Source organism: Talpa europaea (assembly GCF_964194135.1).
Source record: "Talpa europaea genome assembly, chromosome: 8".
Classification (NCBI taxonomy): domain Eukaryota; kingdom Metazoa; phylum Chordata; class Mammalia; order Eulipotyphla; family Talpidae; genus Talpa; species Talpa europaea.
Genome location: NC_140075.1, coordinates 93990351 through 94519235, shown reverse-complemented (window position 1 = coordinate 94519235; position 528885 = coordinate 93990351). Strand labels below are relative to the sequence as shown.

The 528885-nt window shown below is 35.0% G+C and overlaps 2 protein-coding genes and 1 pseudogene across 11 annotated transcripts; 1 reads left to right on the top strand and 2 right to left on the bottom strand.

The window, feature by feature from the left end:
• Positions 1 to 33366: 33366 nt before the first annotated feature.
• GARIN2 (golgi associated RAB2 interactor family member 2) lies at positions 33367 to 61082 on the bottom strand (the record flags this gene model as incomplete). Its single annotated transcript, XM_084240285.1, has 6 exons — positions 33367 to 33560; positions 47946 to 48013; positions 52542 to 52789; positions 55586 to 56120; positions 56798 to 56997; positions 60924 to 61082. 6 exons carry the CDS (start codon positions 61080 to 61082, stop codon positions 33367 to 33369), a joined length of 1404 nt encoding a protein of 467 aa, XP_084096411.1.
• Positions 61083 to 76687: 15605 nt separating this feature from the next.
• On the bottom strand, positions 76688 to 516898 carry GPHN (gephyrin; the record flags this gene model as incomplete). Of its 9 annotated transcripts, XM_084239836.1 has the most annotated exons (25): positions 76688 to 76821; positions 78148 to 78244; positions 83620 to 83723; positions 86165 to 86229; positions 91275 to 91348; positions 99060 to 99147; positions 122067 to 122188; positions 140197 to 140350; positions 141388 to 141446; positions 142943 to 143062; positions 145707 to 145762; positions 167684 to 167776; positions 184331 to 184468; positions 202774 to 202816; positions 204631 to 204693; positions 236553 to 236609; positions 254158 to 254292; positions 267458 to 267730; positions 274152 to 274218; positions 295839 to 295933; positions 317230 to 317268; positions 329374 to 329466; positions 352402 to 352459; positions 420245 to 420323; positions 516835 to 516898. In XM_084239836.1, the coding sequence occupies 25 exons, from the start codon at positions 516896 to 516898 to the stop codon at positions 76688 to 76690; spliced, it is 2370 nt and encodes a 789-aa protein (XP_084095962.1). The 9 variants fall into 9 exon arrangements, with proteins under 9 accessions (XP_084095962.1, XP_084095963.1, XP_084095966.1 ...); XM_084239837.1 differs by lacking the exons at positions 204631 to 204693; positions 317230 to 317268 and adding an exon at positions 234336 to 234407; XM_084239840.1 differs by lacking the exons at positions 204631 to 204693; positions 317230 to 317268 and adding an exon at positions 227377 to 227418.
• Positions 381744 to 383526, top strand: LOC311176106 (immediate early response 3-interacting protein 1-like; annotated as a pseudogene). The gene is made up of 2 exons: positions 381744 to 381811; positions 383203 to 383526. The product of its transcript is annotated as an immediate early response 3-interacting protein 1-like (transcript).
• Positions 516899 to 528885: the final 11987 nt, after the last annotated feature.

The following is a 528885-nucleotide window of genomic DNA, read 5'->3' as shown; positions in this document are numbered from 1 at the left end:
AACTAGACAGTTTCTCAGATTCATTTGGAAGCTTATTCACAGGATTGTTCTGAGTTTTAAATGCAGTAATACATGAAATTTTAAAAATACAAAATATATTTATATTAATTCTTAATGTTAATTTGATTCTTTTAAAAAAAAATCTTTCAACATATTTTAAGGCAAGAAAAATATTTTACTGGATGATGCTGGCTTTTCATCAAGCCATTTCTCAGGCATAAATAGGCAGACTGTTTATATAAGTAAACCCACACGTTAAATCTAATTAGTCTTCTTTTGCTCAAGACTTTAAAAATATTTTTAATAATAAACCTACTACACTTCCTTGAGCTGAGCATCACTTCAATAAACAGGGTGGTTAAGGCTGCCAACTAAGCAAAAGCTGAGTTTTCAGATAATATTCTTAATGTCAATCAATCTTCACTCAAACAAACATCTTGTCATAGTCTGCTTAATACAAGAACCACCTGGACTACCAGGAAAACCATAATACCATCAATCAGGAAAATAGATGCAAACTATGTAAGTCACTAGAATTACACGTCACAAGAATTCTGGCAGATTTTCTGTTTTCTACACAAATTTTATCTTCTCTTTTTATAATTTTGTGATCCACACATACATATCTTATTTGTCATTAGATTGCCTTCTTTTTCATTAAAATGAGTGCTTTTAGAATTATTAGGCAATTCATAAGTTTTAAATGTTAATGCAAATATAAATTAATTTTAGTGAATATTTTCATTAAAAGCAGAAATTTTTATAGAAGTACTGTGGTGTTATACTTAATTTAATTAAATAAAAATTTGAATAAAATAAAATCTAACAATGAATAAAGTACGTTTTTACTTTTATGCTAGTTTGCAAAATAATATGATCTGAAATCAAGACTCCTAGCTTAACTCTTAAGTTTGTGTCCATATTCACAATACGAAACTGGAAAGGGGTTGCACATCTTAAAAGAAAGCCTAGGTCAGGGGTCTCATATTTAAACTATTATCATGCTGTCTATCTGGATCTACTCTTTTATTCTCAAATAAAATTTTTGCAACCTGTTATTAATTTGCTTAAAATTCCATTTTGCTCATCTCACTTGGAGTGTTCACAGTCTATAGGAAGAGACAGCAAAGAAAATAAATGATATTCTTCCCTGATTGGGCTCTCCTCATTAGATTCCAAATTCACTTTACGACAAGAGTCCTGTCTTATTTTCAATATCCCCAATGCTTAGCACATGTCAAACAGGAAATACCCAATAAATATTTGTTGAACTACAATTAGAAAATCATAAATTCGCAGGATACACAAATAATGGACTTTAAAACTTTAGTCTGTGATAAGGAGTCATAGGAGACACTCAAAACATAAGGATACATTTCTTTGAATAGCATGTCAAAGAACAAGTAAAAATTAGCCAGTAGAACAATCTATTCTAGGCAGAGAATCATGTGGCCAATTGGTAGGAAAAGTATGATTACATAATCACTTTCAGATAACAAAACAGAATTCAATAAGGCTGGATGGATGGGATAATGGGAGCATGTTGTATATGAAAAGTCCTAGAAGTGGAAAAGGAGAGCAGGGGCCAGATTGAGAAGAGTTTAATATCTAAAGACTTTGATCTTTATCCTGAAAGTACTAAGAATTATTGCAGAATTTTAAGCAGGGAATGACAAGATCACATACACGTTGGTATCATTTTGGTAGAAATGTAGAGGATTGACTGAAGGGTAGCAATAAAACCTGTCTGAAATAAATTATAGGAAATAGGATCCTGAACTCAGACAGTGAGAAGGAAGAAAATTTTATCAAAAAATGTATACATCACAGATTAAAACTTGGCATCTACATTTCAAAAGAAAAGGAAATACTAGTAGCAGTAAAAATAGTGTTAGTAGTAATAACTATAACATTTACTGAGCACTTTATGTGCTAGAGAATACTGTACACACTTTACAGGTATTCATTCACTCTTATTCCTCATCTTCTCTAGAAGTAGGTCCACACATGCCTGTTTTAGAGATGAGGAATGAGGATTGAAGTGGTCTCACAGATAGGATGCAGGAATAAGGAAGAAATCTTATGAATCTAAGAGAGGACAATAAAAGGTATGGGGAAAGCACAAACAGGGCCAGCCGAACTAAAACAGTTTGTCTTAGGAAAGCATGATATGGCCAGGAAGTTTGATTGGGTCCAATTTACAAAAGGTCTTAATTCTCAAGGCAGTAAGAGAGACATGACAGATTTAGAAAAGAGAGGCGATTTGTACATATATCTATTTGAACATGTGCCCTGGCTAGGTACTAAGATTACAGAGACAGGACCCCCATCTATTAGTCTGTCAACCAACATGTCATAGAGGAATGACATAGAGGGAGAAACTAATGTGTCCAATGTGTGCAAGTTCCTATTCCTTCAAGAAATCTTTCCAGGTTATTTGGATGAAATAATAATGTCACCGCACAATACTTCAAGACTATAATGTCACAAATTAACTCATGAGAATATGGAAATATTCTCAGTTCTCCCAAAATCAAAGAAATATTATTCTATATCCTACAGTTTCAGTATTAAGATGACTGTAATTTTTAAACAGGTAACGGAATATTCTACCTTATATATGTAGTCAATACACATTAATAAATAGTGAGAGACCCAGTTCAAAGGAATTACAATTTACCTCTCAATACATAAGTGATTTTTTGACAATTCAGAAGCTGGTAAATAAAATAACTAGAGTATGACTTCCTTACATGAAAATACGAGGCTATCTTAAGTAAATAATATAGCAAGAACTTGCTGACCCTCAGATTATTCCTCTCTGCTCAATCCTCTAATTATAAATAATTTTTAAATGCCTCTAAGGTTCACATTTCCTCATTACAATTCCAGTTTGTAATCCTCACAAAACCAGAAAATAAATCAAAACTTTTTATATACTCCATAAAACAAAAGAATGAATTTTTAGGTTATCAGGACAAAGCTGTTTCAAATGCTAACTTCAAACTAGTGGGAGAGAAAGGGCTTTGCATATGTGAAATGGGTATAGGAGAATGGGCAAAAAGAAGTTAAATAAGCTTCGGTAAATGCAGACGGTGGAGACTGAGGGGCCTAAAATAGACTGAGGGATATAGGCCCAGCAAAAACTCCACCAAAAAACAGGATGATTTGTGTGAAAGTTGGGGATCAATGATAGCTTAGCAGGAAGACAATTTCTTACATAATCAGTATGCTAGTTGTTAGACAGCAAGAAACAGAAAACATCCACTTCACATTTTGTATAAACATGGTCAGTCGATTTATACTAGCGTCCAAAATGCTAGATTTTTTTTTTCCAATTCATCCTTCCTCTCCTTCTCCCACAAGTAATGCCCTTTGACCAGCAGCTGGGAAACTCATTTTAAGTGATCAGCATTCCTGTGACATTCTAAGAAGTTGGACTATTTGTTTCCCTAGAAACAGCATTGTCAGCTAACACAAGATTTAGGCCAAGAATAGTGAAAAGGACTTACATTATGCAAATCGGAAAGACCTTGTCTACTATCCTCTTAGTTTTTCTTCCCTGGTTTTTTCATAGAACTCTGGCTTTCTTGCTCTGTAAAAAAAAAAAAGGCAGAGAGAAAGAGAAAATTAATCAAATATGGACATCTGCAGTGTCTTTTTATTGAGGAGGGGGCTGAGGTGGAGGAAGGTTAATTCAATATGAAATCCAATTTTGTTTGCAGATGGGTAGAATTTCTTAGTATTGCAGTCATAAAAATGCACCCCCAACTCAATCTCTAAAGGACACCAATTACAGTCAATATAAATTAACTGAAATCAGTGATAAGAATAAACATTTCAAACTGGTTCAAAAGCTTTTTAAAAAGGAAGAGCCCCTCTAGCAAAAAGATCCCAAAATAATTTGACAGACAGGAACCACAGTTAATTCAGAGGAAATGTTGATGCTGTGTTGAAAACGAAGGCAAAAGAGGATCCTGTCCTAAAGAGGTCACATCCTGGTACAGTAACATAAAAAACACACAAGCTAATTAAGAAAACTTCAGATAAAGGGCGACAGAGAAAACAAAATATAATAGTGACTGATGTCTAGAAGGGACAACATTAGATAAAAATGGTCAGGGAAGATGGCAGCAGGTGATAGCTGAGCTTACTGATTAGAAGAAGAGAAAAAAGGAAAAAGAGAAGGGTCAGCTGTGGGAAGATCCAGAAATAGAGGGTTCCAGGTTGAGGCAACAGAAATACGTTTCTGTGTATGTCCCCAAGAATCTCAATTTCAAAATAATCCAAACTGAACTCAACTTCTTTGCCTACTATTATTAACTATAACACAATCACCAAAATCTTTATCTTCCTTAAACTCTATTATCCAATCAGTTGCCAAATGTGCTCATTCCACAAGGCTTTCAGAATCCAAAGGGCAAAATACGCCACTGAAAGATAATGTCAAAAAAAATGTAAGGACAAACTAAAATAAGAGAAATACGTGCAACATATTTACGCTTCCTATAAATACCTTCACCATTCAATAAGTCAAACTATTTAATTTTTAAAAATAGAACAAGAGAATATAAATGTAAAAAATAACATTTGGAGAAATAATGAATATCCTTAAGCATTAGAAAAATGCAAATTAAAACAGTGAAATATTGAAATAAGGAGAGAAATTTTTTTGTTTTGTTTTTTTATAATAAATTTTATTTTTATATTCCCCATACAATTGCAACCCCCCCATTCTGAACCCAATCCCACCCCTCCCGCCTCCTACTCCCCATAGAGTTCATAGTTTTTTGTTGATTTTGATTTGCACTTTCTTATAGTTATTCATTTTCCTGGTCCCTTATTTAAGTTTTCTAGATTCCTGCTATGAGTGAGACCATCCGGTATTTTTCTTTTTCTTTCTGGCTTATTTCGCTGAGCATGATCCCATCCAGCGCCATCCATGTTGCTGCAAATTGCATGTGTTTATCTGTTTTGAATGCTGAGTAATATTCCATGGTGTGTATGTACCACATCTTCTTGATCCAGTCATCTATTTTTGGGCATTTAGGTTGTTTCCAAAGCTTAGCTATTGTAAATAGTGCTGCTATAAACTTAAGGGTGCAGGTGCTCTTTGGAATTGATGTTTCTGTGTGCTTTGGGTAAATACCTAGGAGTGGAATTGCTGGATCATGTGGAAGCTCTATGTTTAGTAGGTCCAGAAATCTCCACACAGCTCTCCATAGTGGTTGGACCAGTTTGCACTCCCACCAACAGTGCAGGAGAGTTCCTTTTTCTCCACACCCTCGCCAACATTTGTTGTTGCTAGTTTTTTTAATATGTGCCATTCTCACTGGTGTAAGATGGTATCTCATGGTAGTTTTGATTTGCATTTCCCTGATTACAAGTGATGTTGAACATTTTTTCATATGCCTGTTGGCCATTTGCATTTCCTCTTCAGAGAAGTTTCTTTTTATCTCTTCTGCCCATTTTTTGACTGGATTATTTTCTTTGTTGTTGTTGAGTCTCATCAGCTCTTTGCAGATTTTTGTGATCAGTCCTTTATCATTAGTGTTGGGTGCAAAAATGTTCTCCCAGTTGGTGGGGTTTCTCTTTGTTTTGGTTATTGTCTCTTTTGCTATGCAGAAGCTCTTTAATTTGATGTAGTCCCAGCTGTTTATCTTTGCCTTCACTATCACTGCTTTGGGTGATATGTCTGTAAAGATGTCTTTGATGTACAAATCACGTAGTGTTTCGCCTATATTTCCTTCTATGTATTTTATGGTTTCAGGTCTTATGTCTAGTTCTTTAATCCATTTTGAGTTGATTTTTGTGTATGGTGTGAGGTAGTGGTCAAGCTTCATTCTTTTGCATGTAGCGACCCAGTTTTCCCAGCACCATTTATTGAACAAACTTTCTTTGCTCCGATGCATAGTCTTTGCTCCTTTGTCAAAGATTAGTTGACCATAAATCTGTGGGTTTATTTCTGGATTTTCTATTTGATTCCATTGGTCTGTATGTCTGTTCTTGTTCCAATACCATGCAGTTTTGATGATTATGGCTTTGTAGTATAGTTTGAAGTCTGGGAGTGTGATGCCTCATTCCCTTCTTTTTTTTTTTCAGGAGAGCTTTGGCTATTCGGGGTTTTTTGTGATTCCATATGAATTTCATCAATAATTGTTCTATTTCTTTGAAGAATGACATTGAAATTTTGATTGGAATAGCATTGAATCTGTATATTGCTTTTGGTAGGATGGCCATTTTAATAATGTTTATTCTTCCAATCCATGAGCAGGGGATGTCTTTCCATTTCTTTGTGTCTTCTTCTATTTCTTTTAACAGTGTTTTATAGTTTTCTTTGTATAGGTCCTTTACCTCTTTTGTTAGATTTATTCCCAAATATTTGATTTTTTTTGTTTCAATAATAAAAGGGATGGTTTTTTTAATTTCTTCTTCAGATTTATTGTTTGTGTATAGGAAGGCTACTGACTTTTGCACGTTGATTTTGCATCCTGCCACTTTACTGAACTGATTGATGAGCTGAATTAGTTTTTCTGTGGAGTTTTTGGGGTTCTCTATGTATATTATCATATCATCTGCAAATAGTGATAGCTTGACTTCTTCTTTTCCTATTTGGATTCCTTGCATGTCTTTCTCTTGTCTTATTGCTCTGGCTAGGACTTCCAGTATTATATTGAAAAGCAGTGGTGAGAGTAGACATCCTTGTCTTGTTCCTGATCTTAATGGAACTGCTTTCAGCTTTTCACCATTGAGAATGATACTGGCTGTTGGCTTGTCATAGATGGCCTTTATGTTGTTGAGGTATGTTCCTTGTATCCCAAGAATTTCAAGGGCTTTTATCATGAATGGGTATTGCACTTTGACAAAAGCTTTCTCAGCATCTATTGATATTATCATATGGTTTTTATATTTCTTTTTGTTGATGTGTTGGATAACGTTGATTGATTTTCGGATGTTGAACCATCCTTGTGTCCCTGGAATGAATCCTACTTGGTCGTGGTGAATTATCTTATGGATACATTGTTGGATTCTGATAGCTAAAATTTTATTGAGGATTTTTGCATCAGTGTTCATTAGGGAGATTGGCCTGTAGTTTTCCCTTTTTATGCTGTCCTTGTTCGGTTTTGGTATTAGTGTAATGTTGGCTTCATAGAACATGTTTGGTATTGTCCCTTCCTTCGCAATTTTTTGGAAGAGTTTGTGAAGGATAGGCACTAATTCGTCTCTAAATGTTTGGTAGAATTCATTTGTAATTCCATCAGGTCCTGGGCTTTTGTTTTTGGGGAGGTTTTTGATTACCATTTCAATTTCACTGCTTGTAATAGGTCTGTTTAGGTGTTCTATTTCTTCTTTATCTGACTTTGGGTGATTGTAGAGTTGTAGGAATTTGTCCATCTCCTCTAGATTGTTGAACTTGTTTCCATATAACTGTTCATAGTAGTTACTGATTATTCTTTTGATTTCTGCTGTGTCCGTTGTGATTTCTCCTCTTTCATTTATGATCCTGTTTATTTGTGCTTTCTCCCTTTTTTCCTTTGTGAGCCTGGCTAGGGGTCTGTCTATTTTATTGATTTTTTCGAAGAACCAGCTCTTGGTTTCATTGATCTTTTGGATTGTTTTTTTAGTTTCAATTTCATTTATTTCTGCTTTGGTTTTTATTATTTCTTTTCTTCTACTGGTTTTGGGCTTTTTTTGTTGTTCTTTTTCTAGATCTTTGAGTTTCGAGATTAGGTTGTTTCTTTGAGTTCTTTCTTGTTTTTTGATGTGAGCTTCTATTGCTATATATTTTTCTCTTATTACCACTTTTGCTGCATCCCATACATTTAGGATATTGGTGTCCTCCTTGTCATTCAATTCAAAGAATTTTTTAATTTCTTCTTTGATCTCCTCATTAGTCCAGTGGTCTTCCAGTAGTGTGGTTTTTAATCTCCATGAGGTAGGAGAGTTCCTTGCCTTCTTTTTATGGTTTATTTCTAGTTTGATGCCTTCATGGTCAGAAAAGATGGTTGGTATGATTTCAATCTTGGTGTATCTGTTGATGTTTGTCTTGTGCCCAGTATGTGATCGATCCTGGAGAATGATCCTTGTGCGCTTGAGAAAAATGTGTACTCTGTTTTTTTGGGGTTTAGTGTTCTATAGGTGTCTGTTAAGCCCAAATGCTCTAGGTCCTTATTTAGAGCTTTAGTTTCTTTACTTATTTTTTGTCTTGTTGATCTATCCATTGTTGATAGTGGTGTGTTGAAGTCTCCCACTAAGTATATGTTTTCTCTGATGTCTGTTTTCAGAGATGACAACAGTTGTCTGATATATTTTGGTGCTCCTTCGTTTGGTGAGTATATGTTAATGAGTGTTTTTTCTTCTTGAAGTACTGTCCCCTTGATCATAATGTAGTGACCATTGGGGTCTCTTTTTATCTTTTTGAGTTTGAAATCTGTTTTATCTGATATAAGTATAGCTGTTCCTGCTTTCTTTTTTGGTCCATTTGCTTGTAGGATTGTTTTCCATCCTTAACTTTGAGTCTATTTTTATCTTTTGTAGCTAAATGTGTTTCCTGGAGACAGTAAAAGGTTGGGTTTTATTTCTTAATCCAAGCTGCAACTCTGTGTCTTTTTATTGAAGAGTTTAGTCCATTTACATTTAGAGTTAATATTGATATGTTAGCATCTGTATTTGCCATTGTGTTTGTCTTTCCTTTGATTTTATTTATTTATTCCTTTAATAACTTTTTTTTTTTTTTGGCCTTCTTTCATTGTTATTCATCCCTCTGAGGTTCTGGCTTTAGGTTTCCTTGTAGTATTTTTTGGAGTGGGGGTTTAGTCGTAATGAAATTCCAGAGTTTCTCTTTGTCTGGGAAGGTCCTTATTCTTTCTTCATAGAGGAAGGAGAGCTTTGCGGGGTAGAGTATTCTTGGTTGGCATCTGTTTTCTTGGAGTCTGTTGAGTATGTCCCTCCACTCTCTCCTTGCCCTCAGTGTTTCTTCAGAGAAGTCTGATGTCAGCCTGATTGGTTTTCATATGAATGTTATCTGTTTCTTCCCTCTTGTCAGCTTCATTATTTTTTCCTTGTCCTGGATTCTTGGGAGCTTTACTATTATGTGTCTTGCTGTATTTTTCCTTTCGTCGTGGAGTTTGGTGTTCTTCTTGGTTCTTGTATATCAATTTTCAGCTCCTTCTTCACACTTGGGAAGTTCCTTTCAATTATCTCTTTGAATATTTTCTGTTCCTACATCTCTCTCCTCTCCTTCTGATATTCCTACAACTCTTATATTTCCTTTCCTCATGGAGTCAGATAGTTCCCAAGTCTTTCTTTGGTCTTTTTCCTTCGTACTTCTCTTTCCTTTTCTGTTTTGGTTCTTTTTATTTCTGTGTCTTCGAGAGTACTTATTCGTTCTTCCATTTCATCTATTCTGCTTTCATTGCTTTTCCCAGAGTTCTTTAGTTCCTTCATTAATTCTTTGATCTCCTGCGTTTCTTTTGCTTCCCCCTTTAGGGACTCAATTTCATTCTTCTGATCGTTGATTATTTTTCTCATATCATTGTTTTTAAGGAGAGAAATTAATGGAACAGTACTAAAGCCTTGAAATAAACCTTCACATTTACAACTAATTGATTTTCAACAAGAGTATCAAGACATATTAATGATAAACTCTTCAATAAATACTAGGAAATTATTTTTTTATTTTTTCATTTTATATTTGTTACATCATATTTCATTTTTGCACAATGTATGCATTTTCATCTTGGTTATAGTCCCCATACAATTCCCACCCCCTTGTTTTGATCCTACTCCCTCCTCCGCTCCCCCCCCCAATTGTCTCTGGTTTATAGTTGCTTTGTTGATTTTGATTTTTACTTTATTATAATTAGTCTTTTTCCTGGTCCCTTATTTAGGTTTTCTAAATTCCTGCTATGAGTGAGACCATCCGGTATTTTTCTTTTTCTTTCTGGCTTATTTCACTGAGCATGATCCCTTCCAGCTCCATCCAGGTTCTGCAAATGGCATGAGTTTATCTTTTCTGATTGCTGAGTAGTATTCCATTGTGTATATGTACCACATCTTCTTGATCCAGTCATCTATTTTTGGACATTTGGGTTGTTTCCATAGCTTACCTATTGTAAATAGTGCCGCTATAAACACAAGGGTGCAGGTGCCCTTTTGAATTAATGTTTGTGTCCTTTGGGTAAATACCTAGGAGTGGAATTGCTGGATCATATGGAAGCTCCATCTTTAGTAGGTTAAGGAATCGCCACACTGCTCTCCATAGTGGTTGGACCAGTTTGCACTCCCACCAGCAGTGCAGGAGTTTTCTCCACATCCTCACCAACATTTGTTGTTGCTAGTTTTTTTAATATGTGCCATTCTCATGGTGTGAGATGGTATCTCATGGTAGTTTTGATTTGCATTTCCCTGATTACAAGTGATGTCGAACATTTTTTAATATGCCTATTGGCCATTGGCATTTCCTCTTTGGAGTAGCTTCTTTTTAGCTCTTCTGCCCATTTTTTGACTGGATTATTTATTTTGTTTTTGTTGAGTCATCAGCTCTTTGTAGATTTTTGTGATCAGTCCTTTATCATTAGTGTTGTGTGTAAAAATTTTCTCCCAATCCATGGGGTGTCTCTTTGTTTTGGTTACTGTCTCTCTTGCTGTACAGAAGCTCTTTAATTTGATGTAGTCCCAGCTGTTTATCTTTGTCTTCACTATCACTGCTTTGGGTGATGTGTCTTTAAAGATGTTACTGAGGTATATGTCATGTAGTGTTTCACCTGTATTTCCTTCTATATATTTTATGGTTTTAGGTCTTCTATGTCTAGTTCTTTAATCCATTTTGAGTTGGTTTTTGTGCATGGTGTGAGGTAGTAGTCAAGCTTCATTCTTTTGCATGTAGCGACCCAGTTTCCCAGCACCATTTATTGAATAAACTTTCATTGCTCTATTGCATATTCTTTGCTCCTTTGTCAAAGATTAGTTGACTGTAAATCTGGGTTTATTTCTGGATTTTCTATTCAGTTCCATTGGTCGGTGTCTGTTCTTGTGCCTATACCATGCAGTTTTATTATTATGACTTTGTAGTATAGTTTGAAGTCTGGGAGTGGTGAGGATGTGGAAAAAACGCTCCTGCACTGCTGGTGGGAGTGCAAACTTGTCCATTGCCTTTTTTTTTTTTTTTCAGGAGAGCTTTGGCTATTTGGGGTTTTTGGTGGCACCACATGAATTTCATGGATATTTGTTCTATTCCTTTGAAAAATGTCACTGAAATTTTTACTGGAATAGCATTGAATCTGTAAATTGCTTTTGGTAGGATGGCCATTTTGATAATGTTGTGACCATCTGGGTCTCTTTTTACCTTTTTGAGTTTGAAATGTGTTTTATCTGATACAAGTATAGCTGTTCCTGCCTTCTTTTTTGGTCCATATGCTTGTAGGATTGTTTTCCATCCTTTTACTTTCCGTCTATTTTTATCTTTTGTAGTTAAATTTTTTCCTGGAGACAGCAAAAGGTTGGGTTTTGTTTCTTAATCCAGCCTGCGACTCTGTGTCTTTTTATTGAAGAGTTCAGTCCATTTACATTTAGAGTTAATATTGATATGCTAGCATCTGTATTTGCCATTTTGTTTGTCTTTTCTCTGTTTTTATTTTTTTTAGTTTTGTTTTTTTTTTTTTTTTTTGGTCTTGTTTCGTTCTTATTCACCCCTCTGTTAGTTCTGGCTTTAGGACTCCTTGTAGTATTTTTTGGAGTGGGGGTTTAGTCATAATGAAATTCCAGAGTTTCTGTTTGCATGGGATGGTCCTTATTCTTTCTTCATTGAGGAAGGAAAGCTTTGCAGGATAGAGTATTCTTGGTTGGCATTTGTTGTCTTGGAGCTTGTTGACTATGTCCCTCCACTCTCTCCTGAGAGAGAGCCTGATTGGTTTTCCTTTGTATGTTATCTGTTTCTTCCCTCTGTCAGAGTCATTATTTTTTCCTTGTCTTGGATTCTGGGAGTTTTACTATTATGTGTCTTGCTGTATTTTTCCTTTCATTGTGGAAGTTTGGTGGTGTGCTTGCTTCTTGTATGTCTATTTTCAGCTCCTTCTTCATGTTTGGGAAGTTCTCTTCAATTATTTCTTTGAATATTTTCTCTGTTCCAATGTCTCTCTCCTCTCCTTCTGGGATTCCTATAACTCTTATATTCCTTTCCTCATGCAGTCAGATAGTTCCTGAAGTCTTTCTTCACTCTTTTTCCTTCATACTTCTCTTTCCTGTTCTGTTTTAGTTCTTTTTATTTCTGTGTCTTTGAGAGTACTTATTCATTCATTTCATCTATTCTGATTTCACTGCTTTTCCCAGAGTTCTTTAGCTCCTACATTAATCCTTTGATCTCCTGCATTTCTTTTTCTTTTTTTTTTTTAAGAGGTATGTATTATTTATTTTATTTATTTGTTTGTTTATACAAGCACTGGGTACAGTCAGAAGCGGGGGAGGGTGAGAGAATTCACCAGAGCCAGAGCAGGGAGCAGAGCAGGCAGAAGGACCGAAGTACACTGCTGAGGGGAGCAGTGGGCGGCAGGAGAGGTCTGCCCACCATGTGGGACCCTCCTCAGGTGGCCAGGGAGCAGCTGGGGATCGAACTGGTGCCGCTGAGGCCGCGGGCAGCTTCACAACCCAGCGCTCAACCGCTGCGCCACAGGGGAGGCCCATTCTCCTGCATTTCTTTCACTTCCCTCTTTAGGACTCAGTTTCATTCTTCTGGTCATTATTTTTCCCATATCGTTGATTATTTTTCCCTTATCATTTTTGACTTCTTTCAGTTTTTTAATCATGGTGACTTTAAATTCTCTAGCAGGAAGACTCAAAAGTTCCTCTTAGTCACTGTTATTGCAGTCTGGTGTTTGACTGTCTTTTTGTGGTGTGTCTTTTTCCTGGGGACATATTTGGTTGCTTATAATTTTTCTTCTCCCTGCTGCTTGTTTTCTAATTTGTCCTTTGCATTGGGATACTGCGTGGCTGGTACTGGCCAGCATCTCTCTAGTGTGCTCTTTCTGGGATGTCTGAAACTGGTCCAATTGAGTCTAATACTGTTATGCCAGAAGTCCAGTAAGGCAGTGGTACTATGGATATGTTTACGGTCGCTATCCCAGAAAATCTCCTCCTTCTGTATTTGTTTAATTCCAGAGGTGGGTCTTGAGGTCCCACAGACTGCCCTGGCAGTGGCTGGATCACCTACTGGGCTCCAAATTATTGGATACCCCTCTGGGTTCCGACTTTCTGCCAGGCAGGGCCTGGCTTGTAGGGGCTTTTCAGCTTACCTCTGGCTGTGGAGACAGCCCTTTCCCAGTACCACACAGTCTAGGTAGGTTCCAGAAACAGAGATCCCTGTTTTAAAAATGGCAAGTCACGGGCCTCCCCTGGTGGCGCAGTGGTTGAGCACTAGACTGAGAAGCTGCCCAGAAGTGCTGGTTCGATTCCCGGCCACCAGCGAGGGTCCCACATGGCACACAGACCTCTCCTGCTGTGCCCGCTGCTCCCCTCAGTGTATTTCGTCAGTCTGCCTGTTCTATTCCCCGCTCTGGCTCTGGTGAATTCTCTCACCCTCCCGCACTTCTGACTGTACCCAGTGCTTAAATAAACAAATAAATCTTTAAAAAAAATAAAATAAAAATAAAATAAAATGGCGAGGCAGGAGGGCACTTCTCTGTGCCCACGGTCTGCCTGGCAGTGGCTGGATCCCCCTCTGGGCTCTGAATGGTGGCCAGACAGGGCCTGACTTGCGGGGGCTTTTTGGCTCACCTCTGGCTCTGGGGACAGCCCTTTCTCAGTTCCACACAGTCTCTGTGGATTCCAGATGCAGATATTCCTGCTCTAAAATCAATACTGGGATAATAGATATTCATATGCAAAGGAGTAAGGTTGGGCACTTCCTTCATAACAAATACAAAAATTTTCTCAAAATTAGCTAAAACTTTAAAACTCATAGAAGAAAACAGACATGTATAACCATGGACTAGCCAATAGTTTCTTAAAGCATGACATCAAAAGGAAAACAGATGAGGTATTAAAATTAAGAAATACTATGCCTCAAAGGACATCATAAAAAAAGTAAAAGAGATAACCCACAAAATGGGAGAAAACTTATGCAAATCACATATCTGATGGGGGTCTTGTATCTAGAATATAAAATAATTGCCTACAATTCTATAATAAAAATACAATAATTTCATTTTAAAAACAGAAGAGGGCCTCAATAGTTCTCAAAAGATATTTAAATGATCAATAAGTACATGAAAAGGTATTCAACATATTAGCCACCAAAGAAATGCAAATTGAAACCACAATATATACTACTTTATAATTATTTTCAATATTTTTAAATTATTTTTTGCATAGAAGAACTGGGGTGTAAGACAGAGGTGTAGGGGTAGGGGGTTGAGAGGATTCACCAGAGACAGAGTGGGGAGCAAAACAGGCAGATTTACTGAAATAAACTGCTAAGGGGGAGCAGCGGGCAAGGCAGTAGAGGTCTGCTGCACCATATGTAGGTTAGTCCCTGGTTGGGGATTGAACTCAAGGCCACAGTGGTGATAATGCTGAGACTTAACACTAGGCCACCAGGGAGGCCCAGTGTACACTACTTCACATTTATGATGATGTTTAGAATTCAAATTACAAGTACTAAAGAGGTGAGGAGAAACTGGAATCCTCATAGATTGCTGTTGGTGATGTTAAAGGATGCAGTCATTGGAAACAGTCTAGAAATTCCTCAATAGACCAAACATGGAATTAGCCCTATGCCTTAGTAATTATCCACTTCTAGGTATACACCCAAGAAAAATTAAAAGATAAGTCAATAAAAAAACACCTGCACAGGGCCTCCCGGTGGCGCAGCAGTTGAGCACTGGGTTGCGAAGCTGCCCGCAGCCTCTGCAGCGCTGGTTCGATTCCCAGCTGCTCCCTGGCCACCAGAGGAGGGTCTCACATGGCACACAGACCTCTCCTGCCGCTCACTGCTCCCCTCAGCAGTGTACTTCGGTCCTTCTGCTACTCTGCTCCCTGCTCTGGCTCTCGTGAATTCTTTCACCCTCCCGCACTTCTGACTGTACCCAGTGCTTGTATAAATAAATAAAATAAATCTAAACAAAAAAAAAAAAAAAAAAAAAAACACCTGCACAAAAGAGTGCAGCAGCATTATTCATAATAACCAAAAAGTAGGTAAAATCCAAATATCCACCAACTGATAGATATATAAAGTGTATATATCCATAATGAAATATAAGGCAATAAAACATAAATGAAATACTGATACATGCTACAATATAGATGAACCTTTATAACAGAAGTGAAAGAAGCCAGTCACTAATCCCATTAATGAAATTTCCAGAAAGGCAAATCTATAGACACAGAAAGTAGATCAGTAGTTGTCAAGGGCTAGAAATGAGAGAGTGGAGGAATTATGGCTAAGGAGTGCAGGTTTCTTTGGGGGAATGATGAAAATGTACTCAAATTGTGATGATGACAGTACAACTATGAATACAATGAAATACTGGGTCTACCTGGTGGCCTAGAGGTTAAGACTCAGAACTACCACCCCAGCAGCCCACTGGGAGGGCCTGAGTTTGATTCCCAGCTAGGGAGATACCCACATGGCACAGCAGACCTCTACTTCCTCACCCGCTGCTCCCCTTAGCAGTGTATTTCAGTAGATCTGCCTGTTCTGCTCCCCACTGTCTCTGGTGAATCCTCTCACCCCTAGCCTCAGTTCTCTGCAAAATAATAAAAAAAATCTTACAATAAAGGAAAAATTTTTTTTTAAAAATGAAATATCATTACAAACACAATAAATGAACTAAAGTTAAAAAGACTAACAATACTAAGCACTAGAAACAATGTGGAGAAACTAAAACCCTTATACAATGCTGGTGAGAATTTAAAGTTAGTTTGACAATTTTTTAAAAAAGCTAATCATACACTGACCATATAACCGAGAAATTCCACACTTGAGAACTAAAAATTTTATTCGTAAAAATCACAGATTTCAATTGAATAGTCATAAAAAACCCAATTAAGAATAGCTTAAAATTGGGCACAACCCAAATCCAGCTGATGAATAAAATATGAAATGCTATTCAGTAATAAAAAATGTATTGATACATGTAACAGCATGGATGCCTCAAAAACAATGCCATAAGGCATAAAGTACACATTGTTTGATCTTATTTATATGAAATTTCTAGAAAGGGCAACATTAGAGCTGTTAGAGAAGGCAATAGGGTGGTTTCCTAGATTTGGGGATGGGTACAGAGACTGGCAAAAAAAGGAAAAAAAGGAATTTTTTAGGTGATGGAAGTGTAACGAAAGATTTCAATGATGTCTACACAATGATAAAAATTTACTGAAATTCAAGCAGTATATGCATGAACTTTACAGAATGTAAATTATACCTCAATAAAGTCAATAAATTCACTGTGAAATTCATCAAATTGAACACTCAAAATTAGTGAGTTTTGAGCTGATTTTAAAAGAATAAAATTTTCAAATTATACACTTAAAATTGTACCTATTACACATAAATTATATCTCAACAAAACCAAATTCTTAAAAAGACCACTGTGTAGTACATAAACAATATACTGATATCACACACAAAAAACCTATTTAACTCAATAAGTGTTAAACTCAAGACCACATAAGTCAGTTTCCAACAATGAATGGGCAACACATCACCTTTACAGAGAAGGAACTTAGCTATAAATAAAACTAAGCAAACACCAGTCAAAAGTGAAACATACTTGATACTTGATATAAAAGTGAAAAAATACTTGGTATTTCAAAAATACCACCTCTCACTGACAATGTAACTGGTTACCCCATAGTTCTGATGGAGAAGTACAAAGAGATAAATACTTTCATGCCTGCTGTCACAATATCCCTTCTGCAGCTCATGGAACAAGTATTATTTAAGAAATACATGCCATGGCCTCCCTGGTGGCACAAGGGGTTAATAAGCACAACGCTGTGAAGCTGTCCGCAGCCTCTGCTGCATGAGTTCAATTTCCAGCTGGCCGGCCAGGGGGCTACCCTGCCAGGGGGCCGGCCAGGGGGCTACCCTGCCAGGGGGCTACCCTGCCAGGGGGCCGGCCAGGGGGCTACCATGGCACAGCAGACCTCTCCTGTCTCGCCTGCTGCTCCCCTCAGCAGTGTATTTCATTCAGTCTGCCTGTTCTGCTCCCCACTCTGTCTCTGGTGAATCCTCTGTCTGTCTGTCTGTCTGTCTGTCTCTCTCTCTCTCTCTCTCTCACACACACACACACACACACATCCCTCTGGCCTGGACCCCAGCTCTTGTATGCATAAATAAATAAATCTTTAAAAAAAAATAAAAGATTTAAAAAGAAATACATGCCAGAGCTGAACAAAGTTAATTGGAAACCTCCTGGAAACCATTCACTTGTCTAGGTGCAATAGAGAACATGCAGGATTCATGGGATGAGGTCACAGCATTAGAGGTTTGGAGGAAGCAGACTCTATCCCTCATGATGATAAGGGGCTCAAGACCTAAGAGAAGGAAGTCACTGCAGAGGTGGGGAAAACAGCAAAAAAAGCAGGATTAGAGGTGGAGCCTGAAGATGTAAAACTTGAACAGATGAAGAATTGCACTTATGGATGGATGATCAAGGAAAGTTGTTGAGATGGAATCCACTTCTGGCAAAAATGCTGTGAATGCTCTGATGCTTTCTAATTGGCCTCTCTTGAATAATTTTATTGCCCAAATCTTTGCTACAATCCATTGTATACCATACTGCTAGGAAATGCTTTCTGAGACATTTAATTTTCATGCTGAATAATCCATTGCAGATTGAAGTTTCTCATACAGAAACTTTTATAAACAGTGCAATGTATTTGCTTTGACTATCTAGTCACTTTGACTATCTAGTCTCTGTAAGCTTCCAGCACCCTTTCCAATTTCATACACATGCAACCTCCTCATCCCGTGCTCATGCAACACAAAGGGAGGAGGATTCAAAGAAGGCAGCATGATCACAGCAGCAAAGGCTGTGCCATGCTCCTCACTGCAGTGGGTAAGCTCACGAGAGACTCCACCACTCACTGATGTGGGCTCCTGGGAGGCACCATCCCTCAGGCTGAGCTCAGATGAGACACTGCCCCTCAGGTCATGTGAGATCTATCCTGGGTTGACTTTTTAATGGAACATTCTAATGAAACAATAGAGCATTTAAAAAATTCTACCTAGTTTAAGGTTTAGGTTTCAGATAGAAGTACATTTATTTACCCAGATAACTGCATTCCATAGAAGCCATTGTTTTCCTTGTGGCTTTAAAACTGACTATCTTGAAAGTATTGTGCCAGGAAAATTTGTAAAGAAGGGAGGCAAAATTCCTTTAAGTGAAAAATTCTTCAAAGTAAGAGTTCAAACAGGAATAGGAATAACATACATTATCACCTAAAGCCACATAAATCATCTACCCTCAAAGACAGAAAAAGCATGAATTCTGATGTGCAATTCAAGTAGACATCAATGAGGCAATTTCATTAATTAGAACATGCATCTTTCTCAGATGTTAACTTTCAGAGATTTAGCATCTTTGAACCTTTCTGACAAAAACTGTACATAAAACATATCTTTAGAAATTTAGTTTGTAAGATTTCCTATTCTCACCCCATAAGAAGCCATACAATTGCCTTGAGACAAAAGACAAAATGGAAAAAAATAACTAGAAAAATAATGCATTTATAACTTGCTAAATATATATATCCTAAAATATTCATTTACAAAAGCGAATCAAAGATTTACCTCCAAATATCACCTTGATTCTTCACAAACACTGTTGGATTTCAGTAGTTCTCAACAAAGGGTGATTTTGCCTTCCACCCATCTCCACAGGGAGAATTTTGACAATGGCTGAATGTAATTTTTATTGTCACAACTGAGACAAGGAGTGCTATTGGCCATCTACTTGGTAGAGGCTAGGGATGCTGCTAAATACACAAAGGACAGTTCACTACATCAAGGATTATCCAGTCCAAAATGTCAATTATGCCAAAGTTGATAAAAACTGAGTTGAAACAAACACTGGAACATTTACTAAAAGTTGAGGTATTCACTCATTCAATAGTATGTAATAACTCTCTCATGCTCAAAATGAAACTTTAGTCAACTTTCCTTCCTAACCTTAACAGGCATTTTTGCTTATTGTGTTTCAACTCTTTTTCAAGTACTATGGATTTCCAGATAATTAATAAATACCAAGACAGAGATATCCATAAATAACATCTAACCCATTATTTTTCATTTAGATAAGGATTTCAAGGGTTACCTTGGCAGTGAATGAAAATATAAGTCATTTTTATCCTCGGCTAAAGGGGGGAAAAAAAAATGTTCTGCTGATTTAAATATTTAAATAACAAAACAAACTTTGATATAATGGATTCCTCTTGTTTTTCAAATGACAAAGGTCAGTCCAGAAAATTTAAGTTACTTGGCTAGGGTTATACAAATACTTAAAGGCAGACATCAATAAACCCATACATTCATTAAGGGAATGATCACCAATACAACAGCAACAGAGTAAGCAGAATAAAAACTACTGCCAAATAAACTATTGATTACAGGGACCTGGTGGGAAAGCAAATACAATTTTAGTAATGTATTCCAACAAACCGTACATTCCCCATCATCAAATGCTTACAAATCTGGCTAGAGGCAAAATACGCATATAAAATAGTTAGATTAAGTGTGGCCCAATCAAGGAAAGACTAAACAACTGTATAGGCAAAAGTTTTTTTTAAAGATTTATTTTATTTATTTATTTATGCACATAGAGCTGGGGTGTAGGCCAGAGGTGGGGGGCAGTGAGAGGATTCACCAGAGACAGAGTGGGGAACAGAACATGCGGATCTACTGAAATACACTGCTGAGGGGAGCAGCAGGTGAGACAGGAGAGATCTGCTGGTCACGTGGGTAGGTAGCTCCTTGGCTGGGGATGGAACTTGTGCTGCAGTGGCTGGCCATAGCTTGATAGCTCTGTCTTTAACCCCTGTGCCACCAGGTAGCTCCCATTATAGGTAAAACATTTAATGGTCATAACTAAAATTATTTACTGATTCTCCACATGCTGTGCACAATGCTGTGCACTTAATAGTAAATTCTCACACAATCTTCTACAAGTATTACTGTTATCTCCAGTGACAAATGAGAAGACAGGTTAAAAGAAGCAAACTATTTTGCCCAAAAATCACCTCAGAATAAACATTCAAGAGTTGTAACAGGTACTTTTGTGTATATGGTTCCAGGTCCATTATATTACAATCCTTGCAACATGTTAGCATGGTATTTTACAAAGGCAAAAACAGAACTATTATTAAAATGGTTTCAGTAAGCAGTGATAGTGGCTAATAGTAGAAATAAAGCAATAGCACTACTTGCCAGCAGAATGCCAAGAATTTCACATCTATTACTTCATTCAATCCTTCCAACTCCTCAAAGTTATTATCAATTCACACGTATGAAGAGGCTAGGTACTTCCCAAGGTCATAAATCTAAAAGGCAGGGCCAAGATTCACACAAAGTGTGTCTGACTTCAGAACAGAACCTCTTAATTCTTGCATAACTTCTACTCCCATCCAATACTAAAAGAAAGAGAAAGAAAAAAACCTCTATTGATATTTAAGATTAGCAAATCAGTTTTGTGAAAAATACTCTTCTATGATTTTTCTTCACGTATCCATAGAAATTATCTTTTAAACAATGAAATTCTATGAACAACACATTTGTAGATCCAAATACCTACTAGCTTCTTCTTGCTTCTTTATGCCTAAAATTTAACTTTGGCCTTAAATATTTATGCTCAGGGACCCATGAGAATGTATGCTGAATTATCATTTACCATATTCTTTTAAATCTGGATAATACTATTACAGTAGTAACAATAACTGGTACAGTAGTACCTTGCAATATAAAGATGATTTAGGGGAACAAGAAAACTCCATCAAAATTTTTAACCAGATAACTAAGCTCATTATATATATATATATTTTTAAATCAGTAGAAAAATTCTCCATTTGCTTATATCAAATACAAAGCTGAAGGTCTTCAGAGATATTCAAGACCACACACTCAAGATAGGAATTGGTTAAAAGCCAAACAGTATCAAAGATATCAGATGGTTTGTTACTTGAACTGTCCCATTATCACCTTTAACAATTTTGTAATAAAAGATTAAATGCATCCAAAAGGTTAGTAAAGTTTTTGAAAAAGACACTAGGACAAAAGATAATTTACAACATTTTCAAAATGGCTAGAAATGGATTTTTAAACAGGTTGGATACTTGCAATATGGCCTCTCAGTATAGTGCTTCCAGTCCAGAATATATATAATATGCCTATTTAGAGAATTGATAAGGAACAGAGCCAGTGTAAGAGATAGAAGATAAAGCCAGAGTTGACTCTGAATGCTACACTAAATTGTTTGAATTGCTCCTGCAAGCAACAGGAGACAATGGGTTTCTGAGTTTGTTTGTTTTTTTTAAATGGTTTTTTAGAAAGTTACACCTACTCTACACTGTAACCAGAGTTGACTAAGAGAAATGTTAAGTAGAGCAGTCAATAGACACAGTGTTTTAATACTTTATGCATGGTAAGATAAAGGAATTAGCAGAAAGAATGACAAAGGATACTTCCAAACAATGGTTATTAGGATTATTTAGCAGGATAAGGAGACCAGGAGCCAAATATAATTTTAAAATTGAACATGACAATGGAACCTGGGAAAATTAATGCACCTTAAAATAGGAAACTTTGTTTCTCTCTCTGGAAGGGAAAGGAGGGTGAAATGTTAATTCTGACTTAGGAATATTGCATTTAATGTGAGAATTTTGGCAGGCTATTAAGTGCTAGACATGCAAACCAAAGAGGACATGGTAGAAATGAAAATTTGTAAACTATTTACATATTAATATCTTGAAATGTGTAAAACCTTGGAATTTCTATAGTGAATTCAAGCACATTATCTCATTTGATCTCTACAGTTGCCCTGAACGGTAAGCAGGTCAGTTATCTCCTTTTTCAAGAAGAGAGTAGGTTAAGTCACAGAGCTAGAAGAAACGGAACAGGAATTTAAAGACGCAACCCAGATCAGTAAACCTTGTATGGATCCATAATGCCATATTAGTTATATCCCTGTAAAATGAAATAGTGATACATGCTTCCATTTAAAAATAAATTTCACAGTTACATCATCCTATTACCTTTAAGCTATTAGAGAAAATTCATCTTATCTCAACTGACTGTTTCATAAAACGAATTTTAATACAATTGAATATGCTATTAAGTTAGTATACTACAAGCCTAATATAGCATCAGATTGAGATAGCATGGCAACTATTGCTCAGTTTCTAAATACTCAGCCAAGTTAGCAGGAAATCATATGAATTTTACTACTTACACACAAACTGTAAACTACAGGACCCACCAAGTCTCTCATCTTCTGTGGGAAGAGATGTTGCTTTTCCAGCCCCAGTGAAAATAAGTTTGCTCTTTGCCAAGCAACAGCTCAGCCAATGAGAGGATGTTATAACTGAACAAATAATCACCCACATATCAAACTCCCAGTTTCCACCAATGAACTCTTTGGTTCCAAAGCCCCTCTGAAATCTATATGCTGGCTCAGGCTTTTGTTTAATAAAAGACATATGTGCACGTACCAAACTGTCTTATTGTTATTTTCAAATAAACCCATTTTGTGGTGAAGAAACAGGCTGCTTTTTATTTGAGGGCAACAAATTAATAACTTACAATGATAAACTCTTAAAAGAATCATAGCTATCAAACACATATGGCTATTACTTTGATCTATAGATGCCTATTCTTTGTGTATTCCATATAGACTTTCTCTATTACCTTTAATCTGGGGTGTTAATCATTTAGTCAATTACTTTCCCTGAAACACATGTGTCAGAAGTTTCAGGTCTCTGAAAATGCATCATAAGAGATTTCAACTTATCACCTCAAGTGCTTTATAGCTTACTAGAAAAAAAAATGCTCCAAAGGTCAGAAAATTGGTAGATGATTACCTCTACCTAGATGGCTTCTTAGTATGCAATTTAAAAATTGGCCATTAAGAGCTAGAAGGGATCATGCGCAACGAAATAAGTCAGAAAGAAAAAGAAAAATACTGGATGGTCTCACTCATTGCAGGAATTTAGAAAACCTAAATAAGAGACCAGGAAAAAGACTAATCAATACAAAGTAATAATCAAAATCAACAAGCAACTATAAACCAGAGACACACAAGGTGGGGAGTGGGAAGAGGAAGAACTAGAGTCAAAATAAGGGGGAGATGCAATTGTATGGGGAATATAACCAAAATGAAAATGCACACATTGTGCAAAGATGAAAAATGATGTAAGAATTATATAAAATAAAATATTCAAAAAAACTAACCATTAAAAAAAAGAGAGAGAAATAACAGCTTGCCTGATCACTGAAGAAATGCCAAATAACCATTTCAGCCCTACCAGAACAAAAACACTATGCAAAATTAACACTATTTGTATCTATTACTATCTATAAATTAGACCAAAGCAGAGATAATAAAGAGTATTTTTAGTACCAGAACTAGGGTTACATGACCAGAATAGGAAAAAAAGATTCTGAAAAGAGATTGATGAGGACACAAATGTCGTCAAGTTTAGAAACACTGAACTTTCAGTACTATAGTACTGCGGACAGAGGGGCTGAGCAATGTTCTGATTTTGACCAGTCTTAGTGGGCAGGAAAACATAAGGGATATACTATGCAACAAGAAATGAAAACAAAAGGTCAACCTTGAAAATTATTGTATAACACATCCTATAGTTAAAAGGTTACTACACTACACTTTCAACAACTTAGGTAACCACTTGGTACAAATACTTACATAGTCACTGGCAGAAAAAGATGGTTAGAAACAATTAAAATCTAGTATGGAAATCAGAAAAGTAAAGAAACAAGCAAAATCCCTATATAATTGCAATGCTGTCTAATAAGTATTGCACTCCAACTGCACAAATATGACAGTAGTTACCTGTAGAAAAGATCATCCTGGAACACTTGTATAAATGGAAAGGAATATAAGCTCCAAGAATATATGAAAGACATCCATTACACAAATGGGGGAAAAATTAAACAAAATATCAATGTAAACATTAACATTTGTAAAATTTAAAAATGCTTTACCTAAATGAGTTTAAGTCACTATAATAAAACTCTGCAAATTATGTTAAGTCTATTTTAAGACGTGTAGTGAAAATGATTTCATGAAAAAACCTTAGAGTAAAGCCTGAGAGTCAAAAGGGAAACATAAAGGTGAGTACAACTTTATCTAACTACTTATGTAAGTTGTTTATAAGTAGGACAACAAATTATTTTCCTCCACTGACTTTCACGATCATTTTTCAGAATAGAAACAAAGTTGACCTTAACATACAATTAACAATTATTCATCACTAACCTTGTCTATGACCACAATTTCCACAATCTCTAAGGTTAATCAAATTATTGATAATCCACAATCTATACAAAGTATATTTACTAAAACATGATGCAGTCATTGCTATTCCACATGAATGTCACAAACCAAGTGTGTATTCTATCTATAAGGTTAACATTTATGGAGAGTTTAATATATGCCAGGCACAATGTCAACCATTCTTGATGCACCATCTCAATTAATCCTCAAAATAAGGCTCTGAAGGCTATCTTATGCCACCCCCAAAAAAGACACTTTGACATAAGGGTCATTTGAGCTGAAGTCAATTAAGAGCGAGCTAAAAAGCAGAGCATGCATTTCCCTTCGTAAAGGTAACACAAATGTCCACTAATAAAGGTACCAGGAAGATTACTCAATCCTGAGTACTCTTATCAAAGGAGGAGGCACCAACTCACCAACTTGAGTCTACCTAACAAATATTACTAAAATAACCCTGATCTTCATTAGTTTCTCCCATATACTTAACCTTCCCATAATTTATAGCCCCTAAAAGCCTAACCCTCTTTTCCTTAGTTCATACTTGCTGCCCTCCAGACCTTGCAGGGCAAGTTTCTTTTAAAAATATTTCTATGTATTCTGTTTAAAGTCTTCACATTAAAATATTCAGTATTTATCTACAATTTTCTGTATGAATTGTTAGATAATCTGAGGCAGACAAAACTATGCAAAAATGGATAATTACTTGTAGAACAAAGAAAAACCATTCTTTATGCACAATATCATAACAGATAATATAGTTATTGTAAAATGGAATTATATTTTTAATAGAATTTTAAAATCTGCTAAAAACTAGCAAAACTTTTCTTTCATATTAAGTACAATACATTTATAGTCAAAGTTTCAACTGTATTTGAACAATATTATAAAGTTTTCTTCATTAAATTTGCTAAGACTGGCATTTCTGTTTAAATTTTAGGGGGAAAATGGAAAAAAATGTAGGACAAGAAAACTAGATCTCTAGGAGTCAAGAAGCCAGTCACAAGAGAGCTAACAGTAAGGCAATTGTTTACTACAAAAAAATATTGAATAGATCATGAATTTGGTACTTGAGCTCTAAACCCCAATCCTGCAACTAACTGCTACTAGGTAAGGTTATTCCAATAACCACCTAGAATAGAGCACATCTCTACTTATGATTTGTGAATGAATATAAACTTTTTCGGAGGGAAAAGGAGAGTTTAAAGTCTCAAATCCAGTTCTATCTTGAAAGAAATCAGAAAAGAAGAAAAACAACTTTCTGCAGTTTCATTTATATTCCAAAGATTACACAAAAATTAATGTGGGTATTCTTTAAGCACCTAGCAGAGTACCTAGTTCGGTGCACTAATAACAGGCAGACAATTATTTTGAATGGACAATCTTAAAAGCAAAATACAGAAAGCTTACTCCTTGGGTAAAATCAAAGTCTTTTCAGTGACAATGTTAATCTCTTAAAATATGAGATTATACAGGGAAATGCAAATCAAAACTACCATGAGATACCATCTTACACCAGTGAGAATGGCACATATTAAAAAAACTAGCAACAACAAATGTTGGCGAGGGTGTGGAGAAAAAGGAACTCTTCTGCACTGTTGGTGGGAGTGCAAACTGGTCCAACCACTATGGAGAGCTGTGTGGAGATTTCTGGACCTACTAAACATAGAGCTTCCACATGATCCAGCAATTCCACTCCTAGGTATTTACCCAAAGCACACAGAAACATCAATTCCAAAGAGCACCTGCACCCTTAAGTTTATAGCAGCACTATTTACAATAGCTAAGCTTTGGAAACAACCCAAATGCCCAAAAATAGATGACTGGATCAAGAAGATGTGGTACATACACACCATGGAATATTACTCAGCATTCAAAACAGATAAACACATGCAATTTGCAGCTACATGGATAGCACTGGATGGGATCATGCTCAGCGAAATAAGCCAGAAAGAAAAAGAAAAATACCGGATGGTCTCACTCATAGCAGGAATCTAGAAAACTTAAATAAGGGACCAGGAAAATGAATAACTATAAGAAAGTGAAAATCAAAATCAATAAAAAACTATGAACCAGAGACGCTCTAAGGGGGGTAGGGGGCGGGAGGGGAGGGATTTGGGTCAAAATAAGGGGGTTGCAATTGTATGGGGAATATAAAAATAAAATTTATTATTAAAAAAATAAAAAATAAATAAAATCAGGAGCAAGATGGGGGAAAAATGAGATTTTAACACAAACTCAATTTTTTGATGTGAAATTTCTGATACTATTGTGAAGTCAGTTAAAACTTCTACCAAAAAATTGTAATTCTAAGCACAATTTAGCTATAACTATAAACACAAATATAATTTCTAATACTTGGAATAATTATACTACAAATTGTAAAAATCACAAATCTGCTTGATTTCACATCTGTTGATTTGTCACAAAGTATTGTGGGTCTTACGAGGCAGGTATATGGATGGGGGCAAACACTAAGTATCTACCATTTGTCACAGTATTTTGCTCAGTACCTTTGATACCTTATTTAAAAATTTTTGGTCATCTTCCAAGGCAGCTACATGTTCTAGATGGGCAAAGTGAGGTCCTGGTTGGGGATTACAGCATAGACTAACTATCCAACTCAGCTGATTCTAAGGCTCTTTCCACTACATTACTACAATTAGTTTTGCATCTCTGGCAGATTTTTTGCCTAAACCAAAGTATACCTACAAATCAGATCAGGCAAACCTTGTTTCTTAAAATAAGGTTTTATTAGAACACAGTCACTCACACTCATTTGGTTGTCTCTGCACTATAATAGCAGAGGTGAGTATTTAAGGCAAAAAATGACATGGTGTGCAAAGCTTAAAATATTTACCATCTGGCCTTTACAGAAAGGTGTCAACACCTGCCTTAAAAGATCAAAAATACCAAGAATTCAGAAGCCTCAAAACTTCAATCTTTAGAGTCTCTGAATCACTTATTAACCTAAGAAAGAACTTTATATGGGACAGAAAAACAAACTGCTTAAAATGTTATAATGGCCAAGTCATGAGAGCTCAAGTTTATTTAAAAAAAGGTAAAATTAAATAAACTGATTATGTTACTGAAACTCTATTCTTCATAACTAAAACTATCTTTTATAGTCTGAATTGATGAAGGAAAAACCTCGTAATTCAAAATATTAAAGTACATATTTTTTGTGCAGCCACATTTTTCATGAAGCAGCATCTTAAGTAAAATAAACAGAGCCTGGCTGCTGCTTACACTTTTTTTTTTTTTTAAATACAGTTGACCCTTGAATAACAAGGGGATTAGGAGCCCCAACTCCCTGCACAGTTGAAAATTATATATAACTTTGACTCCCCAAAATTTAACTACTAATATACTACTGCTGACTGGAAGCCTCACAAATAACAAACAGTTGATTAACACATTTTGTATGTTTAAATGCATTATTTATTCTTACAATAAAGTAAGCTAGAGAAATGAAAATACTTAGAAACTCACAAAGGAGAGAAAAACATTTATAGTGTTCTCGGTACCACTGAGTTTATGTTGTCTGTTTACAAGAAAATCTGCATATAAGTGAATTCTCACAGTTCAAATCTATGCTATTAAAGGTTTAACTATGTTTCACTGCATAGTAATTGATTTTATACATTCACTGAATTTGATCTACTCTGACCAAGTTGACTTGTGATTACTCAACTGTCTATAGTTGACACTCAGAAGAGTCTTTTCAACAAATGCTCAAGGAACAATTGGACAAATAAATGAACTCAACCCATACCTCTCTTACAACAAAAATTAACTCAAAATGGGACATAGGTCTAAATGTAAAATATGAAACATGTGAAGAAAACTGTTGTGCCAGCAAGCACCACCCAGGTCCGCTATGGATTTAGGCAGACGAATAAAGGAAGAGTCCCAGAGTCCACAGAGGATTTTTCAGGCTTTAATGCTCTGTCAGGTAACCAGGTACACAGGCACACCAGGCAGGTCGGCTGGCATGCAAGGAAGCAGGCATGGCCAGGCAGGGCAGGTGGGAGGCAGGCAGGCAAGCAACCCAGCCTCCAAGCCCCCTATGAATCTTTACACTCTCTGGGCGCTCTCTGGCATTCTCCCTCTCAAATCATCTCATGGTCTCCCCTCTTCTGTAGTCCCACGGCTGGTCTTGTAGCGGACGTCTGTCTGAGTGGCAATGCCCTATATTCCCGGCCTCTAGCCTCAGGTGTGTACACTTACAGCATGCCTGCACCCATACTCCAGGTGGCCACAGTCAGGCATGAATGTCCTGCGCCCACACTCCCAAGCGCCTTCTGCCTTAACTCGACCAAGGTTGCAGGTGATGGCGGCTGAGGTTAGTGGCGTAAAAAGCCTAATTGACACAATTTACCATACTATAACATAGGAGAAAGTCTCTGTGACCTTGAGTCAAGCAAAGAGTTCTTAGATACAATAAAGAAAGTGAGTCATAAAATATCCATAATTTGGACTATCAAAATTTTATACTCTACCTCAAAAGATACAGTTAAGAGTAAGAAAAAGACAAGCCATAGAGGAAATCTTTGCAAATGATTTATCTGGTGAAGGACTATAAAGAACTGGTAAAACATGAAAATAAGAAAGTCCAGTTTTTAAATAGGCAAAAGATTTAGACACTCACCAAAGAATATATACAAATAGTAAATAAGTACATAAAAAAGTGCTCAACATCATTAATCATGAGGAAAATGCAGATTAAAAACTCCAATAATCTATTATTACATACCCATCAGAATTACTAAAATTTAGAAGACTGACTATACCAAATGTTGATGAGGTTGTAAAGTAATGGAAACACTGTGATACAATCATACAATGCTGATGGGAACATAAAGTGGTTTAGTTTCTTTGGAAAACAGTTTTATAGTTTATTAGTTTCCTATACAGTTGTAACAAATTACCACAAACTTAATGACTTAAAACAACACAAATTTATTATTTTACAGGTCTGTAAGTTACAAATCTGACACTGGTCTCCCTAGAGTAAAAGGAAGGTGTTGGCGGAACTGAGTTTTCTGGGGGCTCTACAGGCAGGTGAATCTATTTCCTAGCCTTTTCCAGCTTTGAGAGACCACCACATTGTTTAGTTTATTGCATCCCTACTTCATCCTCAAACCTGGCAATTCTGCATCTCTCTGGCCCCACTTCCTTTGCTACATCTTTTTTTATGACTCTATTCTTCTGCGTCTCTCTTTTCCTTTTAAAGACTTGTGATACATTAGGCTCACCTGGATAATCCGGGATAATCTCCCTATTAAACTTAGTTGATCAGCAATTTTAATTCCAGATGCTTTAATTTCAATTCATGTTTGTCATGTAACTTTATTTAGTCATAGGTCCCAAGGATTAGGACATCTCTGTCTACCAGAGACAGTTTTAAAATAAATAAATAAATAAAGTTAGGGGCCTCCCTGGTGGTGTAAAGGGTTGAGTCTCAGCGCTGTCAAGCTATCACCATTGCATCAGGAGTTCAATCCATGGCCAGGGAGCTAACTCACACAAGGCACAGCAGACCTCTCCAGTCTCACCTGCTGCTCCCCTCAGCAGCGTATTTCAGCAGGTCTGCCTGTTCTGCTCCCCACTCTGTCTCTGGTGAATCCTCTCTCCTCCCACATCTCTGGCCCACAGCCTAGTTCTTGTATGCATAAATAAATAAAAATTTAAAAAATTAAAAAATAAAGTTAATCATACACTTAAAATTAATGTACAATTCCACTTGTAAGTGCTCACCTGAGAGAAATGAAGACTGATAGGCCAAAATTTATAGCAGTTTTATTCATAACCACCAAAAAACCCTGAAAACTCAATCCTTTAACTGGTGAATGGATAAACAGTGATAAATCCACACAATGGAATACTACATTCAACATTAAAACAGATGGAACTGGCTGATTTGTCACTCAACATGGATGAACACGTGAAAACACAGATAAATCTTAAACGTATTATGCTAAATGTAAGAAATGGTTATGGGAAGGATAGACCACAAGTAAAAGGGAATTTTGGGTGAAAGAACTGTCATATATTCTGATTTTGGTGTTATACAGCTCTATGTATTTGTCAAAACATTTTATGCAGTGAAAATAGTTAATTTCATGTAAATTAAAACAAGTTAAATAAAACCTTTTTGATATAACTACATCAAAATTTTAAAAATCTGACAATGTCAATTTGAAAATTCCAAGTGAGGGCAAGGATGAGAAGCCCATGACTCATGTTGGCAGGAATGCAAATTGTTACAAGTTTAGAGGATACTGTGCAGTAGCTAGTCAAGTTCAAAATGCACACTGATCTAAAGTCCGGCAATTCCATTTCCAGGCAGATGGACAGCACTCTAGGGAAACCTTCACACATGTACCCCAGGAGACATACATCAAGATTTTCATTGTACATTGTTAGAAATAATGAAAAACTAAAAATCCTTCAAGGAGAGTATGTTTAGTGGTTATTTTAGAAAGGAAAGGGGGAAAAAAAAAAAAAACCCTGCTGCTGCATATATGAATTTGAGAAGAGTATCTTATTGGTTTCTTTATTTAACAGCAGAATATAATAAAAAGAGCACTGTACTTGCAATCTGGAGACAAGCATTTTAGCACTTGATTCCAATTCTGCCACTAATTGCAGCCAGACTATGGACTTCTTAACTCTATAAACCTCACTTTGCTTTTCCAGGAAAATGAAGGTTAGGCTATGTAACATTTCAATTGCTTCCAACTCAACAAGTACATGATCAAAAACTATATTCTAAAGCACATAGGTAAACTTTTTCCCAGACACCCTGAAATCAGAAATTATCAGAGAAATAGGACATCTTTGTATAGTGATATACAAAATTGACAAATTTCTTGGTATGTCTTGATGAGCTTTTTAATAAAGATCATAATTCAGGAAGGGCACATAAGCAGTTACCAACCTGGTAAAACATACATCCTCTCCCATTTTAACATTCTAAAACAAGTTAATATTATCAATGAATCCATCCTTGTCTACTTCAGGTCTATCCAGGCAAAAGTTACTTAGGTACAGGGTAAGATTTACTTGATTTAAAAATACAATAAAATAATTTGCTTGTTTCATCTAATAATAATCTTAGCATTTTAGTTTAATAGCTTCCGTCTGCTACCATAGAGAGCCTTTTAAAACTCATAATATGCCATGTCCACAAGATCTAGTAAAATTAGTAGTTCACAATCCAAAAACAGCTTATTTAACAATTCCATTACCAGCAATACTTATACTTCAAAGACACCAATAACTAACATATCATTTGCAGAATTTAATAGGTTATTAACTTCTGGTACAATCCAAAAGACTAACAAGGACACTATCATGAAAAATACGACTTTTTAAAAATCAGAAATATCAACGCCTTTCACCTTAGACAGTAAAATAAAACTTCGCAGCCTTGTTCTTCAGCCTCTCCAAATCTAAATTCTCACCATCTAAACGAGACAACCCACACACCACACACTGCTTCCAAAAAATCTCCCACCGATCAGATTTTAATTTTAGCGCCAATTACCAAGAGGTCTTTCTACCGAACCCTGAATTCCGCTCATGTCACCGTAACTCAATCAACTCAACAGCAGCCGAGTTATTATTTGAGTAGTAAGTTACGTAACTCAAACCGAAGACTGTATAAAACACCTGAAATGCAGCTTCCACGATTCACAGGCTTCAAAATTTACCTTGCAATCGGGAAGGATCACAAACCAAAGACTGAGCTTTCCTTCAACCTGAGTCACAAGGAAGTGCAACCGTTTGTTTATTTCTCCAAAGGACCAGCGAGCGCCCAGCGCTGGGCCGAGCGGGGCCGGGTACCCCCCGCCTTCCCCCCGCGAGGCGCACCCCGCGCACCCCTCGCCGCCGCGCCCGGCCGGGACTATTGGGGGGTCCTGGAAGTCGAGAACTCGGGGCCCGCGAGGACAGCCGACTCCGAGCCGCGTCCACCGCGACTCCGGCCGGCAGGAGCCCCCGCCGAGGCGCGTCCCCCGCTGCGGGAAGGGGAGCGGGCAGCTCGGGGCAGCGCTCCTCGGAGGGACAAAGGTTGGGCTCCCGCCCTCCGCGGCCCGCCGCGACTCCCGCTGCTCCGGGCGGGTCCCGCCCCGACCGGCGCGGGCGGCGTGTGGGGGAGGGGGCGAGCCCGGCGCCCCTCCCCCGCCGGGGTCCGGGGACCTGTTGAGGAGGCGCCCCGCACCGAGCGGCCGCCGGCCCGGCCGCCTCTTACCTCCGCGCCGCGGCGGCAGCCGACCCGCCAGGCCCGGCAGCTGCTGCTCACTGCAGAAACGACAGCTCCCCGGCGGCACTTAAAACACCAGCTGAAGAATCCAGAAGCTCCCGACTCCCCACCTCACAAGCCCCAGTCCCCGCCCCCGCCCCCGCCCCCGCCCCCGCCCCGGCCCCGCTCCGCCGCCGCCAGTCGCCGCCAGTCGCGGCCGCCGCCTGCGACTCCACCTCGAGACCGCGCGAGACCGGCCCCCGCGGCCGCCGCGAGACCGCGCACGCGCTCCCGGGGCGCCGGCGCAGCGGGCGCGCCTATTCCACGCCCTCCTCGGGGCGCCCCGCCCGAGACCTGGCCGAGACGCTGGCGCGGGTCGCCCAATCCCGAGCCGCCGCGGAGAGAGCGCCCTCTCATTGGTCCACTGCGAGCCGCCGGGCGCGCGCGCGCGCGCCTCGGAGTATAAAAGCGGGCTGTGCGCTCAAGGGAGGGATTGGGGATTCCCTTTTGGGGTTGGGGTGGCTGCGTGAGTTGTGTGGAGGCGCGAGGTTTCCCTAACCGTAGTCCGCAGCGGGCTAAGGTTCTAATGCGCCTGGACGCTTCCCTCCTTGTCCCGCTTCAGCTCCTGAACAGAATCTGTTCCCTCTGAGGCGATCCCGGCTGTTCTCTGACGCGCTTCACGCAGTCTACATTATTCAACTCCCGGGTGTGGGGTGCGCCACAGGACACTCCTGAAACGCGCAAGTCTCCAAAAAGCTCGCAGCTGGAAACGAGCTTGGAAAACCAGAAAAGAAGGCTGCCCAGGGCTACAGCTGTTTGACAAAACTCGCGTGAACGGGTCTAGAGCTACTAGGCCGACTCCCAGCCAGCGGGAGACTTTCTCTGGGGACATGTTTGCTACCGTCTCAATAGGGCGGCACTGGAGGAAGCTCTGGGGGGCCAGAATGCAAAGCAGAATTGAAATGTGTTCTAAGGAAAAATACCAGCAAACTTAACTTGAGGGCCTCCCTGATGGCGCAGGGGTTAAAGTCGCAGCACTACCAAGCTCTCACCATCCACTGCATCCTGATCTCCCACTCCCAGGCCAGGTTGCTGCCCCGAAAGGGAGCTACCCACCTCTCCTGACTCAAGCTGCTCCCCTCAGCAGTGTATTTCAGTAGATCTGCCTGTTCTGCTCCCCACTCTGTCTCTGGTGAATCCTCTCACACACACTCCCTGCAGCTCTCGGTTACACCCCAGTTCTATGCATAAATGAAATAAATCTTTGAACAAAAAACCCTTAACTTGACACTGAAGAGTCATCGTGTATCTCTGCATAATAGTAAGCAAAAACCCTACCTTCCCTGCATCTCTCGCTTACACCCCAGTTCTATGCATAAATAAAAATAAATCTTTGAAAAAAAAATCGTTGATACTAAAGAGTCATCGTGTGGTCCCTGCATAATAGTAAGCAAAAGCCTTACCTTTCAAGGTTCTCTATCCCACCTTTGAACAATTCTAATGTTTGTTAATCAAATTGTGCTCCTATTTATTAGGACAAAATCTACCGATGACTTCAACCTGTTGCTTCTGGTTTCCCCCAGGGGCATACAGTACATGGTCAATCCTGATGCAAGTCCTTATAATACGGCAATAATCTTGTCCTTCCTCATATCCTCCACCGTAATTTCCATCGTCAATTCCTGTTTCTCCACAGTGACATGTGCTGCCCTGAACGAAGTAAACTATTTGTTCAGTGGTCAAGATCTATTTGGCTTCCTGCTCTTCCCGTTTTGTTTTTTTTTTTAACATCCTCATCCGATCAGCATTCCATGTAAGTCTTTATTCAAGTTGTTTATAATAATTAGACCAAGCCAAAGACGGAATTCAGCTGCAGGGAACTACAAACCTTAATCCTTTTGCCATCAAACATTTATCAGTAGACTTCAGTCTACTAACAAGTAGTTTGCAGTTGGACAACCAGCTCCAAATCTATCCAACCCATCTGATGTCTTGATATACCTATTTCTCCACACAGATGCCATGAGAATTTGTGGAATGTTCCACAGAAAGCTAGTCTCTAGAATTCCCTCAAAAATGTTAACCAAGTCTAAAAAGTGCAGGGGGAAGGGCGGGAAATGTTAGTTATGTGTGTGACTTATTTCCTAATTCTTGAATGCAGAAACTAAGTAATAATTCAAGAAGTTTCCTTTAGCTTCTCAATGAATTTTTCTTCCTGTATCCAGAGTCTTTCTACCTTGGTGATATTGAGATTTGGTCAGATAATACTTAGTTGTGGGGCTGCCCTGTGCATTGTAGGATGTTTAGCAGTATTCCTGATTTCCTGATCATGATTCATTAGATGTCAGTAGCACTACTACCCCCATTTGTGACAAAAATGTCTCTAAATTTTGCCCAAGTTTCCTTTGGAGGACCAAATCATCACCAGTTAAGAATCTCTGAGCTAGCTGTTCAAAAAAATTGCATCTTTAGATTAATAGTTTCTTTCTTTACCCCTACCTTCCAATTACTTGGCCCCAAGCAGTTTAGCAAATTGCCCCATTCATATGAACTCTCCAGCTACCCAGTTTGCGTCCTAAGCTGCTTGGACTCCCCTGTGTTCTCTACCCTAATAAAAAGATTGTATCACCATAGGATAACAGCTACTGAGCTCAAAAAATGCAGAAGTTCCTCTGTAAAAGTTTTTTTTTTTTTTTACCTCTTAAAGATATTTTCATTTAAAAGATCTTGGCATCTAAAATATGCATTCTCTCATGAATGGAACCATTCTAAGACTTCTTAAACTACACAAATGATTGGCCTCATGAGCAAAAATTAGAGAATAGTGGAAAGAGTGAAAGGTATAGAACTTGGCGATGAGGTGATTGAATTTGAGTTTTAGCTTTGCTGCTAACTAGTTATGTGATTTGGATGCATGACAAGTTTCCTAAGCCTAAACTTTCCATCTATAATATAAATGCATCATTACTTTGTTTTCCCTTGTTTTATGAAATTTTGGTAACTTCTGTACATAGAGTTTAACATGGATAGTGTAAGGGGTAAAGAAAATATAATATTCATTCCAAAATAGAATGAAATAGATAATCTGTGGTTTGAAAATCCCTGTCAGAGAGTTGTTCATTCCTGTCACAAGGCAGTTCACCCATTGAGTCACTCTGGCAAATCTGTAACTAAGTATTATGGGTGAATAGTGAAAGCCAAACTGTAAAATCAGATGTGCGGTAGAGAGTAACCACAGTAAATAGCCTTTTCCTTCCTCAACTTGGCATTTGCTTAACCCATCATCTGCCAACATCTCCTTGTAGATATTTAGGTAATAAAATATTGTGCTATCTATTACATTAAAGGTTTCTGGAAATATATTATTATTGCATTGTAACCACTTGCAAAGTTCTGAAATCTCAAGTTTCAGGATTCTACCATTCACTATAATATGTGCAATGTTTAACTAGCTTACTCATCTCTATGTACCAGTGAAAGCCAGGTTTTCATAATTGAATGAATAGTGTAGTCACTTATATTCTATGAACCAGATGACCAGAAATATAAATTAAAGAATATTCACTTATTCAGATATGAATGGAAAGTCACGGTAAAACAAATTCACAAGTATATTAATTACTAAATAACTGAATATTTTTAATATCAAAAAGAAAAAAAAATTATCAACTTTTGAGTTTAGTTATTATTATTATTTTGGTGTTTGAATAGTGCTTCTTATCCTTCTACAAATCTAACTAAAAATATTATGTCCCTAAGCTAAGAATATTATGCAATTGTTACTATATGGAATGGAGGTCCGGCTATCTGCAGTTAGCATCAATACCATTCAGTACAGGGCAATGGCATTAAAACCAATTGGCTTTAATAAATATTCATTCATCAATCAAAACTATATACTGGGCCTCCCCAGGGTTGCGCGCTGGGTTGCAAAGCTGCCCACAGCCTCTGCAGCGCCGGTTCGATCCCCGGCAGCCGGTGAGGGTCCCACATGATGCGCAGACCTCTCCTGCCGCCAGCTGCTCCCCTCAGCAGTGTACCTCAGTCCTTCTGCCAGTTCTGCTCCCCGCTCTGGCTCTGGTGAATTCTCTCACCCTCCCGCGCTTCTGACTATACCCAGTGCTTGCATAAATAAATAAATAAATCTTTAAAAAAAAAAGAAAACAATTCTTTAAAAAACAAAAACTATATACTGATTATTTCCTGTGTGCTAAGTGATGTGCTAATGAAGTTTGAAAGGATGTATGACCGTCTGTCCTTAAGGAATTTACATAAGCAAAGAAAAGGACTGAATAAGATACAAAGGTATGGTAAATGAAAATAAGGTACTCAAAGAAAAGTAAAATCTTATACTAGGAAATATTTTATTGTTTAATGAGGGGGACAGGGAAAGGGACAGGATAAACTACTATAAAAGTTTTCACAATAATAGGAATATCACGATCTTATACATGCCTTTAGAAAGAACAACATAAAGTTTTTAATCAATTTAAATGACTGAGTTAATTATGCAATCACCTCAGGGGAGGATATTCAATATTTAGTATGCTAGCAAGTGTTTATCACACTTTTATTTGTACCCTTTTTGGGTGTTCCTGTGCTAGCTTGGGGGTGTATTGACAGACAAAACATGGTACAGGAAAAATTTAGAGAAAGGAGATAGGTAAACTCGGAGCTAGGAAAATTTTTCTAATAAAGGAAAGACCAAGATTGAATGCCCAGAGAAAGGAAATGAAGTTTGTTCTCTTTGAAAAGGACTATAAAGTTACCCATATCTTTCCCCCATCAAATTCCCAATTGAATTTCTATTTTGTTTATGTAACAAATCTCAACTGCTACTTTAGTTCACATGCTTATGTGAATACTGTACCTGTGATTGGATCTGGGCTGGCTGGTACCTGTGCTGAACTCCAAAGAGTTGAACTTGATGCTTCTATTCTCTCTTGGACGCACTGTGCTTGAGCTTTAAACTCCTCCACTGCTTCAGAACATCTTTGTTAAGGTCACTGATTAGAGCCACGTTGTTAAATGCAGTATTAGTATTCAATCTTCCTGGACTTGCCAACAGCATTTGATGCTGTTGAACATTTTCTCCGTTTTGCCCTCTGGGCTCCTGAAACACCACTTAAGCTTCTCCTCCTACCCATCTGGAACCTCCAATTCAGTCTCCTTTGCTGGATCTTCTTTATGTCCCTGATTGGTAAAAATTAGAGTGTGCGAGGGCTTTAACATTCAGTATTTTATTTTTCTCTACTTTGGTTTATCTCAGCTCTGCCACTTGTAAGCTGTTCGATCAGAAGAAACTCACTTCTCCAAGATTCAGTTTCCTCAATCACAAAGTGAATATAATAAATGTAGCTGCCCCCTACAGTGGTTGTAAAGACTAAGTGAATTTACATATGGGAAGTGCTTAGAACAATGCCCAGAACTATATGCATCAATTTTTTTTCCTTATTTTTTTTTTATCATGTTCTCTACTACTCACTCTCTAGGTGATTTCATCTGGTCTTGTGACTTTAAATTCTACCTGTGCACTATCAATTCTATCTCCAGCCTTAACTTCTGTCAGTTGGCTTAACATCTCCATTTTACTAGAGTACTGCAAACTTCACATCAGAACTTTTTTTCCCCGGTTTTCTTCATTTCAGCTTATAGTAAAACCACTGTTCAGACTTTTTTTTTTTTTTTGGTTTGTTTGTTTTTTCATATTGCACATCCAGTCCATCAGAAAATCCTGTTATTTCCAGCTTCAGAAACATCCAAGAGCTAATCACTTTTTACTAACCCCACTGCTACTACTCTATTCCAACACGTCTTCATCTTTTGCCTGGATTATTGCAACAGGTATTTTCCCACCCATGTCTTCTCTTTGCCATAGAGCAACCAGATTGATCCTGCTAAAACAAGTGAGATCAAATCACTGCTGTCTCAGTAGCCTGCGGCTCAATGTGATCTCACTGACCTCAACTCATTCTACTCTTTCCAGTTCTCATTATATCACAGCACCAGCCACCCCAGCACCTTTGCTGCTTCTCACATATTCCAGTGGTTTTTTTTCCCTAAAGTCTTTGTACTTGCTATTTCTTATGACTGAAATATCCACTCTCCACAGGCCTAATATACTTCACTTCCTGTAGGTCTTTTTTCAAATGTTATCTTATCATTGAAGCCTGTTCCACCCTAGATAGAATAGCACTCCTTTGTCACTCTATTTTATTTTTCATGTTCTTTTTCGCTATCTGACATATTGTACATGTCTAAATAACCAAATAGGAATGTAAATTCTATAACAATGAGATTCTGTCTATTTTTATTCACCATTACTTATTTTTAGATTCTCTGGCATCTAAAGAAGTATGTAACACATACACGGAACTCAATGAATAATTTCAGAATGAATGAATGAATAGATGGAATGGGGTGATGAAATCCTTAAAGAAAAACTTCAGCTTTGTCAAAGTTTGGTTTATGACTAGTCTGTCTTCAGAAAAATTTCTGCATAAAGACAATTGTTTTTCTTCTATGTGGTAAGAGGGAGATAGTGCAGCATATACAGAGAGAAAAAGAAGAGAAAACTACTTGCTCTTTACCACTTTCTTTATATGCTTCCTGGGTCACTCTAGCTACTGTAAAATTCATTATCTATTGCTATAGCTGAGAGTAAGAAAGTAAAACACCCTTTTAAAAGTCAAAGTAGATTAATTAATTGCACTTTACTTTTACTCCTGAATTTACATATCTCCAACAATCTTAAGTATCTTGTTTCTAACATACAACAAATTATAAGGTAAGGTCTTATTATATGTGTGACCCTTTAGTGGATATGTCAGTTGGGAGTATTTGTACTCCTATCAAGACAGGCTGGGGGAAGCCAACCTGAGAAAGGGAGTTTCTGATGGAAATTACAGACCAGGTACAGAAGGTGGTTACAACCAGGTATTTGCAAAAACTTGGTGGAAGCAGATAGCTGGGACTTTACAAACTTCTTTCTCATGAAAAAGTTTTAGCTTTGATGTAATAGACTCCTGTAGAATTAGAGTAGACATTGACACTAAAGTAAAAAAAAATTGTCGAGTGAAATAAGAGATCTTAAATATCACAGTGGACACCTGTAGGGGAAAATAATGCCTCTTCATTTCCCTTTTTTGAGAGTATTTTTTAAAAAGAATTTTAAAAATGTATTTGGGAATATAAACTGTTAAATCAAGTAAATTTAAATCATGTGAAATTGATTCCAGGGCCTGATTAATCAAGTAGTTGGACAAAACGATTTCAGTCCTCATAGTCCCTGGAAAACCCTTCAAGCAAACTCAGAAAGGTGGAAGAACAAACAAGAGTCTCCCAAGCCTGGAATCTCAATACAGACTGAGAGCTGAGAATAATTAGGTAACAAGAATGAAATGCACTGATTTTTTCCTTTTAAGTCTAGAATAGAAAAGATGAATACACCTAGGAATTAGTTTTTTCCCTTTAATGTGTGAATTTTTTTTAACTTAAAAAATATAATTTGTAAACATCATATACATCAACCAAATGTTTAAAGATTCTTGAAAGCATGCAAATACTCTGAGGGTATTGTCTATTGTCTGGTAACCAAGAAGTCAAAACCATTATTCAAAATTACAATTTAACAATATTCCTCGAAAAAACATCTTTGAGCATGATTGTGTTTAACAGTGCAAAGAGCTGACTATCCTAAAACATTAGAAGACTAATAGCTGCCTGTCCTTTATGCTATTTAGGGTAATTACTATTTTTCTCTTACATTTGAATTAACTTTCATAAAGAAAAATGAGCTGTTTTAAAGTGAGGTTTCCAAAACCTCACTTATTTCATAAAACATTTAGAAGTTCTCATATAAATTATACCCAGCAGTGTATTTCAGTCAATCTGCCTGTTCTGTTCCCCACTCTATCTCTGGTGAATCCTCTCACCCTCCCACACATCTGGCCTGTACCCCAGTTCTTGTATGCATGAATAAATAAATCTTTTTAAAAAATTAAAAATAAAATATACCCAGGACAAATCTTCTAACAATAAAATTAAGGATGTGAGATATGATGTAAAATTACATACAAATAAAATTTCTTGGTTTCTATGGGTCAGGAAACTGGGAGATTAGTTTAACGGATGGCTTTGGTTTAGGGGCAATCCTGAGGTTACCATTAAGATGTCAGCTGGGCCAGCAGCCCTCTGAAGGTGTGACTGGGATTAGAGGTTGCTTCCAGAATAAGCCCTCACATGGCTGTTAGCTAGAGGCTTTCTTTTATTTCTTGCTGTTTGGACTTTTTGGGATTCTCCAGCTGGATTCTCCCAGAGCAAATGATCCAAGAGAGAAGCAGTCAATACAGTAACCACAGGGTCTAAACTTCACTGTCACCGTCTGTAAAACTGGAAAGTAATAACATTTCATAGATTATTTTGAAGATTGAGAACTCATGCTGAACACACTGTAGAATGAGTGGATCCTTCTGAAAATAACTAAGTTGTGGATTTAAAAATACAAACTTTTTTTGGGATGGAGACTGTAGTTTTTTTTTTATTTTAAACAGTGTATGAATTTAAAAAAACTGTTAGAAAATGACATTCATTAATGCCATAAACACTCTCAGGTCAGATGTTCACTTAGAACACGAAGATGGAAGGAACATAAATTTCATCTTCAGGGACCCCACAGTATTGGACGCTAGTAACACATTGTTGTATTAATGTCCAAAGAAGAAAAGTAAACTAAGAATAACAAGTTTGTTCAACAATGCCAAAGGGAAAAAAGCCCTTCAGATAAACATTGAGTTTGTGACTAAAACACCTTATAGTTTTGAGTTCTCCATTGTCCTTTAAAATAAACATCCATAATTATAATGACTAAGATTTAAGAAGTTAGATTAATATAGATTTAAATACTTAATGATTAGTAGTAGCCTTTATTTCTGCCACATGGAAGACAATGCTTTATCTCTTGCATTGATCCTTCTTTCTTGAGCTGTGCTTGCTTTCCAGTTTAGTAGTTTGTGTTTATCTGACCAAAAAAAAAAAAGTTGTAGTCAATTCCAAAATTTGAAATACAGATTATTTTTAAAGTTATTACTGTTGAGATAAATCTTAAAAAAAAAAAACTAAGTACAAGTAAAATCAGTGATTGAAATAAGAAAGACATTTTATAACACAACTTTTCTACCTAGTATAGTAAAAATCCTTTAGGCAGATAAAAATTCATTTTTTTTTTATCTTTAGAGGTTGAAGAAGTGTTTAAAGAAACTTCTTAATTTTGTAAAAATTTTGTTTTTTTAAAAGCTGTCTACCCATGTAAGAACCTAACAATTAAAGATGTTCAGATTAAGATAAAGGGCTTTCATTCTTTAAAATTTAGAGATGTCAGGGCCTCCCTGTGGCACAGGGGCCAACGTCTCAGCGTTATCCAGCTATGGCCAGCCACTGTGACATGAGTTTGATCCTTGGCCAGGAAGCCAACCCACATGGCTCAGCAGACCTCTCCTGTCTCTCCCTCTGCTCCCCTCATTTTTTTAAAAAAATATTTATTTATGCATTCAAGAACTGGGATGTAGACCAGAGGTGCAGCACAGGGGCAGGGGTGAGAGGATTCATCAGAGAAAAAGTGGGGAGCAGAACAGGCAGATCTACTGAAATATATTGCTGAAGGGAGCAGTGGTGAGACAGGAAAGGTCTGCTGCGCCATGGGAGTTAGCTCCCTGGCTAGGGATCTAATTCACACCGCATGGCTGCTGATAGCTTGACAGCGCTGAGACTGGGCCCAGGGAGGCCCAGTGAAAATAAATCTTAAAAAAAAAAAAGATTTATAGATATGTCATTGAATTATTTCCAAGTTGTTAATTTGTGCTAAATTAAAATGTTATCTATCACATGAGATTTGCATGCATATAATATATGCTCATTGTAAATAAGGGACCAAATAACTTTTACATTATTTCATTTATAATAATATAAAGTCTTTATTAGTAACAAACTTTTTCATCATTAAAAAAAAAAATCACTGCTTCCCCATATATCAGCAATTCACAGTTTAAATATTTGGGAGCCACTTTTCTAATTTCAGAAGTCAGGTTTAAATATGGTATGTATATCATCATTTTGTCCTTTGCTTCTGCAGATCTCCTAATGAAACCCCAATAGCTTCAATTTTATTGTTGTAAAAATATTTCATTATCAGGTTATCATCACAGGAATCTCTCCAAATTCTACAATATATTGAAAGTTGGCAGGGCTTAGTACTCTCCACACATGGATGTAGGAGCCAACACGTCACCCTGTGTGCCACCACATCACTGTTCACTACCACCTAGAATAAGTTTAGGACATATTAAGGGTATACTTAAGAGGGAAAAGAACTGACAAAGGAACAGGCACAGACTAAGGATGTATGTGGAGGCCAGGGGATTATTGTGCATGGACAATTGTTACTATCTTCCTCTGGTGTGTGACCTCTGGCCCACAGTGTGCATCTGGGTGAGTCTTTGTTAATAAACTAAGTGCTTGAGTGTTAAGCAGACTTTTTTTTTTTTAAAAAAAGATTTATTTATTTATTTATTTATTTGTTTATTTATACAAACACTGGGTACAGTCAGAAGTGCAGGAGGGTGAGAGAATTCACCAGAGCCAGAGCTGGGAGCATAGCAGGCAGAAGGACCAAAGTACACTGCTGAGAGGAGCAGCGGGTGGCAGGAGAGGTCTGCGCGCCATGTGGGACCCTCCTCCGGTGGCACGGGAGCATCCAGGGATCGAACCGGCACTGCAAAGGCTGTGGGCAGCTTTGCAACCCAGCGCTCAACCGCTGTGCCACCAGGGAGGCCCGTTAAGTAGACTTTGTAGTAGAGTGACAAAAGAGTGCACACCTCAGTTCTATCAGCAGAACTCTGATGAGATGGGCATGGCTGAGACAAATATCATTGTTAAATAATTCACTGAAAGGTTAGTGTCTCAAAGAAACCTAGAATATGGGTGACCCACCACATCCAGCTATGCAGGTCAGACTACAAAGTGAACGGAGCCTCCAATACAACAGTGTACAACTGCACAACTGTACATGGCAGCCTTGCAGACACTCTAAAAATATCTATATTTATTTACAGAAATTTAACAATGAGGCTGAAAGACTGAGGCTTTGTCTGCATTGACTAAGAAGGCAGGTTGAGAAAAAGTATGACGAAGAAGCAAAGAGAAAGAGCAGGAATGAGAAAGAAAGAGTCACTTGTAAAAGCAGCAGCAAGTAATTCTCATCTAGAATATCATTTGAAGCTGCTTCTTATCCCTGTGCTGATGCTACATTTTGACTCATGATGGTTTGTACAGGAGAAAACACACAAAATCATCAATACTGAATTCCACCTGTGTTGTTACTACTGTAGAATGAGACCCAATATCAAAAGATGCAATTTATTGACTTTTTGTGAACGTGTCATATCTTGTCCTTTCTATCTAGGAAAATATCTTTGTATTATAATTGTAAAGAATTACTTTCAGGTTGTCTTACCTGTTTTTTCCATTGGCCTTTTCTTTTTCTCTTTTACTTTTCTTTCTTCACATCTATTTCCCTGAGAATGTGGGAAACAGATAGGGCACAAGATTGTGGAAATTAGAAGAGGACTTAACATCAGGAGGTGGGAGTCAGAGGTCAAATAGTTGGGAAAAGTGGAAGAGTGTTCACTAGAGAGAAGGGGCATGAAGAAGAAAGAAAAAAAGTGAAAAAATATAGGAAAGAAAAATGAACAGAAGGAAAGAGAACTTAATTTGGGTCTTAAATTCAAATGATATTCTAACTACCTCATCAAAAATATCTTTGTTTTTTCCAGTGGAGCTCATTGTTAAATTTCAAAAACAGTTTTCTTTTTAGGATCCTTCTTTTCTTTCTCATTTTAGTCCAGATTTAGTAAACAGAGAATCAACCTGGTTGTTTAGGATTCCATGGAATTTGATTTGTAATAGTTAAGAGGAAGGTGGAAAAGAAAGATGGGTGGGGTGGAGAGGCCACTCCCAACATATGGAATATTCCCCTCTTCTTCTCAAACTTCTAGCCTTCATATTTTGAAAAAAAAAAAAAACATAGTATAGATAAATCTACTATTTGTACTCACTGTAAAGAACCAATAAAGTTAAGAAGAATAAAATCTAAAAAGGTATGAAATTGAAAGTCAAGAAAGGAGAGAGATGGGCTCTAATACTGAGAGACAAATTTAACCTTGGCCCTATCTTGGAGACTTTCCATAAAAATATTTTTACCCAAAATCTTATTCAGGAAGAAGAAAAAGCGAAATTCTGAGAAGTTTGGGAGATGAACTGAGAAATCATAGTTTCCAACTAGAACTGCCCAGGAGGTGGGTGAATGGGAACCTGACAAAGTTAACATCAGGGATTTTCCTTGCTGCAGTGGGGCACAGTTATTATTCTGCCTTGCACCTAGAATATAAATCAGGATTACTGAGTCATTTTGAATCTACATTCAATCTAAATTCAATGGGACAAGGAATTAAGATTTATTGATCATTGTTTTTCTTGGGGTCAAGAAGTGGTAAGTGTGAGTAAGAGTATGCAAGTAGAAAAAGAAGTGACTCAAAGCAGTGTAAAAACAGGGAAAGAAATGCTAATCAGAGGGAAAATTGAAAAACTGTACAAGTCTAAGTAAGGAAAAAATGGGAAGATATAGGAGAGAAAAGCGAAAAGAATGAGAAATACATGAAAGAAAACAAACAGGGACAATAATTAATGCTTTGTGAAAACTGCATGCCAACGTTGTACATTGTACTGTCCTGTGATTTAACAAGCTCAGAGCAGAATTAGCACCTGATCTCAAGAGCCCCATTTCAAGCTGCCTGCTAAATTTACAAAGATGGACCCCACCTATATCAGCTTAAAAATCATAACAGCTGACAGGGCCTTGAAACAGTTAATCGTATTCTCCTCACTCCCCATCCATAAGCACACATATTTTATGTTGGGGAAACTGGAGCAGAGGAAGTACACTTGTAACTCAGATATAACTCAGATCTAGGGTGTTTGATTCCAAGTTCAGTGTTCAATAGCTGCTTTCCTCGTGTTTGCTTTCAAAATTTCCTCAGATTCCTTTGCCTGGTTTGTTTTATGCACTCACTACTTCCTAGTCATGTTGTCTCCCAAACTGTCACTTTCCATTGTTTTTTCTCTTGTTCGTACAGGTCATTTACTGTGCTGTACTTGCATCTGACTGCTTCTTACCTGGCTCAAGACTTTGGCACATTCACTGGACCATTGCAATGACTTTCTACTTCCAGCCTCCTCCAGTTTCTCTTAGAGATTCCAGTCAGATCTCAGAGATTAATTCTGTCATTTCCCTGTCTTTCAGTGGCTCCTCCTCACCTACCAACAGTACTATCCAAACGCCAGAGCTTGACCTAACACCTCCATAACCTGGCCCCCATTGCATATCTCATTGCTTCTTAATCACACATGCCCAGCGCTCTTCCATCTCCTTGTGTTCCCATGGTCCCCTGGATTCAGGGTATTCTTGTTTCCCCTTTTGTAAGTCCAAGAATGTCTCCTTCATAGAAGGAGAAAATCATCAACATGATTTTCTCTCTTGAGCTAAAGCTAGGTTCTCTACTTTTCTCTTAAAACATCTTTAACATTATGGTTTATGTCTGGAGGCCAGGAAATGTATCTTGTTATTTACTTACTTTTTATTTTATTTTTTTTATTTTATATATTTTTACATCATTTTTCATTTTTGCATAATGTATGCATTTTCATCTTGGTTATATTCCCCATACAATTCCCACCCACCTTATTTTGACCCTAATCCTGGTTTATAGTTGCTTGTTGATTTTGATTTTTACTTTATTATAATCAATCTTTTCCTGGTCTCTTATTTAGGTTTTCCAAATTCCTGCTGAGTGAGACCAACCGGTATACTTACTTTTAATCTCTTACAGTTTGACACAGTGCATCGTATGTAACAGATAGACATTGAGTGCTAGTTTAATTAAGCAAAATTGAATATGTGCCAGAGGACAGGTGAAAGAAGCAGTCACACATAGGATAAAGATAAAAGTATCAATGTCCCACATTAATTTTAAATCTCCATGACTTAAATAACAAGTGCTTCAAAATGTATGTGGACTGCACTAATTATATGCCAATATAATAATTACGTATTAGTGATAAGGCTACCTCTGGATTTTTCTTTGTCTCTAGAAAATAACATTGGACATCTCTGGAATTTCTGAAAATTTAGTTTTATTTCTTTATGAAATAAAATTTAGAGTAAAAATTGATAGATGAGAATTCTACATACTGCAAAGGAGATTTGTACTTTTTCTCATAAACTACATTAGCATGTACTACAATGCTCTCGGGTTTAATAACACAGATTGGAATGTAGGTAAAACCATATTGCAGTGCAATTCATCTGGTACTCTTGGATGCTAAAGACTAGTGGGAAGGTACAAAGACAAATTCAAGTTTGTATAAACTTGAATTCTGTAATTATTTGCTCCTGTTGTAGGACTCTTGCAAATGGGACTAAAGTACCTTGAAGTGTTATTGGCTTTTTTAGTAGAAGTGTTTTGGTTCTCCATTTAAGTCCAGTGAAATGTGACTCTATGTTCTTTCCATAATGTTTTTTTATGTGCATGACTGGAGCTGAGCTCTATTCCATCCTCCAGGTTAGACCGAGATGATCTCCACCTGAGCCTATATTACAACTTTCACATTAAAAGCTGTTCTTACAGATTAAAGATCCTGAGACATGGGGAATGTAACAAAAAACTGCCCCCCAAAACATGAAATGATATCATCTGATAGTAAAGTGGTAAAATGTGAGCAGGAACAAAGAAGGTCTAGTTGATTTTGGATTTACTAAGAAACTCAGTGGTGGACCTCTACGCTTCCAAATCAGCAAGGAGGAAAGACCCTGTTATTTGACTTCTGCTTGCAGACTAACATGGCAGAGGTGCATGCCCAATGGGTTTGATGCAAGGAACGAGGAAACTGAACTCTATCAACACACAAAAAAGTGAAGTAATGTCTACTACTTGAACGATAGCACAAGGATAGGCTTTAAGGAAAAGTTTACCCAGTGGAAGACTCAGAATAGAGCAAAGGCAGGAAATGAAATGCATCAAGCCATCTAGCTGGAGCCCTCTGCTCTTAACTACTCTGGTCTAGACCCAGAGGTGGCTGCTGGATACCAGGAATCACAGAGGAACTTGATGGAATTTGTTCCATACCTGAACTATCTGAATCAGTTCTCACGTTCCTGTAAAAATAAACAACACATTTCAAAGTTTTGCCAGCATGACCACAAATATTTTAAACAGAATTACTAGGTGTGAGATAACTGGTCATTCTCTAAATGCTTTATAGTTAGTAATGAAACATATTTAGCAAGCCTAGGGTACTACTGATACAATACAAATTTTAGTATAATTACCTGCATTTCTAATAACCTGTGAGCTATCCAACTGGTAAGAGTGAATTGTATGTAATGACATATAATCTACTTTTATTGTATCTATGACCTGTCATGCAATGAAACTTTGGAAATTCTTGAGCTACTGCCTCTCCTGTCCTTGTAAACTCATTTCAATTTAGACTGAAAGAAGTTAGCTGCTGCTGACCAGTTTCCACGAACAGGGTCAATTGTGTGGGGAGTACAGGCTTCTGCACAGAATAAGGATTAAATTCTGGAATCAGATTATGGGGTTAGAAGTTGCCTACCTCTGCTAGCTACTTCATCACAGTCTCTATGTCCCTGTGGGGGTGACAGCACTTGCAAATTTACTGAATACCAAGATTTGTTCAAGTTATTACATTTATTAAGGTTTGGTGGGTAAAGCAGGAGAGTAGCTGGCAGTTTTTCCATTTCACTTTCAGAAATGCCTTTGAATAAAGGTACTTATTTTTGGTACTCCTGATTTTTTTTTTAATATATTTTTTAAGAGGCATGTATTTTTATTTATTTGTTTGTTTGTTTGTTTACATGCACTGGGTACAGTCAGAAGCGCAGGAGGGTGAGAGAATTCACCAGAGCCAGAGCGGGGAGCAGAGCAGGCAGAAGGACCGAAGTACACTGCTGAGGGGAGCAGCAGGCGGCAGGAGAGGTCTGCGCGCCATGTGGGACCCTCCTCCGGTGGCTGGGGAGCAGCTGGGGATTGAACCGGTGCTGTAGAGGCTGCGGGCAGCTTCGCAACCCAGCACTCAACCGCTGCGCCACCGGGGAGGCCCCTGGTACTCCTGATTTTTAAAATAGCAATAATTAAAATATGTATTTTAAGTGCATTGGCATGTTAAACATACACTTAAGTCATTTACGTTCCAGAAAATCTTTGTTTCTTGGTCACCTTTTCAATAAATGTTTTGGAAGCATTTCTATTTGAGTAAAATAAAGCATTTGGGGACCTCCCTGGTGGCATAGGGGTTAAGTCTCAGCACTATCACACTATCACTGCTGAGGCCTGAGTTGGAGCCCCTGGCCAGGTTGCTAACCCACATATGGTGCAGCAGACCTCTCCTGTCTTGCCCACTGTTCCTTCAGCAGTGTATTTCAGTTCTGCTCCCCACTCTGTCTCTGGTGAATCCTGTCACCACCCCCACTTCTGTACCTTTGGCCTACACCCCGGTTGTTCTATGCATAAATAAATCTTTAAAAAAATACAGCATTTGGGAGGAATAATTGCTCTTAGATAAAATCTTCCCAGATAAATGTACAAAAACATATTTATGATCCATTTGAAGGGATTTGACAAACACATCCAGTTCAATTCCGACAGTAGATCTTTCTAAAGTGATGGTTAAAAATTAATAATTTTCTGAGGAGTTTGCAAAGAAGTGCTCACGTTGCCAAATAAGTCTGGTAAATTAAAGGAAGGCTGAGTGTAATGATGAAAGTTTTTAAGGGACTGAGAAATATCGAGTAAGTATCCTTTAAAAACGGGTGCAAATTAAAGTCTGCCATTTCCCTTTCTAAAACAAAAATTAAAAAAATTAATATAAAAAAATAAAAAATAAATTTTTTCAGGGGATCATCAGGAAACTAAAAAAAACCACTAATTGGCTTAAAATACATCCTGATTTTGCATAATTATGTTATAAAAATGAAATATAAATTATAAAGAAAAAGAAAAGGTTATTTTGGGGGGAGAAAAAAAATGGGAGAGTCAGCAGAACTCTTGTCAAGGCATGAGAAGGAATATAAACGCTTTTTAAAGCACCAACAGTGACATTACAGGAGTCTCTACTGCCTTTTGCTTGCCCACCTAGATTTAAATTACTTAATTTACATTTTAAGGCTGCTGAGTCTGAGGGCAAAATAACCAACAAGGTCACTGTTTAATTTTTTCCCATTGTTCCAAAGCACGTCACTGAAATGTCATTGAAATTCTTGGTCTTGAGAATAGCATGTGAAATTTATTTATCAATCTCACAGTGTTCTTGACTTAATCCCACAGATGTCCCAGGAATAAAGCATCAGTGCATCCCATTCTGTTCTTAGATATTACATCTTTCATTCATAATTAACATTCTAAAATTAGACTCTAGTTGGTAATTATGTCCCTGATGAAAATAGGCAATAAAAAGGAATCCATGCTTGATTAGACTGAGCTTAATCGGATTACTCAGGACTAAAATTTGTGGGGTTTTTTCTTTATCTATTTGTTTCTTTTCCCCCAGTAGAGTCAGCATATAAATGGCACAGGGCTTGGGGGCTGGGAGGTAGAGTATAGGGCATTGAAGAATATTGGATTTTGCTGACCTTTAAGGTTGTTTTTTTTCTTTTGAAGAATGATTTTTGATATATATATATATATATGGATTCATTTTCTTATCATTTCTAATGGTGATCACAATAGTGAGACTAACAAAATTTAAAAGCCACAGACCATTTTCATTCTAAAATTGTATTTTCCTTACAATTTTAATATTTCAAAATACCATTAAGAGTTAATCTGTTTGAAGGACTTTTGGGGTAGTAAGACTGTTCTGTCAAGTAATGGTGAATGCACAAAACTCATAGAACAAACAGTGAAACTTGAATGAGGAACTGCAGCTAATACTGTATCAACAATAATCACTAATTGTAGCAAATGTACCACACAAATGTGTTAATAATAGGGATAAACTGGGGTGCCAGGAGAAGGGAGGAGGTGGCCGTGGATTGGGTAGAACTCTACTATCAACTCAATTATTCTGTAAATCTAAAATTGTAGTTTAAGAAATAATATCTATTGATTATTAAAATTTTTATTTAATTTCTGGGCATTATTTGATTTCTCCCTTGAGGAGTCCTCCCTGTAGTACCCCCACCACCATAGAAGTGGTGGTCTATCTCTCCCTTATGCTCTTCCTTCCCCTGTTTTGACCCCTCTCCTTCCCCCTCCCCTGATCTATGCCTCAGATCTATGGTCAGCTTCCAAGTTTTGTCTTTTTCCTGACCCTTTGCTGGGGAGTACCACTTTGCACCTCTTTATGTGTCTATGCTTCAATTACTACCAAAGTGGAGGTACCATCATCCCAACATATTTTAATGTTTTTAAAAAATTATAGTTCCACTCTCCCACATCTAAATAATAACTTATCATGAGTTTCCTTAATTTTATCTTAAGCTTGCTTTATTTTGCCTGCTAAACCCTATGGATTTAGCATTTATTAACAGCAGGAGTAAGGCTTTTCGTGTTTTGACTTTGTCAAGTTTTACAAGCCAGACAAATTATTTGCTTCATAAAATTAGGGAAATCAAACATAATTTTTCTATGTTTAAAAGAAAACATTACATGAAACAGAGTATCTGAAAAACTGTTCAGTAAAAGTTACAACTATGTCGTCTGCTTTATGGAAGCTCTATGATAGAGTGATTCTATGTTTTCAAGTTCTGATTGTGTTAGTTTTGTCTTTACATTTTTGTTAAAGTCATTTATATAATTTTGGGTTTCTAAGTTATTAAAGCAAAATTGTGTATAATCTTTCTCAATAACATTTTACTGCTCTTTCTATTAATGTTAATGCTTTTTTCATTTTCAATTTCATCCTAAAAAAGAAAAAGAACTGTCCAATGGTGTCCTTGTTTATCATCCTTTTTGAGAAGAACCAACTAAACTCTTCCTAGTACTTAAAGTTGTTTTAAAATTTTCAAGTTTATTTTTTTCTTTAAGTTTATTGTCTTGTTTTCCTCCTGCTCATTTTTTTTTTTTAAAAGGAGTTAGCCATGATTGATTACTTTCAAACTTTTTATTCTTGCTAACATAAGCATTTAAATTTCTAGATTTTTCTTGAGGTTCTTTTTAGGCATTACTGCAGAATGATCAGATTACCTTTTGTCTTTATAACACTGCAGTGCTCTTTCAAATTCAGCCTGCAATCAAGCTACTAAAATTATGAGAATAGTTTTTTCAGATTATTAGGTGATTAGCTGGAAATGTAGAGACGTTTAAGGTATATGTATATACAGAAAAGTATAATGATAAAAGAAAAAGCACTCATGGTCACTCTAACTCTAAAAATGTGGATAATGTGACTGTATTCTATTTTCTTCAGCACACAGAATAGACTCCAGGCAGAAAGGCCAGAATATCAACTGACTGGCATGAGAAGTTGGCATAAATATAAAAATTAGCTAAGGTGGAACTAATTAAGTGAATCAAGTGTGTGTAATTAAGAGTTGACTATATCATCATTTAATTACACACTCTATCTATGACTAAAAGTCTTCGGCAAGAAATGTCTGAGTTGCATACACTGTTCACATTATTTCATCTTAGATTTCCGTGGCATTTCCATGCCTCACATACCTGGATCTTCCAGCTTCAAGAGCCATGTTTTTAAAATCAGTTATCTTTAATGCAGAGGTTGTATTATTCATCTCTTCAGATGTTCTTGTCGCACTTTTGTCTGAAGTCAATGTATCATAAAAATATCTTTCACCTTCAAAAGTCAGTGTTACATCTGAGATGGTGACATGTTCTGAGGGTTCTTTTAACCCATCCTTATTTCCTGTATCTTGTAGATACTCAGTTTCCCAATTGTTTTCCAGTGTTTCCTATAAAAATAAGCAGCAGCAAATGAGGTGACAAGAGTATTACACAGAAGTAGATTACTTATGGCACAGTGTATAATACAGGGATCATTTCATTTGTATTTATGGAGTGACTTTGAGTGGACAGGCACAATCATGAGGGATTGAGAATTTGGTGGTTCAGAATTACCAAGGAGCCTGGTGGGCATGGAGACTGGAAGCAAAGGGGTCTGACATAGTACATGCAAAAGTTTTTGAGGTCACATAAACCAAAGACATCTCACTCAAGAGGATTAGTGGTTAATTATCATAATTCCTCTCCCTGAATTACCAGAGAAAGGAAGGTGTTCTAGAAATGTCTTTTTACTCCCCAATCTGAAGTTATTCTTGTTTACCAGCACCTAGTAGGTGACTGGAGCTGGAGGTCCATAACAACAGCACAGTGCTGATTTTCCCTGAAATCTCTCTTTCCCCTCATTTCTCTGTTTCTGTTAACATGCCACCTCGCTAGTCATTACTGTCTTCCTCAGAGTCGCTCTCTGAGCCACTGGCCAGCCAGTCCTAAAGACCCCGTGTCTAAGGCGCCTCCTGTCTGCACCTTCTCCCTTCCATGGCCCCTGCCAAGTTCATCTTCTTTATTATGTTTCCTTGAAAATAATGCAATAATTTTCTACCTTCAAGACAAAATTTCATTTGTTTTCTGGTAATAAAGGTAATACATATTTATTACAGAGTTTAGAAAATCCTATAAGATAATAAATGAAAGGGAGAAAAATATTGCTCGCTTGATGCCACGGGCTAGAAAAACTACTACTGTGCACATTTCATCCTGCTCTTTTCATCCATTTATTTATTTTGCATGTGTTTGCTCTGTGACCATATCACATTTCTATGTCCTACATTTTTTATTATCCATTCATGTATATTCATTTTCTTATGTCATTAAAAGTTGTGTGAATCTTTTTTAATTAAAATTATTTTTATATAGGAAAAAATTTAGAAAGGTATAAGGAAGAAAATATGAATTGCCTATAATTCCACAACCCAGAAACAACTACTGTAAATAATATGACTTTCCCCCTTTGGTTTTCTGTGGGTATAAATGTTTTTTTTTATAACAGGGATCATAGCCTTCATTTTTCACCAATTTTATTATCATGAATATTTTTCTAAGAAAAATTCTTCACATAATAGCTACAGAATTATTCATTTAACAAATATTTACTGAATGACCCTGATCTAGTCAGATACTGCTATTGCTCCTGTACAAATAAATAGGGCACTTGCCCTTCATGTATTTAAATTCATTTAGCTATCCCCTGTGGTGGAAGTTTAGTCACTACCATATTTTCATTATTTTATTTTTATAAACTTGGTATAAATATGGTTTGATTTAACATCTTTATAACTAAATCCTCATTCCCATTTCTGATGAATTTTTTAAAATTTAGCTGATGAATTCTTTAGGAAAGATTCTTAGAAGTGGAATCACCAGGTTAAAAGGTATAAACATTTTTAGGTTCTTGATGCATAATGATTTCAAGAAAGTTTGTACCAATTCTCATTCCTACTATGAATCTGAATGAATTCCAAATTGGCCACACCTTTAAGTATGAACTGTTTTTATTGTTTCAGTTGACAGTTGCATGGGTTAAATTGTTTTTCTAATACTGCATTTCTTTGATAACTAACGAAGTTATACTTTTCCACTGTAGCAGTTTATTCTGTGACATATTTCCCCTTGCTATATTTCTGTTGTGGGCTCCCTGAATTTTTTTAGCAACAGTCTTCAAACTAATCTCTTTACCTGTGACTCATTCTATCATCAGATCAATTTTTTTTAAAGATTTATTTATCTATTTATACAAGCAGTCAGAAGCGCGGGAGGGTGAGAGAGCCAGTGCCAGTGGGGAGAGCAGAGCAGGCAGAATGATGAAGTACACTGCTGAGGGGAGCAGCGGGCAGCAGGAGAGGTTTGCGCGCCATGTGGGACCCTTGCCCAGGGCCGGGGATCGAACCAGCGCTGCAGCTGCAGAGGCTGCGGGCAGCTTCGCAACCCAGCTCTCAACCACTGCACCACCAGGGAGGCCCCAGATCAATTTTTTTAAAAAACAGTTCATTCACTCCCCTGCTTGGAGGCCTATTGTGGTTAAGATTTGCCAGAAAGTGAAACCCACACATCTTAATTTGGCATTCAAGACTTATAAGCAACTTTCCAACCTTGTATCCTAATATTCTACATGTATATTATGCTCTAGCCAAACCGAAGGAATCCTTCTTGGATATGGCTCTGTGTTTTCCCACTTCTGACTTTTTCTAAAGCCACTCAGTTCTTTGGGTTTTTATTTTCCTATTTTCACCTTTACTTTTACTTATTAAAGTTTCAACTGATCCGTCAAGTTATTGCGTTCTTTTGCATACATTTAAACCTCAAAATATCCCTTATATGATATTAATTTCCTCATTTTAGAGATGAGGAAACTGAGGTTCATGCAGATTCAGTGCTTTGGCCAAAATAATACATCACAGAACAAAATTCCAATCCAGGTCTTCTGACTGATTTCAAAGTTCTTTCCGTTCCATCATAGCTTTCTGATACTGGGCTGAATTTAATGAAAAGGATAGTCACAGCCTATTTCAGGAGATATCTTACAACTTCTTTTTACCTGGGTCTGGGAATCAAATGTGATTGCAAAAATTAGGTTACTCTTAGTAAGTTCCATAGCAAATAATAATCAGGGTCAGACAGTTAACTAGGCAGTGTGATCTTAGTTATCACTCTTATTTATAGATAATTAATAAATCTTTCATGTCACATACCTTTTGCTCTTGCATAACCCTTCCTATATCGTCACCTTCAAATACCACTGTGACCCCTGAGCTGTTTCTGACCTCACAGTGGTCTGTGATTTCTGTGACTTCAGTGACAATTCTCACATCTGGAACCTCTGGGACCTCATTTTCTGGAATATCTGTGACATCGGTGACATCAGTGACATCTGAGAATTCTGAGAAATCTGTGCTTTCTATGACATGGGTGGGCTCCGTGCATGTGTACAGGTGTGAGGGCCCTATATCTGTGATCGCTGCAATATCCATGATGTCCACTGAGCCTGTGATGTCTGTACTATTTGTGATTTCTGAGAGGCTTGAGACTCCTGATATCTTGGAAGCTTTGGCTTTCTCCTGATTCAAGAAGGAGATGAGGTCCACCCATTGACAAAATAAGGTGTCTTCTTTGTGGGCAGGAGCACAGAGCTGTAGGTAGTAGGCTCGACCGCTCACCAACTTTACTTTGAGGCGCATATTATCAAAATCATGCACAGTAAGAGTCACAAACTGCAGAGGAAGAAACCTGCCAACAAACACAAATGTCATCTGGAGGCCTGATAGGAGACCTATGAAAGGTCTTTGCTTTCATGTTTTATATCAACTTGAAGAATAAGACTCAGGACAACAGGCTTGGCTCCCAGACTAGCCTTGGTAGGGCAGCTGGGGTATGGGTAGTATTTTTTTTGGGGGGGGGCACCATTTTCCCAGGGCTGGTGAAAATACAGACTTTTAGTACATGTCATCAGGCTCCTAATTATATTCCTAAGGCTCTGATATACTGAAAAATCAGAGGAACAGCTGCTTACCATAAGGAATTGTCCCACTTAATCTTGTAAAGTTGCAACTTAAGAGAAGCTGAGTGATTTGCTATAGGTCTTATAGCAAGTTAGTGACTTGATACAAGACCAGAGGGAATTCTAATGGGAATTGGGGAGTTGAGGGAAGAGAGGCATTTAATATGTGCTTTCAAGAATTTCCTCCTACTTAGGCTTAATTCTTTAAAAATTAACTCCCTGATAGATTGCCAAGTTGTCATAAACTATTTTCTCAGACTCTCAGAATATGACTTTGTCTTTTGTAGCAGGGAGTGCAAGTGAGATGCACCCTTCAAACAACTGTCATTGGTGTCTCTCTTTTCAACTCCTTAAGGGTAAAGCATATTTTCTGAGGGATCCTTAACCTCTTCCCTTCGTAACTTACCTGGTGAGCACCACTTTCTCTGGAGAAGGAGATGTCAGAAGACTTTCAAACAGAGATTCTGCATCTTCTGGGGCAGCGGGTTTCAGATGTGCCAGCAGCATGACATTAGGGGTCTGGGGGGTTTGCCAGGAAGAGCAGATGCCTACAGTCACCCAGTTGGCTCGGTTATGAAGGTAAATGGATTCACCTCTTCTGTTGACCTAAGGCAGAGAACAGGAAGAGGAATTTTCTGATAAGGTTTATGGTCCTTACAATCTTGCTTACCTAGGCAAGGTGAAAAAAGGAGGAATGAACATACTCGTTATTGGAATTCTCGTAGTAATCACAGAGAACAAGCAACCACAGTCCCTAACCTTGAGGGTCTACCAGGGAAGAAAAATATTCAACAATTAAGCATGCCACAAATTATTACTGTAAGAATGGTTCTCTAAACTTAAGTTAAGGATGCTGTGGGGAATAGAACAGGGGACTTAGAGGGGGATGTAGGCATTGGTGTGCTGGTAAATATTATCAACAGTCTCATTCATGTATTATCAACACATGAATGTATACACGTTTATTATAAGTTTTACTGATGTAAAAGATGAGTAGCACACAACTTACAAATAATGACATAGAATGCTCTATTTTAAATTATCAGAGCCAAATGACTTTCAGAGAAGTCTTCATTGCTCTTTGCCAACCATTTTTATTGTCTTAATGCTTTATTGAAGTACATATATGGAAAGTCTACCACTTAATGGATTTTCACAGATTGAATACATCTGTGTAGCCAGCCCACAAATTAAGAAACAGAAATTGTCACCATCCAAAAGCCACCCTCAGGGTCCTTTCTCCTCCCTGCCTCTTCCTACTGGGAAAATGGAATTCTGACTTTCATCAGCATAGCCTAGAATTGCATGTTTTTTGTGCTCCGATGAGCCTTGTTTGACTTCATCCCTTTAATAGCGCATTTCTAAAATCTACTCACAGTGTTGCACATAGTTCTCTTTGCTGAATATTATTCCATTATTCAAATATTATCCATTCTACTATTGATAAGCTTTTGGGAAGGTTCCATTTTTGGTTATTGTAACTATTTAGCAGTGATGAATTTTTTCCCTTGTATTGTGATTTTTATTATGTAATTGACTCATACCTTTTGCTGCAATATATTTTATTTTTAATTAAAATTTTTACCTCATATTTTAATTTTATTTAAAAAATATATTGAGGTAACATTGGTTCATAGCACTGTATATAATTTAGGGGTCAGATGTATGTCACTCTATCACATCCATCACTAAAGCACCCATAGTTATCAGAGATCATAGGGTCCCTTCCCCCCCCCCGCTTTGTTCTCACCCCCATTCACCCTTTCCCTCTAGCAGCCTTAATTCTGAAGTCATATTGCTAGACTTTATTTTAGTTTGGTTTTGTCTGTTTCTTTGTTTTATTTCTCTACATTCCACATATGAATGAAAATTGTTGAGTATTTGTCTTTCTCCATCTGGCTTATTTCATTTCATAATCCTCTCAAGTTCCATCCATGTGGTAATGGCAAGAGTTCTTTCTTTTTTTATAATTCAGTATTCCATCCTGTATATATGCTACATCTTTTTAATCTACTTACTCCTTTGTTGTCAGGCATTCATATTCTTTCCATAATTTGGTTATTGTAAATAATGCTACAATGAACACAGGAGTGTATATATCCCTTCAAATTAGTATTTTGCATTCTTTGGGTAGATACCTAGGAGTGAAATTGCTGGGTCATATAGTATATCTAATTTTTAGTATTTTGAGGAACTTTCATATTGTTTTCCATAGGGGCCAGACCAGTTTACACGCCCATCTTACCAACATTTGTTGTTTTTGGCCTTTTAAATGTGAGCCTCACAGGTGTGAGGTGGTATCTCATTGTGCTTTTGATTTGCATTTCCCTACTGGTATGTGATGATGGATATTTTTCCACGTGCCTGTGTCCTTCTTGATGTCTTTTTTGGAGAAGTGCCAATTCTTCTGCCCGTTTTTGATTGGGTTCTTTATATTTTTTTTTGTTGTATGAGCTATTTATTAATCTTGGATATTAGTTCCTTGTTGGATGTGCTTGCCAAACTCTTGTGTCTATAATCTCAAGAGTATATAGAAATGATAAAATGCAGTAAAATAATAGGATTGATGAGTTTCAAATATTTTTGACCTTGTTTTAAATATCATTTGTTGACTAAGTTTATACAATTTCATTTTTAATAATAGCTTTTTAACAACAAACTTGCAAACTTCCTGTACATCTACCGATTTGCCAGCTGCAGTACATTTTAGACATAGGGTCAGGGAAGTCTCCCCCGGGGAAGGCCCTCTAGCTAAGGCCTAAACAATGTGGGAGATATAGTGGTTGGGTGGACAGGAGAGTTTTCCAGGCAGAGGACAGTAAGTGCAAAACTCCAAAGTCTAAGAATCTTGGCTAGTTGGAAGTGGAGAAACTGAAAATTGTGGAGCCAGGGATATGAAGGAAGTCAGAGAGGGGTAAAACTTGGTTTCTCAGCTGTGCAATAACTGGTTCAAATAAAATCATGTAAAAACAAAGACACTTAGAATTTGTAGCTTCCACTATTGATTTTCTATCTAAAACTCTGTCCCTGTTCTTCCTTACTAACTGAATTCTTACTCTGTCTCATATCCATCCCTCAAGGATGGTGTATGCCCCTTACAAAGGTCAAATCCTTATTAATCACAATGATCCTGCCTCCTCCCAGCCCCTTGCCAGTGATTGCTTTCAGCAGGGACATGTGACCCAGCCTGGCTAGTGGGACATAGTGGAGGCCTCTTGGTGACTCTGGGAAAGGTTTCTCTGCCCTCACAAAGAATTGGAAGGATGAGCTGCATCTCTCTATTGCTGGCTATTGTCACTGTCCTGTTAGCATGTGATGTCCTGAGGTGAGAAAGCTTGAGGGTGACAGAGCAGAGAGAACCTGGGTCTTTAATGACTCATCACTGGTAAGCTGATATCATGTGGCCTTTTCACTCTATTTGAGATAATTGCTGGTTTTGTTTGTTTGTTTAACTTATGAGTCAGGAATCTTGGCAACTTGTTGCCAAAGACACTAATCAAGAGAGCTTGTACATCTTGAAAGGAGTGACTTAACCAATTATGATAGGGAGTCATGTCTGGTCTATAGGGTACTAGTTACCTCCCCCAGTATTCACTGGCACATGAAAAAAGTTATTTGAAAAGGTACAGGAATAAACGTGAAAAATAAAATGAAAATATTATTAGTAGGAAGAAAAATGTAGAAGGTGAAGTAGATAACAAATCATGTCTGATCACCTGTGCTCTAGGATGTGACTTAAACATGAGTGTTCCTCAAGTCATCACCTCTTGCCAATGGTGTTCTGAGGTAAGAACTCCCTAGTAACCAGGCATCAATGTATAGAACATGTTTATGAAAAATGAAGATGTGTCTGTTGTCTTCCTTGTCAGTCCTTCATGGAATCAGCTGAGGACCTGCTTGAGTGTGTATGTTCCATGTTAGATGTAGTTGGGGCATTTCTATGAAGTTTAGGGCTATGGCCAACATCATCGAACTTATCTCCCCATTTTTTGTTTGAATGTTTAAGAGGAAAGTCCGACCTGCTCCTAAATGCATTGAAATGTTTCATTCATAATATAGGTTCATTTTTATGAGAAGGAAACTTTCTCCCTGGCACAATTTGACAACTGTACCTTCAGAGCTAAGAGCCAAAATTCATTTTAAGTCCTACCTGTGTTGTTGATGTTATTACTTAAATGTTTTCTAAGACTAAGAAAGGAGTTAATCTGAATGATTTCCTATGACAGGATGTTCTAAAAATCACTACAAGCTCTTAATATAATTTTTGGAAGATTATGATAATATGATAATTATGGTAGAGTTAGGACAGAACTCTTAGGGAAGAGTTTGTTGGGAAAATTTGAAATGAGTTTACCTTTAACACTAATTATTTTAACATTGTTTGAAGGTCTAAAATTTTTCCTTTAGATTATATCACACATTCCCTTGCTGTATTTAAGATAACTGTCCCCAAATTTTCAGTTGTTTTTTGAGAAAAGTAACTACTTAAATTATTAGCATATAATTCAAGGTTCAAATTCTTATTTATTTACCTGAATAAAATTGCTCTCTAACATAGGAGGAGACACAAAAGGTGCATACTCTCCTTCACCCAACATATTTTGAAGATCTCCTGCACTGAGGGTGTGTCGGTCACAGGTGGCGTCTTCCTCACTGGTCCTAGTGGTAGACTTCCTGTCATTCTTCTTCATTGTGCTTATATACCAACATCAGGAAACAGAAGGAGTGGAGGTACAATGAGCAGATATAGAGAAAATTAAAAAAAAAATTCAGTTGCCTATGTATTCATTAATTAGCAATTAGAATCCAGCAAATTCTATCAACATCTATGATATGCTGGGCACTGCACTGGGATCTGAATATACATCTGAAGAGAACCGATGAGTTTCCTGCCCTCATACAGCTTATTCTCCTTGGGGAGACAGTGAGCAAGTAAAAAAAAAATAAAGATGTTGGGAGATGAAAGTTACAAAGACTCTAGCTAATGAAAAAGGCCTGGATAGTGAGACTGGCAATTCTAATTAATTAGGATGATTAGGAAAGTCCTCTCAGGAGGTCTCTCCTCAAATGTCCTTCTTCTTCCAAACTATTATTTTCTGTTTTCTTAATTAAGGGCATCATTACCTTTTCTGTCATGGAGAGCTCTCAAGTTCTTTTTGTAAGTAGGTATCAAAACTATACTAAACTGAAACATCTCCTGATCATTCACCAAAGATTGAAGCTCAATGCTTGGTTGGTGGAGTAGTAGATTATCTGATCCATGACAGTTGTTCATCTCCTGCTCTCTTGCTTGGACTTTCCAAAACTACTTCAAAAAACAGTGGCTCTACATCATTAGATTTCACTTTTCATCCACCAGAAATGATAAAATTCCAAGAAGGGAACAAGGCCTCAGGATGTAATTCTACTTATATATTCAAAATATCACCCTTTTCAGAAACTCAATGCCAGTTAAAAGAAGTCTTTAACTGCAAGCAGCAGCTCCTCTCTATGTATTTCTACCTCAGCCTTTCTTCAGATTCTTTTTTCCACCAGCTCAAGCTAAAGCTAACTAATGAACATGTTTCATTGTTGTCCTAGCAAGGGCATTGAGATGCAGAGACCACTTCTGCCTGATTTCCTACAAACAAAGATCAGCAGCCATCTGGATTAGGGTGTCACAGCAGGGCTCACCTTTCATTTTCCAGAACAGCCATGATTTCTTTTTTTTTTTTTTTTTTTAATAGCGGCATGCTTTATTTATTGTTTGCTGGTTTGTTTGTTTGTTTTGTTTATACATGCACTGGGTACAGTCAGAAGTGCGGGAGGGTGAGAGAATTCACCAGAGCCAGAGCGGGGAGCAGAGCAGGCAGAAGGACCGAAATACACTGCTGAGGGGAGCAGCGGGCGGCAGGAGAGGTCTGCGCGCCATGTGGGACCCTCCTCTGGTGGCCGGGGAGCAGCCGGGGATCGAACCGGCGCCGCAGAGGCCGCGCGCAGTTTCGCAACCCAGCGCTCAACCGCTGCGCCACTGGGGAGGCCCAACAGCCATGATTTCTTAAACTGTTGTCCCTCCCAGCTCAGACACTCTCACATTAGTTCACATGTCCCCTCTTAAGATCTCAGAGCAACAACTTTGGTACACTGAATTCCCATAAAAGGGGAAGAAGAAAAAAGGAAAGCTTGGAAAGAGAAGTAATTAGAGTAGGAAGTGAGAGAGAAAGGAAGAGAGAAAGGAAAATGGAAGGAGAGAGTATGATGACTCAGTACACAGTCTCTTCTCTATGGTCCATCACTTCTTACCTTAACTCAGGGCCAAGCCACAGTCCTTGCATGAAGACAAAGCTTTAATTCACTTCAGTAGGGCTTCCTCCTTTTCATGATGCAGTCTTTCATGAAAGAAACAAAAACAGAGGAAGTGTATACAAAAGAAGAAAATGTCACTAATCTTTACCCTTATTTTGTATGTGGTTTCAAGGCTTTAGGAAGAGTTTAACTAAATTAGCTGGGTGAAGTGGCGGGGCGGGGGCTGGGGGCTGCTGTCAGCATTTGGGATGAGCAGTTATCAAGGATCATAATCATGGTCTTTTGTTGAGTGGAACCAGACGGTTTCGAGTACATAGCTCATAGTTGGCCTGAAACTACCAACCAGTGAAATTCTGGGTTCTCTAGCCTTTGAGGATATTTGATAATGCAACAAGAAAGTAATGGAAGGTTGTGAGAAGCTTTATATGTAATATTCTTATAAAAAAATTGGAGCAGCCTATACAACTCTCTAGTATTTCATACTAAGTTGTGGTTACAGTCATTGTGACAAGCATTTTTCCTCTCCGTAAAACTCTGACTTAAATGACCTTTCAGGAATACCTGAACCAGGGGGAACACAACCATAATCACTATCTGAATTCAAGTGCTATAAACAGTGTGGAAACTGGTATGGGGGAATATAGTGAATTCTGTAGTCAGACACATCTCGGTTCATATTTACACTTTGCAAACCTGCTTACTTCACATCTGTGAGCTCATTATCCTCATGTATAAAAAGTGGATGAGATAACGCACCCCAATGCAGTGTTGGATGTTCAAACACAGTGATGTACAGAAAGCAGTGAGCACCATGGTGGTCTAGCAGTGAGCACCTAAACAGTACCTGTATCAGCCTTATCACATCGCCTTGAGTCGAAAAGTATAATCTACCCAGCATTTGCCGGGCTAGGTTCCCTCTTGATCCCTGCTAGCTTGATAACAATTTCCCAAATTATATTCATGCTAAGAAACATATTTTTCCTCAGTTTAACAACTCTGGAGGTGGAACATGCCTTGTGATCACTCTCTGCTATTGGGCAACCACAACATGATTGTCACGGGCATGAACATCGTATAATTGTTCCTATTAAATTATATACATTGATAATACTACAGGTATTGCATTTAATTGCCATTTAAAATGTGTCCCTCATGGGTACCTGAAAATCATTTGTTGATGCCATTTAAAAATTTCCAGTATGAAACTTGCCAAATACATGTCAGAGACTTGGAAGTAGAGACTAGCGTGGAACACTCCTTTAAGAAATGCACAAGGATGACAGCACAGATGATAACAGATAATATGTGGAAAAACTCTAAGAAAGCATTGACTATCTAACCAGCAGGATCCCCGCCTTGCTCCCCATAGTCCTTTAATGGCCTATCTTAATAGTTGATGGATCTTAGATTTGGTGAAATGCAATAGTCAACTCTTGTATCATTAAAAAAAAAAAAAAAACAACACTCTGAGAAAAGGACAACACTCACATTCCAGAGGGTATGTCTAGTGTTTACTGGTGGATGCTAATGTATAGATGTCCCGTGACCACTGGACTAAGGAATGCTCATTTTTAGCACAGACATTTATATGGCCTCTAGAATTGCTTGGTTACAAGCCCAGTGCCTCCAGAAAGCCATCAGCAGATGGTCTCCCAGGGGAGCAGGAATAGCTGTGGATTTAGGGTTTACAGAGCATGGAGAGGTCGCCTGGAGAGGGGGAAATGGGAGGAAGGGCAGGGCTTCCGTGCATTTGGAGCCATGCCCGGGCCTTGCCTTTCTTGTCTGCTTTGAATTCTGTAACAAAGGAGAGGTCAGCTAAGAAGCAGAAAATGAAATCGAATCTTTATTATCTTCTTTGATGTGATTTTTTTTTTGTTACTAAATCTGGGATTATTTTGACACTTTTGAATTATGTACATAGATAGTAAATGCTTGAATGTTAACTAGTTATGTTGCTACTGTTATTTGAGATGGTCAATCTGTGCACCACAACCTCATCGCCCTATACCAGCCTTTACACTTATCCTGGTTAATTAAGGCTGCACTGTTCTTAAGACATATGAATTGCTCTATGAAACCCATTTTGGCTGCACACTCACCACCATGCATTTTGTCAGTGGTCTAAGAGCAGGATCAGTTGTTAAGTGAACTATTTACGATATATGAACTATTTATTTGGAGACTGTATTAAATTTTTGGTGTACAAAAGGTATATAAAGTTTGATCTCTCTAGTTTTACATAAATATGTGTACACATTATATAAAATTTTCCTATAACAGTAAATACTTTTAAAAACAGCAGTTACCAGTAAGGGTGTGGCATTGTTTGGAATGTCACAATCTCTGGTGAGACGTACCAAAATGAATTGTGCCCAGTGATTAAACTGATGTTTGAGAAATGATCTTCTCTTAAAAAGCAGTAGGTGATTCAAGGCACTCTGATAGGAACTTTGTGCTCTGCTCTGCTACCTTGTTGGGGGGATTGTAGAAGAGCAGCTAGACAACTCACAGCACCCATTCCTCTACCCAGTGAACAACACTTACACTGAGATACTGCTATTAATTGTGATGATTCAAAACAATTCTAATTTGTGCGGGCTGGACTTTTATTGATAATTTGGCTTTCCTAATAATTTTACACATGGACCAGTTTTTAGTATAGCTTTAATTAGATTTCATTTATGTACTATCACCTTACTCATTTAAAGGGCACAGTTCAATGATTCTAGTATATTTGCAGGGTTTGTGCATTTCTTAATGGAGTGTTCCACACTAGTCTCCACTTCTAAGTCTCTGTTATATATTGGACATTACCATGATATAACTTTGGGACATTTTTATTCTTATCCATAGATACATGGAGATAATAACATGAATAGTGCATATATGTCCTTGTGATCATTGTATGTCAAAAAATGACATGACCATGACCTTTATGATATGATATTAGGGGAGGAAGGTTATTGCAAGTGAAATTTGCAATAATGTTATTAATATTAATAAATGGAACATTTGTACATTCTATGTGATTTTTTAAATAAAGCAAGTCTTAATTTATATAAATTCTATATGAAAATTCATACTACCTTGCTTTATTATCATTATATATGCAGTAGAGGTCTATAATGTAGAACTCATAAATAAAAAGTAACTTTTCATATTAAAAATAGATTACTCATATTATGGGACCATGAATGTATAATATAAAAGTATAATATATGTTAAATGAAGTGTGAATTAAAACCAGAGAAGAAAAGCAGAGATGCTGTAGTTTATCATGGGAAGACAAAACTTCATTTTGCACACAGAAACTTTTTTTATAATTTGTTCTACCAGTATTGCATATTCATTTTCACAATCCTGGTTTGTTTTACCATTAATATAGGCCCTCACTTTTAATTAAGCAAGAAAGATACAGAGCAATTTGACAGGCTTTAACCGCATGCAGAACAAGGAGACCATAAAGGAATCTAATTATTTGAGATCCCCACTTACCACTAGCAAATTCTTTATATATTTTTTTAAAAATTAGTGCTTCTCCCCCTTCTCAATCCTCTTTTTTTCTTTTTTTCAGCTCCAATTGAGTGGAGATTAATTCAGCAGATAGTTACATTAGGATGCATTTTTCCTCATAATTGCAGTACAATTTTCATTTGGAAAAAGCATTCTGGGCTTCTTTTAGTAAAAGAAAGGTAGAGTGATTCCTTTAAATATGATTACAGACTGGAAAACAATGCCTGTGGTTTAATGTGGAATGCAAGTACAGAGAAGAAATGTTCTATATAGATTTCAGGGTAGAAATGTTTCAGCTTTGCTCTAGTCTTTCCATGATGCCAAGAGGACGTCCCCATCTGGGTTGTTTTAAGGATAACTGAGGCCCCATTAGGGTTAAGAATAGTATGGATATGAGGAACATTCACTCTGTGGTCGTGATGGGATGTCTTTATTTTCTCAGAAAGAAATACAGTCATTGGGATTCTGGAACCAAGACACCTGGTATTTGAATGGAAATTGGTTGTGGGAGGGAGAGGGAGTTGGGGAGCCAACGTTAATTACATGAAAGCTGTTAATGATGGTGTTTACTTGTCACTTGTTAAAGCTGTTCTGACACTTGGTGCTTTGAGGTTAGTTCTTTGTAGCACTTTGAAGCATAGCATTTACTTGGCTAATGTTTTCTAAGATTCTTAACACAGACACCCATTTTTTGAATTGATCCATTGCAATTCTAGGTTGCAATTTTGTGTTGCAATTCTGGTTGCACCTTTGAGAAGCCTGACTGCTGTAGCCCTTCCCTTGACAATGGTGCCTTCTGTTATCCTTTCAGCTTTGAGTAGAAAAACCCTAACTTTTGGATCTTCTTGCCATTTAAATAATGACAAATGATGGTCTTTACACAAATTCATTCAATTCTCAGTCATTCACAGAAGAAAACTGCAGTAACAGTTGAAAAATAAAAATTTTAAAATAATTTGAAATGCTTCTCTTCATTTCAAAGTTAAACTCTAAATGAAATTATTTTTGAGATAAAGAAATTTGGTAACCAGATAGTAAGTCTCTGAACTTCCTGCTTGCTCTAGTATAAGAAATGAAATTCAAAGGAAAAGAAGCTAGAAAGAAAATAGACACCCTTCAATTAATAGAATTCATCGAAATATTCATTTTTTTCTGTCTCTCGGGTTCATACCAACATTGCAGTTACCAGACAGTCACTTACAAAGATGTGAGGCTGAAACAGATCCCTGGAGATCTCCTGGATGTCTACTAGGAGAATAGTCTCCAAATAGCACGTGTCCAACTCTTTTCACATTTCCTTGGCAGAAGGTGTTGATATCTTCTGGGCAGGCAACTAACCACTTAGTAAAAGAAGCACAGGATGCCAGGCTGCTCTGGGCATTGTTCTACTGACCCTGCATCATAATGTGCTGACATAATCTCTGAAGTAAGAGAAGTGGGAAGGAGCAACTCTGAAGGGGATTAAGGGTTGCCAGCGCTCCTGAGGAGCCCACATGGTTCAGGTGTGGTAGTTCTGGTTGTGGTGTGAAGTTTTCAGAGGAAAGTCAATTTTAGGAGTAGACCAACCAAGAAAAAGATATCCTATGAAAAAGTTGTAAGCACTTTAGTATATCATTAAATCTCCCTTTATTTCAATTTTCAGAGATTTAAACATATTTACGTCATTATGAGCTAAACAAGCAATATTCTTAGAAGGCAGAGACTTCTTGATCTTCGTACCTGTAGCTTCTGGTGTATCCTGGATACATCTCTTGTAGGCATTCAGTAATGGCTCATGAGTGGGTCTCTAGCTGGCCACCCAGGTTTGGGGTGGGGTCATTACCTTGGTGAGTTCACCTTATTTGGGTTACCATATACAAGACCCAAACACTTGCTTTTGACAGGTGTGCCTCAGAATATCTAGTCTCTCAGCTCATACATGAACTCTCTGAGTTTTGGAGAAGATGATAGTGTTTCTGTTTCCTTAAGAAATGTTATTTCCGGGCCTCACCGGTGGCGCAGCGGTTGAGCGCTGGGTTGTGAGGCTGTCCGCGGCCTCTGCAGCGCTGGTTCGATCCCTGGCTGCTCCCTGGCCACCGGAGGAGGGTCCCACATGGCACGCAGACCTCTCCTGCCACCCGCTACTCCCCTCAGCAGTGTGCTTCGGTCCTTCTGCCTGCTCTGCTCCCCGCTCTGGCTCTGGTGAGTTCGCTCACCCTCCCATGCTTCTGACTGTGCCCAGTGCCTGTATAAAAAAATAAACAAACAAACAAATAAATAAAAATAAATAAATCTTAAAAAAAAAAGAAATGTTATTTCCCATTTGAGACTAGGTGTGGTCAGGGATACCACGGCATCCACATGCATAGAATGTATATCAGGCAGTTTTCCCAGAAGCAGAGTTGAGGGCCAGCTGTGTAAATTGACTGTTTAATAGCATCAGGCTCTGGTGCCAGCTCTCTGTGTAACTGGTTGTCTGCAGGCACTGGCCTTTGGCTCCATGTGCAGGCTCAAAGGGTGTCCTGTTATCTTTGCCTCAGACACTCCCTTTCTGGGCTTCTCTCCTGAGTGCTCTTGGTGGTTCAAATTCTTCTTCTAGTCATAAATACCAGATTTCTAGTCACCGATTTCTTCATTTAGCTTATTTATTGCATGATCACCACTTGTCATTTTCCTGTTTCTCCTGTCTCAGGGCCAGGAAATATTTTATATAAATCTGATCCCATTTCCTCCATGTTGATATTATTTAGTTTTGACATACCTTGATGATGAAACTCTGGTATTATCTCACTTCCATTTTTTTAGGCTATTGGGATATTAAAAAGTAAAGGAATAATGAAAAAGAGAAACAAAAATCATTTATTTTAAATATTTACCTTTAAAATATTAATACTTTTAAATGTGCACAGAATATAAAACCATATACATAACTTCATTTGGAAAAATGACATCACAAATCAGAATTTGAGGCACTTTGCTGAAACAAAGTCCATGACTCTGTCCTTGTCCCTCATGAAATTTGCCCACTTGTTCCTGGCTGCATGGGGATCTTGTCTGCTGGATGTCCTAAGTTTGGGATATGAAATTTTCTAGCCAGATTCAGTGTCTGGCTCCCCAATAAGTGATATACAAGGTTAATTCTGTTAGTTTAGTAATGAGTCATTTACTATTTACTGGGCACCTGGCCATGCTGGGGCTATAAAGGTTAACAATCTCCACCCTTAAGGAACTTACCATCAAGAGGAGGAGGCATCATGTAAGCAGATTATCCTAGAAAGGTGCAGTGATAACTGGAGGTACAGATGAAGGGTACTTAGTCCAATTTGGGGGAATTAAGGAAGGTTTCCTGGAAGAGTTGATCCCCAAGCTAAATCTTGAAAGATTAGCTTGAACAAAGAAACTGAGGCATATAATGACATGGTGTGAAGGGTGACTGCAAATAGTCTGGTGTTACATAAAGATGGAGGGGAAATAATGAAATTAGAGGGAGGAGGTAGATCTAGAGGGTTTGAATGCTTTAACTGAGGACTTGGATCTCATATGCTGCTGTAGTTTTTCCAGAGAGTTAAAAGGGAAGGTTTGTGTTCTGAACTGATCACTCTGGTAGCAGAGTGAATGTTGGATTTGGGGAGGGAAATTCTGGAGGGACAGAGACCAAGGCAGTAGCAGTGGAAACAGAAAAGAGAAGACATATTAGTAAACTTGACAGAATTTGGTGACTAACTGGATGGGGAGGGAGAAGAAAGAATGATTCACAGATTTGTGGTTTGGGAAACTGGCTTAACGGTGGTGCCAGTAAGTAGGAAAGAAAATACAGGCGGAGGAAGAGGTGTGGGAGGTAGAGAGAATGAATTCCTTATTCAGAAACCCTTATCTAGCATGGTGCCCTGTATTTAAGAGGTACTCAGTAAATAATCCCTTTAAAAAAACAAAGAAAAAAACCTTCAGTGGCTTCCCAATAGTCTTAGAATATTTAACATATATTACAGTACAGTATGTGTATATTTAATGTTATATCCAAGAAGGCTCTTGTGGGCACTTTCTGGCTCCATCTTGCCTGGCTTCAGCTCTCTCCAACCACATCTCTGGCCCACTAACACCTCCCCCACCCCATCATACTTCTGTCTCCTTTCTGATGTTATATTTGTGATGCCCTTTCCTCTGTCTGAAATCTCTGCTTTCAATATTTAACACATGGTGCTTATTTTCATTCTTCAGATGTGAGCTCAAATGTCACCTGTTGAGAGAACAATTTCTCAATTACTTCATGAATGATTTTCTCTTAGCTTTAAATATACTATTGCATTCTGCCTTGTGGTGCTGTAGCTGCAAGTCTGCAAACTACATTTCTTTTCAACAATCAGCTCCCTCTTAGGTTTAGCAACAGGTTGCATTAAACTACCAGGAAGTTGGGAAGCAGAAGGAGGGCAGAAGTGACTGCTATTGTTAGTCTGTTTTGTATTTCTTTCAGTGTCACTCTGGCAATAGCAACTGACTATGCCCTCCTAGTTTTTTTTTTTTTTTTTTGGAAGTCTTAGAATCTGCAGCTGGGCAGTGCCCTCTCCTTAAGAGGGTTGAATCCTAACTCCAAAGGATTGGATCTCTGAATTCCAGAATTCTGATCACTCTAACCTTTCCTTCCTATCTCACTAGCACCCTGCACCTCCAAACACCCTGCTAACCCCCCAATAGTTGCTTTTTATGGTTATTGTCTCTGATATCTTCAACATTTCCTTCATGTTTTTCTAGGCTTCCAAGATGTACTTAGCTTATTCCAACATTCAAGTCTCTTAGCGTGATTTCTGTCTTTTTAAGTTACTAGGTCCTGATAAAAAAATCAAATATAATTTGGGCCTCCAGCAATGAATGCTCTAATATATCATTGGATGCTTCATAGACTTTATAATATGTTCAAAAATTTATTTTTTTTTACTTTCTCACCATCTTTCTTCTCCTTTCTGATGTCAGCATCTTTGTCTTATTCATCACTGTATCCTTCATGTGTAATGTGGAAACTGGCATAATGTATGAATTTAGTAAATGCTTGTTAAATAAATTATTATTACAAAAGACTTCAGGTAGAATATTGGTAAATAACCACACAAAATGGTCAGAATTGAACAATTCTTTAACCTTTGGTCCCAGGCCAAATTATTGATGAACTCTGTGACAATGAATTATATTATATTCAAAATTATTACTTCTTATAAGCATGTTAGAATGCAGTACATCATTGGAATAACACGATGTATAGTCAGTTTGCTTTGAATTCTGTACTTAGATAAATCCCCACTTTTTATAACTGGGAATGATAATGACTTACCTTTTAGGGTTTCATGAAGATCAAGAGTTGGTTGTAGGTTAGTCAATCAGCAAATAATTAAAAAAAAAGAAAAAGAAAAACAACCAGAGAATCCATGTGTAACATGCACCATCACCTAATAACATTTACTTAGTAAACTTAATCTGTTGATTTTATTATTTTTCATTGCGTGACATGGTTTGAACAATCGGGACACAGAACCAAAAACCTACAAAATAAAACAGGTTTAAAAGGATCTGCTTAGAAGAGCTAAAAAGACACTTCTCCAAAGAGGAAATGCAAATGATCAACAGGTATATGAAAACATGTTCAACATCACTTGTAATCAGGGAATTGCAAATCAAAACCACAATGGGATACCATCTTACACCAGTGAGAATGACTCATATTATAAAAACGGGAAACAACAAATGTTGGTGAGGATGTGGAGAAAAAAGAACTCCCCTACACTGCTGATGGGAATGCAAATTGGTCCAACCACTATGGAAAGCTGTGTGGAGGTTCCTCAAATTACTAAAAATGGAGCTTCTATATGACCCAGCAATTCTACTCCCAGGAATCCACCCAAAGGACACAAAAACATTAATTCCAAAGGATACCTGCACCCCTATGTTTATTGCAGCACTATTTACAATAGGTAAGATATGGAAACAACCCAAATACCTAAAAATAATGACTGGATCAAGAAGATGTGGTATATATACATAATGGAATATTACTCAGCAATCAAAAAAGGAATTCATGCCATTTGCAGTAACATGGATGGAACTGAAGGGGTTATGCTGAATAACACAAGCCAGAAAAAAAAAAAAGAAAAATATCAGATGGTTTCACTTATAGGAGGAATGTAGGGGAACCAAATAAAGGATTAAGAAAAAAATAATAAATTAAAAAACAAAATTAACAGGCAACTATAAATCAGAGACTGCAGAAAAGGGGGAGAGAGAGGGATCAAAACAGGGGAGGAAAAAGGCACAAGGGACTATGATGATGGTGCATGGGTGAATTGGTGGTGGGAATTATACAGGGACTACACATGAGAGGAGAAAGCATACATTGTACAAAAAAGAAGAATGATGTAAAATATATATAAATATAAAAAATGATCTGCTTAACTGTCATACAATTATAAGCAAAAATATGAAAACATTAATTACTAAGACAAAGAATTCTTACCTCAAATATTTATATATATATCTGTTCAAAAATTATAATATATCTATATATATTTGACACGTCTTACATGTCACAGATCTTACTTCATACATCATATGTGTTTAAGTCAAAATAACTTTGGTAAAATAAAAACAAATACATTACATAGCACTGAATTCTACCATGCCAAGTAGAACCATTAAATTGTCAGCATTATAGCATTATGCTCTAGCCAACTGGGCTAACCTGCCAAGTAATATATTAGAAACATTAAATTAAACCTTAACTTTTTTTTTTTTTAAATTGAGGTAACATTAGCTTACAACTCTGTATAGGTTCCAAGCTTACATTTTCTTAAAATGCCTGCCTCCAAATGTCACCATCCACCATCAACCAACTGGCCCCTTCTATCTGCTCCCTTCCTGATTCTTCAACTCTGGAAACCAAGATTTTGTTGTCAGAGTTAAAGAGTGATTTTGTTTTCTTTATATTCCACAAGTGAGTAAAATCATGAGGTATTCATCTTTCTCCTTCTGACTTATTTCATTTAGTATAATCCAAGTTCCACCCATGTTGTTTCAAATGGCAAGATACCACCTTTTTAATGGCTGAGTAGCATTCCACTGTGTATATATACCACATCTTCTTTATCCTTTCCTCTATTGGTAGGCACTTGGGTTGTTTTAACATCTTGGCTATTGCGAATAGTGCTGCGGTGAACATAGGGTTGCATTTTTCCCAAGTTAATGTTTCATAATCAGTGGGTAAATATCCAGAAGTGGGATCACTAGGCTATATGGTAGTTCTATTTTTAAATTTTTTAAGGAAACTCTGTATTGTTTTCCATAATGACTGCATCAATTTATATTCCTATAATTGATGAGGATGTAGGTTCCTTTTTCTTCACATCCTCACCAATTTATTATTTCTTGACTTTTTTGTAATAGTCATACTAACCTTTAGTGGTGAAATCTCACGTGGTTTTGATATACAGCATCTTTTTGTGTGTATGTGTCTATGGGCCATCTGTATATTTTTACTGAAATGTTTATTTAGATTCTCTGTCCATTTTTTAATCAAGTTGCATAGTTTTTGTTGTTGATTGTACTAATTTGTTTACATATTTTGGATATTAACCCCTTGTCTGATAAATTATCTACAAATATCTTTCATTCAGTAGACTGCCTTTTCATTGTAATGATGGTTTCTTTTACTATGCAGAAGCTTCTTAGTTTGATGTAGTTCCCTTTCTATGTTCTTTTGTTCTCTTACTGATGTTAAACAAATTCACAAAGACATCACTAAGACTAATGTCAAGGAGATTTTTACCTTTGTTTTCTTGTATTTTATGGTTTTGTGTCTTATATTCAAATCCTTAATCCCTTTTGAGTTGATTTTAGCATCTGGTATGAAACAATGGCATAGTTTCATTCTTTTCCATGTGGTTGTCCAGCTTTCCCAGCACCATTTATTGAAAAGACTTTCCTTTCTCGTATGCTCTTGGCTTCTTTGTCACATATTAGTTATCCATATATGTGTGGTTTTATTTGAGTTCTCTAACTATTTCATTGACCTGTGTGCCTGTTTCTATTCCCCTACTGTACTGTTGATTGTACTTTTGTAATATAGTTTGCAGTCAGAGAACATGACCATTTTTGTCCTTTATTCACAGAATTGTTTTAGCTATCTGAGATTTTTTTTGTAGCTTGATACAAATTATAGGATTTTTTTTGTGCCATTTATGTGAAGAATGCCATTGGAATCTTAACAGGGTTTGCACTATGTTTGTATATTGCTGTAGGTAGAATGGCCATTTTGACTCTATTGATTTTTCCAATTCAGGAGCATGGAATGTATTTCCATTTCTTCTTCAATTTCTTTCAGCAGTGTTTTTTAGTTTTCAGAGTACAGATCCTTCACTTCCTTGGTTAAATTTATTTTTAGTGAGACCATGATTGATACTGTTTTCATCATTTTTCAAGTTCTGCTGGTTCATTGTTTGCATATAGAAACACACTATATTTTTGTATAGTCATTTTATAGCCTGCAACTTTGCTGTATTTATTTATTGCTTCTCATGGTTTTTGTTGGATTCTTTAGGGTTTCCTCTGTATATCACATAATCTGTGTTTAGTGACTATTTTACTTCTTCCTTCCAATCGAGATACTTTTTATTTCTTGCAACATTGCTCTAGTCAGGATGTTTAATAATATGTTAAATAACAGTGGTGGGAGTGGGCATCCTTGTCTTCCTCCTGATCTTAGAAGAAGTCTCAGTTTTTCCCCATTGCATATGATGTTGGATGTGGTTTTGTCAAATATGGCTTTTATTATCTTGAGGTATACCCATTTTATTGAGAGTTTTTATCATAAAGAGATGCTGAAATTTATTAAATGCTTTTTCTGCATCTATTGAGATGATCATATGGTTTTGTTGATTTGATGAGATGCATTGATAAATTTGTGCATGCTGAACCATCTTTTCATCCCTGAAAAGCACATAACATCTTATATATCTTCTTTAATTGTGAATATAAAAGAAATTTAAAATATAGAACATTTTATTTTCAATTCTAGACATATCACACATCAGTATGAAATACTTGTTGTTTTTTACTTGGCTTTATTTATCACTTGGTACCATGTTTACAGGCAGGCCAATTTCTGTTGTTCGCTTTACTAAGTATGCTCTAAATGTATGTAATCTTCTCTGTTACCATAATTTGAAAGATGTCCCTACATTTTTATTAAAGGAGTCATTGTGGATTAAGTATATTTCATTTGTTATATTTTCTTTGGCCAGCACAGATTTTTCCCATTTCTTATTTCTTTTCTAAATGCTCAAAAAATGTCCATTAATCTGCAATTTCTAAATGCTCAAAAAATGTCCACTAATCTGCAACTTCCTGCTTCATTCCTTATTTTCTCCCTCTTTCATTTCAAAGAACTATATAGATGGATGAAATTTGTCTTCATGGTATCTCAAATAAGAATTTGGCTCTTTAGTTAAATAATCAAGCATCTTTACTGTAAATCTGCTAGCTATTTTCTAGTAATGAATAGAAAGAATAGTCATAAATATGTAAATAAATATTATGCTACATCTTAAATTTTCTATCACTAAACCAATCAGAATGTTATGACAATCTTCATTTTTAATAACAAGTCCAACACAATGGATTTTAAATAATGATCAAGGATTTTTTTTATTCATTAAGTTTCAGTATCATTACAGAAAATGTTATGGTACAGAGTTGTTTAACATTTTTTTCTTTGCTCTTGATTTCCACATGAATGCTGGTAACACTAATATCTGTACAAGATCAGTCTTTGATTTTATTTTTTGTTCTGTACAATTTTAAATGTATTGGTTAAAAAGGCTGTCAGCACTTAAGGAAGCATTTCCCCCCCAGTTTGTTCAAATAAAAGGTATCCAGTTACTGCCCAAGAGTACTGTGCCATGAGGATTCTGGGGTGAGAAACCTCCCCAGATGCTCTGCTGGGGAAGGTTTTCCTTGAGGCAGGGCAGGGCCTCCACCCAGTCACTCTTCTGTTGGCACTGTGCACATAAACACGAGATACATGATAAAGAACAAGCAAAAGCTCTCTGTAAAGCAGTTATGAAGCATACTAAGAAGGGAAATCCAAGTGTTGCCTACGCTAGTATAAATAAGCAGACAGCCTTGATTTAAGAGCATAAGTAGTTGTATTTTAAAGATGAGAAAAACACAAGTTCTGCAGGCACCTACTGCTGTCTACTAAAAGCTATCGCTATCAGACCTAGCATTGAACACACAAAGCAATTTGCAAGAAAGGAAAAATTTGCTTTGATATAATCAGAATAGAGTTGTCTGTTAAGATTTATTTTTAGGTGTTTTTTTCTTTAAAAGGTATTTAAATTCTTTTGAAATATAGTTCAAGATGTTGACTATACAGATCAACTTTTATCCAAATCAGAAAAACTAGCTGTGCCGTTGCATATTACAGGATACAGTCAATGATATGTGGACATGCATCAAAGCTTTCTGCTGCTGGCGATCATCATAGCCGTCCAATGACCATGACATCTACCACCTCGCCCTTGTGGAGCTCTACATACTGCTCTGTCTTTGGAGGTAGCATCAACAATCCGTTGGCGCTGCGCATGCTCATCAGACGGCTGCTCATCTGATTACCTAGGGAGAAATACTCATTACAGCAGCGTAAGCAGCACAATGAATACATTTGGAGCCTTTGCCGTTCTTTTTAAAATAAGAATTGATGGACAGAAACACAAGTCTTCAAGAGGAAGAGAAGTGACCAGACTTCCTTGTACCTTTTTTGGGTGGCGATATAACTGCATCCTACTATATTCTTATTAATCTTTGAAAAGAAACATTAGAAATTATTGTTTAAAAGAATAAAACCAGGATTGTGTAGCATTATATAAAATGCCATAGAATTTCTTGGTTCACACTGAAACATATGTGTATCTGAAGAGAGAGGCTTTAAAAACACATTAAATAATACTGATAATCTACATAGCAGCAGCTACCATTTCTTTAGTGTTTATTAAGTACCAGACAAGATGGGAGGTGTTTTACTTAACTATCTTATTCAGTCACATAAGACTCAAAGGGATTAGGTAACTTGACTGCAGTCCTACTAAATAGTTGGTGGCCAATTTGAATGAATGGCAAAGTTTGTGTACTTAGTCACTGTGTTAGCTGATATTTTAATTTGAAATGACCTTTATTTAAAGGATTACACAATTTTTCTGGAGTCTTATTAAAAGTTAGGTAAAATATAACTAGAGGAGATGGGGATATAAGTTTAAAGTACAGAGAAGGTAATTATAGAAATCTGAATGATCAATATTGATTTTCATTTCAATGTATTTATAGTACAGTAGAAGCTACAGAGAATCACATTATAATTGGGTTGTAATCACACATTTCATGGTAGTATAGTCATAGTCCCCTCTTTTTCCTATAACCAAACTTATGCTCAGAACTTACTGGCTGAACAAAGAGTTAAACTCTTCTGTAATTCTAGATTTGTATTTAAGATGTTTATCTAGAAAATATGGCTCTATGGAATAATTCATCCTTCATTGAAAATATTTTACTCACTGTCCCTTTGTGCCAAATTGAACAGGAATAATATAATTCATCTAATCTTTCAAAAAGATCCAAGGGGCCTCTCTGGTGGCGCAAGGGGTTAAGTACCACATTATGAAGTAATCTGCAGCCTCTGCAGCATGAGTTCGATCCCCAGGCCAGCCAGGGAGAAACCCATATGGCGAGGCAGACCTCTCCTATCCCGCCCCCTGCTCCCCTCACCAGTGCATTTCAGTCAATCTGCCTGTTCTGTTCCCCATTCTGTCTTGGGCCTGTACCCCAGGTGTTGTATGCATAAATAAATAAATCTTTAAAAAAAAAGATGCAAGGAAAGAGGATCTATATAAATTTGTGTTTAACAGGATGGGTGAACTGAGATACCTACACATGTGAATGACTAACCTGTACTTTGTGCCCAAGGCAGTGGTTCTTGGTGATGCCAAGTCAGTATACACCGATGGTATTCTGGGCGAGGATCCAGTTTTACATCACATGATAACTACAGAATAAAAAGTTAAAGAAAACAAATTTGATCACTTCTTATAACTACAAGGTGGTGGATGTTGTGCAAAGAATAAAATGGGCATGGAAAATATTTTGGCGTTCTGTTTTTTCCACTACTGTCACCTTATAATCCTAATGCTGGAAGTCCATAGGTTGTATTGCTTGAGTGGAAAAAGAAAAAGAAAAAGAAAAAGAAAAAGAAAAAGAAAAAGAAAAAGCACCAAACAAGTTGGTGCTTCCAATGAGGGGAGAGGGGGTATGGAAAAGATAGGGTTTATTCTGATATCTAATTTAATGGATTGTAAGGACAGATACTTATGACCTATGAATTAAAGTTTTGTCAACACTGAAAATAAAGAAGGCAGACCTAAACAAATAAGATCAATATCCATTTATTTGTATGTCTATCTGTCCACCCATAAACTCATCTACCCAGTAAATACTGATGTGCTATTCAGCTACCCGTTCTTTAACCTATCTTCAACACAAAAAAGTCTAGTTACTTTCTTCTAGTGTTACAAAACTGACATATAATTTCATTAAAGCAAATAAGAATAGTCTCTACTAAAAGTTATACCATTTTACTTTAGTTACATCACTGGTATTAAAAGAATTCCTCTGAATGAGTCTTTCCTATGGAATGGCAGCTTTCATATCTTTTTAAAAAGTACAAAATATTTTCTAACATAGCAACTTCAGTTGACATACATGTCACAGAATGACTAAATCAACCTTCAACCTGGATCCACTGGTTTTGTTCTAAATCTATGTCAAAAAAATTCATCCTGAAGTCTGATAAAAATTCAGTGCCTATGAGATATTCTTTCAACAATTTTATATAGTGTATAATTATAGATTATAGCCCATAAAAGGTGAATTTAATGTTGGTAGAAAACAAAACTTGTTCCAGTATACAGGGAAATTACATTTTCTATTAGCACAATAATCATTTAAGTTATTCTACCGTAAAATGGCCTAGAAATCACTATTCAACAAAAACAGATATTGCTCACATCAGATGATATGAGTAAAATGTGAATATCCTGGAATTTTTGATTTAAGTAAGATTATTGCCAATTCATTCTAATTACTATATTTTCAAGCATTCTAAATAGTCATTCTGATAACCCATGCTTTCCCTCTGGAATCCAGAATAAAATGCAGTTTGAGTACATTTTTTCCTTGATTAAATCACTCTCAAGTCTTTCATTTGATACTGCTTATGCTTGACTCTATTTCAAATCTACTGGGAGGATTTACTTCGAAATTATTTTGTGCTTGCCTAGGGACAAAAATTCTCTCAATCTCTACATGTACGTTTCCCCTCCAGAACTAAACTATAAGAGCTTCTCACATGGCTGTGTTAATTGCAATGTGTTCAAGCAAGATTTTTTCGCTCAGGCAAAGGCACGGCTAGAACAGTGGAATAAACACTGGAATGGAATGATACCTGACACCTAGGTTCTACTTCCAGCTTTATTGTTAACTGGTGTGCTATATTAACAAGCCATTTTGTTTTCCTATACCTGTTTGTTCACATAGGAAATGAGACTGTTTTACAGGAACATATTTGTGTTAATCTAGGAATTAAGAATCAGTTGTGTCAAGCTGAAGTGAATGAAAGTTTTTCATAGTCTCACAAACAGCAAGAGATGAAACAGATTAGATTTTATGACATTTTACTGAAATGAGGAATACTGTGTTAACCAGTGTATTTAGTTGTACTGACATTATAGTTCTGGAATACTATATCACTTAGCTTAAGAAAGCACCGTTTTCTAAGAGCTTTAAGGGATTGCAAGAATAACGAATATATCATGAGTAAATATAGGCACTTTTTTTGTGAAAAAGCATTGCAAATGGTTGATGTTTCACTTCTGATATATTCTATATTCAAAACTCGGCAGTGGACAATGGAGTAAGCCTATTTCCTTTAATTATTTTCCTTAAAATATTTGTTTCCTTTAAATATTTCCTTACACATAGCAGTCACTTAAAAGATAAAATTATATCACTAGTACAGTAGTATATACCAAATACATGTTCTGCATTTAAATATCCAAGGGAGAGAGTTAGGAAAAAAGGTCAACACAATGAGAAGAAAAGCCAGAGTTTGGGAGAAAATATTTATAAAAGACACATCTGATATCGACCTGTTATACAAAATATACAAAGAATTCTTATCAATTAAACAATAAGAAAATAAACAACCCTATTAAAAATGGTCCATAGACTTTAACAGATTCCTCTCCAAAGAAAATATTCAGATGACAAGTAAGCATATGAAAAGGTACTTGACATATGTCAGGTGGGAATAGCAAGTTAAAAACAATGAGATATCACATCTAGCAGAAAGGTCAATATCTAAAACACTGGCTATAGCAAATCATGGTGAGAATGCAAAAGAATAGGAACTCTTATTGCTGGTGGGAATAGCCTCTTTGGAAGATAGTTTGGTAATTTCTTCTAAATTTAAATATACTCCTACCGTATTTATTCAAGTGAACTGAAAACTTACACCCCCACGAAAATCTGCACATGGATGTTTATAACAGCATATTCAGTTGCCAAAACTTAGAAGCAACCAAGACGTCCTTCAATAGGTGAATGGATAAATAAACAGTGGTACATTCAGACAATAAAATATTAGTAAGCACTAAAAAGAAATAAGCCATCAAATAAGGAAACTTCATGCTTTGTTTCAAGCATGAAGGAAACTTAAATGCATACTAAGTGAAAGAAGCCAATCTGAAAAGACTACATTCTGTACACTGCCAGTTACATACTGACATTCTGGAAAAGGTAAAATTATGGAGACAGCAAAAAGATCAAGGGTTAGCAGAGAGGGAGGGATGAACAGGCAGTGAGCAGGGTAGTGAAACTGTTCTGTATGACATTACAATGATAGATACATGTGATTATACATTTGTCAAGACCCACAGAATGTATAAAACTAAGAGCGAACCCCACTGTAAACTATCAACTTAGGGTGATAATAATGTATATTGAAAATGTAGGTTCATCAATTGTAACAAATGTAGCATTTTGATGCAGGGTGTCAATAGTGGGGGAGATGTACATGTATGAGGACAAGAGACATACAGGAACTTCTGTATTTTCCACTTCATTTTGCTGTCAACCTAAATGTGTTCTAAAAATAAAATTAATTTAAAAATGGAAAAAATATTTTATCCTTCCTATTTGCCCTGCTTATCTTGTAGAGAAATTACCACAAACAATTCTTAAAGAAGTAATTGCCAATACAATGTAAGAATATTAACACAGGGATGTTTATGTGATGTAAGGGGACATGAAGCCATAAATAATTAAACCTTCTTAGAAACAGTGAGAAAGGCTTCACATGAAATGTGATGCCTGAGTGTTATTATTAAGGAATTTTCCAAGGAGATGGTGATGGTTGGGGGAGAAACTTCTAGGAAAAAGAGTAATCACAGGCATAGGCAGGGGATCTCATGTTCATTCTAGAAATAGTAAACAGGTTGGTATAGTCAGAATGTAAGATGGGAAGACATTTGAAACTGGAAAGGAAAACAGAACTTGTGTTGAAGGGCTCTCTAATTGGGTATTTTGTATTTAACACTGGGGCCAAGAAAAGCATTGGGGGACTTCAACTGGAGATGCTGACATGATTAGACTTAGACAGAAACAGGATTTAAGAAGAGGCAAAATTAGAAAGGGAAATCACTACATATGTTAAGGGTTATAATCTGGTAAATACTGTAGTGGTCATTCAAATTCATGCTATATTTTACTACATTCAAATAGCCATAAAGTATATGAAAGCATTCTAAGCATCAGCAATCATCAGAGAAATATAGATCAAAACCATAGTAAGGTATCACCTCACATCTGTTGGCCATGAACCAAAAATAAATAAATGAATAATGACAAATATTGGCGACTATAGAGAGAAACCGGAACCCTTACGTTGAATGATTCAGCTAGAATGGCGTTCCCTCAGAAATCCTGAGGTTCTTCAAAAATTAAAAATAGAACTATCATATAATCTAGCAACCCTCCTTCTGGGTATATGTCCAAAAGAATTGAAACAAGGATCTCAAAGAGATATCTGCATCCCCATGTTCAATGCAGCATTATTCACAATAATAAGAGATGAAAAAAAAACCCCACATGTTCGTCAACAAATGACCGGACAAAGAAAAATGCTGTATGCTATTCAGTCTTAAAAAGGAAAGACATCCTATCACTTGTGACAAGGACAAACCTAGAGTACATTATGCTAAATGAAACAAACTAGTCACAGAAATACAAATACTGCATGATTCACTTTTGTTAGGTATCTAAAATAAACTCATAGAAGTAGAGAATAGAATGGTGGTTGCCAGGGACTGGGAAGAGGAGGAAATGAGGTATTGTTGCTCAATAGGTATCTAGTTTCTGTTTTGCAAGATGGAAAAATTCCAGAGGTCTGCTGTACAACATAGTACCTACAGTTAATGCAGTATTTAAAATATGTGAAGAGGATATGTTAAGAGTTCTCATGTTATATGTTTTTACCATGAAACAAACAAAACAAACCACAAGAGAATACAAGGAAAACTTTGGAAGTGATGGCTATGTTTAGTGCCTTAATTGTGGTAATAGCATCATGGGTGTATGTATATGTCCAAACTCATCAAAATATATACATTAAATGCATACATTTTTTGTGTATCAGTTATATCTTAATAAAATCTTAAATAAGGAAAAATAATGCTTTGGCATTATAGTTTATATTGTGAAGAAAATTATTCATTAGTTTTATAGACATTTGTTTTACACAATAAGTTGAAAGTAGTAAATAAAATTGAAAGTCCTGGTGGAGAAGGGGAGTTTAATTTCTAAGTGACTTTTACCATAAGTATAATTCCTCAGGCTTAGTAATCCTTATCTAAAAAATAACAAAGTCACCCTTCCTTCTGATCCACTAGAACCTCTTTCTAGTCTTTTGTCTTTATCTGAATGGCTAAAAATTTATCAGTAAGGTCACAGAAAAAGCAAGCAGGTCAACTATTCTCTGTGAGTTTACATCAAGGAAAGATAATTCTGGTTCCTAATTCCATATAGGTTTGGTTTTAAGGCACATTCTATTAACCATTTTGTCAAAACATATCTATTCCCATATAGACTTTTAGATGAAGAAGAAAATTATTCACTTTAGAAATTACAGAATAAATGTGGGAGGGGAATAATAGTCATGCTTTCCCCTTCAACTTGAAGGGGAGAATATAACTGCATTTCCCCTCAATGCTAACACATAAAACTCCAAGTGTTTCCTTTGGGAAGTTAGGAAAGTATATCCTTGTTATTTGGCTTCAATTTTGGTTGTTGGTTATTAGAAAATATTACCCTGGCTTTGATGATAGTTGGTCGAGGATCCAAGATGCCTTGCATTTTTCTCAGTGCAGGCACAACAAAGAGATTGCAGGTAACCACAGCTGACACAGGATTCCCTGAAAGTCAATGAAGCAGTGATTTATTGTACACTCATAGAAATCTGCCAAATAATTATGTCTGTCTATATCTTCAGGTATCATATAGATGGAAGCAATAAAAGATGTAAATTACTTTGAATCCAAAAGGATGTCAGAATAAAGCTGTAGTCAACCAAATGCTACAGAAAGTATAAACATTTGAGTCTATCAGTAAATGCAGAGACTTCTGATGCCCAGAAGTTGTTTAAGACCATTTATTTCTACATTCCTGAGAGCCATAAATACAAAGGCATTATTAATCTTGATAATACCTCGCTACATGCTGCTAATTACATCATCAAAGTGAAAGGTAATGGTTCCTTCCACCTATTATTAGTTAAAATCATACCTTTAATTTCTTCTATCCACAAAAGTAGCTAAGAATAGATTTTTTTTTAAGTTGTAAAAAGTGATGAGAAGTACTAATCACTTCAATTAAAAAAAAATGAGTTGTTCAACAGGACAGCAAACTGTAATGAGAATTGATTACTTTGCCCAAGCTATTGTTAAAAAGTTATAGAATTCCGATTGCTTTATAAAATTACCCCATAAAAAGTGAATTGCTCTATATAAGAAAAAGTATTAGGAGGATGTTATCAGAAAATTACAAGCAGTGGTTATTTCCATGGAGAGGTGGAATATGGGTAACATTTCTTAAAGTTTATTTGTATTTTTCCAAAGTGTTATTACAGCAATTTAAAAAAACAAAACAAAAAAAAGAGCAAGTAGCTACCCAAAACTTTTAAACTGTGTTAAAGTAAATCAAAATTAGTAATGGTTTTAAATGCATAGCCCTCAGGAAGGTAGAAATACAATTTAAATTTTAACATTCTTGTGAAAGGAAACACTTTGTGACTCATAATCTGAACATGTGAGTTGTTGCTGCCCTCTTTTGGTTCATTCAGGCAGAGCAGAGAAAATGTCAGTATCAATTTGAATACAGGTTATTTAATTTTAACTTCTTTGGCAGATCAACAGTACTTTATAATGGTGAAATAGGCTCCAGTTGTAACAATCTTTGTTAAATCATCACTATGTCTTTAGATCAAGGCACACCTCCTGTATACAAAATAAACTGTCTCTTTTAGGCAAAATAAAGCTAAAAAGAGGATCACGCTTCTTTACGTTTTTTTTTTGAGTATCCAAGGATATACTAAAGGCCCTAAAGATACATTTTGAGGACTACTTTACTTACATGTCCTTTCTCTTAAAATTTTCCTATATGATAAAAATCTCATGTTTATAGATCAGATTTTCAAAAATGTTCTTGAAGTTATAAATTACTCTACCTGCCTTTCTTAAATTTTTTTTTCTTAAGATTTATTTATTTATACAAGTACTGGGGTACAGGCCAGAGGCACAGGAGGGTGAGAGAATTCACCAGAGATGAGCAGGGAGCAGAATAGGCAGAAGGAGCGAAATACACTGCTGAGGGCAGAAGGACCGAAATACACAGTGGGCAGAAGAGGTCTGCCATGCCATGTGGGAATCTCCCTGGCAGGCCGGGAATTGAACCGGCACTGCAGAGGCTACGGACAGCTTCACAGCACTGTGCTCAACCGGCTGCGCCACCAGGGAGGCCCTCTGCCTGCCTTTCTTCATAACTCTTTTGAGATTTATTTAATACAAAAAGCAGATAAACACCCCAAAGCCACCAGATTTATATAGCCACCAAAATTACCTACTTTCCCCTCTGTTTCCCCCAACCAGTCTGAATCTGGCAAGGAAAAAAGGCAGTTTTGTATTTTTTGTTCTACTATTTGCATGGGTGATTCCAGGCTCTTTGAGTATAATAATTCTAGCAGTGGGAGGTGACTGGACTGCTAACTCAGACCAACTTCCTATAAGGAAAAGTACACCAGAAAGATCTAATGACAGCTAATATTCAGTTATCATCTTAGAGTTTGGTTTTCCCACCAACCCAATGAAGTAGATATTAGTCACACTTATAGATGAAGAAACAGCAAAAGAGAGGATAAGTGATTTGTTCAAGGTCATACAGTAAGTAAAGCTGGGATTTGAGCCCAAGTCTTTCAGATTCCAAACCAGATATTCTGATAAGGGACTTATCATGTGGGGTTTAAAAAGATTTGGGTCGGGCCTCCCTGGTGGTGCAAGGGGTTAAGACAACCTATGAAGCTATCTGTAGCCACTGTAGCATGAGTTTGATCCCCAGCCAGGGAGCTACCCACATGGCACAGCGGACCTCTCCTAACTCGCTCGCTGCTCCCCTCAGCAATGTATTTCAGTCAATCTGCTTGTTTTGTTTTGTTTCCCACTCTGTCTCCGGTGAATCCTCTCACCCTCCATGCCTGTGGCCCGTACCCTAGTTCTTGTATGCATATATAAATCTTAAAAAAAAAAAGATTTGGGTCATTTTTTAAGAGAAAAACAAAAGAAACTATTTCAATTATTCTTACCTGGTAGTGCAAAGATTATTTTTCTTACACCATCAATATCCAAAGTTGCAAATGTTGTTGGTAGGCTAGAGAAAAAAGAGGTTATTTGTTAGTGACTGCTAAGTAATACAATAAGTAAATTAAGTAGTCCAGTTTTTTTATGTGGCTCTCCATACAGATAACTTATCGTTAAAACAAACAAACAAACCAACCCCGACTTCTCTGTTGACTCTGCTTTAATCTTTTATACCCAGAAGTGTTTCAAGAGTTTCAAGTGTTTGTTTTTGGTGTCTTCTGTTTTGAAATAACCAAACTAACTGGTTTTCTGTAGCTATGATACTCCTTCCTGCCAGTGTTATAGATGTGTATTGCAAATCCTGGAGTTTCTTTCTCTCTCCAGTTAATAAGGTCCATACTATTTTTGCTGGAGATTTATAACAATCATTCCCATTATCAGAAAATTACCTGACAATACATGTCTATCAGATAAATGCCTATTGAATGAACAAGATGAGTAGTTCTCAATTCTTTAAAACTATACTCAGCAATAAACATAAAAGCCTCTCTTTTATAAGTGGAGTTTTCAGGAATGTCAAAATAAATAAAATATCATGGCTAATACAAAATTAAAGTGATTATAACTAAAAAATATCTTCAAATTATACCTCCTGAGGATTCCGACATGAATCCTTATGATGGATGGGTGCAGAAAGGGGTGAGCATGAGTGTCATGAGAGGAATGGGCATGCAGAGAAGGAGGACGGCAAGGAGAGGAAGAGGGAGGACAAATAAAAACAGGTGGGGCGGGAACACAATGGACTATGGTGGTGGAGTAGGCACACCTTGGTGGAGGAAGCACTATGGTGACTACACCTGAGGTTGGGGGGATCTTAAGTTTCCAAAATTCCAGTAACAATGTAAACCAACTTTATCTCAGTTAAAACAAAAAAGAAAGCAATATTTTTTCTATTGATGGCCGCTTATATAGAAATTCAGCTCAAAATTTCATTTCATTATTGAAACTTGAGTGATGCAAAATCCTTAGGGAATACTAAAGTTTTCATAGAGTTGAAAAATATCCCTTTAAGCACCCATATAGTTTTTATTTTTACAGATTGGTCTTCCAAAAATGGATCACTCATTCATTACTCTTTGCAATAATATGATAAAATATTAACTTTTTTTTGATGATTCACAGCTATTATTAACTTATTGTACTTTGCTAGTAATGCAGTGATGTTGGGTCAGATAGGTATTATGTAATGCTTTTACTTATAATTCATGATCCCACAAAACACACTGCTGTTTTTCTGTAGTTCTTGTTTCTATTGTTTTCCCTGTCCCCCCGCCACCCCAGTGGCTTCCCTAAATAATGGGCTGCCAAAGTGGCTTTAGGTTTGAGAACTAGAAAGTAGTAGTAACATTTATATGGTTAGAATGATGATGATGATAATAATAATAATAATAAAAGCCACTATTTTGTACTATACTCAATTATTTCACTTAATTGTCACAACAATCCTGTGAGGTGACAATTATAATCCCATTTTATAGATGGGGAAACTGAAACTCAGAGAGAGTAAGCAATTTGACCAAATCCATTCAGTTATTTAATGGGGAAACAAAAATTTGAACTAAGGTTTTTCTAACTTTATGGCTCAAAATTGGATAAGGCACTCATTATGCTATAAAGTATTAGCATATGGACTCTGTAATACCTATTTTTTGTCTCCTCTGAGGTCCCTTTTGCTTACTGCTGATTCTTTGCTATTTTAGAAAAATGACATTAGACTGTCATAGCAATTTATTGATAAGTTATTTAGTAATGATTGGTACTGTGTGATAAAAATAATTTTCAAGATACATTTTCACTGACAGCTATGTTGACTATAGATGACCCATAAAAATTGTGGGAGATTAGTAGATTTGGTTGATAATACTTCAAGTGCACTTTTTTTCAGTATCTCTGTGTCTAAAATGAAAGTTTAATTGTTTTCAGAATGCACTGTATGTTGGAAGGGCAAAGCTAAATTGTTCTTGACTTTTTTTATATTTTTTGTTTTACTATTAAATTGCAATTACATCCAAATTTTTCTTGACTTTAGACAAGTGTGAAATTATGGTCAATTAAAGGAATTTAATTGATTTTAAACCACTTCATTAAAACAAAAACTCACAGTAAGAGTGAGGAGGGAATGGGTAATAACTTCCTTATACTGTATTTTAAGCTAATTTATCTTCTGCATCTTATAGGCAGATAGTATGATTTTCCTAAAGTGAATCATTAAAAGGATTCTTTTTTTTTTTTAAATTTATTTATACAAGAACTGGGGTACATGCCAGAGGTGCGGGAGGGTGAGAGAATTCACCAGAGACAGATCGGGGAGCAGAACAGGCAGATCCACTGACATACACTGCTGAGGGGAGCAGCAGGTGAGACAGGAGAGGTCTGCTGTGCCATGTGGGTATCTCCCTGGCCAGCTGGGAATCAAACCTGAGAGGCTGCAGACAGCTTCACAGTGCTGTACTCAAACCGCTGCACCACCAGGGAGGCCTTCATTTTAAAATATTCTATCACAACAAAATATTTTTATTTTAAAATCATGCATTGTTGTCACGAGTGTCCTTTTGCTAGGCTGTGAAGTTTTTGTTTAAATGGTTTAAATGAAAAGCTATTTCCTTTGAACTCAACACCATTATTCAATTCTGTTGTGATCAAAATGTAATGGCATTTATACAATGACTGAAATCACAGTGTTATGACTTTGGGAAAGGGGAAAAAACATTTGGAACTGATGAATTGAAGTTGAAGTGTTAAGTAAACAATAGATTGAAAATAATGTGTGAGTAGCACATTGACACACTTTGCAGATGTTCTCTATTCTAATCAAATTAGCACTGCCATAGGAATGGGGGAAAAAGCCTGTGTATCCACAGCATATTTGCTTAAGATAAAATTGTTCTAAAGAAGAATAATTCCAATTCAACAGTTTCAGTAATCAAAGAGCCTAGGGGCAACTACAGAAATACCAGAAAATATAAATTCTATCAAATTGTGGAGAAAGCCTCTGGGATTGATCACACCTTCATTTTTAAGTGGTAAAATCATGGCAGTAAAAGCCTGATGTCTATCAAGAACTGACACAAGGTACCTGATAGATCAGGGATATTAGGAGAGCTGCCTCACACTGAAAAAAAAGGTTTCTGGAATTTGCAGATAGTTCCCATATCTTACTTGTAACAACTGGTAAATCTCATGGCCATTTTCTCTTAGGGTTCTTATGAGCAGGCATCAGAATATAATTCTGAATTAAAGTATTATTTCTGTTGGCCCTGACAAGATGGAGGCATGCTGGAATGCTCCTTTGAATGGGGGTATCAAAAGTGTATAGGGTAACAGGGATCTGAACATGTAAACTACTGCTTAAAGATATGGCCGCACATGTTCAGCACACCAATATTTGTCATTATTTAAGGATTTATAACTGATTACAGAATTTCCATCAGTTCTTCCATAGGTGATGTGCAAGATGTTGGCATGTGGTTATTTTTCTTTCCTTGTGGGAGTCAGTAAGAAGCACTGTGAAATACTAATTATGAAGTATTGTAAAGGAAAAAAAATTAAATCTGAAGTGAATCAGACCTTTATGTCTAATTCCTAGTCTATAGATATATTGGTGAGAGGAAAATTTATTACCACCACAGGAAGCAGTCAACCAAATCCATTTCTTAGGAGAAGTCAATGACTTAACAAAAGAAGAAGTGGGAGTAAATGTTCAGATTTAATGAAGATTTAACGGTCAAATATAGTAAAAGAGGACATGGCTTGAATCCTAATCCAAACAATACAAAATAGGACATTCTTTTTCTTGACATTTGGGAGAATTTTGAATATGATCATAGTACTAGATGATATGGAGGCATTCCTATTAATTTTGTTAGGCAGATAATACTAATGTGATTACATAAGTGAAAGCTGTTGTTATTATTTGTGATATATACAAAAATGACATGATGTCTAGAATTTGCTTTAAAACAATCTAGGCTTCTGTCCTTCCAAGAAGGTAAGAAGGGGATTGATAAAAGATTTACAGGAGAATGTTGATAGTTACTGAAGTTGGGAGATGAGTACATGGAAGTTTCATTGTTCTCCCCACTTATGTGTGTGGGTAAGAATTTTCATACTAAAATTTTTTAAAAAATTTATTTATTTATACAAGCACTGGGGTACAGGCCAGAGGTGCGGGAGGGTGAGAGAATTCACCAGAGACAAAGTAGGGAGCAGAACAGGCAGAAAGACAGAAATACACTGCTGAGGGGAGCAGCGGGCGAGGCAGGAGAGGTCTGCTGTGCCATGTGGGTAGCTCCCTGGCCAGCCGGGAATCAAACTGATGCCGCAGAGGCTGTGGACAGCTTCACAGCACTGCATTCAACCTGCTACGCCACTGGGGAGGCCCTAAAATATTTTTAAAGAGAGAGAAAGAAGCAGTGTGGAGAGAAAAGGAGAAAGAAAGAAGTAGACATGGGTAGTAAAGGGAAAAAAGGTTTGGAAAGGTTTGCTTTGCTTTGTTTATTTTTTGTTGTTCAATTATTTTACATAATCTGTAAATTCTGAGAATAGAACATCCAATTAAAAAGTTGCTTTGGTTTGGTTATAGCAAACCCAGTGATTCATAAGGAAAATGAATTCCCATTTCAAATAGAAGTTACATTTCTGAAAAGATTTTTAATACTATATATAATGTTTTATTTTATTAGAATAAATAATTCTGGACCTTCTCTGGTGGCGCAGTAGTTGAGCACTAGGCTGTGAAGCTGCCCGCAGCCTCTGCAGTGCCTGTTTGATCCCTGGCTGCCAGCAAGGGTCCCACATGGAGAGACAGACCTCTCCTGCCGTGCCCACTGCTCCCCTCAGCAGTGTATTTCATCAGTCTGCCTGTTCTGTTCCCTGCTCTGTCTCTGGTGAATTCTCTCACCCTCCCACGCTTCTGACTGTACCCAGTGCTTGTATAAATAAATAAATCTTAAAAAAAATAATTCTACAATAAATTATAAATTACTAATAAATAAGCTATTAGTCAAAGCAAGCCAAGTCAACCCCATATATGCGATAATAAGATTATTTGCATACCCTGGTTTCATAAAAACCCTGCCAAAATGGATCTGAGCATGAAGATCAATGTCCAGCACCTGCTTGAGATAGTCCTGCAAATATGAAAAATAATCACTTTATTTTCAAATATTCTAATATATTTTCAAAACTTTAGAAAATAAAATAAATTAGATTGAAAGGAAAAGAAACACCTGTATTACTGAAGTTAATTTACTTAAGACAAATATTTCCTTATCTCTTTTTTCCTTACTTACTCATTCAGTCATTCAATAAATATTTGCTGAGCACCTTCTGGTATATGCTGATGACCAAACTAGGTACAGGGGGATATAACCTTGAACAAAGGAGACAATGTCCCTGCTCCCACAGAAAGTACATCTAAGTAGGAGCTAGATAATAAACCAAAATCACATGAACATATAATATCATTACTTGGTAGGTTATTGTCCTTTTTTTAAGGGTAGATCTCCTTGTCGGAACAGTACACTTTTTGTGTGCCTTAAACCTGGGGAAACCTTTCCTTGGTTCTTGAAATGAATGCCACGAAGGAATAAAACTTGAGCTATATTACCTTTAGGGTTCTCCATTTTTGTCCTCTTTGATTCTGTTTTTATTTCTGTGCATGGTCATTCGTGGCATTTGATGAGGAATTTGGTTTTATAGCAAACCATCTGTTTATCTTGCTATGTTGAGTGTGAATTATTTTCCTATCTTTGGAGGCTACATAAACTATATGCCTACAAGATCATCATGCAGAGCTGGCCTTCCTTGTCATGTGCTCTGGACCCAGACTGTCCCCATATCCTGGCTCCTTTCCATCTGAATCTGAATGTGATGGAAGTGTTGGGGTAGTGGGACATGAGATTCTCTCACCTACTCTCTAGTTTTAGTAGGTTCTGGGGAGAAGAGTCTTGATCACAGAACCATAACAAATTTTCCTTTGCTAGTGAAACAAAACAAAACAAAACAAAACACCAAAAACAATTATATTGTCTCTGAAACTAAAGTTTTTCTGTTCTGATTGACTTAGAGAGGTAAGTTCTTATAAACATAATATTCCTAAGTTCCCAGATAATAAGGAAATTTAACTTATAATATTATAAATGTGCTGCACTAAAATAATTCCAATAATTTTAAGAATCAAAGTGCTCATAACTAAGATAAATCTTTGGTAAATAAAACTACCTCAATTATTTTGGTTATTAAGAAAACCCAGAGATATTCTTTCTCTTATTTATGAATGTTAAATATAATTAGACAAAGGCATTTTTTTCTACTTGGGTTTGTTTTTCTTGAATTTGTATAGGTTTCTTCATCAAATAAGTTGACATTATTCTTATTAATATTTAAGACTGTGAAAAATGTAAAACTGGGTTCAGTGAAATTGAACCCATTATTCTAAAAACCTTTTAAGTAGTAACTATGTTTATAGTCTGTCAGCATACAAATAGTTTTGTGTAAAACTATTTTTTTTAAGTTTTTAAGAAACTTAAAATCTCAAATTGATAATAATCACGAATAATCATCAGATATCTAGATGATTTTCAAGTAAGATTAAATATTAGATCTTTGATTAATTAACATGAATTTTAAAGTTAATATGCTTTTGTTTTTAAGTTAATTACTTTGTTTCTTATTTTTATATGCTACAGATACATTATATTTTTGGGTCATGTTAATGAATGTTCTTTGTTCATCTTTGCTACATTAAGAAGGTACAAAAGGAATGTGTGTGGCTGGAGAAAGCTGTATTCCATGTGTTTATGAGTTCTATTAGTCTGCTATAATGCTTACATGTGATTTCTAAATTATCTATGCTCTCTAGTTTTCCCTGTGAAATAGAAATTGGTCATTTTCTAAATTCTGCATAATGAATATGGGGACTACAATTACATTAGGAGCAGTAACGACAGAGAAGTATAACTGTGTACTCTTGTTTTAAAGGAAAAAAATGTGTATGAGTGTGTATTCCAGTTTTCAAAAGGGTCTCAGGAGCCTTTGCATACTCTTATATTTAAATTTGTTAAGGATTTCTACAGCTTTTGCTTATGTGGGTTATATCTATTGATATTTAGCATTAGAAACTGAGAATGCAAAAATGCTAATTTGAAGGGATATATATGCACTCCTATGTTCACTGTAGCACTATTCACAATAGCCCAGTTATGGAAACAATCTGTGTCCAAGGACAGATGAGAGGATTAAGATGTCATATATATACACAATGGAATATCACTCAGTTATAAAAAAAAGATGAGCTTTTGCCATTTGTGATTACATGTGTGGAACTGGAGAGGATGATGCTAACTAATAAGTCAGAAGGAGTTACAAATACTGGATGGTTTTACTTACATGTGGAATATAGAGAAACAAAACAAAGGGTCAGACAGAACTGAACCAATTAACAAGCCCTAGAAGTCTGACTGTAGAATTGAAGGTATCACAAAGGAAGGGGGAGGGTAGACAGCAGAGTGTGGAGGGGGCCAAATGAACTATGGTGGAAGAATATGGGTGCCTTGGTGGTGGGTGTGGTGTGGTTACATACAACTGAAGAGGTGTGACCCTATACCTCTGAATCATATATAGTATACAAAATCAATGTTACCTTAAAAAAAATTGCCATGAAATATTAAAAATGAAAAATGTGATAAATTAAAAATTATTTACTTCTTGGTATTTTGGAAACAGCAATTATAGTCATTTCATGTTAATATAAGTAATTTATTTTTATACATTGGTTCATAATTTTGAAAGTCTGTAACATTTAGCTTAATAGAATTCAGTTGGATTCTCAGTTGCTTCAGCATTCAGTCTAATGAGATATCATATGGTCATATGTTGAACAACTTATTGTCATGAGACAATAATATCAAATGAGGTCTTAGTTTTTTTGAAATAGTTTTGACCTTGAAGACCCACTTAAAGGGTTTCAGGGACCTCTATGGATCTGGAGACCACTCTTTGTTCTAAAGTAAACTGTTAAATTTTGTTTTAAATATAAAAAAGGGGCAAATTTTGAAAGTGAGTTTTATTTGCCTTGTTTTATGATACCTGTATCTGAACTCAACCTTGAGAAATAAACTTTTAGCAAGCTTATAAGTTTCATTTCTTTGGATTATTGATTAATATTTTCCCTATGAGAGGAAAGATTATTCTTTTTGTGTAAACTATTCTGCTTTATGTCTACTTTATTGGTAACTCTTGATTTTACCTTTTAATGATGAGATCTAAATTTAGAAAAAATAAAATAATATCTTTTAAAAGAATATCTTTTACACCTAAAATTATCTTTGGAATTTCCTGAACAGACCTTGGAAATCACAAAGCTTTGTTCTTTCATCTTATAAAAATAGATGCTAGAAATTATTAGGTTTGTTTGATGTGTTACCATTGTAAGAGTTTCATGGGAGGGGAAAAGCTGTCTTATCTGAGAAGAGATACTCAGTTTGCCCCAGGTTAGATTATTCATGGAAGGTGTCATTAATACAAACATTTTAGAAATTCTATGCTTTCTGAGAAGTGCCTGAAGATTTGACAATGCCCTTGATGTGCATATGTTTTCACCTTCAGGGAAAACACTGATCAATCTTTTATAGAATAATTATATGCCTTATCTCTCAAAAGAATTTTCCTTATCTCCTATTCTGATATTGATTACAGTAAAACATAAACACTTTTATTTAGTAACTTTATTTTATCACTTTATTAAGTGGCATCTATAAAAAAGTTTCTGATGCTCTGAGTGCCCTGCTATAAGCTATAGTCAATAGTTTGTGTCTGGCACAACCTATGGAACATAGTAAAAGTGATACTAAGAGGAAAGTATATAGCAATTCAGGCCACAGCAAGAAAAAAGAAAGGACTCAAATAGCCTCACCTCAAGATATTAGATAAGGAAGAACAAATTAAGCCAAATGCCAGTAGAAGGAAGGAAATAATAAAAATTAGCACAGAACTAAATGAAATACAGTCCAAAGGATCAATGAACCAAAAAGAGGTCTTTGAAAAAAATCAACAAAATAGATAAAATGCTAGCTAGACTCATTAAGAAAAAAATGGGAGAAAAATCTAATAAATAGAATCAGAAATGAAAGAGGAGAAATTATAATAGACATTTAAGAAATACAGAAGATCATGAGAGATTACTGTAAGCACCTATATGCCAACAAATTGAATAATCTAGATGAAATAGATAAATTGTTAGTAATCTACAACACTCCAAGATTGAACCAGGAAGATCTAGAAAATCTGAGCAGACTAATCACAAGTCAGAAATTGAAATAGTAATCAAAAGTCTCCCAAAGAACAAAAGTGCGGCCCAGATGGTTTCACTAGTGAGCTCCACGAAGTCTTCAAAGATGAACTAATATTTATCTTATTCACACTCTTCCAAAAAGTGGAGAAAGATGGGAAACTTCCGAACACATTCTATGAGGTCAACCTTACTGATACCAAAACCTGACAAAGGTATCACAAAGAGAATTACAGACCAATTTCTCTGAAGATAGATACAAAAATGCTCAACAAAATTTCAGCAAAACAAATCCAAAAATACATCAAAAAGATTATAATCTTGACCAAGTGGGATTTATTCCAGGGACAAAGGATTGGTTTCACTTCTGAAAATCAATCAGTGTAATTCATCACATCAACAAAAGGAAAGATAAAAATATAAATATCTAAATAAATGCAGACTTTGATAAGATTCAATTTCCATTTATGTATAATAAAAAACTTCAAAAAACAGGATAGATGGAATATTCCTTAACATAATAAAGATTATCTATGACAAACCCACAGCCATCATCATACTCAATGGTGAAAAAATGTAAGTTTTTTCTCTTATCTAGTACAATACAAGGATGTCTACTTTCACCACTAGTATTCAACATATATTGGGTGTCTAGATAGAGAAATCAGGCAGGAGAAATACATAAAAGGAATACAAACTGGCAAAGAAGAAGTAAAAGTTTCATTATTTGCAGATAACATAATATACATGGAACACTCTAAAGATGCCACTAAAGAAACTAATTGAAATAATAAATAAATTCAGTAAGGTGGCAGGAAACGAAATCCTGGTGGTGGGCATGGTGTAACAATAATACACATTTGCAGAAGTTTAAACCTATAAACACCAAAGATACAATGAAGCAAACTAACTTGACCACAATAAACATAATTTAGAGAAAAAATAAATGATGTATACTGCAAAAAAAAATTGTGTCTGCAATAAAGAGAAATTCAAAGTATTAGGGAAAAGGACTGTCATAGGTACTTTAAACTACTGATACTACAAAGAATAATTTCTTGGGTAAAGGCTTCAGTGTTTAAAAAAATGAAAACCTCTTTGAAAAAACTACGTGGGGCAGGGTGAGGTGGAGGTCAGGAAAGATTTGAGGGAGCAACTGCGGAAATGGTGTCTCCTTGGCTGAGAAGTGGATAAAGGCTTGTGTGTCTCACAGACAGTCTCCCCATGATCCTAGTGCTACTAGTATGACCCAAAGTAGCAAAGACCTAAGATCTACTGGTACTACATGTACACTCTAGATGCATTCAGTGCAAACTGGTGACCAGATGCGTCTTGTATATGCACTGTTGCCTCACAAGTCCCTCCCAGATTCTTGGTGTAAGATTCACTCAGAGGGGGTAAGCCCCATTAGTGGCTTAAAATTTTTTGTCAGTTCCATAGCATAAGTACTCACAATAAGATTTAAGTTCAATCAATTAAAATCTACAGACCTGAGTTTCTGGACTTAAGATTTATGCCTGCTACTTTATCATCATGCTTCTGGATCTTTCCTTAATTAACGTACCTGTCTTTTCTATGTCTGCCTTTCAGGGTTAGCCCTTGGGCTGAAGCAGATGTCCTATCATTTATGCTTTCCTTTCTTTCTGCTATTGAGGTACACTGGAATTCTTTTCGGGACTAGAACTTGTACTGGTTGGAGTTTGCATCATTTATGCTTTATGTCTTTCTTCTTGGTTTCTCTTCTCATCTCATTCCCACTCAAGGATGTAGCAATGACAATCATTAGTGCCTATGGAATATCTTGGGATGTCCAGTTCCTAAAATATCTTTCCTAGTAACTTAAAGGTTTAATGTATATATCTTAGCACACAGAGAATAAAATAAGTAAAATCAATGTTTTACTATGTTGACTATTTATGAGAAAACTTCTAAGATAAATGGCATCTTTGTTAATACTAAGAAGCAAGCTAAGGTTGATAAATGTCCCTTACTTATCACAGTTGAGCCACAATTGCCAAACCAATACATGCTTCATACTTGAAGCCTTTTCAAAAGCATGGAAAAGACAAATTTTAGGTTGTCAAATTGGTACTGTCCTACAAATTAATTAGCAACCAAGATAAATTATGCATGAAATACTCTCTGGAGATAACAAATTTAACATCTAAGTATAATCCTAACTTCAGGGTTGGCTTTTTTGATACTCAGAGCACCAGAGAGGCAGTTCCATGGTAATGAAAACAGAAATGCTGCCAATTACTTCTTATAGATCTTCTACAATGCAGATCTCAGCTCCTAGCCTTTGTGACTGCAGGAGAGGTTTACAGCAGCAATTTACTTCACCTAAGGCAAAAGACTTATAGGATACTTTGAGGGGAAACTACTAACCAGGCACTCCGCCGTAAGAAGAACACCTACTTGTTTTTCAACACCTTCACCCTTTGATGTAATCTAACATGGTAGTCTTGGACTTAGATTCTCTCTTTCTTCTAAGGTTTTTGGTAGCTGATGCATTATTGTCAAACACTTTTAAATTAAAGTTTGTAAATGGAAGGCAGAATTCTCAGTTCAGGGTAATGAATCCTGACATTTGCTCTCAGGGACAGTAGAGTTCACTGACCAAAGTCAGGTTATAAATTTAGGCAGTTTTATGTTTTATAGTTACAGAGGGAAGGCAGAAGAATAATCATATACATAAGACCTAGCTTAAAATAAATCAAGTTCTCAGAAAATATAAATTTTAGTAAAAACTTACATAACAATTTTTATTAATTTTTCAGTTTAGTCATTAAAGACAAATGGATACATAGAAAAGGATTATAGACTGGCAAGATATTTTGTGATCTAAAATACGATCAATAAAAATATGATTGGTTACTGTGGTAAAGAATATTTTGTTTTTATAACATTTTTCAGTGAACTCAATAATAATCACAAATGAACATGTTTCACTAAGATATATAATGTTAATTATACTGAGAGATTCAAACTGCGATTTTTTTACTGGACTAAGTGTATACCATATGCAAATATACTTAGTCCTATAAAATCCTATACATATTTGTATTTTATCTTCATCATTATGATTATAATTATTTGTCAGTGGGGCAAAGGAATGCCTAATCCTTTCTTTCTTCTCTGTGGGGAGTTAAGGGTTCTTTCGTAGTTTGGAAATATGTTGGGGAAAGCCATCTTTAAATTGAAATTTTAGTAACAGGAAGGATCTTGGAGCTTTACCTTGGGGGTAAATATCACATATAAAAGCAGTCTCTAATGCAGTAAAGACGAGTGAGCAACAAACTAAAAATCTCCTAGGGTCATCAAAACTATTCTGCAAGTTGTGGGATTCTCTATGATGCTCTTGACGTAAGCTCTCTCACCTATCCATGTTGTATCCCTGTTACAAAGTCCACAGATTTCATAAGCCCATAGATTTTCAGCTTTATAGGACCTTTGCTATGGATACCAGAACGTCTACCAGACCACAGTTAATCAACTGTATGCAAGGACAATGCAGTAGACAAATTTTCATGAGCCCTGTTTTTTCATACCTTTTCCCCCATGGATACACCCCCTGATGTGATGATGACATCAGCACGACTGATACCCTCATTCAAGGCATTGAGTAAGTCATCTGGGCTGGAAAAAAATAAAGACAAATAAATTAACACACACAAGGAAAAGATTTTAGATATAGTGCAAACCTAAAATGAAACCACTGTATTCACTGGGAAGGCATTTGCATGAATACAGAATATGCCATATTCTGTATGAATTGGGAATCAAAAGGGTCTGTGTCAATAGCAGCATAACTCTTATTGTGGAGAAAGAATTTTACAAGTGTGAAAGTAGTGGCTACTGGTACTTGTACAAATTTTTTGCTCTAATAAGGCAGCATAAGGAGAGACAGTAAGGTATTGTACTATCTCTTAGTTTGCCTAAAAATGTGCAGATTTAGTATTAAAAGTCACATGTCCCAGGAAACTCCAGGCACATCTGGATAGTTGGTCTGTCACGATATCGGAAAGATGACCTTTAGAGGGACTATAACTCAAATTAATTGAGACTGGTAATGAATGGGCTGAATTTTAACAGAAAGCATTGAGAAAGGGCCTTGCAAGCAAGAAAACTGCACTTGCAAAAGTGTAGGGTAATGATGAAGATGTGGTAAGTTTATAAATAAGTGTGGAAAATGACCTATCTAGAATGAAGGATTTGACTTGGATTGACTGGGATAGGTTGGGTAGGGCATGATTTTGCAGAATTCTCAAGAATATGGACTTCATCTAACAGGAAAGGGTGGGGAAGGCCCTTTAGAAATATGACGAATCAGTAGGTGTTCATTGGAAAAAAGTATAGAGTAAAAAGAACAAGGAAGGCAAAGTAATAGGGAAGGGTGAAGGAATAGAATGAATAATGGGGATTGAAATTAGGCAGATTCCTGAGTTAAGTGAAAAGACAAGTGCACCAAGTCTTGATTTCAAAATTCACAGATCTAGGAAGAACAGATGAAACAAAATCAAGGATCTTATATTCAGATGTTAGAAGGGCTACAAAAGACTAATGAAAATGAATATGTGAGAAAAAGACAAAATGCCAGGCATCAGGTCTTATGGAGGGATAAGAAGGCAGGGAGTAACTTAAAGGGATTGCTTGGTTAATAATTTAAATCCATGCAAGTGTCAATGTGTATTGTACTTGAATTTCCTTTCAAATGATGGAGGACAGAAAGGGTACCTTTTTTTTTTTTTAAGATTTATTTATTTATGCATATAAGATCTGGGGTACAGGCCAGAGTTGTGGGGGGTGAGAGGATTCACCAGAGACAGAATGGGGAGCAGAACAGGCAGATTGACTTAAATACACTGCTGAGGGGAGCAGCAGGTGAGACAGGAGAGGTCTGCTGCGCCACGTGGCTAAGCTCTCTGGCTGGGGATCGAACTCATGCTGCAGTGGCTGCGGATAGTGTCAAAGGTTGTGTCTTAACCCCTTGCGCCACCAGGGAGGCCCAGAAAAGGTACCTTTTGAGGGACATTTGTCCACTCTTGTTTTTCAAGAAATTTTTTACCCTATGGTGGAATGAAATGTTTCCTTTTCTCCCCTGTAGACATCTAACATGTTACATCTGAAAAAGGAAGTGATCTTAGTTTCTGATTATCTAGTTCCCGCTTTTAGTTCCTCTTGAGGTTTATTATGGTTTTTGGGTTCCATTTAACACCACATTTTCCTGTAAATCCCCTTTGCATAAGCTAGCTTCAGCAAGTTCGTCGTACCTTGAAACCAAATAAAGTCTGAATGATGCAGAGTATGTTTCCTCTAATTTCTTGAGGTAATGAAGTTTGTTCACATGCCTTTACTTTTATGCATTAGTTGATGAGAGGAGGAAGGGTAGGAGGAAGGAAGAGGAAGGGGAGAAGGGGAGGAGAGTGGTGAGGCTGGGGGAGGGCAGTGAAGTTAGAGATTCCAGATAGCATGATTTGTAACTAGGACATCATTTCACTTTTTATACAGAGGTGACAGAGGCAAAGAGAGGTAACAGATATATCAAAGAGACTACCTTCACAGGCTTTAGACGAAATAAGCTAGTTGGGAGGTGATGCAGCACAGAGATTAAGAGTATGAACTCTGGAGTCAGACTGCTTGAGTTTAAACCCTGGTGCTACTACTTGTTAGAACAAAGAACTATGTACAAGTTGCTTAACTATTCTTTGCCTGAGTTACCCATCTATAAAGTAAAAATAATAAAAGCTTGTTATGAGGATTAAGTAGCATAATACAAATAAAACAGTTTATGTAATAGCACCGGTACAAACTAAGTTTTCAAGAAAGCTTATTTGTTGTTTATCATTGCAGTATCAACAGAAGTTTATCAGACAAGCACAGATAACAACCTGGCAAAGTTCAGTTTGGCAGTTTTTTTAAGGAGAATATCCCTGACTAACACAGAAGAAAACCTTATATTGGCTCTCAGGATATTCACAGAGCTGTAGGTAAAAAGCCCAAATGGCTCAATAGCAACTTAGGTTTGACTTCAGCCTGAATAGTTTCATTTACTATTGGGTTCTCTCACTGGATCTGGGAAAAAAAAAAAAAAAAGATCTTTTTTCTTCTCAAGGGGTTGAGTGGCTCTGGGGAGCAAGTATTCAAGGAGAAAGAGACAAAAGTAAAAGTTTAAAAATGGTTCACATTAGGTGCAACCTTCCAACAGAGAGATCTTTTGAAGTCATCCCATTCATTGCTTATGCAGCCAAAAAGGTATCTAGGTATTAAGTGCAGGTAAGATATATGTGTAAAATACAAAAACTAAAAAACCCTACAAGCTGACATGGATATCAAAATTTAACTGGTAGGGCTAACATCTTAGATGAAATATATTGGGGAAATGGGTATATTTAAAGTACTTTTGAACAAAGCTTTTTGAAGATATTTTCCATCAATCTTGTTATATATATATATATTTTTTTTTTTTTTTGGCCTTGTTTATATTCTTTAGGGAAAAAGATAGAAAATTATTCTGTTGTGTTGAACTACGATAAGATATACATGTGATAGGTTCCTGATCACTGCATGCCTAGAGGTCCAGGTGCCTTGCTTTGCTGGATCATATTATATTTAAGTTGAACCAAATGGCTGAAGAATGGAGTCAATGAGAAAAACGTAAAAAAATACAGAAAGATGTGGACTGTGGTCCATTTCAGATGAATGGGCCATAAGTATTATTAACAAAATGCAATGTTGTGGGGGCCTCCCTGGTGGCGCAAGGGGTTGAGACGATCAGTATTTGTCTTTCTCCTTCTGAATTATTTCACTTAGCATGATCCCCTCTAGTTCATCTGTGTTGTCACAAATGGCAAGAGTTTCTCTATTTTTAAAAAAGATTTATTTATTTATGCATACAAGAACTGAGGTACAGGCCAGAGGTGTGGGCGGTGAGAGGATGTTCAAGAATGTTTGAACAAAACTGTGAAACATTATAATCTCACCTTGTGTTATATAAAATGGCCTTATATACAATATATATGAAATTATTTCCCATGAGGTCACTTGACATTTAAGAAATAAAATTAAAAACAGTAGTTTTAAAAGAACTTTCATATCTAGGTGTTAATTTTACAGCTCAAAGAGGCAGGTAGGGCAAGAGAGGACACTGAAGTTCACAGAGGTAGTGACAGGTTCAAGGTGATTCTATGTTTACCCTATTACTCTTTTATTTATTTATTTTTAAAATTGCCTTTTAAAAAAAGATTTATTTATTATTTATTTATACAAGCACTGGGTACAGTCAGAAACACGAGGGTGAGAGAATTCACCAGAGCCAGAGTGGGGAACAGAACAGGCAGACTGACAAAATATACTGCTGAGGAGAGCAGTGGGCGCCACAGGAGAGGTCTGTCACGCCATGTGGGACCCTCCCCGGGGGCCAGGGATTGAACTGGCACTTCAGAGGCTGCGGGCAGCTTTGCAGTCCAGCACTCAAACGCTGCGCCACCAAGGGAGGCCCCTATTACTCTTTTAAACTACAGTAATACCCACATTGTGAAAGACACTTTATTATACATAGCATAGTGTCAGATAAAAGTTATTATTTTAATGTAACTATACAAATGTTTCTGGCTATGCCAAATATGATAAAAAATAAACTGTACATTTAAAATCTGAAATATTTTCTCACATGGCCACTTGAGGTGATGTCAGATCCAGCAGATTGATTTTTCTTAAGTATATACCAGAGGTCCCCTTTTTTCAAAGAACAGCACATCTTAAAGATTATCATTATATCTTCTTTATTAACAACTGCAGTTTTAATTAAATTTAGATCGTGATTAACCACAATTTTAAGGCAAAGCTACGCTAGCATTTGTTTTGATTTACCAATACTATTTTCACTTGTATTATTAAGTACCTACCCATTATTCTCTTGGAATACCAATATTATATGATAACATTCTACAAAAAGCTCATTTAGTAGTAAATGCTAAGAATGTAAATACTAGATGACAGAAAATAGAACTATTAATTGAAGGCTGAAGTCACAAGGTCTAGAATCCAGTTTTTTTCTATATTGCTGAGATGATTCTGAAAAGTTAACATCATTTTCAAAATCTCATTATCTTTATTTGTAAAATGAGAACATTTGGAGTAGGTCTTTTCCATCCCTAAACTTCACTGATTGAAAGTACTTGAAGTTGATTGGGATTCAGTTTGAGCACAAAGTATCGTTTTTAAGTTGACACAAAAGTCTATTTTAAAAATACCAAGCATGTCTTATCCTTAAAGGCTGGCAAAGCCCAGACTTTCACACTGGCAGCTTGCCATTGGTGCTTTGTCAGATCAGGAGCTATGACTTCTGTGTCTTTTACTTTGTGTGATCCTCTTTTCTACTACAACTGCATTTTCATCAGCTCCAAGGTATCCTAGCAGCTTCCTGAGTGCTAAGGGTGAATAGAATTCTCTTCTCAGTAGGCAAAGGAAAATACCAGCAATCTAAAAAGCCAGCATTTGGAGGGTGAAAGAAAAAGCACACAAATTTGGACAGCACCCCGGAAAATAAAACTTCTAGAAAAATAGATACTTTACCAACACAAAACCAAAGCATAAATGGACAATCACTTATAACATTACAAAGATGTTCCAGAACACAAACCATGAATTTTATCTTTAGTTCATGACGGTGAATATACTCCTCACTGAGAGCCTAAGAGTGATGGTACAATACAGGATAAATTCCAAAATAGTAAGGGTCACAGTGTGTAAAAGGAAACAAATAGTATCTGGAATAAACCAACAATAGGGAAAAGGAAAAGAAGACATATCGAAGTTATATAAATAGTAAACATAAAGAAAAGTGAAACATAAAAAAATCAAGGAAATCATTTATTGCCAACTTCATGCAAAGTAGAACAAACTTTATACAACCAAAATCTGGGTTACATTAGCACAGTAACTTAGGGCAGATTCAAGATAGAGCATTTTTTTTTAAAGTTCAAATTCATTTGAATGTTATTTATAAAGGATACGCTTAAAAAGATGGAAGATTGAAAATAAAGGGTAAGGCAAAAAAGATAGCAATGTAAATAGAAAGTAAATTAGAAAAGGCAGGGATGGCATATTAATGTCAAAGTGGAACTTAAAATTAAAACAACTGAAAAGGATAAAGGCAAAAATTGTCATAAAAGGCACATTTATAGAGATGATACAATACATGACCGGTTCACAAGACAGGGTCTCATTTTTTTCTATGCATTTTGACTGCCCCACCCAATTTCATACACATTGAAGACACTCAAAAAATGAACCATGTACAATTACTATAACTTTAATGATATTATAGGTAAATAATGTGGTTTACAGATGGAAGAGAAGATACTATTTAATATTCATATAATCAAAAACAGGATGATCTTTGAAAGGTTGTCATGTAGATGGAGTCAACTTATTTGATGTTGCTTTAGAGGGAAGAACTAGGATTAATGAAAGGAAGAAACAGGGATAAAGACTGACTCAGTGTAATAGAAAAACATTCTGACCATAATAGTCATCCAACAATAAAATGAGCTGTCTCATGAGGCAAATAAAATAAAATCTTCCTTACTAAGAGCATCAAACAAAAACCTAATGTTCAGGTGTTAGAAATTTTTCTCTAACACTTCATTGAGTGAAAGATCGTACTAAAGAGTATCAAAAGTTCCTTTTAAGTCTAAGATATTGTGATTCTATGGAATTACTGAAAGTTAATACAATCACTTTTCTCTTCACATAAGAGTGAAGCACAAAGGGACAACTGACTAGAGCACTGTAAAATAATACTCATCTTATACTCATACTCTTCTCTCTATAACTTTTTGAACACTGGGGATATATTTTTTAAAGATTTATTTATTTATGCATACAAGAGCTGGGGTACAGGTCAGAGATGCAGGGTGCAAGAGGATTAACCAGAGACAAAGTGGGTAACAGAACAGGCAGACTGAACACTGTACACTGCTGAGGGAAGCAGAGGGTGAGACAGGAGAGGTCTGCTGTGCCATGTGGGTAGCTCCCTGGTCGAGGATCAAACTCGTGCTGCAGAGGCTGTGGATTGCTTCATAGTGCGGTGCTTAACCCATTGCACCACCAGGGAGGCTGAACACTGGGGATATTTAACTACTTGAAAAATAAGAGCACTTTTTTCTTCCCAAAGCTATGACAGTCACTGTCAACTTGGGAAGTGGCTACCAGTAAAATAACACTTTCTTTAGAGTTCTAACTTAAGCATCATAGAAACATAAGCTTAATAAGAAGGTAGATAAAAGAGAAAGGAGAAGCATAACTCAAAATAAATCTATTACAGAAAGAATGTTGCTTTCTTAAAACTTTATGAACTAATCAGTTTCTATGAAGGAAAAATATGTCTAGTGGGTATTATATCTTTTGAATTTATATTTTTTCATATTTAAATCTTACTGCTTTGGGGGCTTCTTTCAGTTCAGACATTCTTGCTTTTTAAAATTTATATCTGCCTTAAGTTACTATAATTCTGTTTCTGGCATAAATTTTTTCCCCTAAACCATGAAGTCTGACTTAAAATTTAAAACCAAGGCAGATCCTTTACCCAAATTTAGAGATTATGAATTTCAGATAGAGTATTCAGAATGCAAATGCAGTTTTATTTTAAAATATTTAATGTAAACACACAGATGGACAACAGCTGCTAATTAGTTTCCTGTTTCATCTGTTATACCAACTGTGAGCTGTATCATTTTAAGACGAGTGAAGATGACAGTGGGAGAGTGAGTAAAAAATGCTAGAATTGAAGATTAAGGAATAAATAATAGTATACCAAAAATAAAAAATAATTTAGGATGCATACTGATCATATTCTAATTTCTTCAGAGGTAAAAATAAATTCCTCAGCAACAAATATTTTTTTGGCATCTGCTTCATGCATGAACTCTAGCTACATACTAAATATAGCCACCTTTTAGTCCATCTCACTCCCACTGGATGTTCAGACCCTATAGAGTCATGTAAAAAAAGAATAAATCATGATCCCTGCCTTTAAACTTACAAGGCACTACAGAAAACATGACAAAAACTTAAGAACATGAATGAAATGAGCAATGAAATTAATATCATTACTTTAATACATTAATTAAAATAAAAACACATATATGGAAAAATGATATAAATGTTGAATGGAATAGAATGATCAGAATTGGTTTAGGATAATTTGAAAAGGCTTTTTGGGAGATACTACTTTTCAAGGGAGCTAGGTAAGAAAACAATTTCTGAAAGTTCAGTAACACCTAAAGGTTACTCTTATAAGAATCAGAAACATAAACTGTAATAGAAGGTCTTAAGGATCAAGAAAGGTAACTATAATAGCCACTAAAAATGACTTACTGAGAGTGGGAAGAATCTTGTTATTAAAATGACTGTTATTGAATATAGAATATTTTTGGTTAACCAATAGAAAATGAAAGACCTCTGATCATAAAATAAATGTTAACTGTACTATTCAGACTTCACATTTTGAGCAGAAAATGTGTGAACAGAAAGGTATTTACTTTGTAAAAGAAGCAGACAGTTTATAGCAAGAACCAATTAAATGCAGATCTAAATTCTCTCCATAATTAGAAATTCTTTCAGAACATGAAGTAGGTAGTAGGAAATAAGGATATATATGGGTCACAAATTGAAAGATGGAGGCACTGAGCTTTACCCAAATAATGCTGTATCATTAAATCTATTTTGGATAATTCCTGCTAAATGTGTCAGTTTTATTTATTTTTTTAAAGATTTATTTAATTTATTTATGCATACAAGAGCTGGATGTAGGCCAGAGGGTGTGTGTGTGTGTGTGTGTGTGTGTGTGTGTGCGTGCGTGTGTGAGAGAGAGAGAGAGACAGAGAGAGGATTCACCAGAGACAGAGTGGGGAACAGAACAGGCAGATCTACTGAAATACACTGCTGAGGGGAGCAGCGGGTGACACAGGAGAGGTCTGCTGCGCCAGTGGGTCAGCTCCCTGGCCGGGGATGGAGAGATAGCTTCATAGAGCTGAGAGTTAACACCTTGCACCACTAGGGAGGCTGTAAATGTGTCAGTTTTATAAGAATCCAATTTGCTATTGCTTTGCTTGTTCCCCTTCTGTTTTATGTTACTATGAAGAGGCAGCTTCCAAACTGGCAGCAGCAAGAGCAGGCAACTCAAATCCAAAACACCAAGCTGTGACAGAGCCAAGCAAGCTCAGCATTATGAATGGGGAAGCCTTCTGTGATGGCAGTTTTCCAAAAAGGGGAACCTTTTAATTAATTATGGGAATTTCTCAGTCTTCAGACCTTAAAGTTTAGAAGGTACAAATCAGCAGTTTGGAAGCTATATTACCAAGTGGTTCTATAGCTGATGTAGAAATATAAATAATTCAGTAGTTACAATAAGTATAAGGATTGATATAAATTTAATTAATGCTATACATTATTTAAAAAAATTCCTTAAATGAGTGGATTCTGTGTATTTGAATCATGATTACTGTTTATTATAATCAAGAGGTAAGTGCAAGTGTCTAAGATCATATGTTTATGTTTGTGGGAGCAATTCTGGTACTTTTTAAATAAGAAGCTTTCTAAATCTGGGCCTCCCCGGTGGCGCAATGGTTGAGCGCCAGACTGCGAAGCTTCCCGCAGCCTCTGCAGCACCGGTTCGAACCCCAGCCGACGGGTGAAGGTCCCACATGGCGCGCAGACCTCTCCTGCCGCCCGCTGCTCCCCTCAGCAGTGTGTTTCGTCAGTCTGCCTGTTCTGTTCCCTATTCTGGCTCTGGTGAATTCTCTCACCCTCCCGCGCTTCTGACTGTAACCAGTGCTTGTATAAATAAATTAATAAATCTTTAAAAAATGAAATAAAATTGATTTAAAAAAAATAGGAAGCTTTCTAAATCCATTTGGAATTCCCACTCACAGAAATAAAAAAAGATCACCTATCTGAAAAGTTTTACATTGTGCACTTTTGGGGGTCTGTGTCTCAATTACTAATACAATTCTGTTGTCAGTGTCGTATTTTCAGGTCTGCTCCCATGGCTAAGGTTTTTAAGACTCTTAAGGGATCTTGTAAGAGTCTTCTAAACAGCTACAGAGTTAAACAAAAAAAAGGGTGATAAAGAAGACAGGATTGTTGCTGATTGTCCTAGCCTTAATGGAACTTACTGTCTGGTGGGAAAGAAACTAAGTCAGATTCAAGCCACACATGGCAGCAATTTCTTTAAGAAATCTTATCAAATAAATATTATTAACCAAGGAAAAAGGGAAAAAATGCAAAAACAGAAAAGTATATAAGTGACCAAATGGCCAATATCTTAAACAACTCTGGCCATGATTGTGTTGGCTGGCACATATACTACTCTGTACTTCTTTACCTACTCATACTTCCTAATTTGTCTTGAACTTTTCTCCTCAGTAGGGAAAGAGTAGCTCATGCTGCCTAGGAACACAAAAAGAGACTAACAAATTACTGACTCAGCCATTGGGAAAAGAAAAGCGAGACATTTACTGCCCTATATTCAATGTAGAAATAGGATGGAGCTTAAGAGTAGTTTATCCCTATAAATTTACAGTGTTCTCTTTCCTTCTCTGTTACTTCCTAGAATTTTTTGGCATTGATCTAATTGCTGAGGATAAAGTCATGAGAAACTTGTTTTACATGCCTATTAGCAGTAGGTAAGACAGCAGTTGTTTTAGTTTTCATTTTACCCTTCCTTTCAACACAGCCTTTCATATGGTATACGTTGAACAAATAATCATAAAGTGAGTAAAATAAAAAATTTAAAATGCTCCCAGGTTATTGTGGCTATATGCCAAGATTTAGTTTTATAACTGATCTTCATTTACTTATAACTGAGAAAGAATAGTAACAACCTAATGTCTGACAACAAGAAATCATATGAAATCATATTTTATACTAGAGAATAATATGTGGTTATTAAAGTAATATAGCAGAGGATCAGGTAAAGATGTGGACAGATGTTATTGATATACTAGTAAAAAAAAGAAGATTGGGGAGATGGATCATAGATGCTGTGGTGGTGGGGGAAGTACAGGGACTACACCTGTGGGAAGTAATCAAATATGTCCAAAAATTAATAATGATGTAAGAGAATAAATAAATACATAAATAAACCTGTTTAAAAAAAGGAAGGTAAAAATAAAGGTATGTTTTCTTAGTAACCTTAGATAAGGAATCACATTCCCTGCCCACTCACCAAAGCCAAATATTCTTTTCAAGTGCACATGGAACATTTTCAAGGATAGGCCACATGTTGGGTAGCAAACAAGTGTCAATAAATTCCAGATTGTAATCATATTCTCTGATCACAAAGGTTTCACACCAGAAATAAACCACAAAAAAAGGTAGAAACAAAGCTCAAATATGTGGCAACTAACAACATGCTACTGAAGGATTATTGATTTAAGGAGGAAATCAAGGGAAATATTAAAAATACCTGGAGACAAATAAAAATGTAGACAAAGGCTACCAGTATCTATGGGATACAGCTAAAGTGGTACTAAGAAGGATACAGCAATATAGGCCTACCTAAAAAAAAAAAAAAGAAAATAAGAAAAAGCTAAAAAAAAAAAATCTAACCTTATATTTTAAGGAAACAGGAAAAGAATAAGTGAAAATACAAATACTTCATTGTTTGTATATTGGTACACAACTGAGTTTTGTATATTGATTTTGTAGCCTGCTGCTTTACTGTTCCCTCCCCTCTTTCCTAGAGAACATACTATGCATTTAGTATAACTGATGGTCTAAAAGTAATACATGCTGAGAAAGCAGCCCCAACAATGTGGGGATATGGGGAAAGGAAGAGGTTATAAAACGAAAGGTGATTTTCTCCCTATCGAAGGGAGAGTTGTCTATTTTACAGTGAACAAGAAGCTTTATTTAGGGGTCCAGAAAGTAAATATGAACTTTTATAATAAATCCTCCTGCCATTTCCCCCCAATTTTATATCACCTAAAGATTTAGGATTTTGCAATTCAGATCCTTATAATTCATTTATATATAGTTCATATTTAGCTCAAAATTTAAAGATAAATTTTCCTTCTTTGGCATTTGAAATGTTCACAGTTATTTAAAGATTTAAGGGTTTTATTCATTTAAATGGGTATAATTTCTTTAGTTTTTAGCCTTAATATTAATGAATTGTGGGTGCTAAGCCCAGTTAAAAGGGCACCATGGAAAAGTGAAAGAAGAAAAGCGAATTAAATAGGACTGGGGTGGACTCCTCACTCTGCCTTTCATTAGTTGCATGACTAAGCAGACTTTTTAGTATTTTTGAGCTTCAGTATTATTATGTACAAAATAGGATAAAAAATACTCTCCTGGCTTTGCTGTTTCATTAAGTTGAAGTAACTGAAAGAATGTAAATAGTGCTGTATATAGTAGATACTCAGTAAAGATTAGTGTCTCTTCCAAGGCAAAGACTAACATGTTTGGAGTAAGAAGACTGAAGATGATATGGTTTGGGTTGGGAGGAAAGAGAAAAGTGGAAAAGAATTGAAAAAATTTTGTAGTTCTTACTGATAACCATTTTATTAATCTCTGTAGTGCCGAAGACCAGTACAATGCCTGAGCATAAAAGTTTGTTGAATTATTAGCATATGCATACCCAAATATAATAAAACCCAATTCTGCCATAGATATATAATTTATACTTTAGAAAGACTATACTGGTAGCAGACTAGAGAGTAAATCTGAGAGGAATAAGACTTAACCAGGGAATCTAGTTAAGAGGCTAATCCCATATGTGTAGACAAAAATAGAGAGCCCTGGCATGAAGAGATGGAAATGCAGAGATAGCTAGGAGGGAAAATCTGGAGGACTTAAATATAGAGATGAGAGAAAAGGAGGAGTTATGATGACTTCTATTCAGGTTTCTTCTAACTTGGATGATGGAGTGGTTGGTGGTTATTGAGGTGGAAGAACATGTTGAGTTAGCTGTGCCTATGAACTTAAAGGAAATCCATCTGGTAAGCAGGTGGATCTAGGTATGAAGCTCAAGACAGATTTGGGATTCATCAGCATAAGGAATCAGAAGGACAGAAAGCCACAAGTAAGCCATAAGGACACTATACTTAAGGAATGAACATAGAAAGACAAGCTATAAGAACCAAAAAGGAATAAACTATAAACGTAACATTAAGATGTGGAAATGGTATAGTGCTATAGAGGTATATAAAATTGTGGTAGAGATAACTAGATTTTGGGGGGCATTTTATTTGAGACATATCATTTGTAATTCAGATGAAGACAACTCAACATTGACACACTTCTGTGTAATAGTCTTCATAATGTGTTTTGAGTTAGACTCTTTATTTTCAATTCTACTTCCAAATTTAAGTTTAAACTCTAGCTTTCCAAAATACTTTGGTTGCTAGGCTGTAATTTCTAGTACATAGAATTTCAAGGGCAAGATCTATGTCTATCCCAACTCTGTATCTTCAATAGCCTTTGGCTTACAATTCATAGTAGATGCACAATTGAATTTACTACATCCTTGTTGCTTCCTTATTCATGGACCAGCAGTTGGTATACTTGGGAGCTTTTAGAAATGTAAGATCTTGGCTCATCCAGATTTGTTGATTTAGAATTATTTAAATATGAGATCTCAAAATTATATTGTTTTCTTTATTTTTTTTTTTTAATTTATTTATACAAGAACCAGGGTACAGGCCAGATGTGTGGGAGGGTGAGAGGATTCACTAGAGACAGAGCTGGGAACAGAAGAGGCAGACTGAGTGAAATACACTGCTGAGGGGAGCAGCGGGCGAGACAGGAGAGGTCTGCTGCACCATGTGGGTATCACGCCAGCCAGCTGAGATAGAACCTGCACTGCAGAGGCTGTGGACAGCCTCACAGCGCTGTGCTCAACTGCCTGCACCACCAGGGGAGGCCCTGTTTTCTTTATTCTTAGTCCATCTCCAACATCAGCCTATGTAAAAACACCTTGGTCAAATTACCTTTCTTAAATAAAAGCTTATTATGTCAATTTTGTTTAAAAAATGACTTCAGAGGGGGGCGGAGCAACATGGCGGCGAGGAGACGCTGCGAGTAAGATCTCCCATTAAAAAAAGTTAATAGGGAGGAAAAGCGGCAGGTCCCAGTGAGAACTGGGACACTTAAGATAAACGGGTGACTCCAGCAAACTACCCGAAGAAGAAAGTGGCCATAAAAGAGGACTAGAAGGGAGGGAAGCGCAGAACCCTGCTCTCCTCCCCCGCCCACAGAGGCGGCACTCTCCGACCGACCGGCAGAGAGGAGGAAAACAACAAACCAAAACGGCCAACAAGAACAAACCACGCAGCAAGCGGGACTGTGAGTGGAAAGGAACTATTGCAGCCACCACACCCCGTGAACGGGAGCTGAGGCGAACCCTGCAGGATTCGCCGTGGCGGTGAGCGAACGGCTCCGGGCGCCAGAGAGAAGAACAAAGACCCCGGGAGACACGCACACAGCCCGGGCTGCCGGTAAGCTTGCGCGGAAAAGCGGCGCGCAGGGCGCGCTTGAAAAGCAAGTGCAGACCGGGATCGCGGCTGCCCAGGTCCCCGCGCCTGCGACCTAGGCTTGCGGGGAGACGCACGGAGGTCCTTACTGAGGTGAAGGTCCCTCCCTGAGTAAGCAGGAACCAGGCGCCCAGGCACGGGAGCGGTGCAAAAGGCGCCATTCCCGCGCCACTGAACTGTGCTACAGCCCACGTCCTGGAACTGAGGGCTTTGAACTGAGACCCGGGGCACGAAAATTCGGGGCGTGGGTTCTCCACGACGGTGGGGCACAAGGCAGACACAGCACCCCAAAGCTGTTGAGGTGTACCCTACCATTCCCGCTCTGTTCCCTGTCCCACGGGGTTGGGGGAGGCGAAAAACAGCCCCCCAAGGACAATATGAGAGATCTCTGGCGCCACCTAGCGACCAGGAAAAAAAAGTCACTAACACCCCATAGAACAGGAAATTTCTTAAGACTGCTTGAAAAGGGCAGAAGGCTTCTGGAGGACCCAGTGGCCAGCCGGGAAGTTAGCCCACGCCAGGCCCCTTCCGACCAGCAGTTTGTGCCCACAGAGGGAGCAGGCACCCACGTCCGGGGCAGACCGGGTGCGCAGAAGAGTGTGCCTGAAACCGGAGGCGCAGGGACTGCATCCTGCTTCGCCATTTTAGAACAGGGACATTTCTTCAGTAAAAACTGCCTAAAACCAGCAGAAAGCTCCCCCAGAAGACAGAGATGGCTCCTGGAAGAGCCAGAGGGGAGCGGAGAAGTTCACCCAAGATGCCAGTCAGTCCGAGCAACACAGTGTCCCAACGCATACGACAAATTAGAAAACAGACAGTAGGGAGTAGAAGAACCACACACAACCTAACAACTCCTCAGGAAAGAAGCACACCACAAAAAGAAAACCACTCCCCAGATTGCAAGGACAGCAACTTGGAAGAACTTCTGAGCCTTCCAGAAAGAGAATTTAAAATTGCCATGATTAAAAAAGTGATAGATCAGAAGAAGGAAATTGAGTCCCTAAAGAGGGAAGTAAAAGAAATGCAGGAGATCAAAGAATTAATGGAGGAACTAAAGAACTCTGGGAAAAGCAATGAAAGCAGAATAGGTGAAATGGAAGAGCGAATAAGTACTCTTGAAGACACAGAAATAAAAAGAACCAAAACAGAAAAGGAAAGAGAAGTACGAAGGAAAAAGAATGAAAAAAGACTTCGGGAACTATCTGACTCCATGAGGAAAGGAAATATAAGAGTTATAGGAATTCCAGAATGAGAGGAGAGAGATGTAGGAACAGAGAAAATATTCATGGATATAATTGAAGAGAACTTCCCAAATGCGAAGAAGGAGCTGAAAATTGATATACAAGAAGCAAGAAGAACACCAAACTTCCACGACGAAAGGAAAAACACAGCAAGACACATAATAGTAAAGCTCCCAAGAATCCAGGACAAGGAAAAAATAATGAAGCTGACAAGAGGGAAGAAACAGATAACATTCAAAGGAAAACCAATCAGGCTGACATCAGACTTCTCTGAAGAAACACTACGGGCAAGGAGAGAGTGGAGGGACATAGTCAACCGACTCCAAGAAAACAGATGCCAACCAAGAATACTCTATCCCACAAAGCTCTCTTTCCTCCATGAAGAAAGAATATGGACCTTCCCAGACAAAGAGAAACTCCGGAATTTCATTATGACTAAACCCGCACTCCAAAAAATACTACAAGGAATCCTAAAGCCAGAACCTCAGAGGGATGAATAACAACGAAAGAAGACCAAAAAAAAAAAAAAGTTATTAAAAGAATAAATAAATAAAATCAAAGGAAAGACAAACACAATGGCAAATACAGATGCTAACATATCAATATTAACTCTAAATGTAAATGGACTAAACTCTTCAATAAAAAGACACAGAGTTGCAGCCTGGATTAAGAAACAAAACCCAACCTTTTGCTGTCTCCAGGAAACACATTTAGCTACAAAAGATAAAAATAGGCTCAAAGTCAAAGGATGGAAAACAATCCTACAAGCAAATGGGCCAAAAAAGAAAGCAGGAACAGCTATACTTATATCAGATAAAACAGACTTCAAACTCAAAAAAATAAAAAGAGACCCCAATGGTCACTACATTATGATTAAGGGGACAATACTTCAAGAAGAAATAACACTCATTAACATATACTCACCAAACGAAAGAGCACCAAAATATATCAGACAACTGTTGTCCTCTCTGAAAACAGACATCAGAGAAAACACATACGTAGTGGGAGACTTCAACACACCACTATCAACAATGGATAGATCAACAAGACAAAAAATAAGTAAAGAAACCAAAGCTCTAAATAAGGACCTAGAGCATTTGGGCTTAACAGACATCTATAGAACACTAAACCCAAAAAAAACGGAGTACACATTTTTCTCAAGCGCACACGGATCATTCTCCAGGATCGATCACATACTGGGGCACAAGACAAACATCAACAGATACACCAAGATTGAAATCATACCAACCATCTTTTCTGACCACGAAGGCATCAAACTAGAAATAAATCATAAAAAGAAGGCAAGGAACTATCCTACCTCATGGAGATTAAAAGCCACACTACTGGAAGACCACTGGACTAACGAGGAGATCAAAGAAGAAATTAAAAAATTCTTTGAATTGAATGACAAGGAGGACACCAATATCCTAAATGTATGGGATGCAGCAAAAGCAGTAATAAGAGGAAAATATATAGCAATAGAAGCTCACATCAAAAAACAAGAAAGAACTCAAAGAAACAACCTAATCTCGAAGCTCAAAGATCTAGAAAAAGAACAACAAAAAAAACCCCAAAACCAGTAGAAGAAAAGAAATAATAAAAACCAAAGCAGAAATAAATGAAATTGAAACTAAAAAAACAATCCAAAAGATCAATGAAACCAAGAGCTGGTTCTTTGAAAAAATAAATAAAATAGACAAACCCCTAGCCAGGCTCACAAAGGAAAATAGGGAGAAAGCACAAATACACAGGATCATAAATGAAGAGGAGAAATCACAACGGACACAGCAGAAATCAAAAGAATAATCAGTAACTACTATGAACAGTTATATGGAAACAAGTTCAACAATCTAGAGGAGATGGACAAATTCCTACAACTCTACAATCACCCAAAGCTAGATAAAGAAGAAATAGAACACCTAAACAGACCAATTACAAGCAGCGAAATTGAAATGGTAATCAAAAACCTCCCCAAAAACAAAAGCCCAGGACCTGATGGATTTACAAATGAATTCTACCAAACATTCAGAGACGAATTGGTACCTATCCTTCACAAACTCTTCCAAAAAATTGAGAAGGAAGGGACAATACCAAACACGTTCTATGAAGCCAATATTACACTAATACCAAAACCGAACAAGGACAACACAAAAAAGGAAAACTATAGGCCAATCTCCCTAATGAACACTGATGCAAAAATCCTCAATAAAATTTTAGCTATCAGAATCCAACAATGTATCCATAAGATAATTCACCACGACCAAGCTGGATTCATTCCAGGGGCACAAGGATGGTTTAACATCTGAAAATCAATCAACGTTATCCAACACATCTACAAAAAGAAATATAAAAACATATGATAATATCAATAGATGCTGAGAAAGCTTTCGACAAAGTGCAACACCCATTCATGATAAAAGCCCTTGAAATTCTTGGGATACAAGGAACATACCTCAACATCATAAAGGCCATCTATGACAAGCCAACAGCCAGTATCATTCTCAATGGTGAAAAGCTGAAAGCAATTCCATTAAGATCTGGAACAAGACAAGGATGTCCACTCTCACCACTGCTTTTCAATATAATACTGGAAGTCCTAGCCAGGGCAATAAGACAAGAGAAAGACATCCAAGGAATCCAAATAGGAAAAGAAGAAGTCAAACTATCACTATTTGCAGATGATATGATAATATACATACAGAACCCCAAAATCTCCACAGAAAAACTAATTCAACTCATCAATCAATTCAGTAAAGTGGCAGGATACAAAATCAACACGCAAAAGTCAGTAGCCTTCCTATACACAAACAATAAATCTGAAGAAGAAGAAATAAAAAAAACCATCCCTTTTGTTATTGAAACAAAAAAAATCAAATATTTGGGAATAAATCTAACAAAAGAGGTAAAGGACCTATACAAAGAAAATTATAAAACACTGTTAAAAGAAATAGAAGAAGACACAAAGAAATGGAAAGACATCCCCTGCTCATGGATTGGAAGAATAAACATTATTAAAATGGCCATCCTACCAAAAGCAATATACAGATTCAATGCTATTCCAATCAAAATCTCAATGTCATTCTTCAAAGAAATAGAACAATTATTTATGAAATTCATATGGAATCACAAAAAACCCCGAATAGCCAAAGCTCTCCTGAAAAAAAAAGAAGGAAATGGAGGCATCACACTCCCAGACTTCAAACTATACTACAAAGCCATAATCATCAAAACTGCATGGTATTGGAACAAGAACAGACATACAGGCCAATGGAATCGAATAGAAAATCCAGAAATAAACCCACAGATTTATGGTCAACTAATCTTTGACAAAGGAGCAAAGACTATGCATTGGAGCAAAGAAAGTTTGTTCAATAAATGGTGCTGGGAAAACTGGGTCGCTACATGCAAAAGAATGAAGCTTGACCACTACCTCACACCATACACAAAAATCAACTCAAAATGGATTAAAGAACTAGACATAAGACCTGAAACCATAAAATACGTAGAAGGAAATATAGGCGAAACACTACGGGATTTGCACATCAAAGACATCTTTACAGACACATCACCCAAAGCAGTGATAGTGAAGACAAAGATAAACAGCTGGGACTACATCAAATTAAAGCGCTTCTGCACAGCAAAAGAGACAATAACAAAAACAAAGAGAAACCCCACCAACTGGGAGAACATTTTTGCACCCAACACTAATGATAAAGGACTGATCACAAAAATCTGCAAAGAGCTGATGAGACTCAGCAACAACAAAGAAAATAATCCAGTCAAAAAATGGGCAGAAGAGCTAAAAAGAAACTTCTCTGAAGAGGAAATGCAAATGGCCAACAGACATATGAAAAAATGTTCAACATCACTTGTCATCAGGGAAATGCAAATCAAAACTACCATGAGATACCATCTCACACCAGTGAGAATGGCACATATTAAAAAAACTAGCAACAACAAATGTTGGCGAGGGTGTGGAGAAAAAGGAACTCTTCTGCACTGTTGGTGGGAGTGCAAACTGGTCCAACCACTATGGAGAGCTGTGTGGAGATTTCTGGACCTACTAAACATAGAGCTTCCATATGATCCAGCAATTCCACTCCTAGGTATTTACCCAAAGGACACAGAAACATCAATTCCAAAGAGCACTTGCACCCCTATGTTTATAGCAGCACTGTTTACAATAGCTAAGCTTTGGAAACAACCCAAATGCCCAAAAATAGATGACTGGATCAAGAAGATGTGGTACATATATACCATGGAATATTACTCAGCATTCAGAAAAGATAAACACATGCAATTTGCAGCAACATGGATGGCGCTGGAAGGGATCATGCTCAGCGAAATAAGCCAAAAAGAAAAAGAAAAACACCGGATGGTCTCACTCATAGCAGGAATCTAGAAAACTTAAATAAGGGACCAGGAAAATGAATATAAGAAAGTGAAAATCAAAATCAACAAAAAACTATGAACCAGAGACACTTTTTGTGGGGTGGGGGGCGGGAGGGGAAGGCTTGGGGTCAGAATGGGGCGTTTGCAATTGTATGGGGGAATATAAAAATAAAATTTATTATTTACAAAAAAAATGACTTCAAATTTAACTGAATTGGATACTTCTACCAGGGTTGCAAAGCCTTTCAAATGGCTTCTAGATTTCTACCAAATTTACTTGCATTATCTTTCTACCTGAATGTTCTGTTTTAGTTGGGCTGGCTAAAAGCTGTTCATTTATACTTTTCAATCTTTGTATTTCCTTGTCCATTTTTGCTCATTCCATGTTTCCTTCTTGATTAAGATATTCTCTTTTTCTAATTATACAAACCTTATTCATCCTTCATGTCCTAGCTTAAATTGCACCTTTATAAAACTCTCTCTGACTCCAGCCTATAGTGATACTTCATAATTATATTTATTATCCTGTCTTCATTTCGATAGCAGAGAATTGTCACTTGTTAACTTAAAAAAATAAGATTCCATTTCTATCTTTACCACTAACTTTCATAATGCTGGGAAGTACAGTTAACATCTCTGGATTTAAAAATTTTTCTTTGTAAAGAAAAATACTTAGGAAATTCAACAGTTTTGTGTTCCATACAATGTGAAAAAACATGTCTTAGGGAATGTATTTGATATACACATAATATTTATAAAAGAGTTCCTTTAAAATATAGTTGCTCATTCTCAGGTATTTGAAGCATCCCTCTGGTAATCGTAATTGTACCCTCTTTTAAAATAAAATACACAATAAACAAAGACAACATTCAGCCTAGTTCAATCCAAATGTTTTACTCTTCAACTTTCACATTTATTGTTAAAATTATGGTAGGTGGCAGCAATAAGAGCCAAAAAATATAATCATACCCAATTTAAAAACTAGACTCAAGCCTTTTTAGCACACAAGAATAGATCTCTTTGTTTCTTACTCTTATCTGTCTTGGCTGAGCAGGGATTCTGTGCTCACTGACATTCTTGAGTTATTTCTCTCCCTGCTTTAAACATAGGGTAGTTTCTCCCATGACCCTCCTTGTTTTACTGGAAAGTTTCACATAGAGACCTTTGTATAAAAGACTTTTGCTTTCATCTGTAAATGATAATGGAAAAATGAAGAAGGAGGCAAACTTCACAGAATATCAACAGGCTGCAGATTAAAAGTACCTTGTTTCTTTTGCTAAACTCAGCACAGCTTTCTGTCAGAATAGTTATAAATTCATTCCTCCCACATCCCACCTCTGCATTTTAAACCATTTACTTTGGGTCTCTTTTCCACATAGCACTCTAAGACTGATAAAGTCTATATTTGCTAGAATTATATCTCAAAAAAATTGTTCTTGGTTTTATGTAAGGTTTTTTGATGGGAGAAAAGAATATATATTAGAAATGCATACATTCTCTGAATTGCCTATATTTTGTTGATAGTTTTTTTTTGTCATTCTTTATATGCCGTTTTCAAGGTAAATTTTTGGAGTTATATGCAATATTAACATTAATTATTAGCAGATATCTATCATAAATCATTAGTGCAGTCCCCAGAAAATTAAATATTTATACATCAACACATGTACCTTTATAGTAAAGTTTACTGTATAGTAAAGTAATGGCAGTTTACTGTATAGTAAAGTAATAGAGGATATTAAGTAATTTTTTTGGTATATAAAAGTACAGCTATAAAAGGTCAAAAGACACACAATTATAGTCTAGAACATCTTAGAGAAGACATAGTTAAAAAAAAGAACTTCTTTCATCTTATATTAGAGTCTCATTAATGCACTTGGAGGCAGTGTCAGAGACAATGGTAGGCGGGAAATAAATCAAACAATTTGGTGAGTTGTTCCCTAGTGTTTTAGGTCTGCTCTGTGCTTTTGGAACTCTTGGATTTGTCCTATCTTTTCTCAAAAGTTAATTTTTATCTTCTTTAAAGGCGTATCTATATCAGGATAGTTTTTGCTGCTTGAAGTTTACATGAAAGTATGTATTACTGGTCAGGTCTAAATTAAATAACCACTTCCCTCTCCCTTTACTTTTCAGAGGGTTTCTTTCTAGGCTAGGGACCTGGATCAGGGTGATCATACTAGGTAAGCCATGAGATTGACTTCACAAGCATGAGTTTTAAGCTAGATAGGTACTTGGCTATAGACTTCTCTAGAACTAGACATCTTGGTAAATACAAATAGTGAAGATTCTAAAGAAAGTTGTTTGAAATATGTCTAACAGTCTCTATTCCAATGTCCTCTGAGAAGGAAAAAAAATCTGGAGAAAAGAACTTTAAAAGGTGAAATGACATAAAAGCTACCACTATTTAGGGCACTATCAAGATGCTATGCCTAAGGTTTGCATTGTGTTGTGTCCAGTTTGAGTCAAAGATGGGGTATATGGTGTCAGAGGATATACAGTGAAATGGTAGGGCAGAGTCTCTTCAAAAGCACAGTTGAGTCCTGTGTGGAAAGCATTCATCTTAAGGGAAGAAGTAACCAGGCATAAAGAGCTTTAGACTCGGTGACAAGATGGTGATGAGCTAGAAAGGGGTGAATATGGGTGATAAAGACATCATGGTATCCAACACACGTTTGTCTCCTAGCTTTGTATTCACCAGTCTCATGTTTTGGCACTACAAAAAGTAGGCACATTCTTGGTCATCTGGAAATAGAGCCTGGTGAAATATGGCTGAGGAGTCTTGATGGTTAGTAGGATGCTCAGAAAGAGCAGACTTGCTTCTGAGCCCATGTGATACACATAGAGATTTGCATAAATACTTGGGGGAATTCAGCAGAGGACTGAGTTAATTTACTAAATGTGGTAATAGGCTCTTAGAGAGGGGCAATTACATCAGTATGCTTTTCTTTGAAGTATTTACAAGTGGGTGAAGCCTGAAGAAATTTGGGATATATTAGTGATTTAAAAAATCAACATAAAAATCCAGTTAGTGCTAATTTTCTATTTTACTCTCCTCATGCATTTTCTTTTTCTTGAAACAAGTAAAAGTTTGGACAGGAAAAACACCATCACTATTAGTTCCACTAGGATAAAGCCAACACTACCAAATAAGATCTCCGTAAACCTAATATACCTGGAAGAGAGCAAAATACTTCTCCTGTTGTAATAAGCATTTCAGGAAAATGTCTAGTCCTTACGGACATAGATACCTGAATAATTCTTTGACTTCTGAAGAATGAAATGAGCAAAAATTATGGTGTTAAATTACTCTTTAGTAAAAATCACACTTAGCTCTCAAAATTCATATTTGTACAAGAATAGCTTCAAAATAAAATCTAATACTTACTTGTCTCCCACAATTCCCAGGTTGATTGTGGGGTAACCATGTTCCTGAATTGTTGCTAAGAGGGTTGAACGATTACTGTCTCGAATTTTTCCTGGTAAGAGGTCATCTTCAGGATTTAGCAGCTATAAAGTTAAAAACAAACAAAAAAACAAACAAAAAAACAAACCCACAAATTATTCTTTAAGATAATGTTGCCTATTTTTATTACAAAAAAGGATAGCTAACAAAGTTCAGCATATCTAGCATCTATCTGCTAAGTAGGAGATATATACCCAAAGGGTCTTAAAATAAACACTGCAAGTATAGTAGGATGTTCCTCCAGAATTTAAAAAAGAAATGCAGCAATTGAACTGGTGACAAATAATAGGTTTAAATATCACACTAGCTTTGACAGTTGCCCTGGAGACATTGGCCTTCCTGGTGGTTGCTTACTCGGGCAAGTGAAATAAAATAATTCTTTTTTTCCCTCCTTGTATTATTATTATTATTATTATTATTTTTTAAACATTTTTTTTTTTATTTATACAAGCACTGGGTACAGTCAGAAGTGCGGGAGGGTGAGAGAATTCACCAGAGCTAAAGCGGGGAGCAGAGCAGGCAGAAGGACCGAGTACACTGCTGAGGGGAGCAGCGGGCGGCAGAAGAGGTCTGTCTGCACGCCATGTGGGACCCTCCTCCGGTGGTAGGGGAGCAGCCGGGGATCGAACCGGCGCCGCAGAGGCCACAGGCAGCTTCGCAACCCAGCGCTCAACGGCTTTGCCACCGGGGAGGCCCCCTTGTATTATTTTCTAATTTGTCATTCACAGAGAACATTGAGGCAGAGACTGTGTAACATATTTTTCAGTTCTGAAAAGAAAAAAAAAATACATTTTTTTATTTTTAAAAATTGTAATTTTTTTTTTTTAGTGAGGTAACATTGGTTCACAGCACTGTTTAGTTTTATCTTTTTTCAAGTTTTTTGATCCCTTTTCTGAAGTGGCATGGATAGTACAGAAGTTAAGCTTATCAAGAGAGGAAGGAAAATGCCTTTTTGTTAATTAACTTAAACAAGTAATCACACATATTCACAATTTCATGACTCTGAATTGAATCACCTTTTGGAGATTTAATATCTATATGTCTATGAAGAAAATAAGCTTATTCTATGTTCCAATGAGAGAGTGGTATATAGTGGGAAGATCCTGGGATTCAGACAAGGTTCAATATCAAGTTGTCCAACAAGTTATACCTTCTTTTTTCATTTGCAGTATGTACTAGGATTAAATAAGATAATGGAACACGCTGCTACTATAGATATACAATAAATATCACTCTCTAGAACATCTGTTTTTCCCCCTTATTGTTCTCTTATTGTTACTCCTAGATGTAAGTACAGATGCAATTAGTTTATAATGTGAATGCAGATTTATATTTATTAGATTATAAAATATGTAAGAGTAGGGTGTCCTAAACACACACAGATATGCACAATGTATAACTTTAACTTACACATCAATTTAAGATGTACTTTGATCTCAGAAATATTATATAAAGAAAAATACATCTTTGAAATGAGAAAATCTGGAATATTATTTTAGGGGACTGAAAGCAAACTTGTACATTTCAGACACTTAAGGTGTTAATATGGCCAATAGCTTGGGATTCATCTTAGTTCTCCCAAATAATAAACTGAGTCCCTTCACCCTTTCTTCTGATTCATTAGTAACACTGTATAGCTAGACCTCTGGCATTATGTTGGAAAGTCATGGCATTGCAACTAAGTGTCCCCTTATAATAGGCTAGATAAAAAACTGATTGCTTTATTCAGTATCACTTGGGGCACTTTCCTTCAAATACTGCAGTAATTTAACTTAATCAGGTACCATATGACATTGCAACTTAGTTTTATCCTTAGTTATTAGCAGGGTTTGGAAAATTTCATTGTAGTGCTAATATAAATTTTCTGATCTTAATTACTATATGGTTATAGAAGAGTTATAATTTTATAAGGGCCAAGACATGTAGTTGCTTAACTCCACTTATCAGACAAGTTGCTTCAGAATGAAAACTGGGTGGTTCTATAAATTTTTTTCCCATAAAAGGATACTATCTACCAACTAAGACTTCCATTATTAGGGAATGTCTTTGCTATTCATATTCCTCTCTGTTATTTTGCTGCAAACTGTTCCAGAAATAATAGAACAATTAGAGATCATTGGAGAACCAGTTATTTGTCTGTAAAATTGACGTAATGAAATAATTGCTAGTTAAATGAGGGTGTGAGATTTACTGTGCATTTTAAGTCTTTTTAAAGAAAACATAAAGAATTAAGTGGAGGATTATAAGGCTGCATATCCTAGAATAAATTCACAATATTCACTTTAAAATTGAATCTCATTTTCTGGTCCTCACTGAATGATGACTAAAACTTATTACAGTTAAAATACAAAAGAAAAAAAATCATAAAGTAAAATAAAACATAACTCATCCTCTCCATCCCTTGTTACTTTCCTATCTGCCAAATGTTAAATTTCAATTTCCTGTTTCTGTTATTGTCAATGATTACACCATCTTCCTAGCTTTCAAACACTGACCTTTTCTTCTTTGTAGTCTACTATCTTCCTAAAGGTCTCAATTAAGAACATCCCAATCCACCTCCTCTTTAATCCTCTTACCAAATCTCCTTTTGCTCCCTTCCCACCCATCATTTTCAGGCATTCACTATGAGTGAATTTCTGCAAAAGTGTTACAATTGGTTATCTTGCCCATAAACTCTTCCCTTCTGAGAAATAAAACAGAAACAGCAACTTGTAAAATGGGTTTATTACTTGTATAACATAGAACCAAAACAAGACATGTAAAATTCAAACTTTGTTTTAACCCAAGCTTTTTGAGACCTATATGCACCAAGGTAAGACCATGGATAAACTGAAAGCATGGTAACTCCACATGAACTCATATGCTCCAAAGATAAGACTGTTTCAGCAACTCACCTGTTTTACAAAATCTGACCAGTCTCCGAGTAGACCTTATTTACTAGTTTTAAAATCACCCCATGACTAACCCTAGTCCCCATGAGTCTATAAGTGTATACTTTAATTTTCTTGCTCTCTCTTGTTCAGAAACTTTAATACATACTGTAATGTACGATAAACATGTTTGCCTGGTGGCCTTTACTTTGATGTTCATGTAGGTCCCACAAAGATTTGAGCAAGACCCCTTGCCACCACTAATCTCATATTAGTTACACTGCACTTCATGGAGTTCTCTTGAGCCTCACTGCTCAGGGGGTGTGGGGCAGTTCTTTGTCTGTGATGATAATGACACAGTGATAAAAAGACATGTCTCTCTTCCTGCCCACCAGATAAGCATTCCTATTTTCTTTATTTACCCTCCTTGTTTAACAATCTTGCCTGGTTTAACAACCTTGTCTTCTTGAAAGAACATTCCTAAGAAGATAATATGGAAAACACCAGGTGTTAACAAAGCAAGCTGGCGCCTACAGGAATCTCCCCAGCAATCTCCAGATGCTTGCATCAATAGGGCTTGCTGACCAGTGCCCATCTCCTTTTTTTTTACTCCTTTGTATAAATACTCCTACACTCTGCCGAAGACCAAGATGGTGGTCTTTCAGACACAAGCCTGCTGCCCTCCTCAGTTTGTTGACAAATTAAACTACTTTCCTTCTCAAACTCAGTTTTCTTTAATTGGCTAAGGGAAAAGGAGATTGGTGTTCAGCACAATAAGCCCAATACCCATGCTAAATTCTGGTCCCTTCTGTTGAGGTCCCAAAGCTAGTGGGTATTTATTTTATTGTAAGAATAAGGTTCTCAGGACTTTCTGCTTCTTGGATCACATTTGTACTAATTTTGGTTTTCCTTGGTGAAAGTATGTGACGGCATTCATTTCATTCTGTTACAGGGCAGGAAGAAAGGCACCCCAGAACCCCCAAACCTGCCTGCTCTTAATAGGTTCTGCCATCTGTTGCATCAAGACTAAACATATTTAGGGCCTCCCCTGGTGGCACAGCAGTTGAGTGCTGGGCTGTGAGCTGCCCGCAGCCTCTGCAGTGCCAGTTCGATCCCTGGCCACCGGCGAGGGTCCCCCCCCCCAAAAAAAAAGACTAAACATATTTAATAGAAAGGAACATTAATACAATTAGTGTGTAATACAAAAAAGACAAAGAATATAGTTTTTAAATCAAGCACCCGAAGTTACCCATCTCCTCGTGGGTAAAAGTCCACCCAAACAGAATTGGCCCAAAGCAAGGCCCAAAAGCCTGTTACAAGTCTAAAGCACCTTTTGGAGGGGACCCATAAAAAAGGTCGAAAATAGACAAGTCTAAAAAAAAAGAACAAAATCAAAATCAAGATAAAAGCTGGCATTGATAACCTCCCCATGGGTCTCTCACCCACATCTGTTTTAACCACTCCAGGACCAAGAAACAAGTATGGTTTCTTTACATGTCTCTCTGCTCTACTTGTCTCCTCCAGGTTTCCTTTTTGCTCTCCATCCTGCTTCCTTTTTTCCCCAGTTTCCTCTCTAGCTTTTTTTTTTTGCCCCCCCCCCCCCAGCTCCACCCTCCTTTGGGTGAGACAAAAAACCTAAAACCTTCCCTTTTCCTGGGGCTCACCCTGTTACAATACTATACATCTTGCTTGTCAATTGGCTAAATTTTCATGTCTATAAGATCTTTTCTTTGTTTATGTTTGAGAAATTGGCTTTGGGAGAGAAATCTCCACCCATTCTGGCCTTCTGATTTATAGGGTCAGCTGTCAGGGGCTCAGAATTAGGGTTAAGGGCTTTAGACAATACTTAAGTGATAGTTTCCCTCTGACTGACCTTTAGCTAATGAACTCCTGGATTCATATAATAATAAATGTGTGTCTTACATGCTGGCATTAACTCTGGTTTCTGTTTTATTTTTCTTGCATTTTGTAAAAAGCATCATTTGATCAAGAACTATTTGAAATTATAGTGGTTATTTTGGAGTACCTTTGATATGACCAGAGTTATCTACTTGAAAACCCTTTTAAAACAAAAAGAATTACAATTCTGAATATTGAATGATTAGTATTTTTATCATTATGCAAAACTTTCAAAACCTAAATAAAAATAAAAAAAATTAAAAGTTTCTTTGTTAAGCCCTCAGAGGCTATCCTCTATTTTATTTGTTTAAAGGAAGAATCATTTGTTTTATTTAAAGAGACAGCCTTTGTTTTTGTTCTTTAGAGATTTAGTCCTATGGTATTAATGGAGTTGTCAAAGGGCCTAAGTCTGTAATGATTCATTTTCTCTCCTTTAGAAACTGAAATGAGTTTCCCCCTTTCACAAAATTTAGATGATTAGACATTTATAGTAGTCAGTGACTGTCCATTTTCATTACAAATATCTCCCTTACATTTTCACTTTTTTCTCTCTTCTGGAAAATGTAGTTGATTCACAGAAAAACATTCCTGGTCATTATGAACACAACTTAGAAATATCCAGGTAGTTTAGATAAACAGATCTAACACAAAAAAGTGGTGGAGGTGGGGAGTGAGATTATGTCTAATGGAGCATGTTCCTATTCTAAGTGGCTTTTAATTAAACTCTGAAAAAAACTTTTAATTGATAAACAACTAATTGTCTAAGTCACTAAAAGATAAGAAGGAAAATGGAACATTCAGAGCATTTATTTATTAATTTATAAAGATTATTTATTTATACAAGCACTGGGTACAGTCAGAAGTGCGGGAGGGTGAGAGAATTCACCAGAGCCAGAGCGGGGAACAGAACAGGTAGACTGATGAAACACACTGCTGAGGGAAGCAGTGGGCACAGCAGGAGGGGTCTACGTGCCATGGGACCCTCCCTGGCTGCAGGGGACAGAGTCAGCGCTGCCGAGGCTGCTGGAAGCTTTGCAGCCCAGCGCTCAACCGCTGCGCCACCAGGGGAGGCCCCATTCAGAGCATTTAAACATGATTTAAAGAGTACTTACAAATTTGGTTTATAAATATAGAGATTTACAAATCACATTTAGAAAAAAGTTCAAACACTACGTTTATTATGGTTAGTGTTTAGACAAATCAGATTGATTTAATAATTTTGGTTTAAAAACTGTCCTGTGCTTTTCTCTGACTTTACCTCCATGTAAGTAAATTATATTAAAACAATATTCTAGCTTTCAATTTTCAAAAATCCTAATTTTAATCTTCTAAATTTCCTCTACTGATTTTGCTGGAAAGTAGCAAAGTTTGTGTTCATCTAAATCCTGGAATGATGATATGGAATGTGTCTGTGAAAAGAGACTTACAAGGACTTAAAAGAGACTGCCCCAAAATATGGCATCTGGGATATAGAAAATTTCAAACTGAAAGAACTGGAGAAATGGCATATGCAGGAAGACTGTCTGACTTTCCCTTGAAGCAGATCATCATATCCTTATGTGAGAGATGTCCTCTCTATACCCAGAAGAAAGGAGCATCCTAACTTCTGGTGAAAAAGAGACACAGAGAAGAATCTGCACAAACAGGCCTTTGCTATACCTACCTCATATAGTTTGTCTTATCGTATTTTTTCCATGATTTTCCACTCTTCATCTAAACTAATATCAAATGCTCAGATCTTCACTTTCTTACAAAGACTCTCATATCATAAAACATATTAAACAAATGTGTATGCTTTTTTCTCTTGTTAATCTGTTCTTTGTTACAAGGGTAACAAAATTTAGAACCTGAGAAATTATAGAGGGTAGAGGAAAAAACACATTTTTCCTCCCCTACAAAATTAACTCTCATGCTTCTATTAAGTCATACCATTTTATATGTCATTATAATTTTCATTTCCAGATACTTAGTTAATGCTAAGAAATTAATATTTTAAGCAATTGAGAAATCATCTTGAATATGTGAAAATATAATGTGTAATAATATATCAGTGCTCAATATGAAATACATTCTAAAGTAACCATCATTAGGGCCTCCCGGGTGGCGCAGTGGTTGAGCGCTGGGCTGCGAAGCTTCCTGCAGCCTCTGCAGCGCTGGTTCTATCCTAGCTGCCGGTGAGGGTCCCACATGGCCCTCAGACCTCTCCTGCCATGCCCACTGCTCCCCTCAGCAGTGTCCTCCATCTGTCTGCCTGCTCTGCTCCCCGCTCTGACTCTCGTGAATTCTCTCACTCTCCCATGCTTCTGACTGTACCCAGTGCTTGCATAAAATAAATAAATAAATCTTTAAAAAAAAAAAATAAAGTAACCATCATTAACAGTTTAAAAAGGATGGATGAAGTTAGAGGAATGCTTATGCAAGATAAACAACATGTTTCATTTTTAAAAAAGATTTATTTTTATTTATTTATGCATATAAGAACTGTAGTGTGGAGGTGGTGGACTCATCAGAGGTATGAGAGGATTCACCAGAGATAGAGGGGGGAGCAGAACAGGCAGACTGACTGAAACACACTGCTGAGGGGAGCATCAGGCGAGACAGGCGAGGTCTGCTGCACCATGTGGGTCAGCTCCCTGGCCAGCCAGGGATCAAACTTGTGCTGCAGCGGCTGCCAATACTTGATAGTGCTGAGACTTAACCCCTTGCAAGAGGGCCCTGAACATGGAACATGTTTTATTAGGAAAAATATTTTTAAAGTAAAAGTTAGCTGATTGGGCCAGAAAATATGAAGAAAACAAAAAATAAAACTGTGCGTATTAAACAATAAGTATAGAAGGGCTGAAAAGAAATGACTTTTATTGTTTGGGAATAATAACTATAAATAATGAATTAAGTGAAAGAAAAAGATGCATTAAAATTATGGACAAATTTGATTACGTGGGTTTTATTCATAAGGAAAAAGTTCTATAAATCCTTTATGCAAATGTTATTTGAATTTGGTTTTTCTTTTTGTGAAAAATGGTCAATTTATTTTGTGCTCAGATTGATAAAAGTTCCTTCCTATAATCAAAATATTCTATTAACACTCTAGGTTTATGGTTTCTTTTTATATATCATTTTAAACAAAAGAATCTGAAAATCATGGCTATTTATTTTTGATTTTAAAATAATATTTTTAGTTGCTGAGTAATATTCCATTGTGTATATGTACCACATCTTCTTGATCCAGTCATCTGTTTTTGGGCATTTGGGTTGTTTCTATAGCTTAGCTATTGTAAATAGTCCTGCTATAAACATAGGGGTGCAGGTGCCCTTTTGAATTAATGTTTCTGTGTCCTTTGGGTAAATACCTAGAAGTGGAAAGATAAACTCATGCAATTTGCAGCAACATGGATAAAGCTGGAAGGGATCATGCTCAGTGAAATAAACCAGAAAGAAAAAGAAAAATACCGATGGTCTCACTCATAGCAGGAATTTATAAAACCTAAATGAGGGACCAGGAAAAAGACTAATTATAATAAAGTAAAAATCAAAATCAACAAGCAACTATAAACCAGAGATACACTACCAGGGGCGGGGGGGGGAGTAGGATCAAAACAAAGGGATGGGTGGGGTGGGAATTGTATGGGGACTATAACCAAGATGAAAATGCATACATTGTGCAAAAATAAAAAAAGATGTAAAAAACATATAAAATTTAAAATATAATAAAAAAGAAAAAATATTAAAAAAATATTGTCTGTAAATATTCCTTGCTTTAGTTTATGACTTATATTAGTATCTAATTGCCTTTGACAACTCTTGTTGACTTTACTTTTACCAAATTAAAAATAAAGCTGTTAAGATCTTTTGTACCTTTTAAACTATTTTCGAATTTCCTGGATGACTACCAGGTAATGCAAAGATTTGCTCCTTTTTCTTTAGTAAAGAAACAATGCTAAAACACTGAAATATTTCCACATCCAGATTTTGAAGTCTAGAATCATGATTTTCAAGCACCTTGAAAACTTTGGTAATAAACTTGTCTTAATGTTTGCCTGTATGGCAGTGGCCAAATGTGTAATATTCAGAGCTTTAAATGCTATTGCACATATGCTGTTAAATTATATAGTTCAACAAATTATCAAGCAATAAAGAGAACATGAAGGCCTGGTACTTGTAGAGATAAAAATGACTATTACCAAAAACCTAATACACTATCACAGTCCATGAAAAAGTGATATAAACCTGGAGTGATCATGTCTCCAGAAGATAAACTAATTTAGGCTGAATCACCAGAAATAGGAGGAGGTGGGTGAGAAATGAAATTGAAATCAACCTTGCAAAACTGTTATGTACCATGACTTCCAAAACAGACAAATTGTGCTAAACCATGGCACTGAATTACCTCAGATTAAATTAACACAAGCTCATTCAGAACTCTGTGAAACCATGAAAAAGTGATTTAATAGTAATTCCACATAGACTCACAAGTTCCAAAGATAATACTACTACTGACTGTTTCAGCAACTTGCCTATATTACAAATTCTGACTAAGTCCTATCCAAATCTCCCTTACGGAAACTTGCCTTCTGATTTAACTCTATCACATCCAATAACTTACATGTAACTTGTAATTTCCCCTTTTGAGATATTACTAAGAGTTTGTTAAGGTGATGCTTTCCCTTTCTTCAAATTTAATATGCTGCCTAAAAAAAAAATCAACATATTTCTCTGGCATTCTTTGTATGGGACTCTTGACACTTCTATATACAAATTTTATTTCTTTCTTCTCTTTAAGTTTACTCAGTGCAGTCCCCTAGTCTGCCAATTCTTGAACATTTTTTACATTGTTTAAATGTTATACTAAAGGTTGATAGTCACCCTCTTTTAACAAATCTACTATTAATAATTCCATCTCATCCAACTGTATTCTAGAATTTAGTCTATATCTAATACTAAGTATCATTAGTTAACTTCTCTCCCCCAATTTTTATATATGGATATTTGTTAACATATTTTAAAATAATTACATATTTACAGATACTAGAGAAATAGTATTGTGGCGGCTCCTGAGAGCAATGTGACAATTGCCACAATCTCGCATTAATTGGGTGGCTGTGCTAGTGTGGCATAATAAGCCCCCTGCCCCTGTGCGCTGGACTGGACAGTCAATGACGGGTAAGATCAGGAAGTGAATTCTGACAACCTAAGACAGACGCAGTCCCCGAGGGGAATTTGGTTCCCACCTTTTCAGCCATGACGAATAACTGGAACAATTAGGCCTGGGCGTTGTTAAGGCACCACCAAAATATGTTGTTACTCATTGCCAGTAACAAGGATCATAGTAAAGGAATGCAGCCATGGAAACTGATTCTATTACTTAGTAAATAATATAGCCAAACAAAGGTATAAGAATAAATAATAGTATATGAAAAATATAATACTAAAATAATAATAACAATGTAATCATAATGCAAATGTGCTAGAGTGAACCTCCAGTATGGAGATTAGAGTAAGAAATGTTCTTGATTTGCACTTGATTTCTTGATAGATAATAAGCAAGATGTAATGATATATGACACAATATGCACTTATGCCTTGGTAAATGATTAACCAGACACTGTGCAAAACACAATGAAGTAATTACTGTAAAAATGTATAAAAAGAGAAGATTGCTTTCAATAAATTGCACTCAGATTTTCACTCTCCCTTGAGTGTGTCTGTGTGTCATTCCTTCTTGTCCCTATCCCTAATTCCTTCGATCACCTTTTGCTCATTCACATTCAACCCTGAGATTGTCTCAATCTCCCGCCACTGCTGGGCTGGTCCGCGGCAGCTGGCGCCCAACGTGGGGCATTAAAAAACCTCAGTGACGTCACAAAAATTAATAAAATAACTATCTCTTAAATTATATACATATGGCCAAAATTTTAAATATATATATCAAGAGATCTCTGTATCTGTTTGTCTGTCTTTGTGTTTTGTTTTGTGTTGTTTTATTTTGTTTTGTTTTTGACCTCTAGAGGACTAATTATAAATGGCGCCTATATAAATTCTCATAAAAACAAATCTTACAATCACTATCAAAAATTTTTTTTAATTTTTGGAAAACAAAAACTAGTTCAAATTTTATAATATAATTCAAGGCATATATGCCTTAAAATTATGTTAAATATTAATAATTTACTTTGTTTAAATGTGTTTATTAAAAAAAAAAAATATTGAGTCACCTCTATGTAAAAAATGTACAAAGTATCTATATGGTACTCTAATTTTTTTGTTCCTTTTTATTAATTTATCTAATACTTGTTTAATGATGCTAATTCACCCATCTGGTCCCTGCTAAATTAAACCAACACCTTGGTTCCTCCTCTGCACTGACTGAAACCTGAAAAGTCACAGATCACCTACTTCTTCACCACTTCCAATGGAACTCGTGCTTACTTGAACTTTTTCGTCTTTTTGCTGCTGTGAATACTATCAAACTTTTTAGCACCAGACAAAATATCTACGCCGTATGAAATTTCAATCTTCGTGCCTGCATTGAATACCCCTATACATTGCTTTTTGGATCTGCCAACACAATGAACATTTCCTGCCATGGGAATTCCTATTCTGTCACCTGTTCTAAATGTGTGTTGTCTAATTGCCTAACTCCTAATATTGTTCATAATTTTTCTACTATGGTTATGTTAAATAGACCTTCTTATGTTATATTACCTGTGGATTTACAAAATACCCCATGGTTTGACAATATTGCTTTACAAATTATTCAGGAAGTCAATGCTTTAATTCATTCTAAACATTTTGTTGCTACGCTTATTTTACATATTACTGCCCTGATTGCAATTGTTACTTCTCTTGCAGCATCATCTGTTGCCTTGGTACAGGAAACACATACAGCACATTTTGTTAATGATCTTACACAAAATGTAACTTTGGCACTTGCTTTGCAACATTCCATAGATAGAAAAATGGAACAAAAGCTTAATGCTCTTAGAAAAACTGTATTGGCACTGGGAGAGGAAGTACAGCAAATCAAAAAACTTCTCTCCACTCGTTGTCATGCACAATTTAAATTTATTTGTGTTACACCTAAACCTTATAATTCTTCTCTTGATTGGAATTTTGTTAAAAATCTGCTTGGTGTTTGGCGTGAAAGTGACTCTAGTCATGATATGTCATCTCTTCAGGCAGAAATCTCTGCGATGAGCCAGGCGCATTTGTCTGAACCAGCATTGTCTGATTTTGCTTCTACATTTTCTGATTCTCTGCGTTCTCTGGCTCCCTCAAATTGGCTGCATTTTTTAATTTCATTTGGAGTGATTACACTCATTGTTTTGGTTGGTTGCCTTTTAATGCCTGTGTTTTTAAAGCTACTTAACAAAAATCTGAAGATTCTTCGTCGTGATATGCATTTTGCAGCTTCAATTTAAAAAGAAAGGGGGAACTGTGGCGGCTCCTGAGAGCAATGTGACAATTGCCACAATCTCGCATTAATTGGGTGGCTGTGCTAGTGTGGCATAATAAGCCCCCTGCCCCTGTGCGCTGGACTGGACAGTCAATGACGGGTAAGATCAGGAAGTGAATTCTGACAACCTAAGACAGACGCAGTCCCCGAGGGGAATTTGGTTCCCACCTTTTCAGCCATGACGAATAACTGGAACAATTAGGCCTGGGCGTTGTTAAGGCACCACCAAAATATGTTGTTACTCATTGCCAGTAACAAGGATCATAGTAAAGGAATGCAGCCATGGAAACTGATTCTATTACTTAGTAAATAATATAGCCAAACAAAGGTATAAGAATAAATAATAGTATATGAAAAATATAATACTAAAATAATAATAACAATGTAATCATAATGCAAATGTGCTAGAGTGAACCTCCAGTATGGAGATTAGAGTAAGAAATGTTCTTGATTTGCACTTGATTTCTTGATAGATAATAAGCAAGATGTAATGATATATGTCACAATATGCACTTATGCCTTGGTAAATGATTAACCAGACACTGTGCAAAACACAATGAAGTAATTACTGTAAAAATGTATAAAAAGAGAAGATTGCTTTCAATAAATTGCACTCAGATTTTCACTCTCCCTTGAGTGTGTCTGTGTGTCATTCCTTCTTGTCCCTATCCCTAATTCCTTCGATCACCTTTTGCTCATTCACATTCAACCCTGAGATTGTCTCAATCTCCCGCCACTGCTGGGCTGGTCCGCGGCATAGTATGGAGAAGTTCCCTGTACTGTTTACACAGTTTCCCCCAGTGGTAACATTTTATATAACTATAGGATAATATCAAAACCAGGAGACTGACATTGCATGTATATAATTCTTTGGCATTTTACCACATATGTATATTTGTCTAACTGCCACCTTAATGAAGATACATAGCTATTTCATGACCACAAAAATAGCCCTCATGGTAATCCCTTATAGTTACAGTCTCCCTCTCCCATCAGTAATTTATAAAAACCACTAATAAGATTTTCATATTTATAATTTTGTCATTTAAAGAATTTTATATAATTGGAATAATATGCTAAGTGAACTCTTGAAATTTTGTTTTCATATAGTATGCTATCACGATCCATCCAGGCTGTAGCATGTAGCAATAGTTCATACCTTTTAAAAATATATTTTTATTTATTTATGCATACAAGAACTGTGGTATAGGCTAGAGGGGTAAGGGGTGAGAGGATTCACCAGAGACAGAGTAGAGAGCAGAACAGGTGGATCTACTGAGATACACTGCTGAAGGGAGTAGCAGGCGAGACAAGAGAAGTCTGCTGCGCCATGTGGGTTAGCTCCCTGACTAGGGATTGAACTCATGCTGCAGTGGCTACCAATAGCTTGATGGCACTGAGACTTTAACCCCTATGCCACCAGGGAGGCCCAGTTCATACCTTTTTACTGCTATTTCTAGTTGTTTGTTATTACAAATAAAGTAGACCATTTATAGTTAATGTAATTATTGATATGTTAGGGTTTATAGCTACCATTTTATTTTCCGTTTTCCTCTCTTTTTTATGTCTCTGTTTTTTTCTCATTTATAATTTTTAAAAATTGATTTACAACACAGTATGACTCATAAATATAGAATCCCACCTCTTCAGGTGTATGTTAACACACCACATCCACCAGCAAGGCATCCATGGATTTCCATCATAGTCCATTATGTCCTCTTCTCTTTTTTTCTCCACCTTCCTCCTCCCCCACTGATAAACCTCCATTTTACAGTCAGATTTCCAGGGTTTGTTTTTTGGCTGACTGTTTTGTTTCTTTATATTCCAATATAAGTGAAGTCATGTGATTATTTGCCTTTCTTCTGATTTTGCCTAGAATAATTCTCTCTGGCTCCATTCATGTTTTTGCAAATGACAAGAGTTCATCTTTTTTTTTTTTTTAACTGAGGCGTATTCCATAAATGCACCACATCTTAGTCCACTCAAAGATCTACAAAGAACTCATACACTCAACAAAAATGGGCAGAAGAGCTAAACAGGCACTTCTCAAAGAAGACATACAGATACCCAACAGGCATATTAAGACAATGCTCACCATCACTTGTCATCAGGGAAATGCATATCAAAACCACAATGAGATACCACCTCATACCTATGAGGATGGCCCATATCAAAAAGATCAGAAATAGCAAGTGCTGGTGAGGATGTAGAGAAAAAAGAATCCTCTTACAGTGTTGGTGGGAATGTAGACTGGTCCAATTCCTATAGAAAACAGTATGGAGTTTTCGCAAAAGATTAAAAATACATCTGTCATATCACCCAGTATTCCATTCTTAGGTATCTACCTGAAGAATATAAAAACAATCATTTGAAGGGATAGTTGCAACCTCATGTTCATTGTAGCACTATGTAAAATAGCCGAGCTACAGAAATGACTTAAGTCTCAATGGCTTAAGATACAATGAGTGGATTAGGAAGAGGTGGTATACATATTCAGTAGAATACTCCTTGGCAATCAAATGATTAATTCTGGCCTTATGTGAAACCTGATGGAGCTGAAGGGGGTTATGCTAAGTGAAAAATGTCAGAAGAAGGAAGACAAATGTTGGATAATGTCACTTATATGTGTAATATAGAGAAACCAAACCAAGGCTCAGATGAAGCCAAACTACGAACCCTAAAAAGCTGATGATGAAATTGAGGTTACTGGAGAGGAAGGGGGAAAGGAGAGGCAAGACCAAAGTGGGGAGGGAACACAAGGAGCTGAGGTGTGAACTGTGCATGTTCGGCACTGGGTATGAGGTGGGGACACCTGAAAGGGGAGAGCCTGTATTTCTAAAGCAAACAATTTTGTAAGCCAATGCTACTTCAATTAAAATAAGAAAAAGAAAAATCATAAAATAAAATAATTCCTTAGATCTTACCACTTTTTTCTTTTAAAGAGTAACAGGGTTTCTCTTATATTCTCTTTTAAGCTCTTTGTTCTAAGAATAAATCGTTTATTTCATTTATTTAACTTCTTAAATTTTTGAGAATGAATGTTTTCAAGGTTCTCTTTATTACCCTTACAGTGGTCTGGGAAAGGACAAAAAAATAGGGTATTTTGCTTTGCTAATGGAGAGAGAAGTCAACATTCTAGATTTGCTTGTATTCCAGTTAGGTTCATTAGTCATCTCTTAGAGCTATTAATTTATACCAAACATTCTTTCAAATGAGCTAATGTCCCTAGGATTGACTGACATTATTTTTAGCATCAGAAAGAAATTTCTGTTAAACCAGTTAAATTAATGAGCTATTCTCCTTTGTGGTTTATTTATCTATTTTGTGCATCTGAGTTAATGGGGTTTGGGAAAGCTAAATAGTATGAGTGATTGTAAATAACTAATATAGTTATTGAGATCAAATCTAAATAGATTCTGATCTAAAAAGATAGTGATCTTGTAAGCTTTATTTCCTGTATTCTTCTTAATCCTTTTGTAGGGGTGAACTAATATTCTCAGTTATCACCCAGAAGACACTGGGTGTATTTTTTCAAAGCTATTTTTTTTTTTTCTTATGGTAGGGAAAGGTGATGGGGTAAGAGTAGAGATGGTACTTAGATCATAGACTCTAAGGAAAAATTTTAAGTCCCAGTTTCCCACTACCATAGAATCATTATCTGTGGACCGGCTTTGCCAGATTTTATGATTCTTTTCCCCTGCCTTCTCTGACCTGTTGTATTTAACAAGGTAATAACACTTCCAAATCCATAATCTCTGGTTATGGTAGCTCTACATCCCTCCCCTCCACTCCCATTTAAATTTAGCTATTGTTATCTCCATGATCATATAATTTAGTTCAATATTTATTGGGTACCTGTATGTTAGGCACTACATTGGAAAAAGGACAAAGAAGATAAAGTATACTCTTTTCCTGAAGGTTTGAAATTCTGAAATAGTCAGGAAACAATAGAGAAAAATAATTTAGTTTCAGATAAGTTAAAATAAATTTCACTTGTCTATTAACATGGCAGATCCAAAATTTAGTCAATCATATCACAAACTCCTCTTAAGTATTAGTTCTGATTTCTCTTTGGTTTAGATAAGAGATATCTTTCTACATTTCTTGGAATGGAGATATCTAGTGTTTGCAAACTCTGTCAGCTTCTGTTTGTTTGTGAAGACCTTCATTTTTCCTTCATATCTGAAGGAGAGCCTTGCATAAAATTCTTGGCTGGCTGATTTCATCTGATCACATTATTCCATTCTCTATTTGTCTGTATTGTTTCTTCAGAGAAGTTTGATGTTATCCTGATGGGTGTTCCTTTATAGGTTATTTTCTTCTTCCCCCTAGCCAATTTCAATATGCTATCTTTGTCTGGAACTTTTGGAAGCTTCACTACTATGTGTCTTAGTGTAGGTCTTCTGGTATCCTGGTATCCTGGTCTTCTTTTAGCTTCATGGACGTGTATGCTAAGTTCCTTCTCCTGGCTGGAGAAGTTTTTCCTCTATTACTTCTTTAAATAAGTTTGCCATTCTCCTCTCTCTCACTTCTCCCTCTGGGATACCCAATTATTCTCATATAGCCTTTCCTCATGGAGTCAGATAATTCCCAAAGTGTTTCTTCATTTTTTTCTTCTCCCTCCTGGATTCTTTGTGCATTATCATCTTCAAGGTAACTGATTAGGTCTTCCACTTGGTCTATTTTATTTCCATAGATTTATTCAGAATCTTTTAATCTTATCTATTGATCTTTTTATATTCTGTATTTTTTTTTTTTTTTTCTTATTTAAAGGTTCAACCCCAATGTAGGGCCTGCTGAAATCTATGAAGTGTTGCTGGGTCTGGGTCTTGCCAGTTCTACTTTGCTGCTTTCTGGGCTTGCTAGGCTGCTGGTGTTCACAACACCTGCCTAGGGAGGTCTGTTCCTTGCATACTGGGGTCCCTTTCCTCTAGAGGTTATTCCTAGTGTATGCTGCAGTTGTCTGGTTTCTTTCAGGTATTTCTGGGCTTTTTTTTTCTGCTAAAATTCAGCTGTGTGTATGTGGCATAGATGAGCCCAGCATTTTCACTCTGCCACCATCTTGTCCTGCCCTTCCCAAAAATATTTTTAAAAAATCACAGTAATTTCTGATTCTGCTTTTAAGCTTTGTATTTCTAGTAGATTCACTTTTCAATATTTCCAGATTGACCTAGAGGCTGCAAATGAAATTTTCTATAACCTAAGTAAAACAGGGAACAGGTAGTTTTTCAAGAATTCTCAGAAAAAAAGGGACTAAATTACCTTTCCTAAACCAGGGTTGAAATGACATTTTGACACATTCTGAATAAAAATGTCATGAGATGCTATCTTTAGAAATGTAAAAAAAAAAAAAAAAAACCTTGATTATCAAACACTTCCTGGTGATTAAAAATCACATGGAACTTTAGCAAGAAGAAGGGCTAGTCATGATGTCCAAATTCACTGAAATACTTCCCACACAGAGGTCGTCCATCATCTCAACGGCAGGGTGGGCATAATTCATTGTCCTAATTGACTAAGCATTGAGTGTGCACAGTTGAATATCTATGGCTAGTATCTAATATTCTTTGCTATATTCCTAGTGTGTAGAAAGGTTATTGGTTGCGATATTTCAATGTAATAAATGGAAGGCAATGCTTATTAATATCTAATTTTTAGTTCTTCATTCTCATTTTCTGTACTTGAACTATCCTGAGGCCAATTAATTATTTTTCCAGTTATCAGAATGTGATAAGATCTATACTCCATAATGTATAATTTAAAGTATAATTTAAAGTATACTTTTATTTGAAGCCCTGCTCATATCACCCACCCTCCCTTTTCTTTTTACCTCATTTCCTGTTGACATTACTGCAACCACTGGAAACTTATTAACTTCAACCTCTGTGACACCTACAGTTGCCAGAAGACCAATTTCTGAGGGGCCCATATGGGTTCCTTTGGCCAAAACACATTCTCCTCTTTTAATGTCATGGCCGATGGGTCTGAAAGTCAAAACAGAACCATAAGCAGTGTAACTAAGAATAATATTTTCTCAACTTAATGGGAAATTTTAGTGTCAGAGAAAGACACTCAAGGGAAGAAAAAAGTCAAGAGATGAGAAAGGAGAATAATAAAATGAAGTGATTCTGAAAATAGTATACTTTTTTAATTAAAAAATTAATCATACAAGTGAATAATGAAACAGGTTTGTATCTATTACTGCTATACAGGAATATTTTACTTCACATTTGAAAATTCTTTTACAAATTACTTTGTAATTTACTGTCAAAAACACCAATTGTAAACTTTCATTGATATAAGACAAGAATTTATATGAAAATATCTAGAGGCAATAACGATAAGCGTTCCATAGCTTGCTGACTTTGTGATAAGGACAAAAATGTTAACGAGGTTATAGTAAGGAAGATAATCTTCATTTGGACCACTTAAATGGGTCCAGTTCTGTGGCTGCAGAGGTCTATTCGTGTTAGTCTTCTGCCATAGGGATAGTAGAAGTATAGCTTTATTACAAGGAGAAGTTGAGTAGTATTAATGGAATCAGGGCAAACATATTCCAAAATAAGAAAAATAATTTAAAGTATAAGCACTACTTATGGTAGGACAGTGGTCTCATCTTTGTATATAAAGAATAGTAGATTCTTCCATTATGACTGAGCAGAAAGAAGGCTATGAGTTAACTGTGTAAATACTCACTTTTGGCATTATCTGTGTTAATACCAAATTCTGGATTATCTAGGGATAGGGTTGGATAATTTTGGATTATCTAGAAATAGGATTAATTGTAGATTATGTAGATTTATTTTACCTTCTCATATTGCTTTTGACTATTTCATTTACTTTTACAATCTTCATGAAAAAATTAGTAGGGTAGGGGATGCAAATTTAGAAAATTCATTTTGATGGTGTTAAAAGTCCTGAAAATTAATGACTAGTTGACTAAACTGTGTTATCATCATGAAGAATTCATAATCATTTCAAAACAAAAGTTAATTATACATCCTACATGTTATGAACTTACCTGATATCTTGGCCTGGCCGAGCTTGCACCAGAATTCGCACTTCAAGTTCCTCAGTACCCTACAATAAGAGCAAGTCATGTAATTTTGAACAGAACAATTTAACAAAATTTCTGATGAAAAGAATTTAGCTATTCAGATGCTTTTATCATCAGAGAGTCCCAGAATTTATACTAATATAAAGAAATGGAAAACCATTTGCTGAACCTTTGAACACAATGAATTTCTACTATGCGTTTGTAAAAAATTAGGCTTGATGCCAAGGAATAAACAAAGAAAATGTTTACACTTAAAAAAAGTACCGATTTAACTACTGACTCCAACTCAATATTAGAGAATGTAAGTAGTGTTCTCAAGGTAAAACTACACACACTCACACACACACATATGTATATATATTGCTACCCTAATATATATAATACATGTGCATGGAGATAACTGTCTCTTCTGTTCCCATGAATAATGGGTTCAATACTATGCCAAGGTTCTCAAATATCTGCAGAAATTTCAGAGGAGGACTAATAGTTTGTGTGGTAGTAGATTTCTATAAATTAATGGTGATCATCAATTTTACATTCATGGGCTGTGAATAATATTGTGACACTGGAACTGTGTCTTGTCATCTGGCAGAGTCTGTGAATGCATGTGTTCTGGATTTTAATGCTCTGCTGGCTTCCTTGATGCTAATAAATCTGCTGGACAGTTTTAACAGCAGGCAATGTGATCTATATGCTAGGGGTTCAATTTTATAAGCCTGACTTGTAGGAAGGTGATTAAAAAGAAAATCCCCAGGTAAGAAAGTGGCTGTTTCTTAGCTTGCTTGAATTTCACTATATACCCAGCCTAGGAGAATATATATTTCTTTTTACCTCCAGTTTTTAAAATTTAAGATATTTTAAACATCTTCAGAAAACAAGAGAGTCACTATAGCCTCAGTTTAAACTATTCTACCTTTATTAGTGTCTGATCCTCTAATTCCAACAATTGCCAATAGTTTCAGTAATATGAAGGCATAATTAGACCAAAAAAGATCTCCGGCTCCTTTCTTTTAGGCAATAGAGGGGTAACTGATATAAATTTACTATTGCCAGGCTTTCACTGGTAGCACAGAATTTTCCGAATTATAGAGAACAAGAGTTGAAAGGGTAGGTTGGATTAGAATATTAAAAATATTTAGCAACTATTCTTTGTTAAATTCTTCTTCATATTTTATCAGAAATAGTCATAAGCAAAGTTTTCAACCACAAGTTATGTCAGCAGTTAATATCTCTGGTCTTCTAACTTGAGGCTCTTCTAATTTGTTTGTATGCAGACATTATTGGATCAAATGTGCTCAAATTCTGCTATGATTTCAGTAATGATTATAAAAAGTCCCCTATAACAAAAGATTTTCAAGTCTAAGGCAAATCCTTAATTACTGGAGACCCATATACTATAATGTAAGATCCTAACTAACATAAGCAATAAAACTGGGTGACTCTCATAAATATGGAGAAAGTGGGCGTTAATTGTAATACTGCCATAGGAATGGAATGATAAGACCTGGTTATCACGTACATCATCAGATTCCCTGATAAGTTCGGTATCTTCCACTTGTACTACTGCATCAGCACCGCAGGGGATTGGAGCACCTGTTGTAACCCTCATGACTTGTCCAGGCATTACTGTTTGAGTTGGCTGGAAATACAATCATGTCAAAAAGAATTTATTTTGCTGCCACAAAGAATAATTCACAGGAGATGAAACATTTTTAGAAACAAGCATTAAAAGCAAAGTCTTACAGTCTTATTAATTTTGGGCCGAAGTAATAAGAGCTACCCATAAAGAGGTATACTTACACCAAGGAGGCTCTAATTTTAAGGTAATAACTATTAGATGTCTACTTGGTGTTCTGTTTTCCTTTTGAAGAACTGCCCCAATCACAGCATGGATAAGGATCTAATCATTACAGCGCCAAGATTAGCTTCAGAGACCTGCAAATGAATCTCCTAAATGGTTGAATATAGAGGTGAGGGAGCTATGATCACTACCAATGGCACCATCCTTCACCTATATACGTCCACAGCCCTCTTTATTTTTAGTATATATGGGAATATATGCTAAGCCAAGAAAAAAAAAGGCATGGCATGTAGCTTTCGCATAACCACCACATTTATTTATTTCCTGCTTTATTTTTATATAATGCTTTGAGTGCTTGACAATAGCAGAAGAGAAAAGTGTCTTGGCTTTCTTCTGCTTCTATTTAATGAGACTGGGGTTCTTTTCCTTAGCCTTTGCAATTCATTCAGATTAATATATGCTCTTTATTTCCTCTTAAATATGATGATATCCATAGCACATTTTAAGTTTGAAACTGTTAGGCTCTTCTCTTATTTACCTATGAACTACTGCTAAGGTTCGATTGAATTTGTTCTCAAGCTCTTGTGCAAGTTCTGGCAATATTTGTTTTTGAATTATGTAATTTAAGTAAATATTATATAAGTCAATGATATATGAGTGTGAAGTGTTATTTTCTTTTTTTTTTTAAATGGTACCTTTTCTTAAAAAGATTTATTTATTTTTATACAAGAACTGGGGTACAGGCCAGATGTGCAGGAGGGTGAGAGGATTCAACAGAGACAGAGTGGGAATGGAATAGGCAGACTGAAGAAATCCACTGCCGAAGGGAGCAGCGGGTGAGACTTGAGAGGTCTGCTTTGCCATGTGGGAATCTTGCTGGCCAGCCAGGATTGAACCGGCACTGCAGAGGTTGCGGACAGCTTCACAGCGTGGTGCTCAACCGCCTGTGCCACCAGGGAGGTCCCGAGTGTTATTTTCTATAAAAGTTAAACCTGTGGAATAACTCAATTAAAATATTCAGCTAAAAATAACTTTTCAAATTAGGTGTGGGTAAAGCATCTGTCCAAAATTGTAAAAATAAAGTAAAAATCTGAAAGGATTTATATTCAGATGCTTTGCAAATGCTCTTCAATTTTTCTCTAAAGAAACCCAAGCTGGAAATAACAGGTAGTGCCCTTTGGTTATGATCTATATAAAAAAGATCAGATAGAAAATCAAATATAGGTTTACCTGCTATCCAAAAGTAGATCTTTTTATTTGGTATTACTTGGTAGATTATCTTTTGGTAATGCTCAAAAAAATTTCTGTATAATGATAATAGTGTTTCCAGACTCTAAAAATTAACCTACCAAATCATATGAAAAAGGAAGGCTCTCCTTTCAAGTAGTGGAGCAAACCTTATCAAAATACAATACTTGCTTATTACATTATTGACAAATAAATGTTCATTTATTTAGTTAAATTTATATTTATTTAAAGATATAAAGTAATTCCCCACTTTAACTCATTTTCAATTAAATGGTAAATTACTGGCCTCAAAAGCATTAAATAAGAGAATTTCTATTTTACTTCCATTATGGCTCATTAGTGCTTTATTTCTTAATATAAATATATGTATTCCCATTTCCTGTTAAGATCACTAATGAGAAAATTCAATCTAAATGACATGCTAGAAAGGTTAAATAATTTTCTTCTTCTAAATTTCCTTGTTTGTAACACAAGTTGGGGAAAATCTGAGAAGACCACTCCAAAATTATAGTTCTATTTAGAATATTAATGTTTATATAGTAAAAATCAATCAGTTAAGAGAGCTGGAAAATGCTTGTGGCACATTTCTGAAACACACCACCACCACCATACCATATGTTAATAAAACCAGATTCTTTTTTTTTTTTTTAACTTTTTAGTTTTCTTATATCGTCATTCATTTTTTTTAATAGTATTTGATTTCTCCCCTCAGGTAGAGTTCCTGTAAATCTCCTACCACCATATCACCCATAAAATGTCACCATAGTCCATTGTGCTCTTCCTTCTCCTGTTTTGATCCCTGTCCCTTCCTTCCCCTGCTTTATGCCTCATATCTATAGTTTGCCTACATGTTTTGTCTTTTTTCCTTTTTGACACTGTTCAGCTTTCCTATATTCCTCCTATAAGTGATACCATCCGATATTTTTCTTTTTCCTTCTAACTTATTTCGCTGAGCATAATCCCTTCAGCTCTGTCCATGTTGCTGCAAATGGTATGAGTTTATCTTTTTTGATTGCTGAGTAGTATTCCATTGTGTATATATACCACATCTTGATCCAGTCATCTGTTAAAAAAAATTCTTTTGGTTCTTTCCATGGGAACTGTTCTTTAATCTCTTTGATAATGCACTTAATCCCTCTCTGATTTCTATTACAAAAATGGTATAAGTTTAGAATAGATGTCAAAAGTTCATGAAACAGAAATCTTTGCTGTCTTTCAGGTCTATGAATCTCACCTGTTCACCAGCTTGGGATTCTCCAATGATGAAACGATCTCCTGGTCCATCGGCAGCTGTAAGATGAACAGAACCAAGAATAAACATCAGAATGGACTTACAGCAAGGAATAACAATCTAGTGTTAGAATTCTAAAGTTTGACTTAAATAATCAGTAAATCTTCAGAAAAGTGGAACACTTTTCTAATCTCCTAGATTAGACAGGCTTATGTTACTATTGGTTTGATCTTTGGCATCCATAACTCACAAGAACCAACAGAGGTAGTACTAAATGTGCCCTTTTCTTGGTGCCGCTGGAGGTGGTCTTCCTGTTGCTTCATAATTTCAACATTTATACTTTTTAAAAAATAGGATATTCTTTTCACCTATCCTCCTAATAAATACCATCATATCCATGGATATGCACTTGTGACTTGTGTTTGCACAATCAGTGATATATAAATATATTATAATATATATTCATATTTCTCATTTTTTTAACAAAATTTCAAACTATTTCATTATATTTTATTCTTTATCACCCAGTCTGATCTTCATAATAACCTAATGAGGCAGGTAGAATATACGTCTTTTCATTATTTTACATTTGAAGGAAATGAATTGCAGAATGAGGGAACTCAGATTAAAAAAAAGTTAAATGTCATAAACAAGTTCTAGTTAATGGTAGAGTTAAGAACTAAAATCCAGTCCCTTAATTAATTAGATCTAATTAATTATTTGCCCATTTAGTGATGGGTAAAAGTGTTTTTCTGAATCAGGATATATAAGTAGTGGTATTTCAGATTTTCTAATGACTATTTTTAAATTGGAAGAAACACAGAATTAAGATGGAAAAATATATCCCATTTTATTCTTCTATATTTAGTATAGTAATGGTTGGAAAAAAATATTCTTAGAGAAAAATGTTTTCAAAGGGAATCTGATATGGACTTCAGACCAATACTACTAGGAAGACAATGCATATCTAACAAGCATTATGATCAATGACCATTACCTTCCTGTCATCTGCATACAGGAAAATTGAGTTCTACACAGAAAAGATAACACTTTTATATGACTATTTTAATTATTTGTAATCATGTTGATAAAAATAAGTATTTTTCTTGAAAAGAAAAATATGAAATGTGAAAATTATTATTTCTCTATGTGACTACAAAGTTTTTTTTCCAAAGCCAATACAATACTGTTTATATTGGGCAACCCTCTTCCCCTCTCCCCCCCCTTTTTTGGGGGGCACAGATGACTAGATGACTGTGGTTAACCTGATGTGGAGATGGAAACCCAATTAACATTGGGTTTCTTCTATATGCCAGATGTTGGATCTTGAACTATAAAAACATTATCTCAGTTAATAAACTATTGACTAATGTTTGGATCCTATTGTATTTTCCACATTTACTTGTAAAAATGAGAATAGTTTTCCTGAAATGCTACTCTCCTTATGCTGTTTTCAAGGTTTCTCTTTTTTAACTTAAAAAAAAATGAACAATTTAAAACACATATAGCAGTCATTGCTTCAACAACAATTTTATCTATGCCTCCAGTTATTTTTGCAATATTTTATTTTATTATTTTTTATCAGGTGACATATTTTTGCAATATTTTAAAGCAAACCATGACTTTCTAACTGTAAAACATAAAAAGGTCAGTTACCTTTCAGAGCTGAACATTAACTGCCTATTAATTGATGCAGTTATTTGAATACACTTATCTTTAATCATTTCTCTACTGGAACAATTACCATTTGCCATCTTCCATAAGCAACCTAAACATTTTCTCATTTTGCTCCTGAACGAGGGCAGATTAGCATAGTTGTAGAGTAAAACAAAGCTGAATCTAAATCCTGGTTCTACCTATTTTAAGCCTCAGAACTTTTGGCAAATTAACCTCTCTAACTTTCAATTTTCTTGTTGACAAAAATAGGTATGATCATACCTAAAAAGTAATATCTTTTACAAATGAGTGGACAAAGAAAGTGTGGGATATATAGATACACAATGAAACACTACTCAACTTTAAAATGATGAAATTTTGTCATTTGTGACAACATGGATGGAACTGGAGGAGGTTATGCTAAGTGAAGTAAGTCAGAAGAGCACTGTGATTTCACTCATGTGTGGAATATAAAGAAAAAAGCAAAGGTACAGATAACACCACACCAAAATAAACTCTTGAAATCTGACCACACAACTCAGGCTATCACAAGGGGAGGTTGAGGTAGGGTGCAAAATGTGGAAGGGGCCCAATAGTCTATGGTGGAGGATTATTCCAGCTTTGGTGGTGGGTATGGTGTCATAACATATATTTGAAGAGGTGAGATCCTACATACCTAAAACATACAATGTTGTAAACCAATGTAACCTCAATAAAAGAAAATTAAAAATTAAAGATAATATCTAAATATTAAAAATAAAACTTTCAAAAGTTTGTATTCCTTTCACTCATTCACTAAATTTATACTGAGTGTCTTCCATGCCCCAAGTGTCAGATTAATTGTTGGGACAGAATAGAGAATAAAACCAAACTATTATTTTGCAGCAGGGACCTTTCTTGCTGGAGACTGTGTGAACCAGCAGGAGGCTCACCAAGGAGACAGAGGTAAGCTGGGAGGCTTGCCCATGCTGGGCGCCTTCTAGCCTGCAGTTCCAGCCCAGAGGGGAGCAGCACCCACCGCTGGGGCAGACCGGGCATGCAGGGGAGCGCGTCGCCAGCACCGGCATTTTGCAGCAGGGACCCTTCTTGCTGGAGACTGTGTGAACCCAGCAGAAGGCTCACCTAGGAGACAGAGGTTAAGCTGGGAGGCTTGCCCACACCGGGCACCTTCTAGCCTGCAGTTCCAGCCCAGAGGGGAGCAGCACCCACCGCTGGGGCAGACCGGGCGTGCAGGGGAGCTCGTTCCCGCATCGCCATTTTGCAGCAGGGACCTTTCTTGCTGGAGACTGTGTGAACCAGCAGAAGGCTCACCAAGGAGACAGAGGTAAGCTGGGAGGCTTGCCCATGCTGGGCGCCTTCTAGCTTGCAGTTCCAGCCCAGAGGGGAGCAGCACCCACCGCTGGGGCAGACCGGGCGTGCAGGGGAGCGCGTCGCCAGCACCGGCATTTTGCAGCAGGGACCCTTCTTGCTGGAGACTGTGTGAACCAGCAGAAGGCTCACCGAGGAGACAGAGGTTAAGCTGGGAGGCTTGCCCACACCGGGCACCTTCTAGCCTGCAGTTCCAGCCCAGAGGGGAGCAGCACCCACCGCTGGGGCAGACGGGGCGTGCAGGGGAGCTCGTTCCCGCATCGCCATTTTGCAGCAGGGACCTTTCTTGCTGGAGACTGTGTGAACCCAGCAGAAGGCTCACCGAGGAGACAGAGCAGGGACCTGTCTTTGCTGGAGACTTGTGAACCCAGCAGAAGTTCCCCAGAGGAGCCAGTGGTGAGCTGGGAAGGTCGCCCAAGATGCCGGCCAGTACCAGCAACACAGTGTCACAAGGAATACGGCAAATTAGAAAACAGGCAGTAGGGAGTAGAAAAACAACATGCAACCCAGCAACGCCTCAGCAAAATAGCACACCACAAAAAGAAAACCATCTACCAGATTGCAACGACAGTAACTTGGAAGAACTTCTGAGCCTTCCAGATAGAGAATTTAAAATTGCTGTGATTAAAAAACTGACAGAAGTCATAAAGGAAAACAATGATAAGGGGAAAATAATTAATGACCAGAAGAATGAAATTGAGTCCCTAAAGAGGGAAGTAAAAGAAATGCAGGAGATCAAAGAATTAATGGAGACGCTAAAGAACTCTGGGAAAAGCAGTGAAAGCAGAATAGATGAAATGGAAGAACGAATAAGTACTCTTGAAGACACAGAAATAAAAAGAAATAAAACAGAAAAGGAAGGAGAAGTACGAAGGAAAAAGACCGAAGAAAGACTTCGGGAACTATCTGACTCCATGAGGAAAGGAAATATAAGAGTTATAGGAATCCCAGAAGGAGAGGAGAGAGATGTAGGAACAGAGAAAATATTCATGGATATAATTGAAGAGAACTTCCCAAACGCTAAGAAGGATCTGAAAATTGATATACAAGAAGCACGAAGAACACCAAACTTCCATGACGAAAGGAAAAATACAGCAAGACACATAATAGTAAAGCTCCCAAGAATCCAAGACAAAGAAAAAATAATGAAACTAACAAGAGGGAAGAAACAGATAACATTCAAAGGGAAACCAATCAGACTGACATCAGACTTCTCTGAAGAAACACTATGGGCAAGGAGAGAGTGGAGGGACATAGTCAACAGACTCCAAGAAAACAGATGCCAACCAAGAATACTCTATCCCGCAAAGCTCTCCTTCCTCTTTGAAGAAAGAATATGGACCTTCCCAGACAAACAGAAACTCCGGAATTTCATTGCGACTAAACCCCCACTCCAAAAAATACTACAAGGAGTCCTAAAGCCAGAACCTCAGAGGGACGAATAACAACAAAAGAAGGCCAAAGAAAGTTATTAAAAGAATAAATAAATAAAATCAAAGGAAAGACAAACACAATGGCAAATACAGATGCTAACATATCAATACTAACTCTAAATGTAAATGGACTAAACTCTCCAATAAAAAGACACAGAGTTGCAGGCTGGATTAAGAAACAAAACCCAACCTTTTGCTGTCTCCAGGAAACACATTTAGCTGCAAAAGATAAAAATAGACTCAAAGTTAAAGGATGGAAAACAATTCTACAAGCAAATGGACCAAAAAAGAAGGCAGGAACAGCTATACTCATATCAGATAAAACAGATTTCAAACTTAAAAAGATAAAAAGAGACCCCAGTGGTCATTACATTATGATCAAGGGGATAATACTTCAAGAAGAAATAACACTCATTAACATATATTCACCAAACGAAGGAGCACCAAAATATATCAGACAACTATTGGCATCTCTGAAAACAGACATCAGAGAAAACACATACGTAGTGGGAGACTTCAACACACCACTATCAACAATGGATAGATCAACAAGACAAAAAATAAGTAAAGACACTAAAGCTCTAAATAAGGATCTAGAGTGCTTAGGCTTAACAGACATATATAGAACACTAAACCCAAAAAAATCTGAGTATACATTTTTCTCAAGCGCACACGGATCATTCTCTAGGATCGATCATATACTGGGGCACAAGACAAACATCAACAGATACACCAAGATTGAAATCATACCAACCATATTTTCTGACCATGAAGGCATCAAACTAGAAATAAACCATAAAGAGAAGGCAAGGTATTCTCCTACCTCGTGGAGATTGAAACCCATACTACTGGAAGTCCACTGGACTAACGAGGAGATAAAAGAAGAAATTAAAAAATTCTTTGAATTGAATGACAAGGAGGACACCAATTTCCTAAATGTATGGGATGCAGCAAAAGCAGTAATAAGAGGAAAATATATAGCAATAGATGCTCACATCAAGAAACAAGAAAGAACTCAAAGAAACAACCTAATCTCGAAACTCAAAGATCTAGAAAAAGAACAACAAAAAGCCCCAAAACCAGTAGAAGAAAAGAAATAATAAAAACCAAAGCAGAAATAAATGAAATCGAAACTAAAAAAACAATCCAAAAGATCAATGAAACCAAGAGCTGGTTCTTCGAAAAAATAAATAAAATAGATAAACCCCTTGCCAGGCTCACAAGGGCAAAAAGGGAGAAAGCACAAATAAATAGGATAATAAATGAAAGAGGAGAAATCACAACGGACACAGCAGAAATCAAAAGAATTATTAATAACTACTATGAACAGTTATATGGAAACAAGTTTAACAATCTAGAGGAGATGGACAAATTCCTACAACTCTACAATCACCCAAAGCTAGATAAAGAAGAAATAGAACACCTAAACAGACCAATTACAAGCAGCGAAATTGAAATGGTAATCAAAAACCTCCCCAAAAACAAAAGTCCAGGACCTGATGGATTTACAAATGAATTCTACCAAACATTCAGAGACGAATTGGTACCTATCCTTCACAAACTCTTCCAAAAAATTGAGAAGGAAGGTATAATACCTAACACGTTCTATGAAGCCAACATTACACTAATACCAAAACCGAACAAGGACAACACAAAAAAGGAAAACTATAGGCCAATCTCCCTAATGAACACTGATGCAAAAATCCTCAATAAAATTTTAGCTATCAGAATCCAACAGTGTATCCATAAGGTAATTCACCACGACCAAGTAGGATTCATTCCAGGGACACAAGGATGGTTTAACATCCGAAAATCAATCAACGTTATCCAACACATCAACAAAAAGAAATATAAAAACCATATGATAATATCAATAGATGCTGAGAAAGCTTTCGACAAAGTGCAACAACCATTCATGATAAAAGCCCTTGAAATTCTTGGGATACAAGGAACGTACCTCAACATCATAAAGGCCATCTATGACAAGCCAACAGCCAGTATCATTCTCAATGGTGAAAAGCTGAAAGCAATTCCATTAAGATCTGGAACAAGACAAGGATGTCCACTTTCACCACTGCTTTTCAATATAATACTGGAAGTCCTAGCCAGAGCAATAAGACAAGAGAAAGACATCCAAGGAATCCAAATAGGAAAAGAAGAAGTCAAACTATCACTCTTTGCAGATGATATGATAATATACATAAAGAACCCCAAAAACTCCACAGAAAAACTAATTCAACTCATCAATCAGTTCAGTAAATGGCAGGATACAAAATCAACACGCATAAGTCAGTAGCCTTCCTATATACAAACAATAAATCTGAAGAAGAAGAAATCAAAAAAACCATCCCTTTTATTATTGAAACAAAAAAAATCAAATATTTGGGAATAAATCTAACAAAAGAGGTAAAGGACCTATACAAAGAAAACTATAAAACACTGTTAAAAGAAATAGAAGAAGACACAAAGAAATGGAAAGACATCCCCTGCTCATGGATTGGGAGAATAAACATTATTAAAATGGCCATCCTACCAAAAGCAATATACAGATTCAATGCTATTCCAATCAAAATTTCAATGTTATTCTTCAAAGAAATAGAACAATTATTGATGAAATTCATATGGAATCACAAAAAACCCCGAATAGCCAAAGCTCTCCTGAAAAAAAAAAGAAGGGAATGGAGGCATCACACTCCCAGACTTCAAACTCTACTACAAAGCCATAATCATCAAAACTGCATGGTATTGGAACAAGAACAGACATACAGACCAATGGAATCGAATAGAAAATCCAGAAATAAACCCACAGATTTATGGTCAACTAATCTTTGACAAAGGAGCAAAGACTATGCATTGGAGCAAAGAAAGTTTGTTCAATAAATGGTGCTGGGAAAACTGGGTCGCTACATGCAAAAGAATGAAGCTTGACCACTACCTCACACCATATACAAAAATCAACTCAAAATGGATTAAAGAACTAGACATAAGACCTGAAACCATAAAATACATAGAAGGAAATATAGGCGAAACACTACGTGATTTGCATATCAAAGACATCTTTACAGACACATCACCCAAAGCAGTGATAGTGAAGGCAAAGATCAACAGCTGGGACTACATCAAATTAAAGAGCTTCTGCACAGCAAAAGAGACAATAACAAAAACAAAGAGAAACCCCACCAACTGGGAGAACATTTTTGCACCCAACACTAATGATAAAGGACTGATCACAAAAATCTGCAAAGAGCTGATGAGACTCAACAACAACAAAGAAAATAATCCAGTCAAAAAATGGACAGAGGAACTAAAAAGAAACTTCTCTGAAGAGGAAATGCGAATGGCCAACAGGCATATGAAAAAATGTTCAACATCACTTGCAATCAGGGAAATGCAAATCAAAACTACCATGAGATACCATCTTACACCAGTGAGAATGGCACATATTATAAAAAATAGCAACAACAAATGTTGGCGAGGTTGTGGAGAAAAAGGAACTCTTCTGCACTGTTGGTGGGAGTGCAAACTGGTCCAACCACTATGGAGAGCTGTGTGGAGATTTCTGGACCTACTAAACATAGAGCTTCCACAGGATCCAGCAATTCCACTTCTAGGTATTTACCCAAACATCAATTCCAAAGAACACCTGCACCCCTATGTTTATAGCAGCACTGTTTACAATAGCTAAGCTTTGGAAACAGCCCAAATGCCCAAAAATAGATGACTGGATCAAGAAGATGTGGTACATATATACCATGGAATATTACTCAGCATTCAAAAAAGATAAACACATGCAATTTGCAGCAACATGGATGACGCTGGAAGGGATCATGCTCAGTGAAATAAGCCAAAAAGAAAAAGAAAAATACCGGATGGTCTCACTCATAGCAGGGATCTAGAAAACTTAAATAAGGGACCAGGAAAATGAATAACTATAAGAAAGTGAAAATCAAAATCAACAAAAACTATGAACCAGAGACACTTTTTGGGGGGTGGGGGGCGGGAGGGGAGGGATTGGGTTCAGAATGGGGGGATTGCAATTGTATGGGGAATATAAAAATAAAATTTATTAATTAAAAAAAAAACAAACTATTGCTTCTATTCCAATGTAGTACAGTGCATTGTAATGTTTTTCAAACTCTAGATCATAAGTGGAGTTTAGTTGTAAAGTTCAATATATAAACAGAAATTTTAATGACAAAGAATAGAATATATATTTCAATGTAAGCATAATTTCATGAAACCTGCCTTTGTATAGATGTATGTGTATATTTATATGTATTGTGTATGTAATATAGGTGTATACATGTCATTGACTATGATATACAACATGTAAGTACAAAATAAGAAAACCTCTGTAAAGGAAATGAGCATGGTTTTATGGGAGCACACAATGAAAGTATTTGAACTACACCAGAAGTTCAGGGAAATCCACCCTGATAGAAAGATTTTTGATTTGGAGATGAATAAGAGCTAAGTAGGCAAAAGGGATGTGTGTAGTGTGTGAGAGAGAAAGATAAAGAGAGGTAGAGAAATGCTCCAACCAAAGAGCATCAACTAAAGATTGAACAATATATGCAAAGGTCTCTGGTTCATGTCCTATTTATATCTTATATTTTAGCTGTTCTCAATTTCTAGTATTATTGTTCCCCAAGAGTTCCAAGATAATTCATTTCAATTTCCAAACATATGCTTCTTCACTGCTTGGAGTTTCCATTTCCCTAGAGTGTTCTTTCCTGACCCCTGCTTCTGATTAAAGACAGCATTTAAGATTCAGGTTGTGTCACCTGTATGGAGTCATGTCTGACACCCCTTCCCTCAAGAGTCACTATTTTATCTTTTGTTTTCCCAGAGTATTTCTGAAATTACTCTAATTATGACTCCCTAATGTATTTGCAATTATTTGTTTACTTGTCCAGGGGAATCCCTCACACTTGCTGCATAAAAAGTATTCAATACATTTTTCAATATGTGGAGTATTCAAATGTTCAAGAAATGAATGAGTGTGGCTCCTATGTATCTTTTTAGAAAGATGTACGCAGGAATGAATAAATAAATATTTTCCAACAGAAAAATGCTATACTTTAAATGCATTTCATTTTCCGCTGATTCATGTGTTTAGTTTCCTTCATACTTTGAGTCAATATTCACTATCTTCAGAATGTTAAGAAAGACTGATTAATTCTATATAATACAGATTATGTTGTTGTGTTTAGCATTAATTCATCACTGATGATCAACAAGTATTTGTTAAAAGAACAAAAAAATGAATTTGGCATTTCCACAATACTTAGGTGAAATGTTTGCAAATTTATTCATATGTATTGGTATTGTGCTTTGTAAATTTTCTAAAATTATTTCATAAGTGTGTATATTTCATCTGAATCAGCTAGCATCTGACTCCTTAGTGGTAGGATTACTTCATTTCTATTTTAAACCCTCTGCTCTTCAATCCTTCTGTCTCCTATTCCCTCAAACATGCAAAAGCATACACTCAAATTGCTTACATCAATGCTTTGCACAAATGACCCAAATAAATGTTACTGAATACTAAGTGGCTAGAAATCATTTGGAGTAAAATTTTTCATGTAATGTCAGTGAGACCAGTATGTAAAAAAGCCCTTAGCTGATTCTAAGCTGCAAAAGTCCTTGTCATCAGGAAGGATGCACAGACTGGGGAGGGGCTATGTGCTATTATTAAACTATATTCTCCACATTGCCCCAAACCTTTCCATCTGGGAAATGTCTATATTTGCTGGCTAAGGTAGCTCAGTCAACTAACATTATAGGAGGTTCCTGGTACCAACAGGAATCATTTTTATTATTTTCCTTTTAACAGTGCTTCTAAACTTTCAACATGCATGCAAATTATCTGGAGGACTTGTTAAACTAGAGAGTCTGATTCAGTAGATCTGGCATAAAGTCGATGCTGTTGGTTCATGTACTTCTTTTGAGGAGTATAAACAAATACAAACAACTTTAGATTATAAAAAACTAAGAAAAAATAAGTAAAACGAAGTCTTGATTTTATATTGTCACTAGGCTCACTATTTCTTATAAAGATAGAAAAATAAACACCAACCTATCTAACTTGCTGATAATTATTTGAAAATAGCTACTAAAGAGACAGGTGAAAAAAAGTTGTCATTTTCATAATCAATTCTTCAAGCTTGGGTTGGAGGGAGCAAAAGCGGCAGTATAATGGCACATGAACCTAAAGTTTAGAGAAAAAGGTAAAGAAACTATGTATGCCCCAGGATACCATTAGATAAGATGGAGGAATTGTGAAGATTTCTGCAAAAGCCTAGATGCTCCCCTACTGTTCTAATTCTGACATTTCTGCTAATATGTTTTCTGCTTTGTAACTATAGAATTTAATTTGATATAATAAAATACAAACCAAATCTTAATTCAAATGCATTATATAACTAATTCATAATGTTTAATGCTAGACCCTGAAGCTATTCTCACTTTCATTTATTTTTAAGGTCTAGAAAATACCTATTCATATTTATGTTTTTTTTTTTTTTTATAGAGGCATGCTTTTATTTATTTATTTGTTTGTTTGTTTGGTTATACAAGCACTGGGTACAGTCAGAAGCGCGGGAGGGTGAGAGAATTCACCAGAGCCAGAGCGGGAAGCAGAGCAGGCAGAAGGACCAAAGTACACTGCTGAGGGGAGCAGCGGGCGGCAGGAGAGGTCTGCAAGCCATGTGGGACCCTCCTCCGGTGGTGGCCGGGGAGCAGCCCGGGAATGAACCGGCGCTGCAGAGGCTGCGGGCAGCTTCGCAACCCAGCGCTCAACCGCTGCGCCACCGGGGAGGCCCCATATTTATGTTTATTTGAAGATTTCTGACTATATCATTTGATATAAAATTGGTAACACTATTTATTGTAGAAGGGTATAGAGTATGATTTTCCCCAAGCCATTTGCCATACAATTATCTCCTTCCTTCCTTCCTTCCTTCCTTCCTTCCTTCCTTCCTTCCTTCCTTCCTTCCTTCCTTCCTTCCTTCCTTCCTTCCTTCCTTCCTTCCTTCCTTCCTTCCTTCCTTCCTTCCTTCCTTCCTTCCTTCCTTCCTTCCTTCCTTCCTTCCTTCCTTCCTTCCTTCCTTCCTTCCTTCCTTCCTTCCTTCCTTCCTTCCTTCCTTCCTCCCTCTCTCTCTCTTTCTCTCCTTCTCTCTTTCCATTTTTTTTTTTTTTTTGTGGGACCCTAGCTGGCGGCTGGGGAATGAACCAGTGCTGCAGAGGCTGCAGGCAGCCTCACAGCCCAGTGCTCAACTGCTGCGCCACCAGGGGAGGCCCCAATTATCTCATTTCAATTTCAATATGTGAACTCACTTTAAGCCTCTTGAGATACTTTACAGCTATTCATTTATTTTCAATAAGGAGTTTCCTCATTTCCATGTTAGTATAAATAAATTGAGGCTATAGAGACACTGTAACTTTCAGAAGTCCTAGGAAATGTCTTTGATGGGAATAAGGCAGAAAGATTAAGAATGTGTTTAATTAGGGAACCAGACCGCATACAGCAAAATGATAGGCAATGGGGTAATATTATTTATGCGTTAACTAAAAATGATGACTATAGAAAGAGTTGCCATAGTAGCAAGAGCAGATGAGCACAACAGGATTAACACTTGAAATTACACTGAGGAATTAAATCAGATGACTTGTTTGAGAATTTTGATTTTGCTGACTTTCCTTTTGGAAAGCAGGAGGTTGTGAGTAGGGGAGATGAGTAAGAAGGCATTTTATAGTCATTATCTTCCAGGAGAAAAAGTCCTATTTATTGTTAATCTTGGGAAAAAACATTATTTCCTTGAAGATAGTATTTTAAGCTTTTTGGAATTAAATAAAGTTAATTATTACAAATTATCTATCTGCTCACATGAGTAAGACTCCCAAATCATGAGACCTCTTTTTCATCCAATTATTATGTAGTGGAAAGCAACAGGCTGTCAGATCTGTTGGATATCCAGCTGGTGCCAAAGAAGATGTAATAGACATAATAGAAAGGTCAAAACATTGTTTTCATTAAAGAATAAGAACTAGCTCCTCTAGTTCAATTGGTATATATTTTACAATGGAAGGAAGTATAACAAAATATTAACACGGCTAGGAGATAATGGACACATTAAAATTTGCTTACTGATTTTCTGTATTCTCCATAAGCATATGTTTCAAATCAGAATAAAAAAAAACTTTAAGATTGACTTTATCTGACTGGCAGGGATTTCTCTTAATATATCCTCCAGAATTATATTTTTACACATGATTCTCTGAATAATTACTAGTTGGCGCATAAATTTCCCTTTTTCTAAATCATCCCCAAACAAGTTCTGAAAGAATAAACTTTTCAAATTGAACATTTTCAAGAAAGCTGAAGTTGGGATTCTCAGACATTTTTTTGCCTTTATTAACATCTAGAAAGGAATTATGAGACAATGGGCACCACATTCAAGGATGGTGTGAATGCATCAAGAGGATGATTGCTTAACTAGTGGGATGGGAGAGAGAAATCTTAAAATATTGTATTGATTTTAATTGGTAATATACTACTTCATTATTTTTTCAACTTTCATTTTTCAAATTCATTCCCTACTAAATGCAGTTTCAGGATTATTAGGATACTAGTTTTCCTGTTATTTATATCATCATCACTTGATTCAGGCTTTCTTTACATCCTCTATTCCCTCCTTCTCTCCTCCTATTTTTTTTTTTTTTTAAAGATTTATTTATTTATACAAGCACTGGGTACAGTCAGAAGCGTGGGCGGGTGAGAGAATTCACCAGAGCCGGAGCGGGAAGCAGAGCAGGCAGAAGGACTGAAGTACACTGTTGAGGGGAGCAGCGGGCGGCAGGAGAGGTCTGTGTGCCATGTGGGACCCTCCTCCAGTGGCCGGGGAGCAGCCGGGGATTGAACCGGCGCTGCAGAGGCTGTGGGCAGCTTCGCAACCCAGCGCTCAACCGCTGCGCCACAGGAGAGGCCCTCCTTCTCTCCTCCTTTTTAAAGTTGCTCCTATCTCTTATTTCCTTAGTTTTTTTTTTTTTTTTTTTTTACTGTCATGGTTTTTCAACCCACATACCTTAAAGCAAGTGATCCTCCAATTGGTTTGGAGTTTTATTCCATATGTTTCTGAAGGACACTGGCTTAGTGATCCAAAGCAAGTTAGCAACCTCTACAACTACAGGATTAGCAATGCTCACAGGTGCCACTGGTTACTACTGGAAGGTCTAAGGCAAAGGCAGAGGAGCAGAAAAAAAGGGAGAATAAAGGGGGTGGGGAGAGAGGCAGTGGAGTAAAGGAAGACAGGGTGGGGAGAGGAAGGTACAAGAAGTAGAGTGGTAGAGAACCACAATAACCTCAAGGATATTCTTTACCAAAAAACTGCCTAAGGGTGGTATTATAACACAGTAAAGACTAAGACCATGCTTTTTTGTCCACTGATGACATTTGCTGCCTTAAGTATGATACATATATATCATCATCATATGATGATGTACAGACACACCACTCATTCCCACAATGAGACTGAATCATATCCACACTGATAAAAAATGTTATGTCTCTGATATATGTTGCATGTCTTAAAGAACTAGCAACAATTCATGGAAAGAGAATGTGAATTGGCTGTACTGTAGGTAATCTGCTGAAGCTTTTATATTGTGAGAGGTCATTTCACTTTTTTTTTTGTGGTTATAAAATAATTAAAAACGGGGGCCTCCCTCGTGGCACAAGGGGTTACAAGGGGTTAAGATGTAACCTATGAAGCTATTCGCAGCCACTGCAGCACGAGTTTGGTCCCTGGCCAGGGAGGTGACCCACATGGCGCAGCAGACCTCTCCTGACTCACCTGCTGCTCCCCTCAGTAGTGTATTTCAGATCTGCCTGTTCTGTTCCCAACTTTGTCTCTGGTGAATCCTCTCATCCTCAAACCTCTGGCCTGTACCCCACTTCTTGTATGCATAAATAAATAAATCTTAAAAAAATAAAATAATTAAAAACAACCCACCCCAAAACAAAAGAATAAATGAGATACTAAATGGTAATTTTACATAAAAATTTCTTTGACGGATTCACAGTAGCAAAAAGGCTCTTTTATGGCTCACATGGGCTGATTGTTCATTTTGACAAGAAGAGCTAAAAGTAATTGTTTCTTTTTGTTGAGCTGCTGTTACCTCATGCAAAATCACAGAACAACATTAGGCTTGAGAATAATTCTGTCTCCAAGTAATTTATTTTCTCACTTTCTCCTATTTTATATTACCGACAATTAAAAAAATTATTTGTTGTGCCTTTGGTATTCCATCTGCAATAGCTACTTGTTCTATTCTGTAAGAATTCTTTGTCATTTTATAGTAAACCTATGTGACTACCAAGTATAAGATCAAAACAGAACCTACATTTTAGATATGGAATAAAAAATAAGAACAGTCAATGAAGCTATCAAGAGACTAAAATCAGGGCCTCCCTGATGGCACAGGGGTTGAGACGCAACCTATGAAGCAATTCGCGGCCACTGCAGCACAAGTTCGATCCCTGGCTGGCCAGGGAGAAACCCACATGGTGGGATAGACCTCTCCTATCTCGCCTACTGCTCCCCTCGGCAGTGCACTTCGGTCCGTCTGCCTGTTCTGTTCCCCGCTCTGTCTCTGGTGAATCCTCTCACCCCCCCCCCCCCCCGCATCTCTGGCCTGTGCCCCAATTCTTGTATAAAAATAGATAAATCTTTAAAAAAAAAAAGAGACTAAAATCATCTTTCTGGACAATATTCATTATAATTAATACTGTGGAAGGAAAAAATTTAGAAGAAAAAAACCCACCAAAAGCCATTGAGGATTTGTTATTTATATTATCAGAACTACTCTAATTTAGTGAGATCAAAATGAATGAGGTGTATTCAAGATAATGTTCCTATGAAAGAATATACTAGTAGGAATTAATCTTCCCATCATTTCATTTATATAGAGCATGAGAATAACAATTCAGGTAAATGTTATTTTTTTAAAAAAATATTTATTTATTTATTTATTTATTTATTTATTTATTTATTTATTTATGCAAGCACTGGGTACAGTCAGAAGCACGGGAGGGTGAGAGAATTCACCAGAGCCAGAGCGGGGAGCAGAACAGGCAGACTGACGAAATGCACTGCTGAGGGGAGCAGCGGGCACAGCAGGAGAGGTCTGCACACCATGTGGGACCCTTGCCTGTGGCCAGGGATCAAACCAGCGCTGCAGAGGCTGCGGGCAGCTTCGCAGCCCAGTGCTCAACTGCTGCGCCACCAGGGGAGGCCCTGTTATTCTTTTTTTTCAGTGGTAGTATAAGTAAATGTTTTTAAAGTAACAATAGTGATAGTGTTAGGGGGTGGAGTCCAGAAACACAGCTTCGTTGGGACCAGGTACTATCCCTTGCCCTCCTCCGCATAAGAGTGGCACCTAGAAGTTGGCTACAATTAAGCCCCTTTGAAATTGTGTTCGGAAGACCCTTCCAGGCCTCAGTTCTGAAAGCCAGTCCGGAAATAGCTCAAGATTGCTGGATCACACAATATGTGAAACACATCCAGGAGGTTCTGGCAGTAATTCATAACTTTGCAACCTCGAGAATCTCTATGCCTCCTGATCAACCATTGCATCCCTTCAAACCTGGAGATCAGGTCTTACTGAAGACCTGGCAGAGTGGGGATGCCCAAAACCAGCTGTCAGAAAAATGGACTGGTCCATATGACGTTTTGCTAAGCACACATACTTCTCTGAAACTTGCAGGTATAAAACCCTGGGTACATCATTCCAGAGTTAAGAAAGCGCCAGAAGGAACTGACCCAGAGACGAAGTCCCATTGGTCTTGTGAACCCATTGAAGACTTGAGATATTTGTTTAAGAAACAGAAAAAAACTTGAATGTTACTGACTTCTTTTCCAGTTATTGTTGCAGGATACCCAAGAACTCGTTTTTTTTTTTTTTTTTTTTTCTGAAGAAACCCTGAGAAAAAAACTAACATGCTCTAACCAATCTCTTCCTTTCAAAGTTTAGGAGATGTGAAATAACATCTAGGATCATGCATATGCTGACAGTTTTTTTTACATAGAAAGGTTTTTTTAATCTTGATTTTGTTATTTCCTATCAACTTTTGTTTTTTTTACTTTGAAGTTTTTTTTCTGCTTGTTTTTTTATTGTCACTTTGGCCTATCAGACAAACTGCAGTTGTATGGGATATCCCACGCGTGATGAATGGTAACTAAAGAGCTCTTTGTGTCTATACATTGTCTGTCTGTATGTCCTTGTGTCTAACCGTCTTGACCTCCAGTGATTGACAAATTGGTATACATGGTGCCCATAGACGTTGGAAAAAAAAAAAAAAAAGAGTCTCCAGTTATGAGAAAAACAAAAAGTTATGGTTTGATTGTCAACATTGTGCTACTGAACTAAGCCGGTGCCTTCATAGAGATTGAATATTGTTGTTTCTGTTAATTTTCTGATATTTATGGCAAAACTTCCCAGAAATCTAAATTCAAGTACAAATTTGGTAGCCTGTCATTTGACTGATGCAAGGAAATTTTGTGGAACCTCAGTAGAGCTCCTGAGACACTCCACAAAGTTTGGAAGGGAAGCATTGTCACTTGGGAAAATGGTAAAACTTTGGTATGTACAAAATGTTAACAGTAGTTTTCTAAAACGTGTATATATATAAAAAAAAAAACCTCTCAGTATCGGGTATGTATGTAAATTGTCAATGGTGATTGTCACCTTGTAATATTGTATAATTCAATTGTTTCACATCTACAGAAATTGTTTCTGGAAATATAGGGAGAAAAGGTCTCAACAGATTCCTATTGATGGAACTGTTGAGAGAAAAAAACTTTCCTACAAAGGACTGAATAGACCTGGAAATACACCTGACATTTACTAAGGTTTCTTTGACATAATACTGGAAATTTTTTTTATGCATTCTGCCCTGAATCCACAAAGTTTTTGTTTTGTTTTGTTTTGAGTAACAAGGATCTGCAGCAAGGTTGCAATTTTTTTTTCTAGGAAAGCTAACTTGTCACATTTTCTCTCCCCTTGATACCAACACGGCATACAAATAGTGGTAGTAATTTTTGCTACTTATCTTAGAGTCTGTTTTTGCATAACTTCCATAGGGATTTTGTCTGTTTTAACAAAAAAATTGGACGTGAGTTTGATTGTGTGGCTTTGTGTGGAGTTCTTCCAAAAAGTTGAAAAAGAGCTGAACCAAGAAGAGGAGAACCTGTTTGCCTTGTTTGTAGGGTTCCAGAGACCTCCAAAGAAGGTGAGGAAGCTTGCCTCCATTGGCAGGACTGGACAAGCCGGCCAACGAAAATGCCCTGGTACCCTCGAGAAGAGGAAAGTCCAGGTGGAGTCTGATGAGACCAACTTTATACCTGAAGCCTACATCGACTGGATGCCACCGGTTCGCTCTGATCCTGTATGGAGTATTTCAACAAAGCCAGCTAAAAATTGCTGTTAGTTATTTACTACCCTGTGATTTTATGCAAAAATAGGGAAAATGGTTTAAAAGTAGATTTAGTTTGCAAACTTTTGCTATGCTGTTAATAGTTTGGGATCAAGGTTGAGAAAATTTGTGTTTTACATCAGTTGAACCATTTTCAGATTTTTTTTTTCCTGTGATTTTTACATATCTGCTGTCTTGTTTTGGCTAATGCCTCCAGATGTTTTTTTTTTTGGCTTGAACTGATGAACTATTTTTCCTGGAGTAGAGGACTTTTGCTTTCCACAATGGACAAATACCTAGAGAGACTGGTTTTCTTTCACACTGGAACCTGAAAAAATGTTCATCTGAGACTGCATCCCAACCTCCATAATATTTGATCTTCATCACCATGGAAATGGTGGCAAAAAGTGAAAAGGGGTAATTGTTAGGGGGAAAAGGATGTCCCAAAGCTAATTCCATATAGGCTTTGTGGACTCCACCCCCACCCCAGGTCAAAGCCAAAGACACTGGGAACTCCAAATCCCATCACCACCAAAGGGAAGGTGGCTGGGACCTGAGGGTGGGGTTAAGCAGCCAGGTTGATATAAAGGCAGACACGTGGGCTTTGGGGGACCCCCATTTTGGCTCTCCGACAGCTCGCAGTGTCCGGCCAGCTCTGGGAGTGACTTTGGGTTTCCAGGTCGTTGGATCGGGTAGGACGCATTAAAGATTTTATTTCCCTATTTTCTCCCTGAGTTGTACATTTTCCTTATTTCCTTTTCTCTTGTAAATAAACCTTTTATTAACCTTTTGTGTATGTCTGTAGTAGAGTATTCATAAGTCCCTTTAAAGCGCGCGGGTGAGGACCCATAGCCAGGAACCCGTTTAATATCGGGGTTGCTCTATAACAATAGTAATAGATTATAAAACTTTTCAATATTTTTCTGTAGATTTTTTTAATTGAGGTAACATTGGTTTACAACATTGTATAAGATTTAGGGGAATAGGTTCACACCTCTTCAGATGTATGTTACACAACACATCCACTACCAAAGTACCCAACATCCTCCAACATAGCCCAATGGTCTCCTCCCATTTTTACCTACCCTCCCCCCTCTAGTAGCCTCAATTCTGCAGTCCTATTTCTAGGGCTTGTTTTGTTTCAATTTTGTTCATTTGTTTTGTTTCTTTATGTTCCACAGAAGAGAGTTTATTAACATTTATATTAACATTATGTTTATTGAGGTAACACTGACTTACACTATATATATTTTAAGTGTACAGGTTTACAACTCTAAAAATGTATATTATCACACCATGCTCACCACTGAAGCACCAATAATCCTCCACTATAGTCCATTGAGCTCTCTTCCCTCTTCACTTTCATCCCCATCCATCCTCTGCAGTCAGATTTCTGGGATTTGTTTTTGTCTGTTACTTCACTTTGGTTTTTATATTACACATAAGTGAAACCATCTGGTATTTGTTTTTCTCCTTCTGATTTATTCTCCTTAGCATAATGTCCTCGAGATCCATCCATATTGTTGCAAATTGCAAGAATGCATCCTTTCCTATTTTTTAAATATATAGCTGAGTAGTATTCCACTTTGTATATATACATCTTCTCTATCCATTCATCTGTTATTGGGTAAATAGGTTTTTTTCCATACTTGGCTATCGTAAATAGTGCTGCAACAAACATAGGCATTCCCTTTATTCTGTTGTATTCTTTTTTTTTTTTATTTTTTTAATTTTCTAGAGGCATGCCTTATTTATTTATTTATTTATTATTTGTTTGTTTTGGTTTATACATGCACTGGGTACAGTCAGAAGCGCGGGAGGGCGAGAGAATTCACCAGAGCCAGAGCGGGATGCAGAGCAGGCAGAAGGACCGAAGTACACCGCTGAGGGGAGCAGCGGGCGGCAGGAGAGGTCTGCACACCATGTGGGACCCTCCTCCGGTGGCCGGGGAGCAGCCAGGGATCGAACCAGCGCCGCAGAGGTTGCGGGCAGCCTCGCAACCCAGCGCTCAACCGCTGCGCCACCGGGGAGGCCCTTCTGTTGTATTCTTCAGGTAGACACTTAGGAGAGGTACTGCTGGATCATACAGTGAATCTGTCTTTAATATTTTGAGAAAGCTCCATACTGTTTTCCAGAGGCAAGTCTATATCCTACATATGGTGTTTGAGAATTACTTTTTCTCCATATTCTCATGAATATTTTTTGTTTTTCAGGAGGTGCTATCTTATTGTGGTTTTGATTTGCATTTCCCTGATGGTAAGTAATGATATAAATTTTTCTATGTGCCTGCTGGCTATCTGTATGTCTTCCTTGGAAAGAGTCTGTTAAGCTCTTCTGCCCATTTTTGTATTGAATTCTTTGTTTTCTTATTGTTTAATTGTATGAGTTCTTTGTACATTTTGGATATTAGCCCCTTGTTGGATGTATGAAGTGAAAAATTTTCTCCCCATTTAGTAGGGTGGATGTCTTTTGTCTTAATGATAGTTTGTTTTGCTGTGCAGAAGCTCTTTAGTTTTATGTAGTTCATTTGTTTATTTTTAACTTTGCTTCCACTGCTACTGTAGTTAAGCTTGCAAAGACATCCCTGGAGCCAAGATCATTAAACACTTAAAAAAATGACTATTGAGTACTTCTATTTTTGGATGTGAGAAACTTTACTAAGACTGTCTATGATCTCATTTAATTCTCACAAGAAGCCACTGGGGTTAGTACCATTATCATTATTGCCATCTTATGGATGAGAAAAACTGAGGCTCAAATAATTTTAGTGATTTGCTCAAAGTTACACAGGTGGAACTGATACTAGAATCCAAATCACTTTTGGCTCAAAGCCCATAGCCTGAACCATTTGCTATCCAGACTCCAACATAAAAAGATATTGCTAAGCGGCTATGATGGAACATGGAGATTAACTGATGCATTTAATTACAAAAAGAGGAAGTTATTTTAGTGTCTAGCAGTGACAACAACAAAAAGCAGTAAGAGAGGGCCTCCCCGGTGGCGCAGCGGTTGAGCGCTGGGTTGCGAAGCTGCCCGCAACCTCTGCAGTGCCGGTTCAATCCCCAGCTGCTCCCCTGCCACTGGAGGAGGGTCCCACATGGCGCGCAAACCTCTCCTGCCGCCCGCTGCTCCCCTCAGCAGTGTACTTCGGTCCTTCTGCCTGCTCTGCTCCCCGCTCTGGCTCTGGTGAATTCCCACACCCTCCCATGTGCTTCTGACTGTACCCAGTGCATGTATAAACAAAACAAACAAACAAATAAATAAAATAAAATAAAAAGCGTGCCTCTAAAAAAAAAAAAAAAAAAAAAGCAGTAAGAGATTCCATAAATGGCAGTTAAAAAGGATTGGCCTTTTTAATAGCTCTGATAAACTGGGAAATTCTTTTAGACATTTCTTCAATGATATCAGCCTTGAGTTAATAACAAATAGTAGTTTCTAAGCAATTCAGTTGCATTTTGAAAACTATTTGGTGTTTGCATTTAAGCTTTATGCAATCTAGGCAACTTTGAAGGGATGAGCTGTTGGTATCACCTGGGCACTGAAACTTTGAAGTGTGGTATCTTCCAGAGAATTAAAGGTTTCCCTTGTGTTTGTTTTCCAAGAGCCCCTTTTTTGATGCTTGAGTTTACACAGGTGGAAAAAACTGCTCTACTTTATCCCTGTGTTAGGAAGCTGCTCTTCTTTCTTGGACAATATAAATGTTTTCAACTAGGAAACACTAGGAAAACTTCCAGACCAAGCCTGCCTGGTATCTAATATGTGTACAGGTCAAAGTAATAAATTATGATGCTACATAGTGTTTTTTATCAATTTCTAAATATTGATTTGCAGCAAGAATTTTTAAGTAACTACATATTGTACTTTCACTAAAAAATTCCAAGGTTGTACCAGAAAAAAAACCACCTGTAAATTAACATTGTGAATGAAGTTATTTTGAGAACCAAGGGAAAACAGATATAACAGTCACTAGGTGCCTGGGCTGAGCACAATCTGAGAAGAAAAAAGTAGTGTGTAAGTAACATGATATTGAAGAAAACTAAAATACTTACCTCGGACAGCATAGCCATCTTTTACTGATGCTGGGAATGGGGGTAGGTTGTCTTTTGCATATACGTCTTGAGCTAGAACTCGACCCATTCCATCTAAGAGAAACAAACAAACAAAAAAAAGAATATTGAGAGCAATGGGCATGTGTGATCAATAAGGCTTGTATACGGACTCAGTCAGACCTCCTGATTTCATTCACAAGGAATAGAAGACAGAAGGAAGAGATACATATTGGATCTGAAATAAAAGATCAGATTCAGTTAATGGTAATTAATACTAATGCTTGCAGAGATTATTTGAAAATGAATAGCTAGTCATTAAAGATGTGTTTAAATTGATAATCCTTTAACAAGCCAAAGGTAATTTTCTTTAAAAGGAACATTTTCATATTCATTTCACTTCTAGAAGAATGTTCATTAATAGTAAAATACTTATGCCATATATTTAAAAAAAATGCAGAAATGTACATGTAAATAATCTTAACTATGTTAAGCTATATGTGTTTATACTAACAGAAAAAGGGAAGGCCAGACATGAAAATAGAAAGCATTCAATATTTCAGTACATTATAATTACATATGATTTTATTACATTTGCTATGTACTTTTCTGAAAATTCCTGAGTTTTCTATAAAAAGCATGCCATATAACCAGTTAAGTTTTCTTTTCTTTTCTTTTTAAAAAGATTTATTTATTTATAAAAGAACTGGGGTACAGGCCAGATGCACGGGAGGGTAAGAGGTTTCACCAGAGACAGAATGGGGAACAGAACAGGCAGACTGATGAAATACACTGCTGAAGGGAGCAGCGGGCAAGGCAGGAGAGGTCTGCCAGTGCCATATGGGATTCTCGCAGGCCAGCGGGGATAGAACCGGCGCTGCAGAGGCTGCGGACAACTTTACAGGGCTGTGCTCAACCACCTGCACCACCAAGGGAGGCCCTGTAAGTTTTTTTTTCTTAAGTAAAGGACCTTTCATATCATTTCATTTAAATTTTAGTTTTTATTTTGACTTTATCAACTTAAAAAATTAGTATAAGAAGAGAAATAGCAACTATCATGTGACCACTTTGGGTGACTATCAGCTTTGTCAAGAGCTCAAGAATTTAGAACTAGTGCCAAAAGAACAAAAGTTTCAAGAGTCTTGACCAATTCCTTAAGTCTTCTAGTCAGGATCTGTCATTATTATTATTTTTTATTCTTTAAAAGATTTATTTATTTTTATACAAGAGCTGGGGTACAGGCCAGAGGCACGGGAGGGTGAGAGGATTCATCAGAGACAGAACAGGGAGCAGAACAGGCAGACTGACAGAAATACACCGCTGAGGGAAGCACGGGCAAGACAGGGGAGGTCAGCTGGTATGTGTAGGACCCTTGCAGGACCCTGCACTGTGGAGGCTGTGGACAGCTTCACAGCACTGTGCTCAACCCTCTGCATCACCGGGGAGGCCCTGTCATTATTATTATTTTAAAAAAGTAAAATAATAATAAACAGGAGGTGGAAAGGAAGATGAGGAAACACCCCCCCACCCCCCCACCCCCCCACCCCCCCCACCCCCGCAAAGAAATTAGCATTTGAATAGTGAACTTGATTTGGATCAACATGGTGGCAGGGAAATGCTGTGAGTAAGTCCTCCCATTAAAAAAAAGTTAATAGGGAGGAAAAGCGGCAGGTTCCTGTGAAAAACAGGACAGGGAAAATAAACCAGCAACTCTGGCAAACTGCCCGAAGAGGAAAGTTGCCATAAAAGAGGCTGAAAAGAGAGGAAAGCTCAGAACCCTGCTACTCTCCCCACCAAGTCGGCACACTCCAACCAACAGAAAGAAAAACAACAATGAGAACAAACTACAGATCAAGCGGGACTGTGAGTGGAAAGGAACTATTGCAGGCACCGCACCCCGTGACCAGGTACTATGGAGAACTGTGCGGGAATTGCCACAGAGATGAGCAAGTGGCTCTGGGCGCCAGTAGAGGAAGATAAGGACTCCACAGAGAGACCAGACCTACAAATAGCCCAAGGCCAGACAGTAAGTTTGTGTGGGAAAAAGTGTGTACGCTCAAAACACATATGTGGATTGTGGCTGCCCAGGTCCCTGCGTCCATCACCTAGGTTCGTGGGGTGACATGTGTGAACTGTCACTGAGGTGAATGACCCTCACTGAGTAATCAAAAGCCAGGTGCTCAGGCAGGGGAGCGGGGTTCAAAAGTCGCCATTTCTGCGGACACTGAACTGGGTTACCACCCACATCCCGCATCTGAGGTCTTCGGAACTGAGACCCAGGGCTTGAAATTTGGGGCATGGGATCCCCCCACAATGTGTGGCAGGGGGCAGACACAGCACCCTCACACCGTTGAGCCATTCCATGCCATCCCCACTCAGTCCCCCGGAGACCCACAGGAAAAAGCACAGCTCTGGAAGGATTATAGGAAAGATATCTGGTGCCACCTAGCGATCAGAACAAAACCACCAACTTCCTAATAGTTGGAAGTCAGGGTTTCCAAAAGCACCCTCGGGTTCCGAGGGGGAGTGTGCCACAGATGGGGGTAAGAAGGGAAACAAGGTGTGGTGCAAGACCCCATTCTGGAACTGAGAGCCAGGTGCAGGATCTGGGGCTTGGGACATGCCCATAGGGGCACTGCACAGGGTGACAGCTGTCAAATTGGATCTGAGACCCTGACATTGAGAACTAGAGTGCAGAATTCAAGGCACGGGATCCACACAGCCACGGGCACAGGACCGGGTGAACACGGGGCACACACAGCACCCAGCATGAGCAATAGCCCCTGTGCCGTGCTCCCTTCCCCTCCTCTATTTCTCAGAGAACTACAGGGGAAAAGCATAGATCAGCAAGTACAGGTCTCCTAGTGACCAGAGAAAAATCACCAACTAACTGATTGCCAGTTGGAACTGAATAAATATGGAGGGAGGGAACTGTAAGAGACAGTGCCCAGCAACACAGCCACAGCATCAACACCCTGGTGGAGTTTTGGCCTACCAGTGCTGGTCTCAGTCCGGTAAACAGTTTTCAATGCCCCCTGAAGGAGCAATCCAAAGAGATGCCTGCCAACACCAGTGGCACAATGTCCCAACACATAGAACAAATTAGAAAGCAAACAGCAGGGAGAAGAAAAATACAAATAACCAAGCAAATATGCAGGAGAAGGACACACCACAAAAAGAAAATCAGTCACCAGAGTGCAACAATGACATGGAAGAACTTTTCTGCCTGTCAGATAGAAAATTAATAATCATCATGATTAAAAAGTATAATGAGATGAGACAAATAATCAATCAACTGAAGAACAAAAATGAGACCTTAAGAAAGAAAATAAAAGGAGGAGACTGAATAGTGAACTCAATGAAGTACACTGCCCTCCCAAGTGTGGGTGGGTTCATTCAATAAGATGAAAGCCTAGAGCAAAGGTGGAGGAAGGCATTTGACTCTTTTGCTTCCTGCCTACCAGTTTGAGCTAGGACATTGGTTGTTTCATGCCATAAGATTGGGATTTATAACATGAGCTCCCCTGCCTCACAAGGCTTCAGACTTGGATTAGAATTACACCACTGGCTTTCCTGTGTATCCAGATTGCAGATGGCAGATGATGGGATTTTCTAAGCCTTCATAATCACATGAGAAAATTAAATCTTCATGTGTATATCTGTATCTATATCTCCATCTATTGATTTTGTTTCTCTGGAGAACTCAAATATAAATATGATAGAAATAAACCATATGGGCAAAGGAACTTTGATGAGGGTGTTAAGAACATTCAACGGGAAAAGGACAATTGTTTCAATAAAGAGTGTTGGGAAAAACTGGATATCCAAAGGCAAAGAATAAAGTTGGATTTTGTCTTCCCCTTTATAAACAAAATTAATTCAAAATAGATTAATGAGCTAAATGTAAGACCTAAAAGTATAGAATTCTAAAAACATAGGGGAAAAGCTTGAGGACATTGGATTTGGCAGGGATTTCTTGAATATAACCCCCAAAGCACAGGCAACTATAACAAAAATAAACAAACTGGAGTATATCAGACTTAAAAACTTTTGTGCACCAAAGAATATAATCAACAGACTATAAAAGGTAACCTATGAAATGGGAGGTAGAAGCAGTCCAAATATCTGTTGATGGAAATGGAGAGAGAAAAACATCCATGATACAACATGGATGGAAACTTGGAGCAATTATGCTAGTGAAATGTCAGTCACAAAAAGATACACTTCATGATTCCACTTATATGAGGTATTGAAAGTAGTCATTCTTAGAAAGTAGAATGGCATTCACAGGGGGCTAGGATGAGGAGTATGTTTAGTGGGTATACTGTTTAAGGGGTATAGACTTTCAGATTTGCAGTATGAAAAAGTTCTTCAGATTTGCTTCACAACAATGTGAATTTACTTAATGCTTCTAAATGGTACATTTAATAATGGTTAACTACTAAAGATAGAGTTTCCATATGATCCAGCAATTCCACTCCTAGGTATTTACCCAAAGGACACAGAAACATTAATTCCAAAGAGCACCTGCACCCCTATGTTTATAGCAGCACTGTTTACAATAGCTAAGCTTTGGAAACAACCCAAATGCCCCAAAATAGATGACTGGATCAAGAAGATGTGGTACATATACACCATGGAATATTACTCAGCATTCAAAAAAGATAAACACATGCAATTTGCAGCAACATGGATGAAGCTGGAAGGGATCATGCTCAGCGAAATAAGCCAGAAAGAGAAAGAAAAATACCAGATAGTCTCACTCATAACAAGAATCTAGAAAACCTAAATAAGGGACCAGGAAAAAGAATAACTATAAGAAAGAAAAAATCAAAATCAACAATTATGAATCAGAGACACACTATGGGGGGGAGAGTGGGGAAAAGAGGGACGGGTCAAAATAAGAGGGTTGCAGTTATATGGGGAATATAAAAAAAATTCAACCATAAAAACATGACAGATCTTTAATAAGGATTTACTGGAATTTAAAAAAAAATAATGGTTAAGATGGTAAATTTTCTTATGTGTGTTTCAATACAGTAAAATTTGAAAAAATTATGCTCAGTAGAAGCCAGTCACAAAGACCACATATTATATGATGTCATTGCATGAAATGTCCAGAATAGGCAAATCTGCAGAGATAGAAAGTAGACAGTAGTTGCTTAGAGCTGTAGGTGATAGCAATATGATAACTAAAAGGGCTAAGTTTTTTTTTTGAGGTGATGAAAATGTTCTAAAATCGACTGGTTACAGTGGCACATATCTGTGAATATACTAAAAACCCTTGAACTGTATAACTTAAGTGGGTGAATTGTGTGGTGCATGGATTGATTGTATCTCAATAAAGCTTTTTTTAAAATTAAGGGATAAGGATAAGATACTTAAAGACTATTTCTCTCATTTCAACATATTGCTATATTTAGAACAGTCAAGAGAGGTCATATTCATAGTGCATATATGCCATCTGGATTTATAGACCTTCAAATATCATGAAAAGTGTTTTATTTGAAAAGAAAGAACTGATTCATACTTGGCTAAGATTATTAAAATAAATTTAACAACATATATAATTGAGTGGCTTTTTATTTTGGACTAATGATAACTGTAGGAGTTGTAATCTTTAAAGTAAATTAGATCCCTACTGGAAATGTTTTTGATATTATATCAAGTAGATATACCAGCAGATAAAATGTGCATTACCTCAAGTTTTGGTCTAAAAATCAAAAGGAAAGGATTTGAAGAGAAATATACAACTCAGTCGAAATGGTAAGGGCTCCCAATTGGCAGCATATGCCAGAAGACTGAAGAAATATATATCGTATACACCTCTCCCTTCTACACAAGTAACTATATCCATATCTCTCAGTAGGATTTAGGACTAAACAATGATAGCTCTTAGAAGCATTCAGGATTAGACTTTATTCAATGTTTGACCAGATGGTCTATTTGGGAACTTAAAAAGTATGTGATCGGGCTATAAATTACTTCACTATATGGGACAGTCTTTCTTGCATGCACATGGATACTTACATAGATGTTAAGCCATTTCTTTGCCCATAGGTGGAGCCTCAGTAACACTGCTGAAAAAACTTTGGGCATGTGATTTTAGAAAGTGATATACAGACTTCAAACTTCAATGGAAACCAGGTTGCAGTAACTTCTCAACCAGATGTTATGACTATTTTAAGTTTAGTATTTGTTAGAAAAACAACAGTGAGCAACAGAAGTTGTGTGAGCCAAAGTCTTACTTCAAGATATGATTTCAGGAAACATTAGCAAAATTTCTTTCCCCCAGTTGCTGTACTCCAGAGAGCTACATTTATAATAAGCAAAAGATGACTTGCCCAATATATAATTAATATAACTAGTATTCTTTCTTAGGAACATTTGGTGGTGGGAGTTTATAGCTCTTCACAGTTTGCAGTGAGCATTTCATTTGTAGAAAGTCAGGTTGTGTGCCAAGATGTTCTAGCCCTGCTTTCAGAGCCTGAGGAGATGATGTTCCATTCTGTTCTAGTTTTCCTAGACACTGTATTCCCAAAGCTTTGTATAATAAAGAATTTATTCAATCTGATGATGATTACACAACAAATATGCATACATCTAGATTCTGTAGTAGTCAGAAATCTTAGAGGTAGGATTATATTTCACTGGGGACCTACAAGCTATATATACAATTAAGTCATTGTAGGAGGTTGAGATGAAGGAAAGAGTGGAAAAGACTGATGATTTACACTGTTTTGTGTGGCAGAATGGTTGGTCAAAAGGTGGTACCTTTTTATGTTGTCAGCAGGATACACATACATAAGAGGATAATGGTAATTAATGAATCGTCTACTCTCTGAAGTACTAGCTTTTTCACACTGTGGTGACTAACCTGAAAAATATCTTTAGAAAGAGTAACTGATTCAATTGGCTGACAATGGGCCAACATACAAGGAAAATCAAGACAGATTATAAGTTGAATATGATTTGTGAGCATTGAGCCCAAATGTATTCTTCAAATGGTAAAGTAAAATTATTTAATTTGTTTGGTTGGGCATTTATCTATATCTATCTATCTCTATCTCTATCTCTCTCTATATCTATATATATAGGACCCAGATAGTACTCTCTTCTTGCTCCCTAAATTAAGATGTTAGAAGAATTGATTGGCTTTGGATGCAAGAGGGAAAGCTTAATTTCTCAGAGTCACTTACCAAAATGATTCCACAGTTGTAAAGCTCCACGTAGTTAGTTGTAATAAGAATTTGGAGGAAGTCAAGGGAAAACTCTTGAGTTCAGTGGTTCAGGAAATTGATTCTTTGTCCTTACTTTAGCTAACTAAGGTATTATCAGCTACATGAATCAGGAGTCTAAGAAGAGTGTAAGGTAATAGAAGGGTAAAAGGAAAAGATACAATCCAAGACTTCCTAATTAAAAAAAAAATGACATAATATAAAACTTGGATATAAATCAGTTTGTTATTGATTATATGGTTTTCAAACATTCACTTAAGTTCATTGTAATAACATTGATGCTGCAACATTTAAAAACCACACCTCATCAAATCTATGCGAGAGACTAACAGAAAGATCTTTTTGATCTCACAGCTATCCATATGCTCACCAAAATAGTTGAGAAGGTAGTCTTAATACCTATACTTACTCTGGCCAGAAATTGAGACTACTAAGAGCGGGAGAGAGGGAGAAAGAACAAAATGTGGAGGGGGCTCAGTGGACTATGGTGGAAGATTATGGTTGCCTGAGTGTTAGGTATGGTGTAGTAACATATATCTGAAGGGTGTGACCCAATACCAAATCATGTACAGTGTTGTAAACCAATGTTACTTCAATTAAAAAAAAAGTACATATCTGTTCAAAGTGGTGTTGCATAGTACATTTGTATTTTTCTAACTATAGTATGTTCATTACTGGCCCATGTGGTTGATGTGTGAAGGAAAGCATTACAAGTTCTTATGTCATAAAATAAAATTAGTTTTATGCAAGGTTATAGAATTTGGAATAAATATAAATGTTGTGCTTAAGTCATGATTTAGCAATACAAAAAGATGCAATAGAATTGGTAGTGAGTTAGTTCTTCAGTTGGGTTGTATCTTCATGATGTCTACTTATTATTGAGTGGCATAACTTACACCTGTGTTACATATATTTATTTCTATATATAAGCTATTAAGTTTTAAAAATAACTGTGTAACTCTAAGCATTTAGCTTAATTAAGATGAAATATATTTTAGAGGAAATATTACTTTTAAAAAATATCGAAAATGTTCTTGAGGTCACAGAAAATATTTCAATTGAGAGTAAGTTCACTGAAGTGGCAACCTTGCCAAACCCAGGTGAAACGAAAGAGGTATCACTGATAAATGGATAGCACTTATGTTCAAGGAGTGAATTTGTTGGTCAAGATTTTTGTACAAAGAAAATATTCTTTCTATAGTTTGAATAATTTAAATTCTGCTTTTTTTGGTAATTTTTCAATCACTGCCTTATAAACTGTCATATATTCCACAAGGAAAAAAAATTTTTCTTAGCATAATTTCTGTAATTTTGAACCACATATCTTACCTAGTATCCTAAAAATAATTCTAACCTTTTTAAAGCATTGATTGGTCCCATATTAGGATAGAAATACTGGTGGGCTTAATTCTATATCATTAAATCAAAGTAAGGAAATTAGTAAAACAGTAATGTCGTTGAATCATTTGGCGAGATGTTAACAGTTGATATGTTTTTGAGCATGTCAGCCAAGGACATTGGGATTCTACAGAAAAGGAGTTTAGAGAAAAAGAGAAAAAATTAATATTCCTTTAAAATTAAAATATTTTAATATTAAGTAAATTGTTTTTGGAAAAACTGAGCTTAAGTTTTAAAAATAATTACAAATCCATTCCAGTTTTGTACACATTCAGATATGTTACAAAGAGTGTTGTGGATTACAATGGAATCCTGTGTCTCTGAATTTCTTCATATTTTTTGTCTCACCATTAGATGAAAGGAATATTTGGGTTTTCCTGGCACATAACCCATGCAATTGGGGTACAATAGGCTGCAGGAGTTGCAAAATCCTTACTTAAAAAATAAAAGAAAACAGTAAAAATAACTACTAGAGGGTTGTATGCTCTAATGGGAAAGTTAATAGCATCAATATACTTCAAACTTAAATGAAACTATTGCCAAGTTTTCATTCTTGGTAATTGCTGTATTTCCAAGTCCTTTTTTTTTTTTTTCCATTTAAGTTTGTCTCTTTTCATTTGCACTAATTTTCTTTCTAAAGTTTGGAAAATCTTGTGTATTTACATGAATTTTCATAACTTTACTAATACAATATTAAGTATGGATAAGGATTGTTATTATTTCTTTTTTTAAACTTTATTTTCTTACATCATTATTAATTTATGGACAGTACTTGAATTTTCCCTTTATGTGTAGTCCCCATAGTTATTTCTAATATTCTGACATCTTTCTTGGAAATTTTAGTCATTATAGTAATAAAGTATTTTGATGCTATTCTTCCCTAGAAAATTTCTATTTACTCTATTTTAACTGAAATACTTTTTCCATTGCTTGCATTTGAATTTTAACCCTATTAATGTAGGTAGGACACATTAAAATAGAAGCTACGTAAAAAGATTGCTTAATAAAATATACTGAATAAGACATGTATATTTAAAATGTGAAAAGATAATGAGGTACGCAAAAAGAATGGAAAACTAAGAATCATATTTAAATATTATCCTTATTTTAACCTCCTATATGTTTAATAAAAACTGTATGAATTAACTTAAAGAAATATTAAAAATTAATTTTCCCTACTTTTTAAAGTATGAATTATTTTCTCCAAAATTGCTTAAGGTGAAAGAGATTTATTTATTTATTTTAAGATTTATTTACATATGCATACAAGAACTGGGGTGTAGACCAGAAGTGCGGGGGGTGAGAGGATTCACCAGAAAGAGTGGGAAGCAGAACAGGCAGATCTACTGAAATACACTGCCAAGGGGAGCAGTGGGCTAGACAGGAGAGGTAAAATATGCTTAAAAAGAGATTCACTCCTACACTGCTGGTGGGAATGCAAACTGGTCCAAACACTATGGAAAGCTGTGTGGAGGTTCCTCAGACTACTAAAAATAGAGATACCATATGATCCAGCAATTCCACTACTAGGGATCTACCCAAAGGACACAAAAACACTACTTCAAAAGAATACCTGTACCCCTATGTTTATTGCAGCACTATTTATAATAGGTAAGACTTGGAAACAACCTAAATGCCCCAAAATAGGTGACTGGATTAAGAAGATGTGGTATGTATACACAATGGAATACTTTTCAGCAATCAAAAAATATGTTAGAATGAAAAAGAAAAATATTGGATGGTTTCACTAATAGGAGGAATATAGGGGAAACAAATAAGGCATTAGGGAAAAAAATAATAACCATAAAAAACATAAGAAATAAAACAAAAATAATCAGACAACTATAAATCAGAGACATTCTGCAGGGGAGGGGAGGGATCAAAATGAGAGAGGGAACAGCACAAGGCACTATGGTGATGGTGCACAGGTGAACTGGTGGTGGAAATTCTATGGGGAATACACCTGAGAAAAGAAAGCAAACATTGTTAAAAAAAAATGAAAAATGATGCAAAATGTAAATAAATAAATAAATAAAAGAGGGATTCATACATGAAAACGTATAATGGTGTGCACAGAAATGCAATGTAGGAAGATTAGTATACATGGTTGCTTAGGCCAACATTTTAGATCTATGTGCTTACTAATTACTTCTAATTAGCTTACTAAGCTAATTTTATTCAATCATAAATTATAAAAGTAACTCCCCCATACAAGGGGGCTTCTTGAGTACATACTGTGATAACAGCAATACATATGGTACCCACTCTACTGGGGGAAAAAGCACGTGTACATAAAGGATTGGTAATAAAATTATAATCTTTGGATATGATGAACAGCACAACTACCTAGACATTGTGAGTATATACATACATATGTACACAAACACACACATATAAAGAGGGAGTGGGACTTAGTGAGATGTCAATGTTGAGGAATTCAGAGAGAAGTATACAGGGAATGATCTTATAATAAGCATAAATAGAGAGGTACAATAAGATGCACTTATTTTAGAGGTATAATGAAGTTAATGAAGTAGAGGCCGAAAGATGAGACTATCTTTGACCACAGTCAAAGAAAAATCTACAGTTAATGCCAGCACAGATCAATATCACAGAAAATATTTGCAAGTAAACAGGATTATCTTAGGTGACGATCTCACTAGATTGGAGATAGAAATTGGAGGCAACAATTTGGATAATAAAATATATATGCTTTTAGTTGAAATATTTAAATATCTAAATTTTTCTGCTTCAATTTTATAAAGTTCAATCAGAGATAACCAGAAAAACAGTGAAAATTGCTAGTTAATTTTTCTAATGAGATAGGGTAAACATGCCTGAATGACTTGGGTGGGTGGAATATAAATGTGATTATATCAAAATGCATATGGGATCCAGAGATTGGTAATATGGATCAACAAATGGAGCTGAATTAGGGAGTTCGAGTTTGACTTTATTTTATAAGTGTTTATCCCAGGGCTCTGATACCAGAATACTCATGTAGCAAACAAAAGGAAGGAAACCATTTACCAATATGACAGCTTCGTGAAAACTAAATAATTTACATACTACTTCCTTTAATAGTATCTCACAATGAACTTATTGTTATTTACTATTTCTGTTTTTACACATGTTGGAAAAAGACTGAGAAAGGTTATGCAGCTTGCCCAAGGTCTCTTAGCTAGTAAAAAGTAAAGTAAGGTAAAGAGATTGTTTCTTCCTCTACTTGATTGTTTCTTCCTCTACTTCCTCTTTTCCCCTTGGTTTCTGCCCTCAAATCCTCAGGAGGAAATAATAAATTCCTAGCATGATTTCTGAACCATCTTGCTGCGAATGTCCTATACTTGGACTCAGGTGTTTTTGAATTTTCCTCCAGGGCAGTGAATTTCTGCTTAAGATAATTTCCCTATCTTCAAGCAGTTTTCTAACTGATATAGGGAGAAGTCCCTCTGCTGTGGTCAGTATTCTAAAAGGGATACCTCTTTGCTTCAAACTGAGATTCAACAGCAAAGCTTAAAGATTCCTTGACTAGAATTAATTAAATCTTTTGTGTAAAAACAATCTGGTTCAGAAATGCTGAAATCTTTGGTCATGTATTCTTAAATAAGAAAGCTCAGAGCTTGTAACCCAAAATATTGCTCCTAAGAAAGCAGAACTCATAGTTTTTCCATTTTTAACTGAAAAAAGGTAAAAATTAAGGGAACATTAGTTTATAGCACTGTGTATGATTTAGAGGTATAGGATCACACCTCTTTAGATGTATGTCACCACACTAAACCCACCACCAAGGCACCCATTCTCCTCTCCACTGTGCTCCCTCCCCCACTCCCACTCCTGTAGCCTCAATTCTATAGTCAGATTTCTAGGGTTTGTTACTGGTTTGGTTTTGTCTGACTCAGTTTTTTTTTTTTTCCCCTATATATACCACACACAATTGAAACCATCCAGTATTTGTCATTTTCCTTCTGGCTTTTTTCATCTAGCATAATCCCCCTGCATTTATATTCATGTCAAAAATTGTGACAGAATATTTTAATCTGCTTTACAGTAACTAGTACTGTACCAAATGTGAAGTTGTAATTTATTCGTGTCATGCATTTGCAAGCAAGCAAGATGAATCATAACTGCTAGCCTTACAAATATTATCATTCATTGTTATGCCAGGTATCCTTTTCTCAAGAAACAAAGGAAGGTATTTATAATTAGTAGAGAACGTGCTCCTTAAAGGTCTTACTTGCAGATAGCAACTGAAAATAGTAAATATGCTAAAGAACAGACCACAGAAAATAGGAAATTTATGTAGCTAAGACATATTAAAACAAACAATACTTTACACACGAATACACATCTAGGTGTTTGGTTTAGAAGTATAATTTTCATACAGATTTGAGATGTAGTATGCTGCAGTGAAATTAACAATAGGCAAAGAGTCAAGAATCCTAGGTTCTAGTTGTTTTTAATCATAAAAATTTGTTTAAGAACACTGTTACATTTCCTTGCTCCTAAATTCCCTCTTCTTTAAAGCAAAAAAGAACACTTGATCTCAAAGTTGCCTTCTTACTGTAATATTGTAAATATTTCATGTTATTCCTTCCTACAGTTAACAGAAATCTATGATCTTGACAGCAATAATTTTCAGTATTTCTGTGTATAATTTATCGTTAGTTTTCTGGGATTATTGTTCAATCTTCTCAGATATATAAAGAAACAATTTTTGAGATGTTACAGTTCTAAACTGGTTCATAGATTCAGTGGTTCTGGAGCTCTAAGGAAACATGGGCTTTCCTTTATGGATACCTGTAATTGTGTGTGTCAGAGTATTTGCAGAGACAATATAGTTGGGATTTCATAGAACTGTGAATGTCTTTTAGTCCTCCTACCCCATAATTTCTCTACTCAGTGATTGATGGATGAGATTCAATAGTTAGGAATTTCATTTATCTGAAATAAAAATGAACTATGAAGGCTTGTTCACCAAAATGCAAATATTGTTGGTAAAGAGAACTTTCATAGTGCAGAGAGAATGACCTTCTAATCCTTTTTCAGGGGTGAGATCTCTTACCATCAGTAAGGGAACGACAGGCTATTCTTGACTCAGACAATTCAATTTATAGGATAGACATTTGATATGTCAGTCTGTTCTGTCGTAAAACATATGCATAAAATGCTGTGGGAACATGGAGAAGTGGTATTTCATCAAACTTGGAAAAGAAGTGGACATCAGGAACTTCTTCATGGGGGGAGAAGCTTCTTAAGTTTACTCTTTTAAGAACACATAGTTGGCCTCCCCGGTGGCGCAGCGGTTGAGCGCTGGATTGCGAAGCTGCCCGCAGCCTCTCCAGCGCCGGTTCGATCCCCGGCTGCTCCCCGACCACCGGAGGAGGGTCCCACATGGCGTGCAGACCTCTCCTGCCGCCCGCTGCTCCCCTCAGCAGTGTGCTTCGGTCCTTCTGCCTGCTCTGCTCCCTGCTCTGGCTCTGGTGAATTCTCTCACCCTCCCGCGCTTCTGACTGTACCCAGTGCTTATATAAATAAATACATAAATAAATAATTTAAAAAAAAAAAGAACACATAGTTGGGGGGAATGGAGAGATGTTGGTCAAAGGGTGAACTAAAATAATATGGGATTGGGGATGAAGAAGTAGGGATGAATTTAAGAAGAAAGAAGAAACAAACAAGTATTGTAGAGGTAAAGGAAATAAGTTAATATTGGTCATAATAAATTTACTAGCAGCGGATATATATTTGGCATATGCATTTGGAGCTCAGGTAAGGTTTGGGCAGTGTTACAGATTTAGAAATTTTTAGTAGGTGGTATGTGAAACCATTGGCATGAATGGACTTATCTAAAGTGAATGACACAAGATGTGAATTAGCCTAAGAAACAAATATTACATTGCTTACCTGTCTCTTCTGCATTACTCTGAGATCCATGGGGCAGTTTATATATCTTTGTATATAGCCAGGACTTAACATATTATCTGACAATTAGTAAATGTTTAATAAATAGTTGGGTTACATCATTCTATATGGGGTTATTTTCTAAATACCTCATCAAAGTGCCCAGCAGGTTTAATTGCAATACTTTTGCATTAAAAACTGATCTTGATACAACTCAAAGGTTAAATTCAAACCTATTAGTTTTCATCATCACAGGTGGAAACACTTGACAAGGAAGTTAATCACCCATGAAGAGTTTGCTTATTTATGAATGACAAGTGATTTGATAAACAAATGAAGGGGAAATAAGTATATGAAGGGAAAAGGAAATTCATGTGACAGTATTTTTTTTCAGATGAAAAATAGAAATGGCCATTCCCCAACTCAGCCTTAATTTTAAAATGCTAGAAATTTTGCCTAAATGTGAGTTAGGGTACACAATGAGATTTTTCTAAGGACAGATGTTAAGGGAAACCCCTGAAATTATAAGAGGCCAGGGTTGGCCAATTTATTTTTATGATAGGAAAAGTATTAAGTTTTTGCAACTTTTTTATACCCATATTTCTGAAAATACCTTCATGTTGATTGAAAAAAAATCTAAATTTCTATTTTATAATACAAAGAAACCCATTTCATCAAATTGATTTCTGAAATCACATGATTTTGGATTAATTCTCTAGTAAGCTTTCAAATTGTTATTTCTTTACAAGTAAAACAAAACAAAATAAAAGGTTTAAGCCTAATGATACAGATATACTAAAAGAATATAATAAGTCAAATGTTAGCTTTATATATCATCAAATAACTGATGGATAAGAATACATCTAAACTTATAAATCACAAGCATAAGTATGAACTATATAAGAACAATTTTTGTTAAGTGTTGTCAGGGACCAAAGAGCTAGAATATAGCACTTAATATTTTACTAGTGTTACTATGGGGGGAGGGGGAGGATGGAGGGATTAGAGTCAAAATAAGGGGGGTGGGAATTTAACCAAGATGAAAATGCATACATTGGGCAAAAATAAAAATGATGTAAAAATATATATAAAATAAAATAATAAAAAAATGAACAATGATGTAAAAAAATATATAAATAAAAAGAAAATTGAAAATTAAAAAATATTTTACTAGTGTTAGATATTTTAATTCTAACACAATTTTTTATGTCATCACTTCTTTATTTTACTGATGAAGAGTATATTATATAATGTGTTGTAGAAAGACTAGAGAGATTAGAAAAGAGAATGTTAAAGTCTTGAGACTAAGTCCTATTCTTTTCTGTTGTAGTTGAGTCTGAGTTTCCTTGCAGAAAAATCAGGGTATTTGAGGATCCTCTTTAATGTTGAGTACAGTTTGAGTTTTTATGACTTATAACTAAAGTCCCTTATTTGTAAAATCAATCCTTTTATATTATTTTCAATTGCATAACAAAAACAAGAAATCACATTTTACTGTATTAAATACAAGTTCTATGTTGAATTTTTGGAAAGGAAGTGGTTGATCAAAAACTGAGTATATTGGTGAATATCACCTTTCTATTGTCTTTCTACAATCTGGTCTCAAAGTGCTACTAAACTAAGCAGAAAATGAGAAGATGGATAAAGCAGAAAAACTGAGATCAGAATGGTTACTCAGTGACCCATGGATAAATTAATGTAGTTTTTATATTTTATATTAAAGAAAAACATGTTTTCCTTTCTGGAAAACATGACTACAAGACACATTGGTCATCTCCAATTTCTGACCAGAATTACACCAGACAGACAATTTCTTTCACTCAGAGCTGATCATTCTCTCTTTAGAGTAATGGTATTGTGATAGACAGGAGAAACACAATTGGTATTTTTCCCCATTTTTTATGAAAAGGAAGCTTTATGAGTGCTTTATTCTGTATACTACTAAGACTCATTTAAAGTTGAGTAAAATAAGAGGCAAAAAGAATGATAATAAATTTGACAATGGCTAATAACCTTTCCCTTTCAAGAAAACTGTGTATTAATATTTTATGTCTTACTTCAAAAAAAAAAAAAAAAGGAAAGGCAATAGACAAACATAATAGTACCATAGTACCTCGATAATTGATGATTTCTGTCCCAAGCACCGGAGTCATCTCCAGGACTGTGATGAAGGCTTTGTCCATAGATGTTAGAGGAAAAGGAGACATGCGGTGTCTTCTAGCCACCTTGGTGATATCGACAGCACTGTGACCTAAACAGGAAGACAACTATCTAAGAATATGATGCTGAAACACTGAATAAAAAGGGGTGAATAGCAACAATTCTCAATTTCATATGTCCCCAAAAGAAGAGTGTAAAATGAGATATTTTCTCCTGTTTCCAAAATTTAGCCTGCTTGGATGGCACATAAGTCAAGCTAGCAATGTTATATCATGTATTAAAACTTAGTGAAACTTGATATTGGCCAAACAACTTTGAGTGTTTACTATGCGTTGTAGCACTGTTCTAATTTAAATCATTAATCTTCACAACAACTGAATGGGGAGAAATGATTTTCCTTCTTTGCTGATGAAAGAGATTTAAAGAGATAACATTATCTTGGCCCAACTCACAGAAGTAGTACAGAAGAGAAAGGATTCAAACCTGGGTACTCTTGAGTTCGAAGTCCATGTCCTTAACTACTATACCAAACTTTGAACAGTTAATGAGCTAGTGAGTAAAATGAAAACACCTTATATTGAATTTATTTAGGATTTCAAATTTTTCTTTCTTCTAAAAAAGGCATAGGAAAGTATAGTATTATTTAGCTATGCACTCCCTACATAACCTCACCCACATACTAAAACTCCCAATTCCATATCTCCATTCCCAACCTCTACTCTCATCTCTAGATTTAGATATCATCAAATAGCCAGTGCATAAGAATATCCTTTTTTAACCTTATAAATTACTTATATTCAATTGGGAATGTAACAGGCAATTCAAATTTAACATGTTTGAAATCACTCTTGATTCCTCATCCTCCTATCCTACTCACATGATGTCTTATTCTCTTGCAGTTCCCAACTCAGTAAATAGCAACTCCATTCTTCTAGCTATTAGTCCAAAGCTTTGGAAAGACCCTTGATTATTTCTTTTCTTTAGGGCCATATCTCAATTACCATTGAAATATCTCTAGAATGTAATAATTTATCCACCATCTCCATTACTATTACTACAATAGTTGGGAAATTGAATAGCTTGTAAACTGGTCTCCCTGCTTCTATCTTTGTACCACTTCAAATTATTCTCCACATCGAACTAACAATGATCCTTTTAAAATGAAAGTTAGGTTGCACCAATCTCTGCTCACAACTCTTCCAAACCAATATATTATGGTGCCCCCATTCTTATCTCCTATCATTTCTCCTCTTACTCACTGTGTGCTAGCCATGTTAGTTCCTTGCTTCTCCTTGAGCATGCCAAGTGCATTGTTCTTCAGGGTCTTTGTACGTGTTGTTTCATCTACTTGGAATATTATTCCTCAGATACAATAGCTTCAATCCCCCTCATTTCTTTCAGGTGTTTGCATCTCATCAAAGAAGTTTGTGTGAAATATTCTATAAGAATATTATACCATTTACCTATCAAACACATATCCCTATTGTATTTACTTGCTTATAGGTTCTTTTTCTAAGCAGAATGTAAGCTCCACAGGAGGATTTGTTCACTTACTATCTCTAGAATAGTATTTCACAAACTAGGAAATAAAAATGAATATTTTCTGAATTAAATGAATCATTAACTGACAAAAAAGGAAATCCTTGGGTTACTATATCCTGTTCACAAATGACTTGATCTTTTCTTTGGAAACTTAAAGGTCTATATTCCAAAAGGTAAAAAGAAAAGGAATAACTACAAGCACTATAACTTGGTTACCTTAACTGCTATCCACAAATCCCTTCTTTGCTAGCCACACTGCAGCTAAAAGTGGCCATATGATATAGTTATCATCAATGAGATACAGGAAGAAGTCTTTGGGGGCAGGATTCCTATTACAAATAAAAAGATAAAGGAATAAAGCTTTAAGAGGAGAAAGTTTTGCCCTTACACATTCTTTCTACTTGAAACATGGCTATATACTGGAAGGTGATATAGCCATTTTTCAATGATGAAGAAAAAAGAGCCGGAGTTCATGATGACAGTGTTGAGCAGCAGTACAAGTCCTGACCTGCCTGACTCCAGATTTTTGATATGTGAGACAGAAAGCTCCCATCTCTTTAATCCACTGCCTAATGATTTTATCTGTATCTCTCAGTAGTCTATACATTTCTGGTCACTGTAACTTATTCAATTTAGTTTTCCTAATTCTAGTAGCTTTTTTAGACATATTCACAGAATTGACTTAAAGATACGTCCCCAGTGAGTTTCCATTCTAAGATGAATGACATTGTCATAGGTACTCAAAGAAAAAAACATCAAAGATGTTTGTTTTTAGGAAATTTCTCCCCTTGGTCAATCACAGAATTACAAATTTTCAGAACTTTAAGGTTCTTAAAGACAATTTAGTGCTAAATATGAAAAAAATTTTCTGCTCACAATTTAAGTAAGTGAATAATTAAAGAAAGGGTTATAGATAATTTACTATTCTTTTTTTTTAAAGATTTATTTATTTATTTATTTATTTGTTTGTTTATTTATTTATACATACATACATACAAGCACTGGGTACAGTCAGAAGCACGGGAGGGTGAGAGAATTCACCAGAGTCAGAGCAGGGAGCAGAGCAGGCAGAAGGACCGAAGTACACTGCTGAGGGGAGCAGCGGGCGGCAGGAGAGGTCTGCACGCCCGTGGAACCCTCCTCCGGTGGCCGGGGAGCAGGGGAGCAGCAGGGGATCGAACCGGCGCTGCAGAGGCTGCAGGCAGCTTCCCAACTCAGCGCTCAACCGCTGCGCCACCGGGGAGGCCCAATTTACTATTCATTTATAGTTGAAAAGTAAATTTATTTACAACTCACTTTCAACAGTCCTAGCCTTATCATTCAAATGTCATAATAAAAACATATTGTCACAGGCAGTGTTATTGGAGACAATGACAGAGATAGGTGTTTCTGCTTTTTATTCATCTTTTCTCTAAAATATATTTTACTTTCTTTATGGTACTTAATTGTTTACGATCTTTTAGGAGCTGTCCTTCTAAAATACTTAGTTTTTGAGGGCAAAATTATACATTTTAACTTTAGAGTTTATTTGTTGCATATGCTTATAGAAGAATAGAATTTTCTTATTAGAAAGCAAGTGTGATTTCAGTAATACACACATCCATTTAGCAGTATGTATCAAGGGCCTCCCTGGTGGCGCAAGGGGTTAAGACACAGCCTATGAAGCTATCTGCAGCCACTGCAGCACGAGTTTGATCCCCAGCCAGGGAGATACCCACATGGCGTAGCAGAACTCACCTGACTCACCTGCTGCTCCCTCAGCAGTGTATTTCGGTCATTCGACCTGTTCTATTCCTCACTCTGTCTCTGGTGAATCCTCTCACCCCCCACACCTCTGGCCTGTAGCCCAGTTCTTGCATGCATAAATAAATAAATAAATCTTTTTTTAAAAAAGAAATATGTATCAAATATATTTTGTTAATTAGGCACAATTAGGGATCTGGGATAACAGAGTAAGCTATACCCTCCCATGAAGAACATTATAGCTCAACAGAAAGGATGTAAGTCAACAGAAAAACAAAAGCAGCAGAGTAGTAACATGCCCAACAGCTCTCTAACTATAGAGATAGGTAGTTCTCTCTCTTTTTTACTTGGAAATTTCAGTGTGGATATCAACTAGCTTGGAAAAATCTTTCCCATATTAAAATGTTTTCTTTTTTTTTTTTTTAATTTTATTGTTATATTCCCCATACAATTGCAGCCCCCCATTCTGACCCCAATCCCTCCCCTCCCGCCCCCGCCCCCCTAAAAGTGTCTCTGGTTCATAGTTTTTTGTTGATTTTGATTTTCACTTTCTTATAGTTATTCATTTTCCTGGTCCCTTATTTAAGTTTTCTAGATTCCTGCTATGAGTGAGACCATCCGGTATTTTTCTTTTTCTTTTTGGCTTATTTCGCTGAGCATGATCCCTTCCAGTGCCATCCATGTTGCTGCAAATTGCATGTGTTTATCTTTTTTGAATGCTGAGTAATATTCCATGGTGTATATGTACCACATCTTCTTGATCCAGTCATCTATTTTTGGGCATTTGGGTTGTTTCCAAAGCTTAGCTATTGTAAACAGTGCTGCTATAAACATAGGTGTGCAGGTGCTCTTTGGAATTGATGTTTCTGTTTGAGTGTTATTTTTATACTGACCGTCTTTGATTTTTTACTCATTTTATTTTGTGTAGACTCTGGAGGTTTATTTTTGTGTATACTCTTGGCAGGGGGAAGTTATCTTGGAGCTTACACAAAATATCTTATAACAATCTATTTTAAGTTGAAAATAAACCACATACAAAAACTACTCTTTTCTATCGCCTCAATACCATTTTATGTTATTTAGTGTAACAAACTGAATCTTTATATATTGTGTATTCATGAACATAGTCTTAAAGTCTTTTTATGCTTTTATCTTTTAAATTCTCTACCAAAATAATAGTACCTTACATAATACATTATGATATTATTTGTATATATTTACCTTTACTGGTGAGCTAGATATTAATTTGATTTTGTTTTGTTGTTTAGTGTCATTTTGTTTCAACCTGCAGAACTACCTTTAGCATGCTTTTATTAATACGGACTTATAGTAGAGTTTTAAGTCTAGGAGTGTGATAGTTTCATTCCTCTTTTTTGTCAAGATTGTTTTGGCTACTCAGGGTCTTTGTGGTTCCATGTAATTCCAACAATATTTGCTCTATTTCTTTTTTTCTTTTTTAATTTTTATTTATTTTTAAATTTTTAAAAATGATTTATTTTTTATTTTTATACAAGAACCAGGGTACAGGCCAGATGTGCGTGAGGGTTGAGAGGATTCACCAGAGACAGAGTGGGGAACAGAACAGGCAGACTGAAGAAATACACTGCTGAGGGGAGCAGCAGGCAAGACAGGAGAGGTCTGCTTCATCATGTGGGATTCTCGCCGGCCGGCTGGGATTGAACCGGTGCTGCAGAGGCTGCGGACAGCTTCACAGTGTGGCGCTTAACCTCCTGCGCCATCAGGGAGGCCCATTTGCTCTATTTCTTTGAATCTTTGACAGAGAGTGCACCAAATCTATATATTGTTTGGGTGGGATGGACATTTTAACATTAATTCTTCCAATTCACAACCATGGACTATCTTTCTATTTCCTAGTATCTTCTATTTCTTTTAACAATGCCTTAAAGTTTTCATTAAATAGGTTTTTTTTTTTTTTACTTTCCTTGTTAGGTTTACTCTTAGGTACTTAATATATGATTACTTAGGCACTTAATATATGCTACTTTACTATATGATTTATTGATACCAATGTTTTTATGTACAGTACAAGCTATCTGCAAATAGTGATAGTTTACCTCTTCTTTTACAAACTGGATTGCTTTTATGTCCATTTGTTCTTTCTCTTGCCTAACTGTTCTAGCTAAGACTTCCAAAACTATGTTGAACAGTAGTGGTGAGATCTATCACCTTTCTCGTGTACCCAGTCTTAGAGGAATAGCTTTCAGTTTCTCACCATTGAGTATGATGCTAGTTGAGTTTGTTATAAATGGCTTTTATTTTGTTGTGGTATTTTCCTTTTTTTCTCATTTTACTAAGAGGTTTTTTTTTGAAATCATAAATGGATGCTGAATCTTGTCAAATGCCTTCTCTAAATAGAGTGATATGATTTTTGTCTTTTCCATTGTTGAAGTTGTGAATTACACTGATTTGCATTTGTTGAACCATCCTTGCATCCCTGGAACAAACCCCAGTTGTCTATAATTTATGATCCTTTTACTGTACTGTTGAATTTGGTCTGCTAAAATTTTGTTGAGGATTTTGCATCTGTGTTTATGATAAGAGATATTGGTCTATAATTTTCTTTAATGTCTTTGTCTGCTTTTGGTATCAGAGTATTAGTTTTGTTTGAAGGTTTTGCAGAACTCACCTGTAAAACCAACTGGCCCTGAGATTTTGTACTTTCCTGGAGACTATTGATTGTTGTTTCAATTTCCTTGCTTATAATTGGTTAGTTCAGATTTTCTCTTTCTTCCTGATTTAGTCTTAGAAGGTTGTATGCTTCTAAGAATTTGTCCATTTCTTCCAAGTTTTCTAATTTGTTGGCATAGACATTCACAGTTATCTCTTATGATCTGGGGTGGATATGAATGTAATTTACTAACTAGAGGTATGCCAGTTCTTTTTCTGGGGCGTTCAATCTCTTGTTCCCTGTGGTGTCTGCCTGTGGTACTATAGGCTCTCTGGCAGTGTAGCAGCAAGTTTTTCTGCTCTCCTTTATTAGTAGTACCCTCCAGGCACTGAAACAAAGCTAATTCAAGTGCCCCAAGTCAGGTGAAACAGAAACCAGCCTTTCAGGCAGCTCTATAAAAACTGTACTGTTGGACACTTGCTCTAGTTTAGTACACTCTTTTCCCTGCCTTTTAAGGGAGAAGTTGCTGCATGGATGCCTTTTCTTCATTGTGCTGAGACATACCATTTCAGGCCCTCTGGTGACAATACAAGTTGCACTTGGTCTCCCCTGTTTTTAGTGGCACCCAGGTACCAAAACAATGTCAGCTCCATCAATGCTCCTAGTCAGGTAAGAGAGTAACCAGTTCTTTGGGCAGTTCTGAAAAGCTGAAATGCTGGATATACATTCCACATTTCTCTTTCCTTCTCCCTCCAGTGAAAGACTTCAAGACACATGGTTCCTGATGATCATGAGGTCATAAGGGCAGATCACAGGTAGTGATCTGCTTACCTATTTTACTGTAGCCTTTTATGCCTTATTTTTGGCTTTGCACTTGACTGGGTTATTTTAACTACTTAACTGGCTACTCATTCTTACTTAGTTGGCTTCCAACTTCTCATAAAGTTATCTTGGTCCATATATTGCAGTTAATTTCCTGTCTCTGTGAAAATTAGGAGTTGTACTTTCTAGTCTGTTTTCTTAACTTAATATTTTTAGCTATATTGTATATATTGCAAATACTTTAGCTACATTGTATATATACAATATTGACAATGAAGAAGCTAAAAGATTGACTGAAAGTAAAATATGAGTCACAATTTTTCATGTAAAACAATAATGGGAAAATTTATGAAAGCAATACAAGTAGGTTTCACAAATAAAAAATGAGAAAAATATTTGAGAACTTGGCAAATAAACTACATGAAGATATATTAAAGAAAATGACTTATTCAGGAGATTAAATGGGAAAGTTGGAAAGGCAGTGCTTATAAATAGTAACTCAATACATATTTGTGGAAGCAAATTGTTAATTGCCTTTAGCAACATAAAGAAAATTTGAGTAAGTGATAATAAGCACTGTTTTCTGAACCAGTAAGTGCCAATCAAGATGGTAAGGGAACACACATTGCAGCAGGAAAAGAATTAGAAAGATTTCAAAAAAATAAGAACTACAAGAAATTAGCATATTTCTTTAAAGACTAATTTGTAATTATCTTTTCTGGAGATCATAGAGAAAAGATATTTTATGTTCTTAAATAGCAGGATATTAGAACATTAACAAAGTTAATGTTCTATCTGGAATAGACTAACCAAAGAGTATAATAATACATAAGATTAACCAAAGAGTATAATAATACATCTCTGGCCAAGAGTTAGTAATAGGTCTTGAGTCTGGATAGCAGTAATGAGAATGAATAGAGGTAAGAACTAGAATGAAAACAAAAGTAATCTCTAGAGAAGTAGCAATTAAGAAAAATAGAACTGATAACAAAAAGATTAGTGTTTTTGCTAGTGTTTATTGTTTTTCTTCCCTGGTCCCATTCTGATTTCTTACTCTGAGTGTTATGTTACCCCTTGACTGCTCTGATGGCCCAAAGTTACTTTCTCATTCATATAATAACTCACCCTTTCAACTCATTTATTGGGAAGACAATCAAGATCTTAAGAAGAGTAACAATGAATAAGATAGATGAGGTATTACAACAAGTCTTTAGGGTGGAATGGAGGAAACAGTGACAAAGACTGCAAAGTACAATGCTACAAACAGACTTGCCGTAAAGTGAGGAAACTATAAGATACTTGAGTAAAACACAAGAGGGGCATTTTGCTCAGATTTGTGAGATGACAGAAAAACTCTTGGAGGAAATGTAGGATAATAAGCAGGAGTTATCCAAGGGAAGAGATAGGACAACATAATTTCGGAAAAGAGTAAACTATTTGTAAATTGAAAGTTTGTGTCATGGGTGCACTGAGTTCAGGGTGAGAGTGGAAGTAAAATTGGAGGTTAAACACAAACCAGATTGTAAGCAATATTAAGGAGTCTGACTTTAAGAAAAATAAAAAGCTATTAAAGAGTGAAAGTCGGTAAAAGAGTATGAAAGGTTTGGACTTGCAAAGATAAAAATGGCTGCAGGAATTGGGATAAAAACCAAATACTGTTAGGCTTTCTTGGTATGGGCAACTATATGGATAGAAATGTCACTCCTTGAGATATATGATGAAAAGAAGATTCAGATAACAAATTTAGCTTTAGTCATGTTGATTATGAAATATTTGTAAAATATCTAAGAAGCTATCGATAATAGATGTTTGGAAATATAAGTCTTAAGTTGAGAGAACGGATATGGGTTGGAGTGATAGATTTGGTTTCTGAAGCATCATGAATTGCTCCTACAGAAGAATGTGTATGTAAAGTCTAAGAGAACTCTGAGTAACAATGATATTTAATGACTGGAAAAAAAAATAAAAGGCTTCAAAGAAGCTGCAGAAAAAGGAAATGGTTAGCCTGAAAGAACAATGCTAAGAAAGATTTCAACAAGGAGGGAGTGATTAAAAGTAGTATCTAATTTTGAGCTTTAGGCTTTCTCTTTTCATATCTAATAACAGTTATGAATGCACCCACTTTCTTTTTCTTTTCTGATTATATTTAAATTTTTTAATGTAGCACTTCTTTCTTACATAATTTTTAATTTTTAGACAATATACAATTTCTCCCCTCAGGTGTGGTCACCATAGTTCTCCCTCCAAAGCACCTATAGTCCATCACCATATTCCCTTGTGCTCTTCCCCCAATTTTCACCCCTTCCTACACCATTCTTTCCCCCCTCCCCTCTCGGATGTTTCAATATTTATGGCCAGCTTTCAAGATTTGTCTTTGTCTGACTCTTTGTTTAGTTTTCTATATTACACATGTAAGTGAAGCCATCTGATATTTATCTTTTTCCTTCTGACTTATTTTGCTTTGCATCAACCCTTCCAGCTCCATCCATGTTACCACAAATGGCATGAGTTTGGTTTTTTTGATCACTTAGTAGTATTCCATTGTGTATATCTATCATATCTTTATGATTCATTCATCTGTTTGGAGGTATTTAGGTTGTTTCCACATCTTGACTATTGTAAATAGTGCTGTAATAAACATAGAGTTGCAGCTTTCCGTTCACATTATTGTTTTTGTGTTCCTTGGGAAGATTTGTTGGAGTAGAACAGATGGATTGTATGGCAGATCCATTTCTAGTGTTTTGAGGAACCTTCACATTGCTTTCCATAGTGGCTGGACTACTCTACAATCCCACCATGAATGCATCCATTTTCTTAAAACTGAGTATCCAGAGGTGGCAGCCAGTTTATCTGATAAATTTACCTAAGATTTATGGGCTTTAAGGATTAATTTATTACCCTAACCAGTTTACAGACTTTCATTGAAGTAGAAGTTTTTTTTTAAAGAGATAATGCCTTCACTCTAAAGAATAATTATAATAATAGTAATAGCAGTAGTACTTGTAGAGATAACATCAATAATTATAGTTAACATTTACTGTTTAGTGTTTATAGTTAACATTAACATTTACAAAACATTTCACTGTTTAATTTTCCCAACACCTCATGAGGCAGACACGCTTTAACCCTCATATGCAGACAAAGAAATTGAGGCACACTTGCCCAAGTTCACACAGTTACTAAGTAGGGAAATCAAGATTTGACCATAACTAATTTAACTCTAAAGCATGCCTTCTTTTATAAGATGAGCTAATAAGGACAGGTGCTTGAGACCTGTAGATTTTTCATTCTATCACAAAATATGCTAAAAAGGCAAGCACTTGATCTGTTTATGTGTAAGCCTGTATTTGAGAAATGCATTTATTTCAAGGGTGCACCACAAATCTAACTTATTGAAAATTATAATTTCTTTCTTAAAATTCATGATTTGAATCTATAGTATTTTAAATACTAAAGAGTTTTAATGGACTTGAGCTACCATTATAGCTGATATTGATCAACTTGATAGTGGGTTGATAGACATGTTTGCTAAAGATACTTAAGGTCACTATCAATAAAATAATGCTAGTAAAAGTGGAATATCTGACAGTTTGTTAGGGCATTATAAATGTATGTGAACAAGAAGAGATACAAGGGGAATATAGCTAGGAAATCATTCAGTACATAATAATTTTAAATTAAATCTAATTTCTGAAACCTTTGCCTGGAGTATTAAGACAAATGGGAGGAAACTCTAAAAATCATAATGTTTAGTTGATTAGAATGAGACTAGCAAAATTTTATACATAAAGTAGAAAAAGTAAAGTCTTGCAGAAAGTTAGGAGTGGCAGACAAACTAACATATCTAAAATTTTTCATTTAATAGTTCTGGTAAGAATTTTAATGGGTGATATTTATCTCATCTGCATCCCACTGAACCTGGTTCCATCATATAATAAATGTTTGTAATAAAACAGTAATGTCTTCAAGTAAACATGTCTTTAAGATAAAATTATTTTTAAATTAAAAGCCCATTAGAACCTAGGATGAATGTTCTAGTCTCTGAGAACTGGAAAAACAATTTGGAAGAAGAGAGTTGCTTGAAAAGGAGGGCAATGCTGAGTCAGTTTTGAAAGAGAGTCATGGAAATCCCTTATTGCATGCAGTAGTGACTCAACTGAACCATTTACCAATATCTTGCTGCTGAAGTAGTAAAATGTCTTAATTCATTCAAAGGAGAAAGTCAGTCTGTCTATATGTAACTCAAAATCTAATCTCTATTTTACTTATTTGATAGTTTGTTCAAATAAGAATCTCGGAAATTGTCAGAAAGGAAGTAATGAGAGAAACCTGGATGTAAACTGCACTGTTTCCTATTTAGTAGCAATGAAGGACCTCAAATGGAACGTTATAAAAATTTTACATGAAATTACCTACTAATGAAAGAACAAGTTTGCTACTGAACAGTTAACATTGATGGGAAAACTTTACTATATCTCATCTGTCACCAACATAATCTTGGTAAAATTGTATGTTTTGATCATTTCCTATTATTGGGATGTTTGACACCTTTCCTATACAGGGAGCTAAAACTCTAAAAGTAGCAAAAATTTCTTGATTTTGTTTTCCTAACCCATGGTATTATGACTCCTGTTTTTAGTGATGATCCATTTTATTTGGCTTATTACTAATAATAAGTTTTGCAAAGCCCTACAACTTATTAAGAAACTTTACTATCAATTTCACCCTCAATCTTTAGGAAAGGTAGAGAGAAAACAAATCCTGAAAATCAAATTAGCTAAATTCTTAGAGACTATTGAATTTCCATGGCCTAAGGTATTATCTTTAATGTCTGTGAGATCAAATCATATGTAGGTATATAGCCTTTGATTAATTTGGCTGTTTGATTTTCCAATTTTGTTGAGATATAATTGACCATACAGCATGTGTAAGTTTAGGGTATAAAGCATGATGATTTGACTTTCATATGTTGTGAAATAATTATTACAGTAAGTTTACCATCATCTCTTATATATAAAAGAAAAAAAGTAAATTTCTTTTCTGGTTATGAGAACTCTTAGTAAATCCTGAAAACTCTCCTAACAACATTCAAGTATACCATATAGCTATGTTAGCTATAGTTACCATGTTATACATAGCACCCCTAGTACTTATTTATCTTTTGAATGCCTAACCCATTTTCTCTGCTCCCTAACCACCACCTCTGGTGAGCAAAATAGATCTCTTTTCCTATGAATATGGCATTTTTTAAAAATTCCATGTATAAGTGAGATCATATAGTATTTGTCTTTTTTTTCTAACTTATTGTACTTAGCATAATGCCTCAAGGTTTATTTATGCTGTTGCAAATGAAAGTTTTTCTTTTCTTTTTTCAATTGGTGAATAATATTCCATTATATATAGTCATGCATTACTTAATGATGTGAAAAACTGATGTGGTTCCAACAGGTTATATCATATAGTTTAGGTATGTGTGAGGCTATTCCACACAGGTTTGTGTAATTACACTCCATGACATTTGAGCAATAACAAAACACCTAACTATGAATTTCTCAGAACATGCCCCCATTGTTAAGTCACATTACTGTCTGTATATCACAATTTATGCATTCATTTGCAGATGGACACTTCTGGTTCTTTCTGTGTCTTGGCTATCATAAATAATGCAGCTATGAACATGGGTGTTGATGGTTTTCTCACATCAATGCTTTTTATTTCCTGTGGAAATATTCCTAGAAGTGTAAATGCTGGATCATATGCCAGTTTTTCAGTTTTTGAGAAATTTCCATACTATTTTCCATATTGGCTGTATCAATTTACAATCCATCATCAGTGTATAAGGCTCCTTTTCTCCACATCTTTGCCAGTATTTATCAGTCTTTTCAATGATGGCTATTCTAATAGATGTGGGGTGATATCACATTGTGATTTTGATTTGCATTTTCCTAATGGCTTAAAAGTTGAGCATCTTCCATGTACCTGACAATTAACTGTATATCTTCTTTGGAAAATGTCTATTTAGTTCTTTGCAAACTTTTAATTTTGATTGGTGGTTATGGAGTTGTAAAAGTTCTTTGTATATTGTGGATATTAACTGCTTATTAGATATATCATTTGCAATTGCATATTTTCCCCATCCATAGGTTGTCCTTTCATTTTTTTCCATTCTATCCTGTGCAGCAGCTTTTTAATTTGATGTAGTTCCATTTATTTTTTATTTTGTTTCTTTTACTTTAGGTGTCATAGCCAAAAAATTCTTGCCAAGACCCAAGTCAAGGAGCTTTTTACTTAGGTTTTCTTCTATGAGTTTTATGGTTTCTGGTCTTACATTTAAGTCTTTTTAATACACTTTAATTTTTGTGAGTTCAGTAAGTAGAGGCCTATTTCGTTGTTTTATATATGGTTATACAATTTTTCAGGTGGAGATTGTCTTTCCTCTATTCAGTATTCTTGACCTCTTTGTTAAGTATTAGTTGCTTGTGTATTCAAACAACTCGATTCTGTTCCATAGGTCTGTGTCTGTTTTTATGCCAGTACCACACTGTTTTGGTTACTTTAGCTTTATACTATATAGCTTGAAACTAGGAAGTGTTGTCTCTCACTTTGTTCTTACTCAGGATATCTTTGACTATTCACAGTCTTTTGTGGTTTCCTATCTATTTTAATATTATTTTTCTACTTTTTGTAAAAAATACCATTGGATTTCATAGGTTTTTTTTTTTTTTTTTTTAATCTGTACATGGTTTTGGGCCTCCCCTGGTGGCACAGCGGTTGAGCACTGGGCTGCGAAGCTGCCCGCAGCCTCTGCAGTGCTGGTTTGATCCCCAGCCCCTGGCGAGGGTCCCACATGGTGTGCAGACCTCTCCTGCCGCACTCACTGCTCCCCTCAGCAGTGTATTGCGTCAGTCTGCCTGTTCTGTTCCCCGCTCTGGCTCTGGTGAATTCTCTCACCCTCCCGCGCTTCTGACTGTACCCAGTGCTTGTATAAATAAAAATAAATAAAACTTAAAAAAAATGTTTCATAAAAAAAAATCTGTACATGGTTTTGATTAATATAGATATTTTAATAACATTAATTCTTTAAACAAATGGACATGGGGTATCTTTTGTGATAAGTGATAATGAACTATTTTTCAGTTGTCTGCTGGCTATCTGTATGTCTTCTTTGGAGAAGCATCTATTTCATTTTATGCCCATTTTTGATTGGGGTTTTGTTTTTTTTGTTGAATTATATGAGTTCCTTCGAGATGTTGGATATTAATCCCTTGCAGGATGTAAGAGATGTAAGATATGCAAACATTTCCCCCCATTTGGTAGGATGTCTTTTTGTTTAGTGATAATTTCTTTTACTGTGCACTTTTTCAGTTTGAGGTGGCCCCATTTATTTATTTTTGCTTTTATTTACCTTGCAGTTGGAGTTGAGACCCCAAAAACATCAGTGACTCCAATGTTGTGGAGAGTTTTGTCCATGTTTTTTTCTATGTATTTTACGGATTCAGGTTTTACATTCAAGTCTTTAACCCATTTTGACTTAAATTTTGTTTTCTATTTTTTTTTCTTGCCTGATTGTTTTCGCTAGGACTTCTACAACTATGGAGAGTAACAGTGGTAAGAGTTGTCTTATTCTTGATCTTGGAATAATAGCTTTCAATCTTCCAATATTAAGTAATATTAGCTGTCGACTAGTCAGTCATATGTGACCTTTATTATCTGAAGTTCACTTCTTTCAGACCATAGTTAGAAAGTTTTTATCATGAACAGTTATTGAAATTTGTTGAATACTTTTTCTGCATCTACTGAGATATATCTCATATAACTTTTTCTTTTCTTTTATTAATGTGATGCATCACATTTATTAATTTGCACATGTTGAACCACCCTTGCAGTCAAAGGATAAATTGCACTTAATCATGGTGAACGATTTTTTTAATGTATCGTTGGATTCAGTTTGTTAATAATTTACTCACTCAATTATGTTTATTGAGGAAAAGTTGGTTTACATGATTGTATTTGTTTTAGCAGATATATGTTCAAACTTCTACAACTGTATGTGTCACACCATGCTCACCACCAATAATCTTCTGCCATGCTTCACTGGGCCTCCTCCTTCCCCTTATTCTCCCTGTCACCCTCCCCTTATGGTTTCCTTGGTTTAGCCATCAGATGTCAGGCGTTGGTTATTGGTTTGGCTTTGTCTCACCCTTTTTTTTATTTCTCTGTATTCCACATACAAGTGAAACCATCTGTTGTTTGTCTTTTTCCTTCTGACTTATTTTGCTTAATTTTGCGAATATTTTATTGAGAATTTTTACAACTATATTCATCAGGGATATTGGCCTGTAGTTTTCTTTTCTTGTAGCATTTTTGTCTGGCCTTGGCATGAGGGCAATGAAGGCCTTGTAAGTGAGTGTGAATGCTCCTGCCTTAACAATTTTTAAAAAATATATGAGAAAAAATGGCATTAAATTTTCCTTAAATTCTTGGTAGAATTCACCGGTGAAGTCATCTGGTCTTGGCTCTCATGAAAGTTCAGGAGATTTAAAAAAAAATTTATTATTGATTCATTCTCCTTACTAGTAATTTAGCCTTTTCTATTTCTTCCTTATACTGTCTTCGTAAGTTGTACATTTTAAAGAATTTTTCTTATAGGTGGTTCAGTTTTTTTAGTGTATAGTTATTATTGGCATAAATTATGACACTTGGCTCTTGGCTGAGAAAAGTACTGCAAACTCTGAACATGGTCCTTTTCACATTGTGTTGCAGGGTTCAGATGTGTTATCTCTATAGGCCTAATGATGCTATACAGTTTTTTTCAATGAATGGTTTAATAAACAGTCATACAACAACAAATAGAGGAAAGGATTAAAACTTAGGAATAATGAACAACTTCCTTAGACAGCTGATATACGATTGGGATTACTCAGGAAGCAATAAGGTCCGGATCGATCTATTGATTGATTATACCTCAAATTATATCTCAGATGTTCCCTGTCCACTTTTCAGCTCAGGTTGAAGACTGATGACAAATGATATCTGATACCTGAAACCACCTATAATTAAATAGCATATTGTCTTCCTTAGCATAAAATTACTATTTTATTGTTTTTATTAACATAACTCTACTATTCCAGAAAACTCTTCCCCCAAAGATAAAAACTGTAAATGGCTTTACTGCTTATTCTGGAAACTTCTTAAACAAAAAGTATCAAAAGATAGTTTATAAATCAGGGCTCTCAGATTCCCTTCCCTTGCTCTATCTGTAAGTCTGAAATGATTATATAATTATCTTTATCTAATTCTAATCAACTCTCCATATTAAAAGAGCTGTTTTAAATCAAACTTCAAAATATCATACATTCTAAGTTTTCCCTTCCATTTCTGAGACTCTGACTCTGGGACTAAGACTTTGTGGAAGTAGAATATTCCCTTATCATAATAAGAAAATTCAGCTTTATTATCAACAGTTTGCTTTGGTAATATTTTTGAGGAACCAAAGGAAAGTTACCTTTTTCTTGGACAAATTTACCAAAGTTTACTCCTCCTGGGACAATTCTAGAAAGCTCTATTAAATTCTAACACTTTTTCTTTCTCTAGGATACACCAACCTTTTGTTTGGACACATTTTTATATATGCCAAAAGAGAAGCTGATCTTAGTTTTCTTTACATTGCCTACATTTTGGAAATGTTTTCTTATGGATAGTTAATTTAGTAAATGAATATATGAAGTTACTTTGTCTTGGAGGAGGGGAACTCAAAGAAGGTTTCACACAGAATATCACACTTAAAGAATATTGAAGGATAAATGAGAGTTTCTAGAAAAATAAAGTGACTTGATATTTTATGCAAGGAGGTGGGGGTAGAATCCAAAGGAACAGAGGCAGAACATAGCATGAGAAAATGAGTAATTGCTAATAGGGTCTATATAACTACAGCAGAATTGTACATGGTGAAGTAAGAAAAAAAAAGGGACATAAATATACACTAAAAGAGCAATGGGATATTGACGTTAAGAAGTTCAGAGATAGAACAGTTTACAGCAATGAAAGAATCCTGGGTTTATCTAAGGGCATGAAACCTTAAACTTATAGAAGTCACAGAACTATGGAGCTGTGGGGCTTGTTGTGTTCCCTATGTGAATCTAAATGGCTATATGGACCATCTACATGACTGTTTCATCCTAAGAAAACATGATCAGAAAAACATGAATCATCATGATGGCCAACCATGATTAATAGCCCACAAGCCAAGAAGAGCACAACTGAAATGAAAGGTGGTCTGAAAAATAGAAATCATACATGTGAAAAAGGGCTCAAGGAAATCTTTGCTCAGTGAGAAATTATTTTTGTTGCTAAGCCCCATAATCACTATCAATGACCCACCAACATCTTAGGAGCTATAGTAATGGAAATTATGTGATAATCATTATAAAATGTAAATTTAAAGTTAATTTATTGCTATTGTTTTAATTTAGTGAATATTTGATCATCTCTCCCCTGACTCATATTTCTCACATTTAGGCTTTAGTAAGGAATTAGAAATCTTTAAATCTCTTATAATTGAAGATCCTTCTGCAGGTTCACATATCTGTCAGATATTGTGGAAACTCACAAAAGTATACAAGTTAAACAGGTCTGTTTACATTTTATTGTGTAAAAGTGTCGGGCAAACAATTAGTGTGTGCTTGCCTAACAAATCAACGATTTAAGCTAAGGTAACATATTCACAACATTAGAGAGGGGAAACAATTTAATTAAGGAAAATACAATATGAGTTTTTACCTATTTGAAGTTTTTCAATTACTTTTTTGTTAAATAATACAGACATACTACTAGAAATATAAATCATCCCATTTACTAAAACTCCCAGTGGTATAGGTATCCAGTGGAACTGTAAGTATGGTCTATCTGTATTTCTCCTCATAAAGTTCATGAAGAAAACAGAATGATATCACCATTATTAAGTGACAGGGAACAACATTAAGATAATTAGCATATACACAGCACTTTTCTCTTAGGATCCCAAAGTTTTTAAGAAACAAACTTCAATATCACATAATTTTAAGGATACAGGTAAGGAAAAGCTATTTATACAGTTTCTTTTGTAAGACTGGAAAATGAATAAAACATAAAATTAAATAACTTTTAATTTAATGTTATTAATGATCAAACAAAAAAATTAAGTTTTCTTCATTCTTCATTCAGGGCTCTATGTTCTAAAACATGCTCTCTGTGAAAGGGATATTTCAGGAACTCATATTTATAAAATAATTACAAAGTCCTGCCTAGAAGTCACTTTCTTTTTTTTTCCATTTCTTTGTAGATTTATACTATTAGTCTACATTTAGATTGTTTTCAAATAACTTTTAGGCAGTGGGACAATTAAAGTAGGCTCTCATCTTAGAACCACTCATTACTACCCTAAGTATGAGTGAGACCAAAGTTCTGGTGTCAGCTTTCAAAAACAACTGGAATAAGGGAAGTTTTCATTGATATATCTATGTTAACTAATATTTTAAAAAGCAAAAGTCCTAATATTCATTTCTTGATATAAACTTTCCCCATTGCTCTTTTTCATTCTTTCACCAAATGTTTTTCTCTCTCCTTCCCATGAAACTACAAGCTCTAATTCATTAATCCATCCCAAAGGATGACATACTTACTGGCTCTGAGAATGTTCTCCTTGCTGCTGCACCTGGACTGGACCTGCAGAGAGAGCATAAACTCAGTAATTTAGGGCTCATAACACAGATAATCAGATATATATGCATAGTTAATGGGCAAGCTCCTGAGGTATAGGAGCAAAGGCTTTATATCCCTCGCATCATAACATGTTAGTAAAACTATTACATTTGTACCATATATTTTTAGTTTATATTTTCCTTACTTTAACCAAAAAAACTGAGTTGAAGAAGAAATTTTGGGGTACAATATTGTGAACAGTACATAGGTAAAATGTAAAGCAATTTTTAAAATTGGTATGTATTTCAAATTACCATAAGTAAAACAAATTCAAGTTACCACATATTCAATTGTGAATACACACCCTTAATCTTAAGGCACTGAATCTATCTCTTGACTAAAATAATAATGCAATTCAAGGAGTGAAGTTGTAACCAAGTATTTCATTGTACTCATTTTTAGTTTGTATACATTAGTGAGGAAAAATGGAAAATTAGTGAGGAAAAATTAGTGAGGAAAAATGGAGAAATCCTCTGACACATTTATGTGTGAGTCTAATAACCTTTTTTATTTATTGATTACAATAACTGACAATAATTATAATATTGGTTATAAAAGATGCTTATGTAGGAAATCAATGATGTTTAAATAATTTATTTACCAATCCTTAGTTGTGCATATAGTTTATCAATCAGAAATCCTGCTGTTTTCAAATATTTTAGGTCAAAGTGGAATTTTTAAAAAAAATGTTACAAAACTATTGAATTCAAGGGCCACATTGGATGGCATTAACACTTGTTGACTTCAGAGGAAACTGTATTTAAACTTCACACCTCTTCTTCCCACTCCGCAGCAGCTTGCCCCAAATGGATATATACACAACAAATTAATTTCTATTGCTTAACACAATCTACTACTGTAATGAAACAACTTATGAAAGGAATGTTGCAACTTAGGGTGGGTTATGGTTGTCCTTCCCTGAAAAAAACAATTGTTAATGTTTAAAGAAAGAACAATAATAATAATTAAAAGAAAACCCACAAACATACACACAAGAAACACATACACACACACACGCACACACAGGCATCCCAAAAAAAAATAAAAAAAGGGAAAAATAATTCCAGATGTTGAAGTTATTCTCTTTTGGCCCAGACTGTTTAGTTTCCAATACATTAGAATAAGGATGCTAATCTGGAAGATAATAATCTTATGTTCTTTAACTCAGAAGTTTTATTGAAGAACAATCCTGGACCAAATGGGAAAGAAATTAATGACTAGCTAAAGAAAACAATAAAAGGAGGAAGACACAGAGTGAGGGAAAGAAAAAAAAGAGAGAGGTTTGAGGGATTAACTCTAGACAATAGAAAAGAAAGTGTGGACTTAAAGGAAGGGACAATATATAATAAATGCAGAATGTTCTGCTATTTCTTACTGAAAATATATACCAAGAGGTAAGAATGACTACTGAACTTGCTTCAAAATAAACAAGCAAGTTGGCAAATCATGGAATGAGAATAAGTGTAACTATACTACTACAGCCTTAAAGGAGAAAAGAAACAAACACTAACAGACAAATTAACAGATAAGCTTAACAAAGAGATAAACTACGTTTTAAAAAGTGATTCAAAGAACACAAGAGAAAGCTAAAGGAGTGAGAGAAAATCTGGGAGAAGGAAAAGAAAGGGATAAATGTTGAAAGACAAAACAGAGTTCAAAGAAGTTAAATGGAAGTCAAGAAAGTCTTCAACAAGATGCAGAAACAGAAGGAGTCCAAACCCATAGCGCAAAGCAATGTTTGCGAATGGAAAGCAGCTCCTTTGATCAGTAATAGTTACTCTTAAGTCGTAGCCTCTATTCCTCCAGAGTTCATCTTTAAGCCCTTCCAATCTAGAGTGGAGCTAGTGTATGGATAGAAACAAGAGATTTACAATGAACAGAGCAGTTTAGATGAGTAGTTCAAATTGTCTCATAAAATGATGCAACAGATTTATATGTCTACATGGAAATGGTGGTGAAAAACTAGCTGGCTTTACAAAACAAAACAAAAAATAAACAATGAAAAAAATACCCTCTTCCTTTGGTGACTAACAGATTAAAAAAAAAAACATTTACGGGATGAATTTAATAAAGAAACCCAAGTGCTGTTTTGTGACACCTCAAGTTAGAACTACATATTTTAAACAGTTGTGAAATGGGAATTTGGATGATGGAAACAATTAAATTCTCTGAATTTGAGCATTTTTCTAGGTTTACGAGTTTCCAACAACAGTATAACCAATGTTTTTTTATTTACATTACATTGGCCATTCGACCCAGATTTGGGGGAAATTGTTTTTAAAATTAATGATTACATGAACTTCTTTACTCTAGTGAACTGAATATATATTTTTAAAAAATTGAGGAAAATATTTTTAAAAAATGTTAGTATCTCTGCATGGACAGAATGTTCCTCAATGTTACATTATTATAGTATTAATTTTTATAAAATCCCAATATGAAGATTTTACCTAACAATGTAATGAGATTTACTTGAAAGATAAAATTGAGAGACAAGTATTGTTCTTGTTCTTACACAAATGTATTATAAGGAAGTTAACACAGGCCTATCTCAGGTTTTATCGTATTGTTTCTTTATATTAACTATGGGTTTTTTACTCAATTAAAAAAAGGAACATCTGAAAAACAAAATAAAACTGAAAATTGGGCCTAATATCAAATTTATCAGGAATTATCTTTTACTTCATTATCTTTTACTTCATTCTATTGAATTATGTTATTTTACTATAATATCTGATTGTATGGTGTTGACAATTCCCCTTCAACTGGAATCAAAACTCAAATAACAAGTAGAAAGTTTATTATATTAATGGAGGAAATAAAAAACAAGAGACTTATTGAAAATATTGGTATTGATTTACTAATCAAGACTGCTTTCAGACATCAAATAATTCATTTTAACATGTGTTTACATGTGTAATATAATTTTTGTTGAAAATCACATTCTCCTTTAAGATACCTTAAGCCATGAAACAGAAAACGAAAGAGGGTAAAGCACATAATAAATGGTAAGGAAAAAAAGTGAAAATGCTTTAAATAAAGCTGAGAAAATTTTAACAACCACAATCTTAGATACAGTTAGAGAAATGACTTACCTTATGCTTAGGTCATAACAAGAATAGCACAGTGTTTAAAGTCAGCTCTTCATTATGGGAGGTACAATTGAAAGCCATAGGTTATAATAACATGAATTGCTACATAGAAATGAAGACTTTTTCAGCCCAACATGAAAAGCTAACTCTCATGGGAGAACATTTCAACTTATGCTTAATGCAACATGAAGAACAATTGGAGATGTAAACATCAAAACATGAATCTCACACCAATAAGAAATGGCCCAATCTCTCAGGATCACAGAAGATTTAATCTGTGACCATAATTTATGACACATAAGGGAAGGCACACAACTCTAACATTGAAATATGCATGCATAATATATCGCCATCCATAGACAACCATCCCCTCCCCACCCAAACTTCCATTCCATTGGTACACACACACAAGCCCACTAAGATACAGGGAAAGAATGTAGTGCCAAGCCATTATGAAGAAAGCAGGACACACGGAAGCAGCAGTGGTCATGTGATTTGAGAGGTTTCCTTCCTTAAACCAGCCCATTACCATGCTATTTTAAAGAAATCAGGAAAAGATCCCTTTCAATGCTGCAGTAGCTACGAGCCCCCAGCTTGAAGCTAGTGTGTGGAATTTTGATCACCGTTCCCTGCGATGTCAGGGGCTCTCCAGTGGAAGCCAGATATTTATCACCAGTTGGTGGAGTACAAATGTGTAAACAACAAACATCCTTGCCCTTCTGTATTTCACAGAAGGGAGGGAGAGAAACAAATAAAATAAAACCCATGTTAAGAATAGGTTTATAATTATATAATAATGTATAAATATTAAAATGGAGATTTGATTACAAATTAACACTCAGGTTTCATAAAAATTGCCTCTATTTTGCTGCTCATTAGGCTAACTTGTATTCTTTTTTCTTATAGTTGGACTGAATCTATACACTATGTCTCATACTGCAAAATTATGAGAAATTGGTTAAGTGGGGTCAAAGTCAAGAACAAGATAAGTCATCATCTTTGATGGACATAAAGAAAACCCTCTATTTTAGTAGGGTTTTTCTTTTTTTTTTTTTTAAACTGGTCAGTAGCCACATTTTAAATTAGAAATTAAATGGCTGTATGATGTATTTTGCTTACTTCTGTATTTTGAGAAGTTCTGTAACAATGGTGTGGAAAGGCCCAATTTAAACTTTGATCTTTTAACATTTTAAAGCAAACAACAAAAAAGACTGCCTATTTAGAATCTGTTACTACTAAGTTTCCTATGCACCTTTTTCTATTGTCAATAAAACTTATTTTAACATGAATTGTTTCTGTCAATAGTAGCATCATATCAGCTCATTAGAAAAAATTTCAAGTTGATTTTCCTATTATTAATGATAGTAATTAAATTCATTTATTTTAACTTTTTGTATGAAATGAGTTTTGGTTCATAGGGGTCATGCAATTTAATTATCAGATTTTTAATTGTTCATTGATCATCTAGTTATATTACCATTTTATCTCCCTCATCCTATTCTTTGCAGGTCAGAATATGTTGGCCTTCCCTTTAGATGTCTATTCTTTTAGGGTCTGGGTCCTGTGGCATGGAAAAAAGTCTGTGCTAGCTTTTCTAGAACATTCCTCATATTGTTGAACTCTTAGATTTTAAGTAAGTTGTTTCCTCTCCCTGAAATGCCCAATTGCTTATTTTCTGATCTAAATATTACTTGTCCTTCCAGACCCAGCTTAAATACTAATGGCTGCAAAAAATATTGCCCAAGTTCCTCAGTCACAAATAATTTCTTCTTTCCCTATACTCATTCAACAGCCCTACTGAGATATAATGTACCTATCACAAAATTTACTCATTTTGGGTAAATGGAACATGTACACATATAAGAGCAATAATTTAACTCCAGAATTATAATAAATTTCTTGAAAAATGTAAAAAAATCACTCATTTATATATAGAGTTTCATAACTTTTAATAAGTTTTTGTGGATTCTATCACTGGGATCTTTTTGGGCTTTCTGAAATTTTGAAAGCCTCCTACTTGAATTTCTACTATAAAAGTTAGTTACTCGAGCTTCTACTATAAAAGTTATAGTTTCTCATACTTTAATTATTGATAATGAGTTTCTGAATATACTGCAAATTCTTGACGGAAAGGAAATTCTTATAGTATTGAATACAGTGAAAATGTACAGCTAAATATTCCTTTTGTAATAATTAGTTTTTTTTCCAATCCCGGCAGATTAATTTTTTTTTGTAGTGTAAGTATGATCATAGCCAGTCCTATACTATACAAAGCTATTTTATCAGTTTAAAAAAGCTTTTTTTTTACTTATTAGGACCTGCTAATATTAAGAAATATAATATTAAAGGTATATAGATTATAGCAAAGAAATATTAGCTATAAATAATATTTATAGCTAATTATATTAGCTAAAAATAATATCACCTACAGGGTGATATTAAGAATCTGGAAAACACATTACTATTAACATTACTTAAGGTTAATCAAATAGTGACATCTGGAGTCCAATAAATGTTATCCTATAACAAAGATTTCAGGACAGGTTAAACTTATTCCTTATTTTCTCAGCGATCAGGATGTTCTGTATCTTGTGTGGTCAGATCACTAGAATGACAGAGATGATAGAAATTTTGCTCCTTAAAACTTTCTATTTTATCAATCTTATTTCAGAGTAATCCACCTTTGAAAAAACAAACTTCCTTGAGTACTACTTACTCATAAAGCTTATGAGGATAAAGAAAAAGGATCTCATTGGCATTTACTCAGATTACTTGTCTCTTTAACCTATCCAGAGGGAATGAAAGGTATGATTTAAACATTAAGCCTAACCTTAGAATCTTTGACTCTTAAATTCTATTTTTTTCCTTTTCTCACTAATAAAAATAGAGAATTGGTCTGGAAGAACTCTCTTCCATAGTTGTTTCATTAATTACTTACCTGAATAAATTAGAATTTGATTCATCTGAGACTAGTGAAAACTCATTTGAGTTTAATCAGATTTATATCATAACACATTATGACAGAAAAGTCAGTGTAATAATGGTATTGTCCTTTGGAGTCCAGTGGTATGGTTTCTGATACTGGCTTTTCCTTTTTCCTATTTGTGTGACCTTTGGTATGACATTCAACATCTTGGAACTTTAATTTCCTTTTCAATAAAGTAGAGAAAATTAAGTAGGATAATGTGTGTGAGAGTGAGAGGTATTGTAAGTGAAAAAGAGCCATGCAAATTTTGTCATCATTATCCTTATGTAGACTTAAGTTCATCTACATTTTATATAAGTAGAATAGGAGGCACTAAGAGAATGATGAATTTTCTAGATCATGCCATGAGAAAGTGACATATTACAGTATAATGGATAATTTCTAGACTTAAGCTTCAGAAAAAGGCTTGAGCTAAGGCTTGCAGGATTAATCTAATTTTGTATTGTATGATTTTAGCCAAATCATCTCACTTCTATGAGGCCTAGTTTTCTCACCTGCAAAGTGAGGATGTTTTCTAGGCTTTCAACTGAGGTTGACAGACCTCAGTTCTCTAGAGAGAGCCTTTGGTCAAAAAAAAAGCCTTTGGAAAAAAAATTATAATTTTATAATCATCAATGTAATTAAATTTTATTATTTTCTTTCATTATATGTTTAGGTAACAAAACAGTAATTTAGCAGAAAGTATTGTTTTTAATTATTATGGATAGCTTAAAATGTTGTTCATGTTCACCAAGATTAAACATTATAGTAAACCTATGATTTGCTGCTATTTTATCAGTTTAAAAAGGCTTTTTTCCCCCTTTATTTGTTGGGCCTGGTAATATTAAGAGATATAATGTAAAAAGTATATAGATTATAGCAAAGAAATATATGGGTGTCCTACTGAATGATATTAAGAATTTGGAAAACACATTACTGTTAACATTACTTAAGGTTAATCAAACAGTGACATCTGGAGTTCAATAAATGTTATCCTATAATATTTGTTTTATACATATATTTATGTATACATATCCTATGTCTACATATTTTTATAAAATATATACATATTTTGATAGTGATTTAAATTTCATTAGTTTTCTTTCGAACCTATGCATTTTATTTAAAAATATTTTTCTCAAAAAAAATCTGTATGCTTTGCCAGATTCCCATAGATTCTATAGTAGAAAAAAGGCTTCAAAACTTTGAAACTAGATAAGCTTCTTTTTATCTCTAGGGTTTCATGGCAGTAAGCAAACTTTTCCTCTGTTAAACCATATATAAAAGATCCTTCTTTTGAAAAACGAAATATAATTCATCACTGAATTAGCCAACTTCTCATTTAAAGGACCACATAAGAAACAAAAAGGGTACATAGATATCAAAAAGTTATAAAGATCTCAGGTTTAAAAATATTTCTGCTTCACTTGATCTTTTTCCATTTGGTTAAGATAATAACATCAAATAATCAAATAACAGTCATCGCATGAAATGAAAATTTTTAACAAAAGGTTAATTTCCATATGCACACACACAACACACACACAGACATACATATCAATATGTACCCATAATTAATTATTCTTTAAGAATTTGTCCTTGCAGGCACACATACAATACTTACAAACAATAAAATTTTACAAATCTTTTCCAGAGAATCATTCATAAATGTTTTTGCAGTTATGTGAATTACTAGCCTTTAAATTCCCCTGAGGTTTCTTAAGTCCTAGATAAACATGAAGGATTTTTCTATTTATGTATTGACCTCTTCTAAAAGAAGCTGGTACTCTGGCAGTTACATACCTGGTGAAGTGAATTATAATTACCATTGAAAATCAAAAGTCTATGCTGCTTCTTAGTCAACTTGGTGAGTTCATTTGTTCTCAAGGAAAATAATATAATGTATAGAACAGGCCTAAGAATAGAACTGGCTATCACTATGACTCAAGGTAACATATGTTAGAACATTAATGGTGTTATTCTTCATACATTTCCTATATAAAGATTTAATTCTAAATTGAGCCACTTTTAATGACCTCTAGAAAAATCTGTAAATGCTAGGCTGGTTTCCCTGCTACTAACAATATTTTTGGGTTGCTGGTCTGAGAATTTTAATATTGATTATGATAAATGTGAGAAAAATATACTAATTGTATATATATGTATATATATACAACACATACATATATACATATTTAGTTATATATACATATAGTATGTTTGTGCATTCTATCTCTAGCACATACCAAAAATCATGAAAACTGTGCTATAAGTTCTGTAGATTATTTTAAAAATAAATGTAAACAGAAACATATCATAGGCACAAAAGGGATCCTAAGAAATATATTACTATTCAAATGCAGGTTCAACATATGCCATATAGTCAGAAAGAATATATTTTTAATTTTCTGTGATATAAAGTATTATTCTTATATAATGGCAATCATATACAAAGGGAACTTAAGTTTTGTCATAATTCTTTAATTATTAAAGATATTTTAAAAGATCTAAAGAAATTATAATAAACATTAATATCTGGTATCTAGTGTATGGGCATTTATTGCTATCTATTCTTTACTATGTATTTGAAATACTTCATTTAATAAAGAGGACTATTAAAAAAAAGAAAAAAGGGAACTGATTCATCAAAGGGACATTTACACAGAGCTCCCCGTATCTTAGATTTCCCAAATTTAGAATTCAGGATCATCTGGAGTCTTATGCAATCTGAATTTTAAAAGCAAACACACAATCATTGTTTTCAACTCAGATTTTTTGTTATCTTTTCCACCTTCATTAAGTTGAACCTTATTTATTGAACTGAAAATCCTATTAAATTATAACAATTGTTCTAGATAGTTTCACCATTAATGGATTCACTCCCTCTACCCTTCCCAGGGCTGCTTCAGGTAGCTTTTCTGTGCCTACTTTATTGCTCAGTTGTGTGAGGAGTACAATGAAGTCAGCTTTGCAGAAACATATCCACTAGTTTTCCAACTCTTAAATATCCCATATTAGCTTTTATTTTTTTAAAGATTTATTTATTTATACAAGCACTGGGGTATAGGCCAGAGGCACGGAAGGGTGAGAGAATTCACCAGAGACAGATCAGGGAGCAGAACAGGCAGAAGGATCTAAGTACAGTGCTGAGGGGAGCAGTGGGCAAGACAGGAGAGGTCTGCCACATCTATATTAGCTTTTCTTAAAAACATTATCTGTATAGGGAATTCTTCAATGATATTTCTTCCTTCTATATATGATTATTTTTTATTTACTCTGTATTATCAATAGAACTTCCTTTTTTTTCAATTCACCATTCTTACTATGTCTTTCTGCTAAATATTATTATTAATTAAACTAGAGGAGTTCAGTGGTATTTTTTCTCTTTGATTTTATATATTCTTCACCAAACATGTGAAAACAAGATAAAAGTTATTGAAAATGAAAGAAAAATAGAAACTGCTATTGAAAATAATAGACATTTTATTAAAAATTCTATAATTTAAAACTTTTAGTATATCATAGAATGATCAGTAAATTTTTTTGTTCAAATTAGTCTTATTCAATTGTTGATAGTTTTATTTTGAATCATCAACACATCCTTCCTCAATCCTTTCTCTGCACACATGCTTGCAATAAGAAGATATTGGGATAGACTACCTGTGAAGCTAACTGGCTTTACAAAACTCTATAATCCCGGATTTGTTAGCATTTTGTTTCAGCTCAACTAAGCTAAAAAAGGCACACATATACTTTTTATATATTATCTTTTAATGAACATTGTATAATTTAGAAATTTTCCAGCTAGAAATGTTATAATGATTTCATTTATGCTAGTTTTGTCTAGATTGTCTCTCATATTTAAACACCAAAGCAGCTATGTTCCTCCCACTTGCTCCTTTATAGTAAACTGAGATATACATACTCATTCTTAATAACTATTAAGGTTCATTCCCTTTTTCACTGGCCAAGGTGGCTCTGGTTACTGTTAATTGAAAAAAGAGGAAAACAAGAGATGGTTAAAGAAGACAAATAGTATCTGTCAATACACAAACACACACACACAACACACTCAACACACAGACAAAAAGGGAAAAAGCACAGGAAAGAGTGAAGTGTAGGGAACTGTCGTAAGAAAGTAACTGAGTGTGAATAAGGTAATAACAGAACCAAAATTCCTATAGACTATTCTCTTCACACTTTTATGTTAATCCTCAAATCACATGTCAGGTTTTAAAAACAACAGTATTGCAGTGGTGATCATAAAGTAATATAAATAGACGTTGACCTATATGACTGTTCACCTGAAACTTATACTGCTATAGATCAACATTACCTCAAAAGAAAACAAATCATCAATATCATACCTGATCTGAAATTATCTTTTAGTCAATAGGCCACAGTAAAAAAAAGGCACAGCGTACAAAATTTAAAAAGGGATGTGTGTGTAAGAGAAAAGACACATCATGACTAATGAGTCACTTCATGACCAATTTTAAGAGCAGAATCAAAATTTCACCTTGAGGATGGGATGTTTAAAGGAAACCAAAGTGAATTCAAACATAACTTAAAGCAATAACTACGATTACATTACGAAGATAAATAACTAAGTAAAGCAAAAGCCAAGTAGACACCTATAGCTGGGGAACATTTCAGGCCAAAGCCTTAAAACAGGGTGCAGTTATGTTTGAAAGTTAGATAATTGCAAATGAAAGGACAGTGATATAGTAGGACTGAAAAAGTGGTATTTATATGACCAAGACCATTTTAGATATGCTATTGCCCCATGGACCTGTAATAGTGCGAATAGAGAGACCTTTACTACATGATGTTAGTTAAGGTTGAGTGAATATCCCCAGATTATTTTGACTCAATCTTTGAATTCTTGAATTGTGCTAAATGGATCTAAAATAGATGGATTAGAGAGATTACATATTTATAAAGGGAAATGAATTAGGAGGTCATTAAGAAGATTCTGAGCTTCCGATAACACATTTTTGAAGTTTACTAGCCTACATATCAAAGGTTGGAGCAATTGACAGTTGTTTGATTTAATTACTATATTTACATTAATTTCTTTAGGGAACATCCTGATAAAAAATTAAATAAAATTTAATAATTCATGTCCAGAAAAATGATAGGAATATATAGACTAAATGATCAGTTTCAGGATCATTCAACTACTTCCCCTCATTTCAAGATGAAACTGTAATGTGAAAGGAAAAAGGAAGATATTTTCCTTTTGAAAAAAATCTAGTTTATTTTCTAATAAATAACATGCAAGAAAAGTGATTAATGTTTAGTGGAAGCGTTCCAGTCACTTGATTATTAAACCAATGTTCCTACTAAATGTTTAAAATATTGAAGGCATTTTTAAGGTTTATAGAAAATAGCAGTTGCAACTATCATAGATATGAGGCATTAAGTCATGTTTGATATATTTTAAACTGGATGATTAGGTTATGGAGTTGGATGGTGAGATAATTAAAATAGTTTTTACCTAGACCTAACCTACTACAGATTTTGAGCCAAATATTTGAAATTGAGGACATGTGACATTTCCCTATACAACTTCTGCAGGTCTCAATGGCATCATTTTTTTTTCTTTCCTACTTTTCTACTCATGTGCACTGTTTGAAGGAATGAATACCTATAAAACTGACAATTACCAAGCATCAGATTGTAGAAAATCATTTTGCCTCAGTTCCCACTTTTATTCCTGGAGAATTCGGTCAAATGATGTACAGAAGCTCATAATTAATTACTACAACTTCAATATTAAATTAGAAGGCTAAATTGCTATTGGAATTTTTCTTTCAGTGCCAAGTACACACAGCAGTTTTCTCAAGGAACCATGCATTAGTTCATGCCATGCTTTTCAACAAGAATATATAAACATGGCAATCCAAACAGAATTAGATTTAATTGCTGTGTGCTTGGATAGTAGCAAGTTGCTGAGGAAGGGAAAAAAAAATAGCAGCAAGCTAGATTTTTTTATGACTCTAGGCACTACTGAGTACAGAATGGAGTACAGAATGGCATGGATGAACATTCAAAAATAGATAATCTTTTCCTTATCCTAAGGCAGAGTTAGAAATAGGACAAGGAAAGTTGCTAGTATAACTGAAAATTATGGCTATAAAAGTCCATATGAATCTGAGTTCCATTCAGGGTTTCATGGAAAATGAATCCAAAAATATCACTAACATTTTCTAACTTAACCTTTGTTCTGTAAGTTGCTGCTTATGTTCTGAAATTCTTTTACTATAGAAAGTCAGAACAAGTGACTTATTTAAATATTGAAGCACCTTCCTCACTTCTTATTTTTTTCTCTTAAAAGGCAAAAAATTTGAGTACAAACATACACACTTTTCATTCCTCTCTCAATTACAACAGACATATAGAATATTAGTTTTTCTATGTATAATTCACATCCAGTTCTGTTTTATTACAAAATAATACTGTTTTAAATAACAACCTTACTATGTATGTTTCATATAATTTTTCAATTTCTTTAGTAACAAAAGTCACATGGAAATTAAGTCAAAAGCACTTAAACAGGTAGATTCATAAAATAAGCACATATATTTCAAAGTCTGCACATGATTTCAATCTGATATTCAGTATATTGACACACATTTCATGGATATTAAATATCTTACTAAAAAAACTAAAAATGAATGTGGGTTCCCAAAATATTTAAGCTGAAAAGAAATGTCAGTATGCAAACATATGAAATACTCTATCATTATATACATATAGTTGTGCAAGTTGAATTTTTCAAAGTAATAGAAAGGACATTACCTAATAGTTTCCCCATTTTTATTTCTAGCTTACCCTATTAATGATGATAGAGTACCATGTGGAAAAAGTTTCAACATTTTCCTGTAATTCTTAATTTTGTTATTTTTGTTAAAAATGACAATAAAATAAAAAATTGTCTTAGAGAGGTGCTGCCAACAGATAAAAGGATACTATTTAAACATCTCAAATAATAGGCATAGTACACATAGATTGAGAATATAAATATTATAGATTAATACACTTTGAAGAATAATAGCTGTAATTGTAAAATAGGGTAGCAAACATTATTAGATGACACAAGTAAGTGGTTAAAATACATAAGACTATCCGCGTGATTATAATGGATTCCTATGTCCTTAAATTCAACTGAGTGGACTTCAAAAGAACTATCAAATTTTTTTTCATAAATTCCCTTCTTGTGCACATGCTCTTTTTTCTGATCTATAATGTTTACTGTGGTCTTCTCTCTTTCAGGATCTCCTATACTACCTAAATGTATTAAGTAACATAGCAGAGCAGAGGAGAGAATTTAAAGGATAAAAATGTGCATTCTCTTTCAGTAAGTAATGTTAATAAAGAGTACTAGCATGTATCATGCTTTGCATTTATCGTTCCTTTCCAGAAAGATCTGTATTTGGCAAATATATTAAATAAGCCTCACCACCAACTTAGAGTAAGTGACACCATCTCTGTATATAGAGACATGTGGTTTAAATAATTATTATGGCGTTTTTAAAAGTTATATAATAAGGCCCCAAGAACTTAAATCTATTCTGGGAAAATCTACCCTAGCAAGTTCTATTTTTGGGACTTAATAATAATTCAGTGAATTTTTAAATCACTCTTTCAGACTATTTTGTGAACACAGGACCTAAGAATGATGATTTGCCTGCAGACTTTCTCAATGCTAACTGCATAGCTTTAATTTTCAGAGTCAAAGGCATTTTCTCTGGTAGTATTTTCAAACCCACAGCCTGAGTACATACTCTATTTTAAAAAAACAGAAAGAGTTCCAACCTGTAAAATCCTTCAGTGAGGCCTCCAACTAAAAAGTCCTTAGTTTTTGCTACATTCTCCATATACCTATAGAAAGTAACAATGACAGAGATGGCAATATCCTCTCTGTGGTATAGATGCTCAATAGATACTTGATGACTTATCATGACCTTCTGGTAGTGTCAGCCAAACTGAATATATAAACAACCAGGTAACAATAATGCAATCATATCAATTTCAATTTTTACATTTACTCAGGACATAAATTCACTACAGGCTTTCAAGTTCCATTTGTATTTAGCATCCTGATGGAACTTTCATGTAGAAAGCAAAATCACAAAGGATAATTAAGATCCAATTCCTTTAAAATTGTGCCATTAATATTTTAATGATTACAAATCCTGTTTTTTATATTTATGATGAATTAGCTTTCTCATGGAAGCCTGGCAGTAGAAGTCAACTCTTTTAATCGAGTCATTTATTTGTTTTATTTTGTTAAACTGACTCAAAGATACTAAAGACACAGAAAGCGTTCAGTAAGTCAGAAACATCAACATTCACTCGGAAGAGGTAGAGAGAATTAAGCCCTGGTATACTACACATCCACTGCATGTTGTAAGCGATCTTCACAGGACTTTGAAAAACAAACTACACAAGTCACACAAACTATACAAGTCACACAAACTGGTCTAGATGAGGAAACCCGGTTGAGAAAGGAAGTGCTATTTATTTATTTATTTATCTATTTATCTATTTATTTATTTATTAAAGATTTATTTATTTATACAAGCACTGGGTACAGTCAGAAGCGCGGGAGGGTGAGAGAATTCACCAGAGCCAGAGCAGGGAACAGAATAGGCAGACCGACGAAATCCACTGCTGAGGGGAGCAGTGGGCGCGGCAGGAGAGGTCTGTCGTGACATGTGGGACCCTCGCCAGAGGCCAGGGATTGAACCGGCACTGCAGAGGCTGCAGGCAGCCTCGCAGCCCAGCGCTCAACCGTTGTGCCACCAGGGGAGGCCCAGGAAGTGTTTTTTAAAAGTGAAAAAATGTAAGCAGAGAAAAACGGTAATTCTATTTGCTGGAGAGGCTATAAACTTTACCAGACACATGTTTGTGCGAACAAGCAAAAGAAAATTTGCATTAGTGACAGTCAAGAAAATACTTCATCTATACAAATTAGACCAGGATTGATGGTAAACTAAACCTGTCTATAAATCCAGCAGTATGAACCACACTAGGGTATGATCATGAACTTCTCAGTATACATTAAATCTCCGTTAATTTACAGGGAGCTGTTGAAGAATTCATTGGTATTACCTTTCATGTGGAAGAAAATTGGATTAATTAAGAAAGAGAAGTAGTGACGGGTGTGGTGTGGTAACGTACATCTGAAGAAGTGTGATCCTCTACCTCGGGATCAGTTGTAAACCAATGTAATGTCAACAACAAAAACCTTCTCATGTGAATTTAACCATGAGAAGAATGCATAAATAAAAAAAAAAAAGAAAAGAAAGAGAGAGAGGGACAGAATGCTGGCATATAATGCAAAGGGCACATGAAGGGAAAAAAATGAGTGATATCAGTAAAATCCCTTTTACTGTTAATTCTCAACAGTGAATAGAGAGCAATAAAAAAAGCCACTGAAACTTTACATGTTGATCCTTCTTTTGACTTAAATTGCACAACAATGGTACCTTTATGTCTTGGTGAAAGATGAAGATGATTTAATCAGAGGTCCACATACAACTTATTTACCAATCAATAACATTCAATTTTTAATTTAATTTTGTTGAAAGATAATTAAGGAACACTTCCTAGCGATTCAGCAATAAATCTCAGTTTTTGATATATTTTTTGCTTGTATACCAATTCTGATTCTCATATGAATTTCTATCTGAGTTTACAAGAGCATGATTTTTCATAGACTGTTAGTTCCCATTGTCTTTTAAACAGGATGTCAAGGAGACTGACTGGGGTCACAGAGAACCAAGCTGTATTGCTTTAGGTAATGTTCAGGTTTCAACAGAAAGTTTACAGTTTGAGATGTTATTCCCTCTTATTAAAAGGGAGGCTAGGTAAGGAATCAGAGTTGTAGATATTGAAATAATGTTTTGATATTGTTTGAGATCACACTCAAGAAAAATTGGGCCAACTATCCCTGCTATTTATTTCTTAAAATGGGATGTCAGAGTATACTGTAGGAGTAGTCAGGCAGCATAGAATTAAAATATTTTAGGAACAGTGAACTAGATTAATGTGTTTCAGAGAATCAGCAAAATGTATGCAAATCTGAAGACACTTTGACATATATATGTGTGTATATATACACGCACACACATATATAGTGAAATATTTTATTGGGTTCTAACTCATGATCTGGTCAATATGTGTTTATTAATGCTTACTGTGTGCTAGACAGGGGAAGGGAGAAAAACACAAAAGAAGCTAAGTTAATATCTTAAACCAATCAGGTTTCACAATCTAATACTACAATGAATACTATCACAAATATAGCAACGAGGTAATAATGAGATACATCATTCATTTAATTATTTACTCAACCCAAACTTATTGAAAACCTACTTACTGTTTGCTCCAAACTGATCTGTGAATTACAGGTTTAAAAAAAGCAGGCTCTGGTCTCAAGGAGTTCACAATACAATAAAGACACTTAAACAAACATAATTACAACACATCGTGGCAAGTCTATAACAGAAGTTAGTACAAGCGGTTATGGGGATATGTAACAGATGCACTTAACTCGGATAGGGTTGGGGTTTGAGGTCAGATACATAGGAAAGACTTCCTGGAGCTGGGATATATGATCAGTTTTAAGGAACAATTATAATTTAGTCAGGTGAAGAAAAAGTGGAGAAGTCAGTGTAATTCACAGATGTGATAGGTCCTGGCAAGGGAAGTGACAAGTATGTTGAAGCTAATTTTAACCATGGTTGGTAGCGGTAAGAGTGGTAAGAGGCAGGGCCTCCCCTGGTGGCCCAGAGGTTGAGCGCTGGGCTGCGAGGCTGTCTGCAGCCTCTGCAGCGCTGGTTCGTTCCCCGGCCGCTGGCGAGGGTCCCACACACACACACACACACACACACACACAAAAAGAGAGTGGTAAGAGGTAGGTACGGAACAATTTCTAAAGATTAGGGAGAGTCACTGAAAAAATTTAAAAATGATATACACAATGGAATACTATTCAGCAAACCAAAAAATATAAACTCATGCTATTCGAAGTAATTTAGATGAGCTGGAAGGGATTACGCTCAGTGAAATAAGTCAGAAGGAAATAGAAAAATCTCGGATGGTTTCACTTCCAGGAGGAATATAGGGGAACCAAATAAGGGACCAGGAAAAAAATAATAAATAAAAAACCAAAATTAACAGGCAGCTATAAATCAGAGACATTCTGTAGGGGAGAGGGAGGGAGAGGAATCAAAACAGGGGAGGGAAGAGCACAAGGAACTATGGTGATAGTGCATGGGTGAATTGGTGGTGGGAATTTTATGAGCACCACTCCTAAGAGAAGAAAGCAAAAGTGTTCACAAAAGTGAACAATGATGTCAAATACATATAAATAAATTAAAGAAATTAAATATGGGAATGACATGATTGCATTAACATTTTAACAAATTCATTCTGGTAAGGAATGTGAAGATGGATTAGATCTATTTATGGAATAAGTGATGAGGGCAGAGGAATTAGTTTGGAGATGAATCTAGTAATCCAGATGAGAAATTCAACTACATCATTGAAAGTAATTCTGGAAAGAATGCTAGAGAGTCAAGAGATACACAAGAGGCAATTTCTATAGGATTTGGGTCCTGACAGGTCATAAGGGATATAAGATAACTTTCAGATTTCCAGTTTGAGCAGTGTTGTTTATTGAAATAGTGGATCAAGGAACAAATTTGGGAGCTGATTTATGTTAAAAGTCCTTATAACTCTGGAAAGAGAAGTAGAGTTGATGTGGATATAGTTAATATATAGTGGTATGATGGTATTGTATGTGAAGCTCCTAAAATAATCCTAGACTAAAGTATTATATAAGTAGAAGTAACAATAATGATGATGGGTGTTGATGACTATAATTACAACAACTGTTGATTATGAGATCAAACTAGAAGTATGTAGAGCATTATTGTCCAATAAAACTCTGTGATGGTAAAAATGTTCTATATCTATACTTTATGGTAGCTACTAGCCACATGTGGCTATAGAGTACTTGAAATATGGCTATTGCAAGTGAGAAACTGAATTTCAAACTCTAATGAATTTAAAATTTTAAAAGCCACATGTAGCTAGTGGCCATTATGTACTAGACGGTGGAGATATATAGTAAGAAATGAAATGAAGGGAGACTGGGAATTAAGTTGATCACCAATATGTAAGGAACAGTAGGAAAAAAGTCAAGCAGACAGAATAAAAGCAATATAGAGTGATAATGACATAAGTATAACTGAAATTCCCTTGAGAGGATGATTAGCGTGAATAGGAATTGGTGGAGGAGACTTTCTGGATTAAGATGGACTGGAATTATTAGGTGGAGGACAATAATTCAGGGAGACAGAATAGCACAAGTTATGACCAACAAGAAAGAAGAAACATAACAGGATAAGAAGGCTCACCTTAATTGAAGTGGTAGATACATTAGAGAAAAAGTAAGTGGTCAATTGTCCTTGTTTGCTAGGGACTGAGGTTTCTGTGATGAAAAATTTTTGTTTTTAAAACTGGGAGTCACAAGATGCAGTGCTTTCCGTGCTAAAATCAGGCAAACTGGTAACTAGAAAATAGTAGTAGATAATGACCAGTCAAAGTATGAAGGAATTTGAAAGAGAGGTAGAATGGCCTTTATTCAATACAACAACTCAGAGGCAGGCTACTATAGCTATTTTTAATTAGATAACTGAAGGGAATTTAAGTGATGCTTAGCAATTTTAGCTTGACATAAATGGAAAAAGGTTTATACAAAGGGGATTTAATTATTTAGCTACTGTCCTAACAAGACAGGTATGATTAGGGAATAAAAATCAAAGTTATAGATAGGTATATTCAATGTTATGTCCCAAGTACTTTACGAGATTTTACATAAATTATCTGTTTAGTCTCTGTAAAATTAGATGTGGAAACTATAAACTTTAGAAAAGTTGATTCAAGATTTGTTTAAGCACTCACTCACCATTTCCCAAACATTTTTTGAGTGCTTACAATATGACATGCCAAATTCATTACTTGCCTTATTAGAGCCAGATTTGAAAAAAAAAAATCTGGCTGCAAAGTTAATTGCCTATTAGAAGAAAGAATTAAAAGGAGATAATTCAAAGAAGAAATAATGAAACTGAAAAAATTTACTGATGTACTGTCAAAGATGAAAATGAAATAAGGGTAAAAATATAACTAGATTTCCACGCTGAGAAACTTTAAGAAAACAACCTGAAAAACTTTAAATGATTGAAGAAGGTATTTAGATGGTAGGTTTGTAGATACTGAGTTTGAGGTCATAAAAAGACATTCAAAATGACAATTGGAAATAAAAGAATGAATGTTAGTGAGCTGTATTTTAGTGTATACTATAAAGTGCCAACATTTACCTGGACTTTATGCATATCTAATTAATATTTTTTCATTTCTAAATTTCCTATAGCATTGGAAAAGTGATAACACCATGATGATAAAACTGCTCTATATTTGCATAAAGTCTGATTCCCATGTAAGTATTTTACAGATTCTTCATCATTCCTATTTATATGATGGATATATTATTTCTTTTTTTTAATCTCTCAAAGATACAGTTCATATCTGAGTTTTAAGACACTGTCCTCAAAAATGTCCTAAATTTGTTACCCATGCATTCATAATTTATCCTAAACCTTAAAATTTTCATTAATAACCTTTTTTTTATTTCACATAGCAGAATATATATGGCATTAAATAAGGATAAACAGAAATTCACTAGTATAAACTGTAACTGCATATAAATATTCTTTATTATGGCAATTAAAAAATGTATGCCTAAGTAGAGAAGTCCTATCTTTTTTTCAAAAATTATCAACCCATTCAATTCTTTTTCAAGAAAATATTGATTTGATAGATTTATCAAATATTGCTGTCAAAGATTAAGTCATGTGCTTTCTCATTATCTTTTATGATTAGTCATTTATGTGGATGTCAGAGAGAGGTATGTACTTAATGTCCTTATTGTGACTCAAACAACTTACATACTCTAATTCATTTAAGAAAATTCAAAAGTGAAGTCAGTCAAGAAACTGGTAGCAGCAGTCATGTTTTCAAAGACACTATTTTCACATTCTCAACTATTATATAAAATCAGCATGAAAATAATGTATGTAAGAGTTAAGAGTGGAACACCATAGGTAACAATAGAGAAAGAAATAATAATTCAATCATTGTGAAATTTTACACAGTAGAAAATCCTAGGTGATTACTTCACAGTGCAAATTTTTATTTGATTTTATTGCAGTTTCTTCTAGTTTAAACAGTTGTGGTTCTGTCGGTATTTAATAAAACATTATTTTTTCACTTTACAGAAAATATTAGTTTTAAAGTCTCGTTTTTCCCTTCCTTCTTAACTCTATGCTGATCTACGATATCTACAATTCAAATGAAACTTGTATTTGTACAAGCTCCAAACCTTCCAAACTCTTAGGGCGTCAAGTTTTGTTTAGAATTGGTGTTTTAATAGTGTCATGGAGTTCAAAGAACAGTTACATGTTACAGCTTAAAAATGCTACCTTTTCTTTAGGTAGCTGAAAGTTTTTAAGAATTAAATAAAAATATAATGAAATTGCAGTCTTTGTCCGCTCAATAGGAAAATCATTTAGCTTCCAAATTTCAAGCAATCTAAATCAACCTTCCTACTGGGAAATCTAAGACATTTCAGGTAAAGTCTTACAGAGTTTAATTTGGAGCAGTGAAAACATAATAAATTTAATTTTTTTTTAATTTAGATACTGTTATTGGGCATATGTGGAGTACATTCTAGCTTTTCAAATTGTCACAAAGACTAGTAGTCTATCAGGATTATGCTAATTCTGACTTTTGTTTCAACTAAGGGAATCCTAAAACATTTTTTTCAAAGAATTTTTAAAAGATGAACACTGCATAGTTTATAAGCTAAAACACTGATCTCATTACATTCATAATGTTTTATACACATTTCAAATGTGAAGCCTATTCCCAAAGGTCAAGTAACTAATAGATTATAATTATGCAAATAAAGGTAATAAGTGCTCAAAACATTTATTAAATGAGAGAAAAAGAAGAAAAATACACAATGGATTTCATTCTAATTTTTCTAGTATTTCCTTGAATTTACATTCAATGTAAATTCAATTCCTTGCATTTACATTCTATTTCCTAGATTTACATTCTCTTATAATCTACAACTGCAAACTATATAATCAACCTTGAACTCTTAGGAGAAGTACCATTTTCCCTGACCCCACTTACATGCACCCATCTTAAACTAGCTACTAGGAACTAGGGGCAGAGCTGAATGGCAAGGTGAAGCTCTCTAACATAAAAGGAAGGTGGGTTTTGTGGGTGCTTGCTTTACTGGCCTTGATTTGCACCTAGGGACTTGGGGGAATTTGAAAGGAGACAATATGGAGGAGAGATGTACAGAGACACTTGAAAGAGACACATGGGTGAAAGACATGTGTGGTTTCCTTGGCAGAGAAAATGACAACCATTATCTTACACTTTTATTTTGTTCCTTATGTCCCAGACTTGCTTGAACCCTTTCTTGCTGTATCTCACCAGAAGGGGTCTTAGATTTGTGGTAAGTTTTTCTGCCTCAGCTGCCCTGCTTCAAATCAACCCTGTCTGGCTGAGCATTTGCCCATGAAGGGATGGGTAATCTTGGGGTTTTTATTAGGAAACTATTATTAGGAATATCCTCTCTTCTCTTTCCTCTCTATGCACACTAATTCTATGAAAGATCTTTCATACTAAGAGTCTGCTTCTTTTTGTCTTTATGTAGTGGAAAGCCCAATACCTTTCAGAGCTTGCATCCATCAAGTTTGGGGATTTCTGGATGCCCTTTGGTCATACACACAGAACCAAGAAGATATATATAAAAATATAAGATTATTGTATTCCACTCAGAGAATTTATGACCTTTAATAACTCCAGAAAGCAAGGAATTTAAGAAAAAAACATTCACTTGCCAGATTCATGAATTGGGCAAAATGTCTAACATTTTTGCGCCTCAATTTCTTCATCTGTAAAATGAGGATGATGAAAATATCTTTCATCTGCATTTCAACTGCAGTGAAGATAAGTGAGATATCAAACAAAACTTATCACAAATTAAGAGAAATGTATTTTTTTTTACAAAGTGATCATTAATATGGAATAATGCTTACTGAGCTGTACCAGCTAGGTAAAGTTACACATTATTTCATTCTTGTAAAACTCATGGATAGATCAATTTTTCATCAAGCTTGTACCCCTTAAGTTTGGGGATCATTATCATCATCATTCTATGAATGCCATAGGAGATAGTGAAATAAATTTGGTAAAGTCAATGTGCTATATTAGGGTTGTAGAATTTATTCTTCAGCAGTGGAGGTAAGTGAGGATGATGAAAATGTGAGGGAAAGAAGAGACTGATCCATGGAAAGCTTGGCTACCTTCATAATGATGCTATAAAATAATGGACTTTACCACAATCCTATTAAGAAGCTTCTAAATGAAAAGATAAAACATGAGGACATTCCTTGAAATTCTAATTATTTAGTTTAACAGTTAAAAAATTTGTGAAACCTTTACCAATTTAAGATCAATTAGAAAAGACTATTGCTGTCTGAATGGGTATTAGGAATATTAGATACCCTAAGGAGCTCTTCATTATTTTGCTCTTTATACCACCATAAATTAAACATAATCACAACCTATGGAGTCCACAAAGATGTGGCATTGAGTAGAATAGAAATCCTACCACAAATGACAAAAAGAGAAACATACTTCATGACAAATAAATAAAGCTCATGTGTCACAATGAAATAAACAAACTCAGATAAAGCCAGAGTTCATTTAAGAGCTGGATGCTATGGACCAAATGCCACAGCATACACAATCCCATCCTCCCCAAAAACCAGTTCCACATTCCAACCTCAGAGCCCTCCTGTACACATGCTGTCACAGAGAAAGTAATACCCTGATAGATGCTGTAGGCTGTTATTGGAGATGATGCCAATGGTAGACTTCTTATACACTCTCATGGGAAATGGAGAATTGCCTGGATGAAGTGGCAGAAAGAAATGGGTTATATATTTTTTACAAAGGGAAGCATAATCCTGAGGAATAAGAAAAGACCTATGAAAAATGTGATGATGAGATGATATCAATTTTCCCTTCAAAAGTTTTTGCTGATATCATAAGTAATTCATTTGCCTTTCATTACTTTGCTTCTCCCTACAAATTTATATTTCAAGAAGAAATTAATTCTCCACAAAATCAGTCTCAAAAAAAAAAAAAGGCTGTAATAGCTATAACTTGCAAAAGAATAAAAGAAGACTCTAAATATTCAACTTTGTGAGGCTATCTAGGGTTTAGTCATGCTATTCCTTTCAAATCTTTTTCTTAAATTTTGAATTCAAAATATGATATTCTGTCTGTGGTTCTGCATATACTAACTGGTATTTTAGTTAATGCTATCTTTCCTTCTTTTTTTGGCATGGCATTGTATTTCCACAATGAGAAATAAGCTGACAATACTGGCCTGTAAAATGTAAAAATATGCAGAATGTTATATATATAATGTAAAAAATTAAGGTATCACAATTTAAAATTAAGGCTATTAAAGTCTTTTTATTTACTAGTCATATTGTGAAGTCCGTATTAGCTACTCACAGTGCCCCAGCTTTGGAAAGTTTACTCATGACATTCAGTATCTGTTTATAATATTTCAATAAATCTGATTTACAAAAACCAGAAAAACCATTTATGGTGTGGTTTCACACAGTAAGGAGCAATTAAATCTCTGAAAAATGCAAAGGACGTAGGTCAAATTTCATATAAAATATTTTGGTAAAAGAACATGAATCTCAGGGGTGATAAATTCTAGATTCTAAGAATATTATAAATACATGAGTATCTTCTTTTTCCTGAGTAACCTAACCATCTTTTGAAAGGGAGCAAATTTTTTTTATATAAAAATAGGGGAATCATTAACTTCCCATTTAGTAACCACTTTTGGATGCTTTCTGTGTCTGTGGGTAATTGTACAGATTGTCACTAATTTAATGTAAATCTCCAGCTACCAGGGACACACCTCTGCAGGTCTGCAAACTGAAGTCTTTGTCTTTAGTTACCATGAGTTTAAAGACAAATTACCTGGGTAAAAGGAATATTTATGGAGTTAAGTTGGTAGTTACGATTAAGTTGGTGATTTGGGTTTTAACCTTTTGCATGGTAAAGTGACTGCCAAAAAAAGTTACTCAGAAAACAAGTGCAGAATAAAATATATAGAAATTTCCACCTAAAACAGCTAACTTTTCCCCATCGGTACCCTCATCCCTTCCAGCCAAGTGCAAAGTGCAAGGCAAAATAAATTAAGGCAAAAGGAAAATAAAATAAGAAAAATGGTGAGGGCGAGCATGTTGTTGACCATGTAAGAAAACACGTGCAAAGTATACCTCAGATACACTATAGGTAGATGAGCACGAGGGAAGCCGAGCCTGGTTTTGCAGTGGGGAAAAGAAAACACTGTTAAAGAGGAAATGATAGCATAGTAAGGGTCTCAGATTTAGATGGCTCCATCACCAACACATTTGCCAGATAATAAAACAGCCTTATAAGCAAACATTTGAGTTTGAAATGTCAGGGATCAAGCTATTTCAGGATAACCTTCTGATAAAAAAAAAATTCCTGGCATGTAAGAAATGTCCATGACAGAGATGAATCTCTCTTATTAGAATCTAGCATAATCTTGCTGAGATGTTCATTTACGGTTAATAGGAAAGCAAAAACACTGATGACTTTTTTTTCCTATGGTACCACACTGATTTTTACTGGTTTATCACAAACTATGAGTTAGCTTATTTATAGGATGAACTTACTGTACATCTTCATATTGTTCTTTAAAGAGGGCACCAAAGCCAGCTCAGTAGTCTGATATCCTGTTCCTATAATTCCATTTTCAGCATCACTGAGACTCTGCATGTAGTATATGCCAGTAGCAACAGCATAAAAGATATAAAAACTTGAATATAAAACTCTTCTCCAGACTATCTTTCATTCAGAATATCATTGATTTTTTTTTTAAAAACAACTATTTTATACTTAAACCATTTTTAATCTTCATGTCTTTAGTGATAACTATCTGTTTTTCTTTCTAGGTTGTTACACTGCCAACTCATTCTGTGGTTGCCATAATGCCATATGAGTTAAATTTTTAAGTCTACATTCTCTAGCTACAAATTCTTCATGAAATTCCAAATTACAAAATTTGGGTGGGAAATGAATATATAGGAGGAGATGGCACAGTAGAGGAATCAGAAATGAACTTGTTATCTGAATTTTTTCTTTAACTGTGTTCAACACAGCAGAATTCAGTAGGCATTTCATAAGTGTTTATGTAACAAATGAAAAACTTTTTTCTTCCATCCTTAAAAACCTAAACTGCTTGAAAAATACTATTTAGAAGGTTTTACACTTACCATCACAGCGATAGAATTTATCACAGCTACTCAAAGGGTTACTCATAGAAACTTTTAAAAATATGATCAATCTATAGATATTAAGAAATTAAACCTTTTTTCCCCCAAAATACCTACATATCTATTTGTTTTAGCAAGATGTTAATTCTAAGAAAACCTTGCTCTGCATATTTGTTATGTTTCTATAACTATACACATAAAAGTGAAAAATTTTATCTTTCAAAACAATTTGAGTCTTGGCTTTTTCCTCCACAGTTAATTCTGTTTTTGATTACTAGAGAAATTCACATGTCTAGGAGATCTTTTATTAATATCTTACTTTTATATTAAAGTCAATTCTGAGAAGGGCAATTCTTCAGTAAATATTAAACAACTCACAGATGTGTTATAGATGTGTTTGAAACATAAGATAAATTTTTGTTATTTTTTAGTAGAATTGAAATCTCAGAGTTGTATTAATTAGCTTTGCATGTTAAGTGAGTTCAAATAACCAAAGGTAGCAAAAGTAGCCTGTTTTCTGAAGAGATAACCCTAAAATAGATTTACTGTTGTCTTCATCATTATTGAAGTCTGCTCATATTTATTACATAGCATCTATGAAGGTACTCAGAATTTTATAAATTATGAAAAATTAGTAAATAAATGCATACTATTAATTTGAGTAAATGCCAAAATGTCAAACAAGGAAGATTATGGAGGCTCAGACAATACATACAAGAACCAAAAGACATCAAAATTTGCCTAAAAAGTAGAGTATACAAATAAACTGATGCTTATTCATTTAAAGGCTACTGAAGACTCATCTAAGGACTAATGTTCCAGCTGTACTTTCGATCCAAGTTGGATGATTCAAAGTACATACCTCTTAGATTTTTAAGTGCTACATATATCATGATTTATTACTTGATCATGTCAGAGTGTCTTGCCCAGTTGCTCTAGAATATGATTTCAGATAAGGTAACATGAAAATTTAACAGAAATCAAAAGTTGATCATGGGTTTTAGGGGAGATATCTTTATTAAGATATATCTGCATAATAGAGAAATACAATGTATACAGCAAAAATACTCTAAAAGCACATTTAAAAAAATTTAAGAGGGCAGAAATGGAATTTATCTTCATATTCTAAATCTCTGTAAGGGATCTCCAGATAGAACTACACAACAGTTCTATATTTGAAGGGTTTAATGGTAATTAGGGTGAGCTTACTCTGTGTGTTTTTGTGTGTGTGATAGCAAGTGAAGAGAGAAGAGCTAAAAAAGGAATAATATAGAGTAAAGATGTAAAGGTAGAAGATCAGGGATCAACTCTTCTAAACACATGAGTGTATGCAGAACGATCTGAAACCATTCACTCCAAGAAGAGTAGCTCTTCTTTACTCAAGCTCTAAAATGAAGATAATTTTACACAACCTCTATTACAGTGATCCCTTTGTCAATGTCCTGCCAAAAACCTAACTACTTACAGCAGGTCTAGACAAACTTTTCCTGTAAATGGTCAGATAGTAATTATTTTAGGATTTCTACACCATAAGTTTTTTTGCTGCAACTGATCAACTATGCAACCACTGACTAGGTATAAACACAAGAGTGTAGCTGTGTTTCAAAAAAACTTTACTCTGGACATTGAAATTTGAATTTCATATAATTTTCACATGTCATAAAATGATGCAGTTGACTCCAACTCCCTTCCCAAATGCAAAAATCGTTCCCAGTATGAGGGCCCACACAAGAGAAACAGAATCTGGCTTAAGGGCAGTAGTTTGCTGACCCTTGAGTTATAGCATTAATGATGAATGTAAAAGTGCAAAAAGCCCCCAAAAACATTTCATCAAAAATTTTAAGAGTTAGTTCAGAACTAACTAAAGGTTGGAATAAAATATTGATCTTAAAAGATTTATAAAAATCACAACTATCTAATTCATTTTTATATTAGCCCTGTTTTATACTATTTTCAAAAAATTTTCTTCTAGGTTTATTTCAAAGCTCAGGAAACTGTTAAATATTTAAAACTCATTCTTCAAAATACATTACTTTCTCATTTGATTCAAATATTTTTCTTGATGTTTTAAATACAGTCTCATTTTAAGGTTGGACATGTTACCTCTTCAATAATAATATGCTTTTATTTGAGCATAGCAATCACTTAAAGATCATTATCATATTGCTTCTCTTTCATCAACTTTTTTTTCAGTTCACTTATAAGCCAACAGTCTGTCTTCATACATCACCTTCCCTTTTACTATTTGCCAAAATTAAAAAAAATTAACATATTTGGTTAGTTAAAACCAATCTGTAGCTGAATGGAAACTTACAGTCATATCACATAGACTGAGTGAAAATAAAATGGTGCTGATTTTGAGGTGATTTTACTCCTCTCCTTTCTTTTGTTTCTACTTGTCTTTATTTCATGAACATTTATCTGCTCTTATTTTCTGAAAATTTTAACATTCAGGCTTTCTAGGACTCCATTGCTCTTTCACCAATTAACATCAATTTTATAAATTTATCTTGAATTACAGTATCTAAACAAATGATTAGTTTGCATTATGTCATCCTATGTTTTCCAATTCTTATATTGCTTGCACTTTTCTTCAATTTTGTGTACTTTTAATATACATTACACAAGCTTCATGTATTTGAATAAAAAGACAATTTTTTCCTTTATGTAGTTTCATTCTTCAGTCAACACATTATCAACCTAAGTATTTGTAGGTTTTTGCTGTCATTAAATTAAGCAAACTCTACTTAGGCAAAAGATGGTAATTTTATCATTAGCGTTCAGATATTTCAGCTTTGTGCATGTACAGAAAAAGGTGATTTAGTCTTCATTTAGAATTTAGGAATCTAATATTTCCCAAGTCACTGTAAGATAAATAAGTATGTTATCATGAGAAGTAAAATTAAATCTTATAAAAATTACATTGTAACAGAATATATTCTACTTCATATCACTGAGTATCTATAATAAAACAGGACATAGGGGTCTTTCCTCTCTAAGAAATAATGTATCATATAGATGACAACTATTAATGATTTAATTAAATCCTTATCCTGAGCTTCTGAATGATGTTTCACCTCCAATTATTACATAAAATCTTTAACTGGCAATATAGCTCTGAATCTTTCACCTTATTGAAATATTTAGCAATGCTCCAATGACTTAAAAGGTCCCCATATATTTGCTCTTGTATGTAGACATCTGTAACAAATTTTCACAAAATGAAACAGTTACCATATACCAATTTATCTCATCTTAGAAATAAAATGTTTGTACAGACTGTGGTACTGAGAATAACTTTATTTTGCTTCTCAGGGACAATTTTTAATATATAAGATATATTTTAAGGCATTCTGAGGAAATGGAAATGAAAGGGGAAGGAGAAAAACTGAACATTCAGCTAAGCATTTGATTTGCTTCTTTTCTTAGCTGAATTCTTTAAAGAAGAAAACTATTTGCCTTTTAATAGTATTTTCTCCCCATCCTTTTCTAGTAAATGGGAATCTTAGATTGATATATCTCATATTCAATCTTTTTTTTTTAGAAAAAAAGGTAATCGGGAAAAAATGTTACCCAGTAAAATGAAACAAAAGATGGAGATGTCGAGATTAGTCACTATGTACTTTATCATGCAGTAAAGTGTTGAAAAAAAGAAACTGAAGAATGATATGAGATAACCCAATTTTTGAAGCACAGAACTTTTAATTTAACCCCAATCTAACACTAAACTCCATATTATAAAGGCCTTAGTAAATGTCAACACTTAGTCTTGGTTTGATTGAAAGAAAAATAGTATCACATCTGTTATTGTTTAGGGAAGTGTGTGACACGAAACACGTATATTAATGCTACTGCACTCTTTTTAGGGGTTTCCAGAATAATATCCAGACAGGTTTAGATTGATTTAATCATAACATTCCTACATGTTACAAGAAACAGTGGAATAGATCCTGGGGGTGATTATGGATGATCTTTCAAGTTTATAAGAATATGCATAGGAAAGGATTAACTCAAAAAAATACTTCAGAGACTTCTCAGCTTTACAATCTTATGTTCTTTAGCATCTTTAAAATCAAAATGTATCTGTATTTTTTTCCCTTTATGAGACTATTATTAGAAGGTTATGGTTAGAATGGTAAATTAGAATGATAAACTCATTCCTAATAATGTTTACCTTATCCACAATAGTAACAGTGCCTTAATATAATGGAGAGGGGGCTGAAAAGTAATTTTTTTTTTAAGGATCAGTAGTTCTTTTGGAAATGTCTAACACAGTGATAGTCTAGTTAGGAGATTTTTTAGATTTCTTATAAGCACTTATCAGTATACATTAAAGTTTTGCTCTAAAAAACAGGTAGAAAAAATGAGACATGTATTAATTTTGTTCTCTGTTTATATATTGTAATTTAATGATTAATAATGATAAAATGACTTTGGATTTTATTAATCAGAAATTTAATATAGATATATACATAACTATGCATGGTATATAATTAAAAATAAGCTGAAAAACTAGAGAATTACCCTGTCTATTTTTTTATTCCATCCTTTATAGCTGAGCTATTATAGCAATATGAATAAAATGTATGGCAAGAATCATAGGAGAAAGTAAATCATGACTAGGAATCACAGGAACTTTTATTTATTTATTTATTTATTTATTTATTTATTTATTTGTTTGTTTGTTTGTTTGTTTGTTTGTTTGTTTGTTTGTTTATACATGCACTGGGTACAGTCAGAAGCACGGGAGGGTGAGAGAATTCATCAGAGCCAGAGCGGGGAGCAGAGCAGGCAGAAGGACTGAAGTACACCGCTGAGGGGAGCAGCGGGCGGCAGGAGAGGTCTGCGCGCCATGTGGGACCCTCCTCCGGTGGCCTGGGAGCAGCCGGGGATCGAACCGGTGCCGCAGAGGCCGCGGGCAGCCTCGCAACCCAGCGCTCAACCGCTACGCCACCGGGGAGGCCCCGCACAGGAACTTTTTAAGGAAAGCTCCAGGAATGGGCTATCAGGATTAAATAGAACCAGAAACTATTTACTGCTATAATTAAGCTTTTCTTCTGCTATACTTAGACCATTAAAATTTTAGAAATTTTGCTTCCACTTATTTTAAAGATATTCAGGAGAAAGATCAAACAATCTGGTCATAAAAATATAATTGTTAATATTACCTGTATGATGTATATATATATATATATATATATATATATATATATATATATATATATATACAGTACTAAGAGGCTAAAAGGCATTGTTCTTCAAAGTGTTGTCTTGGGTAGACAAAACAAACAATTATAACTCAAGGTTCTCAAGTATTTGTAAGACATTACAGAATGGTGTTCCTGGTAAAGATGCTTACTGTCTAATTTATTTTAAAACAAAAGGCATCTCAGAGTTATTTCCAAAGAATCTTAGTTAACAGAAATTTATTCACTCAGAAAATATGTCTACCTACCAGGTTATCTATGATGACACTGTAACTGATCATTTTCCTTGACAACTGATATTGAATCATCAAGGCTCTATCACTTGAATTCAGGCCATAATTTATAATCCTACTGAGACATACAACAGGGGCAGAAGACATGGTCAGTGGAAAAGCTCCAAATGAAATTTCATGAAAAGAGCCTCAGAAAATTATACAATTGTGTAAGAAATACTAATATTGAAAAGAAAGAGTTTGTGTATGTGTGCATTGGAGCCAAAACATCATTAAATCAACAGTAATGTTAGTGTGACTTGATGGTCCTCTACCCTGCCAATTTAAATGTTATTTTGTAAACGTGAGCATGAAGCTGCAGCTAAAAAAGAGAGAAAGAGATAGGGAGAAAAGAGACAGAAAGTAAAAAAGATGAGATGAAAGGACAAACCAATTAGATTTGGTGTTACCAGTCAGCAGAAGTTTAAGAAAAAAAAATCACGAAGTGAAATCGTACATTTACTCTGAGAGAGTATCCTTTCACATTGCCTTCTAGGTGATCTCTGAGCTCCTCCAGCTTTCGATGGAGCTACATGTAAACATCAGAAAATGAATTGAAAAAGCAACTTGTTCTCTTTTCAGTTTTCCTTTTTCCTTTTAAAGATAAGATCATAGTGTTATACATTTCTCACTGCCTTTGGCAAACATTTCAAAACATCAAAGATTTTTGTAGAAAACAAGAATACAAACTCAATAAAACTATGACTAGAAAGCCAACATTTTAATTATAGAATCTTTCCCCCCACAAAGTATTAAAGAAAACAAATACTATAACTATCCTTATTATCCCCTAGAGATTTTCATTAAAATTTTCTATTTGGTAGAAATATGTAGTAAATATTTAAAAATTATGAAACTTGTCTTTCCCAAATAGACCTTTTGATTTAAGACTGCATCCATTTAAACTGATTGAACCCTAAAAGGTATGTTTTATTGTTATACAAATATGCATGTATATACAGTCATATTGTATATACACTTAAAAACACAATACACAATTATAACTTGAAGTTCTATACATCCAAAGCTGAACTTAGAGATAATTAACACACACACTCGCACACACAATCCAGTTTATGGCATATGGTGCTGCAGTTATGGATGCCATTTTGTCTTTATTTCACCAGAAGTAGTTTCCAAAAAGCTATGCTGTGCTATATACCTTTTCACTGAATGTGAGTCATAAGCCATAATCTAAACAACAGTGGATTTATCATCTCTTAAAAACAAAAATATAGTGATACCTCACAGGTAGACAGTGAGGAATGCTGCTAATATATCATTAGGATACATAAACTCATATTTTTCTGAGTAATTTTACCTTTCCGTGTTTTTGATATAGGCATATAATCAACACTTTCCATCCCCTATTATTGTCCTTAATGAAATAACATTTTAAGAAAATTGCTACCCCATATACAGCAGTGTTAGAGAACAGAGAAGATGGCTGGTCTGGAATAAAGGACACAAACACACATATACACCTTCATCCATGTGCACATTCATGTGTGTGCACACAAACAAATAAACAACAACAAAAATGTAAAACTAAGAAGGCAGAAGAGGCAAGGAGAGGAAAGAGTGAAGAAACTAGTGCTTCATAGACTGTTAAGTGGAACAAATTGGAAGTGTGTAAAATATTGAAATGACAATATTAGGCCCTAAGTTAGTTATTGAATTTTGGGATTTCCCAGTGCAATAAATTATCTGGCATTTGATTAAGTTACTATTGCAGTAAGGACAATTACGATTAAGATAAAAGAAGTGGTTAATTTGGAGGGTGGTTCCTCTGCATAATTTTAGAATTCAGAAAATTTTCTAACTTGCATTTATGGTGGCAGCATTAAAAGTGATCAATGGCTTAGTCTGTTTCTTAAGGATGGTAATGTGTTTACCTTTTCATTGTGATTACATGTTAACGTACTGCCCAAGATGTACTGATTAAATGGATATTTAACAACTAGCAAATGGAACCATCAGATTGGAAATCTCCAGTTGTATACTGGCAGATCATAGACATAAGTGGGCAAACATTTAAAAATATATTGGTTTCTTTTGATTATTATATCAATTTTTTAACTTAAAAAAAAAGCAAAGGTGATTAAGAGTGCTTAAATACAATTAGGAGTCCATTCTACTAGCAACATATAAAATCCTTTTCTTTCTAATTCATAAGATTATACATATATATAAAATACAAGTTATTAATTCATAACTACTTTTTGAAATGAACTACATATGGTAATGACACTAAATTAATATGTAATTTACTTTTTACCAAAAAGCCAAAAAGGGAGATAACCTGAAAATAAATATTAGTTCTCTGTGAAACAGGAACTTAGAACACAGTTAGTGACATCAATCAGAGGAACGGTATACTCTAAAACCCCAAATTATAGGCACCTGTAATAAGGCAGTTGCACTTTCTCTTGTTTTTCGGTGCCATTCAAAACTAGTTATTTGGCAGCTTGCCTTCAGCTGGTTGCTCTATGTGTAGCTTAAACAAACAAACAAACAAAAAAATATGACCCGACAGCCAAAAAAATATTAAAATTAAAAAAAAATGGGATGGTGAAAATGGAAAAAGCCCCCTTCCTCCCACCACCCTCCAAAAAAGGAAGAAGTGTAGGCTATAGACGAAATTTTGCCAAAAAAATGTTAGAAACATATTTACTTTGAGGGATCCAACTCTACTAGCAACTCCTTTGCTTTCATCCGGCCGTCTAATTTGCTACAATGAGGGAAGATGGGTAAAAAAGACAGAATAAAGAAAAAGTGAACTTAAAAATTTTTCTATACATTAGTAAGTAACACATGCAAAAACATCAATTGACTCTTTGAGGTACCTCTTAGGAGGCCAAGGAATTAACTAACCCAGAGGCTAAAGACATGCTCTGTATATAGGCTGGTCACTAGAATCCCGTCCTTGTTATGGCACTGTTCCTGAGATGAGGAAATGGGCACTTACTTTTAGTTATCTTGGGGACTTCTGATGAAGCAGTATCTGAAGTAGTGTTACATTTGCATTTGGTTTATGAAGAACAAAGAATTACAAATATACCTGAGCACAGAACTTTGTCTCTTTCAGGGTTTCCTGTCTATCTCATTGTAATATCAGAAAACAACACTAGTATGACTAAAAACATGAGTGTAGTGGAAAGATCAGTCCTGACAAGCATCATTCTTGAAAGGTGACAGAGTGAAGCTCCTCTGCTTGTTGACCAAAGCACTGAGGTTATTCAGCTGTCACTGTGATTCCCAATTAAACAATTGTGCTGCCCAACCAGAAAATTTTAATGCCACACCAAAGTTAGATACAGTCACTCCCTCAAAGCTTTCTGTTATTTCAGCTGAATTATCCTCATGGGTAAAATAAGGGAAATGAAAATTAAAACTGCTATTTAAGAAACTTGTTTTATATCACTTTATAGAAGAGAAAAGAAAGACCACCATCATGTGTTATTAGATGGGGCAAAAACTAAAATTCTTTTGCTTTTTCAGGGCACTATAACAAAAACTAGTATTTTGATTAAAGAGGAAGGCAAATAAAAAAGGCAGGGGGGGGTGGGTTTCAGATGAAGAACTTCTGTGCTGTGGATTCCTACACTGGCAGAATGATGGTTCCCATTCAGATGCAAGATAGCTGTGATGCTCCTTTTTGTTTTATTATTGTTGTTGACAGTAAGGAAGAATCGATGTAAAGCCCAGTACCCAGTGTTAAAATCCTGAGGAAAAATGAGACTTAATTATGCTATAAAACTATATTTCCTGAGAGCAGGCTATAGATTGTCTTATCCCTTTTAGGACATCTTTGATAACATGTGGAGATTGCTTAGGAATAATAACTGAGAAAACTGAATTTTTGTTATGGAAAAATGCATCTTGGCACATAAAAATCAAACTTTTTGTTTTATTTAATGTAGTATTTACTAATTCTTCACTATTAACTAATGTTATACCCAAAAGATAATCACCAATTGATAATCACCAATTCTCATTCTAAGTTAAACAGAATTCTTAAATTTAGAAACAGCTATTAATCAGAATGACAACACTTTATAAGGGAGGGCCTCGGTATGCACAGTGAAATAATAATATCTTGTTATTCTCTTGTGCTATTTTCTTTTATCTCAGAGAACATTTTTTTTTTTTTTAAAGATTTATTTATTTATGTATACAAGCACTGGGTACAGTCAGAAGCACTGGAGGGTGAGAGAATTCACCAGAGCCAGAGCAGGGAGCAGAGTAGGCAGACTGAGGAAGTACACTGCTGAGAGGAGCAGCAGGCACGGCAGGAGAGCCATGTGGGACCCTCACCCAGCAGCCATGGATCAAACCAGTGTTGCAGAGCCTGCGGGCAGCTTCGCAGTCCAGTGCTCAACTGCTGCACCACCGGGGAGGCCCTCAGAGAACATCTTTATATCAAAAGGTGTTTCCCATTTTAAATGGAGACTAACAATATTTTGATTATAAAGATAGACTAGGTAGTTTCCTACAACAAGCAGAGTCTAATGCCTTGTGTTGCTTTCTGAAAACTTTTAGAAACATGGATACTTTTAGAATTGTTATTTAGTAACAAGTGAACACCATTTTCTACTTTTTTTTTAAATTTCTAGAATCCTTCAAATTAGATCAAATCTAGCAACATGAGGTAGCTTCTTCATGGTTACAAAGGAAGTTGATGAGTCCTGGACAACATACACAGTTTCTGATTTCTAGTTTAAAGTTGTATTCCCTAAAAATGCTTTGTGATGCATATAAAAAAATAAAATAGCTTTCATTTAATAGACTGGAAATAAAGGGATTGGAAAAATTGATGCTTCCAACAGATGCATATATGTCCACCTATCTATCTGTAGGTCTATATCTCAAACTTTGGAAGGAATTCATGCTATTATTTTTATTAATGGAAGAAATTTTCCTAAACCATTTTAGTTCTAAATGTTAAGTACAAGTACAGAAACTTAAACAGTGAGTTATGAGAAGATAAAAGATAATCACTGAAGTAAGTATGTGAAAAATTGATTATAATACATTTTAAGAAAGTATTTTGGGGAGCAGACAACTCCTCTGTCAATGCTTGACATCAATTTTATGTATACAAATCTGCCTTTGTAAATTCAAAACTGTAAAAGGAAGGCTTTAAAAAACCAATGTGATTCTCAAGGCCAAAAGTGGCTCTAATTCAAGTGTTGTGATTTTTTTTTTTTTTTTTTTGGTGGCTACTGAAACAGGTAATAATAACTAATACTGAAAAGCTCTGAAAGGGTTTGAAAAAGATTTGTTTCATAAACTGAAATTTAAGTAAAGTCAAGTCAATAGATTTAAAATAATAGTGTTCTCATCTATTACAGTCAACCATGTCAATTGTGATGTAGTATTAAAAATTCCTATTCAAATGTGTGATTATTACTTTTCTTTGATTAAGTATTTAAAAGAAATCATAAAAGATCAGCATTGGTATGAGATGAATTTACTCTTCATGAAAATTACATAAGCCTCCTATCATTGGCTAATTTCATATATATTTTTCTATGAGACTGAACAATCTCTATGAGTAACTAAAAAGGATTAAACTGAAAATGTTCATATTCATATAGGAATCATTGCAAAATAAATGAAGTTTGAGAAATGGATGCAAAGAATGTGGGAGTTGAGTGCTAAAGTTATTAATTTAAGTATATTAAGAATTATAATGCCAGTAGCAAAACAAAAAACATTATTACTAGCAATTTTTCTATGCTGAAGAAATCCTTTTGCAGGTATTCAGAAATTGTAAAGATATAAACCAGAGGATCAAAAACATTTCAATCTTCTATTCAGCCTCTCAGCTAGAACAATTTAACAAAATATCCATTAAAAATAGTCTGAAAATATTGTACTATATTACCTCTTTTGCAACATTCTGGGAATCTTTCTTCAGGGATTAATTACTGGGGAATCTATCCTCAGGGAATAATGACCGATGTGGCCTGTAAAGCAGTGAAATGACTTTGCTATTTATATTCACCTTCTAAAATAAGAGCTTGGATTCTAGAAATATCAAGCAACAATAGAAACTGTCTAGATGCTAATACAAAATGGGTTATTGATTACTTTCGATTTAGCCCAATTCTACAAATTGGAGTTTACTGTGAAATCATTTTCATTTTCAACAGGGCAAAAAATTATCTCATTTTATCTTCACTTCTCTTGCCAATAATGAATAGTTGTAAATGATACATTTTTATTAAAGCACACATATAGATTTTGAGGTAGAAAGTCAACTTTATATTTTTAAATAAAATAAAAGACTTAAAAAAAAATAAAACTTCCAAGAAATTTTGGGCTTGTGGCAGCCACATTGAGGTAGGTGTCCATATCACTGGGTGCACATATTTTTTTTTTTTTAATTTGCAAAATTGGTAAAAAATCTTGAGAAAAAGGTATATTTTGTGTGTTTTATTAATGTGAAATCTCAGGTCTAGAGAGGATCAGTGGTTTACTAGAAATGTTACAATTTAACAGAAGAACAGCTGGTATTACATACGTTCTCTGGCTCTGATCTTTTCATTAAATTTCGGCTCTCATCTAAAGAATGACTAATGTAAATCTCCCTTCTTATTCCCATGATATATTTTATATATAGATTCAGGATAAGATTATATAGAGTAAACATTTAATGTATTTGCTTCTGCAGGGACAGAATTAACTAATTAGTTTCAGACTAACCTGAGAGAAACAATTTTTAGTCCTTTTTTATTAAGCTGCTTTTTTTTTTTTAAAGTGGGTATCAATGCCAGGAAGGAAAACTTTTCTTAGAAATTGTTTATCTTCCAACCAATATCATACAATGTTTATCTGCTTATGTATGTACGTACGTATGTAACATACAGTTACAGAACATTTCTGGTAGTTATGATTTGGAGATTTTTTTAAGTTTTGCTTGAAAACTCAAAATTTAAATGCTTGTAAACAAATACTTTTAAGAAGTTGTTAATATTTTAATTCACCATTTTTCGGTCTTTCCAATAAAATTAGTGCTTCATTGTAAAACAATTTGCTTCACTTGTAATTTATTAAGGTAAAGTAAAAAAGAGGGGGAAAAAAGAACTGAAAGTCAGATAAGTGATAATTATATAAGTGTGTCAATGAAAATAATATGTTTCTGGAGAAAGCATAAAATTATAAAGTAAACCAGTAAAAGGAGAGAAGTGCAAGGAAGTAACTGCAAAAAATAACGAAGAAATGGTGAGTCAAAAGTTAGATCTGGGTAGCAAGTCATAGATCCTTGAACCCCTCTTTTTCTCCTCCCATATATTTTTCAATCTTAGGAAATCCTTTAAGACTTCAACTTCTCATGGTTTATTATATAAGAAATTATTTATTTATACACTATTACATATTTATAATTTGATCCCTAAGTTTCTATAACAGTTTTAATTCCAAGATAATACAATCTACATAAAATTAGACTTTTAAGCAAAAGTCTGCCTCCTAGCGAGAGAATAATTCAATCTATGTTTTTTCTCCAAATTTTTAAATCTGTCTATAACTATGAAGCCCATCAAGAGTATGATATTAAAGATTAGGCATTTTGGGATAGACAACTTTTAAATAGTACAGTATATGTTCCTAAGAATTATTATTTATGTATGACACAGAAAAATAATTTTCAAACGTCCATTCAATATAATGGAAAGATGAGAATGACTAGATTAGAAAGATTAGAATGACTTAGCTTGGATATAAAAATGTTCTGGTATAAATGCAGCTATGAAAACAAATACATTGTTTATGAAGATCTGCTATAAATCTGAAAAGCAGGCAAAAGACATCTCTGTTGTGACCAGACCCTATCTATACAATAAAACAAACAAAAACTTAGATTTTTCTTATTTAGAAAATCATTGTAAAATAACCTACAATGTCATCCATATAGTTTGGTTTACTAGTTTCTTAGTCGACAGCTATATCTACTGGTTATTTGAAATTTGTAGCCACTTTTCCAGGCATCTAAAATATATTAGAAGATAAAACCGACAAATTGATGCCCTACTTAAGCCTACATTTTAGTGGGGTAAGACAATAAGTGGAAAATAAAACAGGTAATGAGAAAGTATGCTCTAAATATAGAAATACCACAGAACTATCAATAAGCATATTCATATATATATATGACCTTGGGACTGAGGCCAAGGAAGTTGTATGCCTGAGGAACATAGAAGGCACTTTCTGGTGAGTTCTCAGGTCTGTGGTTAGGTTCATGACTGGTGGTATCTTGTTTAGCAAACAGACAGCTGAAGTGCTTCTCTTTTGCTACCACATGGATTTCTTCATGAAGATTGATTTTCTGGCTGAAGGACATTTTACAGTCACGGCACGTGAAAGGCTTCTCTTTTTCATGAATTCTCTTATGCAAGAGTAGCTGTGATACATGAAAGAAGGCCTTGCCACACCAGGCACAAACAAATGTCCTTCCATTATTTCTCTTCTCTGATGGGCATTTAACTGAGAATAATTCCTAAAGATCTTTATGTTTTTTATATCTGTATGATTTGGGGGCTCCTAGCAACATTTCCTGCTGTCCTCCAGATATGGAGATTCACTCAATGCCCTGGTGAATAGGGACAAGCTCAGGGATGCCCTCATCAAGGCTCGAGAGAAACTCTGGTCCCACTTTCTATCAGGACATCTTGTGAAGGGGGTCCTTGCAGGGACCCTACCTGGAAGTGCCCAGAACTGCTATTCTGGAGCTAAGTGGATTCTCCAAAGAAACAGGTCCCTCTTTAGGCCTAGGACAGTTTTCTTCTTTGACAATAACTAGGGAAGGTATTACATTGCCTTGACTAGTAATACTGTCATTTACAAGACAAGTTGCCAAAGAACTGTTGCCATTTTCTTAACCTTCATCTCCTTTTCCTTCTCCATGGAAGTATCTTGGGTAGTCAGGTGAGCATCTCCACATTCTCCCCTGTTGGTGTTCCTATTGACAAATGTTTTGTTAGCTGAACAATGACTTCTGTTAAGAGTCTCCTGTGTCTGCATGTGAATGTGGACCTCCTTTTCCACTGAACTTCAAGCTGGTCAATCATGAGTTGCTGGCTAAGGTGTTATGTGGCTGGCTTTCTGCACTGGACTCATCTCCATGTATTACTTTCATAAACTGTTTTATTTTAAGCATTTTTCCATGTTATTTAGTCTTATTCAAGTGATGCCTTTTAAGTTATATAAATAACTCATTCAGGTGTATACCACAAGTTAGCTGATCATAGACATTAAGGTTAGTTCTAATTTTTATGAATATGAAAAATCGTTGTGATAAACAATCTAGTACATAAGTTTGGAGGACTCCGATAATTTCCATTAGATAAATTTCTAGAAACAATATAATTGGTTGAAATATAAGAAAAAGAAAAAAAAGCTTTATATGTGTGTGTGTATGCACCTTAACTTTTCCATATATGATGTATAAGCTGTTTGTTTGAAAAGTCACACAAATTTATGTTCTTAACATTGTGAATAGGAATAGTTATATCATGCTTTTTTATAACGTTGATGATTATAAATTAAAAATAGGCATCAATTTGATTGTAAAATGTGTATTATTTAAAATTTTTAATGTCTTCCACTCATTCTTTTTTAACTCTATGAGGTTACAGGAGTTTCATTTAGGCTATTAACTCTTTATCTGATAGCTTTGTTGTAAAACTCATTTTATCATCAGCTTCACCTTAAGATCCTTGGGGAGAGGGTTTATAAGTTCATCCATTGCTGTATTTTCAATACAGGACAATATTTGAAATAGAATATCCACTAAACAGTACTCATTAATTTCTGAATTAATCTATGTTTTGTCTTTAATGAAAATAGAAAACACATGACCAATTTTAAAACATGTATTTTTTTAAAATGTAAAAATCTAGAGAGTAGTTTAGTTTGGGATAGGATCTATATTAAAGTCATGAATGAGATAAGGTCAGTTAATTATATAGATTTAAATCATGGTTCTCTCTAGTCAATTCTGCTGTTGAAATAATGACAGCACAAGCTATTTTTGTTGAGCACTTTTGAAAAAAAATGCCCAATCTGTTAATAAAAATTGTATAAGAATTATAACCATTAAATTAAAAAGCTACTATTCTTAATCTCACCAGTCCTTGTATTTCTACAATTCCCACCTCCCCATGTTCATATAACACGAATACCAACTGCTGAATACCAAGAGAAATCAATATTCCTTTTAAGAGGAAAAATTTGACCTAAATGAGAAAGATCTTGAAGTTAGAACATTTTTACACTTGATCTTAGCCAAAAGGCCGAGAAGCGATAGAACATTTTTAGATGATAATCACTAACTATACTAGCATGAAATGCAGAAGTTGAAATAAATAAATGTAAATTATTTTATATTTATTGGATAATAATACAATACGATCTGTTTATTCAGTCAATATAGTAATATCTCAAAGGAATAAAATGGTAAGTCTATGAGGAACTTTTAGAGGCTACTTATTTTAATATTATGATGTTACAGACATAGAAACTGAGATCTCCTAATTCTCACAAAGTGGCAGGCTAGGTCTGATACTCAAATTTTAATGCCAAGTGGTGCGATATTTTACATTATCAGTGCTGTTAATTTTGTTAAAACAATTTTGGATTTATAATTTTTAAGTGTCTGCCAGTAAATGAGTCAAAGGAAAATGCTAAAAACTGCTTTTTCCAGATTATTAATGGATTAAATTCAAAAAGGATATAAAAATGATCTATTCCTGGTATCCATAAAAAACTAGGAGTCAAAGGCCAACAAGTTCTATATGTATTTTCAACAAAGTAAAATTAATAGAAGTTGCTAAGTTTAATTAAGACTTTAAAACATTAAATTTCAGAAGATTATCAGAGCTTTTTAAAAAAAACTTTGAAATAGGAAAAAACTAAGATATCCACAATATGGGTTGGTGAGAAAACTGTGCTACATCCACAGATTAGAATAGAAATTAATAATTAATAAAGATATAGAGATAATTTAAAAACAGGAAAAGATGTTTATAACATAGTAAGATCTAGTGATATAATTGCAGATTATTATCAAGCATGTTATACTCCAGAATCTGAGTTTTTAATCATTGCCTTCCTATTATCATCCATGTATATAAAATATCTGAATATATAGAACAAACATAACAATAAAGCAAAGTTTTAACAGTTCAAATTTATTGAGGATTGTTTATAAACTTTTTTTTTGCTTATATGAGTTTTTGAAATTTTCCAAAATGAAATGTATATAATTATTATAAAATAAAAAATGACTATGCTAGTTATTTACTGCCTGCTATAAAATTGTTAATTCTAAAGTTAATAATTAACAGAATCTTCACAGGCTAAATAATCAAATTTCATTTACAAGTTCATATTGTGGGGTGGGAGTTATACATAGTTAAGTTCAATAATGAATGTAATTCTGTGAACATTAAACAATTAGAGAAGAATGGGGGAATTCTACTTTCAAATATTATTATATATAAAGGCAGAGAGGACAGTTAATGAAATGAAGAAACAGAAAGCAATGTAAAGTCCTGTATACTTAGTGGAATGTCACAGAACAACCATTTAAAATAACTTATAGACTCCAAATTATAGCTAAAATATAATTATATAATTTAAGTTTTATCAAAATATGAATACTTTATCATAACTGAGTAATTCCTTTAACATTAGAAATTATTTAAGGGAACGATCTTTTTTTGAAGTCTCTAAAATCTGTTTTTCTAACAAACCAGAATAAATAGTAATACAAACATACTGTATAAAGGAGGAGAAACCAGACAATAGTGACAGAGATTGGAAATAAGTTACTCAAAATTCTATAGGAGGCAGGTAATTAATGCATTAAAATACAATAAAAGATGCCATCTAAGTACTCATATATATTGGTGCTGGCTCAGAAACATTGAACTGATTTTTTTTTAGGAAAATCTGAAAATTTGTAATTTTATTTAAAATTTTATCAATTTTAAATGTTCTAAACTAATTTAATAAACAAGTCATCTTCAATTAATTTTTATAATAAAATTATCTTCCAACAACGAATATGTGGCTTAAAAGAGGGCTCTCTGTGTACTAACTGTTAGACAAGATGTCCTATCTAAAATATTAGTTGCTATCCAAATGCAGTAATAATATCACATTTGAAGTGAGTAGAGTTTTCTGGGAATTATAGTGTCTGTTCTTGTAGCTTCAAAAGACTTAGTGAAGTCTTTTCTCATTTTAAATAAGGGAAGAGAAAACTAATCCTTGCCAGAAAATTAATCTGCATTACAGAGTTGGTGCATCATTTATAATTCTTAATTAAACATGCTAACTGGTATCATTTATAGAAGAGATAAAATCTGGATTGAGATTCCCACTGTAACCAAAGGAAAATAGGGAAAACTAAGATTCAACATACATAATTCAACATACATATTTTTAAGAAGTAAGTTTGCTCATTTGATTATACTAGTGGTTCCTTAAGTATGGTCCACAGACCTATGACAGTTGCTACCACCTTTCAAGGGTCCACAAGATTAAAATCATTTTAATAATAGTAGTAAAACATTATTCACCCTTTTACTTTGTTGACATTTGCAGTGATGATACAAAAGCAATGGTGGATTGGCACTGGATCCAAATAGGATGACTAGTCATTGTAATGTTTACTACCCTGTACTAACATTAAAAAGAAAAAAAAAACACAACAGTTTTAAAGAAGAAAAGCTAATTTCACTAAACATTGTCCTCAATGAAATAGTAATTATTATTGTCCTTTGAGTGTCACAAAATAGTTTGCATGAACAAAATACTTCCATTGCATACCAAAAGATGACGGTTGTCTCAAGGAAAAGCACTTATACAATTATTTGAGTTGCATCCCTTACTAGTCAGGTTTTATAAAGAAAACCATTATTTTTGTTTGAAAAAGAATGACTTAAAAACTGCAGTTCTTCAGACGGATATTTGGTAGACATTTTCTTAAAAATGTATGAAATGAGTATCAAGAAAAGTGAACACAATTTGTTGCTTTTAGCCAATTGATAAAATTCTTGCTTTTCAGAAGTTAATAATATGGAAATGATATATCTGCCACAGTGACCTTGAGAGCTTCCAAGGTTTTTTTTTTTTTTAAATGAGTTTGGTTGGTTATATTAATGAAGATGAATTTTTTGATATAATAAAATGGTCAACATTTGGAAGAATTTGTCTTCTCCAAGTGATCAATAAATATATTTCAAAATAATGCCTAGGTATAAGAGCCCCTCAAATTCAGGACAGATAAATGGATTTTTATATATCAGAATATTGGATGGTACTTGACAGGTTTTAGATTTCATACTTCATGTAACTTTTAATAGACTATCAATTGTAAATCTTTAGGTAGTGTCAAAATATTCACAAATATCTGAAAATGCTATTAAAGAAGTATTTTTCCTAAATCTACATAATTGTGTGAATTTGAAGTTGTTTCTTCATATTTTTCAACCAAAACAATATGTCACAATAGACTGAATACAGATGTAAGAATCCAGATGTCCTTTAATAAACCAGACATCAAAATTATATTAGGAAAAATTAAAAAACAGTGCATTCTCTTCAGATTTGTTTGTTTTAGAAATTTTTTTAATAACAATGTTATTTATAGCATTTAAAGAATTTATTATTTTTTTGAAGCAAGCAAACATTTAAAAATTTCTCAGTTTTAATTTCTAGCACATAATTGGCAATGGATACAACCCATCCAAATAGAAGCTCCTTAATAGTAATAGTACACGTGTGAGTGGTCCTGAGATTATTATAGTTGAGAATTGCTTGATTTGACCACTAATGTCGAGAATATTATTGCTCAATACCTCCCAGATGGGGAAGTTAACTTTGCACAAAAGAAAATATTTTTATGCACTTTTGATCTAATTCACTATTTTGTAACCTTTTTAGGGTTTGTTGATTCCATATACAGAATCCATAAATTTCTAAAATGTCATTATCAGCTGAACTGATGGTGATATGTCAATGCTGGCATATCAGAAAAGAGGAAGGAAACTTGATGTTCAGTGTAGTTTTACTAATTTCAATTAGGTTCCTAAGAAGGGAAAATAACTTGCAGATCCCAGCTAGTATCTTCATCTAGGCAAGAATTTTAGCAACTTCATGAGAATCTCCAAAGATGTGGGTATCTCAGGTTTAGAGTCCATGAACTAACATAAACACATAATCACTGTCGTGTTCACAAAAGGAAAGAGATGATAATATGAATAATAGTTTCAAAAAAATAACATCACTAGGGAAAAATCTCAGAGGGAGTATTAGCCAGACCCTGCATCAATAACAACATTTTTATACGTAAAGGAAATCACACAACCTTTCAGACAGACACATTAAAAACTGTGAGTTAAGAAAATAGTTCTTTCGTTATCCAGAGTAATCTAAATTTTGCTCAAAGGACAATAACAGAAACCTATAGAGATGTCGTAAGTCTGTATTTTATTTAAATGTAAGATTAGACATGAGTGTAATAAGTGAATTTAGATAATTTTTTTTTCTCTAGTCATTATTCTTTACCTCGGTCTTTTGATTTCTAATAGTGATGCTGTTGCCTTTTGTAACTGAAAATCAGCACTCATTTAAGTTGTGAATCATGCTCATTTCAAAATAAAATTTCTCTGTTATAGAATTAACCTTTCAGTTAACCATTTAGAGAGACTGTCATCATTTTAGAACTTGAATCTTTTAGATATTTTCCACTCTTAAATAGAATCTATATACTATTTAGTGCTTAAGCACTATTTTGCTTAGGGCAATAAAAGGCTAAACTCTGAGTTTGTTCTTAAAAGATACTTCACTATTTACACAGTAAAAGGAGTGACAATCATTAATCATTTCAAATTACATTAAAAGGAAATTTCTGACATAAGAAATTATTTTTCCCCCATACACAATAAAGTATTATGTCATTTTAGAAAAGAAATTTTAGCGGGATATAATTCCAATCTATTAACAATTGTTTAGAAAAGATAATAAATCGTTGCCTTCATTAGATTGTGATAACCATACCAAAAGGGTAATCCAAACTTGGTATATCTTGCTCTCACCATAGCTACAGAATCTTAAAGAATCAAAGCAAAATCTAGGATATCATATTGCAGTGAACACATAAAATGTGAATCCAAAGTAACCTTTAATATTATAGTTTTTGATGGAAGAAAAACAGATGCACACATGCAAATGGACAGGAAGTTCTTCAGTTTAAATACTGCCTAGTGATAAATTGAAGATGGAAAGGTTGGAACTGTTACTTTTGAACCATGTTACTTTTAGTTATTTAATCCTTTTAGATTAGGTTAAGTGCCTCTAAAGGTTATTCTCAGAGTAATGTGTAGACCTGAAGATAAATCATAACACTTATTAAATTTTATTATAACATGTAGCTTTTTTGTCTTTTTATGGGCAAGAATAATGTCTACTTACTCACCACTGCTTTTCCAGCACCAAAGTCTTTGGGAGTTAGTATTATCAGTTTCATCATAGACACAAAGCTCAGAAAAGTTGTATAACTAGCTTTGTATACTGTGGTTATAACCTAGAGGGTCCAGCACTTGAATTCAGGGCTCCTATTAGCAAGTGATTTTTCTAGTGTTAATCATTCAAGACTGTATTTTATTTGTATTGTAAAGAAACTATATTTACACATTTATTTCTACACACGACAGACAGGCATATCTAGTCTGAAAAGTGGACAGAGATTTGTATAGCATTTGACCATCACTAATACACACTAGATTATAAATACTATAACCGAGATGCATTAACAATACCGATGCCAAACTCAAACATATGTTCGATTTGCGCTGGATATCATTCCTTGGATGTCTCATACATATCTCAGACTGTACACATTCACAATCAAAAGGTTTTATCTCCCTTTCTTTTACCTTCATAACTTCTAGTTGTTAACATAGTTAATAACATAATCATTTGCCCATAATTCAAATTAGAAACCTGAGAATCAGTTTTGACTTCTACTCTGTCCTAAATTTTACATTATACATTTAATACAAATAGTTCACCTAGAACAGATTTAAGTGCTAAAACTAGGGCCTTGCAACTTGAAATCAGTAGTCAAAGGCAAAAAAAAAAAAAAATTTAAATAAAATAAAAAAACCTGATACTAAAAATTGATTATGACACAAACTGAAATAAGACTATTCTTACACAAATGAAAAGTTTTAGTCTGAGAGTTCTTGGTTGGTGACAACTGCTTTTAAAGTGATCATTTTTTAAAGTGATCAGTTTTTGCTAATTATAATTCTCAACACTTTCAGATAACAAAAACTTACGTTTTATTTTTACTCCTCCTTCATATCCCCGAGGAAATGTTATTCCTTAGAGAGGGCTTCTCTGATCATCCTCTCAAAGTAAGGTTCCCCATATATTATTTTCTATCACCATAACATTTTTATTTTTTCTTAGAATAGATTTCAATTTATAATTATTAAGTGAAATTCTAATAATAGAATTACTTATGTATATCTGCTTATTTTTGATTGGTAACAGTTTTATTTAGGAATATTCACATAAAATAAAATACACATATTTAAGTGTACAACACATGTTTTAACATGTATACATAACCTATAAATACATAAAACATGTATACGTATCTATCTGGCTTTACAGACCAAAATAATAGTTATATCACCCTCAAAAATGTCCTCATATTCCTTTGAAATCTCTTTCCCTTCTATAATCCTTTAATTCATTTCCATATAACTAGTGTGCTGTGCTTTAAGTCACTAATAATTAGTTAGCAATTTCCAAAATTTTATATAAATGGAATCATAGACATATCAATTTTTGTCTTTCATCTTTCATTCAGAAAAATTATTTTCAGGTGTATCCATATTGTAGTGTATATCAATAATGCATTCATTTTAAATGTAGAACAGCTATACAATTTATCCATTTTCCTCCTGATGAATATTTGGTTTATTTAAAAAATTTTTTATATCCCCACACACCACTCTGGGTAGTTATAGAATAAGTACTAGCTTATTGTGGTTCCTTGAAAGATGGTGATCCTGCTGTGGCCTCTGACAATGAAATCAATCCCTGTGGGGATGTAGAATTCTGCCACGCCCCTATCCACATTCTGTTTTTCCCCTTCCACTTTGAGTTATTTATTTTCTATGTTGTTTCTCGCTGTCTTTTAATCTATCTCTCCACTGACATTCCTTATGCCCTATTGTCCCTTTCCCTCCCCTTTCCTCTTAACTTTAGAACTATGAAGGTATTTATTTTTAAATATTTATTTATTTATTTAACTGGGGGTGTAGTCCAGAGGTCTGTGTGTGAGGGGTGGTGATGAGAGGATTCACCAGAGACAGAATGGGAAGCTGAACAGGTGGATTCACTGAAATACACTGCTGAAGGGAGCATCAGGTGAGGTAGGAGAGCTCTCATATGCCATGTGGGTTAGCTCCCTGGCCATAGATTGAACTCAGATTGCAGTAGTGATAGTGCTGAGACTGGACCCCTCGGCTATCAGGTTTTTGAAAGTGTTTTATGTTATTGAATTGTTGGCTATATAAATGTCCAGCATTTGTTTTTATTGTTCTGACATGCTTTATTGCACATAATTCTCTCAAATTCTCACCATTTTGTTGCAAGTGGCTACACATCATCTTTTTTTTTTTTTTTAAAGATTTTTATTTATTTATGCATACAAGAACTGGGGTACAGGTCAGTGGGGTGGGGGTGAGAGGATTCACCAGAGACAGAGTGGAGAACAGGCAGACTGACTGAAATACACTGCTGAGAAGAGCAGCGGGCGAGACAGGAGAGGTCTGCTGCACCATGTGGGTAGCCCCCTGGCTGGCCAGGGATCGAACTGGTGCTGCAGTGGCTGCAGATAGCTTCATAGTGTGGTATTTAACCCCTTGTGCCACTAGGGAGGCCCCCATAACATCCTTTCTTCTGGCTATACAGTACTCCCTAATGTGGATAGACTAGATCTTGATCCAGTAACCCATCAATGGACATTTAGGCAGCATTCATATCCTAGCTATTATAAATAATGCTGTGACTATTGTGAAACATATGGGTTTTTTATGTTATTGGTTTCATATTCCTTGGATATATGACTTAGAGTGGAATTATTGAGTCATACAGCATTTCCATTTTTAGCTTTTAAGGTATGATTTATAACTCTTGCCTATTATAAATAAAGTTGTTATGAACATTCACACGAAAGATTAATTTGAATTTCTTCACTTCTTTTCAAAATATCAATATTCAAAATATTTTTTTTACTGTAGTTGTATTCTGATTCAGTATTAAAATTTTCATTTTAAAATTACACTTAAGCAATAATTTTACTTTTGAAGCATATATTTTAGTGATGGGAAAATTATTTAAAAGGAACAGAATCTTACTCCTAGATAAAAATACAGAAAAAAATTCCTACAAAAAGGATTTTCAAAGATAGGAATTTATTTGAATTTGTTAGTTTGAATGTGAAGTATTATCTAAGGAAAATATGTCAAGAAGTCACTTGTTTCCCTAAGTTTTACAATAATCAAATTAACTTAATAAATGTTAACTTTTTTTTTAGAATTTTTACTTCAGTAAATTTGTAAATATAAAGTGATTTTTAAAATTGTTTTTGATATTTCTTTATAATTAGAATGTAATTTCAAAGTTTCAAAAAGTTTTAAGCATGACTATATGATTAAATTTAGCTATTTACATAAAGTTAGCTAAAACATTCAGAATATATTTATGTTCAAAGTATATTATTGAAAGAAAAATATTGTATCTTGGATAGTTCTGAATTTCCAACATTTGGTAAATGATCAAACTTTTAGAGTGGACTTAATATTTAGTTGTAATTATTTCCAGACTTTATGAGTCTAGTTTGTATAGCTGAGATTTAAAGCAGTCAAACAATAAATTATTTTGTCCAAAAAATTTAAGAGACAAAGATAAGATTCCTCTATCCACTTCAAATATTAAGATCTCCAAGTTTTTATTCAGTTGGAAATGTAGGTGACTGGCACTCAACCATGCCAGTCAGTGTATATTTAATGTGTAAAACATTCTTATAGTTTTTCTTCACTGAAGATTTAGGACCAATATTTTTAAAAACTATGAAATTAATATCAGTTATTTTTAACACAAATTTAAAAACAATGATAAACAATGGTAGCACTCAGAAGACTTTGCTGAGAAGGTTGTATCATGTAAAAGCAACTTCACAACTCACATCAAGATCAACATCACATCAAGATGTTCGAGATTACTTCTAGTTAAATCCATTACAACAGTCATGAAATTCATAGAAAAGTGGGAATTCAGGGATATAGCTGTATAACTTCTTAAATTTCATTACATAGAAAAAGATATGGTTTGAAAAATTAACTGTCAGATTCCTAAAATAAATTTGTGGTACAGCCTGTATCTAACATCATGTTATTAAATAGAAAGGAATTTTACTATTAACTTTTTGATGCCAATATTACACCCATCACTTAGGAAACTGAAAGTACAAATGACTAACTTAACCAAGGAATGGACATTCCAGGAGAAAACAGTCAGTTGTAGATAAGTATGTGACTTAATTTATCATATACACGAGGATATGAGGAGGCAAGTAAATGCCTAATCCTTTTATCCCCAAACATTATTCAGTAATTGGACAGATTATAAAAAAAATAAAGACTAGATACTTTTCTCCCCCCACTAAAGGTTGGCATTAAAACTTTCTTTCTAATCAATTTAGATTGGTTTTCCAAATATTAGGCAGCAACATTCCAAGTTGAATATATTTGAAAAAATTTGGAATGATACTAGAGCAGGGAGCTACCCCAGCTTGGACAAGCTAAAAATAATTCCTTTAGTGACATTATTTTATTAATCTTGCTATTTATTGATAGAAAAACATTAATCCTCTATAGCAACAAATTACTTCACATCTATACTAATGAATATACTCAAAAATATCAAGTCTACAACAAAGCAATAGGAGCTACAGAAAATGATACCTGTAGCTGTTATGTTGGAGTAGACATTTGGCATGAAATTACTATTGTTCTACTGTTGACCTAATAGGACAATTTGCGAAACAGTAAGTGGTAACTAACAGTCCACTCACTTTTTACTCTATGATCTTGCATGCAAGCCAACCTTGACAAGCAAGGGAAATACTGGTTAGTCTTCCCAGATTCACATAGTTTAACAAATATAAGGTGCCAAGGAGATACACTTACTTTTGGTGTTGGGCAGGAAGCTGTAGAAAGGCGAGATGTAGCCTGAGCACGAGGCGATTCTGAAGGAGTAGTGCTGAGAGAGGCTGTGTCTCGTGGGAGCACCTGAACACCACGAGAAATGATGGAGTCTGGAATCTGAGAATGTGAACAATTATGGTTTAATTAATTTGAAAATACCAAAAAAAATGTAAAATTAATATCTACATCTAACTTTTTTTTTTTTGGCATTCTGATAGCTTTCATATATTTTATCTTACTTATTTGTAGGGATAAACATATTCCAAAAGTTGGGAAAGGATGGAAACCATATTTAAAATATCTTTTTTAGTAAAGGACCTAAACAAAGAAAACTATAAAACACTGTTAAAAGAAATAGAAGAAAGGACTTCCTAGTGGCGCAGTGGTTGAGCGCTGGGCTGCAAAGCAGCCCGCAGCCTCTGCAGCGCCGGTTCAATCCCCGGCTGCCGGGCGAAGTTCCCACATAGCGCGCAGACCTCTCCTGCTGCACCCACTGCTCCCCTCAGCAGTGTACTTTGGCCCTCCTGCCTGCTCTGCTTCCCGCTCTGGCTCTGGTGAATTCTCTCACCCTCCCATGCTTTTGACTATACCCAGTGCTTGTATAAATAAATAAATAAATCTTAAAAAAAAAAATAAAAGAAGACACAAAGAAATGGAAAGACATCCCCTGCTCATGGATCAGAGAATTAACATTATCAAAATGCCATCCTACCAAAAGCAATATACAGATTCAATGCTATGCCAATAAAAATTTCTTCAAAGAAATAAAAAAAAAATTGATGAAATTCTTATGGAGCCACCAAAAACCCCAAATAGCCAAAACTCTCCTGAAAAAAAAAGAAGGGAATGGAGGCATCACACTCCCGGACTTCAAACTATACTACAAAGCCATAATAATCCAAACTGCATGGTATTGGAACAAGAACAGACACATGGACAAATGGAACCAAACAGAAAACCCAGAAATAAACCCACAGATTTATGGTCAACTAATCTTTGACAAAGGAGCAAAGAATATGCACTAGAGCAAAGAAAGTTTGTTCAATAAATGGTGCTGGGAAAACTGGGTGGCTACATGCAAAAGAATGAAACTTGACCACTACTTCACACCATGCACAAAAACCAACTCAAAATGGATTAAAGAACTAGACATAAGACCTGAAACCATAAAATATATAGAAGGAAATATAGGCGAAACACTACATGACATGCACATCAAAGACATCTTTACAGACACATCACCCAAAGCAGTGATAGTGAAGGCAAAGATAAACAACTGGGACTAAATCAAATTAAAGAGCTTCTGCACAGCAAAAGAGACAATAACCAAAACAAAGAGAAACCCCACTGACTGGGAGAACATTTTTTGCACACAACACTAATGATAAAGGACTGATCACAAAAATCTACAAAGAGCTGATGAGACTCAACAACAACAAAGAAAATAATCCAGTCAAAAAATGGGCAGAAGAGATAAAAAGAAACTTCTCTGAAGAGGAAATGCAAATGGCCAACAGGCATATGAAAAAATGTTCAACATCACTTGTAATCAGGGAAATGCAAATCAAAACTACCATGAGATACCATCTCACACCAGTGAGAATGGCACATATTAAAAAAACTAGCAACAACAAATGTTGGCGAGGGTGTGGAGAAAAAGGAACTCTCCTGCACTGTTGGTGGGAGTGCAAACTGGTCCAACCACTATGGAAAGCTGTGTGGAGATTCCTCAACCTACTAAAGATAGAGCTTCCACATGATTCAGCAATTCCACTCCTGGGTATTGACCCAAATGACACAGAAACATTAATTCAAAAGAGCACCTGCACCCCTATGTTTATAGCAGCACTATTTACAATAGCTAAGATTTGGAAACAACCCAAATGTCTAATAATAGATGACAGGATCAAGAAGATGTGGCAATATACACAATGGAATATTACTCAGCAATCAAAAAAGATAAACTCATGCAGTTTGCAGCAACATGGATGGAGCTGGAAGGGATTATGCTCAGTGAAATAAGCCAGAAAGAAAAAGAAAAATACCGGTTGGTCTCACTCATAGCAGGAATCTAGAAAACCTATATAAGGGACCAGGAAAAAGAAAAACTATAATAAAGAAAAAATCAAAATCAACAAGCAACTATAAACCAGAGACACACTATGGGGCAGGGCAGGGAGAAGAAGGATTGGGGTCAAAATAAGGGGGGTGCAATTGTATGGGGAATATAAAAAAATAAATCTTAAAAAACAAAGACAATAACTTACAAATAAAAAAATAAATAAAATAGCTTCCTTGGCCAAATGTTGTTTCAGAAAATATTTTTATATGAGAGGAATTGTGATACTGTGGTTAGGAGTAGTGTTTGACATTAATATATTAGCTCTGGCACTTAATAGTTATTTAATTCCTAGATATTTTCTATTTCAGATTCATTCTCTAGATTTCTTCACCCTCTCTGTTCCAAGCTGACCTGTAAATAGAACAAACAAGCTGTTTTGTACTCTTTTTTTCCAGTTGGGTCCAGTAAATAAGAGGCAAGTTCTGGTATTTAGATCCATTATTTACTTTCTACCACATCACCAAAAGCTAGCTAAGATCACAGGTTCCATCAGATGACCCTTACACTTCCTTTCTGGATTCCAATAGAACTTTACCCCTCTGCCCCATTAGAACTAATAATACTAAAGATTTCCACTATTATTAATTCCACAGCAGCTTTCAATAAACTCTGCCCGAACTTTTGTGAATACCGTAGTTGCTTATTAAACTCTTAATTATCTATGTAAGTATTCTTTGACTTTTTTCTGGGATGCTGGTGGATACAGTTTCTGAATTGCTGTTTCCTTTATTTCAAAATGAGGACAATGGTAGATTTTTACCTCACTGGAATACTGCTCAGGGTTAAATATGATAATGTTTATAAGTTATCTAGCACTTCTAAAGTTGTAAATACTTGATAAATCTTGACTATTGTTATTATATCTATCAGCATGGTAAAGAATGAGATAATTGAGTATCATTATTCAAAAATATACAAACATAATGGCAATGTGCATTATTTATTTTTTATTATTAATATTCATGTTGATTACAAATTTATTATTTTAGGCTATTCATAATAATGTAAATGTTCTGGGATACTGCTAATGGGTATAGGTCTTGTAATCTCAAAATGAGAACCTGACCACTTTCAGGTTTTGTGCATGATAGAAAATACATATGATGAAAGAATTAGCAATTAACATCCATCAGTAAGTATTACTTTCCATATCAAAAGAAGGAAACATCAGTTAGACTTTATGATTAGAAAGGTGTCTGATGTTATGCATCATCTCCTTTTCATAAAGGACTTACTATTATTTCTATAGAAGCTCCTTTATATAGTATAAAAGCCAACATCCTTACTACTGATGGCATTTTTACCATTTCAGGGTTTGACAATTTAAGTGATTTATGAACAATATCTCCATAAGTAGGATAAAAGCAATGGGGATTCTGAAAATAAAATGGCTCTAACTGCTAGTAATTTGACTACTGAATTGTGATAGAAATGAAGGTGGATAGCATAATTTTGAAGGTGTATGTGTTGGCACTGTCTAATAAAAAAGGTCATTTACTGGAAAGATGGTCAAATGCCACTAATGTACCTCACATGACTCCATATTTCACCTGTTCATAATACTAAAAAAGATGATAGTGAAATAAAAATAAACCAGATGATTGGAATAGAATTGACTGTTCATAAATAAACCCACAGTTATATGGACAGTTATTTATAATACAGGTGTCAAGACCATAGAATGGAGAAAGTCTTTTCAACACCTATTTTGGAAAAAGTGGACAGTCACATTCAAAAGAATGAAACTACATAATTATCACACCTCATACACAAAAATTAAAGGCTTAAAGGCTTAGATTAAAGGCTTAGGTACAAGACATTAACCATAAATACACAAAAGAAAACATAGGCTAAATATTGTGACACTGGTTTCAGCGATGTCTTTGGGGATTTGACTACAAAGGAAAGGAAAACAAAAGTAAAAATAAACAAATAAGACTATATCAAACTAAAAAACTTCTGTACAATAAAATAAACTATCAATAAAATTAAAAGATACCCTGCCAAATTCGAGAAAATATTTGTACATCATATATTTGTAATGGGACTAATGTCCAAGATTTATATAGAACTCATACAACTAAACAATATGAAAAGAAACAACCCAATAAAAAATGGCAGAAGAGCTATATGGTCACTTCTCTAAAGGAGATATACAGATGACCAACAGATACATGAAAAAAAAAATGCTCACCATCACTTATGATCAGAAAAATACAAATCAAAACCATAGTAAATTCCAAGTTACATCTGTGAGAATGGCCCATATCAGAAAGACCAGACCAGAAATAACAAGAATTGGTGAGGATGGGGAGTATAAGAAACTCTCAACAATGTTTTGGTGGGAATACAGAATCGACCAGCCCCAATGGGAACTACCACAGAATCCAGCTATCCCTGTTTTAGGTTATTAATATGAAGAATAAAAACCACTAATTTGAAGGGGTATATGCTCTCCTATGTACTTTGCAGCACTATTTTACAATAGACAAGGTATGAAAATAACTTATGTGCCCAACAACAGATTAGTGCATTAAGATGTGGTATATATACACACAGTGAAATAGTACTCAGCTATAATGAAGATAAATTTTTGCCACTTGGAGCAACAAAGAACTGGTAGGGGTTATGCAAGCAGAAAGAAGTCAGAGACAAATATGATTTCACTCATAAGTGTAATGCAAAGAAACAAAGGAACAGTCAAACTAAACTAAACTAAACTAAAAACTGACTGTAAAATTGAGATTACCAGAGAGGGTTGAGGGTGGGGAACAAATGGTCAAGGGAGTCCAATGGATTATGGTGGAGAATTATGGATGCATATGTGGTTGGCATGGAGTGGTAGCAAACATATGAAGAGGTAAGAACCTATATCCTAAATTATACACAGTATTGTAAACCAACATGACCATAATAAAAAAAAATCCTACAATTTTAAAGAATGATTAGAAGGTGTCAAAAGACTTGAACAGATTTTCTCCAACGAAGATATATAGTCAACATGAAAAACAATATGAATGTTATTCAGCATCACTAGTCATTAGGGAAATGCAAATGAAAATCATGAGATACCAATTCACACCCATTTATAGGTTATAATTTTTTTAACAGGAAAAATAACATGTAGTATGTAGTATGTAAAGAAATTGGGAACCTCATACATTGCTGTTGGATATATAAATGGGACAGCTGTGTGTAAAAGTTTCATGGCTCCTCAAAAGTAAAACAAACTTTTGTTGAACAAAAAGGTTCAGAAGGCTGTTCATAGAAGCATTATTTTGAGAACCAAAAAGTGAAAACAACCTAAATGTCCACCACCTGATCAACAGATAAAAACATGGTATATTTACACAATGGAATAACATTGTGCAGCCATAAAAGGTTGATACAGGCTTTACATTGGATGAACTTTGGAAACATTTTAAGTGAGATAAACTAGATACAAAAAGTTACATATTGTATTACTCCATTTATATGTAATGTCCAGTGCAGGCAAATGCACACAAACACAAAACAAATTAGTGGTTGTCAGGGAATGTGAGGAGGAGAGCGTATAGGGAGTCATTTCTTAATGGGTATGGTGGTATCTGGGGGTTGATAACATATTCTCGAATAAGACAGAGGTGATGGTTGTACAATATTGTGAATGTACTAAAAGCCACTGAATTATACACTTAAAATGGTTAAATGTTAAATTTTATGTTATATGTATTTACGTGAATTTAAAATGTATAGTACAAACTCTGTCATCTACCAAGTACACAGTGTGTTTATGTTTTTTACCCTTATATTTACCCTTAGGTTTAACTGTTAATTCTTGCACCAAAAATGCACTACTTTAATTATATTATTGTATCTTACTATTTATATAGCAGGTCTTTCACTTTGTTCATTTTCTTACTTAAGAGCATCTTGGTTACTTTTGATCCACTATTCTACATACATTTTAAAAGCAGTTTTTCAAGTTTCTCTCTCCATTTATAAATTTAAAACACACATACGCCACACACCACTTATAAACTGTTAGGATTTTATCTCCTATGTACAGAAAAGTATGGAAAAGTTTTGAAAGATATTCCTCTGATTAAAAGAAAATGTATGATCACAAAAGAGAGTGAGATGAGAGGGTGGTTCAAATGGATGTCAGTCTTATGTTTCGTTTTAATTTAATTTGAAGAGAAGAATATATCATATATTAATTGAACAATTAAAAATTTTCAGTAATTAAAATATGGAGGGACTGTTACAAAATTTTAAGAAGTGGTCAATGCACTTAACAACGAGAGAGGTAAAAAAATAAGTATAATGTCTTACATGTAGCTGATGCTAAGTAATTATTTCCTTAATAATAAGGGAGTATAAGTTGTCACTAACTTCCAGAATTCCATGCTCTATTTGAGAAAGGAGAAATGGAAAAAAGTAATACCACAGAAAAATAGCTTAAGTAGAAAGGACATATGGTTAGCCTTGATGGTCTTTATTTTAATATAACAAGAAGTCAGAGGAGATAATAGGAGACATGGGAGGTGAAAAAAGATAAATTACAGTTTGAAAACTGAAATTCATCAGTCTATAAAAAGAAGTTAATAAGAGGAGAATCAAAGGCTTGCCAAGGAGTAGTGAGCATCCATATAGAGTAAGCAGAATTTGTAGTGGGTTAAGCTAGCACAAATGAGAAGAAGAAATACCAAATCACTTCCAAAAGAAATAACATTCCTACTTTTAAAGAACTAATCTGCATTTTTATTATCTTATGCAACTGATAGCATGGAGAAAACAATTTGTCTCAGTTGCTCTCAAATTCTCTGTAGATATACACTGTAATTTCAACTGTGAATTATTAAACAATAGAATTTTCCTCATTAAGTGAAATTGTAATGGGGTACATGCTTTTGTAGGAACTGTTCTGATTCTATCTGTGCTGTTTTTCTTTCCTCAAGTTAATTTGACCGGGTGAACACATATAAAAGAAGAAATGGAGTTATCAAAATTACAATACATAGTCAAAATATCACTTCTTGTTTTTGAACTCTGTAGTCTTTTGAAATACCAGTAATAATATCAATTAAGTAAACTAAAATTTGTTTTGATGCCAATGAAATTTATAAGTGTATTGGTGAACTACTGAACAAATTTATAGTAATTGGAATGAGTCTCATATGTATATGACCCAAATCATAAACTTAACAATTTAAATACTCATTTGAGTTCATTTCTTTGCAGTTTGTTTATTAATTATACTTAATAAAATTATTCTGATTGTTTAAATTTTTTCAGAATTTTTGTTCTTTACATCAGTAATCAGAGTCCTCACTATGATTTGTTTTCCCATATAAATTTCCTGTCTTTCAGGAAAATAAAAAGATATAATTTTGCTGATACATATACTCTACTATCAATTTTTAATGGTACGTATAAAACATTTAGAATAATATCTGCTATATAGTTAGCATTCATAAATATCTATTATTACTATAGTCACTTTATATATTCATTTACTATGGGGAGAGAGTATACTGATTATGTATCTATTTCATGGAAGAGTCCTTATACATCATGGGTTCTGCTGAATATATTTTTATATGTCTTGTGAACTTAATGAACATCTATTCCTTAGTGATGGATGATATAGCATAGCTTTTTTCATGAAACATCTTTAACAAATAGTTCTACAATGCATACCATGTGTCAAATTGTGCTAGATATTGGACAGATCAAATAAACTAAGAGCTGTGATCCTTGTTCTCATGAATTTTACAGTATATAGGTAGAACTCAAATGAGAGAGAGAATAACTACAAACATAATTTAGATTAGAGGAGGCAGATTAGATAAATCTTTCTGTGAGAGATACTTAAACTGGAACAGAGAGAATAAATAGAAGTTAGCCAGGGGCAGAGTGTAGTTTTGAACATTTTAGGATAATGTGTTCCCCAAAGCAAGTAAAACTTGATGAAGCTTAGTGAGCAATGGGGAAAGGGTAATTAATGTTAAGAGAAGGGTTTACAAAAGTAGGGAGGAGTTAGATTATGTAGAATCTAGCAGAACATGTCAAGGGGTTTTGGTTTTATTCTGAATGTAATGATAATCCACTGAAGATTTCAAGTAGGGAAGTGACATGATTTACTTTACGTTTTAAAAAGCTGACTGGGTGAATTTGAATATCAGCTCAGTTACCAGGTAGTTATATGTTCTTAATCTCTTTGTGCTTTAATTCCCTCATAAGTAAAATAACAACACATATAAAGTATTGACATATATGAAATGTTTGCAAGGGTAGCTAGCAGTCAATTATTATTATTTTGATATACCAAAATTCCCATGGATAGAAGCAATCAAACCATAGCTGTTAATGCATGTGCAAGTGCACAAACTTTATAATGTCTCTGATCTTTTGTAATGGTGCCATTTATTCCCAGGAAAATCTACAGTAGTGGCAGGTTGCTAGCTCAGCATTTTTGCCTAAATGCTCTAGGAAGACACAATCTTCTCACTGGATATATGCATTTAACATATTAATTTCTCCATATATTTTGCCAAGAGGAAATCAGCAATTTCTTTCCAAGACAAGCAGCAGACTTTTTTGCACCAAGGCAGCTTGGGAAATATCATTATTATGCTGGACTTCTCTAGAAGATTTGATTTCTTTCAGTGAGGTAAGATTTCTGATTCTGTAGCCCCAAGGATATCTTACCGCTAGCTTGTCTCAAAATTCCTTCTTGCCTGTCATTACAACTTGGATATTTTAACCTATTAGTTGCCTTGAGGCTACAAAGCACAAGCTGAAATTTCTTCATATTTGGATCCAGTCTCATTGAAAAGACCTTTATATTTATTTAATAATCATAGAAAAGCAGATTTTCCTTTTTTTTTTCCTTCTTTGTGCTATACCTTTTTATGCTTGTATCACTTTGGATTAGCTTCTCACTCAAATCTGAAACTTCAGGGATTCTTATTCAACATACACACTTAATCAATATACATCTCTTTAAAGAGTCAATATATAACAAGGTATATTAGTTAACACGTTTTTTGGTTGCAGACAACAATATATTGATCTTTACCTCCAATTCACTTTTTAAAAATAAGTAATTTATTGGCTCATGCAACTGAAAAGTCAAAAGGTAGGTACAGTTCAATAGGGGCTTGTGTGAATGATTTGAACATTGTGACCAATGTGACCAATTTGTTGCATTATTGGCAGGCATTTCTTTAATGGTTCCAAGATGACCATTCTTGCTGTTGTCTATTTCCTCATTCATATCCAGTAGGAAACAGTCTATGGCCCTAGTAGATCAAATAAAATCTAAGATGTGAGGCCTATTAGCTCTGGCTGGCTTAAAGCATGTGTTCCTTGAACTAAAAACTGTGGCTACAGGAAAAGGATAGGCTGATTTTACTCAGGTAACCTACCCTGGAGGCTTAGACAAACTATGTGACTAGGAAATTTGGTACAGTGTTAGGGAAAGTAATTGAGAAATGGCTGCTGGAGAGGTAAGCAACAAGTATTCATTATGAGGCATCTTAAAGTCTCTATTTCCTGAAAAAGCAAGTTGATCAGTTTAGCAATAATTAGTAATCAGTTTATTAGTAACTATTGAAAAGTGAGTAAATCAACAGGATTTTACTTTCTTGCTCACAAGAAATGGATAACTGAGTTAGGAAAAAATAGTAAGTAAAAAGATCATTAAGAATGTCTTCACAGTTATACTGTGAACTCTATGGGTTGGGACAATTTATATATATGTACTTGAGCAGCAAACATAGTGTTTGACACCTAAAAAGACTTTTATAAATATTAAACTCTAACTGCAAAGTTTATATATTTCCCTCATATACATTATCTCATTTGTTACAAATAATTATCTTTTGTCACATGCAAAAGGACCATTATTATTTCCATTTTACACATGAAAAACTGAACATCAAATTGAGTCATTTAGTCTAAATCATTGAGTGTTAAAGTCGGAGCTTATATCCAGGTGTTCTGATTTTAAGATGCATAGTTTTTACATTATTTTATAAGCTCAGAACTGATCATAGTCATGATCAGTTGACTGTTCTCATGTAATTATCTGAAACACTAAAACACTGAATGAATCAAGGCATTTAGAGGCAATGAGGTTTGTTAATGAAATTAGTGCCATATAAACATTCACAAAGTTAACAGATTTTTCAGGTGCACCAAGAAATTACAGGCCTCCCATTTCACAATTTTGTTACCTATTTCTTCTATTTCATTCTTCTCTATGAATGCTAAGTACCAAGAATAAGAACTCTTTCAAGAATAACTGGTTACCAGTTGACAAAAGAAGCATAAAAATGTGGGTCTATTTACAAACCTGAAGATCTCTCAAAAAAGACTAACAGCACTACTTACAAAATAATATATGAAAAGTTTCTGTGTAATGCCATAAAAGGATATCCAATTAGAACACTTATAATACTGTTCTCAACTAGTTCTTCTAAAGAATTAAGCCATAATAATTTAAAAAAGCTATTGTATGTATGCTACGCATCTAGAATGGTACTAGTTATATGCAATTCTTGCAAAAAGTGCAAAAGAGAGTCACTCAAATTATTCAGTGTAATAAAATGAAACTCAACATGGTAACTTAAAAGCTTAGCCATGAATACAAAACCTACAAATACTTTAATTTAAAAAAACAGAATGGTTATTACAGTTGAGGTTGCTTTATAAGATAAGAATACAAAAGAATATCCTACGTCAAGTTTGGTACACTTTGGAATGTATATAATTTATAATAAACATATATCTGGGGAATTCACATACTAGTTATCAACTGAAATTCATTATTAACTTTACTAATAAATATTTAAATTTTCTACTTAGTCTTTGGCTAGTCCAAGTTTGTTTCCAATGAGGCATGATTTGGTGAATATAAGTGTTAAAGTTTTGTTTTGGTGGGGTTTCTCCCAAGAGACTACTGTTACTAGTTCCTTCCCGCCCTCTCCCAATTTGAAGTGTTTTTTCTTTCCTAAACATTCACGAACAAATTTTGCCTTAGTACTTCTTATTTTTTCTTCTCCACCCCCTCATTTAATATTCATATTAGGGATTTCTTATAGCTATTGTCTACATGATCACTGTTTAGACAGTTTTTTACTTATTAGCTAAATCTTTTCTAACCCAGCATTTTTTTTTAAACTAACATTCAACCAGTGATATGTATCCTTAAGCATTTTTATCTGAACATTAGTAATCTCAGAATATGTATTAAGATTCATTTCCATAGTGGATATAATGAGAATATAGTGAAGAAAAAAAATGGGATGCAAAATCATGAAAAAAAAAGCACGATTAATACAAATAAAAAATTAGCTTCATCAATCATTTTAGATGATAAGATTTAAAGTGATCCTCTTAAAGGATTTATTTTAAGGTATGTGATGAAATTGCTAAAGGAAAAAAACTTATGAGCAATGAATTTCTCAGAAGTGATGTAAGGAAAGTTCATTGCCATACACTAACGAATATTAGTAATATTAGAGTTAGTATTGTTGAAACCCTATTAAATTAAATTCCTTGATGGAATATACTCTGTGGCACGTACACTTTCACAAAAAAGGCAGTGCTGAAGATCCTTCAGAATAAAACAGTTTCCATAATATGTTAGCGCATACCTCCAAGGATAGGAGATAAGCTAAATGCTTGCAAAATCATTAATGCAAAAGCCTCTTGTCTTACCGGTTCATCTGCACTGCATGCTGCATGATGGGAATAATTGATGAGACCTGGGATGGGCTGCTCACCGTGTGCCATGATAACAGCAGGACTGGTGTAGAATGGATGCTTCTAATGCACAACACATAACAACTATGAATATAGTGACAGGAAAACATGAAACTATACAAACAAAATGATTGGAAAAGAAAAAGTGTGAAAACAAATGAAACAATGAAATGTCAAATTTTTGCAAATGCAGAATGACAAAATAAACTTTGATTTCAAATGTTACACATTTTTTTAAAGATTAAAATCGATGGTACTTTTTTTACTCTTTTAACTAAGTGTAAAAGAGAAAGTAGATAAAATGACTTCTGAATGCACCTATTTCACTATCAGGTCCATAAAAACAAAACAACACAAATCCCGCACACAAATGAAATACTTACTAGTTCTAAATAAGGACTTAATGGATCACAGAATGGATCTGTAGACAGAATCACCAGTCTTCAGAGAAAGAACCACCACTTACTTCTTACGCATGGACAATTCAAAAGGATCTCTGTGATTCTTTCTAATCTATGTTGTTAAAAAAATCCTCTCACACTATGCTTATAAGCAGTTGTGGATGATCCATAAAACTTATGGATGATCCATAAAACATAGAACTTCATATACTTCATATAATGCTTAGATTTTCATCTGTATGCTTCCAATCAATGAATAATCAATATGCCCAGATGTAATATACTAGCACTTTCCAAAGATATTAGAGCATATTGGGTAGATAATACTATGAAGGGACATATAATAATGTAAATCATGTCCTATGACTTTAAGATGACGAAATTTACTCAAATACCTCATGGTACTCTATTTATTCCCAGAATTTTTCAAAGAGAATTTGTAATATTTTGGAACTGTCCTAATGATATTTATTACTTTATTAAGCAAAAAATGAAAATGTATTAGATCTATTTCTTCTCTATACCACTAGAGTAATTTGCATCATATAATATTGAAGTGCTCAGTTAACTGCTAAAAAGCCTTGTTTTCAAAAAATTCTTTTATTAAACTTTTTTTATTATTCTTTCTCAACTAATTTCCTGAATTATCTAAGGTTTCTTTACCTTCATGTTTCTGTTCTTTTATGAATTTATTAATAGTTGATACTTTGAATATGTGAACATTGTATATTTAGTATGTCCACAAAAATGACATTTCCAAAGAGTTCTTAAAAGTCACATTGTTCATCACTATAGCTATTACTTCAGTAGTTAACTGCATCTCTTTAATGCCACAGACTCAAAACAAACGTCAATCACTTCAAGAACTCTATATTACGTAGAAAACATAGCTGTGGAATATCATAAATATCCCAGTATTAAAATTATGGAAGGATGAAAAAGGGATGAAATCAGTGCATTTATCTGTGGGTCCTTTAGAATTTTGTGTCTTTCTCGGCAGACTTACCTTGGCAGCAATGGCTGCTGCAGTTATATGTGACGAGGAACTGTCTTCTGTTGAAGCAACACCACTATCTTTCTTCTCTTCTTCTTCTTCTTCACATTGAACCCCTTTGTCTTCTGTTTGTTTATGGGGACTAGTTGTGGGAGGAGGGGAGAGAGGTGGTGGTGGGGAAGGTAAATCTTCAAGTTCATCATGTACTTCCTTTACTTTTACAATGGCATCACGTAAAAGATCAATGGCATGAGGTAGAGCTGGCAGTATGAACTGAAAGCATTCCTGTATACAAGAGGAAGAAAAAAATGAAGATGAAGCACTTTTATAGGTTTGTAAAATGGAATCAACCAAATTTATTTGTGACTTTGGTCATGTATCCCTCTCTATCAGTCACTATATAAGCACTTAGTGAGTTTTCAAAAGTAAAATTTCTACACAACTTTAGAGTTTAAAGATACATATGGAAAATGCAGAAAAAACTCTTCACCCTTGTATATAGTTAAAGCAGAGCATTAGCACTAAGAAACCAAATAGAGGATAGAATATTTTCTTTAGAAAGTTAAAGTTCTGACTATTATTGAAAAGAATAGGTAGGTAATAGTTTTTTTTTTAAAGATTTATTTATTTATTTAAATATTTTATTTTATATAATTCTTACATTCTTTGCACAATGTATGCATTTTCATTTTGGTTGTATTCCCCATACAATTGCACCTCCCCTCTTATTTTGACTCTAGTCCTTCCTTTCCCCGCCCCTCTCCCCACAAGTGTGTCTCTGGTTTATAGTTGCTGTTGATTTTGATTTTTACTTTGTATTGATTAGTCTTTTTCCTGGTCTCTTATTTAGATTTTCTAAATTCCTGCTATGAGTGAGACCATCGGTATTTTTCTTTTTCTTTCTGACTTATTTCGCTGAGCATGATCCCTTCTAGCTCCATCCATGTTGCTACAAACTGCATGTATTTATTTATTTATGCATACAAGAGCTGGGGTGTAGGCCAGAGGTGCGGGAGGTGAAAGGATTCACCAGAGACAGAGTGGGGAGCAGAATAGGCAGACTGACTGAAATTACTGCTGAGGGGAGCAGTGGGTGACATAGAAGAGGTCTGTTGCACCAGATAGGGGTTAGCTCCCTGGTAAGGGATCGAACTCATGCTGGAGTGACTGCTGGTACTTTCATAGTGCTGAGACTTAACCCCTTGTGCCACCTGGGAGACCCAGGTAATGTTTTAACTATGTAAGAGTAGATAATATTTGCACAGAGCACTGCACAAAAGCTATATAGTTTCCTGCTCAGGTGCCCACTATTATCTATACTGAATCACCAAAAGAGAGTAGGTAAAAATTTTAAAAGCAAAACACAGGGCCAGATATGTTTAGGGAATATGTTTGGGTACAGGTCTTACTCTACTATATTTAAAGTAACTTACCTTAAAATCTAAGATGTAAAGAAATATCTTAGAATTTACAATTACTGAAATACCTAGAAGGGACCTAATATTTTGACCTCTTTTGCTCATTCACTTTACTGATAAAGAGTATATAGCAAAGATTTTGTAATGGACTTGAGATTTGAACTTTACTCTTGCCTTTTAATTCTTTGGAACATCAAACCTGATAGGAGTATCTTTCTTTGTTTGGGGACTTTGGATATTGATAATCCAACAATGTAGTTTTTATGAGGGTTTTGGGAAACATGCTATCAGTTTTGCCTCTGAAAAGAATGGAAATTAAAGCCATAAGAATGCCCCTCTGACTAAAGGTCAGCTAAACAGGTAATATGTGATTGAGCTGCATTAAAACCTTTGGACATTTAAGGCCTAGTTAGCAACAATATTTGCATATTGTGCTATATTGTAACCAAGAGGTAGTAATGCTGTCCATTGCTCCAGGAAAGATGACCAGAAGTTCTTTGTCTGGTACCTCCCTCAGACTGTTCTATGTGCTATTCTCTTTGGTTGAATTTAATCTGTATTTTTCTCACCATAATACACCATAACAATGAGTTTTCAGTGAATTCTGTGAATTCTTCTTGTATATTATTAAACCTAAGGGTTGCTTTAGAAATCCCATGAATTGTAATTGGTGTCAGAAATGAGGGCAGCCTGGTGGTTGCTCTATCTTTGTAGTTGACTAAGTTTTGCAGTTTGCCAAAATGCCTTGGAGTTTGTGTCACAAGTGGAATTAACTAAAAAGATCTGGACTCATTGAAACATGTGATCTGAGAAGAGGAAGGGAGAGAAAGTGGGGGGATGATGAATCTCTAGAGTTTGTATGACCACAGGGCCAACCATAGTATGGAATTGCAGCTGTGCTGTTTTAAGTTATTGGAGATAAAATTTAGAGATAGAATCTCAAAGTGAAAGATCCACCCCAAGGAGTTGTGTCACTTGATACATAAAGACATGCAAAATAACAAGAAACAAGGTAAATATACAATCCCTTGGTTATTATACTAGCTAAAATGAAAGTAAGGGAAAATGTTGGGGTGGATTCTGAAACTGGGTCAAACTTGAATTCTGACTGGTCTGAACACAGCCGCTTGCCTCAGAGTTGTTGTCTAAGGAGAAAGTTATGTTGAAACAACAAATAATTAAATAAAATTGGACTGACTTATAAAAGAATAAAGTATGTGAAATCAGAGATTCAAGGAACCTGTCCTAAAAGGGTAAAAATATTTAAATGACTACGAAGAAATGGATGAATAAAGTAGACACTGAGGGGCAGAAACAAAAGTCTTAGTGTAACACTGTTATAGGCTGAGTGGAGTAATGGGAGATCCTGCTAGTCTCCCAACACTGAAGGGTCCTAGACAAATCTCTATTTACCATAGGCTGGAGGAATTAAAAAAGTTATGAGGCACAGATGCCTCTAAGAATCCTCACCTTGAATCATTTTAAGTGTGGTCCAACAATCTAATCAAGGTAAAAGACTGACAAAAGGGGTTGGATCTCTGGACATACCCAGGACTAGAAGCCCAAGGCCATATGCACATGGGCAGGGACAGAGAATAGACTTTCTGGGATTCCTAGACATGGAAGTCCCATGTACTGTGATTCTAATATGGGTTGAGGTCCTAATGGGGGTACAGTTAGATTGGGAGGATATAGGAAAGCAATAGTTGATGGGATGAAAGTGAGTTGATGAAAATTAGAATGTTTGCATGGTGAACTTTTATGTGAAGTGGTGAGTTTCTCTTACCTGAATGTATTATGGGAAAGGATGCTGTACTTGACTCGGGAATTCTCCCCCTCTTTAGCATTGTAAAGCAGAAGGCAAGTAAATCTGCTCTTGCATCAATACAAATTGGACAGGCTAAATAGGTTAAGATTGCCTGACTCCACTGGGTCATTAATTTGCTGTACAATAGTCCTGCATAAAGATCAGGGCTTATGGCAAATATCTGAGAGTGTCATCCAGCAATAACTACTAGGAATTTGGAACAGAAAACTTCCATTTGAGAGACAATTGTGAACTTGCTCTTGGGCTTTCTTTAATTGAGCCTGCCCCTATGATTGAAGGGCAAAAATAAAAAGAAAAATCTTGAAACCTGAAATATTCATAATGTCTTGGGTAACAACAAAAGAATGCTCTAATGGGGAAGGCAATGCCCAGGAAACTTCCATAATAAAATGGAAATGATGCATACAGGATCATGCTACCAGGAGAATGCAAGGAGGTACTCACGAGTAGGTAGCCTCTTTTTCCCCTATGGCCGACTTCGGAACCACCTGAGTTGCTGCTGGATCCTATGGACATTTGGGCCACTTAGGCGTTGCCCTAAAAACATCTTTCTATTGATCAACAAAGATCTGCTTGGTTTATGCATGGCAATTCCGAGGTGAACGGACAGCATCCTGTTTGGAAGGCCGCCACTCTGATTGAAGAAGGTAAAAATAAGTCAGCTCCATGGCTGAACTGCAAGATGTTTGCCCCTATCTTTATTTTTAGGTTTTTACTGATTCATTGGAAGTGTCCAAAAGCTGGGCCATATGATCAAGCAGAAGGGTAATGAAATCTGAGTCTATTAAGGGGGTGTTTGTAGGAGATATGGACCTATGGGTATCACTGAGAATTTAAGGGGTATAGTAAAGCAGGATATATTAGTGCTCATCAGAACACTTTTCCAGACTTGGAAGTTGATTGGAAGTTGATTGGTGAGCAGATATCCTGGTGTGCTTGCTTGACATAGCTACCTGGCCCCATTAGATGAGTGGACATTGGAGGTTATATAGCAAAAGGCTGAATCCAGATATATTCTTTTTGTACAAGGAGGCACAAAATACCAACAAGAGCTATTGCATCTGGTAACAAGAGAGATAGGGTATTGTAAAATAAACAGAAAAGAAGATATTATACCAATGACTGCTGAGTCATATTTCTTCACATCAGTGAACACACTTTTATCTTGACAGCAATGATTTGATAGAAAAATGGAATGGGCAACTGAAACATTTGGTGTCTAAAATGGGACAAGATAAAGGTTTGAAGGGTTGGTCATGCACCTTAATGAGTGTGAAATCACACTTACATAAGGGAGGCCAAAAGAAGGTACTACTAGATAGAGTCTTCCACAATTCTGGGGAAGATGGTATTGGGGAAGATGCTAGTATGACTATATATTTTCAGGACAACACCTTTTCTTTTTTTCCCATATTGTAGCAAGTTTCCTTTTTGTTTTTTTACCTGATATAGTCTAAAAGTCAAGACAGCAACTGTGGGTGCCAGAAGCAGGAATGATTACTAAACAGAACTGTAACTATACCTTTGAAACTTTAAACTGGAATTCCTAAATACCTCCTGGGATAGGTTATACCTTACTTAATCTGACCAAATAAAGGTTGACAGTGAATGCAGTTAGAATGCCTAGTGTTTGAGACTGCTCACCAATCCTGTACTTCTATAACTCTACCTTATATGAATGGAAATGGGCTGACAGAGAGGCACTTGTTAAACTAGTAATACTGATGGCAATCTGGACACACACAGTGGGTAAAGCAACTGTCTAAATCAAAGGTTTTCAAAGGAAACGTTTGGGTATAAATGGAGAGGAGGAATGGTAGTTAAAGGGTAAAGGAATAAATAAAAGTGCTATGCAATGAGGAAAATTCATTACATTGGTGTCTCAAAAGAGGATTAGCATAAGAGATGACATTATTTCTTAGTTTATCTGTAATACATGCCAGAAAGGGTATCATATGTTGATGAGACTGCTCCTGTTTTTGGGAACCCAACAAGCCTGCCAACTTGATTTGTATCATTTTGGAAAACATATTAGTCAAAGAATATGGTAATGGATTAGGCTAACTGCTAATATTTGGGCAGGTCTCCAGTAATATTCCAGTGTCTTCCAACTGTTATTTTTTCAGATCATATCTACCATTATATTGTAATGTAACAATACTGGCATTGTTAATAAGATTATAGTACAGATATTGATGGCCAAATGTACTAGAAAACTGAGCTCAAGCCTTAAAATGTAAAACCCGTGGAAATGATCAACCTGAAGAAGAGAACTAAATTTCAGGGTAAATAGTTATATGTGAATGTATCATGGGCTATAAGTAATAGTAGATAAAGGTAAAAAAAAAGTATAAAAAGTATAAAAAGTATGAAAATATGTGTGGTTGCTCTATAGGATGAATTAGCTCTTTGTCTAAATCTGTCCGTATTCCATTCTGGCACCTTCAAATCTTACAGACATACAATTGTGTCTGTAATATATGTGCTATAATAACATGTCCAGTCAGACATGTGTAATTGTTCTACTATAAGAGAGCCTTGGGGAAAGGCCAGGATGTAGTTTGCATAATGAAGAATTAATTTTGCCCAAAGAAAGTCTGGGCATTGCAGTAAGTTACTGGGAGGTGACAGAAGTGCCTTTGTTTGTCTGGACACTTTGGCTAGTAGATAATCTTACCATGTGGGTTATAATGGGAGCTTGTGCTATCAGTTTTGCCTCTGGAACGTGTTGGAGACTATAGGTATCACTTCAATTTTTGGGAAGGGCTAGTGCCAGATGTCAACCATATGGATTGACATATGATGAGTCCCAATAAAAACTCTGGACATTCAAGTCTTGGAGGTTGGTAATACTTCCTGTGTTATCACATGTCAATGTCAGAAGAGTAATATGTTCATGACCCCCACATGGAAAGAATAATGGAAGTTCCATATTTGGTGATTTGGTGCCATTCCTCTTCTTTGTCTTAGTTGTTTCTTCTCTTTATTGATTTTAATCTTTTTTTAAAAAAGATTTATTTATTTATGCATACAAGACCTGGGGTACAGGCCAGAGATGCAGGGGGCGGGGAGAGGGCGGTGAAAGGATTCACTAAAGACAGAGTGGGGAACAGAACAGGCAGATTGACCGAAATACACTGCTGAGGGGAGCAGCGGGTGAGACAGGAGAGGTCAGCTTCACCATGTGAGGTGCTCTCTGTCTGGCCAGGGATTGAACTTGTGCTGCAGAGGCTGCGGATTGCTTCATAGTGCAGTGCTTAACCCCTTGCACCACCAGGGAGGCCCCCTTGAGCCTTCTAGTGAATTAGTGAGATTGGAGTGCTATTATGAATGCAATGAATTTCAATTGGTGATGAAATTGAGGGAAGTCCTACAGAGTGTTCCAATATTTTGATTGGCTAACTCTCACAGTTAGCCAAAGGTCCTTACACTAAGCCATATAAATCTCAAGATTGCTTACCTGAGATCCTTTCTTGCTACCTGGCAGGTTAATTATGAGAGTTTTCCCTCTGATTCCACATACAGGTCTAAAAAGAAAAAGAAACTGGATGAAAACTAAATCACAAAGAATGACTGCTTTAAATACAAAAAAGATCAATCATTGTTCTTACATGTCAATGATTGTGTTAGGAATAAAATTGTTCTACTAGATATCCATCAACTGCTCTACAAATTGGGCATTCTGGCTGAAGTATTTACAATTAATACTTAATGTTGTAGGTTGGAAAACTAGAACATGGAATTCAAATAAAATAACATTTTAAACAATGGCCAGGTTATCTTTCTTGAACTTCAGTTTCATATATTCAATTTGATGATCTATTGTATAAAAACATGCATGACATAGTAATGTTCATATTCAAAAGTCTAACATATAAGGCTCTCAAGAGTTGAGTGGAACTTATATTTGCGCTCCCTCCTCACAGGGAAGTTTATGTTTTAAAGTGAAACAATTGCCATATATCAATGGCAGTGGGATGAGTTTAGAGACATTTTAAAATAGGAGGGGTTTTTAGAGTTTATTATCAATTTCAACATTAAGAAAGATTAGTCTAGTTCTAAAATTTTACAACTAAGATTATTAATTCATATAAGAATGTTTTTCCAAACATTTCTTCCTATGACTGAGTTTATTCATTAACTTCTCTCATCTGAAAGAACCTAAAAATGTCTTATATTTCTCTGGTTTTATTTTGCCCTATTGACAAAGAGAAGAGTTGATTGTTATTTAAAATAATCCATATTTCTTTCTTTTAATTGAGATATAATTTACACATAACATTTTATGTCAATTTTATTTGTATAACATAATTGATACATAATTAAAAAATATTACCACAATATGTTTAGTTAACTTCCATAATCACATACATTTTATCCCTATAATAAAAACTCTTATGATCTACTCTCATAGAAATTTTCAAATATACAATACAGTGTTATTAACTACAGTCACCATGCTGCATATTATAAGCCCAGGACGTATTTACAACTGGAAGTTTGATTACCTTCACATATTTTGGCCATGCCCCAATCACAACCCCTGACAATCATCAACTTGTTTTCTATTATCAATTATTTTATATAAATTTTATTATCAATTATTTTTTAGATTCCAGCTATATGTAATTTATAAAGTATTTTTCTTTCTTTTAGCATATACCACTTAAATTACTTAGAATAATATCACCCAAATCCATCCATGTTACCACAAAATGAAGGATTTCCTTCTTTTTTATCCTGGATAACATTACATTATGTATCACATTTTCTTTAGCCATTCATTTGTTAATGGACACAGAGTTTGTTCACATATCTTGGCTACTGCAAATAATGTTGCAAACAAGCACATGGCAGACATCTTTTTGAGAAAGTGATTTTGTTTCTTTTGGATAAATAACCAAAAGTTGAATTGCTGGATCATATGGTAGTTCTATTTTTAATTTTTTGAGGAACCTCTACTGTTTTCCATAGGGGCAACAATTTACATTCTCATCAACAGTTCAAGGATTCTCTCTTCTCTACATTCTCACCAACACTTGCTTTTATCTTGTTCATAATGTCCATTGTAATTTTGATTTGTATTCCCCTGCTGAATAGTGATATTGAGCACTTTTTTATGTACCTGTTTGCCATTTGTGTGCTTCTTTGGAAAAATGTCTACTCAGATCCTATGTCACTTAAAAAAAAATTCCCTTTTTTTTGAGTTGTATGAATTCTTTATATAATTTAGACATTAGCATCTTATTAAATATATGATTTGTGAGTATTTTTTCCCTTTCTGTAGACTGCCTTTTTATTTTACTGATGATTTCTTTATTGTACAGAAGCATTTCAACTTGATTTCTACTACTTGTTGAATTTTGGTTTTATTACCCATGCTTTTGTCAAGGTGTCTACCTCCCTACATTTTCTTCTAGGAATTTTATGGCTTCTAGTATTATATTCAATTCCTTTTTTTTTTCAGATTTATTTATTTATACAAGAACCGGGGTACAGGCCAGATGCGTGGGAGGGTGAGAGGCTTCACCATAGAGCAGGGAACAGAACAGACATACTGATGAAATACACTGCTGAGGGGAGCAGCAGGCGAGACAGGAGAGGTCTGTTTCGCCATGTAGGATTCTCGCTGGCCAGCGGGGATCAAACCCGTGCTGCAGAGGCTGCGGACAGCTTCACAGTGCGGTGCTCAACCGCCTGCGCCACCAGGGAGGCCCTATATTCAATTCTTAAATCCATTTTGAAATGATTTTTGAGTATGGGTAAAGATAATGATCCATTCCATTCTGTCCAGTTTCTCAGCATTATTTATTGAAGGGACTGTCTTTTCCTCACTGTATATTCATGTTTCCTCTCTTGTTTCTTAATGTAAATATTTGTTACTGAACTTCTCACTTAGAAGTGCTTTTGCTTCATCCCATAAGTTTTGGTATTTTGTAGTTCCATATTCATTTGTTTCAATTTTTTTATTACTATTTTGATTTCTTTGACCCAGTGGTTGTTCAGTGCATGCTGTTTAATTTCCACACATTTGGAAATTTTCCAGTTTTCTTCTTCCTGTTGATTTCTAGTTTCATACTATTTTCATCAAAAAAGATGCTTGATCTGATTGCAATCTTCTTAAATTAATTAAGACCTGTATGGAGGCCTAACATATGATTTATCCTTAACATATGCTCTACCCTGAAGAATGTTTCATCTATGTTTGAGAAGAATGTGTATTCTGCTGCTTTTGGGTGGAATGTTCAGTTAATGGCTATAGTATAATCCATCTGGTCTACAATGTCATTTAAGTCTAATGTTTCATCATTGATTTTCACTTTGGATGATCTATTCACTGATGTGGAGTACTAAAGTCTACTACTATGATTGTATTATTGTCTTTTTTCCCCCCTCTTAGGTCTGTTAATATTTACTTTATGTATTTAGTAGCACCTATGTTAGGAGCATAAATTTTACACATTTATATTCTCTTGTTGGGCTGATCCCTTTATTGTTATAAAATGACATTCTTTACTCTTATTACAATCCTGCTTTGACATATTTTTTGTCTAATATAAGCACACCTACCCCACCTTTCTTTTGTTTTCAATTTGCAGGCTTTTTTTCTTCTTTTCACTTTAAGTCTTTGTATTTTTTTTAAGCTAAAATGAGTCTTTTGTGGTCAGTATACAGTGGAGTGTTTTTAATTTTTTTTCCATTAAGCCATTCTATATCTTTTCATTGGAGAATTTAATCAATTTATACTGAAAGTGTTTATTGATAGATATAGAGTTACTTCTTTTTGGTAATTGTTTTTGACTGCTTTGAAATTTTTTTGTTCCTTTCTTCTCTTGCTTTCTTCCTTTGTTATTGATGATTTTCTGTATTGGTATGCTTTTATTTCTCTCTTTTGTTTGTCTACTATAGGTTTTTGCTTTGTGGTTACTATGAGACATAAATGAAACAGATCATTTGAAACTAATAACAATTAAATCTTGAACATATTCTAAAGCTCTATATTTTTATCTTCTCCCTGTTTTATGGTTTTTGTGTCACAATTTAAAACTTTTTAATCGTGTATATGTATTAAATCATTATAGTTATAGTATTATATTTGTCTTTTAACTTTCACAGTAGATTTATAAGTAATCACCCCACCACTATTACATCATTGATTACTCTGAATTTCACTATATATTTACCTTTACCAGTGATATTTGTACTTTTATATTTTTTTTTCTTACTAAAAAGTACCCTTTTGTTTCAGTTTGAAAATGTGCCTTTTATATTTCTTGCAAGGCCAGACTAGGGGTTGTGAATTCTTTTAGTTTTTGCCTGTTGCCTTTAGTACTAGCTTGCTCAGAGCTGTTATTCATAAACAGGTGCTAAATTTCACTAAATGCCTTTTCTCAATCAATTGAGGAGGCCATATGGTGTTTCTCCTTTGGCAGGTTAATGTGGTGATTCACATTAATCAATTATCTAATGTTGAATGATCTTTGTATCCTTGAAATAAATTTATTTTGGTCTTAATGTCCTTAGCGGATTCAGTGTGCTAATATTTTTTTAAGCTTTTCCATCTATGCCACTAAGGATATTAGTCTACACTTCTTTTTTTGATTTTTCTTTTTTAGTTTTAGGATCAAGATTATCCTAGTCTAATACCATGAATTAATAAATGTTTGTTCTAGTCTTAGAAAGAGTTATATATAAGATTGGAATTATTTGTTTCTTGAAAGTATATAATATACCTCTAAAAGGAACTGAGCTTAGTTTATATATCCTGAATTCAGCTTTCCTTATATTTAATATCTTACATTAGAACAGAACATTTATTATGAGTAATGAACCAAACTATCACATTATTTTTTATCTGATGACCCTTCTTTATTCATATTTCCTTGTGTCTTTTTTTCTTTCAGAATCCATCCAGATTACATCATATTTACTTGCCATGACATACTTCTCTTGACTGTGACACTTTCTCATACTTCCCTAGTTTTTGATGATCTTGACAGTTTTGAAGAATATTGGTCAGGAATTTTGTAAGCTGCCCTATTACTGGAGTTTGTGTGATAGTTTTCTCATTAAGGCTAGAGTTTTGAGATTTGGGAGGAATACCATAAAAGTGAAGTCCATTTTTAATATACCATATCAAAGGTATATGCAATCAATATCAACTAATGCATGCTATTAACCTAGATGAAATAGCTGATACATCTCTCCATAGTAAAGTTACTTTTTCTTTTCCTTATCCATACTTCCTTCTTTTGAAAGAAATCTGGTACAGTCTTTGGCAAGAAGCAGAGAGTTACATGTCTAGTCCTTGAGGATAGAGTATTTACACACATTACTTGAAAATCTCATGCAAGGGAAATTTGTCTCTTGTATCCCAGTAATTAATCTAATCAACCATTTGCTTATCAGCATGAATTCATGGATATTTATTTTACACTATGGGTCATAATAAAAAAATACTTTATATTGTTCAAACTGTGGTCTAGAACCAACTATTTCTCAAAAAAAAAATTCCTTTTAATCGCAAATGATACTAACAACTAAAATATGAGCATTAGTGGTATACTGCTTGTTGCTTTTGGGTGTTGCTTCTTTCAGATCCTCTCTATTGACAGAGCAAAGGAATATACATGTATATGCTAATCCATTATATGTCTATAAAAATGTATATACATAATCATTTTCATCTATATAAAACTAAAAATGAGTACATATTGATGTCTCCAACTCTGATCCATTATATACAGACCATTTAAGCCACCTCAATCAGGGTGAAATATGGTTATTATTATCTGCCATCGACGCGTTTAATTACCCACTTCAAATATATATATAGCAATATCAGAACTGTCAAACCTGTATCTTAATAGAATACAACTTTATCAACTAAAGTGCTTATATGTAGTTATTTTAAACTTTAGCTTTACAGATAACCACTCTTATCCAAAGTTATTTAAATCAGTATGTATTCCCTCTCACTCAGTCAGGGAGATTATTTTCTATATTTGTAATACATTTATATTTTCTTGTCTGAGTCTGCATTATTTTGGGGGATTTGCCAATTATATTTAAAAATTATTGCACGTATATTAAACATTCTTAGGATGTAAAGTTCTATGAGTTTTGACAAATGCACAATGTGATGCTTCCATGTTTTTACCACTACAGCATCATACAGGATAGTATTACTCCCCTAAAAATATGCTGTTATTCATCCATACCTCTACCTTTCTCTTTCCAGAAACCTCCTGGCAATCATTGAACAATTTACTGTCTCTACACTTCTACTCTTTCAGAATATCTTAAATTGGAATCATTTGGTATATACTCTTTTTAGACTTGTTTCTTTTACTTAACAACATGCATTTAATGATCATCCATGAATTTTTGTGGCTTGATAGATCACAGGTATCTTCAGAACCAAAAAGAAAAACATAAAAAGCACTACAATGGAAAAGAAAAATACCCTGGATCAGCTCACTAGTAGTAGACTGGACACAGATTGAAAACAGAATCTTTGAGCTAGAGGAAATATCAATAGAATAATTTTAAACTGAAAAGTGAAGAGAACAAAGACAGAAAAATACAAAACAATATTTAAGAACTGTGGTACAACTACAAAGTGAATACTGCAAAATGGGAATACTAAAAGAAGGAAAGGAGAAAGAAACAGAAAAAAATAGTTGAAACAATGACAGAATTTCCCACAATGACAGAATTTCCCCCAAGTTAGTGACAGATACCAAAATGACAGAACGCGGAAGTTCAGAGAACATCAAACAACTTGAGGGCAACCAATGAAAACAATAAAAAAAAAAGTATAACTTATGCTGAAAAGGAAGAAAAAAAGGCAAGATATGTAAAGCTCAATCAAACTCAAAAAAAAAGAAAGAGAAAGGTAGGAAAAAGAGAGGAAGGTAAAAACAGGAACAAAAAAAGTCAACAATAAAAAACAGTAACAAATATGGTAGATATTATCCTAACTATTAATAATTACTTTGAACATCAATAGTGTAAAGATACAAATTAAAAGACAAACTATCAAAGTGGATCCAATATATGATCCAACAATATAATTGCCAAGAAATCCATTTTAATATAAAGACACATATAGACGAAAAGGAAATGAAAAATATTTCATACTAAAACTCCATCGAGAGTGGACCTCGATGCCAGGAGAGTTATCAGGGATGATGAACAACATTATATAATGATATAGGGATCAGTTCTCCAGGATCAAATAATGCTCCTTAATGTGTATGCATCTAACAAGAGTATCAAACTATTGATATATAAGCAAAAGTTAAAAACTGCAAAAGAAACAGATTTCATTATCACAGCTATAAACTCAATACCCCTTTGTTAGAAATGGCCATTTTGGGCAGGTAGAAAATTAGTAAGGACATAGTTGAACTTAACACCAACAATCAGCTGGGTATAACTGACATTATAGACTATGTCATTCAACAATCTAAGAACACACATTCTTCTCAAACTCACATGGAACATTCATCATGACAAACCACATGCTGGGCCATAAAAAACACACTTTACAAGATTTAAAAGAATAGAAGTCATATAATGTCTCCCTTCAGGAAAAAAAGGAATTAAACTTAGAAATCAGTAACAGAAAAATAATTGGAAAATCCCCCAAATACTTAAAGATTAAATAACACACTTTTAAATAACATATGGGTCAGAGAAAGCAGCTCAAGAGAAATTTTTAAATATTTTGATATAAATAAAAATATAAATAATAATATGTATTTTGAAAATACAAATATCAAGGTTTTATGGGATGAAGTTAAAACAGAGCTTAGAGAGGAATTTATAGCATTAAATGCATATGTTAGTAAAAATATCTAACATCACTTCTCTGAGTCACCACTTTAAGAAAACAGAAATAGAGCAACTGAAATCAAAGCAAATGGAAAAAAAGAAATAATAAAAATCAGAACAGAAATCAATTAAATTGAAAGCAGAAAAATCAATAGAGAAAAATCAGCAAAACCAAAAACAGGTTCTCAGAAAAAAATAAATAAAACCATTAAACTTCTAGCCAGGCTAATTAAGTAAAAAAGTTAGAAGATACTAACTACTAATATTAGAAATGAAAGAGAGGCTATCGGTACAGGTCCCATAGATACCAAAGGATGATAAAAGAATACTATGAACAACTCTATGCATGCAAACTTGACAACCTTGATGAAATGTTCCAATTCTTTAAAAGATACAATCTGCCAAAATTCACACAAGTAAAAATAGATAATCTGAGTAGGCCTATTAAATTAACTTTTATTAATGAAATTAAACTATTATAATTAATAACCTTCAAAATAGAAAACACCAGTCTCAGATAGCTTCACTAATGAATTATACCAAACATTTAATGAAGAAATGACTACAATTCTCCATAATCTCTTCAAGAAGAAAAAAGCAGTGGGAGTACTTCTTAATTCATCAAGACCAGAAGCACCCTAAAAACAAAACCATGCCTAGGAATTACAAGAAAAGAAACTACACAGCAATATTTATAAAATCCTTAATAATTTGAATCCAACAATGTATAAAAAAGAATTGTCTCTGTCACTGGGAGATGCATTTTGTATAATTTCTTCAAATATTTTCATCTAATTACCTAATTCTCTATTTGTAGTCTAATCCATGTATTAACATTTTCATCTATTTGGACAATAGGCACATTAAAAAAATGCTCCTCATTACTTATCATGAGGGAAATGTAAATCAAAACCACAATGAGAGACCACCTTGCACCTGTGAGAATGGCCCATATCAAAAAAAACCTGAAACATTAAATGTTGGTGAGGATGTGAATAAAAAGGAATTCCCATACACTTTTGGTGGGAACAAAGGCTGGTTTAGCCCCTATGGAAAAATGCATGGAGATTATGGAAATTATTAAAACTATCAGTCTGCAATTCCACTATCAGAAGAATGTAAAATCACTAATTCGTATATGCACTTCTATGCTCATTGCAGTACTATTTACCATAGTCAGATTATGGAAATAATCTGAGTGTCCAAAGACAGAAAGTGGATTTGGATGATGTGATACATAAAATAAAGGAATACTACTTAGGAATAAAATCAGAGAAACTCTTGGGCCTCCCTGGTGGTGCAAGGGATTAAGACGTAACCGCAGCCACTGCATGGTTTTGTTTTTAGGGTACTTCTGGTCTTGATGAATTAAGAAGTACTCCCACTGTTTTTTTCTTCTTGAAGAGATTATTGAGAATTGGAGCCATTTCTTCATGAAGCTAACTGCAGCCACCGCAGCATGAGTTCGATCCCCAGCTGGACAGGGAGCAACCCACATGGCGCAGCAGACCTCTCCTGACTCGCCCACTGCTCCCCTCAGCAGTGTATTTCAGTACATCTGCCTGTTCTGTTCCCCACTCTGTCTCTGGTGGATCCTCTCACTGCCTGCACCTCTGGCCTGTACCCCAGTTCTTGCATAAATAAATAAATCTTTAAAAAAAAATAGAGAAACTCTTGCCATTTGTGACAACACAGATGAACTAGAGGAGATCATGCTAAATGAAATAATTCAGAAGGAGAAAGACAAATACTGATCGTTTCATTTGTGTGGAATATGGGGAAATAAAACAAAGGGTCAGATAAAACCAAGGTAATAACAAACCCAAGAGATTTGACTACAGAATTGAGCATGTCAGGGAGGGGGCTGGAGGGAAGATAGCAAAGTGGGAAAGGGTACAATGATCTTTGATGGAGAATTACAGGTGCTTTAGTGGGGGGTGTGGTGTGGTAACACATATCCAAGGAATGTGATCCTATACCTCTAAAACATACAGTGCTGTAAAGCAATGTTACCTCAATAAAAAATTTAAAATTTCCATGTATTAATATTTTATTATACTTTACATATCTAAATTTAAGTTTAGTTTTGTTTAAACTATTTGTTCCCTGCATATAAATTTTTGCTTCTTGTTTAGTTCTCTAAATATATTATTTCTTTTTATATGGTCTGATAATACCAGAATTATAAGTCTTTCAGGGTCCATCTGTATAGTCTCTGTCCTCCTAGTGCCTTGATTCTTGTTTGTTTTGTCACCTTTTTTTTTGTGCACATGACCTGCTAAATTTCTTAGAACTTTATCTGTGAAAATTCTTTGAGTTTTAGGTTGAAGTAGAATTCTCCTGGACAGGATTTCCTCTTTTTTCATTGCTTATGAGGATGTGGAGTAAAAAGAACCCTTATACACTGTTGGTGGGAATACAGGCTGGTATAAGCCTAAGGAAAACAATGTGAAGGTGTCTCAAAGTATCATCTGGACCTATCATATGATCCAGCAATTGCACCATTAGATCTGTCTTCCAGAAGAATTCAAAAACACTCGTTCAAAGGGATATACGTACTACTATTTTCATTCCAGCACTATTTACAACAGCTAAGTTATGGGAAGAACCTAAGTACCCAAGTACATACAAATGAATTAAGAAGATGTATTTTTATACAGTGGAATACTATTCAGCAATAAAAGATGAACTCTTGTCATTTGCAACAATATAGAAGAAACTGGGAAGGATAATGTTTAGGTAAATAAGTCAAACGGAGAAAGGCAAATATCTCTTGGTTTCACTTATGTGTGAGATATAAAGAAACAAAACAAAGGGTTAGTCAAAATCAAACCAAAAATAAACCCCAGAAATCTGACTATAAACTGTGGCTACCAGAGGAGGAGTAGGATGTTGGAGAAGAAAGAGAGGAGGGGGTAAAATAGACAATGGTGGGGGACTAAGGGTGCCTTGGTGGTGGGTGTGGTGTAATAGCATGACACCCATTCTAAAATTGGGTTGCTCATTTTTGTTTTTCAACTGGAGTTCTTGATATTTTCTGGATATTAGACTCTTATCAGATATGTGATTTGCAAATATTTTCTCCCATTCGGTGGTTGCCATTTTACTTTTTGATAATGTCATTTGATGCACAACGTTTTTAATGAACGATGAAGTCATTTAGTTTTTATGTTGTTGCCTGTATTTTGGGTGTCATATTCAAGAAAACATTACCAAGTCTGTAACAAAGATTTTCCACAAAGTTTTTATCCATGGTTTTATAATTTTAGCACTTACATTTAGACGTTGGTCCATTTTGAGTTAATTTTATAATGTGGATTTAAGTAAGGTTCCAACTTCATTCTTTTTATGTGGCTATCCAATTTTCCCTGTATCATTAATGAAAAAGACTAATCTTACCCCATTGAATTATCTTGATACTTCTCTTGAAAATCATTTTACCTTATATTCCAGGGTTTATTTCTGGCCTCTCTATTCTATTCCATTGGTCTAAAAGTCAGTACCACTGTTTTGTTTATTGTAGCATTGTAGCAAGTTAATATCAGTGTCAGGTCTCCAATATCTGTATTTTTTGAGACTGTTTTGACAATTTCAGTTCCTTGAGATTTCATATGAATTTTAGAAGATTTTTCTATTTCTGCAAAAGATGTTATTGATATTTTGATAGGAATTGTACTGTAGATTGATTTGTGTAATGTTGCCATCTTAACAAATCTTCAGATCCATAAAATGGGGTATATTTGCATTTATTTAGTTTTTTTATTTTATTCAGCAATGTTTTGTAGTTTTCATTGTAACAAATATTTCACCTTGATCAAGTTAATTACAAAGAATTTTAATCTTTTTGATGCTACTGGAAATGGAACTATTTTCATAATTTTCTATTTACATTGTTTACTGTTCATATATAGAAACAAAGCTTGTTTTTATTTGTCTATATTCATTCTAATACTGTTTTTGTAGAATTTTAAGTTTTCCTCATAAGGTCATGTCAAAAAAGACAAATATACTGTTTTTTTTTTTTTTTGGAATTTGGATATCTTTTATTTTTTTTTCTTCCCTACCACTCTGGCTAGAACGTCCAATATTATGTTTTGGAAAAGTGGCCAAAGCATGCATCCTGATCTTTTCATGGTTTAGAGGAAAACATTCAGACTTTTACCATAGAATATGATATCAGTTGTGTGTGTTTTCATATTAGACCTTATTTACATGAAAGTATGCAAAATTTTGTCACATACTTTTCTGTATCAATTGAAATGATCTTTTTTTTTTTCATTTTATTCTGCTAATGTGGTGTCTTTCACTTAAAATGCTTTTTGTATTGTAAGTCCTTTGTGCATTCTAGAGGTAAATCACATTTAGTCATGGTATATGATCTTTTTAATAAGCTGTTGAATTTGTTTTTTTTTTATTTTTGTCTAAGATGTTTATATCAATGTTTATATAGGACAGCGGTCTGTATATTTTCTTTATGGTATTTGTTGGGGTTTTTTTGTTGTTGTTGTTAGACCAATGCTCTAGTTATGAAATGTTTCCCTCTCTTCATTTGTTTATAAGAGTTTGAGAAGGTTGGTGTCTATTTTATTTTTAAAATGTTTGGTAGAATTCTTCAGGAAAGCCATTTGTTTCAGGCATTTCATTGGTAAGTAGTTTTTGGTTTTGTTTTAAATTGAGGTATAACTGACAACTTATATTAATTTTAGTTGTACAATATAATCCAATATTTGTATATACTGCAGAACATGTAACTAGACAATAAGTCTACTTAACATCTATACAAAGTTAGATGTTAGAGCCATACAAAGTCATACTTTTTTGTGTGATGAAAATTTTTAAGGTATACCCTCTGAATTTTTAAATATGCAATACAATATTACTAAGTACAATCTCAATGCTGTACATTATATCTCTGTGTAGATAAGCTTTTGATTACTGTTTCAATCTTACTAGTTTTAGGTATATTCAGATTCTTTATTTCTTTGTGATCAGTGTGGGTCATTTCAGTTAGGTCATACAATTGTCATAGTATTCTGTTATAGTCTTTTTTATTTCTGTACAGTTGATAGTAATGTACCTCTTTTATTTCTGGGTATAATAATTTGAGTCATGTCTCTTTTTGTCTTAGTCAAGATAGCCTAAGTTTCACAATTTTGTTGATCTTATCAAAGAACCAAATTTAGTTTAGATGATTTTCTCCATTGTTTTTCCATCTTTCTCTTTTATTTACTTTTGACTTTATTATTTTTTTCCTTTTTCTAGGTCTGGATTTAGTTAGTTCTTTTTCTAGTTCCTTAAGTTGTAATGTGAGGTGGTTGTTTTTGATATCTTTCTTTTTTATTGCAAGCATTTCTATCTATAAATTTCCTTTTTAGTGTTTTCTCCAAATCACTTGTTTTGGTAGGTTGTGTTTTCATTTTAACTTACCAGTAAGTGTTTTCCAAATTTCTTTATGATTCTTTTTTATATTGTTTGTTTATGCATATATTATTTAATTTACACATATTTGTGAATTTTCCCATTTTCTTTCTGTTACTGATTTCTGAATTCATCTTTTTTGTGCTAAAGGAATATATTTTGTGTGATATTCATGTTTAAATCTATTGAGACTTATTGTATGATCCTCCATCTGATTTATCCTGGGGAACATCCAATGTGCACTTGACAACAATATGCATTCTACTACTGTGGGATGTAGTGTTTTGGATCCAGTTGGCTTATTGTGTTGCTCAATGCCTACATTTCCATACTTTATTGGTTCTATCCCCTATTTTATTATCATCTATTTTGATTGTTATTAAGTACATACATGTTTGTCATTGTTATATCTTTCTGCTTTGATAAACCTTTTATCAGTAAATAATATTTTGTCTATTGTAATATTTTTAAAATTAAAGGCATATTATATCTGATTTTAGTAGAGTCACTCAGTTCTCTTAAGGTTATTATTTCCATGAATATCTTTTTCCATTCATTCATTCACTTTCAATGTATTTGTGTCTCGGGTATGAAGTGAAACTCCTATTGACCAATATAGTTGGATTATGTTTTTCTATCCAATCACTATCTGTTGATGGAAGAGTTTAATGCATTTGCATTTATATAACTACTGATAGCCAGTGATGTACTTCTGCCATTTTAATTGTTTTTTTATGTCATAGCTTTTCATTATATTCCACATTAGTGTCTGTTTTTGTGTTTAATTGATCTGTTTAGTGAAACACCTCACTTCTTTCTCATTTCTTTTTGTCTATATTATAGCTATTTTATTTGTAATTATGGAAATTATAGCTAATATCATACATTATAACAATGTAATTTGACTTTCATGCAATTTAACCTCAATATCATATAAAAATTCTGTTGTTATCCTATTGTATCCTCACTCCTTTTAGGCATTGATGTCATAATTTATATCTTTATATGTTGTGTACCCCAAAAATAGACTAATAAGTTTTTCATGCATTGGTCTTTTAAATCATAAACATTTAAATGAATAAAGAAAATAAAAAGTGGAGTTACAAGACAAAATTTCAACAAAACTATTTTGTATAACTCTCCATTATTTTACCTTTATTGGAGATCTTTATTTCTTCATGAAGCTCTGAGTTACTGTCCAGTATACTACTATCAGAGTAGTAGTATAAGAAACACTCCCAGCCTTTTGTTTATCTGGGTGTCTTATTTTCTCCCTCAATTTTGTAGAACAGTTTTACCAGTTTAGAATTCTCAGTTGACCATTTTTTTTCCTTTATTTACTGTGGAAATATCAATCCCCTGCCTTCTAACCTCCCATATAGCTGATGAGAAATATACTGACAGCCTTACTGAAGATTCCTTATATGTGACAAGTATATTTGCTCTTGGTACTTTCAAGATTCTTTTTCTTTGGTTCATGACAGTTTGATTATAATGTGATTCAGTGTAGTTTCTTTCTTGGATATGAAGAGCTTCATTCAGCTTCTTGCAAGTAAGATCTATATCTTGCATCAAACTTGTGAAGTTTTCGGCTATTATTTCTTCAAATAATCTGTCTCTTTTTCTTTTCTTTTTTCTTCTGGGACACCCACGAAGTGTGTGTTGGTCTGCAGAATGGTGTTCCACATATCCTTTATATTCTGTTCACGTTTTTCTCTCTGTTCCTCAGACTCAGCAATTTTAAATGCCCTATCTTCACGTTCATTGATTCCTTTTTCTGGATACTAAAATCTGCTTTGAGCACCTCTTGTGAAACTTTTACTTTAGTTATAATTTTCAACTCCAGAATTTCATTTTGGCTTCTCTTTACGTTTTCTATCTCTTTATTGATGTTTATATTTTGCTTGCATTATTTCCTTGATTTTGTTCATGACTTCTTGTAGCAATTTGATCATCTTTACAATAGATTCTTTTAAAAATTTGCCTAGTAAGCTCACTTGGTTCTCCTTGTAGAAATTTTCTGTCAGTTCATTCTTTTATTCTTTGAATGGCCATACTTTCCTGTTTCTTTGTATATCTTGTGTTTTTTTTTTTTTTTTTGTTGTTGTTGTTGTTGAAAACTGGACATCTGAATCTTGTAACATGTTTATTTTGGAAATCTGATTCTTTCCCTTCCTCAGTTTGCTATTTTTTTGACTGTTGTAGAGTATCTCTGTGTTTGGGTATAAAACTAAGGTCATTCCAGGTCCTTTCTGAGCCTGCATTGTCTTTCTGCATGTGCGGTGATATTTAAAATTCCCCCATATATGTGGTTGCTCTTGAGTATCCTAATCCTTAAATGACTGGCTCCTAAAGGGGGGAAAAGAGAAAAACGTAGGGAAAAAAAGCAGGTACTCTCCCTTTAAATCTCCTTGAAGTCATTTCATTTGGTGGAATTTACAACAATTCAATCTATCTTTGCCTGCACCTCTACAACCCAAAGCAATAATTTACAAACAGAACCCAGATTCTCAATATTTGGTTCTAATTGCCCACCCTGACTTTCACAGTTATGCTAATATGACTGTTATAGGATTCAAGAATTGGGATGCATAGTCACAATCATGTTAGGCTGAAATAGGCTGGATATTAACCAAAATTAACTGCAATTTACCAGCTTAACCTACTTTTAGATGCTACAAACACTTGAATATATTCCAGACTTCCAAATTTTTTAAATTGGACATATTCTGTCACTTCAGTTGTTCAGGCATAGAAACAGATTCCTCCCTTATGTAGCCTTTCATAAGTTAACAATATTAGGTTAAAAAACTGGAGACTCTTCAAGGTGATAATACTGTTAATGTAAATTATTACTTTAAATGACTCATGTTATTTTAACATGATTAAAATAATACTAAGGGTAATATAGCACCAATATAAAAAGTTTAATTTAGTGATTCTTTATCTTAAAATTTTTTAACACAATACTAGTATGAGACCATTTTTGCCATGAAAGGGAAAAAATGAACTCCTCCCTAATAGTAGCACATATGTTTGTTAAAGTGTTTATATTCAGCTACTGACTAAACGAAGCAGATAGAGGTTAAAAATTAATAATAAGGTATATAATGGGACATTGTGTGTTAAAAACAGATCAGTCCTATTTCATACATTAAAAACTAAAGGCTTCTTGTCATACTTCGTAAGTTGAGATATTATTGTCAATTCAATGTAACTAAAAAAAAGGATTGAATATTTAAAACAATTAAGAGATGGATTACTGAGGATCACAATGATAAATTTCTTAAATAGAAAAAAGCCTATCACTTTTTCTTTTTATGAATTTAAATATTCACATAATAGTTTCTCTTAGTGAGTCACTCTATATAGGATTTTAAAAACATTTGTATGAACTATATGATTTCTTTAAAAATTAAGCAGAGAAAACAAATCAAATTTACAAAAGAACTGAAAATAAAACCCAGGATAAATCATTCCTCAATGTAAAACCAAAGTGCTTGCTCTATTACTGTAGTTGAAGTTTAGAACAGTATTTGATCTATTTAAAAAGTGAGTGAGGCACAAATGAGACAGATTCAGAGAGGTTTATGCTGCTTTTTTCTGGGAGTTCAATGATCTATTGGGACAGGAAGTGCTAAACCTAGTTAAATAAATTGGCCAACATCATCTAGTTAATAAATACCCATAAATGCTAGACTATAAACTCAGGGATCTGATTTTAAAAATGGAGCTCAGTTTTGGTGTCAAACAAGATGGCAGACACTAACTATATTTTCTCTTTCCTACTGCTTGTGACTAGAACACAAAAAGTCATTAGCTCAGAACTCTGTATATAAACAATAACAAAAAGACTGGGGACTGACATCACAGCTTAAACAATAACAGTCCTTCAGGGGGTTAGTTGTGTAGCTACATTACTGTGGAGTTGCATTACTCTGATGATGATGCTGTATCTAAAACCCTGAGAAAAGACATGGCTCTCTTGCTGACAGAATGAGGAAAGGGACATCTAATGTCTAAATGGGAGAAATTCTGCTATTTTTTTTTTCTTGATCTTTTCTTTTGCCTCTTTGCCCTGAAGATGGTCCAGTTGTGTAGAACTGTAAAATAGCACAGGGGATTAATACTCTGCAAGAAATTTCTTCTGATCAGAGAAACTGGGAGGAGCCTTGGACAGGAAAAAGCTGGAGAAGGTGGATCCCCTATTACCAGCAAGGGAACTGATACAAGTACCAGCTTTCCTTAAAGCAATGTATGCATGGAATATTCTAAAAAAAGTATAAGAATGTCATTTAAAAGCATAAATACAGGGCCTCCCTAGGGGTTAAGTGGCCTAGGGGTTAAGTCTCAGCCCTATCACTGCTATAGCCTGAGTTCATTCCCTGGTCAGGGAGCTAACCCACATATAGCAAAGCAGACCTCTTCTGTCTCACCTGCTGCTTCCCCTAGCAGTGTATTTCAGCTGAACTGCCATTCTGCTCCCCACTCTGCCTCTGGTGAGTGCTCTCAATCCCCCCCACCTCTTATTTACACCCCAGTTCTTCAGCATAGGTGTATGTGTGTGTGTATATCCCCAACATTTTTTTAATCCACTTCTCTGTCCTTGGGCAATTAAGTTGTTTTCACAACTTAGCTATTGTAAATAGGGCTGCAGTGAACATAGGAGTACATATATCCCTTCAAATTAGTGTTTTTGTATTCTTCAGGTAGATACTTAGGAGTGCAATTGCTGAGTCACATGGTAGATTCACTTTTAATATTTTGAGAAATATTGTTTTCCATAGGGGTCAGACCAGTTCACATTCCCATCAATAATGTACAAGGGTTCCCTTTCCTCCACGTTTTTGCCAACATGGATGGGACTAGAGGGGATAATGCTAAGCAGAATAAATTAGAAGGAAAAAAGACAAATACCAGATGGTCTCACTTATATGTGCGATATGGAGACAAATAACAGAGTCAGTCGAAACCAAACCAATAATAAACTCTTAATGTTTGACTGCAAAACTCAGGCAACCAGAGGAGGAGGTTGACGAGGTGGGAAATATAGTGGAAGACTGTTGTCAGTCCTAAAGGTGGGAAGAGGGTAAAAATATATAGTTGCAGAGGTTTAAACCTGCACTTCCCAGAGCAGATACAGTGATGTAAACCTGCTTTGCCTCAATAAACATGCTTCAAAATAAATAAATAAATAAATAAAAGCGTAAGTAAAATATATTCTACTGCCCAAGTCTCAAACTAACTTCTGAATATATCAGGTACCAGGCAGACCCTAATAGGATAGCAAGTACTGACCCATCATCCACAGAAGATGAGACCAATTTTGCAATCAGATCCAGAATGATTGCAGAAAAATTAACTAATTAACAAACTAACTAATTCTCCAAGGATTTTAACAGAGTCCAGAGTCTTACAAAAATAATGTAAAATGTCTAGGATAAAATTCCAAATTATTTGACACAGAAAGAACCAGGAAAATCTGACCAATTTTCATTGGGAAAAGAAAATCAACAGATGCCAAACTCAAAGTGAGTCAGATATTGAAACTGTTAGAAGAATAGTTTTAAACTGAAATAAAATTCTTCATGAAATAAAATTCAACACTTTAGAAATGAATGCAAAGATGAAAGTTCTTAGCAAAGAAATAGAACCATATTAAACACTCAAATAGAAATTTTAGAAATGATAAAGTACTATATTTGAAATTTCAAAATTCACTAGATAGACTCAAAGGCAGGAAGGAAATGAAAGGGGAAAAAAGTCAGTGAACTTGAAAATAAGATCAATAAAAACAATCTGATTAAAAAAAGGAGAAAAGGAATCTCAGGGAATCTGTGAAACATAAAAGATGCACTTCTCATGTCACAAAAAGTTCTAGGAAGAGAGGAGAATGTGATTGGTCTAGGAAAAAAAAATTGAAAAACTAGTCACTGAAAATTTCCAAAATTTTATTTAAAGGCATAAATTAATTCAGAGGAGCCAAAAAGATAAATTCAAAGAAAACCATACCCGAACACATAAACAATCAAATTACTGAAGTCAAAGATAAAGAAAAAACATCTTCAAAGCATTCAGAGAAAAATTACACATTGCATGTAAGAGAACAGCAATTCAAATGACTGAATTTCTCCACAGGAAGTATGGAGCCAGAAGACAGTAGAACAACATTTTTTATAGTGCTGAAAGAAAGGAACTGTCAATCCAGAATTCTATATTTAGGGAAAATATCCTTCAGGAATGAAGGTGAGATAAAAAACATTTCCAGATGAAGGGAAGTTATTAGAGTTTTTGCAGCAGATTTGCAAGCTAGAACTCTTAACCAGTAACACTGCCACAACAGTAATCATCTCTGAAATAAGACTTTAATATGGGTCGCTGCTGTAGCATTTTACCTGAACTAATTCACTTAATCCAAGATGGCTGGCACTATTAACATCCTCATTATATAGAAGAGAAAATAAAAACAAAAAAGATGTTAAACCAGTAAGTAGTAGAGCAGAATAAGTAAGTAGTAGAAGTATAAGTAGCAAGTAGTAGTATAAGTAGTAGCAGTGTAAGTAAGTATAAGTAGTAGCAGTATAAGTAAGTAGTAGAACAGAATCAAAGTAATCTGGCTAGAGATGATCTTATCTATTCCTTCAGATTTTCTTCCAACTTACTTATACAAAAAAACCAGGAAGTAGATGAACACCATTTTAAACAGATTAATGTTGTTTAAAAAATTGTTTTTCTTTTATACTGTTGTCTACAGGTAAAAACAGAAGAAAAAGCACCAACTTGATGTATTCCCTTACCTTGAAAAAAATTCTACTAGCAGTAGGATGAAACATTGATTTGTTAATAGTAACCATAACACTAAATATTTTTTAAGTACTTACTAAGCCAGAAGTTGTTTGGGGGTCTAAAGGATGTAGAAATGAATAAAATTAAACTTCTCCTCTTAAGTATTTTATACAAATTAGGTGCAACAGACAAAATAATTATAATATGGTTACTATGCTGTGCATGTATTTTAATTTTCAAAGCCTTCAGCATAAAGATGATATACTTATTCCAGATATTTAGGTTCTGATGATTATTTTTCCACTTACTCAGCAGTCCAGTATGCAGTAATTATGTGTATTCAGAAGGCAGAGAAGTAGTTAATCCAGAATTATTTTTCAGTGAGACAAAAAGTGGTATTTCTATGTTGTATCAAGAAAGATACAGTCAATTTGCAACCTTTACAGGTGCAAAGAAAAAGTTCTCCAGTTAAATTGTGAGATCCTTAAGTTGAGGACCATGCCTGTTTTCTTTCTATCCTTCATATCTATAGTGATAATAGGGTCTGGCAAATATAGCATTATGATTACTGAATCAAATTTTTATATTAAAAAACTAACAAAGGATGAAGTTTAATTCTTTCTGACTATATTCCTTATATACTAAAAGTTATCTTATGTTCAAAATCCACAACTAAATTCCCTAGAGAAAAGGGATCAAATGTGACATTTGAAAAACGCATTTATATAAGTACGGGTTAAAAAGAACAGCATAAAAGAATCAATGTGAGTTCCTTAAAAACCTTAAAAATTTCTATCATGCTATTTTAATTATTTCTGAAAATGAACCGTCATAAAATAGTATAGCAAAGGCAATATAATAACTAACGTTTCATTTACATTTTCCCTGTAGCCGTGCTTAAACTTAGTTGGGCATAAACTTAGTCAAAGAAACAGAAAGGCCATTATGGCTCACATTCCATACATTAAATGAATACATTTATTTTTATATTCATATTGCACACTGGACCAATAATGGATATAAATAATAATTGTGATACCTTGCAATTATAAATTTGCTGTGCATTTTTATGTTGCTCTGAGAGCAATTGTCTATTAATGAATGGTTATTAAATCAACATATAGTTACTAGGCTGATAATTCTGTCTTCCATTTATATGATGTATGTTGTACTCATTAAAGGTAATTTTAATCTAGGAGGTGTTGGACTAAATAACTGAACCACCAAATCAAGGATGGATGTCAACAAAGGTACATCTATACTAACAAAGCCACACTTTAAAATACGTTAATGTAATATATAGCAGATTCTTGAATAATAGCTTCATTAAATGTCATTTCATTACTGTTGTTGAGAAAAAAGGATATCCCAGCCAACAGCCAATGAAATGTCATCGGAGGATCTGATTTTGTTATGTGTTCTAAAGTCACAGATTCCAGCAACTTTTTGATGATGTTACATGAGAACTTACTGCACTAATAATATTAATCAATTAATATGTTAATGGTTAATTAATTAATATATTGATTAACATTAACATATTGATTAACAATTAATTAATGTTGCAATTAATTATGTTAATGTGTAACAATTAATTAATGTGTTAATATGATAATTAATTTAACATAACTAAATACAGTAATCAGCCAAGAGTTCAAGTTTATAAGAATGAATCCAACTTTTTTAATGACCACGTATGAATGTCTATTTACAAATTAAAAGTTTCTAACTTGTGAGAACAAATTATTTTAAAAACTCTACTCTTTAGTTTTATTAAATTAGTATTAATGACAACTGGTGATTACAAATCACAAAAAAGAGTAAGAATTTTACATTATAATAAATTGAATTCTGTGTTAGGACTGACAACTTTTAGCAAAAATATACTTTTTAAAAGTTTAACATGATATACAAAAAAAATAAGAAGAGAGAGTGAGAGAGAACTTAAATGGTGGCAAAAAATTAGACAAGCCACTAAGACTTTTAAATCTGGAAAAAAGGGGGGTACACATAGTGTTATGATTATTGTTTTCAGGTTTATCAGTCTATTACAGTGATTAGTAGTATGGGATTAATCTTTGCAACATGTTGGTGTCTTTCTTACCTAGAGAGCATGCCCAGAGGTGTAACATTTAGTGATCCCATCAGCATTGCCAGGGCCATCCCTGGCGCTTCCCGTTCTATTACTTCTTTTGTGGCCTGTAATTAAAGATTAAATAGCAGACTGAGTGAAATTAGTCAAAGGAAGGAAGGCAGAATAGTAAAATTAACTTAAAAATAATTATAAGTTATGTTTTCTATAAACTATACTTTGTAGCCAAGAAAACATTGTTTTAAAGGCATGAAGACAATTCTTGGGGACCACTGAACAAAGTGAGGACAGGGACTTCCCATGAACTTTTACATTAGCAGTCATTTCTTCTCCTTTGCAACTCTAGGTACTTCACATTTTACATCTCACCTAATAACATATATTTAACAATGAAGCTTCAGATTGCTGTAATAGCTCAATAGATTTTCATAGGGTAATAAATTTGGATATTTATTTTGGTTATTAGACTTAAAAAAAAACTAGTTCCTGAAACCTAAGATCATCTTGTATCTCTCTTAGCTCTATGATTTTATTATAGTTAAAAGGAACTCAAGATGTCACCAAGCCAACTTTTCCAAAGAACTGGGTAGAAGAAACACTTTAGTGTTAGCACCTACATATCTTTGGTATAAATCAATTGTTTTGAAAAAGAATAAAGTGATAGGTTATAATAGATGTTTTAAGATAGGTCATTTTTAAGTATGGTTAAGTCTTAATAAAACTAATGGAGGAGGCAAGAAAACATTTCATGTTATAAAGGTCAGTCCAAGTAGATATATATTTAACATACTGTGATGACAGAGATATGTTTTAGACTGAAGGTTGAGAATGAAATACAGAATTGAATCCACTTCTAATCCTCTGTTTCTACAAGTATAATAGGTTATAATAATTGGGCACAATATGGGAATAAAACTTGCAAAATAAAGTATTGCAGTAAATAAGAAGAAAAATGAAATAATAAGTATATTATGGAAGAATAGGAAAAGCCTGATATGTCTATATTTCATTTGAAGTAGAATGACAGTCCTAAAAAAACCCTGGCAAAATTTAGGTTGAGGAAACTTGGCAAAACAGTTAAAATGCATCAAGTATACACGAGATGCCAATTGATGATATAAACTTTTAAGATGTATACAAATTGGTTAGTCCCATATAATCTCACAGAAAAAAAGGATTATCAGAATTGATGTAATATATAGGTCCACTGAATCCCAGCATAATGCATTATTTAACAATGGCAGAAAATTTAGAGAAAAACTAATTTAGAGGAAACCATATTTCCCCCCTAATAAAGTCTGCTATAAAAAGAAAGGGTCAATAGGCATGAGATAAGAAAATTCTTAAATTCATAATTCTGGAAGTAAATTACTTTCTTTTAAATGTATAGTTAGATATTAACCCAAACTCCATTCATTACCTAACATGTGATGTTTCACCATTATGTGGTTCAGATCACCAAATCTCACCAATAAATTGGTGTAGGGGATGCAAATTTACAAATATTTGTATTTGATTTTTACATATTGCTACTCCAAGGAAGAAAACTAGTCACTTTTGACGTACATATTATTTAAAGATTTATATATCTCTTGACAAGTCCCCTCTCAGTTCCCAGGACTGAGTCAAGGAGTAGATTAACAACAAAAAACCTAGAGGTATCTTGTTTTGATTTACTCTAAGCAACTACTAGCTCATGAGCCAAAGAGAAGCTATGAACAGAGTCACATGAAGTAGATTCTCCACATCACTATTCATGGAATTCAGAGGGTAATTGTGGGAAATTCTAACACCAGGTAAAAAGCTCCTTTATAAAAATGTAATCTGTAATACAGATTTTTTACAATGTGCTTATTAATAAGTGAAGTTATGGGATGAGAAAAAATATGTTCTAGTGAACATTGCAAAGCTAGTATTTTCCAGAATTTATCCCTTGTTTTCCAAAATCAAAGTATTGGTATGATTTTGAAGTCTCTTGAAAAGAAACCCTATTTCCATGTTATTAAATGCTTTATTGACAATTACAATTTCTTCTTAGGGATGTTAAAATCATAGAGCCCTAATAATCAATTTGGGTTGTTACTGAGAACAACTATAAGAGAGCTCTTTGGATAGGGTTAATATTTACTTCAAATCTCGCTTGAAAAAGTCACATAAAAAATGAATGACAATTAATTTGGTGGTCCACATAAAGACGATGTACTCTAAAGTACAGGCAGCACATTTTAAGGCTAAAAGAAGGAAGTACCAAGCGATAGCACAGAGTTTTGTTTAAACAGATCCTTCAAAGCACATTTATCCATTACACAACAAATATTTATTAAGCACCTTTGATGTATTAGATATTCTAGGCAGTGCTCTGATGTTGCAGTAGTGACTAAAACAAACTTCTAGGAGGCTATAAACTCACTGTCACCTAGTATATGAAAAACTCAATATGCAAATTACATGTGAGAATTACCTAAAACAGGTGCAATAATTTTTTTTATATGTCCTAAAATATATCACTGGATATAAAATATATCCTGTGGTTACAGGATTGCCTTATTTCACTTTCCAAAGAATTATTTTACTGAACTTTGCTTTTGTGGTAAGGAACCGGATCCAATGAAATGGTCCAGTGAAACTCATAGGTATATTAGGAAGCATTTAAACCATTGTTCATCATGTTGCACTGGGTCCTCTTTTGGAATATCTAAAGGAAAAACTTCCCCTTAAATGTCATAACTAGGAGTGCATACTCGTCATTCTACCAGTTCCCTGTTGAATTATGATGCCTATGAATCAAATTACTCTTGAGAACAGACACAAATTTGCCGATACCTTGTTAGTAGACTTGCTGAACACAATCTAATTTCGTCTTATTTTCCCTTGTCCTATTTTCCACATTTACCTTATTAATATTCTGTTGTTTCTTTTGTATTTTGGTAAACCACCTTAACAGTTTTAGTGCATTAATAAATATATGGATGATGAATGAATATACATATTCTTTATACAGAGGTCTTCATCTTTTCCCAAACATAGTTCATGTAGCATCATTAATTCATTTTGAAGACTTTCTAGAGAATTTGGGCTGACAGACACATAACTTGTATATGTTAGAACAAAAGAGAAAAACATAAATTGTGGTGATGTCACTGAAAAGATTTGGTGCTGACAGTGGTAAAAGAGGAGATTGTTAGATTCTCTTTAGGACAAGACATAAAACACTCTTTTTGATAGGGTGTTCCTAAATAATACACAAATTAGATTCTTTTAATTTTTTTTATTGAGTATCATTGTTTTACATCTTTGGTAATATTTTGACAATATAGGGATTTCTCCTCTTAGGTGAGGTCATTGTAGCTCTCCCACTACCAAAGCACCATAATCCTCTGCCATAGTCTATTATGCTTCCCTCCTCTCTACCCCCGTTCTCATTCCTCCCCTCTCTCTAGATTCTTTTTTACATGTATATCAAATATATCTTTTCTATAAAACACAAGAACTCTTGTTTCCTTATTTTCTCTTCTTCTTAAGTTGTTTGGTATAGCAGAAAGATCATCTGTAAAGTCACTACACAGTTAAGATACATGAGAGTAAGGGCTAGATCTGTTGTACCACCTAATATAGTGCTCAACATACAAAAGTATATGCGTTCAATAAATAGCTGAATAAAATGAATTAATGAATAAATAAACCAATATAGATCTGAAACCTGGCTTCATCACCTAGTTGCTCTGTGAATTAGAACAAAATATTTAACCTCTTTGAGCTTCAGTGAACTTATGAATGAAATGTAGATGATAAAACATACCTACAGCATATAAATTAAGTAAGCAAATTACCTAGCACATAAGAACTCTCTTTGCCTCTATTTTCCAGATGTCCTTACATCCTTACAGATTTGATTATATCAGTTAGAGAACAGAATGATACCAAAAATCCAGACAATAAACCTTGAAATGGTCTTGAGAACTAGATATGAGGGGAAAGAGAATGCAGAATAAGAACCCAACTCTAATAACACTGGTAAGTGGAGGGCAGGAAGCAGCAGGCTGAGAGTGTGGGATTTTATTTTTCTGTCTTTTGTGCTGACAATAAAATAATGGGAGTCAAAGGGAACAAACAGCCAAATGAAGTGGAAATTGGAAGATGGTTAGAAGAGTAAGGCTGTGTGAAAAGATCTATAAACTATATATGGGAAAGCATACCTAGGAAGATAAAGAACAAGAGAATAAAACAATTTAAAATAAGGAGAAAAATTTATCTGTTTAAATTATTAGAAAATCCAAACACAAGAATTGTTTCAACATATGTCACTTTAGCATTTTCAATAATACATGCTAGCAAGACATAGATAAAATCCTACCAAATAAAGGATATTTTGCATGTTAACAAATAGAAAACATACATTCATTATCAAAAGACTATTCAGCCTCCCTGGTGATGCGAGGGGTTAAGACGCAACCCATGAAGCTGTTGGCACTCTCTGCAGCACGAGTTCGATCCCCTGGCCAGCCAGGGAGCAACCCACATGGTGCTGTAGACCGCTACTGTCTCGCCCACTGCTCCCCTCAGCAGTGTATTTCAATCAGTCTGCCTGTTCTGTTCCCCACTCTGTCTCTGGTAAATCCTCTCACCCCCCACACCTCTGGCCTGTACCCCAGCTCTAGTAAGCATAAATAAATAAAATATTTAAAAAAAATAGCCTATTCATAATCAATGGGAAAAGGATGCCATTAAAAGTTTGGATCATTTTTCTTTTTTTTCTTTTTTTAAAAGATTTATTTATTTATTTATACAAGCACTGGGTACAGTCAGAAGCGCGGGAGGGTGAGTGAATTTACCAGAGCCAGAGTGGGGAACACAACAGGCAGACTGATAAAATACACTGCTGAGGGGAACAACGGGCGAGACAGGAGAGGTCTGCGCGCCATGTGGGATCCTCACCCGGGCGGCTGGGGATCGAACCGGCGCTGCAGAGGCTGCAAGTAGCTTCACAGCCCAGTGCTCAACCACTGCGCCACCAGGGGAGGCCCTGGATCATTTTTCTTAATTAAAGTTCTGCTTTCCACTTTATTTTACAATATTTTTTTTCTTGAGCAACAGTGAAATGTTATGTTTACTTCAGATATACCTTCTGCTAAACTAGTAGAGCACAAAATAACAGGCTTAATTAGATAGATATATCTATTCACTTTAACTTCTATATACTTTCTAAATTATGAAAGTTGTAGTCTCCTAAGGAAAACCACATAAGGTAGTCTTTTCCTTTTACCCTTGACACTTAGCAGATAAGAATGTCAGAAAGATGTTTTAAAGAGTACTCAAGTTATAAAAAAAAGGTTGCAGGAAAATGATTCTAACAGTCCAGGTAACTTGTCAATAAAATCCAGGTCCATTTTTAACTTCATAGGATACATGACCTTAAAAATGTTATTGCTAACAAGCAATAATGGCTGAATATGGATATGACATACAATAACTAAATATTCTTGGGCCTCCCTGGTGGCACAAGGGGTTAAACACAGCACTGTGAAGCCAACCGCAGCCTCTGCAGCGTAAGTTCAATCCCTGGCTGGCTAAGGAGCTACCCACACGGTGCAGCAGTCCTCCCCTGTCTTGCGTGCTGCTCCCCTCAGCAGTGTATTTCAATCAGTCTGCCTGTTCTGTTCCCCACTCTCTCTGAATCCTCTCACCACCACCCCCAAATGTCTGGCCTGTACCCCAGTTCTTGTATGCATAAATAAATAAATCTTTAAAATAAACAAAACTAAATATTCTTATACTGATATTCCTTACACAGGTGACTGTAAAAAAAATCACTTAGATTGTCCTTTCACTTATTTTATAGACATTAACAGAGCATGATTTGTGTATTGATACTTACATGTTTTTACTTGGAGGGGAAGATTTAATAAAATTTACTTCAAACAACTACTGCAGTTTTTAATCAGCCCACTACTGTTTAAAAAATCTTAAATGACAAACACTGTCTTTGAAAATCCATCTAATGGTTACAGTAGGAATGGCTACAGCATTAGTTTTCAAACTTTCCTGTGCTTCAGAATCTCTTAGAGCCTTTATTATACACTGATCACTGGGTGGGAGTGTCAAAATTTGCATTTCTACCAAGTTTCCAGGCTGTGCTTGAGAGACTGGTCCTAGGACCACATTTTGAAAAAAAAACCTATCTATCTTGATCTATCTTGATGATCACCTTGTATTTATAGTTTTGTGAAGTAGACTGAAATAAATGTGAGGGTTCTTCATCAAAACAAACTATAGACCTAGTGAAGAGATAAATTATGTTAAAAATAGGGAGTTTAATGCCAGTCAATTAAATTTTCCTAAAGGGGGAACCCATCAATTTCATTTTATAATTTCAAAAAGGACTATAATAAACTAGAAATACAAAGACTCCCATCTAAGTACACAGAAGTGATCTTAAATATATTTCTTTTCTTCCAAACTCCACATGATGCATAAAATTTACATATGTGTCTAACTCCTAGAGATGCCCAAGGGACACCAATTATAAATCTACTCCTTTCTCTTCTCATTTAAGAAGCAAAGCAGAATGGAAATAAGAGTCACATTATTATAAGAGCGCACTGAATGTATTCTAATTAATTAAAAACATTTATTTGCAGATTTTGCCTATTCTATATTAGCTGCAAATATCTTTTAACCAATCATAAACAAATCAGTGTATCAGATCAATGTGACTAGTGGTTAAAGACTACTGCGCTACAAAGAAGGAGAAGCTACAGCAAAGGCATGAAGATAGTTTAAAAAATACCCCAATTTTATTTGGGTGGTATGACTATATTGATAATGCATTTCTTGGAATTTTGGCCTTTCAATTTGTATCTTCTTCCACTCTTGAAAGAAGTAGAAAGATTTTCAAAATGGAGATACCATTTTGTTTTTCAGTCCTAGCTATACAGTATTTGAATAAAACCTGGTTTGATGAAAGATCAAACTGTAGAGGAAAAATAAGGAAAAGAAAGTACTGTAGACAATCTCATTTTCTGTACCAGTCAATGAACATACACATCATGGGGAACGGAAAGATTTCCAAGTGTTACTCCAACTATGAAAATATCTCACTTTTTTTTCCCTAACATTCAGATGCCAACCTGAGTTACATATTCAACTGGAGTATATATATAGTAGTGAGTACTCCTTGGCTTTACAACTTTTTAGAGTAGTGCAAGTTTTTAATTTTCCCATAACAGCATAGCTTTAGGCTGTGCTTAAATATCTTAATTAAAATACAACAAAGGACACAGAAACATCAATTCCAAAGAGCACCTGCAGCCCTATGTTTATAGCAGCACTATTTACAATAGCTAAGCTTTGGAAACAACCCAAATGCCCAAAAACAGATGACTGGATCAAGAAGATGTGGTACATATACACCATGGAATATTACTCAGCATTCAAAAAAGATAAACACATGCAATTTGCAGCAACATGGATGGAGCTGGAAGGGATCATGCTCAGTGAAATAAGCCAGAAAGAAAAAGAAAAATACCGGATGGTCTCACTCATAGCAGGAATCTAGAAAACTTAAATAAGGGACCAGGAAAATGAATAACTATAAGAAAGTGAAAATCAAAATCAACAAAAAACTATGAACCAGAGACACTCTATGGAGGGTAGGGGGCGGGAGGGGAGGGATTGGGGTCAAAATAAGGGGGTTGCAATTGTATGGGGAATATAAAAATAAAATTTATTATTAAAAAATAAAAAACCCTCAAAAAATACAATTAATAAGTCCTGATTTGTGTATAGGTATATAAGTACTATTTTGCAAATGGCTCAATGCCATCTAATTTTAGAAAATCTGACTCTTTGTTCTTTTGTGCTGGGATGCCATAATTCTCTCAGGTGGCCTCTTTAAAAAGTACCCACATAAGGAACATGTAATTATCATGTTTGAAATTCCCTCTCTGCAAAACTAGATTCCCACTAAAACAGGAACTTGTGAAAATATGAGAGGAATAAGAAAAAGGAGACAGAAAGGAAGTAGAATGAGAGGCAGAACTTCCCAGATGAGAGAAAAAAAAAAAACAACCAAAAACCACTTTCATCTCATACCACTCTCAGTTTTAAAATTATAGAACAATCGGGAAAGAATAGTATTAGTACAGTATTTCCTAAAAGCAAAGAAACCCAGTATTTCTGTTGTTTTAGGTAACCTTACTAATTCTAGCAATAAAGATGAGAAAAATATGGACATGTATTTGGAGACAATGGCATGTTGTAGCTTGAATAATATAACTTGTTCTCTCTACAGTTTTGCTCATTTAAACATTATTTCCAAAGCTACTAACATCTCACTTTATAATCAGATGGTTTATCATCTATAATCTAATGGTCTTTCATTACGTACATATTAAATTAACAACAACTTTGTCTTTATGCCTGTGGAAAATTATCATCTCTCAGTTTCCCATTTGTAAAAGAGGGTAATGATATGTTATTCTTAAAAGACTAAAGTGTTAACACTAAAGTATTTTTAGTTAACTAAAAGGATATCACAATATTTATATTGCTAATAAAATAACATGTACAATACAAATTCATAATGTGCTGAAAGAGTTCTTATTTCTCTTATTCACTGCATTGGAAAGATAAACATGAACTCTATTATTTAGCTACATAATTCAATAATAGAGTAGCACATAAGAAATTTTTACTTACCTTTCTTACAAAACACCTATATTCACTATTTAAACAACTAACATATTCCCTTATTATATACTATGAGAAGATGCATTTTATAACTTCTCTTTTTGGAAGTGGAAAAACAAACATACTGATAAATTCCATGACTAATCCAAAGCCAAAGAATAAGTCAGTAGAAAACTCCAGGTGGCAACTCAGGTCTGTAACTCCAGTTCTGAACTTAATCCAATAATTTATTATTATGTGCTTTCAGTTTATAAAAACCTACCCTATTCAGACATAGAAAGGATCTCTGCACTCAGCTTAAATATGGCAGAACATATAAAGTGCTCAGCATCATTCCTAGCCCATAGCAAGTACTTAACAAATGTAGTTATTATCATTTGTACTACTGCACAAAATTAAAGTCACCTATTTTGTAGAAGTTGCTGTTATGGACTATAACCAAAGCAACTGTGAACCCTGAATAGTTCTATCAGAAGCACTGTAGAACAGAAGCTATGAATTTGTCTGTTTTTGTATGTGTAGGAATTACCAGAAGATGTTTTGAAGGATGTAACGTGCTGGTAACAATCTTGAATTTTACTGAAGATTTATCAAGAAGCAGCAGTTTTGGAGGCAGCAATTACAGGAACATAGCCTTAGGTATTACCATAAGCCACTGAAGTAGAATGAGAAAAGAATCTGAGAAGATTGAAAATACTTTTTGAAGAAAAATGAACCAACAGTACCTCTTAGATTTATGCTTTCACCTTAAGATCAACAGAAAAAAAGCAATGTAATTATGTACCTAAGCAATGATGAGAAAATATAAGCAAGTGGCCATAATTACCTGGGGTAAATAAATTGTTCAAATTGGTAATTCAAATAATTTATATCAGTCTTTAATTTTAATAACAATCATACACTAAAAATTAAAGCTGTAAAAACAACAATAGCCTAAGTCTTTTTATCTTGTCAGGATGGGAATACCACTCATGTAAAATAGGGGAACACAAAAAGGCAAAATTCTACACAACTCAACTTAATATTCTGTTGTTCATGCTAGCTTAAGGAAGTGGACTTATAATAACCACTGAAAATTAACCATTATTATACTTCACAGAAGAATATCTACTTTGTAAGAGTCTCTAAAGAATAAAGACAGATTAAAAATTTCAGTGAGTTACAACCTGGGGAACACATTATTAAATAAAATTGACATAAGTTAGATAAAAGATAGGGTTTACCTTTATTACATCGGGAGAGAAATCTCTTAACAACAGACTTAAAAATAATCAGAGGTCTAATTTTTAATAATTGCCATAAAAAAGGAGCACAGCTCTCCTTTGTCATTAAAAGCAGTAAAACTGCAGGAATGTAAAAGAATCATAAAAATGAAACAATTTTCTTTAAAATAACACAAATAAGAGTTCATATTCAACTTAAATGTGGCAGCTTAAATCTAATTCAAAAGCATAAAGAAATATTTTATTCTATAAATATGAGGTTCTTCTTAGGAATCATAGTTATGTACAAACCTTTTTTGGTATGGAATTTTGGGCTCTTATCTCAGAACCAGGATCTGTAATTTAAGCTCTGAGGATATGAACTCTTTCAGAACATCCAGACTACAATGCTAAGAATAAGGTATTCATATAAAGCCTATGTGACCTTCAAATTTGAGATACTTGAAGAAGTAAAAATATTTATACATCAAAAAATTGAGGATAATGTATAGGTGTTTGTGATCATAAGCATATATGCCCCAGTACTGAGACTGAACCTTTACTTTAAGGGTATAGGCAACTGAGTAATTTATTTTATTATGGCAGCTAGTGAAATGGGGAGGAAAAAGTTAGTTGTATCCAGAGGCACTAAAATTCCATCACCAAGTCAGAATGAATGGAATGATTATTCCTATTAAGACACTCCCACAGGGCCTCCCCTGGTGGCGCAGCAGTTGAATGCTGGTCTGCGAAGCTGCCAGCAGCCTCTGCAGAGCCAGTTCGATCCCCTGCCACCAGCGAGGGTCCCACATGGTGCAACAGACCTCTCCTGCCACGCCCGCTGCTCCCCTCAGCAGTGTATTTCGTCAGTCTGCCTGTACTGTTCCCTGCTCTGGCTCTGGTGAATTCTCTCACCTTCCCGCACTTCTGACTGTACCCAGTGCTTGTATGAATAAATGAATAAATCTTTAAAAAAAAAAAAAGACACTCCCACATACTCCTGAGGCTGCTTGTTTGTAACACTTTCTCCTTCAATACTACCTTGATGTTAATTTTAGCCCAGTGATATGCTCTATAATTTGTTTCCCTAAGAGCAACTCAGTATATGCGAGAACAAAACTAAATTCTAGAATTGAGCAAAAAAGGATATAAAAAAATTCAGATTTAGAAAACAAACCTGAAAGATTTGGTAGCCAGGCAATATTATTTTACATTAAGGTAACTATGAACAGAGTTACTGCAGGGCCTCTTGAGACCTAAGAAAAATTAAGTATCCATGAACAGAAGGTATCCAAAGCAGGAACATTAAGTGTGGAGAATGGAATCTGATACTTTGCTTGACAATATATATTAGGAAGGACAGGTTTCTGCTATACTAACCAAGCTGCACCTCCAGGGAAAGGACAGAAAAACGTGAAATAGATGGGGATGCAGATTCTTAATACTGGATTCTATCATGTACTGGTTTACCAGAAGAGGTTCTTCCTCTCTTTTTTATAAACTCAAGTTGCCCAGATGCTATCAAACTTTTCATAATTTTGTGTGAATAATTTTCAGATACCACCACTTCAGAAAATTCTCTTTTTAAAAGCTTTTTATATTATAAAATGATGTATCTATGTAGGGAATATTTCCTTAGGATTTGGAGTAACATTTCCAATAATATTTTCAAATAGAAAATTAAAAAATGCCATAATTTCAAAACTAGAAATTAGGACAAACTCTTGTATCATATACAAATATTAACTCTACATGTATAAAAACCCTAAATGTTAGAATTAACATCATAAACCTTTTAAACAATTTGATTCCTCAAAAAGTTAAACTCTGAATTACCATATGATTCAGCAATCTCACCCCTTGGTATATCACCAAAAGAAGTAAAAGCAAGAATATCAACTGATGCCAATGTTCTTTGCAGCATTATAACTAATAATCAAAAGATGAAAACAATCTAAGGTCCATTAACAGATAAATGGGTAAACAAATTGTGTCAAGTCTGTACAATGTAATATTAATCAGCCATATAAAGGTAACACCTGGATTACCTGACATTAAGCTATAAATTTGCCACACTTTAGAAAAGGACCAAAATTGATTCCACCAAAGAAGGCAAATGCATATTGATAGAAAGTAGATTAGTAGTTACCAGAGGTTGAGGGGGGTCACTGGGGAAGTTGGGATTTTCTATTTAATGGTTACAGTTTCGTTCGGGTTGATGAAAAAGTTTTAGAAATAGACGGTGGTGATATGTGTACAATATTGTGAATGTACCTAGTGTGACTGAATTGTACACTTAAAATGGGTAAAATGGCAAGTTCTATGCTATGTATTTTTATCACAAAAAAAAAACTAATAAGAAAACCCATTGATTTGCATACTTTAGATGAATCAATTGTATGGTATGTGAATTATATTGCAATAAATCTGCTTAAATGAACCAAAAAACCAAAGTAAAGTTGATATGCAATGAGAAATTTTTACATGAGTTATAAAGAACTCTGGCAATAATAAAGACACTGATGTTAATGATAAATGTTTGAAGAAAATGTTTCATAAAATTTCTATGGGAAAAATAAAATTGTCCTAAGGAATAATTTTTATATGATTTTAAATTTATATTTGCATTTTAAATTAATATTTCATTATTTTATAAAAATCCCTAACATTATATATATTTAAGACAGGCAATGTGCTCATTATTGATCTTCTCATTGGGAAAGTGGATCTCTGCTATATTTGGTGTCACCTTCCATTTAGGCATATATACTAATAATTTGGGGAAAAAAGAAAAGCCACATAATAATCATCCAGTTTTCTTTGATTCATGATAAAAGGAATGGGAGCTTGGAATGAGATTTGACTTCTTAGACTGATGACAGAAGGATATTACTAATGACACTGAGCTATTCTAAACAATTGCACCACAATAATCTGTAATTATGGCTTGGTAGGTTGTACAGACCTTTGAATTTAACAAAAATCTGGATTAGTAGAATAAATCTTTGCCCTGGTTATTTCATATTAATTATTTGTCTTTTTAAGTCCAGAAAAGTCTTAGTATTTTCTTGATTTATAAGATGATATCAAAAACACTAATAAACTTATGTTACTGATTTTATAACTTCATTTGGTGATAATTTAAAATTAAAATATGACACAAAAACTAAAGACACAACAACAAAGTAAAGAACTTTTGTTTCTTGCTAACCACCATACTTTTTGTGAGCTAATTTGCCAAAATTCTTATGGACCCATGGGTAGAAACTCAAATATCAGATCAACTAGAAGCTTTACTCCAGTGAATATCAGATCAACTAGAAGCTTTACTCCAGCACTGATTATACCATGAATAAATACTTCTGTATATGTATACTATAATACACAAAAATCTATATTTTTTCATGGATTATATGTATATAAATATATATATCATAATAAGATGCAAATTCATCCAAAGATCTTACAGAATTAACTGTAATTTAAAAACCAATACACTTCTTTTTCAATCAACAGATAATAAGCTATAATTACTATCAGGTTAGGGCCTGCTACTTTAAAAAAATTTGTTAGAGAACTTGATTTCAAAATCATTGACAGACAGTGCTCTGTTATTTGCTTTGATTCTCCAGGTCACAAAGAGACCACTAACTTAATCACTGTCTCAGATGGCAATCAATACATCTTTGAAGTGTTACTATTGTCTGGTGACTATGTGGAACTTTCTGACTCACTACCTTTATTTTTTATAGGGATATATGCATCAACAAAATTAAAACACAGCTATATTCCTAAAACAACTGGGAACTCTATTTCTCTCCTGATGATTTCCTTTTCATTTATACAGATGCACTATTTTAACTCCTTTCTACTTTCCTTATCTCAATTCTTGTTATTAACATACATACACATAAAAACACCCCTCTCTTTCTCATTTTTTTCTTTAACTGAAAACCACCCTGTTCATGACTAAATTTACATATAGTGAAATTGTAAGACACATGAAAAAGGAAGCGTTAAGTTTTAAATTAAAACAAAAACAAGGGGCCCAAAGCATTAACCTTAGTGTCACCATATTCCCTACAGACTTTCCAGAAAGATTTCCAACAATTTATTCATTATCAACTGATGATATCTGTATTTTTAAATAAGTTCAAATACAAAAGATAAATTTGGACATACTCTGAATTTAATTTTAATTATTAGCATCAGAAACTATTATTTCTCTTTATTGTACACATTTTGTATTTCAATAATATACATAGGCTTTTGAAGAAGAGTGGCTCTGGGAACTACTATTTCACAATCTCCTTATTAAAAAGTATTATTAATTCTGTGCTAAGAGAGTCATCTCTCCCTTTCTATTCTCCCCTGCATTTAAGTTCTCAGCATCTTTAGTATGAACTATTACAATAACCTCCTGATTGGTGTTAGTGCTAAATTTACTCCCATTCTACCTCTGTTCTGCTGCGAATGTAGTTTTTCTCAAATGCAAATCTCATTATAATCATTGCTAATTAACATTAAAAAAACCCTTCATTTCCCACTAGAAAAATACAAATGTCTTTTATATGACACAGAATTCTATCATTTGACCCTACCTTCCTCTCTAGGTTTTCTCTTGGCACTTTATTCAAAACCCATTCTGCAGCCACACTGACCAACTGATGAACTTAATTTTCATACATTGTGCCTTTACAGTGGGATTTATAAATTCTTTACAGACTATCAATAACTACTGGCATGTCATACAATGCACTACTGTATAGAAATAAGAATGAACACACAAGTACATGCAGCAGTATGAATTCTTTTACAAACATAATGCTGTACAAAAGGAAGCAGTAAGTTCCTATTATGTAGGATAAGATTATGTACTATATGTTTTTATTTATATAAGGTCTAGTAAAAAACAAAAGTAACCTATGATGCTAAAATTCAGACTAGCAGTTACTCTTGAGGGTTGGGTTGTGACTGAAAAAGTTCACATAAGGGTCTTCTGGGTGATCTAACTTATTTAATGGTTTAATTGTTTCAAATCCAATTTTCTGATCTATAAAGTGGTAGTTGTTGCATAGGTTCATTGTGAAAAAGAAATAAGACATTACATAAAATGTTTATCACAATGCCTGAATCACAAAAAGTATACAATAAATTTTAGCATCTATGATTACTATTGGACTAATGTTATTAAGAAGCCCAAGATATAAACTTGTATAGATGAAGGGCTCCCAATTGTGAAAATCAATTAATCCAAGCTTACAATTATGTGTTGAGACTGTTGGAGATTTTTATTTACTTCTTTTTTTATTTTCTGTATGCCTCAATTTCTTTTTTTGGTAAAAACTACATAAACAGAAATATTTTCAGATATTTATGTTCAGAATAAAATATGAATTTCTACAAGGTATTGATAAAAGTCAAGATAAATAAAGGCAAGATAGAAAACACTCTTCATTTTTTTCCTTCTAAATAATCACATATTTAAAAAATAAAATAAAATAAAATTTCATCTTTAATATCTGTCACAATAAAAAGGTCACCATTTTCATGCTCATACTGACACCTGTATTACACAAAATTATAAGATCTAAATATTATAACACTAACTAGGAAGAATGTAAAGTTGAAGACAGATTTTTTTTTGTTAATAAAATAGGAGAGGGCCTCCCCTTGTGGCGCAGCGGTTGAGCACTGGGTTGCAAGGCTGCCCACAGCCTCTGCAGCGCCAGTTTGATCCCTGGCCACCCGAAAGGGTCCCACCAAAAAAAATAAGTAAATAAAATAGGAGGTTTTTGCAAGTGATCTTAAGTTTCACTTCATGTTAACAAACCACCATGAGAAGCAGGATATCTAAAGGTTTTGCCTTTTACCCTTCTCACAAGATGCATTTTAATTTTGACCAGAAGGCACTGAGTAGGGGATAAGAAGACAACTTAACTTTCAGAATATTTGCTTCATATTTCTATAATGGGGTTACTCCTGACTGCAAAGTAAACACATTTCTACTACTGTAACATGGCAATAAACACACCAAAGAAAATTTGATTCCTGAACACTGATATCTTTTTATGCTGCTGCTATGAATAGAAATACCCTTAAATTCTTTATAAATAATAAATACTGTATTATACTAAATCTAAAAGCATTTAAAGAAAAATAAACATTCAAATATTTATTTAGTAAACTTTTCAGGTGTTGACATTGATGTTTATGAAATTAAAGAATATACATAAAGGAGCTTTGTACTACATAGTGTCTACATGAGAGGCAATTAACTTTCCCTCACTGATGGAGTGCTCACTACATGCCACAGATATAATGCATTAATTTTGCAAGCATTGAAATATTTGATGGTAAGAGGGCAAAGGAAAAAAAGATTAGAAGAAAGAGAGACTGGTTATTAGTGCCTACAGTTGTCACTGTATATACTCAAAAATGAAGGAATGAAATTATCTCCACAAAACGGTCATTTGAGGAAGCTACCCTTTGCAAGGTTCAAAATATAGTCTATTGATCTTCAAGAGGGAGAATGTGGGTAATGAGATGATAATTTGTTGTTAGAGAGTTGGTTCCTACAAGGAATCTCCTGACTGCAAGGAAATTTAGAGGATTTTCTTGTTATTAAATAAATAAATGACTTGAGGCTTTCTAAGGATACGAGATACTGCTCTTTTAGGTGAACTTTCACAAGAAAGAAACATTACACAATTGTATTTTCAATTTAGATTTCTTCACAAAATACATAGGATTTCAGAGATCACAAGAAGAGAAAAAATATGTTACTATTACTAAAACAAGCTTAATAGAGCCATATTACTCTTATTTTCCTTTATCCCAAGTCTTACACTTAAAAATATCGGCATATATGGGCTTGCTGGGTGGCCTAGGGGTTAAGTCTCAGTGCTACCACTGCAATGGCTGTCCACTATGGCCTGAGTTCTATCCCTGACCAAGGAGCTAACCCACATGGCGCAGCAGACCTCTCTAGTCTCTCCTATTGCTCCCCTCGCAGTGTATTTCAGTAGATCGGCCTGTCTTGTCCCCACTCTGTCTCTGGTAAATCCTCTCACCCCAAGCACCTCTGGCCTATACCCCCAGTTCTTCTACATAAAAATAAATTCTTTAAAAAATATCAGCATTTAATTTTTTTGCTTTAAAAAATGTTTTCAGTATGAGTACAGATGAAGCAAAAATCTTTTAAAATTATTCATTATTGTTAAGAAAATAAATAAATCTGGATGTAATTTTTATTTCAGTGCTTTTTTCCTGATATGAGAACTTTTTTACCTTCCCATTGTTGTGCTGTTCAAATTGCTTTAGTGGGACATCAAAAAAGAGGAAAAATAAGTTACTAAATCTTAAGTGTAATACTTTAATATTTTAAAGAGGATCCTTTAAAGGAATCAGTGTGAGGTAGTGAGCCATAGGAATGAGACTCATTGTTCTCAAGTTTGAAGGCAAACTTCAGTATAGAGAGGGCAAAAAAAAACCCTATTTTAAATGACTAATCAAATCCATAGAAAATGGATTTGAAAATGAGTGTGACTCAACCTTCTGACACCATAAATTCAGCTTTAGTTGATAGTGATAATAATTAATTCCCATACCTTTTCAGTACCTTAGGGATAAAAATGCCTCATTGTGCTTGCAATTGCATTCAAAAACAACCTCCTGTACATCATTTATCTATCTCTAGCCATTCTTTACTCCTCCATTATACCATTAATAACTTTGGCTTTAGGTATGCTTTTTATTAATAACTACCAATGAAATCATTAATATGCTAGTAAATGCTTTAAACCACAAAATTAAAGAGATTCTTACTGCCATTTAAATTATTACCAGACTCCTTTAGCTGTGATGAGACATTAATACAGACGACACTTTATTTCTAAATAAATGATGCTTACAAAAGGTGAATTTCCTAATTTATAATTACTCTGACCTTAAACACTTTCCTTGAAGAATTAAATGAAAACTACATAATTTTGTGACATTAAGAATGATTTTTATTTGATATATTTTTCCTCTTTTTTGGTCTGTAACTCTTGGAGAACAAAGCCTTATCTTTGTGTCATATACTCCTAACAGACTACATGGCAGGGAACAAACATTTCTTAATAGGTTATGAAAGAATTATTGTATGCAATCAATTAACTTCTTTCATATACAGACAGGATAGTATTATTATGTACTACCATTGGGAGAACTGAGAAGATAATCACTCAATTCATTTTCTATGTTTGACAGTTTAGATGAAGAAGTTAGCTGAAAAAGGCAGGATAGATAATGTAAAATCACCAAACAATTATTAGCAAGTAAAAGGTTATCACTTAATGAGTTGAATTCTTTTTACCTAAATACATTATCATTGCATATTAACTACTCCAGGTCTAAACTGCTTGAAGACTAAGGTCTAGGACTAAAGTCTAGTCCTAAGGTCTTGGGCACTATGATAGAGAGTTTAATTTAATTCACATTGCATTTTACTGGTAGGTTAAAACACATACACACAGACACATAGACACCTCTAACCTAATGAATCAGAATCTCTTGGTATTTGGCCCAAGAATCTTTTTAGAAAAATCTTTGTAGGTAGAAAGCTAGGTGTCCAAGATTGAACACTGAATTGAAAAGAATTCCTGCTCCCATTTCTTGTTTCCCTAAATACAAACTGACTGTCTCATCTCCGTCCCATTATCTTCATTGAAACCTTGCCTTTCAAAAGTCTACCTCTTCTCTTCTTATAAGAGCCACATTAGTTCTCTCCTAAAGTTGGTATTTTTTTAATTTAATCTTCTTCAGAATCACTTTTGCTTTCCTTCAAGCATTCAATATTATGTTGACTCAACTTCATTCTTCCTTACATTCCCTTACATTTGCCCTTACTCCCTTACATTACATTAGAGTACTGTGTATTTAAATGTCATTTGGTCTTCTGCAGCTTTTTAAAAAGTTTTTAACTTTTTTTCCTTCCAACACATATATTTGGAATTATGCATAAATTGTGTTAATTATATACTTTTCCTGATCCCTTGGCTATTAGTTTAAATAATTTTTTCTTATATTAAAGGCTGCTGAGTCCACTTCTAGGCAAATACCTCCCAAAAATGGTACTTGCATACCAGTGTTCATATTATTACTCATAACATCTCATATGCTACGTCATGGATAATGTTGAAAACATTTTGCTAAGTGAAATAAATCAGACACAGAAGGATGAAAATTGTATGATTCCACTGACAAGGAAGGTAGAATAGGCAAATTCAGAGACAGAAAATAAAATAGAGGGTACCAAGAACTATAGGAGAGAGGAGTGAGGATTTAATGTTTAATTTGTGCATAGTTTCTACTTGAGAGGATGAAAAAAATTCTGGCAACAAATAGAGGTAATAGTTGCACAAAATTATGAGTAATAATGTCAAAGAATTATACTCTTAAGATGACTAAAATGGTAATTTTATATTATGTATACTTTACCACCATAAAAAAGAAAGGTATTGAAATAATTTTGACTCTCCTAGAGCAGTCATTTTCTTCAACTAATTTAATCTCTCCTATTAGAGAGGAAAAAAAAAAACCCAATCCATGTATCTTTTCTCCATATTCCCTAACTTCATCATTCTCATTTTAGCTTTTCCCTTTCATTTCAATAAAAATAAAATAAAATTTAACATGGATACTCAGCATTTTCCACATATCAAGCGCAATGGTGTTGCAAAAACATATGCACATAAAACATTTAAAATCCACATATACTCTTGCATGTTCACCTACAAATCCCACTTTAAATCTACAAACTCTTGAAATTGTTTGCAAATTTCACCAAAATTAATCTCTTTTTATTGTTTGAGTGTATCTTTCACTCAAATATGAATAAGACAACAAGCTTTACAAATGCAGATAATTTTGTAAGCCAACTCCCTTTTAGATGCTAAGCACTTAGCAAGTAATGGGGAAAATGTCAATTTTAAAAGTTTTCCCATAAGAAAAGACAGTCTAAAAGGAGGGAAGGATAAGTATATCAAAAAGATCTATAAAGAATTGATATTATATAGATTACAGGGTGGTTCAGGAATGATACCCTCAAAGGAAAAAAATGAAGCAGAGCAGGAAGCTACTTTAATCTTAACTACAAAGAGCTGTAAGACAACGTAATTTATTATTTTTTATAGGTGATACCTTAGAATTAAAAAAAATTGTTCTGGTCTTACTAAAAATGATAGAATTAATAGGAGTAATTTTTCCTCATGAAGCCCTGGAAAAATCAGGGAAATAAATTAGGAATAAACTTAGTATATGGAAAATAATTGAGAGATCCCACACACGGAGCAAAAGTACATAACATATGATGTGAAAAAGCAACTGAAGCAAAGATGATAAATGATTAAGGAAAAAAAAAAACTACTCCTAAATAAAGGGAAGAAAATGGAGTTGTATAAAAAAAAGCAGAAAGGGTGAGTGGTAGTGAATTTAAAAGTCAGTTTAGGAGTAAACTGGATTGTACTGTTAAATAGCGAAGCATTTTCCTGTTTTTAAGGTATGTTTGGACAATACATAGGCAACATTTTTCTTGGAAATAAAATCTGACCAGGGTTACAAGACAACAAAGCAACAATGCCAGTGATTTATCAGATGCAGAGAAGTATAAAGGGGCATTATGGGCCAATCAGCAAGTTGCAAGGCTCACCATAGGAGATGAGTGCAATGTCTCAAATTAATTAATGGGGCAGCCACGTGCAGTAAATAAGTAGAGGAGACAGTAGTCAAAGCAAACTAAGTCAGTAGTATAACTTAGAGGCACAAGGTAAGTGGAAATAGCGGAGTGTGAAACAATCTGAACCTACTTATAATATTACAGGCATAGACTGAGCAGGGCAAGATCAGGCAGGCAGATGGCATAGCACTTGGAAGACCATGGTATAGGAGAATGGTAGGAGAGCAGATAGACAATACTGGAAAGTCTAAAATGCTAAAAGAGCAGATGGATATGGCAGTTCCAGGCCATTTACTGATGGACAAAAGCACCAATGAGTGAAGAATGCAAATCATTCAGCAGATAAGTAAAGTGGGGTAAAAAGTAGAGACAAAAATCAAAGGCAGTCAAAGCAGGAAGACAGAACATCAGAAAAGCAATGACAGATCATCAGAAGCGACTGGGAAGGGCAGTGAAAAGCTGTCAGCAGAACAAAACACCATTCAGGAAAAGATGTGACAGAGAGTAAAGCAGTTCCCTGAATTGGGTGTCTTCCATCTAAGAAACAGTCATCAAAAAACTGCATATGAGAATTCACAAGAGAACAGCACACAAATGAAAATAGCAGATGGATCTGAATTCTATTGCTCAGGGATACAGAATGACCCTAGAACATAGATACATAACAATCCACAAGGAAATTAAACAGATGGGAAAAATGGGTCCAAGCATTTTTTATGATGATAAAAGAAACCAAAACACTAAAAAATTATTAATCTGGAAATGATTGGCTGGGATTGAAGTCTTCGCTTACCCCTTTCTGGAGCCCACAAAATGGGAATGTTGGGAATTTCTGCAGCAGAAAAACAGAAGAGAAAAGGGATTTCTGACTCCCAGTTTGAGGAAAGCAGGTCAAACTTAGGGCTATATGAACTGGTTCAGGGAAATAAGAACCAGCCTGAACCTTCTCCCTTCCTCAGAATGAAGCCATTTCTGAGGTCTGAGAAAGGTTTAGGAAGCCCTCACCCCATCATCTCCCCCAACCTCCCCTTTCACACTTACCTCCAGTGCAAACAGTTTCCAGCAAGGAGGTACTTGGGAAAATTCACTCCCATGTTTACACCATGGCAAAATTAGAGGATAGCCAACTAATGGTACTTCCTGATAGGTCAGGTTATTGATTAAGTGAGATCCCTCCCACCCTTTATAAGTGAGCAGAAGGGACAGGTTATTAGACACTACCTACCTCTTTGAAAGTAGAAGATAAAGTGGGAGGGGACAAACCGATTTAAAAATTAGTATTACTAGTAAAACCCTTGGTGATCTCATCAATAGTAATAGATTCCAATTCCATTAAGATATTGATGACTCTAAAAAATAATATCTTCTCCAAATTTCTCCTCTGAACACCAAGTATATACATGTAGCTGCCCACTTGGTATCTCTAGTTGGATATCTAAAGACAGCTCAAATTTCTATGACCAAAATAAAACTCCTGATTTTCCTCCTCAAACCTAATCTTCACAAAGTCTTCATTTTAGTAGATGGGAATGCCATCCATGCAACTGCCCCAAAGTCCTGAGTCTTAGGTTGACTTTTTTCTTTCTCTTACTACATCTGATAACTTTCCTCAAAATATCTCAACAATGTTTTCTCACTACCTCCGCTTGTATTGTAGGTCTAAATCACTATCATTTTTTTTTTTTAACACAGATAATTCAATGGCTTCCTGAATGGTTTCCCTGTTAAAAGAAACATCATATTAAGTCCACTTCTGCTAAAAACTCTTATTATATTAAGGGTGACAAACAGGTTTCACATAGTACGTTCCCTTTCCTCCTTTAGGTCTTTGCTCAGATATCACCTTATCAATAAGGCCTTCCTTGAGGGCCTTGTTTAAAATTATAACACTCCTTCTTGCCTGTACTACCTATCCACATTTCCTGGCTTGTTTTTATTCATAGTACTTATCACCATCTCCAGTACTATACATTCTACTTGTTTGTTTATACTTGTATCACCCTATTTTTAAATTTCATAAAGGCAGGGACATATTTCTTCATTGCTGCATCCCAATATCTTGAATAGTGCCTGAAATATATACAGTAGGTACTCAGGATACATCTTAGTCTATGAAGTATAAATTTCTTATGTGGTGTCTCCTTTTTTTGCCTGAAATTCTCAGAGCATTCACCTGAAAGTTCACATACTATAAGTTTTTGATTAACAGAGAAGATGTTATTATACTATAGAATAGGAATATTCTAAAATAGGGATTGGGAAACCACAGTCAACAGGAAAAGTCCTTCATGCTGACCTGTAATCTAAGAATGACCTCACATTTTTAAATGATTGGAAAAAAAATCAAAAGGAGTAATATTTCATGACATGAAAATTACATTAAATTTAATCTCAGTGTCCATAATGAACAAAGTTTTATTGGGACATGACAAGGTTCATTCATTCATATTGTCTTATGGTAGCTACAAATGCTATTTTGGCTACAAGGCTGATAGAGCTGAGTAGATATGGCAAAGTCTATATAGCCTACAAAACCTAAAATATTTACTATCTGAACATTTAAAGAATAAGTTGTCTAAACTCTATCCTAAGGTATTTTATATTTGGAAGGCAAGAACTTACTAAAGTTTGAGCAAAGGCAAGCTAAAACATTTTTGTTAACATGTTGCTTCTGTTGCTCAAGATACACCTTTGAGAGAAGGTGCATTTATACTAGGATTTGCTTTCAATATTACATAAAAACAACCCTGTCATTCCTCAAAATATTATTTGAAGTTTGACGGTGATATTCGTTTACCTATCTACACTACAGAAAAGTCCCATCTCAAAGGACAGAGTATGTTTTGAAAATGGAAAAAAAGGTAGGGAATGAGGAAGGAAAGTAAATAGGGTCCACTAATAAAACACATACAAAGTATCACATAATTAACCAAACCTATAAAATACTTGTTTAACAATTGCAGGGAATTGGCACAATGTGAACTTTTGAACACTTATCAATGGGATTAAAGTGACTTCATTATAATAGGGGGTTCCTATAAACAGTAATTCTGAACCTAGCAAGCAAGAAACATTATAATAAGACTCCATATTCAAAACTGACATTTAATTGCTCATCAGTTCGATAGCCTACATGTTGTAGGAAATTATTTAAAAAAAAATTGTAAAACCCTATTTAGAATCATCTTCTCCTAACATAAAGTTTTTACCCTGAGGATTATTCTACACAGGGATCTTCTACATCTGCTACAATCAAACTTAATTGCAAGGAATGAAGAAGCCAGGGAAAACATTTAAATTGTCCCAATGACATCCATACTATATAACACTATCTTCGATCTTCATCAAGGAGTTTAATTTGCTTCCTTGGATGTATCTGTTGGTCCATCCAGCACAATTGACTGCTTCTTCTGCATTGCTGCCTTTGACTTTGGTCTTTCTCTCTTCCAGTGAAATGACAACAGTTTGTTTTCAAATTCCATATTTCCATTAACTTTATTGCTTCTTTATTTCCTCAGTTTCTTTTGAAGGAACCTGGATTCTTCCTACAAATTCTTAGCTGTGTATCTCGCATTAATGGTTATCTGAAATGGTTACTCCCTCCACTAGCCATGCTCTTTTCAAATTCCAATATGAGGAAATAATACTGGTAAAGCTATTAGAATTATTGCAGTTATTTGAATTTTGTTATCTGAATTTACTTTTTTGACTCCCTATCATTTATCTTTTTATGGAATGTAATAACAAAATTACAAATACTGTTTTTCTAATACAGTGAAATCATCCTAAGATGCAAGAGGACTCGACAGCTATAAATCCATTTGTTTTCATCTTATTTTATCTGTGTGAAAAGCAACTTTAAGTCTATTTTATCGATAGAGATTTAATAACTAGAAAGGTTAATTTACATTCTTGATTACAGTCAATAATGAAGAAAGGAATATCCTGAAGTTTTCATTCCTGCAACTATATCATGTAAAAATACTTTTAGCATTTTATATTTGCAAAATAATGGCATTTTATTTCCAATGCTTAGCATATATTTTGCAAAACCAAATTATTTGGGTATGCCAGCTTCTCTTCATTTATTGAGAGTAGGCTTGCAAAGGTGAGAGAGAAAGGTGGTTTCAAGAGTTTGTCACTGATATATTGAAGGTTAAAATAAACATTTAGCATGTTCTCTGTTTCTTTTTCCTTTTCCACAACTATACTATTGTGTACTTTAGGTTCTGTTCTGCTTTATTTTTTTCCCAGAGAAAAATGCTTTCAATATTTATTCAAACATGATCTACTTATTTTTAAAGCTAAAACCATTAATTGTACATGATAATAGCAAACATTTATGTGACAAATAAATATGTTTTTAGTGTTTCACTTACATTAACCTATATGACATAACTATCCTTGACTAAGAACTTTGACTCTCTCCATTTTCCACATAAGAAGTTAGGTTGTGTAAGAGGTGGACACAGGATTCAAACCCAAGTTGCTTGCTGCTTGATAAATGGATATATTTAAACACTATTTTTCCTGAAAAAGTTCTAATTACACATAGAATGTATCATATCAAATATATTTCTACTGATTGGTATGTTTATTGATATGATCTCTCTTCCAATGAGATCCTCCAAAAAATGAGTGTACATGCTGGTAGATTGGAAGTGCAATTAAGATATTATATTTAAGGGGAAACAAACACATTTTATTTATAGGGTCTTCATCTATGAATTTTGGTTTTGCCTTATGCTAAATACTCTAAAATTTTGACTTCAAGGAGCAATGTACTTTTTCCTCTTTAGTGTTGCAATGTAGAACAGGAGCTTTTCAACAAAATAGTTTTAATGCAATGTCATTTACTTCCCTAGTTACTTTATCTAAATGGTTTAATTTTCATAACTTTCTCATTGGTACAATTATATTAAGAAGTTTTTCTTTTGAATGCATAAATAAAAAAGGGAGTGAATGAATTAGAAAAGTTTATGGCCACTGGAAAAAAATAATACAAAACAAGTGGTCTTAAGGGGAAAATGTAGTACTTATTTTCAAATATTATAAGAACTGTCTTGTAAAAGAGGAATTAACCTTTTTGTGCGTTGCAAAAGGAGAATCAGGACTAGTTGGTAGATATTATAAGGTGACAGGTTTCAATAATATATTTGGACGTTCACACAATTAGACTGTACAGTGATGTACTCCCAGATGAAAGAAATAGATAATTGAGATGTTCAGGCAAGACTTGGAAGATGAAAAAGGGTGTGCTAAAACATCATTGCCTTTACTTTCTCCTCGAACTCTGAGATTTTGTGATTTTTTCATTATTATGTAATTTGTAATTTTATATAGAATGCTACACTAACTTGATATACAGCACTGACAAAATCAATAAGAAAATATTTCTTAATTATTTTGAATATAAAGTAAAAATTGACTGACAAGGTTTCTAAACAATACACCAACAAAATTGTAACCCATTGCTATAAAGCAGTTTAAATTTTATATACAAATAATGGTATAGACAGTCCTGAGGTTTTCAGATTAAATCAGAACTTAAAAAAACACACAAAACAACAAGGCATACAATCTTCAAAAAGAATAAAGTTAGTCCTATTAGACAATTTGTTATTGTGTATTTGAATGAAGGCCAAATTTCAAGAGGGTCTATTTCAATTTGAATTTTTTTTTGAACATCAAGCTTTTTTTTTTTCTTTATTATGGTAACATTAGTATATGATTTAGAGGAACAGGTCCACACCTCTTCAGATTTAAGTTACTACTCTAACCCCTCAACATCCAAGCACCCACGGCCTTTAAAAAGGGCCTATTTTTTACCTATAATATACTGTTTGTACTGATTGATAGTAAACTTACTGTATTTTGGTTTCTAAGGAATTTCTGCAAAAATGACAGTTGGAACTAGTCATTTGGAACTACATATGGAACTAGTCTAGTTGTTCTAAGAAAGAGATTAAAATAACATAGGGCTAGTTTATCCATCCTTCTATGTAAAGAGAATCCTCTGCTCTAGCCAGGAAGATTTTCTTAAGTTTATTTTTCTCTCTGCAGATTGATAATGTGTTTCCCCTTCTTCCTTACTCCCATCTGTAAGGAGTTGTTTCCTTATCTGAATCCTATTTCTCTCTTTCAAGTATAGCTTAAATTCGATTAATATAAAAATTTCACTATTACTGAGCTGTTTAATTTTACCTTTTCAAGAAAATATGTTGGAGTGAATGGGTTGAGCATTTCTGATAAAGGTTTATATTGTCTTGATTTGTTAGGCATCAAATATTTTAATAATACATGTACTTTAGTGTTCATTCAGTAATAAAGTTCAAGATGCTTAATTAATATTTGTTCAACTGAATAAAGACTATTAAAGATTTTAGCAAATTGGTAGGTCATAAGTATGCCTGTGTCCTGAGACATATACTGCTTTACAAGGATAATACAAAAAAAAAAAAAAAAGAAAAGAAAAAAAGAAACAGAAATAGCAAATTATTACTAAAAAGCTATATTGCATATCACATACATGAATCATTCAAGTCACATTTTAAGAATTTTAAATTACAGAAGAACTAAAGAAAATTAGAGACCTAAAGCAAACTAAAATGGTGCAGGCAGTATATCACACAGGAGATAGGTAATGCAACTGTACTATGATCCACATTTCTCATATCACATAGAGTATCCAAGTTCTTGTTTCTTTGTCCCAGACTTTCAAGCAGTAGTAGGGGAATACTGACTTATATCTTTATTTTAAATACATATGCCACCAGGTATGTTAATACCACCTATGTTAACAGCAGATTCCAGAAGTACAATGGTTAGTAGCAGAAGTACATAGGGATACCATATCTCATTAGAGGTAATAGGTTAAGAGTAAATATTAATTAAATGTATAAGAAAAAGGCAATAAACAAAAAAACCACACTTACTGAGCATCAACAAAGGTGATAGGCGTTATGCTAGATCCTTTTAGATGAATTACTGTCATTTACAAGCTTGGATAACCATGGGTAAATCAACTGGTTGATCTATGTATCAGTTTTTCCATCTTAAAAATAGATATAAAAGTAGTACCCACCTCATATGGTTGTTTGAAGGCTAAATGAGTTAGCACATACTTAAAACAGTTCTTGACACACTAGTAAGTGCTATATGTATTAGTTATTATTATTGGCTCCTTCTTATCTCAATTATTAGCAAGAACAACCTTGAAAGGTAAGGTTTAGCTAAATTATAGCCTATGAGAAAACTGAGGTTTTAATAGGTTAATTTGCCTTTAATATAGAGGTAGTGACTAGTAGAGTTGGAAATCAAATTCAGGTTTGACTCAATAATGTTAGTGTTTCCACTGACATTAAAATGAATCCCAACATGTTAATACAAAATTAAGAAATGGAAATACATTTCCCAGGTTCAAGATTATTTCATAAAAATTACAGAAAGAGCTCTTTAAAAAGGCATAACATATATTTGACCACAGAGGAGTGGTATGTTTTATTCAATCTAGTTTTAAATATTTCAAGAACAAGGACTTTGTAAGCGATTTCATATTATTGAATTACTCTATTTACATAGAACAATTTAAAATTATTCAAAATCCTGCTTCAATATGGTCATTTTCAGCTTTATATGTTAAAATAATTCTAGAACTACAAAAGAAATATCCTTGACTTCTTGAGTATTACTATGTGAAATTTTACCAGGGAAATAATGTTTTCTAGACAATAGTGATATGTACTTGAAAACAACTATATAATTTAAATGACCTATGTTGGTTATCAAATTTTCTTTCAAAACCATAAATTATTAAACATTGTGTCTCTGTCATATCCCTTCTGTAATGTAGGATAGCTTTTCTGATTGTTAAGTTGTTCAATGTTAAAATTTAGGTGACATTATGGTCAATTCTCACTAATTTTCAGAAGGGTCACAGATTGGTGTTATAGTAACTCAGTTCAACTCTGTTTCCCTTATATTATATCTTTGGTTTTAGAAGCATTATAATGAAACACAGGAAAAAGGTTAAAGGCTACATAGAATAATACCTAACTTCTAGTACACCCAGTCCTAAAATAATGAATCATGTAAATTTCTACAAATGCATAATAGAAAAAACTTTATAAAATAATTTTTCTTTGGTTTAATATTTTCATGGAAAAATTTCTTATAACTTAAGTAGAAAAAAATGTATAGAAAGGTGTCAATAGTAATCTGTTCCAAAGAAATATAAATATGATAGATAATAAGTAGAATACACCTTCCAAAATTCATAATCACTACTTAGATACTCATTCTTTGTAGCGGATTTTGAGTATTCTGCCACTTTCGTATTGGTCATTTTGTCAGATGCTTCTTTACTTTCATAACGAATCATAAGAATCTTTTCAAATGAATAGCTCATATCAAATTTATAATTTCTTGAACTTTTTACTATTTCTCATTTTGATTATTTCATTTTGACAAATTGTATCAAGACATTTTTGTTTAAGAGAGAGGTTTCATTTAATGTACAACAAATTCATTAATTTGACTAACATTCAAAGTTTCTAATTTTAATATCTTCTTTAGAATATGGGGTCATTATTTTTATTGTGCTATAGATTATCTTTTGAGTCAATGAGGCAATTTCCTTTTTTATGGCAGGAAAGCACTTTTTCTTTTCTTCTTTAAAAGTTAAAAATTTAAGCAATGAAAACCAACACCATTTCAGATTATTAACGAACAAAAGTTAAAAGTCATAAAATTTAAAAATGGATAAAGATGATTTATTTTCATTCAACAGACCAGGAGTTGGTCAAACTTTTTCTGAAATGGTTAGATGATCCAAATATTTTAGGCTTTTCAGGCTATAATGTTTTGACAGAAAATGTTCGATTTGGCTTTGTAGTCAAAGGCAAAACGTAAATGAATGAGTGTGGCTATATTCCAATAAAACTTCATTTATGGACAGTGAAATTTAAAATATTCCCCTTTTCATTTCTTTCTAGTTACTTAAAAAAAATGCAAATCCATTCTCTGTACACAACTCATAACAAAGTAAAGAAAAATGACAAAGTTGAATTTGGACTACAGGCCACAGTTTGCTGACCCCTATGATTTCTTGAGGAATGGGACATTGCATTATTTATTCATTTTTTTAATTTCAGCACTGAGCGTGGCAACAGTTACATATTAAAGATTAAAAAGAAAATGCTGATGAATGAATGAGTAAATGAGTAAATAAATAGCATGGTAGGTTTTTATTTAACTCTTTAATTCATGATCAATATAATACATGTAAATCTTTATTCTGTTATAGTGTAGTACTCTAAAAGGGATAGAAGTTATTCTTTCCATAAATACTAAAAATTTAATATATTCTAATTTATTATAATAATAGCAAACATTTCTTTGTAACTAATATATATTTTTAATGTTTCTTAATCTTTTAGTCTCTAGAATTTGTCTAAAGGAGTTTCAATTCACGTCACTTACATGTTCTTAATTATAATTTTATCTTTTAAGAACAATAAAAGTTTCTTTAAGTAATAATACCCTTTTGGGTCACATATCATTTTAAGTGATAATGGGGTACGAAGAGATAAATAATACTTTGTATAGCAATGAGTTCTTATGTTCTATAAAATTGTATAAGTACTAGCATTTCATAAATGCAAATAGAATATCAGTCCTTATCAGATAAGAGATAATTCAATCTAGTCTTTAAAAATAAAGTTTTCATATCTAAAAGTTGAAAAGTGTGATTTATTATGCTATTTCTATGTAAGCCTTGATAGTATCTCATGTTGAGACAGAGAGAAGGTAAGAAGATAGGGAATTATCAGATGAACAATATTCTAAGATATAAACAGAATCAAATCATAAATTTAGGAAAATCAATTCTAAATGCTTTATTTCTATAAATTATGCAGAGAGATATATATTATTAAACTTGTTGTTTCCTTTTTCTTTTTAATGGACCTGAGAAGAAATCTAAGTCTCTTAAATACTTCACTTTCTCTAGGGTTCACACCCAATGGTAATAAATTTACTTACATTATTTCATTCACTCTATCATTTCCCTCCCTTTGCTTTCTAACATATACATGCCACAACAATTATAATTTGTGTTAGTAGATCAGACTAGTTGCTAGTAATTATTAACTGTAAAATATTAGTACCTGAAGGGAGTTTTATCTTATGTTTATCATTGGTATTTTCATTTGCTCAATAACTTCTTACAACAATAAAATATTTGCAATCTTAAATTGTAATAATTTCCTATCTTTTAAGGCACACTTATCGAAGACAAAGACATTAAAGACTGTATTATTATAGGTATAAACTTGTATTTTTGGATTCCTACCTGATATTATAATGTTCTATTTTAGATATTATAGGAATTGTAACAATTTAAGAGTATAGAAGAAATAAGAAATTAGTAGAATTATTGTTGGTTGGCACTATGTTGCTTTTATGTTTATTTATATTTCAAAAGCATAGCAGTCCTACAAACACTTGCTGTAGGCAATCATGCTATATGTAATTATACATATTAAATTTGAAGTAAAGTTTTTCTATTAGAGATCATGATATTGCAATCAGGTTAAGTCACTTGTTCTTAAAAGTAAATACTAGAGAAGACACATTTAAGAATATTTTAAATTCATTAAAAAAAATCTCATACCATTTTACCCATGTAGTTCCTAAAGGCATATGTGATACATAAAATATAAGGGTAACACTAAGGTTTTCAAATAATCAGAAAACTTTAAAAATAAAGGATTCCACAATAATAAAATGAAACCTACAAGGGTCACTGACGGAGACAAACAATTAACAGTACCAAAAAAGGAAGGGGAGGGAGAAAAATAAACAGTTACAGAATATCAGCAATTTAAAACCTCTAGTTAATATGGAGATTAAAAAAGACATAGTAGGAATCTTAACTATGTCAAAAATTTAAAAATAATTTAACAAGACTGTGTAGATTTAGTGGATATACTTTCAATGTAATATGACTTTTTTGTCCATTTGGTAGTTTACATATATAAAAAAAAAAGCTATCAAATTTGTCCACTCGGCCGTTACGTAGGAATTAATGAAAATAATCTTTAACCCTTATAAATTAACCCTTTTATAGCACTTACTAAAATGCCAGGAATAGTTCTCATTGAATCCTTACATCTAGCCAGCCAGATAGGTACTTTTGTTCTCTCATCATATAGGAAACTGAAGCATAGTGATTTAATGACTAGTGTACAATAACCTTGTTAGCATCAATATATCCAGAAATCAAAGGTTTGAAATTTTAACTTAGTGTTTTTGTATTAACTTAAGCATTAAACTTTGTGATGGGAATTATTTCTCCACAATTAAAAAAGTCATGTTATCTAGTTATGAATGAACTCTAGTAACTTTTTTGTATTTTACTGATATAAAAACCAATAATATGAAAATATCAAGTTATCACACACAAAAAAATAGAGATATACAAGCCAAAATTCATTTATTTCAAACACTTAAAACAACAAACAAGCTCCAAAAAATCAGTGTCTTCACATATGTAGTCTATTTCCATACAAAGAAAACAGAACACAAACACACCCTACGGGAGATTGCTCCCGTCCAATTACACTTTTTAAGATAATCTCCCATTTTAAAAGAAATGCAAAAACTGGCCAAAGGAACATTTTCCCTTGAGCCCAGAAGCTAAATTATGTAAGGATGACTTATTTTTTTAAGCAGTTGAAGTTAACAATTTTTCAACGCAACTTTATTCTGATTTACTTTAAAACAAGAAAGCCATTTTATCGGTCTAATTCTAGCATATTTCAAAAAAATTCTTTGTCATGATTTTTTATGTAAGATAAGAAAATATTTTACAAATTATTTGTAAAAATGCATTTTCACATACTAGAACATTGGTTCTCAAAGTTTGTAAGTATGGTTTTAAACCGGCAACATGTGTATTACTAGGGGTCTTGTTAGAATATAAATTCTGAGGACATACTGTAGATTTACAGAATCAGAAACTTTGGCATAGGGCCCAGCATTTGCATTTTAATAAGCCTTTTGGTTGTGACACAGTCTAAAAGTGGAAAACTACCATACCAGAAAAATACACAGTAATTATTAATAGATGCAAAGCAAAAGTATATTACTGTCAATGAGACAATAATGTACTGATTTGAAAAAAGAAGGACATAAAATTGAAATTCAGTCAAGAAAAACCTTTTTGGAAGGTAAAGGAAAACAGTCACACATGATAATATAAGTTCACAAGATATGACACCTGAAGCATATGGTTTCATTAAAAAAGAAAGACTTTTTCAACTGTATAAATCAACACTGCCTAGTCTTCATTATTTCCCTGGTATTTCTCTCTGTGCAAAGGTTTAACATGATTCTTGTGGTAAGAAACCTAGGTACTAATTCTGGTTATTTGTTTTTTGGTTTATTTTGCAAATTAAATTCTACATTTAAATTAACACTTAAAATTTCCAGATATATAACACTTTCTCATCAAAAGTACTGTAAAATTGGTATATATATTCTATTGCAGTCATCCTACTGTGCTTTGAGACCAATGACTATAGAGTGTCTCAAGAAAATCAGATATATTGAAAGAGTATATTGAACTAGATGCCATGTTGAGTTGGAGTTATCACCTCCTGAAGTTCAGCTGATATAACAGACCACTGAACAAAAGCAAAATGACCTTCTAGACCAGTTAATTCTTCCTCATATTATATATAGTTTCTAGTTAAAGTGCAAAGGAAAATAATAAAAAAGACATTTTTTAATATAACAATTTGTCCAAGAATTTTTCACATTCTTAGAACCACACATATTCTGCCTACTAACACTATAAAGTAACATAATAATAACAAAAAGGGCTTAAAAAATGAATAGTCTATTTCTTAAATAAAAAAGGCATATATAATCTTACCTCTGGAGTGACATCTCGTGGTGCAAACCCTGTTCCTCCAGTTGTTAATATCAAATTAAGTTCCTTTTCATCACACCAATCTATCAGGGTTTCCTGAAAGAAAGCAATAATATTATTAGGTGCAGACATATTTGCCTGCCCCTTCAAAACATCTCAGTATTTAAATATTTGATGTAAATGAGGGAACACAGATTCTCTTCAACAATCAACAAGAAATTTTGAAGCACAATTCATGTAAAGTTTTACTTTTGCTCAAAATACTGTAGTTTTAGGTATTTTATTTATTACAGAAAATGAGGGTACATCAAATTCTTGAAAGTGTATAGGAAATACCATAAAGAGTTTACAATTCATGTTTATCATGTACTTGTATAGCATATTTGCCTTATTTTCAGCCATTCAAAATGCACTCAGGTCAACAAAAAATTAAGCACTATCAAAGTGTTAATTAAATCATCTCATTTCATGACTACATCAATCTTATCAGGTCATATTAATATTTCATTTAATAGGCCTCTCTGATGGCGCAAGGGGTAAAGCACTGCACTATGAAGCAATTCACAGCCTCTGCAGCACAAATTCGATTCTGGGCCGGCCACATGGCACAGCAGACCTCTGCTGTCTTGCCTGCTGCTCCCCTCAGCAGTGTATTTCAGTGGGTCTGCCTATTCTGTTCCCCACTTTGTCCCTGGTGAGTTCTCTTACCCTCCCCCCTCCCCCTCATCTCTGGCCTGTACCCCAGCTCTTGTATGCATAAATAAATCTTTAAAAAATTTTTTCATTTAATATTTAAAAATTAGACTCAGTCATTTTTCCAATAAGTGACTCAGAGAGATCAAGAAATTCACTTGCCCATGGGCTTATCAAACTAGGAGGAAGAGCTAGGATTCAAAACAGATCTGTTGAAACCTCAACATATGTTTGCAGGCATTCTGGGTGTCATTAAGTCAATATTTTCTGCTGTTTCAAATTGTTTAGGAAAGTTTTACTACCTTATATATTTATTTTATAGGATTGCTTTGAAAACAAGGTGTAGGAATAAGTAAATAATTGCCTACAGTGCCTTTTTTTCCTCACATCAATACTATGATATGTATAGAAATTATAGTTACATAGCATGTAACTTTGGACTGGTAGAAACCTTAGCAGATTTTTCTCTTAATTTTCCAGATAAGACAACCTAATGATTAATAATTTATGAAATTTATGTTATAGGTACACATTGTAAAGGAGAGGTATCATTTTAACAGCCTGTACAATGTACAGATGCCCTTGGATTATAGGTCCCAGAGTGCCATGAACCAGACTTCCTGAGCAGGGGAGCTACAGGGAACTAGGAGTGGAGTTAAAAGCAACCATCCTTGGTTTATAACTGAAGACATGCAATCTCACAGGCGCCTTTGCTTCTGCAACCCTACTTATACCTGTGTACTGCTGGGAAACAGACTTGAAGGAGATACAAGGAGGAGAGATATGTGGGTGAGAAATGTGTGTGTTGGGGGGGGATGTATTTGGCAGAAACAATGGCATCATTATCTTGATTTGTATTTTTTTTTAAGATTTATTTATTCATGCATACAAGAGCTGGGGTACAAGCCAGAGATATGGGAGGTGAGAGGATTCACCAGAGACAGAGTGGGGAACAGAACAGGCAGACTGACTGAAATACACTGCTGAGGGGAGCAGCGGGCGAGACAGGAGAGATCTGCTGTGTCATGTGGGTTTCTCCCTGGCCGGCCGGAGATGGAATCAAACTCATGCTGCAGAGGCTGTGAATTGCTTCATAGTGCACTGCTTAACCCCTTGCACCACCAGGGAGGCAATTGGTTTGCATTTCTCCTTCTTTCCCAGACTTGCCTGGCCTCTTTTCTCACTCCTCCACTAGAAGGTGCCTTAAACTTTCAGCAACCTTTTGGGTCTAGGGCCCATTATTGGGCCAACCCTGTTTGACTGGGCATTTGCCCCCAAGGTAATTTGGGTGTTTTATTGGGTAACCTTTTTTTTTTAGATTTATTTATGCATACAAGAGCTGGGGTACAGGCCAGAGATGCGGGGGGTGAGAGGATCCACCAGAGACAGAGTGGGGAAAAGAAAGGCAGACTGACTGAAATACACTGCTGAGGGGAACAGCAGACAAGACAGGAGAAGTCCACAGCACCATGTGGGTTTCTCCCTGGCTGGCTGGGGACTGAACTCATGCTGCAGAGGCTGTGGATTTCTTCATATTGCGGTGCTTAACCCCTTGCACCACTAAGGAGGCTTTATTGGGTAACTTTTATTGGGAATATTCTTTCTCCCTTCTTTCTCTCTGCACACTAGTTCTATTAAAGAACTTTTACATTATGAGTCTGCTTCCTTTGTGAGCTTGCATGGTCAAATCCCTTAAAGAGTGTGCACCCCTTAATAATTTGGGGGCTCCTGGGTGCCCCTTGATCACACATTAAAAGTTATCCTATTAGTGTATAAAGAAGTGGAAATAAGATCTCTGCTCACTCTTCTATCTATTGCTGATTCTTTTCATTCATCCTGCTTTTTATCTACCCATTAAAAAGAACTATAAAATCATTTAATTGTAATCAAATCCTACTTTATTATAATTTATATATTAATGTATATAATTTAAGATATTATAATTTTTCATCAACATTTTACAATTTAGATCTAAAATTTAATAAAAAATTATAACTTTTTTTGCTGACAACTAGATATGAAATACAATGGTCTCAGTTTTCAAATTCATCAATGGCAGAAAATGCAGAATAATTATTTAGAAGGCCAAATCTAGGATCTAAAAATAATTTCCACCCTTTCTTTTCTTTTTTTATTTCATTCTGATATCACAGAAATGAAAATTCCAAGCTCCAAATGAAGGGGATTTTTCGTTGTTATAATTACAAAATATCTATAGACAAACTGAGTTTAACTGAAGAATTGCCATCCCTGATATAGTTATAGGTTTGTTATAAGAAAATTTCAGACACACACAAATTGATGAGTATAATAATAAAAGTTTAAAATGTGGCAGTTTCAGAAACCAAATTTAAAATTTCCATTGTTTCTCCTTCCATCTAAAAATTAGAAAAATGTAAATATTCATCTTTGTAAATAGTTACTATTTCTGTTCTTTAAAAAAACATAGTTGATGGGCCTCCCTGGTGGCGCAAGGAGTTAAGATGCAACCTATGAAGCCATCCGCAGCCACTGCAGCACAAGTTTGACCCCCGGCCAGGGAGTAACCCACATGGTGCAGCAGACCTCTCCTGACTCGCCTGCTGCTTCCCTCAGCAGTGTATTTCCGTCAATCTGCCTGTTCTGTTCCCCACTCTGTCTCTGGTGAATCCTCTTACCTCCAGCACCTCTGGCTTGTACCCCAGTTCTTGTATGCATAAATAAATAAATCTTTTTAAAAAAAAAAACCAAAAACATAGTTGATGCTGCAGCTCAGTAATGAGATTAACTGACCTTGCCCTCCCACAAATGAATATAAAACACTTTAGATTTCCTTGTAACAGTCCTAAGTACTTGTTCACAGAATTTTCATACTGTGCCAGTTTTCTTATCTCTGACCACACTCCATTTACATCCTACTTGATAAAAAAAGAAATGATATGAAATTAAAATTGTATCAACAAAATATTTCAAGTACTAAAGAATATATGTATAGCTAATACAAAATTTTAATATTGTCAGCACTAAGAGGGCAATCAAACTTACTGAATTTCATGATGATAATAAAGTCCCTTTATACTAAAGAATGCTGACAATAGGCAATACTTTCTTATAAAATAATTCATCCACTGATTAAGTAAACAGTTGCTGAATCATATACCTTTTGTTAGGTGTTAAGAGTTAAAAATAAATGAAACACTGACCTTGGCTCAAAGATTCACAGTCAAGGTACAGTTTTCATCTGTGAACTTAAAAAAAATACTGCTGCTTGGGTTGTTGCACACTAGGATTTTAAAAAGCCTCCCAAGTAGTTTTAAAATGTAGCCAAGAAATAGAGAACTACTAGCTTATATTTAAGGGGACAATTTGTTCAGTTACCTGAACATAAATTTCAGAGTTCAAATAAGGATTTGTTCAAGTATTTGGGAAACTATATTTTATTGTCCAAAGGAGTGTGATGTGTGACAGTTTTTCGCCTGAGCAAAATTTTTTGTATTTTATACTTTTAAGGCTAATGGCAATCCTACTATAATCCATTGGTTTCCAAAACATAAGAATTCTTCTTTAACCAATGATGCAGACCACAAGTATTCCAGGTACCTAGTAGTCATCCGTTTATTCAACTCATTAATTCATTATTTCATAAGAAAATATGTCAGGGCATATATTTAGGTACTTCATTAGACAACAAGAATACAATGATGAATAAGGCAAAAACCCTTGTCTCAAAGATTCAGTCAAGTCCAGGATCCCTGAGTCTATAATTGCCTAGAACCTTGCTACTGAATGTGTAATTTAAGACCAACAGTATTGTTATCTAGGAGCTTGTTAGAAATATAGAACCTCATGTCTATTTAAGACCTACTGAATCAGAATCTTCAATTTTAGAGCACCTCATCAAAGTGATATATACACATTAAATTGGACTAAATAAGCTTTCTAACCAGGTACCACTCTAGATACACTGAGCATTACTTTTCTACAATGTCAGATCATCTGAAAGTAATTTATCTTATGTTTGTTTCTGCACTGTAAGTTCCCTTTCATTCTGGGATACACCTTAATAGTTGGCTGCTTCTACAAGGTAAGATGTCATTAGGATTTTTGCATGAACCACATTTAAGAAAAATCCTCTGTATGTGTTACAAAACTAAGGCTGAAGGCACTGTAGATTTTAATGATTAATTTTCCCTTAAATGAAGATATTTCTTTAAAATTTAGTGTCTTGAGCTTCAAGTTAGCATGGTAGAATAAAACTGTATTATAGAATTTTTCCCTCAAGTTAACATAGTAGAATGAAGCTGTATTATAAAATATTCCCCTCTCAATATCAAATAAAATAAACCAAAAAGAGTAAAAATCTACAGGGAAAAAAAGCCTCTACCAGCAACAATCAAATAAGAAACAGACATAGCTTTATGTCATAAATCTCAAAACTTTTGTGGTCAAGGACAGAAACAAAAGATCTTTGAGATATATAGTGCAGCAGGGTGAAATTCCTAATGCAACTCTGGTTCCCAAAAAAGTTATAATGATGAATTATCAAAATCCTAAAAATTGTCACTAAAATCTTCAAATCTAGAAAGATGCAAACTGAAAGAGATTCCTTATCTCTTTCCTATAAAAGACTCCTTATCTCTTACTCTATAAGCAGCTGTTATAAAAAAAAATAGATGGGGCTGACTGTGATCAAGAAGGTTCAAGGAACAAATGCACAATGAATTAGGGAAGTTATCTGAAACAATGATACCCCCAGATAATAACAAGTTAAACCCTTATCTAGATAGAAAGACTCTAGGACTGAACGTTTAATAAATCTGAGAGAACATTAGAACATTCTAACAAAGATTATATATTGTTTCTGATTTCTTTCTTCCATTTTTCTCTGTCCAAGTCTGTAAAGATCTGATATTGCCTTGGTTGACTTCATCTTCCAATATCTCTGCAAGGGTTTGTGAAGTAAGTTCAGTTTGAAGACTGGATATTGCTCTATCAGGTTTTTCTTTTTGTTTGTTTTGTTTTTTAAGAAATCATATAATGAATAGAAATTTGAGGGTAAGGAAAGGGTAGGTAGAAGGAAATACATTAGACATAGTATCTTTATATTTCATAGCAGGGATTAAATCAATCCTATCTAATGGATTGAAATTATATTCTGTATTAGCTTTAGAAAATCACCCTAATTTTGTATAGTTGCATCTTTTAGTCAAATAAGTATACATCCATTTTTAATCTCTTACATAGGCAGAGATGCTGAAATATCATTAATCTTAATTGTTGTTTCTGGGTAACTATAGTTGAAATACATTTTATTTTTTACTTTCTTTTTATTTATTGTATTTTTGGAATTCCTTATAAGTTGCATATATTATTAAAATAAAGGGATATTAAAAATGTGAATTTTTGGAATTTATTCTTTATTCTGATAAAATGTCTCATTAGCCCCTATTTACAACAAACTCATTTTCACTTCGGCAAGCTGAGAAACAAAAATTATACTCAACAAACATGTAACTACTACTATGATAGAATAAATATGTCCCATATTTTTTACACATCTTCTTACCAAGAGGTGCAGTCTAGTACCACAGCCTTTGCATCTGAGTGGACATGTGGCTCTGACCAACAAAATGGGGTGTTAAGTCAGTGTGTGAGTTTTGAAAAACAGGTCTCAAAAGTCCTCACAGTCTTCATTCTTGGTAAATTTGATTAGCACAAAATAAAGTCCAAGCAGAATAATGGAACGATGAGAGCATGTGGACAGAAAGCCCAGTAGAATATGCAACACAACACAAAGACCCCAAATGTCTGAGCAAGTTCATCTTAGATTTTCTAGTCCCAGGTAAGCTGACATTAGTTCAGTCATATGAGTGACCCCAGGTAAGACCAGAAGAATATACACTCAGCTGAGCCCAGAAATCCCATAGATTCATGAGAGCAAATTATTGTCTAAGTTTTGTGTTGCCGCCTTCTAATACAAGAATATAGTATAGATACAACTAGTTTCATAGTTAGCACCTTTATATATTTTTTGGCTATTATTTCCAATTTTTATTTGTCAACAATTTACACATTGTTTATTGTTAATGCAATAGCTTTGAAAGTAAACTTTCAAAATGTCTAATGTATACCAAGAAAATGTGGGATGTTGTCTTGGTGCCCAGAGTTCCTGCTTGTTAGTGAGGTGTAGGGTCATGCAGGGGGCCTCTCACCAAGGGCAAAAGTCCTGTTATGAGGAACATACTGGGAAACCAATATCTGCTGAAAACAGCAGGCAGATATTTGAATACAGATAATATGCATAGACTGGCAGGAATAATGGGGCAAACAGTACACATATATGTTGATTTAAATGATGCACACATGAAACTTACATGATGCAATAGTTACTTCAATTAAAACTTTTTTTTTACATTTTTTTTTGATAAGCAGAGTTAACTTGTGTTTGCATTTTCTCTCCCCTTAATACCAACACATATGAGAAAGTGGTAGTAATTTTTTTTTAAAGATTTATTTTATTTTATTTATACAAGCACTGGGTACAGTCAGAAGCACGGGAGGGTGAGAGAATTCACCAGAGCCAGGGCAGGAAGCAGTGCAGGCAGAAGGACCGAAGTACACTGCTGAGGGGAGCAGTGGGCAGCAGGAGAGGTCTGCGCGCCATGCGGGACCCTCCTCCAGTGGCCAGGGAGCAGCCAGGGATCAAACCGGTGCTGCAGAGGCTGTGGGCAGCTTCGCAACCCGGCGCTCAACCACTGCGCCACCAGGAAGGCCCTCAATTAAAACATTTTTAAAAAGATAAATTGAAATGGAAGTACATTAATAATACTTGCTAAATCATTATAAAACAATTTTTCATTTTCATCTACCAAATATGCTAATACTTTATGAAATGAGGCTACAAAATTTCCATCTTTCACGATATTAGTTGCTTTCACAAAATAATTGGAAAATGTTACTTTTAAAATGTTTTTAATAAATGGGTTTAAAATCCACTAAAATTCCTCAGTAGAATATTTTAAAATGGGTTAGGGTTTTGTTTCCCAGTTTTAAGTGGATAGTTGGTGAGTTTCTATAATGACACAACAGGTGTGAGGTGATATATCTCATTAAAGTTTTGAATTGCATTTCCCTGATAATTACTGAGGTTGAGCACCTCTTATAGTACTTGTTGACAAGCTGTATGTCTCTTTGGAAAAATATATATTCAGATGTCCTGTTTATTTTTATTTTTTTTATTTTTTTATTTTTATTTTTTTATAAATTTTATTGTTATATTCCCCATACAATTGCAGCCCCCCCATTCTGACCCCAATCCCTCCCCTCCCGCCCCCGCCCCCCTAAAAGTGTCTCTGGTTCATAGTTTTTTGTTGATTTTGATTTTCACTTTCTTATAGTTATTCATTTTCCTGGTCACTTATTTAAGTTTTCTAGATCCCTGCTATGAGTGAGACCATCCGGTATTTTTCTTTTTCTTTTTGGCTTATTTCACTGAGCATGATCCCTTCCAGCGTCATCCATGTTGCTGCAAATTGCATGTGTTTATCCTTTTTGAATGCTGAGTAATATTCCATGGTATATATGTACCACATCTTCTTGATCCAGTCATCTATTTTTGGGCATTTGGGTTGTTTCCAAAGCTTAGCTATTGTAAACAGTGCTGCTATAAACATAGGGGTGCAGGTGTTCTTTGGAATTGATGTTTCTGTGTCCTTTGGGTAAATACCTAGGAGTGGAATTGCTGGATCATATGGAAGCTCTATGTTTAGTAGGTCCAGAAATCTCCACACAGCTTTCCACAGTGGTTGGACCAGTTTGCACTCCCACCAACAGTGCAGAAGAGTTCCTTTTTCTCCACACCCTCGCCAACATTTGTTGTTGCTAGTTTTTTTAATATGTGCCATTCTCACTGGTGTAAGATGGTATCTCATGGTAGTTTTGATTTGCATTTCCCTGATGACAAGTGATGTTGAACATTTTTTCATATGCCTGTTGGCCATTTGCATTTCCTCTTCAGAGAAGTTTCTTTTAAGCTCTTCTGCCCATTTTTTGACTGGATTATTTTCTTTGTTGTTGTTGAGTCTCATCAGCTCTTTGCAGATTTTTGTGATCAGTCCTTTATCATTAGTGTTGGGTGCAAAAATGTTCTCCCAGTTGGTGGGGTTTCTCTTTGTTTTTGTTATTGTCTCTTTTGCTGTGCAGAAGCTCTTTAATTTGATGTAGTCCCAGCTGTTTATCTTTGTCTTCACTATCACTGCTTTGGGTGATGTGTCTGTAAAGATGTCTTTGATGTGCAAATCCCGTAGTGTTTCGCCTATATTTCCTTCTACGTATTTTATGGTTTCAGGTCTTATGTCTAGTTCTTTAATCCATTTTGAGTTGATTTTTGTGTATGGTGTGAGGTAGTGGTCAAGCTTCATTCTTTTGCATGTAGCGACCCAGTTTTCCCAGCACCATTTATTGAACAAACTTTCTTTGCTCCAATGCATAGTCTTTGCTCCTTTATCAAAGATTAGTTGACCATAAATCTGTGGGTTTATTTCTGGATTTTCTATTCAATTCCAATGGTCTGTATGTCTGTTCTTGTTCCAATACCATGCAGTTTTGATGATTATGGCTTTGTAGTATAGTTTGAAGTCTGGGAGTGTGATGCCTCCATTCCCTTCTTTTTTTTTCAGGAGAGCTTTGGCTATTTGGGGTTTTTTGTGATTCCATATGAATTTCATCAATAATTGTTCTATTTCTTTGAAGAATGACATTGAAATTTTGATTGGAATAGCATTGAATCTGTATATTGCTTTTGGAAGGATGGCCATTTTAATAATGTTTATTCTTCCAATCCATGAGCAGGGGATGTCTCTCCATTTCTTTGTGTCTTCTTCTATTTCTTTTAACAGTGTTTTATAGTTTTCTTTGTATAGGTCCTTTACCTCTTTTGTTAGATTTATTCCCAAATATTTGATTTTTTTTGTTTCAATAACAAAAGGGATGGTTTTTTTGATTTCTTCTTCTTCAGATTTATTGTTTGTGTATAGGAAGGCTACTGACTTTTGCGTGTTGATTTTGTATCCTGCCACTTTACTGAACTGATTGATGAGTTGAATTAGCTTTTCTGTGGAGTTTTTGGGGTTCTCTATGTATAATATCATATCGTCTGCAAATAGTGATAGTTTGACTTCTTCTTTTCCTATTTGGATTCCTTGGATGTCTTTCTCTTGTCTTATTGCCCTGGCTAGGACTTCCAGTATTATATTGAAAAGCAGTGGTGAGAGTGGACATCCTTGTCTTGTTCCAGATCTTAATGGAATTGCTTTCAGCTTTTCACCATTGAGAATGATACTGGCTGTTGGCTTGTCATAGATGGCCTTTATGATGTTGAGGTATGTTCCTTGTATCCCAAGAATTTCAAGGACTTATATCATGAATGGGTGTTGTACTTTGTCGAAAGCTTTCTCAGCATCTATTGATATTATCATATGGTTTTTATATTTCTTTTTGTTGATGTGTTGGATAACGTTGATTGATTTTCGGATGTTAAACCATCCTTGTGTCCCTGGAATGAATCCTACTTGGTCGTGGTGAATTATCTTATGGATACATTGTTGGATTCTGATAGCTAAAATTTTATTGAGGATTTTTGCATCAGTGTTCATTAAGGAGATTGGCCTGTAGTTTTCCTTTTTTGTGTTGTCCTTGTTCGGTTTTGGTATTAGTGTAATGTTGGCTTCATAAAACGTGTTTGGTATTGTCCCTTCCTTCTCAATTTTTTGGAAGAGTTTGTGAAGGATAGGCACTAATTCGTCTCTGAATGTTTGGTAGAATTCATTTGTAAATCCATCAGGTCCTGGGCTTTTGTTTTTGGGGAGGTTTTTGATTACCATTTCAATTTCGCTAATTGTAATTGGTCTGTTTAGGTGTTCTATTTCTTCTTTATCTAGCTTTGGGTGATTGTAGAGTTGTAGGAATTTGTCCATCTCCTCTAGATTGTTAAACTTGTTTCCATATAACTGTTCATAGTAGTTACTGATTATTCTTTTGATTTCTGCTGTGTCCGTTGTGATTTCTCCTCTTTCATTGATGATCCTGTTTATTTGTGCTTTCTCCCTTTTTTCCTTTGTGAGCCTGGCTAGGGATTTGTCTATTTTATTGATTTTTTCGAAGAACCAGCTCTTGGTTTCATTGATCTTTTGGATTGTTTTTTTAGTTTCAATTTCATTTATTTCTGCTTTGGTTTTTATTATTTCTTTTCTTCTACTGGTTTTGGGGTTTTTTTTGTTGTTCTTTTTCTAGATCTTTGAGCTTCGAGATTAGGTTGTTTCTTTGCGTTCTTTCTTGTTTCTTGATGTGAGCTTCTATTGCTATATATTTTCCTCTTATTACTGCTTTTGCTGCATCCCATACATTTAGGATATTGGTGTCCTCCTTGTCGTTCAATTCAAAAAATTTTTTAATTTCTTCTTTGATCTCCTCATTAGTCCAATGGTCTTCCAGTAGTGTGGTTTTTAATCTCCATGAGGTAGGAAAGTTCCTTGCCTTTTTTTTATGGTTTATTTCTAGTTTGATGCCTTCATGGTCAGAAAAGATGGTTGATATGATTTCAATCTTGGTGTATCTGTTGATGTTTGTCTTGTGCCCCAGTATGTGATCGATCCTGGAGAATGATCCGTGTGCGCTTGAGAAAAATGTGTACTCCGTTTTTTTGGGGTTTAGTGTTCTATAGATGTCTGTTAAGCCCAATTGCTCTAGGTCCTTATTTAGAGCTTTGGTTTCTTTACTTATTTTTTGTCTTGTTGATCTATCCATTGTTGATAGTGGTGTGTTGAAGTCTCCCACTACGTATGTGTTTTCTCTGATGTCTGTTTTCAGAGAGGACAACAGTTGTCTGATATATTTTGGTGCTCCTTCGTTTGGTGAGTATATGTTAATGAGTGTTATTTCTTCTTGAAGTATTGTCCCCTTGATCATAATGTAGTGACCATTGGGGTCTCTTTTTATCTTTTTGAGTTTGAAATCTGTTTTATCTGATGTAAGTATAGCTGTTCCTGCTTTCTTTTTTGGTCCATTTGCTTGTAGGATTGTTTTCCATCCTTTAACTTTGAGCCTATTTTTATCTTTTGTAGCTAAATGTGTTTCCTGGAGACAGCAAAAGGTTGGGTTTTGTTTCTTAATCCAGGCTGCAACTCTGTGTCTTTTTATTGAAGAGTTTAGTCCATTTACATTTAGAGTTAATATTGATATGTTAACATCTGTATTTGCCATTGTGTTTGTCTTTTCTTTGATTTTATTTATTTATTCTTTTAATAACTTTTTTTTTTTTGTCCTTCTTTCATTGTTATTCGTCCCTCTGAGGTTCTGGCTTTAGGACTCCTTGTAGTATTTTTTGGAGTGGGGGTTTAGTTGCAATGAAATTCCGGAGTTTCTGTTTGTCTGGGAAGGTCCATATTCTTTCTTCAAAGAGGAAGGAGAGCTTTGCGGGATAGAGTATTCTTGGTTGGCATCTGTTTTCTTAGAGTCTGTTGACTATGTCCCTCCACTCTCTCCTTGCCCGTAGTGTTTCTTCGGAGAAGTCTGATGTCAGCCTGATTGGCTTTCCTTTGAATGTTATCTGTTTCTTCCCTCTTGCCAGCTTCATTATTTTTTCCTTGTCCTGGATTCTTGGGAGCTTTACTCTTATGTGTCTTGCTGTATTTTTCCTTTCGTCGTGGAAGTTTGGTGTTCTTCTTGCTTCTTGTATATCAATTTTCAGCTCCTTCTTCACATTTGGGAAGTTCTCTTCAATTATCTCTTTGAATATTTTCTCTGTTCCTACATCTCTCTCCTCTCCTTCTGGTATTCCTATAACTCTTATATTTCCTTTCCTCATGGAGTCAGATAGTTCCCGAAGTCTTTCCTCGTTCTTTTTCCTTCGTACTTCTCTTTCCTTTTCTGTTTTGGTTCTTTTTATTTTGTGTCTTCAAGATTACTTATTCGTTCTTCCATTTCATCTATTCTGCTTTCATTGCTTTTCCCAGAATTCTTTAGTTCTTCCATTAATTCTTTGATCTCCTGCATTTCTTTTACTTCCCTCTTTAGGGACTCAATTTCTTTCTTCTGACCATTGTTTTCCCTCTCTAGGGACTCAATTGCATTCTTCTGATCGTTGATTATTTTTCCCTTATCACTGTTTTCCTTTATGACTTCTGTCAGTTTTTTAATCACGGCAATTTTAAATTCTCTTTCTGGAAGGCTCAGAAATTCTTCCAAGTTATTGTCGTTGCAATCTGGGGGCTGGTTTTCTTTTTGTGGTGTGCTTTTTCTCTGGAGAGTTGCTAGGTTGCGTGTGGTTCTTCTCCTCCCTACTGTCTGTTTTCTAATTTGCCGTATGCGTTGGGACACTGTGTTGTTAGGACTGGCCGGCATCTTGGGTGGGCTTCTCTGCTCCCCTCTGGTTCCTCCAGGAGTCATCTGTCAGTTTCAAGCAGTCTTTACTGGAGAAAGGTCCCTGTTCTAAAATGCCGATGTGGGGACACACTCCCCTGTGCGCCTGGTCTGCCCCGGCAGTGGGTTCCTGCTCCCCCTCTGGGCTTGGACTGCAGGCCAGAGGGGGTCTGGCGTGGGCGAACTTCCCCCGCTCACCTCTGGCTCCTGAGGAAGCTTTCTGCAGGTAGTCTTTACTGAAGAAATGTCCCTGTTCTAAAATAGTGATGTGGGACACACTCTTCTGAGTGCCTGGTCTGCCCCGGCTGTGGGTGCTCGCTCTCCCTGTGGGCTCAGACTACTTGTTCGGAAGGGGCCCGGTGTGGGCTAACTCCCCAGCTGGCCACTAGCTCCTTCAGGAGCCTCTGATGGCTTCAAGTCGCTAGGTGGCGCCAGAGATCTCTCCTAGAGCCCTTGGGGAGCTGATTTTCCACCCCGTGGGACAGGGAGCAGAGCGGGGATGGTAGGGTACACCTCAATGGCTTTGGGGTGCTGTGTCTGCCTTGTGCCCCACCGTCGTGGGGAACCCACGCCCCTAATTTCGTGCCCCGGGTCTCAGTTCCAAAGCCGTCAGTTCCAGGACGCAGGCTGTAGCCCAGATCAGTGGCGCAGGAATGGCGCCTTTTGAATCCCGCTTCCCTGCCTGGGCGCCTTGTTCCTGCTCACTCAGGGAGGGCCTCAGCGGTCTCCCCGCAAGCCTAGGTCGCAGGCACGGGGACCTGGGCGGCTGCGATCCGATCTGGATCAGCGCGCCGCTTTCCGCGCAAGCTTACCGGGTGGCCGGGGCTATGTGCTGGTGCTGGTCTCCTCCTGGGGGGCGGGGCTCTCTTTAATGGTGCCTGGAGCTCACCTCCGTGGCGGATCCTGCAGGGTTCTCCACAGCTCCCGTTCACGGGGTGTGGTGGCTGAAATAGTTCCTTTCCACTCACAGTCCCACTTGCTGTGTCCGTTTTTCTTGTTGGCCGTTTTGGTTTGTTGTTTCCCTCCTCTCTGCGGGTCGGAGAGTGCCGACTTTGTGGGCAGGGGAGGGGAGCAGGGTTCTGCGCTTCCCTCCCTTCTGGTCCTCTTTTATGGCAACTTTCTTCTTCAGGCAGTTTGCTGGAGTCGTCCGTTTATCTGTTTATCTTCCGTGTCCCAGTTCTCACTGGGACCTGCCGCTTTTCCTCCCTATTAACTTTTTTTAATCGTCCTGTTTATTTTTAAATTAGATTTATTTTTGGTATTGAGTTGTATGCATTCTTTATAACTTTGTTAGCCACTATCAGATATAATTAAAAATATTCTTTTCCATTTAGGAATCTGTCTTTTCATTTTGTTGATAGTTTTATTGCAAAAGTTTTAAGTTTGATCTAGTTCTAGCTGTTTATTTTGGCCTTTGCTGCTTTTGCTTTTAGATTAAAAAAATCACCCAGAACAATGTCAAGGAGTTTACCACATATTTTATGTTCAAGTCTTCGATACATTACATATTAATTTTGGGTGGTGTAAGATAGTAGTCCAGTTTCATTCTTTTGCATATGGTTGTCCTGTTTTCCCAGCACCATCTGTTTGTATTTTGGAGGAATTATTGTTATTATTATCCCCATAGTTAACCCACCACCAAAGCACACACAGTCCACCACTATTGTCCCTTGTGTTCCCTCCCCACTTTCTTCTGGCCCCTCTCTCACTCCTCCCCTTTTGTATTTCTTAGTTCTATAGTCAGCTTTCAAAGATTGGTTTTTAAATTTGGCTTTATCTGATCCTTTGGTTACTCTATATTTCACCTGTAAGTGACACCATTCAGGATTTGTTTTTCTCCTGACTTATTTTGCTTAGCCTAATACCTTCCAGCTCCATCCACCATCATCCAAATGGTTTGAGTTTGTAGTTTTTGATGGCTAAGTAGCATTCCATTGTGTATATATAACACATCTTCTTGATCCACTCATCCATTTTTGAATACTTAGGTTGTTTCTGTATCTTGGCTATGGTAAATAGTGCTTCTATGAACATAGGAGTACAAGTTTCCCTTCAAATTAGTGTTTTTGTAGTATTTGGAAAGATACCTAGGAGTGGAGTTGCTGGGTTATATGGCAGAACCATTTTTAACCTTTTAAGGAACCACTGTACTGTTTTCCATAATAGTTGAACCAGTCTACATTTTACCAACAATGCAAACGATTTTCTTTTACTTCACATGCTCACTAGCACTTGTTTCTTGTCTTTTTGGTATGGGCCATTCTCACAGGAGTGAGGTGGTACTTCATTTTGGTTTTCACTTGCATTTGCTGATGATTAATGATGATAAATATTTTTTCATGTGCTTGTTGGCCATCTATATGTGTTCTTTGGAGAAGTTCCTAATTAGTTCTTCTGTCCATTTTTTGATTGGGTTATTTTTTGTTGTTGTTGTTCAGTTGTCTTAATTCTTTATAAATCTTTGGTATCAGTCCCTTGTCAGATGTATGTTGTGCAAATATTTTTATCCATTTGGTTGGTATCAGTCCCTTGTCAGACGTATGTTGTGCAAATATTTTCATCCATTTGGTAGGGTGTCTTTTTGTTTCAGTAATGGTTTCTTTCACTGTGTGGAAGTTTTTCAGTTTGATGTATTCCCAATTGTTTATAATCTTTTTGCTTTCCTTGCTGTTATAGATGAATTCACAAAGTCATCACCGAAGCTTATGTTGTAAAGTGTTTTGCCTGATCTTTTCTATGTTTTATGATTTTAGTATTACCTAAGTCTTTTATCTATTCTGAGGTGATTTTTGGTATGGTATCAAACAATGACCTAGTTTTATTTTTTTATGCAGCTGTCCAATTTCTTCAACACCATTTATTAAAGAGGCTTTTCTTGTTGCAGTGTATGCACCTGGCTCCTTTGTTGAAGACTACCATCCATATAGATAAGGATTTATATGAGTTTATTTCTGGGGTCTCAATTCTATTCCAATGGTCTGTGTGTCTGATTTTGTTCCAGTACCATGCTGTTTTGACTAGTATGATTTTGTAGTATAGTTTGAAGTCTGAAAGTGTGACACCACTATTGTTCCTGTTTTTTGGTAAGGGTTATTTTGGTTATGATATCTTTTGTTCCATATGCATTTAAGTAATATTTATTCTAATTTTTAAAAATTTTTTTATAAATACAAGAGCTGGGGTACAGGCCAGAGATGTGTGGGGGGTGAGAGGTTTCACCAGAGACAGAGTGGGGAGCAGAACAGGCAGACTGACCGAAGTACATGCCGAGGGGAGCAGCAGGCAAGTCAAGAGAGGTCTGCTGTGCCATGTGGGCTGCTCCCTGGCTGGTCAGGGATCGAACCCATGCTTCAGAGGCTGCGGATTGCCTAATAGTGCAGTGCTTAACCCCTTGCACCACCAGGGAGGCCCCTTTATTCTAATTTTTTAAAAATGTCATTGAAATTTTGATGGGGACTGCACTGAATCTATATATTACTTTGGGTAGGAAAGCTGTTTTGACAGTTTTGACCCTCTAATCCATGAGGAAGGCATATGTTTCCATTTCTTTGTACTGTCTACTTCTTTTAACAATGTCTTAGAGCTTTCTTTGTATAGGTCCTTCATCTGCTTTGTTAGGTTTACTCCTAAATATTTTATTTTTCTTTTTTTGTTGTGCTTATAAATGGGATTGTTATCTTCATTTCCTCCTTTTCTAGTTCATTGCTTGTAATAGGAAGGCAAGCGATCTTTGTGTATCAATTTTATAATCTTCCACTCTGCGAACTAATTTATTGCTTCTTTAATTTTTCAGGGACGTCGTTAGGGTTTTTTTCTATGCACACTATGATGTTGTTTTGCAAATAATGATAGATTTACTTCTTTCCACATTTGGATTCTTTTTATATCTTTCTCTTGCTTAGTTTTCTTGTCTAACTGCCTAATAACTATATTCAGCAGTAGTGATGAGAGTGGAAATCCCGTCATCTTGTACCAGACTTTTTGGGAAAAGATTCCAGATTTTACCATTGCAAATGAAGTTAGCTATGGGTTTATCATAAGTGGGTTTTATTATATTAAGATGCAATCCATTTATCCCCAGTTTTTTTAGGGTTTTCATCATAAACGGATGTTGAATCTTTTTTTTTTTTAAGATTTTTATTTATTTATGCATACAAGAACCATGGTACAGGCCACATGCGTGGGAGGTTGAGAGGATTCACCAAAGACAGAGTGGGAAAAAGAACACACAGACTGAAATACACTGCTGAGTGGAGCAGCGTGTGAGACAGGAGAGGTCTGCTGTGCCACGTGGGATTCTCACAGGCTGGCAGGGATCAAACCTGTGCTGCAGCCTCTGCAGACAGCTTCACAGTGCTGCACTCAAGCGCCTGTGCCACCAGGAGAGGCCCCTGTATGGTGAATCTTATTGAATGCTTTCTCTGCATCTGTTGACACGATCATATGATAATATCATTTGTTTTGTTGATGGGATGAATTAAGTTAATTGACTTTCAGATGATCAACCAGCCAGATGATACCAGTTTCCCTGCTATAAATCCCACTTGGTCGTGGTATATAATCCTTTTAATTCATTGTTGTATTCAGTTTGCTAAGATTTTATGAGGATTTTTACATCTGTGCTCATTGGGGAAAATGGTCTGTAGTTTCCATGGTGTGTGTGTAAGTATTTGTGGTTTTGTTATTAGAAAAATGTTGGGGTCATAATATGTGCTTGGAATTATCCCTTCTTTCTCAATTTTTTGGAAAAAGTTTGATCAGGATAGGTATTAATTTATCTTTGAAGGTTTATAGAACTTACTTGTGAATTCTGGACTTAAGTTTTTCTGGAGAGTTTTGATGACTGTTTCAATTTTCTCACTTGTGATTGGTCTGTTCAGGTTTCTATTTCTTCCCAGTTTAATCTCGTAACTGTATGATTCTAGGAACATGTCCATCTCTTCTATGTTACTGAACTTATTAGCACAATAGGTGTTGAGTGTAGGGGGATGCTATCTTTTCTCCAGTGTATGTTCTTGATGCCACTTTAGAAAATTAATCAACCGTATACATGAGTGGATTTCTAGGTTCTCTATTCTTGTCCCATTATGTCTTCCTTTTTGATGTCAATATGAGACAAATTTGATTATTAAAACTTTGTAATACAGTTTGAAATCAGAGTATGATTTTCCAGGTTTAATTTTCTCAAGATTGCTTTGGGTCTTCAGAACATTTTGTGATTTTTAACTTGATTTTTCAATTTAACAATAATGTCATGAATAAGTTCAAGATAATAATTTTTAAGTTTGTATGAGTTACCTAACTGATGATAAATATTTTATGTTGCTTTCAGGTTTTCACATTTCTAAACAATACTGTTTATAAATTTTCTAACTGTGAGGTACTGGGGTAGAGTAAGAGGTAATAGGAAAGGAACATGCTAAGGGACAGAACAGACTTGGATGGTCATTTAAGTTCTAGTTGACTCATTAGTTTTGTATCCATAGAAATTTACTGAAATGCTTTGAAATTTGGATTATTGATAGGAAGATTAAGGTAAATGAAAGCATGAAAAGCATCTCCTACAATCTATTTGTATGTACACATGTACAGATGCACATGTACACAACATACTACTAAACCATTAAGGAAGCAAAGATATTTGGCCAAACCATATCTATTTCTAATATATATATATGTGTGTGTGTGTGTGTGTGTATTTTAGATGTAAGATTTATATGAGATTGGTAAGGCTCTTAATATTGAAATACTATAATTAGTAGGAAATAGAAGAATTTCTGTCATAGTTCTATCACATTCTCTCAAATGCCAATGATACACCACTGACAATGTTTTCTTTATTATGTGAATTTTCCTTTGAAAAATTTATTTCAAGATGCATAAAACTAGACAAATAGTTATAGATAACATATAATATGAAGTTAGTTTAAAAACTAACTAATTTAGAAGTTAGTTTAAAAACTAACTAAAAACTAACTAAGCCTTAAAAAATTCCCTTAACAAAAACCATCTGAAAATAGTTTTATTCACTGATACTTAACTCTATGTTGAATATAAAGGGATAGGTTTTCCATAACTTTTATAGTAATAACTGCCACTGTGGTTTAATTTTCCATTAGACTATTAGTGGTAAAAATACTTAAGATATTACAACATAATTTTTATGTCTACTAGTACCGGATAGCAGAGGAAGTTCATTTTAGTAAGATTAAAGATAGTATAGTATTGTGATGAAATTTTAGCCAAGACTTCAGTGTAAAGATATTATGTAATAATAAGCAAGAGAAACAATAGAACATTGATCTATCTATAGGCAGCAAAAAATAGCAGAAAGACAGGTAGGCTTAAACTATCTTTTCAAAGAGAGCCAAGAACTGTTCCCTTTACCAGATCAGAATGTTCTGATGTTGAGAGGAAAATTACCTACCTCACATTATATGATTTAGCATTCTAGATCCTGTTTTTTTTTTTTTAAAGAGGAACTAAATCATCAGAAATAGAGTGGAAAGAAAACCTACAACCATTTCATATTTGTTATACTCAAAATATACATATATTTTTCTATCCTCTGGGTAATCTTACTCTGACAAAGTAACATAGGAAAGGGGTTTTTCAAATAAATGACTAATACCAGAAAAGAAAAAAGAGATAAAAATCATCAATAGTGAATAGACCAGACAACACACTTAATTATTTGGTTGAGGAATGAATAAATATCCACTTAAAGGAGCATACCTTATCTATATGCCCTGAAGAAACCCAACATTCATTATTCTCCCACTATATGATTCTCTTTTGAAATCCTTAGATCAGAGATTAACATAATATTTCATGAACTTGTCCAAGCTAAAAATCTGAATTAATATTTATTTCTATTCCTTAGTTCTCAAGTTAGCTTGGATCATACCACATAGCTGTCATTTATTATATGTTTATCACGAACCAGGTACAATTCTAAGACCTTTATAAACATTTATTGTATTTTTCACTACAAAAACAACAGTAGGCTTTAAATTCAAGAAAACTTGGTTTTTATTATCTTATTTTTGAGAAAACACAGAATGGTTAAGATTATAATGCAATTATAATGCATTATAACAAGGTTATAATGCAATGAAGCTGCATTGTCTATTAACTACTGTAATGTGCCTCCCACACTTGCCATTACTGTTGTATTACTGACCTAAGCCTACCTTCATCATAGTTCATCTACATTGGTTCTAAGTATCATAAGTAGTTTGCTTCTATGCTTCTTTCCAATTCATCTTGATAAGATTAGTAAATCCTATGAAGTGAATCTGAAAATGTCTTTCTCAAAATCTTTCGATTTCCTGCTTGTGACTTATTTCACTTACCATACTCTCATCCAATTTCAGCCATTTCATTACAAGTGACATAATTTCATCTTTTTGTTTTTATATAGTGGAGTAGTATTCCATTGTGTGTGTGTGTGTGTGTGTGTATGAGATATACATATGTGTATATATATGTATATAGAATTATTATTATATGTATATATACATATATATATATCACTCATATCTTCCCAATCCGTTCATCTGTTTTTGCCCACTTAGATTGTTTCCATAACAGCTATTATAAATATTGCTGCAATGAACACAGGAATACATATATTCCTTGGACTTAGTGTCTGAATTCTTTTGATAGATACTGAGGAGTGGGATCGCTGGATCATCTGACAGATCTATTTTAGTATTTTGAGGATTCTCCATACTGTTGTCCATAAGTGCTGGACAGTCTGCATTCCCACTAGCAGTGTAGAAGGGCTCCATTTTCTCCACAACCTTGCCATGACTTGCTATTTCTGGTTATTTTGAGATGGGTCTTTTCCACAGGTGTGTAGTGGTATCTCATTGTGGTTTTGATTTGCATTCCCTGACAATAAGTCATGACGTGCATTTTTTCATCTATCTGTTGGCCCTCTCTATGCCTTCTTTGGAGAAGTGTCTAGCTCCTTTGCCCTTTTTTTTTTTTTTTTTTGGAAAATGTGATTTGTTTTCTTTTTGTTGAGTTGTATGAGTTTTTGTATATTTTTAATTAAGTATGTCAAATGTATGATGTGCAAATATTTTTCCAACCTGAACTTTCTTCCCTAAGATATACTACTAATTTACAATGTGATACCAATCTAACTTTCCAGCAACATCTCATGTAATAATTCTTAATAACTTCATGATTTTAGCCAAATGTTTCTTATAAACCCTGGTCACATGCAACAGAAGGAAACTAGACCACTATCTTATATCACATACAAAAGTCAACTCAAAATGGACAAAAGACTTGGATGTAAGTCCTGCAAACTATAAAATACATAGTAGAAAAATTGGCAAAACACTCTTTGGCATAGATTTCTGATATGTCTTTGTGGCTGCACCTTCAACAGCATGGAAAACAAGAGAACACAAACAACTGGACTACATCAAACTAAAAGGCTTTACATCTATGCTATTACTAACTCTCACTAATGTAAAAAAACACAGACTTTGTGTTTGAATATAGTTCTACCATTACTTGTTGTGAGATCTTGGGCAAATCAACCTGAAGGGACAGATCCTATACATCTAAATCATGTACAAGTACAACGTTATCAACTAATGTTACATCAATAAAAATGGTAGACAAAAAAAAAAAAGTGATTTTTTTTTTCTTCAGCCTTCTTGCTACTATCCTATCGGTTTTAATCACGTCTGCCTACATTCCCAAAATCTCATCTCCTTGTAGTTGTAACTTTCTCTTCACCACTGAAATAATTTTTCTCATTCATCATAGAAAAACCAAATTATGTTACTTTGTTTCTTAAAATTACATCATGGTATCCCATAGCTTTTTGTATAAAATCCAAATTTCTTAGCATGGTGTAAAAGACCACTTCCAGTCGTATATCTCAACATCTTGTACATCTATGATCTGGTGTGATATTATCTTTTGCTTTCAGAAATGCTTCGGACTCTGTATGGAACCCCGATTTGCTGATTTTCTTTTTGGAAAGATTTTGCTAACCATTTCTCTCAAACGACAAAGACCAAAGAATATTTTACTAAGATTTGAATTTATTGAAACTGATTTTGAAATCAACATTAATTTCACATTCAAAAATTTGAAATCAAGATTAATGATTTTGTTGAGATCTTTACATGCCACTGCTAACAACTTAACTCAGTTTTGTTTAACATTGACTACTGTTATCTAATTGTTAAAAATAATGAGATGAATACCAAATTTACTTTTTATTAGACTGTAAATTGCTTTTGTGCTACAAGACTAAAATTTCATTGTATAAAATGCTAGAGACAGAAGAATATAATAATAATGCAATTATCAAAAAGTAAGGTCAATTTTTAAATTTATTGTACTGCAAATTTTAAATTAATATTGGCACGTCAGTTTCAAAGGAACCAAGAGATATTTACTAGAAAATTGATTAAAAGTTATTACTGACAGGCATTTACAGGGAAAATAAATTAAAACAAGATAAAAAGAGAATCCATAATGCACACTAATGCTTATGTAAAGTGCTTTCTTTGGTTGATTTTCATTAAATTTTATACACAAGGATTCCTGTTTGCTTCCCCTAATATTTTTCTTAGAAATGCATAGATAATGGGGGGGCTGCAATTGTATGGGGAATATAACAATAAAATTTATAAAAAAAAATGCATAGATAATAGTGGATGACTCTGATGGTGATTATCTGATTAATATATACTATAATGTATGCATATATACATATGAATACATATATTTATATATATGCATATATTTAAATCAAACAGGTTAACAGGGAATTACATGATATCTTAAAACACCCAAAGATTCAAAAGCATAAAGAAAAGAAAATATATTGTATAAAGAAAAAGAAATTCTCCCACCTTCCCACCAAGATATTAAGATTTTGTGGAGGTGAAAAATGCCATACTATACCTTGATTTCTTCTATTTCGTCTGGTACTATCTTGTATGCTGATATAGTCCCACCCAACCTGAAATTAGGAGAAGAAAAAATTCTCAAAACCAGCAATAGTGTATAAAAAATATGGACTATTTCTGTGATTAGTACCAGAGTGCCACCAATAGTTGCCCATATACCTTCCCAATACCCATTGAGGAAAAATAACTATTTTGTGCTTAAGTTTTCCATGTATGTTAGTTAATAAGTGGGGCCTCTTTGGTGACGCAAGGGTTAAGACACAACCTATGAAGCAATCCACAGCCACTGCAGCATGAGTTTGATTCCCGGCCAGCCAGGGAGCAGCCCACATGGCACAGCAGACCTCTCCTGACTCCCCTGCTGCTCCTCTCTGCAGTGTACTTCATTTGATCTGCCTGTTCTGTTCCCTGCTCTGTCTCTGGTGGTCCTCACCCCCCCACACCTCTGGCCTGTACCCCAGCTCTTATATGCATAAATAAATAAATCTTTAAAAAAAAATAGAAGTAATTTAAAAAGCAGAGAGTTGGGTACCCATCACTGCCTAAGGGAAAAGATGAGTATTTGAGACTTACAAATTTAATCCCTAAGATAGGATCTTTGCCTTGAGACAACATATCATTACAGGTGAAGTTCATTTGCTTGAAATATTTTTTAAATACAAAGATTTAAATTAAATACTAAAAATCTTGTTTCTATTAATAAACAATCCAACCAATAATTTTTATAAAAAACATAGATCAAAAATATGTATGATGGGACTCTATTATCAAAACAATAATGGAATTAAAGAAGATTAAAATCAAGGAGTTGGGAATTTAGCTATGTTGGAGTCACCAATCTCCATACTGTTTTCAATAGGAGGTGGATGAGCCTACATTCCCACCAATAGTGTATAATGATTCCTTTCTCTCTATACCCTTGCCAACAAGTTACTTTGTTGGTTATTTTGGTTATTATTTGGTTATTTTGACCTGGGTCATTTTCATAGGTGTAAGATGGTATCTCACTGTGATTTTGATTTGCCTTTTTCTGATGGTAAGTGATAGTGAACATTTTTGCATGTGCCTGTTGCATATTTGTATGTCTTCTTTGGAGAAGTATCTATTAGATCTTCTGCCCAGTTTTTGATTGGGTTATTTGTTTTCTTTTTGTTGAGTTGTAAGAATTTTTGTAGATCTTGGAATATGAGCTCTTTGTCCGATATATGATGAACAAATGATTTTTCCCATTTAAAGTGTCTTTTCATTTTAATGATAGTTTCTTTTGCTGCACAGAAGTATTTTAGTTTGATGCTACTTGCTGGAGTTTTAAAGACAGGGACCATCTATTATTCATTTATCTCCAGTACCTAGAATAAGATCTGGCAATATCAATAATAACGGTTATCACTTAATGACCATTTACTATGTACAGTCACTGTTTTAAATGTTTTATATGAAAGTTAAAAATAAAGCTTTAGTACAGATATTATTTTAGCTGTTTATGCCCTCATCCTAAAAGGATAAAACTTTTGACAATATATGTCTCAATAAAAATCCATTCAAAAGTATGTAAGCAATTAAGACAATGCTTGGATAAGCTAAAGAGAATCTTTAAAAATCATCTACCTTAATATTTACTTTTACCTATATTATTGAAGTGTATGTTAACACAAAGTTTTATGCATTAAAGATCAACTCAAGTCATAAATCTTTATAACATGTCATGTAAAACATGAACATCAAGAATCTACTTAATAAGTACTGGTAGGTTATTTATTTGACCTTTAATTTTTTAGTTATTAAAGATAAAAGTGATGTGTAGAGTCTTCTGTCACACAAAAATTTGGCACATTATCAAAAGAAGCAAGAAAGGAACATTTCATCTCAGTGTCTGATAAAATTTGAATTTTCTACACAGAGATAATGGAATTGAAATAAACTGCTGTGTTTTCTACCTCCACATTAGGCTCAGCTCTAACATTATTCATTATTTTATTACTTATGATTTATTTGTGTATACTGAATAAATCAAAAGATACAAAAGATCACTGCTAAAGTACTCCCTCTTATAATAGATTAAATTTTTTTCTCTATTTTGCAAGAATAAACACTGTGCTTATAAATTATATATTAAGGAGCTGAAAATGGCCTAAATAAAGCATGTACTAGTCACCTAGGATTATTCAGTTTTACAATAACATATTAATGTATCCTTAACATATACAAAGTACTGCATAAGTGAGAAATTATGATAGAAAATCAAAAGAGAATGGGGAGGCTATATTACAAAAAGATAAAACAAACTTTCAGTCAAAGGAGGTTATAAGAACCCAAAAGAATACTATAAAGGTACAAGGTTTAAGACATTAAGAAAATATGACAATTATAAATATATAGTACATATATTAGGCCTCCCTGGTGGTGCAAGGGGTTAAGCACCACACTATGAAGCAATCTGCAGCCTCTGCAGCATGAGTTCGATCCCCAGCCGGCCAGGGAGAAACCCACATGGTGCAGCAGACCTCTCCTGACTCACCCGCTGCTCCCCTCAGCAGTGTACTTCAGTCTATCTGCCTGTTCTGTTCCCCACTGTCTCCGGTGAATCCTCTCAACCCCCACATCTCTGGCCTGTACCCCAGCTCTTGTATGCATAAATAAATAAATCTTTAAAAAAACAACTGACAGTATTGATGGGGAAAAAAAGTTTTACATTAATAATTAGAGACTTCAACATACCGATTTCAATAATGTACTGAAAAAAATACAAAAACAAAAAAAAAGGAAAATACTATAAAAATGCATAGATCAGAAAGAAATTAATAAGGAAACAGAATATTTGAACAACACTATAAATTAATCTGACCTAACAGACATATGCAGGACATTCTTCTCTAGTGCACACAGAACATTATCTAGGATAGGGTACATGTAAAGCCACACAACACATCTGAACAAAATTAACAAGCAAATTTGTTAAGTCCCAACAAATTTCAATAGACTGTAAAGTCATATAAAATGTATTTGCACCTGTAATTGAATGAAATTGGAGATCAATAACAGGAAGAATATTGGAAATTTTGCAAATACATTGAAAATTAACCAAAACACTCTTCTACATCAAAGTAGAAATTACAAAGAAATTAGAAAATACCTGAGAAGAATATGACACAAAAATGTGACTTACTAAAAATATGGGATGCATCAAAGGTAGCATTAATAGGTAAATTTATAGTTATACATATTTATATTAAAAGAAAAGAATATTAATTCAATAACTCTATACCTTAAGGAACTATAAAAAAGGAGAGTAAACTAAAACCAAAGCTGCCAAAAGGAAGAAAATATTAAACTTTATACAAAATGTTAGTATAATTGAGAACTGAACAACAAGATAATTAAGAAAACTGAAAGCACATTCCTTTAATAATAAAATATGGGAAAAATAGAGAACTTTTAGTTAGTTGACACCCCTCTCCCTCCAAAGAAAAGAAAGCAAGACCCAATTAACTATAGTCAGAAAGGAAGCGAGATCATTACAAATTTTAGAGGAAAAAAAGGAATTTAAGAACATATTCTGAACAATTTTAAGCCAACAAATTTCATAATCAAAATGAAATAGACAAATTCTAGAAACACAACATAAAGACCTATAACAGAGGTTGATTTAATCAACAATCACAAATCTCCAAAAAAGCAAAGACCAGACCACATGACTTTATTGGTGAACTAATACCAAATATGTAAAGAAGAATAAGCACAAATCCTTTCATAATCTTCCAAAATACTGACAAAAACACAGGCCAAATCGTATTATGAGGTTAGCATTATCCTGTCACCAAAGGCAGATATGGAAATCACAATAACAAAAACTAAAGATAAAGAATCCTTTTGAATACAGATTGAAAAATCCTCAACAAAATACTAGCAAACTGAATTCAGCAGCATAGTAGAGGATTATACACCATTACAAATGGGACTTATCCTAGAAATGTGAGGGTGGCTCGACATGCAGAAATCAATGGAATCATGCCACTTTAATGTAAGTAAAGGAAAACATCCAGTTGGTCATATATTAATAGAGAGAAAAACTTGAAAAATTTCAAGAGTCTTTCAGATAAAAACATTCAAAAAATCAGTAGAAGAGAACTTGCCTATGTGGTAAAGCCATATATGAAAAACCCACAGCTAACATTCTTAATGGTGAAAAAATGAGAGATTTATCCTTGAGATCAGGAACAAGACAAGGATGCTTGCTTTTGCCACTTCTATTCAGCGTATTATTGGAAAAATCTATGCAGAGCAACTAGGCAAGAAAAAGAAATAACAGGTATCCAAATAGGAAAGAAAGAAACAAAATCTCGATTTGCAGATGAAAGCAATCCACAAAAACACTATTAGAACTAATAAACAAATTCAGCAAAATAGAAAATCAACATGCAAAAATCAGTTGATTATATACACATTATAAATGAGCTACATGAAAAGAAAGTTAAGAAAACATTCCATTTACAACAGTATCAAAAAGAATTAAAATACTAGTTTAGGAAAAAATTCACCTAAGAAGCTAAGTCTTAGATACTGAAAACACAAAACATGATCAAATAACTAAAGAAGACCTAAATAAATGGAAGGCACATATGTGTATGGATCGCAAAACTTGTTAAGAAAACAATACTATCCAAAGTCATGTAGAGCTTCAAAATCCCAATAATTGTTTTTTTTTCCCCAAGAAATAGAAAAAACTTTCCCACAATTCCAAGAATAGCACTGAACTTTTTTAGTGGTTAACTTAATGTATAGTTTATGCACGTGTTCAGTTTTAATGATGCAGTACTAAAACATATTAATACAATTTTATAATGAAATATTACTTTATTAAAAATAAAATTCATATGGAATCTCAAATGAATCCTAATGCCCTAAATAATTTTGAAAAGATGAAACAAAGTTAAATAAGTCATACTTCCTAATTCCATAACTCACTACAAAGTTATAGAAATTAAAAGGTGTGGTGAAGCTATAGAAGTAGACATAGAAAAATGTGACAGAATTGAGAGACCAGCAACAAACCTTCATATATATATATATGGCCAATTTATCTTTGCTAAGGGTCAAGGAACAAATAAGGGAAAGAACAATCTCTTTGATGAATGGTTCTTGGAAAAACTAGATATTCACATGTAAATATGGATTGCAAAAATGAATTTGTAATCATAGTTTATAGCATATGTGAAAATTAACTGAAAGACATTAAAAACCTAAATTGAAGAGCTAATATAATAAAATTCTTAGGAGAAAATGAGAAAATCTATAACACTTTGGGATAATTTGTTATGGTAACCGTAGAAAACTAGTATATAATAATAATGTTTAAAATTGATACAACATAGGACACCAAATAAAATATGTAGATAACTATCAAAAGGAACAAGTAAAACAGTGACTTCTGGAGGTAGCAGGGAAAAGAGTAGATCAGAGTCTTTTACTGTTGTTATGAGCTATTTCAGCATCACTGGTCTTTTACAAACATGTGACTGCATTACTTCAATGAAAAATGAGAAAGAAGTTAAAAAAGAAAAACAACAAAAAATACAGAGTTGTTTATACAAAGGAAAAATGATTGTTCTAATGTTTGCCAGGAGTGAAAGTGGGAAATTCAACTAATTCATCTTTCACTGTGTTTTTACCATTCACCAGCAGTTATCTTTCAAACTTTGTTCTCCTCACCTCAAACATATCTATTTTCCCTTCTCAATCCCTAACACTATAGAATAAATAGGACTAAAACAAAGAAATCACAACTTTCAGCAGTAAAATAATTTATTTTCACTTGCAAGTTAATTGCAGGGAAGTTAGTGGAACTCATAATATTGCATTACCCCATATTATTGACTGGGCACTTAAAGGTATATTGATACATGACTGGAGAATAACTCCATTTCATTTCCATTAAATGAGCCCTACACTGTGGTAAAAATTTGAATAAGGCGTATAACCATACAAAGATGGTATGATTCTTAGAAAAAGAGCAGAGTAAAGGGAAGATGCTTCTTGTGAAAACTGCCTGGAAAATAACTGTTTTGGGACAAAATAATCTCCCTTTTCCATATACTTGAAATGCATTTGTTATCCCAATTCTTTTTTTTTTAAGATTTATTTATTTATGCACACAAGAGCTGGGGCACAGGCCAGAGATGCGGGGGGTGAGAGGACTCACCAGAGACAGAGCAGGGAACAGAACAGGCAGACTGACTGAAATACACTGCTGAGGGGAGCAGTGGGCAAGACAGGAGAGGTCTGCTGCGCCATGTGGGTTTCTCCCTGGCCAGCTGGGGATTGAACTCATGCTGCAGAGGCTGCATTTTGGGGGGGCTGTGTGTGTTACTTTCACCATACATCATAAATTACTTAGAAAGGAGGAACAGTTTTTATCTTAAAAAAAAAAACTACTTTATTCAGTGTTTAGCATTATTATATGCACACTATAAGGCACTTTCCTTTTTTTTTTTAAAGATTTATTTATTTATTTATTTATTTATTTATTTATTTATTTGTTTGTTTGTTTATTTATTTATTTATTTATTGGAGCAGCCGGGGATCTAACCGGCGCTGCAGAGGCTGCGGGCAGCTTCGCAACCCAGCGCTCAACCGCTGCGCCACCGGGGAGGCCCTATAGGGCACTTTCTATATAACTGCTGAATAATAATATGGTGAAGTATTACATTGAGAAAAATGAACAATTAAGGCTACGTGTTCATTCTCTTCTTTTGATTTCTCTGTGTCTTCTGTTTGATTTCTCTGTGTCTTTCTGTTTCACTACTAAATGGTTCATCCAGGCTTCCTGCCAAAGTTAATTCAACATTCTGACACTTTCCTTCAGATCTATATGAGCTACTCAAGTTATACACTTGAATAGTACTGAAAAAGCATATCCCTATAGCTTTTTTTATAGTACAGCAACATGAATTTATAATAGCATGGAAATTCAATAAAACACTAAAAAAAGAACCAAAGACACTTTCAACAAGATTATAATTTTAATTGCCTTATCTACATACTCATGTTCTGTTAAAAAAAAATGCTAAAACCACCAGAGTAGTTCTCAACTGGCAGTGATTTTGTTCCCAGTGGACATCTGGCAATATCTGGACACTTTTTTATTAGTTACAACTTGGATGATCCTACTGGCATCTAATGGGTAGAGGCCACGGATGAGGCTTAGCATCCCAGCAATGCACAGGAGAGCTTCCCAAAATAATTTCCAGCCCAATAAGTCAACAGGACTAAGGCTGAGGAACTTACTAGAAGAATGTAGAAACCAAATAAAAAACAGGCAAAAAATGTTTTCAGAAGTATATATTTACCATAGAATCTGACACAGACTAAAATCTATTAGTTCTGCCTAATCTGTCCAACACACTAATTTAACAGTAAGAAAAATATGTAGTTCATTTATTTAATTCAAAAAAATTTAATGAGCACCTATAATGTGTACTAATGAGACTGTGATTTAAAAATTTAGAACACAAAGATATTTTAGTCATCATTCTTGTCTATTAAGAACTGACACTAGGGCCTCCCCAGTGGCACAGCGGTTGAGCGCTGGGTTGCGAAGCTGCCCGCGGCCTCTGAAGCGCAGTTCAATCCCCGGCTGCTCCCCGCGGCCTCTGCAGTGCTGGTTCGATCCCCGGCTGCTCCTCGGCCACCGGAGGAGGGTCCCGCATGGCGCGCAGACCTCTCCTGCCGCCCGCTGCTCCCCTCAGCAGTGTACTTCAGTCAGCCTGCTCTGTTCCCCGCTCTGGCTCTGATAATTCTCTCACCCTCCCGCGCTTCTGCCTGTACCCAGTGCTTGTATAAATAAATAAATAAATCTTTAAAAAAAAGAACTGACACTATATGTAGAGAAGTGATATAATTAGAACAGAAAAATATAATTACATTGAAAATGTGTAACACAGACAATAAGAATTATCAAATTGCAGAATTACAGAAGCCAGGGTGGACCAGAATGGCTACTCAAGACCTGAAAGAGAAAATGAATTTTATTTAGTGCCTAAAATAGATTGAGTTTAGAAAGGTAGAAATAAAGAGGAAAAGCACTTCATGTGAGAAGCAGAGTCTAAGTTAAGGTAGTATGGAGCAACACATACCACCTAGAGTAAAAGTTGAGTGTTCACATGAAGTAGTCTTACAGGTTTGGGAAGACATAAAGGAGCAGGACCAAGGAAATCTTAAGTGCCAAGATGAGTAAGAGCAGTTTTCATTACATAAATAAGGAGCAAATGACATTTTTTTGCTGTGGAAAAATAACAGATTTAGGAAGTATATAATATCAGGGTATTCCAAAGAAATAGAACCAAAAGGATATAGTTAAGGATAAGGATAGGATGAGGATGAAGATATGGATAAGAATATAGATATCGATACAGAAAACAGGTTAGAATTATCATAAGAATTGGCTTATGATGTCAAGGATATCAAAAGTTCAACAGTCAAGCCAAGCTGGAAAGCCAGGAGACCCAGTAGTATAATTCAATCCTAATCAAAGGGCCTGAGAAACTGAGAAGCTGATGATATAGCTCCTACACTGAGGTCAAGAGGCTAAAAATCAGAACTGGTGATGTGAGTCGTGGAGTCCCAAGGCCCAAGAACCAGAAATTATAATGTTCAAAGGCAGAAGAAAACAGACATCCTAGTCAAGAAAAAAGTGAACAGAATTTGCCAGGGGCCCTCAACCTTTTTGTTTCAGGCACCTGGTGGACTGAATGATGCTTATTCATATTGATGAGTATGCACTCTTTTTTCACTCACTCTACTGAATCAAATGCTAATCTCTTCCAGAAACACCTTCACAGTCACACCCAGAAGTTATTTTTTAAAAGGCTAAAAACAAAGAAAATATATTCAAGAGGTTTTGAAAGGCAACTGTCTATCCCTTTGGTCAGTCAAGTGTATCTGGTCAGTCAATTGTATCTGTCCCTTTGGACAGATACAATTAACCATCAAAGGAAGATTAGGAAGCATTACTGGAGAATGAAGAAGAGAGTGCTGACAGAACATCAAAAAAAAAAAGTATTAATTCATGTATGAAATAATGAGGATCTGATTTATAAGAAAGACTATTGCGAAGCAAGGAACATTAAATCAAGAAAGAATAATTAAGACCTGTTTTTAAAAAAGTCTAAACACTTTGTACTCAATATTTTAAGAAAATTTGGAATGCATATTTCAGATACATTTGCAAAACACCAGACAGAAAACAAAAAAATACCAACTTGATAAACAGTTCTATTGCGAACAACTTCTTAATCCCCCAGAGGGCAGGATTTTATTAACAGCAAAATAAACAAAATAATTATCAAGTTGCATACTTCATACCTTTGTTGTTAAAAGCAAATAATTTATAGATGAATATACCTTATAAAATCTAATGCTATAGAAACCCATTACTGGGTTTCTGCTGTTATCTGTTATATGAATTTAGATTATTTACTAATCAATTGGGAATAACCTAAATGGGTAAAAAAATATGCACTTATATAAATTATGTTTCATTTAGGTAACATTAAGCAATAAAAAATTTGGGCCTCCCTGGTAGTACACGGAGTTAAGATGCAGCACTGTGAAGCTGTCAGCAGCTACTGCAGCACAAGTTTGATTCCTGGCCAGGGGTGACCCACATAGTGCAGCAGACCTCTCCTGACTCACCCTCTGCTCCCCTTAGCAGGGCATCTCAGTCAATCTGCCTGTTCTGTAACCTACTCTGCCTCTGGTGAATCCTCTCACCCCACATCTCTGGACTGTGCCCCAGTTCTTGTATGTATAAATAAATCTAAAATAAAGAAATAAAAATTTTGAATATAACTAATATTATGAAAAAAATTAGATATTTTTAAAAAGACAAAATATGAATTCATTCAATAATTCTATATGCACTATTGTGCTCAGAAATTTGTAAAAACTAAGGCAAATAAAATATTTTCAATGAAAATATGAATTACAAAACTGATACAGGATGAATTTAAGTGTTCTTTTTTTTAAAGGCCCTTAACAAAAAAAGAGGTTTAAAAGGTTTTTTAAGACAGAGAAAATCCATCTATAAAAAAAGCAACATCAGCAGAAATAAGAGAGTTTTTATCGGAGTTATAAAACAGTAAGTTAATTGATAATTCATGTTATATAAACAATTCCAGGACTCAAAGATGGAAAGCTTCCCAACATATTCCACAATGCTAGCATCAACTTAGTATGAAACTAGGTTAATGTCTTTTTAAAATATAAATGCAAAAATTCTAAAAATTCTGGAGTAGGATTTAATGTTAGTTCAAAAAAAAAAAAAAAAGGCCATCTCAATGGATATTAGATAAACACTTTATCATCTATATCTACTCCTGAGTCAAATAAACAAAAACTAAAACTTCAAGTAAACTAGAAACAGAGGAGAATTTCCTCAACCTGATTAAGGAGATATATAATAAATCCTGAGTAACATCATACTAAATGTTGAAAAATTAAAAGCATTCTCACAAAAACAGGGTTATTTGCCTTTAGCTGTTTGTGAACTAATCCCTTTAAGTTCACAATCCTTTTGGAACCTGAAAGTTGATCCCCAGTGTCAAAAACTGAATTGAAAACATGGTGCCTCCCTGGTGGTACAGGCGGTTGAGTGCTGCACTGTGAAGCTGTCCACAGCCTCTGCAGTGCCGGTTCAATCCCAGCTGGTGAGAATCCCACATGGCGCAGCAGACCTCTCCTGTCTCACCCACTGCTCCCCTCAGCAGTCTATTTCATCAGTTTGCCTGTTCTGTTCCCTGCACTGTCTCTGGTGAATCCTCTCATCCTCCCACATCATCGGGCCTATACCCAGGTTCTTGTATAAATAAATAAATCTTTAAAAAAAAAAATGTGATCCATACTTACCCAAATTCTTTGAGATATATATATACATATATATTATATATATATTCTTTGATGCACACATATATATATATATATATGCACATGCCTGTAATCATAGAATGAACTCTTTAGACTAACACAGGTCCTGAATCTTCCTATTGTCTTATACCAGGGCACTTGGCATGTTTATAGTTGTCTGGTAAGTGAAGACATTTAAGTTTGCAGCTCCTGATTTTACTATATATCAACTTGAGTGTATGATTTCTGAGCACATAAAACTACATACTATAGCAGCCATATGATAGTAATAGGTTTACAGATCAAGTGACAAAGATAGTCAGTACCTACAAGAGGAATTCTAGGATTTCGATGATAAGGTCAATGCACCACTGAATCATAGTGTAACTGACACTGGTAGTTTACTTTGCCTTCTCAATTAGTATTTTTTTTTTTTTGCAATTATGCATATCTGCACTTTTTTAAACTATTTATGAAATTATCTGTCCTTTTCCTTCTATAGTCCAGTAGGAAACAAAGCTGACAAATGAAAGTAATTTGAATGTATAATAAGAATGATAGTTCCTTTTCATGTATATTCAATAATCCCATTTTTTCTAAATATGGCATCTTTGATTTATCTACAACACTTCATGTTTTTAAAACAAATTACTCAATATGACTAAGATTCAGTGACATGAGACAGCAAGAAGTCAGTGACTTCCACCATAATTAGTAGTTACAGGTTCAGAAAGAAAAAAGGTGAGAAATAGCCACAGAGAATGTGATATATTTTCCTGGATTTTGCACCCCCCATCTCACAAACATCCCACTTTCCGCTAAAATATCTTGCTCTAGCAGGTTTTCATCTCTTTCATTCCTTGTATTACTGCTAATTGAAATGGCTTTAGAGAAATAATAGAAAATTCAATGATATGAACTCAAGTATTTATAGGACATGCAAAAAACAAAACAAAACAAAACTAATTTAGGTAATTCAAAGACCACTGTGTGCTACTTCCTCATTAATTGCCATGAATTTCTATTCCTGCCTTGCAGAACTAAGAAATATGCTGCTCTGTTTTCTTTTATGTGATTCATATTTAAATGGATACAACCTAGACGTATGAAAATTCATGTTTAGTATCAACGCTGCCTAATATTCTTAGCACATATCAAATAAAAAAGTACTCATTTATTGATTTGTATGACATAATGATAATTTTATGTTTCTTAATTTTGCAACTATCCCTTAGTTAATGAAAACTGGGTATATGGCACAAAGTTTATAATATAAAGTTAGTATAAGACTCTGAGACAGTAATAACATATTAGTTCAAATCTAGATCTTTCACTTATAAATCTGTGTCTTTGCAGCAAATAATTTATTCTATGTAAAAACCATTTTAGCTTGCTCATAAAATAGAAAGGATATTCTATTTTCTACCTCACAGGATTACCATCATCTACTTCACAGGATTACTATGAACAACTAATAATAAAAAGTGTTAAGATATTTTGTAAACTTGAAATGAGTACTAAAAAACTATTAGCTGTTAAATATTGCCTTGTAAAGATGCAAATGAACATTCATATTAATGCATACTACATTTACAAACTCTATAAATACTTTAAAAGTCAATGAAGGTTAAAAATACAAATTCACAAATATATTTAACACACTTTTTTGTTTTAAAAATTTATTTATTTATTTATTTGTTTGTTTGTTTGTTTGTTTATTTATTTATTTATTTATACAAGAACTGGGCACAGTCAGAAGCACGGGAGGTCGAGGGAATTCACCAGAGCCAGAGCGGGGAACAAAACAGGCAGACCTGCGAAATATACTGCTGAGGGGAGCAAAGGGTGTGGCAGGAGAAGTCTGCGTGCCATGTGGGAACCTCGCTGGTGGCCAGGGATTGAACCAGCATTGGAGAGGCTGCAGACAGCGCTCAACTGCTGCGCCACCGGGAGGCCCGGTAGGTAGAAACTCTTGAAGGTTAGGACTGAAGGTAAGCACTGGCATGTATTACCCTTTACATCTCTTGCTCATTCACCATCCCAAATATTTTTTTGGGCCATGATAGAAGGATCATTTTATAACTATTCTTTTCCTTTTATCCATTTTAGAGACTATCAGCACCCTGTATTTAAGTTAATACCTTTCTAATCCTGACCTGCGCTGAAAACGTAAGGTACAAAAGCATGCTAATTTGGGTAGCGATATATATTAGCTGATACTATTCATGGGGCATAGCCATTTTTATAGTCCTTAAAAATATGTGACCAAAATAATTCTAGCCACATACAAATGTAAGATTTTACAGAACTATAAATTATACAAAAAGAAATCTGAAGAGATCATCACAAAATAACAGTTGGCAAATACTCTTTAAAATCTACTATTCAAAGGACAAGGAACATATGGAAATTTTGCCAATAATGGGAATATACTTTAAACAACTTCTTAGGAAAATGTCTATTATTCTATTATTCATTTTCTTAGGAAAATGTCTGTCACTTGCTTCTCTTTTGGAAGGTTTCAAGCACTGAGACAGATTTGAAAAGTCTCCCAAAGCCCAATTAATAATGTAAATTTAAATCAATAGCAAACTTCATTTAAAACTTTTATTAGGTAGTCATACTCTAATAGTTTAATATTAAGTAAATGTAGTCAATAACATCACACTAATAACTACATTTAATTCCTATTAGGAAATACCACTGAATTTAAAAAAGTATTTTGCTTGCATAAAACTCTCTTTGATATTCTATACCTCTATCACTTTATACTCTTGAAAGTCACAGACCAATTGCATTAAAGTTTAACACAAATCATAGATAAAATTTCTAATGTTTACTAAACTAAATCACAAAATTATCAATTATATTTTTCAAGTTTTACTAACATGTCTATTACTGGGTACAAAATTGAGAATTGTTACAACAAAATTACTATGGAAAGTAAAATTTAGTTTCTTTAACAATTTTATAGATAATTTGTAGAAAATAAGATCTTATTATGACATTATATTATTTGCACTACTTTAGAAATTCCTGGTAAGTTAAGATTTAAAATTGTATTTTAAAAGGTTCAGCTCACACTTTTCTTCAACTGATATCAACTAATTAATCTCCTAAAAATTACAGAAAGAATATTATCCCATCAACAGATAATCTTAAGTTGAAATCTTAAATTTTAATTGTGCTGCTATTACTTTAAGATACTAATATGCAAGAAATTACACTTAAATAAGTAAGAGAGGAGTTTAATAAATGCATGGACTCGGCTCAGATAAACCACTAAAGGATAGGACAGCACCATGTAGCTATTAATAATGGTGAACTATTACATCTAGGACTGAATAAGGGGAGGAAGCAGTAATTGGAAAATAGGGGGAGTAGGTAGTTGGGCATGGAGAAAGGCCTGACAGTCCACAAAACATGGTAAGGAGTGAGCGGGGAGAATAAATGTTTCCCTTTTAAAACCCACAACCCAATTCTAATTTCTCCGCTAACTGCCAACCAAATCCCCTCCAATTTTCCAACAGGAGGAACTAAGCTTCACTCCAATAATGAAAATGCAGTTATAATTCATCCATTCTATATATGGAAATCATTTACTTCTATTCATGTAATGCCAAGCACAAAATAGAGATCTATAAGACTATATTAAGAAAATGATTCTAAATCTAGAGAGAAAAGAAACCAGGAAGTCAAGCTGTCACGAATAAGTGAGTTACAAATAGAAAAACAAACTCTGGTTACAAAGGATGCTGTTTTTATATCCATATGTTCTAAAGCCAAGAACAGCTTATTTCTGATTACCATCTTCTACATATAGTTATTGTTATTACTGTTTTATGACATTAAAGACTTCAAAAGCACAAATTAAATATTGATTATAATTAAATTACCATTAATTCTCCTTCATAATTTCTAGTGGGAATATAAAAAGGTACAGTCATTTTGGAAAAAAGTTTGATAGTTTTTCAAAATGTTAGACACAGAGTTATCCTATGACCCAGAAATTTTATTCCAAGGTATTTACCCAAGAGAAATGAAAACCTATGTTCATATAACATGGTAGCATTACTGATAGTAATCTAAAAGTGGAAACAACTCATTAACTAAAGTAATGGTTAAATAAAATGTAGTATATTCATAAAATGGAATAGTATTCAAAAATAAAGAATAAAGTACTGATACTTATTACAATGTAAATACTAACACTATATGCTATACTACATTGCTATACCTGAGAGCAATATAAAATGTATTTCTATTAATACGCTTTTCTTCCTATATTTCATGTGTGAATCAGGATTGGCAAGATATTAAGTTAGCATCTTTTTCTATACTAACAAACTAAGTGGGAAAAAAACCACAAATACAAAATAACTGCATGTTGTACCATTCTATTCATATAACAAGCCCAGAATAGGCAAGTATAAAAAGACTATGGCTGCCTAAGGTGGGACTGGGCAAGTGGTATGGAAAGTGTCTGGTAATAGCCACAAATTTATTTTTGGACTATGACAAAAGATATTGAAACAGCACTTGATTTAAAGTACTTTTTCAACAAAATAGACATATTTGTATCAAGTGGTTATTGCTGTCATCCTAAAACTTTGCTTAAAGCAAGGAAACTTATTATTCCTCCAAAATCAGTATTGTGGATGAAGAATATCTTCCATAGGCTGGTTTAGAAGAATATCTTCTAAACTTGGTCCACTCATGAATATGCATTTAAACTGGGGTATTTTCTGATCCAGATGGGGTTAAAGATTTGCTCTCCTTGAAGTGTCTCTTATTTTACTCCTAAGACCAATAAAATGTCATCATAATATGTTCTCATTGTATGACAGATGTATCAGAGAAAAAGCAGACTTATCTTTAGCGAATGTGTCCAATAGTTAAGATGGCCAAACCCAAGTTGTGAGATGAACTTACTTGCTTATGACTTCGGATATCACTATCTAATTTCCTTTTGGAATTAAGGAAAGTTATGATGAAAATTAAAGAAATTAATGCACAATTTAAGAAAAAAGAAAATAAATCCAAAATTAGAAGTGAGATGATAATTATATATAAGAGCAGAAATCAATAAAATTCTTCAAGGGAAAACTAGGGCAAATTTTCTATTTATATGAAGATAGTTCAGCTGAACTATGCATATAGTATACTTCCTAAAAAAATGCTCAAGAAAACATCATGCCCCTTGAAGAAGGAGAAACTGGGTCTTTCATCTATGGCTCTTTGGTAAAAGTATGTGACTGTAGTACTTACTTATAGGCAACTTCAAAAAACTTATTCTGACAAAATATAAGGCACATGGTGCATGCTATATTCAAAACTGCAGACTTAATAAGTGATAAGCGTAGTGGACATATCTGAGATATATGCAGAACTATAACATTCACCGTACCTGTTCTTACTCCTCTAAGTCAAAGCCGGTCAATGAAATTTCAAGGTATCCTTCAAACTTTGTGGTATATTCAACCTAACTTTCTGGAAGTCATTTAAACCATGTGTCTCCTTATTTGTTATTGGATATGAAGTAAATCATGGCAGAAGAAAGAAGCAGCACTACTTCCTAACTATGATTAGCAGTTATTCTCCTTCAACAGTATGATTCAAAATATTAAAAAAAGAAGGCACAGTTATGTGACTTATTCTTAAAGGATTCAATTAAACAGATATTAAATGCCTCTGAAGTACCAGGAACTAATACTAGATAGAGGGGTGATAAAACAAGGTTCTACAAAACAGTACTACGAAATTTAACTAAATAATGATATGAAAATCCATACATTTGAAGATTTTAAAATATTCTTCTAAAAATCAAAAATCAACAAAGTGCATAATAAAAAGGCTGCATATCAGATTTTGTAAGCTGAAGTTTATAGTTACAATACATGTATCAGAAAAGAGAAAGGATGAAAATTAAGTTTTGTATGTAATTTAAGATATTATTTATAAAGGATAAATCCCAAGAATAAGAGAAGAGATGATAAAATATAAAAGCAAAAAAATAGTAATAAAATAGGAAATTAATGTACGATAAAGTTCAATAAGTCAAAAAGTTAGATCTTCAAAATACTAATAAGGGAGAGGTAGGTACAAGATAGTAAAATAGGAGAAACTGGGTATACCTCCTCCCACAATCACAATAAATCTACAAATAAATGGACATACATACAAGCAGACTGGAAATCTCGACTAAAAGGGCTTCCTACAATAAAGGGTAAAAAGGCAGCATCCAGATAAGAGAGACAGAGTACCCGGTGATAGATGATTGAATAAAGAAGACATGGTATATCAACACAATGGAATATTATTCAGACATTTTAAAACCCAAAATTTTGTCATTTGTGATAAAATGGATGGACCTTAAAGGGATTATGCTAAATGAAATAAATCAGAAAAAGAAAAATATAATATGCAATGTTTCCACTCATTGGTGGAATACAAAGGTTGGGGAGAAGGCAACTGAAGAAGCAAAACAAAAATAAAAACAAACCCTTAGACTTGACACTGCTGCTCCCCTCAGCAGTGTATTTCAGTCAGTCTGCCTGTTCTGTTCCCTGCTCTGTCTCTGGTGAATACTCTCACTCTCCCACACATTTGACCTGTACCCCGGTTCTTATATAAATAAATCTTTTAAAAAAGATAAAGAATTAATATGAACAATTTTATCTTAATAAGTACGAATACTAACAAAATGAACACATTCCAAAAACGCTGTAACATTTTTAAACTGACTCAAGATGAGAGAGACTAAATAGTATTAACACAATTAAGAACTGAATTTGTAGTAAAAAGTGTTCCCCCAAAATTACCACCAATTTTCACAGAATAAATCATTCTAATCTTTCACAAAATTTTCAAGAGAAAAGAGAGAGAATACATAAAGAAAAGGGAAAAAGAAGAAATTGTTTTAAATTTATCCAATTATATCAGTAAAGCTTTGATACTAAATTCAAATCCAGGCAAGAAAAATGCACAAGGATATTTTAAAGCCAACATCACTCATAAAGAGAGATGGGAAACATTCAAAATAGAATAAAGGCTAGTTAGAAATAAATAGAATATAAAGAAAAGAAAATTCATTTATTGACTAGGAGTTCCAGAAAGAGAACATAAATATGAAGTGAAGTGAAATAATCCAAGAAAAGAAGGTAATTTCTAAAAGCTTGACAGATTGAAATACTTGAGTGCCAAGCGGGATAATCAAAAAAAGCCATGTCTAGTTGCATTATTAGACCCAATCCTATGAAACTTCAGACAAGAATAGGCTGAAAATGTTTGCTTATAGAGCCTCCCCTAGTGGCGCAGGTGGTTGAGCACCACGCTGTGAAGCTGTCCGCAGCCTCTGCAGCGCCAGTTCGATCCCAGCCAGCCGGTGAGGGTCCCACATGGCGAGGCAAACCTCTCCTGTGTCATCTGCTGCTTCCCTCAGCAGTGTATTTTGGTCCATCTGCCTGTTCTGTTCCCCACTCTGTCTCTGGTGAATCCTCTCACCCTCCTGCACATCTGGACTGTACCCCGGTTCTTGTGTAAATAAACAAATCTTAAAAAAAAAAAAAAAAAACCAAGAAAGTGGTTGCTTATAAAAAAATGAAAATAGGTATGATCTTTTTTTTTTTCTTTTCTAAATTGTATTCCTATGCCCAACCAAGGCATGCCTCTAATGTATTGGTTACTACAGTATTTCAGATGTGTTTGAGACATTTCTTTAAATTATGTACAACCAAAATGTTGGTATTTTGTATGGATCACATGTGCAGCATATTCCTTCATTCTTTCTGGTACTTGTCACAGTTGTTATTTAAAGAACCAAGTATGTATTGCATGAAAACATTGACATTTTTCTTGTAGTTTAAATAAACCCCAAGGTAACTGGAAAAAAAATAATGAAAATAAAAATATCCAGCAACACTAGATGGCAATGGAGGATTGCTTTAAAGTTCTGGGCGAAATTGGTTTTGAATCTAGAATTCTATACCCAGCTAAAGTATCAGTAAGAGAAGAAACAATAAAATTTTTTCAAGGACTCAGGAACTCAGATACTTTGCCTCCAATATATATTTACTTTATACTATTTTGTAGACATAATTCATTAAAACTAAAAATGAACCAAAAACTCAATAGCAGACTCAGAACTGCAATGAAAATAAAGCCCATGATGCCAGCTGTGTAATAGGCCTCAGGAGTGAAAGGTCTTGAGACAAAAATCAGAATATTCAAGAGGGAAATAAATTCAAAGGTGAAAAACATGCAACAGACTAATAAATGAGAAGATGAAGAAACAATGTTAAGGTAATAGCACATGCTACAATGGTGGGGAAAAGCAATTAGAAGCCTCTTATGGTTGGAGTTATTTTAAGTCATAACTAGTATTTAAATCAAATACTAATTAATCATTATTTTTAACTTATGTAAGATGGGAATGAACTTGATCTTGACATTCTTCTTGAAGTATCAGAGGACTGACATTCATGGTAATTCCTTCCTTATCTGACTTGTCATACTGCCTGTTTCTGCAGTGAAAATAGTGCAAATTATAAAAATTTAAACTTAATTACATTTCAAATTTTAGAATTAATTCTATGCATAGCATGGAAGATTAAACTATATGATGCATAAGGGCAGATACTATGTGGCTAAGTGCTCATCACTATGTCCATAGCAGCTAACAAGGTATCTGATACTTCAAAAGCAATCAGTCAAATTTTATAGAATGTATAAGTTAATATAGGTATAAAAAGTTATGTAAAATTTAGTGATGTAAAATTTAAAGAAAGTAATAGCACAAGTTGATAGATTTTGGAGAGTAAATGAGAAGAAATAAATCAATTTGATTTTTCTCAACTTACAACAGGAAGTGAAGAGAGGGAAGAAAAGAGAAGATTCTAAATTTTATGTAAAAAAAAATAGATGCATATTATGTGAAGCAAAAAGACTAATCAAAGAACTATATCAACATAGTTATCAAAAGGGAGGGGACAGAGACTCAAGGGTTAGTGTGGGTTAATTATCATTTATAGCAGGAAGTTTATACATGCTCTCAATTTGACAGACCTAGTTTGTCATGAAAGTAAATAGTACAAATGGTATGAGAAACAGTTAAAATGGCATAGGAAACTGGTGTAGGAATATATGTAGTATGCAGTAAAAGTTATACTTTCTGTTTAATATTATGTTCTCTTCTATAGGAGTTATTTTACCACTTTAATGGGAAAAAAAGAAATTTTTTTATTCGCAGTCATTTTATAAATCTATCACTAGGTGGCAGTCTCAGCAGAATCTAGACTTCTAGAAGTCAGTCATGTAAAGAATGGTACTTCTCAAACTTTTCATTTATTTATTTTATTTTTTACATCATTGCTCATTTTTTAACAATATTTTCTTTCTCCCACCCCCTCAGGTATAGTCCCCATAGCATTTCCTTCACCCATGCATCCATGCACCATCACTTCAGTCCCCTGTGCTCCTCCCTCCTTCCCTCTCCCTCCTCCTCCTTCCCTGCAATATGTCTCTGATTTATAACTGTTTTTGCTTTGTTGTGTTTTGTACTGTTACTATTTTTTTTAAACTGATGTCTTATTTGGTTCACCTATATTCCTGCTATAAGTGAAACCATCCTATATATATATATTTTTAAGATTTATTTATTTATACAAGAACCAGGGTACAGGCCAGATGTACCCTGGAGGGTGAGAGAACTCACCAGAGACAGAGCGGGGAGCAGAACAGGCAGACACTGAAATACACTGCTGAGGGGAGCAGCAGGAGAGAGGCAAGTTCTGCTGCATGTGGGTGTCTCCCAGGCTGCATGTGGGTGTCTCCTGGGCCTTCGGGGATTGAACCCACACTGCAGAAGCTGTGCTCAACCGCCTGGGCCACCAGGGAGGCCCCACCATCAGATACTTTTAACATGTGAATTGTGATAGTGTAAACTGGCATAGGACCTGAAATTGTGCACCCCTTACAAGGCCCCAGGTAATGCCAATGCATCTGGACCTAGGATCACACCTTAATACTACAGAAATCAACTCTACTTTCTCTAGAGTTTGTGATTACTTGAAGAAATTTTATAATTTAAGATTTAAGACATAATCACTATATTTCTTTTAAAAGTGCATTTCTATTGAAAATACTTAACAATAAAAAGCACATAGGTGGTAAAACATTAAAGTCACTTTCTAAAAATTTAAGTTATGCTTGTACCCAAGTAAAAAGTAACCATTGTATAAAAATTCATCATTTATGACAAATCAAACACAAGAGTGGTATATGTGATATTAAATTTAGACAAACACTTTCAAAACTCCACTGAACTGTCGTAAATGCAATTAAACAAGCAATTATTTATGTTATAATAATCAATAGAATTAATCAATCAAGCTCTATTGCTTCTGGGCCTTTTGGTTAAGATCAAGTGTAGAATTAATCAAGTTCTAAGAAATCCTTCAAGACTTTCGTTTGACAATACCACAAGTGTTAGGGAAAAAATCTAAAGTCAAATTTATTTGGAATGATTTTGCAATTACACCAATAGAAACATGATAAAAGCGGACATTTAATTTTGGTAGCATTTAAAATTTCTTAGCATACTAAAAGACCCAGATCTTTCTGCTAATCTCATTCATAAAACTTAACAGTTAACATTATAATAGGTTCTTAGAAACTTTCATTTTAAGGGAAATAACATACAACAAAATCAATTTTATCATAGGTTAACTGATATAAAAGAGTTAAGTTTCTATAGCACATTTTTAGTTAGAAAAACATAATCAAATTTCTAAATAAATACCCAAATGCTTCTAATATTAAATTATAATTTGCAGTCATTCATTTTCCAACCTGCTTATTCCAATTCAGGTTCACACCCCTCAGGTCAGGGTACAAGGCAAAAACCAACCCTGGACAGAAGAGTACTCTGTGGTGCACTCACACATACCCCAACACTCACTCAAAGACAATTTAGATGGACTGATAAACCTATCAGGGGAAAGTGGAGAAAACCCATACAGACATGGGAAGAATATTCAAATTCCACAGACAGTGGCCCCAATCAGGAACCCAATCCTCATCAACACTATAATAAACACATTAAAGGAAAAAAGTTATTTGAGGATCTGTTGTGTAAGCCTTTCCCAATGAGATAAAAGTCATAAGTTCAGACATCAGCCATACTAATTATAAATAAAATATATGCCATTTTCATTATTTAGATGGTCAAAGGAATTAAGAATAACAACTGCATGGGACAATAAGAGTTTCTAATCCCCAAGTCATTACTGAAGCTCTAGATGATTATTGTGCAATGGAAATTTTTAATTTTATAGTAGCCACATTAAAAAGAAAATCAGTAAAATCACTTTACTAAGATATTTTATTTAACTTGATATAACCAAAATATAATCTCAATCATTAATCAATGTAAAAATAATTAATGATATATTTCATATTATTTTATTTCTTTAAGACTTCAAAATCAGATGTGTATTTTACATTTACATTCCATTCTGGTCTAGTCATCTTTCCAACTACTCAATAGTAACATGTGACTGGTAGTTACCATACTGAAAAATACATATCTAGATTAATGTTTTCCAAATACTTTTAATTGGGCATATACTCTCAGATAACACATGTGTATTTATGTGTAAATTAAAGTCATATATTATTATCATTAACTAACATTTCAAGATACAAAATGTACTTAAAGTAGTTCACTGTTCAAGAAAGTATATATAAATCCAATGGCTCAAATAAAAAGAACTTTCCTGCTTTTCGATATAATAATTAAGGTCAGAGATTTCCAGGATAGTAGTAGTTCTGCTGCATGTGGTTATTGAGACCGACAAGGCCCTATTATCAACACTTGGCATCCAAACTTGTCTTGGTCATTTCAATCTTAGTTAGCCAGAGGAAGAAAGACATTGGAAGAATATACATGCAAGTTTACATGGATGAGGCCAGGAATTCGAAGCCATATAAGGTAAGCTTATATATTCCATTGGTTAGTTACCACATGGCAAGGAATGTTAGGGAGGAAGAAATGGAGAACATGTTAGGGGGCATAGATTACAGTCTTTGGAACAATAGTCACAAAAGCTGTACTCAATAATACATACAACCCATTTCAAAGACCTCAACTCTAGATTAAACGGGTATGTGAACCATATGAAAACTTGATTTAGATTCAGAATCCAGATTCCTGAATTACATCACTGGAGATTCTGATCTGATGGGTGTTGGATAAGGGCCAGAAATTAGCATTTTTAAATAAGCACTATACTGATTCTAATTAGGTAGTATAAGATCATACTTGGAAAAACAGCTGCAGAGATCTAATTCACAACTTCTGATTTATGAACACACAAGCCTATGAAATGAAGTGCTAGGGCACTTCCAGAATTGGTTTCTAGTACAAAAGAAAAACAAGATAAAAGGAACAAAAAAGGACAGGTGTTAAACTAAACTACATTAGAAAACCACTTCTTTGAGGAGCTGTCAGAAGGTCATGACCAAAATACAATGACTACAATTTTTTCAGTATCACTTTCTGTTCTTCCGGTATTTATTTTTTCCACAACGTCTAGACACACAAAAAAATCACTACAAATATAGGTCTGAGATTGATACTGAAGAAATACATAACTAATTCTTATCCAAATACAACAAAAATTAGAAAACTAAATAAATGATATCTCAGCAGTACAAAGACTTTATTTCAGAACAATTGCTCCAGTTTGCCTGCTTGCTGGAATCTAAGTCAAACCTACCTAGCACAATTAGAAGTAATAGAAACATAGGGAAGTAAGTCTGAAGGATCCAAATGATGAAGTTTTAGAACATGTTCAGTCCAGTCTCAAATTCATTTATTTGTGGATTTAATCAGATAATCTACATGGATCAAATACAAGGTCAATGACATTTATAGTTTTACTTGACCTTGGCAAGCTTTCATTTATTTTTATTTCTACTACCAAAAGAAAAAAAAAGAGTTTATATTGACATTATTATAAATCACCCTTACCTCTGTTAAATAATAAGGAAAAAGCTCCAATATTACATCCTTCCCACTCCCCTTCCCTCAATTTAATATATTTTCTTTCTTTTTAACTCACAAGACCATTGCTACTGCTTTCATGCTAGTCCTTTCTGTATTTCCAGATTCAGAAAACAGAGCATTACAATTATAAGTCTGATCTTAGTAGTGATATTTATAGAGCCAAAACCAGAAATTCAGCCAAGCAATACCTTCTGAAAAAAATTCATAATCTTTAAAAGGATGATTATATTTGTTTGGATTATTTTGTTCAGGTTTTATAAAGGAAAAAAATGATTTCCGAAGTAATTTAGTTAACACTTCATTTTAATATAAAAAGTATTAAAAAAGTACCTTGCCCAAGGTTATCATTCCAGCTAACAATGAACCCAGGCACAAAAGTTATATCTCTTGTCTCCAATTCTAGTATTCTATGTAAAAATGATGCTTTTGTCATATCACTAGATAAAATGTATAACAGATATCAAATTTGAGAGGTCATATTAGTAAATTTTTTTTGACATGCCACAAATTGTCTACAAAAGAATGAACAACAGTAATTGAGTTCTATGTTAATAATTACTAATATTGTAGGATGCAATCACCAAACTTTGGCTCCAAAGAAATACGAGTAGTCAATGAATAGGAATACACATAAATTCAGAGAACTTAAATTAAAGGGGGGAGGGGAAGGACTGGTAATGTAGAACATGTTATCACACTTGTTTAGTACTTAAAATATTTTCTGATCATACTTCATATGGCAATGAAGCAAAAGTCATCAGGAAAAGCAAAATTGATTTTTCATTGACTATGATAGCTGTCTATTTCAATGAGTGTGCTGTTTGGTTAATCCATAAAATGAGTTGAAGTGGGGAATCAAGAAAAACAAATTCCTTACGCATTTTTATTTTACTTTAAAACACATAAATTAATACTTACCCACCAGTCTTAAGTTAAGGCTTTTCTTTTCACATGGCTCTCCTGATTAAAGCTAGCATCTGGTTTATTTCATTAGTTACACAAATAATTATCTATAATTTCTTATGAAACTATCATTAGATAGATTGCTATGATTTTTACTCCATAACCTAATCAGATCTAATTTAAAAACAATTTTTAGTAACTAAGACAAATTTTAGTAATTTTAATGTCTAATCCAATAATTATAATAAAAAGCTGTATTGGAATAAACAGGACTGGATGCAACTGATTAGTGGAAGCATAAATGTCAACTGCTGGGGACAGAATTATGTAGCTATTTTAGAAAGTAGTTTTTCTATCACTCTAGTGGCAAAGGTTTAGTATACTATTATGAACCTCAGTGTGTTTTACAGAAGCAATTAAGATAATCTAAGTGATTTGTTAAATGGAAGTCAATTGAATGTGCATATATTACACATGTATTCCTTATATTTTGTAATTTATTCTATTTCATCCATTTTCTTATCATGGCTTTCTGCCTTACCAGGTAGAAAAGGTCTTTGAGATCAGGAACTATTTTTCATTTTCCCATAGCCTAGAAATAAGTCTAAGTACAGGAGGAGTTTTACATATGCTTATTGCAAACAATGAAAGGTGAGATCTCTCAATAGCTCAACAAATTTTCTAAATTTCTCACGTTTTCCTTTATAAAAAAACAATTAGAATATTCACATCTTACATGAAATAGAAATATCCTGGTATAAAACTATTGGGCATTACATTCTGAGTAGCAGGTATAACAAAGTACAGTGAAAAATGGTACTGGGACAATGGACCTTGAAATAGGATATAACTATGGTAAAGGCATCATGAATGTTCTTTGCCAAAGTCACCAAATGCCAAACTATCACTTCTCTTAACCTTTAATATTTTACAACTTAAAGAGTCACTACATTTGACAGATGTAAAATAGTGTTCAAAATCTGTAACTAGTTATTTCAGTGCAATTTCAACATCTGGTTTATGCTTTATAGGTCAAAATACTATTTAGTAAAATGCCTGAAGATTAATTTGATGTCTTAGGGTCTGGTTGTAAAACTATATAGGGAAAAAAATGTAATGAAACAATGATAAAAAATATTTCTATACTGATAGAAGATGATTTCAAAAGGTTATGATGCTCAAATGTTGCCACTCTGTCCTAGCAAATAAAAGGCAAACAACCTGAAAAAAACACAACTCTTCTAGATTTGTAAGGGACATAAGATTACAGGCACATGACTGCCCCTCAAATTGGAGAGACAAAGATAGGTGGATATAGAGAATCACAATTTATCAGGTAAAAAACCACCAGGAGAAATGTCCATGGATACTAATGCCAGAAAACCTAAAATGTAAATTGCTGGAGGCTTAGTGTGGACAAGACTGACAGTAAAAAATTGCAGAGTGGGGGATGTTTCCCCACAAGTTTGTGAGGTTTACATTCAGAAGCCTGATCAATTTCTCTCGGAGAATTTTTGAGAAAAATCCCCTGAGGCTTTCACAGGAGGAGGGGAAATGTAAACATTCTAAACTATTCAGGAGTCTAAGGACATTCTGTTCTTTTTAACAAGCTCAGCCCTCAAGAGAAACTACTTAACCATAGACTAATCTGCTGGGGTTTTATCAGAGCTTAATTTTTCTGGGATAAAGGAAATACTCTTCTCTAATCTCCTCTGGCCTTCTGTTTTATCAAAGGGAAATACTTAACTCCCATCCACACTAACCATTCCATTCTGAGACACAGGGCAAGCTAGAAATTAGGCAGTTTTAGGGACAGTGCAGGAGGGGACCTCTGAAGAATTTAGGGAGACTTCAGAGATAAGGACAACCAAGGGAAAGTAACCCATTCCACTAGGAAAAACAAACATCCCAGGACCAAGGACAACATTGTTAATGCTAGTCCTGGTTTCCTTCAGGTGGTAAAGGGAGGCGGAGATTGGAGAAATGGAGAGTGGTTTAATTTATGGACACATTAGAAGGGCAGCTGTTTAACTTCAATGCAGGGATGCCCATCCAGAAGACTGGGCCATAAATTTAAAGATGCAACAAATGGGAAAAGAGAAAGCTGTTAGATAAGGAAGGTGAAGATCCCCCACTCAGTTGCAAATTAAGTGAGACAGCCGATAACTAACCAATCACAGAGAGACTGGTGGAGCTTTAGAATAATGAGGGAAAAAAGGTATATATTCCCTGAGACAAGACTCCACTTTGGCTTCCTTGCCCCTTCCAGGCATGGCTTCCTGGCCTGGGAGTCCCACTTTATTTCTGCTCTTTTTCTCCTCAATAAACTTTTTCTTCTTCTAAACAAACCTGCCTCTTCTCGCTTGCTTGCCTGAGCGTCTGCGAAGTTCCTGCTGCAGCTTCGTGAGACACCAACCCGTGGGGGTCTAGTGGCTGGGACTCAGCGCTACCCTGCAGCCTGGGATCCGTTCCTGACTGAGAGACTAGGCCTGACAATTCCGGTATCACATTCCACTTAGGGTGGGAGGGGAACTTATGAAGATCACAGTCCATGGGAACAGGTTCACTAAAAGAATGAGACCAAACAATAGGACTATAGGATGTTTTCCCTTCCCCACGCTGAATACCACATTACTTAGGCTTCTTTTTTTTTTTTAAAGATTTATTTATTTGTTTGTTTGTTTATTTATTTATTTATACAAGCACTGGGTACAGTCAGAAGCGCAAGAGGGTAAGAGATTTCACCAGAGCCAGAGGGGAGAGCAGAGCAGGCAGACTGACGAAGAACACTGCTGAGGGGAGCAGCGGGTGGCAGGAGAGGTCTGCACGCCATGTGGGACCCCTCGCCCGGCAGCCAGGGATCGAAATGGTGCTGCGGAGGCCGCAGGATGCTTTGCAACCCAGCGCTCAACCGCTGCGCCACTGGGGAGGCCCTACTATAGGCTTCTTGAAAGCAGTTCTGTTTAAAGCATAGATCAGATCAGGCTAGGAAGAAAAGTTGCAAACCACAGTCAAAGGCAAAAAACATAGTTTGAAGAGACAGAGTAAGCATCAGAACAAAATTCAGAGATAGTGGAACCATCAGACTGGGAATTTAAAACAATTATAATTAATATGTTAAGAAATCTAATAGGTAAATGTAATAAAATGCATGAACACATGGTCATTGTAAGCAGAGAAATGGAAATTCTAAGCAAGAGTCAAAATGAAACGTAGAGACCAAAAAAACATGATAATAGAAAAGACGACTGCCTGGAAAGGCTTGTTCAGAGCCTTTCTGAGGAAAGAATCTCTGAACTTGAGGTTATCTCATTAAAATCTGGAAAAACTGAAAAGTAAACAGACAAAACATGGGGAAAAATAACAGAACAGAATTTTCAAGAACTTTGGGTCAACTACATAAGGTGTAACATATATGTATGGGAATACCAGAAGGAAAAGAAGGGGAAAGAAAATGTAACTAAGGCAATGGAGACCAAAAAAATTCCCAAATTGATGTTAGACACAAAACCACATTCTTATCCAGGAATTTCAACTAAGCAGAATGGCAAATGTCAATGTCAGAAACACTACCCATAGGCATTTCATATTCAAATGCAGAAAATAAAAATTATAAAAATAAAATTCTGGAATTTAAGGAAAAACACATTAACAACAGTAAACTAAAGATAAAATTATACCCAGTCTCAAAAAATTGTGTAAGTAAGAAGGAAGTGGAGTGAAATATTTAAAGTTTTGAAAGATAAAAAAAACAAACTTAGAATTCTTTACTCTGAAAATTTATCCATTAAAAGTTATGGATAATTGTATGGGGATAAAGGATATATGAAAATCTCTGTATCTTTTGCTCAATTTTACTTGGAACCTATTACTAAACTAAAAAATAAGGTATTTTGTAAAAGGTAATGGATTACAACAAACATTAATTAAAGGTAAATTTACTACAACTCCTTATGCCACAGAATACCTGACATGGTATTTTATGCATATGGTGGGCATCATGGGCTTAGGAGTAGTAACCTCCTTGCCCGCACCAGATGCCCTCTTGTGCGTCCCCTAAAGTTTCCAGTTTATTGTTTCTATGGAGTATCAAATTCCAGGACAGAAGATATAACACAGAAAAACTGGCAAACAAACAAACAAAACAACATAAGGCAACTTGAGACATCAAGGGAGTAGTCACCACAAGGAGGAAACAGCTCTCCAGAACCCAACCACAAAGATATGGAAGACCTTATCTTCCTATCAGGCAAGAGAGTTTAAAACTGCCATGATAAAGAAATTGGAAGAAAATGCAGTAAAAGAAGGAAAAACATGAATAAGAAATACAATTAATGAACAGAAATTAGAAACTGAGGATATAAACAGGAAAATAAGGGAGTTGCAGTATGGAAAAGAGAGAATAGAGAAGCTAAAAAATTCTTCAGAAAGCTATGGAAGCAAGCTAGATCAAACAGAAGACTGAACTAATGACCTTGAAGATCATGATATACAAAAGATCCACGTGGAAGAAGAGAGAGAAATATGAAGAAAAACTGTAAGACCTATCTGACTTCATTAGGAAAAGCAACATAAGGAAATTGGGTATGCCAGAAGGGGAAGAGGTAAAAAAAGGAAAAGAGAATTTATTTAATTAAATAACAGAAGAAAAATTCCCAAACCTAAAGAAGGAAATAAACACACAAGTTCATGAAGCTAAAAGAACACCTGGTTATCTAAATGTAATGAGTTCTATACCAAGACATATAGTTGTGAAACTACCAAAAGTTCAAGACAAAGAAAGATTAAAGTGGCTAGAGGAAGAAAAACAACAACAACAACAACAATAAAGAAATCCCATTAGGCTGACATTATACTTCTTGGAGGAAATCCTATGGGACAGGTGAGAATGGAACAATGTATTCAAAATGATTAACAATACAAATTGCCATCCAAGAATATGATATCCTGCAAGACTCACCTTTAAAGATGAAGTAAAAAAGGAGTTTCTCCTTCAGAAACTTAGGGGGAGCTTGCCAACAAAAGACTGCCCTTACAAGAAAGGTACACTCCTACCTAAATCAAAAAGAGGAAACTTCACCAAAAAGTGAACAAGGAACTAGATAGAGCCAGAAAATTAAAAACAAAATGGCAATAATAATCCTCAGACAACAATGTTAAAGGACTGAATTCATCCATCAAAAAGCACAGAGTATCATCAAAATACAAAATCCAACTATCTGTTATATCCAGAAGACTCACCTGAATTCTGAAGATAAACATGGACTCAAAGTAAAATGCTGGAAAGTAATACTACAAGCAAATGGGCCCAGAAAAAAGGCAGGACAGCCATACTTGTATCAGATAAAATAGACTTCCAGGATAGGAAGTTAACAAGAGACAGAGATGGACATTATATAATGATTAAGAGATTAATACATCAAGAAGACATAAATACTCCTCAATATATATGCACCAAATGTAGGGGGAATCAAAATACATAAAGCAATTACTATCAAATCTAAAATCAGACATTAGTAGCAACACAATAATCATTGGGAACTCCAATACCCCACTATCACCAAAGTACAGATCAACCAGAGAAATTATAAACAAAGAAACTATAGCCTTAAATGAGTAATTGTGCCATATAGACTTAAAAGACATTTATAAAACACTTCCCTCCCAAAATCTGAATACACATTCTTTTCAAGTGCACTCAGAACATTCTCCAAGACAGACCACATGCTAGGCCATAAAACAAATATCAATAAATTCATGAAAACTGAAATCATATCATGTATCTTCTCTGATCACAATGGTATTAAGTCAGAAACCAACAACAAAAATAAACAGGAAAAATCTCTAATATACAAAGATTGAACAACACATTTATGAACAACCACTGGATAAATGACAAAATCAAAGAAGAAATAAAAAATTACTTAGAGATGGGCCAGCTGTGGTGCCACGTCCCCTGCAGCGGCAAAAGCATGATCTGCTGGGCTTGGGGCGCTCGGTAAGTATAGCCTTTACCCTGTACTCGCTGCTGCAGGCGGCCCTGCTCTGCATCAATGCCATCACTGTGCTCCATGAAGAACGCTTCCTTAAGAACATTGGCTGGGGAACAGACAGGGAATTGGCGGATTCGGAGAGGAGCCAGGAATTAAGTCTCAGCTAAAGAACCTTATTTGATCTGTAAGAACTGTGATGAGAGTGCCATTGATAATAGTAAACTCAGTTGTAATTGTATTACTTTTATTGTTTGGGTGAAGATCAGTAGGGGAAATGGAGACTCAGAGGAAGAGATGCCACCAGAAGTGATTATTTCCATCATCATTGGAATATATACATCTTAACTGGTCATCCTTGCACTTGAAAAAAAAGTAAAACTGACAATAAAACAAGAGTCCTTATTTATCTGGTTAAAAAAAATTACTTAAAGATGAATGAAAATAGACAAAACATATGGGATACAACAAAAGCAGTATTAAAAATAAAGTATATAGCAATATAGGCCCACATCAAGAAACAATAAAGAGCTCAAGCAAACCTTACCTCCACCCCAGGATATTAGAAAAATAAGAACAAATGAAACCAAAAGCCAGTAGAAGGAAGGAAGGAATTAATAAACATTAAAGCACTATAGCCGAGTCATGGAACTTAAGGAGTTAAGTATATTTGTAATAGGAATAAATACATTAAATAAATTGTCACGGTTTATATTTATTTAGATTAGGAATTCATTAATTTTACTAAAATAACTTCATCAGTCATAGACTATTTTTTCTACAAGAAAGAATAAATGAAAGTAGTGTAATGTGTAGTGTAATGTCTACACAAAGGAAGACACATGCTCTAAAAAATCAAGAGTCAACAATGCAAAGGTTTCAAAGTATTTCCATTTTAATATTTTAGTCTAAAATACTTATGGGTATTTAGCAGAGCAGATGGCTCAAAAAGACAAATATTTGTAGCTTTAAATTTTAAATAGAGACTATATCCTTTATAATAGAATAACTTTATAATAGAATGACTTCTGTGACAACAGATTGTTCTTCTGTAACTATTTTGGGGTAGGAAGAAAATCTGCTTTAGTTTAACATTTTAAACTAAAACAGATAGTTCTTAATTAACAGTGCTTTGATTTCTAATATACTTTAAGTACCGTTTGGGGCTAATATTCAAAATATAGAAAAGCTAACAACTGTGTCCCTACTACCATTCACCATCCCAGGATATCTTTATAAGATTTTATAGTCTATAGTCTTGTAAGAGTCAGTTATATCTGGGCCTCCCTGGTGGCGCAAGGGGTTAAGCACAGAACTATGAAGGAATCTGCAGTCTCTGAAGCATGAGTTCCATTCCCGGCCGGCCAGGGAGCTACCCACATGGCACGGCAGACCTCTCCTGTCTCGCCCGCTGCTTCCCTCAGCAGTGTATTTCAGTGGATCTGCCTATTCTGTTCCCCACTCTGTTGCTGGTGAATCCTCTTACTCCCTGCACCTCTGGCCTGTATCCCAGTTCTTGTATGCATAAATAAATAAATCTTTAAAAAAAAGAGTCAGTTGTATCTTTAAAGGTAAATTTTACTATTTAAAATGTTGCTGGGAGGATTAGGAGTTACTTAGCTATGATCAGGGTAATCAGAGAGTTCTAATTCCACCTTTGGTTAAAGTAAAAGCAAATCCATATAGAAGAGTTTCAAGGCTTATAACTTGTTTTTTGACTCCAGTGAGCATAGATTCCTGTAAGAGTCTTGCAGAAGATTAAGTGGGTTATCTTCTTGCACTATGGCACACCAAGATATTCAGTTAACTCTCCTCCTAAAATGACATCTAAAAATATAAGATAAAATGATTTTTTAAAAAATTTGTTTACATATATGGCTGGATTGTTAAGAAAATAAATTATAAAGGCCATAGCCAGAAAAAAAAGAAAAACCCAAAAAACAAAAACAACCAGAAATCCAGATAGATAAAAGAGTTCTGAAACCAGTATTTATGGGACCCCAATAGCCTGTACTAATATGTGGCTGAGAGTCTTCATGTTAAAGAGGTATACATGGTCAATTTAACAAATTGTTGGTTTTTTAACCTACATTGGCCAAAAGCCAATTTGCAATTGTTTTGTCATTTAACTCTCTTGATAACTTTGTTAGAATATATGGTTGATATTGGCTCTAAAAGATGAATAGCCATAAAAAAAAATCTGATTATAATGCATAATTAAAAGGTGAATTAAAAAGGCAAAAAATAAATTGCAGATGGCCAAACATAAGTATGTATACACTAAAACAATCTTCACTGATTGTCTATTATGGAAACAAGGTTACCAAGTACACTAACAAAACTATTAAGCAGCAAGAGATGCAGAAACTATCATGTACTAAGAATTAACACAAAAGTCTATCTTTTACAGTTTTCTTCCAATCCTAAGATCTATAATGGATCTCTGTTTCCTTGATCCTCCAGTCAACTAACTTCCATAAGTTTTAAATATCTTCTTAAGAAGCCTTCATTAAGGCTCCCCACAGAGCCAGAGAGGGAAGGTTCCCTGCACAGTCAGAGGTGAGCTGAAGGCCCCCACAAGCCTGGTCCCACCTGGCAGGAAGTTGGAACCCAGAGGGGGATCCAGTTTTTTCGGAACCCAGAGTGCAATCCAGCTGCCCCACCTCTAGGGAAGTTTGTGGGACTTCAAGACACACCTTTGTAATTAAACACAGAAGGAGGAAATATTCTGTGACAGCGACCATTAACATACTCAAAGTACCACTGCCTCACTAGACTTCTGGCATAACAGTATTTGACTCGTTTGGACCACCAGTTTCCGAAACCCCACAAAGAGCACACCAAAAAGATGCTGGCCAATACCAGCAGCACAGTGTCCCAACGCATACGGCAAATTAGAAAACAGGCAGCAGGGAGAAGAAAAACCACATGTAACCTAGCCAACTCCTCAGGAGAAAGACACACCACAAAAAGAAAACCACCCACCAGATGGCAACGACAGTGACTTGGAAGAACTTCTGAGCCATCCAGAAAGAGAATTTTAAAATTGCCGTGATTAAAAAACTGACAGAAGTCATAAAGGAAAACAATGATAAGGGAAAAATAATTAATGATCAGAAGAATGAAATTGAATCCCTAAAGAGGGAAGTAAAAGAAATGCAGGAGATCAAAGAATTAACGGAGGCGCTAAAGAACTCTGGGAAAAGCAATGAAAGCAAAATAGATGAAATGGAAAAACGAAGAAGTACTCTTGAAGACACAGAAATAAAAAGAACCAAAACAGAAAAGGAAAGAGAAGTACAAAGGAAAAAGACTGAAGAAAGACTTCGGGAACTATCTGACTCCATGAGGAAAAGAAATATAAGAGTTACAGGAATCCCACAAGGAGAGGAGAGAGACGTAGGAACGAGAAAATATTCAAGGAAATAATTGAAGAGAACTTTCCAAACATGAAGGAGCTGAAAATAGACATACAAGAAGCAAGAATAACACCAAACTTCCATGACGAAAGGAAAAATACAGCAAGACAAGTAATAGTAAAGCTCCCAAAAATCCAAGACAAGGAAAAAATAATGAAGCTGACAAGAGGGAAGAAACACTACAGGCAAGGAGAGAGTAGAGGGACATATTCAACAGACTCCAAGACAACAAATGCCAACCAAGAATACTCTATCCCGCAAAGCTTTCCTTCTTCTATGAAGAAAGAATAAGGACCTTCCCAGACAAACAGAAACTCTAGAATTTCGTTATGACTAAACCCCCACTCCAAAAAATACTACAAGGAGTCCTAAAGCCAGAACCAACAGAGGGACGAATAACAACGAAAGAAGGCCAAAAAAAAAAAAAGTTATTAAAAGAATAAATAAATAAAACCAGAGGAAAGACAAACACAATGGCAAATACAGACGCTAACATATCGATATTAACTCTAAATGTAAATGGACTAAACTCTTTAATAAAAAGACACGGAGTCGCAGTCTGGATAAAGAAACAAAACCCAACCTTTGGCTGTCTCTAGGAAACACATTTAACTACAAAAGATAAAAACAGACTCAAAGTTAAAGGATGGAAAACAATCCTACAAGCAAATGGACCAAAAAAGAAAAAAGAAACAGCAATACTTATATCAGATAAAACAGACTTCAAACTTAAAAAGGTAAAAAGAGACCCCAACGGTCACTACATTATGATCAAGGGGACAATACTTCAAGAAGAAATAACACTCATTAACATATACTCACCAAATGAAGGAGCACCAAAATATATCAGACAACTATTATCATCTTTGAAAACAGACATCAGAGAAAACACATATGTAGTAGGAGTCTTCAACACACCACTATCAACAATGGATAGGTCAACGAGACAAAAAATAAGTAAAGATACTAAAGCTCTAAATAAGGATCTAGAGTGCTTGGGCTTAAAAGACATCTACAGAACACTAAACCCCAAAAAATCTGAGTACAAATTTTTCTCAAGCACACACGGATCATTCTGCAGGATAGATCACAAACTGGGACACAAGACAAACATCAACAGATACACCAAGATCGAAATCATACCAACCATCATCTCTGACAATGAAGGCATAAAACTAGAAATAAACCATGAAAAGAAGGCAAGAAACTCTCCTACCTCATGGAGATTGAAACCCACACTACTGGAAGACCACTGAACTAATGAGGAGATCAAAGAAGAAAGTAAAAAATTCTTTGAGTTGAATGACAAGGAGGACACCAATTTCCTAAATGTATGGGATGCAGCAAAAGCAGTAATAAGAGGAAAATATACAGCAATAGAGGCTCATATCAAGAAACAAGAAAGAACCCAAAGAAACAACCTAATCTCAAAGCTCAAAGAACTAGAAAAATAACAAAAAACCCTAAAATCAGTAGAACAAAAGAAATAATAAAAACCAAAGCAGAAATAAATCGAAACTAAAAAAACAATCCAAAAGATCAATGAAACCAAGAGCTGGTTCTTCGAAAAAATAAATAAAACAGACAAACCCCTAGCCAGGCTCACAAAGGAAAAAAGGAAGAAAGCACAAATAAACAGGATCATAAATGAAAGAGGAGAAATCACAACGGACACAGCAGAAATCAAAAGACTAATCAGTAACTACTATGAACAGTTATATGGAAACAAGTTTAACAATTTAGAAAAGATGGACAAATTCATACAACTCTACAATCACCCAAAGCTAGATAAAGAAGAAATGGAACACCAAAACAGACCAATTACATGCAGCGAAATTGAAATGGTAATCAAAAACCTCCCCAAAAACAGGGCCTCCCAGGTGGCGCAGCGGTTGAGCGCTGGGTTGCGAAGCTGCCCGCAGCCTCTGCAGCGCCGGTTCGATCCCCGGCTGCTCCCCGGCCACCAGAGGAGGGTCCCGCATGGCGCGCAGACCTCTCCTGCCGCCCGCTGCTCCCCTCAGCAGTGTACTTCGGTCCTTCTGCCTGCTCTGCTCCCCGTTCTGGCTCTGGTGAATGCTCTCACCCTCCCGCACTTCTGACTGTACCCAGTGCTTGTATAAAATAAATAAATAAATAAATAAATAAATAAATAAATAAATAAATAAATAAATAAAAATAAATAAATAAAAAAAAACCCTCCCCAAAAACAAAAGCCCAGGACCTGATGGATTTACAAATGAATTCTACCAAACATTCAGAGATGAATTAGTGCCTATCCTTCACAAACTCTTCCAAAAAATTGAGAAGGAAGGGATAATACCAAACACGTTCTATGAAGCCAACATTACACTAATACCAAAACCGAACAAGGACAACACAAAAAAAGAAACTACAGGCCAATCGCTCTAATGAACACTGATGCAAAAATCCTCAGTAAAATTTTAGCTATCAGAATCCAACAATGCATCCATAAGATAATTCACCACGACCAAGTAGGATTCATTCCAGGGACACAAGGATGGTTTAACATCCGAAAATCAATCAACGTTATCCAACACATCAACAAAAAGAAATATAAAAACCATATGATAATATCAATAGATGCTGAGAAAGCTTTCAACAAAGTACAACACCCATTCATGATATAAGTCCTTGAAATTTTTGGGATACAAGGAACATACCTCAACATCATAAAGGCCATATATGACAAGCCAACTCCAGTATCATATTCTCAATGGTGAAAAACTGAAAGCATTTCTATTAAGATGTTTAACAAGACAAGGATGTCCACTCTCACAACTGCTTTTCAATATAATACTGGAAGTCCAAGCCAGAGCAATAAGACAAGGGAAAGACATACAAGGAATCCAAATAGGAAGTTAAACTATCACTATTTGCAGATGATATGATAATATACATAGGAACCCCAAAAACTCCACAGAAAAACTAATTCAACTAATCAATCAATCAATCCGTTTAGTAAAGTGGCAGGATACAAAATCAACACGCAAAAAGCAATAGCCTTCCTATACACACACGATAAATCTGAAGAAGAAGAAATCAAAAAAACCATCCCTTTCATTATTGAAACAAAAAAAATAAAATAAAATACTTGGGAATAAATCTAACAAAAGAGGTAAAGGGCCCATACAAAGAAAACTATAAAACACTGTTAAAAGAAATAGAACTATAAAACACTGTTAAAAGAAATGGAAAGACAACCCCTGCTCATGGATTGGAAGAATTAACATCATCAAAATGGCCATCCTACCAAAAGCAATATACAGATTCAGTGCTATTCCAATAAAAATTTCAATGACATTCTTCAAAGAAATAGAACAATTATTGATGAAATTCATATGGAATCACCAAAAATCCCAAATAGCCAAAGCTCTTCTGAAAAAAAAAAAGAAGGGAATAGAAGCATAACACTCCCAGACTTCAAACTATACTACAAAGCCATAATCATCAAAACTGCATGGCATTGGAACAAGAACAGACACACAGACCAATGGAATCAAATAGAAAATCCAGAAATAAACCCACAGATTTATGGTCAACTAATATTTGACAAAGGAGCAAAGAATATGCACTGGAGCAAAGAAAGTTTGTTCAATAAATGGTGCTGGGAAAACTGGGTCGCTACATGCAAAAGAATGAAGCTTGACCACTACCTCACACCATGCACAAAAACCAACTCAAAATGGATTAAAGAACTAGACATAAGACCTAAAACCATAAAATACATAGAAGAAAATATAGGCAAAACACTACATGACATGTACGTCAAAGACATCTTTACAGACACATCACCCAAAGCAGTGATAGTGAAGGCAAAGATAAATAGCTGGGACTACATCCAATTAAAGAGCTTCTGCACAGCAAAAGAGACAATAACCAAAACAAAGAGAAACCCCACCAGCTGGGAGAACATTTTTGCACACAACACTAACGATAAAGGACTGATCACAAAAATCTACAAAGAGCTGATGAGACTCAACAAAAACAAAGAAAATAACCCTGTCAAAAAATGGGCAGAAGTGCTAAAAAGAAACTTCTCTGAAGAAGAAATTCAAATTGCCAACAAGCATATGAAAAAATGTTCAATATCACTTGTAATCAGGGAAATGCAAATCAAAACTACAATGAGATAGCATCTCACACCAGTGAGAATGGCACATATTAAAAAACTAGCAACAACAAATGTTGGCAAGGTTGTGGGAAAAAGGAACTCTCCTGCATTGCTGGTGGGATTGCAAACTTATCCAACCACTATGGAGAGCTGTGTGGAGATTTCTTGAACTACTAAACCTGGAGCTTCCATATGATCCAGCAATTCCACTCCTAGGTATTTACCCAAAGGACACAGAAACATTAATTCCAAAGGGCACCTGCTCCCCTATGTTTATAGCAGCACTATTTACAATAGCTAAGCTATGGAAGCAACCCAAATGTCCAAAATAGATGACTGGATCAAGAAGATGTGGTACATATACATAATGGAATATTACTCAGCAGAGCTAGAAGGGATCACACTCAGTGAAATAAGTCAAAAAGAAAAAGAAAAATACCGGATGGTCTCACTCATAGCAGGAATCTAGAAAACCTAAATAAGAGACCAGGAAAAAGACAAATCAGTACAAAGTAAAAATCAAAATCAACAAGCAACTATAAACCAGAGACACAGTATGGTGGGGGGCGAGGGAGGGACAGGGAGAGGAAGGATTAGAGTCAAAATAAGGGGGGGGGTGTAATTATATGGGGAATATAAACAAAATGAAAATGCATACATTGTGCAAAGATGAAAAAAGATGTAAGAATCATATAAAATAAAATATTTAAATAAAAAAAGAAGCCTTCATTAAAGGAGTGCCATAAATAGAAAAATCACCTACTCAGTATCAGGAAATACCAAAATATTGGAACTAGATTTAAATAGCTATTTAAATAGCTGTGAAACTTTCAGTAAAATAATTTATTTTACCTTTGGTTCCTTGCCTATGATAGGGAACTCATATTTCTCAGATTGCTTAAGTAGTCAATGAAATTTTAAAATAATGCCTATAATATAGTAAGTGCCCAGCAAATATTAATCCACTTTCTCAGTGTTTTCATAGTACTCTATAAAACAGTTATTATAAATATATCTTTCAGATATATTTATCTAAAAGACATATTTTAGATATATTTATCTTTTAGATATATTTATCTAAAAGATTTTGTCTGTCAAAGACAAAATCTCCAGAAAAAAATCCATTAAAGATGACTGAAATCATATTTGAAGTAAAAAAAAAATAAAATCAAAATTTGTCTATATGGGAGGTTCCCAAATTTCCCAGTTCAAGATGCTGTTAATGTCTTATTTTTCCATGGTATTCTAAAGTCAAAAGCATTACAGTTTTCTTAAATAGTTAGGTCTAAGCAACTTACTATGTTTTTATGAACAACTTACTAGCTGTTTCAAACATAAAAACATGCACAACAAGATAAAATTAACATTTTAATTTTGGGTAAAAGAGGACAGTGGTATGGTGAATGATATATTTGGACATTTAGCAGTGAACCTAATGTATGTTGATTTTCATCAATGAAAATCTGAAACTTATATGTTACAATGCAATGTTATTTAACTAAATAAAATAAAATTTTAACTAAAATAAATTATTACCTGATGAGGGAGATATCCAAATATTACTTCAATTAAAAATAAATTCAATTAAAACTTATTTATTATTTAACCAAAATTACTTAAAAATGAGGTGGGTATACCTTGTTGAGGTTCTAAAATCTTGGAATAATATTTGATACCAAAGGACTCATTCCCTACTCCACAGTGATTTTCCTATTTGCTATTTATCACAGTAACTGCTGGAAACCCGGCTTCAAAAAGATCTTTCATAATTAAAGGTGCAATCTAATGTTAAAATTGTAAATTACTTAAGCCTATATTTAGTATGATGTCTGACAGAGATGGTATCTGGTGGATTTCCCCCAAGTTGTATTTTTTTTTCAAAGATTTATTTTTATTTATTTATGCACACAAGAACTGGGGTGTAGACCAGAGGTACAGGGGGTGAGAGAATTTACCAGAGACAGAGTGGGGAGCAGAACAGGCAGATCCACTGAAATACAGTACTCAGTGGAGCAGTGGGTGAGAAAGGAGAGGTCTGCTGCGCCATGTGGTTTAACTACCTAACGGGAATCAATCAAACTTATGCCACAGTGGCTGGCAATAGCTTGAGAGTGCTGAGACTTTAACCCCTGCACCAGCAGGGAGGCCCTCCCCCCAAATTTTAAAAACAGTTTTCTTCCTTTTCTATGGCAACCTGAGGGACCTGGTGCAGAGTTTAGAAAGTGTGGGTAAATATGTCTTCTAGTAGAAAATAACTAAAATGAGTACGCGTTCATGGATTTTAATGATAATGAGTTTCACCCAAACTCTACTGCAGGCCCCCAATTATGTGCAATACTTATAAAATATATTGAGAACATTTACTATGTAACTAGGCTAGATAGCTTGCCTAACACAAAGCCCAACATATAGTAAATACCAAATCTCAATACTGAATTCAAATATTTGTTGAAATGAATTAACAATGACTTTACAATTGTGAACATTTATCAGTTCTTATCTTTTACCTTAGCCCTCTGCAAGTTAAAGTTCTTTTCAGCTATAATCCAAAACGCTCACTAACTCAACGTGTCAATATGGCTTATAATTTTCAGAAATCATCATCTATCAATATTATTAATTTACATGGATACTATATTACTGCTTTCTATTGTTATGCCCAGTGTGAAGAAAAGAGAACTATGTGAAAAAAAAATTACTGATAAGCCAAAGTGCCAATATTCTTCTAGGTAAAATAAATAAAAACAGAATAAAATTGCACTTCTTACCAAACTTATAAGGGAAGATAAAAATCAAATAAGACAGCAAATTAATAGAATAATCCAGGCCAATGCTGTAAAATTACAAAGAGAAGTTATGCAAGGTTTTTGAGAAAGTCTATCTGAAGAGGTGACATGAATAAACATATGTGCATCAGTTGTGTGAAAAGACAGGATAGCAATAAGTGAATAAGTACCAATAAACACCAATAAAAAGGGGCTTTGAACAAAAAAAAATCGTAATAAAAAGGAAATCACAATAGTTTATATGAACAGAGTGATAGAAAAAAAATAAGTAATGAGATAAGATTAGAGAGTCTAGGAATCAGATCACAGGGAATATTATTTAATCTTTAATAGAAAGGATCTTATTCTGAATATTATTGAAATCCATTAAAGGGTTTTAAGAAGAGAAATTTCATGATCTGATTACAAAAGATTTCTTCAACTGTTGATCGAGAATGAATTAAATGATAAAATGAATGGAAACACATATTTAAAAGTACTGTAATATTGATAGTGGCTTGAACAAGGATGGTGATAGAAAAGAAAAAAATTAATAGATTTAATAGTATGTTGGAGGTCAAACTGAGATGATTTGGTAATGGAATAAATTGGGTGGCAGTGGTGGTAGTAATAATAGTTAAGTAAAGAGACAAAAAACAGGATTATTTCCTAGCTTTGAGAATTCAATAATTAGATGGGTGGTTATTTCATGTGCTAAAATTAGGGACAATGATGGAAAAATTTGTACAATAACCAAGGAGAATTCAATAACTAATTGGTACTCAATAATCTACTATCAAAACAACTCAAAATTATAACTACCAAAATTAATACATGCTTTAATGTTTTTATAAAAACATATCTTTGTTGTTTATAAAGATAAGCAACATGATAAATTACCTTTGGTAATACCATCCAAGACACATTCTTATCTATGTGGGTTAACTGATTTTTTTTCTGTTTTAACAAGTTTGTTGTTAACTTTGCTGTAGTTATCTCAGCTTACAGTTATGTATAAATTAGAGTGATTATTTGATAATATGTGCCTTTCCCACTAGTCTATAAGCTTCAAAACAATAAGAATCATATTAGTCTGTCTCACTAAAGTGAGTGCTCAAAATTTTTAGTGAATGAGTGAATATTTAGAGACATAAAATTGATAATTAGCTTACTCACAACATAATGAAATACTTACATAAAGAATAGACTTTTAAAAATAGGTGAAAAATTAACATCTGCATTATAAAATCACTAATTTTCTTGACAATATATAAATAAGCATAAGTTATCTTACCTGGAAATGGATCTTAATTAAGCTCAGAGAGGGGATAAATATTATGAATTCTACAAAGAAATGCTAAGTCTCTGATTCTGGAAACATTTATTCAACATATATTTAGCAAGCATTCAATACGTGAAAGAAAATATGTAAGATGTTCATAATTAAATCCCAAAGAGCTTGCTATTAATTAATTGACAGGCAGCTATTATTTAGTACATATTAATTAGTACCATTTAGAACAAATTAGCTAAAATGCCTTTTTCCCACAGATCAGAAACTATTAGAGAAAGTTTAAAAAATACTTATGACTATTTTAATATAACCTTTCTTCTGTCATTTAGCCTTTAATGCCTTCCAAATAAGCACTGGCAAACTAACATTTTTTGACTACCCACACATCATCCTTCAATATTTTCTTTTAAAAACAATATCAGAATTTTGGCTTCTAACTAAGATGGGATAACAGAGACTAGATTTTCCCTTTCTGCCTAAAAAACTAACATGTCAGGCAAAATACATAAAATTATGGTATTCAAACAATGGAACTCAGGCCATGAAGGACCAGTGATTCCAGAGAGATGCTCAGGAACCAATAGATGAGTCTTATAACACCTTGAGAGGGTTTTAAGACCTGTTTTAAGACCTTGAGAGGGTTTTTAGGTGGCTAGCAAAAAGGGAGGGACCCAGGCAGAGCCCTGTAAAACTGAATAATAGGGCAACACATTTAGTGACAGGTTTAAATCCTATGATCAATCCCTAGGAAGTCCCTCTTACTATGGCACCCCAGTTCCTCCAGTGTCCATGCTCCCTTGTTATAGCAATCAATATTACATATAATCAGGATAGAGTACATGATAGTCCTAATGATGCTAGTTGATGGGCTTTGATACATTAAAATAGTATCAGGTAAAGTTGAAGGGGTTTTCACTGCTTTATACAACCCTTGATGGGAGAGCATATAAAAATAGCATATATGAGAAATTTTCCTACTAGGATCACTTGATATCATATGATTCAACTTAGCACTTCTGGGTATTTATCCAAAGAAAATAAAAATGCAAACTTGAAAAAAAATAAATGCATCCCATATTCATTGCTGCATTATTTACAACATCCAAGACATGGAAATAACCTAAGTGTCCATTAGTAGATTAATGAATAATGAAAATATGGAATATATATATATACATGGTAGAATAATACCCAGTTACAAAAAAGAATGAAATCTTGCCATTAGTAACTATATGGATGAACCCTGAAGGTATTATGCTGAACCCTGAAGGTATTATAAATAAGTCATAGAAAAACAAATACTGTATGATCTCACTTATATGTGCAATCTTAGAAAATAAGAAAGAAAAACAAACTCATGGATATAGACAACAGATTTGTGATTGCCAGTGGTCAGGGTCAGTGATGGTAGGGTAGGCAAAAAGAATGAAGGTCACCACAAGGCACAAACTTGCAATTAAATAAGTTATCTATAGTACATACAGTATGAAGGTTACTAATATAGTGGTCATTTCATACTTGAAGTTATTGAGAGTAGAATTTAAAAGTTTTCATCATGAGAAAAAAACTATTTGCAGGGATGGACATTGACTTACTGTGACGATTATTTTGTAATATATACAAATATTAAATCATTATGTTCTATACCTGAAACTAATGTAATGTTATAGGTCAATTATACCTCATTTTGAAAAATGGTAATTTTCTTTTTCTGTAAACCCATTGACTATCAGTGCCCACAAAAGATATAACATTTATTTTTCATGTATTTTATTTTCTTTATCATTGCTAAATTGATCATATTCAAACTCTTATATGATGTTAACATACAAAAAAATGTAACAAACTTAGGTGTTATGTTCAATGAGCTCTGACAATTTTATATACTTGTAAAACACCCAAACAAGATACAGACTATTTCCATCACCTCAGAAAGTTTCTATATGCCCCATCCAGTAACCTTCTCCCCTAGACTCCCCTACTTTTAGATTTCTATCACCTCAAATTAAATCATATAATACCTAAATGATATAATCTATTCAACTTGTTTTGGTTTTTAAGGTGAGATTTAAACTTTTCACATTAACAAATATTTGCTCACAATTTTTTTAATAGATGGATCAGTAAACTGTTTCTAGAAGTTTGGGAAACAAGTAAGGATTTTCTCTTTTTTTTTTTTCTTTTTTTTACACTGCTGAGGGGACCAGTGGGGGCGCGACAGGAGAGGTCTGCCGTGCCACTTGGGACCCTCACCGGCAGGCCGGGATTGAACTGGCGCTGCAGAGGCTGCAGACAGCTTCACAGAGCAGTGCTCAACTGCCTGCGCCACCAGGAGAGGCCCTTAAGTATATTTATTTCTCAAGAATTTTTTGATACTATCTTTTAAGATTTTTTCAATACTGGGCCTCCCTGGTGTCCTAAGGGTTAAGTCTCAGCACTATCACCTCAGCAGCCTGAATTGATCACCAGCCAGGGAGCTAACCCACACATGGCACAGCAGACCTCTCCTGTCTTATCCGCTGCTCCCCTTAGCAGTGTATTTTAATAAATCATCCTGTTGTGGTCCCCACTCTGTCTCTGGTGAATCTTTTCACCCCTGTTCCCCACACCTCTAGCTTACACCCCAGTTCTTCTATGCATAAATAAATAAATCTTAAAAAAGATTTCTCAATATTACCTTTTATGAAATATCTGACCTCAAAAGAGGAACTATGGTATATAGATACAAACTAGTAATAATATAAAATCATCATATCAACCAGCACACTGACTATCCATTCTTCAACAAATAATTAAGGGATTCCATAATATCTCTGGAAGAAGACTGCCCTTTGTAACTGCAATGAAGTACAAAATATATAAAAAGGATTCATAACAGGCTTGATTTGCTCATTATTGATACTAAAAATAATTTCCATCAGAACTCATTTCCATCAGAACTCATTCTTATAACACCACCATCTTCCAGTTAGAATTTGTTGCGAATTCAGTTAACACCTGCCTTTTATGAATTTTAAGATCCCGCCATTTCTGTTGTTATGTTTCTACTGACAGATATAATCCTGAGAACTTGCAGTATTAATTATTTCAGGTTCAAACCATATTTGAAGTCTAACCTATAAATTGGCCACATTTTGTAAACCAACATACTTCTTTTATTGAATAAGCCAATTTTAGATGACTTCTCTGTTTCTTCCTGATTGATAAAAATAACTTGTTAGATTAGCTTTTTCTTAGAATGATAGTCCAGAAAACTTTAAGACTCAAGCTATAACACAAGAAAGTATATAAAGTAATGTGGCTGACAGAAAGTAGAACCTTTCTTTTATCATGTGATCTTAATTTCTGTTTTATCACCATTTGCAATCAAAACTGTCATTAAATTGATTATTCATTCATTAAAAGATACCAGCAAGGAGGCCCCTCTGGTGGGTTAAGTCTCAGCACTATCACCACAATGGCCTGAATTCAATCTCAGTCAGGGAGCTGACCCACATATAGCATTGCAGACCTCTCCTGTCTCGCCCACTGCTCCCCTCTGCAGTGTATTTCAGTAAATCTGCCTGTTCTGCTCCTCACTCTGTCTCTGGTGAATCCTCTCATCCCCCACATCTCTGGCCTACACCCTAATTCTTCTAAGCAAATAAATAAATAAATAAATAAAAAAGAGAGAGATATTAGCAAGAGATACAAAATTTATACTTGCTGGCTGTGTTTTTTTTTATGGCATATATATAAAGTGTTAAGTCCTCAATTAATGCCTGTCAGATGTCTTTTCCTATATCAGCATAAGTAGAAACCAATCATTAAATCTTACTGTTAAGTAGTAAAATGGTGCTTATAATTAAAGCATTTTCTCTCTCTTTGAGAGTCAGAAGCATTCCTGAAATCTGATCTTTAGTCAACAAATAGACCAGAGAAGACCAAATTCCTTTTACTATGTAGGAAGGTGGTTTACAATAAAATCTATAAAGTTTTGTTTTATCTTGGGAGATGCAAACAATAAAAAGAAAGCTAAGTCTAAAAGGATAATTCATTTAATTTAATTAATACATTATGTACATAGTTTAAAATGGGTTTATACATATATCCTTCCCCCCTTTTTAATTAATGCTGGGCCAACTATTTTAAAATAAAACATATTTTTTTATTCTTTGTACACTTGTCTAGTTATATTTTTACACACTTGCAAATGAAGTGCACAAATATCAATTATGCTTTTTAATTGTCTATATATTTTCCTATGATACTGTTATATTCACAATTATAAATTTTAATAGTTAAATAATGATCTACAAACAGATCAACAATAATGTATGAAGTAATCTGTATTTAGATATTGTCATGTTTGATATAAAAATTTGGGAGGAGGGCCTCCCTGGTGGCGCAGCGGGTTGAGCGCCACACTGTGAAGTTGTCTGCAGCCTCTGCAGCATGGGTTCGATTCCCTGCCAGCCAGGAAGAAACCCACATTGTGGGGCAGACCTTTCCTGTCTTGCCTGCCTCAGCTCTCCTCAGCAGTGTCTTTGGTCTGTCTGCCTGTTCTGCTCCCCACTCTGTCTCTGGTGAATTCTCACCCTCCCACACCTCTCACTTGTACCCCAGCTCTTGTATAAATAAATAAATCTTTTAAAAAATAAATAAAAATTTGGAAGGACAAATTCATATAACTTTTTGGATTATCCTTAGGGAAAATGATCAAAATGGAATTATTGAGTCAAATCATAACACATTTTTATAACTTTGAATGATCAAAATGTAATTATTTAATAAAGTATTTTTATAATTCAGTAGAAACGCCAAAATTCTTTACAAAGTTTGTATGATTTACAAAGCAACCGTGTTATCCAATGCATCAACTTATACCCATTAACAGTGTAACTGTTACATTTTCTGAAACTCAAGGAAAATTTTAAAAAAGCTATACCAGTTTTATCTATTTTACTCCTAAAAATGCAAACTTCTGGGTCTTTCTCCTATTCTAATAAGTCACAATCTATCAGTTATCAATATATATCAATAGAAACATACAATTTAAGATATTCTTTATATTTGTACAACAAAATGTGCCCCAAAGAGTAGAATAGTTTGAGAACTACTCTGATAAAGTATGTATAGCACCTTCTCATATTATCTGAATGTCTCAAATTACAAAAATTAAGTGCCTTCTGCTTAGCAGAATCTGTTTTAAGAGCTTGTATCAACTTGTATCAATTAAGTCTCTACCCTATGTGGTAGGTGAGGTTATAATCCAATTCCACAGATATGGAAACTGAGGCACAGTTATTAAGTAGCCTGGTTAAGTGGAAGACAACAATTTCAATCCAAGTTGTCAAACTAGAATCTGAACTTATTTCTTTTGTACTACACTGCCTTGCTTATGTCAATTATTTTCCCAGACTCTACTATACCATAAACCCTTCATTTCCTTCACAAATGTTCTACTTAAGGGTAAGCAAGTAGGTCTGATAAAGTAGATACAGAAAAAAATGAAACTGTATAAAATAAAGGCAGAAAATAAGATTTAGAGTATAAAATATAGAAAGAAATAATATTTATCAAGCACTTTAAAAACACATTTTATACATATGATGCTATTTTTATATTTGTATGTGTGAAAAAGACATATCACGACCTGGTTAACTAGCAGCTTCTGAAATGTGATGATACGCAGACTAAAATTAGATTCACTATAACATAGCTCATATAATATGTAAAGTGTTTTGAAAAAGAGCCCTCTTAGTTTCAAAACCCTAAATATAACCTGGGATTAAAAACAAAGAGGAACAAATTATTAAATTACTGATGGCTTGAATCTATTTAGCATATATTTGTATTTAAACATAATTCTAGTATTCCAACAACTTTATATAAAGTTAACAATAAATTTTGTGATATGAATAACTTACAAACCAGGGTGATTTACAAAAGCAGAATTTAACATATATAAAATTGCATTAATAATCTCCATGCTTTTCTGGATCTTGCCCATTTTAGGAACACTAGTGTCAATTAATCATCCTTACAATGACAACTCCAAACATGCCTTTCCAGTATAAAAATTTTCTGTTTTAGATGTACACCTTATTTGTGGAAGAGCTATGACCTGAAATTAAGTATTTTCACTTTACTAAGGAAATTACTTCAGTTTGAAGAACTATAAAGTAATTAAGAAATAAATAGAATATAATATATGAAGTTCCTCCTCTGAGAGTGAATTTTCAAACAATAGTTATTTTAAAAAACAGGTTATCTTTCATTAATCTAAATCTGCAGGATTATTACTCAGGCCACAACAAGAACATTACCATTACAGTGGGGTATTATGTATTATCCTCCTAGACAAATTAAGAAATACACATACTAAAGTGGTAATATCAAGACATATTACAATACTGTATTTCATTCTTGTTAATATGTTTAGATCCATTTTATAAATTATTTTGTTTTAATCCTTATGAACAGGGAATTATTCTGAGTTTTTTACAAGTTCAACTTTTACTAATTTAAATACTTAATAACCTCTTAAGCTCGTGATGAAGGTTTTCCAATATAGAGTACTGGTGGTAGGGAATGTCCTACTAAAATAAACTGAAAGAAAACCACATGACCATATAGTTTACCAGCAGAACAGGCACATACTATTACATGAAAACTACCTATTTGAACCTTCTTATTTAACATCTAAAAATAAAAATGTTAACATTTTGGCTTTGTTTTGAATAATGAAGACAGGCAAATCCAAGAAAATCTGGCAATATCTCAGCCTCAGTTGAAAGGGTTCACTATATATCACTGTGACATAAAAATTATTTTCAGCTGTAGGCATCTGAGTTCCACAAATCACTTCTCTGTCTAAAAGCAATGACTCCAAAAAGAATTCAAAAGAACTTAATTTTGAGAAAGCCCTACCAAGAAATAACTCTAATCTTAGAGAAATAGGCAGCATACTCAAACAGACATTGTCACAACTATCAAAAAGCCTATCTATTATCTTTCAAAAAAAATAATGTTTTCCCTTAAGTGACCTTTCTTCTCTATGTGCTCTTATCCACTCTTTCCCTTTCCCCTTCCTCTATCAAGATGACACATTTAAATCTCTTTATGTTTTCATATCATATTTTGTTACATACTGAAATTATAGAACATTTAAAAACTTACTTATATAAGAGGGTGTTATCCTGTAACTTAATGCCCAAGAAAAGTCTGATGTCTGCTTCTGAAGATGGTTCAATTCTTATAGGTAGAAGGTGTTATTCTGGGCAGCAGAAGTTTCATACATAAAAACAAGGTGACATTTCACCTAATATATGCCCTCTCAAAATATTTTCAAACCTTTAGAGATTAAACACCATGATAGGCATTTCTGTCTTTTGTCTTTTAAAAATCATTATAAGGAAGACAGAAAGCAGGCTATAAAGGTAAGCATTATCTTAGGTCTACTATTTTCTAAATAGTAAAGAAAGCATGTGATGAAGTTTTGGGATGCCTTCTTCTAAACTAACATGAGCAAATTATCTTAAGGCTTTCAAGAATTATTTTGTATATCGACCTAAGTGACTTACAAGTCAGTGAGTACTTTTTTATGAATGAATTATCTAAACTTGGATGCATGTTTTGAAAAATCAGTTGGAATCTTTCATCAAATGCTCCAGGATGGAGTACCAAAAACTTCTGCTTTGAAATGTTTTAGCAAATTGCAATCAATGAAAAAAATACTGCAAAGAGGAAGATATTAAAATTCATCCTCTTAAGCCAAAGGAGGAATTAGATAACTTAAAGAATAAATGCTCAAAAAAAGAAAAAAAATATATAAGATTTACTTTTTTAAAAAAAAAGATTTTATTTATACAAGAACTGGGGTACAGGTCAGAGGCATGGGAGGGTGAGAGAATTCACCAGAGACAGAGCAGGGAGCAGAACAGGCAGACAGACCAAAGACACTGCTGAGGGGAGCAGCAGGCGGCAGGAGAGGTCTGCACGCCATGTGAGTTTCTCCCTGGCCAGTCCGGAATCAAACCCTTACTGCAGAGGCTGCGGATAGCTTCCCAGCATGGCACTCAACCCACTGTGCCACCGGGGAGGCCCTACAAGATTTACTTTTGAAATTATATAGTTCTGCTTTATATCTTGATGTATAAGTCTTTTTGATGGAGCTCCCAATTTCAAATAAAATTGATATTTACATTTTGTGCATTGAATAAAGTTGAGAAATCCCACAATTAAGAATATCTTACTATGTTAAGACATATCAAAGCATCACAGACACAAGTTCTTTTGGATATTTTTATCTTCTTAATTATTTTTCAAAGAGAGGAATGCTGAATGAAGCAAAAACAAAAGAAAAAAAAGACATTACTGGAAGAAATGATTGGCTAAAATAGTTAAAACACCATCAAGACTTTTCAAAGAAGATTAGAGGCAGTTTATCCTTTAAAATTTACAGAAGACTTACTTTAAAATTATACTTTTTAGTAAGTATAATTTAAATACCAGTGATACAAAATTACAAATGAATGTGGCTTAAAAAAACTGCTTAATGTTTGTAACTATTTATAAAAAATATTGTTTTGTCACTTTTTATTATGTAAAAATAAATCATATATAAATTTTAAATGTCACTTTAAAGTACATGCTTGCTAATTTTAAAGTGATGGTTTTATTTTTGATATAGTTTCTCCGTAGATTTATTTTATGGATCCACCAATATAAATCCAATTGATTTGTCAATAAATATTTCAAAACAAATAGTTTTGTTTTAAGGTATTTTTTTCTCTATCAAACATTGCTAGGAATGAAAAATTAGATGCTAGTTTATTGAAAATTGCCTGACACTGATTTGACCTCAATTTACTAACCAATGGACAGAAATAAGGGTCCAAAATTACAATGCCAGTGATTGTTATAAACAGAAGCAAAATTGGCTTAAGACTAAATGAAATATGGCATTCCAAGAATGAACACTAACTCTTCTAAATGAATTTCAGGAAAAGCTGGAATTCTAGGAACAATTTTTTTCACTGTGATTTTATTGAAAGATCTTTGAAATACAGTGCTGAAAAAAAAAGATCCTGATGAATAAATGTACATTTATATAAAACACAGCTTTTTATTCAAATGTATGTCGATGTATATAAATATACATCTATGTAGAAATATATCTACAGATGTGTGTATCTATACATTTACATATGTATATGTGCATATATTTTGGCTGGGTGAGGTGGGGCAAAGGCTGTGTTCTCTGTGTATGTTTGTGTGCATACCCTTTGGTAGCTTCACATGCATATATTATATGCTATAAAAATACTGAAATTAAATTATTTGAGAATATTTAATTAAAAATTCTTTAGTGGACATTTGTTTTATTCAGGGACAAAGAAATAAATGCAAGGAAAATAATATAAGTACAAATTTAGAAAAAGATAAAATACCTTCTGTCCATTAAGAATCTAGAGTTGTCCAAGAACAATAATTTATTAAGTACAAAAGCAAACACACACGACAGAATATGTACAAAGGCAACCACGGAATATAATGGAGAAATACAACCAAAACAAAAGATGAACATACCTATCTTCATTATTCAAAACAAAGCCAGAATGTTAACATTTTATATTTTTAGATGTTAAATAAGAAGGCCTAGATAGGATAGGTAATTTTCATATAATAGTATGTGCCTGTTCTTGCTGGTAAACTACATGGTCATGTGGTTTTCTTTCAGTTTATTTTAGTAGGACATTCCCTACCACCAGTACTCTTTACTGGAAAACCTTCTTCATGAGTTTAATAGATTATTAAGTATTTAAATTAGTAAAAGTTGAACTTGTAAAAAACTCAAATAACAGTGTATGAAGACTTTTCTTTAAAAAGACCCATCTATATGATGCCTACAAAAGACTACCTTCAGATATGAAGAAACTGATGGACTAAAACTGAAGTGATAGAAAGATATTTCATGCAAATGGAAACCAAAAGGAAGCTAGGATAGCAATACCTGTTTCAGTAAAAATAGACTTTAAGACAAAGACTGTACAAGAGACAAAAAGATACAGCATTTGTAAATATTTATGCACCCAATATAGAAGCCCTGAACTATTACAATACTAGCAGGTCTGAAGGGAAAAACAGGAAGCAACACATGAATAATAGAACGGTACTCCATGTGCATGAACTGGAAGAATTAATATTGTTAAATTATCAAATACTAAACAAGTAGTGCACAGAAATGCAATGAAGCTATTAAAAAGAGTTGAAAGTTTGAATACCTTAACTCCTTATCACCTAGACTAGCTGCCTCCTGGACAAATCAGTGGTGGATATAGGGATGATAAACATAATCATTAACTGGTCATACATATTTTGCAAGACCAGGAATGGAGAGGGGGGACAAGGGGGTATAAAGAGCACTAACTTGGGCTTCCCCTGGTGGCGCAGTGGTTGAGCACTGGGCTGCGAAGCTGCCTGCAGCCTCTGCAGCGCCGGTTGGATCCCAGGCCATCGGCGAGGGTCCCACATGGCATGACATGACATGACAGACCTCTCCTGCCGCCCACTGCTCCCCTCAGCAGTGTATTTTGTGAGTCTGCCTGTTCTGTTCCCAGCTCTGGCTCTGGTGAATTTTCTCACCCTCCCACGCTTCTGACTGTACCCAGTGCTTGTATAAATAAATAAATAAATCTTTTTTTAAAAAAAAAAAAATAAAGAGCACTAACTCCTATTACAGCAAATCAAACTAACACCAAAGTGAGAAATTCCAAAGAACAATATAAAAGGCTACCGAGTTCTTTCTAAAATGCTGCTTTGGCCCACTGTGTCTATGCAAGTGTCTTTTTCTTAATAAATTTTCTGTGTGTCAGTTAAGATAACTTTGCATTCTATCCCAAACAGATCCAAAGTATCCTCCTTCTAGTCCCATATTAGTCCTAAATGACTATACCATATAGAAAAGGTGTGTAGTAGGCTGTAATATTTAAATTTGTATTACATTCAAAGATGTTCACACTGTAATGAAATCACTTAAGGATGCATTTCTTAGAAGGTAACCCATTCACTAAGTGATCAATGACTACACAGAATGGACTATTATTCAGTTATTAAAATAAAAAAATCTGCCATTTGTGGCAATCTGAATGGACCTCGAGGGCACTATGCTAAAAGAAGTAAGTTGGATGGAGAAAGACAAATACTATCTGATCTCCTTTAGATGTGGAGTCAAATAAACTGAACTTGTAGAAACAGAGAACAGACTGGTGGTTGCCAGAGGTTGGGATGGCGGATAGGGGAAATGGATGAAAACAGTTGAAAGAAGAGACTTAAAGCTATAAAATTAAGAAGTTCTTAGAACGTAATGTGTAACACACTGACTATAGTTAACAATTCTGTACTGTATATTTGAAAATTACTAAGAGAATAGGTGCTAAAAGTTCTTAGCACAGCAAGAAAAACTGCAACTAGATGAGATGATGGATTTTATCTAAACTTAACTTGGTAATCAGCTGGCAATGTATACTTTCATGAAACCATTATACTGAACATCTTAAACTAATACAATGTTGTACATTAATTATATTTCAATAAATTGGGAAAAAAAACAAAAAGTTGGAGAAGGTGTGATGACAATCTTTCATCAAATAGAGAAGACAACGTAGAAATTATAATATAGAAGGCAAAATGAAAAATTCAAGGATAAAAATATAAAACTGACATGAAAAATTCACTAGGGATATGCAACAGTGGATATGAGTTGGGAGAAGAAAAGAACTGATGAATTTGTAGATGGATGGATATTATGTAAACCAAGGAAACACAAGGGAAAACAATGAAGAAAAATAAAGAGCTTTAGAGAAATGTGAGACAATATTAAGAAAACTAACACATATGTATAATAGAGTACCGGAATGAGAAAAGAAAGTAAAAGGAGCAGAAAAATATAAGAAAAGATGGTTGAAAATTTCCAAAGTTTGCTGAAAACACATTTGAGAACCTCAACCAACTTGATTTAAGATAACAATCATAAGTCCATAAATAGACACATCAAGGTAAAACCATGAAAGACAAAAACAAAATCTTGAAGAGAAAACTGGATTATATAGAATACAATGGAATTCCAATAAGACAAATATTACACTTCTCATCAGAAACAATGAATGACAAAATGCAGTAGGATGTGAAAGATATTTAGAGTAATGAAAGAAAAAAGCAACCTGTTAAACAAGAAACTTACGGGCCATTGAAGAAATATTTCAAAAATGAATGCAATAATAAAGACATTCGCAATAAACAAAACCTGGCAAAATTTATTATTAGCTGAACTATATTAAGGTAAATACTAACGCTTGCAAGGATTAAAAAGAATGAGAGAAATTCAAATATACACACATACACTGAAGAGCAAAGGTAATTATGTAGGTAATTATAAAAGATGGCACAACTGCATATTTCTCCTAATTTTTCTAACTGATCTAAAAAATAACAGTTGCATAAAACAATGTGTATCTATACATATATACATATATATGTTTATATATATTGTACATATATGTAATTAATTACATTGTTCAGCCTGTAACACTAAACATAAAATATAATGGACAAGGTAACACAGAGGACTTGGGGAGGAAGAAAGTTGTATTGATGAGGAAAGAATATTGGATGATAATGTGAATCCAGAAGAAGAAACAGAATCAAAATGGTAAACAAAAATATAATGAACAGGGCCTCCCCGGTGGCGCAGCGGTTGAGCGCCGGGTTGCGAAGCTGCCCGCAGCCTCTCTCCCCAGCCACCGGAGGAGGGTCCCACATGGTGTGCAGACCTCTCCTGCCACCCGCTGCTCCCCTCAGCAGTGTACTTCGGTCCTTCTGCCTACTCTGCTCCCCGCTCTGGCTCTGGTGGATTCTCTCACCCTCCCCTGCTTCTGACTGTACCCAGTGCTTGTATAAACAAACAAACAAACAAACAAACAAATAAATAAAATGGTGTAGCACAAATTTAAAAAAAAATATATAATGAACACTATTACATATACATCTGTACATTCAAGCACACACATATATATATACACACACACTTTTCTTCCCTTGGTTTTTTAAACTAAAAAGACAAAATTATATAATAATTATATGAGATCTTTATTTTTCTTCATTGTTTTCCTTTGTGTTTCCTTGGTTTACATAATATCCATCCATCTATGTAATTCTATATCTCACTGGAATTAAGTTATAAGTATATAGCAGAATCTGATTTCTGTTGTTAGTGCTAAAGTAACCACTAAGATAATATTCCAAAAACATAGTGAAAATTTTCTTTTTAAAAAACTGAATGTTACACTATTAAAAGTAGATGTCCATAGGCAAATGAATGAGTTCGTTCTTACCTTACACCTTATACAAAAATTAATTAAAAATAGATGAGCCTAAATGTAAGACTTAGATGATAAAACTCCTAGAAAGAAAGGTAGAATGAAAGTTTCATGTCATTAGGTCTGCCAATGATTTCTTTAATATGACACCAATGGCAGGCAATGAAAGAAAGGATTTCATTAAAATTTAAAAATTTGGGCCTACCCTGGTGGCGCAGCAGTTGAGCGCTGAGCTGCAAAGCTGCCCTCAGCCTCTGCAGCGCTGGTTCGATCCCTGGCCACCAGCTAGGGTCCCAAATGGTGCGCAGACTTCTCCTACCCCCCGCTGCTCCCCTCAGCAGTGTATTTCGTCAGTCTGCCTGTTCTGCTCCCCACCCCGGCTCTGGTGAATTCTCTCACCCTCCCGCGCTTCTGACTGTACCCAGTGCTTGTATAAATAAACAAACAAACAAACAAACAAATAAATAAATAAATAAATCTTTTAAAAAATAAAATTAAATTAAAAAATTTGTGCATCAACTCAATATCAATAGAATTTGAAGGTAATCTACCAACTGGAAAAAAATATTCACAAAGCATATATCTAATATGGAATTAATAACCAGAGTATAGAGAACTTCCAGAACTCCACAGCAAAAAGACAAACCTCCAATTCAAAAATATGGTAAATGAATAGTGCCTGAAAATGGTTTAAGGTTTCATTCTAGGTAGATGAAAATATTCTAAAATTGATAGTGGTGATGGTTACACAACTCTGTGAATATATTAAAAACCACAAAAATGTATACTTTAAATGGATGGATTATATGGTATATATAGTATACCATATATATGGTATATATGGTATGCATCCATTTCAATAAAGACTAAAACTGATTAAAAATTATAACATAGCAATAAATATCCCTTAAAAGGCTCCCTACTCCCAAAAATTTAAAGTAAATCCACAGATAATTATAACAAACAATTTCTCAATCTTCTCAGTGACAACCCAGTCTAAGTGCAAACATTGTTTTTTTCTTGCCATTATGTTTTAAGTAAAGCACTGACAAACTAGAGCTTATTTTGGATGTTTTTTTTTTTTCAAATTCAATTATTTTGACTAACCATTGATCTGAATAAACCAAAAAAAATATACTAAAAACATAAAATATATAATAAATAATCAAACTTTACTCTTTTTAGAATGCAATATACTTGACCAGGATGTAAAGGTGAGCTTTGGATTATATCTTGATTACACCTTTTAAAATATCTGACACTCTCAAGCCATTGTGCTTTATAGAGGTATGTTCAAAGCAAACGTGAGTAGCTTGAGTACCATTTTATTAAACTACGGGAAAAAATTTGGTAAGGATGGTGTCTACTTGCCAGTATTTTCAACATGAATAGTGGCTATTGTTTCAAACTCCCCTAAATTCATGGCTTAAGGATAGAGGAGAAAACAATGTTCAAAATTATTTCAAAGTACCTTAACTGCACTTCATTTACTTTGCTAACATATGTCAAGACATACTATTATATCGCTTCCAACGTAAGTGAACTATAAGGATTTGCACTCAATGCAGGTAGCTAAGTGAAACTGACTGTAATACAAATATCATTTCACCTTCTACTCAGCAATGCAAATATTTTCCAAGTCTACCCATACCCTTAGTTATTTATAAAAGAGGGAAAGTTATGACAGAACTTTACAGGGAGGAAAGAAAAACACCATCTTCTCAACTTACTTTTTAAATTAATGCATTTAAAAAACCAAGTTAATGCAGGGCTGAATTACTCAACATTATGCTATGAAAGTTTCCACTACCAAAATTATGATATAAAGTTTTTCCTCAAAGTGAACTGTTCAGGAAGTATATTTAGCTTTGAAAATGCATTCAGGGATTCCCCTGATTTCCTTAGGAAAGAATGGAATCCTTGACAATATCTTTTCTCAGTGTTCTAAACAAATGTCTATAATTCAAATGGATTAGTGAGGTCATCATATCCTTTTGCTCCTGGAATTAGGTCTCTCATTTACCTCACACACACCTACAAAGAAGCTGAGGCTACAGAGGTATGTCACCAGAGAGTAAATTTTTGTATTGAACAACAAAGGGCTAAATGTAGAATCAGAACTGCCTGAAAAGTGGGGGAAAGGTAGGTTTTGTCAATGTACATTCACTATACATTGAGTCTATTACTCTTACTCTCTCCATTACCCATTTTTTCATTTAGTTACTTAATCACTCACACATTCCTTTCTTCCTTCATTTATTTAATGAATATTTCTAGTGGGCCTACTATGTATTAAAAAACAGTGATAGATAATAGTGATATGACATTAAACATGAACAGTTTCTTCCCTTTGGAGGTTATAATCCATTGAGAATCACAGACAGTACGTAGACAATTTATAATACTATAAAAATGTTATGATAGGTACTTAGATAACACATGAAAGAACACATGAACCATCATAGAGCTCCCCAGGAGCAAAAATCCCACACTCAATCAGCTTAACCAGCTTTTCTTCCTAAATCAATTATGCCAAAAAAAGAAATAGAAGAAGATACAAAGAAATGGAAAGACATCCCCTGCTCATGGATTGGAAGAATAAACATTATTAAAATGGCCATCCTACCAAAAGCAATATACCGATTCAATGCTATTCCAATAAAAATTTCAATGTTATTCTTCAAAGAAATAGAACAATTATTGATGAAATTCATATGGAATCACCAAAAACCCCGAATAGCCAAAGCTCTCCTGAAAAAAAAAGAAGGGAATGGAGGCATCACACTCCCAGATTTCAGGCTATACTACAAAGCCATAATCATCAAAACTGCATGGTATTGGAACAAGAACAGACACACAGACCAATGGAATCGAATAGAAAATCCAGAAATAAACCCACAGATTTATGGTCAACTAATATTTGACAAAGGAGCAAAGAATATGCACTGGAGCAAAGAAAGTCTGTTCAATAAATGGTGCTGGGAAAACTGGGCCGCTACATGCAAAAAAATGAAGCTTGACTACTACCTCACACCATACACAAAAACCAACTCAAAATGGATTAAAGAACTAGACATAAAACCTGAAACCATAAAATACATCAAAGGAAATATAGGCGAAACACTACGTGATTTGCACATCAAAGACATCTTTACAGACACATCACCCAAAGCAGTGATAGTGAAGGCAAAGATAAAAAGCTGGGACTACATCAAATTAAAGAGCTTCTGCACAGCAAAAGAGACAATAACCAAAACAAAGAGAAACCCCACCAACTGGGAGAACATTTTTGCACCCAACACTAATGATAAAGGACTGATCACAAAAATCTGCAAAGAGCTGATGAGACTCAACAACAACAAAGAAAATAATCCAGTCAAAAAATGGGCAGAAGAGCTAAAAAGAAACTTCTCTGAAGAGGAAATGCAAATGGCCAACAGGCATATGAAAAAATGTTCAACATCACTTGTCATCAGGGAAATGCAAATCAAAACTACCATGAGATACCATCTTACACCAGTGAGAATGGCACATATTAAAAAAACTAGCAACAACAAATGTTGGCGAGGGTGTGGAGAAAAAGGAACTCTTCTGCACTGTTGGTGGGAGTGCAAACTGGTCCAACCACTGTGGAAAGCTGTGTGGAGATTTCAGGACCTACTAAACATAGAGCTTCCATATGATCCAGCAATTCCACTCCTAGGTATTTACCCAAAGGACACAGAAACATCAATTCCAAAGAACACCTGCACCCCTATGTTTATAGCAGCACTGTTTACAATAGCTAAGCTTTGGAAACAACCCAAATGCCCAAAAATAGATGACTGGATCAAGAAGATGTGGTACATATATACCATGGAATATTACTCAGCATTCAAAAAAGATAAACACATGCAATTTGCAGCAACATGGATGGCGCTGGAAGGGATCATGCTCAGCGAAATAAGCCAGAAAGAAAAAGAAAAATACCGGATGGTCTCACTCATAGCAGGAATCTAGAAAACTTAAATAAGGGACCAGGAAAATGAATAACTATAAGAAAGTGAAAATCAAAATCAACAAAAATCTATGAACCAGAGACACTTTTGGGGGGGTGGGTGGAGGGAGGGGAGGGATTGGGGTCAAAATGGGGGGGTTGAAATTGTATGGGGAATATAAAAAAAATTTATTATAAAAAATAATAAAAAGAAAAAAAGAAAAAAAAATGGTGCTTCCTCCTAATTTTAGCAGATTTAATTTTTCTTAAAGGGAAAAACCAAAAAAGTATTAGAGTAGTTATCATTTCTGACACTGTATAAATAGGAATGAAAAGGAGCAGCACGGGCTGGTCTCCAATAATCTAGTATTAGATGTTCTTCCAGCTGACTAGAGGTAATTTATATCTCCATAATTTCTCAAAGAATAATATTTTAGAATTTTTAAACAACTAGAAAAGAAAAAAGATGATGTCTCCTAGTTTTTCTTTTGTCGTCTTCTTACTAATTTGGCCTGAGTCACCAGCAGGTGTTTCTTAGGAAGCTCAGGGAAGCCTACTTACTCAGACATCTGATTAGCAAACTTCTTTACCTGCCTGTTTGTCTTTGCAATTCACAGCCAGCAATCTTTCACTGAAAATGCCATAGAGGAGTTCATACACAAAATTCAACTCTTATTATTCCATTAAGCTTTTTCCTTTATAGGTATCAAATCTTACATTCAGGCTCTGTAGTCTTGCTCCTCAGATGCCAACATAAATCAAAACTGAAGGAAACAAAAATTCAAGTCCTTCTCCATCTGACAAAAACTGATAATGAAGAAAATATGTGTGTGTGTTTTACTGTTAAATGGTCAAAATTCATAAATCTATAGGTCATACAAAAAATATTTTCCATTTTAATGTTGGTGCCTAGGTGGCCAGTGTTTAGATGTAGTCAACATATTAAAACCAAATGTGGGGACTCCCTGGTGGTTCGGGAGTTAAAGACAGTGCTATCAAGCTACCACCAATGCCTGCAGCATGATCCCCAGCCAGGGAACTGACCCACAGGGCACAGAAGACCTCTCCTTTCTCACCGCTGTTCTCCTCAGCAGTATTTCAGTAGATCTGCCTGTTCTGCTCCCCACTCTCTCTGGTGAATCCTCTAATTCCCTGCCCCTCTGGTGGGGAATTTGTATGAATAAATAAATAAATCTTTAAAAAATGTGAATGAAATTCATTATACTGCACACCATAAGCTTAAACAGTGCTGATGTCAATTATATCTCAATAAAAATAGTGGAGAACACCAAATGTGACAACAAAACTAAGAAAGTCAAAACTGGGACTGGGAGTGGAAAGAGCACAATGCCTGGTTATCAAGTGGCCTATCACTGTGGGGTATTGTAACCTTAGATAAATTATAACTTCATTGATTTTCAACTGATAGAATTTTTTTAAAGAGAACTGATTTTATATTGACATAATTAAAGTAAATGAATCTGACTGGTGTAGAAAAGAAAATTTCAAAAATAGTAATGTGGTTAAAAGACCCTAAGGTGATCACCAATAATTTTTACTTCTTAATGTTTTCTCACATGAAATACCCTCCCACTGAATATGAATATGTGATGATTGGTTCTAACCAACAGAAAACAGCAAAGGCAACAGTATGTCACTTCAATAATTAGGCAAAATTACATGCAAAGATGATGTGAGTTGTAGTTAGAAACCAGTCAAGTCAGCAGAGTATTTAGTCATATAACAAAAAGATATGAATTCTGCCAACAACCTGAATGAGTTTGGAGAAATTCTTTTCCTGTTCAGCCTCCAGAAGAAAATGCCATCTAGCCAACACCTAGATGTCAATCTTGAGAGGCTTTGAGCAGAGTACTCAGTTAAACTGCACTCAAGATCCTGATTCATGGAAACTGTGAGATAACGTGTGTTGTTTTAAGCCAAGATTGTAGTAACGTGTTATATGGCAATATAAAACTAATATAAGAGGACAATGTAATCACCTACTTGTTTATTCTCACCATCAATATCAAATGTCAATGTGTAATGGATAAATGAAGTACATGGATATCAAAACTTGGTTTTAGTGACTAGTTTTAACCTCCTAGACTCTCATTCATCTTTAATTAATTTACCATTCATAGGATATCTGTGGGTTTCTAAATAATAACATACTCATGGAGTTTCCATTCTTTCCTGCAATCATTCTCTCATAATCTCCTCCTCCTTCCATTTTCTTTCTCCCTCCATCAGTCTCTCCTTCCTTCCTTCCTTCCTTCCTTCCTTCCTTCCTTCCTTCCTTCCTTCCTTCCTTCCTTCCTTCCTTCCTTCCTTCCTTCCTTCCTTCCTTCCTTCCTTCCTTCCTTCCTTCCTTCCTTCCTTCCTTCCTTCCTTCCTTCCTTCCTTTTTCTTCCACTTTCTTTCTCTCTCTCTCTCTCTCTTTCTCTCTCTCTCTTTCTTTCCTTCTTTCTAAACAAAAGCTTAATGTCAAGAATCACTTGATCTTGAAACATTTTGTCAGTGCTCCCATTAAACTGTTACATGCCTCTATAATAATCCTCAGGTAAAGTATAATAATGGAATGGTAGATGAAATTCTTGACTTTTTTTTTATTTTTCATTTATAATGCTAGTGTTTCTCCATTTAAAATAGAAGTATGTTAAACAGAAATAGCCAACTGTTACTCCATCTGCTCTCTAGCCAGTTTAATTAAAATAAATTTCACATTTATTTATGTGTATGTATATAAATAGCCAATAATATCAGCAAATAGGGAACTGCTATTATCAATTAATTCAACTATATTTTCTTTTTAAAGTCATTAAAGTATTATTACCAATATTTAGTGAGGTTATTCCACCATTTTGGTAATAGACATCTATCCCATGACTGGTAAAGATATGGGCACATGACCAGATTCAACAAAATCAAAACTCTTTCATGGGATTTTACATTTTAAAACTGGAGGTAAAGCGAGACACTAGAACTAGAAGAAAGGGAATTAAAGTAAGCTAAGAGCCATTTTACTGATTTGATGGAGAAAGCCTGACTTTTATATGTGAGACTAAATCCAGGAGAGACTAGGTAATGGTAATGGGTGAGAGAAACAAATCCAGTTGCACAAAATTCCTAATTCTTGTCTGAGTTTCCACACCTGCCCTAGTTTCTGATTCAACTCATTTCTTGATTCCATGAGAAGTACTCCTTAATTTCATAATCCTATCAAGTACCATTTTGCTAGTATGACACAGATTGCTATACAATGAAAACCAAAGAAACCTAGTGTTAAAGAACTTAAGATAAACAGTTACTAATACTCTTTAATTAAATTCTAAAATGAATAAACCCACAAAACAATAAAACATACACTTTTAAATTTGTATGGAATAATGGAAATGAGGAAAGTCTTCTAAAAGAAAAGTGTTTAAATTTGCAGTTCTGACATAGAACATAGTAAAATAATACCATATCACAAGACTAGATTAAGATGTATTGTCCCAATATATATAATAAGTATGTATTTCAAATAGAATGCTGATTAAAAAAAAAACTTAGAGTTAGAGAGATTATTACAAACAAGACAGCTTTAACAGCTGTCTTAGAGTGAGTAAAATTATTGTCAGCAGAGCAAAATGAATGACCAATAATGAATAAAATGCTGTTAATGGAAAAATGGACTTCTACATCAAAGAAAATTTATCTATTGAGAAACAAAGGAAAACAATATTAAAAACTCTTCTATTTTGTTTAATAAATATTGAAGGTCAGAAAGATGCTTAAAAATTGAAATTTCATAAAAATAAATCATAAAAGTATTCACTACATTCATCTACTTGAAAATGCAGTATGAGAAATATAGCTCCATGGAAAATAACCACTTCAAAAACTACTGTTTATCCTCTGCTGACTGGCATTTTTAAGAAATTCAATTCACCATAGCAACCTGTCTTAACACCAGCAGATAAGTACGGTCTATATTTAGCTTTGATAGCTTTCCAGACGGCAATCCTGCCTTTCCTTCATATTTAATGCCATGATCCAGGGACCAAAATATCATTCAATCATATTGTAGTGTGAAGACAAGTACACTCAGGAGGATGAGGCTATGTTTCAGAGCCATGAAAAGAATAGTTTCAACCAAAAGTGGTAAAAATTGTACAAAAGTACATAAAGCTAAGTAAAAATTTCATGTCTAAGAAATTTACAATCAGTTACACTATTTTGTTCAATTTTATCCTTTCTCTTAAACATAAAATGCTGTTATTAAGTACTAATAATCTATAATATTAAAGCATCTTTCAACTAGCAGGTTGTCTTTTTTTTTAAATGGTATGCTCCATTTCCAATCTGGCATCTTCTAACCAAAAAGAAAATTTCTTTTTACCCACAAGCCATCCTTTCCAGATGAGGTATAACACTAATACAGACAAGTAATATAAATCAAAATAAAAAAGATGAATTGATGAAAGGGCTATTGTTACAAAATTATTTTGGATATATTTGCATTTTATAATCTTTGTAAAGACAGTGAAATTTTGCTATTTTTCTAAATAACAGTTTTACACAATTTACTTCATAATATGCCAAAGTAAAGATAATAATCATAGACAACACCTTGATTTTTCTTTACTTTTACCTTAGTTGCATTGAAATCATTATTAAAGGTAAGATATGAAGTAATAAAAGTTCAATTAAAAATACAAAGAACATAGACTGGGGTAAGGACGAATGGAGAGTGGTTATTTAATGGGTACAGAGCTGCAGTTTAGCAAGAAGAAAAATTTCTAGGGATCAGTTGCATAATAGTAAATATATACATAACACTACTTAACTACTCATTGAAACTAGGTTAGGATGGCATATTTTATGCTATGTTTATTTTACTACAGTTTAAAAAAATACCAAGAATACTGATAGGTATTTCTTTACCTATAACATAATTTAACCAGAATTTAGGACTAAGAATTTAGGATTAAGATATGTTCATTATCAAAAATCACAAGAGTTTATAACTTGGTAATATATTTTTCAAAATTTTGACATAACTGGAATAATTGAAAATATATTCTATCATAAATAAAGGCAACAAACACATTTTTCATATTGTGAAAAGAAATTTACCCTATGTGACTATAGGTAAAATAACTAACATCTCACATTATGAATTATATTTCTATTATTCAGACATGGCTGATTCTTCTATGAATTAAACAGTTCTTTCTCTATTTGTCTAATGAATGAATCAACTAACTAACTAACTGACTAACTAACTAACTAACATGACACACATTGAGGATGGCCCTAAATTCTTAAGAGATCTGCAAATTAAATAAAACGAGACACACCTACTTACACAATCAGCATCAACACAATGAATAGCACAAACAAGTGTCCAATTTCTATTAGCTTTGTTCACTCTAATGCTTTCTCTTTTGATAATTAAAAAGCTTTTAGTAGTTTCTATAAGTGAATCTGAGTTCAAATAACTACTTATGCTGACTAATTAATAAATAAGCAATGAGAAACCTAAAGTATAAATATGATGTCTTATCTCTTCTTTAGCACACAGCTAATGGGATGTGAATATATTTTGAGAACCATCTTGATAAAGAAGACAACTGAATATAGCTTAAAGTATACTACATACAATACCTACTTTGCATATAAGAGTCACTTCTTTGGAAGAAACATCTTAATGATTTTTATAACTTAAATAATATGTATTCTTCCATTTAGAGAGAACAAAAATCAATTATATCATGGTAAAATTAACTTTTTGTGCATTTTAAAATTATGTGTCATATTAAATAATTTCTGAAGTGGTGATAACATCAAGTTAAATGTAACAACACTTTTAAATGTTTCATTGAAGGAACACACTACAGGAGGTTTTATAACAAAACTCATATTGAAAAGTTATATATATAGCAGGAATTAATCTTAAAATATTTAAAACTGTAAGTAGACGATAAGCTCTTAAAACAGTAAAATTGTCTATTTGAAAATTTGTTATACCTGCAAATTACTAATTCAAACAAATCCTGAAGCATATTCATCAGCAAAAGTAAATGTCAGGAAAAAGACTAATTATAATAAAGCAAAAATCAAAATCAACAAGCAACTATAAACCAGAGACATACGATGGCGGGGGAGGAAGGAGTAGGATCAAAACAAGGGGGGGTGAGGTGGGAATTGTATGGGGACTATGACCAAGATGAAAATGCATACATTGTGCAAAAATGAAAAATGATGTAAAATATATAAAATTAAAAATAAATAAAGAAATCTTTTTTTAAAAAAGTAAATGTCAAGTTCCTCTGTTTGGTCCTACACTTAACAACTATAGGGTTGTGATAAAAATAAGTATTCTCAGAATAAATACCTTTTACTTCAAATTTATCACAAGTTACATCCTCACTACAACAAATAAAAAGTTAGTAGGAAGACCAGACATCTTGCTTGGTGATTTACAATTTTCTCATCTTTGTTTTCTTTAGTGACATTCCTCCTTTGTCATGTTCACATAATATAGCTCACTCCATTCATTCTAGCACAATAATTAGTTTTACTACAATGGAAGTTAAAGCTTGGAGTGTATATTAAACAAATTTAGATAAATTACAGAAAAGTCTACCATATTACCCCATTAGTTTGCCACAGATTTAGAATATAAACTTGTCACTCATAATTCTGACTTTTTATTCTCCTTTGAGGCAATAAATCCCTGAAACTTTTATTGTTTCATATTCTCCTAAGATCTCTAGTTGTTCTTCCTGCTTCCACTCTTTCTCCCCCTCCACACATAAATGTTCACTTTTATTTCCGTACTTTGTTCACAGTAAGTCTATACCTATTCCTTTATTTGATCAATACATACCATACATACCAGAGTTTATTGACATAAACTCTGAATGTCAATATTGACCAGATAACTTAAGTTTTTCCCAATTTACTCTTTACTTCTCCATTCTATCTTTATTTTTGGTATTAGTGATTGAAATACTTAATTTTTCTCAACACACCAACTACTTTCAGCATCAGCATAGAGTAGGTAAATCAAAACACAAATCTGCAGGCGTATTAACACACAAAGCATTTATTCAATATACAAATCTTATTCTTAATATTTTTTACTTGGAACATTTATTAATATAACTTATGTATACAATTTTAGCAATCCTAATAGTAGTCCAGAGCACTCATGAACTGCTAGTGATTTTAGAAACAGGTTTTTGTAAATGAAAGTTATTTTGGACATATTTCCCACCTGATGTTGCAACATAAACAATTCAACTCCAACAAGGACCACAAAATGTACATGAATCAATGAACAAATAGAAACTCCTACTTAGAGCATATTACTATATAATGGTACCTTTAAAATAAAATATATTCTATCATAACTGGAAAAGACATTATTTTCTGCATGCTAAGCATTTCTTTCCCTAAACCTTTACCAAGTAAAAAATGCAACTTCAAAATATGAATTAGTCATTAATAGTACAGTTTGACAACTCTTAATAAAGAAAAGTTCTTTTCAAAGCCAACTGGTAAGAACAAAAACAAATTCTTTCTTCCTGGACTCTTATTCTAGCCCAATGCCAAGAAACTGACGCTTTTGGCAGTTAAGAGAATGATGCTAAATTATGATATATGGCTACTTTAAAACCGAGACATAAAACTGTATTGTCTATCCAATGCAATAACAACCAGAGATGAATTTTTATTAGGATACTAAGATCAAATTTGAGATTTAATGGTAATATTGCTTGATAAACACTACTCTACATTCTGGGAAGAAGTACTAGATTTTCTCAAAACACTACACTATTACCCATTATTCAATTACAACTGTCCATAGTTTATATGATTCAAGTCCATATGAACATATTTTTCCCATAAAGATGACATTAAAACAAATTGTTAAAAATGAAAACAATGCTCAACTTTAAATTAGTCCAGTTACAATTATTGAAAAATGCCACACCAACCATCATGTTTTAAATTAAACTTAGTACTGAAAACCAAATACTCACAAAGAAGGATCTTGTACGAGATCTTTCAGGTTTATCCCACTGCGATCTTCCGCAAGATTCCTGAAGCAACTATCACTCACTGAACAGGAAAGGAGGGAGGAAAAAGAAAATTGATTTTAGTTTACATTAGTTTACATTTGCTGACCAAAAGAAATTTTGAAATTAAAATGGGCTCTTTGGATAGAGTTTTTCCAAACATCAATATTGATTAATTTCTGGGCCTGGTAGATTTAGCTATGTAATTAATATTCAGTAAATAACAAATAATCTAAGCAATCAGACTTTATAGAAATACATTGTATAAAAGAGTAAATATATGATTCCAAATTTTGTTCTTACTTATACAAGACTAATTTACCAGCAGATAGTGGCAAGTCACTGCCCTCACAATAACTAGAAACAAAAAGGTAAGTTATCCCCCCAAATCACATATTTAAATATAATGGAGCACAAGGAAAGCAAAAAGGATAAACTCAGAGAAACCTGATGTCTTTTCTAAGGATAAGCTAAGCTTTTTTTCATTTTTGATAGGATTTGCCATTTAGAATGCAAGCTAAGAATCACAAAGAGGGACTCCACTAGATAAAGGAGAAACCAACATAGCTCCTGATAATTTATGTGTTGGGATGAGAGACTGAAGTCCAATGGAACTCTCAAAACACAGACAGTCCTTCCCTGGGAGATTTGATGAGTACTAATTTTGCAAAAGAGGATTCAGGGAGAAGAGCAGAGAAGGGGTCAGAGGGCAAATACTGTATTCTATAGTGTTGTGGTGATTAGTAATCAAAACATACTAAGACAGGTAAAGCCTACCAGTTTCAATGTAGAATTTCAACAGGCTTCTCCTCAAGCATTTGTTCTCAGCCAAAAGCCTTGCATCCTGAGAGGAAGGATGACTCACAGGGCCCAAAAAGTAGAACTTGTATACCTGTATACAAGTAACACTGATATATATATATATATATATATATATGTTTACCTGCAACACTGATATACCTGTAACACTACAGGTCTTGCCTTTAAATTCAAAGATAGACTAAACATATCCAAAGCTATGAGTCAAACCACCTAGCTCAATTTGTGTTGAACCGAGGAGATTACCACTTGATCATTTGCCACAGGATTAAAAAAAAAAAACCATCAACTTCCATTATCCTGTAATAAACAGTACATTATATACAGCAGAAATTACAAAGTATAGAAAGAAGCACAAAATGTGATCAACAACGAAGACTCCAGACTGCACAAGGATGATACAGAATGAGAAAGCAAAAGACTTGAAGAAAACCATTTAATATAAGTTATATATAGAAAAAAAGTTCACAATAGATAAAAAGAGGAAATTTCAACTGAAAGGTCAATGCAGGGGGCCAGAATGCAAAAGCCCACCAGGGGCAGGAAGCCTACCAGGGGGGCAGGAATGCGGAAGCTCACCTAGGAAAAATCAGCCAATAAACCTCTTCCTGCCCTACAAATCTTTTCCCCACCCTACAAACCTTTTCCCACCGTGCAAACCCAGTTTCCCACCTGACCTCTCCTCACCCTATAAAAGCCTGCCCTCCCCCCCCCCAATATGCACAACTTCACTGACCCCCACCTTGGGTCTGTGAATCTCGCCCAGGGACACAATAAAGTTTTCCCGCCTGCGAGAAACTTGGCCTGGCTCTCCTTTTCTTTACTGCACCAATCCGTTCATCAACAAAAATTAAAATCTATTAAAAAGATCTGAAATTAAATAATCAGGAAGTTTTATAGCTGACTCAACACATAAAACACAGGATTAGTGTGAACATTAAGACATAAGCAAAAATAAATCCAAACTGAAGAAAAGATAAAAAAAGATAAAAAAAGGGCCTCCCCGGTGGCGCAGCGGTTGAGCGCTGGGTTGCGAAGCTGCCCGCGGCCTCTGCGACGCCGGTTCAATCCCCGGCTGCTCCCCGGCCACCGGAGGAGGGTCCCACATGGCGCGCAGACCTCTCCTGCCGCCCGCTGCTCCCCTCAGCAGTGTCCTTCGGTCCTTCTGCCTGCTCTGCTCCCCGCTCTGGCTCTGGTGAATTCTCTCACCCTCCCAGGCTCCTGACTGTACCCAGTGCTTGTATAAATAAATAAATAAATCTTTAAAAAAAAAAAAAAAAGATAAAAAAAGAAAAGATAAAAAGATAAAAAAGAAAAGATAAAAAGACCATATGAGATATGTAGAAATCAAACAATTTAATGGAACTGCAGTTCAGAAGAGAATGGGGAAGAGTAATAACTTCAGCAAAAACAGCTGAGAATACTCCAAAACTTGTATGATACATTGACCCACTGAATCAGGCAGTACAGCCAACCCCACACTGGAGTGAAAGAAAACCACATGCACCAAGCAAACAGCTGAAAGTCCAAGACGAGAAGAAATCTTTTGGGCCTCCCTGGTGGCAAGGGATTAAGTCTCAGCACTATGAGCAATCTGCAGCCACTGGAGCACAAGTTAGATCCCAGGATAGGGAGCTAACCCACATGGCAGAGCAGACTCTCCTGTCCCACCCACTGCTCCCCTCAGCAGTGTATTTCAGTCAATCTGCCTGTTCTGTTCCCCTCTTTGTCTGTGGTGAATCATCCCACCATCCCACCCTCCCCCCACTCCTGCTGCCCACCTCCAATCTATAACCCAGTTCTTGTATACGTACATAAATAAATCTTTTTTAAAAATGTAGAAATCTTTAAAAGAGCCAGGAAGAGAAAAAGAATGTAACACCTTGAAAAGAAAAACATAAAACTTAACAACTGAGTATTTGACAAACCATGGAATCCAGAAGACAATGGAATGATGTGTATTTAAAATGTCAGGGTGGAGGGCAAGAGAGAGGGGAGGGTGGGAAGGGGTTAGAGGAGGGGTTGAAGACAATTTCAAACCCTACACAACATTTCAGTTTCAGGGAAACTCAAGAAATTACTTCTATTATGCTTTTCTACCCTTAGGCATACATTTTGTTAACTTCCTCCTTTATCAATAGGACACTTATTAACCAAGTCTCTCTACGGGAAAAGTAGAGGATTAACCTTCTCTCTATATATACACACCACCTTACTCAGATGTCATCACTACCAGATTCACCAAAAACTGTAATTTTCTTACTTGTTTTAATTAATCTTTCTTATTAATCTTGTTCTTATTAATTTTTCTCATATTTATTTCAGAGTTTAATATTAGAATTGGTTTGGATCTTATTTAGAATTCTGGTAATGTTTTTGTGACCAGACCATGAACTCTGAACCTCTTATTTATATAAAGCAGTCTGTGGTAAAATTGTTTTTATTATACCTATTGATGGTCTTAGTGAGGACTTAATATAGCTTGGTACTTATCTAAACCTGTTAATATAAGACAAATCTTCTGCTTTCATAAATGTAACACATATGCCCTTTTTCCCTACCATTTTCTGAGTAGAGCCAAAAAGGGAAAAAATTAAATGTTGGCACACTATAAGAAAAGTTGGTTTCCAGCTGAGCTGAACTAAAATTGAAGGAATAATATACTGTATCATAAAATTTGTTCTCATAAAGTTTCGTGCCCAATTTGGCAAATATGAGAGCTTCGTTATAAACTTCAAGAAGCTAAAAGTTCTGTAGGCTTAATTAAAATGGAATAAACCTTTGCTCCCTTAAAGTCTTACTAGTCAGCTATCTGTGAAATGAGTTTTGCTAAAGACAGCATTTTTCTAAAACTCATGTCCCATCCAAATTTTAAGTTGATAAATGATCAAGAAATCTTAAAGAAAAAAAAGCTTCAACAAAAATTTTTAAACTTTCACTAATAAAATATATTGATTGTTTTCATTTAGGATATTTTTTCAGAAATGCAACAAACTTTGGTTTTGAATTTTTTTTTTTTAAAGATTTATTTATTTATTTATACAAGCACTGGGTACAGTCAGAGGCACTGGAGGGTGAGAGAATTCACCAGAGCCAGAGCGGAGAGTAGAACAGGCAGAGTGATGAAGTACACTGCTGAGGGGAGCAGCGGGCCGCTGGAGAGGTCTGCGCGTCATGTGGGACCCTCACCCGGCGGCCGGGGATTGAACCAGTGCTGCAGAGGCTGCGGGCAGCTTTGCAACCCAGCGCTCAACCACTGCACCACCGGGGAGGCCCAAGGTTTTGAATATTTTAACAAACATACTAACTAAAGGAATTACTATGCTCTTTGTCTCACTGGTTCATAAAAGTTCTTCAACACTTCATTACAAAAGCCAGATAAAACAAGAAAAATTATAATATATACAGTCAAGCTATAGGACAAACATGAAAATTATAAACTTGACTTCCATCTGGTTTATATTTCCATAATAATTAAAGAGGAACAAAGAAAAATTAGAAATACTTTGCAAAATTGACTCCTTAGAATTTTCATCCAATCACATCCATTTTTTCCCCTGTAAATGTTCATGTTTTAGATCCATAATCAAAATGATTGGCACTCGTTATATGCTAAGCATTTCATTATTCATTACCATATTTAATATTCTGAATCATCCAATGATATTAGTATCTCCATTTTAAAGATAAGGAAACTAAAGCATGGGGGTATTAAACATCCTGCTAGAGGATATGTAATAAATAGCAGTACTGGGAAAACCTAGCTAATAAATAGCAGTACTGGGAAAATCCAGACTCTGTAACTCCAGAACCTGCGCTCTTAACCACCAGTGCTATTCAGAAGATAGCTTTCATTGATTTCTCATTTTGTTACGCATTCTCATGCATTTCCTATATTTAAAATAAAAGTTACACAGTTCAAACTTCTTAAAAGAGTAAATATCAACTCAATGTATCATTAAACAATTACATTTTTTTAAAGCTGAATGAAACATTAGAAGTCTTCTAGTTGTATGGTTCATTAACTGTTTCACATCTCATGGGTCCTATGGCGATGTCTCAGAATCAAGGATACTCCTTTTCCCCTTTCAGCTAAAGAACTCCATTGGTGTTTTATATATTAGATTGCTTTGAAGATTATATTTGAAAAAATTTTTGTAAAGATATCTTCATTTTTTAAATTTTTCTCTCAGATTTTATTTATTTGCCTAGTAAAGGTATCTTTATAGGAGCAGAAACACACATACATATACATACAAAACACCTCAAAATAGTATCAGTTGTACTCTCCATTATTTTATAGATGAGAATCATGGCTTACCTATCACCACCAAGAGTGAGCATTCAAACTGAGTATATACTTATAAATATTTGTAAAATGAACACAGAGTTCTTAGCTAATAATGATAACCACCTTTTTCTGTGTTTATTCATCTTTCTGTTCTATACTGAAAGTAATAGTTAACATTATGTGCTAAGCACTTTGTGGTCATTTTCTCACTTATAACTATACCATAGTATTATATATAATCAATATGATCTTTGGTTAAAGAAGCCTTTATAATGTATTTTCTAAATTTTATTGTAATGAATTATTCAATCTGATGATTGGAATATTTTTGAAAGGCATATCCATTTTTTCTTCTAATACGATATTCATATTCTACCTTATTTTGGTCAGGAAGGACTTTCCTGTTACAGGAAAATGCCTATTCATCAAAAATTCACCCTACGTGAAGGTGTGAAACTGTACTCTTGAAATTAGTTTTATAAATGAATGGTAAATTCATAAAATTTGATTGAAATATAAAAATTTGATTGAAATATAAAAATAATACTCAAAGTTAGACTGGACAAATGACATAATAACTTATAAGGGAAAGGATAGGATATTGATAAAAGTATTTCAAAAGACAAATATTTGAATATCAAAAAAACTAGGAGCTGGTTCTTGAGAACATTATTTACTTTTCTAAAAATGTCCCTTTCATTGAAAGTCTTTGGTACTCTTTTGAACAATCAAATAACTGTAGATATATGGGCTTATTTCTGAATTCAGCTCTATTGAGCTATATGACCACCCCTATGCCAATATTATGCTGTTTTGATTACTATAGCTGTGAAGCCAGTTTTTTAACTGGGAACTGTGAGTCTTCCAAATTTATTTTTCTTTTTCAAGATGTTTTGGATTACTCAGCATCCCATGCAATTACACATAATTTTTAACATTTTAATCCACTTTTTACACCAATTGTTAGTTCCCATTTAAAAGACTGATTTTTCCCCTTACCCCACCCCCAAAGCAAATTCATTTTAAGATGCATTTTGTTATTACCAATTATGTGCCTTCAGATATCACTTTGTATCTTTTTCCAAGCCTAAGTCCTACCCTTTTTTTATCTGCTTGGAGAAAAATTCCAAGAATTTGTCTAAAATGATTAAATTGAGTATGAAGATCCATTACTGATCAAACTGAATGAAGTACATAAGAATAACAGAAGATAAATCGTTGTGATGGAAATTTGGTAATTTTCTTAATGTATTCAACCTAAAACTATAAGCCAAAACAGAGCCTACGTGCAAAACTTGTACTATAGAGTCATTTCACAATCACCAATGTTATTGTTTTGTTATTTTAAGTAACTCCATGCTGTTTTATGTACTTTGTATGTTGTCAAAAGGTAAAACATTCCCATTCTGATAAAAGTTAAAACAAGAAGCAAAATCTCCTTTCTTGAAAGATTTGCACAGGTATATTTTCTGATTTCAGAGAAAAAAAATTTGCAGAAAAAAAATTCTTAGCATGTGCGAAGAAACTTTTTATATTGCAAAATCCATTTAACCCTACAACTATTGAATTTTCTACTTTCTCTTCAATTGGTAGTAATTACCATATAATTTAGTGACCTAATGAAAGGTGAGAAAATCTAACAGAATCCCAAAAAACATATATATATATTTTTTTTGTTAAAGATTTATTTATTTTTATACAAGAACCGGGGTACAGGCCAGATGTGCAGGAGGATGAGAGGATCCACCAGACACAGAGTGGGGAACAGAATAGGCAGACTGACAAAATACACTGCTGAGGGGAGCAGCAGGTGAGAAAGGACAGGTCTGCTTCACCATGTGGGACCCTCGTCTGCTGGCTGGGATGGAACCAGCGCTACAGGGGCTGCAGACAGCTTTTCACAGCGCTGCGTTCAACCGCCTGCGCCACCAGGGAGGCCCAAAAAACATATTCTTAATAACTAATAGTCTCAACTGAAAACATGTTCATGGATTGATGTCAGTGTTTGCCAAAAATTGTCTGTGTGAAAAGACATTTGGAAAGATAAAATACTCGATGTAAATGAACATTAATAAATGAACACTTGCAGTAGATTTTGATGACAGAAAATTGTAATTATAAACTCTTATACCATTTCCCAATTCCAGTTTTTAAACCGGTAAACATGGATATTTTTGGTTTTATAAATTCAAAAAAAATTAAAGAAATGCTTTCTTTCTTGTTCTATTAATATACCATAATATCAATTTGGCTTCAGTCTGCAAAACCTAGAATATTAATTAACTAACACTCTGAAGAAAAAATTTATTGACCCTTGTTTACAGAAACACAGTTGGATTACCAGGCACTATTGGAAAGCCAGTTAGTGTTATAATTCCTGGCACATGCATTAGTGTCTTTCACTAGAACAGTTAGAGACTATTGTAGGGTTACAATTGGCCTATCTTCAATATTGTTGTGTCTGGAGTTAATAGGGAAGTTGGAGGGAGAGAGATGGGGAGGAGTTGAATGGTAGATCAGTCTGAATACACACAATATTTATTAAGTTCACTGTTTACATGGCTATTGTTTGTGGGACCCCAAAATAATAATAGTAACATTAAAAGATCACTGGTCAGAGATTACCCTAACAGATATAATAATAATAAAAGCTCTGAAATAGTGTGAAAATTACCAAAAATGTAATAAACATGAAGTGTGCACATGCAGGTAGAAAAATAATGCCAACAAACTTGCTCTATTTGTAGAATATTGCCACAAATTTTCAATTTGTAGAAAAAAATACAATATTTACAAAACCCAATAAAATCAGGTACCCCTGTACTGAAAATTACAAAATGCTGGTGAAAGAAATCAAAGGCCGAATATGGAGAGACATATGGTGTTTATGGATTGGGGAACTCAACACTGTAAATACACTAATTCTCCCCAAATTGATACATAGGTCTAAGCAGGGTTCCTGTCAAAATTTCAATGAGCTTTTTGTCAATATAGACAATATCATTCCAAAATTTACATGGAAAGGGAAAGGAACAAGAAAAGCTAAAGCAATTTGGAAAAAGAACTAAGTGTGATAAATCACTCTTCTACAGTTCAACACTTACAAAGACATAATCATCATAACTGGGCAGTATCAGCAGAAAGATAAACAAATACATCTATGAATCAGAATAGAGTATCTAGAAATAGACACACACAAACACACCCTACTCATTTCTAATAAAAATGCAACTCAATGAAGGAAACAGTCTTTTCAACAAACGATGCTAGAGCAAGTAGAGGTGCATAGGCAGACACATTTAACCTTCACCTTTATACAAAAATTGCTTTATACAAAAATTAACTCAAAATAGATTATGCATTTAAATGTGAAATGTAAAACTGAAAATTTGGGGAGAAAATCTTCAGGTATAGATTTAACACAAAAAGTATCATCTATAAAAGGAAACAAACTATATTTCATCAAAATTAAAAACATTTGCTATATGAAAAACTGTTAGGAAAGTGAAAAGATAAATTGCGAAAAAAGGAGAAAATATTTAAAAGAGACAAATGTAAAAAGAGACAAAAAAGTTAAAAAACAACTAGTGTTCAGAATAATATATATTCAGGTCAAATCTTAACATATAAAAGGATGTTCAAGTGCACTTACAAAAGATAAATGTAAATTAAAACTCAATTGTGACACCATTATTTATCTACCAAATTTGCAAAACTTCTAATATTTGACAATGTTACTTTGCTTCATAGACTTGGGGAAAGAATCATTCTCAGACATTGTTAGTAGGAGTACAAAATGTTACAACTATTATGGTGGAGGATTTAACTAAAATTAACAAAAGTATATAAGAGTTTGTCATCTGACCCAATCATATTGGTGCTTGGAAAATTACCCAGAATATATACTTTTAATAATGCAGAAAAAGAGATACATAAGATTATTCACTAATCAGTAATTTTATTTTAAGCACATTTTGTAAGGGTTTGGAGGGTCGGCATGATCTGATTCACATTTTTTAACTTTACACAACTGATTTTTTTTTTAAAGATTTATTTATTTATTTATACAAGCACTGGGTACACTCAGAAGTGTGGGAGGGTGAGAGAATTCACCAGAGCCAGAGGGGTGAACAGAGCAGGCAGACTGACAAAGTACACTGCTGAGGGGAGCAGTGGGCGGCAGGAGAGGTCTGCACACCATGTGGGACCCTCGCCCCGTGGCCGGGGATCAAACTGGCGCTGCAGAAGCTGCGGGCAGCTTTGCAACCCAGCGCTCAACCGCTGTGCCACCGAGGAGGCCCACAACTGATTTTTTTTAATTTAAAAAATTGTACTTAAATACACATAACAAAATTCAGATCTTCACTACTCAAATAATACCATTTATATTATTAAAAAATAAAACACATATATTCATATTGCTATGTAACCAATCACAAGAACATTTTCATTTTGCAAAACTGAAATCCATACCCATTAACAACTCCCATTTCTCTCTACTCCTGCCTCTGATAATCACTGTTCTACTTTCTGTATCTATGATTCTGACTACTCTGAGAATCTCAAAATAGCGGAATCATATAGTGTTTGTATTTTTTCATTAGCCTGTTTCACTTATCCTCAAGATAACATCTATGTAAATTAGTCACTACTATTCAAATATAATCATTAGCCTCTTCAAAACTAAAAAAAAATTAAAAACCTTTCACTTGTTTACGGACTAGATTTTAATTCTTTATATCTCCTTATCTGTATTTATTAGCATAGTGGTTAAGAACACAGACTCTGAGGTTAGACAATCTGGATTTGATACTAGTGCATCCATTTAATAGATGTATGGCATTCAGCAAGTCAATTAACCTCTCTGTTCCTTGATATTTTTTAATCCTTCAGGTGAGGCTAACAACAGCACCTCTCCCAGAGTACTGCAAGCATTAATAAGTCAATACAGGTAAAGTGGTTACAATACTGTCTGTACATTATAAATGTTTGCTATCATTTCTATTACTATAATTATTACTAATATTTCTATTTTGGCCTTGTGATACATTTCCTTAAAGGATGAAATCAAAAGTGAAACATTTTTACTTTTGTGTAGCACAATTAAAGATTTATCTAATTTTCAAGGCAATCAGAAAAGATTCTAATGTGGGCAGCACACAAAATTAGTCTTAGAAAGCATCATGAGTATCTAAAAAGGTATAGCAAACCATTAGATTACACTGTAATTTGATAGACAAATTTAAAAGGGATAGTTTCTGCAGTACACAATTTTTAGAACCTTAATATATACTTGTAATTGTGTCTTCTCAAGCTCACAAATTTAACCGAAGGCTTACTGTGAATTTTAGAGAACTAATCACAAACCTACATAATTAAGTAGAAAAATCCAAATTTGAAAAAATACAGGCATTTTTGAAGCAGATGCACTCCACTGAGCAAGGTGGCAAAAAACAAAACAAAATATTCAAAACAAAACCCTGATTTAAAGATTAAGAGAAGCAATTTAAAAATCCCATAGAATTAAGTCATTACTTACAAATAAATCTTAGTTGGTTAACTTTGACTACACATATATCCATCCCATCTACTTGCTAGGCTCAAATAAAGGTGTAAATAATCAGTACCATTACACAAATAACAACAGGAAATAAACTATATTTATTATATACATAAGAAAAAATAGTAAAAAGATCAATTTCTCTAATATAAATATAGCTAGGGTAGGGATTGGCAACAGTATATAAACATTTTTTTTTTTTTAGAAAAATAATACCCCTCATGCTTTCTTCCAGTCATTATTCCACTCACAACAGAAATTACTATTGGACTTCTATTACTACACATTAATTTTGCCTACTTCTGAAATTTATATAAATGAAATCACACCATAGGCATTCTTTTAGCATCTGGTATTTTTTGCTGACCACTACAAGACTATGTTTTTAATTTTAGTTGCATTTTGTTCCTTCACATTATTCCTACAGTATTCCATAATATGAAAATACAATAATTTAATTTTCCATTCTATTATAGGTAGACATTTGAGTTATTTCCAATTAAAGCTATTACAAGGAGTACTGTTAGGAACATTCCTGCATGTGTCTTTTGATGAACATAAGCATACATTTCTGTTAGATACATACCTGTTGGTGAAATTCCTATAGCATAGTAAATGTATATCTTCATGTTTAGTAAACACTAAGAGCTTCTACAAATGGTAGCACAATTCTTGTGTATGTGACTTGACTTGCCTTTTAGTCTTTTAAATTATTTTTTCTAAAGTTCTTTATTTTAATGTTACCCAACTTATCAATTCTTCCTGTATGCTGTTTTAAGAAATCCATGCCTATCCCAAGATCATGAAGACATTCTCCCATGTTCTCTACTATTAGCTTTATATTTTGTCTTTTATACTTGGATTTATAATGTAACTAAAATGGATTTGTGTGTATGATGCAAAGTTGGGGTTAATAATAATTAACCCTAATGGGAAATTTTCCCTAATGGAATAAAAACATTATTTTCCCCACTGTATTGCAATGTTATCTTTGTTATAAATCAGGTGATAGTACATGTATAAATCTTTTCATTTATGTAATTTTCTGGTGCTGCTATAACCAACTAGCACAATTTAAACTTCGCTACTTGAGGGGCCTCCCCCAGGTGATGCAGCGGGTTGAGCGCAGCGCTGTGAAGCTGTCCACAGACTCCGGGGCACCGGTTCCATTCCCGCCCAGTCGGAGAGATTCCCACATGGCATGACAGACCTCTCATGTCTTGCCTGCTGCTCCCCTCAGCAGTGTATTTCGGTCCTTCTGCCTGTTCTGCTCCCTGCTCTGTCTCTGGTGGATTCTTTCACCTTCCTGCACCTCTGGTCTGTATCCCAGTTCTTGTATACATAAATAAATCTTAAAATTATCTACTTGAAACACACAAATTTATCATCTCACAGTTGCATAAGTCAAACATCAAGGTTAGCTTGGCTGGACTTTTTGTTGCAGGTTCCACAAAACCAAAATAAAGTGTCTGTCAGCTTGACTCTGATTAGGAGGCTTTGGTAAGAATCCATTTTCAAACTCATGCAGGTTCACAGAAACCAATTCCTTTAATTTCAGGACTGACATCCCAGTTTCTTGCGGGATGTCAGCTGGGGACTGCTATAGAGGCTTCACTCTAGTCCTTGTACATGATGCCTAAATATCAAAGTCATCAATAACAGTGTTTGGAATTCTTCAGACACTTGAAATGTCTCTTCTGCTTCCAGTCAGAGAAAAATTCTTCGCTTTAAAGAGCTCATGTGATTAGACTGGGCACATCCCTAACATCAATTATATTTGCAAAGTTCCTTTTGTCATGTAATGTTAGGCATTCATAGCTTCCAAGGATTAGGGTTGGACATCTTTGGAAGCAATCATTCTTAGTACCATAATGGACAATCTATTCTACCAACATTGCACCAATACAACTGTCTTAATAACTCTAGTGTTACAGTGTCAAAGTAATTCACCAATTGGGCCTCCCCTGGTGGCGCAGCGGTTAAGCGCTGGGCTGCGAAGCTGTCCGCAGCCTCTGCAGCACCGGTTCCATCCCCGGCCACCGGTAAGGGTCCCATATGGAGCGCAGACCTCTCCAGTGGCACCCGCTGCTCCCTTCAGCAGTGTATTTCGTCAGTCTGCCTGTTCTGCTCCCCACTCTGGCTCTGGTGAATTCTCTCGCCCTCACCTGGTTCTGACTGTACCCAGTGCTTGTATAAATAAATAAATCTTTAAAATAATAATAATTACAGCTTTAAAAAATAAGTAATTCACCAATTACTTTGCTACTCCTTAAGATTCCCTTGACTAACTTTGATCCTTCAAATTTGCAAACAAATTTTAACTAGATAATCAAAAAAAAAAAAGAGAAACAAAATCTATTGGATATTATTAGAATTGCACTAATCTTTATAGCTATTAATCTATATGAGCTATATGATCAATTATGGTTAATATTCTATATGAACTTCAAAAGAATGTGTATCCTATCATTTTTCAGTGAAATGGTATAGAGCTACTAATTAGGTTACCACTTACTCTTCTGTATCATTAATTGGTGGTCACCTACTTCTATCAACTATTGATAGCATAATTTCTCCCTTTATGATAGTAGGACAGTAATCTGTTTCTACCAACGTTTGCCTTATATATTTAAAAAACCTTCTCACTATTGCACATGCAGATTTAGGATTATGATAACATCCTGACATCATCATTATAAAACTTCCTTTTCATCATTATAAGACACCCATCCTTTATATCTAATCCTGCTCTTAGAGTCCACTTTTTTATTTTTTAAATTTTATTTATTTTTATATAGAAGAACTGGGGTGTAGTCCAGAGGTACGGGGATGAGAGAATTCACCAGAGACATAGTGGGGAGCAGTCCAAGCAGATCTACTGAAATCTACTGCTAAGGGGAGCAGTGGGAGAGACAGGAGAGGTCTGCTGCACCTTATAGCCAGGATCAAACTCAGGCCAATCATAGTGGTAACGCCTCTGAGATTTAACCTCTAGGCCACCAGAGAGTCCCTCTTAGAGTCTACTTTATCTGAGGTTAGTACAGTTAGACCTGATTTCCCTTAAGTATTTGCATGATACATCCTGTTTTTATCATTTTGACTTCAACCTCCTTTGGCCTTTATATTTAAAATGTGGTTCTTTAATAATCTTTGTTTTATACACAAGTTCGAGCAGTACCTTTGACATTAATACTATAACAATAAGGTTGTGTGGTATACTTTAAAAATTTCAAAGGATAAAAATTTTGTAAGTAAATCCACCACTTTATATTTGTTTTTAATGTGACCTAGGAAAATAAATACGACAAATGACTTCAAAAACCATCTCTGTGCCAAAAAAATTATCATGTATACATATCAACACAGAATAGATGAAATAATATAACCCATTTCACCTAGACATTTCATCTTCTTTATCACCAATGTCTTACTCTACCATACCATTCCCGGTTCATTAGATTCCTACAGTTACTTTTCTAAACACAAACATGAAGAACATAACTTATTTCTATATATAAAATACCTTCAATGATCTTAATACTGGTTTAGATAAATTTCAACCCCTAGACATTTCATATTCATTTTATATTCAACCTCAATTTATGAATTTACAGACATGAAAATAAATCAAAGATAGTGAAGGTAATGAAATCTGAAATATTTTAAGTTTTGGAAATGCAACTAACTGCTCATCAACTGTCATGTATAAGCTTGAAATATATCCATTTTGTCACATAGGTTCCTGATGTCAAATATATCACAAATTGGATGTAACATATCACTGATTTTGCACTTGGATCATCAAAATAGAACACATGAAGAATTTAAAATCTTACACTGCTCATAGTTTTATTGAAAAGAAAGTGGCCATCTTTTTCATTCCATAACTGCAAAACATTTTCATTTTTATATTTATAACACCACTTATAATAATTAATGATTTCTCTAATTTCTGTACCATCAATTTTCTCCCAATCACCTTTATAGATATACTAATCTTCAGTATTTGTCCATTATGAAAAACATAAAATAAACCTCAGCACAAAATCATAAAAGATGAAAGAAATACCACAAGTCCTCCCAAGTGAAATGAAAAGTACCCAGTTCTTGTTACAAAATATTGTGTGATGAAATTCAACCTTCCAGTTGAATGATAAACTAGAAGGAAATATTGTTTCCGTTTTGTTCTCAGAAAAATCACTGTTCACTCAGTGATTCTTGTTTGAGAACATTTATCCAGGATCAAGTCACCTGAAGATTCAGTCAAAATTTGTTTATAAGATTAATTTTACCATCAACATTTGTCCAGAGTACAGCTAGTTTCTATGTATTCATCTACTAACCTGGCTAGTAATTATGAAATCTTCCTTTGCCTATTTTCATATCTTTGCCAATTTTCACAGAAAATAAAATATTCTGAATTCTCTACTGCGTTTAATAAAAGCTAAAAGCAAATCACAATTTCTGGTCCTCTTTTATATCTTCCTGAAATTGACAAAATACTTTGGGTAACTGGTAAGAAAACTAAAAGCTAACTATTGTTTCTCTCTCTCTGATTCCATTCGTCTTTTATTTTATTATTATTCACTCTTTTAAAGACAGCCAGAGATAATTTATAAGTAACAATAAAATAATTCCAAGAAAATTAAAAAAAAAGAATATTATGACACCAAAGTATGTCCTAGATTTATTAAGAGGCCCTACAGATCTATATAATAATCACAAAATTGGTATGATGTTCTATTTAAAAAAAAAGACTATACTTTCTTTTTTCTCTTTGGAAAACATTTCAGAAAGAAAGAAAGGGGATAAAATATCAATGCTTAGAAATGTTTAGAATTGCCAAAAAAATATATTACTACTAAAATAGAGTCCAACAAATTCTGATTGTATACTAAGGGTTAAAGGCTACTATCTTCCTGTGATTTCCACAGAAAGCCATGAACAAAATTAACCCAACTTTTATGAATGTTCTCATAGTATTTTATCCATGTCTCCATTATTTCACACATTACACTATTATACATATTCACATTTGATCACTAGTTATACTTACTTCTAGAACTTAGGAAAATGGCTTAAACATAGTAGCCCTTTAAAACTAACACTGGGGCCTCCCAGGTGGCGCGGCGGTTGAGCGCTGGGCTGCGAAGCTGCCCGCAGCCTCTGCAGCGCCGGTTCAATCCCCGGCTGCTCCCCGGCCACCGGAGGAGGGTCCCACATGGCGCGCAGATCTCTCCTGCCGCCCGCTGCTCCCCTCAGCAGTGTACCTCGGTCCTTCTGCCTGCTCTGCTCCCCGCTCTGGCTCTGGTGAATTCTCTCACCCTCCTGTGCTTCTGACTGTACCCAGTGCATGTATAAACAAACAAGCAAACAAATAAATAAATAAAACATGCCTCTATAAAAAAATAAATAAAAATAAAAAATAAAACTAACACTGGATAGAGGAATTAATTCACCTTTCTTAAAGTCAAAAAATGATGTAAAAGTCTCTACTAAGTATTGAGTTAAATGTAGCAAATAAAATTTATAGTCTAATTCATTGTTTATCTATATCTTACTGTTTAGTATTACCCTAAAATTATATTTCCTAATAAAACTATGAACTAATCATCTTAAGAAAAAAACGTAATTCCCAAAATCTACTAATGTTTCATGTTTGTTATTTTGAGGTGGAAAAATAATAATTTGCAATTTAAAAACTGAGTTATATAATGGCAAAGTTTTGTTTTTACTTTATTCTAAATGTAATGGATATCAGAGTCTGAAGCAAGGCCATGTCTAATCTATTAATCACAAATCATACAACATTTCATCATCCTCTAAGGGTCAAAATCTTAATATAAATATCCAACACAAGCAATGGAAGAAATAGAATATTCTAAAAACTATAATTTTATCAAAGAGATGCTGTATGTCTCAAACAAGAAAAGGAAATAATTAAAAATTTATGTAAACACAAAAATCTGAACAGAAACTTTTTTCTTAAATATCAAAAACCAAAAGTAACCAAAGTGTTCCTTAAAAGGTTATTGGACCTGGGCCTCCCCGGTGTCACAGCGGGTTGAGCGTTGCACTGTGAAGCTGTCCGCAGCCTCTGCAGCGCGGGTTCAATTGCTGGCCCAGCCAGGGAGAAACCCAAATGGCGTGGCAGACCTCTCCTGTCGCCCACTGCTTCCCTCAGCAATGTATTTTGGTCGTCTGCCTGTTCTGTTCCCTGCTCTGTCTCCTGTGAATCCTCTCACCTTCCAGCACATCTGGACTAACCCTGGTTCTTGTATAAAAATAAATAAATCTTTAAAATAAATAAATAAATAAACCTTTTTAAAGAAAGGGTTACTGGACAGAGTATGATATATCTATACAGTGAATTTTTTCAATGATAAGAAATGAGCTATAAAACCATGAGAAAACATGAAGGAACCATTAAGTGTATATTGTTAAGTGAAAGAAGGTGGGTTGAAAGGACTATCAACTCTATGATTCCAACTATACAACAGTCTGGAAAAGGTAAATTTTAATAAATGTACATTTTAATGTACCCCACTGATGCAAGATATTAAAAATAGAAAATGTGAGTTGAGAAAGGGTGCATATAGAAACTGTCTGCTCAATTTTTCTATGAACCTAGCAAGACTTCTCAGAAACAAGGAGAGAAGATTATGAATAAATCTGCTATAAACATTTGTATACAGGTTTTGGTGTGAAGATAGTTTTTTTTAATTAATGGACTATTTTCCTAGAGCAATCCTAGGTTCATCTAGGATCCAAAATGTGTTACATATAATGTTTGATATCCACATTGGTAATAACCAAATAGGTTAGCATAAATTAAGAAAAAAAATGAGGAAATAACTCATATAAAAATAATTATCAAAGCTCTGATTAGATGTATTACCCAAAGAATTTATGCTAATATGCTGACATTACATATAAAGTTGTATTTTTCTGCCTCTGAATTTCCTCGTGTAGTATCAAACAACTTGGTAATATCTCCACTCTATTATATATCATGTCATATACCTGCTACTTTATTAAAACGGTGTCATATCTTACCAGTAATGACAGCAATGCATTTTAAAGTAACAAATGTATGCTTGCTTTTACTTTCAATCTTTATGATAAAACTTCCCATTTAATATACACTATCAATGCAGGTCCTTGATTTTAAAGGTAAAACACAAGAAAAAAGCTTTTTCAATTGATATTTATTTTACCTGTTTATAAAATATTTGCTTATCTACATTTATTTCCCTGATTCTGCTTAGTTACAATGTTTGAATTACAGAGGGAATCATAATAAAAGAAGTTTGATTGTATAAACATTCAATTAAGATAAGAATAAGAATAGTAATAACAATAGCACTGATAAAAATAATATTGTGTTCTTCCTATATGCGTCACTCTAAAGTGCTTTCTATGCTTTATAATATTCCCTAGTGACTTCTTTTATTGCATAACTTAAGAAAATGTCATCCTCATTTTACAAAGAAACATGTTGAATCAATTTAAAAAAAATCATTTTTAAAACTATCATAAAGCCAGGAGGCAAAGAAATCTAAATGAACCAAAAGTCAGAAAAGGGGGAAGTGCTTTCCTCCTTCTTGGAGCAGTGGTAATAAGAAGTAGTCACCATAGATGAGAGGAAACCAGACACAATTTTAATGAATATTAAAGACTGAGTGAGGGCTAACATGACATATCTTTAGATATCATAACATGACATGAATCTCTAGAAGCCCAGCCACAAAGAAAGTTTATACTTGCTGGTCAACTTTCCCGAATTTTCACTAAACTGACATCCAAAGGAAACACCAATGAAGTTTTTCTGGAAATTCTATTAAGGGAAAAGAAGGATCATGTCCAGGTCTGGTCAGGGCAGAATCCCAAAATAAATCTATACAATCTCCTACCCCCTTAGCTTTTTAGACCATAATTAGCACAGAAGCAGTCAAAAGATGATTCCTTCCTGAATCACTCTGAAAAGGCCACAATTACTGACAAACTATCTTACCAAGGTATGTGCACCAGGAAGAGAGGAGAGACTTAGATTAGGAATCTTTGACTTGCCATTTGAGAAAGTCAATCCAGTGCTAAGGAAAAAATATAAAATACTTGATTCTTTTGGAGTATCAGGGTGTTAGCAAACTTTTTTCTGAAAAGGGCAAATAGCAAACATTTTAGGCTTTTCAAATCAGTCACTAGTATGCATTTTTATTCTAAGTGTTTTTTAAATTAAAAAACTATTCCCAGCTCGAGAACAGTACAAACACAGACTACAGTCAGATTTGGTATGAAGCTGAATTTTGCCAATCCCTGATCTAAGGCAAAGAGATTTCAATTCAGTCAATCATAGATAATTAGCTTTTTAGTATACTTGGTTTTCCAGAGTTGTCATGGAGCTGGAAAGTGGCTGCCACCCAGTGGACACCATCAGCTTTTCACTTAGTTGAAACATCCATGAATCAGAGCCAGGCATTTAAGGTAAACTCTGCACATGAAATTAGTCTAAGAGCTATTCCCACAAAGTCAATTAACCATTTCGCCACTGAAAACTGTTCAAATCTATCAGTTGAATAGAGGTGCTTTTCCAGAACATGAGCAAGGTATTTATTAGGCACATATCTGGGGCCACAATAACAACCATAAATGATTATGAAAGTCCCGAGGTGGGAATGCAGAGAAGAGACTGTAACACGAGAGGAAATGGACTGTGAAGACACCAGGAGAATATGCAGGCATTTTCTCTCCTTTGCTCACTCTAGGGTTGGTGCTCAAGCCTCAGGGTTGCTTCCCCCCCCTCACAAAGTACCCCAGTTCAAGGGACCAACATGTCATTGCTGCTCTTTCTGTCAGTCTTCAATACTCCAGCAACTCCCACTCCCAAATTTCCCTCTTCATATGGAACCAGAAAAGATGACTCAGCACCTGTGTCTACCAGAGTCATAAAAATTTGAGTTCTTGGGCCTCCCCAGTGGCACAGTGGTTGAGAGATGGACTGTGAAGCTGCTGGCAGCCTCTGTAGCACCGGATTGATCCCCGGCCACGGGCAAGGGTCCCACGTGGCGCGCGCAGACCTCTCCTGCCGCGCCTGCTGCTCCTCTCAGAAGTGTACTTCGTCAGTCTGCCTGTTGTGCTCCCCGCTCTGGCTCTGGTGAATTCTCTCACCCTCCCTCACTTCTGACTGTACCCAGTGCTTGTATAAATAAATAAATAAATAAATAAATAAATCTTTTTAAAAAATTTTAAATAAAAAAATAAAAAAAAATTGAGTTCTTCTTCAAAGAAAAAATTGATTTTTTTTTTCCTAGAAGCAACTGAAGTCAAGGTATATGAAGTAGATGGATGAAAGGTTGTAGATAAAGAAAGTGGCACACATTTGCAGCAATATGGATGGAGCCGGAAGGGAGTCATACTAAGAGAAATAAGCCAGACGGAAAAAGATAAAGACAGGATGGTGTCACTTACAGGTGGAATATAGAAAAGCCAAACAAAGGGTCAAAGACAAACTTTAAAATCAATCCTTGAAAGGTGACCAGAAATCTTCAGCTTTCAGGGGGAGGAGGGTAATGAGGGAAGAGAGCACAGTGGGCTATGGTGGAGGACTAGGTATGTATGTGTGCTTCAGTGGTGGTAGTGCTACATCTGAGGGGAGAAATCCTATTCTGTCAAAACATTAGCAAGAATTCAAAACAATGATACTTCAGTAACAATAAATAGAAAATTTAAAAAAGAAAAGAAAGTGGTACATACCCCCAACTGGCTTTGCAATTACTTTCAATGTTCAAAAGGCAGGTAAGTAGAGGAATTCTCAGTCTAGTCACCCTTCATGCTCAATACTTGGACAAAAGCATTGGCTATCAGGTCCTTGAGAATCTCCTCCCATTTCTTAATTTGGCCCACAGGGCTTTTGTCCTTCTTTTATAAATTATGTCTCAACCAGCATGCTGAGCTGTTATCAAAATTACATATAAATTATTAAAACTAATAATAAGTTAATACTCAAGGTCAATCTATAAAAAATCTATTGGATTTCTATATATTGTCAATGAATAATTAGAAAATAAAGTTCAATAAAGAATTTAAAGTGTCAGTTACAGAACATCCAAAACATAGTAATGTTTAGAAATAAGTGTGACAATAAATGTGAAAGATATATACACTGAAACTATAAAACATTGCCAGAAAAAGTAAGATCTAGATAAATAAGTACATCTTATTTGTGGGTAAAATGACTCAATATTGTTAGCAAGTCAATTGTTTTAAAATTACAATTACAGTAAAAAAATCCAAGCAGATTTTATTGTAGAAAATTATTTACTTTTAAAATTAATAAGGAAATGTAAGAGCTACAAAAAAAAAGAGCAAACAAACAAACAAACAAAAACCCAAAGAAAAACACTTGAAAAAAATTGAAAGGTTAACCCTACGTATTTTAAAATGTAGCAATAAAAGTGCAGTGGTATTGGTGTCTAAACATACAAACAGATCAAAAAAAAAAAAAAAGAAAGAAAGAAAAGGAGGGCGAGAGGAAGAAGAAAGCAGTGAGTGCAGAAATAGACATATGGAAATTTGTTTTTAGACAAAGGTGGAAAACAAATTAAGTAGAAAAAGGTTTTTGTTTTTTTTTTCATCAAATGGTACTGGAAAATTTGGATAGGCATGTGAGGAAAATGAATTTCAATTCAAACTTCATACTATAAAAAATTTAACTGAAGGTGAATCATAAACCTAAAACTTAAAATTGTATAAATTCTACAAATAAACATAGAAGAAAATCTTTGTGACTGTTGGCTAGACAAAGATTTCTTAGAAAAACACTAAAAAGCACAATCCAGTAGATAATCAACTGATGAATAGAATTTTATCACAATGTAACTTTAAAAAACCATAGACTCATAAGGAATTTGAAAAAAACACTAGAGTTCCTATGTGCCCCTCAACCAATTTCCCCCAATTTTATAGAACATTATCAAAATCCAGAAAACTGATATTTACTATTAACTAGTCTACAAACTTTATTCAATTTTTACCAATTTTTACATGTATTTATTTGTGTATATGTGTGATATAGTAATGTGTAATTTTATGCCATGTTTAGATATATTTAACTACTACAATAAACACACAGAACATACAATAAACTGCAAACTCCCTTATATTACTTCTTCATAATAACACCTACATCCCACACTGATAACTACCCTTGTTCCTATGACAACCACTAATCTGTTCTTCATTATTGTAGTTGTCATTTTATCTCTTTGCTTATTTGTTTGAGAGTGTTATATAAATGGAATCATATAGTATGAAACCTCTTGATATGACTTTTTTTACTAACCCTAAATTCCTTAATGTTCATACAGGTTGCTGCATTTATCATTAGTTCATTCTTTTTCTTTTCTGAGTAATCCCCATGCTTTGGAAGTACCACACTTTGTTCAACCATCCACCAATGAAGAACTTTGGGACTGTTTCCAGCAATTAGTTATTGCAAAAACAACTTTTATCCATACGCAGGTTTTTTTTTTTTTTAAAGATTTTATTTATTTATACAAACACTGGGTACAGTCAGAAGCGCGGGAGGGTAAGAGAATTCACCAGAACCAGAGCGGGGAGCAGAGCAGGCAGCAGAGCAGGCAGAAGGACCTAAGCACACTGTTGAGGGGAGGGAGAAGCGGCAGGAGAGGTCCATGTGCGACCCTCAGATTGAACCAGCGCTGCAGAGGCCACCGGCAGCTTTGCAGCCCAGCGCTCAACCGCTGCGCCACCAGGGGAGGCCATCCATTCACAGGTTTTGGAGTCAATATAACCTTTTATTTCTCAAGGATAAATTCCCAAGAGTACAATTGCGTTCTATGGGACATACATATTTCATTTTATAAGAAGCTTCCAGAGTACTTTTCTATATTTGATTTTAGATTTTGATTTTCTCATCAGCGATGTGTGGAAAATCAAGTTTTTACAAGCCCTTGCCACTAGAACATACTTTTTATGTGCCTATTTGCCATCCATTTCTCCTTTTTGATAAAATGTCTGCTTATCTCTTTTGCCCATCTATGCTTAAACTGTGTATTAGTTTGGTAGGAATGTCATACTAAAATGACACAGACTGGGTGGCAAAACAACAAAATTTGCAAGAAGATCATAATATGCCTATGGAGAAAATACGTGTATTTGTCAAGCTTTATTCAGGTATGAGTTACAGCACTGATAAACATAAATCCAATGTTAATGAATCAATAATATATATTAAATAGGTGTCTTTAAACAGAAACACACAGAAAAGATTACATATTTATTGAATGATGAAATTTGACCAGAGACTTGCAGGAACCTAACCCTGTATTCTCCCTAGAATTCAATATTCATCGTGACAATATTCATTATTCAATAGTCACTGTGACATTATTCAATATTCATTGTTACAAAACTGAAACAAACACCATTTGATTTTACTCATAGTGGAATATAAAGAAACAAAGCAAATGAACAGAACAAAGCAGAACTAACTCATAAACAAAGAACAGACTGGTTGTTACCAGAGGGAAGGGGCTTGGGTGAGTGGGTGAAATAGGTAAATGGGGTCAACCATATGATGACAGATGGAAACTAGACTTCTGGTAATGATCATGGATATAGAATACAAAGATGTCCAATAATAATGTTATATACCTGAAACATATGAAGTTATAAATCAATATTAGCTCAATAAAAATTAATTAAAAAAATAAGTACCAACTGTTTACATAAAAAAGTCATTTGCAAATTATTCATAGCATTTTATTCACAAGGCAAAACTAAAAATATGCCAAATGTACATTTGTCAAAAGGATAAATTGTGCGCTAGCCATATGAAGGAACAGTACTCAATAAATAGTACTTCAAAAAAATGGAAGAATAAGCAATAACAGTAGAGATCTCAGAAGCACGCTCAGCATGAGATGGCTTAGACAAAGAGTATAATTCCACTTACATTACAAAATAATACAGTTAAAACAAACATAATTGAAAATAAGTTAGACAAATAATAAGTTAATGGTCAACATTTTAAAGGTGAGGTTTGTGAATTTTAAAGTATATAAATATCTCAATGAGTTATCAATAATAATAGAGTGGCAGGTGGCAAGTAGGAGATACAAATAAAACAAGAATGTCAGACTGATAACTGCTGTATCTGGGTGACTGGTAAAAGAGACTATCATACTATTCTGTTTACTTTGCATATTCCTTAAATTTTGCAAAATAAAAAATCAAGGGAGTAGTAAGTATGTAGGAAACTTCAGGAGAAAATGAACTTTAAAAAGACAAACAGTTAAATCACAGTTTGAAAGCCTTTGTGGAAAAGTCACTGAAAATGGACACATTCAGTAGATTTCAGATTTGCAAAGTCAAGGAAAGGCCACTTCAGAAAAGGAAAACAGCATCAAGGAAATCACAAAAGTACTATTGGGTATTTGCCTACTTAGAGAATTATTTCACTTAAGCATAATCTCAAAAATAATAAGAGATACACCTGAAAAAGTGGAAAGAAGATGAATTCACCCCCAAGTCCTGAAATATTAGGTGTAAGAAAGCACATTAGGCAATGGGAAATCTTTCCACACATTTGTTTATGAATGACAGGATCAGAGATGAACTTTAGAAAGTTTAATCCAGCCATAATGTCAAGTAATAGGAGTATTACAATATCCCTGAAAAAGATACTAACAGGGCATTGACAGGGAGATTAGAGAGACAAGGACAGAGACATTTGAATTAGTAATTGATGGCTAAAATTTTTCCAAAGAGAAAATACCAAATTACATAGCTTTGAAGAAATTTAAGCACTGATATTCTTCTCAGCACAATATAGATCGTACTGAGAACATTAACTTACTGAATATAGAATTTGTTGAAATCTAATGCCAATTTCCTCAAGATTTACAACTGGAAGTGTTAATTTACAGCGAGAAGTGTTGGTCCAATTAGTACTGGAAGTTCAATTTTATATATTGTTTTAAAAATAACCTTGTTATGGAATGACTATAAAAACCCAAGCAAGAACTCCAAATTTGATGCAAAGTACTCCAAATAGCAATGTGTACATGTTCTATACTTTTTATCCTTTACAGAAATGCTGTCAAAATTTCAAAAGGGATTTATACTGTTGTGAAGGGCATACTATGAAATAAATATCTTTATTCCAGCCAACACTATCACCACCAAAGACTTTGGCCCTGAAAATAATGCTATAATTATATGGGAATAAATCTTAGTTAACATAAGTCACTAATTACCTCAAGTAAATTCTAAGGATTATAAAAGGAAAAACATCACAACAAAGTTATTAGCAAAAATCCACCTTGCAATCCCTGAACTACATTGGTTTCTTATCTGGAAATTTTCTATCCAAAGTTAACATTCACAATTATTGAGTTACTTTTCATTATTCAAAGGACTAGGACTTTAAAAGGGCCAACAACTAATGTGCATGTTAGTAACAATAAAAATATCAATTTAAAACTAAAGAATAATTTTGAATTAAACAAACATTTATAAGTATAAATAGCTACATGTTAGAATAATTTTCTAAAGAAAAGGATAAAATCTGAAATATTTTAAAGAGAAATCCAAATTTATACTTAAATAATAGCCAGAAACCAGATTTAATAGATATCATTCTATAACTTAGTGATTACAAAGCATTAGCAGTTTTAATATTTGTTAAATATGTTAACTATTGCTATTTTATTAACATTAAATTGTGCTTATGAATATATACTCCTCTTATTACACAGATACATATAAACACAAATATATGGATGCATATTATGCATGGAAAATTTTTCAGTTTTTGCTCTTAATGAAGATAATTTACAAGAGAAGATAAACCGGTAAACAAATGAGTGTAGGAAGCCAGGAACAGCAGTATTAAAAGTCATTCATTCCTGTTGTACTTGTTTATAAATGCAGAATGAAGTCAGCATTCCTACACTTTAGTGGTAACTCTACCACTTTTATTTGTAAGAACACTGGCAAAATCTCTAAAAACCAGAATATCTCATCAATAAGATAGGATAAAATGCTATGTATACCTACTGTAATGAAATGAGGATGAAAAGACATAATCCAATTAAGGAGCATAGTCTGATATGCAGGCTGTTACAAAAACTAAGTGCTCATTCCCTAAGGCCATGACAACTAGTATACTCGGGGTAGCACAGAAGCATAGTTTATTATAGTAGATAATGTAGAATTGATTATACATAAAAGGTTGGAATATTCTTCTCAGGGAATAATAACATTCATAATAGGATATATAATCAAACTATTAGATGTGAAGAAATATAAGCTTGACTCTTTACACTTAAAATTTCACATTTGGGGAAACACAAGATTCTTTGATTACATCTATAATTAACCTGTGGAATTAGAATAATTATGAAAATGAGCAATACTTAAAAAAAAAAAGTGACCTAATTCATCTACTAAATATCACCAAGGTAAATATTTATTTAAAGATATATGTTGATAATATTTAAAAGTGTAGCCGCAAGGCACTATCAACACATTATTTAAAATTCCAACCCTTTATCCTAAAAGTTAGTAACCTTGTATAAAAAACATATAATGATTCTTAGCAAAGCACTGATCATAACACTAAAAACTGGATACAACTAATGCCCAATCATTGGAGATAAGTTATATATAACTATTTATAGTTGTATGTAATCACATGTTTGATATATATAACTATATTAAGTCATATAACTTTATTAAGTGATTTTGTACTTAATTTTCAATAGCATTGGAAAATGTTCATAAAGTTGCAGAAAGCAAGAAACAAGAGTTTTTACAGTATGATTCAACATTTATAAACTATATGTGTATACATACAGAGATAGAAGAAAACAAAATTAGAAGGATATATATCAAAATGTTATGATAAGTTCTGGATACAGGAGTCAAGAAATTTTTCATTTTCATCTTTGTGTGTTTTTGCATTTCCCAAATTTTATTTTTATAATTAAAGTTAGAATTTTTAGAAATCCTATTCTTTTCATTTTTACCCACATATAAATTTCTACCACCAGAATTTTAAGGACTTTGAGATTCACAATGGTCCCATGCTAAAAAAATTTTTCAATTTTCTTTCATGAAATAAATGTTAAATAATTCCTACTACAGTCTCATAAGCCTGCCATGCATAAATGAACCAAAACAGACCACACAGTAAAAAATATAATTTTCTTCAAGACAAAAAAATTTGACCAAGAGGGCCTCCCCAGTGGCGCAGCGGTTGAGCGCTGGGTTGCGAAGCTGCCCGCGGCCTTTGCGGCGCCGGTTCGATCCCCGGCTGCTCCCCGGCCACCGGAGGAGGGTCCCACATGGCGCAGACCTCTCCTGCCGCCCGCTGCTCCCCTCAGCAGTGTACTTCGGTCCTTCTGCCTGTTCTGCTCCCCGCTCTGGCTCTGGTGAATTCTCTCACCCTCCCGTGCTTCTGACTGTACCCAGTGTATGTATAAACAAAACAAACAAACAAATAAATAAAAGCATGCCTCTATAAAAAAAAAAAAATAAAAAAAAAATTTAACCAAGAATAAATACCAAGCAATCTCTTACTCTTATTTCAAATTGCTCAATTTTATTGGTTTCTGATTGATGTCTATCTGATATTTAAACTTTGTCTTCCCTTCTCTCGAAAATATGGGATTCCAAGAAGCTTAAAAATCATATTAAAATGTTCTGCTTCTTTATTTTGGTAGCAATTTATTCTTTTGTCCTTTAATTTTCCCTGTTATCTAAATCAAACAGTTACATTAGAAATTAATGTTTAGCACTTTGGGCATTAAAATGCAATTTATTAAATTTTGCTATATATATAGAAAAAAATTGTATCTTATCCCAAAGTCTCCTTTTAAAATAACTACTTTAAACCTCATCTCAGGAGCCTCCCTGGTGGCACAGGGGTTAAAGCTATCTGCAGCCACTGTAGCAAAAGTTCGATCCCCTGCAGGCCAGGGAGCAACCCACACGGGAGCAACAGACCTCTCCTGCTTCGCCTGCTGCTCCCCTCAGCAGTGTATTTCAGTAGATCTGCCTGTTCTGCTCCCAACTCTGTCTCTGGTGAATCCTCTCACCCCCCCCCCACACCTCTGGCCTGTACCCTACTTCTTGTACGTATAAATAAATAAATCTTTAAAAAATATATGAAAAATAACAAATGAATTATTATAAACAAGATACTAACTACTACCTCAATTTAAAGCATTTCAATTTAAAACAGTATTTAATTTGGGTTGAAAAATTAAATGGTAAAAACCACTTTTTTATTATTTGTTAGTTATTTCTAAATCAAAGTTATATGAGAACTCTCTTCCTTTTATCACTGGCTTTTGCACTCAACTGTACAGTGGTTAATGATCTTTCTGATTATAACTCCAAACAAAGGTTAGTTTTTAAGTGCAGAGTTTCTTTTCTTCCCTTTTGTCATAATAACATTGTTATGTTCAACATTTGGAAACTCATGAGTGAAATCTATACAGGGAAAACATAACAGCACATATTACTTCAGTCTAGGGCAACTTCTTTTTAGCTGAGGAAGCTACAGTCCCTAAAAACACAAACATCTCTAGAAGAAATATTTGCTCAGAAAAGAACAAGGAAGCACATTTTACTACAAAGAAAATCAAGCTCCTTTCAAGACATTAAATTTGGCTTAAATAAAGCAGCTTATAAAAAAATACAGCAAGAAATGTTACACAAATAGACTACAGCAGAAGAGGTTCCATAAATATATGTATAAGATGAGAATAAATAGAGGAGTTAAGGTGACATCAGAGAGAAGGAAGTGTTAACAATTTTTTTTTAGAAAGGGTTTTAAAGAAACACTGGGAATACTATAAACAACTGCATGCCAACATATTAGATAACCTATATGAAATAAACTCCTAGAAAGATACAAGTTACCACACTGATTCAAGAAAAATAGAAAATCTGAATACATAAGAGACTGAATTAGTAAATTTAAAACTACTTAAAGAAAAGAGATCAGGATTGTATCAATGACAAATTCTACCAAATGTTTAAAGAACTAAAACCATTAACATCTCTTTCAAAAATTAGAAGAATTGGGAGCACTTCCCAACACAGTCTATAAGGCCAGTATTACACTGACACAAAAATCAGAAATTATAAGACAATGACAGATCAGTTTCTCTTAATAGACAGAAAAATCCCCAACAAAGTACCAGCAAACCAAATCCGATATACAAAACAGCAACGTACACACAAAATTATATATCATGATCAGCTGGAATTAATCCAATGAATACAGGGTTGCATAAATATTTGAAAACCTATCAGTGTAATATACCACTGTAAGAAGAGACCAAAAAACACATGATCATTTCAATAGGCACATAAAAGTATTTGACGAACTTCAATACCAGTTTATGATAAGAACACTGAACCATCAAGGAATAAAAAAGTAACTTCACAAAATGATAAATTGTATTTATAATTAAAAAAGCAATTCATGTCATACTAACAGTGAAAGTGTGAAACTTTTCCCTGTAACATAAGGAATAAGAAAAAGGATGTCCAAGAAGATGTGGTATGTTTACACAATGGAATAATACTCAAAAATCAAAAAAGAAAAACTCATACTATTCACAACAGCATGGATGGAGCTAGAAGGGATTATGCTCAGAGAAATAAGTGAGAATGAAAAAGAAAAATATGGATTATATCACTTACAGAAGGAATACAGGGAAACAGAACAAAGGGTCAAAAAAGAAAAAGACAAAACTTGTAGGCAACTATAGATCTGAGGTTTACGCAGGGAAAGGAGAGGGAGAGTGATCAAAACAGGGGTGGGAAGAATACAAGAGACCATACTGACAGTTCACAGGTAATATGGTGGTGAGAGATTGACAGGGACTACACCTGAGGGGAGAAGCCAAATATTGTACAAAAATGAGCAATGATGTAAGAAAATTTAAAAATTGATTTTTTATAAAAAAGGATGTCCACTTTTACCACTTTATTCAACACTGTACTGGAATTTTTAACCACAGCCAACTAGACAAGAAAAAGAAATAGCATCCATATTGGAAAGATAGAAGTAATAATATTTCTTTTAAAAATGTGGTACATATATACCATGGAATATTACTCAGCATTCAAAAAAGATAAACACATGCAATTTGCAGCAACATGGATGGCGCTGGAAGGGATCATGCTCAGCAAAATAAGCCAAAAAGAAAAAGAAAAATACCGGATGGTCTCACTCATAGCAGAAATCTAGAAAACTTAAATAAGGGATCAGGAAAATGAATAACTATAAGAAAGTGAAAATCAAAATCAACAAAAAACTATGAACCAGAGACACTTTTTGGGGGGTGGGGGCCGGGAGGGGAGGGATTGGGGTCAGAATGGGGCATGTGCAGTTGTATGGGGGAATATAAAAATAAAATTTATTATATATAAAAAAAATATTTCTTTTCAAGAAGATCTTGTGCATAAAAAATCTGAAGCTATGCATGTAAAACTATTAGAACTAACATGAGTTCAATAAGATTGGAGGAGATAAGATCAATATACAAAATCAATGTTATTCTATATACAGGGAATGAATAATCAAAAATGATATTCAACAGTATTGTAAACCAATGCTATCTCAATATAAAAATAATGAAATTAAATAAAAATCCCATTAATAATAAAAAGAATAAACTATTTTTTAAAGCAATTTTAAAATCAAAGTAAAAGACTGCTATACTGAAAACTAAGAACACTGCTGAAATAAATTATTAAAAAATGGAAAGACATCCCATGTTCATTGACTGGAAGAGTTGATGTTGTTAAAATGGCAATACACCCAAAGTGATTTAAAGATCCAATGCAAGCATTAAAATATCCCAGCTGTTTTTTTCCAGAAATTAATAATTATGGGGTGAACAATAGCCAAAACAAACTTGCAAAAGAATAAAACAGTTAGCAGATTCATACTTCTCAACTTCAAAACTTATAACTAAGTTACAGTTAAAGAAGACAACATCATACTGATATAAAGAGAGACATACATCAATAAAAGAGTCCAGAAGTAACTTACACTTAGATCAATCAGTTTTCAAGAAGGGTGTCAAGACAATTTAATGTGGGAAAAAGTGTTTTCAAAGATGGTACTGAGAAAAATGGTATCAACATGCAAAAGGAAAAAGTTGAACCCCAAACGCACATTATAAACAAAAATTAACTCCAAATGAATCATATTTGAAAATATATAAGATAAAGTTATAAAACAGTGCTAGCCAGAAAACAGGAGTAAATCTTCTTGACCTTGTATTGGGTAATATTATTTAAAAGGACATCACAAGTACAAACAAAAAGGTAAAATAGACGTCATTAAAATTTGAAAACTGTGTGTATCAAAAAACATCAAGAAACTGAAATCAACCTACAGAATGAGAAAATTTTTGCAAATCATGTGTAAAAAAAGACATGAACTCTTATAATTCAATAACAAAAAAGGCAAACAAATTTAAAAACAGGTAAAGGATTAATTCAAAATAAATCCTAGATCTAAATGTAAAACACAAAACTATGAAAATCCTAGAAAATAACAAAGGAGAAAATCTAGGTAATCTTGGATATGGCAATGACTTTTCACATTTAACACTGTAGACAGAATACATGAAAAGAAAAGTTAATTAGCTAGAGTTCATAAAATTAAAAATGTCCAGTCTGCATAAGACACTGTTAAGAGAAAGAGAAGACAAACCAGAGACTGGGAGAAAATATTTGCAAAAGGCATATCTGATAAAGGACTTTTATCCAAAATATAAAAAGAACTCATAAAACCCCAAAATAAGGAAGCAAACAATCTGATTAAAAACCTTAAAGGCTATCTCACCAAAGGAGACCAACAGATGGCAAATAAGTTTATGAGAAGATGCACAACATCATATGTCACTAGGGAATTGTAAATTGAAACAACAAAAATCACCACTTCATACCTATTAGAATGACCAAAATCTAAAATAGTGACACTATCAAATGCTGACAAGGGTGTGGAGCAAACAAAGGACCCACTTATTACTGTTGGAAATGCAAAATGGAAGTACTTTGGAAGGTGGTACTCTTACCATACAATCCAGGAATTGCATTCCTTGGTATTTACCTATATGAGCTGAAACGTCCATCCACACTAAAAACCTGTACACAAAAGCAGTTTTATTCACAATTGTCCAAAACTGGTGTTATGCAGCCATTAAAAAGATAATAAAGGAGTACTACAACTTTACACTCATAAATTCAACAAATTAGAAGAAATTAATCAATTCCTCAAAAACTATAAACTACCAAAACTCAATCAAGGTGAAATTTTCCTGAATATCTGAATAGCTCTATATTAAAGAAATTAATAAAATTTAAAGTTCAAAAAAAATGAAATCTCCAGGCCCATGTTTTCAGTGAAGTCCACAAACTAAAGAAAAACTTTACACAATCTCTACCAGGAAACAGAACACTTTATAACTCATTTTATGAAGCCAATATTACCCTGAAGACAGACAAAGATGAGAAAAGAAAACTCACTCTTCAAAATTCAAAAATAAATGTAATTCATTATGTCAAAAGAAGAAAATTTACAGATCATAAAAACTGACCAAAAAAATCAAAGAAATCACATCAGTATTCCAAAAACGGAAAATTTAAGTCATTATTTTGTTTATGTGATAGTTGCATTTACTATGTGCCCAAGAATGTTTTACCATAAATTTTTATTTTTATACATATAATAAAAGATTTTACACGTACAAACATGAGATGTACTATAATCCACATAGAAAAGTTAAGATATTATACTTACGTGAATGATTTTATTGCCATTTTCACTCATTTACATTTACTTTTTTGTTCTATCACACATGAATAAATAACAAGGTAATACAAAGATTGCTAAAATTAAGATTATTATGTCTGGTATAAGAAAGATAAAATACACATCAGAGTCAGATTAAGAAAATTATATGACAATGTAAAATTAGAAGTTAATTTTCTATGGAAGACAGTCTGATTTGTGACAACATGGATGGAATTTGGGGAGGATTATGCTAAGATGCTAGAAAGTAAAAAAGACAATTACTAAATGGTTTCTCATGTATGTGGAATATAAATAACTAAGGAAAATGAACTAACAAATCAAAACAAAAATAAGCCGTAGACTGTGTAAAATAATAGAGATTACCTGAGAGGGAGGAGGAAAGAAGTTGGAGGGAAGGCTAGAGATAGGGGGAATAGTTCTAGAACCATTGGGTAAGGTAAGGCTTATACATATAGAGGTGAAAATTCATCTGTAAAATTGATATAGCTCGGTAAATCAAATTTAAAAAATAAAGAAAATTCCACAACATGACTCAAAATCTTCAATAATAGATTTTATAGTCCATACTGCTGCTGGCTATGAGATTCACCACCACATCACCAAAGGTAACAAACTGAACAGATAACTTTTATTTTGTAAAAGCCCAGGTAAGCTTTCTTATTGTTGCAAAGATAATAGTGTATAAGAAAGTATATATCAACAAATACTTTATAGCTTTAATAGTAGGCATTACATCTCTACATGACTCTAAATTAGAATGGAACATTTCGAAGCAATTTTTTTTTTAATACTAGCACTGCATTAGATCATCCATCACAATCAATTCCTTTCTCCCACAAAATCATTTATCACATGCACATAGTTGTTCCAGGGTGGTGATTTCCTAATGTTACCTTTCAGAGAGCTGTTAAGACCCTACCATATGGTTTGTGATTACTTCTATTCTCAAATCTTTGTTTTTAACCCAGAAACACATTAAAGAAATAATATATATAGTATCCACTCAATCATATTTTGAGTAAAACATAATCTAATATAAAATATAACACATGGTCATTTCCATTCACTGATTCAAGGAAAGTATAGGGGATTCCTCTACTGCACATCACACACAAAAAATAATTTGTACCACTTCTTTAGTCATTCACCTGTTGATATATATTTAGGCTGTTTTCCTCTCTTGGTTATTGTAAATAATGCTGTAATAAACATGGGAGTGCAGATTTTTTTTGATATCCTGTTTTCATTTTTTTTGGATATAAGCCCAGGAGTGGGATTACTGAGTAATATAGTATTGTAGTACTAATATTTTTCTGAGAAAGATCTATAATATTACACATAGTAGTTGAATCACTTTATATTTCCATCAACAGTAAATATCCTCCTCATCCTCACCAAAACTTGTCTCTTCTTGATCCCTATTAGGTGAGATCTCAATGTGGTTTTGATTTGCATTTCTCTCATGATTAGTTATAGTGAACATCTTTTCATATACTAGCTAACAATTTCCATGACTTCTTGGGTAAATATCTTTTTAGTTTTTCTGCTTATTTTTTAATCAGATTGTTTTTATTTTTGTCGTTTTGTTGTAAGGGTTCTTTATATTATTTCAGATATAAACTACATATCTGTTACATAACAATAGTTCACAAAATGTTTTTCCCATTCTATAGTTTGCCTTTTGTTCCCTGAGCTTTTAGTGTGAAATCCAAAAAACAACTGCCAATGTCAAAGACTTTCCCTATGTTTTCTTTCTTTTGGTCATCAGGTCCTATGTGCTTAATCCATTTCAAGATAATTTTTGTGATTGGTGTGATTGGGTTTAATTTCATTTTTCTGCATGAAGCTATTTAGGTTTCCCAAGACAATTTGTTGAAGACACTATCCTTTCCTCATTGAATGGTTTTGGCACCATGGCAAATAATACTTGACCAGATAAGCAGGGAGTTTATTTCTGGGGTCTATTTTGTTCTGCTGGTCTATGTGCTGGTATAACAAAAATATCAGACAGGATGATTTCTAAACAAAGAAAGTTATTTCTCACAGTTCTGGAAGCTAAGAAGTGCAAGATATAGGCCTGGCAAAGACCTGCTTCCCATTTCACAGACTAAGATCTTCTTGCTGTATTCTCTCATGGCTGCATCTTCAAATCACAGAAGGAACCACAAGGGAGTAATCTGGAGTCTCTTTTGTAAAGTACTGATTCTACTCATGAGGGTTCCACCTTGATGATCTAACCTCATCCAATATGCCCCAACTCCAAATAACATCCCACTATGGATTAATCTATAGAAGAAATTGGTAGGGACAAAAAAATTTCAATTTATAGTAAAATTATTTGGATTGTAATTTGTCAAAACTCAGGGATCATAAACTTGGTATTTGTTTATTTCACAGTTTGTAAATTTTACATCAGAAGAAAAAAGAGCTATACATCAATTGTGAATTCTAATTAATAACATCTTGAGACAGACATTTAGGGAGAAAAGTACAGATGCTTGCAATTTACTAAGAAGGGAACAAAAATAAAATGGATTAACAGTAAAATGAGGAATAGACAGACGGCTAGATATGAAAGATGAAACAAAAATAATAAAATATTAATAGCAATCTACGTGGTAGCTATAGGGATATTCAATGCAAAATTGTCCCACTTTTGCTGTATGTTAGAACACATTTTCATAGTAAAATGCTGGGGGAAAGTAGAAGGCTTTCCTTTTATTTTTTTTAATTTTTTTTTAAAGATTTATTTATTTATTTATAAAAGCACTGGGTATAGTCAGAAGCGCGGGAGGGTGAGAGAATTTACCAGAGCCAGAGCGGGGAGCAGAACAGGCAGACTGACGAAATACACTGCTGAGGGGAGCAGCGGGTCGCAGGAGAGGTCTGCACACAATGTGGGGCCCTCGCTGGTGGCCGGGGATCGAACCGGTGCTACAGAGGCTGCAAGCAGCGTCGTAGCCCAGCGCTCAACCACAGCGCCATCAGGAAGGCCCGTTTCCATTTTTTAATTTTCCTAATATTTACCACATGAAACTGTATCTGTATTTTTATAGAAGAGAAAATGACTACAATTAATCAACTTGGTCATAAAGTCAACATATGTTTAGGATGCAGTCTCCAAAATACTATTGCTTCACCCAAAAATCTCACGCTGAATTACTCATGAAAGGTATCTGTCAGTATATTTCTTGCTAATATTATTTAAGTACATCAACCAATTGCTTAGCATAATTTTTATAGTCTGAGGTCCTAACCATATTGTGATGGTTTTATAATGTCCATGTGGATAAGTCAGAACACTTCCCAGAAACCCCTTTCCTGATTAGTTTTAGGATAATCCAAAGAAATGTACATGACACTTTTGATAGCACAAGTGAAACAACTCAGTTTCTGAAGATCATCGCAATTCGATGTGGTAAGAAAGAATCAAGGCGGGCCTCCCCGGTGGCGCAGCGGTTGAGCCCTGGGTTGCGACGCTGCCCGCAGCCTCTGCAGTGCCGGTTCGATCCCCCGCTGCTCCCCGGCCACAGGAGGAGGATCCCACATGGCGCACAGACTTCTGTTCCCCTCAGCAGTGTACTTCGGTCCTTCTGCCTGCTCTGCTCCCTGCTCTGGCTCTGGTGAATTCTCTCACCCTCCCACGCTTCTGACTGTACCCAGTGCTTGTATAAATAATAATTAAAAAAAAAAAGAGTAGAGGGAAAGTTTAAAAAAAAAAATAGTGTCTTTAAAATAAATAAATAAATAAATAAATAAGAAAGAATCAAGGGTAACAGCCTTCTATAAACTCATGCACTAGTTATTCTTTGTGTGTGATCCCACTCCAACAGTTTCAAATTCCTGGCTTCCCATATTTCCTTGTAAACTCTAATTTATCTACCCAGATTAGTGTCTCAAAGGGGTGATTAGTAATCTGTTCTAGACATTTGATTACCCATTTCAGATTCTTAGTTCCAAGTTTTTCCCTTATTTGTCTAAGCTTAAATATCTAAAATCTTTAATTTCATAACATTCATAGTGGTTTAGTTTCCCTGACAGAACTATGACAGATTACACAGGCATAATTCACTTATGTCCCAAAGTTAAACAAATTTAATTTTGCAAGTTATTTTTATTTTACAAAAATTGTGAAATGCTCATGATGACTTTTAAAGGAATCGTAATTCTTTTATAAAGAAAATGTTTGGCTTTTAGCTATTTTACAATAAATTTGAATTTTTCATTTTTCACAAGAGACACAGTATGGTATAATTGAAGGAGAACTGAATTCAGCCTTAGGTATGAATCACAACTCTACCACTTATGTTAGTTGATTTACTAAATATCTCTGCACCCTGTTTACTTATCTTCAAAATGTGTACATTAATGCAGATGATTTCTATGTAACAGAGACTTCAAGTCAGGGATATGTCTGGAAGAGCAGATGGCTAAAAGACTTGTCTTCAATTTTCATGGCAAGCATACCTTCTATATAAAATGTAGTTTATTTGGGAAATATGGTAGGGCTAGGGATTTTTGATGTAAATAACAAGAAAAGCTAAAATACCTTCATATTATTCCCTCAGTACTGACAACAGAACAATATACTCATCTAATTAAAACTAGTATATTCTCAATACATTCTTGCTCCCATCTCTTTTGTATTAAAGAGATGAACTATTATAAAATGCCCCATTTGGGCCTTCCCTGGTCTCGCAGCGGTTGAGCACTGGGCTGCAAAGCTTCCCGAAGCCTCTGCAGCACCGGTTAGATTCCCAGGTGCGGGCGAGGGTCCCACATGATGCATAGACCTCTCCTGCTGCCCGCTACTCCCCTCAGCAGTGTATTTCTCAGTCGGCCTGTTCTGTTCCCCGCTCTGGCTCTGGTGAATTCTCTCACCCTCCTGCGCTTCTGACTGTACCCAGTGCTTGTATAAATAAATAAATCTTTAAAAAAATAAAATGCCCCTTTTCTTGTTAAAATAAATAATATACTCAATGTTCATCCATGTTGTGGCCAGTGAAAGAACATCCTTCTTTCTCATGGCTGAAAAATACTCCATTGTGTTTATATATCACATCATTTTCATTCATTCATTCATTGATGGAACATGGGTTCTTTCTTTTTTTTAAAAAAAGATTTATTTATTTATGCATGCAAGAGCTGGGGTGTAGGCCAGAGGTGCAGAAGGTGAGAGGATTCACCAGAGACAGAGTGGGGAGCAGAACAGGCAGATCTACTACAATACACTGCTGAGGGGAGCAGCAGGCAAGACAGGAGAGGTCTGCTGCTCCACGTGGGTTAGCTCCCTGGCCTGGGATTGAACTCATGCTGCAGTGGCTGCCAATAGCTTCATAGTGCTGAAACTTAAACCCTTGGACCACCAGGGGGGCCCGTCACCTGGGTCATTTCTATACACTGGCTACTGTGAATAATGTTGCGATATATGTGGGAGTGAGTGCAGCTCATTAAAATCCTGTTTTAGATTCCCTTGAGTATATATCCAGAAGATGAGCTGTTGAATCATATATGGTAGATCCATTTTTAACTTTGGGGGGAATCACCATATCATTTCCCATAATGGTTGGAACAATTAACATTTCCAACATCAGATGGATTCCATTTTAACTGTATCTTTGCCAGAACTTGTTGCCTGTTGTCTTCTTGATAAGTCATTCTGATTTGTATGATATTCTAATTGTGATTTTGATTTTCATTTCCCTGATGACTAGTGATGTTGAGTATCTTTTCATGTGCCTACTGATGGTTATCTATATATCTTCTTTGTTAAAAAAAAAAATCTATTCAAATTTTCTTGTCATTTTTTTATCAGATTGTTTAGGTTTTTTGCTGTTGAGTTAAATGAGTTCTTTACATATTTTGGATTAAATTTATTGAATTTATTAAATTATATGATGCAGATATTTTCACATATTCAGTATGCTGGTTTTCCATTTTGCTGTGCAAAAGCTTTTTTAGTGTAGAAACTTTTGATACAGTCACCAAATACTCATTTCTCTTTTGGTGTCAAATCCAAAAAATCATTGCCAAGACCAACACCAATGAGTTTCTTCTGTACATTTTCTTCAAAGGAGTTTTACAGTATCAAGTCACACATTTAAGTTTTTGTTCCATATTGAGTTAATTTTTGTAAATGGTATGAACTATGGGTTCGATTTCATTGGTCTGCATATAGTTATCCAGTTTTACCAGCACCATTTGTTTAGGAAACAATCCTTTTCTCTCTAGGTATTCTTGATTCCTGAATATTACTATACATGCCAGAATTTAATTTGGGCTTGCTATTCTGTTCCTTTGGTCCATGTGCCTATTTTATGCCAGTATCAAACTGTTTTTATTACTATGGCTTTATAATATAGTTTGAAATACAGAAGCTTGCCCAAAAATATTTCCCAAAGAGAAGAAGAAATCTTACGCAAGCAAAGATACCCAACCAAAGTTCCAGCCACATATCTAAGATTCTCCAAGAGGAAGAGAATATTCTCAGGTAAGTGGCTGTGTTAGAACCTGCTTGAGAATTCTTTAAACTTCTTTTAGCACTACAAGAATTGCCCTAAACTTGGAAACTCAACCATTTGTTGATTCCACTGGTTTCCATCCAATTCCCACCCTTATTCCTAACTGCTGTCAATATATGTTCAAGACTAAGAGTGTCAATAAAAATACAAAAGTAGGAAATCATGGGATGATAATGGATAAAGTAATAAGTACTAGAAGTACTTCAGGGAGGTTTTTAATATTATACAATCTGTTAAATGTACTAGAAAGAGAATGTATTTAAAGTTCAAATACAATTGCTATTTGTAACCAAGCTATTTTTCAGAATCAAAGCACCTGTTTACTCATATTCTTTTGTTGAAATTTCTTTTGAGACTGAATAAAGAAACAATTTGACTGAAAAATAAGAAATAAAAATAAATCTCCTTTCTTTTTTCCCCTGGTAATAATAATAGATGTTACATCATGCTGGCCCTGATCCCATTAAATCAAAATGGATCTAATAATTCAACTTGAAGTGTCATAGCAAGAAACAGGGCATACAAGCTTAACCAAGAACACTAATGTGCTTTTTACCAAAAACATGGAACAATATCCTGAACAATTTGTATAAAGTATTATATTGAACAAATCAAATCTCAAATGTGGTTAATGATTATTCACAGAATATTTCTTTCCTACTACAGCCTAACTAGGATTTTAAATATTTTCATTTGGAAATATTAACAAATGACCTAATCACACCTAGACTGAAAACTGGATGTCTTTCTTCTAATTCAAATTCAAATGTGAAATACCTGTACTTTCTATTCCTTTGAATAGTAGCTTATTAAAAATAGACTATTAGAGAATAATGTCTACAACATACTAACCAGGTTGCCATTATCCAATTTCGAATGTACAAGTGTAAACATTTTCTTCTTAAACATCACTCGTTGCACTCTTTATTTACTCACTGGCATAGTTAACCTACCTTTCTATGAGCTACCTTAACTTTAGCTCCTTAATGGCAGGAAGTACATCTTATACTTTCTTAATGGAAACCACAGCGCTCAGTACATGAACATCCTTTAATGACCCTGGAAAGACATCTACTTAGCAAAGACACAAAGTAATCACTAAACTAAATGTATTCAATAATTATTTACTCAATCAGCATATAATAGTGAACAAAATCAACAAAAATGACACCAATAAAATCTAGCATCTAAATTTGTAATTTAACCTGGAGAATCTATATCCAACTTCTGAAGTGATGAGTTTTTATTCCCATAGTCACATACAGGAAATAATTCACATAAACTCAGATGTATTAATAGCCCTAGGAAAGCTGAATGACCATCTTCATTTACTTATTCACTCAAAAAGTATTTAATGAGAACCTACAATGTACTATATGTGTGTATAAATGCATGCATGTACATATGCATATGTGTATATGAGTGAGAGATACTTCACAGTCCAAGATCCAAATAAACCTCTGGGGATAAGCAGGAATAAAGATGATCCTACTATATATACCAGCTCTGCATCCTATCTCTCTAACTCATTTTCTTGTTGTGTATCTTAACAGAACAATTAGACTCCCAGAACATTCTAGGTGAAAGTAATTCTTTTCAAATAGTCTTACCCACTTATCTGTAAGGGCTTAGTACTAGTCATCTTCACATACCAGATAGAGACACTACTGCCAAAGTTACACCACTGTCCCATATCTTTCAGATTTGTAAACAAGTCTAAAAATCAGACACCACCCCCAGGATCTAATGTTGCTCTTGAGTCTCAGATATCCCTAATCCAGTGTGTTCAAGATTTCAGGACTGGTTTCTGTTTTATAAATATTCCCTACTTCTCTGTTCTTACTAGTCCTTAGCCTGGGAGTTTGAACCCATGTCACAGTGGAAAAATTTGGCTCTCTTCATGGTAATCAACTATATGGAATTTCCTGATAAATCCTGCCTACCTGACTGGGATTAATTCCATTTGAAAATTTAGAACCAACAAGACCTTTTTAAAGACAACCTAGTTGGCCACATATTTTGGTTACTATCTTACATATTCAGCTTAATTTTCAAAATTCATATCTACAGACAAATCTATGCTACAATGCCTTAAGAATGTTTCTGTTACATTCAAAGCCCTTTAATAGCTAGCAACAGCCCTGTGTTGCCAAGAGAAACCTGCCGTTTGCTCCAAACTGTGATGTCTTTTGTTTTATTCTGCAAAATATTTAGAAGTCTGCATTTACTTAAGCCTCTGAAACTCAAAGTATCTCCAGTTCATAAAACAAATGAAAAAAAAAAACAAAAAAAACTATTTACTTCTCAGTCCAAGGCCTCCTTAATGATTATAGATGAATAAGATAAAATTCTTTTCCTCAAAGAGCTCCATCAAGTGGGCTTAGAAGACTTACATTAAATTAACAGTAGGGATCATTTGGAAATCCATACAACCAAGACTGAGAAAAAAAATAGACAATTAAAAAAAAAAAACCAACTGGCTCAAAATAAAGATAGTCCAACAATTGGAAGACTGTGCAATTCATAAATTAAATGCTTAATTAAAACCCTATGTAAAATGCCGTTGTTATGACTATGAAAATTTTTCCGATTGACATTCTTTACAATAAAATTTAAAAAATTATTTTTAAAAAATTTCTTCACAATAACTCATTCAAAATTCATGCAAGTTACTATATACTAGGCATCCTAGATGTAGCAGATGAGAAAATGACCTGCTGCTTTTAATTTAACTGCTACCAATGAACCCATCCACTTAGAAGTTCAAGCATCAAAAAATATATATCTTACTTCAGAGAGGAAAATATATAAGAACTAGTACTTCTTTTTTTACAAGGATGAGGCAATTTATCATTTAAGTAATTCTCTTGCTTCCTATTTAAAAATAAAGTTTGGAGATGATCTTTATTAGTATCACTACAAAATGGCCACGTTTTCTAAATGACAATGTTAAAAAAAAAAAAAAAAAAACCCAAAACAGATAATGCATGCAAATAGTAGGTCCAAAAGTACAGGAAACCCTAATTTAACTCAGGAAAATGATGACTACCACAAACTGGTCATGTGTTTTTATAAAGTTTTACTGGAACACAGTCTCAACTTTGTTTATTTTTTTTAAGATGTATTTTTATTCATGCATACAAGAACCAGGGTACAGGCCAGATGTGCAGGAGGGTGAGAGGATTCACCAGAGAACAGAGCGGGGAACAGAATAGGCAGACAGACCGAAGACACGCTTGAGGATAGCAGCGGGCAAGGCAGGAGGTCTGCTGCGCCATGTGGCTATCTCCCTGGCTGCCCAGGATGGAACCAGTGCTGCAGAGGCTGCGGACAGCTTCACAGTGCTGTGCTCAACCACCTACGCTACCAGGGAGGCCCTCAACAATTTGTTTATAAATGGATTTCTGAGCTACAAAGGCAGAGTTGAGTGATAATACAAGTCTACTTTTACTAAAAGTAGATCTAAAATATTTATAAGTTGGTCTAAAATATTCATAATGGTTTTAGGGGCACGTATGAAAATTCTCCCGTTTGTTCTTCTGAGGCTGACTGAGTGAACTTATTACATTAGGCAAACAATAAGGGGAAAAGACCAAATGTAATTATACATATGGAGAATTTACAAGGCTATGGATTCTAAAGTCTAAAGGAAAAACTGTGGATTTACTTGAGCTAAGGAATTGAGACGGGGATCTGGGGCATTAATGAAAGAGGAGGAGTACCCATAATAAGGAGGAGATGACTTCGTATGTTAAAACCAAATGCTCCAAATATTAGCCCTGTTGTCAGACAGGTTTCTCCAATAAAAAGATCACTTCTGAAGAGGATGCTAAATCTGTATAATCTTAATTCTTTAAAGTACGATAAAAATTTCTCTTGGGACTTGAATGGCCTCTATTTCCCTTATTAGCTTCCCATGCCAAGGTGACATGTATTGGAAAAAACTTGCTCTGGATATCTTGGGGAAAACCTATCTGAATATTTTTGGAGAGCTCTATCCTGCATGGTACTATAAGAAAGTTTGCCAGCCTCTAATGTAACTGATTGGGTTCTACTTGCATTATTAAAATTGTATAAAAAATTAAATAATTTTGGGCCTCTCTGGTGGTTAAGCACAGCGCTATGAAGCTGTCGTAGCATCTGCAGTGTGGGTTCCATTCCTGGCCGGCCAGGGAGATACCCACATGGTGCAGCAGACTTCTCCTGTCTCGCCCGCTGCTCCCCTCAGCAGTGTATTTCAGTCAGTCTGCCTGTTCTGTTCCCCACTCTGTCTCTGGTGAATCCTCTCACCCCCCACACCTCTGGCCTGTACCCCGGTTCTTATATAAATGAATCTTTTTTTAAAAAATTAAATAATTTTAAAAATCCAACAATCTTATATAAAAGATCAAAAAAAAAAATCACAAAAAAATGGGTCCCACTGGTGGCCTGGGATTGAGTCTTAGCACTGTCACCTCTATGGGGGAGCCCTGGCCAGGGAGCTGACCCACATATGGTGCAGCAGACCTCTCCTGTCTCACCTGCTACTCCCCTTAGCAGTGTATTTTAGTAGATCTGCTTGTTCTGCTCCCCACTCTGTCTCTGGTGAATCCTCTCCCCTCCCACCACCCACCCTACACCTCAGGCTTACAACCAGTTCTTCTATGCCCAAAAAAAATAAATAAAATAAATCATGAAAATATGCCTGTACATATTACATTATTAGGATTTATTCTGTCAGTTACAAATCCTCTCTATACTTTAGGATCTTCATCTATAAAATGATTATAATAATAATTACTTATAAATTATTATAACAAAATGTGGTTTTCATAAAAAATAAACAAGGATTAAGTAAGCTGTAAAGAGTTAACATTGTGAGTGGAACACAGAATTCACTTACCAAGAAAAAAACAAACACAGAGAACTTCCACTTCTGCCCATGACAGAATATCTGGAATAACTGGTATTGATGCAGTTACAAATGACTGGCCTCTCAGATAAGAATTAACAGGTTTGTCTTCCCCCATCTCTTGCAATTTCCCCCTTATTTGACAGGTTTATCTTCTTGCATTCCAAGGAAAAGGGAGTAAAACAGCAGTTGTTGAAAAAAAGCAAGCTGGCCCCCACCCATCTCCATGTGAACCTCACCCTCCTCCCCTTTGCAGACCCTTTCCCATCTCCTCTTTTTTCCTTTTGTATATATAACCCCGCACTCTGCCAAAGACCAGGACGGTGGTCATTCATACATGAGTCTGCTACCTTCCTCATTTGTCGACAAATTAAAGCACTTTCCTTCTCCTCAAACTGTTTCCTTTTGTTGGCTGAGAGAAACTGAGTGTTCAATATCAGTACCTGATCAGTCCTTTCATCATATACAGCTATAAAACTGAAACAACATATAAAACAATATCTACTTTCAGACATTAGATAAGAGGCAGCCCAGGACTGAGAATTCCAAGAGAAGGAAAACACATAAAGATCCACAACAGCCAAGGTTTTGTACCTGAAGACACATTCCATCTAAACTACCCTGCAGGGTGACAGAACTCAAGCAGAGCACAATGTCTCAATGAGCTAAGGAGGCACCACTGATAAGAGTTTAGGCAATTGGTGTGGATGGAATTTGCTGGGCAGTTTGCCAAAAAGTAGTTAGCTTTACAGAGAAGCTCCAAACTCTGCAAAAATGGCTTAAGTCTTTGGCAAATTTTGAACTGTGCATGTGTAGGGAGATTCTGTGAGATCTGGAGACTGCAGTACTAGCAAGCTTTGGTCTAAATTAGTATTTTAGAAATCATAGTGCTGTGCAGTTTCAGTCCTGGCCAGCAAGAGTAGTGCAAACTCTGAGTACTCCCCAAATTCAAATGAAATTCAGAAAGTCTACTCCCTAACACAGTTATTCTAGATCGAACAAAGCTTCAAAACAATCAGGCTGACTAAAGTGCATCATGATGGTTATCAAACAACAAAAAACTACTATAAATTTAAACAAGCAAGAAAATGGGACTTCTAAAATTTTTTTAAAATAACAATACAGAAGGAAGCATACAATAACTTTAAATCAGCTATTATAAACATGTTTATGACTTAAAGGAAAGGCCTAAATGATGGAAGACAAGAATAAGAAAAAAAAATTAACTAAAAAAAGGAGGCGCCACAAGACAAGAAACCTGGCTCACACAAGGAGGTGGGGCAGAAGAGATCAGCATAACTATCAACACAGTTGCTCAGACTACACTAATATCCTTAAGCTTGGACACCTACAAAGCACAACATCCAAGCAGGTATCAGACAGTTGTCTAGAGCACAGGCCCAAAGGTAAAGATATGGAGATTGAGCCCATTGTAGAATCTCCAGTCCCTTTCAAATTATACATAGTTATCCAAAATTAGCAACCAATTGACAGCTCTCAGGGAATGAGCCCCTCCCAAACAGAAGACTACTATATCAGTGCAGTCTCTGCACTGGCTGGGAGCAGCAATCCCACTGCCCACCTGTGACTATGCAGGTGCCTCTTCACCAACTCTCTCCCTCAGTAGAACAGCAGCCTTCCTGCCTGCCTGGGATCTGTCAAGGCTGCCTGCCTGCAACTGTAATAGGGTGGTCCCCAGGAAAAGGGGAGGTTCCAGGTTCTCTGCCCCACCCAAGGGAGGGTGGGGCTGAGCAGGGAGAAGCTGCAGAAGAGACTGAGGAAGAAAGGAAGCATGATGGAAAGCCAGAAGGAGACCTGGAGGAGGTACATGGAGCAGAGACACTTGAAGAAACTGATGGAGGAAAGGAGATACAAGGCCAAGAACCTAACTCCCACAAGAAGGTAGGGGTAGAAGGGATTAGCGAAATCCATTAACCCAGTTATAGAAACCAAGACCCTTAGGCAACAATGCCCAGATCAGGAGGCGCAACACCCAGAAACTATCAGACTGCTATAGGGAGTGTCAGAGGCATAAACCATCAACCCACAAGGATGAGCCCCAACCTGAAGATGATAAAACCTAACACAGCCAGGGCCTCCCAGGTGGCGCAAGGGATTAAGCACCATGCTATGAAGCAATCCACAGCCAGTGCAGCATGAATTCGATCCCTGGCCGGCCAGGGAGAAACCCACATGGCAAGGCAGACCTCTCCTGTCTCGCCCGCTGCTCCCCTCAGCAGTGTATTTCAGTCAATCTGCCTGTTCTGTTCCCTGCTCTGTCTCTGGTGGATCCTCTCACCCCCCACATCTCTGGCCTGTGCCCCAGCTCTTATATGCATAAATAAATAAATCTTTAAAAAAAAAAACAAACCTAACACAGCCTTCACAATGCGGCAGCACTCCGTCTGCCCACCTGTGACTGCCTGCCGTGACCTTGTACCGTGCTGGGGCTTCTCTTCACTGACCTCCCGCAGCAGAGGCAACTCTCCTCAAGGCTGCCCACCTGCAACCATGCAGGCCTCTTAGCAAACCTGTCCCTTTTGGGGCAGCTCTTCCTGCCCGCTTGTGTCTATGCAAATGTCCTTTACTATCCTATATCCTATCCCTTTTCTAATAAACCTGCTCTTTAAATACAACTACCATCTCTGTCTGTTTCTCTGTGGAGAAACTTGCCTGGGAAACTCACAGCGTGCCACTGAAACAGGAGCTCTGGTGAAACCTTTCCCAGAGTGAACCCAGGACCCCGTACTAACTCCAAAAATGGACATCAAAACTATACTTGCCTTTTGGTCGTGGACTAGGTAACACAGATGTGGGTGAGAGACCAGTAGGGAGGATAACAATGGCAGTTTTTGTCTTGATTTCGATTTTGCTCTTTTCCTCCCAGACTTGTCTGGTTGTTTCTGATCCTTTTCCTGTGGGTCCCCACTGGAAGGTGCTTTAGACTTGTGGCAGGCTTTGGAGCCTTGCTCTGGGCCAATCCCATTTGGGTGGACTTTTACGCACGAGGGGACGGGTAACTCTGGGTGCTTGATTTAGAAACTATATTCTTTGCCTTTCCTGTATTGTTTACCAATTGTATTAAAGTTCCTTCCCATTAAAGTCTCATATGTTTTGTGTTGATGTGGCAAATGGCAGAATCTCTTTAGAGTAAGTAGGTTTGCTGGGTCCGGGGTGCCCCTCTCCCTGCCCTGTAACAATAATGCATGCAGGCCTCTCTTAGCAAGCCTGTCCCTTCTGGGGCAGCTCTTCCTGCCCACTTGTGTCTATGCAAGTGTACTTTACTTCTCTATCCCTTCCCTAATAAACCTGTTCTTTAAATATAGCTAATGTCTCTGTCTCTTGGAAAAATTCACCTGGGGAACTCACCACATGCTACTGAAACTGGAGCTCTGTTGAAACCTTTCCCAGGGTGAACCCAAGGACCCCACACTCCAAATCCACAGACTCCAAAAACAACAACATAATGAGTTAATGAAGAACAGCAGCACAGAAATGAAAGCAATTTTTAAAAGCATGATTTCCAGTTTAAAGTCAAAGACGTAAAGGGCCAGAAACTGTCCTTCCCACCAATACAAGAAACAAAAACCTGGAAAATTCCAAATTAACAACTTTTCTGAACCCATAGGGTAACAAAAACCACTGTACGTATAACCTGTACGTATGACATATGTAGAAAGACACCTAGTGGATGCAATAAGGCTGGAGCTTTTACTAATCTGGGACAGATGCCTCTAGATAGGATGAAAAGTTAAACTAGAAATTTTTTTTTTTTTAAATTTTCTAGAGGCATGTCTTATTTATGTTTATTATTTGTTTGTTTGTTTGGTTTATACATGCACTGGGTACAGTCAGAAGCGCGGGAGGGTGAGAGAATTCACCAGAGCCAGAGCAGGGAGCAGAGCAGGCAGAAGGACCGAAGTATACTGCTGAGGGGAGCAGCGGGCGGCAGGGGAGGTCTGCACACCATGTGGGACCCTCCTCCGGTGGCCGGGGAGCAGCCGGGGATCGAACCGGCGCCGCAGAGGCCGCAGAGGCCGCAGGTATCTTCGCAACCCAGCGCTCAACCGCTGCGCCACCGGGGAGGCCCTAAACTAGAAAATTTTGATGGAAAGTTCTATAGAAAGTTCTCAGAATTTTGAGAACACCAGTTGACATGATAAAATTAAGTTAAAATTAAAAAATAAAAATAAAAACAACTAGAAATTTTAAATGAACCACTAAGACTGACAATGAATTATCAAGGGAGAATAAAATCTCCCTGGTGGCTGCAAATCTAGTGGGGGGTTATATTAAGGAATGTGTGTGTGTGTGTGTGTGTGTGTTTGCTTTTCCTCTCATTTCCAGGACAAAACTCTCAAAATCTCCTGAGCAAGGGATAAAGGTGCCTTTGTTATTCACAACAAGCCCCTTTCAACCACCTGAGTTTATGCTAATGAAATAACTTTGGAAGAGCCTCTAGATATAAAAGGTTGGTTGCTAAGGGAGCCAACCAAAATAACATCCTCCCCTTACTTCAGGGGAGGAGAGGTACAGGAGATTGAGTACAATTATCTATGGCCAACAATCTAATCAATTATTCTAGGAATGGAAGCTTCCATAAAAACCTAAAAGGAGGAGGCTCAGTGCACTTCCTGGGTTGGTGAATTCATGATGATTCAGGGAGAGAGGTATGGCTGCAGAGGGTATGGAAGTCCATGACTCTTCCCACTTAATTTGCCCTTTTCAACTCTTCCATCTGGCTGTTCTTGAGGTACATCCTTTTGTAATAAACTGGTTATCTATTAAGTAGAGTTTTTCCTGTGTTCTGTGAGTCACTTGAGCAAATTAATCAAACCTAAGTAGGGAATCGTGGAAACCTCTAATTTCAGAATATAGTCAGAAGCACAGGTAATAACCTGGTCTTGACGCTGGCAACTGAAGTGAAGGGGAAGTCTTAGAGGACTGAATTCTGAATAGGTAGGATCTGATGCGAACTCCATGGAATGTCAAGATTGAGTTAAATTTGAACACACCCAACTGGTGTCACCACTGCTTGATGTGTGGAAAATTCACACAAATGGTGTTGTAACAGGGTGGTCCCCAGGAAAGGGGGAGGTTCCCTGCCCCACCCAAGGGAGGGTGGAGCTGAGCAGGAAGAGGAGAAGCTGGAGAAGAGACTGAGGAAGGAAGCAGGATGGAGCCAGGAGACCTGGAGGAGGCGCATGGAGCCTAGAGACACATGAAGAAACTGGGCTTGTCTTTTGGTCGTGGACTGGGTGACACAGATGTGGGTGAGACCCATGGGGAGGTGACAATGGCAGCTTTTATCTTGATGTTGATTTTGCGCTTTTCTTTCCGGGCTTGTCTGGTTGTTTCTGGCCCTTTTTTGTGGGTCCCCACTGGAAGATGCTGTAGACTTGTGGCAGGCTTTGGGGCCTTGCTCTGGGCCAATCCCATTTGGATGGACTTTTACCCACGAGGGGACGGGTAACTTTGGGTGCTTCATCTAGAAACTAGACTCTTTGCCTTACCTGTATTGTTTCCTAGTTTTATTAAAGTTCCTTCCCATTAAAGTCTCATATGTTTTGTATTGATGCGGCGGATGGCAGAACCCTACATAGAATAGGCAGGTTTGCGGGGTTTAGGCTACCCCTCTCCCTGTCCTATAACAGTGTCAGAAGCGTGAAGTGCAGTTTTCTGAGTATGAGTCGAATACTGAGAGTAGAGAAGACACAAAGTGCCGTTTCCTTTAAACATATTTTTTTTGTGTTTTCTTCACACTCACTTATTACTCCTGGAACACTAGTAGAAAGAACTTTTCTGTTCTCATCCTCCATCACCGGTTAAAAGAGGAGAATGTTGAAACTCCACCCAGAACTATGTAGTCTAGCCCACCTCCCCTACAAAACAAAAATCTTCCTCTGCAAACATTTGAGGGCACTGATGCAATTCCAACCTAGATGGGCAACTCTGACCACAGCCATGTGGCAAAATCCTTACTATATAAGGAGAACATCAAAACCAATGCCTGGTGGAGTCACTGCAGTCAGGAAAGGGAAATGCTGGCGGGGGAGGGAGGAAAGGGGTGGGGTTCATAAAGGAGTGTGTACACACACTGACATGGATATATACATATGTGTGTATAAATATACCCATACTGTGAAACACACACACACACAATCATATTCCCACCTGACACTCACCTAGATCACCTTATTCTTTAATTTCTTAATTACGTTGTACATGTGATAAGTAAAGAAATTATTAATAAGATTCTGGCTGATTTAGAACTGTACTCTCTCGATTTCTGTGTCCTAAACCATCTTTACATATAAAAAAAAAGAGAAATTTAAAGAGAACTTAAAAGTTTTGACCTAAGGGAGAAAAAAAAATCAGAGAGAATCCTAAGATATTTGTCACCAAATTTTTTTTATTTTTTAAAGATTTATTTATTTATTTATGCAAGCACTGGGTACAGTCAGAAGCACGGGAGGGTGAGAGAATTCATCAGAGCCAGAGCAGGGAGCAGAACAGACAGAAGGACCGAAGTACACTGCTGAGGGGAGCAGCGGGCGGCAGGAGAGGTCTGCGCGCCATGTGGGACCCTCCTCCAGTGGTCGGGGAGCAGCCGGGGATCGAACCAGCTGCGGCAGCTTCGCAACCCGGCGCTCAACCACTGCGCCACCAGGGAGGCCCTGTCACCAAATTTTAGAAGCGGATTTGATTTCAGAGATAAACCAAAAATTCAACTCTACTATTTAAAAAGTGAGGAAACTAAAGTCAATAGGGTCTTCCCCAAGGTAATGCAAGGAAATAATGGCAAAGCAAGGGCTGAAACTAAAGTTTACTTAGGGCTTAGCTGATGAATACAATAATCAAATTCAGTAGCGCAAATAAAGTCGTCTTCAATAAGTTTAGGATCAAAATAAAAAACAACAACAACAAAGCAGTATAATTTAAGTTCCAATGCCTAGCAATAAATTAATATTAGCTTCCCATACCCTACAAAATTCCCTGTCTACTTTCACTGCTTGTAAACTCAAACTCTCTATCACTTTAAGCATATCAATAGTCATTAATATCATAATCACAGTGATTTTGGTATGGAAACAAGTTAGAATTTCAGAAAACAAAAGAAATATGACACACAGTATTCCAGATAAACTTAACAAATAGAGTTGTATTGGTGCATTTGTTTTTTTATATAAAATGCATCATAGATGGCCTAATCGTGAGTTTTTCAAATTGGTGAACTATACCATGCAACCAATCTATTGAGGATTATTTAGGCTGTATAGTCATCCAGAATTATCTGGATTGTGTAATAATTTGGATTATCTGGATTGTGTAATAATTTGTTTTACCCAGTTTATGTAATTATTCAAGGTTATCCAGGTTATGAATAAGGAAAGATTTTTTTTTAACCTAGTTAAAGTTATTTTACTTTGAAAGACCAAGCATCCAAATTTCATCTTACGAAATCTTGTATTAGTTGCTTCTAACAACTGACATTTATTATATGTAAATGGCATATCTAAGCTAAATTAGAACAAGAAACAACATGGCAAAAACACATACATCCTAAACCAGAATAGCAGATTTCCTTTGTCAAGACACCAAATTAATTATCTTAAGAAACCTGTCAAGTTCAGGTAAAACAGTCCCATGAAGCTCAAAGTAGCTTTCTATTCTAAAAGATGTCCATTGTTATCACTAGGACTTTCAGCCACAGGTTAGTAATTTGCTCAAACTAGTTATACAGCTCTCAGTATGAAAAGAAATTCAATCAAATAAGTATGTAATACTCAGCCACAGAACAGAAAAAGAAAAGGACATTACAACAAACAGAACCAAACACTTTTACACCATGACTGCAAAGATAAACCACAATTTTTATGAATGGGCATGGTTGTTGGCATATAATACACCCTCTCCTGGTGATAATTTATTTTAATTCCTTTCTAAATTAAACGAAATCTGACACACACATTTACCCTTCTTCTCCCCCTCCCCACCATTTTATAGATGACTCATTCAACAAAAAAACTAGAAACAGCAATTCTTACTTCTCACACATAACATGCCAAAAAATAATGCTTTCAATCCCTTTAATTGGTAAAAATTCTTGGTTTTACAATCATACTAGCACTTGTAAAGAAGTAATTATCAATCTAGATTTAATTGTAGCATTCTAAAAATATAACAAAGTACTATTTATTTGTACCCTTGCTTATATCACAACAAATTTCAAATACAAGTATAAAAAAATTGTGATAACACATGAACTCTTTAAAACAGGGTGAGGTAAAAATACAGTCAAAAGTTAGACTAAAATCTACTGTTAGTATAAATCCACTGTGTATGTTTTAATAGATGTATGTATTACAGGATAGATTTAAATACAGCCAGCTATATTTTTTAAATATAGCCAGTATATTTTGAGTTATACTAGAAAGTAAGTGATTACCTTTAAAGAGAAGAATTTGAGATTAAGGTCAAGAAATAATTTTTCCTATTAAACATTTCTGTACTATACAGAACTTACCAAATTTATATTTCCTTAATGTTTAAATATAAGAAAGTTGTAAATAAAGTTCCAAGGAGACCATGAAAAAGAAGCATTCAATCTCCCTAACAACAAAAGTGAGACTCACAGATAAGGAAAGCATAGAAAATATATCATACTGCAATACATACCCTTTACATGGGAAAATGTTATTTTCCTAGGAAATGGAGGCAGAAAAGATGAATTGTTACTTAGCATCTCAAAATGTTCGATTTGTGATCAACAGAGTCACTGTAAGAAAACAACTTCTAAATACCTCCTAGTCCTTGCTTTCAATGACTGGCTAGCTTTAAAATTTCAGAAAGCCATATACTTCTGAGTCTGAGGTCCCACGCAAAATAAAGGGTGAGGGGGATGACTATATTAGAGGTACCCAAGACCAATTTATTTTTAAAAGTTTTAGCCATTCTCAGTAAACTTAGGAATGTTAATGATAAAGTATGTAGCTTTTCTATAAGCTACATTTGATGTTCAAATGTTCCCTTATGATGTGACCAGGACAGTCATTAACAAACGGGTTTTACTAAGCTCTCAGAAAAATTAAAAGTTGGCACTTCTTTGTCTACCCTCCAAACTTTTTACTACATTTTACTAGTCCATGAAATTGCAAAATTTAGGAACCACTAGGGTAAAAGTTAAGGATTGCTGTATTTTGAGTGAAGTGAAAGATTTAAGTCTTCCTGTAATTCAATAAAGCAGCACATTTACATAGAGATAGCTATCTATTTCCCCAGAGGTACAAAGATGAATAGGAACTTCAGAAATCATTAGGAAGTCATTAAGAATACACTTGCATGCCCTCTAAATGCTTCAAATGGAACATGCAGTTAATTTATTCATCGAACACTTACTGTGTACCTATCATGAGAGTAATGTAAACATTAAGATAATAAAAACTTGCTTTAGTCTCACTTTAATTCTGAATAGCAGAGCCAAGGATTTGTTAGTGGGCAAGGAAAGCCAGACAAGAAATTAACAATACTTGAGGTTACAAAAAGACATACAAGAGTTCAGTGAATGAAATGCAGGCAGTCAAGCAAAATGACCGAGTTGGCAAAAATAAATAAACAACCAACCATGGAGCTTAGGTTTTTGAAGCAAATACCCTTTCTCTACAAAGAGATGGTAATGAATATCAGACAGGATATCTAGCACTAAAACCAAAGTTCAGTCATAAAAAATAAAAATATAAGAATCAGGATGCAAAATGAAAATATAGCAACTAGGTTAATTACTAAATTAAGATTTGCTTATATTTCCTTTAACTAGTAAGAGGTTGGTTCTAGGCCTCTCTGGTGGCGCAAAGGTTAAGACGCAACCTATGAAGCAATCCGCAGCCACTGCAGCATAAGTTCGATTCCTGGCCAGGCAGGGAGCCACCCATATGGTGCAGCAAACCTCTCCTGACTCACCCGCTGCTCCCCTCAGCAGTGTACTTTGGTCAATCTGCCTATTCTGTTCCCCACTCTGTCTCTGGTGACTCCTCTCTCCCTCCACAACTCTGGCCTGTATCCCAGCTCTTGTATGCATAAATAATTCAATCTTTAAAAAAAAAAAAAAAAGAGGTTGGTCCTACTTTAAGATCTGGCTGAATTTTCAAAAAAGCATGAAACAGCCTCCAGTAAATTAATAGGAAAAGAGGTAAAGTCATTTAAAGGAAATCTAGTATGTAGAAATAATAGAGAAAGAACTCTTAATTCCTGCTTTTGGAACTATGGTAAGGGAAATAGGTGTGTATATAATAAACCCACTACGCAGTGTTAAATAACAAAAATGTAACATAATTTTTAAAATATTTAATTGATTTAATAAAATGATTTATGAATTGGGCAACATCCTATCAAGTAGAAAAAAGCACCAAAAAGCTGTACAAAGTGGATGGGTTTTGGGGTCTCCCCGGTGGCACAGCGGGTTGAGCGCCGCTCTGTGAAGCTGTCTGCAGCCTCTGCAGTGCAGCTGTCAGCAGCCTCTACAGTGCTGGTTCGATCCCAGCTGGACAGCGAGAATCCCACACAGCGCAGCAGACCTCTCCAGTCGCACTCGCTGCTTCCCTCAGCAGTGTATTTCTGTCATTTGCCTGTTCTGTTCCCTGCTCTGTCTCTGGTGGTGAATCCTCTCACCCTCCCATGCCTCTGGCCTGTACCCCAGCTCTTGTATAAAAATAAATAAATCTTTAAAAAAAAAAAAGCAAAGTGAATGGGTTTTATAGGCAGAAACAGAGCAAGGTTAGGGCAAAGGAATTATTTCAGGCTTAGTAATCTCCCATTGGGAAATGAAGAAAGATTTTATGTCAGTTTAACTTACTTTCCTTTGGCTAATGAAAATGTCACTTCATAGTACTGACCAAGAGATTCCGTACTGTCCAGTTAAGACTACATTCCTGGGGGGGGGAGGGAATAGGTTAGATCTCGAGTCTCAGTGGCCTTAGCAAAAGCTCCTCCATTTTGGCATTGTCATTTTCTTTGTGACAATAGCAAACCCTATGCATATAGTATGAGGTTTAATTACATCTTAATTTATCATGCATAAAATTAGCCACTGTAGATATTATGCTCTCTATTATGCTTTAGAATTATATTTCTTTTTTTAAAAAAAGATTTACTTATTTATTTATACAAGCATTGGGTACAGTCAGAAGCATGGGAGGGTGAGAGAATTCACCAGAGCCAGAGTGGGGAACAAAACAGGCAGACAGATGAAATACACTGCTGAGGGGAGCAGCGGGTGCGGCAGGAGAGGTCTGCATGCCATGTGGGACCCTTGCCGGTAGCCGGGGATCGAACCAGCGCTGCAGAGGCTGCAGGCAGCTTTGCAGCCCAGCGCTCAACCACTGAGCCACCAGGGGAGGCTCCTAGAATTATATTTCTAACATTCAAAAAAATAAGTATTATAGTTAAAACTTTTTGTCCCTAGCGAGATCTAGAGCTTTTCATTTTATTTAATAAATTTTTTACACATTATGTATTTAAATCAATAAAATCTGGAGAAAAAAAGGATTTTATATGTATAGGTTGTAAGCAGAATTTTGCCTCCCCACTAGAAGTTGTCAATATCCTAATGACCTTTATGTTATAATAAATGGCAAAAAAGACTGCAAATGTAATCCAGATTATGGACCACAAGATATGGATATTTTTCCAATCTAATCACTTAAATCCTTAAAAGACAGAATCTTTCTCACTTCTTTTCAAAAAAGAGAACAGAAAGCAGTGTGTGAAGGACTTAACCCATCATTATTGACTATGAATATGAGAAAAAGAGGCTATGAGCCAAGAAATGCAGGCTGTCTCTAGAAGCTAGAAGGAAAGGTCATAAACCATAGCCTTCAGATACTAATACAGCCCTGCTGATACCTTGATTTTAGCCCAGTGAAATATGGGTTGGTCCTCTTGTTAGAGGGAAAGGATGTCCTGAGCTAATTCCATACAGGCTTTGTGGACTTCCCCACCCCAGACCAAAGCCATTCAAGACATTGGGAATGATAAATCCCATCATCACCAAAGGGAGGGTTGCTGGGATCTGAGGGTGGAGTAAAGCTGCTAGGGTTGGTATCAAACCAGACATGTGGGCCTTGGGAGGCTCTCTTGGCTTCATGGCTTTTGGCTCTCCGCCAGCTCTCAGCACACCATTGGGATTCCAGGTTGGCGGAATGGGTAGGACACATTTAAGACTTTATCTTCCATTTTTCTCCCTGAGTTGTACATTTCCTCATTTCCCCTTCCTTTGTAAATAAGCCTTTTATTAATCTTTTGTGTGTGCCTGCAGTTGAGTATTAATAAGTCCCTTTTAGGCACACAGGTGAGGACCTACAGTCAGGCAACCCGTTTTATACTGGGGTTGCCCTGTAACACTCTGACTTATAAAACCATAAGGTATCAAATTTGTAAGCTATCTAATTTGTGGTAATTTGTAACAACAATAAAAACTAGTACAGTTTATATTCTATAAATAAGTTTAGCTTTAATTAAGAGATTAATTTCAACTCAGTTTAATTTTAAAAATAATACACATACAAACATAAATATAGACAAAAACTAAATATCTAGAGACTTTAAGTTAATGTTTCTTCACCTTTTGGACATCAGTTTACTCACCTGCAAAATAAAAATCTATAATTGTTATGTAACTGCTATGAAATAAATTGTCTAGAGATAAAACATCTATAAATGTTAGTCATTGTTATGAAATAAATCAAAACGGCAATTATAGTCAATAATATCTTAGATTAAGAAAGCTCAGGACTAAACAGAATATAAAACATAGCTATTAATTCAAGATTATATTAATGAAACTAGCATTATATAATTCCATTTATAGAATGAACTCTATAGTAAGGATGTGAGCAATTAAAATAAGAATGACTTAAAATGTATGGGAAAGTCCTAACAGAAGACTCACATTTCAAGGATATGAAACCATTAAAGATCTGTTAAAAGTAAGTCTATGACATTAAAATATGTGCATCTAGTGTCATGATCTAAGGCACAGACAGTAAAATCAAACTGTTTTTCACTATTTCTGACATCTCCCTCATTGTTTAAAATAGAGAATTTCACAGAAAAAAATTGTTCTTGATCTTTAAAGGCTGAATGTTGTTGGCTTTGTGTATTTTCCTCACTGTATTTCAGTACTTTTTGTACAAAAGATCAATTATAGCAAGATATTTATGTCCTTCCTTTAAATAAATTCTGAGTGGGAGTGCATACTATCATGATGCTATAGTTCCCCAGGAAGCTAAAAACCATCATTCTTACATAGTGATGCTTACTGGCACACTGTGGGAAAGATTAGCAAACCCTTGAACTGGAAAACTTACCCCACTTTGGTTTGATTTTGTTTAAGGGGGGGTGTGAATTATTTTTATTATGAAGGTGTTTAGTAACTTTTGAATGAATTACTATATTACTTCTAAAATAATGATTATCTTTTTAAGGCTGTCAACTGTCTCAAGCAGATAATAATTAGCGCCATGTTATAAATTCCAACCAGGTCAAAGATACAACCTCAAACCAAAATGAGAATCAAAGCCAAAAGGATTATCATAATTTGGAATTCCAAACCAAGATTTATTGGTAACATATAATGAGAAAATAACATACGGTTTTAAGAGATTTTTTTCCATATACAATTATGAAGTAGGGTATCCTTTTAAAAGATGATAATTGATGATAGTCTGGCTTAAATACACTTAAATTGCAGATGACCTCTCCCATCTCACCTGTTGCTCCTCTCAGCAGTGTATTTCAATAAATTCCCCTTTTCTGTTCTCCACTCTGTCTCTGGTGAATTCTTTCACCACTGTACCTCTGCCCTATACCCCATGCTCCCCCACAACATTTAGTGGCCCATACGAATATAAAATATAGGAAATAGAGTACAGGGACCCCTAATTCCTTCTCTTTTTTCATTCTCTGGTAGATTTCAAGGAACCTCAGAACAACTGAAGGTATCTGGCTAGGGTATACCCCAACACTACTAAAAGGTTTAAGGCACCCTTATAGACTACCATGCCCTAACTGGGTGGAGAACAGCCTTTGAAACCTGTTTGGCTTGTAGACCACAACTGAAGGGGTGTGGTTTGGGCACCCCCAAGTGCTCCTGAAAGATCTCTGTGAGCTGGGAAGTCTGCCATAGCCAGGAGGGCAGACTTTGCCTTTGTCTCTGTGGCCAGTGATGGAGTCAACTTGCTCTGCACGGCAAGTCCCAGTTCCTGGACCTCTGCTCAGCAATCCCCAATTACTGAACCTGTATACAGTGATCACCAGTTTCTGAACTTGTGCTTTACATCAGTGAATCACTCAGGCTCAGCTCTCAATAAAATTGATCAATGGTCCGTGAGCAGATAGTCCTAGTCGGGTGGCTATCCCCGCTAGGCAGTTGGCTTCTGCCACCTGCGGCCTCTGACCAAGCAGCAAGATGCCCCTGTTCCATCTTTGCAACCAGTTCATTGTGGGTACTTTCCCCTTGTTGTTACAGGGATCATGGGACAATCTGTCTCAATTCTGCAGGACTCTCTCTTGGGCTGCATTCTTAATAACTGAAACAAGTTTGATTCTCAGACTAAAGAAATAGGGTCTAGTTGTGCTTTGCAATACTGCCTGCCCCAATACAAACTAGAGGACCAAGCAATTTGACCTATAACTGGCACCCTTAAACCATTCTCCAGTTAGACCTCTTTCACCATAGTCAAGGCAAGAGACAGAAATGCTAAGGACTAAAGTGAGGAGCACCACTGAAGCTGGCTGGTGTCTTCTCAACAAGCAGCAGCCTGGATCTTTGCTCCAGCATTGGTATCATCTGTTTATCTCTGTTGCCTTCTAGCTGTGGAGGAGGGGACTGTACTCTGCTTTTGTCTATATTGAGATACTATTGTGATCTGTTTGAATTAAAAAATTCTATTTATCCCATGTCTTCCTAGTTTTAAAAAGTCTAGACTTTTTTTGAGGTAAAAACTGTTAAATTACTTTGAACTTGGGCTCCCTGATGGCGCAGGGGTTAAAGACAACACTATCAAGCTATCCACAGCCACTGCAACATGAGCTCGATCCCAGGCCTGCCAGGGAGCTAACCCACATGGCACAGTAGACCTCTCCTATCTCACTCGCTGCTCCCCTCAGCAGTGTATTTCAGTAGATCTGCCAGTTCTGCTCCCCACTCTGTCTCTGGTGAATCCTCTCACCCCCTGCAACTCTGGCCTATACCCAAATTCTTATATGAATAAATAAATCTTTAAAACAAATTTAAAAAAAAAAAAACTTTGAACTTACTAATGAGCTAAAAAGGATTAATTGTAAATGGCACCTATATAAATTCTAATATTTAAAAAAAGGCCAAATTTTGAGATCTAGAATTTTTGAGATCCAATTTTGATCTAGAACTTTTGGTAAACTAGCTCAAAGTAATAGTTTAGTTTGAAGCATGCATGCCTTTAATGTTACAGTGTTAGGTGTTAATACTCTTATTCTATGTTTAAATGTGTTTAAGTAAAAATGAACTCATGGTATTCAGCAAGAAACAGAAATTGACCTGGTCTATGTCAACAAAGATAGATTTACTTTTTGATGTTTATACCTAAATCTGAGTAAAGCTCTTTTCCAGGAAAACAAATCCATTTATCTCTTTTCCTTGAGGCAAAATACTCTTAATCGCCCAGTAAAAGTCCTAACTGACTTTTGATTCCCCTTGTTCTAACTAAAGAATTTAAGATAGCGTCTAAAGTCACATGGACAAATTACTTGGTATTACTCGGTCTCTCCTATTCATTCAGGAGGTATATAAAATATTAAACCTGTCTATAACTTCCTTTTTATATTAGTCTGTTTAATGCCTTTTCAGTTATTTGCCAAGTAGAAGAACTCCAAGGGGTATGGGATAAATTCCCTGATAACCCTGTAATTAATTTGGAATTTTAGTCCCAATATTACAGGGCAAGATGAGGGGTAACCTGGGACCACCAAACATGCCTGCTGTAAGTAGGTTCTGCCATCCACTGCATCAAGACAAAATATACTCTAATGTGTAGACCATCAATAGAAAGGAACTTTAATACAATCAGTGTACAATACAGAGAAGAGAAAGAATATAGTTAAAAGTTTTTCCATGAAACACCCAAAGTTACCCATCCGCTTGTGGGTAAATGCCCAGACAAATAGGGTTGGACCAACACAGGGTCACTGATGTCCAAAAGCTTGCCGCAGGTCTAAGGCACCTTCTGGTGGGGAATCATAGGAAAGAGGCTGAAGGGGCCAGGGAAATTTGGAAGGAAAAGAGCAAAATCAAAATCCAAGTCAAGATAAAGGCTGCCATTGTCGGTCTCCCTACAGGTCTATCACCCACATCTCTTTCAAGTGTCTCTTTCCATGTCTCACAGGTGTAGCTTCTTCACATGTCTTTTTGAGGCTCCATGTGCCTCCTTCAGGTCTTCTTCCTCTCTCTCTTGCTTGTTCTTTCCTCTCTTCTTTCCCATTTCTTATATCATTTCATTCTAAAGATAAACAGTTTCATCTTGACAAGACCTCCAAAATATCTATTCCCAATATATTCTTTTTAAACACACATCTTACTTTACTTGCATTCAGAGTTATAACATCTTATTTTTCTCATTTCTAGATTGTAACACATTATAATAACTCTTATGCTGTCATCATCCCTTTAGACTGAATGACTTATGCATAAACACATACTTTAATTTTCTCTTTTAGGTGATATGACATCAAAATTTTAGTTTTCTTACAATAAGGAGCAAAAAATAAACCAGTAATTTTAGATACAATGATTCTAGATCAAATTCCCTTTATTAAACTTACTTAGTAAAATCCTCCTCTTATTAGTGATTTGGGCAGCTACTTAAATAATAAAAGGTACTGATTCAAAAATGGAATACCAACTGCAGCTTTAGTTTCTCTTAGCGTAATGGGGTAATCCTCCCCCAAATTGTTGACTAACTCTAAATTGCAAATACACAGGGCAAAACCCCAACAATGCCAGCAGACAATGGCAGTTGAGAAATTAAAGATCTGAGTTTTCAAATTAAAGATTTCAGTAGCCATACAGTGTTAGGAAGGTTATAATTCAAGGTCTTATCAAGTTAAAAAGACCCTGATTGAAATACCAACGGCTTTAAGGTGAGATTTCAGAATGTCCTGGACTTCATGGGCTCAATACGGAATATGAGCAAAAGTGAAATAGACTCACCCCAACAAAACCAAAGTTAATTCTCACCAAGATTACAAAAGATGAGTCACCTACATTAATTCAGGTGAAGCTGTTTTATGTTTCATAGCACCTAACTAATTTCTATCAATAAGCTATTTTACCTTCTATTCTTTACCTTCTACCCCTTCTCTTTCCTGCTTCCTATGACCTCAGCTTGTACAAGATTCCACTTAACATAACTCAACCTCATGCAATCTTACTATTTTAGTTTCATTGCTAGATCATTTATTTTCCTAAATTCCAATCAGATTACATAAAATCATTTTTATATACAATCAGATAAACAGATTGTTGGTCAATCTATGAATTGGATGTCTTTTTAATTGGGTGCTTCCTTCTAAGTCCAAAAGACCATGCTTGAAAAGAACAAAATGCACAACTGCCTGGGTATACCTTTTCAACAAGGGCCAATAGTTCAGAAGCTATTTCCCTTAGAAAGACATGTGGGTGTAAAGGCAAAGAACAATATCTCTTCAGAGTGTAGGCTTAATGACCAACAGTATTCCAAACATAACACTTCTGCTGCACAACTGCTTTTTTAATTATTCAATAAGTACGATCATTAACTAAATAAATAATATTATGCTATGTGGCAAATAATTGCATAAACAGGGGGAACCATAATTAAGAAGTATACAATCTAGGTGAATAATATTCATATCCATAAAACACTTAAATAATAATACAAAGTAGATAATGATGAAATGCCAAAAATGTATTGAAACCATAGAAAATGGGGGTTAAAAAAAAGTCTCACAATTTTAGTTACTCATAAAAATACTAAAATTGTTACCTATTCTTAATGTTCATCTAAAGAAAGTCAGGAGAAATTTCAAATACGAAGACACAAACACCACTTTTTGAGATTAACAGTTCTATTTCAGAGGATTTTGTGTGGGCTTATGCATAATCCTTATAATGATAATGTATTTGGTAATACAGTCAGTATAAAAATGAAATTCATCTCTGTGTATACTTTGGTTCTTTCAAATGGCTCTTTTAAAAACTAAGATGCATTCATAAAATCCTTAAACAAATATTTATTAAGCATCTGTTAAATGCCACACACAAAGATAGATGCTATGGAGATAAATCAAAAATGTAGACACTTGAAAATAGTTACTTCATTCTCCTAAACACTTATGAATCCTATTTCAATATAGGGAAGATGAAATTTATTACTCAGTAATATTATATAATACAATTTAGGGAAGTATCTGTACACATACACATATCATTGTCATTCTATATCTATCACGTGTTCAGGATCTATTAGAGAGATTTTATTCTGTAACACAATAAAGACATTAGCTACTTACCCTACTGCCATCATCTTTTGGTTTTGGATTTCTCATTTTAAACTAGTGACTTGTTTATCCTTCAAATTCTGAATTCATCTTTATTCCAATATTTTAAATCTAAACATTATCTGTCCCATATAAGCTAAGAAATATTGAAGTCTTTATATTGTTCCATGGATTTATGGTACTGAGTGCTTTTTTTAATGTTTTATAATACTTTAATTCTTAGAAAATGAGTCTTTTGATAACAAATCCACATTATTTTTTACAACATATGTAAAATTTAAAGTTCCAAATTTAAAATTCTTAGAAAATGATATATATTATCGTATTCTGATTTTCCCAAATGAAAGTGCTTAAGATGTTACTTATGTCTATAAACTCTTCAGTGTCCTTAAAACATGAAAATACTCAAAATTCTACTATCATGTCACAATGATCTAAATATGTTACAAAATCACCTATGGCAAAAGATCACTATGTGTTAAGAAAAATAGAAACAAAGAAACAAACAAGAAACCACTATGTACTATCCATAGAAAACTCAGGTAATACATGGGTTATTCTCTCTCTCTCTCTCTCTCTCTCTCTCTCTCTCTCTCTCTCTCTCTCTCACCATATAACATAACTTTTAAGTTTACAGAAAAAACAATAACAAATTGAATAAAATCATTACCTCAGAAAAAATTAAGTTGAAATTTAATTATGAAAAATGTTGTATTTCTTGATCTTAAGAGGCATATCTGAGTTTATGATCTTACAGTTCCTGCAACTCCTCTGCTTATGATATCCATCACTTCATACATAACAATTTGCTTTTTTTAAAAATTTCATTGAGCTAACATTGGTTTACAACATTGTAGGTGATTCAGATGTAGAGGGTCACACCCTCTCAGAGGCCTGTCACCACACCACACCCACCAAAGTCACCCACAGTCCTCCACCTTAATCCACAAGACATTCTGCCCCTCAGCACTTTGTCCTCCCCACTTCCCTCCCCTGGCTTATAACCTCAATTCTACAGTTAGATTTCTAAGGTCTATTGTTGGTTTAGTTTTCCTGACTCTTTTATTTTGTTTCTCTATATTTCACATAAAAAAGAAACTATCTGGTACTTGTCTTTCTCTTTTTGACTTATTTCACTTAGTATTATATTCCCTCAGGTTCCATCCATGCTGTCCCAAAAGGTAAGAATTTATCTTTTTTTTTTTTTTATACCTGAATAGTGTTTCATTGTGTACATAAACCACATCTTTCTTATCTACTCATCTGTCCTTGAGTACTTAGGTTGTTTTCATAACTTGGCTATTGTAAAAAGAACTACAATGAACATAGAAGTACATATATTCAATTCAAATAGTGTTTATGCATTCTTCCGGTAGATGCATAGATGTGGCAGATCTATGGTAGATATATTTTTTAAATTTAATATTTTGAGAAACTGCCATACTGTTTTTCATAAGGGCTAGACCTGTCTACATTCCTACCAACAGTGTTCAAGGGCAACTTTATTTTTAATTTTTTTTAAAAACTTTTTCTTTTTCTTTTTTTTAAAGATTTATTTATTTATTTACATAAGCATTGAGTACGGTCAGAAGCGTGGGAGGGTGAGAGAACCCGCCAGAGCTGGGAGCAGAGCAGGCAGAAGGACGGAAGTACACTGCTGAGGGGAGCAGCGGGCGGCAGGAGAGGTCTGCGCTCCATGTGGGACCCTCCTCCGGTGGCCGGGGAGCAGCCAGGGATCAAACTGGCACTGCAGAGGCTGCGGGCAGCTTCGCAACCCAGCGCTCAACCGCTGCGCCACCGGGGAGGCCCTCAAGGGCTCCTTCTTCTCCACATTCTCACCAACACATGTTGTTTCTGGTTTTTTGATACAGGCCATTTTCACAGAAGAGATGGTATCTCTTTGTGGTTTTGATTTGCGTTTCCCTGATTTTTTTGCTGTATTTCATAGATCCTTATCCTATTAAGTTTACTCCTAGATATTTAATGCTTTAGGATAGTTAACATGCGGGGGGCAAAAAAAAAAAAAAAATATAGCAAGCTAGAATTTTATATTCAGCAAAAAAGATACTTCAAAAATAAAGATAGGGCCTTCCTGGCGGCACAAGGGGTTGAGCACCATGCTGTGGGGCAGTCCCCGGCCACTGCAGCATGAGTTCAATCCCCAGCTGGCCGGCGAGCAACCCACATGGTACAGCAGACCTCTCCTCACTCAACTGCTGCTCCCCTCAGCAGTGTGCTTCGGTCAATCTGCCTGTTCTGTTCCCTACTCTGTCTCTGGTGAATCCTCTCATACCCCGCATCTCTGGCCTGTACCACAACTCTTGTATGTATAAATAAATAAATCTTAATAAAATAAAGATAAAAAAGATATTTCTTGCTAAACAAAAGCTGAGAGAATGCTTGCCAGTTGACCTGCCCTATAAGGAATGAATGCTAAAGGATAACCATCAGGTTAAGTAGATATGACACCACAAATGGATACCAGAGCTATAAAAAGTAACAAAGACATCAGAAATAAGTGGGTAAATACTAATATTGTATTTTCTTTATCCTCAGAATTCACCAAAAGTCAAATAAATGTTTAAAGCAAATTATAACAGCACTGCAAGGTAGGGTTTATAACACAAATACATCACAAAAGGGAGCAAAAACTAAAATAATATTGTATAATCTTTCATTGAAAATTAGAACCAGGAAGCAGGATGAGTCAGGTGGAAAACAGACAGAAACAGCATAATATAGGAAATATAATGTATGAATTATGAGATAAATTTCTGAGGAGATGGCAATAATTTTTGCTTGTGGTGGTAGCAGTTATATGGAAAGAGTAAGAAAAATAAATGGATTTCCAGACATACTAGAGAGTCAGACATTAAAATGAATAAACAGACTAAAGAACGAAAATGAGATATCTAAGATGACTTCAAGGCTTCTGGATTATCAAGTAATCAATGTCCCTTAACCATGCTGGCAGCTGCAATAAAAGATGTTTTAAGGATATGGGGCCTCCCTTGTAGTGCAAGGGGTTAAGTCTCAGAATATGAAGCTATCGTCAGCCACTGAGACCTGAGTTCGATCCTTGGTCAGGGACCTGACCCACATGGCACAGCAGACTTCTCCTGTCTCGCCCACCCACTGCTCCCCTCAGGAGTGTATTTCAGTAGACCAGCCTGTTCTGCTCCCCACTCTATCTCTGGTGAATCCTCTCATCCTCCTTGAACCTCTGGCCTACACCCCAGCTCTTGTAGGCATAAATAAATAGATCTTAAAAAAAAAAAAAAACTTCATAGAAAAAGTTGTTTTAAGGATAAAGGTTATGAATTCTAGGGGCCTCCCTGATGGTGCAAGGGGTTAAGCACAGCACTGTGAAGCTATCTGCAGCCTCAGTAGCACAAGTTCGATCCCCCAGCTGGCCAGGGAGCTACCCACATGGTGCGGCAGACCTCTCCTTACTCGCCTGCTGCTCCCCTCAGCAGTGTATTACAGTCAGTCTGTCTGTTCTTTCCCCACTCTCTCTGGTGAATTCTCTCACCCCCTGCACCTCTGGTCTATACCCCAGTGCTTGTATGCATAAATAAATAAATCTTTTTTTAAAAAGGTTATGAATTCTATTTTGAGATGCAGAAGGGTTTTAGAGTATAAACCAAATGGAAAGAGAATAAGAAATAGAATATAAGACTTAGACACAGGAGACAAGAACATAAAGGTTACAGTTAAGGTAACAAGGGTACAAAAGGTTACCCAAAAATGATATTGAGGGTAAGGTGGGCTAAAAACCAGAGACAGAGTTTCAATAAATAGATATTTAAGACAATAAAAGGGAAGAAAGATATCTTAAAGGATGAGAAGTGAAGCAGACATCAAGAAAATATCAGTATCACTGAAACAAAGGGTAAAGAAATTTGAAGGAAGAACTGATTGATCAGCAGATCACATTCATCTATAAAATGAATGTGAAAGGACTAAAAGAAAATCTCTAGGGCAAGAAGCAAAGACGAAGTTCAAACCCATAGAAGTAGGGAGGATTCTCACTCAGCAGCTCCTGTAGGTGTAAGTACCAGGCATCTACCTTTCTATCTTTAAAGAACACAATTTTAAAGCCTACCCCAAATGGAGTGGTAGAGGAGAACTGCCCTGGCCTTTTTGGCAAAGCCAAAAGCAGGAAAAACTAAACTATTCATGAAGAAGAACAAGAAAAATACTGTTCCTTGGCCTTCCCACAGGAAACTGGAAATTCTTCTGTAAGTAGGAAAAGAGATAACCTTGCAATTCATTAGAGCTGGAGCATGGAAGCTGTGGAGAGTTTTGACAAGAAAGACTTAAGCATGTCTGTCTGTTATTTTTTACTATGTAACAAATCACTCTGAAACTTAGTGTCTTAAAAATAATCATTATGCCCATAATTCTGTGGATCAGCTAGACAGTTAAAGAAATTATAGAAAAAATTATCCAGCTCATCTAAACTCAGCCAGGTTCATTCATACACCAACTGGTTGTCAGTTAGTACCTGGATGATGGCTGCACTCACATATTCTTCAATGGGCAGGTTGTCAGCTGAGGCAACAGGGGAGTCTGGGCCATGTGTTTCTCTCATCTGCTGGAAGTTAATCCACCTTCTGTACGCAGCAGGAGTGGAGAGGTTCCAAAAAATAACAAAAAGAGGGAGCTGCAAGAACTCTTTGAGGTCTAGGTTCAGGATTTATAAAACAGCCCTTAGTTATATTTTATTAGCCAAAATAAGTCACAAGACAAGCCCAGACTCAAGGGATAGGATAAAAGATCTTCCCTCATAACAGGAAAAAGATACAAAAAGAATTGTGGTCATTTTGCAATTTACCTCAGCATGTTTAATAAAGATACAAAAGAGAAAAGAAGCAACTTTAACAGTGAAGCCAAAGAATTGCTGGTAATGGGAACTTAGAGCAAAGCTGACAGGATATAGAGAACAGCTGTAAATTAGGAACAAATAATAACCAAAGAAATCTGGAAGATAAAACTTGATTAGATGAGTTCCTTGAAATAAAAGGATCAAGGAAATGACATATCTATACTTACTACTGAAACAATCATCATGAAAAAGCACAAAAGGGGTTCCATAAACTGTCATTTTAAAAATAAAACCTTGTTATTTTTAGGTAGGTGTAGGTAGGGTAAAAGGCATCAGGCTTTTCTGCCCTCCCGCCATTAGGATAAATGACGGAACCCTGCAGTCCTGAATGCATGCCTGATGGCAGGCACCTGGAATAGGGTGTGTGCCTAGGTAGAAGGGATTCACCTGGGCTAAGACCGTGCTTTTAAGGGCGGCGTCACAGGGATGCCAGTAGAAGTCAGGAAGCCGAAAGAGAAGCAGAGAATGCCAGAGAGCCCAGACAGAGTGAAGACTTGCTGGGGGCTGAGAGGCCTACCAGTCTCCTGGCCCCCCAGTACCCCTGCCTGTCTGGTAATCCCAATAAAAGACCTGCAAAAAACCACTGAGGACTCTGACTCCTCCTTTACTCGGTTTGCTGGATCTTAGAAAACCTGCTCAGTGGCCAGTTCCTGCCTTTACAGTAGGTAAACATATTCAAAGATGTCACAAATGCTACCAAAGTTGATAGGTGACTTATTAGTATTGAAATATTAGCTTGGAAATATCTTACCTTACCATTAATTCATATGAATTTGTCATATAAAAACTTTTTCAATGATATTTCTTTCACTTAATTCAAATGGATAGCACTTGTTTTAGAAAAGACAATTGAATAACTTTAGAATGTTCTCAGGAAGAGAAATTCAATGCCATCTTACTTTCAATTTCAGTTATACCAAAACATTTAAAATTGATATTACTTTGTTAAAAAATGAGTCAAACATCACAAAGTAACAACTATATACTAACCAAATATATTGTAGCAACTTAAAAACTAGATACCTGAATAAGTCAGCATTATTTGGAAAAGTACAAACTAACGTTAATTCACTAAGAGCAATTTTGAATATGAGATTTTAAAGTATCTTTTTTGTTTCCTCACTCAAAACACTAAATTCAGTCAAAGACTTAATGCTATCTTTAAGTCACTTATCTCAATGATATAAAGTTATAGCATATAATACAGTGGCTAAGAATATGAACAGCCCGGACTACCCAGGTTGAAATTCTATCTCCACAAGAAAGCAATATGAGCTTAAATATTTTAAGGGCAGGAATGGGCACAGCGCAGGTTTTCAGAGCCAGCAGATCAGGTAAAGGAGGAGTCCTAGAGAGTCCTGGAGCCCTCAGTGGCTTTTCAGGCTTTTATTGGGATTTTACTGGGTACACAGCAGGCAGGAGTGCTTGGGGGCTGGGAGGCTGGCAGGCCTCCCAGGCCCCAGCAAGTCTTCACTCTATCTGAACTCTCTGGCATTTTCTTGTGGCCTCTGCTGCTCTCCTCATGATTCTGCTTCTGCTCGTGGTACTTCTCCTTCTGGCAGTTCTGTTCTTCTCGTTCTTTTTTCTGTCTGTTCTGCTGGCGTCCCTATGACGCCGCCCTTATAAGCTCCGTCTCTCAGCCCAGGTGTACCCACTTGCGCATGCCCACACCCTACCCCAGGTGCCCGCCATCAGGCATGCATTCAGAACCGCAAAGGCTCCATCATTAATCTTAATGGCGGGAGGGCAGAAAAGCCTGATACTTTACCTTACCCTACAGATATATAACTTCAATTCTCTGTACCTGTAGGGTCAGGACAGGACACAGGGCAGGTCTTCTAATATCCAGCAGACCGGGTAAAGGAGGAGTCAGAGTCCTCAGTGGTTTTTGCAGGTCTTTTATTGGGACCTACCAGGTACACAGCAGGCAAGGGTGCTGTGGGGCCAGGAGGCCGATAGGCCTCCCAGACCCCAGCAAGTCCTTACTCTATCTGGGCTCTCCGGAGCTCTCTGCTTCTCTCTCGGCTTCTGCTACTTCTTTCTCAGCTTCTCTTTCAGCTTCTGCTTTTCTGTTCGTTCTTGTCTTCTCTTTCAGCTTCTACTGGCGTCCCCGTGACGCCGCCCCTTAAAGCCCAGTCTCAGCCCAGGTGAATCCCATCTACCTATGGCCACACCCTACTCCAGGTGCCCGCCATCAGGCATGCATTCAGGACCACAAGGATCCATCATCTATCCTGATGGCGGGAGGGCAGAAAAGCCTGACATTTTTCCTCACCCTACAGTACCTCAGCTTCTTCACATGTAACATTGCAATAACAGATCAGGTTATGATAAATTTTAATTAAGTTAATGCATGTAAAGTATTCACAACTGAGATATTCATGTGTGTATATATATATGATGCATGATATAAGTATTATTATTATTATTAAATTTTTTTTTTTGTTATCTAGAAAAAGCCCTGGATTGGTGTAGGGTAAGGAAAAAGTATCAGACTTTTCTGCCCTCCTGCCATTAGGATAGATGAGAGAACCCTGTGGTCCTGAATGCATGCCTGATGGTGGGCACCTGGAGTGGGTACACATGGGCTGAGAGACTGAGTTTATAAGGGTGGCGTCACCGGGACGCCAGCAGAAGCAAAGAACGAACTGAAGCTGAGAGAAGAGAAGCAGAGAGAGCCAGAGAGAGCGCAGATAGAGTGAGGATTTGCTGGGGGCTGGGAGGCCTGCCAGACTCCCGGCCCCCCAGCACCCCTGCCTGCCGTGTACCCGGTAAATCCCAATAAAAGCCTGAAAAGCCACTGAGGGCTCCAGGACTCCTCCTTTACCCTGTCTGCTGGATCAGAAAACCTGCTCTGTGTCATTCCTGCCCCTACAATTGGGGTTTAAATTTCTGATTGCCATTTGATGCATCTTTGAGCAACTTACTTGACTTCTCTATGCCTCCTCCATTTCTTTATCTGTAAAATGATGAACTCCAAAGGTCTCTTTCAATTTGAGAATCTCTGATTATAATATATTAAGGAGAAAATTCACTTTCTTCTTTCTCATTCTGTGTGTGTGTGTATGTGTGTGTGCGTGGGGGGGGGGGGTTGAGGTAAAAGGTATCAGGTTTTTCTGCCCTCCTGCCATCAGGATAGATGAGGGAACCCTGTGATCCTGAATGCATGCCTGATGGCGGGCACCTGAAGTGGGTACACCTGCACTAAGACTGTGCTTTTTAAGGGCGGTGTCATGGGGATGCCAGGAGAAGCCGAAAGAGAAGCCGAGAGAGAAGCCGAAAGAGAAGCCGAAAGAGAAGCCGAGCCATAGAATCAACTATGTGAAATGTTAATGCTAAGTCAAGGAAGATAAGTATTAAGAAATTAACATGATTTAGCAACCTGAAAGTCACTGGTAATCTTATCAAGAGCAGTTTCAATGAAATAATGGCAAAAGCTTAATTGTGCTAAATTTAAGAGGAAATATAAAAAATGAAATTGGATATAGTAAGCATAGATAACTCTTTCAAGGAGTTAAAATGTGGAGCAAATAAAGTGTTACCTGCTAAGGGAAGTAGGGCCAAGTAAAAAATGTTTAAAAGACAAAAATAGCAATAGGTTTTGTCTTCTTATGGCAGTGATGCAGTACTGTGAAATTTTCATAATACAGGAGAATGAATGATTGTTGGAGCAATGTCCTTAAGTAGGCATAAAGAAATAGGTTCTACATCTGGCATAACAGAAAAATCTTTACCTTAGAAAACTATAAAGTAATAGGTAAAAATACAGAATACAGGGATGGAGATGTTGGTAAGCAGATAGATATGGCAAAAAGAATCCATAAAATTCTCTTCTGATTCATTTCAATGTTTTTCAGTGTGGTAGGAAGCAAAACCAGTTGAGGACAAAATTGGGGATGAGATATTTTTGAGAGATCTAGTAAGAAAAAACATGAAATAATCCATCTAAAAGAATAGAAGAATAAATGATCTAAGAAATTTTGGTATGAATGCCAGGGAATATTAAAGACTCGTTTCATGTTTGTAACCATGAATTTAAAATGAAACTAGTCAGCATGATTTGGTGTTTTCCTCCAGGTACATATAGTTCCATAGGTACTGACTTGGAATTGAAAGACAATTGCATTTAACCTTGGGTTATAGTTGTTCAAAGTGACTATGACTATGCGACTGGAAAGCTAAGGGTATATGCCAGATAAATGAGCATGCATGTGATAGATAATGATCATGAAATTTAAGTAGGATAAAAGAAGAAATGATAACTCAAAAGACAATTAATAGATGGTATGATCTATAAATCAATCATTATCTTTATTTTATAAATGGTACTTAAGTTGCCCAAATTGAACACATTTTCAGTGGCATAACCAGAATAGACTCTGAATCCAGATGTGCCTCAGTCAAGCCACTCTTTCAATGGTACAAACAGTATAAAGCTGTCTTATAAATCTGGGTTTCAGTGACATGCCAAATCTACCAGATTTGACCTAATGCAAAAATTACATGGTATGCAGTTTTTCTCAGGCTTCTTTCACCTCCCTTCTTCTCATGTTCTAAATGCTCAGCCCTTACGTGTCCAAATTCACAAATGAAACTGAGATTTGCCCTCCCCGATTTGTACAAAATTATTTTTAATTTTCCCTACAGATGGGCATATTTCATGAAAATCTGAGCACTAAATTGCTCTAAATAGAAAAATGTCTATCAGCATAAATGACTAAATAAAATTGACCCTCTTCATGGGAGCTGTCATTCTAACAGGGATCTGGTTAAGTCACTAAATTCCATTGTGGACTATATTAATATTAATAGATAACATATATTCACATACATAAGTTATATATACTAGAAAATAAGTTGGATCAGAATGTTTTTGTTCTTGACTTTTATTTCTAGCATTCCCTTCCTTAAGAAAATATCCTTTACAATATCCCACAGTTCTGACTTTTAACTTCTCTCAGAGAATGAGAAATTACACTACATGTCAATGATCAGCCCCAAACTTGTGTTAGAGATATTTTATATTTAGAAATACAAATTGAACATTATAGTAAGCCTGGAACTACCTGGCAAACCAACAACTAAATGTAGCCAGTTTGAGGGCTCCTCTGTTATTATGAATAAATGGTTGAAAAGACAAAGGACTTATTTATAATTTATGTCAAGACTATTATTTTTAAAGAAATCATCTAGTTAATACACTAAAAAGGTTCTAATCCTAAATATAGGCCAAAGCATCATCTCTGATTACCTTGGAGGATAACGGTAGAATTCAATGAATACTATACATCTCTGTATTTTCAGTTACCATGTTTGATGAATTTTATTACAATATGCAATTATTTAATCCATTTTACTTTCAAAAGGATAATTATCTCTACCTACTCCTATGTAACTTATAGTACTCTTTAAGGAGTAAATATTTCTGCACCACTGACTTTGGTTTTGGCCACAGCATATAAACAAACATCCAAGTAGAAGTTTTAGAAGCCACTGTATATTTCTGCCAAATTTATTTCGTTTTCCCTTCTGTTGTAAGACTACTGTGGCCCAAATAGGAATTTTTCTCCTCCCTGAATGTCAGAATTAGAAGATACTGAGAGTAAATGTCACTGTCAGTCTTCAACTAAACTTGCAGTAAGAGCAAATAAATAAACCTTTGTTATTGTAAGTCAATGTAATATTGCTATCATTTGTTATGCAGCATAACAGCAAAAGTTAATGTAGCATGTATTACTTTCATAAGAAAAAAAGAGATTTCACTGTTTCAATCTTTAAGAGTAACAATTATTATAATACCTCAATATCAAATGGGGAGAGAAAAATGAATTGCAATCATAAGTTTAAGATAGCAAAGAACATATGAGATAACAAAAAGTAGATAAACTGAAATTCCAGAAAGAAAAAGCGACATCCCTAGGTGAATTGGTATCACCTGCTATTTCTTTCCTAGGAGCATTTAAAGATTATGGACATAGAGAACTGAGAGTCTATGCAGAAAGAATGGTGAAAGTAGAAAGCAGCAGAACTTTTCAGTGTGGTACACAAAAACGTAGAAAGCTCCAAAGGCAAGGCTGAAAGAGACATTTGCTAAGTACTACTGTGATGCAGGAGGCTGAGGAACTGAAATAGAATGGCAGAATGATATCTCCCTTCCTCTCATGATACTTAGGAAAAAACTTGCTAGAAAAGTTGTAAGTAATACCTAACAGCTCTCTAACATTTGCCTGGATTTGGAGCATTCTGAAGAAAGACATCAAAGGGCCAATCTCAAACACTCCAAAGAACAGAGAATCTCGTATAGTCTATTTAGAATGTAGAGAAGAAAATGACATGTAATCAAGACCAAAACTAGAAAACAAAAGCAGAGCCAGAGATAATGCAGACATTGAAACTGGCATTTAAGGATTTTAAAATAGCAATATTATTATATTCATAAAAAGAGGGGGAAAGTAAATTAATGAAAAGAGAGAAATATCAACCAAAATGAGAATCTATTTAAAAAGAATCAAACAGACTTGCTAGAACTGAAAAGTAATATATTTGAAATTAAATTCATGGGTGAACTTAACAGTAGTCTGGATATAGTGAAATAAGCTTAAAAAAAATGGGTCAATAGAAAATACCCAACAAGGGCCTCCCTGGTGACGCAAGGTGTTAAGACGCAGCATATGAAGCTATCCATAGCCACTGAAGCACAAGTTAGATCCCCAGCCAGGGAGCTACCTACATGGTGCAGCAGACCTTGCCTGTCTTGCCCGCTGCTCCCCTCAGCAGTGTATTTCAGTCAATCTGCCTGTTCTGTTGCCCACTCTGTCTCTGGTGAATCCTCTCACCCCCCACACCTCTGACCTGTACCCTAGTTCTTGTATGCATAAATAAATAAATCTTAAAAAAAAAATACCCAACAATAGAAGAACACAACAAATAGAAAAGACCCACAGAAAGAATAGAGAGAGCAAAAACAAGAGACATATGGGATACAGCCAAAATATCTAACATGTCTGAAGAGAGAAGACAGTGATTAGAAGCAATATTTACAAATATAAAAGACTAAACTTTTCCAAAATTGGTGAAAAACATCAATCCAGCAAACCCCAAACAGGATTAATGCAAGCAAAACCATGCATGGATAGCACATAGTCAAAGCTAAATACAAAATCTTAAAAGCAGTCAAAAAAGTACATATTACCATTAAATAAACAATAGGTCAATGATTGATTTTTCAACCAAAAATTATGGCTGCCAGAAAAGAAAGGAATCACATATTTGTATTATTGAAAGAATTAAAGATGCCAATCTAGAAGTTTGTAACAGGGTAAGTTTCTTTCAAAAACAAAAGTAAAGACATTTATAGATAAACAAAACCAGAGGAAATCTGTATCTAGCAGATCAGCACTATAAGAAATATTAAAAGAATTTCCTCAGGCTAATGGAAAATTATCCCAGATGGTAGCAAAGAAATGCAAAAATTAATGAAAACCACAAGAAAGGGTTTATATATAGATAAACAGAACACTGTTTAAAAAAACAGTAATTTCTATAAATGTATTGAAGTAAAATAGGTGAAAAATAGCAGAAAGGGTAGGAGGTAGTAAATAGAATCAAACTGTCTTTGGTTTTGCATTGTTCAAGAAATGGTAAAAATATTATTTTAAGATAAGCTAGTAAATCAAAGGTGTTTATTAAAATCTCTAGGATTACCAAAAAATAGAATTGTAGAAGAGTACTATGTCTAGAAAAACTAAAAGCAAAAACAAAATTTAGAAAACTTGACAAATCAAAATTAGGCAAAAAGAGAAGAATAAAAAAAGAACAGATGGAATAGAAAGAAAAGAACTAGTGAGATGACAAATACACCCAATCATATTAGTAATTATATTAAATGTAAACAGAATAAACATTTCAATTAAAACACAAAGATTGTCAAGCTGGATAAAACAAACATTACTCAACAATATGCTATTTCCAACAGATATACTTTAAATATAAGAATACAGATAAGTTAAAATAAAGGAAGGGAATAGTGAACCATGGAAATACTGATGAAAAGAGTGTTTATTTTAATAGAAGTTCATAGCAAACTTCCAGGCAAGAAACACTCCCAGAAATAAAAAAGGATGTTTCATAATGGTTCAATAATAAAGTTGTAAATGTTTGCACAGAATATAAAAAGGAAACTCTGAAAGAACTAAAAGGAAAAAGAGACAAATCTATAGTCATAACAGATGATTTTAAGATTCTCTGTCACAACTGATAAAACAGAAGAAATCATGAAGTAAATTGAACACATAATTAACCAATTTGACCTTATTGACACATAATACAACTGCAGAATAAACATTCTTTTCCAGTACAAATGAAATATACTATCTAACACAGATCCTTCAGAAAATAAAAAAGAGAAACAGAGATTTCCCAATTGTTTTTATGAGACCAGTAAACCTTGATACCAAAACCTAAAAAAAATTTTACAAGATAGGAAAACTACATGCTACTATCTTTCATGAATAGATGTAAAAATACTAGACAAAATAATAACGAATTGAATCTAGTAACACAATACATCAGGACAAAGTGGATTTATCCTAGCAATGCTAGGTTAGTTTAACATTATAATCAATTGGTATAATTCACCATATTTTAGATTTAATTACAGCAAAAATTTACAGCAAAAAAAAAATCATTTGATAAAATTTAACACTCAATGATTGAGAACACTCAGAAATCTAGGAAATGAGAACTTCTTCAATCTGATAAAGGGTACCTACAAAAGCCTACAGCTAACATAATTAATGGCAAAATGTTGAATGTTTTTTCCTTAAATTCAGGAATAAAACTGTCACTACTTCTATTAAACATTGTTTAGCAAGGCTGCTGTTTATATGACCAAAATGCAAAAATCAATTGCATGTCTATGTATTAATATATGAAACAATGAGAAGATGAAATTTAAATAATGCCATTTACAACAGTTTTAAATCATCACCTAGCCATAAATCTAACAGAACATGTGTACAACATCTACATTGAACACCATAAAACACTACTGAGAGAACTTCAAGATCCAAATAACTGAGTAGATAATAATCCTTGCTCACAGACTGAAAGACTTTATTACTGAGATGCAAATTCTCTCCAAGTTGTTCTACAGATTCATTGAAATCCCAATTAAAATATCAACAAATTGTTTTAATCATAATCTGCTTGTGCGTGCATATGACAATACAAAAGCTGAACTATAAACCCCTTTCAAAAAAAAAAGAGTTGAAGAAAAAATTGGAGAACTTATGCCACCAGATAAAGACTTAGAATAAAACTATAGCAATTAAGGCAAGGTAATATTGGAACAAGGGCAGACACTTGGACAGATTCATCTGATTTATACCAAAGGTATTCTACAATACTTAGAGAAAGGACACTTTTCTAAAAAATAGTACTAAATCAACTAGATATCTATATGTTAAAAAAAAATCTTGATCTCTACCCCATCTCATTCATACAAATTAATTTTAAATGTATCATGGAACTTCGAGAAAAAGGGAAAGCAATAGTTTTCAAGAGAAAATTTGGGAGAATATTTAGTCATCCTATAGTAGGTAAAGATTTCTCAAACAACACATGCAATGGAACACTAAAGATAAAAAGAAAAATTTAATAAGTTGGGCTTTATTAAATTAAATAAATTATTTTTTATTTATTAAAAGACACTACTAAGAAAGCATAAAGACTAGCCACAGTCTAGGACAATATATTTTCTACATGCATATATACAAAATTCTCATATTCTCATAAATTAACCAGAAAAATTAAAATTAAAAAAAACTGACAATACCAAATCTTGACAAGAATGTAGAGAACTCAAACTTTCCTTCATTGCTGGTGGGGATAAAGAATGATACAACCTTTTTGCAAAACAACAGTCCAGCAATTCTGCACCTAGAAAAACATTCATCAAAAGACATATATGACGGGCCTCCCCGGTGGCGCAGCGGTTGAGCGCTGGGTTGCGAAGCTGCCCGTGGCCTCTGTGGCGCCGGTTCGATCCCCGGCTGCTTCCCGGCCACCGGAGGAGGATCCCACATGGCGCGCAGACCTCTCCTGCCGCCCGCTGCTCCCCTCAGCAGTGTACTTCGGTCCTTCTGCCTGCTCTGCTCCCCGCTCTGGCTCTGGTGAATTCTCTCACCCTCCCGCGCTTCTGACTGTACCCAGTGCATGTATAAACAAAACAAACAAACAAACAAACAAATAAATAAATAAAAAACATGCCTCTATAAAAAAAAAAAAATCTTAAAAAAAAAAAAAAGACATATATGAGGGCCTCCCTGGTGGTGCAGCGGTTGAGCGCTGGGTTGCGAAGCTGCCCGCAGCCTCTGCAGCGCCGGTTCGATCCCTGGCTGCTCCCCGGCCACTGGAGGAGGGTCCCACATGGCGCGCAGACCTCTCCTGCCGCCTGCTGCTCCCCTCAGCAGTGTGCTTTGGTCCTTCTGCCTGCTCTGCTCCCCTCTCTGGCTCTGGTGAATTCTCTCACCCTCCCGCGCTTCTGACTGTACCCAGTGCTTGTATAAATAAATAAAAAAATAAAAATAAATAAATAAATCTTAAAAAAAAAAAGACATATATGAGAACATTCCTAAAATCTTTATTCTCAATAAGTATACAACTAGAAACAATTCAAATGTCCACTAACAGAAGAACAATGATCCATTCATTCAATGGACTACTACATAGTAATAAGAAAATGAATGACTGCTATATGCAACATGGACAAATACAGACATAATGACGTATGACAGAAGTCACTCCATTTATATACAGTTCAAGAACAGGCAAAATTCATCTATGATGATAAAAATCAAAACAGTGACTGCTTGGGCATGGCAAGGGAAGTGGATATTTGCTAGTAAAAGGCATGAAGGAAGACACTGCAGGGCTAAAAATGTTCTACCTCTTGAATTGGGTGATAGTTATATAAGGGTCTATACATGAAAAATTCACCATGGTTACAATTAACATTTGTGCATTTTACTGAATAAATACTATATCTCCAGTTTAAAAACTGCCATTATAGAAGCTTATTCAAATGAGTGTATATTTGGGACAAAACATCTTACTAGAAAAATTACACTGTATAATTTTTTTAAATACCCAAGAACTAGGAGTAAGTTGGTCTGATTTTTAACCACAACTCTATCAGCTAGATGTGTAACCTTAAAAAGATCATAACTAATGTGCATTAGTACAGATAATCTTTAAAGTTCCTTCTATATCCAAAAATCTGTGTCTTTGTGATAAACAATTTTATTTAAAAAAATCAAATTCTCAAATTTTAAAACATATCATCACTTAAAGCCTGAATATAGAAAAGCCAAGTTAACTCTTATAGCTCTAATTAAAGAAGGTTAAAATCAGATAAGTGCATGCTGCTATTTATCCTGAATCTCCTATATCTATAATTAAGTTCATCTGCTTTGGCCTAGACATTCTGGTACCACCCCTTCAGCAGCCAAGAAACCTGACAGCCAGATTACCTTTCTTTTCTAAAGATGGGTTTATTCATTCTTCCAGTCCCTGTTCAAACACTATTTTCCTTAAAAGGCCATCCCTCCTACAACCATTCAGTCAAAATTAATTGTTCCTTCCTCTATGCACCCACAGTACATTGCTTCTATTATAGTTCTTATTTCATTCTGCATTATAGTTAGTTGCTTTCATGTATGCAAGTGGGCCCTCTCCAGAGTAAGGATATTCTCATTCAGGCAGTAAGATCAGTCGAAACAACCCTGGAAAGCAATGAGTAACAACACAGTAAGACCACCTTCATGTTTGATTCTCTGTTAATGGCAGCAAAGTGAAATACGTCTTCCCCTGCTATCTGAAAGTAAAATGTTCCTATTTGGTATATTACTTTTGAGTCTGGAAACATTACTACCATTAGTTTCCCAGAAAATTTTTTGAGCATTCCCAGATCCAAAAAATAACGTATCAAGTGAGAATGTTCCTCTTTCTGATAACTGGGAAAACCTGCAGGAGACACTACAAGTTTCAACTCAGAGCAAAAGGTGATTAAAATGAATAGCCGAAATACTGAATTAATTTCAGTTCTTACTCTCTTGTAGAATAATGAAATAGCCAAAGGCAGAGAACTGAAGAAGTAAATTAGATCTGTAATCGAAATACAAATTATTTTATGTCAATAAATATATGGCTAGGGGGGAGGCAAGTGAACAACTTGGAGATTATATATTCAGCATCTCTTTTCTGTGAACTGATCCTGCTGCTGTTCACATGATTGGTACAACATAACCACTATCCCTTAATCACAGATGATTGTTCCAGGACAAAGTTCTTCAAAAATTTCAGAAACACAACTGCAAAAATAAAGTCAGTCCTTCTCTTAATGGCTGAAATGAGAAGATATAAACAATATAGGAGTTGCCCATGACCTGGTTTTTCCAATATGGAAAAGGCAGATTTGAGGTAAGAGGAAATAAAGCTGCTGACAGAATACATCAAAGATAACAAACACTCTTAAAGATCAAATCCTGGATCCAATATTCCTAGAGCCTCATCTTATATTTAGGATGAGGCAGACACTCCATTTATTCTTGTAATAAATTGCCCGGTCACTTAAGCCAGCTCAATTTGAATTGTTACTTGCAAACAAAACAATATCGTAATAGACTAGTGCTTTGATGACCCTCAACTAGCCATGTTTCCCAGTATTCTTGGTCTCTTCTCACAATGAGTCTGGGTTAGGTGTGTGACAATTTTGACCAACAGAATAATAGTAAAGTGAAGCTGTGCCAGTTTCAGTACTATCCCTAAATTGGCCAGGCAGCTTCTGCCTCTTCCTCAAAATGTTTACTTTTGTAATACTTCTCAGAACCCAGTCATCACAGGATGAGGCTAAAAGATCAACCACGTACAGAAAGCACATGTAGTAGACCTGAGGCCCTTGAACAACAGTCCTAATTGCCACTATACCAGAATCCCAATCAACAGTATCTAAAGCAGAACCACCAAGATAATTAATAAAAGTATGAGAAAATAAATTGTAGTTTTAAGTTTTATGATGTTTATAATGAAAATTTAACATAAAAAATTGAATTCATATGCAGGTAGCTTGGAATTATACTTTCCTAATATAGACTATGTCTTGGAGCACATATTAGCAAACTCTGGTCCACCATCTATATTTTGTAAATAAAGTTTTACTGGAACACAGTCATGCTCATTCATTTACATATTGCCTGTGGATGCAGAAATGAGTAGCTGTGACAGAAATCATATAGCCCACAAAGCCTAAAATATTTACTATTGACCCTTTAGAAAAATGTTTATAAACCTTGTCACACAGACTTGGCCAGTGTTTTACTACATAAATCACTTAAAATATAAATCTGCTTTATAACCAACTCCTCATACTTAAAGGACAACACTATAAATAATTAATAATTTTAGCTTAATACAATTCAAAGCACATTCACATGATACATATTTTCCACAGAATGAATATTTATGTACCTCCAAAATTCATGTTCTTTTTTATTTTTTGAATGGGATTTTTTTAAAGATTTATTTATTCATTTATATAAGCACTGGGTATAGTCAGAAGCACGGGAGGGTGAGAGAATTCACCAGAGCCAGAGCAGGGAACAGAACAGGCAGACCGGACGAAGTACACTGCTGAGGGGAGCAGTGGCGCGGCAGGAGAGGTCTGCGCGCCATGTGGGACCCTCGCTGGTGACTGGGGATCAAACCAGCACTGCAGAGGCTATGGACAGCTTCGCAGCCCAGAGCTCAACTGCTGCGCAACCAGGGGAGGTCCCAAAATTCATATGCTTAAACCTTTTCCCTGAGTGTGATGGTGTTTAGAGTTGGGAGCTGATTAGATCATGCAGCTAGAGATGTATCAATGGGTTGTGTCCTTATAAAAGAGAACCAGAGTTTCCACCTTACTTCCATCATGTAAAGAGATAAAGACAGCTGTCTACAAATCAGAAAGTGGGCCCTCATTGGGCACTGAAATAACCAGTACTTTGATCTTAAACTTCCCAATCATCAGACCTGTGAGACATAAATTTCTATTGTTTATAAATCACCCAATCTATGGTTCTTTGTTATAGCAACTCAAAACAACTAAGACAATACTTAACTAGGTTGTACTATTTGTTAAAAAATCAAGCTATGGTCAGATTAATATATTAATCATGGACAGGAATAAAGAGCAAAGTGCTAAAATCAGAATCACAACTAATTGCTTAAAAGTTTCTACTATGGAGGCGGGGATGGGATTGGGGGTCCATTTCAAGTTTCTCATGTATTAGATATGATCCACTTCTAAATTGTATCAAGAATCCAAAAGGAATGAATATTTCATTATGACACAGAATTGACTTTTTTTTTAAAGATTTATTTATGCATACAAAAGCTGGGGTACAGGCCAGAGATGTGGGGGGTGAGAGGATTCACCAGAGACAGAGTGGGGAACAGAGCAGGCAGACTGACTGAAGCACACTGCTGAGGGGAGCAGCGGGTGAGTCAGGAGAGGTCTACTGCGCCATGTGGGTTGCTCCCTGGCCGGCAGGGGAATTGAACTCATGCTGCAGAGGCTGCAGATAGCTTGATAGGTTGTGTCTTAACCCCTTGCACCACCAGGGTGGCCCAGAATTGACTTTTTTTAATACTACTTCACACAGCCTTCTTCAGAAGAAAATTGGAAAATACACATCCAGTTTTAACCTAGGTTAAAGTTTCTCAAACCTTCCTATCAAAAATTTATGTGGCACAGGGGTTAAAGTCTCAGCACTATCAAGCATGAGTTCGATCCCTGGCCAGGGAGCTAACCCATATGGTGTGGAAGACCTTTCCTGTCTTGCCCGCTGCTTCCCTCAGCAGTGTATTTCAATAGATCTACCTGTTCTGCTCCCCACTCTGTCTCTGATGGATCCTCTCACCCCCTGGACCTCTGGCCTACACCCCAGTTCTTGTATGCATAAATAAATACAAATCAATGTTTTTTAAAAAATCCTTGGAAATGTTCTAAATTTTATAGATATTCTTTTGGCATCTAATATTTCATAAAATATCTCTCCCCTCTGATACTAGTCCTTGCTTTTTGCTCCAAGTCAAGGTTTCTTTAATCCAAACATATAAGTTCTAAGACTTTATTTTTTGTGCCTGGATTTACTATTTTCCTCATATACCAATTAAAAATCTTTCTTCTATTAAGAAGTAATTATGTAATTTTATTTTGCTATCACTTTGTCACCTTGTGTTACTGTGACATTTGTATCACATTTAAAACTTTTTCAAATACTCCCATAACTATAGTACTCCATAACTATAACATCCACATATACTATATATGCACTTCTTATACTATGTAGAGGTAATTTTCTCCACAGGTCTTTATAAGTCTTAACTATCAGAAGCAGTTTCCTATTTATACTTCAAGCCTATCCCTCAAAAATATCAAACTCTTGTCCTTAATTGCTATAGATAGCATCTTCTGATTATAATTGTACAAAATTTAAATTAGAAAAAAGAATTTAGCAGAACTCCAGTAAAGTACTGATCTATAATGATGCTTCTAAAGTAAAAGAAAACAAACAGTGGGAAAATAGCATGGGGGTAAACCAAGATTGGGTCATATATCTAAAAGTACCATTTCTGCTACCACATTTATAGAGGCAATTATACTCAAATTTATTATAATAAACAAGAAACATTTAATAAGTACTTATTATGTGGGAACACATTTAATTTTTTCATATATTATTATACTTATCACAACCAAAGGCATGCATTAGTATTATTTCCCATTTTATGAATGAAAAAACTCAAGGTTAAAGAATTTAATAACTTTAAAAACCTTATTTAACTTAGATATAAATCCAGGTGGTCTAATCCTGAGTTCACCTAATATTCTGGTTATCTGTGTAAAACTAAAATATAATATTATTCATTGGAGGTATATATCTTATTTTTACAGTATCTTTATTTGAAATATATAGTTGCAAAATAATCCGAACTTTTTTTGGGAGGGGGAAGTACTAATTTTTGCTTTCTAGATCTCTTGCACATCATCATAATTTTAATTTAAAAGGAAAAAGGTAATACTTCAAATACCTCTAAATCACTATTACTTTCTAAGTTAGATTATGTCAATCAGTTATCAAATTCATATTTATGTAATTTTTATCCTAAACTTAAGCATTTTGTAATTTGAAGTCTGTAACTTGTGACACTGAATGAAATAGAATTGCATATACTACGCAGAGCAAGTACAGACATTTATTTCAATTTACACTTAGTATGCATGTCAGTGTCTTTTTCTAGCAATTTTTCCTGTTTGAAGTTAAGGAAGATATTTCAAATCAATAATTTTGCTGTCAGTAATAGATTGTAGATAGCATGACTACAAGCAATGATAGAATGGTAAACATGAGCTATGTTCCTGGGATTGGAATTAATGAGATATTACAACTGAAGGAGATTTTAGAATGCATCTATTCAACTTTATATTTTACAGATGATACTAAACTCCCACTAGGAAAATCAAAAATAGGGCTTCACCCAATGTTCTTTCCTCATGTAGTAGTAACAGTAAAGACTGGTCTTTCTTGTCTTTACTATCACAGATTTTCTGAATAATATAATAATATATTCAATCATTATTTTAATATAAAAATGAAAGGTGGTGATTGGGAAAAATGTATTTTAAAGGCAAATCCAGATTTAAAGAATTAATTTTAACAGTAGAGCTCACTGTAGGAAACCACTATTTCTACAGCAACAAGTTAAAAGAAGAAATATAAAAGTCTTACATAAACTTTCAAAATGTCATTTTCAGGGGAAATTGTTGAACAGAACTCTGAAGTGTCTGGGAAAAAAGGTATTCTATTCTCAAAAATTTCTAGACACACTGAAGTTCAACAGAATCTACCAATGTAATATTTCTCATAGCTTAGCATGTTAATATGCATGTGAGACCACCGCATTTTATGTGAAACCACTACAAAACAAGATCAAGGACACTAAAGAAGAAAAACAGCTTTATTTTGTTTGTACTGTGACAAAGACATTTGACTAGGTCAAATGGTAACTGTTTCATGATCTGGCAACTATTTCACCAACCATCCAGAAACTAGTGGGATGGACATCCTGATCACCGGACTGATACTATAGAATCAGTATCCAATTAGGTCTAGCCAGGAATAGTACAAGCTTGTTAATGCTAATTTTTATTCAACCACCTACTTCATCTTTCTTTTTATTCCGCATAAAACCTCTTAACTATATAATACCCTTTCTTAGTGCACATTTTTGATTTCTATCTGAAACCGGATATCCCAAATTGCAATTCTTTGATGCCAAATAAACACATGATTATCTCTCATTTTAACTCTGTTTCAGGTCAACAATACTAAGACTCTCCAAAAGAGGTACAGTATTATTTAGCACTTTCCAAATTTATTTCACCACATGAAAACCTCTTTATAATATACCTAGTATAATGGTAGGACACAATTTTAAAAACATTGGGAAGGGGTCGGTCATTTGTGGGAAAAAAAGACGAAGGACACAGCTTATCATAAATTTAAATTAAGCTGTCATGAAACTAGTAAAATCTTATTAGTATATGTCTACTGCTGTTCTAAAATGCCATTGGATAACCATTCTTATAGAAGGTATTAAAGGTTAAAGTTAGTCATTTGTGCTCCTGTTATATAAGTGAACCAATCAATATTAGGAGGCTCTGGCTTTAATCCACTAATTTTCACACTTTACCTTGTTCTAATTAAAAACTATCTTCCAGAGGATTGTTTCCAGAATGAAGCAAGAGAAAGAGGAACTGGGGCAGATATAATAAACTATATTCTTAAGGAAAGAAAAAAGCAAAAAGTCATCAACACTTTAGGGACCTTCTAGAAAAGGAGTTGCCTATCCAGCACACTTTTGCCCTTCTAGTGGAAGAAAGTCCCCTTCTTTGAAGACTCTCTTTCCTTTGCTATGTAGTTCTGATGAGGCTACCTATTTAGTGTCTTGAACCCAAGATAGAGAGACTTATGATAGAACCCTGGCCAAAGTCGTCACTCCTGTAGTCACAGTGATTGACCCAAAGATAAAAAAGTGATGAAGTGTCCTGGAATTTTATGAACAGATGCCATAAGAAAATCTTTGCTCTGGATTCACTAGCAGGAAGGGGAAAGCCTGAAAATGCATAACTACTATAATTTCTAATGTGTGCCTCCCCCACAACTCTGGTTATATGAAGGAAGTCAGCCTGCAACAATACTCAGAAGCACAAACTGAAATGGAGAACATGATGACATTAATTCCTTGATCACATTGTTTGAGTTCTTAACTCACTTCTTCCTCTATACTCTGTGGTTATGTAAATTAATAAGTTATCAATTTTACCTAAATTTAAGCTGGGTATCTGTCATTTGCAATAAAAACATCCTAATACAACTATGTAACTGAAGAAGAGCTCTATCTCAAAAGAACTTACGAAGATAAAAAGATAATACCAAATGAAGGTAAGAATATTAATCATAATTAATATATCCTATATGGAAAACAAGTTTGTAATTTCCATTAAAATTTTAAAATTCATATACCATTGATCCAAAAATTCTTGATAGTAATTAACAATTTTAAAAAAGCTCACAAGTGATAAAATGATACACACAATTATAAATGCATAATTTATCATTTGTCACAGTGAAAATTAAAAACCTCAATGTCTATCAATTGAGGACTGATTAAATATAGCATGACCAATGATGTAATATAATAGAGCCATTAAAAAGAAAGATTTATATCTACAAGAACTGTTACATGCCAAGTGGTTAAGAATTTAAACTCTAAAACAGACTGCATGGGTTCAACTTGAAGCTTGGCTTTTTACCAGTTTGTCCTCTTTTAGCAGTAATTTAAACAAATTACTAATTTCTCTTTGCTACAATTTCCTCAACTATAAAGTGGTGATACTATTATGAGGATTAAATTAAAGTAGGCTTTATAACGGGCTCTAGAAAATTATATTACACTTGGTAAGCTCTCAATAAAGTTAACTTTTATCTTCACTAACATGAAATGTCTAAGATACACTGGAAAAAGAGTGAGGTACAGAAGACCACGTATGAGCAAAGATCAAAACTAAGCAGACAACAAAAATATGTTACAGGAGCACTGTAGTAAACCTGAGAAAATATACCTTTGTTATAAAAGAGATGAAAATGTTACTGAAACTTAAAATGGCAAAAAATATGGGTTTATATGAAATGTATATTTTTTTCAAATATTAGAAACATTTTTTAGTAAAAACATTATGGGCCTATAGAAACATGTGCACTGGTTACTATGGCCCATGGTTTGCCAATTTGCTAAATCTAATGAAATGTATTCTAAAATTGCTGTTATTTTTGAAAATTAATTTTGCTGGTCAAAATAGCTAATTAACATTAGATAGGAATCAAAAATTCTGCCTCTTCTACCACTTTCAAGATACTCAACCACATTTTATATCAGCTTCCTTAGCTTTGAATGGGGGTAATTATGCTTCTCTTATAGGCTAAATGTGATGAAAAAAGGAAATAATGTATTCAGTATTCAACACCTATTTTGTTCCAGACTTGTAGTGGATAGTAGTGTGTAGTGAAGACAGACACAGATATCCTCTTGGAGTATGTGTGTTAGCACTTAACATGAATAGATGAGCCAAATTAGATACTGACAAATTCATACTTCATTTATGTTGCATGTCAAGGAATCAGTGTTTCTGTATTTTATTTTTGACGTAGATAACTTATGTATAAACACCAAAACTGTTTTGCAGCACACCATTTTTGATACAAAGTTTTCAACTACAACACATTTCCTGCTTTCTACAATAGAAGATACTAAACATAATTTAACTATTTTTTGTTCAATCAGGTTTTTTTTAAAAAAGATTTATTTATTTATGCATACAAGAACTGGGGTACAGGCCACAGATGTGGGGGTAGGGGGTGAGAGAAGTCACGAGAGACAGAGTGGGGAACAGAATAGGCATATTGACTGAAACACACTGATGAGAGGAGCAGCCCAGCAAGTCAGGAGAGGTCTGCTGCGCCATTTGAGTATCTCCCTGGCCAGGGATCGAACTCATGCTGCAGTGGCTGCAGATAGCCTCAGATGCTATGTCCTTATCCCTTGCGCCACCAGGGAGGCCCTGTTCAATCCGGTTAAGTATTTATAGCTAACATTTATTGGGCTTGTATCTATATACCTATATATACAAAGTATGTTCTATGTGTATTAAACACCTTATACAGGTTATATAGTTCCAACATTTATAAGTTACTAAATTATTCCCCTTATACTGAACAGTAGAACAATTAAGTAATTTGCTCAAGATTATACCAGTGGCAATGACAAAATTAAAATACAGGCCTGACTATAATCCTAGAAATTATATTTCTGTATTCTGTTCTGAAGATATATTATTATGGGATGCAACAGTATAGTTGTATAGCATATTTTCTTTTCAGTTGTGACTTTACATACTTGTCCTTCCACATCTAGTTTTTAATCTACTATACCCTTAGGAAGCAAATAAACAACCTTGCTTGGATATTTATCTCTATCTATTTCAGTTAGATTTAAAGTGAAGACATTTTTGGGTTCAGGGCAGTAGAGGATGGATGGGTGTTACTGTAAGATTTAAAGAAATTTACTTATTTCTTTGTATTTTGGATTTCAGGATCATGGCTAATTGTGCCTGCCTAATACTAAAAATGTGACTAAAAATGCATGAACTTGTGAAAAGAGGAGAGCAAGCACAATTTGAGTGCTAAGTAGAAATGACATTTTTCTTTTAATTATGTACTGTTCTTTTTTCCCCCCTTTTACACCATTAAGAAAAAAGTGCACTTGAAGTTAATAATCTTTAGAGACTAATTTAGACTGAGAACTTTTGATATCTTAGAAACAAAGAAACTGAACAGACTAAATACTCTTTTCACACATAAAAAAGGTGAAACATTTAAAAACTATGACTACCTTTCTCCTTTCATTTGAGTCCATACTGAATATTTTGATTCCAATGCAAATTCTAAAAATTATGCTTTGGAAAAATTAATATCCACATGATAGAGTTTACATTTGAGTTAAGTTGCAAGTGGGTTAGCTCCTAAATCCTTGTCATGTTTTTAATTAAAACTCAAGAGTATATTTGTACATTATAAAAAATGTAACACTATAGAAAGATGAAGTGTGAAATTAAGTCCTAGCATTTACTTCTTCTGTCTCTCTCTATTGTTAGCCAATTTAAAGATTTTTGGATTTGTTTATTGTTTTATGTATAATATATAAACATTATATTATATATTATATAAACATATATATGTTTATATATGTTTTATTTATATATGTTTATATATAAAGATACATATATAATATATATACATGTATTTGAATCTGCACAGATCTGACCAAACAAAAAATAATTAAATTATGTTCAATGTCTTCCATCATAGAAAGCAGGAAATGTGTGACATTTGAAAACTTCGTATCAAAAATGGTATGCTGTGAAACAGTTCTGGTGTTTATACCTAAGTTATCTACATCAAAAATAAAATACAGAAACACTGATTCTGTTGACATACAACATAAATGAAGTATGAATTTGTCAGTATCTAATTTGGCTCATATATTCATGTTAAGTGCTAACACACATACTCCAAGAGGATATCTGTGTCTGTCTCATTCACTACTCATCACTATCCACTCCTTTAATTCAACACTCACCCTCACTTTAGCAGTCTGGAACAAATTAGGTGTTGAATTATTTCCTTTTCATTATTTCCTTTTTTCATCACATTTAGCCTATAAGATAAGCATGATTACCCCCATTCAAAGCTAAGGAAACTGATATAAAATGTGGTTGAGTATCTTGAAAGTGGTAGAAGAGGCAGAATTTTTGATTCCTGTCTAATGTTAATTAGCTATTTTGACCAGCAAAATTAATTTTCAAAAATAACAGCAAATTCAGAATTTTTTTCCCTACCATTTCAAATGTTCATGTTTAAGGTGACATTGAATTTCATTACTCTAAAGTAATCCTCACACAAACTATACCCATCAACTATGAAGCAATATATTAAATTTGATAGTATAGAACATATCAAATATGATTACCATTCTGTTACCAGGAATAAATATATAGAAAAATACTAAGCCACACTCCATCTACCCTAATCTGTCTTTATAGTAATAATAGTTAAGTTCTGGTTTACCTAAATGTTTTTGGGTAACAGCTTTTTAAGTTACTGTATAAATTTGCCATCACCATTTTGTTTTTATTAAACACCTTCTATATGATCACTTCTTTAATAAGTGCTACAATAAAAGGGTTCAAAGTAAAGAACACAAATCTGTTTCAAAATCTACTTTGAATAAGATGTTTACAAATTAGTTAGCAAACTATACCATAGCAACACATGAAAAGGAAGTGAAGATTATTAAGCATACTCTAAGTTAAACATATTGCTATATGGTAGACATTTTCATGTACATTATTTCAGTTAGTTCCTTCAGTTAGTTCCGACACCTCTGTGAGATACTGCCATCTTCATTCTGGTGAAGGAAACTGAAATTCAGAAAGGCTAAATGATTTCCCAAAATAAAGGGCAAGTAAGGGTCTGTTGACTCCAAGTTCTTTTTTCTGAACTACACCTTTCTACCTCCCACATGCACATGATGGAGTGTGTAGACAACATTTATTAACACTGTAGGAAAACAAAGAAATACAGCACTATAGCTAATAATTCCAAGGAAGAGTTTATTGAGGAAGAGAGACTTGAGATGAGTCTGAAATTAAGTATAAGACCAAAAACTACTGGGCCTCCCCTGGAGTTGAGCGCTGGGCTGCGAAGCTGCCCGCAGCCTCTGCAGCGCAGGTTCAAGCCCCTGCCACCTGCAAGGGTCCCACATGGTATGCAGACCTCTCCCGCCTCGCCCGCTGCTCCCCTCAGCAGTGTATTTCGTCGGTCTGCCTGTTCTGTTCCCTGCTCTGGCTCTGGTGAATTCTCTCACCCTCCCATGCTTCTGACTATACCCAGTGCTTGTATAAATAAATAAATAAAGAGCCTCCCCGGTGGCGCAGCGGTTGAGCGCTGGGTTGCGAAGCTGCCCGCGGCCTCTGCGGCGCCGGTTCGATCCCCGGCTGCTCCCCGGCCACCGGAGGAGGGTCCCACATGGCGCGCAGACCTCTCCTGCCGCCTGCTGCTCCCCTCAACAGTGTACTTCGGTCCTTCTGCCTGCTCTGCTCCCCTCTCTGGCTCTGGTGAATTCTCTCACCCTCCCACGCTTCTGACTGTACCCAGTGCATGTATAAACAAAACAAACAAACAAACCAGCAAACAAATAAATAAAGCATGCCTCTATAAAAAAAAATAAATTAAAAATAAATACATAAATAAATCTTTTTTTAAAAAAAAAGACCAAAACTACTGATAACAAAGATTAATGCCACAAAAATTCTAAATAATGAAACTTTAGCATTTTTCTTCTGTTTATATTAACAAGATCTAATTGCTGAAATTTTAATCTTTTCCTCTAGTTCTTATCATCTTGCCTTTTTATGTATAACCTACCTCTCCCCAATAATCATTCCCATTATAACAAAAAAAATATTAACTAAATCTTACATCCTGTATATGTCATTCCAGTTGGTCAAGATGCTGTAAGGATAACATATATATTGCAATTAAGAATTATCACTTTACACTAGTGGTGAGAAATGCTGAGTGTTTGGTAATATTGTCCAAAGGCTATAAAACTTTACTGACATACTATCAGAAGATGGATTGTGCAGTGACAGTGCTCCTTAACTTTTTTTTAATCTAAAAACCAGTGACAAAGAAGAATGACGAGATCTGAAGTTTTACAATGGGATCATTTGAAGTTTCTCAATTAATTTGAAAATCCCATGTGAATTCTACACAATGTACCCAGTTTAAGTGTGCAATTGACATAAATCATTAATATAGTAACAAAAATTACTGTTTGTTTCCAGGTAAATTCTAAGGCTTAGTATCCTTAGACTAACCCTTGACACAATATCAAACATCCCAATTTCAGAAGCAGGGCACATTGTGTAATATTCCTTGCTCTCATTTCTTTTCTCCTTTATTTTTCATACTAGGAAATTCTTTTAAGTATAGTACATTGAAATCCATTTTGTCAAAATATGTACTTATTAGCAAAATTACTGTAAAAGTTAATGGAGAAATAAACTTTAATTACAGAATTCTCAAGAAGTTCTACTTAAAGTTAATTTAGTACAAATTCACATATGAATGCAATAAACAACTTGGACAGAACTTCTCCATGACAAAACTTCATTAGACATTTATAAAAAAATCCTTTGTGGCTTCATCACTTTCTTTTTGAGAATCTTTTTTTTTTTTTTTTTAACATTTCAAATTCCAAAAATGCTTCACTGTTCTTCATTGCTACTTAGGGGAGCAAAGTATAGATCTTATCGATTTTACTTACTACTTCAAAAAATCACCCTACTCAACTTAAGGAGGAATCTATCACCAGGAAGAGTAAAAATAGGCTCATTCATCATTTCCTCCTCAATAACATACTGCTGATTCTCCACTATATACCTCAGTTGAAGTCAGTCATGAGTGTTTTTAAAACAGTTAAAACTCTTAATTTGTAAAAACTTATGTACTTAGTTTATAAAATCACTGCCTAGCAAGGACAGTACTAATTGTATTCATTAGAAACTAATTTAACAAATTCCTACCATAAATATTTAATGTTCTAATACCTGTTTTTAGCCAAAACTTCATGAAAGAATGACCTAGTTTAAGAAACAGACTTACCAATATGTATATATATTTATATATGACTAATGGTATGTTTGCCTAAACAGACATTTTCATTTAATAGAATTTAAGTTTTATTTGCACTAGTGACTCACCTACTTAGTGACAACATTTATTCTCAAAACAAAAATACATTTATATAGCCTTATCAATAAATGGGCTTTTCAAAAAATAACAAATAATGTACAAGGAAAAGGTTGAAGAATAAAATAAATGTTAGCACAATTCCAGAGAGTTATCATCCTCTTGGCTTAGAACTCATTTTTGGTTTGTTTATTTATTTATTTTTTTTTAGTATTTTGAATGACATTATTAATAGATGACTAAAATACTCCCTACATGTAAGTAATAGCCTACATGTAATTAATATTTTTACTGGTCTAGTTTACAACTAATCTTTAACCTACTACCTAGTTGTGTATTTGTTCGAATATCTCATACTGACTTTAAATCTATAGCTTAGTGCAATAAAAGTATATACTACTAGAATAAAATGTGATTTTAAGATGCCCTTTCCTAGAAATTTTCTCATTTATGCCACTGTTAATGAAAATCTAGGTAATAAATTGTTACTGTTAACTAAGTTCTGTGGTACTGAACATTAGCAATCACTAGCAAATAGCGAACATAATCTTTTCTGTTCCATTGACTATTTAGTATATTGATTTATATGGATGTAGTCATTATTTTCCAGATGTTTCCACTGAGTTTTATAGTGACAGAACAAGTGTGTTCCATCAATAAACAGATCCTTTCTAAATTGAAAAAAGTAGGTGAAACGTGGCACATTTGAAATACAGTGAACCTGCTATGTAATTGTTAAAGCTGATTATAAATATAATTACTACAGAAGCTGTCAAAAAATAATCCTACATCTGCCCCACATCTTGTTTCTAGGTTCAAAGTCGCAGAAAGTTGTTTATTCGCCTCATGCTATTCACCATAACATTATCTTTAGTCTCTGTTAAAAATAACAATAGAAGTAGAAAACATCAGAAACAGATAGATTAAAAACGCTATCTCAGGTCACCAAAGACCAAATGATCTTCATTTTTAGCAAATCAACATAAGCTAGTTTACTAACAAAGATATCATTCTTAGAGATGGACAATGCTCTTTTAGGTAAGAGGTTTCATAAGTTATTTTATACATACATTTTCCCATTTTCCTGATTAATAAATAGTATAAAGTGGCCATGTTACATAAACTATCATAATTCTATTTCTAAGATAGTAAAGCAAACCAACAAATAAATGCTTCTGTGAAATATTTTCCTTTCATCCATTATTCTTTCAAAATTCTAATACATAATTCATTTGATGAGAAGTTCTAATAGTACACATACTATATTTGCCAAATTCATAGCTGAGATGAAGATTACAAAAACATCTAGAAGGTGAAAAGCTTCAAAATATAATTTTTTCAACAGATAATCAAAAATGCCACAAGGAAGTCAATTAAAGACTTTATAAATAATACAATTTCACCAAAATACTAACACATTATAAACTATGTGCATGTGTAGATGATACTTTCCACTACCTCTATAAAATAGATTTAGATAAAATATTTAGAATCACTACTATGAAACAAGCTTGAGGATACAAGTGATCCACCTTTAAGAAAGTCACAGATTATAACTCATGAGTTTTAAATGTAAGCTCAACTCAGTTCCCTTAAGTATGAAGTCATAGTATTTAACCAGATATATCAAGCTTTTGCAATAAAACCCACTGTTCACAGGATGACAGCTAATCTCCTTTCCGATTCTTTTCCATGTTTCAGAGCTCCATCATAGTAGACAATAGTTGTATCAACAATTTCAGGTAAAAACTTCAGTCATTTGTGATTTCAAATATCCCGTTATAATTAAATCCTATTGTCCTCTGTTACCACTTGTCCCAAATCTGCAATTTCCTTTTCAGTCCTTCAGTTACTTTATTCTTCACCCTAAACTTTCTCCTTTAAACTATTGTACTTAATTCTCATGAGATAGCTTCTCCAGATTACCTTTAATCTCAGGGCCAAAGCAACCTTACATCCTTGATATTTTCCTGTGCTACCCACCTATCCCACCTGAACTTTTCAGAGTCTTTCCTTACATTTTTATTTTGTTGAAGAATCTCATCCTCAACATTACATTCATTTATAAGGCTGTCATTGATTCTGAAACCCCTTTAAAATGCCTGTTTCTTCTTACCTCTTGTAAATGCACTAAATTATTCCTTCAGATAGCACATATGCTTCTAATCCACTGGAATGTGGAATTCCTTTTACATTTAACCCTTAGACATATTAAATTAATGTGTTAAATTAAAGCACAATAATTACATACACTGTTTCTTTAGCTGTTTGAAATACTGATGTTATCCCTATTGGACTGTAGAGATACCAGACAAGGGCTGTATCTTCCAAAGCACACAACACCTGTCTACTACATCACTTGGCTCATGTACGATGATTCACTAAATAAAAGTATTAGGAAAAGCATAAATAAACAAAAGATGTTTAAAAATCTCTATAGCTTAACTTTAAAACATCTATGGCCTTTCATCTCCACGAACAGCTTTTATACTGTGGCTTCTATTAAGTCTTGCTTTCATTACTCTAATAATTTACAAACCATGACTGGAATTTAAAGTGCAAGTTGAGAGCTGATATAGGGTATACATTTTTACATCCCATTATTAGATTCTTTGAAAATCAGCAGTCAACTCTAGAATTCTGACATACAATTGATTCTTCATACAAGGCAGTCGTTTCAGCACCGCAAGAAGGAACAGCGCATCCTCCGCTTTGGGGGGGTTCCCTTCCCTGTAACTGGTTTAGTCTAGCTTCTCTATCCCAGGGGCTATCGATCAAGAAAGTTCAATAAATCACAATTAACAACTGGAAAGAATACCAGGAAAGGCAACCTGTTTACTTAAAAGAGAGGAAGAGGTGCCATGGAGAGCTCCTTTTCATTAACCCAGCAGCCAAATTAAGCTTTGCCCTCAGAATCTACCGACAGAGATTTTTTTCTACCTAATAATAAAAGCAAGTCTCATTCAATTTAGTCCCTCCTCGAGCACCGTCTCAACCTGTCAGATTTTGACAAGGGGGAAAAAATTAAGAGGCGGGGGTGGGGGGGGGGAGCCTGGGATTTCCCATGTACCTCGCTTCATCAGTAAGTCTAGGATTTCCTTCACTCGGAACTAAGCCCTCAGGTTCCAAATACAGTTTTTTAACCCCCACCCCACCCCACCCCGCCACTCAACTACACATACCCCTAGCCGAGTACAACAGAACCACAGCAGAAACCCCACAACCGGCTCGCGATGCCTCTCGGAAGTCATGCCCTGCAGCGACTGCCTGTCGCCGAACTGAGGGATTCTACCCAAACACAACGCCACGGAATCAGACATGCAGAGCACACACCGCTTCAGCAGAGAGGGAAAGGCGACCCGGGAAAAGTGCGCTCCTCGCGAGCTCCGGGACGATCCCGAGGAGGGGTTCCCAGGAGGGAGGGGGGCAGAGCAGCCGGCGCGGGGAAATCCTTCCCTCCCAAGTAGAAAGAGCTCGATCCCCCCGAGGACACCGAGCAGCGGGCAGAGGGCCCTGTGCTCAGGAGGCAGCGTGCAGGCACTTTCCGAGGTCCGATGCAAGCTGATCCCCAGCTCCCGGGGGAGACAGGGGTCTCCCAGGGGTGTCAGAGGAGGTGCCCGGCTCGGGAGCGGCAGGCAGCCTGCCGGGGAGCAGAGTTTCGCCTGGCGGGCACGGGTGTCGTGCCCGGCCGGCGCCGGGGCAAGCACAGCCCGAGCACCGCGGGGCCGCCGGGGGCTGGAGGGGCGGGGGAGGGGGTGGCGACGGGATTCCCCCCTCTCGGCGGCCGGCGTTAGCGGCGGGAGCGCCCCAGCCCGTGGCCAGCGGCGTGCCGGGGACTGCGGAGCCGGGATCCCGCCGCCCGCGCCGGCAGCGAGGAGCCCCGCAGCGCCCGCCGCACCGGCCCCTGGGTCCCCGGGGGCCAAGGACTCCGGCTGCGAAGGCACCCGGGCCCGACACCCCAAGGGGCCGGCGCCGGTTCCCGAGGGACCCCGCGGAAACACCCCAACCTCCCGCAGCTTTCAGCGGTTGTAAAACGCCCCCCCACCCCCGAGCCCCCTCCTCTGCCTGGCCGGCCCCCGAGGCCGCAGAGAAGGGTCACCACGAGCGGGAAGCCGCGGCCGGCGGCGCCCCACGGCCGCGGTGGTCCCCGCCTTGCGCCCGGTTACCTGTCAGGACTCCGACGCGGATTTGATGGTCGTGGTTCGTGAGAATCATTCCCTCGGTCGCCATGTTTCCCAGCGCAGTCACCGCACTGACAGGAGCCGGGAGAAACCGGAGCCCGGAGCGCGCGGGCCGGGAGCGCGCTCGCTGGGGAGAGCGCGAGAGCGAGAGCGCCCGGGGAGCGCGGGGCGAGCGCGGCCGGTGGGGGGGCGGCCGGGCGCCGGGCGGCCTGCGCCGGGAAGAGGCCGCGCCGGGAGCGCGCGAGGCCGCGGGAGGGGCGGAGTCAGGGCGCGCGACCCCGAGCCCGGCCGGAGGCGACGAGCCGCGGGCGGCGGACGCGGCGGCGGCACCTGGAGAGCGCGCGGAGGCGTCGGAGCGCGGCCGGGAGCGACGGCGCCGGAGACGCGGCCGGCGGGAGACTGAGGGGAAAGGAGCGCACACGCTCGGGAGGCTGCGGGGGTGGACTCGGGGTCGGGGCGGAGCCACCCCGCGAGGCGTGTAACTCGTGGAGAGAAAGGGGAGGAGTGAGCCCGGCCGCCGCGCGCCGGGAGCGGGAAGGAGCGGCCCAGCCGGAGAGGGGCCGGGGGACGCTCCTGGGCGCGCGAGTAGCGCCCGATTGGCTGGAAGACGCGGAGCGGGTGCGCGCGAGGCCTGAACGCCGCCCCGGCGGAGCCCCAGACAGAAGCAATCCCCCGCCGAGCCGGGCGCTGCCCGTCGGCGCCCCGGGCCGCCGCTCGTCAGGGGCTGAGGGCTGCTCTCTCGGGGGCGCTAGGGGAGGGGTGCGCGCGTGGGGCCTCCCCTCGCAGCCCTTGGGAGCGGCCGTCGGCCCCTCCCCGCCCCCCCAAGGAGCCAAGGAACCAGGAGGTGGTTCAGAAAGCTGCGTTGGGCGGGGGTGGGGCGCTCAGGTAACCGGGCCCGCCGCGGGCTGTGAAGGTGTTGCTCGTCCCGCCCGGTCTGGGCGGTTTGCTTCCTTTTTCTGCTCGCCCTCCCGGGGTTCCCGCTGCTCCTAGGCTTCTGAACCCCGTCTCCAAGTCCGGCCCAAAGGGACGGTCTGCACTCGCGGAAGTTCGGAATCTGCGGCACAGCCTCTGAGTGGAGCTTGCGGACGGCTCTGCTCGCCACTGCCCCACGGTTTCGTGGCCTTCAGCTGCCTCACCTGGACCACTGCTTCGGGGTGGAAACTCGACGCTTCGGGAGGAAGAACATGCTCTTCCCTCCAGAATGACAACCCCCAGGAAGCTGGAAGTAGAAGCCAGGCCCTGCAGTTGAGTTAATTTCATTAGTTGTGGGATAAGAGATGATCATGAAAATAGCTGCTGTTGCCACTTGTTTTGTGTGTTTCATGAAATGTTGTTGATCACCTGTGGCTTTTTCACATTGGTTTCATAGTTCCCTTCTAGTGCATTCAACTTCTGAATTTAAAAATTATAGGCACAGATGGGTGTGTATATTAACATATATGTATACATCGCTGTGTGTATGTATAGAGCATATATTCCTGTACTAAGTCATGGTAAAATGAAAAGGTGAAATTTAAAAAAAAAATGTATAAGCACAAGTTTGTGCACAACTAAAACCTTCAGAGCTAGTTTGGTTTTTTAATTGGTCCAAGTTGAACATGAACTTATTTATCCTGAAACTGAAGAGGTACGTTGTTATGTATTTCATTTTAAATAGTGGATTATAAAGATGATGATGAAGTGGGGTAAATGAGTGAAAAAATTATGACTGTGTATTGCTAGTATTTTGGACAGTGGGTTAAAAATTAAAGCCAGATCATGCATGATCCCTAGCCCTAAATTATTACCATAGAGCGTGGTAGCTACCAGATTCTCACTAGTTTCAATAAGAGACAGCATGTGAAAGCATGACTAAGACAATCGTTACCCTTCTGTCAGTTTGAAGAGGACAAGCAAAGGTTGGTTACATTGTTATCTTGCTAGCTAATCTTTATTCCCTAGGGTACCCTCAAATTTAAAATTATTAGAAAGGTCCTTGAATTTTTACAGAGATAATTTTTAAACGTGCCAACTAATACATTCGTGACCTTAAAAACAAAAAAAAATGGTCCTTTTTCTTCACCCTTTAAATAAGGTGGTAGACTAATTAAACACCCTTTTAAGTAAAGTGTAAACTAAATAAGCACCCTTTCAACTTAGACATTCCATAATTATTTGTGGAAAGAAACTAGCACGTTTGTTTCACAAGTAAATAATGGAAGACAAGGGGCTAACTTTCTGCATCTATAAAAATAGCAATGGTGAAATTCATTAAAATTTAATTGGGAATGGTGACAGAATCTTTTTAAAGTGTATGGAGGTTTGCTAAGCTACTAACATTGCTAGGTAAAAAGTATTAATAGGACTAAACAATTATAATAGGTAATAATATATACTTGTCTTCCAACAATATTCCTCAAGTATATTTATCTCTGCTGAATTTAACAAACTAACAAAATTTACACAGGAAAAACCTAGTGACCTTACTATCTAGTGTGGCCTTTAGCCGGTAATTATTAAATGAATATTGCAGTATGCACATGTTCTTTTACTCCTGATACAGTACAACATTTCATCAAAATTCATCCTGGAAGCTAGAATGTAACAAAATTTTCTAGAAGGTAGGAAGACAGGGCCTCCCCTGGTGGCGCAGCGGTTGAACGCTGGGTTGCGAGGCTGCCCGCAGCCTTTGCAGCCTCAGTTTGATCCCCGGCCACCGGTGAGGGTCCCCCCCCCCCAAAAAAAAAAAAAAAAATAGAAGGTAGGAAGACAGAATAGCATTTTCAAATATTGGCAAATATCTCGAGAAACATGTGGGAGAGGAAGAGAACCACAAATGAAAAAGTTGAGTTTCTATGTAAAGAATTAGAAATTTATTATCTCTATCCATTCTTAAGGTTTTAACAATGGCAACAGGCCTTTCCTCCAACTGGGATTTAACCAAAAGAAAGCTAAACAACAAAGAGGCTTTCATAATGACTTTCATTTGAAGATGAAACTTTATCAGTAGAAATGAATTACTGAATGAGTAAAGGCTGAATTTTGCCTAGTAATAGTGTACACTTTACCCTCCTCATACTTAAGCTTTCCTATGGTTAATCAGTTTCAATATAAAGAAGGAAAAAACTTACTCTAAGGGGTGAAAGCCACATTTTGAATATAATTAATGCCTCTGAACTGTGCACTTTAAAATGGTAAGTTTTGTTATGTGTGTTTAGCAAGTTTTTAATGGATACAAAGCAAAGCTTGGGATGATTTTAACCTATTATTTTTCCCCAGAAGCAGCTAGATTATAGTCAAAATGAACTTTACATTGGCTAAATTAGGCCATGTTTTAGGTCCTCAGGCTGCTATGACTAAGTGCCAGACTGGCTGGCTTAAAACAAAATCAATTTATATTCATGGTTCTAAAGACTGAAAGTCTGAAATCAAGGTATCAACAAAGCTACCCTCCCTCTGAGGGAAGAAGCTTCCCCTTTAGCAAAGAATTCTCTGTGCCTCTTATTGGCTTCTAGTGGTTGCTGGGAATCCTCAGCATTCCCTAGCGTTTAGCTGTACCACTCTAATCTTTTCCATCTTTACCGGTTCTTGCCTGTGTGTATTTTCACTTGCCTTTCTATAAGGATATCAGTCATTGGATTTAACTAATTACCCTAAAAAGATCAGTTTCCAAAGAAGTCACATTCTGAGTTTCTAAGTAGATGTAAAATTTAGAAGGGCACTATTCAGGCCATTATAGGCAACTGATAGATTGAAATTATCTATAAAAACAAATTAAAAAATCAAAATGAGAAAAGATTCATGATTTCTTTAAAAACTAGGACTTAGAAATTAAACACAATATAGGTCCATAGAATAAAAAATACTGGGGAAACTTCTAATATTTGGCCAAAGTATCCTAATGCTTTACCCCCAGAAGTAGTTTTCTAAATTAGAATTTTCCAGTCTGGTCAAATGAATTTATTCATACCACCTAATAATACTGACATTTCGCTTTTATTCTAATGCCCTTGTTATCTTTTAGTAAAATGAAGCTGAGTCACCTCAATTGCCCTTGGAGTCTGGTGGCACTAATTTGGGAACACTTAGGACAGTGTTTTCCAGGGTCTGCCATGTTTATTAAAATAAATTTGAAATTTTCCTTGGACCTTTGATTTTCTATTTTTGCTGCCCAGATTGCTGCTTGAATAATTACTCTGTGCCCTAGTCCTTTGTATTTCCTCACCCTTACTCTTCCTTTTGAAGTCCTCAACTGGAAATCCAGATGTATGAAGATATTTTAGTTGTAAATGACTGATCCTAGTTTAAATCAAAAGGAATTCATTGGCTAATGCTGTTAGGAAGTTCAGACGTGTATAGTTTCAGAATTGACTAGATTCAGAATCTGAAGCCATGCCACCAAGATGCCATCTTTCAGCTATGCTTTCTTCCTTGTTAACTTACTTCTCACATGCGCTTTGTACATAGTGGCAAAGATAGTATTGGTCTCTCTAGTATATAATCTAAATTAGTAGTTTTTGCATCTGTCTAGGGAAACCTGGAGACTCAAAGACACTTTCAGAGGGTTTGCAAAGTGAAATATATTGTTATACTAAAGGCATTATTTGTCTACTTTCTACTATTTTCTCATTAGAGACAGTGGAACTATATGATGTACCATCATTTCAATAGCTAATGGAATGTATGTATATTTTTATGTTAAAAATTAATACAGTAAATATAATACATATAAGCTATGTAAACAAAAGCTCTTTTTAAGATTGTAAAGTCTGGAGGTCAGATTCTTTAGGATCGTAGATTTAAATCACATGCCTATCCCCAAAGCACTAAGTAAGGCAAGGGGAACAGCATTTTCTGATTGGTAGATCTGAATCATGTACTCACTCAGAAGATGGGGATCAGCTGTACCCCTTCCAGATGGCCTAAGATCTGAGAGGATGAATTTGAATACCATTGAAATGCTATACCCTGATAGCTTAGCAGTTACTTCAGTTCTTTTTACAGAGTCCTACCTCTCATCTGGATTTTATTCTTCTCAGAGGGCTTTACTTCATTAAGTAAAGACCTGCATAGTTGCATGTTAATTTTCAGAAAGTAGGGAAGTTCTTCCCAGGTGTGTCCTGATGATATACAAAGTCACTTATTTATATGACTGCTTATCTGGTAAAAGAAAATTAGGAACAGAAAAAGTTGACTTCTAATAAAGAATCTAAATTCAAAGAAGTAAATTATAGAGGAAGAAGATAGTATTTGCTAGAGGAGGTAGGAATTGTTAGAAGGGAAAGGAGAATGAGATTTGTTAAATTGAAAAATAATATTATGTGGCCAGAAACAAATTTCTTAAAGAGCTCTACAAGGCTGTCAGTATATAAAAGTCAAGAAAAGATAGTCCCAAGCTTAAATGACAGAAATTTGAGTTTAGTTGACACTTTAAAAAATCAAAAACATTGTGCTTTTCTTAAACAATTGTGAGTTGGTTTCCATGCAATCAAATTTGGCTTAAAATCGAGTTGCCCCAGAAAATACTTTTATCTCTATGAAGCAACATAGAAACAGGAAATTATATTTCCCTAAGTGATCTCATTTAGGTTGACTAGTAATGGAGGATCTATGATTTATAGAAATATTTATAGTGTTTTAGCTTAAAATGAACCTTAAGGAAAAGTTTGAAGTTAGGAAGCATAAACGAATCTGTGAAGAAATCAGAGATGATGGATTTTCAAGTTGGCCTCAAAAACCTTATTTTACCATTATGGGTCTCCATGACTCCCGTTTGTCAGTACGGTATTGTCAACGCAACATACCATGTAATAATTACATTCCATTTTTATCTGCTCATGTGTCTCCTGCTGTGGTATTAATTGGCTGAAGAGCAAGTGTCCCTTTCTACCATGGGACCTTTTTGTCTTCACATTTCCTAATATTTGATGACTAAATACCAAACATATGACGCAATAGGACTTTGAACTGTCAGCAATGCAGGCTTCTCCCAAAGTGCCACTGGAGATGTAGAAATTTGCCTTGGCTTGTAACAGAGGCTTGCATAAAGCTTCTGTCTATAAAAGGTTGCCATAGTTCATACAAACATTACTGACACTGGGTTTCCTGCCTGGAGTTTTTTTGTTTTTTTTTTTTTAAGATTTATCTATTTATTTATACAAGCACTGGGCACAGTTCCTGCCTGGATCTTTAAGGCAAAACTTTACCTACTGTCATTGCCCTCTTTGATGATTGCAATTGGGGACTAAGGATAGTATCAGACTGTTGTTGGTCTTATGTCATCTAGTAAAGAACTGTGATGAATGTTACTAATTATTTTGTGGCCATTGCCTGAAAAGACAACTTTGGGGGGTGAAATGTTAGCAAATATTCTTTAATACTTAGAAAGTCAAGGTAAAGTGAGATCAGAGGATTGGGGAAAGATCATGTACACATCTAAAAGTGATTGGGGAAAAAAAAGTTCTCTGATTTTAGTTATAAAATATTTAGATAGTGCTCTTTTAATCCAATTTTAAAATTGAGAATCTAAGGCCCTTAGGTTAAATGACTTGTAAAAAACAGTGGTCCAGTCAGATTATACTCTTGACTTTTGTTCTCTTTAATCAAATTTACTTGAACAATCTCTCAGGACAGCTAAAGCATGTATGGACTAAATAAAAAGAAGTGACTTTCTTGAAACAGAATGTGGATTACACACTCAGTTGGTAAAACATGAAACTCATCATCTCAGTGTTGCAGAGCCTATTCCTTTTTGTGGTCAAGAGAGAAAAGGTATAAGTTAGATGGAATATGAAGTGGCAGTAATAATAACCAGGCCCTGGTAACCAGCCTGTCAACAGCCCAAATTAAACGTGGGACTTTGGACATACTTTTAATATAACTGAACTCCAATTGCCTCTTCTATAAACCAAAGGAACTTTGTTTAAAAATCCCTTTTAATCCCCAAATCTGATTTTGTGAAAACCTTTTCCAGTCCAAAGTTATATTTTTTAAAAAATACCTTTAAAAATTTAAATTGACCTTGGGAGAAATATTTTTAATTCTTGCTTTATTTTGTTCATTACCAGAACATAAAAAGGAGTCTTACAGATTATGAAGTGTTTTGTAACAAATCACTTACCCCACCATGTTGACATGTACCTGCGGTGCATGGGAACTGCAAATAGTTATGTAATGCTCAACGCAGGATGTATGAGGGAACAGGGACATAGTGAAAGATGAGACTGGGGACACAGGCAGGAGGCAGATCATGAGATGATCTAGTACTGTATACTAAAGTCAACAGGAAACCAGTAGGGGAGTGACATGATCTCATTTCTCTTTTAGAAAAGATAGCTTCAGTGGCGCTGTGATGGATTAGAGAGACTGGAAACAGGGAAACCAATTAAACCTATGGTAATTAAGCAGGAAGAAGGACCTGAACTAAACCACGATGATAGAAGATATTCAAGGAATAGCTTCTTAGAAGGCAGAGTCAACAGGGCAGTTGGATGTTGTGGAGGAGCATATGGCACATGATTTTTCTTATTTTGTATCCATTTTTGCTCATTTGCCAGAAATGGATCTGCCCAGAATTAAACACTTCACAGTTAGGGAGGAGCAACTTTTTATGGTCTTGTTGCATACAACATGCTTTGAATTCCATCATCTCAAAATCGAAAGCTACCAAATAAATAAACAGAGACTGTTTACAATGAATAAATTCTTAACAGTTTTAAGGCCAACCTTCTAACTAGTATTTCCATTCAGTTTGGTGGGAACAGAGTTGGGAAACAGCACTAAAACAAAAGTTTGAGAGTTTAATTAGCACAAATAACAGTGCCTTTCTGTCCAAAGCAAATGGAGGGAAGTCTTCTAATCTTTCAGTGTTTCAGCTGATAGTGGGGCCTCAGAAAAAGGAGCCTTTCCTACCTCATCAAACATACTTCCTTTAGCTCCTTGTTGTGCCCTGTAGTCTGTGATCCCAGAAATCTCTAAGACAAGGTATGAGGGGATGGGGAAGAGACAGAAAAAAGGACAGCTAAAACATCAAGTGCTCTCGTACTCTATTTATGCCTTTAAGATGATTTCAGAAGTCAAAGTAGTACTCACTCATATTAGAGTCATTTCTGCTGGTAGCTGCTCTGCCAATAGTTGTAGTTGCCATAGTACCTATTGGGAAACATTAGGAAAAAGAGGGCTTCCTTTGAGATTAAAAACTAGTTTTATTTTTAGTTGGAATGCTATTAACATTCATCACAACATCATATAATGTATCATGGCAGGACTGATTCCAGTTTTAGCACTGATGTGAATTTTCTAGTTGTTTTAGAAAGTATTACATGGAATGGTATTTTTATAAAGTTGAGGTGGTAAAACTTTTTTTCTGTTGAGAGCCCATGTCCCATGGTGGAGGGGCAAATCTCTTGAGGATTTGCTTTCAAATAGGAATAATTTTGAGAGCCTACAAAATGTAACTTCTAATGCAACTTTTTTTTTAAAAAAGATGATAAATATTATACATATAAATACAACCTAGACAAGCCAGATATATATTCCCCCAAAAAACTGGGTAGTGGAGAATGAATAAAAGATAAAGGTGGGTTGGGGAAGAAAGAAGAGGAGGCAGTGAGAATGATAGGCACTAGCTGAGAGAAGGGAGCTAATAAAAAAAGGAAAGAGGGAGAGGGTACTAAATGAGTTCTGTAATGAGTGTGTCCTAGGGTAGGATTGCCAGACTAAAATATTGGACATCCAGCTAAACTCGGACTTCAACAAACACTCAACAATTTTTCTGCCCCAAATATGCATGGAAATGAAAAAGTTGTTTATCTGCTCTTCAGATTTAACTGAGCAACCTTTTCCTATTTGCTAAGTATTACAACCCTTTCCTAGATATCTTGCTGCTTTTTTGAGTGTGTAATGAAAGCAGGTTTGGAATCTATTGTGACCCACTGAAATAGTCTTAGTATTATGTCAGGAACAGTTTACTTTTACTTTTTTTTTTTCAACCTTCAAAATTTATATTTAGGAATAAAGAATTTTATTCTCCCCTGGCCTTCTGTGGGGTTTTGTAGGGAATGAAAGAATGACCTAGTTTAGAAATTACCTTCATAACCTATTAATACCATAAACCTAAATGACACTCAAAAAGTTCAAGTTGCCTCAAAGCTTGAAAAGCCTGCATTTGAGGGCAATGTTATTTATCAAAGACCCAGATTTGAGCTAGCTATGGGATTCCATCCCTGTCTTTCCAGCATTTTATCTCAATACTACTATTTTCCTTTCAGCAGCATCTGCTGGAGTGTATTTCAGCCTTCAGGAATAGTAATGCTAAAGAGTGAAGTAAAGGTTAAATCTGGGAAGAATGATTTGCTTTCAGTACAGAAGGAATTACAGAATAAATAAGGTCCCAAGAGAATTCATTTCCCACCTCACTGGGCTCTCATCTGAATTTATAAGTGTAGCAAAATATTCATGACCAACTTTCAGCTTCTTCTCAAAAGAGCTCAAGGAAATGTTCAGATTTTTTTTTTCCCCAGGGGAGTGGAGTGAGGTAGGCAGGGGAGGAGAGGAAAGCAAGGCAGCCAGAACCAAATGTCTTATCACTAGTACTGTATTACTGAAGATAAACCTTTTATTAAACACCAGCGGGGGTGATGGGAAATTCAACTGAATTTAAAGATTGCTTCCTGTCTCTACTGTCTGAGATAGGTGATTGCCAAGGCCATGATCTGCTTTCTTGGATCTCCAGAAGCCAGGGAGGGGTCAAAACATTTCAGTGTTAAATTATAATTCTACAGTAGTTGGAAAGTAAATCCCTTCCAATGTGACCTATCTCTGGAAAGACCAAAAGCAAAGACTCTACCTGACGTCTAAAATGTTTTTCTCTTCTATAAGACGAGGTAATGCAGTATGCTAAACAGATAAAATTGACAGTGATAATGCTTCGACCTGGGCCCAGAGGGAATTTGTAACCAGGGATTGCTTAAAGTGTAACAAATTCAGTAATATTAGCATAGGATTATATTTTGTCAACCAAATAAATCACACCACTGCAACCAACCAACTCACAGGGCAGTTGATGTGGGAGGAGGGATTCTTGGCTAAGAGTGGTGGGAAAAACCCTCCCTTTACTTGGAAATGTCTAGAACAGAAGAACATGTATCCTGATTTTCTGGGAGGTGTATCCAAAATTACATTCCACCCTTTGTCTAAAACAGGTATGTGAAATTTAATTCTTTTGAAACAAGAAAAGGAACACTATAATCTTCAAAATATCACCATTTTAAACAATTGCTTAATCCATTTTTAAATTCACTATTCTAACACCTGATTTACCTGTGGTAGAAAAAAATAGTATGAGATGAGGATTGTGCAGTGGGCAGTTGCTGCTTTTGGAGTGGAAGGAAGTAGAATGAAGAAAAATAGGTAAGGATTGCGCAGTAGAATACTGACTTTAACATGTTCTAATCAGGGCTGCCAGTAATACACCTTAGTACCACAGACCATGGCAGAAAATATCAATAGTTTTTTTCTTTTTTCATTTGATATAAAAATGTAGCACATTTTATCCTAAGGGTAATAGAAGGCCAATCGCTTCCACAGCATTTCACATTTCCTGAATAACTATTTGTGGATTGGAAGACTGGATGTGATTGGTGCCACCTACCGGGCTAAATGCAGAAATACAAATCTGTCAACAGGTTTTGAAACTTATCTCTGAACAAATTAATGTTAGGCGGTATGATTCTTCACTGGGAGAATTATATATTAGACAGTGATAAATTTTGGTTCAAAGCTTTTAGAGGTATAAAGGTCATGAAAAAATCACATACATATCTGCTTATTACATTATGGCTCCTGTAGAGATAAGATTTGGTATTTAGTCATAAAACTGACTTCTCTGAACTTATTTCTTGCTCTATCATACCTACTCCAGATGATAATTGTGAGGTTAAACAAAACCATGTTTTCAACATGCTGTATGTCATAGATATTATGGAAAAAGAAAATAAATGGGTCATTTAACGGGTTAGCCTCAAAGTGAGGCCTGCAACTCAGATATATGAACTTAATTCAGAGTTTTTTCCCATGAAATCACTATTTACAAAAATTTGATGATGAGATCATTTAGGTGGCAACTGACATAAATTTAGGAGATGCTTTAAATACAATAGCATTAAATACTATAAATCACAGTGATAAAGAATTGAAGATATTCAGTTCTTTCAAGCATAATGACATCATGGAGAAAATTTCAACTTGAGAGTTTTCTTTAGAATTCTGCATACATCTTGCTAATCTCAATTCCTAATAAAGATAAAACAAGCTGTCGGCTTTAACATCTTGTTAGAACATTAAAAATTTTGGTTTTTGTATACTTATTGTTTACTTTCTATTATGAAAAACTATTGGCTTTTCATTTAAAAGAGCAATATAAATTTTATTTTCAAGGAATAACTCAAGAAATTAAAAGCTAATCTAAATAAAATATTGAATAAACAGTAGTCAAAATGATACAGAAGTTGGGAAATGGGGAGCACCACCAAACCTCTTCCCTATCATATCTCTGTTGGTAATCTCTTACCATAATTGTTCTAAAAATCTCTCCATGGTTTCTCAAAATAATAAAAATAGATCTACCATATTATTCAGCAATTCCACTCCTAGGTGTCTACCCAAAGGATGCAAAAACACTAATCTGAAGGGATATATGCACTCCTATGTTCATTGCAACCCTATTTACAGTAGCCACATTATGAAAACAATCCAAGGGCCCAAGGACAGATGACTGGATCAGGAATATGTGAGACTATCTATCTATCTATCTATCTATCTATCTATCTATCTATCTATCTATCTATCTATCTGCATGTGTGTGTGTGTGTGTGTACAGTTGGATACAACACAACTAAAGAAACTCTTTGCCATTTGCAATAACAAGAATGGAACTGGTCCTCCCCTGACGAGGCAGGCAGCTGAGCTCCACGCTGTGAAGCTGTCCGCAGCCTCTGCAGCGCCGGTTTGATCCCAGTCTGCCGCCGAGGGTCCCATGGCGCAGCAGACCTCTCCTGT